At 38.8% G+C, this 576,716-nt stretch overlaps 5 protein-coding genes and 1 pseudogene across 13 annotated transcripts; 2 read left to right on the forward strand and 4 right to left on the reverse strand.

The window, feature by feature from the left end:
• Positions 1-37,795: 37,795 nt before the first annotated feature.
• On the reverse strand, positions 37,796-82,261 carry MBTPS2 (membrane bound transcription factor peptidase, site 2). The gene is made up of 11 exons (XM_081126778.1): positions 82,032-82,261; positions 74,542-74,690; positions 72,544-72,778; positions 66,191-66,294; positions 64,267-64,394; positions 55,865-55,983; positions 54,794-54,974; positions 44,472-44,566; positions 43,915-44,110; positions 41,926-42,001; positions 37,796-40,708 (listed from the first exon to the last, which is right to left on the reverse strand). Exons 1-11 carry the CDS (start codon positions 82,104-82,106, stop codon positions 40,486-40,488), a joined length of 1,581 nt encoding a protein of 526 aa, XP_080982904.1. The 5' UTR covers positions 82,107-82,261; the 3' UTR covers positions 37,796-40,485.
• Positions 53,050-54,411, reverse strand: LOC308551674 (thioredoxin domain-containing protein 5 pseudogene; annotated as a pseudogene). Its single transcript has 3 exons — positions 54,315-54,411; positions 53,314-54,075; positions 53,050-53,181 (listed from the first exon to the last, which is right to left on the reverse strand). The product of its transcript is annotated as a thioredoxin domain-containing protein 5 pseudogene (transcript).
• YY2 (YY2 transcription factor) lies at positions 59,173-62,935 on the reverse strand. Its single transcript, XM_081126777.1, has one exon. The coding sequence runs from the start codon at positions 62,559-62,561 to the stop codon at positions 60,291-60,293; it is 2,271 nt and encodes a 756-aa protein (XP_080982903.1). The 5' UTR covers positions 62,562-62,935; the 3' UTR covers positions 59,173-60,290.
• A 53,682-nt stretch (positions 82,262-135,943) lies between the features above and the next one.
• SMPX (small muscle protein X-linked) lies at positions 135,944-187,074 on the forward strand. Its single transcript, XM_081125915.1, has 5 exons — positions 135,944-136,277; positions 139,664-139,720; positions 150,928-151,014; positions 156,802-156,950; positions 183,283-187,074. Exons 2-4 carry the CDS (start codon positions 139,682-139,684, stop codon positions 156,934-156,936), a joined length of 261 nt encoding a protein of 86 aa, XP_080982041.1. The 5' UTR covers positions 135,944-136,277; positions 139,664-139,681; the 3' UTR covers positions 156,937-156,950; positions 183,283-187,074.
• A 36,023-nt stretch (positions 187,075-223,097) lies between these two features.
• On the forward strand, positions 223,098-225,038 carry KLHL34 (kelch like family member 34; the record flags this gene model as incomplete). Its single annotated transcript, XM_081125427.1, has 1 exon — positions 223,098-225,038. One exon carries the CDS (start codon positions 223,098-223,100, stop codon positions 225,036-225,038), a length of 1,941 nt encoding a protein of 646 aa, XP_080981553.1.
• Positions 225,039-226,070: 1,032 nt separating this feature from the next.
• On the reverse strand, positions 226,071-463,075 carry CNKSR2 (connector enhancer of kinase suppressor of Ras 2). Of its 8 annotated transcripts, XM_081126804.1 has the most exons (22): positions 462,469-463,075; positions 416,937-417,100; positions 406,858-407,060; positions 394,530-394,617; positions 373,657-373,698; positions 360,095-360,214; positions 353,334-353,393; positions 349,451-349,519; positions 335,035-335,181; positions 325,191-325,324; positions 321,570-321,781; positions 310,075-310,164; positions 308,292-308,506; positions 286,153-286,201; positions 284,255-284,427; positions 281,411-281,484; positions 281,055-281,126; positions 274,445-274,512; positions 268,387-268,487; positions 264,819-265,353; positions 230,847-231,043; positions 226,071-228,460 (listed from the first exon to the last, which is right to left on the reverse strand). In XM_081126804.1, the coding sequence occupies exons 1-22, from the start codon at positions 462,530-462,532 to the stop codon at positions 228,245-228,247; spliced, it is 3,093 nt and encodes a 1,030-aa protein (XP_080982930.1). In that variant the 5' UTR covers positions 462,533-463,075; the 3' UTR covers positions 226,071-228,244. The 8 variants fall into 8 exon arrangements, with proteins under 8 accessions (XP_080982930.1, XP_080982932.1, XP_080982931.1 ...); XM_081126806.1 differs by lacking the exon at positions 335,035-335,181 and having other exon boundaries at positions 226,083-228,460; XM_081126805.1 differs by lacking the exon at positions 310,075-310,164 and having other exon boundaries at positions 226,083-228,460.
• Positions 463,076-576,716: the final 113,641 nt, after the last annotated feature.

Here is a 576,716-nt window from a genome sequence, read left to right on the forward strand (position 1 = left end):
GAACCTGGATACTAGTCATGGCCCCTGCAGACAGCCCCTAGTGCTGTTTGGCTGAGTCCTTCGCCCTTCTACAAGAACTGGGCAATGTCTTCCCTGGTGTCCATGGACACACCATCCTATTAAGAACTGGATCCCCTTTTTGGCGCCTGCATTCTTTTTTCCCCACCCACGACCACCTGTTTGCTCTGCATGTTTTCCTTTCTTCTGTGGTTCCCAGGTTCTCAGTTGGCCTTAAAGCTACTCTGCTATCTCAGCTTTCAGTCCTTATACTTCAGAATACAGCTCCTGCTTTCTTCCTGGGATATTCTCCAGTCCTTGCCATCCCTCTGGAGTCAGGTCACTGGGAACCCAAGTTGTTCTCCTTGGCCACATTGTAGTGGCAGTGGGGCTCCAGAGGCCTCAACTGTGCCTCTCCCCACTCAGCAGCAGGGTGAGCCTGGGGCGTGTACCTGCACAGTGGCACAGTGTCCAGAGCTCAGAACACCTGCACTTGGTTGAATGCTCTGCTCACTCTTAAAATTCTTACTAATTTTTGAACAAGGAGCCCTGTATCTTTGTTTTGCACTAGGCCTGTAAAATATGTAACCAGTCCTGCTCAGCAGCTTGTGTCCTGCTGTGCAGGAGGCAGAGGCAAGTGCTAGTGCCTCACCTTGCTTCTGCAAGGTGCAAAATAGACAGAAATGAAAATCCTTGAGCTGTTTTGCCACAAACTAATCAGACAGCCATAGCAAAAGTGGAGTTTAACAAAAATGCTGAAGTGCAGAACAACGGAGATAAATGGACCTCAATATGGAACCAACATTGTTGGGGTAGCTTTAGGAATTATTATAAGGATGTTCTCAATGCATGTGTCACCTACCCATGACACAATCCTGGCAAGATTGTTAAAGGTAAAACATAGGAACCAAGGGCTTGAGGCCTCTTTAAATCCCCAACTGAGCTATGAGTACCTATTTAGATTCTGGAACATATTTTTATTGCCTGGGTTTTGTAATCTAGGCCCCTGGTTTCAAGACTTGTTACAGGATGAATAATCCCTTTGTTTGTGGGAGTTGCTTGTTACCATTTGTGGAAATTGCCAGGATCCTGCAACAAGAAAGTAAGAGAGACTTACCCAGCTATAGCCTGCTTTCTGGAAGCAACCTCCTAATCAACAAAATCTTGGCAATGGCGAAAATGTGGATATCGTGGATTAATGTCCTCTGGACCGACCTTATCTGCTCTTGGCCAAAAGGGAGGTCTGAGGCAGAGAAAAGCAGCTCCTGCCATCCTGGAGCAGGTCGGGCACTTTCCTGTTGAACATAAGCAATTCCCCAGAACATCATCGGAGAAGGCCATCCTGCGATCAGGACACAGCAACACCACTCCATAATCATGTCTGAACATGGAGAACATGTGAACCTGGTCCAGACCACAATCGGCACCAAACATCCCCCAATCCTGGCTAATGAGTGACTGCCGCCTCTTTCCCCATCACCGCCTCTGTGTAGTCCTCCCTGCTTCCAGGTGACATTTACTAAGACCCCAATCATGGAATTACCCCTCCCCCCAGTCCAGAGCAATGCCCAGCTTCCTTAAACGCTTGCCAAAGCACCTGATATGGGCCCAAGCCTATCCATGGCCCTTCCTGACGCCCCCTTCCTGCGATGCCTCACGGTGCCCCAAGGTGTGCGCTCTCCCTCCACTGCAAGGAGGAGAAAACCTGCTGATTCCTCTCCAGGCGTGTTCCTGGGGGGTGTGACTGGAGGGCAGTGTCAATAAGATGAAATCAACACTTAGGGAGAAAAACCATAGGTGCCCCCTAAGCAAAAATCCTGTTTAGTTCCAGGTATTACTCCTGTCCAAAACTCATGTTCACATGGACCCACCTGCTTATTGGTAGTCAGGCCAACTTGGGCATCTGCAACAGAGTTTTCTGAACTCAAGGAAGAGCCACACTGTCCTCAGTGTGGCCTTAGCAACAGGAACTACCTACTGCGAAGAAGGAAGTCAAAATGGAAAAGAGCCCTCCATTAGAAGGTGCTGATGGCAGAGACAGGGAAGCCAAATGCTAACTGGGCACCTCCCCGGGCTGTCAGATCCCCGAGGCCAGTCACTGTGCTGCTGCTCCCAACCTTCCTTGTGAAGAGAGGTAGGGGGCTGGCAGCCCTTAGCAGCTGCACCTGCCATCAAAGCCAGTACTTTTTGTTTTACTGTACTGTTTTTCGCTTTTTCACCAGTCCACTTGGGGCCCTTGGAGAAATTCCACCTCCCTGCCCGCTGTGAGCAGCCGTGATGAAGTCACTTCCTTTCTTTAAAAGCCTGGCCTTAGTTATTAGGGTTAGAATGGCTGGCAGGAATCTGGATGACCCCCCCACACCATTTTGCAGATGAATGTGGGCCTCACCCAGCTAGTTAAACACAATTAAATTTCTGATTAAAAAGAGTGTGTAACCGAGAGGGATCTGGAATCTTTGGCCCAGTGTTTCTCAACTCAGCTGCACACTGGATCACCTGGGAGCTTTAAAACCTATGCCTGCTTGAGCCCCAGCCCATGAAGCCCGGCCTGGGCATCGGGCTTGTTAAAAAAACAACAACAACAAAAAAAAACCCCGCAGAAACAAAAACCAGGAGATGCCAATGTAAAGCCAAGGGTGCCCCTGCCAAGTCAAGAAGCGGTGTGAACCACAATAGGTACAACGCCAAACCCCCGAGGACCGCTCTAATGGAAGTAAATAAACTGTTAAAACAGAAAATAACAGGTGCCGGCCGGGATGTGGAGATTGGAACCCTCCGTACACTGCTGGTGGGAATGTAAATTGGTGCAGCCCCTGCGGAAAACAGTGTGGAGGTGCCTCAAAATGTTACACAGTTACCGCAGGACCCAGCAGTGGCCCTGGGGCATGTGCCGGGGAGAATGGAAAACAGGTGTTCAAACAAAAACTTGTACACGAATGTTTATAACAGCACAATATACCATATACCACCGTCCCAAGGTGGAAAGAGCCAAATGTCCATCAGGAGATGAGCGGATAAGCAGAAGATTATCCAGCCACAAGAAGGATGAAGTTCGGGCCCAAGCTGCAGCACAGAGGAACCTTGAAAACACGCCCCGTGAGCAAAGCCAGTCACAAAAGGACAAGTACTGCATAATTCCATTTGAAATGTCCCGAATAGGGAAATCCGTAGAGATGGAAATCAGGTCAGTGGTTGCCAGGGGCTGGGCAGGAGAGGAAGGAAGTGACTGCTTGATGGCAGTGGGGTTTCCTTTTGGGGCAATGAGAACGTCTTTGGAGTAGACGCAGGTGGTGGTTTCCCAACACTGTAAATGCACTAAATGCCAGTGAATTTTTTTACTGTAAAATGCCTAATTCTATGTTATGTGAATTTTACCTCCTTTTTTTTTTAAAAAAAAAAAAAAGCTTGAAGCCAAATCAAGTTTTTAAGCTAAAGCTGTACAGAAGTTTTTATTACGCAAACTTCATTACCTGAAGCAAATTTCAAATAAATGCCTAATGGGAGGAAGTTGAAGTGAGGTACTTGGGGGGGGGGGGGAGCAAAATGGAAGGCTTTTGGGAAACTAGCCTCATGGTTGTGTTTTTCCCAGAGAAAAGCATTCTTCAGCCTCAAACACTGACTTCCTTCATCCTTAGGATAGCCCAAAGTCATAGGTGCAGTTATCACCATTTTACCAAGGAGCTAACTGAGGGATAAAGGGGTTGGGTTGCTAGAAAGTGGCAGAGCCGGGACTTGAACCTGGGCAGGTGGCTCCAGAGTCAGGCTCTTCACTCCTTCATGGCACTGCCTCTCCTGGCCCTGGCTGTTGTCTCAAACTGTCGCCACTTTTCTTACAACTCCCCAAAGCCAAGGTGTGTGAGTCTGCTGCCTCCCACCAGCAGGCACTCCTCCCCACCACGGAGTGTGACCTTGGAGAGGGTGTCCTGCCATTCTCCTCTCTGGAGCTGTTGCCTGTCTTTACCAAACAATTTCGAGGATGAATTCCTACCCCACTTCTTACTAGCTGTGTGACAGCGGACAGGTTCATCAACCTCTCTGTGCCTCCTCCCCCCACTCTGTAAAATGAAGCTAATAACAGTACCCACCTCATAGAGCTGCTGTGAGGATTAAATGAATAAATATACGGTAAGTACGGGGGGCAGTGCCTGACACATGACACATAATTGATAAATGGGAGTGGGCTACAATGATGAGAATGGTGGTGGTATTATTATGAAGGCACGCCCTACTCTAGGCACCAAGCCCCTTCAGGACTCCTGACTTTTCACCCTTCCACTCCCAGTGCTTGGCACTGTGCCTGGCACACTGTAGGCCCTCAATATCTGTGTCTTTGGAAATGAACTGAGGGATAGAACATCACGCTCGACACCCCAGAGACCCCCAGAGAGATCAAGTTCTCTGAGGTCAGGTGCTGGGAAAGGGAGATGAGGGCGATGGCCAATCCATGTGACTTGCCACTCTGTTCCCCATCATTCGACTCATAGCCCTGATCCCCAGGGTGCCTGGCAGTCCACAGCCCATTCGCAAGGTCTTCAAGAGTTCATCGGTAGAATTTTCTGGAGGATTAGTTAATAAAAGTAAATGACAAAAAAGACTTTCCTCAAGACATTTCAAGCCATCGCCCCGAGTGCCAGTCAAAATCCTCATGTGTGTCCCCGCTGGCCTTTTTAGAACTGGCACGTAGAACACGAAAGGATGGTGAGGCAGTTCCTGCCGTTACCCTGCAGCCAAGCTCCCCACCCACGTGCTCTCAGTGCCTGAGATGTGTCCACCCCACCCACCCCCAGGGTTCCTCCAGTTTAAGAAGGCCTGACTCAGGGAAGATTGGACATCTGAGGCTCCGTCACTCAGCCCAGAGAAGACACAGAACCTCCACGGGAGACTCTTTACAAAGCCCTCATTTCTCCACAGGACACGCTGTCCAGCCCACCCCACTCCCTTTTTCCCTCTCATTTCTGGCAAAGGATGGCACGTTATGGGGGTGGGGGAGAGACTTCATTGTTGCAACGCATTTCCTAAGCCCCCCAAGTAATCACACAATCAAAAGTGTTACCAAAGCAAATAATCGAGTGTGTTTTGGTCCAAAAAGTAATGCCCTGGCTTCTTGTCTGAATGCAGCTAATACTTGAAGATGGGACTAAACTCTCAACTGTTCGTGTTAGTTCAATATGTATTTTTCCATATGATTGACTCCTTTCTTCCATGGTCTCTGGAGCGGCAGTTCACAGAAGGATTCCGATCAGGGCCTTTCGTTGGCCAGCCTGGATCTTTATCTAGATTATTCCATTTGTTTGCAGGTAGCCTTTGGCAAAAGATTTAATCTTTCTAAATTGTTTCATCTGTGAGGGCGGGAGGTAACCGCACCACTTTCACACGGTTGTTCTGAGGCTTAAATAAATGAACAAAGTATAACACTTAGAACAGTGCCTGGTACTGGAAACCCCCGTGGAAGAATTAATTATTGATGAGTTAAGACTGAGGGAAGGGGGTGGGTGGGTGGGTGGCTGGGGAAAGATTAACCAAAGAATTTATATGCATATATGCGTAACCCAGGGACACCGGTGCAGGGTAGAAGGGGTCAATGGGGAAAAGGGGGGAAATCTGTAATACTTTCAACAATAAAGATAAATTTAAAATAAAATTTAAAAAGGCTGATGTTTAACTGGTAGTTTCCTTTGCCCCAGTCGAAATGGTGGGTACCTGGGGCTTTAGAGGGAAACTCCCACCTCTGTAACCATTTCCCTACAGTAGAGCTAAAAGATTTCCAAAGCCCACAGAGGGTCCACCTGTGTTCAAATGCATCTGATACAACACAACAGTGAGAGGCAGTCCCTCCCAGAAGCTGACTGCAGCGGGACTGGATGGGAGCCACCGTTTCGCACTGCGTGGCAGCTCCATGCCTTCTGCGTGCTGGACCCTTGGGTCTCTGTCCTCACCTGAAACACCTTTCTCCAGTGGAAATGCCCACCCATGAGCATTCAAGGCCCGGCTCGAGTGCCACCCGGCCAGGCAGAGCTGGCCGCTGTTTGCTTGCTTACCTCTGTGCCCACAGCATAGCAGTCGGCTGTCCAATGCAGCACTCTGCACCTTGCGTTAGTGGCAGCAGGCTAGTGCCCTCGAACTTGACCTGCACTGCTCTCCAGCCAACACTCCTTCCTCAATGGGACTAAAATCCAGGAAGTTTGAGGGAGCATCCCAAGGTCGGGTGCTTGTTAGGGAATTGAAGGCTTAGGGACCAGGACCCTGATGCCCCAGTTCCCAGACCAGGGCTCTTTTCTTGAAACTACATTGTCCTCATGTCCCACTTCCATTATGGAATGTACGCTACGGGCCACAGTGTTTGTAAAGTACTGTGAGTTCTTTATATATGTTATTTTTAGTCCTCCCAACCTAGCCCAGTTTATTCCCCGTTTAAAGACACAGAAACTGAGGCCAGTCTGTGGCAGAACACGGCTCGGAGTGTGGATCAGTCTGACTCCAAAGTAAGGAGAATTTCTAATCTATCATGTTGCCGCTCAGTACTGGAAATGAGAGCAGGGGGGAAAAAACCCTGAATGGTTCATTTACAACACACTCATCCTACATGCAGACAATTGTTGTTTTAAGGAAAGGGTAGAAGAAGAAGAGAGATTACATTTTGGCATGCAAAGGCAAAACAATAAATATTTTTTTTTCCTGTTCCTGGATCCCATTGCAGTGTCTTCAAAGCAAGAGAATTTATGCATGTTGACACAGCTCTTATTTTAAACTCTTCTTTGGCTCAGTTTTCAGCTTCATCCTCTTGGCACAACCAGTCCCATGACTCCCCTCTTTCAGTCTCTGAAAATCTGCCTAAAATCATTATGCAGCAGTTACTGTTAAGATCCACACCGCAAAGGATAATTAAGCCCTCCCTGAGCCATAGTTTTTTTCTGGTTTTAGAGTAGATTGCCTGGCATGTCACCATGTTCATCATAAGGGTCTTACACTTTAAGGATATATTAATATTGATATTTTAAACATATGTTCGTTGGGGAGATGAGATGCTGCCTGATTTATGATTCAGTTAATAAAGCCAATTAGATCTTCAAAAAATAATAAAGTAATAAAAATATGTTCATTGCATCAGGAAGTTTGTCCTTTAATAATCTTAAACCACGTTTTCCCTAAATTATTTACAAATATATAGTTTTCTCATTTTGTCTGAGATAGTAGATTTTGTTTCAATCTGAGTATACCTATCGACATTCAAACTCCATAAGTGAAAATGAATATATGTTATTTTAACTTGTTTCCTTAAAAAACACCAGGTTATTGCACTTTGGGTATTTGCAACTAATAAAAAATAATTTAGAAACTTCCCATTAACATGCTCCTGTAAAGAGGAAATTGTACTGCAATGCAAGACGCCTGCCAAATGGGAAAAATAAAGCTAAAGAACATTCTGTTGCTGTACAATTGGTAAGATCTCCAGTATGTCCAAACCGACATCATGTGCCTCCTGCTATGATGTCCTGAGGACCTAACATCCCTTCTGTGGTCCTCTTGCCAAAAATGTACAACCTGAACCTAATCATGAAGAAACATCAGACAAACTCAAACTAAAGGAACTTCCACAAAATGAATGGCCTACATTCTTCAAAAAATTTCAAGGACAAGAAATACAAAGAAAAGCCAAGGAACTGTTTCAGATGAAAATAAACTAAGGAGATTTTACAACTAAATCATAATGTGCGATTCTGGATTGGATCCTGGAATAGGAAAGAAAAGTAGCCATTGGAGACATTGTGAAGGCAATTCAACAACAGAGGAACAGGGACTGTGGATTAAACAATAGCTGTGTAGCAACGTTAAAGCTCCTGACTTTGGTCAGTGTACTGTGATTACATAAGAGAATGTCCTTGATCTTAGGAATTACACCCTGAAGCATTTTGGGTAAAGGGGCATAATGTCTCCAACTAATCCATGCTTTGGGAAAAATTATATATGCATGTGTAAATTTTAAAAGAGAGGGAGAGCCCAGCCGACGTGGCTCAGCGGTTGAGCATCGACCTAGGATCCAGGAGATCGGGGTTCGATTCCCGGTCAGGGCACATGCCCGGGTTGTGGGCTCAATCCCCAGTGGGGGGCGTGCAGGAGGCAGCCGATCAATGACTCTCTCATCATTGATGTTTCTCTCTCTCTCTCCCTCTCCCTTCCTCTCTCTGAAATCAATAAAGATATATATTTTAAAAGTGCTCCTGAACATAATAAACATTTTTTAAAAAATAAAAAGAGAGGGAAACTGACGAGGCCAACCAGGTAAAATGTCAACAATGGTTGAATCTGGGTAAAGGGTGTACAAGAGTTCCTTGTACGCTTTTGGCAACTTTTCTGTGAGTGCGTTTAAAATTAAAATGAAAAGTCATCAAGAACAGTGAATGTACAGAAAACATAAGAATGTTTTAAAAAAGGAAGAAAAGCCAAGCTCTTGAGCTGTATATGACACAGTGGCGTCTTAAGACATGATTTAATGTCTTGGTAACAGGCAAGCTTGACTTCAGGGAAACAGTCAGCCTTTTAAAATGCAGGGTTGAGGAAAACAGGAAGGTCGCCTTTTTGATACTTTCAGCTCATTGTTCACAGGCTTAATAAAAAAAAACCCAAAAACCCCCAGAGGTTAATGCATTCTCCAGCCCCATCACTCACTGCCAGGCCTCCAGGTCACAGCTCACCTATGCTGACAACTTTGACACCAAAAGCAGCGCCTGCCTCGGGTTCTCTGTGGGAGGCTTGGCCAATGCCCTGTCTGTTCATGAACCTCTTCAGCTCCGGTAATTCTGGATGCTTTCGGGGGGCAGAGGGAGGAGGCAGGTTCATGTAAAAGTCAGGGCCGCTCAGAATGTGTGCAGCGCCCATCCTTTGATCACATCAAGGCCTTCAGTCCGAGGACTTTTCCTCCTCACTTTATCACTCACCTCATTTCTGCTCTCTCCCTACAGTTGGTCACCAAGTCCTCAACCCCTCAAGCCCTTGTCCTTTGTCCCTGCAAACTCCCAACTCCGGATCCATTCAGACTTTTCCCTCCTCATCCAATCTTTCTCAAATCCATCTGGTCATTTCCCGGACCCCCGATCTTCCGTTACCTAAATGCGGGCATTTATTCCTTCCATACTCTGCAGTCATAACTGGCTCCCTGCAATTCCTGCGCCACAGGCTTCCGTAGTTCTCTTTCCAGAATACAATTCTAATGATATAACAACTCCCCTGCTGCAACTCTTCAGTGGCTGCCAACTGCATACGGCATGAAGTTCAAATGCTACGTACGGTTTAAACACTTTTCACAAGCTGACCTCGGCCTTTGTTTTCTCACTCAACTCCTATTATTCCTCCAAAGACACACGTTCTAAACCTGCTAAGTTATTGCAAGGTTCAGACACAACATGGTCTTTCACTACCCCATAAAGTTAAGAAAATTATCCTAAGTTTGGGATTAAGATTATTTATCAAATAATAAAAGAATTATTCCATGCTCTTTCATTGTCATACTGGATTATTCTCAAATAAGTAGTCCTATGTTATCTGATGCAGAGCAGTGCTGTCCAATAGAGCCATGTGTGAAATTTTAAGTTTTCTAGTAGCCACATTAAAAAAAGAAGGAAAAACAAACTGGAGAAATTGATGTTAATAGTGTATATTATTTTATCCAATATAGTCAAAGTATTGTCCTTTCAATATGTAGAAGATTATTAATGAGATATTTTAGATTCTCTTTTTTATCCGAAGTCTTGGGAAATCCAGTGTGTATTTTATCCTTACAGCACATCTTTGGATGCCCCATTTAAATGAAAAGTATTTAATCTGTATTTAGATTTCATAAAATTTACAGTCAAAAAAAAGTAAGTTTACATACGCAAGCTGTTTTAACGTACCTAAAAATTTTCCTATAACTGAACTGAGGACCAAAAATCATTTTCCTTTAATACTTACATCCACACAGACAAAACTAGTTTATTTATTTTTTAGAAGAATTGATTTGACTTTGAAGCAAAACATGTCAGTTTCAAAACCACATCTGTACAAGTTAAGTAAATTCATTAATTTGTGTCAACTCAGTATTAATGTTAAACTCAAAGGAGTAGTGTGTTATTTGAGAAACAATTCTAGGTTTATCAATATAAACAAAGCATTCTTCAAAGCTTCCTTACAATTTTTACGGCCAATTTACTTAATGCTGTCTATTACAATTACAATATTCTGCATATTGTTTCATGTTAGGAAAATGTATAAAATAATCATTATTGATTTAAATCATGCAAAGTTTCAGTTTCAGCATAAAGTCTTATACCTGTCTAGCTCAATCATAAATAAGCATTTCCTTTCAACGGAGCTTCAAATTTACCTTGTTCAGATGCAGTGTGATTCCATGAGAAAACATGTAAATCACATTACCAATTTTTTTTGTTAATCCTCACCTCAGGGTATTTTTTCCTTTGATTTTTCAGAGAGAGTGGAAGGGAAGGAGGGAGGGAGGGAGGGAGAGAGAGAGAGAGACAGAGAGAGAGAGAGAAACATCAACGTGAGGGAGACACATCGATTGGTTGCCTCCCGCACGTGCTCAAACCAGGGTGCACAGAACCTGCACCCTAGGTTCTTGCCCTTGATCGAGAATCAAACCCGTGACCCTTCAGTGTGCTGGCCGATGTTCTAACCACTGAGCCACACCGGCCATGGGCAATGCTGAACAAGATTTTATTGCTAGGAGTGCACATCCACTTGGTTGAGTGCCATGCAAATGAAAGCGTTCTTTTTAAAAATATATTTTCAATATTTCAATTGCAGTTGACATACAATATTATATTAGTTTCAGATGTACAACATACTGAGGAATGAATGAAAGAATGGGAGCCCCATGTATTCATTTTTTTGATGCATGTACACACTCAGCATCTACTATGCCGCATCCATCCTAGAACATCTATAAGTTTGGGATATAAGAGGACCATGATTTAATTGTTTCAATATGTGATGAAATAATATATTTAAAACCAGAATTTAAAAGACATGGAACCAAGAAGACAACATAGACCTGACTGACTAGTTTATATAACTACGAAACAATTGCATTACTGTGAAAGCAAGAAGCAGTGTCCTTAATAGACTTCTTTCTCAGTGGGCACCCGATTCTAACTTCATATGAAAAGCTTAAAATAAAAGGACTCCTCTTTGCTTTTTTCTTTCTCAAAATCTCGTGATCTGGTGATCCGAATCAGAAGTTGGCAAACCTACACAGAGTTTGTAGCATTCCTTTTAAGCACAGATGCTGTTAAACCACAAATAGAATCAAGTGTTTTCAGCACAGCTGGATTTCCAGCTTCTCTGCCATCTGTGGAGCCCACCCGCTGGGTCATCAGTCAATAGGTGCTCACCTTCCTGCGGCCTTAAGGCAGGTACTTCAATAGAGAAGATGTAACTCTGAAGCAGGGTCCCTCCATCGCTGTTGCTACTGTGGGCTTAAGTTCCTGTAGCAAGAGTTTCTAAGAAAAGAAGATAAGACACCTTACAGATTATTCATTATAATGGATCGATCTGGCAGACAAGACCTTAAGCAAATGATCCAACTTTTCATCACTGATAATAGGACAAACTGACATTAAGTGCCTTGTGATGTCGTGCCATGTCATGGTGTCTGAGTTATCTATTACGGCATGATAAACCACCACAGAATAGAGTGGTTTAACACAACAATTGAGCCCTGGCCGGTGTGGCTCAGTGGTTGGAGTGCCAGCCTGTGCACCAGCAGAGAACAAAAAAATATCGGTGGGCCCCATCACTTATTAAGAGAAATTCGTTTGGGGAAACTTTTGTTTGAATACATGTATGTGTATGCATGCATGCATACAGGTGATAAATTCCAGTGAAAAAAATCTATTTCTTACCATGGGTCATGCTCCAAAATGGTTGAAAGCATTCAATTGTCCAGCACCTCCAGACAATATCAGTTCAGTTCAAGGCTGGGCATTCTGTTCTTCTAAAGGGCATTTTCAGATACTTCTTTTAATATATATTGTTATTATTATTTTATTGTTATTATAATTATTCAAATGAAACAAATTTCAGAGATGTAATTAAATGAGTCTCAGTATAGTACATGAGTGGAGAGGCACAAGAACTGAAGAATTATATACTCAAGAAGTACACACTAGTACTTATAATAATCGAGTACATCGTAAATTAATGATAGAGACATGGATTCAATAAGTTTTGCCATATTTAGTCAATTATTTGGTATAACAAATATTTTCGAGTCTGACTCTACAACCTACAAAATGAATTTTTTTCAAAAGCAAAATTAAAACTAACCAGAATACAATTCAGGTGGATTTGTATCCCAAACCAAAAGTCAACATTATTCTTTTTTTAATTGAGATATAACTGACATATAACACTGCATTAGTTGCAGGTGTACGACATAATGATTTGATATTTATATATATTGCATGGATACTTCCTATTGTTCGCATTTATTAAAAAAGTAATCATGTTTTCTTTCTTCTTGGTCTCAGTGTGGTGCAGGATAATTTCCTGAGATACTAATTTGGGTTTTATTTTTATATCTCCCCTCCCTGAGGCCCTTTGCATCAAGCAGGACTTAGGGACCAGGGACACTGAGCAGAAAGCAGAAGTGGTTTAACATCAGTCTGTTTCTACAGTAGAAGGGAATTTCTTTAACCCACAGCTCCTCCGAGTAGCTAGGCCGTCTTTGTTGTTCAGAATCTAAACGGGTTCAGGAGGACTCCTATCACCTCTGAGTTGCCCAGTGTCTTTTCCGCCACAATTAAAGAATATAGTCAAGCTCCCCCCGCAAAAAGCAACCTCCCTTTTCCAATTCTTTGTTTTTAAGCCCAAGCTCCTGGAGGAAAGTGTGCTGAGTTGAGAGATGTCAACTTCATAGACTCCATCAATCGTTTTCTTTGAACTCATTTTACATATTTCAGATAAAAGATTCGTCATCATTAAAATAAAGAGATTGGACTAACCCAGGGATTCTCAACCTGGGTTTAGGAGATCAATGAACTTGAAAAACATTTCCTCTTCGTTTTCATTGATCTCTAACAGAAGTATTTCCTTCAACTGCAAATATAAGCATCAAACCACAGTTGCATTAGCAGGACCGGTGCCTTGTCATTAATAGAAATCACAAATACTTTCATATTACATGACAGTTGTTGTAGATATCTGGAAATATCATTTACACTCATTGCCACTTAAAAAATCATGGCAGTTATTAGACTGCTGCTAGATCTTGTGATTTAATAGATTAAATAAAGAAGTACATGCATCACACATTTATAATATTTAATACCTTGATAGCCATATTTTAATGTAATTGGTTTCCTTTGTATTTTTATTTATTGATATTTTATGCATTCAAAAACATTATTTTGAAAAGCCAAACTGAAAGGGCCCTTGGGCATTTCAAAAAAATAAGTCGAGCCCCTGGACTGAACCCTCTTTTGAGTTGTCAATGCCCACATTGGTGTGTAAACAGGATTTCTCTCCATCCTGCTGGCAAAATAGCTCATAGCTTAGATTATCTCTGTGACAATGTTACACTGACATTTTGATCATTTCTTATCTGCCTTGAAGTGCCGCCACCTTGTCCACAAGCTAAAACAGCCAAACCTTTAAACTCAGCCTTTCAAACCAACCCTTCTCTAGAAATTACCATTGAATACTTTCACAACAAAATGTAAGACGAAGCACTAGAAACAGAGAAGCCATGTCTTGCTCCAGTTCCGTTGTCTAATCCTGGGAAAGTCCTTTAACTTCTCTGAACCTCATCTGTAAACACATTTAGATGACCTTTAAAATCTCTAAGTTCCCTTCCCAGTAAAATTCTGAACTTATGAAATTTTCTGCCCTTCTGCTGGGTGTGTTCTTTGGGAGTCAGTTCTTAGTACTTTAATTCATTCATTCATTCATCAGATATTGAGGTAGGAATAACTAAGCAACTAAGCTAGTAGGTTCTGGGAAAGTTTTCCAATGAGTATTATTGGGACGGCTTTGAAGGCTGAACAGAAGTTCACTAAATGAGGAGAAGACAAGGACATTGCAGGCAGAGAGGACACTGCAAAGGCCCAGTGTGCTCAGGGCCCAGAGCACACCGAGAGGCTTGATATGAGTTTAAAGGGGACCAGATCTGTACTGAATCTGGGCTCTCTGGCTTATAGGAAATGGGAGGAAGTTTATAAACAGGTGAAGTGACATGGTCAAGTTTGTGTTTTGGAAAAATAGCCCTGAGAGCAATGTGAAGCATAAGGGAAGCTGAAATCAGAGAGGTCGGCTAAAAAGGAAGATAAGGCAACATTTGGGCTAAGAGATAATAGAAACAAGAGTAAAGGCACTGGCAATGGGAATAGAGAAATAAATGGAAAGAATGGAAGGAGAGATCTTTATGAGAAATTGAGCGTGGTGATAAAGGAGGAATCAGTGGGGATCCTGGTTTCCAGGGAGGGCAACTGGGTGAAGAGTGATATACGGTGATTAATCAGAACAGGCAATACAAGTAAAAGAAAAGGCTCTCTGGGGAAGAAAGCTAAATTTTGAAATGTTGAGGTCAAAGAGCCTATTTGACCTCCAGAGAGAAATTCTGTCCAGCCCTTGGAAATATGGGCTTGGAATTCTGGAGAAAGGAGACATAAAATTATAAACATCACGTGAGGTAACTGAAGCCACTTCATCAGCTTCCCCATCACCACTAATGGCACCGCCACCTGTCGGGTTCCTCGGCACTGCTTCACCTTACCAAGCCCTTCAAATCCTGACCCCTAACCTTGCCATTAAGCCTCGCAACAACTGCTTCCCCCTCACTCCCACCTATCCAACTGACCTTTGTGTTGCTCCATAACACATCCACGCATTAGTTAAGGCACAGGCAAAATTGTTGTTGCAAAGGAACCCCAAAGTACGAGAGTTTACATATGATAGGAATTTCTTTCTTTCCTATGTAGTAGTCCAGGGCGTGCAGGGCAGCTCTGTTCCATGAGGACATATAGGGACCTTGGCTGATGGGCAGCTCTGCCATTCTCAGCATCCCTGTTAGGACCCAAGGAATTGTTCCAATTACTGCCATTTCCAAGTTGGTGGGGGAAAAAATCAGCGCAAGCATCTTCATCTTTAGGGAGATAAATACACATCAATTCTATTCACATCCCATTGGTCCAAACTTGATCATATGACCACACTTACCTTCAAGGGAGATTTACCCAGTATCTGGAGTCTCTTTGAGTCTGTTTTGTTGTTTATTTTTCCTAGTGGTTCTTGCTCATGGTTTTCTGTCTCCTATTAAGGCTTAGTTGTCTTTGATTGTGTGCCGGACATTATACATGAAAAAATGTTTGTAGAAATAATTCAATGCCGAGGTTGATGTAATCCCTCTAGAGAAGATGTTCTTTGGTTTTTTTCCAGGATCACCTTAGTTCAAGTTCAAGATTTGAAACTTTCTAAAGGAGCCATTTCCAGTTCATTCTCACTCCTAATGGGTGTGTGCATATAAAATGGGGAACGGTTTACCAGACCTCCACCCCTGTCAGGTCCTGATCTCACTCTTGTTCCAGTGAGCCCGTGAGGTTGCTAAAAAGACAGCTCACCCTACAGACTGTCTCTTCAGGATCAGCTAATGACTCCAAGGCAAAAACAGTCCAGGCTGCCAGGCTCGTTCCCTCTGGATTTCCATTCTCTGCTGGATCTCATCCCAGTAATTTAACAGTATTTTGTTAGCTTTTGATGCTTTTAAAAAGATGTTTAATACATTATGTTCTGCAGGAAGGTCGACCTGAATTAGCTAGTGTGCCATTGCTAAATTACAAGTGTTACCTCTTCATAATTTCTAGAACAATGTTTCTCAAGATTAGGTTCACGGACCATGTGCATCAAAATCACATGTCATTGCTTGTTAAAACTGAGATTCCACGGCTGTCATCTCAGGCTTCATTCAGACCCTACGGCACTAAACCCCAGAAATATGCACTTTTGATAGGTTCCCAGCCTATAATTATGAAGATTTAAGTTTAAGAAATTTTGCCCCAAAGCCTAGCCCAGAACTCTTAGCAACAGGTATTAAAGGAATTTGATTTGATTCTTGTTTAAAGGTCAGGTAGGGCAGATGAAAAGAGAACATATGCCCCAGTCAGAAGTTGGTCAGTGTTTAAGTCTCCTGTCTCCTCTCCATTTGAAAATAAAAAATCCTCCTTAAAACAGGATTATCCTAATCAACCCAATCCCTATCTAAAGCCAAACTCTAGCTGTCTCAGGAGTAGCATTCATTTTGATCAGTCACGGACAGGTACTTCATGTGCCTGTTAGTCACTAATGAAAGGTTTGACAAAGAAGTCAGGTCACCTAAAGATATCGTGACCCTAGATCCACAGGTCAATCCAATTATGAACTAGTCTCAAAAAAAAAGAAAAAAAAAAAGAATCTGTGAAGCTGTATCTCTTACAAAATGTTGGCAATTATAAATAGTAAGGATTTCCCCCTAATATTTTTATTTGGCAAAATAAAGATGTTAACAGTACGTTAGTCTTCAACATTATTTTGAAATTTTACTGGTCTAAGAAATCTGTAGATCTTAGAATCACTGACTTAACAACTACTCAAGCCACTCCAGGTTCCAGTATTCCAAAAATTCAGCCTGCCTGCTAAAGTCTCTGCAAATAGCTGGCTATCTGCATTCCACACTGTCAGGAGCATGATTAATTATCTATTTGGATTAGCCAACAGAATCTATGTTCCCATGTTTCTGTGACACGGTTACTTAAATTTCTTAGCTTTGGTCATGCTTTTGAGTTACAATGCTTTCCCGAATGTTTGTCTTTGCTTTCTTTCAGGGGGTAAAAAAACAGCCAAGCGGTCTGGGAGCAACACCTTTAGAGTTCTCATTCTTCAACTTTTAAAGGAAAAGCTTTGTGTGAGTTCTGCCTTTTCCCCCCACAGCTGAATAACCTTAATATGGAAACATGCTCATGTTACACAGCATAGACTTCAAACAGAAAGGTTCAGAAAATGTGAGCTTTTTAATCAGATGATCTTACTCTCGACTCAGAAAATGAAATTCCGTGGGGAAACTGCTCGTCAGAGCAGGCTTTGTTCCTTTATAATATTCGTTCTCTTTTATTTCTCTCTAACCAAGGGATACTTCAAAAACCATCTGAATAGAGAGGATGGTATTACAAATGAGCTGTTATGAGATTTAAAAAAAAATAGATCTGTTTTGGAAACTACTGTCTGTTGGAAAGTGGTTTACATGTAAACTGTGCCAAATTCCTTAAACTTAAACCAACTCTGACTATGCCTTATCGATGAAATAATGTTTGCCACGTCAGTAACCGAATAGGCTAGTATACATTTCATGGGGTAGGGTAACCTATGACGACTGAAAAATAATTATCGCAGGCCTGTATGGTTTCATTTAACCAGATTAATTTTCTTTAGTAATGGAATCATTTAGGCCTAATTAAATCTATCTAGACTATGATTCTAAGGAATGGGTAATTTGCGAGTAATATCTCTAAAATCTGTAGGTTTGGAACAACATCACAATTTTGGGTTTTTAAAGATGCATATTCTAAGGCAGAAACCTGAACTTGCTTTACCCCACACCCCCTTTTATTTCCCTAGGCTCTTTATAAATTCATTCATTCCATCAGCTCTCACCAGCCTGGGTTTTATGTCTGTTAAGGTGGGTGGGATATACGCAATGTTTGACTATGTTAAGAAAAACTACCTAACACTTGAAAACAAGGCAACAGGATGACTTCCTGTTCTTTCAGTTTTGGACTAAGCTTTACTTAAAGGCCTTTATGTAAAGGGCCACCCAAGAATTATTCAGTTCTCCAGGGGAATGCCCTGTTGCTTAAGGCTCGGACATGTTAACTTGTATATTTTTGTCCAGTGGAGGTGCAAAAGAATTCTGAGTCTGTGCAAGGGAAGTGATAACCCCAGAGGTTATGGGGTTTTTTGCCCTTTTGTTGCTTCTAATTTAGCAAACTTATTGCCGTGTGTTTTTCCTTTTTGAACATACACATTTCTGTCTTTTGAATTCTCCTTTGTACCGGATTTACTATTCTGCTGGCTCCCTCATTAATGCATAAAACCTGTGGCATGCACTCATTCTATATTTTCATTAGGGTTGTGTTTTGAAAATTACACTGTGTCTCTATGAAGAAAAGATCTCACAAGACACCAAAAAAAAAAAAAATCTCATTACTTTAGTTCATCCAATTTCACCTCTCTGGGGAACACATTTTATAAGAATTAAACAATTGCATTTTGATTCTACCCTTTAAATCCTATTTCCTGGTAGCCTTCTGACAGAGTCATCAAGCTTATTGTCCCAGGAAAGAAAGGACAAGCAGGTGCTTCCCAGAGCAGAGGGGCCATTCATCAGTCAAAGCTGATTTTCTTGACCTCTTTTTAGTGAGACAATGTACATAAAATCTAGGCTTTTTTGGGGAAAGGGATTTCTAAATAACAAAGCTTCCTTTTTAATACATAGGCCCTGTGTGCAGAATAGAAGGGAGGCCCCCCAGGCTGTGAAGGAGAGAGGGGTGAGTGCCCCCTCCCACTTCTGGACTCAGCTGTGCGGGAAAGAGAGGGGGAATGGAGTCTGAGAGGGAGGTCTCAAGACAAAATTGTCCAGATCTCCTCCTTCCAGGTCGAAGTACTAGGGCAGGAAGTATGCTAGGGACGTTGCTGGGAAGGCAGGGAGAGGAGGGGGCAGGTCCGGACCCTGCTGTTCTTTGGGAAGATTAACATCTGCTACTATGAGGTCACAAAACCACACCCCTCCCTCAAACTCCCAGATGCCTTATCGGAGAGGACCAGAGGGAAGGGCAGAGCTTACCTGTTGAGTACTTAACTGAGTCATATAAGTAGAGACTTTTAAACTACAAAGACATTTGAAATTTTGGAATTAAAGTGAGATTAATAAATTGGACTCGATCTTGCCCCCTCCCCCCACTTCTACGTAGAAGATGGGAGCTTGTAAGGCAGGTCAGAGCAGACTTAGAGCACTAAGCAAGCTACATTCTCAGAGCAGCTGAGTGTAACGTGGGTAATTTGAAGGTTTCCACCTATGTATGTATTGCATGCTCCTCTACCCTTTTTCTGCCATACACAATCAACAAATGCATTGTTACTTTTTGATTTCACAAAGAGCATTGTCTTATTTCCTTGTAATTTCTGGTCTCCACCTGACACACCTGTGTGCTTTCTGCAATGCTTGCATCTAACGAGATCAAGTTGGCTACAGACTCCCTAGCAGGTACCAGAAGTACCACCACTTGGATTATAAATTTGTTGATGTCTCCTTAGAGTTTTTTTCAATATTTGCTGACTTTATTTTGAGGCTGTGTTATTAGGTGCCATTCACCAAATATAATCTGTGCCATCTATCTCCTGGGCCCCTCTGGGTTGGATTAGGACCATGTGATTAATCGTGGAGCATTCTGCTGCCAGATGTGTGACTTTCTAGAGCTCTTTTTTCCTCTGATGTAGCAACAATGCTGGCTTCTGAGTCACTACGAGGAGCGGAGCTTCCGGATGACCTGTGGTGGACATGTAGCATGAGTAGGAAGTACACTGTGTTCTTTGGGCTTGTTACCACAACAGAGCTTAGCCGATCCTATCTGAGACAGGTATTTAATGAAGTGGCTCACCCAAGACATTTCTTCTAAAGGTGACACTACATGGTGCTCTCTTCTAATGGCTCATCTCATTATATGTGTGTATTTTTTCATAGCAAAAACAGTAAAGACAATTAGGTGTTAACCTAAAAATAAAAAAGTCACGGTGTGAGGCACCAAGTGTTTATTTGAGATCCAAAAAAATAACTGTTCTGGGAGGAGATTCAGACAGAAACCCAAATAATGTTCCAATTAGGAAGTGAAGGTGAGGAGTATTTATGTGAAAGGGGAATTATTACATGAATAGAAGGAATTTCTATAAGTGCAGATATTTACACACACACACACACACACGCACGCACGCACGCACGCACACTCTGCTGTTAATCCTCACCTGAGGATATTTTTCCATTGATTTTGAGAGAGAGGAAGGGAGGGGGGAGAGGGAGAGAGAGATCGATGTGAGAGAGACACATTGATTGGTTGCCTCCTGCACGTGCCCCATCCAGGGCTAGGGATCAAACCTGCAACCCAGGTACATGCCCTTGATGGGAATCGAACCCATGACCCTTTGGTGCTCCGGGCTGGCGATCTAACCACTGAGCCACACCAGCCAGGGCATATTTTTAAAAATTCACACACAAATGAAATTCACACACAAATTTTAATATAAATGCAGGAACATCAAGCACGTTCTTCACACATGTGGTGTGCTAGCTGGACGTCTTTTGGTATAATTGTTCCACGTTTGGCGTGGACAGTACACAGGTTGGTGTCTTCGAAAGGCCAACTACATGGGCCTTACTTGCTCCTGCAAAGCACCAATAGATGCACTCTGGAGGCGCAGGTCTGTTTGAAGTCCTGAACAATTTCTCTCACCAGACACTGGAAGGGAAGTTTGTGAATCAGAAGTTCAGTGGACTTCTCATGTCTAATTTCACGAAGTGCACCACTACCTGGCCTGTAATGGTGAGGTTTCTTCACTCCTTCAGTAGAAGGTGCACTCTTGGGAGCAGCTTTTGTAGCCAGGTGATTTCTTGGTAGTTTACCACTGGTGGATTTGCGGGCAGTGGGCTTTCTAGGAACCATGGTATAGAGACCTCCTTACTTACCCTCCCCTTCTCCTTTGGCTGGAACTCGGGAGCTAGAGGTGGTGCTGGCGTTAGACAGCCACTCAGTGGCTATGAACACCCTGAGTCTTTCATTTCTTAAAAATAACCAACCTAAAATAATATTTTTTTAAAAAAACACGTATTTTGGGGTTACAATCTCTGCTTCCCCTAATTAACACAGTGATAATTCTAACCAATGTCTGCAAATGTCTGCTTTCCTTTCATCTTTCCAAACAGTTTGGGATACAATGCTGCTTTAGGCCCAGTCCAAAGGTTATTTTGCCTTAATGTTTTAACATTGCAAAGGTTTGAGAAGATGTGCAAAACAGTTTCTCTGGGATGGCAGCTCTGACTCCATCTTAAAGTGGCTCTGTTTACATTATTTTTCACATAGGGAAATACAAGAAACAAAATGTAAAAAAATAAGATCCATCATCCTATTCTGCAGTCATTGCTATCATTTTGATGTATTTCCTTTGTCTCTTTTTAAACACAGGTAATTTATACTTACTATAGGAATACGAAAAAATACATATAAGCAAAATGGAAAAAGAAAACAAAAAACACACCACCTAATAATCTCACCACTCAAAGGTAAATAGCTACCTTTGGGGAGAACACCCTTTCAGACTTATATGTACAGCTGTAAACACAGTGGGACCTAGGTTTTTTAATGTGATCTGTTCCGGAAGCCCGTTCTGGCTCTGAAACGTTCGGAAACCGAGGGATCCACAGCCCACAGCTGGGCCTCAGGATCTTGCCCGCAGCGGGAGCCGCGGGGCGGGTTTGACTTCCGAGGCGTGTTGGAAAACCGAAGCATTTCCTTCAGGGTTTACGGCGCTTGTGACCCGAAATGCTCATCTACGGAGACGTTTGAAAACAGAGGCGCCGCTGTATTCTTACTCCTTCCTAGTCTTTTAAGGAAATTTTAACGTGTGCGCTCCTCTTAATCTGCATTTCACTCATGTTGCCAAGTCAATAAACATGTTGCCAAGTCAATAAACATGTTTCTGCATGTTTCTGCATACAATTTTTCTATTGCATAGATGCACCATAATTAATTTTACTAATCTCCTATATTTGAGTTGTTGGACATCTGAGTTGTTTACACTTTTTTACTAAAAACCATTAAGGCTGTTTCTACTTCTTTGTATGGTGATCAATTTCCTTCTAGTCAATTATTTTTCAAGGGTTCTCTCTTAGGTGTGGAATTTCTGGGTAAAGAGCTTTGATTATACCAGTGCATAGGATTTTGCTTGATTTCTTTTCTTATGCTATTATAATCATGCAGTGAACAAAGTTGCATATTCTGATTTGTATTTTTGTCAACCCTTACCTGAGGATATTTTTTCCATTGATTTTTAGAGAGAGTGAAAGTGGAGGAAGGGAGGGGGGAGAGAAAGAGAGAGAGAGAGAAACATCGATGTGAGAGAGACACATCGATTGGTTGCCTCCTTGCAGGCACCCCAGCTGGGGTGGGGATCAAACCTGCAACCCAAGTACACGCCCTTGAATGGAAATCAAACCCGCGACCCTTCAGTGCATGGGCCGACACTCCAACCAGAGCCACACCGGCCAGAGCACATTCTGTTTTATTTTTTAACAGAAATATTTTCCCATGTTATCACGTATGCTGTAAAAACAATTTTTAATATTGTGTACATAAAGCTGAGCCAAGTTAGTCAGTTTGATATATCCATTCCACGATTCTGGTTGTTGGACAGTTAGGTAGTTTCTAGTCATTCAGTGGGGTAAAGCACTTTAGGAACATCTCTTTGTAGAAAGCCTAGTATATATTTAGGATGATTACTTTAGGATGAATTTCCAGAAATTACTGCTTCAAAGACATGGGCATTTTTGAGGTTAGTTGATAAATATTGTTAAAGTGCTTTCCAAACTAGTTATATCCATCTACAATGCAATGCGTCATGTCTTATCGTGACAAATTATAGGCTGTATTAGAACAGCCTCATGGACTGCAGAATAATCTTCCTTAGAGATCTTTAAAAAGAACACAAATTTCCTTCTCTGTGTTCCAGTCAGACTTTCAAAGACATAAAAATTGTTTGCCAACTCTCAATTAAAAAGAAAAACCATTTAAATTACAAATAACAGAAAGGTTAACATGAACATGGTGTTCTTTACCTTCTGTCTTAGATTTGGATGCATCATGACTTTCTTTCCAAGTGAAATGTTTTGACATCATCTCTACACCAAAGGTAAGTGTCTATTCTATAGACAGGGAAATATTAAGGCACAAAAAAGTTTTTTAAGTGACTTTCTTATAATAACTCACATCTAAAGTACACTCCTTGGGGAGGACTCTTTGCAATGTTAATAAAGTTCAGATTCACCACTGGGGTAGGAACAAATTTTCCTCCACCCTTCTAGGTTCTTCCGGCTAGTCTAAACATCAAATAGACATAAAGCAGATTAGCAAGAGAAAATGACCAAATTTAATTACATATGTATATGTAATTAAGCCCACATACATGAGAGGTTCAGAGACAGAAAGGGAAAATGAGGGATATATGACATTCTGAGCTAAGGGTGAGGTAAGGCCCCTGGGTCTTCAAACAGGAGGAAGGTTGGTATCAGGATGATAACAGGACCAGATGTTCAGTAATTAGAAGTTTGCCCTGCCCTACAGATAGGTCATAAAAAGTTATTTCTGATGATAGCACTTATTATGGGTAATAATACCACTTTAAATTCTTTAAGGGAGAGATACAAGTTTCTCTTGAGCCCACAGGGTCTCAAGTCCCTTCAGCTCAAATTAATTCACATGTCACAGTGGCACATCTTGGGGAGGTCTGTTCTGAACCCCTTCCCCGCCAAACAGACCAGATAAAAAACAATTTTTTTTAAAAAAAAGGGAGTTCCAGGAAGGAAGGGTCCATCTAAGTTCTATCTTTGCTTGAAAGAAAATATTATAACATCAAAAGAAGAAATTTGTAATAGAAAACAAACAATACACACAACCTAGACTTCAATCTAATATTTTGCAGCTTATAAGAATCAATGCTTCTCCTGAGAAACTGTTGAGATGACTTTAAAATGATAATGACCCTTTCTTTCTATGAATTCTAATGAATAAAGAACCAGTTTGTGTTACCTTTTAAACATCAAGGTGCTTGGTGTGGACCAGTTTCTCAACCCTGGCACTACTGACATTGTACATCGATCACTTTGTTTTGGGGGGCTGTCCTGTACATTGTGGGTTGATCAGCAGCATCCTTGGCTTCTATTTACTAGATGCCAGTGGCAACCCCAACCCCTCCCCTGTTGTGGCAATCACAAGCGTCTCCAGACATTGCTAAATGTCCCTTGGGGAATACAATCATCCCAGTTGAGAAGCACTGGTGTGGTACATGTGGTATATTTAATTCTATTTAATAAACTCTGGTTATGCCCAAATGAATGATAGATGGGAAAGATGGAGCACTTGGACACTAACATCCTTTAACAGATACTTTCATATTCATTTCATTTTTCAATGAAATTGTAATGCTTTGAGAAAAGTGTCTTATCTCAACAAATAACAGAAAGTAAAATGGACATCAACTGCTAAGTATAGTGTTCCAAGTCTGTAAACCAAATGTGTGAGTTCCACAGAAATTACAGTAAATCTAAAATTTTAATGAAGATCGTTTTCTAGCAAGATGGATTTGTTCATTATGTAGCTACCTGTGAATAACTATATTTTCTCACTAAACGTCTCTGTGTTATTAAGTAAAATACAAGGTCAGCTATCTGAATTTTCTAAGGTATTACAGAAACAATTTCAAAGCTGCTTTGCTTATGAATTCTACTTTCAATCTGGAAGATTCACATGGCATTTCAAATAGGACAATTTAAAACTCTCATTACAATCAGAATAAATGCCACATCTGAATTAGAATCCTTAAGAAAAACCTTGATTAATAAAGATTGGCAGTCTTAAATTTAAACTGATTATTTTCAGATTGTATTCTAATAACTGTGTCAATAAAATTGGGCAACATTTCCCCCTAATATCTATCTTCATGGCTGAAGCGTCTTTCTTTGTACACAATGAACAACTCTTTCCAACTCTACAATACTCAAGATGTCGCTAGGGCAACCCTCGGGGGCTCTATCCTGGAGCCTCCACTTATTCCAATGTTATAAGGATTTCCTCATATACTTATGCTCAGTAACATGCCCTCCCAATATCTGAGGGAAAATTAGTAAATATTTGGCATAAAATAGTTTTCTCCTGGACTGTATTAAAATCTCCTTAGATCAATTAAGATGCTTTCAGCTGTGAACGACACCATCCAAGTAAATACAGGGAGTTACATGGTCTTATCTAACAAGGAGTTGAGAGGCAGGTAGCCATCCCAGGCTAATCAGTGTCATGGGTGAGCCAGACTCGCTCCACTCCTATATGTTGCAGCCTCAGCACATTCACCTTTGTCTACTGCTTAATGGCTGCGATAAGGCCTCTGCAGCTCCCAGAGCCCACGAAATGACAGGAAGGAAGAGGTGGGAAAGAAAGTTCTTGAATAGCTTGCTTTCATGGATGGAAAATCTTTCTAGAAGGAGTGCTGCTCTGAAAGGCTCATTGACCAGATCTGGGCACATGGCCAGCCCTACCTGCTAGGAGGGTGGGAGAGAGAGTATCTGGCATTTTTAGCCTCTTTTATGGGGCACAGACCCTGCTAGAAGGGAAAAGAGAGAGAGGAACGGTTTTTGGGTAGGTAACCAAAAGTGTATGCCAACTCATATTTTAGTAGAATGCTCCTCAGTCTAAAAACCTGTGATAGTACCAACATTCTAAGAAAATTCTAAATAGCTCCCTTTTCTCTATATTTCCTGTTTTGATTTAAAAATTTAAAGTGAGCTTCAAGCTCAGCCGGAGTGGCTGAGTTGACTGAGAGTCATCCTGTGTCTGGAAAGGTTGCTGGTTCAATTCCTGGTCCGGGCATATACCTGGGTTGTGGGTTCGATCCCTGGTCGGGGCACGTACAGAAGGCAATGAATCGATGTTTCTTTCTCACATTGTCGTCCCCCCCCCGCATGTCCTCAGGTGAGGATTAAAAATAAAACAGTGTGGATTCTAATGAAAAAAAATAAAGTGACAAACAAAATAGGTTCAGAGACATGGAAGCATACAACAGAATGAATCTCAGAGGGAAGGGAGGGGGGAGGGCAGGAAGAGATTAATCGAAGAACTTATATGCATATATGCATAACCCATGGACACAGACAATAGTCTGATGAAGGCCTGCAGAGGGGGCAGGAGTGGGGAGGAGGGGGTCAATGAGGGAAAAAAAGGGGGACATCTGTAACACTTTCAACAATAAAGATAAATTTAAAAAATAAAAAAAATAAAATGAGCTTCTCATACCAATTTGGTATGAGAAAAATTTTATACTACATAAAACAACCACAAGTAGGTTAAGGTTATAAGTAGCTTGCTAAAATAAAAGCTGGTTTGACTTCCGTTTAGTAAGGGTAATCTTTTGAAATCCTGAGTGTTGCTTTATCTCCACAGAGATCGCAATGGTCAAAAATATGACCCAGTGGTATTTTTGCAGACACAGTAAGGAAAATCATTTATCAGGTTGCATTCAGTTATTCATCCCATCACTCTCCAAAGTGCGCTAAATACAGGTCCTGGCTCGAAAACACTTGGGTGAATCCCTCAGGATGCTTCTTTTCTGGGTGCCCTTGCCTGAAGTAGAGGAAAGCCAGTTGAAGCATAGCCTTCTTCCTGAGAGGTGACCTCTGCTTTTCGGTCACTCATTAAATGTTCTGCTTCAGGAGTGGGACTAGTGGCATGTGGTCCAGCAGCAGCTCTTGCCAGACAAGGAGAGGAAGACATTTGAGTTTCCTGGAGCTGCTCCTGACTTGGCCACATTCCCTTCTGGGCTCCAAAGTCAGGTTTGCCCTTGAACCTCTGGAAGCCTGGGCATGCTAGTGGGAAGGAACTTAAAGTCTTAACCTTCTGAAAGTCAAAGTGGGCGGAAGAGCAAAAACACGGACCCAAAATATTTCCTGTTCAATTTCTCCTCTTTTTAGCCTTTAATGTTTACACGAATTATGTAATAAGCAAACAGCATGACAATGCAAACGCATTTCCAGGGCACTCAGATGACTCCAAAGACTGATGATCAATCATCTGAAAAGTTCATTCTTACCATAATGTGATGAGTCACTTTTATTCTCCTCAGAGGAGGGAAAATTGCCGAATTCGCACTAAAAGACAAGACCTTTTTTCACTCTTTAAAGAATACTGTATATACAACCTTCCATAGTGAGTGGGAGCTAACTCTACATGCCTAAAATTCCCATGCCCTCCATGCCTGCAACCTGTGGAAACTTCTTAAGTTGTGTCTGTCTCCCACTGCAACAGTATAAGGAGTAATTATGCTCATCCGTCCCCTGGTCTCCAATAGCTGAGCACAGGAGTGGAACTGGACTGTACACGCACAAAAAGGGATCACTTTCCACTTTGGAGTGGCCCACATCCATCCACAAGAGAGCTCACTGAGCACTATTAGGAACTAGACATTATGAGGGTGGCCCTCAAGGAGTTTATAAACCAGGAGAGGAAACCAGACACACGAGGTCATAGGTGAATGTCATGGGCACAGACGTTTATAAAGCTTAAGGAGGACACATGCTACAACAGGATAAACCTTGAGAACGTTGTGCTAAGTTAAATAAGACAGTACAAATGAACCAAAACTGAGTGCTTCCACTTACGTGAGGTGCGCAGCGCAGTCAAAGCACGGAGACAGAAAGTAGAAGGGTGGGCGGCGGGGCGGGGGGAGGGGGAGCGTTTGACAGGAGACTTTCAGGTCTGCAACGCGGACAGTTCCGGGGAGGGAAGGTGGTGGCGGTAGCGCAACAACCTGCATGTGCTTAATGCCACCAAGCTACACTTCAAATGGCTAAAATGGTAAATTTTGTTATGTGTAGTTTACTATGATTAAAAAAACACTTGAAAACACAACAAGATGGTGGCACAGGTAACCGTGGTCCCCCCGCCTCCCGCAACCACATCAAAATCACAACACAGAAACACCATTGCTCAGAGCCTCCTGAGATCCGGCTGCACAGAAGCCCCGCAACCAGGGAGCTGAAGCAGCACCGAGACCAGGAGAGGGGAGACGCGGGCGGGGCGGGGCTGGATCCCGGAGACGCAGCCACCGGCCCACACCCGGTGCCGCGGGGAAACCCGGGAGGGAATCTCGGCGGCGGAGGTTTCCCGGAGGGGTGAGGGGTCCCAGCCCCACAGCAGGCCCCAGCACAGGGCTCCAGGGCCCACACGTTCGGGCTGTGAAACCAGCGGGGACTGTGGCTGAGGGTCGCGGAGGCTGCGGGAGCCCCAGCAGCTCCTCTAAAGGGCCCGGCACGGACTCACTCGGACGCTCCCTCTGAGCCCAGCGCCAGGCAGCAGCCGGAAAGGACCCGGGACACTCGGGGAGGGACTAACCTGCCTGAGATCCGGGCGACAGGCGGAGGGCAGCTTCCTCCAGGGCAGAAGGGCTGGTGGAGGCCACGGCTCCTGTGGCGAGTCCTCCCCGCACAGCCGGCAGGCAGGCGCCATATTTGAATCGCCAGCACCTGACGCACACCTTTGGCCCCGCCCCGTGATTCCCGGAGGCCCCGCCCCTCCCCACCTGCAGCTCATCCAGGCCATTTCCAGGGGCTTCTCTGTGCAAGTGGCCTCTCCAGCCTCAGGCTTAGGACTCTTCTAAAATCTCTCAAACAAGCAGCAGCTGCCCCATATGGCTTGATAGGGGGCCCCAGGCCTGGCACTAGTGGCAGCCTCCATTGGCTCATAGCTTGGCCTCTCCTGGACACCTCCAAGCCCAGCACAAGGAGCAGCCACCTACGGTTTGCTGAGTAGCTCATGCTTGGTGGCCCTGGGCAAGGCACTGGCACAGGCTGACTTTGCACCTCCCGGGAGGCCCCAGACACAGTGCACTCGGTGGTCAGACTCGACCACGCTGGATTACAACCCTACCACATCCACGAGTGACACTCAAGGGGCGCACTTGGTGAACACCAAAGCCCCACTGAAGTAAATCCTGCTCCATAGGGGTGTCTCCAGCACAGCAGCTCTTTGGCTGTAGTTGCAGTTGGTCCTCACAGCCGATTGGTCTGGGGGTCAATTCCTCCCAGTGATGCCAACAGCAACCAAGGCTCAACTACAACAGGACAGTGCACACAGACCACACAGGGGAGCACCTAGAAGGCCCAGCTCAGATGACTGGGGAGGCTGAGCCACTGGACCTTACAGGACACCTACTACACAAAACTGCTCTACAAATTCCAGGAGACACAGCAGCTCTACCTAATACATAGAAACAGACACCTGGAAGCAGCCAAAATGTGGAGGCAAAGAAACATGTCACAAAGGAAAGAACAGAAGAAATCTCTAGAAAAAGAACTAAATGAAATAGAACCAAGCAAGCGAACAGATACAGAGTTCAGAATTATGGTTATAAGGATGCTCAAGGATCTTAGCAAGACTATTAAGGAAACTAGAGAGATCATCAATGACATAATAAAGTACCAATCAGAAATCAAGGCTACACGAACTGAAATGAAGAATAATTTACAGGGAATCAACAGTTTAGTAGAGGACGCTGAGAATCAAATCAGCAATTTGGAACATGAGGAAACAAAAAACACCCAACCAGAAGAGCAAAAAGAAAAAAGAATCCAGAAATCTGAAGCTAGTATAAGGAGCCTCTGGGACAACTTCGAGAGTCCCAACATTCCTATTATTGGGGTGCCAGAAGGGGAAGAAAGAGACCAAGAAATTGAAAACCTATTTGAAAAAATAAAAAATAATGACAGAAAACTTCCCCTATCTGGGGAAAGAAATAGACTTACAAGTCCAGGAAGCACAGAGAGTCCCAAACAAGAGGGACCCAAAGAGGCCCACAGCAAGACACAGCATAATGAAAATGCCAAAGGTTAAAGACAAAGAGAGAATCTTAAAAGCAGCAAGAGAAAAGCAGTTAGTTCCCTATAAGGAAGCATCCATACGACTGTCAGCTGATTTCTGAACAGAAACCTGCAGGCCAGAGGGAGTGGCAAGAAATATTCAAAGTGATGAAAAACATGGAACTACAACCAAGATTGCTCTACCCAGCACAGCTATCATTTAGAACTGAAGGTCAGATAAAGAGCTTCAGAGATAAGAAAAAGCTAAAGGAGTTCATCACCACCACACCAGCACTACAGGAAAAGTTGAAGAGTCTTCTTTAAAAAGCTAATGAACAAAAGAATCTGACGAACTAAATAGATCCAGAGACATTGACTCATGCAACAGATGATCATATTTCAGAGGAAAGAGGGAAGGGGGGTGGAAGGTGGGAAGAGATTAACCAAAGAAGTTATATGCATATATGCATAACCCATGGACACAGTCAATAACGGGGTGAAGGCCTGGGGAGGGGGTGGGAGCGAAGTGGAGGGGGTCAAATGGGGGGGAAAAATGGGACACCTGTAATATTCTCAACAATAAAGATTAATTAAAAAATACAAAACACTTGAAGAGAAATATCATATTATGATGTAACAAAAAGAACACAAGACTTGGGCTAAAAGAACCTGAGTTCTTATCCTTGCACTTCTACTGAGAAATCTGAGTGAAGTCATTTAACTTCATAAAATGTTCTAACCGATAAGGTAGATAAAATTATTGATTTTAAGGTTATTGGGAGAATTCAGAGGTAATATATAAAAAAGCCACTTAGCTACATGTATGGTGCAATACAAAATAAGTTGTTACCGTGAAGGTAATGAGGGAAGCTTTCATAAAATGTAAAATATGCATGTTAATACTACATTAGGGCATAACATTTATTGAGTGCCTACCATGTGCTTATCTCAGTTTACAAAGATGAAATTAAGACACGGAGGTATAATTTGCCTAAACTCAAAAAGCAGCTGTTCTTCAAATCCCTCATTCTTTCACTCATAGGAAGTTGTGAAATTAAAAGGTGTTGAAATTGGAAATAGAATTAAAAAAAAGGTAGAGATGATCAATAAATGCAGAAGCTGGTTCTGTTTTAAAAGATCATTTTATTTTGAAATAATTTCAAAGTTTCAGGAAGAATACTAAGAGCTCCCTCATTACCTTCTATCCAGATTCTATAATTGTTACCATTCTGACACATTTGCTTTATTTTCTCTCTCTCTCCAAGAATCCAAAGAGCTACCTCATGCCTTCCATCCAGATTCTACGATGGTTACTGTTTTGACATAAGTGCTTCATTCTCTTTCTCTCTGAACCATCTAAGAATAAGTTTCAAACATTATGCATCTTCACTCTGTCAGAGAGAAAAAAAACATTTCCTCTACCCTTCTGAGTTAATGATTTTGTGGCCTACAAATTAAACTAACAAAAGACAGATTAGCAAAGAGAAAAACCAGATTTAATTACATACACAGGCCAGAAGTTCACAAAGAAATGTGACTCAAGGAGACGTTTGTATTTGGGGCTTTTGCACCATCTTAATAGGGGATGAGGAGAGATATGGGGCCCTTCTAGAACAAATGGCTTCTTAGAAGATGGGAAAGAAAGGATACTTATGGAAAAACAAATAAATCTTTTGGAAAGATAAGTGGGCCCTTAGAATAGGTAGGTGGAGGGATATACTCTTAAGGTTTTCTTAATTTTCTGAAGCTTCCTTCTGTCTCCTCTGCCTTATACCCTTTAAACCTAAATGCTGGTGCTCCTGAGAGCTCTACCTTAGGACACCTTCTCCTCCCTGTTTATTCTTCTACATTCTCCCTGGATTCTCTCTCCACTCCCACGGGTTCAGTTACATATTTGGGGTGGGTGCACGCGCTCATATATGATATTGCCAACTAATTTCTCACAAGTTCCATACCTATACATCCAAATGGCCCACTTGAAGTCCTCCCAGGCATTCAAACTCAAGAGTTTCAAACTAAACTGCTCCTTTTCTGGTGTCCTCTGTTAATGGCACTGCCATCATTTAATTGTCCAAGCCAGAAACCTGAAGTTTTCTTGACCCCTTCCTGAACCAAAACTACCTGTAACCATCAAATACAGTGGGTTCTACTTCTGAGGTTTTCCTCTACCCCTTCCATCTCTACCGCCACCTTATTCTATCCCACCATCATCTCTTGCCAGGAGAACTGAAATAGCCTCCTAACCAATTTCATTGCCTCCAGACTTGCTTCCCTCTAATCCATGTTTACCCTCGGCCAAGGTGATCTACCCGAAATGCAAATGTGACTGTGGCCCTCTCTTGCTTGAAACTTTCAATGATTTCCTATTTGTGATTGGGCTCAAGTCTACACTGTCTTTAGCACATTTCTAAGGCCTGGCCTCTGCTAACCTTAGCTTAATCTTTTGCCACCCCATGCCTGCAACACTTAGTAGTACTCAGTGTATATTACTGTTTTCAAACATGAACGGTATTTTTTTCTTAAAAAATACAAAAGAGAAAAAATGTCTGACTGATGTATCCTCAGAGCCCAGAACAGTGCCCTTAACACAGTAGGTGTGCAACAAATATTTCTTAAATGAATGAAAAAATATATGTGTCAGTTTCAGTGATTGTAGAATGGGGATGAGTAAGAAAATGGAACCTTTTTAATCCAATAAACATCACTTAGAGAAGCATATTTACAACAGTCATACTCTAGAATTTGGCAAGTTTAAAAATCAACCACAATGACCTCAGGAGAAAAGCATTTTAAATGGGGGAAAAGCAGGCTCAACCAACTTCTTTGAAACTGATCGTTTATTATGAATAGAAAAAGTTGTTAAAATTTTATAAGAAACAAAATACAAATTTATAGTATCCTCATTACCTACTTTTTTCATGATTTTAAATTATGAGTAAAAAATTAATGCATATATTTAAAAAAGTAATCAAGGAATGTAGTGTTCCATACTTAATCATTATATAACTAAAGGAGATGAAGATACTTTAAAATCAGGCATCTACTCCAAAGACATCTTTTTTTTTTTTTTTAACCTTTAAAGACTAATATTAAATAATCCACAGAGAAGAATTAAAGCTTGAAATTCTAAGAAGCAAAAAATATTTTAATAAAGAAGTTGCTAAAAACAGTACCTTAGGTAATTATATATATTAAGGATAATCTCCAGATTGCTAATTTATATTGTTTAGGAATGAGAAACACTATTTCAATAAAAATACTTTAAAGCAAAAAATAATATAAGCACTCTATTCAATTAAAATACATGAGATATATTCTCAATTCATTGTATTACTGAATTGAAAAAGTAAGGATGATTTATCAAATGAGAGAAATTTCACTTATTATATCTATTTTCTCCAAAGGATGCAAATTTAGGCCTTTTCCTGGCTGGTATGAAATATCATGACTGTTTAATTATTTGGGGATAAAAAAACACAAGGTTATATCCCTACTGTGCACCAACATCAAAATACACTGCATGTCGATTAAAGATTTGAAAGTTTGAAAACAATCATAAAACACTTAAATATTAATAACATTGAAAAATGCTTTTAATACACTGTCAAGTTTAAAAGGTAGCTTACCGCCCTGGCAGGTGTTGGTCGGTGGTTAGAGCGCGGCCTGTGTGCTGAAGGGTGGCAGGTTCCGTTGCCGGTCAAGGGCACATACCTGGGTTGCAGGTTTGATCCCAGGCCCTGGTTGGGCTGCATGGGGGAGGCAACTAATCCATGTGTCTCTCTCACATCGATGTTTCTCTCTCTCTCCCCTTACCAGTTTATCTAAAATTTGCTTTGATTTAACACATTTTCTATAATAAAAGTGTATTTCTTTTCTAGTAAGATTTGTTTTTCTACAAAGGCCAAAAAATTACACTATCTCCTCCTGTTCCAGTTCTATACTCTCCAAGCAAACTCCTGACTACAAACTGCTTTTTCCTAGGTATTTCCATAACAGAGAAGGAGTGCCTTGAACTGGAGAAGTTAACATGCTGTAAACTGCAAAGTGCTACCTCCCACTGTAGATTTCTGGTGATACATAAAACCTAGAAATAAAATTAGAAGCCATTAAAGATGGAAACAGTGGTTGAAATGGAAGAAATAAAGAATGAAAGTCAGGGACCTGTAAAAGAAGCCATGGTACAGTCAAATATGTTTGCAAACATATTGTGAGTCCTGGATTATGAAAAGTATAAGAAGGTAATTATTACTGCAGAGAAAAATGAGCGAAGGATGCTGATAAAAAAATCTACAAAAGAACACACATTAGAAAAAGTTTAGCTTGTTTTATAACTAAAAAAAAAGCAAATGAAAATAAACATGTTTAAAAAGCTTATTTTGAAATACAATATCCTAGACTGTACAGAGTAGGTAGCTTCCTATTGTCTGATTTAGTCCTCAAAGTCCATCCTCTCCTGAATTCTCTCCTATATTGTTTGTCATAGTGCCTCCTTTTAAGATACTGTTTGGGTCAGACCAAATTTAAATGCCTATGTTACTATCAATGAAAACACCCATGAACACGAGTTATTTGGAACAAAATCCTTAGCCAACACCTTAAATATTACCATTTTAGGTTCTTTTGATTGGGAGAAGAAATATTTAAAAGGGTCACGGCCTGGGAGATACTCTGGACAACCAGAGCCAGCCTGAAGGCACTGGAAACCAAGAAGGCATACCAAAGGGAGGCAAGATCTAACACTAGTTAGATTTATGTCACATTTATGTCATTATTCTGCATTCAGAAAAGACATAATTTAAGTACATAATAACTGGAGGATGCCAGACACCATATGAAGAAGTTTACGTAAAACTTGTGTTTACCAATCTTATAAAGGAAAATACTTAATATGTCTATTTTAAAGATCATTTACTCTATACAGAAAAAAATCCTGAATTTCCTGCCTCCCACCATATAGTATTCTAGAAATTAAAGACCTCATTGTGAAAGTACAACTCTAAAGCAAATAGAAGAAAGTGTAAACTATCATTATGATTTGGGGACAGGGTAAGGCTTTTATAGTAAGACCCACAAAATATAAACAATGAATCAAGAAATTAATGGATTTGACTACATCAAACTAAATATCCTTGTTCAACAAAGGAACTCATAAATAAAATTTATAGAAGGGTGATGGACTGGAAAAATTATTTGCAACATCTAAAATGGGTAAGGGACAGATATTTAGAACATGGATTGTTCTGTCAACAGTTTACTAGTAAATATTTTAGGCTTTGTGGCGCATATGGTCTCTGTTGCAACTGCTCAACTCTGCTTTTGTAGCACGAAAACAGCCTTAGACAGTACATAGATGAATGAATGTGACTGTGTTCCACCCAATAAAACCTTATTTACAAAAATAGGTGGTGAGCAAGATTTGGCCTGCAGGATGTAGTTTCTTAACCCCTAATGTAGGATATACAAGAAATTCCTATGGATCAATAAAAAAAATTTAGAACACTCAATGGAAAACCAGGCAAAGGATATTAATAAGCAATTAGCAGAAAAAATCCAAATGGCACCCTGGCTGGTGTGGGTCAGTGGTTATAGCGTCGGTTTGTACCCCGAAGGGTCTTGGGTTCCTGATTGAGGGCACATGCATGGGGCATGGGTTGGAGGCTCGCTCCCCGCCCCTGGGACGAGGCACGTGTGGGAGGCAACTAGTCGATGTCTCTCTCTCACTTCAGTGTTTCTTTCTCCCTCTCCCCCTTTTCACTCTCTCCAAAGAAGCAAAGGGGAAAATATCCTCAGGTGAGGATTAAAAATAAAAAATTCAAATGGCTAAACAAGTACACGGATGTGCAACTTTATTAACAATCTGAGAAATACAAATTAGAAAAAAATTGTATTTTGTACCCAACAGATTTGCCGGAACATGGAAGTCAGGCAACTTAGGTGGAGGTAAGGGTGTGGGGAAACAGGGAAGCCTCATGCTTTGCTGAGAGGGCCATTTGGAGAGCAATCTGGAAGTGCTAAGTGAAATTCAGTGTCTTCCCTACTCCAAAGAGAGAGCTCTTTGATAAAGGGCAGCAGGCAACCTTATAGCAACACACACTTTCTAAAAAATTTTGTAATTACAATCTACATTAGCTTTATTTCTCATTTCAATAATAAACAAAAACACCATCATAGACTGTCACTAGTCTATACACCGTATCTCATAAATGACTTTCTACCAATGTGTTTTAGACATGAAGAAAATCTTAATACTGTTTGCGTCTAATTCTTTTATAATTTAGTTTCGTATCTTTAAGAGAACTGGCTTTATGAGGCCTGATTAATGGAGTGCAAAACTCACATGAATTTAAAATAAAGTGAGACTTCAACTTTATAGGATGGAGAGCCAATTACAGGATTCTACTCTTAGCTTCCTCTGGGTTTTCCCTCCTCTAAAGTGTCAGGAATGCTTCAGTAGGAAAATTTGAGAAACAGTTAATAGGCAGGGGCAATTACTGAATATACATAAAATTTTATCTAAATAAAACTAAGATATGAGGGTGTTTTTCTCTCTTTAATGGGAAATTAAATTACACAAACAATATAACCTGCTTGGTAATTAGAACTGCGACTTCCTTTAGCCATTTTTTTTCTGCCTCCACCCTGAGTATAATCTGCTGTGGCATTAGGTTCTGAAATAGAGGCTTTCCTTTCATTCAATTAGTCTGCCGTGGTCTGATAACTATACAATGGATTATTCAAATTAGTATGGCCTAAACAATAAGGGTAGCTTGCAAATGCACTGATTAAAAAGGCTTATTGTCTCAAAGACAGTATATCACATGCTTCACCTTAAATATAAAGTTATTCCACTCTATTCCAGTGCTTAAAACCACTTCGAAGTTGAAATAGCTGTGACATCACAGAAACCCTTCCCAGTCTTTTATCACGTGTTCATTTAAAGGTTCGATTATACTAAAGCATATGTATACTACTGGTTGATTAGTCACTAAAAGAAAATGGTTCACAAGGACCTGCACACTTCAAACAGGTGAACAGCATGGTATGTAATTTCACCTCAGTAAAGCTGCTAATAACAAAGGTGGTTTAGATAGATAAACAGTCACCTAGTCTCGTGGCTCTAACTGTGGTCTGATGGGATCAGAAGCAAGAAAGAGGAGGGGAACGAGGCCAGGCAATCAGGAGTCAGGCTGAATTTGCAGCCTGTTTCATCCGGCCTTTAGTAACCTAGAAAGAGAGAGTGTGTGCGTGCAAGCACGCGTGTGCCTGCATGTGTGTGCATGTGTACCTATGGGAGAGAGGTAGGCTCTGTGGACAAGGGAGGAAGCACGAGGGCCAAAGGTCAAGAAGAACCAAATGTCAGAGTCGAAACACTTTTCTTTCAAGAATCCCTAAAAACATAGACTAACTTAAAGAAGACTTCTGTCGGACACGAATGAAAGGAAACCTGATGCAGCGGGACCTCGGTTTTCGAACGCAATCCGTTCTGGAGCCTGTTCAAGTTCGCAAACCCAGGATCCGCAGCCCACAGCTGGGCCTCAGGATCTCGCCCTCAGCGGGAGCCGCGGGGCATGTTCGGCTTCCGAGGCAGGTTCGAAAACTGAAGCATTGCCGTCTGGGTTTAGGGTGTTTGTAACCCGAAATGCTTGTCCATGGAGACGTTCGAAAACCGAGGCACCACTGTAGTCGTCTTTCTTCATCCATAAACAGGCCATTTCCAAAACAGTAGTGAGAGCACAGGAATGTTATTTTAAAAAGACTTCTTTCCAACAACTTTCACATACAGACTGCTTGAGTGAAAACTAAAGGCTGCTTTTAGAATCAAGAATTTAAAGACAACAAAGATCAGCCAGGGCTTGTGGCTCAGTTGGTTGGAGCATTGTCCTGTGCACCAAAAGGTGGTGGGTTCGATTCCCGGTCAGGGCACATACCTAGGTTGTGGGTTTGATCCCTGGTTGGGGCACGTATGGGAGGCAACCAATCAATGTTTCTCTCTCACATTGATGTTTCTCTCTAAAAATAAAAATAGTAAAAACAACTAAGATGGTACTGCATGTAAGGGAAACAATTTTCATAGAAAATAATACATTTTTTTTAAAAAGACAACACACAGATGATGATAAAACATAGAATGCTGGTACACATTTATTCTTTTATTACTAAACATCAAATGCCAGAAACTATGGTGTCTTCAAGTTAAATCCTAAGAATGAATTACAGCACAGTCAAAAGATTTAGAGAAAAAATCTCTGTGCACCACTAGTATATGGACAGTCAATAAATACCATAGGACGAACTGATGACTGAGAACCACATATCCATGACGTACATGTTTACAATTTATGTTAAAACAGACAATGACCTACAAGAGTGATTATCAGAAGGTCAAGTTTAACCGCATGGTTTTTCAAACTGAGATGCTGAAAAGAATATATACATTCTTTACAGATTGTAGGTGATTTTTAAAAATCCTCAAAAATGTAAACAATGCAGAGTAGGAACACTGAAAGTAAAATTTCGTTGAACAAAGTGACGACACAGAAAGAACACTTTCTTCAAATCCTTGAAATAATTCATTTCTGTAATTGCTCAACAGAAAACAAAATGGATTATTTTCATAAAGATGATAATCTACCAGGGACACACAGACGTTCTGAGTTTTTTTTTATGTTAACATATATTTACAGTAAATATTCAATAGTTTGTATAGCTTACTTAAATAGATACATGCTTTCCTAATCCATAAATAACACTAATCGTCACCCATTCAACCACATTTATTAAGTATTTATGATGTCTCATGCACTGTGTCAGGGATGCAAAGAGTATGACATGGTCCTTGCTCTAGAAGTGCCCACAATCAAGCTGAAGAGACAACACGTAACATTTCTTTCCTTTCTTCCATGTATACGAATGGGACTGATTTGCTCAATACCGTAATAGAGTGGCTCCCAAATCCTGACCCTATGGAGCAACAGCCCAAGGTGTTTAAAACCTACAAGAAAATGATGTAGTTGGGGACTTATTTTTCACTCAGAAAATAAAAAATTAATGGGAAGAATTTCTTCTATTAAATTTTTTGTTTTCTAAAAAATTACCTGCACATATACAACATTATCATTAGTAAGCTGCTTAGTTCATGTGATCGGATTAATTATGCAAGTATTTCACGGTATTCCCCAAGTTCTTCCTGAACAGGTCTGAACATTACTCTGCTAATACACTCTGATCCTGAATGAATGTCTGAAAACAGAACAAATGCGTTTGTCCTGGGATAAACCAATAATTTGCACGGTTTTAGTACTGCTAATAACTGGTGACCTCAAGTCACTAATTAAAGGTTAAAATCATACTCAATATATAATTTGTTTAAGAAGGCAGACAAATGTGTAATACAATCTAAAGAGTTTGTTAAAAATGATTTAAAAGTTTTAGTGCCTGAAGAGCAACACAATGATCTGGAAAAGGTGAACCCCATGGTTAATCTCCCTCAGTGAAGAAGTTGGATACATGACTATTAGTGTTCCTGAGCGTATGAGGACATGTTGGTCATCCAAGTAAAGCATCCCATACACTTCTAAAACCACAGTGACCTGCTGCCTTTCCAGCTCTCCCAGGGCTGCATCTGCAGCCCAAAAGACCTCGAACTAAGCGGGGCTTTTTCAGGCACGAGTCGGTTCCCAGGCTCTGGCAAATCCACGTTTGTACTCAGGTGTAGCCATTCTCACTGTACTACCAAGTGTTCTGCGGACCCAGAGAGGTAGCTCAGGGGAAAGATGGAAAGCCAGGACTAGATGTTTTATTGCCCAACAGAGACAAACATGGGAGCTGCTGGTGAGGACAGAGCATAGCTCAGAGCTTAAGGCAGTTGCTCCTTGAAGACAGGAACCTGGGAGCCAGGACCCAGATAACCCCAGCAGCATAAGAGAAAATGTCTACCCTGGAAGGGTTCCAAGCTTCAAAGCTCTGGAGAGAGCGGTAACCAGAACTGCAGACATCCTATGATGTGTCTTATGATCTGTTGGAAGATCCAGCTCAGTTCTGAGGTTCAACCCTAACTGCCTTGGCTCATATGGTGCAAGTGGGAGACACTTCCTACAGGTCATTCTAAGTGTCAAGGCCGAGTGCTGCTGTGAGGGAATGGGAAACGCATTATCAAAGAGGTAACTCTTGTGGGGCAAAAACCTATTTCAAGGTATTGCAGGTCCTATTTCCTACTTTGTTCACTTATTTGGCATCATTTGACAAAGATTTTCCCTTTCCTGTCAGCAGATTCTTTTAAAAAATTTTATTAATTTAATTGTAGTCAAACCTCAGTTATCAGAGGACAAAACAATACACCCTTAAATTTTAAAATACTTTTCAAACAAGACAAAGGACAAGAGATATGGGCCAAGAAAATGCTCACCCTTCCACTTGGCCAAAGTCTGGTCTCCTTCAAATCAGGATTAATGATGCTTTTTCAACAAGTTCCCCTCAATTAATTTTACCCAATTCTGTTCTCCTTTTAAAATACTGCGACACGGTACGCGTAGTTTAACAAGAATCTGCACTTGTTGAGAAACTGCTCCACAAGCATCTGCAGTTTATAAGTTCAGCCTTTGAAACTAAAATGTAGTCAAGGAGTAGACCTTGCATTTCTTCTGTTTATCCCCATCCTGGAGCTTGGATACTCTGGATATAGAAAGAGCTTAAAAGTTGTTGGCTAAAATGCAATTTTAAGGGAACATTTTATATTTCATACCGAGTAATGGTTTCAGTATTGTATGTTGTAACTCAGGGATCCTGTCAGATGAGTGCAAGTATTACCGAGCTGTAACCATCCAGAGTCCCAGGGTCACGTTGGCAGCCAAAAGTATACTGCCGCCAAGCAAGATGAAAAATCCTATCAGGTCTTTCACATCGTTGTCCCCAATCACTGAGGTAAGGGTAGCATCCAGGAAAGAGTTCAAAATCCACTGTCCATCCAAAGCAAAGCAGGGCACTGCATTGACAATAGCCAGGGCTCCTGAGAGAGAGATCAGGTACCTGGTTAAAATCAGTTAAGGAACCGACTGCGAGGTCTGGGTGGAAACCACATTTCCTGGAGTCAGAAGAAGGTATTTTATTAGGACTAGATTGGAGATTATAGGTGACTTCCCTCCTTTCTTTGAATCTGTGCCCACCCGTACAGGCCATTCCTTCTTAAATCGCTACTATTTAAAACAAATGACAAAGTATTTCAAAGTTCAAAAACCTTGACTAGAAAAATAAAGGCCGACCATTTGTAAACTAAGGTACTCTATAATGAATTCTTAGAAAGACTAAGTCTTCTTAATTCTCTAATGATACAACGAGGAAAGGAATTTGGGAAGGAATAAGAAATAAAAGAAAACTATTTTTGAACCTTACAAGTATTACCTTACGTTAGGAAACAAAGATTTTGGCCCCTTGAACTCTATTTTACCATCATCTATAAGGTTATAGGGTAAATATAACTATATAACTCTATTTTACCATCATCTATAAGGTTATAGGGTAAATATAACTATATAACTCCATTTTACCATCATCTATAAGGTTATAGGGTAAATATAACTATATAACTCCATTTTACCATCATCTATAAGGTTATAGCGTAAATCCCTGAGACAAAGCTACAATCTACAAGATACAATCTTGATTGTACATATTTTTTAGTAACTGCTCATTTGTTTTTTATTGCATTTTTTCCAGTGTCACTGATAAAAGAAATTAAAAAGATTTAAAAGTGGCAAAAAGAAACCCTCTGAGCTGTTCAGTTTATTCAAATTCTACATAATTTTTTTAAAAAAATTTCATCTTGTATATGCAAAGATAACATGCTAAAGAACACAAGAGATTTTGCCCTCTGAATTGCTATTTTAGTAGTGAAAACCAGTTTGCTCTCTCTTATGCGTTCCTCCAATTGTTCAGAGCTAACAAGCTCAGAAGAGGCGGAATTCATCACCTCATTAGTAACTGAAGCTTTCTTCCTTTACAATTCAAGTCTAGGTTTGTATCCCGGGCTCCATCCCTTCCAAATGCTTCAACTTTCTTCCTCCCTTTCAATCTCTCTCCTCTGATGACTTCCCTCCTACATACAACTTGATCTTTTTCAACTTAAAGTCTCTTTTTCAGTTGTTACTAATTGATATTTGTAAGGTCTATGCATGCTCTATTCAAGGTAAGACTGTTCAAGTTCCAAATAACACACTTTTAAAACATTTTCACACCGGAAAGGATACTTGACAAACGTCTCCACAACCACAGGCAGATCTATGCTTAGAAAGTTAAAACGTGGGATAAAACTGGTGATGCTCACTAAAAAACAAAAATAAGAGGAATAATGCATATTATTCATATAGATAAACATTATGAATTTTGCCATATAGTCAAAAATTGGGCTAGCCTATTAAACTGATTGAGAAAGCCTTTCCCAATCATGAAGGACAGGCTATGCCCCACATATAAAAACAATCAATTATTCTACTAACATCTCATGAAAATACTGGAATACAGAAATTCATGTCCCAGTGTGTACTTATATTTTGAGGTGAGAATAAGAGAAAACTGGCTATATACCAAATAGGAATACCAAATATAGAGACTGACGCAATAAACACAGAATTTACATCAAGAGTCCTTACCCTTTCAGAGAGGTACAACCTTAGTCACATTCACTACAACTACTGTGCACTTAACCTTTTGGGTCTCGTTCTTTTTCCTTCCTTGCTAAAAGAAGGATTAAGACTAGAGAATTTTTAGAGTCTCTTCCACTCTGTGGATTCCACAATCCTGTTTTTGTTCAAAATATTTAAAAACTTTCTTGTGATTAAGTAGAACACACAGTACACGCTTCTGAACTACCCTAAAAGGGGACCTTCCTTCATTTGTTGAGGATGTATTTAATATTTGTATTCTAGTCACTTATTGTAAAACTCAAAAATAAGAATGACCCAGGTGGTATCTTAGGATATGACTGTGAAGCAATGAGAGCCTTTTAAAGAGGAACATAAAACCCACATGTCCATCAACTGATTAATGAATAGAGAAAATGTGCTCTGTCCATACAATGGAATGTTATTCGGCCATAAAAATGATGTATTGGAACAGGCTAGACATGAGTGAACCTTGAAAACATTATGCTAAGTGAACAAAGCTGGTCACAAAATATTCCATTTATGTGAAATGTGAGGAACAGGCATATTGATAGAAACAGAAATTAGATTAGTGGTTGCCAAAGGCTGAGGGGTGCTGGGGAGAAATGACTAATTAATGTGAGTGGGGTTTCATTTTGACGTGAAAATATTCTGAAACTAGATTTTGGTGATGACTGCACAGCTCTGAATATATTAAAAACTACTGAATTGTATCCTTTAAAAGCATAAATTATGTGGTATGTGAATTATATTTCAGTAAGTTATTTTAAAAAGGAATATAAAAAGGCTTATACAACAAAATGAGATAGACTATATGATCTTCAGCCATATGGAGAAGCTGTACACTGTTCAAATAACTATGCTGCCAGTTTTAAAATTATGCTCACATAAAATTCATATCACGCACAAATTACTTTATCATCATATCCCTACGATGCCTGGTATTCTCTGGGGTACGCTGCTCATATGACTGTTTTGGGAGCTTGGATAAATTTAATAAACTTTCACAGACTATCTGAGAGGCCAGCTCTATGACTTGGGCATAAGTGGAGGAGAAGGAAAAATGTATTACTCTCCAAAGGCAGACCTGGGGTTCAGCTCCATCTTGCTTTTGTAAATTCAGATTATTTTCCTATTGCCTAAATTTTATTTAATGCTTAAGAATGTTAGCAACACCTGAAACTAATATAAGATTGTACGTCAACTGTAACTGATAATTTTTTTTAAATTAAAAATAAGAACAAGTTAACAAGACTTTGAAAACTGATCAAATTTATAACAAATAAAACTAATGCAGCGCCAGCAGGGTAGCTCACTTGGTTACAAGCATCATCCCTGATACGCCAAGGTTGTGAGTTTGATCCCCGGTCAGGGCACATATAAGAATCAACCAATGAATGCATAAATAAGTGGGACAACAAATCAATGTTTCTCTCTCTCTCTCAAATCAATAAAGTTTAAAAAATTAAAGAGAAAAAACAAACAAACAAATGCAAGGATTTGTACTGAGTTTCTACCACCGAGAATATATGTCATCTTAATGATATTCTGAGGGTCTACCACCATAATACTCACCTGTATAGTGCAGGTGCAGTGGATGTCCTACGTACAACATATCGATCTGAGGTGGATGTTTCACTTTTATTAAGCGAGTGTGAGTTTCCAAAGAAGGTATTATGCAGAAACTTGAACTTGAGCTTTTTTTACAATCTTTATTGGTTCTACAAACTTGGGTGGCTTCAACTGCTTTCCGGGCAGGTAGGCAGGTATGCTATGAATAAAATATTAATTAGTCACTACCAAAAATGATTTATTAAAAGAAAATCACCAAGTTACATTCTTTCAATATCTTTAATGTCACCTAGCATATTAAGAAAGAATTTCATGTAAAAGAAATGACATTTATGTACACTTACAATAAATTAGATTCAAGTATACTACTTTGTCCAAATAAGATATTACCACTATAAATTTTTAAAGATTCTCAGATGAAATGTGACATGGGAAATGTAGATTTTAATAAAATGATACAAAGCAAAAGGGAGAAGTTTTCATAGATTCCATTTTAGCTCTATCTGCTTATTATATAATAACTGTATTAGACAAGCAAGAAAGCTTCAGGGACAACTTACCAAACGCTTATTAAAATTATTTCTGTAGGAAAAGCACACATCTGTGAGGCTTTGGTTGTTACAGCATTCAATCGAACCATCTAGCCGTTTGTATGCTAAAGAAAAATAGTTTATTAGAATCTGTTATATAGAATTATATTTGTAATAAAAATTTTGTATTCAAGACAAAAACAGTAAGGAAAATGCATATGAATTCAGAAACAACTGGATAATTTAGAGCTCAGCTTGATGGCTACTCACTGTAGAGTTTGATTTTACATTACAAAAAGATATACGTCCAAATTGAAATCAAGCAGCACTTACCCTAGGTTAGCTGTCTTCATATAAACTTACCCACTCATAAAGCTGGAGCTCCAGAGTCTCAGTGGGCTTTAAAATACCTCCAGCTGGTCAAGCACAAATATTTAATGAGCCACTATTAGCTGTCCTAATGCCACTGATCCGATATCACTACTGAGCTCCTACATGGTGGTATTAGCAGAGTGGGCCAAAGGATGCCTGAGAGACTCTCATCCCTAAGGAAATCACTATTACATCAATACCTATCTCATCTCCAGGCTTACCTTAGGGCTTTCCTCCTGGAACCAGGGCAGCCAATTTGACCGCACAGATGTGTACACATTTGCCTGCACACCAATAATCCAGTTACCATTTTTGAAAGATAACAGAAACAACTGTTTATTCCCACTATTAATTTATTGTTTTAAAGTTCTTTGGCAGCCTGGCCGGGCGTGGCTCAGAGGTTGAGCGTCGACCCAGGATCCAGGCGATCAGGGTTCGATTCCTGGTCAGGGCACATGCCCAGGTTGCGGGCTCGATCAATGACTCTCTCATCATTGATGTTTCTCTCTCTCTCCCTCTCCTTTCCTCTCTCTGAAATCAATAAAGATATATTTTAAAAAAATACTTTATAAAGTTCTTTGGCAGACTGCTTCACTGGTATCTGGGGCAGAATAAGGAAGCTAAATCACTGATGCAGGTAGCACAAGAAAAGATTTCCATGTATTTATTTTGGAAGGTTTCCTGCATTCAGCACATCACACTTGGAAAGCATAAATTGATGTATGGCAAGGACCAACTAAATTTAGAATCTTATATTCGCACTGACATACTCAGATGGGCTGAGAAAGACTCATGAACAAAGTCACTACAGCACTACAAAAAAAGTACGTTTTCCAGTCCCCCCCCCCCAAAAAAAGCTTTTCTATTACAAGAGTGTCTGCCGGAACACTGCCATGAAAATGTTAGTTGATATGCAATGTGATTTTATAAGGACTCCGGTATTTCAGCTAAAGACTTTTGCTTGTTTTTAAATAGTTTTTTTTTTTTCTAAACTAGGTTATTTGTCCGACCGGGCGTGGCTCAGCGGTTGAGCATCGACCTAGAATGCAGGCCACTGGGGTTCGATTCCCGGTCAGGGCACATGCCCGGGTTGCGGGCTGGTAGCTGATCAATGACTCTCATCATTGATGTTTCTCTCTCTCTCCCTCTCCTTTCCTCTCTCTGAAATCAATAAAGATATATTTAATAAATAAATAAATAAATAAACTAGGTTATTTAAGGAAGATATCTCGTACTGGCTACACTAGATCTTCCCTAGCCACTATTCTTTCTCCTTGGCCAACACAAAGTGAAGAACAGAACAGGTGAAGCACACTAACCAATGCATCATTTTCTCTGCAATGGTTGGCTGTATGGGTAGTTTTGTTTCCTTATTATAACTGAATAGATATTTAAACTTGGGGTGACAAATCATATTTAGAATATGAAAGCAAACTGTGAGTATCAAATGGCACTGACAAACCTGTGCCTCAGCCCAACAGTAAAGAACAAGGCAGAAAGCTGTTTAGAATTAAAAAAAAAAAAAAAAAAAATCAATCCAGGCTCAAACCGTCAGTATAGTTGCCAAGTCCCACCAATATTTACCTCGTCATCATTTTTCTCTCTATCTGTTCCCACTTGAGTGCAGACTCTAATTCCTCCTCACCTTACTCATCTGAATAAAGGAATCATTAGGACTTTAAATAAATGGATAGTGTGTGGGGAACTGTAATGAATTAGAAAATATATATCCTATTCTAAGGGATTAACAGCCAGGCCACTCAACTTGGGGCCCAGATTTGACAGTTTGTCCATTTTATTCCAAGAGGAATCAGAAATCTGGATCTTCATCTGTACCTTCTTGAATTTTAAATATTAGCAGCCACTTAAAATTTTAAAATGTACAATGCAAGCCAAACCAAATACATTTGCAGAGGCTGGAAGTGGCTTCTAGGCTACCACTAATTTTCAACCTCTGGATAATGGCTTCTTCCTATGTGATTATTCCAACCGAAACATGAATCCATGGCTGTGGCTGTCCTGACAAGATTAAGTATCTCTGACATGCAGAATTTTCCAATAAAAAGTTAAGTATTTTGTTATCATGTGAGAAGTAAACTTGACATTTCTATTTATCAATTTTTAAAAAGTTGTGGGTCTAAAAAATATTTTATTTTAGAATTTTTTCTACTGGGTCATATTAAAGAACTAGTTGCTGAATGTCACAGAAAATTTTCTCCTTAAGGTACTTCTATTAACCATGAGAGGCCAATCCAATTCTGCTTTGGAAGGAGCATTCGAGATTGCAATGGAAGGTCCCAGAGGCATTCATAGGTTCAATTTAACTTGAGTTGAAGACTAGAATTGTCCCTTAAATCTCCCCAGTCTAAGAGACAATTAGGGAAATTTAAGACCAGATCCGTTTCATAATTCCACTATAGGGAAAACCTTCAAATTCTGAATGTACCCTAAGATGGGCCCTCAGTTGTCATAGAAATCACGTAGTTTTCAAAGAATAGTCTAGAACGGAGGCAATTTACGAATAAGGCTGGAAAGAGACTTTTCCAATCTATAGGTCATAGTTCCTACTACTTTCATTATTTTTAAAAAATATGTCTTTATTGATTTCAGAGAGAGGTAGGGAGAGGGAGAGAGAGAGAAACATCAGTGATGAAAGTCATTGATCAGCTGCCTCCTGCACGTCCTCGACTGGGGATCGAGCCTGCAACCCTGGCATGTGCCCTGACCAGGAATCGAACCACGATCTCCTGGATCCTAGGTCGATGCTCAACCGCTGGGCTCCTACTACTTTCTATATCACTAAAATGAACTAAACAATTTTCTTACCCTAGCTCATTAAACACATAAATGCAGTTAGAGCTCCACCACAGGGAGAGGCAAGCCTATTTATTCGTAGTTCTACAGTAGATTTTATGCCAGCATCACCTAGTAACAAGGAGTTTAAAAATTAAAAACACACATACACTCTCTTTTCAATTCAGGATAGCAAAGAAATCTTAGATTATTACTTGATGTTCAAAATAGGAAAACAGACACTTTTCTCCCAAACATTACAGAAGATATGGGCCTAAAAACAATCTGGGTACTCAAAATATGTGGAAAAGATCCCTGTAGTTTTCCTTTTATTATCTTAAACAGGGTTGGGAAGGGTCTTTTCTCACTTTAGTTAACGATATGTAAGACAGAATAATACTCCTGTTGCCAGGCAGTTATGGGCATACACCCTCACCTCTTCTGAACAGGAATACAGGCTATTCAAGGGGACTGCCTGGGTCTGGGCTCACAGCTTCATTTTAGGGAGCAGTTGCCTTCAGTAGTTAATATCATTCTCTTAAAATGTAGTTCAAATGCTGGACTTGCTAACTGTAGTCTTTTTTACTCAAGATAATGCTTTCAGAGAAGAAAAAAGGAATTTTGCTTTGTGTATATATGATATGAAGAAAGTCCCCTCAAACTAAAGAGAGGAAAATAGTTCCCCCAAAGAGCCACACTAGTTCTTGCCTGTAACTTTTAGTTCCAAATCACTAAGTGGCACATGAACACCCAGCAATCTTTTTTTGTTGTTGTTAATCCTCACTGGAGGATACTTTTTTTCATTGATTTTTTTAGACAGTAAAAGGTAGGGGGAGAGACAGAGAGAAACTTTGACGTGAGAGAGACACATCAATTGGTTGCCACCAGCACGCACCCCGACTGGGACCAGGGACCAAGCCTGCAGCCCAGGTACATGCCCTTGACTGGAATCAAACCCAGGACCCTTCAGTCCAAGAGCCAAAGCTCTAACCACTGAGCAAAACCGCCTAGGGCCACCCAGCAATCTTAAAGCAAAGGCTTGAATGTGAAAGGGGGAAAAGTTTTTGTTTTCTATTCCAAATGGATATAGACCAGAGATCTATCACAGGTGCAAAGAGCTCCAAGCCCCCCCCCCCCAATGTCCTTTTTCAGGCTTCCTGGAAAGGTGGTTCAGTCTCCAAGGAGTATATGAATAAGCTCCTTAGGCTTGCCGCATGCACCAAGGGCAGAGGTAGAATTAAAGCAGGTTCATGTTTAAAAATCAAAAAGGGAAGGATTAACAGAAAGAAAAAAGAAAGGTCTCAACAATTTAATAGTCACTTCAGCCCTGGTTGGTGTTGCTCAGTGGTAGAGCGTGGGCCTGCGCACCGGAGGGTTACGGGTTCCCTTTCCAGTTAAAGGCATGCTGGGTTGCAGGGGAATGGGTTGCAGGTTTGTTCCCCAGCCCTGGTGGGGGTATGTGCAAGAGGGAACCAACAGATGTGTCTCACTCACATCAATGTTTCTCTCTATCTCCCCATCCTTCCTTTCCACTCTCTAAAAATCAATGAAAAAAATATCCTCGAGTGAGTATTAACAAAAAACAAACAAACAAAAAAACAGTCATTTCAGGTAGATTAACTACATTTTTCTTATTTGCCAGAAATCTTAATATTTTGAGAAGATGTAGTCTACTTAATATCTTAATTAATAATCTTAGGGAATATCTTTATAATTTTAATAATATACCAGGGAGAGTTGGGATATGAAACAATGGGTCAGAAGTGATTGGCTGGGATAGCTTATGACCACTCACAGAGTCACATCTTTCCAAGGTGGCTTTATTATTTTGAAGTGGTATACATTCCTAGAATTTTAATTATGTGTACTGAATTCCATTCAAATTGAACATGAATCACTTCTGGAATATTGGCCATTTTGTATTAGCATATTTGGCTCTATCATTCTCCTCCAGTCATAATGAAAGATAACATAGGTACCTAGATACATGTAAAATACTATCAATTCATAGCTTTCTTAAATGTCCAAGGCCCAGGTGCTCAAGTCGGCCATTAACATTAATCTAGTATATACTTCAAATTACATTTACAGTCATTAAGATTCCTGTAAACTGGCTAAGTATATATACTCAATTTAAAAATGGTTAAATAGAGGTACAGGTTTATCAGATATAATCACAATGTAAAATCAACACGTATTGAGTAATGAAGTCACTCACTCCTAAGGAGATGAAATCGATATTGAAGAAGAGAACTCTGATCACTGTGTCATTATGGCTCTTGTAATTCAATACAGAGTACACCAAATTTAGAGAAACTGGAGAAAAATGATAAAGTACTTAAGAAGTAAGAAATAATGGATTATTTCTCTTAGAGAAGAACACATTGTGGGTTACATACCAACCTTCTGTCAACTGAAAAGTTTTGGAAGATGGTAAGTGGCCCTTGAGAATAGGAAAAATTGACAAATATTTCAATCTTAAAGAATCAGGTTAGCTTACCGAATAAACATTACCAGGAGGGAGACAAGCAGACACTGTTTCCCTCCTGATAGGATGCAACCGGAAGTAATGAGTGCTACCTAGGAGTATTTTTGCCCCCACTCCCACCCGCCATGGATCCTGAATATAATCAAGCCTCTAGAGGAAACCTGAGGGATATCTGAACATATTAATGACATCATGAGGATAAGATATAACCAGACAAATCCAGAATATGGGAAATCCAACAAAACAAATGACTTAGCTTTCTTCAACGATTATATATATATATGTATAAAGCCAGGAAGAATTGTTACAAGTTAAAAGAGACTTAAAGGCATATCATCCAACTAAAACAAACCAACTATAAATAAATGGCTAGGGGGAAAAACATAAAACAACAGGGAAAGCCAACTAGATGTTAGGAATTATTGTTAATTTTGTTAGGGGTGATAACAGTACTGTGGTCATGTTAAAAAGTCATCATCTGTTAAAGACATTCTGAAACTTATGGATGAAATGGTAGGATGCCTGGGATGTACAGTACTTTAAATACTACCCCCAAAAGTGAGGCAACTGAAGGTAGTATTTAAAGTACCCAATTGCCTGAAGCTGAAAGAAGGATGCATAAGTTCATTTATACTACTCTCTTGATTTTTATGTATGTTTGAAAAATTTTTACAATATAAAGTTCTTAAAAATGGGTTATACATGCAAAATTAAACTTTCAAAATAAGTTCTTACTTCTTTGCCATTGTTGCACACAGCAGTTTAGTCAAGTTATTCTTGATTATTAATCACATTTCCTAACCCCAGTAAATGTGGACAAGTATTCAGGGCATTTCTTGACTTAAAGATATAGTCTGTGAGCATAATTTGTATTTCCCAACACTTTCAATAATTTGGGACCCCATAATTTTATATAAAGAGTTCGAGGCCGATTTATCAGAGCTGAAAGAACTCAAAATAAATTTGGCAGCTTCTGAGAATAAACTTGCTTCACCCTGCCACCTGCTATACAGAACAACAGATCTGACTTCAGGGGATATTTTCGGAAGCCAAGATTACTTCCTTTGGATGCCTGCCACATAACTCTACCCCAAATAGCTTTGGACAAGCCATCGTCCATACAGCAAAGGGATATATAATTACTGGAATTTAGTTAATTGGTTATGGCTGAGCTTGAATGCTGACTTAACCCAAGTTTTTTTTCTTTAAAGTTTATTTAGAGAGTATCATAGTGTAAACAAACCGATGGCAAAGAACATACATTTAGCTATCTTAAGGGAGCCTAAATCTATGGTTGCTTATTTCCAAGGGTGATAGTAAAAATGTTTAATAACCAGCATGGCATGAATTATAAGGATGCTAGTGTTGATGGTAGCATGGCCTATTTTTTCTCTGACTCAGTCCTGCCTATTTCCTTCTTCGGTTTCTAGATCAAGTTAATCCCACTGTTCGTAAAGATGATGGTTAACCTCTGTGAAGGAAGACGATGTACAGTGAGCCTCTAAAAGGACTACCTAGCTGCAGAATGGAAACTGCTTCCAATTAGGGCACTGTAGTGGGGTTGCAAGGTTGCCCTGGTCCCCAATACCAGGACCTGGAAAATCTTCTCTAGTCCTCTTGCAGACATAACCATAATCTTTCTACAAGTTAACAGAATAGTCAGAACAAGCCTTGTGGAATTTTCCATGCCTACATTTTCCATGGGAGACATCAAATCTTAAACATGGACTTCAATATGGATTTTATTTTTTATAAACTTTTAAAAAAATCCTCACCCAAGGATATTTTTTCTGTTGCTTTTCAGAGAGCAGAGAGAGAGAGAAACATCAATGTGAGTTGGTTGGGTCCCACATGCACCCCAACTGGGGCCCGGGATCAAGCCTGCAACTCAGGTATGTGCCCTTAACCAGAATTGAACCCTGGGGCCTTCAGTCCGAGGGCTGATGCTCTAACCACTGAGCCAAACTCTAGGGCTCTTAAACATGGATTTTAAATCTTAAAAATTTTGTCCAGCCAGCATGGCTCAGCAGTTGAGTATTGATCTAGGATCCAGGAAATCCCGGTTCAATTCCTGATCAGGGCACATGCCTGGGTTTCGGGCTCGATCCCCAGAAGGGGACCTGCAGGAGGCAGCTGATCAATGACTCTCATCATTGATGTTTCTATCTCTCTCCCTTTCCCTTCTTCTCTCTGAAATCAATAAAAAAATATAAAAAAAATCTTAAGAATCTTTACATGGATCTTGACTTCATATTAGCCTAATTAATGAAATCTTTCACCCATGAGAAACAAATAGAAGTATCCCTTGAACACTATCTGACAAATATGAATGCACACATAAGATTATGGCGTCAGCATTATCTTACTCAGGTCCATGTCAAAAGTACCATTGCTTTCCTCATGGCAAGCCTCTCGTGATGAGAGAAGTATTAACAGAAACAAAACCCAGGAGTGGCCATGAAGGTATCTTCCAGAGTTAATGAGGTTTTTGTTTTTAAATCTGCTCCAAGCTACAGACCAACCACATTATTAATAAGTCGATGTGACCTACAGATCAGAGGAACATCAATACTGCCGCATGGCCACCTGTCCAGCCTCATGAGCAGTTCAAAAACTATGCTTTCGATGATGCTTTCACCAGTATCATTCAGGAGCCAAAAATAGTCCGGCAATTTGATTTTCCTCAACTCTATTTTAGTCTCAAAGAAAACCATTTAAGGTTTCATCAAGAGAAGGTTAAAGAGGATGATAGATTGCCACTGAAAATAGTTACATGTTTAAAGAAACTTAAGAATCTGTAGAGCGTATTGGCTTAAAAAACACACAAAGATACCACAAGTTTAGTACATTCACCTTTCTGAATAACCGCCACTTGAAATTCAGCATCTGCATGATTTAGCTTCTTCACACTGGGCCCAGGAGGCCAGGCAGGATAGGCGACTTGCGCCTGCCTTTTTATAATTCATCTTTTGCCTGTTGCAGAACAAAGTGATACAACAATTCTAGGTCTCTGCCTCCACTGTGCTCACTGACTTTTTTCCTCTGTGGAAAAGTAACTGTGGGATAGCCTCGTACTGAGAGTACTTGCTGCAAATACAGGGGTGGGTAAAAGTAAGTCTACAGTTGTTCATATGGAAAATAATACAATAATTAACAAATAATAATAGAAGAATAAACTGTGTTTTGCATACTCACAACTATAAACCTACGCTTGCCCACCTCTGTATTCCGCCCAGCAGTATAGTCCACTTCAGCGATCTTGACCTCTGCCAAACTAGGGAACTTCTTTTTAGAATTCTTCCGAAGTAGGAACCAGATCCTTACAATGACCACACCACGGAACATAAAACTGGATGAAAGTTATTCCTTCTCCAGTGGTGCTAGCACCCAGGCCTCTGAGGGCTGGACGGTCTCTGGGACACCCCTGTCCATACTCTGGAGTTGTGATTCCAGATACTCTCTCTGTGGTCCAGATACTGCTTTCCCTTGTACTGGTCAATCTTTATACCATCTCAGAATCAGAGAGGAGTAGGAAAGTCACGAACCTGGTTTTTTGAATAGAATTCATAGTGCTGCATACAGTTAACCTTGCCAATCTTGATAGTTTCAGAATGTTTAAGGCACAGAGCCAGCTGCTCCTAGGTCAGAGCTAGAGCTTTGCAGTGACCACACCATGGAGCGAAGAACTTGATAAAGTGGTCACCCTGTGTGATGGGCAGCTGAAAGTTGCTCACATCACACGTCATAAAGCCCCTGCTTGAGCTCAGAGGCTCTAGGTGGTTCTACTTCTGGCTCTGGTGTGGGGGCCTCCTCACTCAGCATCTGCAGCATACAGTTTTGCAGTGTCTGGAAGTGGCGGGGGCCTTGGTACTTCACAGATTCTTGGCCAGGCTTGAAAAACTTCAAGGTGGAGTATCTTCACACCCCCCTGGGCGGAGCACACCTCTGAGCTGGCTGTGCAGTCCACTTTAGCCACGTGGGCTTTGGGATCTCGTGCACGAACACGTCGGCCGCGTACAGGCGCCTGGCATGCAGCTCCTGCCCGACCTCACTATAGGCCGGTCCACTGCCACCGCTGCTGCCGCCGCCGCCGCCGCCGCCGCAGCCCCGCGGCAGCCCCCGCCCGTCCCCCCCCCCCCCGCCCGTCCCCCCCCCCCCCCCCCGCCCCGCCACATCCCCCGCCAGGCCCGGCTCCTAGGCCCTGGTGCCCCAGCACCCGCCGCTGCCGTGGCCAAGCAGCAGCAGCAGAGGCGGCAGGGTGGCCAGGTCCAGCGGCCTGGGCAGCGTTAGGAGGAGGTGGCCGGGGCACGCCGACATTGGGCGGGGCTGGCGCGCTCTCAACAAGGCGGGGCTGGCGCGCTCTCGCAGCGGCCGCCAGTCTCAGTGGCAACTGCCCGCCGCCATGCAGAGAGCACACGTTTTTGGTTTTTTTAATGCAGAAATAATTAGATTCTAGAGTCCTAAAACTCAAATATTATGCTATGAAATTAGAGGTTCAATAACAATAAATAATAAAGGAGACATATCTATATTAGTACCCGATTCACCAAGAATGTTTACTAGTTTGGGCCTATTATTGCTTTTCTGATTTGTTTTAAAGAAATTAGAACAAAATGAATCTATAGACATAATCTAAGATTGGTGAATGGCAAGTACTGCTGCCTGAAGCATTATATTATGCAGAGGGAAATATACACACCTCTAACAGGGAAGCTTAACTGCTGTAAAGTTGATGCACTTATGCAGTAACCAATTTGGGGTTCATAGGCGATGGTATCTAGACATTCATTCCAATCTTGTACATTAGTAACGGGACAATCTTGTAGGTGGGTAACAAGGTCTCCCACAAAAAGACCTCTGGGTCCAACTGCAGGTGAATCCTTGGGAAGAGGGCAAAAACAAATCAGATAATGTGCGAAAACAAGCTATGATTAATCTGAGCAAATAATCGTTAAAGACACTGAATTAAATAGATTATTTTGAATATACATAAAATAATTCAGCTTTGAATCCAAGATGTAGAATCCTACAAAATTAAAACAAAACCCAACAATTGTAGGTATTTTTCCTAACTCACCAAGATTTTGGATTTTTTGCAACTGAAAAAACAAAAACCCACTTGCCAACTGTAAGATTAAAAGTTTTTTGTACACTGCTAATTAAACTTTTTTGTTAAAGTAGTCATCAGCACGCCTTCATTTTCCTATATCCTCAGTGAATAAAATTGTAAGAAAAGTCCTTATCTAGACACAATCCCAAATAAGCAGAGCATACTGTCAGCGCAACGAATATGTGAGCCAGTTGCTCAGGAAGGTAATTTTCCTCTGTCCCAAGTCTGAATAGAAGACTTGATGCTATATCTCAGTAGCAGTTACTAAGGGAGTGAAATACAGAGTTGAAGACCTAAGCAAGCTCCCAGGACATGTTCTGGCTAGCCAGCTAGCCTAGGTTTCAAATGTCAAAAGACATTTGACTTAAAAGCAGAGTTATAAAAATAAACAGTAAAGGTAAATAACATATTTTATCAACAAATTACAGGGAGAAAAATCTACTATCTTTGTAACTCAGAACAGAAATAATTTTTGGTATTTGTAAAAAGACAATGTGTTTCACAAAACTACTTGTTTGATTTGAAAGGATTGCCAATAATTTCTTCAGGAGAAACGGAGCATTCTATGAGGAGAACTTGTATAAAAGTTCCTGACATAAAACGTTAAGTGATACCTCACAAAATTTGGTGGAAAAACTGCCCAAGTAATTCACTACTTACCTCAGCAACTTCAGTGATAAGCACCCCAACTCCAGTGTAGTAAAAGGGCAAGAGAATCACAGGGAGGAGGACAAGGGCTAAAATACCCAGGAGCGCAAGGACGAAATTATGCCAGATGCCTGAAAAGGGAAAAAAGAAATAAGCTGGACCAGGGGCAGGAGCGACATAGGTATTTGGACCTCATAACTCCTGGGCATTCTGATAAATTAGTAACCAGAAGCTGTGAGGCATAGATCTACTTATTAGTATAGCAGACAGATGTTCAGTTAGACACCTCTTCCATTTCACATATTAAAATTTAAAAAAAGTATGTTAATACCACATTAGGAAGACTGCATGCTAATATGATTTAATACCAATAAAATCTATATTCTATTATATATACCTGATATATATACATATATGTATAACAAATAGAATGAATATCTTCTACTTACTATTGCCTCTTTTCAGAAAATGTATACATTATTAATGTAAACATACCTGTGATCTTCGAAAGGAATGTCAGAACTATTCAAATAAAAGCTAAAATGGAATAAACATTCTTGCTGAACTGGGGTATGGAAATCCAAATGGTATTGGAAAAAGAGATTGTTTTAAGAATTAAACTATTATGGAGAATATTATTAGTGGGCCAAATAGAGTATGTATCTAACATCATGTCACAGACTATAACCACCTCCACCATATATATAACAGAGATGGTTAGATGAACCCAGTAATGTCCTGGAGCCTGCTCCTACCAGCTTGCCACAGCCAACTGTGTGAATCCCTTCCTAATTCCTCCTTTAAGGACTTTGGGTTGGCACCTTGAAATAGGCCATGGTGGGACCACATATTTATGATATAAAAACCAGCAAATGCTACTTATCAGAGCTCCCCACCCACTGCTTCAGAGCCAAGTGTTGAACATACACTAGCACGCTGCTATATAAGCCCTCCCTCCATACCTATATGCAGTAGTGCAGGGTCAGGGCACTACTACTGCTCTGAGCAGTGTGATTCTTAGTTGTGCAAGTCTATCCTTTACGTTACAGGATATTTAGCATTCCTGGCTCCATCCATTAAATACCATTACTACTCTCCTGTCAGACAACCAAAGAGTACCTCCCACCCCACACATTCCAAACATTCCCAGGAGAGTGATAGCATCAGTGGTTGAGAACCAACATTCTATAATGATAGAAATGTAACCTAAAGACATTTCCCAGGCTCTCAGCAAGCTGAGTGTGGTCATAGGACTGTTTTGAAAAAGAGGATGTGAGTAGAAATGATGGGAATATCCCTGTCCTACTGGCTGGAATGTAGCTATATGAGGGAGCTAAACCTAAGTCCATAGCATAGAAGCTGCATGTTGGGGATAGTAGAGCTAACAAGACAGAAAAGGCCTGAGTCCCTCAAATCACTAGAATCATCATCAGTGTTGATTTATTTACATTTGGAGAGTTTAAGCCTGTTATTTTTAGCTATTATAGCAGCCAGATACTTAGCTAATACATGTTCCCCATATACCATATTCACATTGTAAGATGTCCCCCGCCCCCTTTTTTTGAGTGTTGTAAGTTAAAAAGACACAAAAGGCCTGAGTCCTCCAAAACATAGAATTATCATATCAGTGCTGAGCTACTTACATTTGGAATGTTTTATAAGAGTTTAGGCCTGCTATTTTTAGCTATTACAACAGCCAGATACCTAGCTAATACATGTTTCACATACCATATTCACATTGTAAGATGTCCCCCACCTTTTTTTGAGTGTTTTAAGATGTTAAAATTCCAAAAATATCCAGAGCAAGTCTAGTCCAGGACACATGGGTAAACAGTCTTTTCTGTTCTATACACAGTTCTTTTAAAAACATCAAAGGTATCAAATTATCAGAAACCATATTTTCCTTTTTATATATTTTGGACTTTTCCCTTATGTGCACATTCATAGCTATTCAACTTCTTATCTCCATTACAGAGTAAATCATTTTTTTTAACATATTGACTTAGAAGGTTCCTTACTAATGATCACTTAGGCCGTTTTAACTTTTTCATACAATGCTTCAACAGCTTTGCTCATAGTTATCCATCCAATTAAACATGCATCTGTGAGGGTATAGAAAATTACACAGAAATGAAATTGTTGGGTCAAAAAATATGTACATTAAAATTGACCTTCACAGGGCCCGGCGTGGCTCAGCGGTTGAGCATCGACCTAGGATCCAGGCGATTGGGGTTCGATTCCCGATCAGGGCTCATGCCCGGGTTCCAGGCTTGATCCCCAGTTGGGGTGTGCAGGAGGCAGCCGATCAATGACTCTCTCATCACTGATGCTTCTATCTCTCTCTCTCCCTTCCTCTCTCTGAAATCAATAAAGATATATTTAAAAAAAATTGACCTTCAATGAGTTTGCATTAATTTATGTTCTCATAACTGACATGTTTCCCCACCTTCAAAACAACACTGCATGCTATCATAATTTCAGACTTTGCCGTCTGCTAGGTGAAAAATAAAATTTCTTTGTTCTAATTTCTATTTCTTAAATTATGAGTGAGCCTGTAAAATTTTCATGTTTATTAAAAAACTATTTCTATTTCTTTTGTCTGAGAACTATTCCTATCCATTCCCTGTTTACATTTTTTGACTGGATTGCTTTTTGTTTTGTTTTACTAATTTGTATATATTATTATTTGCAATGTATATATTGAGGAATTTGGTGTTTTGTAAGAGGTATTTTAATTTTTTCCTCCAGGTTATTGTTTGGCTTGGTTTATAGTACTGCTATGCAGACATTTTAAATTTTGGTGTGGTCAAATTGCTCTTTTGTATTAAGTCTTTCCCAGTTGAAGATTATAGAAGATACCTGTGCTTTCTTAGTTTCATTTAAAAAACAAAATTAAAACAAAGCAAAACAAAAACACTAATTCTTTGACCCACTGAAATTTACTCTAATGATACTAATTTTGGAATACAGCTATAACCCCACCACCCACCAAGTTGCTAGTCCCAACACAATTCCACAAAATACTCCATCCCCACTGATTAGATCTGTCACTATTACCATGTGCTGTATTAGCTCCCCCCCCCCCCCCCAAGTCAGGATGAAACAATCCGTTAGGATGAAACAATCCACCAGGATTACCTAGATGCTTGCACCTTCATTACCTCTCCCTCCAAACAACAGTCAGGGAGACACACAGCAGCACTGATTCCTTGATTATTTGGGCAACCTCCTCTCTCTTGACAGGGATGCAACTTGTACCAGACCACCCCACTAGATTCCCAATTTGCCCATAATGGCTAAGAAGCAACACGGATGGTTGAAAACATATTTTCTTTATTTAAACAACGTCTTGTACATTAACGTTTATAAGTACATCAAAGAAATCCATTACAACTTTTACTTTCTCTAAAGCAGGGTTTCTTACTATTGTGGCATTTTGGGGTAGATAATTCCTTATGCATTGTAGGATGTTTAGCAGCATCCTTGGCTTCTACTCCCTGGATGCCAGTAGCATCCTCCCTATTTTCTAGCTATGGTATTTATATAGGCAAGTCTTTTTCTTTCTTTAAAACAGGTGTTTCACTTTTGCCTTTTCTAATACAATTACAGAAGGTGTACATATCAAGTGTTAAAAAAAGTCATTATATAAACAATACAACTACAATTGAGCATCACTTTCTAACTGAAGAGACAAAGAAATTACACTAAGTAACACTACTTGGCAGTATTAGAGAAAAATTAAATGACTAAAATAGGTTTAAAATGACTAAAATAGGTTTAAATTGACTAATATTATTAATCACATCTAATATTCAATATTACATATACATCATTCAATGCAGCTAAAATAGTTATACACAATGTGTTACTATAAAAGAATACAACCAAAATTTTAAGATAGCAAACAAAACCTATATAACCCTTTTTTAAACAGGAAAATACGTATGCATGTGACTGTTCATTTTCTTAAACAAAATCTACAGTGAGCAAAGTTATCAACCTCCAAAAAAACCACACATAGAATTATTAAACATATTCTTAAAAGCATAAACATGAACATTTGGAAAATACAGAACTTTTAAAATTTGTAAAAAGGTAAACTTGAATATGAAAAGTCCCATTTTTAGCACAGTTGTATAAAAAGTCTTTTGATGAATTATCCTGTTGGGATCAAACTTTACAAAAACATGTTTTCAAATGATATTACAGAACAAAATAAAGCATCGTAATGTAACCATATATATTTCAACCTTTTTTCACTTTTAATTTTTTACCTTTTACTTTTACTACTCTATCAAAACATGACATCTTAACAGTGTAATCTTATATATATTTTTAACCTTTTTAAAACTTTTTTTAACCTCTTTTTTCCTTTAACTAATCTGTCAAAACATGACCCTTTGATATGTAGGAATCAAAAAAGGGTCTTTTCTCCTTTTCACTGGCTATCTTTGTTCTTAGCATGGGTTAGGATATGAGATTTCAGGTTAGTTGACTGAGCAAACTTCTTATCACAACCCTCAAAGGGGCAGGCATAAGGCCTGTCACCTGTATGGATTCGCACATGTGTACGCAAATTGAAATCTAGGGAAAAGCATTTTCCGCAGCCTTCAAATGTGCACTGAAAGGGCTTCTCTCCAGAATGCACCAATTGATGCCGTTTTAATTTTGAGCTCTCAACAAAACCTTTGCCACATTCTGCACATATGTGGCCTCTAGGACCGTGGGTGTGCAGATGCTTTCTCATAGCAGCGGTATCCCGGAACATCTTTCCGCAGCCCGGCTGAAGGCAAGCTACAGTTCTTGGAATATCATCTTTGGGTTTTTTGGACTTCGTTTTAGTAAATTCTGCCAGCTGTTTGGGATCTGATAGGTCAATGCCAGGTATTCCTTCAGGAGGAAGTTTCTTTCCCGTCATGTACTCTGAATAATCAGGAGGTGAGGTCACCACAGTCTGTCCTTCAGTCTCCTGGTATCTTTCACTGACTGGGGCCCACATGGTGACGGAGAACTCACCCTCTAGGGTTTTGACCTGCACCTGCTTTTGCTCCCACTTTCGACCGCCTCCCTCAGAGCCGCTGCCTCCCTCCGCCTCCCCCGCCGCGCTGCTGCTGGCGCTTTTCTTACCGTTGCTGGGGGCGCTTTTCTTACCGTTGCTGGGGGCGCTTTTCTTACCGTTGCTGGGGGCGCTTTTCTTACCGTTGCTGGGGGCGCTTTTCTTATCGTTGCTGGGGGCGCTTTTCTTACCGTTGCTGGGGGCGCTTTTCTTACCGTTGCTGGGGGCGCTTTTCTTATCGCTGCTGGGGGCGCTTTTCTTATCGCTGCTGGGGGCGCTTTTCTTATCGCTGCTGGGGGCGCTTTTCTTATCGCTGCTGGGGGCGCTTTTCTTATCGCTGCTGGGGGCGCTTTTCTTATCGCTGCTGGGGGCGCTTTTCTTATCGCTGCTGGGGGCGCTTTTCTTACCGCTGCTGGGGGCGCTTTTCTTACCGCTGCTGGGGGCGCTTTTCTTACCGCTGCTGGTGGCGCTTTTCTTACCGCTGCTGGTGGCGCTTTTCTTACCGCTGCTGGTGGCGCTTTTCTTAGTGCTGCTGGGCTTTTTGCGCTTCTTGGTCGATGACGACGAGGAGGCTGACAGGGAAGCCAGAGTCTGCTGGAAGCTGACGTCTTCCTCGACTGGGACCTCCATCTGCTGCTCCTGAAAGTTATCTTGCAGACTGTCTGACTCGCAGTAGCCCACCACTTCTTCCTGGGTCTGCACCATAATCATTTCCTGGTCGTGGTCCCCTTCATTCGAGTTAATCATGAGCGGCTGCAGCGCAATCAGAGGCGGGGTGTGGTGGCCACCGTGGACCCAATTGCCGCTGATATCTTCGTATGCAATGGTTTCCATTGCCATGGGCTCCACGGGGATAGTCTCTACCGTGACATTCTCCACAGCGACATTCTCCACAGCGACATTCTCCACAGCGATATTCTCCACCGCGATGTTCTCCACAGAGATACTCTCCAAATCGATATTGTCCACCTCGAGATTCTCCACTGTGATACTCTCCAAATCGAGACTCTCCACATTGATATTCTCCAAATCGATACTCTCCACAGTGAGACTCTCCAAATCGATATTCTCCACAGCGATACTCTCCAAATCGATATTCTCCAAAGCGAGATTCTCCACCGCGATCCCCTCCAAAGCGATGTTTTCCACAGCGAGATTCTCCACCGCGAAAGTCTCCAAGGCGAGATTCTCCACAGCAATATTCTCTACCGCGATAGTCTCCACCGCGATATTCTCCAGAGCAATGTTCTCCAAAGGGATAGTCTCCACAGTGAAAGTCTCTAGATGGACCTGGTGCAGTTCCACAAACTCGGTAGCCACCTCCGAGTTTTCCGTGGTGATGTAAATAATGTTGTTTGAAGCCATAGCTGAGAGCTCGAAAGAGGCTTTCGCTACTAGGCAGCGCGGGAGTGCCGGAAAATCGCGAAAAGGAGGCTGAGAGAAAGAGCGCAAGCTCCAGGCGAAGGCTTGAGCTCCAGCTCCCGAGAAAGGCGCGAAGGCAGAACTGCGGGGGCGCGCATGTGCGCGCGCAGGCAGTTGAAGTACTAGAGGCGTTAGATGCGGGGGATTCTGGGTATCCTGGCACCGAGCGCATGCGCTTCTTGACACCCTGGCACCCGGCGCATGCGTATCCACGCTCATTCCCACGCTCATACCCACGTACTTTCAAGCGCTACCCATTCCCGCCCCCTCCCCCCCCCGTCCGGCGATAGATTTTTTTAATATTAATTCAGTAACCGGGTTCTTTACCGAATTTTTCTATATTTCATTTCCACTGATTTTATCCACCTCCCTCCTCAGGTGTATAACAGTATTGGGGTGGGGGAGGCTTTTCTAAAATTTATACACTTCTTTTTTCCCTCTTAATTGCACTGACCCACATTTACAGACCATGTAATAGTATCAGTGATAATTGACAGTGGGATTGCTTGTCTTGTCCTTTAATAGGAATGCTTCTAAGTGTTATATCATTAGGAAGTACCCAGCTATTTCTACTTTTACCAAAGATTTTTGTTTTTTAGCCATTAATAGATGTTGAATTTTATTCATATCTGTTTCAGTATCTGCTGAGATGAGGACTTTTCCCCCCTAATGGTTAAAAAAGACTACCTAATGTTGAACTATCCTTGCTTTGCTTAGATATACCATGTAACTGTAGAGTTTTCTGGTGCTTTAAACGATGTATTTGTATGATACTGGGCTTTTAAAAAAATCTTAAGTTTCCTTCTCTAAGCGATCCGGAAAGTTTATATTAAATTGGAATTAAAAAGAAAAATATTTCCCTGCAAGATTTGAAAGAATTCCACCTATGAAACTTTCAGAGGCATTCTTCCTCAACTTTCTTAATTTCTCCCATTGTAATTAGCCCACGTGTATATATTTTTCTATCTCCTCTGGGGTTTATTTAGGCTACTTATTGTTTTTTTATAATCATCCAGGATTTTGAAAATGTTTTGCAGGGATGAACAAAGAACATTTTAATAATTGTTTTAACTTTCTATCCGTTGTAATTCCCCAATCTGACTGCTAACTCTGTCTATAGAAGCTTTCTCCCACTGTTTAATCTTTTTTTCTTCAAAGAACTAACTCTTGGACTTAACAGTTGGTATTTTTCTTTTTTCCAATTTAATATTTTCTGCCTATATTCTTACAAATTACATCATTTCTTAACTACTTTATAGTTTTTTTCTCACTTCTTCAGTTGAATGCTTAACTGATTTACTTTCACTTATTTCATAATAACTACTTAAGGCAGTGAATTTTCCTTTTAGCAAAACTTTACACATTATTTCATTACTATTTTTAAATAAGCTGCAATTCTGGTTTTGAACGAAATTGGACAATTTTATGTTTCACGAGTACTCGGAAATAAATTGTGGTACAGAGTTTGACACGTTTTTTTCTTATTAACAGCTTCGATGATCTGACTTTTTCATACCTATGTGCCATGTGTCAAAAGATATGAGTCTCTTTTATTACACCTTTTTCCTTTGTGCTGTCTCCATTTTTGTTTTGATGGTTTGTTACTTGCTACAGTAAGATTCACAGCAATTACATTTTCATTGTGGATTATACTCCATGATTATTAAGTGTTCCTCTGTCTCACTTAATGCTTTAGTTATATTTTCTATTCACATGGTATGTTCTGCTCATTGTACTTTGTCTTTTTAAAATTATGTTGGTTTTAGTTGTTTTTAATGAAGAAACTGGAATATAAATTATTTTGCTCTACTATTTTTGACTGAGATTCTTATAAACTGAATTTATCAACCAAAAGATGAGATGCTTTCATTTGTGATGTACTTTCCATAAAACCACTAACAACACATAGATGAATAAAAAAATTTAAGTCTGTTACCTGCACAAAATATCCTTAGCTGCTGGACTGGTGATATAAGTTGCAAATGAGTGGTGAACAGATCAACAAATGCTCCAGGATAAATAATGAAGAGAAAAATCCCAAAGCCATTAAATCGAACTTGTTCCCTAAGAAAGCACATAAGAAAAAGAAATTTACTACTAGTATTACATTTGTCAAATTAATAATGTATGTAATCTTAAAACTTCCCACTGTACTTCACATTCTTACTTGAAAAACAAGTCTCTCTGGACAGTCAAAAAGTTATACCTACATATATGATATAATCTATATGTATTTACAATAATGTACAGATTTAGTCATCTGTGAAATTACATTTTATAAAATAGAGCACTCTGAAATAGACTTACAACTTCAAAATTTTTAGAAACCAGTATGCTAAATAACTTGAATTTAGTCACATATATAAAGAAAAATTTAATATTTCTAAGAGAAACTAAAAAGCATGTTTATAGTTTACTCTGAATTATTTTCTGAGGACACAGTAGAAAATATAATTCAAGCAAATTATCTAAATATTTATATTTTCTTAGCTATTATAAATGAAGGTAGAGATTTATCTAAGTTTATTCCTGTTGAATTAATGTTAAACTAACTACAATTAAAATACATAATGCTCAGCCTTCCCTTAGGAGAACTACTTATCAATTCATTCTCTAAAAATGGAATTACACTTAATAGCCTCATAAAACTGAATACTCTAAAAAAAAAGCACTATCTAAATATGTTGTGCTATCGCTTAGTACTAAATATATGAGGACTGTAAAATTCACTTTATCTTGGCAGTTGTGATTTTATAAAAAAAATTACCCACATTATACTGTGAATTATTAAACTGTTAATAATAATGCTTTTATATGTAAAACCCTAAGGGCTGCATGCTAAAAATGTGGAAGCAAAGGTGAAAGAGATAAAAAAAAATAAAAGCAGCCACCCACTTAAATCACTACATGGCACACCTGTATAACAGTATGTGCTCTGCCAAGATAATGGTTTACTGTCAGTCTATAGACTCTTGTTGGGCCCACACACTGAAAGGATAAAACACAGTCATCAACATGTGCGTTCCTTATGGCAGTAATTATCGGCGGTGAGGGGGAGCTGTGACTCACCTTCTCCCTCATCATGATCTTATAGGTTTAGGAACCTTTAAAATAGTCAGCTATAATTATAATACATTTGGGTAGTCATGACAAAAAGAGGGCATGATACTCGAAGCAAGTCCCAGGACTCATCCTCCCTTATCTTCTTCTACTTGGGTGTCTAGATAGGCTATGACATTTGTTAACAAACCCAGAGCTTTCAGTGTACAGTGGTACCTTGGTTTCTGAACGTCTCCGTGGATGAACATTTCAGATTATGAACGTTGTAAACCCGGAAGGAAATGCTCCTGTTTTCGAACCCGCCTCGGAAGTCGAACATGCCCCGCGGCTCCCGCTGAGGGCAAGGTCCTGAGGCCCAGCTGTCGGCTGTGGATCCCTCGGCTTCCGAATGTTTCAGAATGCGAATGGGCTTCCGGAACGGATTACATTCGAAAACTGAGGTACCACTATACTTGCTCTAACTAGCGGAGACCATGAGTTGAAGTAGGAAAGTATTTCAGCTGATAAGCCAAAGAAAGTACTAAGGATGAAATTCTTGAAGCACCATGAGGATATAACCATGCTGGCAGAGGGCAAAGGATAGACCCAGATTATAGATATGCACATGGTTGACTGAGCATATTCATCAATATATAAATCTCCTCTGCAAAACAGAAGGTACCTCAAAATAATAATCATGGATATACACTGGGTAATATGCACAGAAAGAAAAATATCAAATGTAGCAGATTTTAGTAATAAAGCCTCCTAAATGAAAGCTTCTTAGCATGTAGTAGAAAGAAAAAGGTAAATATCATTACCTAATAGCTGCTATCCCGTGTCCAATTTCATGTACGACGCCACTAATGAGGACTGCAGCGAAGAAATAGGTCAGCTGGTTGACGGGTAAATTTATACCAGGAACCTGTTCACAGACACAATGATAAATACACACTTGGGCACCAAGAAACTATGATGCTTACTTTGTATTAAAGCTTAAACTTCCAAGCTGAAAGCTCTATAAACTAAAAGTAATGTGAATATCAATGGTTCACTTTTTCATTTCTATCATAATAAAAGTAAAAACACTAGGTTTTTGAACTAGGCAGCTTTTGAACTATAAGCAAAACACCAATCTAAAGAGAACAGGAAACACCAGGTTAAAAGTTGAAATTTTAGTTTCCTGTAGTCTCCATCACGGGAAAGAATTAGAGAGCCTGGCAAAGAGCCAGGGGCCAAGGAATGTGAAGTGACACTGAAGGGTCAGCTGGAAGCCTGATTTGGGAATTCTTGTTATAATCCCTAGTTCTTCCTCTATATTGTTATTGCAGGGTTCCAAGTACTTATGTGAGTAATATAGGATATCCCCATCCCCCATCAATGGATTTCCTTTTAGTATTCTCAAGTTATATGAGTTGTTAATTAAAGGCAGTGTAATAAAGCGCCTTCTTGGTATGGAAGCACTAAGCCCTCCATTTCTTTGATTCCATCAGTTTGTCCAGTACATTGGTAGTAGCAAAGTGATACATAAATATTATATTAAAATTGAAATTTAATGCAGAAGGTAAGGCATCTGGAACATACATACACATTAAGGATCTGTTAAGAATCAAGAGCTGTCTTACAATCATGTCCTCCTAAGATGTTGTGCATATATACATCATTGCATACGCAAGGGAAGTTTGCCTTTTAAGGGCTGCATGGTAAGTTATTTTTAGATACCCAAGAATCTGCTCCTAAGATAAATAATCACTGGTTACGGAGAGATTCTATAAATTAGGCTAAGTGGAGCATACCAGGCATCAATACTATACTGAGCATCTATTTCTCACAGTCCAGGAGTTGGGACCCTGACGGTATCCTTCTGGAGGAACTTACTTCTTTCTGTTATTAATTATTGTTTTAAATTAAATATAAAATACATTTAAGGCAGGAAAACTTGAAAACTCAAAGATAAATAGAAGCCTATAATTTTGCTCCCAACACACACACACAAAACCATTCTCAATGTTTTAATGCCTGTCCTTCCCGTCTTTTCATTGCACATTTTAAAAAATTGTGCTTTTATTATAAATATAGTTTTGAAATCTGACCCTTTCATTTAGTAGTTTCACAAACATTTTCCCATGAGCATTTTCTGATTCAACATGTTTTTAATAGCTGCATTGTATTCTATGGAATAGATTGTTAGGCATTTAACTGTTTTAAAAGTTTCTGCTCTTATAAGTACTATAATAAACATATTTGGACACATATACCCAAATATTGGGAGGGTAAAATATACAGGCATGGTTGGTCCAGGCTCCAGAGAAATACCTCTTGGGATAGACATTCTAACTCCATCACTAACTAGGTAAGTGATCTGGAGGAAGTTCGATTATTGCCCTAACACTTCAATTTCCTCATTATTAAAATGGAAATAACCACATTTACATAAAAGGGTAATTTTAAGGATTACATGAAAAAATCCTTGTCCAATGTTTGAAATTATGCCTCACAGAGAGGATAACAAATGCTATTACACAAAATTTAAAGGACTTTCATACATATCAAACTGCTCTCTAATAGCAGACCTTTCCATAACCTTGGGCACGCTCATTTTATTCAAATCTGCAATTTGAAAGAAATAAAAAGCATCCCATTGTTTGATGTATATTTCTTTGATCATTATTAAAGCTGAGCTTTCTCCCTACTTTTGACCACCAAGAGGTCTTTTGAGAGTAGCCTACTCATGACTTGTCCATTTTTTCTCCTAGAGTGTTCATATTTTTCTTATTCATCTATAAGATCACTTCAAATATCAATTATCAGTACTCTGTAATACATCACAGATGTACTTACATGTTTTTTGCCTTTAATTTTTTTTTTCTTTTAGTTGTTTGATATATAAAAATTTTATGTAATCAAATCTATCAATATTCATGGTTTCTGCCATTAGTTTTATGCTTATGTTTCCCTCATTCTGTGTTCATATAAACAGAAACCTGTTCTTTCTTTTCTAGGTCTTTTATGAGTTCATGTTTTAATTTTAATTCAACTGGAATATATCTTTGGGCACAACAGAGGAATTTCACTTTTAAGCCCCCTTTCGTAACTGAAGAGGAGATTCAAACCATGCCGCTTAGATGGCTTTCTAAATTCATAAGTAATTCCAAGGGTCTTTTCCCTAGTTTTCATAATTATCACTTTTAACCTATACATAATATTTCATTGAATGACAATCTCATAATTTAACCATTTGTAAGTTACATATTGTGTTTATTTTCAATTCTTCATAATAATAAATGTTAGGAAAAAGAGCTCAATTCATACTATTTTTTCTATATTTAGGACACTTTTATGATGCTCATTACGTAAAGTTCTCTTTACCCAGACCCTACTAAGCGCCTCTTTTCAAGAATATCGGTGTATGTTTTTCTACATACCTGGCTCTGCTGCCATGTTGTTAGGTGTCTTTCTATTCAGATTAGTAGTTTCCTTTTCTCTGACCCCTCTCTAAATTTATGTACTTAAGATTTAATTCTCATATATATTCCCTCTATATCACAAAGTCTCCTGGTTACCTTTATGTTAAATCAATTAGTAGACTTGATCCAATAGGACAGCAATTTTCAACTACTGCTACAAAATTTTTAAAAATATGCAATACCTGAGTATTTAGTCAGGGGCACTGACCTCTGTTCCCTTAGATCAGGGGAGGGGAACATCCAGCCCGCAGGCCGTATATGGCCAAGAAATCATTTGGTCTAGCCCTGCCAAGGCAATCGGAGGCAGACTCAAAATTCAATAAATCTAGGAGCTTTTTATATAGTTAATTTAAAAAAATTTATTTGTTATAAAATAATCCAATGTTTAATAATTCTGTGTCAATTAAGCTGATAGTTTTGTATGGCTGGTGAATGATGTTATAAATATCCAAATGGCTTTTGGCAGAAATAAAGGTTCCCAAACCCTGCCTTAGATTGTCAAATAAAAAATTACAACAGCCAACACAATAGCCGCCTGGTGTGAATGCCTGCCTTGAACCATAAATATATAGGTCATATAATAGAGTTATATCTTATTGGTCACATCACATAATAATCTTGCATTTGACTGGTTAATTCTTGGTATCAGAAATACTTATATACAAATATAGGCACCTGATTTTTTAAAAAGTTACTTTGGAGCAAAAGGGGTAGATAATTATTATCATTACTATTTTGGTAAATCAATCAAAATTATACCTATTTTTTTGGTCAGACTGGCAAAAAATCTATTATTTGGTGTGCCACGGAATTTCAGTAAATAGTTTATGTGTGCCATGAGATAAAAAGTTTGAAAGTCATTGCAACAGGACATTGGTTCTTTCTTTTTATTATTTTATAGATGTAATAATGAGATAAAGTAAGGATCTGAGCATGTGACTATACAAACAGATGGCAGGTCTTATTTTCTGGCAACAGTACCCGACTGCCCATCTGTCTTGGCCATGATCACACAGGGTATTAGATGTACCAGAATACTGATCTCTCAACAACGGAGTGCCAGGTTTTGGGGAATTAATACTGAACGAGACTGTAGGGAATGATAGAGTAAACAGAAAGTATGTTCTCTAGGCTACCAGAGCTCATATCAAAGTCAGGAGATAATAACATTCTTAAATATACACAAATATGCACAGTGGACTACAGAGGGAAGCTGACTTCTTGATGGTTCCAAAGTATGACTCTCCTAATAAAGTCAGTATTTTTGTGAGCTCTATGAATAAACTGAGAAGCCAAAAGAAGAAATAAATTTGCCATTCTAATCCTAGTAGGTGGAAAGGACACTGATCACATTTCCTCCAAATCTGTTCTTTCTCTACTATTCTTTCCTGGCAAACAATAACCAATTGAATAGTCTGAGAGTTATCCTAAACTCTTCCTCCAGCCTCACACTCAATTAATGGCCAAGGCCTGAGAACTCCACTCCAAAAGATCCCTTGAATTTACCCCCTTCATTCTTCTTACCACTAATTTAGTTTAGATCTTTATCACTTCTAACATGAATCATTCCAACTGCCTCTTAAATGGTCTCCCCATCTCACATATAACCCTACTTTGGTTCATTTTGCACCGACTTGTTATCTCAGGCAAAATCAAACCTTCTTAGGATAGCCCTGTTCATAACTCAGCCCTACCTGTATCGTCCATCTTATCTCCCGTACCTTATACCTTCCACCACATACCTCCTAGACATAGGTCAAAGTTACTTTACGGTTGCTTGAAGAATTATTGATCTTTCTTAAGGGAGTAGAGCATGATGGCTCTGAGGTCAGTGGTGGCCACATACCAGCTATGACCACAGGCAAGTGACTTAACATCTCTGTGCCTTGGTTTTCTCATCTGTGAAACTTACTTCCAGCTTGCCGCAAGAATAAAATAAAATGGGCACAAAACCCTCACACAGGAAGCACTGTATATCAATTAGGTTTTATTATTACTATTATTATTTCCTTAACCTTTGTTATATGGCTCCCTCTGTTACTGGGATGCTCAATTGCCATCTTCCTTTCCCAGGCTAGGTGGCTTCTCCTCACCCTTCCCTTGAAGCGCTCCTCTACTCTCCCCAGCGCCAGGTACATCTCAGAATGCCTTCTCTCTGTTCCCACAGCACCTTATGCTCTGTCAAACTATAGCGCAGTCACAGCAACTCTCCCTCTAGACTAAAACCTCCATGACTGTTAGGATTGGATTTCGTTCCCTGTATAAGCAGGACTCAACACAGGGACAACAGGTGGAATATACTCATTAAATGTTTGCTGAAGAAACAAATCATCTCTTCTGAGGCCTCACCTGGAGAATCCTTTCAGACTCTAAGAAAGAGCTATTACCATAGGAGAGATTCTTTATCATTCTCTACAAATGACTTCTCAATTTTTCCATAGTGACCCAGCCTATAGAAGCCACAAAGAGATGAGCTAAAAAAAAATCTGTCACGAACTCTTCGTCTATTCCATTAATAAGAATATGATTAAAAACATAACATCCATGACTCATGGAAATGAAAACTTTAAGTGAAAAAATTTGAAATAAAAGTTAGCCAATGATAAAGCACCCTTCCAACTCTAGAGACAGGAAGTGAAAAGGTATAGGGCTATCTATGTGCTTTAAAATGAGAATTATTATAAATAGCTCACAAAGGAGTACAACTCAGCACATTATTCTTCACATCAAAAAATTAGTGACGCCCTAACCAGTTTGGCCCAGTGGTTAGAGCACTGGCCCATGGACTGAAGGGTCCTGGATTCGATTCCTGCCAAGGGCATGTACCTCAGTTGCAGGCTCAATTCCCGGCCCCAGTAGGAGCCTGTGCAGGAGGCAACCAATCAATGTGTCTCTCTCACATCGATGTTTTTCTTTCTCTCTGTCTCTCTGTCTCTCTGTTTCCCTTCTACTCTCTCTGAAAAAGCAATGGAAAAAATATCCTCACTCCTTGCGTGAGGATTAAAAAAAAAAAATCACAGTGATCATTCAAAATGGTCTTATACCTTTAGTTAACCAGTGACATAGAAGCATGGAACAGACTGACAAATCTCTGAGGGAAGGCGGTGGGAGGGGGGAGATTAATCGAAGGCTTTATATGCATAAATGCATAGCCCATGGACACAGACAATAATGTGGTGAAGGCCTTGGGTGGGGGGTGGGTGCCGGTAGAAGGGGTCAATGGGGAAAAAGGGGGTATCTGTAATTCTTTCGACAATAAAGATAAATTTAAAAAACCCAAAAAACTGATAAAGCAATGACCAAAAAAAAGGGTATTATCTGTTAGAGTATGAAAGCCATGAAGAAGAAAGGGGAAGGGAACACTTTGCATAGGATAAAAATGAAATTTATTTATACATTCTAGAGATCTTAACTCATCAGGCTTATTCTTTTATAGTAGCAATCATTTAACATCTCAAGAAGACAACACGTAATAAATCAGGCTTAATGATGGTCCATTTGTTCTGTCATCACTATTACTGCTACCACTACATACTGCAGCAATTCCTTGCTATATTCTTACTAATATTTCTGTTTAGGCAGGTAATCTGAGAGATCACGAGACTTTTCATTTATTTGCATATTATGGCTAGGAGTTACGCTATGCAAATGAAGCATCTTTTATCTACGTTTCAACAGCGGCTTAAAAGCAAAACGAAGGCACTTACCACAACTTGTAGCACCTGTTCGTTGTGAAGTGAGGAGGAGGAGGAGGAGGAGGAGGAAGATGAGGAAGAAGAGGAGGAAGAAGAGGAGGAGGAGGAGGAAGAGGAAGAAGAGGAGGAAGAATAGGAAGTGGACGAGTCGGCCATCATTTGCGCCAAAGTCTGCATCAACGTTTTCCCCAGGAGGAAAAAAGAGCTAAACATGGCAATTACGCCAAACACCATTCCAAAATTGAACCTGTTTAAGAGGAAAAAATTGCATAAATGTACAATTCCTCACAATTCATGAACTAAAAACCTCACCAACCAGCCACATTTCATGGCTTCGAATTCTGTAAAACTGTCAATAGCTCTATCTCTTTTTTCCACCCGAACTTCCAATCTGTAACCAAAATGCAGGCTGCAGTCTTTAAGCCATTCTAGTAACTTACATTTCTCTCATAACTGAAGAGGCTGAATATTCTTCCTAATAAGAAGTTTGTTTCGTCTTTTGCTCATTTACATAGCACTCATATAGTTATGGAAGTTCTTTTGACATAAAACATCCATTCTGTTTTATCTACCAATTCTATTATTTGCATCTTATTTTAGCTGTATTTTGTGATGAGCTTATGCTAACATGGTAAAATTTAATGATAGTTTTTTCTTTTACTGTTTTAATAATTAGAAGTTACCCTTGTATCTATTACATTTTCTAACTTTTTGATAAGTTGTTTTTCAAGAAACTTGTCCATTTCATCTGAACTGTCAAATTTACAGGCAAATAATTATTCGAAATAGTTTCATTTAAAAAAAAAGTCTATAGAATCTTCATTAATGGTCCCTTTTCCAATTCTGATCTTTAGTTATGTGTGTTATCTGTCTTTCTTGATCAGTCATGGTAGAGGTTTATCAATTTCATTAATCTTTTCAAAGAACCAACTTTTGGCTTTGCTGATTTTCCCTACTATATATTTTCTATTTCACTGATTTCTGCTCTTTATTATTTCCTGCTTTTTATTTTATTTGCTTTAATTTGCTGGTGTGTTTACTGCTTTTTGATGATCTATTTACATTTAGCTCTACGCCACCTGGAGCTAAATTTTTAACAAAAAGAAATTTAGACAAAGTCCTCCTAACTCCCGTATTAGAAATTCTCTCAACTACAGAACCTGTCTGTCTCTAGGGTGTCCCAGAGATCATCGTAAGCCCCCTAACCATGAACAGCATAAACTCCATGATATTTTTATTTTTTAAACTAAAAGGGTGTGCCTGGCATTGCAAGAGGGCTCCAAGACCCCAACAATGCAATCTGGCTAGTCATTTTCCCACGTGGTTTGTGCATACGCCTTACAGGTTGTTAAATATTTTAAAAATTCTTCCCCTGGAAGAGTATCACGAAAGAAGTATAGGGGAAACCTGCAGACTTTTGGTTGTCCTATGATTCCTAGGACCCACGTTCCTATGTATGATGATGGGGGAGAGAATTCTCCAGGATTATTTTCCTGATGAAAAATGTTTCATGTTTTTTTGCTTTTCTATTAGTGTACAGAATAAAGCGCACAAGTCTGAAGTGTACAGCTCACTGAGTTTTTACAGATATGCACCCATGTATCTACCACGCAGATCAAGATATAGAACCTTGCTCTGGCTGGGTGGCTCAGTTGCTTGGAGCGTCATCCCAAGCACCAAAAGGTTGTGGGTTCGATTTCCAGTTGGGGTGCATATGGCAGGCAACTGACTGATGTTTCTCTCTCTATCTCTCCCTTCTTCTCTCTCTAAAAATCAATAAAAACATATTCTCAGGTGAGGATTAAAAAAGATATAGAACCTTGATTTTTAATGTATGCAAAAGCACAATGATGCAATCCCATAAGTTAATATAAAATGAGAACGTTTTTACACTGTCAACATTTTAAAACTCAGTAGTCTGGAAAATGATGGAAACAGTTCAGTTAACAAGTATTTCTCATGATCACAATGACTAATTTAAACAAACAAAAAAAAGAAAATGAAGCATACCATTGATAAAGCATTCTTGCTTTCCGCCGTCCCCAACTGTAAAAGGCACGATTGAAAACAGAAGTTTGCCATCTTATGTGAAAAGGTGAGATGCTCAATCCATTGTTTTCCAGCCAGTCTTCATAAGAATGCTTAAAATACACAGATGACTAAGAGAGAAAGAAAAGTTCAACATCATTCAATTTTGAAGAACAATTTATAATGTTTAAGAAAATTAAAAAATAGTATTTTCTATAGGAAAGCAAGATACTGACTTCCCAAATGCTAATAATTTTAAAGCTTTATGTTCATTCCTCAGTATATTAAAGGAAAGGCCTCACGCTAGCTGGTCTGCTGAAGTTAGGGTCTGGCAAACTATAGCCCATGGGCTGAATCTGGACTATAGCCTGTTTTTGTATTGCCTGTGAACTAAGAATGGTTTTTATTTTTAAGAGACTGTAAACAGACAACAAAAAAACAAGAATATGCAACAGACCCTCTGTGGCCTACAAAGCCTAAAATACTATGTGATCCTTTATAGAAAAAGTTTGCTGACTGCTTAGAACAGCACTGTCCAATAGAAATATGTGAGCCACAAATGCCAGCCACATATATAATTTTAAATTTTCTAGTAGCCAAAATTTAAAAAGTAAACAGAAACAAATTAATTTAAATATATTTTCAACTCAAATCAATATAAAAAATATTGTACTGGGTAACATCAGAGGAATGGTGCTGTGAGAGATCCCCTTTCATCTCTCCCCTTGAAGTTTCAACAATTTGAACAGCTATAATTCAATAAAGGGCTCCCTGCTCAATGCACAAACATGTCTGAGAAATCCTCACATTGAAATATCTAAAGGTGGGCAAGTGGGAGCAAACCAGGAAGGCTAGAAAGGAAAAAAGCTGAGACTGGGGAGCTGGGAGCTCACTGCAGGGCTCAGCCTGGAAAGGGGAGGCATCAGATTGTGGCTGGCATTCCCTTCAACTGGGAGAAGCAAAGAGATTTAAAGAGCATTCCTGCAGGAGTGGGCAGTAAGAGCTGTGGCTGAGCCCAGTGACCTGGGCAGGGACGAAGCACAGAGGTATTCCCTCGGTTGTCTGACAATCGGCATACCAGACAGAGAAACAAGGCCACAGAGCCTGGCAGCCCTTTAACCTCCCAGAGCTCACCTCCCTCCACCCTTTGTGTTGGGTTGCAGAGCACATTATATGCAAACCCAAGAGCTGGTACTACAGCATCACTTTTTCCCTGAGTGACAGGCACACTCTGTGGCTAATCCCAGGGTTGAGTGGAGGCGCAGGGGAGAAAATGCAGAGGTCCAATGGTTGTCACTGACAGGAGAGCAAAGCAACAAAAGAGGCAGCCGGGTTCCTCCACATCACCCAACCACCACACACTAAAGCTACACTGCTGGCAGCATATGGCTGCAGGGCACAGCACTGGGATTTCATGGATTTGGAGCCACATCACCCCCCTAGTTCCCCTACAGGGTTGGTCCCCTGGGACTGGGATGGCCAGATCACAGGGGAAGCACCCACCTTCCCAGGAAGCACAGGCCATGTCCCACCACCCGTGGAGATCTGAAAAGCCAGAGAAGAGCAAAACAACTAAAAATACTGATGATTCAGGGCCACCTACTGGAAAACAATAGAAAGACTTCTTATCAATCTACTAGAGAAATGCCACTCATACATAGATGCCTAGATGGAGAAGGAATCCATCAAATACCATGAATAACCAAGGTAAGGAGGCAGCTCAGAAAGAAAATGGCAATTTAATGAGCTCAGAAAACAAATCAATAAACAAAATGAGTACTTTACCAAAAAGTTTAAAACTTTAAAAAAGAAGCGAACAGAAATCCTGGAGATGAAGAGCTCAATAAGAGAGATCAAGAATGAACTAGCAAGCACAGGAAATAGAGCTGACCAGATGGAGCAAAGAATTAGTGATATTAAAGACAGAAATCTAAAAATGACAGAGAAGGAAGAAGAGAAAGACTTGAGCATTAAAAAGAAAAATGAAAGAACTCTATGAGAACTATCTGACTCCATCGTAAAGAGCAATATAAGAATAGGCATACCAGTACAAGAAGAGAGAGAGAAGGGAATGGAGAGCCTATTCAAACAAACAGTTGACGAGAACTTTCCAAATCTACGGGAAGAGCTAGACCATCAAATCAAAGCAGCAAACAGAACACCTCAATCCAAAGAGGCCTTCTTCAAGGCACATTGTGTTAAAACCGTGAAAACTTAATGACAAAAAGAACTTAATAAACTGATGAACAGAATAGATTCAATGACATGGAAGCATAGATGAGACTTACGAATGTCAGAGGGAGGGAGGAGGGCGAGTGGGTGGAGGGGGAGAGAGTAACCAAAGAATTTATATGCATATATACACAACCCAAGGACATGGACAATGGTGGGGAGAGGGACTGGGGAGGGGGAAGGAACGGGGTGGAACAGGTCATTGGGGAGAAAAAGGGACATCTGTAATATTTTAAACAAAAATAAAATTAAAAAAATAAAATAAAATAAAAAAATAAAAATAAAAGATGCTCTCTGTTTTCAGAAAAAACACACAACACACACACACACACACACAAAAACTTAATGACAAAGAGAATTCTCAAGGTAGCCAGGGAAAAGAAGAAAGTAACCTATAAAGAAAAGCCTATTAGGATATCACTGGACTTCTCAGCAGAAACTCTACAGGCTAGAAGAGAGTGGAACCAAATATTCAAACTACTGAAATACAGAAATTATCAGTGAAGAATAATATATCCAGCAAAATTATCCTTTAGATATGAAGGAAAAATAAAGAGTTTTCTAGACATGCAAAAGCTGAGGGAATTTATCACTAAAGACCTCCATTGCAGGAAACACTCAACGAGGTTATTCTATCTAAAACAAAAAGCAAAAAGTCACAGAACTACGAGTAAGATCACCAAAAAAACCATACAGAATAAACAGAGATAGTTTGTGATAACAAAAACATAAAAGGGGAGGGGATGAAGGTCTAAATTTGCAAAGGAACATGGAGATAAAATGCATTGAAAAGAAAAAGTAGTAGTGTGTATTTGAAACATTTTTTTCATAAACTTAATGGTAACCACACACGAAATACCCAACACCGAGACACATAAGTTAAAAAAAGAGAAAACAGAGGAAAAAAAGTATGTAATACCACCAAACAAAAACAACAGACGGAAGCACAAAGGAAAAGAACCAATGGAGGCATAGAGCTATCAGAAAACAAAAGATAAAAAGGTTATAGGAAATCCTCACACATCAATAATTACCCTAAATGTAAATGGACTGAAGCCACCAATAAAAAGGCAGAGAGTAGCAGACTGGATAAAAAAAAAACAAAACCAAAAATCTAACCATATGCTGCCTTCAGGAGACACATCTAAGCTACAAAGACAAAAGATAGTGGCGAATGATTCTCCAAGCAGATAGCATCCATAGAAAAGCAGGTGCAGCCATATTTATAACTGACAAAATAGATTTCAAGATAACAAAGGTAACAAGAGACAAAGAAGGACATTTTATAATGATAAAGGGGATACTACGGTAAGAAGACATAATGTTTCTCCATACATATGCACCCAATCAGGGAGCACCAAAATATATAAAGCAGCTACTCACAGGACTAAAGGGAGAAACTGACAAAAACACAATCATAATAGGGGACCTACATACTCCACTGACAGCTCTAGATAGATCATCCAAACAGACAATAAATGAAGAAATATTGGCTTTAAATGACACATTAGACCAAATGGACATAATTGACATTCACAAAGCCTTTCATCTAAGAACAACAGATTATGTTCTTCTCCAGTGCACATGAGACATTCTCAAGGATACACTATATGTTGGGTCACAAAAACTAGCCTCAACAAACATAAGATTGAAATCATACCAAGCATATTCTCTGACCACAATTCTTTGAAATTAGAAATCAACTGCAAAAAGGAAGTAAAGAAACCTACAAATGTGTTGAGATTAAACATACTAGTGAAAAATGACTGGGTCACAGAAGAAATAAAAGGTGAAGTCAAGCCCGGCCAGGTGTGGCTCAGCGGTTGAGCGTCGACCTAGGAGCGAGGAGATCGTGGTTCGATTCCTGGTCAGGGCACAAGCCCGGGTTGTGGGCTCGATCCCCAGTAGGGGGTGTGCAGGAGGCAGCAGATCAATGACTCATCTTTGATGTTTCTATCTCTCTCTCCCTTCCTCTCTCTGAAATTAGTAAAGATATATTTAAAATAAATAAATAAACAAACAAACAAACAAATAAATAAATAAACTTTTAAAAAAGGTGAAATAAAAAGATATAGAGAAACAAATGAGAATGACAATAGGACATATCAAAACTTTTGGGATGCAGTGAAAGCATCTTCACAGGCCTATTTCAAGAAATGAGAAATTCCAAGTAAACAACCTAACATTACATCTTAAAAGAACTGGGAAAAGAACAAAAGTAGCCTAAAGACAGCAGAAGAAAGGCAATAGCAAGAATTAGAGCAGAAATGAATGAAATGAACAAAAAGAATATACACATACAAAAAATTAATACAACAAAAAGTTGGTTCTTTGAAAAGATTAATAAAATTGACAAATTTCCTGGCTAGACTCACTAAGGAAAAAAGAGAAAAGACTCATATACACAACATCAGAAATAAAAGGGAAGTTACCACAGACAGCACAGGATCATACTAGGATACTATGAAAGATTTTATGCAACCAAATTCAATAACCTAGAAGAAACGAATAAGCTTCTAAAAATATATGTTTCCTAGACTGAATCATGAAGAATTGGAAAATTTAAATAGATCGATCAACAGTGAGGAAATAGAAACAACTATCAAAAACCTCCCAAAAAATTAACGTCCAGGACCAGAAGGCTTCACAACAGTGAATTCTACCAAACACTCAAAGATTTGATACCTATCTTTCTCAAACTCTTCCAAAAAATTGAAGAGGCAATACATCCTAACCCATTTTATGAAGCCAACATAACCCTGATATCAAAACTTGACAAGGATAACACACAAAAATAGAAAACTACAGACCAAGATCTCTAATGAATACAGATGCAAAATTCTTAAATGAAATATTAGCAAATTTAATACAACAGAGTACATTAAAAAAATAATACATCCCAATCAAATGGGGTTCATTCTGGGGGCACAAGGATGGCTCAACATATGCAAATCAATCACTAACAAGACAAAGGATAAAAATCACATGACCTTATCAATAGATGCAGAAAAAGCATTTGGTAAGATACAACATCCATTTATGATTAAAACACTAATAAATTGGTATGGAAAGAAAGTATCTCAACATAATAATGGCCATACATGACAAACCCTCAGCTAATATCATACTCAATGGTGAAAAACTGAAAGCTTTTCCTCTAAGATCAGGAAAAAGACAAGGGTGTCCACTCTCACCACTTTTATTCTTTTTCTACTCAGAAAAAGAAAGGAGAAAAAGATTCCTGCCCAGCCGGGTGTGGCTCAGCGGTTGAGCATCAACCGAGGATCCAGGAGATGGAGGTTTGATTCCTGGTCAGGGCACATGCCTGGGTTTTAGGCTTGATCCCCAGCAGGGGGTGTGCAGGAGGCAGCCGATCAATGACTCTCTTATCATTGATGTTTCAACTCTCTCTCTCTTTCCCTCTCCCTTCCAATCTCCGAAATCAATAAAGATATATTTTTAAAAAAAGAAAAAAAAAAGAAAAATATTACTTTTGCAACTGCAACAGAATGAATAAAATACCTAGGAATAAATTTAACAAAGGATATGAAGAACCTATATACTGAAAACTACACAGCATTATTTAAACCTGCTTGTTTTCCAAGACTTGGAAAAGGAGAGTGACACACCCCTCCAGCAGATGTTCAGAGAAAATCCTAGAAGAATCAAGGGTGGAACAGCAGACCATGTTGGAAACAGAGTAGCAGAAAGTGCAGGCTCTGAAAATTCTGAGGTCTCTGCATTCCCTAGGCAGATACTCTGAATGAGAGTTAGGGTTTTTTTTGCTCAAGGAATAGAGCTGTCTTAGGGAGCCAGGGGCTGTTACTGAAAATAATGTGCCATCCTGATCACCTCACACTTGACCAGAGACTCCAGAGGTTTGAAAAATTCTTTTTATTTTGGACTTTTGTCACACATGCAACATGAAGAAATCATGTGGCTTTGCTTTTTTCTAAGCAACAAAATCACTGATTAAAGAAGCAGTGGTCTGTGTCGCTTAGGACAGGCTAAGCACTATGCCAAGTGTGTGCAAAGGAAGCACTTGGGAGTCCTGCCTTCACGGGATGCAGATTCTGATTCCATAGTCCAGGAATGAGGACTGAGTGTCTCCATTTCTGAGAGCTTCCAGATGACACAGGCACTGCTGGGCCTTGAACTTCAGGTTGAGTAGCAAGGCTTTGTGTGGATGTACTAATATAATCTTCTCTACCATACTAAGAAACTCTTGCTATTATTACCCCTATTTTAAAGATGAAGAAACTGAGGCACTAGAGACTAATTTGCCCAAGGTCACAACCACTAGGAAGTGGGAGAGCCCAGCCCTTGCTCTAAGGACTCCACCGTGTAACCTCCTCACTTTGCAAGTTCAAATGCAACAAAGAAACAAGTATCATTCCCTTTTGTTATTAAACCTAAAACTCACAAACTAAACTATTTAAAACAGTATTCATGACGTGGTTTTACTATTCGTAATTGGAATTTTTATTAAACATTTTTGAGAATTTATATGATTTTACTCCACACATAGTTACCCCCATTCTCCAATATTCAATTCCAAATGGTTGCTCGAACGATGTGGTCAGATGTTCACGATTTTTGCCACACTTCTCAAATAACTCGAGAATGGTCCATGAACGCAGAGTGCGTGTGCGTGCGCGCGCATCTAAACCCTTGCTACTAAGTATTGTAGCACTTGGGAACTGGCTAGAAACATAGAATCTTAGGCCCCGCCCCTGACCTGATGAATCAGAATGTGCATTTTAACCGGAACCCCAGATGATCGTGTGTACTTTAAAGTTGAGACCACTGATCTAAATCACTACTTTAGTTTCACTCCAAAGCCAGAGTCTCTTCAGGGTCGTGGCCTCAAAGACGATGAGGGGAAACAATGCCTTTCCTAGGCAGACATTTTATTTTCCTCCCTGGGGCACTGCCGCTGATTATGGCAGTACCCCGGCCCTCCCAAGACCACTACCGTCCCCTCTGGGCCGAACCAGAAGGCTGCGGGGCGTGCACCGCCCGGCACTGCGACTGCGGCTGCTGTGCAGGCCGCCACACCCCTCCCGCGGCCCGCCAAAATTCACTCCACGGGCCCGGGCGCCACGCGGAAGGCCGCACGTGGGCATCAGCCGCATGGCTTCCAGCCCCGGAGGCACGAGGAAGAAGAAGAGAAAAGGCCTTGGGCCGCGCGCCCCGGTCCTGGCTACCGCGGGCTTGGGCCGTCGACCCGAGGCCCTCACCTTCAGCACCAAGTCGGCCAGGTAGACGGCAGTCCAGCCGCCCACCACCACCACCACCAGAGACACCGGGATCATGGCAGCGGCGGGGGCAGCGGAGGAAAGGCGAGCTCCGGCGTCCTCCTCCCTGCGAGCGGTGCAAGCCGCCGAACGCGCGGCGCCTACAACCACACCATCCGCGCAGGAACAAACCTGCTACCGGCTCCTTTCTCGCGGTGGCGCCGTTTCCCTCCGGGCTTTTCCGGTCGAACACGGACGGACGCATGCGCGCCGGAACAAAGACGTGGGGGTTTATTTTTGTGGGGCACTGGGGCGCCGTCGTCCCAGTATCGGTTGGGCTGCTGCCGCAGGCCCTCTAGCGATTTCTTAGGCTTTGTCCCTCCCTGCTGTCGGCTCCTCGTTCTCTCAGGTTCTGGTCTCGGGTTTACTGTTGCTTTTTAATCTAGTGAGAGTTTGGAGTCACCAGAAGTAATTATCGTCCGCACATCCCAGATCTTCTTGTAGGTATTCAGGTTTAAGTTAATTACCTTCATTTGTTCTTTTTATTGCAGTGTAATTTACGTAAAGCGAAATCAATACAGAAATCAACTGTCCATTTCGTTGAGTTCTAATAACTATTTGTATACCCTAATCAATATAAAGAACATTTCCATCTCAGGAATTTCCTTCATGGTCAATCCCCTCCTCCCTTCTTTATGTAAATAGAATCTACAATAGGCTCTCTTTCGTGTATGGTTTATTTTGCTCAACAAAATACAGGGTGGGGCAAAAGTAGGTTTATAGTTGTTGCTATGGAAAATAATACAATAATAAATAATAATATGCGGATAAACTGTTTCCTCTACTCAGAACTGTAAAGCTCTGAAAACCAATTAGAAGTTACCCTTATGTAAGAGATATTTATATTCCTAAAGGGAACCTTCACTTGCAAAGGTATCTACCTCTCTGTAACAGGAAGAGCAGAATGAATAAATCTCTAGAAACACTTATCAATGGAGAAGGCAAAGACTTAAACATGCAGAACAACCTTACCCTTGTTTACTGTGCTTTTCCTGGTCATATCCCATAACTGAAGATAGTATTTAAGGTGGTGGCTTTAGTAGCCATTTTGTAGACCTACTCAGTTTTCATGGATCTACAGGTTATTAAACTTTTTTTTCCTTCAAATCCTCACTCGAGGATATGTTGTGTGTGTTTTTGTTTGTTTTGTTATTTTTTTAGAAAGGAAGGGACGGGAGGGGGAGGGAGAAACATCAATGTGAGAAAGAAACATTGATTGGTTGTCCCCCATACTCACCCTGACTTAGGATCAAACCTGAAACCTGGGTATGTGCCTGCTAGGGGAATTGAACCTGCCACCTTTGGGTGCACAGAACGACGCTCCAACCAACTGAACCACACCCGCCAGAGCAGGTTTTTGTGGAATTTTTTGTTTTTGTTTTTTAATTCCACAGGAACTGTTGTTAAGCCCTATTGCTACAGGTCCTAAACTTGACATTTTTTTTTTTAAAAAACCCTCATCCTAGAATTTCATATTTATTCTTATTAAAGTCCATTTAAAATTTATTTTTAAAGTTCTGTAGTTTAGAGCAATTAAATTAGAATCTCAGCATGGGACCCAAGCATTAGTAATTTTTTGAGGTCCTTAGATCATTCCACTGTGCAGCCAAGATTAAGAACCACTGAATGAGACGGTCTCTAATGGGAGGGAAAACGAATATTTATGGAGTGTATTCCTACATTCTCTTAATGTTCAACCTTTAAAAGTTACTTGTTCTAACTTTTCTGGAAAAGCATCATCAATAAAAATACTAATACCCACCCTAGCTGGGTCGCTCAGTTGATTGGAATATCATCCCATACACAAAAGGTTGCAGGTTTGATCCCCAGTCAGGGCGAATATGGGAAGCAATGGATCCATGTTTCTCACATTGATATTTCTCTCTCTCTCTAAAAAAAAGGCATAACATCCAAATATCAAGAGCATAGTATCTTAAGAACAAGTATCCCAAATAGAAATGCACCTTTAAAGCACCCTCTACAGTAAAAATAAAGTGTAATACTAGACCTATATTACAGATATTTCTACTAGTTTGCCTCACTGTCCATACTTTTCCAAAAGTTTTAATAATTTAGCACCATAACTCTATAGCTTTGAGAAACCTTATGGCTCATTTCCTTGTGTATATGTGTTATTACAAAATGTTCTCAATTATTTTAGACATAGCTGGGTGTAAATTGTAAGAGTTTATATTCAAGCATCCTATGACTTCACAGTTTTCCATGTACAAGTGTCCCAAAAGTCATAGTGCAGTTTTAGGCTTTGATAATTTCAGAAGTATAAATGCTACATACTTACAAAAAGCATCACCTGAATGTTTACTGAAATTTCTTCTACACTTACTCATTTTGTGAATTTTGAATAATTTTAAGTTTCAAAATTTTTAGTTCCCCTCATTGAGGATGGAAACATTGCCTGAAAAAAAAATTGAAATACGTTTACTGTTCAAAAATTTCTAAGATCAAAGAAGCATGAAATAAATTGAAATTACTTTCAAACGATGATTTGTATAAGTTTGTAGAATTTGTACTTGTAGTTTTTTAAACCTAAAACTACATTAAGACTATTGGTACACTATTGTATTTGAACTAACCTTTGCTCTTATATAATTCCTGTAGTTTTTGATACTGTTCTTCCCTGGGAGAAGAATATTAACTTAAGAATTGAAATGTCTTCTCTTTTGTTAGCCTGAAGCCTTGTCTGGACCACTTGCTGGGAAAAGTACCAGCTGCTGTGTGGCTATCTGATTACCCAAAATATGTAGGAAATAAGTTGATTGTGTTTTTCTGTTCCAAACCTAAAAATTTACTTATTCAACTGACTTTGTGTTCTCATCAGGAACCCAGCAGTCAAAACAAAACATTGAATTGAATCCTGCTGGTTTCAGGAATTTATCAGTAGTGGAAGCCAGCTGGTGGCAGCAGAAGAGACAAGATAGAGGATGCAAGATAGCAGCAAAAAAAAAGTCTGAATTCCAGAAGATAAAGGTATTCTTCCTTAGAATACATTTGTGACCTAATTTACAAATCATTTCAGGTTTCTGGCAAGTAACTTTTAAGTAAAGGGCACATAGCGAAGCCTTTATTCATATTATTTTTATTTAATATTTTTTAGAGGGGCACCAAATATACATTTTGGCTGAATGCAAAATAGTTACATGTTAAAAATCAAGCCTAGCCCACATGACTCAGTGGTTGAGTTTCAACCCATAAACCTGGAGGTCATGGTTCAATTCCCAGTCAGGGCACATGCCCGGATGGGGAGCTTGATCCTCGGTGGGGGGTGTGCAGGAGGCAGCCGATCAATGATTCTCTCATCATTGATGTTTCTATCTTTCCCTCTCCCTTCCTCTCTCTGAAATCAATAAAAACATATTTTTTAAAAAAATCAATACTTGGCTGAAGCAGAATATCACTATCATAGACTATACCTCTAAGATACCAGAATCACCATGAATATTAAAATTAGATATTATTAATTTAAAAATTATTATTACAGTTTTACTATTAAAATGTTAATATTCAGCTCTAGCCAGGTTGGCTCAGAGATTAGAGTGTTGGCCCTCGGACTGAAGGGTCTCGGTTCGATTCCCGGTCAAGGGCACGTACCTGGGTTGCAGGCTCAATCTCTGGCCCTGGTTAGGGTGCGTGAGGGAGGCAACCAACTGATGTGTCTCCCCCTTCCACTCTCTCTGGAAAAAAAAAAAAGCAATGGAAAAAATATTCTCGGGTGAGGATTAAAAAAAATAAAGTTAATATTCAGATTTTTAAAGTTTGACATTTCATTCAGGAATATTTATTTCTCATCAGTGTAAGCTGGTAGTTTGCTTCTGGGATCATTATATTCTCCATTTATGACACTAAATTACACCAGTCAGGATAAGCTAGGCTATGTTTGGGTAAACAAACCCTAAAATCCCAGTGGCTCAAAAAAACAAAGATTTAGTTCTGTCTGTGCTATGTATCCATTATGGGCTGGCAGACTGATGGAGACTCCAGCATTTTATCATGCTCACGTCTCAAAATGAGGTTCAGGGTTCATTCACTGCAGCAGAGAAAGAGAGGACTAGATTGTTTACCACTGGTAGCAAAATGCTATGGCCCAGATATTCACAGGTTACTCTCACTCACATTTCATGAGCCCACAGTAGTCAAATACCTGTGCCTGACTTGAAGGTCATTAGAAGTGTAATCTTCTATACCTAAGAGTAGAGAATATACCTGGAAATAAACAGTAGTGTTATCTCACATAAATAGATGAGCTCTTTTGAAGGGGTTCAAAACAGGTGTCCCCAAGATGTGCTACTTGGCATGTGGATTAATTTGAGCCAAAGGCAATCAAGACTGCAGGCTCAAGAGAACTTTTACCTCTCCCTTAAAGAATTTAAATTAGGGGCCCTGCCCATAGTAAGAGTTATTACCAGAAATAACTTTTTATAACCAGGGCAAATTAATTACTGAACATTTGTTCTTATCTATCTGCAAGTGACTCTCCTCCCTTCTGAAGCCTCAGGGCATCTTACCTCATTCTTAGCCCAGGATGCCATTTATACCTCATTTTACCTTTTTGTCCCTGAAACTCTCACGTATGTGGGGTCTCTGAGTTGCTGATGTGTGTGGGGTTCCCATACATACATGTGTAATTAAATTGGGTTATTTTCTCTTGCTAATCTGTCAGATGTCATTATTAGACCAGCTGAAAGAACCTAGAAGGACAGAGGAAAATTTCTTCCTCCGCTACACTTTCACCTACAGAGGGCACAGTAGCAGATAATGTTTGGTTAGTGCTACCATTATGGGATACTGCTATTTTGATGCTGCCACAAAATTATTAAGCTCTCCTTTCTCTTTAATAGGAACCAATTAAAGTAAACATTGATCTCCATTTTGGTTGCTGATGCTGGTGCAGTTTGGTTGAATCAATCCCTCAAATAGAAGCTTCTAGTACCAGTTGAAAAAAATATTTTCTGAATCTTTCTGAAAGTGTTGTCCTCACTTATGTTTTTCATTCCTAATGTATTTGTTTGCCTAAAATTCCTGTTTTACACAGTCACATGAATAAAATTTGTCCTTAAACCTTGGTTTTAAAAATGTGGCTTTCAAGAACCCAATGGTCTTGGTTTTTCCATCTGCATTTCAGTTTCACTTCATGTGCATCATATTAGCATCTTCCTGGAGTAGAATAAGAGAATCTTTTCAGCAGCTATAAAGTAAGAAATTCCTGCACTCTGAGAGCACTGGTTTGGTTATTTCTTCCTCAGGTTCCAGCAAGCAAAGTACTTTCTTTGCCAGAAGTTTTAGTAAGTTAAGACATATTGTTTCATCTAAAAAGCTTATTATTATGGTTTTGTTCAAGATGGCTTTTAATTATGTAGTGGCTGCTAGTCCATCTTTTTGTTGTCGTTGTTAATCCTCACCTGAGGATATCTTTTCCCATTGATTTTTAGAGACAGTGGAAGGGAGGGAGGGATGGGGAGGGAGGGAGGGAGAGAGAGAGAGAGAGGGAGAGAAACATAAATGTGAGAGAGACACATTGATTGGTTGCCTCCCACAGGCACACTGACTGGGGCCGGGGCTCAAACCTGCAACCCAGGTATGTGCCCTTGACCGGAAATCAAACCTATGACCCTTCGGTGTGGGGGTCCATGCTCTAACCACTGAACCATACTGGCCAGGGCTGCTATTCCATCTTGTTTAAACATCTTGTTGAATATATGACAAGGGAATTCCAAAATCTTTGGACATCGTGTATTTTTGTCTTTGCCTGAAGTATAATGAAGAGGACCACTATCTTTCTGCTTGGAGACAGTTATAATTGCTTTCTGACTACAATAATGGTGTATGAACAAAACATTGTATCCTTATGATTCCCAAATCACTCTTAGCCTTTACCACGTTTGTTCTGTTATCAATCACAATTGACACATTAAAAACGGATTTTCCACCCTAGTCGGTTTTGCTCAGTGACTAGAGCGTTGGCCCACACACTGAAGGGTCCCGGGTTCAATTCCAGCCAAGGGCATGTACCTCAGTTACAGGTTCAATCCCCAGCCCCAGTTGGTGTGTGAGCAGGAGGCAACCAATTGATGTGTTTCTCTCACACTGATGTTTCTGTCTATCTCTCTCACTCTCCCTCCCTCCCTTCTATTCTCTCTGAAAAGCAATGGAAAAAAAATATCCTCAGGTGAGGATTAAAATAAATAAATAAATAAATAAATAAATAAATAAATAAATAAAAACTGATTTTCCATCCTATAAATAGTTCTTCATCCAGAATGTATTGTGTTATAGCTGTATGAGACCTCAACAATCTCTCAACAATTAAACAGAAGCAGAGTCTAGTTAATTTACCACATCATCAGACTTAAATGACTTGTAGTTGTTTCTGCATATCCAAATGTTTGACGTCCAAGATAAAGTATCACATTTAACAATATCATAGCTTTTCTGTACACAGTAGAATATAATTCAATTAGTGATTTCATAACACATTTTCTAGGAGAAACTTAACAACTAGGATTTATAGCCTCAGCAAATATAAAAACTCATCTTCAACTACTAAAAATAACTCAGTCTATAGTAGGAGTTGTAAAATTATGGTCTGAGGATCAAATCCACTCCTCTGCCTGTTTTGTAAATAAAGATTATTACAACACGGCCATGCTTTTTTGTTTGCACTATCTGTGGCACCTTTGCACCACAACAACAGAGTTGAGTAGTTGTGAGAGAGACCTAATGGCCTGCAGAGCCTAAAATATTAACTATATGGACCTTAAAAGAGAAAGCATACTGACTTGTGGTCTATAGTAATATCATCAATAAGATTTTCTTTAAGTTTTAGCTTCCCTAGACATAGAACTATATGTAATTCTCTTGTTAAAGCCTTCTCATAAAATCTAGTATTTTGAAGTTTGATAAGTTGGAATAAAATTTTGATAACTTGTTTTCCTCTAACACTTTAATATTATACTTTACATTCTTTATTACATCTAAATTGAAGATGATTTATCAAGGATGCTGTTGAACAAGATTTTGGAATTTTTCCTGCTTATGAAAATTTTAGGTTAACAACCAAACTTTCTACCATTAATTAACCCTTGCAAGATGTGAAGAATTCCCTAGTGAGACTTTTTCTCATGAGGCTTATGGCTTAAGTGTAAGTAAGTAACAAAAAATTAAATACAGTTCTTATTTTAGAGTTTGTTGCAATAGCATAGTCTAAGAAAAGCCAAGCAATGGAGATTTTTAATAAATTGCTTTTCTACATAAACTGAATAGTTTAAGAAATCATAAAGGAATTGGCTACACATATATTAGAAGGTTAAAAGAGGAACAAAGGTGAGGAAGCCAGGAGGTTAGAAAGCAGAAAGTAGTTAGCATATCCCTAGGGCTGAAGGCATTATCTCAGGAATGGTTGGGATGTTGGGGCTGGAAGACTGGAGGAAATGCTGTTGCTAAGGGTTTGGAGACAGAGGAGAAAAAAGGAGAGCGCAAAAATGAGAGAACTCCTGCTCTTACCCTCCGTCTACCTTATGATTACATACCAGTGCCTCCTATTGGTGGAGTCCAGGCGGGAGCCAGCTGCTAAAGGAGGCTGGGAAAGCATTGCAGTTACCCAATTCCCATGTTGCCTTGTAGGAAACAGAAGGATGGGTGTGGAGCTGAAAGCTAGGTAAATAACCAGCTCAGTTTAGGTTCTTGAATGTTAGGATTTGTCATTTTCATCAAACGTGGCAAATTCTCAGCCATTCTGTCATTGAATGTTCTCTCTCCCTGTTTTTTTAAATCTCATTTTGAAAGTCCAATTAGATATAACAGCTTCTCTATCCTCTGTGTTTATTTCCCTCTCTTTAATATTTTCCATGTCTTTACTTTGCTGCATTCTGGGTAATTTTTTGAAATTTATTTTTAGCTCATTATTTCTACTTTAGCTGTGTCCAGTCTGCTGTTTTGAACAATGCACTGATTTTTCTAATTTCAATTATTTTAGTTTCCATGTCTAGAAATTGTATTTGTTTCAAATCCAGTTTACTCTTTTTAAACTGTTGTTTCTTAGTCATACTGTAATTGTACAGATTAAACATGCTTATTATATACATATTGTGTATCTGATAATTCTAGTATCTGTAGTATCAGCAGGTCTGATCCTTTGTTTCTGCTAATTGTCGCTCATGGTGACTTGCGTTTTTTCTTTTTTATTACATACTCATGTTTGTTGGAACTATATCTGGTAGAAGTACTTAATGCCCAAGCTTAAGGTGAGTTTGACAGGATTGGCATTCACTTTTCCCAAGTACCTAAGGGCCTCACTAACCTGGGGTCGCTTACATCAGAATCATTAATGTTGGGTATTTTAGGTCACAATTTTAGGTTCTGGATTAAAAGTGTGGTGTCCAGTTGTGGTAGGCTGCTTCTGAAATGGTTCTCAAAGACCCCTGCCTCTTGGTAATCGTGCCTTGTTTAATCCCCTCCCTTTGTGTGGGGGGCTGGACCTAGTGACTTGCTTCTAACAAACTGAATAGGACAAAAATGATGGGATGTCTCTTCCATGCTTAGATTATAAAATACTCTCTCTCTCTCCACCTTCCCCCCCTCACTTGGTCCGATAAAGCAAGCAAGCTATTTTGTTGTGTGCTGTCCTGTCTAGAGGCCCATGTGGCAAGGAACCAACAGTAGCCTTCGGCCAACAGCCAGTGGGGAACTGAGGCCCTTACACCAATAGCCTAAAGAAACTGAATCCTACCCACAACTGCATATGTGAGCTTGGAAGCAGATCCTTTTCCCAGTTGAGACTTAAGATGAGTACTGCCCCAGCTGACAACTTGACCACTACCTTGTGAGAGACCTTGAGCCAGAGGACCCAGCTAAGCTGTCTGTGCCCAGGTTCCTGACCCACAGAAACAAATGAGATCATAAATGTTGTTTCAAGCCACTAAGTTTTGGGGTAATTTGTTATTCCATAGTAGATAACTAATATACCAACCATGAGTGGTAGCAGTCCCATTCTATTCTGTACAGGTTGAGCCAAATTTGTGTTACTATTTCCCATTATGGTTGTCACCCCTTAAGAGGATACTGGAACAAGCCAGAAAGTACCCAAAGGAAGACTGTTGGGAATGGGGTAAGAGGTCTGAAAAATATGTAATAAGAGGAACAGGTAAATGAATTGTGTGTGTTCTACTTGAAAAATTGATCTATGATGATTTTTCAAAGTTTTAAAAAAGATGATGGCCCGGCTGGTGTGGCTCAGCAGTTGAGCGTCAACCCAGGAACCAAGAGGTCACCAGTTCAGTTCCCGGTCAGGGCACATGCCCCAGTTGCATGCTCCAGTCCCAGTAGGGGGCGTTCAGGAGGCAGCCAATTGATGCTTCTCTCTCATCAATGTTTCCCTCTTTCCCTCTCCCTTCCTCTCTCTCGAAAATCAATAAAAACACATTTTTAAAAAAGATGATGGAAAATAAGCCTGCTCTAGGAGCAATAGGAATTACCAAGACTTATAGGTTTGAAACCTACTAGAGGCAAATTCATAGTCAGAAAATTTTATGGGAGACTTTTCTATCTATAGCCAAGGCCAAGAGAGGCAGGTTTTGTTAAGGTCACACTCTGGGGGTGTTTGGTCTATTTTAGTTCAGTCATTGAGGGTCTAGTTTCCAAGACTCTGGGCTTTATCTTCTGTCCCTACTAAGGCTCATTTAAATAGGTAAGGCCAGCAGATATTATCAGGGCAGCCCCAGCTTTAGAGCTCACTCACCTCTCTGGATTTATGTTTTTTCATCCTGCATTTTTTTTAAAACCCCTGAGATTCCCCTTACTTTCTACTACCTCAAATATGCATTTATGAAATATTTAAAATGCTTTACCCATTATTTTGTGTATTTTTGTCTAGGAATTTTTTTCCAGGATGGGTAATATGCCATATTGCTGGAAATGGAAGTCTTTATGGGCCTTTTTTTTTTAACTACAGAAATTATATATAACATAAAAATTACCATTTTAAAGTATACGATGCAGTGGCATTTTAGTACATTCCCAGTGGTAGGTACATTCACCAATATTTCCAGCACTTTTTCATCATTCCAAACAGAACTCTGAACCCATTAAATAATAACTTGCTATTCTCCCCTGCTCCCAGATCCTAGTCACCTCCTATGGGCCTCTCCCAAAGGATAAGTTACTGTAGATCTTTGAGAGTATATCTGCTGAACCCCAGATATTCTCAGACCCCAGGCTGAGAAAAAATGGTCAAGGACTATAAATTTAATGTTGGGGACTTACTCCAGGGAAGTGCTATTGATTACCTCTGTGCTCTGTGCCCATGACCAGTTCCTTTTAAAGTTGGTGTGTGCTGCCAATATTCATATTTTAGGAAACTGCAATTTGGCTCTTCTGCCATTCTCTAGACGCTATGCTGCTTCCCAATTTTATTTTTACCATCTTCAGCAAAAAACATACTGCATGGAATTCCTGGTTTAGGCTAGTAGATAATGCTAAGAAGAGAAAGACAAAAGTTTATTGCATTCTAGGTGAAAAGTCAGTTGTTTGTTCTGGTACCTACTGTCATTAAAAAGAAATAACTACTCAGTGGTATCTTTTCCCTAGGAAGGTTCAATTAACTTCATAACTGAGAGTGTGTGAGGGGCAAGATACATTACTGTTTGAGCATTCTCTACTTCTTTCCCTACAACTCTAATAAAGAGAATTTTGGTTTTGCTACCCTATTTTAGATCTTTCAGGATGCGGATTTGGGAGAATGAAATAGACTTAGAAAGAGGTGGACCTGTGAGGTGGTGCGCAAGAGGAAAGGATTTAGTAAAATGGCAAGTCAAACCAGGGGTTAAGGTTGAAATAAGGGAGCTATAAAAGAAAAACTACCTGCTGGATGTCAGAGAGCTTGGGGGTTTGGTCAGTGAGAGGTGCTGTAGCAGTATGTGTATGAAGGGACTGGGGAGGAGAGGAGAGCTGACTTCAGGGCTGTTGCTGTCACTTATGATCTGGAGCCCCTTTAATATTCTTTGTTGATTTCACTTTCTAAAAATGTTGAGATGTTACTCATGTACAGTGAAGTGCACAAGTCTTAAGGATGGGGCTAGATGGATTTTTTACATATGTCTACACCTGTTTAACCACAACCCAGATCAAGATGCAGAGCATACCATCACCCCATCACCCCACATCTTCCTTACCCCCTTTCTCGTGCACCCCCCAAGAACTAATTACTCTTCTGGTTTCTGTCACTACAGATTTGTTTTGGTCTGTTCACTTAGCTTCATAAAAACGGAATCATAGGATATGTACTCTTTTGTGTCTGCCTTCTTTCACTCAACATTACATCTGTAAGATTGAGCAATGTTATTGTAGGTAGCAAAAGCAGAATTTTTTTTTTTTACCGCTGTATAGTATTTCACAAATAATTGAACTGTTCTATACTTGACAGACATTTGGATGTTTCCAGTGTTTGGCTTTTATGAATAATAATGCTATTAACATTCTTGTATATATGTTCTGGTGGACATAACCATTCATTTATGTTGAATATATGTCCAGGTGTGGAATTACTGGGACAAAGCTATGTCTATCTCTATCTTTAGTGATTGCTGCCAAATAGTTTTCCAAAGTGGATGTACTAATGCATATTCCCACAAGCAATGCAATAGAGCTTGTGTTGCTCTATATCCTTGCCTGGACTTGATATTTAAAAAATTTTTAATTTTTGTCTAGCTTTATTTAGATATTATTGACATACAAGGATTTTCATTCCTTTAATTTTAGTCACCTTTAATATTCTTTGAGGTGCATAAGCAGAGTAGAACTTCTTTTAAGTTTTTTGTTGTTAAAATTGGCTTCAGTATAAAGGATTCTGTGCATAGACTGAGTATATGAAGCCTTGGAAATTATCAGGGTCACAGGAGACCTGAGGTTTCGGATTTGTGCAGATCCAGTTCAGCTGCTGAAGAAAGCGCATATTTGAGAAGAATTGAAGATCACTGTGCTCTTGAAGGCAAAACTTGATTCTGTAAAGAGAGTGGCTCTTAAAAGATGGCTGGTTCAATAGAGACTGTATAAAGTTGGCAAAGCTGTCAGAAGACTGGACGATGAATGCATCTTTCTGTTAGACTCAGTGTGTTTACACAGTCATTAAACTCGAGTGTGTATCAGAATCCCTTGGAGGGCTTGTTAAAACATAGCTCGCTAGTCCCACCCCAAGCATTTCTGAGTCAGCGGGTCTGGCATTTGGGGGGCAGAGAATCTGCACTTCTAACCAGTTCTCAGGTGATGCCCATACTGCTGATCCAGAGACCACCCTGTGCCATGAGAGCAACTGAGGTCCTTTATTGCAGTGTCCCAGGGAGAGACAGTGGTGAAGGAGGGAAAGGTATTTGGATTTGGAATATATTTGGAGGAGGTCTAGTCAATAAAACTTGCTATTAAACATTGTGATCCTAGAATGTTCCTTAAATAGGGCTCTTTTTAAAAATATGAGTCATGTAGTTTTGTGGTTAAAAATGGGCTCTAGAGTTAGATAGCCTGGGTTCCAATTGCAACTCTACTACCTATCTTTCAAATTCATTTCTCATTTGTAAAATGTGGATGACATGCTCAGGGGCTTCTTGCAAAGAATAAATGAGATGCCTTACATGAGACACTTACCATGGTGCATGAAATAAGGATTTCTGATTGGTTGAATTTAGGACAAGTGCACACTGTTTAGATATGATAATGAGGATTGTCCAAATAAATGAGAAGAAAATTCTGCATTTTTTAAATATTTTTTGATAACCAAAAAAATTAATTTTTAATTCCAATTTTTATTTCATTTACACAAAACATAAATTGTGTCAACAATAATTCTGATAGGTGACTTGAAAAATGTAGTTTGCACCTTCTATACAAATTCTCTCCAATCTGCTGTACAATATTCACAATGGGCATTTTATCCATTTGGATTTAATGGGTTTTGGTGAGTACTGCAAACTAGATAGCAGCTGTACTTGGTACTTGAAAGTTTTCATCTACTTATTTATAGTTATCTTATCAGTGACATAATTATAAATTGCTGAATTATTATCCAGTCAGCTAAAAAACTGCCAAAGGTCAAACTTTCTGATACTGGTTTTCAGCATATTGCCAGGCCCAAGCAAATGATGCAAAGTTTTAAAACATTTTCAGAGCCCAGCAAAATTGTGGCCAAGGAAAGTTTTCATGTAGGAAACATGATATAAATATCTACTTTTTCTTACCTTTTCAGAAAATGGAATTATCCACTATAAGTGATACATAATTCCAACAAACTTTTTTGCATTCAATTAGCTATAAAAAGCACTAGCCATCAAAAGGCAATCATCTGTAGCAAAGGCATTTTATCTTTGTAGACGCCAATAAAGCTCTCATTTCTTTTTAAAAATAGGCAAAGACTAATTTCCTGCAAAATATAATGATCCAGGCTTGTTGTTTTCTGTTCCAGTGGTTCTTAAGTGGATACATACATCAGAATCACTTGGGGGTGGGTGTCTTCAATATAGCCCTGGTCCCTGCCCTCAGTTGGATGCAAGGCTGGGACACTCTGAGGTTGAAGTGTGGATCTGTCCATATTTATATGCTCCCTAGGCTTCACTAGGACTTCGGTTCAGGCCATGTAGCAGTTTGGATAACCTGAATGCCCTTCTGCTACAGAACATCTAGAAGTGCTGGATAAAATGAAGCGAGCGTTCTTTAAAACCCATAGTTAGGACAGTAAGGGTAATATGTCAGGGCCAACATTAGGGCAGCACCTCCTGTTCCACATGGTAAGGGGCTGATAACACATTGTTTCCCCTGGAAGAGGAAGAGAGTACTCCAATCTTTGTAACCAAGTACTCCTATCTTTGCACTTGGGTTTTAACTGCTTTGGGGATCTGTAGAAAAGGCTCTGGGTGCAGACAAGATGGGGAATTGGAACTAAGAACCTTGTACAGACTTGGGACACTGATTGGGCTACACTGGAGTAGAAAGCAAAGCCATCCAACTAGCTGAGGTAAAAATAAAAACACACAACAAAAAACAACTAAAACAAAACAATATATATCTATATCTCCACTCGAATTAATAATCACCACCTTTCCTCAGGTGGTTTTTGGTCTGAATTTACATTACCTGGGTAGTCTGGCAACCCCCAGCTGATAGATTAGTGTAAGAAATGGTCCCAGGCTGGGACACTTGCCAGGCTCCTGGCAAAAGCAAATGCAGGACTCTCTTGAGGGAAATATTCTCAAACCAGACCAAACTACGGTTGTGTCTGGGGGAGGGAGGTATGGGGGAAATTTGATTAGAGCCCAGGTGCTCCTGGAGTGCAGAGTGGCTGAAGACAGGCTGGACTGCCGGACTGCAGGCAACCACCCCGCTCCCTGTGGCCCCTCAGAGCTGATGGAGACTGCCTTCTCCAAGTGCTGCTTCTCTCTGTGTTTCAAAGTACCTGACCCAATAATTGCTCAGTGAGACATAGTCAACAGGTGACTATTTCACCATCCTGTCCCTCACACATGATATAGTTGGCGCCTTGCATAAGGACTTGAATATTGGGAGTACTTTTCACTACTTCCCTTGAACTTTGGAACTGACCTAGATTATGGGCTGGCCTTCAGCCATTACCTGGAGATATCATGGGGCCAAGTAGCCAGTACCTCTATAGGAATATGAGTTCATAGGCCAAAAGAACCAGACATCTGAAGAGGACAGATACCTCAAAAGACAAATGACATGTTGGCAACCATGTACCAATTGCAGTAGAAATAATAACAAACCATTCAATCAAGGATTTTAAATAAATGTGGAAGGACTTCCTCTTCTAGTTAGGAAATAGAAAGTTGGAACTGTCCTTTTCACCCTCCCAGGTGATTCTGAAGTAACTGTCCATTGAAAACTTTCAATAACCAGCATAGCAGTAAATGTGTGCGTAGAAGTCCACAGGCTAAGCGTGACAAGAATGTTGATCTTTTGTGATACTGTTTACATGCTTGTGCTTACATTTTATCCAGTGCCGTGTAATTTCATTTTGAAAAACTGCTTAGTTGATTAGGGGTTAGTTGGGGGATATGTAAAGGTGAATACACCACTGACAGAATGATTTATTACTTTGTGGTTCATTGGAAGACCAAAGATTGTTCAAACAGTTGTGAAACTTTCCCCAATTCAAATCAGTGTGCCAGGATTATGGTACTACAACCAGCTTTATAAGAAGAGCCAGCCAAATCTTAATTTCTTTAACACTACTTCACTTGTTGATTTTTTTTTTGATTTTTTTTTTTACAAATTGCATTTGTCTATTCTACCCTTTCATATTGAAACATTCCACATGGGAAAGCCTCGTGGCCCTGACATAGGGAATCACCTTCAGAGGCTTTGTGGAAATCCAAGTGTCAATCAGAAACAAGGATTGGCCAACATTGGAGCCCTAGATAGAAGCAAAGTGAGCTAGGTAAACATGGACAGTACCTATCTAGCCAATGTCCTGGGGAAAGGGTCCCCTGTGAGTCTCAAGGGTCTAATACTCAAAATGACACTTCAAACCCTGATATTATGTCAGGCTAAGAAAACCTGATTCCATTTAAAACATCTATACCCTCTTTCTTTGCTCTAATTTGATATACCTCAAGCCACCTTCAAGTCACCTTCTGATACCTAGACATTTCATATAGCTTGGGTGAAAGGAAAAAAATGTATTGGTTAGGCAGATAAGATTAACAAAGTTCATAGTTGTATTTCTCAATTGAAATTAGTCATGAAGCACATTGGTGTGTTATATTTACTCTTTTGTGGGTTGGTGAGAATCAGGATCTCCGAGATAAAGCTCATCAACGGTAATAACTGAGGGGCAGACTTAAACCAGGAAGAATCCATTAAGGTAAAGGCCATTGAGGCAGTAGCCATCCGACTTGCCCTTCTTGGCCATGTGCCTTTTTTCCCATATCTCCACTGCTTGTGGTGAAGGTTCTATTCCCCACTGATGGAGAACTTAAAACCAAAAGAGGCAGGATGAGGAAGCTTGTGTTGGCAGTGTGGTTTGTTATGCCAGTACTCTATTGACTATCTGCCCTCAAAAGTCAATAGCAACCTATTGGTGGCCCAATGCAATGTCTTCTCACCCTACACCCTCTTTGTGACTTGAAACTACTGGCCATCATCTCAGTTCACGGGAATCCTATCTGAGGCAGTCCAGACCAGAAAGAGAAGGGTGAATCTGAGCCAAAGTTTGGAAAATTAAGCACAAAACCCAAATATTTATTAGGCATCTACTAATTATGGGTGCTAGGCATTTTCTTTTAGGTACCTGAGATATGTTAGTGAATTAAACAAAGGCCTCTGTCCACAGGAATAAATATAAATGTCTCCAGGAGCATTAATAAAGGACTATATTCTCCTTTATGTTCCTGTAGGTTTTATTTTCACTTTTGTTACAGTACATCCAACACATTATTGCAATTATTTGTTTACAAGTCTGTCTTTCTTTCCTGGACTTTGGGCTTTGGGATGGCAGGGATGGCATATCTTGTTATTCTGACACTTGGCAAGCGTTCAGTTAATGGTGGTAGAATGAACAAATGAAGCTGGATTGCTAAACAGGCTGATGAGTTCTAACATCTTAGATTGTGCTTATCTTGGTCTTAGAGGAAAATAGGTTTTATATTAAAACAACTCCCCCCAACACAAAATAAGAACACTGTTGACTAAACAGGAATCAGTGCTTCTTTCTGTCCCATACCATTGACATCCTAGGCAAAACCACCATTATTTCTGGATTAACAAAACCATCTCCCAACTGGTCTCTGCACCACTTCCAATTGGTCTTCTCTCCCTCAATCTGTTTTCCATAATGGGGCCAGGGAGCCTTATAAAATACAACTATGACCATGTCAGTCCTGTGGACTAGCTCAGGAAAGGCCTGCATGGTGGCTTTGCAAACTCAGAGACCTAAAATAACCACAAAGGATGGCCTGAAATTAAAACTTTTTAACTAAAAGCAGGTTATGGTGGGTAGTCATGTCCTAGGCTAGAGTCTTCCCTGACAAAGGTCAATCTTTACCTTAACTGAGCCTTTCTATTGTCTTTTGCTTCTACCATAACATACCTTTGGAATGTCAGGGTGACTTCCCCTTTCCCAGACCCTTCAGGGCACAAATAATGCACCAGAGCAGAGACTACCAATCCACTCATTGTTATTTTTATCATGTTTATTGTTGACTATTACCTTTCCTGTACCCACCTATGTAAAAAATATATGTGTCTATCATTTTGCTTTTTATCTAATCCCAGAGGTTCCCTCCCTTTGCTTTCTACCTCCTCCCTAATCTATCACTAATGAATTTCAAGTAACTCACATCTTCTCTTTTGATTGTAATGTATAAAATAAGGTGCAAAACTGCCATTCTCCAAAGTATTATCTCAATCCATTGAGATTCTGCTTCCTGGCAATTGTTGACAGTTTGGCTCAAATAAACACGAAAATTCTTCACAGGTTTGAATGTTTATGTTGATACTCCCCTGTGAAAACTTTTGCCATGGGTTTGTGTTTTAGTCAGTTGTTGCTGTAAAACAGCCCCCAAATCTCAGTGGCTTACCAAAATAAAAATTTATTCTCATGCTCTCAGGTCCGTGGGTTGGTGGCAGCTTGGCTCACTGAGCCTGGGGTAGGACCTCAGGCTTCTCTTTGGCTTTAAGTCTAGTTCACGGACTAGACCTAGGGCCTCAACTGAAGGAGTGGCCATGACCTGAAGCATATCCTTTTCATAGATGACCCTGGGGGTGCAAAAGGGCAAGAAGGCATAGCCTCTGCTGGCCTTTTTGCTAACGTTCCAGTGGTGAAAGCAAGTCACATTGCTAAACCCAAAGTCAAGGGACAGGGATGTACACTGCCCACCATGAAGCCAGGGCCAGTTCTATAACAGGAAGGGTGTAAAGAATTGGGAATTCAGTCAAACCCACTTTCCTTGACCTTAGGGTCAAGTCCACCCCTTGACAATATATTGTCTTCTTACTTTCCCCACCTTCTTTGCCTCACTCGCGGCATTCTCCTTAGTCTAGTCTCCTGTTCGCATTTCAGGTCCAACGCCAGGGCACGCCTCCTGTTCCAGCCTTCCTCCGCACTGCTGTCTTCTAACCCAGCCCCCTCTCCCTCCTCCCCTCTGCCTTCCGGCCCCTACTCACGCCAGGTATGTACTCCTCCCAGCCGTTAGTGGAAATGTCACCTGCTGTAGGGCTGAATTACCTGCTCCTTTTCTGCAGTACCGAAGCTCTAGTGCTTGATTTTATCAGAGCCTTTAGCACAAGGTATTGTTTTTCGTATTTAATTGACTATCTCCCTTCATGAGGTTGGAAACTGTGACTCTATTTTGCCATCCTGTCCCCAGCACCTAATATAGTTAGTGCCTTGCCTGTAGGAACTACCGATTTTGTTTTTCTTTAATGAATGTATACAGGAGCGAGAACAAACGAGTAAGAATACAACATGGTTTGAGGATCTGCTCAGAGTAGTTTCTTTTGAAACACCTAGTATATAGACATGCCCCAAAGACACATGGCGATGGAATACACATGTGCATAGCTTTGCATTTCTCAGAGTCCTCTCTGCTGTTGATTTTCATTATACAAATCCCCCTTTGTTAGACTTTTGTCATGCACATACTGCATTACATGGCAGCCTGCAGGTGACCCTAGTAGTTTGAAGAGAGACTATCCTGTGGCTATAATAAAAAAAAAACCCTAAACTGGGCTGATAATGTTTGCAGCAGTTCAAAGGATGCAGTCACAATAATGATCAGCTCTTGTGCTGGTTGGATGTCAAGGGACAAGGGCTCCCCCCTCCCCCCCCCCAAGGAATGGTAGGATCTGCCTTGTAAGATAAACTGCTCCAAGTTATTTCTTTATAACCAGAAGACTAATTCCTAATGGATGCATTTCTGAGTGAAGAGACCCAGATGTTATATGCTAATTTTCTTTTTTAGAGTATGTCAATTTATGCAATTCTGGCTTGAGGCCTGGGAGAGTCAATCAGTCACACCTGACTGTCAGTTCTGCATGAAAATAAGAGCAATAATGTTTTGTCTCTGGAATTTGAGGAAGAAAATTTCATTACAGACAGGAGCCATTCCTAGTCCCCAGTAAGGGCAGACAAGCAGGATGAGTAAGGATTTGAAAGTGATAGGCTGGTGGGTGGTGTGGGGTGGGAGGGCAGGGGTGTGCATAGGTGGGATGGGAAAAGTCATGGGAGACACCCAAATCTTCCAGGGTCCTAGCACATGGATTTGTTGACTTTGAGAGGAAATTGCCAGCTGAGGCCCGTGTTCTTGTAGCTCATTTCGAATTCCGATGATAGAGAGATTAGTCCTTTTTCTGATGATGAGAAACCTGATCCAAGTTGCATAGGCTTAGAAATGTCTATGCTAGTAATCTGCTAGATTTAGGTATATAGGATTTCAAAATTAGATTCTCATTTAAGAAAAGCCATCTTGCTTATTTAGAGAATTAGTCTTTTATTAGTCAAAATGGATTTGCTTCTGAGGCCTAAACTACTTGGACTCATTTCAGGCAATGTTTTCTAAGAGCCGAGTTCTTAAATTGAAAGAGAAACATAAGCCAACATAATAACATATTTAATGAACTGCACGAATGCCTTGGAGGATCCCATCCTGGCCAAAGAGGAGAACAGAATTCACTACCAAAGGTGCCAAATAGCTTCCATTTCCCCCAAAGGCCCAAATCATCTTAGTCACAGTAGAGACTAGTGCATTTATTGATTTTTTATTTCCTGAATTTCTTATATAAAACCTAATCCTTTTGAAATGTGGCTTGATTTTCCTGGCTAACTTAAGGGCATGCTTGGCAACATCAAATGGATTGTTTCTCTGATGAGATCCTTTGGGAAGAGTGTGTGTGTTCATATGTGTGTGTCAGGGAGTGGTGGGAGACAGGACGAGACTTTGGAAACAACACTTTACACGCCCAAGCAGGGATGTGAACTCGAGATTGTATGATTAGCCTCTTCCTAAATGTGTAAGAGCTTCCATCCTTTGTCTTATGACCTTTCATTTCACAATTACTTCAAAAGGTGCCATGATATTCTCAGCATAGCTGCTTGAACTTAACAGTGGCCTTGAGGACTTCCCTTCTGCTCAGTGCGTCATCCACAGGACAGTGAACCCTCAAAGTGCAGGTGGGGATTGTTCCAGTGGCCACAGAGAGGAGCCCAGCAGGCAGGGCCTGGGTGAGGGCAGCGGTGAGGAAGACAGGGCTGAGGGCTGGAGGGAGGGTGCTGTTCTGGGCGCTGGGATACTGGAGGCTCATGAACTGTAAGGTGAGGACATGGCTTCTCAACGCACATGTTTCCAGAGTTGCAGAAGGAGAATTTTCATGGATGGATGATCTGCTGACCACGCTCTTGAGGTTCTCTCACGGATGCTGCTGCCACCACCAGCAGCGCTCTTAGAGTTCTTGGAAATGAATCTAAGTCAGTGTGGCTGCTTGGTTATCGCCAGGTTCTTTGGTTAATAACGGGAAGGAAATACTTAATGATCAGAGACAGATGAGAGTTATGGACTCCTTCCCCATAACCAGGTGGGATAGCACTGTAAATGCAGGTCACAGACCAAATTCTGCCAAGTGCACAAGTACTTAGAGTGAACAGTCACCAAATAGGCGATGTGTTCCTGTAAGTTCAGTGACCTTACTGTCAGTTTCCTAAGCATTCTGACAAGCACCTGGCCCCAAAGGTTTAATCCAAGCCACAGTCTGTGCTGTTCTGAAGACAGGTGAGCTGGCCTTTTACTCAGATCAGACCCCATGTCCTTTACGGAGGGAGCAGGGCACCAGATCAAGTGGAGTGCTGTGCCTGCATGTCAGGCTGCTGGCTGTGCTGGATTCTTATTTCCTCATTTATGCCAGAGCTGTGGGGCTTGTGCAGTCTTTCTGGCCCATCACACATCTCAAACACCACTCATTTCACCAATGAGAAATCATTTCTAACACCCCTTAAGTTAATATAAAAGCCCCAGGGCAGATTCAAAGGGCTGTGTTTGCATAGCTACCCTGGAATGTGGATTACTGATTAGAGCCCTCCAGTGTTCACTAACTGCCCCAGGGGTTTACATTTTCACTCACAGATTTAGCAATTCCTGTACTCCTTCCCCCCAGCCCCATAAATGATATAATAACCATCATTCATGGAAAGAAAATAACTCAGTAAAATTCCTGCCACTCAGAGTAAAGTAGTACGAAGGTTATTAAGCCATTGTGTCTAAACTTCAAACTCTGTGATGCTGGGGCAGGGGCTCTGCAAACATTTGTGCTTTGCCAGCTGTCCCTGCCTGGAAGAGCACTGGAGAGAGACCACAAGGCTGGAGAAGACAGGACTTCTTCCTGTGTCCAGCATCAGCTGGACACTTCACTTTATCAGCAGTAGAGGGTTACAGCACCAATTGGTTTTACTTTCCAGATTGCTTTTAGCACTTCTGGAAACAGCCTCATTGTGTTCTCCTCAAAGGTGTAGGTCCCAGTTCCTTGAGGCCATAGCCTCATGCTTCTGAGGCACCAGCACCAGCCAAGCAACTTCCCCCTGAGAGGTCTGGGTTCCAGCTCCATCGGGCCCCTCCTATGAGCTTCTGGGCTCTGGCAACTCTGACTTCTCTTCCTTGTTTCCTGAGTCCCAGTGCTGGTAGCTGCTTCTTGCATTACTGTCTTTGTGTTACCTCTGTGTCCCTCCCCCCTTTTTTATGACTCTCTAATACCTCATTTATAAAATCCCTATGTTAATTTTCTCTGTTAAAATTACTGGACTGGGTTCTATTTTCCAGACTGGATGCTGAATGATATAGTCAGGGTCTAAACATAAAAACATAAGCAGAAAAAATATTCTAGGAGCTTTACAAAGAAAATTTCAAACCAAAAGGTTCATTTACAAGGAAGGAACTAGTAGAATATTATCTTTGGATAACCCAAAATCTAAAATGTCAGTATGGCAGGGCTATATCAGATAATTAGAAGATTTTCTGAAACCTAGTGATCACAGTGATCTGACAGCAGGTATTGCAGAAGCAGGCACTAAATGCCTAGGAGTTGTACACAGTGTGCTAGCTAGTCTCCAAAGATGGCCTTCGTGATGCCTTCTCTCGCTCTGCACACATGCCACACTTTACATCAAAGGTAGAACTTTTCCCCCTCCCTGTGAATCTGGACTGGCTTTACGACTGGCTTTATGTTGACATTCTGGGAATTCTGGGCTCAGTCATTAAAAGGGTGGGCAGCTTATGCTTCTTGCTCATGAGCTGCTCATTCTTGAAATGTTCTCTCTCATATCTCAGTCACCATGCTGTGAGAAGCTCGGGCCACATGGGGATGTCACATGAAGGAGAGCTAAGGTACGCTGGTCAGCAGCCCCATTTGAGGTCCCAGTGGACAGCCGCCATTTCCTGCCAGCCATCTTGAATGTTCCAGACCAGTGGAGCCCCCAATTAACTGCATTCCCAGCTGACATCATGTGGAACAGAAGAACCGCCCAGTTGAGCTCAGTCAATCAAGGGACTGGTGAAAGAGAGTAAATAGTTGTTTAAGCCCCTCAGATTTGGAGTGTGTTGTATGCAACAAGAAAGAACCAGAACAGACAGGAAGCCCAGTTCCCAGATACTGGGAGGCTAAGATCACTGATAGGAAACCTGGTGATCTGGTTACTAAGGTTGGTCCAACCCATCCTAGCAGTAGTATTTGTACCTCTACCAAATGATTCCTTTTAATCTAGCACAGCAGAGTGTGAATTAGTTTACATCAGGGGCTAACAGAGTTTAGGGGAGGGTCTAAAATCCTTTGATAGGCTGCTTGGGAGATGTAAAATGAAGCACTTGGACATTGAATGGAAGGAGACAATAAAGATATAGGCAGGGTTGCCAACATAGATGGACAGGAATTGCTGGAGTGAGTGAAGATGGAGGGAAGAGGAGAAGGGGAAGTGGAGACTGAGAGCAAGTGAGCAAGTGAGCAAGGCCTAGGGTGACAGTGAGGCTGAGAATGAGAGTGTGCGGGCCATCAGGCCATGGGGGAGGAGGCTGGATTCCTGAAAAATTCCCAGTGGTGGGAGGGTGGAGGACATTTGACACAAAGTGGTCCAGTACTCGGTATTTACTATAATCTATGCCTTTTTGGAAGGTTTTCTGTTGAAACTGATGTGGAAATGAGATCACAGACTCGGCGTTTTTTGAAACAGAAACATCTGACATTTACTAAAAAATATTCATGTGAGAAGAAAGGAGGAGGGCAGTATAAGACCAAGCCAAATGTCAATTGGCCTCAGTTCTTAACTCATCACTTTTACCATTTCTCTTATGCATGAGTGCAATCCAAGATGCCTCACCCCGCTCCTCCTATCCCTTTCCAGAAATTGTGTTGGGTTCCACAGGGAACGGAGGCTCGTGTATTCATAAGCAAATTTATAAAACTTTGAAAAGCAATTCAAGTGTACATTTTGAAAACAAAGGGAGCCAGATAAATAGAATGAGTGTTCACCTGGAAAAAGATTCAGGAGACTATTTAAAGGATATCTGTAATACTGTCAACAATAAAAAAATAAATTTTAGAAAAAGGAGAGAATGACAGTTGTTCACTCAGAACAGAACGATTAAACGTTGAGGGAATAAAGCACTCCGGGTCTATTTTGTTAGTTGGATTTTTAACTTTTGGGACACATGACATAGAGTCCTTTTGCTTTTGGGCAGCTGAGCTCCCTCCACCAGATAAAGGATGAGGGACTGCATTTTCCACCCGGACAGAGACAAGATAACAGAATAGGAAGAAATGTGTGAGTGAGATTCAGCAAGAGCTGGAAATCTTCTCAAGAAGTGGTCAGGAAATTAAGAGTTGGTAGGAATTCAAAGGCATTTGGGGACAGCGCTGAATTTCTCACAAGGTTTGGGGAGGCTTGAGCCGAGCTCCTCCAAATTGAAAGAACAGATTGACGCAAGTGACAATTACAAGAGTTCCAAGAAAGAATTAGATTTCCCGTGTGCCATGGGCATCCATTGTATGTAATGAATTAACTTCTCTCCTGTGCCTCTAGAATGGTACTTGTTTTCAATTCTCCGGGAGAATTGAGACCAGAGTCACTCGAATCACCTACTGTGTTCTGGGGTTCAGACACCAGTTGATGCACCAGTCTTTTAATAGCCCAAATAAAGTACTTTCTGATAAAGCCAGAAGAGTGTTTGAGTTTTTAGAGAAAGTCTTTGATGGTGTACTCCAGGCCCTGGGTGATAAGAGGGTCCCTAGTCTAGCCATCAGGAACCTCTGGTCTCAGAGGTGGAAGGCACCTTGAGAGTCATGGAATCCAGTCCCCTTATTTTCCTGATTGTGAAAGTGAAGCTCAGGGAGGTGAAGTGACTTGTTCAAGGTCAAGAGTTGGTTAGGCAGCAGAGCAGGAAGAGGAATCCTGTTTTTGACTCTAAGCCTAGAGTTCTTCTAAGAAATACAGTGGTGCCTCGGTTTTCTAACGTGATCTGTTCTGGGAGACGGTTCGGGTTCGGAAACCGAGGGATCCACAGCCCACAGCTGGGCCTCAGGATCTTGCCCTCAGCGGGAGCCGCGGGGCATGTTTGACTCCCGTGGCGGGTTCGAAAACCGAAGCATTGCCTTCTGGGTGTACGGCGTCCGTGACCCGAAATGCTCGTCCACGGAGACCTTCGAGAACCGAGGCGCCGCTGTAGTTCTACGAGTGAATATGACATGGAGCAGAGCTGTGCTGGACATGTAGTGTGGAGTGAGAAGTGCCCTTAGCTGGTTGTAAACCACTGAAGTTTTGTAGTTGTCTTGTTCTCTAACGCAGCCCATGCTGACTGCAGGTATTAGTTTTCTTCCACCTGGTAAGCAGGCCATCTTGCAAGTGGGGGAATTTATTATCTATTGGTCTACCTGGAAACTCCATTTCTATTGTAAGCTATTCATTTGGGATGCCGCTACAATTCATTTCCTTGAGTCTGCGTTGCCTGAACAGTGTCTGAACGGACCTAATCGATCTGGATAACAGAACATCAGAGCCAGGAGTTTAGAAAAGAGGCAGTGACCTGGAGGCCTTCCCTAAGCCCTTCCCCCACTAGAGAGTAACTAAGGGAAGGAGATGGGAGAGGGAGGGGAAGGGGGCCAGGCCAAGAGAGGGACATGGGGGATTGCAGGTAGGCAAAATTTCCTGACTGCATTTTTTTTATGTAGGACCAATCTTGAGAATTAGCTCTGTACCGGAGCCTTAGAAGGTTCTTCCTTACATGGGACCATTGCATGTGGCCCAGTCTCTCACAGGAGGGCATTTTTATCCTTAATCTGGGGCAGAAGGGACTTTTAAGATGATGGCTTTTGGACTGTATCCTAAATTATTAAATTTCAGTTTCTAGCTCAGCAATACAAAACAAAGTGTTCATTCCATATCGCTCATTTTTTTCATAATCAAGTTTTCAATACTCAAAGAGGCTGAATTAGGGTAACCATTGGTGATTATTTATCACATTATGTCATTAATGTCACCCATTGTGTGTCATTGAAGTGAATCAACTTTAAGTGAGGTAATGGCAGCCCCAGAATTGGATTATGTCATTAGAGAATCACCCTTCGAATGAAAATATTGTATACACCTGCCCTGTGATTCACATGTCATCTAGAAGCAAATTCCGAACACCCAACATAGGTGAAATATTATTTTTGAGCTTTTAGATTTTTGGCATTCCCCTTGACACAGGCTGAGCGACCTCAAAGTGTTGCCAAAGTCAGAGGGTAATTCATTACAACTTCAAAACACCGGGTTATTAAACATTCCTTGTATTTTAACCCCAATTTTATACATTTCATAAAGTCGTGAATAACCTTTCAAAGGATCCCCAAAGGAAATCTATGTACATAAAAGCCTTCTTAAAATGAATTTTATATTCGGTACTTCACAGACAAAAAAGGCACAAAGCAATTAAAACAGATAGGAGCAAGCTTTGTGTTGCAAATATTGGTACTTCATGACTCCGGCAGTTAAGACAAAAGCTATTTTCTGTCAGCATTAGGCAGGCAGCCATAAAATCTCTCTGAAGTAACTGCAGGAGAAACAAGATGTTTTGTTTATGTATTATAAAAAGTTCACAAAGGCGCCATTATGTAGGAATGTTAAGTATAACCCAAGTGACAACTCTATCCTAACATGTGCCTGTCTGATCTTGCTTGGCCCAGAGCAGTCCAGCTGTAGGGACTGCTCTTCGTACAAATGTTTGGATTAGACACTGTTCGTTTGGGCTTATATTAGCACAGCATGCCACTGCCCAGATGGAGTGGTCCTCGCTGCCTACCGCCACAGCACTGGGCAAAGGCGCTGGGCTCTGGGGGCCAATCCCGCGTGCTTCCTGCTGCCTCTGTGAGCTGCATTTTTGCATTGTTTGGTTCAAAGCACTGCAAACTCTACTCAGATAAGAGGCAGTGTAGTGGTTAAGAGCATGGATTCTGGGCCAGGCTGCCCACCTTCAAATCCTGGCTCTGCCATTTACTATCTGTATGACCTTGAGCAAGTTCCTTAACCTGTCTGTACCTCAGTTTCCTCATCTATAAAATTGGTGTAAAAATGGCACATACTCACAGGGTTCTTGTGAGGGTTAAATGAGGGTGGATATATAAAGGGCATAGAACATGTTCCTGGTGCATAGTAAATGCTACATAAGTGTTAGCTGTCACTACTGCCTCTGGTTACAGTTGCTGTGATTTGGAATTGCACCTGTCAGGAGAGGGTCCATCTGGTTTACTGGGACACTCAGTTGTTAAGACACCTAGAAAGCCTATCACAGGAACTAATTTGAGGCCCTGGACTTACAAGGGGCACTGCAGGAGGCCAGGGTCTTAGGGGGCTGTTTCACTAAACCTTGGCACTGGGTGGGGCTTGGGCAGCCCCAGCATGGTAATGCCTCCACTCACCCGAATGGGGCCAGGGCAGGCCTGGCAGTTCCTGACATCCATGCAAAAATGGACAGTGAACTGGTGTCAGCAGCCAGGCTCCTGGAAAGGCATGACGATGGACTTCACTATTATTGCTCATGTGAAGAAAGGATTGTGCTCATGTAGGTTTAGGCTAGGAAGATTGTTCCAAAAGGACGTGTATGCTAAAGACCTTCAATAGAAAGTTTAGTCTCATAGAGGTCCTGAGCCATCTGAATAAGAGTATTAGAAGCCGATCCTCACTAGGAAATGAAGGTCTGGAATTGGTCTGGCTGCCCAACCCTGGTATCTGGGATGCTTGGTGGTGGGGTGGGGAGCTGGGCTCAGGAACATCCCATCAAGCTTCTGTGCCAGATGCTGTTGGCTGGTTATCCTATAACCACTCCTCTTTTTTTCTTTGCCCACATCTCCTGTAGAAGTGCAAAGTCAAATACTACATGTTCTTGTGGGTAGTTATATGACACAGCTCTGTCCAATGAGACATAAGGATAATTTATATGAGAAATATGTATCCCTACTTTCTGCCTTTGGAGGCAGTTAAGTGAGGAAATGATGCTTATCGCTGTGGCAACCATTTTGTCACCATTAGATAGCAAGTCCAAGGGCAAAGAAGCCAATATGCTGAGGAGTGGTAGAGGGGAAGGATGGAAACAGCCTGAAATCTCGATATCCTTATTGAGTTGCTGAACAGACCCTGGGACTGCTCATCTCTGGACTCTTTATTAAGTAAACAACAAATGCTTGGAAGGTTTATGCCAGTGTTAGCTGTTTTTCTGTTACTTAGAGCCAGAAGTATCCCCAAATGATACCTTAACTCTCACCAGTGTGTCTAGTTTGTGTGCTTGCACTGCTGTCTTTTCCCCACATCTGCATACCCTTTGGCCAGGAATCAGGCTCTTGTTTGACCGGGCTTTGAGAGCCTTCCCAGCTCCTGCATTTCTCTCTCTCCAAGGTGCTGGAGTTGACTACGTTCAGCCACTGCCTGAGACCCAAGGATGCCCCACTGACCTGTACTCAGACGCAGACTCTGGCCAGCGATTCTTGCCCTGGTGTCCTGTTCACTGAATTGCACCCCTTCTGTGTGAAAGTCTTTGCAGACCCAAGCTTTTCCTCTTATTTGGAACACTGATTTGAACTACAGGCCACCCAAAGCAAGGTCAGCTCCCCTTGTCCCAGGCCTGCCCAGTTCTGCCTTACTCATGCCCCCATGATAGGTCTTCTACTGAGGCACTCTTCTAGCATGGTTGCCACCTGGGCCCATGCTGGCTGGGACCCACACAGTCCAGAAGGTCAAGGCCCAGAAACAGCTCCTCTCAGCCCTAGATTTTGAGTTCTAGGCGCTTTATCTGTCACTCCTCAGATATTCCTGTGCTGCTGACCTATCGTTTTGACCTTGGCCATGAAACCTGATCTTAGTTCCTGCATTGCATCTGTTCAGAATGGTATTTTGGAAAAGAGGCTTGGATTTTAAGAGTTGGGAGGTTTTGGCTCCAGTCCCGTCTCTCCCACAAACAAACCAAAGCAGGCTGCTACTGTTCCTTAGTTCCTTCCACAGGCTTCTAGTCTCCGTGCGCGAAATGGAGAGCCAAGCCTTTGCCTGACACTGCCATTTACATATTTTACAAAGTAAATTTTAAACTTAGAGACTCAATAAAAATTATAGCGTACACCTTAAAGAAATCAGTTAGAACATCAAGAGATATTTCTCATGGTGTCTTTAATTTTGAGGTTTGGGGAGTATAATGGAAATTTCACTGGAGCCAGTCTTAATTTTTAAAAAAATCACATTAATTCACCCCAGTGTTGTCTAACACACCAGAAATAAATTGCAGAAAGGAGAAAATAAAGCACTAAACAGTAATTCTACCCAGCTGTAAACCTTGCTTTTCATGTGAATTAAGCCTTTGATCCCTAAAAATCCATTTGCCCTTGGACGAATTCCAGAGACACTGTTCTCTTGGGGAAGCAACGGTGCCAGGGACAGAAGGGCTGTTCAGAGATGAGGTTTCTCCTCCTATTGTGCTGATGCAAGAAAGAAGCTTGAGGAACAGGGTGGGCTGCGAGGATGAGCTTAGTGTTCCCACTTCCTAGCATGTGTAGGTGCCGTCCCCCTTTCCAATGCCTCTGCTGCTTCTCTCTACCATCCTAACAAACGCAGTCCCTGACTTTCCCTGAGGAGTGTATTTGTCTTTGTTCCCTTTCAAGGCCGTGGCAGTCCTGTTGATTAAACTCTGCTGGAAATGGCGAGGCCTCAGTGCATAGCCAGTTCTATCCTTACGTAAGCTCATCTGTTTTTCACATCTGAGCACTTTTAGTGCCAATTACTATCTATACAGATGTACTGAGAGGCGAAGTGGGTGCGGGGCGCCAGAAGAAAGAAAGCCCATTTGGGGTAACTCATACTGTGCTGGTAACAGGCACTTTTTTTTAAGTTTTAAAAATTGTGGTAAAATAGACATAATATTTGTCATGTTAAGCATTTGTAAGTGTACAATTCAGTGGCATTAATTACATTCACAATGCTGTGGGCCCATCCCCACTATCTGTACCCCAAACTTTTCCGTCATCCCCAACATAAAGCCTGTACCCATTAAACAACAACTCCCCATTCTTCCCCTCCCGGCCCCAGCCCCTGGTGACCACTATTCTGCTTTCTACCTCTATGAATTTGTCTACAGTGGCACCTCGGTTTTCGAATGGGATCCATTCCAGAGACCATTCGAGTTTGGAAACGTTCAAAAACCGAGGGATCCACAGCCCACAGCTGGGCCTCAGGATCCTGCCCTCAGCGGGAGCCCGGGGCATGTTCGACTCCCGAGGCGGGTTCGAAAACCAAAGCACTGACTTCTGGGTTTACGGTGCTCTTAACCCGAAATGCTCGTCAACAGAGATGTTCGAAAACTGAGGTACCACTGTGTTCTAGATATTTCATATAGGTGTAATAATATAATATTTGCCTTTTGTGTCTGTCTTCTTTCACTTAGCATAATGTTTTGCATTCATCCATTCTGTAGCATGTGTCAGTTCATTCATTTTTATGGCCGAATAATATTCTATCATATGGATACACCACATTTTTGTTTATCCATTCATCTGTCGCTGAGCACTGGGCTGTTCCCACATTTTGGCTATTGTGAACAGTGCTGCTGTGAACATTTGCGTGCAGAAGATCAGTTCGTGTCCCTGTTTTCAGTTCTTCTGGATATATACCCGTGGGTGGCACTGCTGAGTCATGTGGTATTTACATGCAGACATGGTGGCAGTGGTACCAACAAGGCAGTAGGGGTTTGTGAAGATAGGACATGTCCAGAGGGCTGAAGCAAGGATCAGAGCCAAGTGCAAGGAGAAGAATGGGTTGGAAGAGATGCAGAGATGCACCATGTGATTCTCCTGAGATGCTGCAGTTGGGCAGAAAAAGGGGCCAGGAACCAGGGAACTGTCTCTTTGTGGAAGCGCTGCAGGAACTCTAGGAAGGATGGAGCTGAGCAGACAGAGAGACTGAGCAGCCAGGAAGGTGAGAGGCAGAGAGTCAAACGGCAGCTGTGCAGTAAAGCTGAGTCCACAGGAACCGAGTAGCAGGGTAGAGTAGAGGACGGGGCCAAACTAGCCATCCAGGAAGCAGTAGGAGCCTGGCAACTAACAAGCTTGATCCTTTGGGCATTCCTCCCAAGCTAGAAAGCCTCTTATATCCTTCCTGTGGATACAGGGAGAAAGCCCGGATGGCTCTTGGTTTGTGAAGGAAAGTATATAGATAAGGGCTCATTCTGACCCAAGCCTACCTGTGGGAAAGGATCTCTGAAGCAATTCTCTTTTGGAGACCAACATATGAGCAACTATTACAAAACAGTACAGTTTTATTGTATGTGGCACACAAGGGTAAGTATATTGCTGTGTACTGAGCAAAGTTTTCTGTTAGGAGCCAAGAAACACGCATATTAAATTCAAAGTGATGACTAATTCCCAACTACTTGGCTTAAAAATAACAGCAGAGGCCATTCCAGGCCACTTCGGTCAGTAATTCCGTGAGGGCGCAGACCAGGTGGTGTCCTAATCCCCCTGCCCGACAGCCTGCTGGGAAGGGAGTTTGTACCTCGTTTCCAGGTTTATCCCTTGAGCAGAGCAACCAGAGAAAAGGTCATCTAGTGAAGACAGGCAGCAGGACAGCCGCCTGGGGCAAAGCCAGGGTGGGTGAGCTCTCAGCCCAGGACTGTCCATGCTTGGGTTCACCAAGCGGCAAATGGAGCTGCACAAATCTTGGATGGTGCCAAACCTGCTTGGTTGGAAGGTTCTCTCCTCTGCCTTATCCCAGCCACGAAGAACTGGACCAGCGCTACCAGAAAGCGCACAAACACCGCTTTGAGTGTGCACAATGCATAACCCAAGCGGGGAGAATCCACATTGTGAGACGACCAAGTTCGCGGTCCTTTCCTCAAGCATTCTAACATAGGCCTCAAAAGTAACAGGCCCAGCTGCAGTCACTCTGACACTGCGAAAGCGCCGCGCTCCGCCTCTGGTGCCCGCGCCCTTCTGTTTGCGCCAATCTGCACTGCCCAGGCTCAGGTGCCATTCATGAAACATGTCCCGGGATCGCTTGCTTCTCCCACGGCCTCTTTCTCCTCTGAAAACCCGAGGTCACTTTCCATATTCTGTTTTGTGTACTTTCAAATCCCCTTTACTACATAGTAAACGTCCTGAGATCACAAGGTTTCTTCACTGAAGAGGCGCGAGGTGGTTATCTACAGAGATAATTATGAGTCACCTCATGATATGGAAGTGAACTCTATTTAGCACAGCTGTTTGGAATCTAATCCATAAAGTGGCGCCAGTATATTTGGGAGAAGTGTTCCTAAGTATGTGACCTGATTTCCCAGCATTTCAATGTATCTCTTTTTTCCTGTCTATTTCTTAGTAGGAAAAGCACTACCTGCATATAGCATTACCTAACGAAGCGATTAGTTCGGTCCTAAGTGCCTCTGCAGCTCCCCCCTTTTCTGGCTGGCTAACTCCCGCTCCTTTTGTCTTCCGTTTTCCACCGCCTGTGCCTCAGTTTTCTCAGCAGCGTAACAGGCCGGTCTGCTAGTAACCGGGTTGTTGTTGCGAGGACAGAATCAGTGATGTGGGAATGTTTGGAAACGCGACACTGGAGTAGGAAGGTTTCAAAGCACCCTACAGAGTGACCCATGTGACAGTATCACAGAACGAGTTCTTCGTCATAATGAGCTCTGGGGAGACTGTGCGCCATGAGTGTATCAAGGAACAGGCAGAGAACGGGCCTAAGGACATTTCCTCCATTAATCTTGGCACCCAGAACAGAGCTCTCCTGTGTACCCACTTAATCAAAACAGCGCACCTTCCTTCCAAAGCAGCCAACACCTAAAACACACCGCGTGTTATTTCAGTCACAGCAGTTACCTTCCAGAACAAGACAGTCTATTAAAAAGTGAAAAATGTGCATTTCTTCCTGGAAAGAACAAATCAATACCCCTCAGTGGGCCCAGCGCCATACACCAGCCTCTGCACAGTGGCCTGCCTTTATCCAGAAGGAGGGGATGGAAAGGACAGCTTTTCCTTCCCTCCCTCTGGCTCACCTATTTTGCCACAAGGGAAGCAATTCACATCTTTTCTCCCCCAGAGGCTGAGTCTGAAGTAAAAGAAAGTTGTCTTCCTCAAATAGTACATTATACATTTCAGCTATGACGGGTCCTCTGGGGGCAAATATTTCCTTCTAAACCCCACGTAGACTTCGGATTCAGATTACTCAGAGAAGTACCGTTGCCCATTTTCTAGATTCAACTGCAACCTCTTGACAGTTCAATTCAGTTAAACAGATATTTATTTTGAGATTAAGTTTTTTAAGTGTCTCTACTATGCACCAGCTACTGTGCTAAGTACTTTCTATGAATTATATCATCTAATTCTCTCATTTTATAAACAATGAGATTGATATCAGAGAAGTTAAGTCATATGCCCAAAGCCACACAGCTGGTAAGTGGTAGAGGTCTGTGTGGCTCCGAAGCCCTTGCTTGTAATTGTCATGCTACACTGGCCATGGTTAGCATGGCGTGGGAAGCACGGTGCCAAGTGCTGGGGACACGGGACTGCATCAGATTTCCTCTTGCCCCCAAGTGTGGGGACTGGTGCATTACCGGGCCTATCTCACCTGACTTTAGAGTTTACTGAGATTGTAACCCACCGTGAGGGAGAAATTGATGGGCCACAGAGCTTCAGGTCTTGCCCAAAGTAGGGTAAGTAGGTGATACAGTGGGATTCAAACCCTAAGCACTGTGGCACATTTCCCCCCGCAAATACTTGTAAACAGATATCCCCCCAAGGTGGGATAACTCGATCAACACAGGTGAGTAACTGTACCGCATAGTATAACCACCGCCTGGGCCTAGGAGTCAGAGACACCGGATTTGGGGTTTAAATGATGCCACCCAGGGCGGTGGCAAAGGTGGGATGGGCGTTCCAGGCAGGAGGCCCCCAAGAGCAGGCAGGTGTGTCTGTGCCCATCACAGACTCACAAGCAGGAACTCACCGCAGTGCTGTTCTTCAGGCCCCAAGGCCTTAGCCTGTCTGCCTTCTTCTTTCTACCTACCTGAGTCTTCTTACATTTGCTTTATATATCATGTCCAGGGTTTTTAGCTGTATTTAGTGGGTGAAATAGGGAAAAGTACAGCTACTCCATCTTTCTGAAGGCAATGTTCCTTTCGGAACAGGTCTTTAAAGGCTGTTTCGTGGGGTTGTGGGTTTCTGGGTGTTCCTACAGGGCTGCCGTGGTGAGAGGAGCTGGCAGAGGGGGATGTGCGGTGGGCATTCATCCTCAGGAGTCCTCACTGTGACTCGTAGGAGCAGCTTCACTTTTGTTGATTTCATATATTGGAGTTCTTTCTAAGATATTAGGAACAAAATGTTTCTGCTGCTTAAAAGAAGCTGGAAACCACTGCATACACTACCGAAAGGTGCTCAAATGCTAACATTTTGGTTTCCAAATTATGTCTCTCTCACTGTCTTTCACACCTGAAAGAAGTGCAAAAATCTTTTGTCGAAACCATGTGACTGTGTTTTTAATTTGGGCAACATGGTAGCCATAACCATATGCCATGAAAGCAAAGTGTCTAGGAAAGTCCCTGATATTTGCACACCTAACACAGATGTTCTGTTTTGCTGGTTTTCCAGCTAGTGGGACAGGGGAAAGGATTCAGCTCCTGGGGTCTAAAAGCCTTGAATGAGACTGAGCTAGTTCCTAGCTGTGTGATCTTATATAAGTGGTAACTTCCCAGAGCCTCCATGTCCTCATCTGAAAACAGGAATAGTAAGGTCTAATTCATGCAGTAACTTGTCAAATGTGAGTGGGCCATACAAGGCACTCGATTAAAAGGCTGGCTTCTGCAATGCTGTCCAATACAACAGCCACTCGCCACATGTGGCTATTGAGCATTTGAAGTATGACTAATGCCACTGAAGAACTGAATTTTATTTTATTTGAATTAAAATTTAAAAAGTGATACTTGACTCAGTTATTGGAAAACTTTGTAGTATATTTGGAACAACCTGAGTATGACTATTTGGAACACTTTGAGTATGGAACAAGTGTAAATGTTATGAAATCTAAACACAAGTCAAGAATTTCTGATGAAAATGTAATGTCTGAGTTGCAATATGCTCTGCACTGGATTTTGAAGACAATATGAAAAAGAGAAGGTAACATTAATATTAATAAGTTTTTATATTTACTACATGCTGAAGTGGTAATATTTTAGATATATTGGATTAAATAAAAGACATTATTAAAATTAATTTCACTCAGTTATTTTTATTTTTTTAAAATGCTGCTACTAGACAATTAAAAATTACATAAGTGGCTTACATCATATTTATTGGACAGTGCTCTCTAGTGTGACACATATAAAGCAGGTAAATTAACATCACATGCTTTTAACTTTGGTGAGACCGAGTGACTCCTTTAGTTTTATCTGCTTAAGCTTTTGACATATATTTTTTAAACAATTGTGCATTGAAGGAATATGTAGAATTTTTGCCTAAATGTTAGCTGAATGAGGTTATAAGATATAAGCTCCTCTCATTATTGGCGGGAATGTAAATCGATGTAATCCTTACCAGATGATCATTCGTTCATTCATTCACTCAGGGAGTAGTTTCTGAGCCTCTGCTCTGTGCCAGACGCTACCCAGTGTTTGCAGACAGAGGTAAGCTGATATGAGATGCCTCCCCTTGTAGAAGTTCCTGGCCATAGGCAACATCTGTAGTAGGTGCGCAGATATCTGGGCCTTTGCTGAACAGTTTGCTTTCATGGCATATGGTATGGCTACCATGTTTCCCAAACTAAAAACATAGACACACGTTCTTGACTAAAGATTTTTACACTTCTTTCAGATGGGAAAGACAGTGAGAAAGATAGAGATTGGAAGCCAAAATGTTGGCATTTACTGACTATTTGGGAAGTCAGTGATTTGAAAAATAATTACAAGAATAGTCATTTAGTTGTGCTTGTGGTAGGTTCTACAAAATAAAAATATCCTTTTAGAAGCCCTTTGAAAATAAACATGCCATTTGCACAGAAACTTCCCTCCTAGGAATTTATCTTGGAGAAATAATCATGAATGTGCCCAAGTGTACATACAGGAATGTTCCCTGAAGTGTTGAAATAGCAAACATAACTAGAAACAACCCCAACTGTCAATAATTTGAGACTGGCTATCTAAATTAATCATCTGATGGAATACTATGCAGCAGAAGAATCATGTTGAGAAAGACGCTGAATGATTCTGAAATGTGATCACAAAAGCAATATGTCTACTATGATCCTGATTAAATAAAACATACAAATACATAGAAAAGTACAGGAACAATCTTCACCAATGTCTATGTAACAGTGTTTATTTCTCCAGTGGGGCCATGAGTGATTTTTCTGTCTTCCTTGGCTTTTGTGAATTTTTTACATTTATTTTACAATGAACATCCATTAGTTTACTATCCAGAAGGAAAGATAAGTATGATTTTTTTTTAAGTGAGCTGATTGAATCAAGCTATGTATCATTTTGTAATTGTGTTTAGTTGGAACAACAGACAGGAAGTGGAAAATGGGAGTCCTATAGGATTTAATTGTTAATTTAAAGAGTTAGGGCATATATATTTTATATTCATTGCTAGTTTGGATTAATTAACATTAAAACAAAAAGAAATTGAAGATAAATAAAAGAGATAGCAACCTGAGCAACCTGAGTGGAACAGGAAAAGATTATTCCTTCTGTACTTGGGGCTGTCATCAGGAGCCAGATTTCTCTGTACAACTTGCTTTCTCAGGAGCCACATCTTGTAGATTCAGGTGCTTCATAAATTCACAATAAAGGTGTTTAACCGAAGCTGAGATTTGTTTTATTTCAAAGAGTAAAGGTCCCTTCCAACAAAATGGAGATAACTTCAGGCTTATAAATAGATTGTAACACAAGAAGCAGTCTCAATTTTGACCACTCCAGTTTTTCATTTGGCTCATCCTGTGGCCCCAGGATTTTGGTCCCCCCCATTTTACCTATGCCTTGGGCTGCTCCTTCCATTGTCCAAGCAAAAGACTGCACAGCCCTGTCTAGAGTAGAGATTTCACCATGCTACGATCTCTGAATGCAACTGTCTGAGGACTTTGTCTTAAGCAATAATCTTCCCTCCTTCCTTCAGATAAAAATACTTGTATTTAAGCAGTGACTTAAAGGAGGTTGGTAGCAGTTAAAGAGTGCCAATAAATTCAATTTTAAAAAAGTGCGCCAGCGGGGGAAGAGTGCCGCAGGAATGAGGGAAAGAGAACTTGGAATGGGACCAAGCTAGCTTTCATAATGCTGTTTCACGAGCGTGGTACACATTTCTGATTGCAGGTCACGTGCCCTGGGGTAAAGCAAAAACGACGGTCCAGACACCCTGGCCGAACAGCCCACCTCCAGAGATACTGAGGACATGCCCGGTGAGTGGGGACTGGGGTCAATGAGGGAAGATCATTCGGTCCTGGGCAAACAAAAGCACACCAATAACAATGACCGCTACATTAACTGAATGTCTACTTTGAGCCATACACTGGCCTAGGTATCTTAAATAAGTTATTTCATTTGTAAATTTATTCTCAAAACCCTTACAAAGTGGGTCTTATTTTTCTCATTTACAGATGAAGAAAGTGAGGCTCAGAAAGGTTAGTAATTAATATTAATACTACTGCTACTATAGTGACTACTGGCTAATTTTATTGAGCAATTGCAATGCAGCAGGCACATGCTCTGTATTTTTTTATCTCCTTTAATCCTGGCAACAATTCAATGAAACAGGCACCATAACACACACCTAGTAACCTGAGATTCATATCCAGGTGTGTTTGACTTCAAAGTCCAGCTCTTTCCAACGCACCATACAGTGTCATTCACCACCAATTGTCTCTAAAATGGTAATTTAATGATACAAATGATGACTAATTGAAGAATGAAAGTTAACTTGATTTTTCTTCTAGTTCTAAATTTGATGTGGATTTCTTTTGGGGGGATACTAATATATGTTATATGTGCCACTAATTGTTGTCCTCCTCTTTGAGGAGATAAATTTCTTGAGACTTGCATTTGTTACAATGTTTATTTCTACCCTGTTCATTAAAGCAAGAACCCTTGGCTCTTCACTCAATGGTGATCTTTGGGGCTGATCCTCAATCTCTTCCCATCCTGAGTCTCACTGCCAACCCAGTCCTCAACAAACTCTGACCAGTGTTATTATTTTCCTTGAAAGCTTGTCCAAAATCAAGTGGAAGTTATTTTCCACCCTAAACCAGTACAATAGAGATCATGATGAATAATGGTCATCTAGTCTACTGGATCTGTCCTCAGTGAGGAAAAAGGAACTCCCAGATCAGCCATATGTTCTCTTAGGCACATTTGTTCTGCTCATCTCTCTTGCAGATCTTGTAGATCAAATGCTTCTATAAATTATTTTTTTTGAACCTGAAAAATACTAGATCATGCTAAGGTCATACTTAAAAGAAAAACTCAGTCTAACTGTAAAGCTTTCAAGAGTAATGCAGAAGTTTATTTAATACTCAGCTGGCTTTCTTTCTATTTCTCCCTCCTTTCCCATTCACTTTCAGCTACTTGCTCTTACAAGTATGCATTTCTACCTAATCCCCTGATCATGATACCAAATACCAGAGCAGCACAAAGCAGGGCTTGAGGAGCAGAAGAGGCAGGAGAGAGACTCTGCATGTTTATAATTGTTGTATCCCTGGCACCTCTTGAACAATGTCTTTGTTCCTTCAAGGCAGTGGTTCTCAACCTTGCTGCACATTTGAATCATATGGGGAATTTTAATAAAATACCAGATGTTTCCAAACCCCATCTGGATCAGGTAAATCAGAATTTCTGTGTGGGATCTAGGTACTGGTTTGTTTGTGATTTTAATGTGCAGCCAAAGTTAAAAACCTCTGCTTTAACACAATGGAATACTATGCAGCCATTAAAAAGGAAGGATCTCTTACCCTGAGACAACATGGATAGACCTGGAGAGTATTATGCTAAGTGAAATAAGCCAGTCAGAGAAAGACAAATATCACATGATCTCACTTATCTGTGGAATCTAATCAACAAAATAAACTGAAAAAAACAAAATAAATCCAGAGACATGGAAGCATGCAACAGACTGAGGATTCTCAGAGGGAAGGGGTGGGGGGCAGGAAGAGATCAACTAAAGAACTTATATGCACATGGGCATAACCCATGGACACAGACAATAGTCCAGTGAAGGCCTGGGGATGGGGCAGGAGTGAGGAGGAGGGGTCAATAGGGAATAAAAAGGGACATCTGTAATACTTTCAACAATAAAGATAAACTAAAAGAGAGAGAGATTGAGAGAGAGATCTATGGTTAGATTCTTCTGTTTCATCTCTTCTAGGACAAGTTTTCTTTTCATCTTTCCTGCCTCTTGTTGTTTTAATTTTTTATATTCACTTTTCAACCTTTCATATTCCCATTCTCATTTGTTCCCTCACACCTACTTTCTTTCTAATCAACATATGGGACGAGGGTTCAAGTACAGGTCATTTCTTTGAGAGGTGATCCTATGGAATTCCAGTTGGGGGTGGGAAAGTAAGACACAGAAGGGAAGGCAGTCAATAAAGGATGCATTATCTAAGGTGCCCACTCTGGACAACTAGAGCTTAATTTGGTTGGGGATGTAAACACATATCTCAAAGTTATCTCATTCAAGGGGAAAGGGAAATGGAGTATTGATCTACCAATTCTTGCCAGTTTTTGGTTGAGGGCTGCTCCCAGGGGCTTTGAATTCTCTGCCACTTCTAGCTTGCAGACAGAGTAGGCTATAGCAGCCAGAGAAAACCCTCAAGCAAAGGGCTACAGATGCTGATGGTGGGAATTCTGGCCAGTATACAGCAGAGTTAAGTTATACCATACTCTTGACCTTAACCACTGGTTGTCTGCATATACTCTGTTCTCTCTCAGCTTTCTTCAGTTTTCCTCATCATCTTATTTCATATGATGATGCCTCATACTTCCTCCTTCCTCTCTGGCACTCTCCTTTGGTGTTTAAGGCTAGATCCTCTCCTTCCTGGGAAAACCTGTGTGATGCCCTGGTGGTTAGGGTTACAGTAAAGAATGAGGGAATGGGAATGATTCACATTGCTACCAGATATAAACACTGATGAGTTTCCAAAACACATATTTGGTTATGTCACTTTCCCAGCTCTTTGTCTTCAAGATCTAGCCTTTCTTCCCTTCATGCTTTTACTATATTTTGCATGTGGCTAACTCATCCTTCAATACCTAGCTCAAATATCAATTCCTCTGTAAAGCCACCTTGCAAAGTCAAATTAATCCCCCTTTCCTCAGTGCCATCGTAATGCTGTGTGCAAACCTTGATTACAGTATAGTGCTCATCACAAAACATCCTAAGTATTCACTTATATGCTGGTTCCCTCAAACAGAAAATAAATTTTAGGAAGACAGAAGTTACTTCTCTTTGTATTCCTTTCCCAAGTGAAGTGTTCTATGAAAGCATGAGTTCCAAAAATATCTGTAGACTTAAACAAAATTCAAATTGAGTTGAAGCTGGTTTTGGAATATGAAAACTGTTTTACAGGTGCGCTAACAAACACATTTTGGAAGACATATCTAATGGATCTAGTCAGAAAAGTCTTCATCAGAAATCTGAGGAGTGACAATAAAAGTTAGAAAGTGACTGAAATTTGAGGAAATACAATTATATATAGCCAAACTACTCCTTGGAGGACAAATAATGAGAACATTCATTATGTTAGAATGATTGTCACAGTAAACAATTTGTTTATTATTTTCATGATAATAGAATATCAATCAAAGGAATACCAGGCACACTCATCATAATAACTTTCCACACAACAACAAGGTGAAGGGGGTGAAAAGAGGTATTTGGGGTGTCTTTCACTGAAAGAATGATGTAAAAGGAGAACCCTAGAGCTATTTTCATTTCAGTCTTGTCCTATAATTTTGCCTATAGAATTTGACCTACCTGATATAATCAACTCATTAGTAATTTAATATGAAACTTTTCCTCCCTGAGATGTCATTTTACTTAAGTTGCTATCTACTTTTATACATTTTAATTTCTATATTCTTGATTGAGGAGGTGGAAGTTGGAGGGGTGGGGGTTCAGGTTTGGAGAGGGAAGGTCTTGGTTCGGCAAATGGTTTGGAGGTAGACCAAGTAAAATTTCAGGATGTCCTAGGAGATCTACAATTGATGAGTTGGGAAACGTTTTCGTATAAGGAATAGGTAAAGGCTAATCTCTGTCTTTCTTCTAATTGAATTTATTAGCTACCTTAACATTCTCCACTTCAGAATAAATAAAATAAATTCCTGTATTCTATTTTGGTGTTATTTATTTCTTTTTAATTTTGAAAAAAATTAGAAATGTAGAAAGTGCAGAGATCAATATAATAAATACCTTTGTACCCATAAGTCATAATTGCTAATGATTAACATCTTATCAAAAACATTTTAAATATATAGAAGTAATCATTATAGATAAACTTGGACTCTCTTTCCCCATTTTTTCTCCCCTTCCTAGCGGCAGTTATTTTCATGCATTTTATTTGTATTATTCTCATTCAATTTTTTGACTAATACGTTTAGGTTTACATTTCAGGTTTTTAATTAATTTTGTTTTCGAACATTCTGTAATCTCAAAGCTGGAGTTTTTTCTTCCAGGCTTCTCAACCTGGAAATCTACTTGTCCTTCAGGTCCCAATCCAAAAATTATTATTTCTTTGAAGTCTTTCTTAAATCCCTTAAACAGGCTAATGGTGAGTTCCTCAGCCCTTCCCCAGCATTCAGTTCCTGCCTCTATTACACCAATCCCGTTAGGTTTATCTGTCCCTCTCACCCCGAGACCCTCAGGGGTCAGCACACTTCTTATTTATCACTGCCCCCCCCCCCAGGTCTAGTTAATTGCCTATCACAGAGAAGGGTATCAGTAAATATTTGTTGAACAACATATTGAAATTAGAAAATCTGAGCAGCTACTGACTGAATAGACAATGCTTTTACTAGACAAAGAGAGACCTTACGGAGTGGAAAGAAAGAATCGATGTGTTAGGTAGTCTTCAAGGACTGGGACTCGTTTGACTTGGGTTCCATTTGAGAATTAAATATGTTTACACAAAAATCAGTGAAGGGAACTGACCCAAGTTTGGTAAAAATTTGCATTACCTGTTTGAAATTGACTATGCCTATTTCCTCCATGATGAAATGGAAACTTTAAGATACTTCCATCTAAGGGAGATGTGTAAAAACAGCGAGAATGAAGGTATTAGGAATATTCATGAGGGATTATTACTATATTAATAGAAAAAAGTCAGGCCCCAGTTTTTTTCAATCTAGGTCAGAATAGCTCACTGATATACAGTGTGAGCTTTAAAGACAACTGCCATTATAATTTTCATGAAAGCACATTATCCTTCGAAACATTTAATTAAAACTACTGTGGTAAATACTTAGAGCAAATGCAAAGCTCTTTCCTCCCCTTTTCGGGGGGGGGGGGGTCAGGAAGAAAGCAGGTCAGCAGCAACTCTGAGATGAAGGACGACAGCACCTCACACCAGCCTCCCAAGCGCCAACTGCAGTTAACATCTTGCGAGCCACATAGTTCACACTGGGCTGCCAAATGTTTCTCCGAGGCTGAACTTTTGTATTCCAAATTGTTCCCGAAAATGCGTTATTTTACTTTTCAATGAGATGATTCCTTTCTTCCTTCTTTTTTAAAATTCTTATGGGTGGTTTTATTAAAGATAGGAGCACCAAACAATAGGTGTCAGGACACAGAACCTGAGCTTCACTGGCTTCACATTTTGGCCTTGGATTTGGGATTGGGATTAATCTATTTCTGTGTCACCGGTGCCTTTGCCTACAAGTTTGTCAGTCGCCTTGAAAAGCAAGGAGTCTCCGACTTATGTCAGATTTCCTTTGTACCTCATCTTTTTTTTTAAAAAATATATCTTTATTGATTTCAGAGAGAGGAAAGGAGAGGGAGAGACAGAGATAGAAACATCAATGATGAGAGTCATTGATCGAGCCCGCAACCCGGGCCTGTGCCCTGACCGGGAATTGAACCCCGATCGCCTGGATCCTAGGTCGACACTCAACTGCTAAGCCATGCCCGGCTGGGCTGTACCTCATCTTATTCATGGTAAGTGCATACAGAATCTCTTTATGGATCCCTTGTCTTTAAAAACCAAATAAGTCCTATCTTTCAGAATTATAGCCAGAATTTAAAAAGATGGTGGACCTACAATTAGGAAATATGATTAAGTGAGTGCTTCTAAGCACTATAATCAGTTTTCTGAACTCCTGACCCTCAATGTCTGGAAATGACATCAGGCTTTTTGTCTTTTTAAAAAAATTGTCTGCTACTTCCCACATGTAGAAGGAAAGTAAAGAAATATAAGCCTGTATTGCTAGATTGTCGAGAAGCTGTGTCACAGAGGGCGCAGTGTGTGGACTTTGGAGTCATGTTGCCTGAGCATTGCTCCTGCTCCACCGAGACTAGCTCTTGACCTTGGGCGATTAACTTAATTCCTCGATGTCTCAGTTTCTACATTTATAAAATGGGGAAAAGAACAGTACTCTCTACCTGATAAGGTTGTGCAGCTGGATAAGTGATCCCACAAATCGCTTCCCATATTCAATATAGGGTGCGCTAGATGGGCTTTAGCCTTATTAGGTGTACATCCTTTCCATTTTACTCATGGCTCATGAATTTGGTCGTAGCTGAAGTCTCCAAACCCTTTTCTCTCACAAACTTGACTGTTAATCTTTTTGTTAGGATTCTTTTATTACCCTATTTTTACTTTTTGACAGAGAATTTGAATAATTCATAGTTGAGATTTCTTTGGCCTGATGAAGCAAAACTCTTTAAATATAGAGGTTTGGTGGGTCCTTGTATATTTACTGTTCATCAGAAAAAAAATTATGAAGCAGAAATCGAGATGATAAGCTAGAGGTAATTATGCATACCCTGACTCAGAACAGTATCATGTGAGTATTCTGGTTATTTGTATTTGAAACTAGTGTCTCCCCCCCCCCCCCCAATATTACACTCATTGTAATCCAATGAGGGAATGAATGTACGCATTTATTTAATTGACCAAAGAACTTTAGTTTGGAAGTCAGAAGTGAAAATTATTAAGCTGAGAAATAGCTGCTTTAGTAGAGGAATGAAAAAGTGAGCTAACCGTTACTATATACAGGAACACTAACAATACAGTTGACCTGAGTTCTTTCCAGAGTGGTCTGCAGAAGAAATGAACCCAGGGGGATGCCCTGTGATCTCGAGGGGTGCTGTTATGGACATGTAGATGCTGACTGAGAATCTGATGGAGACTCTACTGTATTAATTTGCTAGGGCTGTCGTAATGAAGTACCACAAACTGTGGAGCGGAAGCAACAGAAATTTCTAATCTTACAGTTCTGGAGACTAGAAGTTCAAGATGAAGGTGCTAGCAGGGTTGGTTCTTCCTGAGAGCTGGGAGGGAGGATCTGTTGTAGGCCTCTTCTTTACCTTCTGGTGATTTGCCGGCAATCTTTGACTTTCCTTGGCTTATAGAAAGATTACCCAGGTCTCTGCCTTCACCTTCACATGACATTCTCCCTGTGCCTGTGTCTGTGCCCAAATTTTCCCTTTAAAAACGACACTAGTCATATTGGATAAGAGGCCCACCATACTCCAGTATGACCTCATCTAAGTGATTGCATTCGCAATGATTCTATTGCCAAATAAGGTCACACTCTGAAATACTGGGGTTTAGGACTTCAACATATGAATTTGGGGAGAGGCTACAATTCAATTCATAACATCTACTACTAGGAAAATTGCTAATTGTGGTTTTAAATTTTGGCTGTGCCCCAGAAGTAGATTGCTAATGGGTAAACTCTTTAGATAAAGTGTGGACATAAAATATACAGCGGGACCTTGGTTTTCCAACATGACCCGTTCTGGAAGCCCATTCGAGCTCTGAAACGTTCAAAAACCGAGGGATCTGCAGCCGACAGCTGGGCCTCAGGATCCTGCCCTCAGCAGGAGCCGCGGGGCATGTTCGACTCCCGAGGCGGGTTCGAAAACTGAAGCATTGCCTTCTGGGTCTAAGGCGTTCGTGACCCGAAATGCTCGTCCACGGAGACGTATGAAAACCGAGGCACCACTGTACTCAGAATTAGCAAGAATCTTTCTAGCACCTTTCTCTAACCAAACAGGATTCTTCCTTCCTTTGGCCTGAAGACATCCCTCTCATCTTCTTTCCCAAATCTTCTCGTGTTAATGGATCTCTCTCTCTAAGGCCTTTCCTGGCCTACGCTGCTTCTTCCCGTCTATTTTGGGACAATACAAGGTAACCTCACTCCCCAAAGCACTCAGTGGATGGTGATTAGAAGAAACTATTAGAAGAAAAGTCAGGGACTTTTGGGGAGTGACGTGTCCAAACAGCAGTAACGAAGAGGACTGTGGATATTTAAGTGTGACAATCTTTGGGATTTTCAGAGCTGACATTTGCCTGGTTCTCATTTCTTTAGGGCCTTAGAAATGGTTTCCTAAGGTCTAGAACCAAAATAAACTGAAGGCTCCCCCCCTAAAAAAACCCTAATTCAAATGTCGAAGGACAGCAAGCCTGTTGGTTCTAGGTGGAGGGATGACTTTAGAACACATATGAAGTACCACTTGGCAGGGAAGAGGGTTCATGCTGTAGTCTCCTGACGATCACAAAGGCATATGTGGAATTACTCCAGTGCCAGCTAATGCCTTAGTTTCTCAAAGGGGTTTCCACTGGTGGATATCTGCTCTATTCAAAGATTAAATGGTAACTGAAACCAACCTTGGGCCTACTGCAGCTGTCCCAGAGTTCTATTTCCGTGCTTGTGCGGGCTACACTCATGATAGACTTTGTGAGAGCTTAATATAAATTCCTGGAGCTCAGACAATACCTCTATGTCTATTAAAAGAAGTTAGGACTTTGGAACTTAAGATGAGGTTGCTTGGTAATAATTAAAACAGAATAAAGCAAGTCACTCTGACACACAGCAATTATTTCTTCTACAAGACAGTCATAATTCAAGGAAAAAAAGCTTTCATCTAGAAAAAAGCAAGTTACTACATGTAGAATACATTTTTCATTTATAAGAGCAATAATGTTTTGTCTCTGGAATTTGAGGAAGAAAATTTCATTACAGACAGGAGCCATATTAATATATAACTATAATTATATATTTTGTTGGAACAGTTAAGACCATCCCGTCCCATATTTTTCACATGTTTATAAAGAATTTATTTGAAATGAGGGTGATCATTTTCACACATGAAAAGTTTTTTCCCGTAGGGGAAAGAAAGAAGACAGAATTGAGTGGCCCAGGAAACATTTGAATGACACTATAGATTAGAAGTTGCCAAACTTCTGCTCTGAAGGCCAGGTAGTAAATATTTTAGGCTTTGCAGGCTGTGCCTTTGTAGAGGGAAAGCAGCCAGAGACAGTATGTGAATGAACGGGCCTGGCTGTGTCCCAATAAAACTTTATTTACAAACACAGGCAGCAGGCCATAGTTTGTTGACCCCTGCTATGTATCATTAGGGAAACCATTACGATCAAGTAATAGTGAAAATAATATTATAGAATTTGGTGCTTTGTAACGTTTCAAATAATCCCACATACATTTTTCCATGGGCTCACTCCATTTTTCAGCTCTTTCCACCACTGAGGGGAGAGCTTTAATGAACGCTGTCTGAGAGCCCTATCAGCTGTCAGTTCCTTGAAGACATGTTTCGTATCTTATTTTCCAATGCCCAGCGGTTTATACCGAACTGACTCATTTCCTGTGAATTCAATACGCACACTGCATTTCCCGGCCTACTTCACATTCCTTGCCTCGGTGAAGCATTTCAGTCTCCCAAGCACCTATTCCTGTGCCCCTTGTACACATGTGTAACTTCCAGACCTACGCTGAGTATTTATACATACTCCTAAAGAGATTTCAGTTGTTCTAGAGAATTAGGGTGGGGCCCGTGAGGGCGAACCTAACTGAGCATTCATCACCAGACACTCAAAAAGGAAACAAGGGCTATTCATGTGGGCACAGGACAAAAAAGGAAAGGACGGAGCCCGTCTCCTGTGCTGCTCTTCCCTTGACCTTGGAAGCTAGGCAGGATGTTTTCTCGGTCTGGCCAAAGCCTTGAGATGTAAGAGGTTGGACAGGATGAGATGTTAGTGATTGTTTTGGACGAAGTTGTGACTGCTGCTGACCCGTCTTCGAGTCACTTATTCCTAAGCAGGAAGTATTTGAACTCACTAAAGGGCCTCGAAGGCTTTATCTGGATGAGAAGGTGTACACTGCAGCCGTTTCCTAGCTACATAACTAAGCCTTCCTATTTTTTGCCTTGTGGTAGATTGAAAAACATGGTGTCACTCTCCTGCAGTTTCTTCCATCAAGAGATAGAGCTTTAGGTCTATGAATTTTCCTCTCATCTTGGACTGTTTTCACTATGGTTAATTTATAAAGGGTTGTGATTGAATTTTTATTTTTTTCTTCAATCCCCAAGTTATTGAGAAGAGTGTTTTAGAGTCTTCTTAATAGTTCTCTTTCTTTTTGTTGTTAATTTCTAGTTTTTCAGCACCTGGGTCAGAGATTGTGTAGTATGAAATTTCTAAATTTGGATATTTAAGGTTTTCTGGGTCTCAAAGTACCTTAACACTGTTAAAAATATTCCATGGCAGTAAGAAATGAATGTTGAATTAAAACTTTGTGTGTGTGTGTGTATGTGTATATATATATGTATATACATGTATATTATATATCGTGTATTATATATTCTACACATATGTATAATCATGTATGTGTGTACGTATATATTCAGTTATGTTTAATAACTATAATATTACAACTTTTTACATCCATTTTTAAGCAGATGGTTTTCCAAATTCTGAAGAGGTGTTTTGCCGAAAAATTTTTTTTGGTATTTATAATAGTCTCTTCTCTCTATATTTTGACAAAATATTGTCAGTACTTAGAGATTCATGATTGATATATTTTGGTGGTTTGTATTTGTATTAAAGGTACTACTAACTTACAAATATTTTTAAAATTCTTGTATATAATAAATGAATGAAAGAGGAAGTAAAAACTGAAATCACACACTTATATTAAGAAAGTATTAACAATAAAAATAATACATACTCCAGTGAAAATTGATCCTGGTCTCACTTGAAATTTATGACCACAAACCTTAATTAGGCCCAAGAGCTGTCTCACAGCCTTACTATGTTTTCAGAGAAATCCCCTCCCCTCTCTGAAAGAGCTATTTTAAACCTTCTCAGAACTCCAAAGTCTTCCTCACATCTCACTCTCAGCTGCCAACCTTGCTTCTTATTTCACTGAAAAATTATTCTCAATCAGAAGAGCACGTCCTTCCCCTCCCCCGGCAAGCCGGCCAACCTGCTGGCCTCTGCACCCACATTCCTTGTCTCCCTCCTGTCACACCCTTCACACCCTCACACTGGTCACTGCTCTTGCTCCTACGGAGGCCAGCCCCGCCGGCTGTGCCAACTGGATCCCCACCGCTTGCGGCTGCTCCAAATTATAATCATGGTGAGGCGGTTTTCAGTACGGCCAGAAATTGTGTGCCACTGCTCCCATAGAGAAAGAGGTCTGTGGGTGTGTAACTGCTTCAGCAAACAGAACAGCGGGAGTGATGCGATGTGCCTCCCAAGGCCAGGCCTAGAGGGCCATGCAGTTTCTGCTCTTTTTACTGGATCACTTACTATTGGAACCTGAATCGCCATGTGAGAAGCCAACAACCCTGAGGCCACCATCCTGGAGAGGCCTCATGTAGGCATTCTGGCGGACAGTTCCAGCTGAGCCAGCCTCCTGGCCACCCCTGACAAAGGGCGCTAGACATGGGAGTGGAGCGACCATCATGGAAGTGGGTCCTCCAGCCCCAGCTGGCCCAGTTTCAAGAATGAGAGCAATAATCCCTTGTATAAGTCAAACAATCCTGGGCAAGCTCACATTTCTGTAGCTTTACATAGTAAATGTTTATTTCTCACTCATGCCAGAATCTGATGTGCGTCCAGCGATCCAATTCCATTTTGTAGCTGTAACATCTAGGACTGGTGGCTTCTAAGGTCGCTACAGGAAGAAAGGAAGATCTGGATTGCACAAGATGTTTTGAAGGGCCAAGCCCGGAATGGCTTACAGCAGTGCTTCTCAAACTTTCTGAGGACCAGGTTTTTTAAAGAAAAGTTACTCCATCGTAGTCCAGCACTTTTCTAAAAATGCAACAAGAATGAATTACTAGAAAAATGAAATGCTGCTTGGAGGTGGGGGCAATGTCAAAGTGACATAAAGTCCCTAATGGCTTATTTTCACTTTTTTAAAAATTATTTATTTATTTACAAAAAACCCCCACAAACAGGTACATGCAGGACCCTGGGCAGAGCCTCTGTACAACTGGAATTAAGGTTCTTAACATCTTCTGTGTGTCAAGTACCATGCAATCACTCTTACAACAATCTTTAATGATGAAGAAAAAGGAGAATTGTTGTTTTGGGATTTTTTTGTCTTTTTTTTTTATTTTTATTGTAGAAAATATTACAGATGTCCTTTTTTCTCCCCATTAACCCTCTCCACCTCCCACCCACTCCCCCACCCAGTCCCTCACCACACTATTGTCTGTGTCCATGGGTTATGCATATATGCACAGAAATTCTTAGATTAATCACTCCCCACTAACCCACCCTCCTCCATCCCTCTGACAGTCATCGGTCTGATCCATGCTTCCGTGTCATTGGATCTATTCTGTTCATCAGTTTCTTCTGTTCATTACATTCCACATATGAGTGAGATCATGTGATGTTTGTCTTTCTCTGCCTGGCTTATTTCACTCAGCATAATACTCTCCAGGTCCCCCCATGCTGTCCCAAAGGGTAAGAGATCCTTCTTTTTTATAGCTGCGTAGTATTCCATGGTGTAATCGTCTCACAGGTTTTTACCCACTCATCTACTGATGGGCACTTGGGCTGTTTCCAGATCTTGGCTATTGTAAACTGTGCTGCTAGGCACATAGGGCTGCATATATTCTTTCTGATTAGTGTTTAAGGATTCTTAGGATATATTCCTAGAAGTGGGATCACTGGGTCAAAAGGCAGCTCCGTTTTTAATTTTTTTGAGGAAACTCCATACTGTTTCCCACAGTGGCTGCACCAGTCTGCATTCCCACCAGCAGTGCACTAGGGTCCCCTTTCTCCACATCCTCACCAGCACATGTCATTTGTTGATTTGTTGATGGTAGCCTAATGGCTTACTTTTAAATTTCTGTATTATCTCATTGCAAACTGGTAACAAACAGTTTGCAAATGGGCACTGGTGCATGGACCACTCTTTGAGTAGCACTAGCTTACACTAATTGGGCCCACATCCTATTGGCCAGAGCTCAGTCACATGACCCCTATCTAACTGTGAGTGAGCCTGGAAAATATAGTGTGGGGAACTGGAGACGGTGTGCTGAACTCAGCATTGTCTCTGTGACGTGCTTTAGGTTAGGGTTTTATTCCTTCTTTCTCTGTAGGAAGACCCAGTTTTTTACAAGTTTATTGTCTCATTTATGTTCACAGATCTAGTTTAGTTAAAAAAACAAACAACATTTTTAGAGCAGGAAGGAAAGAAAACTGGAGAAGTCCTGCACACAGTGTGCTGTAATTGTGATTCTCCCCAGTTTTACAAATCTTGACCTTGCGTGAAATTCTAGTTGATGAAAAGTTTTGTTCAAGGGCACACAGGCCATGGTAACATTTCCATTACATTCCAGATCTCTGGTACATGTGCCAGGTGGCTACTGCTTCAGATCCTGGAGGAGGACCCTCCCCCATCTACCATGTGTCACCAAAGGGATTAGAGTTACCTCATTTTTGAAAAAGAGCCAGGTTATAGAGGTCTCATGTGACAATGCAGAAAAATGTAATTCTAAGTACACTTATAAGCCATCAAAACCCTGCGAAAATAGTCCATTTCAACACTCATTAGAAAATTACTAATAAGATGAGCAGTCAAAATGTTGGCATAGGTAAACCTGGTACTTAGAACCTCCCACAACCACATCAAAATTACAACTAAATTACAAAACAACCAGCATTCAGAACTGCCTGAAATCTAAGCCGAACTAAAGTCTTACAACTAGGAATAATAAGAAGCCACATTGAGACTGGTAGGAGGGGCAGAGACAAGGAACAGGCAGGTCCCACACCCACGTGTGGTGGATAAAAATCGGGAGGAAAATCTTGGCTGTTGAGGTCCCTCCTGAGGAGCAAGGGGTCCCAGACCCATGTCAGAATCCCCAGCCCAGGGTTCTGGTGCTGGGAAGAGAAGTCCCCATAACTTCTGGCTGTAAAAACCAGCAGGGATTTGGCTTAGTGAGATGAAGGGCAGCTGGAGTCCCAGCATTCCTCTTAAAGGGCCCATGCATAGACTTACTTGGACTCACTTGCTCTGAGTTCCTAGTGTTGTGCCAACAGCAATCAAGGATCAACTACAACAGGATACTGCACACAGTCCACACAAGGGGCACACCTGAAGCACCCAACTTGGGTGACGTGGAGGCTACACCACTGGGCCCAACAGGACACCTACTACATTAGGCTGCGCTATGAAGCCTAGGAGATGTAGCAGCTCTACCTAATAGATAGAGACAAGCACAGGGAAGCAGCCAAAATGAAGAGACAAAGAAACAGGTCCCAAGTGAAAGAACAAGAAAAATCGCAAGAAAAAAAACAACCCTAAATGAAATGGAGGCAAGCAAACTACCAGATACAGAGTTCAAAACAATGGTTATAAGGATTTTCAAGGAACCTTGAACTTCCAACAGCCTAAAAAAGGACATGGAAAACAAAAAACAACCAGTCAGAAATGAAGGATACACTAACAGAAATGAAGAATAAATTACAGGGAATCAATAATAGAGTAGATGAAGCAGAGGATAAAATCAGAAATTTGGAAGACCAGGTAGCAGGAAACACCCAATGATAACAGCAAAAAGAAAAAGAATAAAAAAAAATGAGGATAGTGTAAGCAGCTTATGGGACAATTTTAAGGGTACCAACATTTGCATCATGGAAGTGCAGGAAGGAGAGGAAAGAGAGCAAGAAATGGAAAACTTATTTGAAAATAATGACAGGAAACTTTCCTAAAATGGTGAAGGAAAAAGACGCACAAGTCCAGGAAGCACAGAGACCCCCCAAGCAAGATGAACCCAAAGGCACATCATAATTAAAATGGCAAAGGTTAAAGACAAAGAGAGAATCTTAAAAGCGACAAGAGAAAGACAGTTACCTACAAAGGAGCTCCCACAAGACTGTCAGTACTGAGCCCCAGTTGCCCACAGCAGGAAGTTGCTCATTATTACACCTTACTGGCTTTCTCCTTTCCCTGTCCCACTTTCCCACTTCCTCACATGTATTCTCTGGGATCAGTACCCAAACAGACCACCTGCAACCAAGTCTTTGTCTCAGTGTCTGGGTTTGAGGCAACCCAAACCAAGACTATATGTTGGAATCATTCCACCAGAGAACAGGGAGGTTTTATCACCGACTTCATCTCCATCGACTGAAGTTTGTCCCTAGGGGGGTGTGTTCCCTGGCACTTATGGGTCATGCCTGTAGCACACCCGGACAGCCTGCCTTGGAGATGGGGAGAGCGCCAATGCAGAGAAGCAGAGAGATTCCGGCTTTTGAGCTGTGAAGCTGGCAGCGTTCTGGGAGCTGTCTGCGGCTGTAGGAGAACTCAGGTGGGCGAGGAGATTTTGAGAAAGGTATGAACAGTGTTTGCCACACCTCCTCTTGGCTTAAACTAGTTCACTTTGGGTTTCTGTCACTTAGGACCAAAGTAGTCTGATTATGCAGCTCACCTTAGCTCTTCCCACAGAGGCAGCCATGCCCATGTTGGGCCAGCCCTGTGGACAAGGCATTGCTGCCAGAAATACTTTCCTTGACAATGTACAACACCAGATATTGGGGGATGGTTGGGAACAAAAGGTCTGTGGCAAAATGTATGGGCTGAGTGCAAGGCAAGGGATCAGAAATGGCTCATTGTCGTTCATCCATGGAGTGATGTCACCTATTGTCTGGTGAAGAGCTCTGAACGTATAGGATTAGCCAACCATCTGGGGAAATATTAGGGTGCTCAGTATATTCTTCCCCAGTGTGAAAATAACTCACTTTTGGTGCTATATGATCTCAAAGTATACTATCTAAACTAAATTTTAAAGACACTTTTTTAAAACAGCACATGAATAGAACTTACTGGTGAACCCCAAACTGCGATGAACCACAGTTATCTGCTGACCTCCTAAGCTACTGGAAAGCTGGTATTCTTTTTACCCACCTGCTTCCATTTGAAATGCATTCAGCTGCAGGGAACAGAAACCTGACTTCAGGGACTCATACTAATTGGAGCGTCTTTTCTTCACATAACGAGAGGGCTGGTAGGAGGTGGCTGCTGGTGAGAGTTCCAGTGGCTGACCATGCAGTCAGGGACTGAGACATGGAGTTACTTTCATCCAGTGGATGCATTGTAAGTGTGTCCACTCTGTTTAATCCTTCTACTGAAGGGAAGTTCCATGCAAAGGAACTTTCAGAGATTGCAAAAGTAAAAAAAAAAAAAAATTCAGTAGTGTTAAAAATAATGAGCCCAAGAACTCCCTAATAAAAAATACCCCCCAAAAAACCCAGAACAAAAATAATGAGGGTGTGCCTTAGGACTTGGCAGTGTTCTCTTTAAAAAGCGTTTTGCCTCATACCTGGTCCTGGCCTTTTTCATACTTAAAATCGATTTCTTCTTTATTTTGTTTAGTCTGCTCTCTCCTGCGCGCTAAGGTCAAAGTCATTGCTACCAGCAGAGGCAGTACAGCAGAGAGAGCAAGGACTCTGGGCCCTAGAACCACATGAGTCAGTTGATATGTGACCATTTTTGACCTACGAAAAGGGTGATGTCTTATAGTTCACCAGAATATTATAATCATCATCATTTGGTGACCATCTATTGAGTGATTCGGAAATAACTTTAACAGGTCCTAAGTGACCAAGCTAGGACTCAAATACTCTGTGATGTCTGTGCCCTGCTGAGAAGCTGGGTGCCATGCTGCCTCTTTCCTATTTTTATTGAACACTCCTTATCTTCTGGCCTCCAGGTAATAAAGCTAAAGATAGAAACTTTTCCTACTTTTCAAACTTCACTGTGCCCCCTCAGAATACGTGAGAAAATGCAGCCAGCATCTCCTGGAAGATTAGGAGGGCAGTAAGATTCCGTAGCCACCTTCCGGCTGACATCTGAGCCCTGCTTTCAGCACGGTCAAGCCTTTCGGAGGCAGCTAGCGTATGGCTTGTATCAAACTCTATATTTAGGAAGAACAACTGTGAGCTATGACAGGAATTCTCTTTAACACTTAGCCTTAAACCAAGTTTCCCTCCAGCCCAGAGCCGGGAGCAGCTCTCAATCCCGGGTGAGGCACCGAGCACTTGAGCTATTTCAGCCACATGCAAAGCATCGGAATTGAGATCGCAGCTCAGAGGACACCAAGCATCCCTTTCACCTTCTGAGGAGCCTTGTATTCTTGCACCTGGCTGCCTGGGGCTTTCCTTAGGCAGTAAACAAATACACAAAGCAGGTAAGCGGAAGGACGCAGCTCGGGCGCCTGGGCTTTTGAAGGACATTTCCTTGGTACCTAACTTGAAGTGACTACTTATAGCTTGGTAGGCTCGTAACCAGTGGGTGTGTAACTTCCTTGCAGATTCACTGTTCATAGGTGATGTTGCTGCTTCTGTTTTATAAATTGTGTGTATGTGTGTGTGTGTGTGGTTGAAAGAATATTGAACTAAAAGTAGTTTGTATTGGTAGTGACATTAAGAAACTTTCCATGGTCCAGGTATGATGACTGTGACCCTGAATATTATGTCATTTTGATTCTTATGGCCAGGGTTACAGTCTGTCAGCTGCAGACCGATTCGGGCTGTAAGCCTAGAAATCATCAGAATTTGGGGCAGAGATAAGCTAGCTCTTTGGTCTGCCTCACTGCAAATTATTGCCAGAGTTGTTTCACGGTTCAAGTTTGAAATGCTTTTCTCTTCTCCCTAAGCACCAGGCTTGCCCTCCATGACAGAGTTCTATCAACCTATAGATCAATACTCCAGCCCCATTTTTTCACAAACCCCACGTTAGTCACGCTGCTCCCTACCCAGGGTAGAGGGCAACACTCCTGGCTCATTGTGGGCACAGGTTCTGAACCGTGGGAACACTAAGTGCCTCTTCCCTCTCGGGGGATTTCATGCCAAGTGAATAAGGGGCCAGTCTAGACAGCGGGCCATCCTTCCACACCCTCCTCAGAATTATTTTTAGCTGCGGGACAGAAGATAATTCCCTTTGAGATTTCGCTTTGGCCTTTTAATTGACCTTTAAAAAGAACAAACAAAGTCCCTTCTCCGCAAATATTGATTTACTTTCCTGTGAACCCAGTCTTATTAGTGACACTAATGTTGACAAAATCTGAGTAAGCTGAAGGGTCTTGTCCAGAAGTCAGCGCTGGGGGCTGCAGCGAAAAGCCGGCGGAGGCACTGTCCCTGCCTCGGCACACAGACCGCCCAGGGTCCCAGGGACCTGCAGAGCTGCCGCGACAACGGCAAGCGTTTCCATCACAGATACGGGCTTTGTAAAAGTAACACACGCCGGTCCCACTTCCCAAATGGTAGCCAGAGCCGGAGACGCGGGAACAGCGCCGTGTGCGGAGCGGCGCGCCCCGGGCAGAGCGGCGGCGGCCTGGGCCCGGGAGGCGCGGCTGGGGGAGGTGCGCCCCCGCTCGCTTCCCTGCGGGGCGAGGCGGCCGGGCCGCAGCCGGGAGCACTGTCTATTTTTACTCATCGCCTGCTCTGCCCTGATTTCTCCGTGAATGAGGACAGCAGGCACTTACACAAATGTTATCTAGCCTGTTTGCAGGGCTGCGAGCTGGGAGCTGACCAACTTTCCAGCGCTGCCCCTGTCGCGGACTGACATACATGCTAAGCAATTCCTGTGCAAACGAGATCATACCAAAGCTACACAGAGACAAGGCCCACGGAAGATTCATCTGTTAAGCTTAGAGGTCCACGAAATACAAATCAATGCAGCTCAGTGAAAAAAATCAAGCACAAAATCAGCCTGATTAAAAAAATTTCAATGCAATATAAATAGCACATTCATTACCTGATTTTCCCCCCATTTCAACCTGTTATTGTAATAACATAAAGAAATTCCCAATTCCCACATTTCAAATCGCCGGGCAAAATATATTTAGAAGTTCCCAAGTGATATTAGTTAAACTTTAGTTTTGCACACATAAAGTATACTATATGCTGAGATATTTAGAGTCCTGTGCAAATTATTGCTTTGTATGACTTCTAATGGCTTTTGAGGAATAGAGACATTAAAAACTAAACTACCAAGCTTTTCCTTTTGAAATTGAACTGTGTGTCCTAGATCCAAAAATTAAAGATTCTTTGTTGAGTTTTGGACACTGCAGGAAAAAGAGCAACCTATTTGAAACATATAGAGCAAAATGCATTCCTGGTTGTTTAATTTGTTGCTGCTTTTAATTTTTTAACCATATTGAAAATAATTCTACCTTTATACATGGAGGCTATATTTCTAAATAACCAAAACATTCACGTGAAACTTTTCAAAAATCTCATTGTTTTCATGTATGTGGCTCCAAAGACTATATAGTTGGATGTACTAATTATAGAGATTGAAAAAATTTATGTAATTATTTAACTTCATATAATAGAGAGTAAGACTTTGAAGATCTGAAAAAAAAAAAAGGGTAAGTTTTCACAGAATTCTCAGATCTTTTATCTCTAAAATATTGAGGAGCATCTAGTACGTCAATTCTTACGCTGTGCTTAAAGCTGTAGACCAGTATTCAGTTGTCCTAAAAAGTCACTAGCTATGGGCACTGGCAGTAAAACAATAAATATTTGTATCACGCTTTATAGTTCACGAGGCATTTTCAGGAGCATTATGTCATTTTGATTCTTACCACAACCTGTGAAGCAGGTAAAGCTTGGGGAAGTGGAAATGAAGCCCGAGATTCATTTGAGTGAGCGACGCAGTCCAGCTTACACAGGACTTGCGGCCCGCGGCCGCGCTGCTCCCTGGGTTCATCCCCTCAGCGGTTCGCACGCACACGTACACGCATCAACAGGGAAAGTCAGCCAACCCATCTGACAGTTTCAGTTTAAAAGGCAGCATGTTTTTAATTCACCGAGTTTTTAACTGTTTTGCTCTGTTCTGGCAACATTTAATGGGCCGAGCGATAAGGACACTGATACAGAGCCGGGCTGTTGCCTCGCCCCGGCCCCAGTCAGGTCTCATATGCTGAAAGCAAGCAAAGACCCTTTGGGAAGGAAGCGCCACTGCATCTTGGGGACATGACACGGTCGCGTCAGTTGTGCTTGCCCTCTGGGGCTGCTTTGGCTCTGGACACACAGTGGGGCAGCGGCCCGCGCCCTCCGTGGCCGGGCGAGCGGGGAGCGTCCGGCGGAGGCCGAGGCCGGGCCCCTTCCCTCTGGGTGTCCGGCGGCGGGGAGGCGCTCTCGGTTGACTGACGCGTGGCCCTGGCAACAACTAATTCAGATCAAAAGTTCAGTTTCCAGCGGAAAGCCTCCGAGGCCCCAAACAAAGGTGTTTTATTCCCACTGCCTCTCCTCCGCGGCTCTCGGCGGGGGGCAGGGGGCAGGGAAGGAGATGATAGCGCCTTTCAAGTCGCTGATGGCCTATCGTTAGCATCGGGGCGCGGCGGCTCAGCGTTTCTGCTCCTGAATGATTTATCTGGCGCTCTCGGGTTGCCTCTCCCTGAGGCTTTAGGAAGGAGAGTCGCTAAGTAACTTTGGAAACTGAGACTGAAAGAATATATGGCCAGTGAAAGGGGTGACTGCCCAGTTGAATCATGAGTTAAGTTCTAATTTATCAAGCCCGAGAATCTGAATGCCGCCACCTCTAACAGTTTCGTACTTGTTTTTTTAGGGATAAGACTGCGTGAATATGTCGAAACAGCCAGTTTCCAATGTCAGAGCCATCCAGGTAAGTAGGCATATTTGTGTTTTCACATCAGCTCTGACTTCTAGCCTGTTTGCTTAGTAAATCAGACTTTTTGCAGTTCTTTGACCCTAACCGATGATTACCTTCAAGAAGAAAACAAAGACTCGTTTAAGGTACACTTGAGAAAGGATATAAGGCCGGTAAGGTACAATGAAGAAGGAAGAAGCTATTTTTGTTTAATTGTGCTGAGTTATAAGACAATCAAAGTTTATGAATGAGAATGAAATGTTCTACAAAAATGTAGTGTGTATGTTCTTTGATGTGTAAGTTTTTATATGCTCATTGATGGGAATTAAGAAATTCAATTTCCATTTTTATATCCAATTGAGTTTGTGGAGCCATCTGTTTAGAATACATCTTTCTGTAAATAATATACTTTTCTTGTCAAGTGTTCTTCCCAAGGCTTGGGTATTTATCTTTTAAAGTACATATGCTATTATGTCTCATCAAGCCCTCCCAGCAAATGAATTCTTTGGTTGTTTCAACTGACTTATGCATCACTCACAAAAAGGGGAGAGGGAAGCAGGAATTTGGGAACACAAATATAATTATGAAGATAACTTTCAATATTTGTTTTCACCAATTTGTTATTTCTCTTAAGGGCTCTGTGTTTAGCTCTCAAATGGCTCCCACACTGGGATGCTGGCCGCATGCTTTATTGTAAAATTCCATCTTTCCTTCCCATGAGCATGGAGCCATCTGTGCTTTCTCTAAAGGAACTTTCAGACATTTTTTTCCTGCACTGTGCTGAATACTGCAGAGCATGTGGCAGTTCCTGAATATTTGGGGTCTGCATAAACATACTCACAAGTGAGTGGTGGTATTTTGGAGGGGCGTGCGCGTGGCCAGGTTGTGGGCTTAGAAACCCTAGCGCACACCGGTGAGAGAGAAGAGTGAAGGGACAGGTCTTTACCTGTGGTGACTAATGCATAGCTTTACATGGATGGACTTCTTAAGTGGCAAGATCAACAACCACCTCTGGAAACGTGTCATAGAACAAACCAAGGAAGGGCATACTGGCAAGGAAAGAGTCAACTTCACATAGCCACGTTGGCCCTCTGGTGTCCACCTAGTGAGCCTGTGACATAGCGACATTGGTAGTGTAATTTATTTTGCTTCCCAGATCTGAGGGCCTCCTGGGGCCTTTGAACCTTCTCTTTACCCAGGGTGCAGAGCTGTTAATGGCATGGGCTCTGAGGCCAGGTTACTGGAGTCTGAGTCCCTGATCTATTTTGTACTGGTGTGGGATCATGGGAAAACAACTTGACCTATTTTACCTCTCTGCCTCCATTTCCACATCTGTAAAATGGGGGGAATAATAGTACTCACCTCCCAGGGCTACTCGTACAAGATGCTTAGAACAGCATAGTAAGCCCTCACCAAGTGTCAACTGTTATGATGTTATCATTCAGGAGTGATCTGTGTGAAAGTGATGAGAAGTAATGCACTGTACTTGAAGCTCCCACAGTGCGAAACATGAATTTCCTTTTCATTTCGCAGGACACAAAAACACAGTCCTTCCAGGCTGCCTTTGCTTCTCTTCTTTTTAAAGCTGAAAGTGTGTTGACTTTTTTCCCTTAGTGCTTCCCTCAGATCTGCACTGAAAATTCACCAGTATTTTATCTAATAATTTTGACCTTGATATATTTTTAGGTCTGTAATATTTTCTATTGACTGCTCTCAATAGCTGTTATTATACTGCATTTTTAAAAAATCCATCCACTCTACCAACAGTGGTTCCTTATGGATGTGGTATTGCCTCTTTCAATATATTTAATGCCACACAACAAAACCTAATTTAATGTACCTTCAAATGAAATATTATTTCTTGTGGTTAAACAGGATCTGCACTATCTGATATTTTCCTATTATATCTGCATTAACCTAAAGTAGGATCCATTAAATAAAATGCGAAAATGGTTACACTATACAAATGGCTATTTGTCTGGAACAAATAGAAACCTCAGTGGATGAGGGAGTGCCCTGGTTGTGTAAATACCACTCAAAGATCTTAGATGTTCTATTCAACAGACTCTAGTTGCTTCTCCTTTTTATTAGGATCTTATCTCCAATTTAGTACAACTGCCATTTCCTGGGTGCCTACTTTGTGCCCGGCACGCTAAGTGGGCGCTATGCAAAGAGGAGTTGACAGCTGAGCCCTGTGTTTGAGGAGCTCAGTCTCCAGCGCTTACTAGCTGTGTGACTTTGGGCAATGCGTTTATTCTCTTTGTGCCTTGGCTTCGTCATCTGGCAAGTGGGGAATTAATCACAGTGCTGATCTCATAGGTTTGCTGTGAGCATTAAATGAACTAATACATATAAACGCTTAGGCCAGTGCCTGGTTGATTGTAACTGCTTAATAAGCGTTAGCCGTTATTATCAATCATCATCATCATCATCTAGTTCAAAAGTTCCCAAAGTATGTCTCTTGGAATACGAGTTTTATGGGCTATTGTTACTTAAAGGGTTCCATGATAAAGTGTTTGGGAAACATTATGTTAAGCAGAGTTGAATAGGACCTTTACTGCAGAATTTCTCGGACTGCACAACTTGCTGATGGCTTCGTAGATTCCCAAGAAGGTGGTAATATGTGCAATGTTTTCTAAATATATTGGACCATTTTCATGAATACTTGCAGGTTAGTATTTTGCAGGGCAAACTTCTTGAAGTAATGACTTAGATCTCTCTTTTGTCTGGATTGAACAAAACTTAGCCACTGTCAACAGTTTTTCTAACAGCCAGGCATTTAGTTAGCTGAATTACTTACTGCACCTATGTGTGTCAGACAGCATGGAGCCAAATGGCTACAAATCTCTGCCTGGCCACTCACTTACTCTGTCATCTTAGTTTACTCTTCTGTAAAATGGTAACAATCATACTATTTAATAAGATTTTTGTAATGAGTAAACAATATAATGTATGGAAAGTGCCTGGTTTATAGCGCACAAATTCCTTAAGAGATGGCTTCTGTAACTATCCAAGTAATGCACAGAGTGGCCTTGCTTTCTCTCCAACTGGTTCCATCTCTTCCATGCTCCAGAATAAGAGGGAGGCCAGAACTAGACCCACCCTTAGTGGAGATGGACAGTTGTCTTTCACATTCATACTGAAGAAGAGATGGCCTTTGAATTGTAAGAGGATTCTATGTAAGTCTACATTTCTTTTCAGTTGTAGTAATGAAATCTCATTTATGCCAAAGACATAAATATATCCTTAAGAAGTCAGTTGATCCTTTCGTAGCCTAGAGAGGGCCTTTGTCTCCAAAGCAGCTGATAAGGATCTAAACCAGATGTGGGTAAATCTTTTCTGTAAAAAACCAGAAAGTAAATATTTGGAGATTTGCAGATCATTGGGTCTCTGTTCCAGCTACTCAACTCTGCCATTATAGCACAAAAGCAGTCATAGGGAATACATAAGTGAATGAGTATGGCTGTGCGCCAATGAAACTTATTTACAAAAACAGGTGGCAGTTTGGATTTGGCACATGAGCTGTAGTTTGCTGACCCCGGTTCTATATTCTCCAGGCTGACTGTTAAACTCCACTGTTGATGGGAGTGGATTTGCAACCAAGGTAACGTCAGTACACTAGGTAGAGTGGGTCTGATCCCTTCAGATGAAAGAATTTGACATGACAGGTGGTAGAGAAAGCTAGAGCTGCAGGGAAATCTAATGCCATCAGCAATCTGCTTGGTGAGTTTCTCTAATGAGACGGAGTGACACTGGCCACTGGCAGCACCTGCCTGTCCTTCCCCTTCCTCCTGAAAACACTTCATTTGAAAACACAATGGGCCTCCCCAGGGCCTCAGCCCACCCAGAGCCAATGGTCTCTTGGCTGTCACTTTTCCTTCCTCTCCACCATTGGTCAAAGTAAGCTGAGTATTCTTTGTCTTCTCCCCTGAGGTCTGAGAGCTTCGTGGTTAAATGGGAAAGTCCTGTACCCTAGTCTTAGCTCTGCTCTGGGACTTCACTCCCCTGGTCCTCGTGATCTGCAAAGGGAGGCTGTTTCATTAAATGACCTCTAAGCCTCTGTCCAGCTTCTAATAGTCTATGAACTTCTTGAGAATAACTTCCAAGGTTTATTATTAGGACGATAATAATAGTAACAATTTCTTCACGGTTTACTATGTACTTGGCACAGTGCAAATGGGATTTCTATGGATTATAATGAAAGTTTTAGAGAAGAGAAAGAACTCACCCAGAACCACACAGCTTGTAAGTAGGAGAGTCAGGACCCAAACCCAAGCTGTGTGATACCAAAGCACACGTTTGGATCCAGCCTGCAGCACTACGTAGCCTCATTACTTACATTCCCTGCCTTGGCACGGAGAGTGAGGATGGGGGAGCTGGTGCAGGCCATCTAAAGGATAATCGGAAGTACTAAGGCTATTTGAGGGACAATTACCATTTTATGGAGGCTGGGTCCTCCCTTTTAAAGAGCTCAACAGAAAGCGTTAGAAAGTGTCAGCATTCAGCGAAGAAGCTAACAGCCTACACTGATTACTGTAATCTTAAATGTAAGTTGGCTAGGAATGACAGGTACAAATTAAAGTGACTCAGTGACGGACACAGTCTCGAAATACACAGGACCATGGCCACGGAAGTCCCACCTCTCTACTTAACTGACTTAATCAAACTGCTTGTAAAACTAAACCTGACTCCATCATACGTTTCAAAGGAATGACTGTGCGAGGCCTGCGCCGGGAGGTCTCCCAGCGCTGCTCAGTCCCGCAGAGCGGAGCATCTGATGTCCTGAGCGCTGATGCTCCTTTCTCTCCCCCACTGTCATCGCTGCTCTCCTCCGCATTGCCCGGGGCCTAAAGGCTCCGGAAGAATAAAAGGGCCTGACAGAAAGAAGAAATTCACAGCCAGGAGCTAGGGACTCTGTGTGCGCCCAGTCTAGGATTTCCAGTGCAAAAACAATTCCAGGGCTGTGACAATCCTTAGTACAAAGGGACACACTATCACCACCCATGGTTGGTCAGTTAAGCCAATACACTGATTAAACTAAAAAGGGTGATGAATGATACACGCCTCCTTTTAATATTTTACTTAAATTTAACCATAAAAAAGAAACTTTCCTTTGCCACTTGTTTCAATGTAGAGTTAAGGCCTTTTCTTTGACCCTGCCTACTGTTTCTTTCTTAGGTAAATGACTATAATGCATTGTTTATGATTTCTAATGCTGGGCTCTTTAAAGTGTAGCCAGAACTTGAATGTAACAGTCTGATTGTAGGGGCTCAGTGCTACTTCCAGTTGGTAATTTTTGCTGCTCTAACCAGGGCTCCATATTGGTGACATGAGGCAAGCAGTCATCTACTGGCTAAAATATGTCATTTTTTGAGGCTGACATTCACACATACTTCAGAGCATAACCGATAGTACACATTATCTTAATAGCTGTATAGGACATTCTGTAAAGTCTGCTTTTCCCTGGATGACGAGACTACAGTTGAGTCCGAAAATCACTGAAGAGAACAGAAATTGTTGAGAACAGAATAAAAAGAAAGAAAACCTTTTGGTAGAAAACATCACGGGCGAAGAACAGTATCTGAGTGGGAGTTTCTTAGGCTGAGTCTGAAAGTTTTGAGTATTCTGAATCCATTCCATGTTTCAAGAATACCTAAAGAAGAAAGGAGTTATGCATTCTACTGATATAGAATTTTATTTTAAAATAGGTTGGACTATGTTTTAGTTGGCACATGTGTCTGTCTCTCTTAATTTATGCTAATATATCAAATAAGAATCTCATTTTCTAATCGGTTATTGAGGACACATACCTCTTCCTGAAAGTGTTCAGTGGAAAATGCTAGAAATCTCAAAAGACCATATCCTGCTCGATTCAGAGAAGGACTGCGCCTGTAAGACTAGGGAAGTGCAGAAAGAAATACTGCGAAATGCAGCCCTATATTGTTTCCTCCGCCCACCCACAGGATAATGGTGAGGGTGAGGCTATAGATTCTGGCAGGAGCTGCTGGGGACCTTTGAAAACTAAAGATAGAATCGGTTGGGCGGGGTGGTCATCTGAACAAAAGTGCAAAGGGAGGAAACTCCAAAGGCCTCAGCACTAAAAGGAGAGACGGAGTGGGGACCAAAAGGGAGGGGGAGATGCGAGAACAATGGCCATGGAAAGAAAAGTGGGTTGGGATTGTCAGTACCCTGAGGCTGGCGGCTATCAGAATCCAGCCCCGCGGGGGAAAGAAGATGTCGTTCCATTGTAAGTCTCACAGGAGTGCCTGTGGAGGGAATATTGTTTCCAGAACCCTTGGGCCCGAAGCCTGGAGCCAAGCAGAACAGTACAAATAATTAAGGGAGTAGTGGAATTACCTTACAGGGAATTCTTTCTGCTTTTCTTTACCTGGTGAGATCAAATGTAGTATTCATTTCACATCAGATAGGCCTATTATCAGGGAACCGGATCCTGTTCTGGCAAAAGATGATCTAGTAGATTTTTTCCATTCCCAACTTCGAGGATGCAACAAATTATGTATAGCTTGGGAAAGCGGCGCATTGGATCTGCTGCACCAGGGGCACCTTTAAAAACATCTGAGATGGACAAACCTCAAGGGGGAAAAAGAAATGCAAGGGTATGTGCTACAAAAACAAACAAAAAACAAAACGAAAAGACAAAAGCCTGCCCCCTTTACATTTATACAGACTCTATATGGAGAAGGAAGTTCAACCCGATATTAACTCCAGGTCATGATATTAACTCCAGGTCATCGATATTAGACTTTTCGGTCTTGGTTTAGTCTTTCCTAAAAAAGTAGCTCATTTCCAAAACTCACTTTGAGTGGCAAATATCATACCCAATTTGCAGATGGAAAAACTGAATCATTGAGAAGGTATTTTATTTGCATTCAAACAGAAGTCGGTGAAAGAGACAAGATGAATCAATTGTGTAGCCGATGGAGTAAAAACAGAGAGCTGCGAGTCTAGGTATTTTGATCAAATTCAAGTTATAAGGCATTTTCCTTATGGCTCTAATTTAGTCTATAGTTTGTCCCTTAGATATCACCGCCCTACAATTATATTAATGAATCATCTCTAGCCATTTGCAAGCAAGCCTCTGACACTCCCTTCAGGTGTTCATAGTAATGATTGGATACCTGACGCATTCTTAGGCTGCTTTGGATCCTGTCAATATTTGCTGTCAAAAAACCCATTTAGGTTCTTGGTTTCTTAAGTGGTGCTTTAAAGATGAAAAAACATCAAGTCAGTGAGTTAATGGCTCATTTTTCAATGTGGCTTTTCTTTGACACCTATGCTGGAATTATCCATTTGTGTGCCCCTTTCCAAGGCCATTCTCAAAGTGTAAGCCTGCAATTTTAGGATCAGTTTAGAGAGTTTTAGAGTGGCTAGAGCTTTGGTTAGGTGAAAAGAGCTCTTTGGAGAAGGATTTGATGGAATGAAAGGTCTGTCCCTAAGGTCAGGCAGTTTCACTTTGGAATCCTGGGTTTTCCTCAGACTGTGTGACCTTGAGAAAACCATCTAATTTCTTTGAGGCTCAGTCTCTTCTTTGTCGGTAAAATGAAGACAGTCCAAACCTCAGAAGTTTGTTGTGAGGATATAAGTGTTGTGATGACTAGGCTAAATATTGGGATTTCGGGGTGAACAAGGTAGTTTGTGGTAGATGGGCCTGGGGGGAGTAGTTACTGTCACACAACCTTACCACATTGTTAAGATGAAGGCTAGTCTCAAACCCAACTCTGCCACACACAGACATCTGTTAGACGCACATTCATTAGCAAGCAAGCATAAAACCATTTATACAGTGTGTCTGTGAGCTCCATCAAGGCTCAGCTCTTGTCCCTTTAAGTGCTGCGAATGACGGCCGCCTCGCATAAACATCTCGTGAGGCAGGTGGGGATTCTGTTGCCCTTAGTTGGCAGCAGCCCGCTGGAAATGGTCATTAGCAATGGCTAGAGACAGGCCTATTTGGGGATCACCCCTTGAGCTGTCTCTGAGGATGAAATCTACAGGCATCAGATACTTACCCTCTGTTCAGCAGGGAGGGGATTGTCTCCAAAGTATTTTAACCAATCTCCATATCTTAACCTCCTCTAATTTGATGAATAGAAACTATTTCTAATGCTCATTCCAATATTTCAGCTGTTTTTTCATTTTTTTCCCCAAACATCGAGGCCTCAGGTGTTGGTGGAGATATGGCTAACAGAAGCACTTCAAGTTGCAATCCTGGGAGTGTGGCCTTAGTGATATTTTACCACCCAACCACCCCAGGAGGATGAGCTCCCAATTAGAGCAATAGATGCCCCCAGAGTTGCAGTTTAAACCAAACTGCACGTATATAAAAGATCACACTGTCTATGCTAAAGTAGTTTAAAATAAATTACAGACAACTTAATAGGCAGAGCAAATAGTTCAAGTATACATCAACACTCATCCACTTAGGGATGGTAACTCTTTCAATGGTTGTCAGATTGGCTCCCCAAGTTCCAAGGAAATGCTCATGGCTCTGGGCTTGGGGGAAGCAGATGGGGTTCTGGGCTTCCTACCACCTCAGCCAGAGCAACTCCACCTCCACCTAGTTTGCATTTTAGATGTTCTTGCAATCCTTTACTTGAAGGAAGGGTTCTGTGGCTACAGGTTTGAACACCACTGATGAAGCCTAACATTCCTACTACAAATGGGGGAAAAGAGCTCCAGAGCAGTTGCCACTTTTTCAGTGACAGATTATCTGTAGCAACTCCTAGCACTGGGCTCTTTTCACTACCATAAGCCACCCATGTACCAAGGAGAGGGTACATGCATGGCCAAGATTAATCTCTAAGCAAGAAAAGGCAGTATTCCTATAGCATGTCCTTTTTTTGGTTAATCCTCACTTAAGAATATTTTTTCCACTGATTTTTAGAGAGAGTGTGAAGGGGGGGTGGAGAGAGAGAGAGAGAGAGATGAAAGAGACTCATCGATTGGTTGTCTCCCTCTCGAGTCCCTCTTGGGGCCGGGGATGGAACCTGCAACCCAGGTGCGTGCCCTTGACCAGGAATCGCACCCTGGACCCTCCGTTCTGCCGGCTGATGCTTTAACCAGTGAGCAAAACCAGTGAGGGTCCCATTGCATGTCCTTCATCGAAACATTACCTAGGGCGACTTTTACATGTTCCGTTACCGAAAACTACGACCTACTATAGAGCATACACACTTGATTAAATGGGTTAGTTCAGCACTATAATCTTACAGAAACAATGTTAACTTGAATTCATCATTGGGAAGATGTCCCCTGTAGAAAGTTAATTAATGGGTCATGGTAGTGCTGATCTAACCAGTTAACCTTCTCCCGGACAGTACCTATATTGACTTTTCCTCTCTTTCATCCAAATTGTCTATAGTAACGGAAATAGTTATTGGTTCAATAGAGATCACCTCCTGTGGGTGTTATTTACATCGTTTTGATCTTATTTCAGTACCCTAATGATGTTTCATTCAATCTGTGACACTCAATTATAAACTATTATTTTATATATTAAGAAATAAAACATGCCAATTAAAATTTTAAGATACCATCGCTGTAAAGACACACTCCGATTTCAGAGATATTAAAAGGGATACATCTTGGGATCCATGAAGTATGTTATCGTATTTGCCACCATGTAAGACATATTTCCCCCTTACCTTATGTCCCCTCCTCCTCCCACTCTGTGCCTCCTGATATTTCCATTAAGCAGAGGAGTAGCCGAGAAGGATCGGCCTTAGGCTTTCCCGAATGCTTCCCTCCAAAATTGTGCTGTCCTAATATTTCAGCATATATGGTGCATCCTGATCAAATATACTTCTTGTCTTCTTGGCCCTCGGAATGGTGAAATGCCTCTCCTGACACCCCCCACAAACACTTGGGACGTTTCCTTTCTGTGGGACCAGCTTTATTCTGGTCGGGAATGGGCCCCTAGGTGAAGGGCACTTGCTGCCTGGGCGTGCACACTGCATGCTCCCTGTCCTGAGTTAAACACTCCCCTGGCAGCAGGGCCCACATCAGGCGGCTCCGCGCGGACCTGACCACGCTTCCTAGTAATTTTATGTGGTGTGGGACCAAAGTCATCCACACTGTGTCATAAAGTAAAATACTTTAGTCTCTTTGCTCAGGCATCATTTTCATGCATAACATCAAAGTGCAATTTCAACTTTTCAAGCCCACATATCCAGTTACTCATACGGCAATGAACATTTTATCTCAAGTGGAGAAGAATATGTTCTGCCTTAAAAAGTTTTAACGCTTGTTTTATGTGAGTGATACTCCTGGTTGAAGATGTTTCTGGTCTGCATTAAGCATGCTTGTCTTTTGAAATCAGATGAAATAGGGACAAAATTCAAATTTACATATTCTCTTCACCAAGATTAACCAAAGAACCTATATGCCTATGTGCGTAACCCAGGGACACAGGCAATAGTGCGGGGAAGGCCTGGGGGGAGCGGCTGGAGGGGGCCAAGAGGGGCAAAAGGACGTCTGGAATGCTTTCATCAATAAAGATAATTTTAAAATTGCTGTCAGTATATTGCTTGCATAATTTAAGGTTTAGCATCGTTTACTTTTATTAGAAGGTAATTTTTGCTAACTGTGGATGGCCATTAGTATGTTATTTTAATAAGGGACAAGAATCTATGAACTGTGATCCAACAAACAACTTTTCAGCACTCTTTTTTCACAGTGGTGTGTTGGGAAGAAGGCAGAATACTGTCAATTCTAGGCTTTAAATAAAGTGCTGGAACAGCCGTAGGCCACTATGGAAAGGAGGAGGCAGTTCAGGAGGCGCGATTGCCCCCTCCCATGGTAAATCTGAAGGAACCTGAAGGAGGGCTGAGGTGTGGGATGGCTTCTGTGGATGCATTTCCTCCTTTCCTATCATTATTTGTTCCTTTCCCATCCCAGAGAGAGAAAAATATAAAGCACCACAGGAGGGCAACAGCCAGAACAAACTGTCTTCAAATTCTTCCATTGAATAGAGAATTGTGAAATCACTGCACAGACCTAAGGATGAATAACAGAAATTTGTAATAAATGGAAGTCAAATTTGCCTTTGTATATTTTTGTATTACCATTACAGCAATTTTCTTGAGGTAAAAAGCTTTAAAGATGTACTTTTCAGATGTGTTTTTTCTCACACCGATTACCGTCTCAGAGTATCATTACAATGTCTTCCTTTCCTTGAGCTAAATCTTCCCTATTTTCTCTTTTAGGCAAACATCAATATCCCAATGGGAGCCTTTCGGCCAGGAGCTGGGCAACCGCCTAGAAGAAAAGAATGCACTCCAGAGACGGAGGAGGTGAGGAAAGCAGCTGGCAGAGCCCAGCAGCGTCTTTCTCCCCAAATCCTGGCTCGCGCGGGGCAGGGGCGCACTGCGGGCTGGCTCTCCAGGGCAGGGAGGCCACCAAGGGCTGCGGGCCAAGGAGTCCTCACGTAGGACATACATTCCTTTGATGCCATACTCATCAGCACGAGACACACTGCCCCTTGCTTCCTTCGGCCAGGTACAGGCGCCTGGCACACTTCTGGAAGATGAGTCTAACATATAGTTTGTTGATTGTGTGTGTGTGTGGGGGGGGGGGTGGTGCATAGCCTCTCAGACGTCCTTGGTCCACAACAGTCACTAGCTTGGTAAGTTTTCACTCCATGGTTTTATTGAACCAAGCAGGACACATTTAGTGCAGCTTCTGAGGAGTGATGAACCCCAGCGGGAGCACAGGTAATAAGCACGTTAAATTGCTTGTGAATTCGAACAGAAAGCTCCAATCTCTGGGTATTTCCTTTGAAAAAAGACTTTGCAAGGGAGCCTATCAATTTCTGTATTTTTCCCCTCCCTCTAATTCTTTACCTCTCCTCCAAATGCAAATACCTGGTCTTCTAAAACAGGCTAAAATTAATAATGAGTACAATAAATACAGAAAAGTTCCTTCCCCAAATGTTTGTATTTCATCCCCAATTGTGACCTTTCTGATAAAACCTGGAAGATCTGGTTCTGAAAAAAAGATAATTAAGGTTTTGGAGCATGTCATTAGCACAAGACAAGGAAAATGGAATTAAATAAAGCCATAAGACATAACAAACTGTATTTTATCTTTTTAAAAAGGTGAAAAAGCTTTTTTTTTGGTTGGTGACATTTTTGGTAATTGCCCCAAAAGAGCACTATTTCAAAGTTTCCTAATAAAACTGGTTGTCTCTCATCTAACCTCCCCCCCTTCCCAGTAAGTAATTCCTGATATGGTCCTGAGTTAGTGGTTCCAGCCTCTTATAAATAGAAAGATAATTTTTGAAAGGAGGAGATGGAATATTTGGGTGATATCACCAAGTTCTGGAATTTCAGCTACTAAGTCTACTTTGATGAGCAAAAATTTTGAACATACAAGTTAAAAGGACCCTACCCTACCCCTTTTCTTATGGTACATAATCTCCAGCTCTGGTGCTGTTAACTTGGACAGCCAGTTAACTAAGGATCATGAGCTCTCTCTCTGGGATTTTGCTCAAGTATTTGTGAGTCTATGTCTGCAAAATATGATCCCCTCCATTCCTTAGAGAATCACTTTGAGGAAAGAGTTGGTGATATAACAGACATGGCATAGCCTAGCAGGTATTCAATAAATAATTGTTCAATTGATCTGTTTATTCAATTTTCACGAAGGACTCCTGGGCCTTGTATTTTGCACGTTGTAAGAAAAAGGCATGGGGAGCTAGAAGGGTGAGCAGTGTGATCCTTCCTACACCTCTATTTACCTGTAATTAGATTTTCTTCCTGTGTTTCCTCTTAAGCTGTGTCTGTCACTACCATGGCACTCAGTTGGAAGGTAGCTTGACCCTGTCTTCTCACTAAATTGACTGAAGTAACACTTGTTTTGGAGGCTTGCATTTCAGCTTCCCTCTGTGCTACAGATGGCCCTCTGCTCCATGTGTCCCTGTTAGGGGGTTGGGGAAGCACTGTGCTCTCACTCCTGCCTTGTCTTCAATCTGATGGTTCCAGCACATTCTAAAATAGCCACACACTGATACAACCTTGTTTGTGAATACTTTATGACCAGCCACGTATACAAGTGGCAACCAATGTTTTTCCCAGGGTGGAGAGGAATGAGGTATCCACAGAGGCCCCAGGAGTGTTTCTTGAACTGAGCTACACCTTTCCTCTGGGGCTCATGGGTCCGGAGGGTGGAATTAGGGATTGTATTCCCTTATTGTAAGAGCAGAAATGATCTCTCGAGACTTGTGGGGTCTTAGGGAAGGGTGGGATCTAATGACTCAAGTTCTGGGCTGGATCTTAGAGTAAGTTTCTCATGGAAACAACACTATAAGGGGAGCAGTTAGGCAGCTTGGCTGGCTACAAGGTGGGGTTAGTAGGAATTTGTGGGCTTGCTTGAGGTCCTGGCCACCTTTTGTGACATAGTTTGAATGGGAAAATGGAATCTGAATTCCAAATAACTTACAGCCACACTTTTTATTATTATCTAGTTTGCAAATTTGGAATTGCTTACCCTCTTAGATTTAGGATTCCTTGCCTAGCCTTCCATTATGATAATCACTGGGTAAAGCAGGGATCATACCATCCCATCCCTGAACGAACAGGCTGCCTCTGCCACAGCCAGTTGCTCCCCAGCTTCACTCCTGATATCATCTCAGATATGAAGGGGTGCACCCCAGTAGGAAGCTAGGCCCAGCCTGGGGCTGCCTGACAAGGCCTGTGAGCACTGGCTGGATCTCCAGCCCCCCAGTGGTTTTGCAGCCCTTTGCTCGGCTCACAGAGCTGGAGCATACCGTCCGTTTGCTTAGCCCAGCCAGAGTTTGGCCTGTGCTCGACACAGAGGCCTAACAGCCAAATCCTAATAAGCACGGCTTGTCTTTTGCATAAAACAAGGAGGCTGCTTGTTTGAAGTGATTTGAAAGGTACTGACAAGCTCCTACTCTGCCTCCTAAATCTTTCTTTTGACTGAAATTCCATCATTTTTAAGCCACAATATAGCATGCTGAGATTTTCTGTTAATTCTTTCCCTCTCCATCTGGACCCTTTACAAGATGCAAACATACTATGTGATTCTGGTCCCACCACATCCTAACTGCATGGTCACTGTGCTTCATTTTTCTCAACTGTAAAATGTGGATTATTAATAAGAGTACCGCATTTATAGATTGCTATGAAGATGAAATGAGTTAGTATATGTAACTTAGAACAGCTAGCAGTCTGTTTTCTGTTATTATTAAGTCTTCAATTTGAGCATGAAGGAACACATAGGAGGGTTTAGGGGGAAACCCAATAGGGTATGTGGTCATGAAGGCCAGATAGCTAGAAAATGGTTCACCCTTGTGCTAAATTTTACAAATACTCCATCACCCCCAAAGGGAATCCCTCCCTTGACAACAGCCATTCCTAAAACTGGAAATGGTCTGGGGCTGATAAGCCTTTTCTCTAGCTATTTTTATCTAAATCAAACAATGTCTTCCATGTCTCTTCTCAATTCAAATATCTACGTCCAAAAAAACAAAAAAAAAGAAAACAAAGAAAGAGAAAAAAAAAAAAGGCACTTGTTATTCAAATGGAGCCAACTGGAACCCTGTTTGTTCATACCTTAATTTATTATAATACTTATAATAACAAATTCTTAGATTGCCATTATTTTTGAAAGATGAAAGAAGATTCAGTTAAGAACATGCACCACCACTAACCTCCTTCCTGAGTTAATATCATATCTACTTATTAAATATATCCACTTATAATTTTCCATTACCTTGATAAATAAAAAGCACAGTGCACTGAGGTTTTAATAACTTGAGAGGAAAGTGACTGGTATTAAATATTATCATCCTATATCTGTGTATATTCACATAATAAACTTTTGCACATAGACACAAGTGTAAAATGTCTTAATACAGCACACTTTGATATTACAAAGACAGTGAATGTGACTTACCTGGGAACTTAACAGAAGGAATTAGAAACATTTTTCTTCTTCATGCTTCTTTATTAAGATCTACCCACCTAACAACCATGGGAACATTTATAACTAAGGAAACATTTTTCATTTCACTGCTACAGATATTAAGAAAAACCCCAAAATTTTATAGCCTTAAGATTTCTTTCCAAAAGCCTAGCAAAGTACGTTTTGGAATACCTGGACCTCCGAGTGGAGGTTTAGCAATTTTCATTATTGCTTCTAAACCTGCATTTATAAATGATGAATGTATGTGTACACAGGAAAGCTGATCCTATGGCTCTGTACACTGACCGGGGGAAACAATATCTTCCAGGTATTTACAACAGCCATAGTCTACACTGAATTACTTTATCATCTCGTGTGGCTGACGTGTTAGCTAGTTCATCAGCTAGCTGACTGTGGCAGAGTCAGAGAAAATGGCTCTAGGAAAAATAATTGGCCCTTAGCAGAAGAACAGAACCTCGATATTTTAGATTTCTACTCATCCACTCAAATAAGCAATTTAAAAACGTTTCTATAAAGGACATGTCTATCAAGTAATTGGTTCGAATTTAGGAAGGTTGAGCACTTTCTTCCGTTTCACCTTAGGGTCTAGACAATGTGAGAACTAGATGTAGGGGCCAGAAGGAGGCACAGCATCAGCTTTAATGCTCAGGTTACAGGGATGCCTAGTTGGGCTGGCAGCAAATGTGTGGTTTCCCGTTCCTTTCCCCCAGAACTGGATTGGTTCACTCAATTGTCGGCCCAGCAGATGGAGCTCTGCCAGTCTCACATTGGGATTGTGTTAGTTAGGGTCCTCCAAGAAGCAGACCCAAAGATGGGATTAGAAGTGCAAAACACTAATTGGGGAAAATGCTTGTAAGGAAAATTGGAGGGTTGTCGGATAGTGATGCGGGTGAAGGACAGTGGGACAGAGGGCTGGGCGAAAGTATCTTAGATCTCAGTGCTGTTCTAAAGAAAATTCTCCAGCCAAAGTCCCTCCCAGAGGAGACTGATGTGTCCCAGTAGCAGCTGCTTTAGGATCCTGTGGCACTCAGCCAGTGGCCAAGAGCAGCCCGGGAAGTCTGACCTCAGGGTGGTGGTGGGCGGGATTCAGGACAAAGCAGCTGGAGCCAGCTTTCAGTTACCCTCCCAGCAGGAAACTGAGCCGAGAGGCGTGTTCTCCCGGCTGCCAGGGCGATCAAAGGCTCCTCCAACACCTTCCTTTCAGGGCCCAGAGAATATGCCCCTGAACCTCCAGCAAATTGGAGGAATGAGCTCACGAACAACCTTCTTCCCTAGTAATGAGCTGGGCGTTCCAGGAGCCACACACAGCAACTGATCTTATTGTTTATAGTCACTCTTAATGTGTACATACAGGCATAGATTTGTCACTGTATATTCTCAGGGTTAATCAGCTAAATAACAATTAACAAGTATGCTCGTGCACTTCTGTACCAAGTGCTGGAGGAGCCACAAAAAGGTATAGAATGTGGTCCTGCCCTGCAGCTGCAGCAAAATAAAACCACAGTATGACAGGAAAGTTAAAATACTTTCCAAAGCAGGAGGGGACAGCTAGGCTTCCTCTTTGGCTCCATCTTAGCCCACTCTCATTCAAAAAGGTTTTGCTTTATATCAGTTTCAGTTTGTTTATGCTTTGCAGAGATGTCATTGGAACAAAGGCTGGCAGTCACTGCACCCCAAACAACAACAACAAAATTGAAAACTCCTAGACTAAGTTATTGTTAGAGCCAGCCGTGCACTAACATTCTGCAAATCTCTGCTGTTCAGGCACATTATGATCATATGATACCAAATTAAACTTGATCTGGCAAGTTGCTTGTATTGGAAACATGAATCCTTTCAACTAGTGGTAATTTTTATTAGTAATCAGACACGAAACAGTACTCTAGTGTTTTCTAAGTCACGTGGAAATTACTTGTTTTCTTCTTCCAACTTTATTCCACATTCCTCTACAAACTTCAGGAGATCTTCTTGAAACTCTGAGGGTGTCTCAACAGCACAAGAAAAAAATCACTGTGCTAGACTTACACTCTGACATTATTCTTGCTTTACTTTTTTTCATGTCCATGACCCAGAGAGACCAAATGTCTTTTTCGGTGAGTTGAATCTCTCTTCTTTCTTTTCTTTCTCTCCAGGGTGCTCCTCCCACCTCGGATGAGGAGAAGAAGCCAATTCCAGGAGCGAAGAAACTTCCAGGACCTGCGGTCAACTTATCGGAGATCCAGAATATTAAAAGTGAACTGAAATATGTCCCCAAAGCTGAACAGTAGTTGGAAGAACAAAGGTGAGTGAAAAACTATTTCCTTCGTCTACTTCATCCAACATGACTGGATCCCACCATTCACAGTCTATTGCATTTTTAAGCAGAAGTTTAAGTTTAGAGGGAAAGAATATATACTGGGAACATAGAACAGGTATTCATCTGGCTGCTTGTCCATCGTTTGTTTTTTCATCCACTCACTCACTGAACCAATATTTATTGATCATCTGCTACGTGCTGAACACTGAAAACAGTTATTGATCATTTACCATGTGCCGGGTACTGTGTGAAGAGCATTATAACCACTGCTTGTTAAACCTCATGATACCCAGTTATTGCTCCCATTCTTGAGTTGAGTCTTAGAGAGACTGATTTTCCTCATCTATCATGCATCCTAAAAAGGGGGCCTGACTTCAAAGTAGTGCTGTCACCTACTTGTTATACTGCGCGCCCCTTTCTTCCACTGCACCTTACAGAAGTACTGCGCGCTCCCTTTGGGTGTCAGGGGGCCGGACTCTGACCATGTGGATAGTGAAGGCAAGCACGGCAGTGGGGCCTGTCATGCCTTCTCCCGCAGACATAATGAAGAACAGAATGCCCTGTGGGACAACCCCATGAATAATGGCAGTGTTTCCTGGGCCATGCGTATGCAGACGTACTAGGATATTTGCAAGGCAGTTCTACTGAAAAGATTTCTTTATAGTGCAGGGAAAGAGGGAAGCCATTTAAAGTTAAAAGAGCAAAACAGTATCTAGTATTTTCAACACAGTTGCATAAAAGAACAAAGGGGTAAGAACAAAACACAGTGGATTTTATGACCACAGAACTAATGCCAGGAACCTGGACAAGAACAAAGTGACACCAGCAGGAACTGACCCGCAGCGTGGCTACACACACTGGTTACTGTTTATGACAGAATGCAACCAACTGGTGCCTGAGCATCATCACACGCAGTCCTGCTTGTGCTGCCACGCTGAGCTGAAATATTCCAATGTGCTCGGGATGAGGCTGCAGAGCTTTCTTGTGAGAGAGCCCAGAGAAGGGAAATTAACTTTTTGTAATATTTATTATCATCACCCGACCAAGGCTTTTCAGTTAGACACATGAATTTTTAATGCAAACTTTAAAGGGTTTTGCTTTTATGAAATCCATGTCAACCTAAATTTAACTCCAGTTCGAGTTTCAGAAGAACTTGGTTTTGAAGATTCAAAGGAATGCTGTTTTCAGATTAGCTCCAAAGTGATCTTGTAGTGTTATCCGGCAGTGAGGTTGATTTCATAGCCTTGGATCTATGGTTACAGTAACAGGGAACACTATCAACTCGATGAAATATCATAAATGTAGCAGACTAACCAGAACAAAATTTTTTTTTGTTACTTGATTTTCTCAGAGAGGAATTTAATGATTCTTGTCTCCTGAACAGATTCTAATAATGCCGATTTGTCCTTCTTCTACAGGAATGTGAAAACCTAAGTTGTCAGGGTAATTGACCTGAATGCAAAATGAGTACAGCATTGTTTTAAGCCAAGGAATGATTTTTATTTCTTCTAGGAGACGTATTAAGCTGGTTTGCCTCTGACTCATCAATTCTTCTCCAGCAAATAAGTCATATTTTGAGACTTTCATGGTCATGGTTTGTGGTTAGAGAGGGAGAGCATTTCTTAACATTGAATAATTCCGTGGACTCATAAGCAATATATACCGTGGACCAGACATCATTTAGCCCTTCACTGGTTGGATTGATTTCCCCCTTCTTGGGCCACCACTTTGTCACCTATCCTCACCATGTATTGTTCAATGATTTGATCAAATAGATTGTTCACTGTTTGAAGATTGAGTGAATAAGTCCACAGTGCCAAACACTGTGAAAACCATAAGACCCAAGGCTGAAAGTCCAGATTATTACTATTACAGTGCTTTGGACATGTAAGATGGAGCAGCATCTGCTTCCAGTGAGAAATAGACAGTTCAAAAATAATAGCAGGAGACTTCAATACCCCATTTTCAACAACTGATAGAATAACTATACAGAAAATCAACAAGGAAATTTTCTTAGTCTGTTTGGGAAGGTGTAAGAGAATACCATCTACTGGGTGGCTTATAAAGAACAGAAATTTATTTCTCACAGTTTCAGAGGTTGGGAAGTCCAAGACCAAGGCTCTGGCAGATTCGGTGTCTGGTGAGAACCTGCTTCTTGGCTCATAGATGGCCACCTTCTCATTATGTCCTCACATGGTGGAAGGGGCATGGGAGATTTCTGGGTCTCCTTTATAAAAGCTCCTCATGACCTAAACAACTCCTGAAGGCCCCACCTCCAAGTACCATCACACTGGGGGTTAGGCCTCAAGATATGAATTTCGGGGGGGGGGGGAGATAAACATTCAGTCTATAGCTGAAATAGAATCCAACAACAGTGGAGTACATGTTCTTCTCAAGTGCACATGGCACATTGTCCAGGACAGGCCATATGTCAGGCCATACAGCAAGTCAAAAGGACTGAAATCATGTAAAGTATGTTCTTGGACTACAATGGATGAAATTAAAAGTCAATAACAGAAAGAAGTTTGGGAAATTCACAAGTTTTGGGACTTAACACACTCCTGGATAAACAGTCACAGAATAAATCACAAGGGTAATTAGAAAATACTTTGAGCCCGGCTGGGCATGGCTGAGCAGTTGAGCATTGACCTAGGATCCAGGTGATCGGGGTTCGATTCCTGGTCAGGGCACATGCCCAGACTGCGGGCTCAATCCCCAGTTGGGGGCATGCAGGAGGCAGCCGATCAATGACTCTCTCATCATTGATGTTTCTGTCTCTCTCTCCCTCTCCCTTCCTCTCTCTGAAATCAATAAAGATATATTGAAAAAAAGAAAAAGAAAAAGAAAATACTTTGAGACAAATGTAAATGAAAATACAACATACCAAAATTTGTGGGATGCAGCAAAAGCAGTGCTTAGAGGCAAATTTATAGTTGTAAATGCCTATATTAAAAACGAAGAAAGATCTCAAATCAATAACCAACTAATCAAATCAATATGAGCAACTCCCTATTGGGGAAACATGCCCTTGATCACCCTAGAGTAAATGATCTATATCTACATAAATGACAGATGATTAAATTGATATGTGAATAAAAGTATCATCCCTTTTAAATGATAAAATACAGTAAATTTAAAAATCTACTGATATAAACACTATAACAATGTATTAGAAGCTGGGAAATTAAGTAATTGCCCATAAGATCAACATTCTAGCATAATACAGTAGTCACTTAGATAGCTTCTCTCCAGTCTTTTTCTTTGGGTTTACATATGGGATAAATACAACAAAATTGCTAACAATATGGGATTTGGGGCCATGAAGACTTGGTCTCATTGCCCTCTACCTTTGCAATTTTCAGCTCTATGTCTCTATTTCTTCATTTCACTGAAAGCAGAAAATAGCATTTTCCTCACAGGCTACTTGTGAAGAATTAGGGAGATGTATTTTGAAAATTATATCCAGGCACAACTCCTAGAATGGGGTAAATTTAAGTACTTAGTAAATGGGAATTGGTTTCCTATCTTTTCCAGTTTACATTTGCTATATAAGTACTTTTATGTTGTTTTGCAGCCTTCAGAAACAAGATGATTTATTTCTCATAGTCTTTGACTTATCATGATTTCATAACCTTTTCCTTTTGCCAGAAGACAGAGGACATATTTATTGTTTTCCATAGAACTAAACTTAAAAACACACACCAACAACTTCTCCAAATGTCTTCACTGTGGTTTGCTGGACATTTTTTTTTGTCCTCAATTTTGAAATATCCCATTTTGACCCAATTACAGAAGCTCTGTTCACTTTCTTTGAAGGAAATGTTTTTGTGCTGAGATTTTCCACTTTATAATGAAGCCAAAATTCTTTCAAATCGTGATGCTTTTTTTCTCCTGCTCCCCACTTGGTTAAGATAAAGATGGGTTCAGCAGTGGTTCTGAACTGCATCAAGGTTTTATTCATTTGTTTTTCTGCCTGGCAAAGCTGTTGTTCTAGACCCTGGTTACAGCCTGTGTGGGGGTAAAGCACTGTTGAGGGTAACAGTGAGGAGCCATTAAGCTGATTGTGGTAGCTGCTGTAAAAGCCTCTCCACAGCAAACACACAGAAGCTACCTGGATGGTTTCGGGGTGGGGTGGGGTGGGGGAGTTGGGATTGGTGAGAGAGCTTTCAGGGAGTACACTCGAGACCAGAGAAGTACATCTGCTCCAGCCAGCTTGGTAGAAGGCTGAGGTGACTCAGGACCCAATTCGGCAGAACCTTGTACACTGGCACATAGATTTCCATGGGTTAAAGGACACTTACAGCTGGTATTTGTCCTGCTCCCAATGCAATGGAACTCATTACCCTATATCAGTGGTTGGTGGGAGGTGGGGGGAGGCAATGTCTGGAGACAATTTGAGGTTTGAGTTGTTACAACTAGGGGGAGGTATGAACTGCTACTGTCATCTAGTGGGGAGACACCAGGGATGTTAGTAAATGACCCACAATGCCCAGGACAAACCCCCACAATAAAGAATTATCTAGTCTCAAATGTTAATAGTGCTGAGAGTAAGTAATCCTGATTTACCTACTGAAAAGGTTGATGTCAGGACCAACTTATTATAAACTCCTTTCCGAGCAATCAATGCATTACATGTTACAGAAATTAAAACATTAATAAAAGAGAACAGTAATTAATTGTCCAATATTTATAATCTCTTCGCAGTAATCAGAGACTTAGGAATAAAGCACTCAAATATGATTCTTTTGTCAACTGGTAAACTAAATACAGTGGAACCTTGGTTCTCAAGCTTAATTTGTTCCAGAAGCCCGTTCGAGAAGCAATTTGTTCAAAAACGGAATCATTTTTTTCCCATTAAGCATAATGTAAATTGAATTAATTCATTCCAGATCCCCAAATTATTCCTTGTTTAACTTTTTTTATATACAGTACATGACTAATTACTGTTTAATCTATAAACACAGTTCTTAAATTTATCGAACCACCCCCTACTAGCCTTAAACGAATCACTTTCAGCACTTGTTCCAGGGGTGTCTTTCAGGAGGTCTTCGTTTTTTCACATATTATTGCCTCTGAAATGCTGTCACTGGCTAACTGCTTTTCGTTTATCCAAATCAACAAGAGTTTTTCTCCAGTTGCCTGTGATCATTGTTTCTTTCATACCCTTAGCAACATTAGCACTCTTGATGGTTTCTTTTTGTTTTAAAATTGTGCTAATCCTCCATTTCACCAGCAACAAAAGCAAAACAAAACAAAACAAAAACCCACAAAAAATTCACAGCACAATTTCCTGAGATGTTAACAAGGAGAGATTTAGCAGTAAAGTGACTCATATTGGCGCACTTTTTCCTTTGTGGTCTGAGAGAGACGATTTTTGTCATGCTTGGTGTATCAGCATGAAAGAGTTGCCAGGTTGACAACTGAGACATTTTTCCCATGAACCACTTGGTTCATGGTCGAGAACCGAATTATTCGAGATGGGAGAAGTTCAAGAACTGAGGTTTGAATATATATTTATGGTATAGGTACATATGAAATACTCCTGGGTTATAGTATTAGGCCTTAAACACAACTACTTTTTGTAAGTTATTTTTTTTTACCTCAAATGTTTCAGAAAGTGGTAGGTTATCTCAGCAGCTCATCAAGTCTTTTAAAAAATGTTAAGCACTAGTAATCATCAGCACCAACATCAATGTCATCATATTTATTGTCATCATTAGCATTACAATTTAGTATACGCTCATGATATGCCCGACATCTTGTCTTGTATTTCACATATGTTATTTCATTTGTTCCTCATGCTGAATGCATGAGGTATATACTATGATGCCCATTTCACTTATGGGGGGAAAGAAGGCTAAGAAAGTTTATGTCACTTGACCAAGGTCACCCAGCTTGTCACAGAGATGAGATGCAAACCATCATCTGTCATACTCCACAGCCAGTTCTTTCAATCGCTATCACCCATTGCATTCTTTAAAAATGTTCTTTTAGTTGTAGTCGTCGAGGCTTTACAAATACTTCACTGTGTTAGGTCAGAGTAAAACAAGCAAAGGCTAAAGAGACTGCAAAATGTTACTTCCACAACTCTGTCATGTTGGTTTATTTATTCATCCGTTCATTCGTTCGTTCGTTCGTTCGTTCGTTCGTTCGTTCGTTCGTTCATTCATTCATTCATTCATGCATCCATGCATCCATGCATGCATCCATTCAATGAACATTTATTCAGCAAAAAGCATAGACCAGGTGCTGAGGATGACAGTTTTGGGGACACACATATGAATCAGACACAGCGTCCACAAGGGTTCAGTTGCATGGGAAGCACACAGCATGGAAGCACAAACAATGGGCTCTTTTTAAGGGTCTTGAGAAAAAGGAAGGGTTAGTGACTGTAAATGTCAGAGAAAGCATGAAAGAGAGAGAGACTGAGAGAAAGGCAAAGGAAGAGAAGGAAAGAAAGGAAATGGGGGGTGGAGAAGAAAGGAGCAAACAGAATTGCAGTGATTGTGGCAGTGCTGGGGGTGACAGGGACCTGGCCCAGTCCTGACAAAACTGCCGCAGAGGAACGCCAGGCCTCAGGATGAGCAGGATGAGTGAGGGCTTCGCGGGCGGCTCTGTGTCATCATGAGACAGCCATCTCCTACCCGTGAAGCCTTTTCTATCATTCCTGATCACGCTGCGTGCAGCCCACGCAGCAAACCGGGGAAGTGAATTCCAGGCTGTCTAATCAGGCTTCGCAGCACCGTGACAATGCTGTGCGTTTGAACTCCATCCACACGTTGTGGCATTTGAGAAGGAGAAGGAATTAGGACTAAACTGGGACCCACACATTTCTCTTGTACTCCCTTGCCACCGCTCCCTGCCCGAGAACTGAACATCCTACACTCTTTGGTTTAGGGCTTTATGCAGATGGCGTGGTGGTGGCTGCTTTAATCCCAGGCAGGCTTGGTCAATTGGCTTCTCACCGAAGGAAATTTCTATTAAGTAGTTGACAGATTGGAGTCACTTTCATCCAGGCAGGTGGCACAAAGGCTGCTCAGAACCATGCATCTTGACTGTGGAAAATAGCAGCAGAAAGCAAGTATGTCCTACTGCCCTAAAGTCATTGGATGCCTTCTGTACAAAGGATGTTTGCCCTTCCTTCCAGCCCAGAAGACCAGCCCTGACATGTAGCAGGCACAGCCAAATCCATAACAAGTAATACACGTTTTACTGCTTAGCTCTTGCCTGATTTCCAATTTTGGATACAAATGATAGCAATCATGGCTGTCCTTTAGTTCCAGAGGCAACAAATAATTCCTGAAAACTTACCAAATGGGTTTATTAAATTCTGAGTGTTCAGGTATACATTTATCCAGCCTCAACTGATTTTCATTTCCTAATCATTTTGTATGAGAGCTGCTTGGAATTTACCTTGGCTGAATTAACCTTTTTCTTCATAAGGCAGGTTCACAGCATGAACTAGATTTGAATGGGAAGGATTAAAGAACCGAAATGAATTCACTCATTTAGTAAGTGAACATCTGTGCACTCACTGCATGCCAGGCTTTACGACTTTAGAGGCTGGTGATACAAGACGACCCCCTTCAAGGACCCCACAATCTAGCTGAGTGAGGATGTGAGCAGGGACATTAGCACAAAATGGCTACAGCAGGAATGAAGGAACAAGACACAGCCTCTGAATGTAGGTGATGAAGATTCTAGATGGGACGTTGGAAAACAGATATTCTATTGAAAGAAGGTTGAAGAGCATACACTTTAGAGGTGATTCAGGCACAAGTTCATGTCCTGGCTCTGCTATCCCCTTGGTTTGTGATATGACATAATCACCCTATTTCTTTTTCTGAAAAACAATAAAAATACCCACCTCATGAGACTAATTTCATTAGGGATGTTTAGCAAAGTTTGGAGACATTTTAGTTGTCACACGTTAGAGTGGGTACTATTAGCATCCAGTGGGTACAGGTCAGGCATGCCACTAAATATCCCACAATGCACAGGACCGAGCCCACAAGAAGTGTTGACAGTGCCGAAGCTGAGAAACACCGAATCACATAGTGTGTATAAAATCCTTAGCACAGTGGTAGCCATTAGTTACTAACGATAGCATGTTACCATCAGAAGGAACTTAATTTATGACAGTGGGCACTGATATGCTGGGTAGAGTGGGACATACCTATGCTCTCCTTCCAGCTATGTCTGTGACCTTGGACACAATCCTGATCACTCTGAGCCACATTTACAAATATAAATGTTAATACCAATCTTGAGAGGGAGCCATAAAGAGAGTGAGTTGTCTCAGATGGGGCACCTGGCATGAACTGGAATCCAGAAAGTGTTCATTCCCTTTGTTGTCCCCACAACCTGCTGATGCCCTGTGCCCCTTTCTTCCAAGGGCAGAGGTTGGTTGGTTGGCTTTTGAAGGAAGTATTCTCTAAAGAGTGGCTCTCCATACTTCCCCAGGGAATATGAAAAAGCTCACTGAAAATGAAATCCCTCTAATTGTTACTAATACGAGCTCACTGAAGTATTTGTAAGCATCTGGGAGGATCTCTTTCTCAGTCACCACCTACCATGAATCGTTTGAGCTTAAGCCAGTTTGTGAGATGCTTTCTAACCTGCAAGTAACCTCTTTGTCCTGGAGGAGGCACTGCAGTCCCATTTTTCAAAACCTGCAGCAGACACTGTGTCCAAAGAAAATCAGTTTAAGAAATATTTCAAGAGTCAAACTGCCATTCTCTTCCTATCAAGGAAAAGTGAAACGAGGCAATTCAGAAACCATTTTACTGAGAATTTTGAATGAGCTCAATGGCCGAAAAGAGAAATCTTATCTTTTTATCAATCTTTTGTACACAGACTATGTACTATTAGAGTCTGGAAACTAAAACAAGATCCACATTGATCTAAACATCCAGAAGTGCCTTAGGTGTCTTCTATATGACATCCTGTCCTGGCTTATGTCCCATTCACATCCAATTTTCACCTGTTATTATCCTCCAGAAGTGTCTTCTCCCTCCTTCTGATGTTACTTAACTTGATAATTAAGTAATATCTACTTTGCAATAAGAGTGATATCGGTAGGTAGTCCATAATAAATACAGGTGCCAAAGAAGATGGTGGCTTGGAGACTTTGTGAAATAGCCACTTAAGGGGGCATCATGAGCCAGGCAATGAGGAAACAAAGGCTTATTTGGAGTTTTGTGGCAAAAACTAAATCACATCTTCTAACTAGAGGCTAATTAAGAAGCCCTTGCAGTTGATTTTAAGAATTCCAAAGTACTTCTGTGTTTATTCTCTTTTTTGAGGCTCACAACAGTTGTCTGAAACAGGTAGGGCAGGAATAGAATTTGCAGTTCATTCTTGCATGACCTCCAACTTCACACAGGGTGCAAGACTGTGGGATATGTCCTCATCTCCCTCCAGAGAAAGTTCATTTTAAGACTAATTATTAATTAAGCCTAGTTTAAGTCCATCTGTAGAAAATGGGTGTGATCCCTTTTAATCAGAAAAGTGAAATCACCAAGCAGTCTACAGTGGTGCCAAGGTGGGGTTAGTTACAGCCTGTGCCATGGGCCAGAACTGAACAGATAATGACTCTGCTTCTGCCCAGAAGGACTTTTCTCACTGACATAGAGAGATAGCTAAGGTTAATCTATCCACTTCTATCTATAGATGTATTAAAGGAAATGTACTATCACAATTTCCATCTCTATTTACTTTTTTGCTGCCTAATTTTAAAAAATCATATTTTCCTTTATACACATATAAACATACAACCAACACACACACACACACACACACACACACACACACACACAGAGATGAGAGAGAGAGACTGATTTGATCTGGATTTGAAAATCAGGTTGAAATGTCTTAATTTCAGAAAGACCAGGGGACAAACAAATGGGCAAACTTCACTTTAAGATGCCCCCAAATCATCACCCTAAAGATCAACTCTTCTGGAAAGCTCTCCATTGTCACCAATAACCAAGAAATGACATCCCAGACTCCCTGAAGAATCATATATGAAGTTCACTGCTGGTTATCTGTCGGGAGAGAGGGAGCCTGGGAGTCATTCTGAGCCAAATCCCATCCAATTATGGGCCAATTATAGACCTGCTTCCACAGCCAGGAGCAGGTCACACTGCCAACTGAGCTGGTCTCAGAGCCCCACTGGCAGGGACTCTGAGCGCATGGGAAGAAGAGTCCGGGGCTCAGATAAAACAAAGCCGCTAATAATACTCGGAGATCAGCATAGGTGTAAAATGCAACTGCGTTAGAATGAGCCTTGAGCCTCCTCAGCATCTCGCTGCCACCCCTCCACACTGGCTGCAGATTCAGTTTTCCCTTTGGGGTGGTACCCTTCCTCACTAGGTGACATTATGAAATGACATCACGAAGTTGCTCCTGTACTCGCGCTCAATATGCTGCAATCCTGTAGTCTTGGCCACAACGCTACCAAGGAACACAGTGCCTGGATACCCACATCACCACTGACAACTGTACCAAACATGTAGGAGTTTAAATGCCAAGAAACTTGAGTTAGGAACTTGGGTTAGGTAAAGCTATCTCTATCAAAAATCAAACAATTTTGTGAGTATTGGACAGCACTTCCAACCGACTGAGATAATTTCCGGTCCACATTCTAGCATCCAAGGGTGTAGTTATTCCTCCAGGCTGACTCTGCCTGTCTGATTTGCCAGTTTGAGAAACAAGCTTGTCCTTATCTTTAACTGAGATCTTGATGTGATAGGGACAAGGCAGCACCAAGGACAGCATCCTGTTGGGTGCAGCAGTGGAAAACTCTTTAGACTGGCCTAGAGCAGTGGTTTTTCTTTTATTATTATTAATACATTTTTAAATTCTCACCTGAAGACACTTTTTTAAAATTGATTTGAGAGAGAGGGGGAGAGAGAGGGAAATATCCATGTGAGAGAGAAACATTGATCGGTTGCCTCTTGTACGTGTCCCAATCGGGGATCAAACCTACAACCTGGGTATGTGCCCTGCCAGAATTGAACCAATAATCTGTTTTGGTGCATGGGATGATGCTCCAATCAGCTGGCCCCCCCTGCCGGGGCTACAGCAGTGGGTCTTGAACTTTCTTGTGCATCAGCATCATCTAGAGGGCTTTCTGAAACTTAGACTGCTGGTCCCCGCCTTCAGAATCAGAGTTTCTCATTCAGGAGGTCTAGGGTGGGCCTGAGAATCTGCATTTCTGACAAGTTCCCAAGGGGCTGCTGCTGCTGGTTTGGGGGCCACACTTTGAGACCCACTGACTTAGAGCCATCAATTCATATAGTTTAGGTCTGGACATTCAAAATCCCCTAACTATCCCATCACCTGGTCCACAGTTTTATAGCTAGTATCCAAAGGTATAGTGAGCAACTTGGTCAAATTTCCTTGCTGAAATTCAGATCTACAAAGCATCAATGAAACGACAATCATTAATGCTTATAATAGTGCTCCCAAGGGCCAGGCACTGTCCCAAGTATTTTACCTTGTGATTCTTAAATGAGTTAGTATACATAAGAGCTCCATTTTACAGGTGAGATGACTGAGGCACAGAGAGGTTATGTGATTCCCCCCAAGCTGTCTCAACTAGACAGTGGGCCAGCCAGGATTCAAACTCAGACTGTCTGCCTCTTAACCATTTCCCCAGGCTGACTCTTCATGTAGCAGGTAGGAAAAGCTCCATGGGGTGAAATGTGCTATGCAAGTTCTGGGGACATTCCTAATATGGATGAGGACTTCTGCCAGTGACATCAACTTTCCTACAAGTCACTTAACAGTACTGCTACAAGATTAATTTCTGTAACTGTTTATTAGGTTCTGACACTGCTACAGTTCAAGGGTTGGCAAGCCAGGGCCCAGGGGCCAAATGCAGCCTGCCATCTGGTTTTCTTTTAGTTAAACTTTTTGTTTTGAGGTAATTCTAGATTCACATGCAGTTGAAAGAAATAATACAGAGAGATCTCTGGATGCAATGATTGGGAAGGAAGAAGGTGAATTATTTTTTCTAATCTCTATGGAGATATTTCTAAGGAAAAACTTGCCAAGTTTCAAATATGGGCAGAGACCAAAAAGCTGGGGCTGATCATCTTCATTCAAGCATCCTGTTACGGTTGTCCAGGAAGTGAAAACAAAACACAAAAGAGATTAAATCTGAACACTGCTGGAGTCCAGTGCAAGGCAGGACCAGGATCACAGCCACTTGGCTGGTTGACAGGCGGTTGTATAGCTTTTCTGAAATATTATGGCATAAGAACTGAAGCCAGTTTCTGAATAACCGAGTTGTCCGGTAATGGGCCTTGGGCGAAGAGGACTTACTCTTACTCCAGTTAACTTAGTCCTGGGGGCCGGGCAGCAGTAAATCGCTGTGCTGAGTTGGACCCATGGTCCCCAGCGCTAACTGCACACCGTGATCACCTGGACTCGCCTGAGCCCCACCTCTGGCAAATTAATTCTTTCAGGGAGGGGTATATTTCATGAGACCACCCAGGAGAGTCTAAGGACTGGGGTCAGAAGGGCTGAGTTAGAGGATGCTTCTCAGATCCTCCCTGGACAAAGCAGAATGGAATCTTTTTTGCCTGGAAATGTATTTCTTGTGTTGAATGTCAAGGCTGTTGCAATGAAAGCCTCTAAATGAGGAAAACAGCCAAGCATTCTTGGAAAGCCATGCAGCACAGGTGTATACTTATTCAGAGGGTGATCCGGTGGTGAGCCACAGCCTGTTTGGGACAGGACATGGGTAACAGATGCTAAGTTATCCAGGCTGCCACAAGAGTCAAGAACAATAGCCACAATGGGCTGAGAAGGAGCTGAGTGCACTCTGGTCCCCACTGATGAGTATGCTGTGCCTTGTCTAGCCACCAATATATAGAGTCATATTCTCATAGGTCAGAGGACTAACAATGTCATTTAGTCCACCCAAGACACCATAGCCTAGTAGGCCCTCTCTATACTCCTGCTTTCCAGATATGCCCCTTACCCTGGAGAATCACTTGGGTTTACCCATGAACTTAGCAACTTTTAATCCCTGTCCCAATTCATCTCACTCTAAAAGCTGCCAGGGCTGCTGTTCCCTCCAAACAATCCCAGTTGCATCCTTTGTAGTGACTCATTAAGTTGAGAGTTCAAGGAAGTGCCCATTCCACTGGAGTTTCTTTTAACAAGTTCAGTCTCTGGTTGTAAACATAACATAAGTGGATTATGCTTTCAGTGTGATATGCTAAGGAGTAACTGATGGGTCAGCCAGCTATGCTGGCTTGCTCCCACAAAGCTGAATCTGTGAGTTCTCAGGATGCCAGGTCTCTAGAGTCTGGCTACTCACCATTTCAGAAATGCCCAAAGCAACATGGTCCTACCCTGTAGCTAAGATCTGGTTGTGGTGAAAATGCCAACTTTTTATGATTCTGAGCAATAACACCTATTTATTAACGTAAATTATAAGAGCTGGACTTGGCCTAAGGCAACTTTATTAGTTATATATTGCTGTGTAAGAAATTACCCCAAACCTAGCAGTTTAAAACAATAATAAAAATTATCTCTGAGTTTTTATGGGTCAGGAATTCAGAAGTGGCTGAAGTGGGTGGTTCTGGCCTGTGGTCCCTCATGAGGTTGCAGTCAAGATGTTGGCTGGGACTGCAGTCATCTAAAACCTTGACTAAAACTGGAAGATTCACTTTCAAGATGGTGCATGCATGCTGCTGACTAGCTAACAATGACTGTAGTCAGGAGGCACCGGTGCGTTCTCATGTGAATCTTGCCATTGGGCTGCTTGGGTGCCCTCACAACATGGCAGCTGGCTTCCCCCAGAGCCAGTGATCTAGGAGACAGCAAGGCAGAAGCCTCAATGGCTTTTATCACCTAGCTTTGGAAGTCCCATTCCATCATTTCTGTGATATGTTATTGATTACACGAGTAGGCCCTACTCAGTGTTGGAGGGAACTACACGAGAGTGTGAATATCAGGAGGTAAGACTCACTGGGAGTCATCTGGGAGGATACCTACAACTGCAGCCTACCCCTCTTTTTTCAAACTGATGAGTAAGCCGGGGTCCAGAGAAGTGAGGTCTGCCCAAAGTCACAACATTAACATTTCAGTATTTGCTTCCTTTCAACACCACTAATCTTTACCACCCACAATTTCTTGTATTTATTTAAAACACAAAATGTTGTTTATCTTTGGGGAGATAGAAAGATTATTTCCATATGTAAAGCCAGTTTACCTAGTGTTTTTAAAGCCTTTATAAAACAGATAACCTATAATCAAAATGCATACTCTCAACACTTGGAAAAGGGTTTTCTTTACTTCCTTGAGTCATTAGGGATGAGGTGCTCCAGAAGGAGAAAAAAGAAAGCAGAGCCTCCTAGGAGAGGCAAATCCGGTGTTTGAGGGATAAATTTTAGCTTTTGCACGCTGTTCCCTCTCCTGGGCTTGTTCTGAGGGTGAAAACAAGAACAACCATAAGAAAAAGGAAAACAAGAAACATGAAAAAAGCAGAGACTATCACCCAAAATCAAACCAATACAAAGGCCATGCTTCTCAGGACTTGCTGTTTCATTAGTCCCAAATGAAAGACAGTGATCCAGCCACATGAACTCCCTCTGAGAGGCACAGAGTTGTTTTTCTGAAAACACACACAAACACACCAGCACACGCCCACACACAGATTTGGAAGCACAAAACTCAAAATTGTGATAAATATTATCAGTTCTTTTCTTTTCAAGATCCTCTCTGAAACAGCCATCTTCTAAGAAGGGCAACAACAAGAAACCTCTTGTATATTCTCTTTCTCTTTTCAATCAGTTAAAAAACGACAAGGCCTGTCATCTCTGATCAACTTAACCAGTCAGGAGATATGATGACTTTCTCCCTGCCTGACCTATTTTGTCTAATGGGGCCCACTCCTTTGCCTTCCAACAAGCTACCTTCTCTTATGAGTTCCATTTATAGCAGGGCTTTGTTAATGGTTAAATCGTTAGGAACGGATCCATCTCCCTCCCAAGGTTTACTTCCCCTGTTCAATAAATTAAGCCATGGGATCAGACAGACTGTCCATTTCTGCTTTAGTGAAACGCTTATTCTTCCTCGCCTACAAAATACTGCAAATTGACAGGTGAGAACAGCCTGAATCCCCACTGCCCCCCAGCCAACTGTTGTCACTTGCAATTTGTCTTGTATTTTGTTCTCCAAGTAATGCTTGTGTGACCTGTGGGTATTTTCCTAAGTCCTTCATAGTTGTTTGAGATCTGGAGCTAAAATGCTGAAGTGAGGAGCCCCTGGGCCTTTGCTAATGGTGAAGGGTCTCCTTTCTGAATCCTCAGGCAAGAGCCCTTGGTCAAGTGCTATGAGTTTCTGATGTTTGACCCTTCTCTTCATCTTGAAAGAAGGTTTACAAGCTCCATTTATCCACTATTCTTGTTGCTGTCACACAGGTGACCTCAGTGAACAATTGCAGCATTAATGGCCCAAAGCTGTCAAAGTAACCTGTGCACTTCTCTCCTCAAAGCCTTTTCTCTCTTGTTTTTTAAGATGCCAGAGCCCTACAGTCAACAGATCTTTCAAAAAAAGAAAAAATACAAAAGTGATAATGTTACTGCCCTGCTGAGCATCCTTCCGTGGCTCCCCGTTACCCTTAGGGCCTGCATTAACTGGCTCAGACTCACCAGTTTTCCCCCATCTTGCATTTCTGCCCATGCAGGGCATTCCTTACTCCAATCCTACTGACCTTCTCTCAGTTCATGGAGGTGCCATGCTGACTTTAGGCTTTTACACATGCACAGAATATTCTTTTCCAATCTCTCCTCCCCTACCACTAGCTGGCTAACTTCTACCCATTATTCAAGTCTCAGTTTTAATATGATTTCTGAAAAGCCTTTTCATAGCCCCTGAAAGTGGATAAAACATTCACTGATTCCTTTGTTTCACCCATCACAGCAGCATCCATCACCATGGAGGAGTGGATTGCCATCACTTATTTTATTGCCTGCCTTTTCTCTCTAGATGTTAAGTCCCATGAAGGGAGATAACTTGTCCACTAGTATATCCAGAGAGCCTAAAACATTTTCTGGCATGTAATACAACTAAAATAATACCAGGCATCTGGTTTCCACCCTTAAGGCAATTTAAGCACAGAGCCTCATCTAAAACAAACGGACTCATGGATACAGAGAACAGACTGACAGCTTTCATGGGGAAGGAGAGTGAGGGCTGGGTGAGATGGGTGAAGGGATGAAGCAAAGAAAGACTCATGGACACAGACAATTATATGGCGATTTCCAGAGGGATGGGGGGGGGGTAGAGGAGGGGAAAGGGGGGTACATGGTGATGGAAGGAGACTTGACTTGGGGTGGTGAACACATAATACAATATGCAGATGATGTACGGTATAATTATATACATAAAACCTATATAATTTTATTAACAATGTCACCCCAATAAATTCAATTAAAAAAAGAAAAAGGAAAACTTTTTAATCTTATATAAAAAAAGAAACAAATTGATAGTCAAAAATGGCCTAAAAAAGGAATGCAAGTCTTCATCTAAGAGACATTTACATTGTAGAACACACAGTAAGACTACCTAAAAATTCTCTTGATTCATCACCATCCCAAAGATTCCTTCATCCTGCCTGGCTGGCGTGGCTCAGCGGTTGAGCATTGACCTAGGATCCAGGAGATCACGGTTTGATTCCCAGTCAGGGCACAGGCCCGGGTTACAGGCTTGATCCCCAGCAGGGGGCGTGCAGGAGGCAGCTGATCAATGATTCTCATCATTGATGTTTCTCTCTCTCTCTCCCCCTTTTCCTTCCTCTCTCTGAAATCAATAAAGAAATATTTTTAAAAAATACATTAGAAAAAAAAGATTCCTTCATCCTAAAGACTCCTTTTTTTTTTTTTTTTTAATATATTTTTACTGATTTCAGAGAGAGGAAGGGAGAGGGAGAGAGAGAGAAACATCAGTGATGAGAGAGTCATTGATCGGCTTCCTCCTGCACGCCCCCTGCTGGGGATGGAGCCTGCAACCCGGGCATGTGCCCTGACCGGGAATCGAACTTCGATCTCCTGGATCCTGGGTCGATGCTCAACCACTGAGCCACGCCTGGCCAGGCCATCCTAAAAACTTCTTAGCACAAATCTCTCTTCATTCTTTTCCCCAAATCCAGTTATCCCCTGATTGTCCCAACCCTTCTTTTTTCTGTAATTTCAACTCCATTCACTCCTTTAATATACATATACATTAATCCTCACCTGAGGATATGCTTTTTTATTGATTTTTTAGGAGAGAGGAAGGGAGAGAGAGAGAAACACCAATCAGTTGCCTCCTGTACATGCCTCCACCAGGGATAGAATCAGCAACCTGGGTATATGACCTCAACAGGAATCAGAACCACAACCCTTTGGTGCACAGGATGACACTAACTGAGCCACACCACCTAGGGCCTACTCACTCCTTTCATTTCTCCTCTGCACCCATCTAGAGCTCCGCCAACCATCAGCTTGAAGCCAAGGTGACAAAAATTGAATCTTGCTTGGAAGGCAGAGGGGGAGAAAGGGATGTGTTGATGTATAGGTTTTTTGTGGGTCTTTGTCTCTGAATAACAGTAAAAAGAAATGCACATTTATTGAGTATTTACTATGTGGGAGGCATCTTGCTAAACGCTTTAATGTGTTATCCTCACAACAATCCTGTGAGCTTGATACTATTATTTTCCTATACTTCGGAAGAACACTTGCCCCAGGTGACACAGCTAGGACGCAGCTGGGCTCTGAAGGCAGGGTCTGCACTAAAATGTCTTCACAGCAGGCACTCAGTAAACATTAGTCGAATGTATACACAGGGTCCCACCTAGGAAGCAGCTTTGAGACCAGCAAGGCAAAGGGCATTTATAGCAATTTCTCTGATGAATTGATTGTAAGTACATGCCAAAGCTTTATTTCAAAGTAGCCTAAAGAGGTTTCCAAATGCCAGTTCAAAGACTTAGAATAGGAAAAAATGTAGTTAGATAACATTATTAGGCCAGGTACAAGTGGTTATTAAACTCTGTGACAAGGCTTATTTAGCAAGGCAGGTAAATCTAATTTCCCAGAAGGGACTCTTTATCTCATTAAAGTTGATCAGAAAAATCACTCATGTTTTATCAGAAATGCTTCCCAGAAGGGGCCCACTCATCACACCAGAGCACACAGTTGTCCTGGCTCGGGTTTGGGATCATTGTCTTTCACAGAAGCATTTCTCAACCTCAGCATTATGGACATTTGGGCCAGATAACTCTGGGGTGGGCCTATCCTGGGTACTACTGTAGGATGCTTAGAGCAACCCTGGCTCCCATGCCCAAAATGCTAGTGGCACTCCCTCTTCCCGGGTATAATAACCAAAAACATCTCCACATATTGCCAAATATCCACCAGGGGGCAAGATACGGCCCACTGCCCTCCTTTGAAAACCACTGCTTTAGACACTTGATCCTCAAAATGTGGTCCATGGACAAACAACAACAGTATCCTTTTGGAGGTCTGCTAGAAATGCACAACCCCAGGCCCACCCCAGACCTCCTGAGTCAGAATCTGTAATTTAACAAGACATCTGACAAGCGCTTGCTTCTAGGTCAGTAGTTCTCAACTGTGGCTGCACATCAAAGGCCTAGGGAGACTCTGATGTCATTGGTGTGGGGCAGCCTGTGCTCTGGGAGTTTTAAAAACTCCCTAGGTGATTCAAATGTGCAGCCAAGTGGAGCTCCTGTTCTGTGTGGTTAAAAACAAACAAACAGCCAAAAACAAAAAAATCTCACAACTTTGGGAGTGATTTACAATAGCCTATAAACAAGAACCCACATTAAAAAAAAAAGTCTTTATTTCAGAGAGAGGTAGGGAGAGGGAGAGAAGAGATAGAAACATCAATGATGAGAGAGCCATTGATCGGCTGCCTCCTGCACGCCCCCTGCTGGGTATCGAGCCCGAAACCTGGGCCTGTGCCCTGACCGGGAATCGAACCTCGATGCTCAACCGCTGAGTCACGCCTGGCCAGGCCAAGAACCCACATTTTCCAAAGCGATGTGTCTTTCCTTTCCTTAAACATCCTTCTTTTTGACTTCCTATAACTTTCAAGACAATAAAATGAAAGTCTTTCGATGATGGCTTCAAAAGTCAGGGCTTGTCTAAAACTAGTTTTTAAAATAACTGTTGCAATGATTTTTGGGGGAAAATGAAGTCATTGATTAAGTTTCCCCAGATAGCATTTCAAAGAAGTAAGAGCTATCAAAATCATCTCACAAAACCTTGCTAATTAAAAAAAGTATGTACTTGAAAAAAACATTAAATAGAAAACTCTATCAAGAAAATTGTTTTGCATGAACTGTACAGTTATGTAAAGAGCCCATGCAAACTGGGAAGCAAAATGCTAAGACCTTAATAGATAAACAGATAAAGGAAATGAGCTCACAGTTCTCAAAAGTGGATGTGCAATTAGTAGAGAAACATGAGAAAATGTAAAGCCTCACTAGTAGTCAAAGGGATGCTCAGTGAAACAGTTATCAATTTTCCTCTTATAAAAGTCACAGAGGTGAGCGGGAAAAAGGATCATGAAACAGACACTGCTCATTCTCTCAGTGGATACTGTGTCACTGCACAGCAGGCGCTGTACTAGCCTGGGTGTTGAGGGCATGGGTCTTTGTAAATGGAGAAAGGCTCAGCCTAGTTTGGCCTTGACGGAAGCCATCCTACAGAAAATGCTCATGTGGAAAAAGTTTTGCTCATTTATGATAGCAAAGTTCATGAGGAAACTGTGTGTCCAATACGATGATTTTGATTAAGTAAACTCTGGTGTATTCACCTGATAAAACACGGGCACTATTTGTAATATATTGAATAATAAATGAAAAAAGAATACAAACAGCTCCGCCTGGTGGCTCACTTGGTTGGAGCATCATCCCCCACACTAAAAGGTTGCGGGTTCAATTCCCAGGCAGGCACAGGCCTAGGTTGCAGGTTCGATCCACTGTCAGGGTGCTTCTGGGAGGCAACCAATCAATGTTTCTGTCTCACATCAGTGTTTTTCTCTCTCTCTCTCCCTCTCTTTCTGGGATCGATAAAAAAACATATCCTCGGGTGAGGATTTAAAATTTTTTTTTAAAAAAGAATACAAACAGTAAAATACTGGAAAAACGGTTCAGTGATTGACTAAATTTTGAAAATTCTACAAGGTTTCGTCCCCACACCCAACACACAATATGCATTTGGATATTTAAAGCTCTGAGGAACCCTAAAACTAAGAAAACGGTTTATCTTTGCTTAACCCAGTATTTCTCAATTTATCTGACCATGGAAAGTTTGTTTCTTCCCCCTCCCCTGCTTTCCCATTCATTTAAAAGTGAAACTTGTTTTATTGTCTCCTGGAACTAGTTTTTCTCAAACAAACAAGACCTTGAGGATATGTTGGCATATACAGTAGGATTTAAGAGCTATGTAAAAATAAAAGCTATACGTGGGAATATACACACGAAAAAATTCATTAAGCTGTTCACTTAAGATTTGTGCATTTTACTCTATAAAAATATTGAAGAGAAACCCTGCTAAATTTGGAGAAGGCATAACATTTTTAAAAATTAAATTTTGGTGTTCATTAGCACAAGTACAAGAATGTTAAGTCAAACCCTAGCTGGTTTCCCTCAGTGGTTAGAGCATCGGCCTGCGGAATGAAGGGTCTCGAGTTCAATTCCAGCCAAGGGCACGTACCTTGGTTGCAGGCTCAGCCCAGGTTGGGGTGAGTTCGGGAGGCAACCAATCGATGTGTCTCTCTCACACTGATGTTTCTCTCCCTCTCCCCTTTCCACTCTCTGAAAAGCAATAAAAAAAATATCCTCAGGTGAGGCTTAAAAAAAAAGAATGGGAAGTCAAATTATTGCTGTACTACAGATGTATTTCCATGTATCACTTGTTCATGCAAGGTGACTCTAATGCCCTGTCAATATATACAGATTATTTATGCCTATTTTATATGAGTTTTGCAAGAGTTTAGTGTAGGGGAAAGAGCTCCAGACAGGCTTTTAATTCTGGAGCAGCCATTAACTAGCTGTGTGACCTTAGACAAGTGACTTGACCCTCTGGATTTTAATTTCCAAATTTCTAAAATGAGGAGCAATACTAAAATGCTAGTTCCATTCATCTTCGAAATAGTTTTACTATTTTAGAAGATTATAAAGATTTATAGTTATTTCTTTGCCTGATGATACGTCAAAGGCCAGGTTTTTATTGGATTCTCAATCTTTGGGTGACTCACTACCATCATTGTTACCATAAAGACAAACAACAAATTAGCAAAGTCTATCAGCTGTAAGGTGATTGCCATGACAACGTGCTTTTCTGGATGCCCTACGGGAGAGACAGGGAAGCCTACATTTGTTTCATAGGTTCTGTTAACTTTATGTCAAGGAATTGGTTTTCCATTTGGATGTTCCAGAACCTTTGGCTACCACAGACTGTTACTAGACAGCTCTAGGAGGATGCTGGGTATTTCTGATGTAAGCACCGTTGTCTTTAGACATTGAAAGCTCAGGCCTAAACAACAAAGAAGTTTCACTGTCTTCAGGAACTCTGAGAACTTCTCAGTTAAGACAACAATTTACTTGGCTTGTTTATTATTTCATCTACCTCTGGGCGTTACTGAGCTGTGCTTCCCTAGATAAGTCTTGGGTCAGTGTTTCCCCAGTGAAATTACTGGCTCCTTTAGAAACAGGAAGGTCTGTGCTCTGATGGATGGAGAGAAATTGACCACAAAACCAGGATCTGCCAGTGTCTGGATTATGCCCCTTTCTCCACCAACATCTCAAATTCAGTGTCTCAGCTGCTCGGCCCCCAGCTCTAACTTGATATCTGATGTAACAAATTCTCAGTACAATAGGATTTAAAGAAACTTTTTGAATTTACATTAATGAAATTTGGCCTGAACATGCAACTTGCCTTTGCCTTAAGGTGACTTAAATTCTTCACGTCCAGCACATAACACTATTCGAATCTTGATTTCAGGTGCAGAATTATCCCTCCCCCGCAAAAAAGTCCTGCTCCTTGAGACTCTCACGCCTTTCCTACTTTTAGTAGGTATTAGTTGAAACATTTCAATTTTTATGTTAGCCACAGAAGGCTTCATACGCAAAAGCCAATTTTAGTGGATGTTTCATAGTTTAAGAAAAGTTTTTACTTAGAGTTTTCTTTCTTTTACTTTCTGAGTGGCTGTTTGGGATACCAGAAAGAGTTCTGAGTTTGGAGTTGCCTGGGTGCAGTTGCAGTCTGTGCTTCCTGTCTTCTGACCTTGGTGCATGCACTGCCTTCCTCTTCACATGGTCATGATGAGTGCACGGGACAATGTGTGGGAATGTGCTTCAAACTAGAGGGCTCCACAAATGTCCTCTAACAAGCTCCAAAGCTTCAACCAGTTTGCTCTGGGTGCATGGCCAGCTCTTGCCTATGGAACTGGACAGAATATGAGGCATGGCCTTTCTCTCGATTATTTCTGAGTGTCATCGTGTTTATGGCTCTATGATTTAGCACCACGTAGGAGGAAATAATCATTGCACTGCCCCCGAGTGTGTGTTGAAAGGACCAAATGCAGACAAGTGTTGAGTGGAGTCTATTTCCTAAATGATGTATGTAGGGCCATGGCGACTATGAGTAACGCAGCTATAAATGGGTCATGGTGAGGCGTAAACATCACATGCTCCTCAGCCTGGACATAGGGTGACACAGGGAGATATTGGGTACATCACCCCTGCACCAGCCAAGGTGAGCCTTTCCCAAACTAGAAGTGGGGCTTCTGTGTCTTTGTGTTTTGGGTACAGAAGGTGGCTGGAGTACCTGGAGAGTGACTTTTCAGCAGGTTGCCTCGCATTCCCCTTTGTTCTCACAAATGTCCCCTATGAGAGAACAGGACACAGGAGAATAGCCGACAGCTGGTTGTCTAGGCAGCACTGCAGTGTGGCCCAGGATACCGCCCAACACACTTGCATTCCAACAACCTGACAAACAAGTGAGCTTTCCAGCCTGAGCAATTTTAGCTCTGGATCCCTTCCCATTGTTCCCAGTTCTAAATTCAAGCCCTGACCTGAGTCTCTGGATTCTTGGATTCTTGTATTTCAGTAACACATGGCCAATCTGAGTACACACTGAGTCCCACAAGTCCAAGGACAGAAATGCTAGTCCTCTGGGGGCTTTTCACTTCTGGAAGGTCCCTGTGTGACCTTATCCATCAGCAGTGTCCTGTGTCCAAGGTTGCTGGGCCCTCTGGGATTCTACTGTGACATGGGAGGGAGAGGGGAGCTGGAGGTGTGTGCAGGGTGGTCTGTAGAAAGCCAACTGCAATGACTGCTCTATTCCCTCTGCTACCTCCTGCCTGGCTCCTTCTACAAGGAGGAATTGGGTTCACTTTGTAGATTAAATGAGGTGACGGTGTAAAGTCAGTGGTGGCATGCCTGGCATAGCGTAGATATTCAAAACTGGCAACATCACCATCAGCTAGCTGTTCCTCCACCCCCACATAGAGCACAGGCTGATGGCACTGGCCCAGCATCCACCCCCCAGCCAGGTTCCCAGGCTTCCCTTAGCTCACAGACACCGTAAGCAAAGGGGAAGAGGACAGCTCCCTTGGGCCAGTGTGGCATAAAGAATCCCACGCCTTTGCTTTTTTGAATAAATGGCTACCTCAGTGGTCCGGGCAAACTGGATAAAGGTTTCTCTATATTTCCAAGAGTCTCAAAGTCAGAGAGGTCCACAAGCTGAACCAGTCGAGAGGGACATCTTAGGGCTTTTAAACATTCACTGAAGAGTCATTGCAAATGGCTCATACTAAATTTTGTAGTATGGCCATAAATTCACTACCTGGGATAGATATGTGGTGGTCAAAGTCCATATCAAGCCTGTTACGGAAATGGTTCCCACTTCTGGGTTGCAGATGGTGCTTTATAGTCTGGTCACTTCTCGGAGAGAAATCACACCTCACAGAACATGCTTCAGTGACAATTTGCAATGAATCATCACCCCTTCCACGCTGCTCAGAGAAGCCGAAGGAATGTCTCAGCTTCAAGGGCAGCTTGTCATGGCCTCTTGCTTAGCCAGACACTGGCCATATGTCACCCAGGACAGTGACCACAGCAGTAAAATGGCTTGAGCACACACATAGCTGTGATGGGGCTATGGCTGGGGCCTAGGGCAGACCTGCAGCACTGTGGGGACTTAGCATATCGTCAACACTCCTGATTTACTGCATCTGTGGTCCCTCACTCATTCTTGTTGTTTCACGTTGGAGAATGTGATTTTGGCGTAACTCCAACTCCAGTTCTTGTCCCATTCTCACTTTTCCAGTGAGTGGTCCAACTCATCAGCCCTCAGGCCCCTGCTATGTGTCAGGTGCTATGTTAGGCAATGTGATGTACTAATGAGTAGGACATGTTCACACCCTTCAGAAGGTCACAGCCTAGTGGCGGGACAGCTACGGCAGGAGAGCAATGAGAGGAAGGAGGTTATGCATATTAGTTAATAATTATAATGCAGCATATTACATGAAGAGTCATGGAGGACATTTTAGTCAAGAGTTATAAGCAAAGAGGGAGAGGCCTGAAGGCTCTTGTCATGTTACAGAGGCAGTAAGTGACCGGCAAACTCCGTGCAGGGTGTATGAGGAAATGTGGTCACATGGTGGGCCAGGGTGAGGCTGTGGAGCTGCTGGTCAACAAAACACATTGTACCCCGAAATGCTGGACTGGGAAGGAGGTGGTATCTTGCTTCCTCTTGGTGACAGGCATGGACCAAAAATTGAGTTTCCAAAAAAATGCTAGAGAAATAGAAGAGCCTATGCTGACTGCTGGTGATAATGTTATTCAGTTCTGCAATCATTAATACCTTCCTACCTTTCCCACTGGATCGAGAACCATCCAAACCTTCTCTATTAGTGGAGCAGAAGGAGCCCGAATTAGGGCACCTGAGTTCAAATCCCAGCTTTTCTATCTACCAGCAATGAGACCCTGAGCTACTCACTTTGCTTTTTGAACCTCTAAGTACTTCATCTCAACAATGCGTGTAACACAAACTGCATCACAGCAAAGCTATAAAGGCTGAAAGACACAACAGGCTTTGCAATCTCTAAAGAAATACACAAGACAGCAAAGCTTTCTAAAATACCTCTACTGTAGAATTCCCCTCAGGGCTCAGTGGCCAAAACTGGGTCCCATGCCACCCTAGCTGTAAGAGAGCCTGGGAAGTGGAGTATCTGACGACCAGTCTTTGCAGTAAAGAGCAAGGGTGAGTGTGACTATGGATGGATATGGAGAGAGCCACATCACAGTGTCTGCCACAGCAGGGGAGAGCCTTGTCTGTGGAGTTTTCTTTCTTCAGCCATTTGTAATAGAAAAAAGTGTGAGCATTTCATTTCTTAGAAAAGGTTCAACCTGTTCACATAAGGAAAGATGACAACGAATGACATAAAAGAAAAATGGAAAACAAATGTGTAAATAATGTCCAGTGATCCCTGACTACAAGAGCTTTTAAAAGAAATGGCACCATATCAATTAGCTATTGCTGCAGAACCAACCACTCCCAAATCCAATGGCTTAGAACAAAGTCATTTCTTATTCTGGCTCATATGTCGGGGCTCAGCTGGTCTAGACTGGGCTCACTCACGCATCTGTGGCAGCTGGGGGCTCTGGGCTAGATGGGGCTTGGTTGGGGCACGTTAGGTGGGGTAGCTCTGCTCCACATGTTTCTCATCCATCTTCTGGGATCAGCAGGTGAGCTTGGGTGTACCCTGCTCAGGACAATGGCAGAGGCACAAGAGAGTAAACAAAAACATGTGATACCTCTTGAGGCTTAAGCTCAGAACTGGCACACTATTGCTCTGGGCTCACTGCTGGCTGAAGCAAGTGATGTGGCCAAACTCAGCTCTGAGGAATTACACCCCTTCCACAACAGCAGGACACTGAAATGTGCACGGCCGTGGGGTAGGTGGAGGGAAGAGTGGAGAGCTGGAGCCATGACTGCACATTGACCACAGGCACCGGAGGTCTTGCAAGTTATAACCATAAGGTTAGCATCATACTCTAAATCCTTCAGAAGGAAGCCGTCCTCACATAGTTTGAAATTACTTAAATCAGTAGAGCCACAGTTGATGGTCACACTTTCTACTCATAGTTCACTTTACATTCATGGAATTGAGAGATGAAGTATCCAAGTTCGATTTTGACTTGTACCTATCACACGGATTTACAAGCTGCCCTTAAAAACATCTCATGAAAATGAAACGAATTCTTCCTTTGGTTTCTCTTTTGCAGGCTTCATGTGAAGAACTGAAGAGGAGGAGAACAGATTAAAATGAAAATAGCTCACTAAAAATTTTATATATTTGTATGAAGATTATGAACCTCCTGAATGCCTGAGGCTCTAGCAGAAATGTCCTGTTTGTACATTTATATCTCTTCCTTCTAGTTGGCTGCACCTCTCACTTTAATTTGTCTTCGTGTTTGGCATCTTGCAGGGCACATAGTTCAAGAATTCACCTCTTGGAAGGTGTTGTTTTGAGGAGGAATATTTTATGGAGAGGGATATGGCCATATGTATAACAGTGACTTTGACTGGAAGCTCTCTAAGCTACTTCCCACACTATTTTGGTCATTATTTGGAATGTATTTTAGTTCTTCACCTTCTAAATTATGTCAATAAACTTTTTATGAGTTCAAATAAATATGCAAGTAAGTGTAAAATATGAATCAAGACTAAATTAATTTTCATATTTTTAGAGAGCTACATATTCCCCCACATAGACAGAAATGAGATATAAGAGCCAGCCAAACCACACGTTGCCTAAGTGGGGGATGCTCATTCTGAATTATTGGGTACCGGGGTAAAACTATAGCTGACTGGTCAGTGCAAGTGAAGTTAAATATTGCCTGAGGAACTGGGCATCGTTGATATTTCTCCTCCAAGGATAACCTTTATGGGGAGTGCATTTTTCTTCCATAGAGGGTCAGAAATTCCCTTTGCCTGGGTAGGATGGAGTTCATTACAAGGCACAATAAAATAAAGCTGAGGAATTAGAACAGAAGAGAGGGACAGATCATATCTTAGTCGTCCTAAGAAAGATCAACTGTGTCTCCTGCTGCTAAGATGGGGATTCTTTGTGAAACTGAATCAATGGCCAACATGATCATAAACCAAAAGGAATCACTCGTGCCCCTCTACAGTGTTCTGATCTTCCCAGATCACCAGACAACTTCACATTATGAAGATTTGAGGCACCGGTTTCTCAGGACCACACTGTTGTAAAGGCACCTGGTATATAGAGACCCCAACACCATGACTTTTATCCTTTCCTCAGTGCCTGACATTTAAGAAAATCAGATGTACTTCTAAACATCCCAAGCAAAAATGAGTCTAGCTTTTCTGTTTCATAGAGATCAGCTTTCCAAAGCTGGACCATCCCTGCGCACACATGTGACTAGCTGCAAATTTAGTGGCGTCTCAGGGGTTCAGGTTTTTCTGAACAGGCTCCCACCTGGTTATGGGTTCCAGACTTCCCGCTGGGATGTGGCTTATGCTGGTGATCTCAATCTGATACAGACATACAGGGCGGGGAGTATCAATCAGAACCAAATATGCCGGCCTGATCACCTGTCAGCACAGCAGGTTCTAAATCCTAGAGCACTGTGTTGCCTTGGGCCATTCCATGCCTTCCTAATGAGGGGAGCTGGGCAGGGGAACAAAATTTACCTCAGTGTTCCACTTGTTTATATATAAGTAAATCCATGTCCAGTTTCAAAACTAAATTATGGTTTGATGTTATAAAAACTGTTTTCATATTTTAATGCAATCCCTCAAGTCAAATTTGCAGCATGATACATACCAGAATCATTAGACAAATTCAATGGATTTTTTTGAGAGATTTATGTTTAATATGTATTTTTGGTTGTTGCTAAGACTCAAATTCACTGTATGTGGGATTTAGCAAGTCTATAGTCCATCATTCATTGGACAATACATATAATATATGAAAAGACAAAATTTATTTTCAGTGAGGTCATAATTCTAAAAATTCACATTTCATGCTAAATGGCTCTTTAAAAGCCCATACAGCACATTGAAACAGCCTTATTTTTCTTACAGGTTTGTAAGCAATCAATTATTATGCAACTTTTCCACGAAGGAAAACAAGGTACAAGTAGTTGAAGGTTCATTAGGAGAGAGGAAAAAACTATAAACACCACTTATTTGAGTATTTCAAGTAAAGCATAAAGTACAACAGCCAGTTTATAGCGCACATGCTGTAACCAGTACTGACTATAAGATACTCTGCTGACAGGTAAGGATCCAGAATACCATACGACAGTCACTCTGCCCACACTGCATGGCCACGTTCTCTGAGGCAGACTCTGTGCTAAGTGCTGGCAGGAACAGAGCACATTCAACTAGAAAATCACCTTGCTTCCCTCTCCACCTCTCCACCTCTCCCTTCCTCCTTGGCATGGGATTTCCTTATGCTGTGCTTAAGGCACCAATGACAGAAGGCACCACAGGGTTCAGAGCTGCGTGGGACACTTGAAAAGCTTCTCCCTTTGGAGCAGAGGCCATGTGAAACAAGCAAGGCTCTCAAGAATCTTCTCAACCACTCATATTTTATGATCCTTACACTTTAAGAGCACAGATTGGAAGGTTTAGCTTCCTTTCCCGAGTAGGTGAATGACAGAGTAGAGTTTTACAAGTTAGGGCCAGGGCGTGGGGGATGATATTTCCTCAAATGCATCCTCAGTTTTCACTAGAGCAGTCAGAGGATTTACAAAAGGCCTCCCATTGTGATTAGGCGCATATAAGCATCACCACTAATTGAAATGAACCATCCTGTGAAACCCCCTCTCCTACATTCTTGGGCTGATGTAAAATTAGGGTCCTCCCTCAGAGATAAAACATGGAAAGGTTCCTGGGGAAGAGAGCAGGTCTCATTGGATTCAGGGACTCCAGGTTGATCAACTAAAACTAGTTCCCTTTGAAGATGTGTGACATTATCTCATTGCTTTAAACTTAGCTTGAAACTGAAACTGCCTTTAACTTGATAATTAATGCTCCCTTGGATTTTTAACTTGATGCTGAATATTTGCATTAGTGCAGCCCACAGATAGCTCTTTGCCTCACAGGCCGTTAATGAAAAGTCTGTGCTTCTCCAAAGGAGAGGATTTATTGTCATAACATTCAGACACGATCGTGTATTCAGTCAACAAGCCATGCTCAGAGCAACCACTAAGGATAAGGCAACTTGCCAGCATGTGGCTAGGCAAAGAAAACCCTTAGAGCTCATACACTGAGTTCCTTTTTTCTCTAAGCAAATGCCCAAACCTGCTTAAATTCCATGATGAAGGCAAATCACACTGTCAAAAAACTATGCTGATTATAAAAGATGGGATTCAGCTATAAAATAAGATTACAGCCTTAAGAACACCATCATCTAAAAGTATTGCTTAGAGAAAGAAAAACAACCTCAATTAAGCAATCATTTTCAGATTCTTGGCCTCATATCCTTCAATCATATGCTTGTTTATTATAGGAGAAAAATAGCTCCCATAACATTTGACTTCTCTGCAAAATAATTTAGTGCCACCCCCAACTAAGAGAGACTGTGCTACCAGGTAATAAGCCCCCCCCCCTCCTTTTTTTACGAGCAGCCCTCCCTTGGATCAATGAGGATATGTTGAAGATGCAGATTCCAGGAGGAAAGGGGATTTTCTCCTTGGGCTTCAGGTGCCTGCAGAGGAGCCACAAAGCAAAAGCAGGTCTGCCCTATAAACTCTAATTTTCAAATCTGATCACAAGTTGGGCAGAGTGATAGGGAGGAGGTACAGGCAGGATTTTACCCTGGTGTGTGGGTTGCTTCTGGTCTCTAGACATACAGAACGAAGGTTCTAGGCTTCTCTAGAAACAATTCCTGCTCCTTAATATTCCTCATGCATCTATAGTGCACTAGACAAGACAGGGTCCTGGAGGAATTTCTGTTCAGCAGCGTTTTGGAACAGGCCAATGCTCAATCCAATCGCCCACACAAGCCACACTACCTTATAGCTAATGTCAAGCTTCAGGCCAAAAAAAAAAAAAGAAAAGAAGGAAAAAGAAAAAAACAAACAAACAAAAAAACCCTGGGGAAAGTTTTTGTGCTTTATTTCTAGTTTTGTTTTGCTTTGTTTTATATTTTATCTTCTGGCTCTGGCCACACACAGAAAGATGCTTGGGCTCAGACAATCCTCACCCTCCTCACCTGGCCAGCACCGAGTTTCTCTGCATTCATTGGGGGGTGACAGGACTTTGAAGAAGCCAGGGAACACGTCTCAATGTCTAGGGAGCTGGATGCCTATTGGGACATGGACTTTCTACACAGTATTGGAAATTAGTCCTTGGTTAGTGTCCTAAAATAATCTGGGTGAATCCAACTTTATTATAATTTTGTTAAAATGGCATGTTGCCTGGCCGGGTGTGGCTCAGCGGTTGAGTGTCGACCTGGGATCCAGGCGATCGGGGTTCGATTCCCGGTCAGGGCACATGCCCGGGTTGTGGGCTTGATCAATGACTCTCTCATCATTGATGTTTCTATCTCTCTCTCTCTCCCTCTCCTTTCCTCTGTCTGAAATCAATAAAGATATATTAAAATAAATAAATAAATAAAATGGCATGTTGCATTTATTTAATTTTGCAGGCAAGGAAATGGGCATAGCTCTTTCTAGTGATTAAATAATAACTGTGCATAGACCAAGATGCCCTAAACCTTAAACAAAACAAACAAAAACAAGAAAAACCCATGCCAAACTTATTTTTTCCCAAATCTTGAAGTCATTGTCAGGCATCTTGGTTATGATAATGATGGCCTAGGAAGAGGAGGGTGGGAGCTCCATTTGGAGCCCAGGAAACCATATACGCATAGGGTGGGGAATTTGGAAGGAGGAAATAGCCAGAAGAGATGTCCCTTAATGAGAGACCCACTAGGCTCCAAACTCTGTATTTAGATCCTGGTTGACTACTAGGGCCCTGACCCACAGACTCAACATTTTGGCCCTACCTTACTTATTGCTTATTTCCCTAGACTTTTCCCAGCATGTTTTCTCTACCAGCTTGGGAAAGGAATCCCCCCCTCCCCAATGCTCTGGAACCTTCCCCTTCTGGATAACTGGACTCTGGCTGCAGATATGCCAAATTGTGCCATTAACTTCCTTGGAGAGCATGCTTCCACCAGGGGCTTTACCAATATCTGCTACCCCAGAGTCATTCATTCCATTTGGCCCTGGATATAAGTGATAATGCCTATTGCTGGCTGGAAAATAAACCGTGGGAATTGGCATGTTTTTCAATGAGAGGTCATAGAGAACAGCACTGGCAAGGGCCCATTGTATCCCCCAGAACTTTCGTTTAAAGGCCAAACAGAGGCAATGATCTCTAGCAGATCCACCATTAGGCAAGACCTACATCTGAAAACTTTGTTGATTCAGACACTCAGTAATTAAGTTGTGGGCCAGTGAGCACATTATCTGCAATCAAACATGTCCCTGATCAGCGATTAGACAGGCAAACATGTGACCTCATTGTCTCCACTGAAGGAAGGATGGTTATGTAACAATCTCTAGGCCTTGGACATCATGGTTATTTGCCAACTTTTAATCCTAGTAAATATTTAAGCTGAAATCACTTGCTGTGCTTCTGGGAATCAGATTTTTAGGACAACTCACTGTTCCTTGAGAGGCTTGATGCATTTGACCTGGTTATTGATGTACTGGGAACTCTACAGAGACCCAGATATGAGAGAGGTACTAGCTGCAAAAAATGTCATATGACTTTACCCAAACAGAGGCATGTCTGTTTTTAAACTTCATAGCTTTCTTGCTGTATAAAAGGTAGTAAAGAGAAAGGTGTGTTGGAGGGAAGGAGGGAGGGAGGGAGGGAGGGAGGGAGACAATGACAAAGAGACAGTGACAAAGAGACGAGAGAGGGAGGGAAGAGAAGGGAGAAAGCGCGAGAAAGTGCATTTGTTCCTAGAGTCTGTGGGGTCACTGAAGAAGATTCCGTGGCTTCTCTGTGGTCTGGATGAGCAGGGCAAGCCTATCTATTTCATGCTTAATCGAACACTCATCATCTATTTTCTTCTGAAGGGTAAGGGGGGTGCATGAGAGCTTCCAAGTGCATGTGAACAGTCCAAGCGAGGACTAAAAGAAAATCTGGCTTGGGGTGACCTGAGACATCTAAATGTCACATAGTCTTGATGCACATGTGACCTGGGACTGCCCTGGGTGACTCAGACACCAGCCCTTTCTTAATCCTTTATTTGCTCTCCCTACTCCAGTGAGATTAACACAGCCACAGCCTGCAGAGCAGCTCAAGCAGCCCTCCCTCCAGCACCACGGTTCTGCATGCAGTTAAGAGCTTGGTTTCTGAACTCAGATTGAGCTGCATTTAAACCCTGGCTGCTCTATTAGAAAGAGTCACAATTACTTAAAATGCTGCATGTGCTTTCAAAATGAAACGTACAGCCAAATCAATAGGCAATGAGCCTCGATCTAGCACAGGGCTAGAAACTTTTGGAGGAGAGAATTCTGCACTGTGGAGTCTCTTCACCCAGACGCTTTCAAAGCTGAGCTTTTAAGAGTATGTTTGAGGGTTATACTGAGGGTCATATTTGATGAGTATATGGAGAACTAGGCAAAAATTACCAACAATTTAAAAATAAATCTATAGATCTAGTGATTTAAACCACAATTCAAATCATTTTGACTTAATTTAAATCCCACATAATCCACATTCCTCTATCTAAATCAGAAGTTATGATATGATTTAGGCAAAAGTCCAGAGTACTAAGCACATCAATAAGCATTTTTTTGTTTGCTTCTGTTTTCCTTTCTTTTCCCAGCAGCAGACTCTGAGACAAGGGTTCAAACAAAGGTAGCTTATCTGGGCAGAGAAGAAAACACCAGCACAGGACTGGGGGGTAGAGAGAAAGGCAGGAAGGCAGCTGAAGGGGGAAGCTGTGAAGCCCTTACCACTGGGGGTAACTGGAGCTGTCTCAGCTCCGGGGAGGGAGCTGAGGCACCTATGCACCAGCCTCCCCCCATCACTGACTGAGGGCTGCCTGCTGCAGCAGCAGGCAAAGCGCAGGGTGCTGGGGGGGGAGCCCCCCAACAGAGGAATGCAGTGATCGGCAGGTTGGGAACTGGGTCGTATGTGCTGAAATGCAGGAGCCGAGGGCATATGGGCGAGGCACAGGGCCTTCACAGCTTCTGTGTACGAATGGCCAAAATATAAAATTCTTATTGTAGTAGGTCACAGACACATTTTCTACTGCAGATATAACTGGCTAAATATACATTTTTACTTTAATTCAGGAAGTGAATCATTCCTGGTATTTTCCTGCTAAAAATAAGAAAGGGGCAAAACATTGGGATAGGGAAGTCTCATCCTTGTTTTTTTCCTACAAAATACCTATTTGGAAACAGGGCTGATGATGAAAATAATTTAAAAACAGAAATTCTATAGGACATCCTCTGTCAATTAATTTCACAAATATCCCCCCCCCTGTACATTTTTCCAACTACATTTTCATGATAATGACATAGAGATAAAGCCTGCGAGGCATATATCTATCTATAGGAAATAAATATAGTTCTATATAAATAAATGTGTAAATATATCTCTATAAATATAGATAATACTACATGATTAATATTACTTGCTCTCCATATATAATTAATGTACAAGTTGATCATGTCTATGAAGGCTTGTTTTTATTTTAAGATGGATGTGTCCCTCCCCAATTTGCAGCCTACAAAAACAAGTCTGTCATTTTTTGTATTCCCAATGTCTGTCACTTTATTATGTGCTTAATAAACATGCATTATTAAAAATGAAAAAAATAAAATAGATGTGTCCCTAGAAAACCAGTTAATCAGATCCAGATATCTCTTTTCTGTAAAAGCAGCAAGTTTTCATCTCCTAGGATTTTTTTCAAAACTGCAATGGAACATCCTCATGGTTAGACCCCATGGCCCCAAAGCACCCCAGGCTTTCTGTCATTCTTGCTCTTTGTAAGTCACTGCAAACACGTACATGACTTGGGGCTTAAGTATCAATTCAGGAAAAAGGCGCACTTGAATATATCGATAAAAAGAGTGAAAGAGAAAGAGGGCTTAAAGATAATGTGTAATCAATATCAATGACTTGGAAGCTTGCTGGGCTCTGCGGTGAAAATGGCAAATGAGGTAAGAGCATCAAGGAAGAATAGGAAATGGAAGCTTCAGCAATGAAAATGTGGTTTAGTAGATCGTTATGTGATGTCCTGAGAAGCCCTGAGATTGAAGGGTGGCAAGCAGGCCTTTTCGGTTTAGGGGCTTTGGCTCCACAGAGACTTGGGGGTGATGAGAGCACTGAAAAGGTGGAAGGCAGTTTCTCCATTGGAAAATGAAAATGTGTCCTGAAAGTGGCAAAGAGAGCTAAGTGTCCCCCAATACTCATTCTCCCCCCTTTTCTAATAAAACCTCTAAATTTTCACTGGCTTCACAGCCACTCTTTTGCAGCTCACAGTGGGCCAGTGGCTAAATTCTGGCTAAGGGTCATTAAGCAAAAGCAGTGTTTGTAATTCCTGGTAAGTATCCCTGAAGGGAGAGCTCAGCTACTTCTTTCTTTCGCTTCTAGCTGCAATGCAGATGTAATGGTTGGATCCATCTTGGACCATGAGGTGAAAGCTGTGCATTGATAGGAGCCTAAGTGCACAGAGCCACCACTCTAGATTTGGCCTGTCTACTTTTTTGAGGGAGGGAAGCAAAACCAATTTCTTGTACTTTGGGGATTTTGTTACTCACAACTGAAACTTTGACTACTATGAAGGCTGTTCTTCTATGGAAATGAATATGGGATCCCGTAAGTTATTTGCTGGAATAGATTTTCATTTTGGACCAGCAACTGTACTCACTTTTTATGTTTAAATGTTCAGTCATTCTGCATCTCTTCCGGCCTCCCCTTACAGAGAGGACAGGTACTTGCCTCCATGGAGAGAGCGAGCTTGGGCACATCTAAAAGGCAGGCCATTTAAGAATGGGCCAAGGGGCAGTGGACAGTTAAAATTTATGAAGAATTGATTCCACATTGGCAGTAGTGGCCTGCCCACATTCATGGCAGCAGTACCTGAGGCAAGACTTGGTGGAATGATTTGGTGACAGTTCTGTCATACCCACCCCTTTCTCTCCTACCCTCTTTCCAAGCCTGATTCTCCAGCACTCCCACTGAATATGTGAAGTATCCAAAACCTACTGCTTGCCTACATAAACCTTGACTCATGCAGGAATTGCTATCTGGGCATGAGTTGCAACAAATAGCCTTAGGAAAATAGGACCTGACTAGAATGAGTTATTTGTCCTAGTTGGAGGACTGTGGCAGCCACTTGTAAACCAGAAAATTAAATCATCATCTATAATCACCCAGAATAATATACTCTTTGAGGACTCATGCCTCCTTGGGCTGCTACATCTCTCTTAGTAGTGTCAAGAGTAAAATCCTCACTCATGCGATGGGATCATTTGTCTCCCGGAAGGAAAGAAGAGGCAAGCAGCTATAGGCTCCCAAACCCCCGCCAACACATACCCCATCACCATGATCTGCCTTGAGACCACTAGGACTAATCTCATGGTGTCCTAAACTCCATTCATCACAAGAGGCCTAGCCCACCATGTATGTCACTCCCATCTGTGCTTCAATTCCACGTTGCTCTGCATAGCCCCTATTCAGTTCCCACCTCCCAGCCCTCCCTAACTTGTGTGAAGTGCCCTCTGCAACCCCTAGTTGGTAACGTGCTTCCTCATATCAATATATTAGGAATACCTCGGGTGAGAGAGGTCAGGGGTCACTACTCCATCCCAGAAGCAAGATGTTCATGCTTACCAGAGTGGTAATCAGAAGAGTCTGAACCACAGGAATCTTTGGCAGTAATTGACTAATCATGGGATCTCCAGGTCTGAAAATCCTGGATAGTCTACTAAGGCCCTATTTGACTTTTACAATAATAGCAAAACTCTGTATCTTGTTAACAGAGGTCTGACATGTGCCCAAAGAGAAAAATAGTGAGTTGAGGCTTCTCATCCAATTCTAAAACCTGAGTCACCCAACTCCAAGACCAAAGTTCCTTGAGTGAAGGGGAGGCCATACGATCCAAGAAAGGACCCTGCAAAGACTTCCCCCAACACATCCTGGATCTTCCTTCTAGCCCTCATCAAAGAGATTCCATCATTTACCACAGTAAATGTGCACCAGGAAAAGGAAAATACATACGTCTATGGGGGGTTGTTGGATACTGGCTCTACAATAACACAAAGTCCTGAGGACCCTGAAAGTTACTATGGCCCATTAGTCAGATTGGTCCTATGATTAATGAAGGTTAGACAGGAGTCCACCTCATGGTAAGGACTGTGGGAAATGAACCTATCCCCAAGTTGTTTCCTCAGTTCCTGAGTATTGATGAAATATGTTCTCAGAAACTGGCTATGGCAGATTGAATTTTCCAAAGGTGGCTGCAATGATATCATGATGCCAATGGTGTTCTAAAATGCAACCTTATAACTCCCCTAGTGAGAGGTAGTCTATTTCTCCACTCCTTGAGTCTGGGTGGGCTCTGTGACTGCTTTGATCAATAGAGTAGGGCAAAGAGATACTACTGGGCCACTTTTAGGTGTAACCCTTAACTGGCTGGGCACTTTCTACCTCTTGGAAGGCAGCTGCCTGGTAAGAAGAGCAAGTACCTTGAGACCACCACGCTGCGAGAAGCCCATGCCAATATGAGACTCCACATAGAGAACGACAGAGGCAAGTCTGATTTGACTAATTGGTTTGACAGTGAGGATGGGCTTTCCTACATAGACGATACATTTTCTGCAACTTGGATGAGCTAAAGCTGCAGTTCTAAGCTTTTGATGAAAATACTGTATAGTTAAAGCATGTGATGATATAAGATTACTTTGCAAATAATACTGTATTGGCAAATTCTTAAAAGTATTTGCTAAACTTTTTAAAGTATAAAGGCTAAATGAGATGCCTGTTGAGAAAGAGCAAGTGAAATTAATAGCTGTCGGTCATAGTAATGTCTTTGCAGTATACTTTCTAAAACGGAGAAAGTAAATGGTGCAAAGAGTAGATGACAATTGATTTCTCAAACCATACAGTTCTAAATCTTTGCTTTCAACAAAATTGAAAAACCTATGAGCTGGGAGCTGAACCATCATTAAAAATAATTTTTGTCAATAGATCACTAAGTAACACTTATCACATACTTGTAAAGATGTCAACAAATGGAGTGGCACAGTATACACAGCAACGCTCCTCCATTCCTACATAGTATTTATGCGAGCTTGTTTATGTAATCTTTAAATGGATCAAGTCATGATACTGCGTTTTGTTGCTTGTCTAGACTTAAGAAAGCGATGGAGAAAATAATACTACTACAGATTAAACTTAAAATCAGGTTGTATCTACAGCTATTACACTGTCAATAGCACAAAAATTTGAGGTGATTTCCAATATTTGAAAATTTATCTGATTTAGTAAAGCAGTTGCTCATGTCATTGACAAATAAATGAAGTTCCATCATATATCTTCATTTCTTTAACTTTCCTCTTACTTGTCAATGCAAACAAAATTATCAACCAATATCTATGCCAGAACTACATGCAATAGTTAATGGGTCAAGCAAGTTCTTGGTTGAACGGAATGCTAATAAGCCTTTATTTGTAGTCTGGTTGTGCCAAATCATGGTTGAACTGCAGCTATATATGGAATTTACAATAAAGGACATCATATATTTTATTATTAGTTGTAAACTGTGTGCTAAACATCCTTTATGTCAGTACAATTTATAATGAATACTTTTTTTTTTCCAGAGAGCTGGTTGGTAAACATTTACCAGCACACCCCTGAGGCCAGCCAAGGTGGGGCTGAAGGCAATGGGCACATGGGATGAGCTACATGGGAGGGACGTTGTAAATACCCATCATCGCTGCACAAACAAGGACCACAGCCCCTTCCCAGATTCTCTTCCTCAGTGTGCCATGTATATATTTACACATTTTAATTTATTACCCTTTCTTTCCTCTTCCTTTACCCCCTATTGCACAGAGAGTGTGCTGGAGGTTAAGAAGAGATTATGACAGAAATAGATCTCACTCAGCTAAAAGTAACTGATGAAATATTGAGTTGTTGTCTTTGGGAATAGGGTAGGTTACATTATTTGAAGTGGGAGAATTATTACATGTATATATTTAAAAAAATATTTTTAGACATATGAGAAGATACGTTTTCAGGGATATTTGAGAGCTAAAGGGGTGAGAGCTATTCCTCCCACCCTTTTCTATGTCTGGAGAATGGCCCACAGTATAAGTCTCAGAGGGAAGAACAGTTCTGCCTCCTCCTAAGGAAACGAAAATATGTGCTTTTCCTGACCCTTGGTGACTGCAATTTTTTTCATATTATCTAAACTGAGAAAAATTAAATCCTTTCATACTGGATTTTGGATCTGGAGATAGAAATAGGAAAGTCTAGAATTCTCTGCAGCTACCATGGTAGCCAGCCTCCAGAAGTGACAGAGCCGTGGGCAGCATCTGCGGCTCAGAGGTCGCTTCTTTAATCGCTCTTCCTATGATGTAATTTTAGCAGTGGATTCAACTGCCTGGCTTCCTTTGCTTCCTGCCCATTTTCAGAGCCGATTCCCCAACCTTCCTGTTAATTCTGTGAGCTATTCCATAAATTATTTTAATAAATTCATTTTCTGCTTAAGGTAAGTAGAGTTGGTTTCTGTTAATAAAATATGCCCAGAAGGAAGCCTTTTAAAGGATCACGCTGTGATTCTAGAATGCAGGCATTTCCTAATGAGACCCCTGGCTCGGAGCTAGAAATCTGTTGCTGGGAGATTGAGAAGACCATAAAGGCTGTGGATGCGCCCAGCTGCATCCATGGGAAAGAACGAAGATAAATTACTCAAAAGTCCCTACTGTTCTCATAGGTCTATTACAGGAGAAAATTGTCTTGATGATAGTTAAACCTCTGTTCCAAACCATGCAATTCATTTTGAGTTTTTTTTTTGGCAATAGTAATAGCTCTGTATCATATTTTTACAAGCCTGGCCAGGAATCATCATTTCTCACACCCATCAGCATTTCCCTTTATTCTCTTTGAGGACTTTGTGGAAAGGAATATAATCCAAGTTGTCACCACATAACTCATCTTTGGCAAGTCAACAGTAAGGCTGAATGTTCCAAGAGTAAATTGACCACCAAAACACGACAGGTTTCTCATCTCTCAACGTGTGGTTTGTGTTCAACAATCAAAGTTAATGACATTAAAATTGCTTATCAATCGGCTAATAGCTCAAAACATCCCTTGGCAGATATGTCAGTTTTATATTGCTGCCTTTTAAAATTACCACAATGTTAGCAGTTTGAAACAATACACATTTATCATCTTATAGTTCTGTATTTTAGAAATCTGGGTGAGCTCTCCGGCTCTTTTGTTCCAGGTCTCACAAGGCTGAAATCAAGAGGTTCTGGAGAAGAATCCCTTTCTGAGCTTATTCAGGTTGTTGGCAGAATTCAGTTCCTTCTAGTTATAGTTATAGTTCCTTCTAGTTATAGGGCCCCAGGCCCTTACTGGCTGTGTGCAACCCTCGTGGTGCTGCCTCGTCTGTCTTCATTCCTCTGATGGTGCACAGTCCTTGTCATGCTTTGAGTCTCTCCTATTTTCTCTTGGGCACCATCTTCTCTGCCTCCAGCCAGAGAAGGTTTGTTGCTTTTAAGGACTCACATGTAAGATTGAATCAACCCAGGTAATTCAGGATAATCTCCCTATAAGACCTACAGTCTTAATTACGTCAGCAAAGCCCCTTTTGCCATGTAACATATTCACAGTTCTGGGGGATTAGGGCATGGACACCTTTGGGGGGACATTCTGTCTACCACAGCAGTCCTGTCACTCTTAGGCAAGGACTCCAAAGACCAGGTTTCCTACCACTGCCATTAAGTTCTGGCTATGTGGGTTTCCAGGGGTACCTAGAAGACACGGATCATTTTAATTTTCAGAAAATTGTATGGTGCTATTGACTGAATGTTTGTGTTCCCGCAAAGTTCATATGTTGAAGCCCCAAGTCACCAATGTGATGGTGTTAAGAGGTGAGGCCTTTAGGAGGTAATTAGGTTTAGATGAGGTCATGAGGGTGGAGGCCCCAGGATGGGATTAGTGCCCACATAAGAAGAAGAGGCCCTGGAACTTCCTCTCTTAGCCATGTGAGGACAGAGCAAGAAGGTGGCCATCTGCATATCAGGGAGAGAGTTCTCACCAGAAACGGAATCAGCCGGCACCTTGATATTGGACTGCCTACCTCAAGAATTGTGAGAAATAAATTGCTGTTTAAGCCACCCAGTCTATGGTATTTTGTTATAGAAGCCCAAGCTCACAAAGACAGATGGATAGCATTTTGTCTGCCATGTTGTGAAAGTAGAATCAATGAACTTTTCTTGTTTAGCTATATATACATATATATATATATACACACACACACACATATATATATACACACACACATATATATCCTGAATAAAGCTTATGAAAGAGTGAAATATCTTTACTTTTCAAGCTTTAGCCCATTACTGTCTCTCTGATGGCCCAGAGCACAGCATCTCCAGTGAAGGTAGCTGCATCTGAGACCTCCATCCCCACTTGGAGACCTCTGTCTTCAGATGTCTCTTCTCACAGTCTCTATGGAAGAGCTTTGCACTGTGGACCCCTCTGTCCATTAGCTCTGCAGGGTTCAGACTTTAATTGGCATCTGGGTACAATGGGTGCCTCCCTGGCTCTCAGCAGGGAAAGGGAAAAGGCCCTAAGGCAGTGTTTCTCCAACACCACTTTGCCAATACCTGGAGCGATTTAAAAAAAGTACCCATGCCCAGGCCCCATGCCCAGAGGTTCTGGTTCAATTGATTTAGATGGGGCCTGAGTATCCATATTAAAAAAACAACAACGTTGCCAGCTCCTTTTAATGTGCATCCAGGGCTGAGAAGCACTGCTCTAAGACAAAGAGCTGCAGGTTGTCCCTGGGTGGCTCTGTTTAACAGATGAGTAAATTCCAGCTGTCAGGAACTATGACATTACTCATGTTGAAAGAATGAAAGGGAAGGAATAATTGTCAGAGCCTGACATTTAGGCAGGGAGCACAAAACAATCTCGAGATTTTTGTTATTTCTTATGTGAGTCTGCCTCTCTGAAGAGGAGGCATTAGCAGGGGATGGGAACCCTGATGATGAACTGAGGCTGGCCTGGGCATAACTGAGGTGAGGAGACAGTAGCACACCTTGTTCAGCACGCAGACGGCATCCTTGTGCCATCAGCGGGGAACTGGGCAGTAATAAGACGGGCTGACATAATGGAAGACTCATCAGCCATTGCCTCTGACGTTATCTGGTATAAGTAGTTTAGTTAATCTTGTAAGGGCTCACCCAGGCCACAAATGAGAGAAGCAAGTCTCGTTACCATACTTATTGAAAGAGAATCAGGAAGACAGTCTAAAAAAAGGGTAATAATAATAGCCAGTATTATTTTGAGCATTAACTGCCATAACAATTTACTATAAACTTAAGAAGCTTAAAATGATAAAATGTATTATCTTATGGTTTTGTAGGTCAGGAGTCTGGCACAGTGCCCAACGGGCTAAAATTAAGGTGTTGGCAGGACTGGGTTCCTTTCCAGAAACTCTGGGGAAGCTGCTTGTTGCCTATTGTGGTTGGAGGCAGACTCCAGTTGCAAGTGGTTGCAGGGCTGAGGGCCTGTTTCCTCACTGGATGTTAGCTGAGGGAGTTCACAGCTTCTAGAGGCCTCCTGCATTCCTCGGCTCACACTCCCCTTCCTCTGCCCGCAAAGGCAGCGATATGTGGATCGAGTCCCTCAGCGCTTTGACTCTCCTGCTTCGTCATCGTGTCTCTCTGACCAGCTCTTCTGCCTCCCTCGTCCACTTTTAGGGACCCAGGTGCCCACATTGGGTCCACTTAGGGATCCAGCATGCTCTCCCTCTCTAAGGTCCATGACTGAATTCCAGCAGCAAAGTTCCTTTTGCCATTTAAGGTCATACTTTCACAGGTTGCGGGGATTAGGACATGAATATTTTTAGGTCGCTGTTCTGCCTACCACAGAACTTACCAGGTTTTCCTCCTACTCCTGTGATTAGTCATTTTCATTCTTTTAGCCCAGTTGCTCTTCCTCTAATCCATTTCCAAGTTGTCTTTTCTTGCAGCTCAGTCCTGCTTTATTTCTCCTCACTAAACTTTCTCCCCAGGTGATCTCTTCCATTCTCCAGGCCTTAAATAGCATCTGTATGTAACCCCTCAAATTAATACCCTCTTCTGTGCCTCAGAACCTTTTCTCTAATGGCTTATGTGTTTCCTGTGTGTCTTCACAATTACTGAACCCTTGGTCTCCTTTCCCCACCTCCAACCTATTTCTGCACCCCTCCTTCCGATCTCCCTAATGACAGTACCATTGTCCATTTGATTATGCCCAACACTTGGGATTCTTATTTGGTTCCCCCTCCCTCATTCACTTGCTCAATCATCTCCAAGCTCTGCTGTACCCCAAATCCTTTTTCACTTTCCCTTTACTGTGTAGCCACAGGAACTAGACTGAGCCAGGCCACCCTGAGTTCTCCATCAAATCCACTGCTCTTCCCAGCAGTGAAACAGATCTCTTACAAGCTTTAATTGGAAATAACAATGCCACAATGCTAAGGGGTTATTTCTGGATGGTGGAAATGTGGGTGGGTGTTATTTTCTTCTTGGCACTGTTTTGCACTTTAAACATTTCCATAGAAAACTCAAAACAAAATGTTCCATAAAAACAAAAAGAAAGCGTTACCTTTTCAGAAGAGCTCTCCCTGCTTCTCCATCTCTACATTAGTCCCTTTAATAGCATCTGTTGTTTTCTTCTCTCTGTCTATCACACTTTGCAGTGCTATACATTTTACTCCTTTGCTGGTTTATTGTTTGTCTCGCTAGCTATAAGGGAATGAGGGCACCACCATATTTATTGTGTTGATTACTATATACCCACTCCCCAGGCCTATGCCTGTTACACAGTAAAGGTTTAATTCAACCAGGCATCCCTCACTACCTGAACTCTTATGATCCAACTACTCATTGAAATGACTTGCAAAAATGTTTATTCCAGATTTATTGTCTGAATCAAAAACCTGCTATTGTAAATCAGCAAGAAAACACCAGAAATGCCATTTAAGTTGTAAGTCAGTCCAGGTAAGAGGATATATATACTGTGTTGCAGTCCTACCTCAGCTGCCTAATGATCAGGATACGTGTTGTTTAAATGTGTGCCATCAATATTCAGAAGGTCAGCATTCCCAATTACTAAGTGAAAGCATCTTCTCAGAAAGTAGTCCTCACTGAGCTTCATGTTCATCACCATTTGGAAGAAAGGGAGGGAGAGGATCTATGTGCTGAATCTTCAAAAGAAATTGTAGATCGCATCCTCAAAACAATTGCTGTAGTGAGTGTGATCATGACATCGAAGGTCTAGCACTCCAGAAACGCAATGACAAACCCTGTCTTATGCTATTCAGAGCTGTATAACCTTAAGCAAAGAGACTACGAACAGATGTCCTCTTTGAGAGCTTTTGTTCCCTTCACATAGTTTTATCCAAAGCTTCAGAGGACAGTTCAGAGCTAAACCCACTTTTGGAGTCTTGCAGGCCAATCAGAGAAAGCTGGCCTCCAGCTGCTTGTATTGGGAGTTGTAGGATGCAAGGCATCCGCCTTTCTGCTGCGTCTGCCACTCAACCCCAAAGCCCAACCATGACTGAAACTTCCATCTCCTTCCTCTGGCCACCGGACTCTGCTCAGGCAACTCTTCCATTGGTCAATAACCATTATTTGAAAATTGCTGTATTCTTTCATTTCATTATTCTAAGTGTAATTTTCATTCATTATTTAAAGCATCTTGAACATATTATTTCCACTATGGATATTTATATTTCAGTAATATTTGCTGAGTGTGGAAGAAAGATGAAATTCATATCCTCTACAGCAGCCCTCCTCTCAATGTCATCCTGGACCAGCTATAGCAGTATCACCAGGGAGCTTGTTAGAAATGCTCGTTCTTGGTTCCCAACCCAGACCTGCTACATCTGAAATTCAGGGTCCCATGATTCTATGCTTCAACAAACACCCCACGATTCTGATGCATGCCAAAGTTTGCAAAGTGCTGCTCCACCATATAATGGAGTATTGTACACAAAAAATTAGGTAGTTGAGGTTTTAAATGTTTTTATACTACATAGAAATCCTCGGTGGATGGTTATAGGGGGCTTTGAGAGTATTGTAGTAATATTTGAGAAAATTGCTTGTGGCTTTTGGATGGGCTGGGAATACATTATTTTTGCCATTTAAAATCATAGAATATAAGCTTCCTTTATCTGCAAATTTGCTATCCAACATGTTTTCAGGAATGGATTAGATTCAGATAGCAAGGGAGTTCTGCCTTCATACAATGAATATTGAAAGTTTGAGAGGCATCAGCTAAGAATTCCTTCTTAGCATTAAAAGCCTGTCTGACTGAAAGGCTGCCCCTTTTCTTGTCTTGCTTGTAACTGCCTCATGACAGGCATGTACACGGGCCAAAGGGGGAAAATCATGGGTGCGTGTGTGATAAATACTCGGGGAAATATGTGGAGATTTTATTAGGCTGTTAGAAAAAAGAGTTCAAGGAAACACCAAGGGAAAAGTCAAGGCTGTTTGAAATGTCAGCTTGAATTCTCACTCCAAAAAGTAACAATGGAGAGAGAATGGCAGTTTGCAACCAGAAATGATGTAAAACAGATTCTTTAAATAACCTATTTCTGCAGGTCGCCATCAACCACAACCAGTCAAGGACAGGTCTAAAGGAAAATTCTGGTCCTACTAGAGTATCACTTGGCAACCTTCCAAGTGCAGACACCATTAACTGAGTCTATCTGCACTCAAGTCTTGCCATTTCTCACGACAGTCATGAAGCAGTCTACTGATCATGTGACATTCAAAAGGAGTCAAACAGCACAGAATGATCCAAGAAGAAAATTTCTTGTGGAAAGAGGTGAATCAGAAAATCAGCTTTACCCTTCTGTTTCAAAAATACATAGTTCAAAACACACAAACATTTTCCTTAACTCTGGAAAAATCTCTGTGAGAATTACTTACAATTGCCTGCCCAGTACAGGTAAATTACATCTGGTATGGAATTCTCACAAAAGGACCCCAAACATGTATACAGAGAATTTCAGGCAAAATAATGCTTTTAGTTAGGCATTTATAAAGCTTGGTCAGGGCATTTTCCATGACCATAATTGTAGCCCTGACTGATTTCAGAATTCACTCAGCATATACTGAGTTACTAGAGGGAACCAATAGTAACTTTAAAGTGGAAATTATACTGTTCAGCAACTGCATCAATAGCTGTAAGGAGTGAGGTAATATGATGCAATATTCTTTGCTTATCTCTACCTGAAAAGTCTACCTGTTCTAAAAATTCTGGAAGTGGGTGAAGGTTAGTCCTGCCATAACAATTGAGGCCATATGTTTTGATATTGACAGCTTACAATTTTTTCACTGGATATATACAAGGGAGGCAGATGACTGTACACAATTAATATATGAAACTATGTATTCTATAGAGCAACCCAATTCTTATTACAGTATGTGATCACCATTTTGTTCTATTAAAATAAGCCTAACTCTATTCATAGGCACAGAATTTTTCTATCTGCACAGTTACCTCTCAAATTATTTCCCTCATTTGGAATATCTTCCATTTTCTTTCTAAAAACAGGTACAACTTCTCTTTCAAATACTTTTAAAACTTTTTCTTAAAACCTTCCCACACTAAAGTTAGTTGGCCTGGTCTTGTAAAAAAAAGTACTTATTGAGCACTCACTATGTGTTAGGTGCTGAGCTGGTCTCCAGGATGGGTCAGAAAGTCCCAAGATTGGCTAGATCAGGGGGAGACAGATAATTTAGCAAGCAAGAGCCACATGATATAATGGGACTGAGATCCAAGAAGCATAGGGGCTCTGGGAGCACTTGCAAAGGGCAGTTTAACTCCATGAAGTCTAAGGTTTCTCCTGATGTCCCAGAGTGTTGTAGTTATGCTGAAGATAAGACACCAAGGACCCCACATTCTAAGGTCAAGTGTTCACAGTCTAGGAACAGCCACCTCAGGGCTTGCTGAGGGACATTGGTTAAGACGTACTCTATTCCCCAAGTCTACATAAAATGACCAAGAGGGAGAGATGTTGGAGGCCTTTTGGGCTAGCACGGTGTTCAAAAAGAGAGGCTGGTTTCTCTCCTCTGTGTGCCGAAGCCAAGAGAATGGCTTGTGCACGAATGTCGGCGGGAAGTTGACTGACATTTCATTTCTGGCTGAATAGTAGCTTAGCCATTGTACTTGTCAATCAGCCCCTGTCGTCCCTGGGTAAGAGCAAAGCGAACAGGCAAAAGGTGACAGGATTGAAAAAGGAGATGGTAGTAGACCTGCTCGCTTACCCACAATTTGGGGTAGGAAGGAGTGTAGAGATTCCTGTGGGCTGAGTGGACCCCTCGGAAGGTAGCTGGGCCTGAGCCATGTTGCTGGTCTCCTCCACCAAAGGGTTCCCCTGCAGAAAGAGCCTTAAAGGGTGTGCCATCTTTGTGGAGGTGAGGGGTGGGAGGGAAAGTGGTCCACGTGAGGACTAGTCTCCCAGGCTAGGAAAAATGCAGTAGGGGAGACCCACACTGGTCCTCTGCAGGACCCACATATATGCTCTATGTGATTCAGCTTGAGAGGAGCCTGCTGAGATGAATGTCTGCTGCTGGCCTGCCAGTGTTGGCCAGAGAAGCAGGGAAAATCAAAGGGGAATGTCACCTTAATCAGTAAAAAGAAGGGACATCCGCTGTTTTCCTTTGCCTTTCCTCTCCCCTAACAATGTGGGGAAGGTAGTCTCTACAACAGGAAGGCAGGTAACATACAGAAAAAGGCTGTGCACCATCCTTTGTTCCAAGCCTGACCTGGGTGCAGAGGCGTCAGATGAGTTTTAAATTGACCTTGAGATTGACATTTGCGAGCAAAGAGGGCTAAATGTTTAAGCCGAATGGAAATTGTTCTGATAATCAAAGTGACTGGTTAAGATGCTTTTAGGAAGGGAGAGGTAGTAATTGGACAAAAACCAAACAGAGAAATTAAGGTTCCTCAACAAACCAGCCCTATCTGTTTAGAGGGCAGGGAGGGCTTCTCATGGGAAGGGGACCTTATGATAAATACCAGTGCTGTTTATGGACAATTCTAAGTTTTGTCACTCTTGGCACCTGGAAAGGTTTTATGTTTCTGTCCCCTTGATGGTAGGCAGGGCCTGGCCTGGCTGCTATTCGGCAAACGGGCTGTGAATGCAACTGACACGTGTCATTTCCAGGGGGAGCAGACCCCGCTGGTGGGAGCGTCCGCTCTCCCTTCCCCGCTGCAGGGGCAGGAGGGCAGCGCGAGCACGGGCGAGGCCCGCAGATGACTTCGTGTGAAACAGAACCAAGAGCTCTGTTGTTTTAACGTGCTGAGACGGGATGTTTGCCACTGCAGGTCACCTAGCCTACCCCGGCTGATCCATAAGTCAGCTGAGACCCAAAAGTCAGCCGCTGGCAGGAGGAAGGGAGCAAAGTGCAGCAAGCAGTGGGAGCAGTATGTGGGAGTCTAGGAGGTGACACAGGGAAAGGTACATTCTGTGACCTGAGGTAAGTACAGAAAACTAACTGATGGTGGGGATGGGTGGTTTGGAGAACCAGATCACCAAGAACCTTGTCAGCCACATTCAAGAGTTTGGGCAATTTTTAGATCATGATTTCTGTAAGGGCCAGGCTACAATTTATTCTTCCCAATGAACCCACTGTGGAGTTCAGTGTGGGGCAAGCAGGCAGCAAATGCTGTAGATGGCTTTGCTCCCAAATTGAATCCTAACATTCAGTTTTTCCGTGTGTAAAATTTTATTTCCCTTACTAATTCTTTTTAGGGTTCAAGGAAAGGTATCAGAGATATTTGGAAACTGGACATTAATAAAAATAAAATGACTGGTCCACTAATAGAGACTTCATGAGCATTTATCAAATGAATGAAAACATGAATAAATAGAAGGCTGTTTTAATACAGCCACTAAGCTGAATGCATCTTTTGGTTTCACAAATACAAGTGGAGAAATCTCCACTATTTTGATTTTGATTAATACCCAACACTGTGCTTATTAAAGCATGACCCACATGCTATATATATGCTCCAATAATTCATGAAATTCATAAGAGATTAATAAGCTATATCATATCAACATCACCATAATTTTGCATAATTCTATTGAATTTCTTCCTCTCATTAGAGTTGATATGCATAATTTCATAAGATTCCACACCCTGTTGACTGTCATGCGCTGGCTTGTGGAATTACCTCATCCTCTAAACAAATATTAATGAGCAATCTTATCCCTTGAATCTGGAAGTATTGCTAAAACCCACAAGAGCTAAAAATAGAGAATTGGCCTTTTAAGTATCATGAGCACCAGATGCAGAAAGAAAAAAAACATTAAGCCCATGGCTGAGAAATTTTATATACATTTAAAAATACAAACTGGAAAGGAGAAAATGTCAAAAGAGTGATTATTACACAAAGTTCCAAGATGCCAGTTATTTATGATGCTGCCTCTAAAACTCCTGACCCTAGAATCAATTTCTAAATCAACTGGAAACCAATTTCATCTGGAGGGCAACCCATACATTCTCATTCAGAACCAGCTGGTATCTTTCCATTGTTCTCCAAACATCCTCCTGTGGATAACGTTTCTGGATGTGGAAAAGGGAAGAAGGGTTTGTCCCTTCTCATTTACCTTCTGCCCAGGACAGTTTTTAAGAGATACTTATCACCCACATGGTTCAAACCAGTTACCCAGATCAATTCTTTGTGATTTTTTCTTTCAAAAAACTTTTTTAATGGAAAAACTTAAAATATGTACCAGACAGAATAGTGTAACAAACCCCTACACATCCAACTAATGGCTGATATTATTGTATCTATATACCCATTCAGAGCTCCTCTCCCATAAAATTTTGAAGTCAATTGCACTTAATTTGCAAATATTTCAGAAAGTAGAAGGTTCTTATTTTTGGATAAGAAATTCATTACTCTTCCTCCTAATTCTCTCAGATGAGGGCAACAGCAAATTACCTGGTGGTGCGATTTAAAGAGTCTGCTCTTTGCAGGCTGCTTGGAGGCACATACCTTGTCACACTACCCATGTGTCCCATCTCAGGAACTCTACTCCTACTTGGCAGGAAGGAAAAATGATGACCCACAGGTATCATTCAGCCAGTCTCAGCACTCTTCTGGACCATGGCAGAATCATCAGGGACCCAAATGCTTTTCATCAACCGTAAATTTTTGCTTATATTTCCCCCTAGGTATATTTTTGTTACTGATTTTTTGTTTAATCCACTGTAGTCTGAGAGCTTACTCTGTATGACTTCAGTCTTTAATTTTTGGTGACTATGCTTTGGAATATGGGTCTATTTTGGTTAATGCCCATGAGATTTCCACAGGTATTCTACAAATGTCAATTAAGTCATGTTAGTTAATAATGTACAGGTTTCTCCCCCTATCCAAAAGTAGGATGTTCTTATGAAATCTTTCCTAAGTTGAAATGGCATAAAGCAAAGAAGCAATTACCATTAATTGACATGGGAAAATTTTGAGCGTTCCCAGACCCAAAGATTAATCTAACAAACCACACCAAATAACACAGAAAGCTAAATTAACATTAACGTATAGTAAAAGCAGGAATGATATGATAAATACACAGCCTGTATAAAGTAGAAATGATGCATGTACAGTTAATTTCACTTACCAGAACTGAGAAGACAGTGAGCATGCTGTAAAGTTGGGAGGTGGTGATGATGGTGTGTTAGGCTGAGTGGCCGGAGGCTGTGGTGGTGGCAGGTACAGGAAACTGCGGTGTGAGAGAGAGAGGAAGAGGGTCATCTATTAACATCTAGGCGTCTACATCCATCAGGGCAGGTAGGTCACTAAAGCCCATACTTTTTTCCATGTCTGCCTGCCTCGAGGTCCCAGGTTGAGTTTCGTAGTGTGCTCTGGATGACGGGAAAGGCTTGAAATACAACAGTATGTTTGACTGCTTAGCCTCATGCAGTTCTCGATCATACACGTTTCTTTGTAGGCACTCAAAACATCCTGCAAACCTGCCTGTGTAAAGTAGAAAGCACCCTTTCAAAATTAAAGTCAAACTTTTCTGCAGTCATTGTAGCCCTGTCAATTGTAGCAAAAATCTCACAAAAATGATTCATGCTCAGTTCCTGGACGACTTTACCCATCCATCCACTCAAGCAATAGACTTCCCATTTTACCCATTGCTGGATGTTAAGAGACCACTTTGTTACTAACAGAACCAATGGTAATTCTGGCAGCTTTCGAGATTCTTTCTTTTTGTGTGTAAATAGTATAAATGGTGGTCCCAGGCCAATTGATCACACACACAATGCCTTTATTTTGCTCACCAAGATCGAAACAATTACATCTAGTTTTATGCTAAGCCTAATACCCTTACAAGCTTTCTTAGGCTTTTCTGATACTTTAGGACACATCTTGCTAACAGAGGCACAAAAAATAAACTGAGATGAAGCACAGATGTTCACAGACACAGTTCAAAGCGATGGTGGCTGTATGCTGAGTATAGGTCATGGGAAGGAGCTTGCCTGCGGGGCCACTCTCTCTGCTGTGCTTTGTGCTGCTTCTATAATGGCTGGCTCGCTGCTAAACAAATCCTGAACATTATTTTCGCTTTTTGCCAATTTTTGTAAAAATAAAAATCCTCTTCTGATTTCTTTCAGTTAGCAAAAACAGATACTGATGTAGGTCTTTCATAAAAGTGGCATGAAGTGAACTTCTGAAAAGAGGGTATACCTGTATTTAAGTTTTTTAATATCTCTACTGATTTTTTCCATCTTGTTCTAGCAGTTAATGAGAGAGAAGTTTAAATTTGTGCAACTACGATTACTGATCTATCTTTACTTTTAGTTCTGTCAAGTTTTCCTTTATAAATTTTAAAGCTATGTTACTAGAGGTGGATTCACATTTAGGATCACTATGCTTTCCTGTTGAGATGATTCTCTTATCATTATGGATTGTCTTATCTCTAGTAATAATTCTTTCCTTAAAGTCTACTTTGTCTGGCATTCATATGCCCAGAGAGTTTTATTTTCAGTATATCTTTCCCATTCTTTTATTTTTCATTTTTCATATGGTATCAGTTTGTCCCAGAGATGCTAAGTTTGATCATTTACTGAAGGTGGGGTCCACCATCACTTTAATGTAAAGATATATTTTCTCCTTTGAAATTAATAAGTAATCTGTGAGGTGATACTTTGAGATGATACGAATATCTGGACCTCTCACTTATTGTTTTTAGTGTCCTTTGATGACATTTGCCTGAATCAATTATTACACTATTGGTTGTAAAATGGTGATTTTCTAAATCTATCATTCATTCTAAAAGTCTAAGCTGACATTCCTTTGTAAAAAAGAGCTTTCCTCCTTACACTTTTACATAGAGTATCACTGTGGACTCAGTGGTCTCCTTTTGCTATAATCTATTACCATCATTACTCACTGTGATCCTCACATTATCCCATGTTCAGCCACCGGGAGTCCCTTCCAGCCAGTCCCTGTCCTTCTGATGTATCTCAATTGCTGAGTACTTCCTTGCTTTCTACACTTCAGGATGCTCCAGGTCCACCTTGTGCCTTCCCTGCCCCATGCCTGGAATCAGCCATTTCTCCAAGGAGGGTGGTGGTCTTCATGGTGGTACCCAGGGTGTCCAAGGCCCAGGGATAACACTGAGGTTATCTGGGTGGTTCCAGCACTGGGCTGTGATCTGGGGCATCTTTCTTGGCTTCAGAGACTCCCAAGCATATTATCTGGCCCAACTAGGGATTTTATAGCCACCAGATACCATTTAATCATTCCGTGTGCATTTAAATGAACCAGAGTGACTGTTGCTTGCAGTCAAGAAACACTTGATAAGCTTGAACTATCTGTTCTCTGGGTGGCTGTGGATAATCCAGAGTCCGGGTAAGAGAGTGATGGGATAATGGCTCACAAGAGCAGATGTGATAAAATCGAATTTAATAGCAGTTTTCAGTTCCATGCTACCTTAAGCATCATCTTTAATACCCTGACATGTTTGAGAGATGTATTATTTTCCTCATTTGAAAGACAGGATTTTGAAGTAAATTTTATGAGAACATGTATTAGAACTAAACTGTTTGAAGGTAAGAGGTATGCTGAAAACTCAAGTAAAAAAATAGAAAAATTTAGCTAAATAATTTTTTTTGGAATTCCTATCAAGAAGCCAAATCAACAAGAGCATCCCAACGTTACTATCAAAAGCTAGAACTGTCTTAATTGCTCCTGACTGGCCATTTATCTGTAGTTATACATTGAAGCTACTCCAGCAATAATTTAAAAAAATTGTACTGAGAATATAGTAAGAAGAGTGTGGAATAAAAGAAACAGGTGTAAGTTACTGAGATAAAATGTTAATTTTAAGCAATGGTGATGTGTCACAGCCAATTGAATTACAAATCTGTGCTACATTAACTGCACTCTCTCCTTGTAAACTCCCTGTAACTACTCTTCATATTCTCACATGCTTTGTCTTGGCTTAGTGATTCTCCATGAGGGTGAACTGCCTAGAGGTGGTGTGGAATAGTGTGTGCTAATCCAACTGTATTAGTTATCGCCTGCTGTATAACAAAATATCCCATGTCTTAGTGACTTAAAACAACACACATTTACGATCTTACAGTTTCTGTGAGTCAGGAGCCTGGGCATGGCTTCACAGTCTTTGAGGTTGCAATCAAGGTGTTGGCAGCCTTGGGTTTACAGTCTCGTTTGGATGTGTGTTAGGAAAAGGACCTGTTTACAAGCTTACTCTGTAGTGGGAGGCATTCTGTCCCCTGCTGGCTGTTGGCTGAGGCTGCTTGCTCTTAGCTTCTCCCACATGGCCACTTGGTCCATCAAAACCTGGAAACTGAAAAGTCAATAGAAATTAGCAAGACAGAAATCGCAATCATTTGTAACCTAATCATGAAAGTGGCATCCCATCACCTTTGCCACATATATGTATTTTTTGGTAGAAGCAAGTCTGAGGTCCCATCCACACTCAAGGTAAGAGGAATGCACAAAGGCATGCACATGAGGAGGCAGGGATCACTGAGGCCATCTTAGAAAGCGGCTTACCACACCAAAGACAGTTCTGAATGGAGCATTGGGGCAGTCAGTCCTTCAAAAATGGGATGTTTCCAGTGAGATGGAAAACAGATCTTGGCATTACTATATTCCAGGGCATCTGAATCATTCTTCCCTGACTTTCTAAAAAATGAGTGCTTTGGGGAAACTGGAATTGCTGAATGTTTTTTTGTTTATTTTTGAAGACAGATGTTTCTTAAAACATACATGTAAATAAATCAATCATCATTTTAAAATATTAATTTAGGGACGAGATTTTATTCATCCCAGAACCGTATATACAGGGAGGTAGGGAAGGACAGAGAAATGTCTGGTATTACTTTTTGCAGACTTTAAATCTAAAATACTCATTAGCTTAAAAGTATTGTCACTGATCTTCCTAGGTCTCCTTCCCACCATCCCACCACCCCATGCTGTGTATTTTATTGATATATTTCCGTGTTACCTAACAGCAAAATTTCCTCTGATGGTTTTGTACCTCATCAGGACTGTCTTTTATTAGATAAATTCCTTGCTTTGTCCTTTGAAATATTTCATACACTTTTCCTAAGCCATGGTTTTCTTCTCTTTTATGATGCTATTTCTCTTTAAAGTGACAAGCCCCACCATTATGAATTATGGAAGGTGCCAGGAGGAAAGAAGGACACTTTACCTGGTTGGGTGAGAAATGTAAGTGTGGGGGGAATGACAGTGAAATAAGTTCCCTTCAACCTAGGGAATTGTCCCCACTCTACCACCACCAGCACATGAGGGGCCAGTGTTAGTGGTGTTAATATGGCCGGAACCGGGGGCTTCAGTTACACACTGCAGAAGGTGGGAAACACCAGAAGCACCAGAAACCCATCGTCGGAGTTCAGGAAGGATCAGTCACAAGACTTCACAGGTCAGCCGTCACAGGGTGGGGTGTGAAGGCTCTAAACCACCAGTGAGAAAATAATAATACAACCAATGGACACTGGGAAGTGGGGAAAGAGAGGTGTGAGGTGGTGCGAAGTACGAGCACCCTAATTGTTTGTAGCAAGGAGTCAATTCTGCCTAAAAGTGGAAAAGGTAGTTAAAAAATCCCAACTCCAACCGCTTCATGATAATTTAGATTTCTTTTTAAACTCCGGAGTCTCTTAGGAAATAATATCATGTGATGAAGAGATATCGATTAGGAATTCTTTAGTTTCACTTCAATTTATCTTTTTTTCTGTGGTAGTCAAGTAAAATTAAAAGTAACACTTTAATTAAAATAGCACTTAACTATTTAATTAAGAAATAGCATTTTCTTAAAAGCCAGCCTATCTGTATATGTCTACCTGTCTACTTATCTTTCCATGTGAGCCTCAGCCCTTGTCTGGAACTCACCTAATGTCTGTGATAATTGCTTCTGGATGGTGTTTTGTGGGTGAATGTCAACTTCCTTAACTTTATACTTTTTTAAACTATCAAAATTCTTCAAAATAAGTATGTATTATGTTGACGAAAGAAGACTAATTTTTCTTTAGGTAAGCTCAGTGTGGCTCAGCGGTTGAGCATTGACCTAGGATCCAGGAGATCACGGTTCGATTCCTGGTCAGGGCGCAGGCCCGGGTTGCGGTCTCGATCCCCAGCAGGGGGCGTGCAGGAGGCAGCTGGTCAATGACTCTCTTATCATGGATGCTTCTCTCCCTCTCCCTCTCTCCGGAATCAATAAAGACATATCTTTTAAAAAGAGAGAGAGGAAGCAAGATGGCGGCCGTAGGTCACAGCTACACCCGCCGCCTCCCGCAGCCACATCAAAATCACAAGTAAAATACAGAACCACCATCACTCAGAGCCTCCTGACACCTGGCTGAACAGAAGCCAACAACCAGGGAGCTGAAGCAGCACCGAGACCGGGAGGAGGGGGAGACGCGGGCGGATTGGGGGTTAATGGTGGAGACACGGCCGCGGGCCCACACCCGGTGCCGCGGGGAAACCCGGGAGGGGATCTCGGCGGTGGGGGTTTCCCGGAGGAGCGAGGGGTCCCAGCCCCACAGCAGGCCCCCAGCCCAGGGCTCCAGGGCCAGGAAGAGACGTCCCCACACCTTCGGGCTGTGAAACCAGCGGGGACTGTCCCTGAGGGTCGCCGAGGCCGCGGGAGCCCCAGCAGCTCCTCTTAAGGGCCCGGCACGGACTCACTCGGACGCTCCCTCTGAGCCCAGCGCCGGGCAGCAGCCTGAAAGGACCCGGGACACTCGGGGAGGAACTAACCTGCCTGAGATCCGGGCGACAGGCGGAGGGCGGCTTCCTCCCGGGCAGAAGGGCTGGCGGAGGCCATGGCTCCTGTGGCGAGTCCTCGCCACACAGCCGGCAGGCAGGCGCCATGTTTGAATCGCCAGCACCTGACCCTCACCCTTGGCCCCACCCCGTGACTCCCGGAGGCCCCGCCCCTCCCCACCTGCAGCTCATCCGGGCCATTTCCAGGGGCTTTTCTGTGCAAGTGGCCTCTGGAGCCTCAGGCTTAGGACTGTCCTCAAATCTCTCAAACAGGCAGCAGCTGCCCCATGCGGCTTGATAGGGGGCCCCAGGCCTGGCACTAGCGGCAGCTGCATTGGCTCATAGCTGGGCCTCTCCTGGGCACCTCCAAGCCCAGCACAAGGAGCAGCCAGCTACGGTTTGCTGTGTAGCTCATGCTGGGTGGCCCTGGGCAAGGCACTGGCACAGGCTGACTTTGCACCTCCCAGGAGGCCCCAGAGACAGTGCACCCGGGGGTCAGACTCGACTACCCTGGATTACAACCCAACCACAGCCACGAGTGACACTCAAGGGGCGCACTTGGTGAACACCAAAGCCCCACTGAAGTAAATCCTGCTCCATAGGGGTGTCTCCAGCACAGCAGCTCTCTGGCTGTAGCTGCAGCGGGTCCTCACAGCCAACTGGCCTGAGGGTCAGTTCCTCCCAGTGATGCCAACAGCAACCAAGGCTCAACTACAACAGGACAGTGCACACAGCCCACACAGGGGAGCACCTAGAGGGCCCAGCTCAGGTGACTGGGGAGGCTGAGCCGCTGGACCCTACAGGATACCTACTACACAAAGCCACTCTACAAATTCCAGGAGACATAGCAGCTCTACCTCATACATACAAACAAACACCTGGAAGCAGCCAAAGTCTGGAGGCAAAGAAACATGTCACCAAGGAAAGAACAGAAGAAATCTCTGGAAGAGGAACTAAATGAAATAGATCCAAGCAAGCTAACAGATACAGAGTTCAGAATTTTGTTTATAAGGATGTTTAAGCAGACTATTAGGGAAATAACTGAGAAAATCGATGACATAATAAAGTACCAATTTGAAATGAAGGCTACACGAACTGAAATGAAGAATAATTTACAGGGAGTCACCAGTAGAGTAGAGGATGCTGAGAATCAAATCAGCAATTTGGAACATGAGGAAACAAAAAACACCCAACCAGAAGAGCAAAAAGAAAAAAGAATCCAGAAATCTGAAGATAGTATAAGGAGCCTCTGGGACAACTTCAAGAGGCCCAACGTTCGTATTATTGGGGTGCAAGAAGGGGAGAAAGAGCAAGAAATTGAAAACCTATTTGAAAAAATAAAAAATAATGACAGAAAACTTCCCCTATCTGGGGAAAGAAATAGACTTACAAGTCCAGGAAGCACAGAGGGTCCCAAACAAGAGGAACCCAAAGAGGCCCACAGCAAGACACAGCATAATGAAAATGCCAAAGGTTAAAGACAAAGAGAGAATCTTAAAAGCAGCAAGAGAAAAGCAGTTAGTTACCTACAAGGGAGCCCCCATACGACTGTCAGTTGATTTCTCAACAGAAACCTTGCAGGACAGAAGGGAGTGGCAAGAAATATTCAAAGTCACGAAAAACATGGAACTACAACCAAGATTGCTCTACCCAGCAAAACTATCATTTAGAACTGAAGGTCAGATAAACAGCTTCACAGATAAGAAAAAGCTAAAGGAGTTCATCACCACCAGACCAGCACTACAGGAAATGTTGAAGGGTCTTCTTTAAGAAGCTAATGAACAGAAGAATATGACGAACTAAATAGATCCAGAGACACTGACACATGTAACAGATGATCGTATTTCAGAGGAAAGAGGGAAGGGGGGTGGAGGGTGGGAAGAGATTAACCAAAGAAGTTATATGCATATGTGCATAACCCATGGACACAGTTAATAATGGGCTGAAGGCCTGGGGAGGGGGTGGGAGTGAGGTGGACGGGGTCAATTGGGGGCAAAAAAGTGGGACACCTGTAATACTTTCAACCATAAAGATAAATTAAAATAAATAAATAAAAGAGAGAGAGAGAGAGAGAGAGAGTGAATGAGAAAGCCATGGATGTAAATATGCTGAGATATTAACAATTTATTCTGCATGTGGAAATGTGGACAATTTTTATTTTCTCTTTTACACTTCCTTGTCTTGTTTCGTTTAGATTTTCAAAACCAGTTTTTTGTGTGTGTTGTCAAGGACATAGAAGCTTTTGCTCTCCTTTTCTTGCAAAGGATAACTGTGAAGAGCAGGACCACTATTAGGAGGGGTGTGGTCAAATGTTTTTACTTTGCAAAACCATTTCATTATGAAAGGCTGGGGATGAGTCCATGGCACAGTGTCCTTTAAACTATTAGTGCAAGATCCTGAGGGAGTCTCTGGGTAAGTTTTATGGGACAGAGGTGTAAATAGTTATCTGCTCAGGTGTTGCTCCTTGTGGTGAATCGCATGCTGGGTGTGTGGCTCACTCAATATGCTTCTCCTGGCTAGCAGGTGGCCCCTGGGGTATTAACCCAGCGAGGCTCCAGGGATTTGAGCATATTGACTTAGAGCCAGTCATCTGGACATGCTTCTATTTACCTGTGAAAATGCAGTGGCCTTAAGTTTTGCTTTTAGAGTTACCCTTTGAGGTTCATACCTACAAAGCTTGAAGATGTTCAGATGTAAGCCTTGTGTAAATTTTAAATACTCCTCCTGTAAAAACCAAGTAAATGTCAACTTTGAAGTTTCTGGTATTGTAACATTTTCTTTGGAGAAATGTTAAGCTTATCATAAAAGAAATTCCCGTGAGAAGAAAAACCCACGGGAAAAGCCACTGAAGGCTGTCGGGAGACTTTTGGCTTCAACAGATTTTAGGGTGTGACAATTGAGATATAACTCCTTATTCATATTTCCTGTTTAACACATCACTTCACTATGGAAGAATAAATCAGTTAATAAATAAAATGCATCAAACAAATAGAAAGTTATTTTGTAAGATCCCAAGACTCAAATCAGAGAAATAGCAGATTTGTGATAGCTGATCAAGGGCTAACTAAATGACCAAAATGTTTTCGAAATTTAAAATGTTTCCAGGAGAGCCCGACAAGGAGCTGGAGTGAGTCTCCAAGCCCATCACTGGCATCATCCAGTTAGAATGGTGGGGCTGGAAGAGCCTCCAGCTGAATAGGATGAAAAGCTGCCAATGGAAGGGAAGACTTTGGACAAGCTGTCCTTTGAGCAAGGCCTTGTGGGAAATCTTGGGTTTCCACATAATGGGTGATGAGTTTCCAAAGTGGAGGAATAGCTCTTATTTCCTATTTGGTGGAGGAAACCGGTCGTGGCAACCCAGATTATCTAGCAATTTTGAGAAACTTGGTCTCAGCTCTAGATGCATCAAAAACCAGTGAAGGCAGACGCATTTTGATGGTTCTGGGGGGTGACGTCTTCCCTACTTGCAGGAGTTTAGGGACAATCTGGCTCAGTTGGCCTGGTTACCTCAGTGGAAGGACAGGCTGATACCAGCTACTGGGTCTGAATGCTTCCTCTTTCTAACAAGGCCACTCGTCCACCCAAGAAGCTTCTGCTATGTTACATCATTGCGTTGATGTCCCCTGGCCTCCTGAACCTAGAAACACAGTATGTGGAGCATCCTGGGGAGGGAAGGGCCTCTGTGCTGGAACATGGCAAGCACTGGGAGAATGCAAGTTCGGGGGGACTGCACGCGCTTTACTACTCCTCTTTGATACCTTTCCCCTCAATAAGCACTATTTAAAAAAAAAACAACAAACAAAAACATCTTTTTTTAAAAAACAACATATCTTTATTGATTTCAGAGAGAGGAAAGGAGAGGGAGAGAAAGAGAGAAACATCAATGATGAGAGTCATTGATCGAGCCCGCAACCCGGGCATGTGCCCTGACTGGGAATCGAACCCCGATCGCCTGGATCCCAGGTCAACGCTCAACCGCTGAGCCACGCCCGGCCGGGCTCACTTCTTTTTGTCTTCATCTCCAAGGATTTGTGGGTGAAAGAAGTATTTTGCAAAATTCCTTTATACTGTTTATGTTAATCCGAGAATATGACTGCATGGGTAACTTCACTTGTTGCTGTTTTTCCTGTTATAGCACTTCCCAGCATTTTCCACTTCTATTTAACATGGAAGTTCTAGCCAGAGCAATTAGGCAAGAAAAAGAAATAAAAGGCATCCACATTGGAAAGGAAGAAGTAAAATGGGACTTCAGGGGCCAGTTGGTGTGCTGGACTTAAAAGGACCCTGGAGTTCATGTAGTTCTCCACAAGAACCCTGAAAGCCCCAAGGGGTGGAGGGGAGATGCCTGGCTTCTAGGCCCCTGTCTGCCACTGGGCACACATTGCTGTCCATAGAGCACATCTGGTGTGTTCTGTACATGTCTGCAAGTGGGTGACGGATGGCGTTTTGTGATGTAGTATGTGCCACTCCTTTCTGAGAAGCCTACCAGCTGTGTGTCTTGGGCTGGGTTACTCAGAGGCAGGCAGAGATTCCTTCTGAGATGAGGATTCCTGTGAAAGTCAATTATTAGTAAGTGTTCCCAGAAAAGACAGATGTGTGTGTGGGGGTGAGACTAGGAAGGGAAGGGGGTCAAAGCAGGTGTGTGACACCAAGCAGGGTCCCACAGAAGATGACTGTGGCTCAATCCCATAGGGGAGCACCTGGAAAGGGAGCTGCCACCCTGCTCATCAGTTGTTGGCCCAGGGTCACTGCTGGGAGATATAAATTTGTGGGTGCTTTTGTTCACGTGCACAGGCAGGCTGGGCTCCAGGGGCCCAAGGGTGTCTGCCCACAAGGGGACGCAGGTGCTGTCTGCTGGGAGTGTAAGGGCCGGGACAGGTGTGCACAGGTGGGAGACTCTGTCTACTAAACTGTGTCACTTTGTACAGGTTCCCTAGCTTCTCCAAGCCTCGGGTACTTTCTTATGGCCTGGCACATTCTACTACTTGTATGGTTTCTTTCAAGACTCTAAATTGCTAGTTCCTTATTTATGCTGTGGTCAAATTTCTCTTTGTAACGTCTACCTACTAGTCCTGGGTCTGCCTTCTGTGGCCACAAGATCACCTCTATCCACTTCTCAAAGTTTAAAATAGCGATCATTTAACCACCAGAGGGTCTTTTTCTCTTGGACTAAAATCTCTAGCCCCTTCACCTGCTCCCTACATGAGAAAGAATGTTTCCAGTCCCCAACCTCTTAAAATGTGGCATCCAAACAGGAAATAGGGGTCACAGGTACCTCCTGATCTGAGTATTCAATCAAACCTTGTTTGGGAAAATGTGTTGGTTACCGAGTCATCATTTTCATCATCTTCAGTGGCCTGCTGTTAATATCATCTTGGGGGGGGGGTACAGAAAATCAAACAGGCACACAATCTATTTTTGTGAATGTGACCAGTCCTGTGACATGGGGCAGAGGCCACTATTTTTTCCCATCTGAGTCTTTGACCTCTGACCTTTTGGAGCTAGTGAGCTTCCTCTTTTGTGGGGGTAGGGATATTGACAGCACATCCGTAACAAATTGAGAATAGTGAATTCGGAATGAGCAGGAATTCCTAACAATCCTCGGCCACACTTCTGAGAGCATCAGAACCACCAGGAGGGCTTGTTGAAGCAGGCCGCTGGGCTCTGGTGCCGTAGCTTTGAAGTCGGGCCAAGAGCTTACACTTCTTAGGAGGTTCCCAGGTGAAACTGCAGGGGACCACTGAGAATCGCCGCTCTGTTACATTTCCTGACTGCTCGGGCTCCGGCGTTATGAGTGTCCAGAAGGCTTTAGCCGAAGGAGGTAGACAAAGGAAAAACTCACCTCTGTTTTGTGTACCTGTGGCAAGAGCAGTCATATATATTCTAATTTTAATAGTGCTATGAGTGTAGAGTCAGTAACCTTTTTAAAATAATAAAATGACACTCATAGGATTTAAGTCACTTGCTTACAGTCACCTGAGGCAGATCTGAAATTGGAGCCCAGGTCTGTCTCACCCCAAAGCCCAGTCCTTCCTCACCCACCACACTGCTCCTTAAGCTGTCAGCTGGTCCAGAATGTCAAAATCGCTCATGATTAACACACACACTCTCCCCTTGGAACCCTTTTGCTGAATTGCGTGTCACAAAGATAAAATACATTTCACATACACACACACAAAAAAAGGTCTTGGAAGAGGGTGAAGATAACATGGGATTTGTTTTCTAATGCATGTCTGTTACTGCTTGTAATCACATTTTCACAATTAGCTTAGTTAATGAGTCAATTTCTAATAATAGGCTCTCCATGGAGGTTGCCAGAAGCCATGTGTTGGAAGGAAGCATAAAGGAGCCAGTAATGATAGGTGATAAAGAGTTAACCTGCCCCAAACTGGATCCTAAATATCAAACAGGCACATTTTAGAGTTTTATGGTTTTGAGAAAAGATTCCCAATGCTGTTATTATATATAGTTATTTTCTTCCTCAACAGTGCATTCCAATATGGGTGAACCTTGAAGACATTATGCTAAGTCAAAGAAGTCAGTCACAAAAGACCACATATTGTATGATTCCAAGAGAGTAGATACATGGTTGCTTAGTGTTTGGGGGGCTGGTAATGACAGAGGGTATGGGGTCTCTTTTTGAGGTGATGAAAATGTTCCAAAATTAGGCTCTGGCGGTGGTTGCACACCTCTGTAAAAATGCTAAGAACCACTGAACTGTATTTTTAAAATGTATAGTATGTGGATTATATCTCAATAAAGCTGTTACCCCCCCCAAAAAAGGACATTTGCAAAAAATATTTTAAGTGCCCATTGTACATGAACATTTGTAGTTTTGGATCTCTTCAACTCATACAACTATTTTACAGGTGAGAACTATGGAATTTAGGTTTGGCTAGGTAGTGCCAATCAGGGACAGTGAAGTGCCCAGGCTAGCTAGCAGTGCCACCTTGATGTGGGAAGTGAGGTGGGTGCTTGGAGGGCTTTCGTTCTAGGTTCTGTCACAGGAGGTGCAACATATGGAAGGGATCATGGACAGCAGGCCACAGTCCCGACAAGGGGTGGGGGATTCAGGGCAAATTTCAGGGTCCCAACAGGCATGCTGGAGTGTGTAGCTGGGCCGCATGGAGGGGCTGCAGGGGCACCCGGGGCCCTGTGTCTGACGGGAGGTGACAGCCGTAGGGGGCTGTGTAGGTAAAGAACTCTGGCTGCAGGGCAGCACCAGGTTGTAACGGTGGCTGCATGAGGCGGTTGGGCCTTTTCAGAAGAGTTGAGTCCACCTAGACCTCCCAGTTAGAGGCCACCCACAGTCACCCACCTGATTCCTAGGGATGTTAGCTCACAGCCTTAACAGGATGTGTCTTCAACTCCAGCTGTGTGAAAGGAAGAAAGGGAGCCGGAGAGAAAGATGCAATTGTCCCAGTCAAGTTCCTCTTAATAACTCGTTACTCCTCCCACCCATGTTGCCATTCCCTGTATCTGTTCACCTCAGCATTAGTTATGCCAAAGACCTGAAAGGGGCTGGAGATGCAAAGGTCAAGAAACAGCCCCTGTCCTCCAGGGGTTGATAGATCATTTTCAACACAACGATCAGATCCTGTCACATTTGCATGTCACCATGCGTTCAGGTTGGATTTCAGGACCTGCTTCTAGGTGACCCAACTTAACACACACCTGCCAGAACTAAAAAATCTTAGCATGCTTAATATTGCACGGAAATTAAAGTATTTATATTTTCCATAAACATTACTCAAAGGACAACAATGCTCTTGGATGAACTGACAGTTACATTTTCTAAACACGACCTTGTAAACATACCCAATGTGAAAATTTCTTCAGTTGACACAGTTCATTATATCCTCAATGGCAAAACATGTTAAGGTGGCATGCTGGGCCAGCAATGAACACGTACTTGGTATGTAGAACTGGATGGTTGATGTCAAGAGTTTAAAGTCTTCCCCAGCATTTTATTCTCAAATGTGACATTTTGAATTCAACCTGAATGCATGGTGATGGACAGGTCTGATCCTATTTGGGGTTAAAAATATGCAGTTTAAATAGCTGTATTTAAACTTTATCACTTTGAAATTTGGTTTAAGTAAATTGTGTTGCACTATTTTATTTTTATCATACATGAGGTCACATAATGTAGTAGGGAGGGAGCCCTAGACTCCAGATTTCGTAACTCAATATCCAAGTCACCCAGACAAACTGTACTCTCTCTGGGACTTATTTGCCACATTTGTTTGAAAAGAAAAACAAGAAATTATGGAGTAAAGGGAGAGAGTTTGGCTAAAGGATCTTAAATATTCCTTCTAGCAAAATTCTATTAGGTTGAGTAAAGACCATTTAATATCACCATTCAGATCCGTGCACAGTGAACCAGACTGGTATTTTACATTTGCACTAAGAATTTTAGTACTTAACAAAGAGAAATCGACCATGAACCCATCTGTAGCTCTAACATTAGGAATTCAAATTGGACTACTTTTAGCCTCTGGAGTTTTAAGCAAGCCCTTGACCTGAACCCCTGCCTGCATTTTATAATTTGGCTAATTTAAGTCATAAGGTAGTTCCATCTTTGACAAGAAAGCATTTTACTAATACTTTTATGCACTTCCAGAATTGTTTCTAATTGGAGACCTTGTAAGTACCGATGGCATATCAGGCAAAAAAATGATAGAATTTTATCGTTTCTTGGGCTTTTCCCCCTATGAAATATAACCCCAATTGTTAGAAATGCAAGCTATTTCAGATACCCTCAAAAGATTCACTTAAAGCAGGCTGCCAGAGGGGTTGCATTACAAAATAGAAAAATCCATTCTAGATGAAAGCAAAACACAGAGTAGCTTCCGAATTGGCAAGAAAAGTTACAGTGATTATTTACTTGTTTAAGAGCAGAACGGAGGAGATGGGAGAAACATTTTCTTAACGTCTCAAGATTGGGGTGGTTTTAATTATCATTTCAGTGCTGGGTGCATCTTATAAAAATAACTTCATGGGGGGGAGGGGGGCGCTCGGAAACTCCAGCCTCTACTGGGCTTTGCAGCCTTACCGCCCATTACCTCGTTCTGGCCCGGAAGATACAGCAGGCAGTAATTAGGGCAGAGCCTGGAAAATTGGGGAGAGAAACCGGAACGAATTATTTTCTTAAAGCAAGTGGTCATTCAAAGGCAGAAAACTCAAGTCACCTACAATTTCCTTGTGCGCTCCGACAAGGGATGAGCCAGGCAGGGCCCAAGAACAGGAAGGGGGCGCTCCGCTGGGGGAGGGGGCCAGGATGGGAGCAAATCCCGAATGCGGAATGTGAGGCGAGCGGGAAAGGCACGGAGTGCGGCGGCAGCTCGGAAGCCGAGCGCGGCGAGGGCGCGTTACCCAGCGCCGCGGGCTGGAGCTGGGTGCGCCGGGGCGTGGTTCCCGCCAGCGGCTCCGTGCGCACCGCGGCCTCCGGGGTGTCGGCGCGCAAAGTCGCCGCTAAGTCCTCGGTCCCGCCGGGTTCACTGGGGCCTCCTTAGAGCAGAAAGCTGGGAGCCCAGGCTTCCCTCCTGGGACGCCGGGGGTCGACACTCCTCCAGCCCAGCCGGGCGCCCCTCCCCGGACACCATTAGACACTGGGGCACGGCGGGGGGTGGGATGGGGTGGGTTTCCTTTCCAGTGAACGCTTCTCCCCAAACCCCAGCCGGGTTTCCGGGACCCCCTGGAGACCGGCGGCTCTCTGGGTCACCGGAGTCAGGTTCCAGGCCCCGGCCGCTTCCCCTGGTAGCCGGGCCCTCGGTTCGCGTCCAGCAGCCGCGGCGCGGGGCGGGGCGCGCAGGGGAGGCCCAGGCGGCGCGCTATTCCTGTCGCTGTGAGCTACTGGCCTGTTATGTGCGGCACCCAATCACGCCTCCGACCGGCCGCGCTGACCCGCACCCCCCCCGCCCTAATCCCCCAGGCTTTGATTTGATCCTCGGCTCGGAACAAGCTCACCACCCCCTGCCCCGTAGCCAGTAGTCCCTGGCCCTCGCGGGTGCCCGCAGGACCCGTCCTCCTTGTCCACCCGCGAGAGGTCAGAGCCCTCGCCTTCTACTCCCGGGACGCCCCCAGCCGGGCGACATCTGCGCATCTGGGCCGTCGGAGATCCAGCACCTCCGGGAGTAGGTCCACTCGCAGCTCCGCCCTTCCAGGTGATGGTGCGCGGCCACCGAGGCCCCTGGCGCGCAGGTGTGGGCTCCCCAAGCTGGGCTGGTGTGGGGGCTTTGGGTAACGGGCTGGCAGCCGCAGAAACCAAACCCTGCACTCTCTGGAAGACTCCAGACTCCGTGCCCTCCACCACTAGGAGCTTCTGGAAGCAGTTCCCCGACCGAATTGGCTCAAAGAGGGATACGGGGAGATCTGCGAACCCCGATGGAGGAGCTCCTGGCTTTAAGCTGAGCAGGAAAAAATGGGCCCCTGAAGCTCGCGCGTGGGGTCCCAGGATGCCTCCGGCCACGCCCGGCTGGCCCCAGTCCCCGCCTGGCCGCTTCCCGCCCCGGGCATCATGAGTTATTTCCTATCTTACTGCAAAGCTCATGGCGCCGCGCTGCTCACCGGCTACCAGGCCCTGCGCGCCGAGGGCTTCCTGTGCGACGTCACATTGGAAACGGAGGGCAGCGAGTTCCCGGCGCACAGGTCTCTCCTCGCCTGCTCCAGCGACTACTTCAGGGCCCTGTTCAAGAGCCACACCCAGGAATCCCGGGCCCGCGTGATTCACCTGCACGTGCCGTCGGCGGCGGGCCTGCAGCGTCTGCTGGACTTCATCTACACCGCCTGGCTACCGCTCTCCATGGACACCGTGGAGGACACGCTGGAGGCCGCCAGCTACCTGCAGGTCACCGAGGCCCTGGGGCTGTGCGGCCGCTACTTGGAGCGCCTGCTGGCTCCGGATAACTGCTGCTTCGCTGCCAACGTGGCCGCGCGCTTCGGCCTGGTGCACACGCTGGACGCAGCCGAGCGCTATATCGCGCGCAACCTGCGCGAGCTGTTGGCTCGCGGAGCCGGCGCCGTAGGGCTGCTGGAGCTCAACCCCGCGTCGCTGAGGGCCGTCCTGGGTGCCCCCGACGTGGCGCGGGTGCCGGAGGCCCAGCTGCTGGGCCTGGCGCTGGCCTGGCTGCGACAGGAGCCCAAGGCCGAACGCCTGGCCCACTGCGCCGCGCTCCTGGAGCGCGTCCGCTTTGGCCTGGTGCCCCCCGACGTGCTGGGGCCCGTGTACTCTGGCTCCGGCCTCGTGCTGCCGGCTCGCGTCAAAGGCCTCATCATCCAGGCCCTCACTTACCACAGGGCGCCCTCGCGCCAGCCGCTCTTGCAGGGCGAGCAGACCAGCGTCCGGAGCCCGCAAACCCGCATCTTACTGGTGGGGGGGCGCAGGGCAAGGGAGGTGGTGACTGAGGAGGTCGCGGTCCCCCAGGGGGCGGGCAGGGGGGCCGCAGTGGAGCCAGAGGGGGAAGAGGAGCAGTTGGAGGAGGAAGAGGAGGAGGACGAGGAGTGGGAGCTCACCCAGGATGTGGTGGCCTTCGACGTGTATAACCACCGCTGGCGCAGCCTCACCAAGCTCCCCGCACCGCTCCTGGGGCACAGCGTGTGCGCCGCGGGGAACTTCCTGTTCGTCCTGGGCGGCGAGAGCCCTTCCGGCGGCGCCTCCCCTCCCCCGGCCGACGGCCCGCGGGCGGTCACGGCCCAAGTGCACCGTTATGACCCGCGCTTCCACGCGTGGACGGCCGTGCCCGCTATGCGGGAAGCGCGGGCCCACTTCTGGTGCGGCGCGGTGGGCGAGGGGCTGCTGGCCGTCGGGGGCCTGGGCGCGGGCGGCGAGGCGCTGGCCTCGGTGGAGATGTACGACCTGCGCCGCGACCGCTGGACTGCGGCCGGAGCGCTGCCGCGGGCCCTGCACGGCCACGCGGGGGCCGTCGGGGACCGCGGCGTCGTGTACATCTCCGGGGGCAAGGCAGGGACAGGTGAAGGAGGCACGAGCAGTCTCAGGGACCTGTACTCCCTGGGCCCGGGGGAGCGGGCCTGGAGCAAGAGGGCGCCTATGGGCACAGCGCGCTTCGGGCACCACATGGCTGCCCTGCGCGGGGCGGTGTTCGCCTTTCTGGGGCGCTTCGAGCCCTTCTCGGAGATCGAGCGCTACGACCCAGGCACCGACCAGTGGACTCGGCTGCGGCCACTGCCCTACGACCGCTTCTGCTACGGGCTGGCCGTGGTGGAGGAGACGGCGCTGCTGCTGGGCGGCGTCAAGTGGCGGGACTCGCGCCAGGTGCCCACCTGCAACGTGGTGGGCTACGACCTGGACCGCGACCGCTGGGAGGACATCGGCTGCGCGCTGCCCTGGGCCTGGAGCGGCCTGCAGTGCGCGGTGCTGCAGCTGGCCGAGGGCGCGGACGAGGCGACGGACGCCGGGGCGGGAGAGGCCGCCGATTTAGTGTCGGGCTTAGCGGGTTAGCAGCAAGGGGGCCTGTCCTAAGGACGGGACGCTGGGGACTGAGTGGCTTCGGAAGCTGGAGGAGGGAAACAAGGGTTTGGCCAAAGAGGAGCATTTCCCTTTAAGCTGAGAAGGGGAGACAGGAGGGGTCAAATAGGACGACATGTGAATCAGCTCAGGCGAGCTGGGGATTTCTAGAAATTCTCATGCCAGGCTAGGGGTGGACTTTTAAAAATAAAATATGGCCCTATTTTCCTCCTCACAGTGTTTCCCTAAGGCACTAAACAGTGATTACACTTGTGCCAAACAAACGGCCAGAAACATGCACCATAAGTTACACACAAGACCCAGGCAATCCTTAGTTAGGAAGGCTGTAATAAATAGTCCAAGAAGATGGCATTATCTGAATAAACAGTGAAGGGAAAGCGCCTTGGTTAAGTAAGGAGACAGGATTTTACGGTGCAGAACCATGGTTCTGCTCTGGTTTAATATAAATATGGCGCTGAGAGGGGAAAAGATCTCAGAAAGCATCTCTTCTTTTTTATGAAAATAACCTGGCTGAAGTTTTTCTGTCCTTCACCCTTACTTACCCCTTGTCTGCTTTTGCCCTGAATTTAGGCGGCTCATTGCTTTTAACTTTTATTTCAGCAACCCTTACCCATAAGAATCGGGCTCCTCCATTAAGTGGAACATCTGACAAAAACAAAACCTTATTTTTTTCATCTTCCTTAAATGCTCATTCTGCAGACATGCTGTAGGTTATATATATATATATATATATATTTTTTTTTTTTTTTAAAGCAACTTATTTTTCTGGCCCTCCTCCCCCAATTTCCCCTAAGAATCAGAGAAAGGAAGGAGTAGGTGAAACGTCAGGGAAATGGGAAACCTGCCTGATTTTGCGGGGCTCAGAGAAGACGCTTGTGTACTGAACAGGAACTGGGGGCTTGTGCCACCAAAGGGGCCGCAAAGTCCGAACTCTTCTCTGGGGAGGGGGAAGGAGGGTGGCGGCTGCGTCACTGCATCACAAAGGAATAGGGTGAGAACTCTGTGAACAAAGTAGGTGCTTTATAAGGATTCATGAATTTATTTGACTTCAGTTTACAGTGCTGCCTCTCTCCTAGATTGGAAACTAATGCAATAAAATGTACAGATATATAATGTTAAAAGGTCTCTTTCATGCTAGGCTAGCCACAGGTCTTTGAAAATTCATTAGTTTAATTTTTACCATTGAAAACAACAGAGCCGACTTTACAAAAAGATAAGCTGCTTGGTAGCAACACAGCTAGTCTTTCCACCAACTGCTTGCCGTTTACAGGGCACAGCCTGGCCACTGTATTCATGAGCCATCCATCAGGTACAGAAATTGTTAAGTGAATGTACACATTTGGTCTAGGAAACATCAACAAGCCTAAATACCTGTAACAAGCACACTTCATTTTAGGACAAGAGGGGTTTTTTTCTTTGTTTGTCTTACATATACAAAATCCCACAAATTTAATGTGCGTCAATATCCATGCAGTAAATAAATGTTTTTACAAATAGGTTTTTTTTAAATGATAAAAATATTACACTGGACCCAAAATTCCATACAAACATTAATACGTGGTTTCTCATCCATTTTGACTAAATATAGGATTACTGAAAATGTGCTGTAGAAAGGCCACTTTCCTGTACAGTTGTGCAAAGTCTGCAAAACGACAGTGATTCACTGGTGGTTTCAAAAGCAAAGAAAAAGGTCCCCGCTGTGGAGTTTTTACTTTCTCCTCTACAGCAAAAATATTCACTGGATATATCTGAACTCTTAGAGATGAAAGTACATTCACTGCGCTGTACAGGCAACAGGATAAAGCTGATTAGAAGTAGAGTTTAGGATACAGGACGGTAAGGAGGCTCCCTTCCTCCGGAAGAAACAGCAGATTGTGACTTGGACGTGGTGCAGCCAGACACTAAAAAGCAGCACAGTCATTGTCATGCTGTGATCACTTTCAAAACGAGATGCTCGTAAGTGGAACTATATGAAGAGGACATTCTCATAGACTTCATCCACTTTACAGAACAATTCACGAAGCCGGGAAAAACCTCTATAAATTGTTTCTTTCATTTGATTCAACGTAAAAGATCTCTGAATGGCCGTCATCCTCTTGCTCCTCTGGAGAGAGGTACATTGTAATTTTTTCACATTGCTTTCTCTATTATAATACACATCAGCCTGTAATTAAACATCTTTTATTTCCCTGCCTGAAGTATAATTCCGTAAGTTTAATTAATGGACTAGCGGGAAAACTGGAAACTGGAAAGTTGATTCATTTCAGTTTATACCTTGTAGTTTTTTTAAGAGTTGCAGTTTATAAAACATGAGCTTGGACTGAAATTTTATATATATATCTGCTAGCTGCCTTTCTGGGTGAGTTAAGTGTGTTTTAAAAAATCCACTCTCAAATTCCTCTGTACACAATCAGCATATCATCACTACAAAAATAAAGGAAGATTTAAACCAAGAAAATAAAGCAGCTCTATCTTCAATTTTGGTCTTAGTTACAAAAACATCTTACAAAGCTTTGCCCTGATACACCAGTAAGTGTCCCCATAGATGTGGAACAGTACTCCCATTAACCAGCTTTCACAAGTTAATAGACTATTAAGACGAATATTAGATACCTGAACTTTTCTTATGTTGATGCTTTTCTATTTTGCTTAACTCTTGTAGGCGCATCTACATTTCACAAAAATAAAACTACAGCATTAAACTTTGTGCAATGTTTAAGAAAATTCTTAGAACATTTTAATAAATATAAAAAAGGTTGAAATTCTTGCCCACCCACAAGGATGTCTGCACCTGAAAAAAAGTGATTTACTTTTGAAGTCTTTTTTATATAAAATTAACTTAAAGGGAGAAAAGATGACCTTAGATAGAAAACTGCCATTTTGTGTGTGTTTTTCTACTTGAAGACCACCTGTCTTCAGAATAGTCTCCAAAAGTTAATTTTAAATCATTGAAGACAGTTAATTTTGCACATGGTAAACATAAGCTGAGCACTAACTGCATATAAAATATACAAATGCTCATTAAAGACAATGGTATTATGACCATATATGGTTTGTTTCATATAGTTTAGTAACACTGAAGTATAGCTTGTCAAGTGTCCACACATTGATATAAAAACTACCTTATATACTTGTTCAAAGTATCAGAAGGTACCAGATGGCCTGAAGTCAGAATACACTTACACGTGCGTTTCGATGTACGAGTGAGTGTGTGTTAGAGAGGGAGTGATTACATCTACTTCAGAAGAAATACTTAATGGGTCATTTGAGGTGGTGTTTTGACAGATATCCAAGAAAAGATCGAGGTACATCTGCTTCCACTGTTGGAATTCTTTAGATGTCAAGTCTGGATTGTCTAGGACTTTATCAATAATGGCTACTTCCCCTTCTCTGGCCTGAAAAGTAAAAGGATTCAATAGTTAAGATGTGGACAGACTTCTGTTCAAGTTTAAAATACAAAGTTAGTAGGCAAAAATTAAGAAGCCCATGAGAAATGGCTCTCCTGCATCCAAACCCAGCTATCTGGACCAAAATCCTAGCGTACTTTTTGAGACCCCCCACGCACGCCTTGTGTTGCCCACTGTCTGTGGTTTACTTTTTCTCACTTTTCATCTCTGCTATGGAAACTTGCCTCGTTCTTTAAGATCCAGTTCAAATGCCTCTCATTTCTTGAAGCCTCCCTTCAACAGTTGGAACAAATGTTCTCTCCCTCATCGATGCCCCCATAACGCATTATCACTGCCATTGAGTGCACGTACCACATTTTGTTTTAAGTTAACTTTTTTTACACTGTCCTTTCTTTCCTGCTAGGTGGTCAGTCCCTGTCTTTTATGGGCCCAAAGAAGGGGCAGAGAAATCTAGGGAATGTTCTGAAGAAAGTGGGAAGACACACTTCTGGGCTAGCCAGACTTGAGGTGAAAAGACAGCCACATGCCTAAGCAGTTGTTTTGGTCCTTGGGGCCAGACAGAGTGAGCAGGACTGGGTCCGAGGATGTTTTAAGTCACCCCGTGCTTGGTGAGGGGCCTGTTACGATTCCAGGAACCACACACCATGGTTGCTTAGGCAGTTGTCCTCTAATGGGAGGTTTCCATTTCCTATTAATTCCCCACACTGAAAAATATATAGCTCTATGGTTTGTTTTTCCCAATGAGGGGCATTTCTTTTTTAAAATTAAATTGATTGGGGTGACACAGGTTAATAAGACCATGTAGGTTTCAAGTGTCCATTTCTATGATACATAATCCGTATACTGCATGTGTGCCCAGCACCCAAAGTCAAACCATCTTCTGAGGGGCATTTCTTTACAGTGGCTTTTTGTCACCTTGCTTTGCCCCAGAGTAGAGCACAGCGTCACACACCCAGTGACTCATCAGTACTCACCTAATGGAACATGCTCTTTGCCACTAGAAGAAAACGTTTTTGTTTTGTTTTGCTTTGGAATCTACAGAGCATAAAAGATAGGGCTGAGGGGTTGAGAGAAAGAGGGACAGGACCAGGTCTTTAAAATATGTGAGCCTGACCCACTTGGAAAGGCCCGCCTGCTGCTCTAACGCCTGCTGCTCTAACCGGGCTTTTTGACCTGAATGGAAGGGGGGGGGTCTGTTAGGTGAGAGGGTAAAGGTATCTTTGGAGCAGGATTGGTCACCAGAATTATCCTCACAAATATTATACATCTTTTAAAAAATTTGCTCTTAGTTACCAGAAGGCCATTAGGTTGTCCCATGGATTTGCAATAGTACTTGTATGAATACCAACTGAAAGCTGATTTACTCTGAAAACTCCAGTGCCTGCTACAGGACATTTTTTTCAAATAACGCATTTTCTCTTTTTGATGCCTATGTTTCAAAATCACAAAACCTCAGCAACATACTATGAATCTGAAATATTTTCCAAAGGAGCCCTTTGACCTTTTGCTCTATAGGATAGCTTTTTTCTGTTTTTGATTTTTTAAGGGAGCAGTGGGTGCTTGCAGGAGAGTTTGCATGGCGGGCCCTCTCCCCACCAGACACACATGCAGAGGGCGCTCACTGTCCTACCTCCTGGGACTTCCTGCCTCTCGGCTCCCCTCCCCTCCCCTCCCCTCCCCTCCCCTCCCCTCCCCTCCCCTCCCCTCCCCTCCCCTCCCCTCCCCTCCCCTCCCCTCCCCTCCCCTCCCCTCCCCTCCCCTCCCCTCCCCTCCTCTCCCCAATCTGTTCCCGGCCTGAGATGGGAGACAATGTAAGCACTTGTGGAAATGTGTAACAGGGAAGTAACATATGCACTGGGAACGGATAGTGTAAAGAGAACAATTATAAAATTTCTACATGGAACACAAATCACTGTGGCTTCATTTCAAATGTGCTTCAGGAAACAGTCCCAAAATATTGCAAACCCTTTTAGCACCCACTACTGCATTCTGCACGCATGCTGTGTCCTTCTGATGACTGTATTACTTACACTACATGGCGCACTTGTCTTAGGAAAACGAAAGACTGAGCAATAACAGCAGCCATGCAGTTTTGGGGAAAAATAATTAATTACATCCTGTTTTCTCCTGAGCTAAGTCACATAACATTTAGGCAGTGCTTTGAGATGTTAAGAAAAGTTAAGATTATTTCCTCTTTATTAATACACTTATTCTGCTGTCAGAACAGCCCAGCTTCAGGTTCCTCCTGCTTATGTACCGTCCCCAGCCGCCCCCATCCTGTTTCCTATTTCTTCATCTACAGCATCTGCTCATCGCCTGTGAATTCGGGAATGAATCCCTTGAAATAAATTTCTCCTCCCATTTCCTAGCTTACCTTTAAAGTGCTCTTGAGAATTCTCAGCCTGTGCAGCTTTTCATTCATCACAGGATCATTGCACCTCTTTATGAATGATAGCTTGTATTCCATCTTGGTTGAAATGCGATGTTCTCCCAGCAGTGACAGACTGGCTTGCTCCAGTGCCCTGTATAAATCTTGCAATGAGTCTCCTAACTTTTCTTCCCTACTTTCACCTGCAATGTCCAAAAAGAGAGAGAAATGAATCCAGTGTAATAAACAGTTATTTGACACTCTGAAAATCTACTAAAATATCATCTGAAAAAACAGGATAAAGAATGACTACATAAAAAAAAAAAATTCCCAACAAACCCACAGCCGCTAGTTTACTGGGTAAGATTAGCTACAGGCAGCCAATTGTTTTAGAATGATCAAATAATAGGATGCTTTGATTAACAAAATATGCTCTTAGTAGCAAATCACCATATATATCTTGAGTCCATTAAGTTTAAAGAATTAGAGTACAAAAGGTACACAACACAGAAACAATCCTGCACATAATTTACTATTATAAAACATCAAGAAATATTCCTTATCGTTATATTGGTAAGCATAGAAATACTGATTAATAGAGCTCTCCTGGTTTAGCAATAAACTGATTTTTACATTTTTCCAGACTTCATAAAGTGGAATGGCATCCATTGGAATCTATTTGATTATAAAAATCTTCCAATAGTGTGCCATCGATTATTATTAGCTTTCATGTGACTGCCACAATAATGCCCGCCACATTGTAAATATAGTAAACGATCATGAATTATCAATAATAATGCTTTAATTAAATGAAAGATGGGAATATGTTTATATGCAAATTAAGGAGAATCTGGCACATACTGAGAGAAGCTACTTAGCATTTGTAAGACCTGGGAAGAAAACACTCCAATGAAATATTTTTGTGAAAAAAATCGTAGAGACTAGTTCAGGAAAGGACCTTCGATCATTTTGAACAAACTCCCACCTTGTTCTTTGCCTGAATATTGGTGTCAAATCTTTCTCAGCAATGATCACCAAGGGTGAACTTGGATTCTGCTTGCGGTGGTGGTAGATAGCATTAGGGCTGTTTCACGTTTCTTTTAACAGAGAGCCGGAGGCCTATTTGAAGAGTACTAATTGTATTGGCCCAAGGATTAAATACGGAATGTTTTTCATTCTACCGTGGTCCCTGTGAATATTTTAGGCTTTCTGACTTACTTCAAAAAGACTCTCTAATTGGTAATAATATTAATTAATATCTGTATGTGCCAAGCTATAGAGTAAATGCTTAATGTTCATTATCTCACTTAATCCTCACAAGAAAACTAAGAGTAGATCTGCTTGGTTTTCGTTTCATAGCAGGGAAGTACCTTGGTCAAGGTTACAGTAACTGGTGGAGCTACAATTCCAACTGGGTAGTCAAGCTCCAGAATCCACAATCTTAAGAAAAATTTGATACTGCCAATTTTGTTAATAATCATTTCAACTGTGTATTTAACAGTAAATGTTAATGAATTTGTGAGACTCCCTTAAAATGCAGCATTCTTAAATTTCTTTAGAGTGTACCTAAAACCACCCCCAAAGCCCACAAACACAGTACCTTAATTTAAAGGGATCATCGCCCTTACAATTAAAAAGTAGCTTCGTTTACGTTTCATATTCGATCTTTGGCTCTGCTGCTGAGGTTAGCAACTATTGGTCGGTATGATTACTGAGTCCTTCCCTTGGAAAGTTCCTTCCCTCTTCCTTTCTTCTTCTAATTATCATCAGCACATGCTATTGCTAGTTCCAAGCATTTTAACTTCCTAATCATCTATCTGCGTTAGAACTATAATCTAAAAAATACAAAAATCTCTTTAAATAACAGCTTTTAAATTCTCTGTTGGCTCACCCTTGAATGTTTGCAACACCTGGGGGGTTTGGAGAGATGGGTGGGTGGGGAGGACTGTAAAGAGGAGGAACTGCTTTGTGGGTTAAAAGCAAGACTGAAACGGGCTAGGGAATTTTAACTGAGAATTGTTTGAAGCCAGGAAGGCACGCATTATAAGGTCGTTCAGGGTACCTAGGTGGAGTTGTAAAAACAAGGATACATTTGAACAGCACGATTCCATTTCATAAAATCATAGGCCAGGAAAGGACCCCGAGGAATTATTTAGCAGTTGTCATTCTTTTAGCCTCAAGGTAAGACTGCGCCTAAAGCTGGATGTAATTTCATAGAGCAGAGAGTGGGAGAGAAATGGGAGGCCAAGCAGATGCGAATTATGGTAGATTAGGCATTGGGTGGCCTGATGTATTATTAGTTTTCCGTTCTTAAAAGAAGGTGGAGAAAAAAAAAAAGGATTCAGTTTATAGTTTTAGGATTTAAGGGAGGCAGAGTATTTTTACATAGTAAATTTTTATTTTACAAATAACCTTCTTCCACATTACCTAAAACTGTAGGGCATATATATATATTTTTAAAAAGCATTCTTACCCAGTTTTCTTTCTCCCCAGTTCTTAAAAGTTTGTGGAATACTGGGCCAGATGAAAAAGTTTAAGTGTAGTTTTACTTTAAGGATAAGTAAAATTTAATATAAAAGTGACAAACATAGCTATTAAGTAAATAAAACCTGAAAGGTGGTGTTTTGTTTTCTGTTCTTGCCGTTAAGGGGGGACTAAAAGCATTCAACCAAAGGACAACATAATTCTACAAAGAACCTGGTTTGACAGATGCAAGGATAACTGAGTATAGATTTATCTCGGGGTAGCACGTTTGCACAAGAAATCACAATGAGACGGAACACAAACATTTCCAACTGTGCCGATGGAGTGCGGCTCCTCCCGGACCAGCAAGCCCCCCCGCACACATAGGAAACAGCACGACACAGCAGCGGGATGAGGGAGGGGGAGGGGCTGATGCCAGGCTGCCACAAAATGCCACCAATCACCGAACATTTTAACACCAGACAGAGTCCTTTTCTTTTCAAAGGAAGGGGTGAGGGGCAGCGTCCCATTATCAATCTGATTCACTGTGCTCAACAGTCCAAACAACACAGAACTCAACATTCAAGACAAAAACAGACCTTTATTTTCTTTTATAGTTTTCAATGGGTTTCCTTGATTTTTTTTTTTCCTTTTTTCTCAGATGTATACCCATTAAGTCAACTGGGGCTACCGTTGCAACGGAAAATATGAAAGCACCTTATTTTCTTCTGTTTCTGCCCTCTTCTTCGTCTTCTTCTCACTTCTCTTCTGGTTTCTCTTGCTAAGCCCTCGCTTTTCTTCTAGAAGGAGGCCTGCTCCGGGCCAGCAGGCAGGCGCCCGGCGTCCTTCCAGCGCCAGGTCGGCCGCTGCAGCCCCGGCGGAAACCGGCCCGTTTGCGATTTGAATGCGTGTTTCTGAAAGTTGGCAAACCACAGACACACACGGGAACCTTCCGTGATTCCTAGCGAGTAAGTGTGTTGCTCCTACAATGCCATTTTAATTGGCATCTCACGTATTCAGGAGTGCTGGGCCTTTGCAGGAGTAAATTCCTTCCCACATTGTATTTATATTTACAACAATGTGAACTACTTCTTTTCCGGGCAACACATTTTTTTTCTGTTGCAATTTTATCAAAGCAAAGGGGACATTTAAAGCTTTCTTTCCTATATAAAATTTCCTTGACCGGTTTGAGGATCACAAAGAAGTTACCGATGAATTAACTTGTATCTGTGCCAAGGGAGGGCCATTTCTGGCCGTGTCATATGTGACCCTACTCCTACGAGGCGAGCACCACAGCAGCTCATTGTTTGGTACTTTCAGGTTGCATGTGACCTCCAGGTAGTGATAAAAAAGGTCAAAGAAAAGATTAGCTAATGCAAAATAATAGTTTGGTGGAACTTTCTTGCAAATCTTTTATTAGCAGATGATAATGCATTTCTCAAATACCAGAAGGTCTTCAGTTGACATATTTCCTTACATTCATGCCCAGCGGTTTCCAAATTTTGATTGTGCACATTTATCAGTTAAAACACTTCTGCTGTTGATAACTTATATACATGTATTACTCTATGTTAATAGATATGCATGTTATAAAACAGACACAAAAAAGAAATTTGAAAAAAATGAGCTCTAAAGCCTGAGGACAAATTCCAATGTTTTTTCTTCCTGTGCCTCCATGGCCCCGTGTGTGCCCGCCTTTAGAGACCCAGGCTGTGGTTTCGCCTGAGTGGAAAACCCTCGCTCTCCTTCGCATTCCCCAGGCTTTTGTTTGGCACGGGGCCTCATGTACCCAAGGTTTAAACTGAATGATGCTTTTCTCTACTTTAGACACACAGAACTCCAAAGAGGGCTCCCTGTCAGGTGGTTGCGCAAATTTTACGACAGTCTATTATACAATTTCATTCATGTTCCTTCGGTGAAAATTAAGGAGAGCAGAACACAAACTTGGTGACCCCAAATTTCACTCTGGTGTCGTCCCCATTTCCCCAGGACTGTGATGACAATGTTGAAAGAGAGTAAAAAATGAAAAGAGCACAAAACGGGTGTACCAAACGGGCTCTTGAAGAACCAAGCCAACATGTTTGGGGACATGTTTTGGAAGGGAACCGTGCTCTTTTAAAATTGGACAATGATGTCTTCTTGGAAACAGTTGTTCCTTCCACAACACAGCCGGGGAATGAGCGCAGAGAGCTGGGACAGGCTAAGTCACAAGGGGGAGAGAAGGCTGGACATAGCAGCATTAGTCACCAGTCAGATGTGAGAGGCATCCGTTCTTGTGCAGCCACCGAGTGCCCAAAGGCTTCCAGGCTAATGGTGTCACGCACGTGGAGCACTATTCTTGTCATGAAGGTCAATTAAACATTTGCATTGAGACACCGGGGATATTTTCTGTGAATACTAATTTACCAGTGCACCATGACGAACAACTTATTTATATGTAAGGTGACAATTAAACTTTTAATGGGTTGCATGTAGATGGGCTTAATGTTTATAGGTTTTATGCTAAAGGTGATTATGTATTTAGGACTTTACACTGTAATATGAATTGCCTTATAATTAAATATTAGCTCTCTTAATTCATGCTTTTATATAAGTCAACTAGCTATGCCTAGCATTGTAAAGCTGGGGGGAGGGCAGCTGGTCATACCAGGAAAAAAGCGTAAGATTTTAAAAGCTGGCTTTTACTCACTGCTCTGTCATCAACTACCCTTTTCATTATTAAAAGTAATTTGGTTTTTTCTCTTAGTCAAAATGACAATGACCTCTCTGGTGAAATATTAATTTTAATGAGGGAAAAAGCCCTACTTTTAAAAGGACAGTTGGAGTGAATCGACCAGGATTGCAAGTGTATTTTTAAAGAACATGTGAAGCCTATCCCTGAGCAAGAATGACCTTGTGCTTCACCAAAATCAAGTATAGCCCACACTAGTGTCTGTCAGGCCCTTCTTACTTCTATAAAGATGTGACATAAGCCACAGAGCTGGAGCTTATTCTGTACTTCATTCTGGAAGCATGTCATTTCTGCCAAATTACGTGGTTTAATGCAGCAACTATATGACAGTGGTTGAATTCCCAGGGCACTACAAGTAGTTTTTATGATGAATAGTTCAGATGGCAAAATCTTGGTGTCCTTGGCATTGATTTATTGACCCAAAGGAAAGGTTCTTTGAAGGACAACCACAAACATAAATGACCAATTCTAGGTTTACCTACAGAATTTAGAAAATTTAACTAACAGGGACATGCAGGTCAAGGTGCCTGATTCTTATGTAGGAATTCATACAGGGGACAGTTTAAAATCAAAGCTAAGAGATGATTATGTTTAAAAATCAACGTGGAGTCACTATAGTCCTTAATGAGAAAAAACTAAAATACTTCATATCATAAAATTTCACTATCACTTCAACAGGGAGAATGACCCAAGACAATCCCACTAATATTAAATACCAACAAAATGCTTTTTGATGGATTTCTACATACCAGAACCATCATTTTTATATATACTTAAAAAACACATTAAAACGGTTAGAGCACAGAGGCAATTGTAAGGCAGATCAATGTGATTTTATTCACAACACAAATTCCATTTGTGAGAAAGAAGCATAGATTACTTCTCTTTAGAAAGATATTTACTATCAAGCATACTTAGCAAATTATTTAGCTATCTAAAAAGATCTGATACCAATCGGTCATATTTTTATTTTTAAGTAATTTATATTTTACACGTATCCACATTATGCAATACCACACACTGCGGCGACAGGAAGAAAAAAACATTTCCAAATACAATGTTAAATTATCTGTTCATTGCACAGTATGAAATATCCATTAATTAGCATTGAAATTATTACAGAGTATCTTATCCAACTAAATAAAGGAAATTTCACATCCACTACAGAAGGAAAATAAGCAATATTGAGCCATAAGGGACCCAGTTACATAGTATTAAATAATATCTGAAGCTAGTTTGAAAGACATCCAGACAAAATACTTTTTCAAAAGTGAAAACCACAGCCTATAGATTAGGAAAATTTTACAGAAAAGAATAGCTCATGCCTGTCCTATGAGGCAACACCATTTGTATACAAGTGCCAAGAAATAAGGAGAAGTTAAGATTTTAGCGGAGGAATCTAATAAAGCCTGGCATGAGGAATTGTCTTCATTAGTGTCACCAAAAGCAGTCTCTGTGTTGCACCTGAATACACTTTATAATAGGATAAACACAGTAAGTTTCAGAGCAGGTTGTGGACACCTTACCTTAAGAGATTACACTTAATTTAGTACAATACAGCACGTCAAGTTTTAAAAATGCAAAATACACTTAATACACAGAATTGGCTTCCTCTGCTTTGCCTTAAAGAGGCCACCAGAGTCCATTAGACAGCCAGGGTTTTCTAGTTATCGGAGCTGATCCCTCTCCTCTCCTGGTGTCAGGAGAACACAACTGAGGTGTCACCACACAGAGCCCTTCCCCAGGCAATACCCTTTCCCTTCTGTCCTCCCACAGAAATGGCAGTTTTCTGTCACTGTGCTCCATCTTGCTTGGCTTTGATCTTACGCTAGTCCCAGTGTAGGAAGCTCGCATTCTTCTTAAGAGTGGCCTGCCCCTCTTAATATCCCTTTAGGGAGGCCCCCAATCCAAAACACTTGATGATCTAAGCTTTTTTAAAGTCTGGTTTCTCTTATAAACAGCAAGGACGAGGCCATTTTAGTTGCTTGCAAGAGGTTGCTGTTGAGTCTGTGCCGTGCCGACTCTCCGATCTAACTTCTCTAAACATTAGCTTAGCAATCTGTGAGTCCAATGGGTTGAGTGCCAACAGAAGTGGATCCGATTGGGCATGGAGAGGTTCTACCCACTCTCGCAGTGTATTAGCCTAATATGATAAAGCAGTGATACAATACGATGAAAGACCTGCGAGTGCCATTATTACTAAAGCACATTAGTATTTGTATTAGAAATACCATCATGCAATACCCATACAGAGAAAGAGAAAACATATGGCTAGAATTGCATATGGTTTCAATACCATAATGTCTTTCTGTTGGCATGCAAGTCTATTTGGCTACAAATGGGACACTTCTTGTTTTAAGCTTGGTTATTTGGAAACGCCAATCTTATGTATACAAAATAATACACAGGGCAGATACATCTTTCCCCACCTCTGTACTTGTATATGCACATCTATAATTTTAATGAGAAAAGTTTGTTAAAAGTATTCTCCATACACATGTAAAATGATCAGTCTTTCAAGAAAATTACACTGTATTTCTATATGAGATCTTTCCTCAAATTCATCCGATAAAGAATTATGAGGAAAACTTTTCTGGTCTACCTACCTACCTAACTCCCCTGATGTATCTAACTACGCTGATATCTTTGTTAACCATATGCTAGTTGGTGAGGTAGCAGAGCCCAGCTAGTGTGGCTCCAGCGAGGAGGCCACATGCTGACCAACACAAGTGAAGAGAAATGCAAAGCTCTAAGAGGGTCACCGTGATGAAAGGGTGACTTTACCCCTGAACATAAGCCACGCGCCAAGGTTTTAAGAAACTAGAAGAGACTAAAGTTTCTGAATGGCCTGGGAAACAAAGAACAACCGGGGTAAAATAAACTGTAGTCTCTTTTAGTCATTTTATTTAGGATTTTGAGGAATCCAAATATTGTGACCAGGCACAAGGTTTTTTTTCTGGCCTAGGGCAGATTTTTATCTGCAACATCCTGTAATAGCTTTTGAGTATATTAAGAAGGAACAAGGTGAGAAAGAACGTCATTCATTACCACCTCCCTTAGAAAACAGGAAGGGTGTGAGTAGCCCATGGCTTTGTATCTAGAAAACAGGATGCAGCATAGTTCAGAAATCAGCAGAACTAATTTTTATATCACACCGTTCTTTTATAGAAAAGAAGCTGGTAACTAAATAATATTCATCAGGAAGTAAAATGAAACAAAATACCTAATTTTAAAGGAAATTATAATACTGGAATGCTAGCTTTTTTTTATTAAAAGTTTTTACTGTTGACACTATTGCAGATGTTCCCCGATCCCCCACCCCTTTGCACCCCTCCCCCCACCGCCCCCCCCCTCCCTTGGCCTTCACCACATGGCTTATGCATATATGTTCTTTAGCTACTCCCTTCATCTCCCTTATCCAGTCACCCCCACCCCCTCCCCTCTGGCACGGTCATGGAATTTCAAACAGAAAAATCACAAGCAGTCTAACCTTGGGCTCAAGCTCATTTCTAAGTTGGAATTCTTCCTAATTTTTATCGATGCAATTCAAACGTTTTGCAGGTTGTTGTTTTGAACACATCCCTCATTTTCCCTCAGAAAGAAAATGCTACATGAGTAGTTTAATTTCTAGAGCACTTCTGCCATACTGGAACTGAACTAGAGCCCTGGTAATGAAGTCACATTTAGTTACATGTAGGGTGCTGTTTCTATAGCATTGCTGAATTCTACTCCATGGGGTTGGCAACACCTCCTCGGCTGAGTGCTTTGCCAGAGGGCAGGATGGTGGGGAGGTCTGCTACTTCAAAATGACATTCAGTTCCCAAACTGTATACACAGGGTGGGACAAAAGTAGGTTTACAGTTGTTTGTATGGAAAATAATACAATAATTAATAAACACTAATATAAGAATAAACTCTGTTTTGCATACTCACAAGTGTAAATCTGCTTTTGCCCCACCACGTATTAGCCTAAGAGAAGATAACTCCCTAGGGCAAGGTGTCTCTTCAACTAGTAATCAGGACCACTGGCTGCGCAATCTCCGGGGTGGAGGTCTGCTAGTCAAACGCAGATTTCTGGAGCCTAATCTACTGAATTAGAGCTTCTGGGTATGGAACCCAGGACTCTGCATTTTAAGCAAGCAGCCTGGGTGATTCTTGTGCCCACTACAGGCTGAGACCCGCTTCAGGCCAGTCACACTGGGCCAGGCTGCGCCCTGGGCAGGGCTGGGTGCAGTGATGCCGATTTTTGTACCACATGTACAAGCAGTTTGTGAGGCAGAGGCCTGTGCTGGGCATGTCCCACAGCAGTTTATTTTTAGTTCCATCACCAGTACAGCATGGCATCACACAGCTCAAACAGCTTCAAGGTTTTTGCTATAGAATCGGATGGAAATACCTTGGCCTACTGAGAATACAGCAAAATGAACGAGGCCTTGGTAAACTACTAGAACAAATTCTTTAAAGCTACTCTTTTACGTACTATTACATAGCTCCTCTTTATTCTTGAGGCAAACAGAACAACTATAAAGATACTCCCAGACTCAAGCCCATTTTATCAACTGTATGCATTGGTGTGTACGTCCTGAATCTCAAGATGAGCAGCACTGGCAGGCCAGGAAGGTCAGAGATGATGGACCAGTACATGGCTAACCTACACGAAATCTCTAAAACACAAAGACAAACTTGCTTCATAATGACACTCTTCCATGAAAGCCTATTTTTGTCTTCTTTTGTGAGTCTCATATTTATGTCTTTTACTTTTTGCAAGTCCCTTTCTGGTTCTTAACACTCTCCTTTTCTCTATCTTTGTGTTTTTCTTGGGCTTTCTCGCTCCTGACAACTTCATTTATGCCCACTCAAATAGTCAAAATATTGGAACCGGTTGAAGTTATTTATTATAACGACAAACTCATTTTCTTCCAGTTTCTTTAAAAGAACAAGTAGAAATTGCATATTCCTTAAAAGAACAAACTTAAATTCTGTGGCTCTTGATTGCTTTCTTTTGGCCAATATCCTAAGCATAAAAAGAGTTCCCACTTTCTGCTAGTAAAATAAACCTCACTATTTACCAGGCTTTTAATCAACTGCATTTGGAAACAAGAGCAACATTATCTATGCTACCCCGAGAAAATCAGTAATATTTCTGTTTGGCATATTACTTAACAAATGTTTATCGAGCTTCCACTCATCACTGAAACCACCGATCGTGAGGCAAACAGCTGGGGTGGAAAAAAAGAACCAGACCCTGTTTCCCTGCTGCTAACCCCTGGCTCTGCGTGGGAGCCCGGTGCAGGGCCTGGCGAGGCGTGCACAGGACAACTTACCCCCGTGGGGATGCGCTTCCCTGCAGGCTCTTCACAGGCTGAATCTACATAGGGTATGTTGAGGAGCAGGTTTCTTTCCCTTTTTCTTTTATAAGTTAAAAAATCTCCCCACTAAGGACGGCTCAAATAATAAGCAGAAATAGAAATTCTAGAAATACAAGTTTTAGAAATGTAATCAGGCTTCTAATAGTGTACCTGCTGGGAACAGCAGCTGATCCTAAATCAAATGCCTGGGGGTTAGATTATAGGATAAGGGTGGGGCTGAACTATCTGCAAGAGGAAAACTCTTCCTTAGTGAGTGCAAGAGAAGAAACGATGTGAAGATGGAAATGAGAAGTCCTTAAGCCAGAATCGCACTTTGAAAGATCCCCATTTCTGTCTGAGTTCTAGGAGGAAACTTTGCTCCATTTATTTACTTCCATTATCAGTGAGCTTGAGGGCAAATTTAAGGGCAAAGTCACTGACTACTGGTCTTAAGCTGCTTGCAGATGACAAAGGTCACCAATAGCGGACATCCAAGCCTATCAAAAGGAACACTTACAGAGCTCCTGGGAGAACAGAACTGTTTTGTGTGCTTAAAAAAACGTATTTCCGTAACATTATCTGGAGACTCCTGTTCTTTTAATGTATGTGCTCATATTTAAGTTTTCCTTTTTGGAAAACAGGAATATCTAACACCATGGATAATTTTCAGTGATAATTTACTTTACTCAGTGCAGGTATTGAAAAGAGTGGGCCGATACCTTGGTTCAGAATGTTAGGACCAAGAGAGACTTGTGAATTTTGAGGGCCTATTTTCTCATAAAGTTTGAGTTATCAGATTTTAAAAATTTGTTTGCTTGCATATTTTTAAATTTACTATCATAGAAGGAAGGAACTGACAAGTCTTTATTTTTATTTTATAAATGAGGAGTAAAATTTTCATGATAAAGTATTCTTTTTCAAAATAAAGCGGTACATAGTAAAAAGTAATATAGTTTGTGCCTATACTTATAGCACTTTTGGAGATCTTAAATTAGCAATTCTTGGTAAAATAAAATATTTGATGAACCTAACCACAGGCAAAAACAGATAAAGTAATACTGTTTCTAGATAATTAGAACGGTCCTCTAAATTGCCAAATCACAATTCCACCCTCTGTATAATTCACAGGAGAGAGAGCATTTCCTTATGAAGGTAGTATCTCATCTTAATGTACCTAGTGCTATATTCTGACCTTAGAGTGCCTTTAGGACTTAATTAGTTATTATGAGACTATCACACACTCTGGCTTTTTCTATCTGCATTAAAAACCACTATCTGAAATAAAGGCACACCTAAAATACACTTTAAAAGAAACATATATTAGCAACAATTGAAAAGATGATAGTCTGACCTCAAAGAGTTCATGGTATAGTTGTACAATCCCTTCCCCAATTTTTGTCTTAAAATTTTATAGTTAAGAGTTATCATTAAAATACAGCTCTACTTTATTAAGTACAATATATATGTGTGTGTATATATATACACACATACATACATACACAGAGATTCAATTATATAACTAAAATGTAATTATATAATTACCCTAATGTATATTAGACGTAATCATACTATATGTAATTATATTAATAATGTTATATGGCTATATTACTTTTAATTAATTAAACATACATAGAAAGTAAAAATATTTGAAATTCACAGCAAATTTAAAGAAGACAAAAAAGGAATGTATATATGTATATATATATGAAATATAAAACAGCTGAGTTATGATGCTTACAATAGACTAAGACTGAAGGGGATATGATAATACACCCCAAAATATGCCACTTTGGCATACGAATTATTTTGAGCTGAAGGTAATTAAGCAGCAGCAAACATAGGAAGATCTTTGGCTGTTCCTCTATCTGCCTTAAAGCAGGACATGTTTCCCCCTCTGAAGGTGTTCCTCCTCTCCTCTTCCATACCAGAAGAACAATCCTTATCAATGGAGACAAAAAGTTGGGATCAAGATGGGTCGGTCAGCACAAGCAAATCTTACAAAAATAACCCTTATCTTATGTTCGTTTCCCCCATATATTTACTTTTCCACAATTTACTGCCCTGGACGCCCAAACCCCTTTTCCTTTATCTTGTCCCTTCTCTACAACTGATCACTTTTTGTTAAAATGATATTGAAGGCTCCAGGTCTAACAGCTTATTTCTGTCTTCACTTCTTTTCTATGAAGGCCTCTGTGTAAGTAAAAATTAAAATATTAACATCGAATACAATTTATATGCCTTTTCTCCTGTTAATCTTTTGTCAATTTAATTTGTAGGCCCCAACCAAAGAACATAACAGGCTAGAGGAAAAGTTATTTTCCTTCCCTATAAAACATTTAAATCAACTCTTAAATCATTCCTTCCTAATTCACCCCTATTTTTAAACATTTCATAAAGTTATTTTGAGATTATTAATAAAAGAACCATTTTAAACTCCAATGAGACAACCTTAGCAAAAATATAATCATCCCTGGTAATTTTTTCTTTTAGCAACATGGGTAGATAGCAGTTTATTGGCAGAATGGGTTGCTGTTGCAACCTATTTTATGATGAATAATTACTTATTTTAAAATAATCTCTTTAAAATTCTCTTTTCCAAATGAAATAGCTACAGAGGTAACACAGCTGACGTCTGAGACATGAACACACTATAGGAAATAGACTTTTTATCCCCTAATACTTTAGAGATATTCAATGCATATTTTTAATTTATGAGAATTTTTAACCTCTACTACCACCTTACATGGTTATATTTAAAGGATATAATTAAACAGATCACATTCTGTCTGGATGACAATTGGCGTGAAGTGCCAGTGAGAACTGCCAGTGGGGTGAACAGGGAAGTCACAGGTGACACAACGCTTCGCCTGTACCTGCGTCCCGTCTGCCAAAATCAAAGGGCCAATCGACACCAACTATATCGCGCTTGTTTTCTTGCCTATTTTTTCCAGTGGGTTCTTTGATCTTTCCAACCCTACCAGGACATCCTCTTTCCTACCGGGTAAGTGCTCTAAAAAGCAGTTCCAATCTTTTCAACAACTTAAGTGAGCGCGTGGTAAAAATGATTTTACTTCCATGACCCGAATTGTCAGACTGGGTTCTCCGGTGGAGTCACAGAGAAGGGTGTTTGCGCCCGGGGAGTTGGGGTCGTGAAGACCCCCACCGCATGTTCACCCCATCAGCGCCTGCTCACGGCAAACGCGGATGCCACGCGAACTGTCCTTACCGCCCAGTTTCTCTAGTAAGGAGAGTCAATGGCACAACTTTTTAATTCTTGAAAATCTGATCTAAAATAAATAAAGACTTAAACAGAAGGTATTTCAAATTAACAATAACATTGATCTTTGTGAACGTGTGCTCTATAGAGTCAACCCAATTTGTATTCTCAATTCATACACCATCCTCAAAGTAAAATGTATACAACTAAAGGATATCTGCCATCTTGATTTTGGTGGAATTGCTTTAAAAAAAGTCATTCGGCATCAGCTTCAGTAACATGCTATCCCTTCAGATGAAATGAGGCAAAAACAGAGGTGCTGATTTGCAGACGTGAATGAAATACTACATGCTTTTCAACAAGAGTACAACAAAGGGTGCGGGGTGAGCGTGTGGGGGTTGGGGGGAGACTAAGAAAAGGACTGGTTTTGTGCTTAAAAATTCAAGACGTTATTTCCTCTCAGGCTATAACATGATTGTAGGAGCTGTGAAACAGGCTTCTGCTTACTTATTCTGGCTGAGCTCAAAATATTATAAAGAATTATAATATTGATTTCCCCCTTCAATAACTTCTAAATGTTAATGCCTTCTTACTAACTTCCTTGGCACACCAACCTGACATTTGGTATCATTTACTCACTAACCATTCTGGCAAGGAGAAGCTGCTCTGGGAGCACTGCTAACTGAATTTCTTAGCAATAAGGACAACAAAAATACTTTCCCTAGCAAAGTAAATGCCAAGAAAGTTAAAAAGAAAATGTAAGAGACGTTTGTAAGAACCTAAAACAGTACCTTAAGTGTTAGTTATTAGAATATTGTATTTTTCTCAAATCTGTTATAAATCTAATTTCTCACCTTAATGATTTTCATATTCTCTCTTATTTTTCAATCTATAATTACATCATAGACTGTCCTCATAAATCCCCATTGTTAAAGTCATCTACATATTGTAATATTTAAATTATTACATTTTAAGGTATTTAAAATGTATTGTGTATATATGACAAGAAGAACAATTTGGTTAAAATCATGTTAGAAATATGGCATGGATGAAAGCAAACATCTATCTCTGCAAAAACTCAGAAATTAGACTAATAAGTATTCACACTCAATCTTAGCTGTTGTGAAGTTCCTGCTTATTACATTTTGGATCAGCAAACTCATCTTGTATCTGGGGAAAACGATGAAATCTAAGAACATATGAAGAATACATATTTTTTTAAAATGGCCTATTATTTGAGTTTCATTTTTTCCTCTCCTGACAAAATTGTATAGCACTGTCTTCTTAAAGAAAGTTTAAAGAGTTAGAGATATGCTGACTCTCAATGTTCCTTATGGCTTCGCAACTACTGCAAAAGGTTTCTAGCTATACGTGTGTTTTACATTTAGCATCACATGTTGAATTTCACACTCACAAGTGTAATTACAGAAAACTAGAATCACACAGGAACTTCATTAAGGCGAGAGTTCCTTTTGCAAAATTCAGATGTTTGAAATGTCAGAAGGTTCTCCGTATGGTAAACTTAATTTGTATTCAAATATAGCAATGAATTGCCAACTTCCTGCTAGAGAGCAAAACAAAAAATTCCATTTATATTAATAAAATTGTTTTCCATTTGTAAATTAATTTACAGCAACTTTATGGTGCTAGCTTATTCATAATATCCTTTAAAAATTAAAAAAGAAATCCATATTTCATTGAAGTCAGGCATTTTTGGGATTTCTAGTGTATTTGTGTTAAGGACTATGCTGCTTTCTCTAGGGTGAAAAAACACAACCATCAAACTAGAGATATAAATTTGTAAGGATGTGTAAATCAAGGAGTGAATTTGGGATTCTCAAGTTCCTTACCATCTCTTTTGACTGGTGCCATTTGGGGGGGAGGTAGGGGCAAAAATAATAGCAACTATGGTATAATATCTCTATCACAAATGTGAATATGAAGAATTCTGTAGAAGTTTTGCCTTTTTGTGGTACTGGTATTTATATATATATATATAAATGTAGTATGAAATGAAAGTTCATTACCAAAGTAAACTCTAGTGAAATCCCCCCCCCATATATATATATGAGCTACCACAATAAAATGAAATTTAAGAAAAGAACACATTAAAATACAGCTGTACTGGTGTGTATGACCTTCCACAGATAATTCATCAGCTCTATCTGGATGTGCTAGAACTGGATTTATAGTTGATGAAGGGTCTAGAATAACTTTACTCATATTGATATTATTGTGAGCAAGTGCAGAACTAATATAAAAGACACCAATACTGGATTTAGAGACAAATTTAGACAATCCCAAACTAGAATTAAAAGTAGCATTTTAGGACCACTGCAAAATGGACATTAAATGTGTTTACTACTGTTTAGGAAAACTGTCACACAGTTTGAAATGAAACATTACTCCACAGTGATCGACTATGCAGAATATACACCATATTTACACACCAAACCAGAACATGACCAAGGAAAATGTCAGGATGACATTTTCTTTCCTCCTTATTGTAAATCTTCAGCACAGCACTAGAAAGCCTGTTTTCTCTTTGTGGAAAATCAATAAATACTTCAAAAGCAGCAGCAGGAACTATTCTTTAACCAAACAATACACTTTAATTATAGAATAGGCCTTGGGAACCAAGGTCTTAGTTTTAGCCATACTAGGAATGGTCTCAGATCTTGTTGTGTGGGTAGATGTAGTCTCCATAGCAATAAAAGGCAGCCTGGGAAGTGGGAAGAACCGTGGTACCTTGCTTTCGCTGGAGACACAAGCTGAAATCAAATGCGGCCTCTGTGCTTGGCCCCCACCCAGCAGGAGGCCCAGTGACTCGGGGCTGGGGCTGCGGTGGCAACCCCGCGGGAAGGCGCTGCACACCCGCATCGGTCACTACCAGAACGGCAAACCGAAAGCCAGGATACACGCGCTCAAAGCAATCCACTCACTTGTTCTGAATCTGCTTTTCTTAAATAGGAGATGGGAGCTGAATATGTAGAAAGCCTGAGAATTTCTCTAGAGTTCACTTTGGTAATGAACTTTCATTTCATACTACATTCTGCATAATACAAGTGAGAAATTCGAAGTTGGAAACATGAAAAGTGTGAATGTTGTATTTTTAAATAGTTCCTTTCAGGGCACATGAAATGACGAGGTGACAGGAACGTGCGTTTTATCAGGGGCTGAAACACAGCACAACAGATTTTGCATCTGTGAGTAGGAACTGGGAAGGTCAGTGGCATCTCCCAATTTTACTCCTAAATCTGTTGCTTTTCCACCTCCTAAAAGATTAAAAAGTAAATAGAAAGATCCTGTAGCTGATACAAAAAAAAAAAAAAAGGCAGAAAAATTTGGATTGTTCCAAAGAAGATGAATAAAGTGGAACTTGGAAGGAAAAAATAAAATAACAACTTTGGCCACCACATGAAATACTTTTCAAATTGGTCTCAAGACATTCTTAGGACGGAGATAGGTATCTCCCAATATTAACCTGGCACAAATTAGCTATGAAAGTAATCATGTCAAAGTATAAAATACTAAGAGTTTTGACTTAAGTGGTGAAATTGCTTCACTGCTTATACATATCATGGTACATAGTTTTTGGACACTGGTTAGCTACAATTGAAAAGCACACTAATCACAATTTTTAGTAATAAAAGATAAAGTGGTTTGCAGGTTTTTGCTTTACTTGATGGAACATATTGTGGTGATCTTGACCTGCGATGATAAAACCTAAAATTTTTAGTTTCCTTTATATAGGTTTAATATATATAGAAAAAAGGGAAACATTTTTGCTAAATTTTAACTTGAATTAAAATGATAGATCTGAGGGGGCAATAAGTGAGTGAGGGCATCCGCTCTGTTGTCAGAGCGTCTTTGTCTGAAACGCCTATCTGCCGTTAACTAGCTGGGAGTCCTAGATCATGCTATTTAAACTAAGTTTCCTCACCTACAAGTTAAGGACAATAGCATTTACCTCTTAGGGTTGTTGTGAGGATTTGATGAGTTATATTACGCAAGGACCTTAGAATAGTGCCTTAGAAAAGTTAGCACTCATTTAGGAAGTTAGCTATTCCTTGTGATACATTAATGTGTTCAATAAACCTACAAGATTTAAACAAAACACACCAAACTACTGATGTGTGAGTTGGCTTTTCCTTAGGGAAGGCAATTCTAAAAAAATATCTTCTCTTTCTACATGAGAGAAGAATGAAAGATTCAGATTTATGGGCATGCTTGGCCTTGCAGATTACATCTCAAGCCCAGACTCTGTAGCATACTTTTACAGAAAATATAAATCATCAAAATGTCTTTCATTCAACCGACAGATATAGTCCATAGGAAAGATAAAGAGTTTTCCTGAGACGATAGTGAGAGTAAAAGGACAAATACATCTAATTCAATCATTCCATTCAGAATGTCCTTAACGTCATATTTAAAATTATTTTATTCCAAGCCTGACCAGTTAATGATGCTGTAAACCTGACTGGAATAAGTTAATTGAGATTTACTTTAGAATGGAAGTAGCAAGTTAAAATATCTTCAATTTTCACTTCCTTATAATTCAAGTTACGTTCATTGGATATATTTTACTAAAGAATTGAAATATATAATAAATCATTAATATAATTGAGTTTTATTTTCCATATTAATTGGTGTTTCCCTCTTGCCATTAGATAGCTTAACGTCGCAAAGTGTTCCAAAAGTTTTTTTTTCAAAGATACAAACGTAAAGAGGGCTACGGAAGTTGTTTTGAAATATAGGGTGTCCCGGAAAAACGTATACACATGTCGAATAATTATTAATTCCAAAGGGTTCAATCAGAAAAGAAAGAAACACCAATTGAGCTAGCAGAAAAAAGCGTGTGGGCATATTTTGGGACACCCTGTAGAAGTGTCCTCTGTGCTGGAATCTTGCTGTCAAATCCCGAAACATCACACACGTCAGCTTGTCATCACGGTGAACCACGTCACCTCTGAAGCACTGCGGCTCCCCGATTACAGCTTCCTCCCCTCCCATCTCATCAGAACGCAGCCCCCCAGCTCAGTGCCCCCAGGCCCCCCGCGCCCGCGGCCTTCTGCCACCTGCTGCCCTGAGCATGGCGAGGCACGGGGCACGCCTGAGCACGGGCCGCTCCAAACTTGTGCTTTCCGTCTTTCCATCACGTGGTCAGTTCACTGTCCCGTTCCCCACTGGGGTGCCCCAGGCCCAGCGAATCCTTCCACGCCTTCCCCACCTGTGACTCTCGCGGAGTAGGTAACTTCGCCTCCACGTTTGCAGAGGGGACAGGACGCCTGTCACCTGGGCCGCTGGGGGTTTCCTAACTGGCCTCCTCTCGCCTGCACCCTCCCACACCAACACAGCTACACTGCCATCAGGGGGACCTTTCTAAAGCTTACATCCGAATGCGTCCCCTTCCTACTGACACATCCAAAGGCTCTCCACCATGGTTTTTTTTAAAGATACAATCCAAACTTCTGAATATGGGATACCAGGACCTTCATATTTCACTTGTAGCACAATTTTGGTCTTATCTGCATCTATCCATTATTATATGCCATGTTTCTAGAAATTATTCTTTGTTTTCCTTCATTTTTTGCCCTTGCTGATGCTATTTTTTTTTTTTTTAATACATAGAACGTACCCCCCGCCCCCCCCCCCACACACACTTTTTTTTCACTCCTGGTGAAATTTTACTTGTCTGGCTTAAATGTCACATCCTCTGTGAGGCCATGTCTGACAAGGTGGAAATAATCAGGAACTTTTAAGTGCTTTTGTGGAACTTATCATGTTCATCTTTTAAGACGTTTAATATGCTGCACATTTGTTGCAAATAAATTACATTTGGATGTTCTTGCCCATTAGATGACAAAATTATCAGTTCCGTGATTTTTAAAAATCTTTGTTTTTCTTTTAGCACTAAGCAGAGTGGGTACTCAGGACCTTGTGTCTGCTCCATAAGTATTACTTAAATTGAATTAAATCACTAAAGTACATTTTGATTTAATGTACAATTATATGAGGTCCAAGCTGAACTCTGAATAAAGAATAATATTAAACAACTGGGTAAAATGCTTTACCTCACTAGATTTTTTTCCAATTTTAGTAAGATCTGTGTAAGTCTTTGATACAAAATGTGGTAGAGTGGGGAACCTCAGGAAGTTAAGTCGCTGAGATGAAAGAATGCTATATTCAGGGAGAATGTTCTGTCCAGGGAGAATGAACTAGACCTTTTATGAAGCGATACTCTATCTACTGCTAAAGGGCGCTTTCTCTGAACGTCCTAGATTACCATGTTAACAAAGAGACACTACAAAGCCACTAACAGCCTTCTGCTGACAGAGGCTGATTAGAAGGAACTACTGCCAAAAAATCTTATCACCTTGCTACCTTGGGGAGATGCTGGAAGGGCTACAGCCAAAGTGCTTGAGATGGTTTTATTGCTATGTCTAAAACTTACTTCTTTAAGAAGATTTTGAATGGCTAGGTTTCTGGAGCACATGAATCAGGCAAAATAGATACCATTATGACATAACCATTAGATACTACTTTAACATTTTAAAATGCCATATTACATATCTATGCATCTCTGTACCTCCATAAAGTATTGAGTAATAACAGAAGAGTAGTCCAAGTTTTCCCAAAGATTTGAATGATTTACCATTTATTCATTCCTTTTTAAACTTTTATAATATAACATCCTTTTATTTTAATAATATACTTTGAAAACTGAGTTAAGATTGTTTTAATTCTAAATAAGCATTCTCCAATCACTAAAAAAATATCCGATTTCTTATAATATCAATGGAGACCATTATAACACGGGAGTTAGTATTCTCTCCTTTCCTCAAATCTAGTGGCTTCTATCACACTTTCATTTAATTGGGCAATAGCCACCTGAATTATGAGCTATTGGGGGAATATACAAGCATGCCGGATATCTGCAATCTAAGACAAGCTCTGCTTGTAGATATTGAGCAATAAATAGAATAAAAGCCTAGTCAGGTAGATAAATTGATACATCATAATTCTACTTAATTTGGAAACAAACCAGTGGAACAAGTCACAATAGAAAACTTAAGGGCAGCCTATCCCTTTTTATACCAGAAAAGGGTCCCACACTGCTCCTCATTCCTTAGCCACGAGAATTATAACGTTATAGGCCCAATTATTGTTTTAACTCCACTAATCTCACCTGCAAATACGACAAAATGGTCTTGAGTTTGTAGTTGTTGGTCAGACAGATGACCTGTTAAAAACATCTGGTTTATTTTTAAATATATCTTTATTGATTTCAGAGAGAGGGGGAGAGAGAGAAACATCAACGATGAGAGAGTCATTGATGGGCTGCCTCCCGCACGCCCCCTGCTGGGGATGGAGCCCGCAACCCGGGCCTGTGCCCTGAGCGGGAATTGAACCCCGATTACCTGGATCCTAGGTCGATGCTCAACCGCTGAGCCACGCCCGGCCGGGCAAAAACATCTGGTTTATAACTGCTTTAATATTTCACCTTTAGGCTGGTAACCAAGCCCTGCTTAGCAAGCTTTTGATGACTGTCAAGAAAGACAAACTGTTATGTCCTTCTTTCTTTTTTGAAACTTAAGACACAGAATGAAAAAGTATAGCTCTGTATTTTGTGAAAAAAGTTTAACTGACTTAAAGCTCCTAGTCGATGTCACTCATCTCAATATACTAAAAAGGCAGTTCTGAATATTAGTAATGTACACACTTCAGAAGCCAAAGACTGATTCCATGCGACCAGCAGAAATATTATTGATGCTTAAACAGTAAGTCATTCAAATAATTTGGCTGCCTCACTATCATTGTTGGGGTGTATTTATTACACTCTAAAAACCTGAAAGTCATTTATAAACTCACTGTTCAAAATAATAGGGTAGGATCGCTAATTTTAGCTGGAATTATAGAAGAATAGGTATCCCATTCTCTTTTTTTATTCTCCACATTATAATTTATTAGAAACCAATTTTTGGATACCTGTGTCTTTCTTCTTCTAACAGTATGCAGGATTTTATAAGCTATAAATCCCCTAAATGGTTTTATTTAATATTTATTTAGTTTTGGTTCCATACAATTAAGTACATGCTATAAACCTTGTTTAATACACACATGCTCAGTGAACCACAGGCTAAATCTAGCTCGTTTGTGCTTACCTTTAGCTAGGTTAATTATTCAGTAGGGAGAGCTATATCATGAGCTAGGTGTTAAAATCTCAAGGAACATGAACAATGCAGCTCAATGCTACTTCTCACTAAATCATACATTATAAAATCTTACCATGTACTCCCTAAAAATCATAATGAAAGAGGGCAACTTAAAGAAATATCCTTTGTTTTTATAGACAGGCAGCATATTTCTAGCACTGGATACATTATAGCAAGATCATTCAATAAACAAAAACATTCAGATACCACCCCATAAGCTTTTTAGAGCAGAAATTGGTAGCACAGGGTTTTTATTTCCTACCAAGACGTTATTTTGTAAAAAAGGACTTCATATGAAGAGGTTTGAATGCAACTTGTTTCTATAATTTCAAGCTATAATTGGTAGGAGATGTGATCTGGGTTACAGTGTAGAAAAAATAATTCTTAGGAACCACTGAGAGCAGTTGATCAGGAATATGGCCGATCAGGAAGAGGACTCTGGTAAAAAAAATAAGTTACCAGAAAACTTTGGTATTCTTATTTTCTTACTCTTACTAGATCCTGTAAACAGCTAAGGTCTGTATGACTCTAATATTCTATCCTGGCACATTATGGTATTTATTGAAGGATGCAAAAACAAAGGATTAAAAATCTTGAGAACTGTTCTAATGAAGTCAGCTAATTTTTCTAGCTCGTTTTCCCATTATTTGCAGTATAAAAGCTGGCAGATCAGTTTCTATGAAAACGTATCAAGATGAAAAAATATAATGCAATGAAACCTGAGCTCCAATATTTTTTGCTTGTCACCAATATACTAACTATAGGGTACAATGCACTAATAAGAGACTAATACATGTAACCAATTGCTGTGTGCATTAAAGCCCTGATCATTTCATGTCTCAAAAATATAAAGAAATGAGTAAAAATCTGTGAGGGAATCTAACATTGAACAATAGGGAAGAACTAAGTGGTACTCTAGACATGAAGGGGACTAGAAGAAATTCTGTATTTTGTTTATGCTTTTCTAGTGGTGAGGAGAGAAAACACACAGTAAGATATGTACCTTAGATGATAAGAAATATGATTTTAAAACTTGAGACAGACAAAGACAATTTTTCAATGATCAATTGTTGTTTTTTAAATGAAATTCTTGTAATACAAACTCAAATTGTCCCAACGAGCGAGGGAAAGGAGATACAGCTGAAGTCAACGTAGTCAGAAGAAAGTTCCTTAGAAAAAGCTCTATTTTAAGGAAGATTTCTAGAGAAGATGGAAAAAGGCTACTAGAGATTCACAAGCAGAAAATACCAATTGCTTGTAAGAAGAGTGCTAGGAAGGCAAATGTTCAGGTGAGGCTTGTGAAAATACTGAAGATAGAGTTTAACACAAAAATAACAAAAGAAAGTAGAAGCATATGGCTTCAATATTTTAGGCTTTTTCTACAAGGGGAAAAGTCCTCACACTAGGAAATTAAAACATCAATGCTCTCAATATAAGGGACTACTAAGAGCCACTTTGTGGTTCCTCTGAAGCAGCAGAATAACTTAGGAACTGAAGGAACTTTTTGGAAATCAGCTTAGGCGGCTGCCAGAATGCCTTGAGACTCAGTGCTTCAAGAGAGTTCCCTTCTTCAAGCGAACAAAAGCCAGCGTGGGTTCCACAGAAAACAAATCCTAAACCTCACATAGGTACATAGTGAAGTTTTAGAATACACTATGATTGGGAGGAGTTTCATTTTTAAATTTCAACTGAAGGACCAACATGGATTTAAGACAAATTAAACATTTAAAAATGGCCTTTTCCCCCCAGGACAGTAGCTCTAGGATGGGAGACAAGGGGAAAGTCACTGGCAGTGTGCCTGGCATATGATGGAATTTTGCACGATATCCTTATGAATAAAGTACTGAAATATCAACTGAATGATATTACTATTAGGTGAGTCCAGAGAAGGACTTCGGATGACTGAACAAAATTAACACATACAATCTCAGATTGAACGCTGTAAACCTTCGTCATTGCTCCTTTTTCTTTAAATTGTTTTCTTTTAAAATGTTCTTTCCTTAATTAATAAAGCAGTGAAAAACAGAAAGGATGCTTAGAATGTTGGAGGGTTACTCAACAATAGGAGGAATGATTAACATCATAAACTCCGAACAGTCTTAACAGAATTGAACACTGCTGGGTGAACCCTGAGAGGTTAAAACTTTATTGGAAAAAATATAAATAATTGCATTTAGGTTAAAAAATAAATAAGTGTGCGATGCTATTTATGACTTGCTAACCTTAAAGCATTATATGAGCCAGCAGTGAGTAGGTTAAACTAATGTAACATGTAAATAAAAGTATGGTGTCCAGATCACTGAAATAGTTGCAGCACACTTGGCATGGGGACACTAAAAGGAAACAAGGTGTACAGGAGAGGGAAACCAGGGTAGTGAGTTATCGAGAACTCATGTCAGAGATTTAAAGTCGAGGTGATTATATGCATCTAGCTCAGAAATGAGACAACGCAAATTATGTTAGATAATACAACCCCATTGTATAGTTCTAGCCGTGCAGTGTGCCGGGGCTGCGGCGAGAGCAGAGGCGAGGTAATTGTGTCACACCCTTCGACCTGTCACACCCTCCGGAACGTCAGACTGTCTGATTCCTTGTCTACACGTCAGCCTTTCAAATACTTGCTCTGTATTTTTCTAATTTGCAATGTCAAGGTGCATAAGTAGAAAATTTATACGAAGTCAGCTTTTGTAACAATGTAAGGAAGAACTTTTTAACTAGGGCTGTCCACCATGGAATGCCCTGGCGGCCTGGGAGGTAAGCTCTGAGTCCCTAAAATATTCAAGCAGAATCTCAATAACAATTTTTGAAATATATAAAATGTATTTCTGTCTTAGGTGACAGGGTGAATATTTAAAAGTCTAAGTTCAACAGTGAGATGGCTAATTACTATGCACATTTACATATAGCATGGCACATGTTATATGCCTACTGCAATAAAAAATAATTTATCCACTGAATGAATTCTTCACCTTAATGTAAAGAATTTAAAATGGCTTCTATAGTATTTACCAGAGAGAAGCTACTCACAGTAACACCAAGAAAATAAAAGGTATCCTACAGTTAAAGAAGCATTCTAAGTTAAGGCTAACTTTTTGCTTAGTTATGTAAGCAGAGCTGTTTCGGCATTTATACAGAATTATTCTTGGAATGGTAAACATCTTTCCTATCTCCAGTGCTGAGGCACAATCCTAATTAGGTTAATAAAAGATCATCACGACACTTAGAAGCCAGGCTGCCAAATAAAAAACCGGCTGCCCAGCAACTACATGGGGCGTGAGAAGACAACAGAGCACCAGCGAGGTGAGGCTGCTACTGCCAGGGCTGCGGAGGCTGGGACTCACGTCGCACCGATGCCAAGCTGCTCCTCCTCCCTGCTCTTAGAAAAGGCGTGAAAAACCGTGTGCGCTGGCGCTGTTAGAGAACAAACAGCAAACAGCTGAGATGCGCGGAGGAAAAGGTATCAAGTTTAAGCTTAGTGGTACTGAAGTCATGAGCTCTTTCCTCTCACCAAGAATCCGAAGGTGAATGATTGCTTTAAAACACACATTTCATAAGTCACAGGATAGACTCCAAATTAGTCCAACAACAACAATTTAAGGAAAAATTATAGCCAAAGGAACCAATAAAATAATAGATGGAAAAGATTGGAGGTCTTAAATGAATTTATTTTAGGTATTAAGTCAATATATTCTATGAATGATTTATAAAAATAAATCAGATTCAAAATCATGGAAGACTAGGGATTAACAGTGTGAAAAAAGTGTATGTTAAGGTTCAGGTTTCCCTAAAATAGACATTCGGAATACAGTATGATTTTCTGTATCTGATGCTTTGCTAATATTAATGTTTTTTTCTGATAATCAAATTCAGTATTAGTTGTACTATAAAATTAGGAAGCATTTTCCTGATCATCAAGAAATTTTAACCTATGGCCAGTATGTCAATACAACATTATAGCCAATATAATGTTACACTGAACATAGAATAATATTTCTTTGATGATTGAGAAGATGCTTCCTAATTTTATAGTAGAAATCAATTAAGATTATTAGACATTTGATTTGCATTAACCGGTACAGCTGAGTAACCAGAGGGCATTTTCCCCAACCATAATGTTTAAGAAATGAGCCAAATCAGAAATAGCTCTAAAAGTGATCTCATCTGATTCTAGTCAGTTTTATAAATTTTGCAGAAGTGAGAGTGTCCTAAAATGAACATAATTTCTTATGCCATCTCTCAGAGAATAATTCTTATAACATTATAAATTGGTTACTAGAGAAAATCATTGGCACAAGGTAGCAAAGATGATGTATACTTGGAATTATTTGCTCTGTCTCATGTTATCAGAAAGATTTTCTGTATTTCTCAAAGATAATTTACAAATTTTTATTGTAAGTAGACTTATGCAAGAGCTAGATATACTCTTAACATGAAGTAAATAAATAACGTCTGTTGAATAAATGTATATGAGTGAATGAATACATGCTTAGAACTAACTGGATTATATACTAATAGAATAAATCAAAAGTAAAATATGGAGGTTTAGTTTACATTTTACTAGGCTAAATCTAGACATTGAAATGTGAGGTGATCCGTGACTAAGAGTGTTAAAGAATTTATAGTTCTGAAATTAATGAGTTTAATAAGTGTCACTCTTATTTTCACGTATTGTACAATTTCTATGAAATAACCCAGAAAGTTAATTTTATAGGCATACTTTGTGTTTGTAATAGAAAAAAAATATACAAAATTGTCATACTGTATTCCTGAGATAAGAACCTTCTAGAAGATTTCAAGTATGAGGTTTAAATATTAAAATTCTTTTTATGACCAACTGTCACTTTTGCACTTAAATATATATAGTAATGGGCACCGTTTCCTTCTTGGATGGCATATTAATGAGAATATTTTTCCATTAAAGGAAAAATTTCAGAGCATAACAGATTGAGCTATTAAGGCCATACATTAGGGCTAAGATGAGACTATGGCTAAACATAGGATGTTGAGGAGCCAGGAGAATGAAACTTGTGAGAACACTGCAAAAAGTAAGTAAGGGAGATGGTTTAGTAGAAGGCTTAGTGAGTGTTCTCTAACTTGAAGTCAAAAGCCACAGGTAAACTCTGACCACCAGCAGTTCTACAGCCCATTCCAGAACTCTGTGTTCTTGCTTCCATGCAACTTCGGCTCTGACCTGGCCGCACCTCCCGCTATGCAACCCTGCAGCCTCTAGGATCCACTCTTTGGCCTTTAAACCTGACCCGCTCCTTATTAACATTCCTGGGGTTACTGTCCTGGCCGATGCAGGGCTATTGACTGCTCCCTAAAGCACAGGTTGCAATTTCAGCAGGTTTCACAAACAAAGCAGGATGAAGCTAGGCCATGGGCATCTTCCAACGGGGGCAGCCTTCCTTCCACACGGGCTGCAGACTGTGGTAGGAGAAGAGCTGCCTAGGGGCGCTGGGAGACAGGGCTTCTAACAGTGAGCTGGGTATCTCGCACGTCACTTCTCGGGGCCTTCATTTTCCGAATGGGCGTGAAACAGGCAGGAAGAGAAGGGTTTCCACAACAGGGAAGGTGACTATCAACGAGCCGTAATACAGAGCAGTAATTCTAGTTATTAGCCTCCAAGCTTTGTGGTATGCTGGGCGCACACAGTCCTGCTCTTCCCTTCGCAAAATGCCCCCCACATAATTCTACAATGTTTTGGTTCCTGTTTTATGTCACACAATGGATAAAAGAATAACTTTAGCTTTCACTATTATATCATTAATAAAATGGAAAATAACTGGTGGCAAAAGGGTTTAGCTACTATGTATTCACTCACTCACTCACTCACTCACTCACTCACTCACTCACTCATCCAACAGGACCTGGCCTACTGTGGGCCACATACTTAGGTACTGGGTGTACAAGATAGGAATAAAATCCCTGCTTTTAAGAAACTTATATTCTGGTGGGTAAAGATGGAAAGTAAACCAGTAGATAATAGCTGATATTATATTCATAGTGATAAAACTGTGAAGAATATAAAACAGAGCAAAATACCAGACGATGCATGGTGACGGTGGGGGGCATCTGGGTCAGACTGGGCTATCAGGGTAGGGCTCTTGGAGGGGAAAATATCTGGAGTGAGACCTGAACGGCAAGACCTAGAAATATACATTTCAGTAAATACATGTCATAAGGTTAGTGTTATTTGGGACACAAGGTTTCTTTTGCGTTCCCAAATGGTCAATGTCAAAAGGGGAAGGAGCAGTGAGTGATAAGAATGTGAAACGAGGGACATTTTTAATTTGAGCTCCTAGAACATGGCTAATATATCATGTCGAGGTATATAAAATTGCTGACATTTCACCATTTTGAACTACAAGAACAGCATTTCATCCGGTTCAACTCGGCCGGAAGTGAACAAAGGTAGGTCCTGTAGTCAGGTCAATGTTATTTAGCGAGGTTTGCAAGGGCTAATTCACTATTTAAGTATTGTAATCACCCTCTTGGTCTAGATGCAAATCTGCATAACATCTACATAAGTTACAAAATTAAGAAATGCTTATTGGACAGACTTACAGTGTGTCAGATATGGAAGCTAAGTGCTCTCTGGCACTACCTCATTCACTCCTCACACAACCTCATAAGTACCTGCGCCCCATCATTTAACGATGAAGACACTGAGGCCTAGGGATGGTAAATAACTTGATCAGTCATACCACTTGCAAGTGGCAGAGTGACAAAAACAAGGATTTGAACTGAGGAACATTTCCACAGACTGTATTATAAGTTCTGATCACTTAGTGTTTATAGGAAAACATGCTCATTCATTTCAAAAGTCAACAGTAATTACATCTAACTAGCTATATGTTCAGTATGTCATATTTATCCCCTTTGAGATATCTAGCATTCCTTCAGTGCCAAGGCTTAAATGATGTGATGTGGTCTGGGGTATGTGTTTGTGTATATATATTTCAAAGAGTGAAACACTGTTTGAACAAATTATTTGAGGATATAACATATATAATAGGAGAGAGGCTCATGTAGATAAGCAGTTTGGTATATTTTCTTTTTGATCTTAAAAACAAATCAAGGTTAGTCTATTCATAATCATTCCATTTCCCTTGTTATTTAGGCATGGGCATGTGGTGCAACCTTGGCCAATGAAATCTAGAGTTAAGTCTGCTGGAAGGATCCAGGAAGTTTTCCTTGATCTTACAAAAGGACTAAAGATAGGGCCTGGTCTTTGGCTCTTTGGATGCTGTCTTATGAGAAGTGATGCTTGGAGCTGTTGGCTTTACAGAAAAGTTAACTTAGAGTCCTGACACTGCAGAGCCATGCAATTTGCTCCTGAACAAACCTGCCTCTGAATTTCCTATAAATTCACATGATAACTTTTCCTCATTATTGAAGTCAAAAAACGAGGGAGGTGTGATTTAAAATCCAACCTATAATCAGTATTAGGATTATGGCTAGACTCTATATCTGATCTTTAGTGTTTCATGTCTGCCTAAGCCTTTCTTCAAAAATCAGACAATGTGGTATTAAGAGAGTATTTGCTTACTACTTTCTAGATTTTTCTGTGTTCCTTTTATACATACATATATATATATATATATATATATATATATATATATATATATATATTTATATTATATAAGTATATATATATATTACATAACCAGCCAAGAATGGTGCCCTTAAACTTCACAAAAGTGGCATATTTAAGGTTCTCTGCTATTCTTTTTCTAACTTTAATGAATGTCTTTTGATTCACAATGCTTATATATCTTTTCCACCTATTCCCTTTAGAGCCAAACTATAATTTAAGATCTTGTTGATGATTATACTCTTCTAAATTCTTTGTGCTTGTTCATAATTCATCTTGACAATAAATAAGACTATAAAAAGTACTGCAACATTTTTTTTTAATTTTCAACTTGCTCATTTTTTCTTTAAACACAATTTCATATTTTAAAAATATCTTCCCCTTGCCCACGCACTTCCTACCTGAATGTTCTCAAAAATAATATTCATGGCTTTTAGAGACTCTTCAGGAAATTACTCCAGGACCCTTTAACATGATTGAAGAGGATGATCTCTCCTTTTCCGCACTAAATTGGCAGCCATTATCCAGCCTCTCAGCCTAGATAATTTAAGATATTAGGCCACTGAGCTGCATATTTCGTGCAGCTCTTATGTTACCAATGGTGTGCAAAGGATGTTAGATTTTTAAAAAATACCTTTAAAATACATTTCTCAGCAGATCTCATTTTGAAAACATCAATAAATATCTTGACCAGATAACCTGAGGTGTATGATAGCTACTAGGTTTTGCTTTAGATCTCTAAGACCAACCTAATAAATGTGTAAATTGAGTGAGAATACTGGTAGGTTATATCCAAGATAATAAAGAGAGCACATTATAACTTCATTGAGTATATGGAGGCACCAAGAATGTATGGCCAGTAAAGAATACTCTTACAACGGCCAGGAGGGAAATCAGCAAGATCAAGGGATAAAGTTTCTGAAAACCTCATCTAAATTGACTACCATGGCAAAGGAGAGAAAACTATTCCAGCAGACTTCGAGCTGCATTAAGCAAAACAGTATTTTAGTGTTATGGCAGATGCTTTCAGAATGAAATATATCTTTATATTTTGTCCCACACTTTTATGATTTATACTCACTGAAACCTGCATAGGCTGACATAATTTATAATTTAATTTAACTGAAGTATTATAAGTCCTGTACCTCAGTAAGCTTCAAAACTGCTAATTGGGATAATAGGAAATTACTTGTCTTCTCCCAAATGCCAGTGAAGTAGGTCAGGATAATTAATATGCAACCTGACTTTTCAGTTGAAGGAAAACAAGACAGGTCTCATTTGTGTACTTTTAGCACCATCCATTTTGGACTAAAATGAGTTCAGCCTGAGAAAAGCCAGTATGATGGTTTTCAAACTGAATTTCAAACTAAGACAAAAGTTCGTTCAATCATGAGAACACAGATTGAAGTCTGTTCTAAAGAAGGCTAAATTTACGCTTCATAAGCGGGGCCAAATTGAACATCTATAAGGAGACTGAAAAAATCATCTAGGCCACAGATTTAGGTACATCTTGCTTCTCGATTGCTTTGTAAACTCGTAAACAATATATAATATGTTATATTATATAAAGTTAAAGTAAATATAAATGATAAGAATGGGGTTTGGTTGATGACATAATTCTTCACCCTTAAAGCAGAAGACAGACTGTATTGTCACGTTTTCTTCCATTATTCTTTCTGCCCACTCTCTTGACACTTCCTATTTTTAATTTCTTGGCAAACTGAGAAAAATGTTTGGAGCTGGAGACATGGAACTTATTTCCTCTGCAGGTCGGGGCTTGATTAGCGCAAATTCATTTTAGTAGGTCAGGCCGAACGCTGGCCCCAAGTGCGACAGTCAGTGACACATGGCTGCTGGGCTGGGATTCGAACAAGCGGCTGCCTGCTGACCGGTGCAGGAGCACAGTGAGGGCTCATACGGGGGGCATGCTGTGCATCTGAGGCTCTGAGGCTGGCGGAATGGCGGGGGCTTCTTTCCCTGGTATAATTTTTACTCTGCTGACATAACGCCAAGCAGCTTGATTTGAATAAGCAGCATGGAATATTTACTCCTAATGGCCAGCCCAGGGCAGTCATGAACACAACATCCCTTCACTAGACCTTAGAGATTTTTCTGAAAACACTGATTTTAGAGCTGATGTTTCCCAAATGAAGTGTTCATCAAATTGCACAGTCCAAAAGATTAGAAACAGTAATACAGAAAAAACAATAATTAGGAAGGTGAACATACATTCCATTTAATAAGAAGCATCTTCTAGGCAAGCGTGAAAAGCACTGCTCTGCTGAGAACAGCTTGAAGGACACTGAGACATCAAGTGGCAAGATCTATGGAAAAACACCCAGAAAGAAATGGGGCGCTGGAAGGTATTACACGGCCACCTTTGGAGAAGCAGGGCCGACTGAAATAGCATGAACTGCCCCACAATATTGAACCGTAAAGTCCAAATGTGCAATACCAAATGTACTGACACACTTTCTAGGGCTGTTCTGTGTCATCGCAATTATTCCACAAAGAGAGAGCCACTGAAAAAGATGGAAAGTAGTATCGAGTAACTGCTCACTTAAGTTATTTGGAAACCTGAAGGAAAAACCCACTGGCTTCAGAGTATGCCTATATGGCTAAAATAAATCAAATCAACAAAACAGCAAAAGGAAAAAAAGAGACACCAGGAAAAAAACACCTGAAAGGCATGTACCTAGAGATGCTCTGTGGGCTACTGGAGCCTGAAGGAAGGGTGAGCATAGGGCCCGGGTTTTCCTTTCAGGTCCTAGCACATGCTTTCTGCTTTGTAGTACTGAACAAACCTGACATAGTTATAGCAGCTGTGTAGTACCTGGATGGTAGTCCAAATGCAGTTTCTAACTCACCTTCAGTTAAATTTTAGAAAACAGCGTAATCATTTTGATAATTACCATATTAAAATGTATCATGTTTTCCAGAACACCTACAGAGGCCTAACATAGCTCCTAGATATTTCTTCCACAAGACTCTTCCCTAATCTCTAATAAATATGAGTGCTGAGAGGGCTTGGCAGGTAATACATGGTAATTACCTTTCGTGCACCAAAAGTATAGCTTTTAGAATGCTCCTGATGGAGATTATGGCTAAAATATACTTTACAATGGAAACTGGTTTAACAGATGAATTTTATAAGAAGCAACTCATATTTTGATGGTTTAAGTCATAATTTAATTCCCATTAAATAGTGCAATGAATATCCATACCATAAAAGGAATTTCACTGTATTTTCTTGTTAATAATTGCCAAAGGACCCTCATTTGAAATGAGCCCAACCTGACACCGACAGGAGGCTCTTGGCTGTTAACCTGTGAGCTTTTAGTTTTTTCCAGCTGTGATGAAGTACTTACACAAATATGTCCTGTAACCCAAGTCCATATACTCATGAAATGGGCTGAAGAATACAGGCTGTTTGCATTCTTTCAAAGGAGTAGTCTCCTGCCCTAAGTGGGACCGAATCAGTAACTGTGGCTTCCTCAGCACTGGCTCAGGCCATCTGCACTAACCGGCCCAGACTTCCTTTTGATTAAAAAGATGTAATCAGTTTAATACTATTTCTTCTACGCTGGTTTTGAAATTTAACATTCAAGATTTATAGCCGGTCCTAGATTTTCTTTTTAAATAAGGTAACTGAGTTATAGCCGTTTCCTTACACTAGCCTGGGTTTCTGACCCGATGTATCACATTAGTTATAAACAGACGTTTGGTATGGTGTGGTGTATAAAGAACCTGATAGCTCGCAAATGTATTCTTAATGCTAGCAAGACAGAGGGTGCGTAATTGACTTCTCTCTTAGGAGTTGATTCACATAAACTGAAATTTGTAATCGATATCCAAGAAAGTAAATGGATGTTTTTGGCCAATTGGTTTCTAGACATAAATGTGGCTATTTGAAGTAGTAGAAATACTGTGTGAGATATTTTTCTTGGAAGAACTTGGATTTTTAAGTTGTGTGCGTGTGTGTGTGTGTGTGGTGTTCACTTACTCTTTCAACCAAGGTTCTGCTAACGCCCTCCTCGAAGCATTTACAGATTCTTAACCGAAACTCAGGGGGCAACACTGTGGACCAAGGGGACGATGCATGCGAGTGAGAAGTGGCTAAGGGGAGGAAGACAAAGAAATGGGTACCATTAACCTTAAAAGGCAAGTGGGTAAGTGGAGAAAAAAGTGATTTGCTCCAGCTCTGGGGATCCTGGGATGCAGGATCCATCGCTTCCCCCGCTCACTGAAGTTCTGAAAGTAGGACACCGAGGGATCCCTAGCTTCCTATGCAGCAAGACCATTATTTTAAGAAAAAAGGGCAGCAAATGCTATTTTCTTAAAATAAGCAATCTGAAGAGGTCAGGAGCCCGTGCGCACGGGCCAGCAGTCCCCGCCGACATACTTACTTTTGTCTCCTAGGCTTTCCCCCGCCGCCTCCCCTTCCTCCTCCTCTTCCTCCACCTCCGGGGGCTGCGCGGCGTCCTGCGGGTCACAGGCACTAAGCGGCGCATTCAGACAGCAGTGGTTGAAGCCGCTGTCTCGGGGCAGCGTGAAGCTTCGCGGCTTGCCCCCGTTGCCATTGAGCACTTGCATCCTGTCGCTCTCTGCTAAGGGGTACGGCCCGTAGTGATCCTGCAGGTGGCACTTCTGCGTCGGGAGGGTGGACTGCCGCCTGTGCTCTGGGGACAGGGCCGCGGAGTCAGAGAAGACAGAGTCCTCCAGGGGCAGAGTCTGAAGATAGTGCAACCCTGAGCTTGTGAGCGGCGTCTCGATTAAATCCTGCCAGGAGCGGCGCTGGCTGGCCGTCTTGCGGACGGGGGACACGGCGCTGCTCCCAGTCACTTCCTGGCGGAACTCCTCGTGAGAGGACTGCGACTGAGAGGTCTCCGTGGACGAGAGGCGGCTGTGCTTCGCTTCCACGTAGGGGCTGGCGCAGCTCATCTGCGGAAAGGGGCCCCAGGTCAGTGTCCACGGAAATCACAGGCCACCTCCGTGGCCCAGGTACACCTCAACTTCCACCAGGGAACACTTGCCAGCTGAGAGCTAAGACTGTCAACTTTGCAAACATCTCAAAGTTAGGCCCCAGCTGCATTTCAGAACCCCTGAGATGCAGGGGTATTGAAATGCGGCTACATACACCAGGCTCTCACGAAACATCTGACCCCTCAATGCAAAATCTTACCGCAACCAAAGCAGGAGAAAACGTGAGTACTTATGTACAGACTATCCTGCAACTAAACACATAATCCAAGGTTTTAAGATCTGTACACATTTGAAATCCTGAAGAATGGTTGCCAAATTCCTATTTCCAGATTTTATGGAGCTGGGGGACGAGAGTAAGGAGCGGCTTTGGGATGTGAAGACCCTCCCTCTTCTTCACAGGTGAATGTCTGCTCCCAGGAGCGCCACGGAAAAGCTTTCTTATGGTCCTGTCAATTCTGGGGCATTTTCTAGAGTTAAAAATATAGGTAGCATGAGATCATACCCTGATAGGGATTAGCATTTGCCTTGAGGCACTTTAGGGTACATAAACACAAAAGAAAAAGGGAGTATTTTTATCCCTGGAATTGGAAGTTTGGCAATATACGTTACAGGGAAAAGCACAACCAAGAAAAAGGGCTGGAATCAAATGAATGCTGGAAAAGCCTTGCAAGCACCACCGCTGGGACGAGCCTAACTCTAGCTCTGGGAGCTAACAGGCCAGCCCAGGCCCTCTTCTGGCAGGAGAGGCCAGATTTGTCAGTCAAGGTGACCATTGTCAGTGGGGCTGAGGACAAGTCTGGCTGCAGGGAAAGTGCATGCTGCCCCTCAGGGTACAGGAAAAGTTATGTGGCATTTTCTGTGGGCAGTTTATCTTCTCACATGTTACTGACAATGTGAATAGTTTCCGTCTTGAAATTCGTATGTTGCTATGATTAAAGAGCTGTTTGGTGAAGCTGCAGTTTCCCTTTCTTCCTCTTCTATAAATATTTTAGAGGAATTAGTCAGACCCTGATGTTTTAGGGAAAGAGGGGAAATAGGACATAAACTACATCTTGTCACTAACTTCATTATTTCATTTCTATAGCTCATCCTTGCACTTGGTAGGTAAACTTTAGCATTTATTAAAGAAATGTGCATACACATAGAATAGTTCTCCATTTTTTCCACTTTTCTCCTCTTCTCCTTAGGTAAGAGACACTGTCTTCAAACATTTTATGAAAACTGTGGCTTCCTTTTTAGTTATGAGATAAAAGTACACATATATTTATTTCAGAAACATTTATCAAGCACTTAATAAGTAAGTGCCAGTGCTGAGCTAGGCCAGGAAATGTATGGATGAATAGACTGTTCTCAAAAAGCTCACAGTCCAGCCCGGCCGGGTGTGGCTCAGCGGTTGAGTGTCGACCTAGGATCCTGGGGTTCGATTCTCGGTCAGGGCACATGCCCGGGTTGCGGGCTAGCCGATCAATGACTCTCATCATTGATGTTTCCATCTCTCTCTCTCCCTCTCCCTTCCTCTCTCTGAAATCAATAAAGATATTAAAAAAAAAAAAAAAAAAAAAAAGCTCACAGTCCAGTCCAGTGAGCTGTGTGCAGGCCCAAATACTCTGATTTAACATGTCTGGATTGGGCCTGAACATTTGCATTTCTAAAATGTTTCAGAGGTGATTCTTACGCACAGCCAAGGTTGAGAAGGCCAAGGCCTAGAATTATATCAAAATCTTGCACGGCACCTTTCTCATTAAAAATCCCCTTCAATTATATGGAAGTGGAATTAGGTTTGCTGTTGTTGTCACCTAAATCTAGTGTCCATTTCCTATGTTGAAGACTCAGTCCCAAGACAGGCAGAGTTGACTCTCATGGTACCATGACCATACAATATGTTGTCCAAACTGGACACTACTGAGACACTCTCACTAATTCTGATGGGAAATGAGCATAAAGTGGGATAGTCCCAAGCAAACCAGAAGAGTTGTTTACCCTATTAGAAGATCAGAGTATAGTCTATACACAGAATAATTTATACAGGTTTAAGAGGCCCGGAGCACCATATAAACACATATATTAAATCAGACCCCATGGCTGTCGAAAAGGCTACATGCCAAGACATATTCAACACAGATATAATCTTAATTTTTATGAGTTGATTCTAAAAGAAATAGGAATAAATTTTATTAGTGTGAAATAGATAAGGTGAATTTATATATATTTTCTAAAAAATTTTTTTGGTTATTTTCACAAAGGCTACTCTGATACAAAAAGTATGTTTTCTTAACAAAACTAGTCATCCCTCCTCTTGAATTTATTCAGATAGTTTGAGAAGGATAGGTATTAGTTCATCTTTGAAAAATTGGTGACATTCACCTGTAAAGTCATCCGATCCAGGGCTAAAATCTTACCCTTTGCGACAGCATGGGGGGAACTGGAGAGTATCATGCTAAGTGAAATAAGCCAGACAGAGAAAGACAAGTGCCACATGATTTCACACATATGTGGAACCTAATGAACAAAATAGACTAATAAGCAAAATAGAGACAGACTCATACATAGGGAGCAGGTAGACCTCTCTGATGGTGGTGGTGGAGGGATTGTGCAAAAATGGGAAAAAAGAGAAAGAACTCATGGACATGGACAACAGTATGGTGATTGTGGTGGGGAGGGGGGTGGGCAGATGTGGAAGAGGGTATAGGGGGATAAGTGGTGATGGAAAAAATAAAAATTATATTAACCAAGAATCAATCAATCAATCAATCAGTCACCTGCTCAGATATTTATTATGCCTGGAATCTGTGGTTACTGTTTCTCCGGATTAAATATTCTTCGTATACTTCAAATTTCCCCCTTATTGCTTTTAGACTCCCTATTTTCTTTCTCCTAAGAAACTGAGGTCTGACATGCAATTCACTACATATCCTTTTTTTAACATACAAAGGGATGCTTTAGGTCAAAGATTCTGATGCTGCATTAAGTACATTCCTGTCGGCAACTTACAGAGGGAGGCCGCGGGTATGTATCGTAGGGGGGTGGAGGGCTGTCCTGTTTGGGTGTTGATGGAGTATCTGCTTCTTCCTTGTCACTCTCACTCCAGTAATCTGAAAATTCACACATGGATACATCAATATTCTATTAAATGCTTCTATTAAATTTTCAGGAACACACGATCCCAGCTAACAAAAGCTAGTTTACATCCCACTCCTACACCTGTTCCCCGGCGCCCCTACCCCAGGCTCAAGAACTTTTATTTTCACCTGGGTTTTGAGGATGAAGGAGGTGTGCAATGAACTAATTCCAACCTTCTTTTAAAGCAAGCAATTATACATAACCACAATTTTAAGGAATTCAGAAAGAGATATTGCATAAGCCAAACCAGGTTTAGCGTATTTGAGATTCCAGATCAAATTATTCTGTAGCTTCAATTAATGCACAGCGTCACATGATGCCTCTTAGAGGCGTACCATTTTATCCTGAAGATGAACGCCCATAGAAAAGCAATACATATATTGCTGTTGATCTCTACAGATATAAACACCTCCAAAAATAATGTTCTCAATTCTCTTTTCTGGCTTCAATTCACTGGTTATCTAACAATCACTGTTTCTAGAGTCATGCTGACATAAATCTCTGTAACACCATACTCCCACCTCGACTTGGAAACACATGGCAAACCCTGGTTCTTGCCAAATGCAAAAGGGCAAATCTGCTGATGTGGGCTGCAACTTCCAAACTTCCAGAACTGCTTAAAAGGGTAGAAAATGTAAGCTGCTAGACAAAGTGGCTAGGCCGAACTCAGGCAAGAGAGAAGGGGAAAACTCTGAAAGATACATTAATTGAGTAAATAAAATACAGCAAAAAGGCCAATAATCGGAATCTGTTCCACTAATAATATCTCAACTACTCTGTCATTGCGGGGTTAATTCTTTATGTGATTTATAAGGAAAAATCCAGAAGTATTATCCATATGAATTTCAGATGATAAAAGAGAAAAGGTATTAAAACAAGTTTCCTTATTCTCATGAAAATCTAAATCACAAAAGAACCATCAGAAGGCTTAACTAATATTCAGATTTTTGTGAAAAATCATGGCACATATTTTTACAGGACCCCTCTCCACACAGGAATCCCCACATTGTAGTGCTGTATATTTGTGCTGCTGATTAATATTAATAAGTACAGCTAACATTTACTGAGTACTTACTATATGCTGAATAGAAAGTAGTAGAAGTAGGATTTGAACTAAGAATTTGCCTTGCTCTAAACCTCAGAGGGCTAAGTCACTGGGACTCTTGTATGACACAGTGGGAATGCTTAATGTGACATATATCCACAATCCTTTAAGGTCCCCTCTTCCTGCTGCTCTATAACTCTGGCTACTGTGAAAAGAAATTCTTTAGCAATGGAGATTATTATATTTAGGCCAAAAATACAAGGACTCTGAAAATTCTATTCCTAATATAATTATTTCCTTTGAGTAAAGGATAACTGAAGACTACTTAACTTAAATTTGATGTCTGGTTTTTACATTGGATCACACCTGTGAAGGCCAGTATACTAAGTCTCCTGCATATAGGAACTGACGTAGTTGCTGAGAAATAGACCCAGAGAACACTGGTGAGAAAAGCATGAGCTATGTACTTGAGCAGATGTAGGTTCAATCTGTGGCTATAACACTTACCATCTCTGTGTTCTTGTGATGTTTACTTAACCTCTCTGAGTATTGTCATCAGTAAAAGGGGGCTAATAATAACTGCCTTTCAGAGTTGTGTGTGTGGAGGTACTAAATAAGGTAACATATATCAAGAGCTTTTGCATCTTGAAAGCACTCAATAAATACTGGTCAGCACTCCTGGTCCCCTTTGTAGTTAACATGCCAGGACAGTCTGACCCAGATCACATAGGAGAAAAATGCCTGCTGTTCATCTTCTCAGACAATAGTCTTTTTCTTATAGCAAGTTCTAGCCACAAAAAGTGAATTCTCGAACTCTGGGGCATGGGTTGGGTGGTTTTGTGGGAGCTAGAAATACCACTGGGAAGTCATGCAGGAGGTGAAGGGAGTGAACACCTCTCCCACATCCCACCCCAAGCAGTGGGCTTGCCAAGATCACTCTGCTTTTACCCTTCCCACTATTCCCAGAAACTGGCGCCTCTGCTGAGTTTCTCCTGACCTCTGCAAGTGATACCTTAGGGTCTCAAGGAGTCAGCACCTCAAGTGTTCCTGTTAGCACACTGAGAAGGAAATGACCATTTTATCAAGATCTCTATAGCTATCACTACAAATATTTGGGAGAGTCTCTTTTTACCTTCCCCCCACCGAAATTAGGAAGAACTTTAGTCCACTATTTGATGAAATTCTTGGTTTATTATTAAGCACCATCAATCTAAAGTTTTCTTGGGTTACCTAAGACAAGACTGAAATACCCCACTTTGCATATTAACTTCATTCTCATATCAAGCTGTATGACTTTGAAAGAGCGATGCCAAAGAGCAGGCTACACAGAAAATGTAGTCAGGCTTGTTTGGATTCGTGTGGAAAATTACAAGAACATTGTTGCTCAGAAACTAGTCTGATTTTCATTCTAAGAGCAAATGAATTTATTTTTCTGAGCGCTCTCTCTATTTAGCAGAAAATAAATGGATACTTTAATGTCTCTTGCAGTAAATTCAATTTTAGAAGTAAATAATCATGAACAAACAGTGCCATCACCAGAACAGGAACATTTCCACTTTACTTCTCATGTTGATAGAAAAGGATAATTTGAAAAAAATTGACTTTTTCATCTAGAACTATCAAAGAAACACAATATATTTTAATTATTTTTGTGTAATTAAAGCTCTGCAAAGACCTAATATGCTATTGAAAAGAATGTGTTATGAATGTCTGACTTGAAGCTGGAAAAATACAGACAAATGATTAGCAGATAATTAGCCAAATTGTGATCTTGGCAGAATTTAGCGTAACCCTGTTATCTCTAAGTACAACAACGAATAATGAAAGAGAACCTCAAAGCCTTTACACTTCTGTAGTTAAAGAGTAATTTACTAAACTTTTATTTAAGTCAATGAAAGAGTCACTTCTAGGCTGCACTTGGTATTTAAATAGATGAAGTGTTTGGCAGTTACTCCTCTGCATCACTGTGAAATATTCCCGATTGTCAAACAGCTGTATTTTGTATGCAGTTTAACTTTGGTACTGAGAATGGTACTCAGGAGATGTCAACTCTATAGAAGTGCAGAGTAGACACCATCATTCAGGAGTTTTCTATATAGAATACTACTCAGGCAGAGGAAGGAGATCTGTGTTTCTGACTTATGTGAGAGAGCCTGAGGAAGGTACACTCTAGGTGGAAACCCAGATTATTTCAGATTCCGGTTGCACTGCGTTACCAAGACAGGCTTGAATGGCAACTCTTAGCTTCTGCCTATAATCGTCTAGCATACTCCAGTGGGCACTAAAATATATACTCACATGAGAGACCAGGGCAGTATGAATCCATGGAATTAATACTTTTTAGAGCCTGCATGTGTAATATGACTTACCAGTTCTTTCATCCATAATAAAATTTGGCCATATAATACCAGTACAAAAAATTCACTAAAATCAAGAACATGCCCAGCTTCGAAGTAATGCCCAGTGATAAAATACATCAGTTAAGCCTGAAAATGCAAGCTTCCATATTCACACAAATTGACTTTTTTCGAAGATTCATTTTCCTATCAGTACACTGCCCATGCTTCTAATCCTTCCATCTTAAAAAGATCAGAAATATATCTATATGCATCTTTTAAGAACAGTTTTATGCCTTTTAAAGAAATTTAAAAAGGAAGGCTTGTATTTTTTAGCACTCTAACCACAATTTTAAGCCTATAAATGAAATTGAAGCATGAAGGTGGGACATAATCTTTTTTAAAATTAAAAAAATTATTGTATTTATAGACGTGATATTGGTTAATAAAATTATATAGGTTTCGGGTGTATAATTCTAGAATACACCCTCTCTTTTATTGTGTGTTCACCACCCCAAGTCGAGTCTCCTTCCATCTCCATGTATCCCCCCTTTCCCCTCTTCTACCTGCCCTACCCCCCTTTCCCTCTGGCAATCACCATCGTGCTGTCTGTGTGGAATAAACTTTTAGCAATGAAGAAATGTGGCTCAGGAACTGGCCTGACATTGTTAGTCCTGGCTGGGGTTTGCCTGTGAACACTGATTTGATGAAGGTGGCTTCCATGCTATCTGGGGAAGTATCCATGCTGGCTGCACTGCAGGAATATTTTATTTTGTTACTTCCTTGACTCCACATTTTCCTCTAACAGAGCAAACATCAAGCCTTCCCCACTCCCCATCTGGAAGGAGTCTCTCCAGTCGCATACCCATGAAACCTGATTACATTTCATTTTCTGTACCAGGAGTGTCCTTTCTACTAGAATTCAGTGTAATTTCAGGCATGACGGGCGCCTATTTCACCTTGATATAATTAGAGTGCTAGCTGAAGGCCTTACACAGAAACACTTAATACTGAATAAAGTATCTTCTCTCCCGCTCTACTGCCGACTTTATATCAGGCTCACTGGTCACTTTCTCCCGCAAGTATTTCTTCATTAATCCTGTCTCCTTCTCAGGCTTAAAATAATTTTTTTGCACTTACTTAGCAAATTTTTTAAATCAGTTGCATATTATGCAAAAATTAGTACTGATTTACTTTATGTTGCTCTTTAATTTTTCTTAAGCAATTTCAAGTGTGCATTTTTGAGATCCTCAACAAGATGACAAATTCCCATTGGCACGGACCATGTTTTGCTATTTCTTTGAAATCTCTGCCCTATCTCCTCACCCTGCACCTCCCCACCCACCCCCTTCTGTCACCTCGTGGCTCTGAACCAGGGCTTGGTAAACTAGGGCCTGCAGGCCAATGAGGCTCTTTGCATGTATTTATAGGGGCCGGTGAATCAAGAATGGTTTTTACATTTTTAAATGGTTAAAAAAAAGCAAAAGAAAAATATCTTTTAAAAGGTGAAAAATGATATGAAATTCAATTCTAGATTGGAGCACAGCCACGCCCCTTCACGTGTTAGCAGCTGCTTTCATACTGCAATAGCAGAGTTAAGTAGTTGTGATAGAAACTTCATGGCCTGCAAAGCCTAAAATATTTACTATTTGGCTCTTTACAGAAAGTTCGCTGGCCCCTGCCCTAAACATATGCTGACAGACTAGTTTTAGGATCTGGTTATCTCCTTTAGATCTCTCTAATCTTTAGTTTTCAGATGTTTCAAAAAGTTTTGGCTGTGGTTTTTACTCTGAGAGGAAACAAAAGGTCTTCAGAATCTCCACATCAACAAAAGGGCTATACCCACCGAATATACAACTAAAACCATGTTTATATATGTATCAGTCTGTGAAATTCTTTCAACTTGACGATGTCTCAAAAATTTCAAAAAACTATGCTTCCAAGTGATGTATAGCAAATACTCTGGGAAATGTGAAGCCACTTCAGAATGGTGACCACAGCTTTCGCTGAGATTTCAATTCTGCATCATGCCATTGTGTTTCATAAATCTGAGGTCAATACCAAGGCAAGCTCTATAAAAATCACAGAGTTGCAGAGTAATAGAACCGAAGAACATAACCAAATGGGATCATTTATGGAAGAAGAGACCGTTCATCTGAGCTCTTAGCAGAAAAGCCACTTAAATGTCTATGATACTGCTAGACAGGAAAAACACAACTCACCACCAAGGAGCTAGAATTGAGTCAATATACAGACTTTTTAATTTTTAAGATTTTTTTCCCTTCTATAGGAAATAAACTGAGGGAGTTGGCAACAAACAGAAGAGAACTTCATATTTGCTACTCCAGAAATTCCCGCGTTCATTCCCTATGTGTTTAATTTGTTAAACCACACCTATATGGCGCTGTGCTTTGAATTCAAAGTACCCAGCAGAGAAATAACCACAAACTAACACACGCATTTTCTCTCAAGCGATGGCAGTGAATCACTGTGCAGAATAACAGTAAGAAAAAAAAAATAATACAACTGTAAAAAAATATTCCTTTACCTTGTTCTTGCTTAATCCTCTCTCTTTCTGCATATCCTGCAGTCAGGATGTTAATTCTGTTAAGCCACCTGAAAAAAACCACAAATATTAAAATCAGAAACATTATGACTTCATCTCTTACACTTCTTAGAAATATTTATTTTAAGATGCCTAAGAATATGTGGAATAATGGTACATAAAAGATGTGTTCTTTGCTACTCTTGACACATGGAGACTTCAATGAGCTATCATTTGCTGTAGAACAAACTGCTCCCACACCGAAGATGCTATTTTAAGAGAATGGCTCTGGGCAAACCTGTCAATGTCTGTAAACATAAAGGTTCTGAGATTACCTAACCCCCATTAACTCCGTTAGTCCAATACAGAAGCAGTCCAACTATTTCTGCTGTTTTGTTTTTCAGAACAAATCCTCCTTCAGACATATTTTAAAAAACATCAGATATAATTTGTCCTGATAAGGAAAAAGAGCTGTGGACCTTGCCCGTCCAGATGCGTTTTCCCATGAAATAGCGTGTTGATGGAGCTCCTGCAGGCCTAACGCTCCGAGGGGAAACACACCGTAGGAGTGCTTTGGAAATCTGTCTCTGAATACGAGGGTATTAGGTTTTCCAAAGACGAAATGAGCATATACAAACTGAACCTCTGCTTAGATCCCCCCAAATTTATTTCCATGAACAACAGTAACTTAAAAAGTCTTAGCTCTTTTCTCTTTCAGGAGCACTGCTATTGCCAGGGCGGGGGGCTGAGGCAAACCTGTTTCAATCCCCATCTTTCGTCCCACCAGGGCTCTCCCTACGTTCACCATTCCAACTATTTACCCTGCGTCGCATTAGCAAACCACAAAACCTAGAAAGCGATCTGAAAATTCCCACTGGTCACTATGAGCTTTGATCCACATACTTTCCAAAATCGGGAATTAAGTAAGAAGCCACCTTCTGAATTAGCTTGAGTAAGTTTGGAATCACCAGTAGAGCTAACACTGTTCAATTGTGGGATAATCTGATTGAGATACATTTTTAAGAAAAAGTTGTGTTTTAGAACTTTTTCTCCTAAGAGCTTATCTCCTCTGTTAAGTGGAAGATGACATTCTTTAAAGTGACTCATATATTTCATCATTTATGCCAAGTGCTATTAACTGCATCCAATGCTTAGAATATCTTGAAAAGGGAGCAAAGTTGGGTTCTTAACAGACAAAATCGCATCCATGGAAATTTAGGCTTTAATTTTAAGAATAAGTCACTTAAAGTCCAACTTTATTTTGACGAAACCTACAATGTAATTATTACCTCAAGTGTGTTGGGGAAGTTAATAAGGGATTAGAGCAAAATGGAATAAAATTAAGGTTGATCAAATGATTTCAGCACTGTGGCGCACACACTCCAGAAAATTATAAACTGTAAGTCAAAAAACCAACATCATGACAAATAACCTTTGAAAAATGACTATATCATTAGTAAAAGGTCAAAATTAAAACCTGGTCTATAGGTCATTTGTAGTGAGAAATGGTTTGAATTTGTACTACAAGGCAAATCTTAGCACTCTTAGGCAAAATTGCTCTGAGTCTTTTTGGGTGAAAATGATGATTATACCACTAGAAGACTACTTATTATTGAATTTTAATTCAGTACCTCATATTTGCTACTTTTTTAAAAAAAAAATTTATTGTAGTAAGTATTACAGATGTCCCCTTTGTTTACCATTAACCCCTTCCACCCTCCCACCCACTCCCCGACCCAGTCCTTCGCCACACTATTGTCTGTGTCCATGGGTTATGCATATATGCACAGAAATTCTTAGGTTAATCTCTCCCCATCCACCCACCCCCACCTTCCCTCTGAGATTCGTCAGTCTGGTCCATGCTTCTATGTCACTGAATCAATTTTGTTCATCAGTTTATTTTGTTCTTTAGATTCCACATATGAGTGAGATCATGTGATGTTTGTCTTTCTCTGCCTGGCTTATTGCACTTAGCATAATACTCTCCAGGTCCCTCCATGCTGTCCTAAAGGGTATGAGATTCTTCTTCTTTACAGCTGCGTAGTATTCCATGGTGTGAATGCCCTACTGATGGGCACTTGGGCTGTTTCCGGATCTTAGCTATTGTAAACTGCGCTGCTGTGAACATAGGGGTGCACATATTCTTTCTGATTGGTGTTTCAGGATTCTCAGGATATGTTCCTAGAAGTGGGATCACTGGGTCAAAAGGCAGCTCCATTTTTAATTTTTTGAGGAACCTCCATACTGTTTTCCATAGTTACCACTTTAAAAAATATCATTGAAATTTCATTTTATCAGAAGTTTAAAGAACAATAAGGTCTTATAAAATGAATCAGGAAATTAAAAAAGAGGCTTCCTTAATTTTTCAGTTCAATGACATTAAGTATCTGCTACATGCTGAGTAATGAGTTAGGTTTTGGGGGTACAAAAATGAGTAACACATAATTCTTGCCTTCAATTAAGCTCCAGAATTGCTACATTTCACAAGGCAATTGAATTAAACTACTTTTACAAAGAAAATTTCTGTTCATAATACACACTCTTTAGAAAGTGTGTAGATGAACTCAGGCCACTGCACACAGCTGCAATAAGCTGAATGGTACACCGACGTTGATCCAATCTTAGCTAAACGTGTCCTCAAGACCTCACCTGGAAGATGCTAACCCATGCGCACGTTGCACTTATGATTTGCTACTTACAGGCTCTTACGAACAGCAGATATATATGCATTAAATAAGTCAAGAAATATTTATTCAGAGCCTATGTGTGCCAGATACTGTTCCAGGCACTGAGGAAATAGATAAACAAAACAAAGCATGTGCCCTAATGATGTTTATATCTTAGGAGAGAGACAGACAATAAGCAGGGATACAAATACACATATGTTGAGTAGCAGCAAGTGTATTAAAAAACAAACAGAAGGTGAAAATCAGAATGTCAAAGTGCTAGGAATTGAGGGAGGCTGTTTTAAAGTACAACGCTCAGGGGTACAAGCACTGAATTTAGACTATTTTCAAACCCAGTGATGGTGCAGTTCTTTAATATTAGATCCAAGTTCAGTACCTTACCACAGCACTAATGCTAGAAAACAAGAAGATGCAGGTGAGGGGACACTGGGTCTACAGTGAACAAGCCAGTGAGGTGTTGATAACCGACAGAGAACAATGTATTAAGAGGGAAAAAAGAGCAAGAACCATGGGGAAAATGTAGAAAAATTAACCAAATAGCAGTGAGGGACTCCTCACGAGCACAAGGGCATATGTGCTGACATGAGAAATATATAGGCCAAGTTAATTAGCAAATAAGTCTCAGAATACTTGAGAAACATGATGTTTTGTTTCTTTCCCACAGATTGTACACAAAATGAGAAAAATTTTTTTTAATGTTTCAATATTCATTTTTGAAGAGGGAACAGATGGGTGGTGGTGGGGTTCTTAAAAGTGTTTTTGCAATTATCTCACAATCAAACTATGCTGCTCAAAAAATAGAAGGTGAGATTTTAATATTCTATGTGTGTGTATATATACATGTATATTTGGATATGAGTGCATGTAACTAGATATGAATGTATATATATGTATGTGTGTATGTATACATATATTTGTAGATATACACACAGATTTTATAGAAGAAAATTAAAGGATTACTTTTCATTTCAACTAATAGATCCTGTCACAAAAAACACTATATTTTATTTTATTTTAATTTATTTTTTCAAGAGGGTATTAAATTGTTTATTGATTACACATGATAATGGATGATACACAAGCTTCATACCCATCTATAATTTTATCTGCTACCATAATTCAATTCAGATTTATTGCATAGGATGTGCCATCAATCATTAATAATCAAATAGCTCTATGACTCTGCTTGGGTGAGCCTTTTAATAGTGAACTCCAGGTAACAGCACAGTAACCATCAATTCAACTACACCAAGGTTTCTGAAGACAATGATAATGCTTCAGAAATTATGAAATAACCAGATAAAGCATATATTTATAATTAGTATAATCGTATTATAAATATATCATCTCTTAAAGACTTAGGTACGTGCCTTTAAAAGATTACATATAGAATGAACGAACAGCCAGGTCATCTTGCTGTTATGTAACAATCAGGTTACTGAACAAAGTTGTTGGAGGGTGTCTCTCCCCATCACTAATCCTCTGTGAACATTCCCAGCGCTGACTCTCCCATTTCTATTAACAAGTAAGTTTTTAAAAACTTGCCTATTGAAAGTACACATCAGGAATATGTTTATAGAAAAGAAAAAGCACAGAAGAAAGAAAAAAAAGCTCATTATACTTAACTTTTAAAAAATATTCAGTATTTCAGAGCAATTGAATTCTGAAGGTTGTACTATACCACGGCAAGGTTTACATAAAACAGAACTCTAAAATGTACGAAGTAGAGACAGTATATTTGATCAGATCCAGTCTTTCTTTGACTCATTGCTTAGGAAAAGTAACAAAATGAAACACATGGGTTTGGTTTAGCTTCTGTGGTATCCTGAACCAGATACACGCACAGAAGTATTAGGGAAGAGTAGTGACTTCTGAAATTGTTTCAAAAACAGGGTAGGGAATGCAGACCAAGAATGACTTTATAGTTCATAAAAATGCAATTCTGAATGGGACATTTTCTAAGCCTAGCATGAGATTTCAAAAACGGTAACATCTTAAGAGAATGTTATGAAAACTACATGAAAGGCTCAGTTTGTTTATCAATAACGAAAGATTTTATCAACTATCCTCAATACCTTTCTTTGCCATTTTCTTGTATTCATATCCTTGTTTTGGAAAAACCATGCCTGTACTCCCAAGTGTCAAAGAACAAGATTAATGAGACCCCCCAAAATAAAGGAAAATGGACAGATTGATAAAAAAGCACATTAAGTGTTCATTTACTGTGTTCGAGCAAATTTATGAAGCTGTGCAATTTTGTGGTTAAAAATATTCAGATACTTGCCCCTGGCCGGTTTGGCTCAGTGGTTAGAGCGTCAGCCCGTGGACTGAAGGGTCCCGGGTTCGATTCCAGCCAAGGGCATGTGCCTCAGTTGCAGGCTTGATCCCCGGCCACAGTTGGGGTCCATGCCGGAGGCAACCAATCGTTGTGTCTCTCACATGGATGTTTCTTTCTCTCTCTTTCTCTCTCTCTGTCTCTCTCCCCCTTCCACTCTCTCTGAAAAGCAATGGAAAAAAATATCCTCGGGTGAGGATTAAAAAAAAACACTCGGATACCAATTTTTTAGAGATACACAAAAAAGGTAAATGAGGTAAGAGACCTAACTATACAAAAGGAATTTATATTGCTAGCAAATATATTATAGCACTTAAAATTCAGTAGGCCTTTATGTGTGCTTATTTGCCCCTCATGAAAGCCCTGCAGGTACAAATGGTTATTATCTCCATTTTTAAAAAGGGTTAATACCCGGCATAGAGAGGTCAAGTTCTTGTCTGAGGTCACAGAATAGTAAGTAGGAGAGCTGGGATTTGGACAGTCTGGTTCCAAAATCTATGCTCTTGACCACTATATATAACCTCACTAACTGTTGGCATGTTATATGTATATAAAATAATATGTCCTGCCTGCTGAAGACCGATAAAGGGGGAAATCTGGCATCTTCAATTCAATTTTTATATATCTAGAAAAGGGAGAGGCAAAAGGAAAGGAAGAAAAGATCACATTCATAAAAGCTAAAGTAGAGACACAAAGCAGAATGTTATAGATGATGGGAAAATAGAGAGAGATTTTCCCAGAGCCACCAAGTAACCGTGTAGCCATCCAATCACTTGGCTGTGCAATCTTGTCCAGCGACAGGAGCAAGGTGACAGAAAGAAATATTAACTTCGCTTAGGCATGAATTACTGAGATGGATGTTCTGTCATAAATACCCAGCACTAGGAAAGTCAGCTTTTTTTGTGGGTATCTTTTTTCTTTTTTCCCTCACCTAGGAATAAATTTGAAGACATGTTCTTGACATGGACTTTTAAAAAATCTTTTCTTATTTGCGGTGTTTTGTGTGTGTTTTTTCCGTTGTTTTTTTTTTTTTTTTTTCTGGCCTATATATGGATTCTGGCACATTTTTGGTAACCTTGACAGTCAATGAGTTTGCTTAGACTTTTTTTTTTTAAATATAAATGATCGCTTTATGTATTTTTAAAATCTTTATTGTTGAAAATATTACAGGTGTCCCCTTTTTCTCCCATTAACCCCGTCCACCCCGCACATCCTCCCCGCCCCAGGCCTTCCCCACACTATTGTCTGTGTCCCTGGGTTGTGCATATATGCATATAAATTCTTTGGTTAATTTCCCCCCACCCACCCCCACTTTCCCTCTGAGATCCCTCAGTCTGATCCATGTTTCTATGTCACTAAATCTATTTTGTTCCTCAGTTTATTATGTTCTTTAGATTCCACATATAAGTGAGATCCTGTGATATTTGTCTTTCTCTGCTGTTCTTTAAAATTAGGTATGACTACATTTCACTTTAAACTTGATCGATCTAGGAACTTTCTTCAGTGACATTCTCTAAGTATTAATGTGGAAAACTTAGAATTCTAAGCCTTACTAACTTTGTAATTACTTTGAAATTTAAGTACACTTTACCTGTTCATATCATCAAGATGCTCAGCAGCAAAATAAAAGCTTTTGATTTTAGGATGACAGGCTTTGAACGCACTGGAAAAGAAAACAAAGTATATTTATTTTATTTCAAATTGGGAAACAGATTAGAATGTAATCATTTTAATGGGTAAAATTTCCTCAACAATCTAACCTGAGTTCACATATATAATGCTTTTGCCATGATGACAGGAATCAGTAAAAATCCAATTTTCTGCTCACAAAATGCTTTCTTATTACTTCAATTTGAAAGCATTAGACAAACAACCTATAATTTAAAAGCTAGAAACTTTCTCAAAAGCTTCCCCTTTTCTCCTTCTCCCCAAATAAAAGGAACTTACTATTTCTTGCGGCATTCACTGGCTCTATCAATTTTAAATTCAGGCAGGCTGATGAATCCTTCTGCTTTCTCATCCTGAAGAGGTAACACTCTTGTTTAGGACATTATAAGCAAAGATTCGAAGCGGATATTATATAACTAGGCTTTAAGTATCTATAGTAATAAATCTGTTCATTTAATTCCTTAAAGTTGGCATTTTAGAGATTAGAATTCCACTCTTATCTGTTATATTCCATTAAATTAAAGGTATATTTTGAACATTTCGAGTACTACAAATTAAAGTATATACAGAAAATTTTAAAATCCTTTTTACATTAAAATGAAGACAGAAAATTCTTTAACTTTTATTTAAAGTGAAATACGTTTTGTAATTTTCTAATCTGAATGTATATACACTTTTATAGCATATAAAATAACTTTAGTCCACATTTACAATTCACCATTTTCGATTATTTTTAACGCTCAGATGTAAAATGCAGGGAAGTTTACTAACTCAATTCCTCTTATCAAACCTGAGTTGAATAATTATTTTGTGTATTCAGTATTTTACAAATGAAATAGGTTAATTTAATTTTTGAATATCTGACTTGGTACATATATAACCTTTATATATGCTATATATAAAGGTTATTTTTCACTTGGAAAATTAAATGAAATCCATAAAATCCTCCTATCTCTAATGAAGGACAACAAAACAAGATAGAAGTATTATCCAAAATCTTACATTAGACACAAATTATCCCAATTATGCTAAGACTAACTTTGGCAAAGCCCTTTCATTGCCGTTGTCCCTTGCACGCTCACGGCCACGCTCCTCAGACTTCTACTCTCCCCGACTTTGATCTGTGCTGGACCAGTTCATGCCTTTCTCTATTTCAAGTTCGAGTGAGATTAAAACCTCATTTCCTATTTCAAAGAAAAAATAGACTCTCAATTCTTTTACTGTGTGTATGTATATATGTAAAACTTAAAAAAAATTGGTATTACTGATAGTGACTAAAATGTCTGTGTTATTAAAAAAGCAGTATTATAACTTTTTCAATATATGAGGGGTCCCCCCCCCAATCTTAAGGTAAATACAATAGTATCAAATCTCTTTTCTCAACTTTGATTTCCCTCGCTGCCCTGATGTCTTTGATGTAAAATGTTTAAATTTTGAACAATTTAAAGTATTTTGGGGGTAGCTATTATCTTCCTATAATGATATGATGAGGAATTTTTGCATTTTTCCTAAAAAATGTCACACTATGGTATTCCTTGGAATGTATACTATTGAATTAACTCACCTCTCACAAAACTAACACAGTAACAATAACTCTCTGATTGAAAGTCAGCTACTGTTGAGTAAAAAGGGGCCACAGTTTTTTTATCACTTGAACTGTGAAAGATAGAATATAATTTATCATACGGCAGACAAATCTACACGGGACCTTAAAATAAAAAGAGACATAGAGAACAATCTATTTTGATAATGCTTGATTGGAATATAAAGTGTATATAAATACTGAATAAAAATGTTAGGTAAAATCATGGTTTGTTTACTGTATCTAGAATGGAACACACATAACTATGTGATTGCCAGAGAAAATATCAAAAGTATAGTAAATAATCAAATCCTTCTATATAGATGATACAGACATTTGTATTAAATGGCAAAATAGGAATTCAAGATTTCACAAATGAAATAGGACATCAATTTGAAAAACATTACTAATAGCATATTCTTACTGAGTACTTAGTATGTACCAGGCATTGGTGTAAGTGCATTGATTCATTGCATCCATGAGAACCCAGTGCTCGAGGCACTATTATTACTCCCTTTTTTGCATATATGGAAACTGAGGCACAGTAACTCAGGCAGTGTTAAGTCTACTCTCTTAAACATAACCTAATATAATATAAAGTAACAACATAACAGCTGGTCTAGGGAACACAAAATTCTCTATATACTGGATGTTATAATCATAGGCATAATAATTTTAAACTACATTTCAAAAATTAATCTTCAAATGCAAATTGAATAATGTTATAACGTAACAGTATTCATATAAGACTATATAACCAGCATATTGCAGTAAAACATGTACATTTTTTGAGAAACAAGTTAACAATAGAAAATATTACTAAAGAACTTAATAAGGTGAACTGACAGATGGCTATGGCAAAGGAATCAAAGAAAATGTAGTGTAAAGGGAATGCCAATGAGTAAGGTATACTATTGTGTATCTGTTGTGATATGTGATAGGTTGTGATATAATTACTCTGGATATAAATAGGTTTACTGCAAATGAGAAAGGAAACCACAAAAACAATTTAAGTGCATTATATACACACTACTCCAAATTGTGCTAAATAAAATGAATACTTGCAGACTTTCAAAACCAGCCTACCAGTTCATTTTTAAAAGAAAAATGGAAATAAATTCTGGTGATACTAATTTACTAAAATTATTAAAGGACTTTCTCCCTTTCCCTACAAAAAACAGAACAAAATTTAGAGCTTTGAACAGAACAAGACATTTAAAAATTTATATCAAATTTACATGTCTAATCGTTTAAATTAAGCTACTGCTCTAATTGGCTTGGTATTTTTAATTAGATATACAAAAGTTTACTTTATCTGTGTTTCAGATATGTAGCTACATTAGAATAAATAACACAACGATCTTTATAGAACCCCAAAATACAACCATTGTAAGAAGTCTTTTTCTTAGGAAAAATAACTAGCAGAAGTCTCCTGAATTAGCTTTAAGGTGATTAAATGATTTTAAAATATGTCTCAAAATGGTGATTCTTTTGGTTAAAGATAGAGAATGGATGGGAAAACAAAATGTGCTTTGTCTTACCTCCTCATTAATATACCAATATAGGGATGCATCCTTAAGGACAAACCAATATTTCTTCCATTTCTGTGAAAAATAACTCTTTGCATCTTTCTTTTTCCAAAGCCAGCCCTCACAGTCACCACGGCCTAGATCTTTGCAAGAAATTCGCCTTTTGCTCTTGCCAGCTATAGGACCTAAAGATAATAGTGGTAAAAATGCTCTTTAAATTTTATATAGGTGTGGAGGTAGAAGATTAATTTAGAGATCACAAAATATCAGTCTGGGCTCTTAGCCTTAAATTTTCTTACTTTCACATTGTACCAGAATAAAAAAATATAGAAATCTTTAATACTATTTCCCTCACATAAGTGACATATAATTTAATCACAACTGAGTTATCTGATTTAAGATTGCAGGGGAGTAGGTGGAAGTTACACTCACCTTCTCCCAGGACCAGATTGGAATTACAACTAAATTATAAAACAAGCACCTGAGTAATCAACTGAAGACTAGCTGAACAGAAGTCTCATAACTGAGGATTTACTAAAGAAGCCACATCAAGACTGGTGGGAAGGGCAGAGACATGCGGTGGTAGAGAATCCGGAGGAGTATCTCAGTTGCAAAGGTCCCCCCCACCCCAGGAATGAGGTGTTTCAACTCCATGCTGGGCTCCACAGCCTGAAACACCAGTGTAGGGAGGAGGTGAGGAAAGAGGTTAACCAAAGAACTTATGTGCATATGTGCACAGCCCATGGACACAGACGACAGTGCAGGGAAGGCCTGAGGGAGGGGCCAGGAGCCAGGTGAAGGGGGGCAAAGGGGCAAAGGGGGGGATCTGTAATACTCTCAACAATAAAAATAAATTTGAAAAATTTGAAAATGGAACTGCCTTATAACCCAGAGATTCCACTTCTGGGAATACATCTGAAGAAATATGAAACACTGATTTGAGAGAATATATGCACCCTTATGTTCATTACAGTGCTATTTACAACAGCCAAGACGTGGAAGCAACCCAAGTGCCCACCAGTAGAGGAGTGGATAAAAAAAATGGTGGTACATTTATATAATGGAATGCTACTTGGCCATAAAAAAGAAGGAAATCTTACCCTTGTGACAGCATTGATGGACCTAGAGAGTATTATGCTAAGTGAAATAAGTCAGTCAGAGAAAGACAAATACCCTATGATTCCATGTGCAGGGTTGGCAAAAGTAGGTTTACAGTTGCACTGTGACATTCTTTTGAGTTTAATAAAGCGATTGTAATAATCATAAGGTTACGATTTTTCCATATGCACAACTGTAAACCTACTTTTGCCCACCCCTGTATATGTGAAATCTAAAGAACAAAATAAACAAAGAAACAAAATAGAAACAGACCCCTCGATACAGAAACCAGACTGATGGTTGCCAGAGGGGAGGGGTTTAGGCAGCTGGGATGGGATTAAGAACTACAAATTGACAGTCACAAAACAGTCACGGGGATTTAAAGTACAGCATAGGAAATGTAGTCAATAATATTGTAACAACGATGCATGGGGCCAGGTGAGTACTTGAAATATTAGGGAAGCCACTTTGTAACAGTATATTATCGTGTGAGCACTATGCTGTACACCTGAAACTAATACAAAATAATATTGTATGTAAATGGTAATTAAAAATAAAATTGAAAAAATCAATTAAAAACAAAAACAAACAAACTCAGAAGTATGTAATCCCAGTCTCAAACCCCGATGAGATCATTTTCTGCAAAAGGCACCTCGTATCCCAGGTGCCTGAAGGAGAAGCTGGTGTCGGCAGCGTTTGCTAGGGGGCCGTGCTCTTCTAAACCGCACTGGTCTCAGGCCGGGGGCGTGCGGTGCGCTGGAGAGCATCACAGTGCAAACCAAGCTGGTGGAGGGTTCATTTCATTTTCTTACCTTTGTTTTTCTTCTTTGATTTATGCTGCAGAGAGGACTGCTGAAACGTCTGAAATCAAAGAGAAGGAAGAATGTTATCTGATAGGGGCCACCTGGGACACCACCACGGCGCGCAGAAGTCGCAAGAGCTCAACACTGGCTCTGAAACCTGGTCAGAGGAGTTACTTCCTTTTTCCAAAGCCCCCCCAAAAACTCACATATACCATGCCGCTCAACTTCCTAATCTCCTGGGAAGCAGAAGGGGATATTACTGTCCTTATTTTGTAGCAGAGAGAGCGGGGCACAAAACAGTGGTAAAACTAAGGGCTCTTATATATCTACAGCCCTACTCTGTACCTTTAAAAAGGGTTCATTGTGCTTTCGCGGGCAGGATCTCACTTGATTCTCAGAAACATCTTACCACGTAAGCAGGCCAATATGACTACTTCTTGTTCCTTAGAAGGTCATTCTATCACATACGCCACCATCACCTACGGATCTCCTTCCCAGGTGCTCCTCCTCGGTCACTAAATATTTCAGCACTTGGGCCATTGTTTTCGTCTCACGCCTACTTCCCTCACTATTATTGGTGACTCCCCGTCAGGAGGGGATGTCAGCACCTTGGCCCCCCAGTCCCTGATGCCCGATGATCCGTATTTCTCCACTCCTTGGCTCCCCACCACCATGACCATGCGTCATCTTAAGCGCACTCCAGCCACTGCCTCCGCTATCTACATTTTACATAGTCTAATACCCCCGACTCGGCAATTTTTAGAAAATCTACCTTTGAGGCTTCCAATTCAATGACCTCGCCACACTTTTGTGCCTTTCTTGTCTTCCGCTTGGTTTCCAAAGGACATCGTTACAGTGATTCCCCTGGATCACAATCCTGGCATCACACTGGCCTGGCTAAACCACCACCTCAGTGACGCCCGTCTATCCGCGTGCTGCAGGCTAAGTGTGGGAACAGCTTCACGTCCGAAGAGAAAACCCCCGACTGCACTGACTGCTCCAGCCTTCCGCTAACGACTATAAACCACTGGGTCCAGCCAGCCCTTCTACTGGGCTCTACTGTTCACTGGTGTAATAAGGTGAAATATGTTCACATGATCAGCTAGCTAACAGGTACAGAGACAGCACGTGTAATTTTAATTCACAGATAATCCTTCACATGAATTTTAGGTAGCAGGCCTTTTCTCTTTACAAAGGTATTTCTATAAGAGGCAATTGAATTTTGTTTACATAAAACTCAATGGCCTTGGTTTTATATAATACATTTGTATTTTGTGTCACACTTTATTTAGAATCTTTGCTCATAAAATAAGAGTAATATTCTACTTTCATGATAGTTTTCTTGTGTTTGTATATGGTTAACATAATTTTCATCACTACAGTATTATGAATGGATACTAGCCCTCAAGATAAATATCAGCTACTTTTGCTGCCATACAATGTAAACCAGAAATAACCACCCCAGTGTCAGAGCAACACGTGCGCATTTGCGTGTGTGTGTGTATGTGTGAGCAAGTGCATGCGTGCGTAAAACTTTGCAGGATCCATGACTACAGAAATTCACAATTTTGGAGAGAAAGCTTTAAAGATAAAACACATTGTACTGTGTTGATTTTCTTGAGTGCACTTTGCTTCAAAATAACTCAAATAACAACTCAGACTAGTGTGCTCAAGTATAGTTAATTTACATATAGTTATTTTTCCAAAATTGTTTGGCTGTAAAATTACTGATTGGGTTTCTTTTTGTGTTTCCACAAGTAATCATTATGATTTTACAGCTCATTATTTTTAAAAATGACAATGATGGGGGTGGTTTGTTTCTCGGAAGCTACATGGATAACAGACAGCCTGGAAGAATTGAGTTATGTAATACATCTCCTATGCTTTCTGCAGGCAATTCTTTAGAACCTGCGAGTCTACTTTAAACTCTACACTAAAATATATTTTATGCCCTCCAGGTTTTCTTTTTAATAAGATTATCTTTTCTTTCCCTATAACTATATTCTCATACTAATTGTGATTACAGAGTATAATCAGTGTACATACTGTTGAAACCTAAGAACTCCTAGGCATACAATCATTCAAAGAAGCAAAGCCTTAGATGTCTTTTGTAAATATCATAAATATTACAATGCAATTATCTTGAGAGATTTCATTATTTTTCCAAATGATGTAACATTTTCTAGAATGAAAGTTGCAATTGAATTAAATTAATTAATATCATGTACTTGAATTATATGCCTTTGAAAGTAACAGGAAAAACAATGAAATCTACAGTCATGGAAATAGGTCTCTTTGCAGAAAAGTTACTATAGCAGGCCTGAAACTGCTGTCTTAGAAGGGCCTGCTTGCAAGGTGGACCCTTGGCTGACCTCTGGGAACTTGGCTGGTAAATAGTTTCTTATATTGACATAAAGCTTCCCTAAGCGATAAGGTGGTTTTGCCTAGCTAGGGACTGAACACCCATTTTCCTTCTGGGGATCTGGAACTTTTATAGTTGCTGGGCAGGGGGTTCCTATGTGATCAATCCAAGAAAATCCTTGGATGCTGGGTTTTTAATGGGTTTCCTTGGGCAGACACTTGACATATATGACTGCATTTCTGCTGTTGGGGATAGAATGCACTCTGCATGATCTGGTGGGAGAGGGAAAAAGAGAGGGAGAGAGGGAGGAGGAAGGGGGAGGAGGAAAGGAGGGAGGGTGCACCCATAGGAGGCTTGCACATCAATTTCTCCAGATACCATGAGTATCTTTTTTCCTTGCTGATCTGGCTGTACAGTGGGACCTCGGTTTTTTAATGTAATCTGTTCTGGAAGCCCATTCACATTCTGAAACATTCGAAAACCAAGGGATCCGAAGCCGACAGCTGGGCCTCAGGATCTTGCCCTCAGCAGAAGCCGTGGGGCATGTTCAATTTCCGAGGCACGTTTGAAAACCGAAGCATTTCCGTCTGGGTTTCCAGCGTTCATTACCCGAAATGTTCATCCACGGAGACGTTAGAAAACCGAGGTACCTCTGTATATCCTTGCTGTGTCACTGTAATAAATCTTATCTGTGGGGAGAACTATAAGTTGAGTTTTCTGAGTTTTTCTAGTGAATCACCAAACATGTGGGTGATCTTGGGGACCCTTGAAACAGTCTCATTATTCGATTCCTTACAAACTTCTATTAGAAACTGTCCACTATTCATACACACATAAATAAGCCCCTAACAGTGAAGGTTTCCTCTTATCAGCAACAGTGTGATTAAGTGTCCCTGAGGTGCAAGTTTATAATTGTATGTAGTCGTTACTAGCAGAAAGGAATTATTCATTGTGAGTGATGGATATTTAATTGGCATCATTTTTTTCAGTTTCAAATACCATGAAAAGTTTAATAAGAGCAAGACATTAAGAACAGAAACATGACTATAGACAACCGACACAGCAGATCATATAAGGTGCTATCACTAACTGGAAAAAAGAGGCCTGGAATCTTTGCTTTCATGATAATGAATGTTTTTCTAATGAGAGTGAACATTTATAATGTATTTTATTTCTATATTTTTATTAGTTTCAGATCATTCTTCTTCCAGGTTCATGCTCAGGTAAGTCTATCCGTTAGAAATGCTTTCATAGCAGCCTGTGCGTAGTGAACTCTTCTAGGCTTTTATGTTTGAAAATATAAAAATCCTTCACTCTTGAATAATAGCTTAGCTGGGTATAGTATTCAGAGTTGAGAATAACTTTCAGCAATTTGAACATATTACTTTGTTTTCGTTGGAATCTATCGTTGCTCTTAAAACACCTGTAGCTACCCTGTCATTTGTTATAATTTGCCTTTAGTCTCTGCAGCTTTTAAAATATTTTTTCTCGTTATTCCTGATATTCTGAAATTGCACTAAAATGTTTGTTATAATTGATTTTAACTATTATTGAGCATTCACTGTGTGTATTCTGTGTTGTATTTGAAGGCATTATTTCCTTAATTCTGAAGATTCTCAGGCATTATTTCTTCAAATGGTCTTTACCAGTCCTTTTTTCTCTAGACATATGCTGACACCTCTCAATTTATCATTCATGTATACAAAAGATGCACGTATCCTTCATATTTTTAAAAAATATATATCTTTATTGATTTCAGAGAGAGGAAGGGAGAGAGAGAAACATCCATGATGAGAGAGGCATCAATCGGTTGCCTCCCGCATGTCCCCGACCAGGGGTGGAGCCCGCAACCCGGGCATGTGCCCTGACTGGGAATCAAACCGCGATCTCCTGGATCCTAGGTCGATGCTCAACTGCTGAGCCACGCCAGCCAGGCATCCTTCACATTTTTTATCCTTCTGTATCTTGGAATGCTTTTTATGTAAATTCATTCTGCCATCTTCCAATTTCCAAATTTTCTCTCTGACTGTATGCAGTCTCAAGCTGATCCTTCAGACTAGGGTTTATTTCACGCCGGCCGGGCATGGTCACTAGGATCTTTATTCAACCTCCTTGCTGATGGGTGAGGAAGCTCTGTTTGCCTCCCTAGTTTGTTTCACCCAGTGAGTCCATCTTCAGTTTTCCAACATAGCTGTGGTCCGTTTGTTCTCAGATAACCAGTAGACTCCCAGCCATCTCTACCTCTTTCTGGGCTCAGAGCTACCAGGTATGTGGCTTTGGGACCCATTTACACTGGACATTTTTTTCTTTCTTCTGGTCTTTGGAGAATAGATCTTATTTTTTACCATGATCATGTCTTTTTATGTGTTTGGGGTAAGGGTGCGTGTGTGTGTATGTGTATGTGTGTGTGAATTTAAAACATAAGCTCATAATGTTATTGATGACCAAAAATAGATTCCTTTTGTAGGCATTTATGAAGGTAAATTCCCTTAAAAAATGTATTTTTACGTTATTTCCTAAGTAACCATTCAATAAAAGCTAGTGTGTTCACTAGCACTTTCTTTTATCATAGGAAGCATCTGGGCAAAATTTCTTTGACCTTCCTCTCTAGGAATGTCTATAAACTCTGATCTTTAGCAACTTATGAATTCATATGATTAGCCAGGACTTCTGGATTGAGCTGCAGGCTGCCTAACTCAACAGATTTAATGTATTCAAAACTTAGGACAGTCACCACCCGTCAACCAAACATGCTCCTCTCCTAGTCTTTTATACCTTAGAAAATGGTAATTTCATCTCCCCCCACATGCTTACATCCAGAATCTTGGAGTCTTTTTTCCCCTCTTACATTCCATAGCCAACCCACCAGCAAGCTGTATCAGGACTTTTCTTTTATTACCTCTACTACTAGCACCCTGGTCTAAGCCACTATCAATCCTCAACTGCATTACTGAAGTATCTCCTCACTGTTTTCCCCACCTCTGCTCTTACCTCCTCTATTTAACACAAGAGCCAGGGTGATCCTTTGAAAATATGATTGAAATAATATCATTCCTCTACACAATTTCTGCAATGGCTTCTCATCTCACTCTGAAAAAATGCCCAAATCCTTCCAATGACTTTGAGGGTCCTGTATGACCTGGCCTCTGTTATTTATGCCTCCTGTCACTACCCTTATTAACTTTGCTCCAGCTACACTTTCTAGTCCTAGATCATGCCTATCATAGTACCATCTTAGGCCCTTTACCCCTGCTCTTCCCTCTGTCAGAAATGTCCTTTGCCCAGATATTGCTGGGGCTTACTCTCTTACCTCCTTCAGGTCATTACTCAAGCGCTTCCTTTTGAGAAAATTCCTCCCAGGCTTTTCTATCTAAAATTGTTATCCTCATTGCCCTCAGCACTTCCTACTTTCCTTTCCCTGCTTTATTTCTCTCCGTAACACTTAGCATTTTCAAAAGTATTTATATTTCTTGTTTATTACCTGGCTTTCCTTCCAAATATAACTGCATGAAAGAAGAGGAATTCTATCTGTTTTATGCACTGTTTTATCTTCTGCCGAGAATGGGGCCTAGCCCAGAGGAGATGCTCAATAAAGACTGGTTGAGTGAATAAAAACTAAGTGAACCATAAGTAAAGAGCATAGGATGTAGTCTTAATTAGCTGGTTGTTTTAACCTGAAAAAGCCCTTCAGCTGACAACAAACAAGCCAGGTGTCTTTTGTCCAGTAATCCATGTACAGAGTATCACTGAAAGTTCTGTTCTTTAGGAGGCCATTTGTTTTGGTAGATAATTAAGTTTCTTCTTATCCAACCTCCCTTAGTATTACTTGCCCTGGGACTCTCTTAGTGCACTTAACAGTTCAAATTTGAATTCGAGATGTGGCTGGCTAAAGTACATTAACTCTGTGTTAAAAGATATTTATGCAAATAATTATATGATGAATTATGAATGGATGTGTTGAAACCATAATTCTATCCATAAAAACAGAATGTGCTCAAATAAAAGGCCATTATGAAAGTATTGTTGACCCCTCTTCTCGACCATGGCGATGCAGGCAGTGGTATTCCGTTTGGTTATAAAAGATCCCTTTTTCAGGCATTTGCCTGAAAAGGCCACTTGTCTTTCATCTTGTCCACAGATGTTCTGTTCAAACTCTGTCCCCCCCCCTTCTAGATGAGGAAGTGTGGGGGAGGGTGATTTGGGCCATTCTTATCCTGAAACTTTCAGAAGCACTTATTTTAATTGTGGAAGAAAATGACAGTTTCTGTGTTTCATTTTGAAAGCTCAGCTACTATTAAATTCTCCTCAAGTCGCAAATTGCCACACTTATGGAAAAATTTGCAATCAAAATGCTCTCTTGTTGCAATATTGTAACTTCCTCTTACTGTAATTTTCTGCAAAGTTCCAAGATGTCTTCAGTGACTAGTCAAACCGATCGCTTGTTCCTTATGCGTTAGAAAAGAAGGCGCTTAGCAATTTGAAACACTTGGGGAAAATGACAGCTACTTCCACATATTTAATTTTTTAATAAACAAATAAACAAAAAGCCTTTGAGATGAAAATGTTTCACAAAGGAAGGTATTTTCCCTTACTTTCTCATTACTGTGTGTCAGCAGAATAATTTGAAATATTTTCAAAGGATCGCCCTGGCTCTTGTGTAAGTATGAGCACGTAGGGTAAGATGCTAATAGGAATAAATATTAAATCAAGAAATCTTCCATTTACAAGAAACAACGGCATAGAACTGAACAGGTTTGCTGTCGGTGGCGGCCTAGGCCTTCTGGTGCATGAGAGAAACTGAACTGGGCCTTTCAGTGCAGTGGGGTGAGCTTGCTCTGGGGTGTCAGTGAAATTAGCCTGACTGCAAATGGCTCCAAACACACTCAAAAATAAAAGGCATGCTTTAAAAAACAATAATCATGCTAATAAATTAGCAGTCAAATAAGAGCAAAAAGGCAGTAATTGCACGGAATTAGGAGAAGGTCAGTCAAACTCATTAGGTCAGACAGAGTCAATGTTTCATCAAAAGAATATCATGTAGATCAGATTCTAAAGGAAGGAGGTGGTTGAATCTTATCCAGGATCCCATAAGGTGATTCCTTTTTTTCTATGAAGTAGTGAAATATGAACGAGAGGAATGATTAGCGGTGAGCAGTTGGGAAGGGTAACAGGAATCACCATCCTTGGGAAATAGGAACTGTCATTCCTGAATCATAATAATTCTCATTTACTGAGGGCACATGTCTCAGGCACAGCATCAAACACTTTATATCAGTTATCAATCTTAATCCTTAAAATAAATCCTTAAAGTGGTTATCATTAATCCCATTTTAAAGACTGGAAACACTGAGACCGAATGCATAAACAACTTGCTCAGGACCACACAGGTAGTGGCAGAGTCGAAATTCAAATCCAGGTCTGTCAATCACAGGACCTGTTCTTCTACCCACTCTGTGCAGTACTGCCTCCCAAAGAAGTATCTGTAGTCATAGTAACGATGTGAGAAAAAAGAAAAACTGCTTCTGGCACGAAGATATCCATTTATGCAAACCTCTCATGACATCTGATGTAACTACATTGCTATGTGGAAAGAAGAGATTCCATAAAACAGAAAGATATTAAGGATAACACTTATATTAATGGAGATAATTCAAATCAGTAACATCTTAAGAACCTCCCATTTTCATGCTTTTTATTCAATTTTATTTTAATTAGAATGTTATATTAATCTGTGGATTAAAAAAAGATTTGCTGGGTTTTGGGCAACTATTAGTCATAATATCTTCATGAGAGGAAGGCTCATGTTAGCATTTTAATTTTGCAAATGTGATAGAAACTAAGTTACAGAAAGGCAGTAAGGTTCAGCCAAGGTAGACAAGGATGGGACTGCAATCACATTTTATTCCAAACCTATTGACAGTGTTAACTGAACTCAGTGCAATTTAAAAACCCTATGTCGATACTGAAGAAGAAGTCGGGGACCCAAATAAGGCAAGCCTGCTTCTCCACTAATTCTTCACACAGGAGATCTCTCTCGGAGCTAATTCATCGTTACGCAATTTTTCACCCGATACACTCCTGATTATTATGTAATGCCTTAAAATCATTTGGTTTGCTTTCTCAACTGGTTTTTAACTGCTGCATTAGTTTCTACAAAGGCAGGAACCATCTGCTCAGCTCACCACTTTATACTTAGCTCCTAGCACAGGATCTGCCATATAATAATCTGTGGAAAACATGAATCAGAGTCACTGACCACCTACGTGTACAGGACACCGAGGCTATGAGTTAAGGCATCTCATATGCAATCTGTCAGTGCATCCTGTCCACTCTCCCTTCAAAACATATCCAAACTCCAACCCCTGCTCACCGCTTCCCCTGGGGCGCCCGGGGCTAGGCCACTATCATCCCCCACCTGAATTGTCCTGATCCTCCCCTCTCCCTGCTTCCACACTTACCCTAGGCCCTCCAGTCTATTCTCAACACACCAGTTAGAGTGACACACTTCAAATGCTATGTTCCGGCAGGAATGGAATGCGCAGCACCGTGGGGCAACTCTAAAAGGAATCAGGAGACCCGACTTCGATTTCTCTATATTCCAGCCCACATTCCAGCTCTGACTGTAATCAAGTCACTGAATTACTCTTGACCTCAGCTTTCTCATCTGTGAGATGAGGGGTTTGGACCAGATGCTCTTAGAATATCTCATACAGCACTAACTGTACATGATCCTGACTTCAAAATGAAGGGGAAAATGGCTAGTCACCAATGTACATCCAATTATTGATGTTTTAAGAATTATGGCCCAGCCGGGGTGGCTCAGTGGCTGAGCATCGACCTAGGATCCAGGAGATCAAGGTTCGATTCCCGGTCAGGGCACATGCCCGGGTTTCGGGCTCGATCCCCAGCAGGGGCGTGCAGGAGGCAGCCGATCAATGACTCTCTCATCATTGATGTTTCTCTCTCTCTCTCCCTCTTCCTTCCTCTCTCTGAAATCATTAAAGATATATTAAACAAAAAACAAACAAACAAAAAAACCAACAAAGCAAAAGAATTATGTATACTCATAATCAGTGTTACTCTTAACACTTAATGCTAAATTATTTATTGGAAGGCAGTTAGTATATGTTTAAGCTCCACTAGGTATGGAAACAACTTATAACCAGCCATATTAGAGACAGCTATTTTGGGGTGCTTGGTTAATGTGTGCAATTAATATAGATTTGCACATAGAGGCAGAAAGTTCGAATAGGTGAAAAGCAGAACTAGGGCAGTTCCCGCTCCTTACACTTCTGTTCGACAAACTGTCGACATCTGAGTGTCAGAGAAATCAGTGTAGGTTTGCCCATCTTTTGTGACAAAGAAATATTTACGACCAGAAAAAAATGGAGAGAACCAGATCTGCCTCTGGAAGGCTACTCGATGACAAGGAAATCAATTATGTGTAAAAGAAAATAGAGAAACAAATTATATTAAAAAATCACCTCTAATGAAGAGTGAACGAAACCTAATAATCTCAAATGGAGTCACTGTATATGACACGACAATTTTCTCAGCAATCGTATGACTAAGCCATAATTATTAAATTTTTTCTGGCTACTGAATTAATAGCTTATTTAAAAGAATCTGAAACGAAACAGCTTTTTTTTGGTTACCTTTAGTTTTAGGTTTGCCGCTGTGCTATATTTTACATATTTTCTCATCATCGACCTTGTGCCATGTAAGTGTAATTCATTCTGAGCATGCTAGCTTTTATCTAAATACCTTTATGGCTAAGAGTATGTTTATATCAAGGTCTTATTCTGAGATTTTTGCTACTATATAATAGACAAGCACTTATAAAATAGACAAACGGTTATCTCTTTAAGACAACCACTTCAAATGTTTCTACATCTGCTAGTTTTACTCCAGTTTTCTTGATCTGGAGATATTTTTTCTTAATAGAAAATCTCAAAGAGAATACTGGATAAAAATAAGTTAAGTTTAGAAAGTTTTAAAAGTCATTATATGCATTTTATAATAAAATAATTGACAGAGATAAATCATACTCTTCCTTCTCTTCCACACTGAACCATCTAGTAGGACATGATTTTAAGACTACAAAAGCAAAATTGATTTTATCTAATAGAAGGGAAAAAAGAACCTGATGGGAATCGTTTTTTAAAAATTCTGTGTTTGCAGCAAAAATCAAATCATCATTATGTTGTCAATTTAGATGGCATTTTCCATAGTCTTCTCATCTCACAAATGAGAAAACTGAGTAAGAGAGAGAGGGCACTTTATGCAAGCTAAGTTATGAAAAATAAGATTTCTGCAGGGCCTGATGATTGCTGCCACTTCTCCAAAACTGGTAGCCTCGGATGCACCTAGTTTGGGTTTGGCTTGTTGTGAGCCCGCTGGCGAGGACATTCTGGTAGCATGGTTGGAAGAAGGATGCTAAGAATATCTGTGTACTACCGTAGTGCCAGGCGTCATCAAGGAGCCAAAGCTTTACCCAATTATAAAAAATATATATGGGGGGCAAAGTGAGTAGGAAACACACTATCTTCAAAATATTTTTATAGCAAGCAAGTGGATTTCACATGGCTGTTTCTTGTAGCAGCTGTCTGATAAAAATTAAGGACATGATGCTGAAATGCAACTAAGTCGAGGAGATTCAACAATTAGCTAAGGTAATGTTGTCTAGGTACACAGCCTTCTGGCATTCTTCCTGAGTATGCAAAGAAGTTCTTTAAAGATTTTTCTAATGTGTTCTATTAAGTAGAAACCTCTTAGGTAAAGTAGACATTTTACGCTCATTATTACTTATATTAGTCAATCTCTTGACTGAAGATAAGATACAATTTGAAGATATATTTTCCAATATATGCTTTGGGAAATTAAAATAATTAGGCTGTAGGGATGACATCTTCATAGAGGTAGGCGGCACTTTGAACTCCAGATTTACAATTTAGAATTTTTCACTTTACCACTGATCCTTATAGATCATGACTAGATAATTTTTAAAGCAGGTTTTACCTGGTAGGCACCTGCAGTGCCCATGCAAAGGGAACCCTCAGTGTGGGGGTTTCCTACTGTGCCAACTTAGTAAAGCTGTAACTGTTTCTCAGAACTCCCTTCCCTGGGGGTTGCAGTTAGCGTTGGCCACAACATAACTCGGTGACTTTTGGAGAACACGAGTGAAGCAGCAGCCCTTTCCTGGGAAGGTCAGTGCAGGGTGTGCCCCTGCTGCAGCTCACCCGGCACTTTCCGCTGGCTTGCCTCTTTCGAGGGGTCAACAGCCGGGGCGGCAAGGCCTTCTGCTCCTCCAGGTCCTGGGAGGGGGCCTGCGAACCCCCTGGTGGAGGGCTCCAGCTTCGTTGCTGAAGTTGGGGGCAGGGTTCCAGTGTGTGCTCACGGGTCCTAGTTTCTCTTGCTCTCCCTGGCTTCACACCCAGATTTCCTTCATGACCACCAGCTCTGCTGAGGAACCTTCACTAGCTCCTCAGCTGATTAATACACAGTCCTTCATTCCACGTCACTGAGTGCTTCGGTTTCCCTGATTGAACCCAAACCGTGTGTAGGTTCACAGAGCTGACTTAAGGCTCATGTTCTAAAAATACAACATTATTCTTGGCCATCTTAGGGAACAATCTTAGAAAAGACAATTCTCTTTTGTAATGTTGAGCCCTTTTACATTGCAGTTAGATATAACCACCATTGTCTCTCGAGGCCGCTCCAAATTGATGATAATGAAAGAATACAGGAGAAGAGAACTTATTCTCCTGTTTCCTACGGCAGGAAAGCTTGCATCTAGTTAATCTAAAATCATTTGCACTTAAAGAATAGGAATTGAAACACTGATCTATTTTTCAACATTCCATATTATTTTGGGTTCAAGACTATTTAGGATCCTGGTCCTGGCTTAGCCTGATACTTGTAGCGATGCTAGGAAACAAATTTAGCAATATCATTTAGAAGTGAGGCTCTAGGTTCAGCTCATGAACCTAAACTTCATTCTCACATGGGATCTGGGCTAAGAGAGCCAGGCATGTAGTTTGTTAAGAGGAATCTTTGGATGACGGTTGGGTATAACCACCAGGATTACAGTTCTGTGAAATTAGAGGATGCTCTCACGGGGGCAAATACGTCAGGAGTTTGAGTGAGGAAGATAATTTGATACAGGTTATGGTCTTTCTTTCCTTTTTTTCTTTGTATTTTTTTAATCCTCACCAGAAGGTATTTTTTCCACTGAATTTTTTAGGGAGAGGGGAGGAGTGGGAGAGAGAGAGGAACATCGATGTGAGAGACACATTGGTTGGTTGCCTCCCCTCCCGCACGGGCCCCGACCAGGCCTGGGAATCGAGTCTGCAACCGAGGTACGTGCCCTCGAGCTCTAACCACTGAGACACCGGCCAGGGCTAGGTTATGGTCTTTCAGTGAGAAGGAGCTTTAAAGAATTCTAAGGGTAAAATGATTGGAATGCTGTTAAGTTTAAGATGTTTCATTAAATGAGTTGTGGTGGCGATGTAATATGGGTAGAGTGATTATAGGAGCAAAAAAGGCCTATTGCCAACAACATTTGAGGATGTTTTCTGAGGCTATAAAGCTGGGAGATACAGGTCTACAACAGGATAGAGAATGGGGGGCTGCTTCTTTAACCTCTCTGATTAGTGCAGGGATGTTCCCAAATAGTTCATAATTATTGATCTCATCAACCAAGCCAAGGACCTCTCATTGGAATTTGTTTTTATTTTCTCAAAGGCAACAAGTAATTTGCAATAAGATTAAAATTTAATAAATCTCAACTTAATAAATTCCTAATTCAATTCTTCTGTGTCCTGTTTTGTACGTTGCCTCACTAATTAAGCCAGATTTCATGCTTTGCTTCCTGGCAGCCATTATTTAAACAGGAACTAGCAGAATGAGACCCACATTCGTTCAAACATGAAACCAAAAGAACTGGCTTCAGTTTATCAATCGTCTATTTTATACAGTGTGAGTAGAAATCTCTCTCAAAAGTGACAGTGTATTAGTGAATATTTTTATTTTGTTTGTTTACATAATGCTTAATTTATTAAGCTTCAAAAATTTATAAGACAAAAGTTTTCAAACATTGAAACAACCTTTTCACGATTAATAAAATTCATGAATTTAAGGTCTCTTAGGAGTTCCATTAAGTCACAAGGCCTATACATCAAATCTTTTACAGGCTGCCAACACTTTAAAAGCACCACAGAACAGAATAAAAGTCAAATGCATTATTACTTCTGTACTCAACCAATACAAAAGTATTGGTGCTATATGCTTGGTTCTTTTTTTAGTATTTCTATACTTATTTTTTTAGAAGTCTCTTAATGATTAAATTCCTTTGTTATAGGATTATTCAGATCATCTACTTCACCTTCAAAGAGTTTTGGTAGTTTGAGGGTTTTGAGGAATTGGTTCATTTTATCTAAACTGTTAAACTTACGTGCTCAGAGTTGTTCGTAGTATTTATCTATTACTCTTTTAACATCTATGGGGTCTGTAGTGATAACGCCTCTTTAATTCCTGATACCTGTAAAGTGAATCTTCTTTTTTTCCCTCTGTCAGTCTTGCTCAAGGCTTATCAATTTCTTTTTTGACTTTTCAAACAACCCACAGTTTTGGGGTAGATTTTTTTCCACTGTTTTTATTTTCATATTTCACTGATTTCTGCTCTTTACTGTCTTCCTTCTGCTTGCTGATATTTTTTGTTGTTCTTTCCCTAATTTCTTCAGGTGGGGGTTTAGGTTATTGATTTGATACTTTCCTCCTTTTCTGATATAAGCAGTTAGTGGTATAAGTTTCCTCCTAAGCATGTGTTGTAGTTTCATCTGCATTCAGTTCAGTTTTCCTTGTGACTTCCTTTCTTATCTACAGATTGCTTAGAGGTGTGTCCTTTAATTTACAAATGGTTGGAGACTTGCTTGCTATTGTTACTGATCCCAGTTTGATTACATAATTAGAGAACATGTGTTCTGCTGTTGTTGGAAGTTAGACGCCGTTTGTGGGTAGACAGACGGTAGTTAGTTGTTCAGTACTTCCATATCCTCACTGAGTTTTTGTTTAGTGGCTCCATCAGTTACTGAGAGAGGGGTGTTGAAGTCCCCAACTATAATTGTAGATCTGCCAATTTCTCCTTTTAGTTCTTTTGGACTTTGCTTTTAGCATTTTGCATCTTTGTTGTTTGGTGCACATACATTTAAGATTATCATGTCTTCTCAGCGAATGGGCCCTTTTGACCCCGTTGTGGCGGAGGAAGAGCATGACTGTTTTCATGGTTTCACCTTGAGAACAGGCAGGTACTGGTAAAAGGTGTCTGTCCTGTCCGGCCGCCCTTTTCCTGGTCCGTTGGAAACAGCAGGCTTTTCTTGGGGCTCTATTTTGTTTGTGCCTATTGATATTTTAAGGTTGCAGGCTTCTCTAGCACCTGGGCCAGGGTATATAGTAGGCAAGAAAAAACCCCAGTAAACTCACTGGGTTTTTCTTTAGGTCCCTAGCCTGCCTGCCTTCTTTGTCTACCTTTCAGGGTCTTCTGGCAGGTGACATATATTTTGTCCAGGTTTTTGATGTTGCTTCTGTTTTGTGATTAGGAGGAAAAAGAAAATGGAATGTGTGCTCCACCTTGTCTGGAACTGAAAGCTTGTATTTTTGAATCTTTAAACCCCTCAAAAGTATTTCTATTTTTAACACCCTAGTCTAGCCAGTCCAATGATCAGTACACTATTTGGTGGTGAATGTGAAAATGGAAGGGCAGTAGTGCTGATAGTTGATTTGTTTAAAAAAAAATCTTCATAAGTATGAATGCAAAAATAACTATTAGTATAGAAAGGTCAGGAAACACAAGTGAATTTTCCTCCTAGACTTTTCCATGGACTTGCATTCCATAAAATGTTTCATATATATAGACAAGTAAAGTCACAACTTCTTTTCTTTTTTTTAAACCACTCATCTATATCTAAGACAGTAGGTCTCAACAGTTTTTGACTGTCTTCCCCTAAGACAGGCCAACAGACCCCATGGTCCATTTGTACCCACTTTCCAAATAGAGTATGACTCTACAAGAACTGTTGGGTATGGATGATTCATTGTATCATTTTTAGAAAATTGTGGGTAATGTGAATCATAGCATGCTGTAAGGTAAAGCAGGGAATCTAAACCAAATTAAAATCAATAGTGATGAAATCTAAAGAAGTTATAATTTAAAAATGAGCAACTGAAAACAACAGGTAACTGAAGACAATGCAGAGCATTTGTCCCAAAAACCTTGGGACTGAAACCATCTCCCCTTGTGCCTGTGCAATAGCATTTTCAGCCATATGAATACCAGGCTTCACAGAAAAATCGTGAATTAAGATATTCAGTAAATTCCAGTAATGCATTCTTTTATGGTTACTCAACTCATAACCTTTAAAAATCATTTAGTAGATTACTCATAAACATTATCTAGTCACAAGTGAGAATGAAAGTATGTGAAATTATGTGTTATTTGCCCATAGGAGTCAAAGAAAGGCCTGCCATTTCTGCACCAAGCCTCAGCCGCCAGGGGCTTTTAGCCAAGGACAGCCCCTACTTTGAGAATCACTGCCCTAGTGAAGTGGCCCAGTGGGAAACACTTTTCGCAGTCCAGGCTGTTCCCTGCAGGGAGTTGCCAGTGCTACTATGAATTTGGCATTAGCACTCTAGAAATAATGAAGTCATCCATAGAAATCAGAGACTACACACAACTATGAATGCAGAAGTATTTAGAATGGATGTCTCACATCTGCAAGCTCGGTGGTGAGGGGAAAGATCATACCACACTGTTCCATGACTCATCCTGGTGAATAAAGTCAAAATGCAGAGAAGGAGGTTGTGATAGACAACTGTTAGCTCAGAGATGGCTTTCTAGCCACTAAAATCAACTGCCCTTTTGCTTTAGTTTCATTGGTGCTGAAACAATGCATCTACATTAGGCAGCTATTACACAAACTGAACTTTATCACTGCAGATAAACTTAATTATAAATGTTTATATGCTAAAAATATAACATATTTTTCATCTCTGTAATGGTAATAGCTCTGTCTTCTCTAATAGATGATAAAATCCTTAAGAACAGAAATGGATTTATCTAAAAATGTGAATTCTGGAGTCAGACTACCTGGACTCATCTTTCATGTCTGTGACCATGAGTAAGGTAAACTCTGTTTCAGTTCTGCAAAATACGTATAATAGTAGCAGCCTCACAAGGGTGAATTTGAAGATTCAATGAGATAATGTATATAAGTTCTTACCACAGAAACTTAGTAAGCAATTGGTAAATGTTGGCTATTATTAGTGGCGACAATGGCAATATTAGTTTACATATTCTACAGCACATAGATTGGGCTTTACACATGGTTGAGACTACTAGAAACATCATTCAATTTCTGCTAAATTATGCTATTTTTTTGAGGGGCAATACAGTATGCTGACTAGGAGGAAGACAGCTAATGTTCAAATCCCAGCTCTATCACTCACTACTTACTTAATCCATGTGCCTCAGCTTCCTAATCTGTAAAATGGGGATAGCACCAGCACCCTTCTCATAGGGTTGTTATGAGGATTAAATGAGTTAAAATTTGTAAATTACTTAGAATAGTGTCTGTTTCATAATGTTTATTTATTTGTTAAATTTTAAAAAAAGCGCCTTTAAACAGCTCTCCACCTCCTTCCTCCAGTAGCTCCATCAAAAATCCCTTTACAAATTGATGAAAATGGCTAGAAATACTTATCAGAAGTAAAACAATGGAATGTTTGCAGTTATGTCCTAAATACCTAAGACAAGCTTCACAAATGTTGAAATGTTATGAAAAGAATTATCCAGATTTTTGAACACCTACTCAAAATCTGTTTTAAATTAGCCATCTAAAATTACATAATTCAGTTTATGAAAGTACACTTGCATGTTGCCTGGATTCCTAATAAAATTTTACTTGTTCAGGCATCTCAGCATATAGATTTAAAATAAATTATTATTTTGCTTATCGATTTAGTTTAGCAGCTTTAATGTGAAAGCAAGTTGTCATGTGTATATTATAGTAGAAAAAAGGTACTGAATCTAATAATTCTTTATCTAAAGGCTTTCACCACAGCATCTGAATTACACATACACACAGACACACACACTGCTGTCTATCTTTTCTTCAGGTGCTCTCAGGTCAGACGAGGGCTCTGGCAGCTAACAACCCCTACATTTTTCAGACAGAGAATCAGTAAGTATATAAAATAAAGTTATACTCTTGAAAAATACCATAATATGAGATTTGGCTGACAGGCATATTGTGACCCCCATAATGAGAAGGCAGTGATAGGAAGAAAGTAAGAAGTAGCTGGAATTGGAGCTCTGAGCTGGAGTGGGGGGGCTGGGGCGGGGCTGAAGGGGAGCTAATCTTGTTGCACTGGCGGCATCTCTGGAGCAGAGGAGCCTTGTAAATCACCCCGATCAAAGGTGCAGACTGGGACCTGCTTTGATAGGGAGCCCAATGTGGTGAGTATAAGTTACTAGGGGCTTCCAATACCCTTTTAAATAGGTGGGTGGCCAGGGATAGGTTCCACATGGTCTGTCGTCTGTAGCAGTACACCAGCCAGATGCTCTTTGGAGGACAGGGCAATAAGGGCAGGGTTCCAATCAGAGTGAAATGGAATATTAATTGATAAAACAAAGCAGAATTTAGTCATATGATCTAGACAAATATGACAAGACATTCAGAACCCCAGGGCTCTCCCCAGGCACATGGGGCATGAGCCTGTGGTATTAAGTTCCTGGCAATTCCCACTATGAATGCGCCCCAACTGAAGGCCTGCTTGTGTGGGGCAGTGTTGACCTCGGACATGGAGGTGGCTCTGTTTGCAGGCTGAGGACATCAACTGAGATATACGGAGAAAGACACTGACGTTCCTGTCACATCCACTCACTTGTTCACTCATGTGTTCATCACATTATGTTGATCACTTATAAGGTACTATCCCTACTCTAGGTGTTGAAATATAGAGCTGACCAAAATGTAGAAACTCTCTGTTCTTGTCATGGACATGCCCTCCCTGTCAAGTTCAGGGGAGAAAAGACCCTAAGCAGATAACCACATGTATAAATATATAATTACAAAACATAAGAAAGGCTTTAAAGAAAATATACAGGGTGCTGAGACTATAACAGGAGAAACTGATTTAGTTTAGGAGGTAGGGCTAAGGGCAAGTGTCTCTGCAATGGTAGGTTCTCGTAGGAATCAGCTAGGGAGAAAGGAGGGGTGAAAGCATTCTCGGTAGAAGGAACAGCACATCCAAAGGAGAAGATGTGGCAGAGACTGGTGGCTGATGACGGTAGCTAGAGCACAGTAAATGATTTCCTTTTAAGTAAGTTTCAGAAAAAAATATATGCAAACTGGAATAACAAATATATGGAATTAATAAAATTTTATATTTAACAGTATCATAAATTTATAAATCTTCTTTATTATTATATAAACATTTCTGCTCTGATTGCTAAGAGGAGTGAGTTGAACACTAAAGCCAAACTGTATTTCTGTTGCTTTGTGTGTTTTTATTGGGGTGCTTTCCAAAACAGACCAATAGGGGTTATAATCTAGGTCTGCTTGTAAGGAACACCCTACACACACACACACAACCCTTTAGTAAATTATTTAAGAGTATTTAATGCTGATATAATCCTGCTATTAAATTCAACTAAATTTTCTCTAAATTTGAACTCATTTGAACTTATTTTGAATTTGAACTCAGACCACACGGAGCTAGTATTACAGCAGAGATAGCAGCCTGTAAGAATGAAGATCAGTTGTTCATCATGAAGGTGACTGGATTACATATTGATCTTGTGCTTCAGGAAATTTAACATAAGGAAAAGTCTTTTCATGTTTAAATAAGCATGTGTAAACAGAAAAACAAACAAACAGGAATTCCTGTGAAATATAAGCAGCAATCATTTAAGTCTGCATTGCCTTTACTCCGAAGTCCAGGCAATTTGAACTATAATACTCTAGGCTCAGCTTCATAGCAGCAGCAGCTCTGTATGTCTTTCCAAACTTCATAAAAAAATAGTGACAGAGCAAAAGAGAAATCTGGGTAGAAATCAATCCAGGTACTAAAGATGTTATTAAAATAAACCTAGGAACCCTCATGTTTCTTAAAATTCACTCATTTAGTCGCTAAAGCACAAATTCATTTGTGCCTAGCCATGCATGGTGTACCAGGGTAGAGTGTGGAAAAATCACCGGAGTAGGTGACTTGGGTTACAGTCCTTACTCTTACACTATTTTGCAACACGGCTCTGGGCAAATCACTTAATCCTTCTGCTTGAGTTTTGCCATTTGCAAATATGGTTGTTGTGAGATTCAAAAGGCAACAAATATGGAAACTCCCTTGATAACTGAGAAAGTACTAAAGAAGAGAAGGTAAGGTCCTCAAGGGAACTGAGAGTCTAATAAAAAACCCACCAAAGAATGTTCTCATTTTGAACACTGGTTATAGGCATCTAACATGCATGGTGAGGCTAACAATTCCTTAGCTTCTTTTAAACCAGAGAATAGAGTTAGAAAGTGTCCAGCCTCCTACTCTGGGATTAGCGGGTCAGTGTTACATGGGAGGACTCCCCCCATCGTTAATATTCCTTACCCTGTGCTGCACCTCTGTCAAAAATCAACTGGGATAAATACCTGGGAATTACCACATTACAGATTTGGGACACAATAATGAAAGTAGGAGGCAAAAGTAGACTACATGATTTCTTTCCTGGAATAAATTTGCAGAAGTGAAGTTGCCACAAGAGGTTCTTGACACATGTAACTAAATAATGCTCTTCAGGAAGACGGTAACAATTTACGCTCCTCGACAACACTCACAATCTTTTGATTACCCGTTTGACTCCCCTTTTACTATCTTCCATAATTTAACAGCTCAAAATCCACATGACTCCTCTCTCTGTTCCCTCCTCACGCAGTATACTCCTGTCCAGATGTGCGTGACAGGACGGCGGAAGCTGAGCGTTTAAACGCGCCTTCAATAGTGTAATGCTCCTCTTAGGGTGAACACCAGCGTCAGGAGTTTCCATGCTCTGGGGAAAGTGGCCTCTTCTTCCCTCTCCAGCCCCACCTCTCACTACCAGCTTCCCTCTCGAGCAGGCCAGCTGGCTCTTATCTTTAGGTTTCGTTCGGGCTGTTACTTGTGACTGGGACACCAGATTTTACCATTTTCACCTTGAGCACTATGCTCAGTGTTCAGACACTGAACTGGTGATAGCAAAAGTGTTCCCTTTCATACAGCTAAGAATATTGATTTCAGACTGACTGCAAATTTCTGTGGAAAAAATAGTAATTTGATTTGTCAGGCATTCAAAGGGGCAGGTTTAGACATGGGCACTGCTCTCCTGGAGAGGAAGAGGCTTGGGGGTATTAACTGGGGATAGGCGAGGTTAGAGAATGAGCACTTAGGAAAGTGAAGTACACTCCCACTTCAACCCAAATAAATGAAAATATTTTTCTACACTCCAGTTTTATGAGAGAGCTACAGAATAAGGAGATGCTTTTAAAATTTTACTCAGAAAAGCAACTGAAGTATGTCATTAAATCTTTCACACTTTGTATGCCTAAATGGAATACCTTCGACAGCAGTGCCAAATTTTTAAAAAATTGATATTCTGAGCATTAAGCACAGCTGTTAAAATTACTTGAAAAGTGTAGTCCATGTTTTCAAGGGGTCCTGAAGGAGCTCTGGCCCTATTGGCACAACAAACTCCCTTCTAACCAAAATGATATAAAATGGGTTGATTTTGTGATTCAATGTTCTGGTTAACATTCTCAGCCTCCACACTGCCACTGTCCTAGTCTCTCACCATCCTCTGCCTGGCTTAATGGCCCTACCTTTGCCTCATACCTCCTGATCAGTGCTTTGCACCAGAGAGATAAACAAGCCAATCTCGCCATGCAAGTCCCCAGCTCGAAATTCTTCAATAGCTCTTTACCACTGCAGGAAAGAGCCTAAGTACTTTATCATAAAATTCCTGTTCGAGGCTCGCCTACGTCTCCAGGCCCATCTCCTGCCCCTTCCTCACATGCTTTCCCTCATTTTTAATGAACCACTAATTCTTAGCCATGTGAAGGTCCTGGGATATGCCACAGTCACACACATTTGTGGCACAGTTCCATGTCTTCCCGCAATGCTGCTGCTCCTCTTTCGCTCGCCATCCAAACGCTTCCTACTCTCAAGCCTTTTCTCACTTCCCCAGGAGGCTAGGGCTCTCCTCCTCCCATATTCCTCCTACACATTCCGCCCCCGCCCATTACAACGGTTGGTTACACCGAGGCCCTTGGGGTGCCTTTCTTTCCGTATGACGGTGTGCCATGCCTTCCCGTTTTTACCTTGAGCGCTATGCTCCAGGTCTAGTAGATGCTCATTTTTAAATAAAATCATGAGTATATTAAAAATTCTACCTTCAACGTTGAATTCTACAGCTACTCACTTACTGTGTATTATTATACCGATGATTAATCAGCTAAGACTTATTCCCTACCAAGTCTGTGCGTATTAGGTTATTTCATTAAGAATCTAACCTGCTATGACATATGAACTCCTTGAACATACCAACCGGAGGACAACCCAAACAGCCATTGTATGTTTTTTTAAGGGCATAAACTCTAAGCTTAAGATCTTTTGTGGAAATTTGACAACAGGATAAAAATAAATAATCTGGAATTTAGCCAAAAGAGTCTCCAAATAAAAGCTGTATAATAGAGTCTGAAATTTTACTTACATGGTAGAGTGTGGTCTCCGGCACAGGGGTGCCCATGAGGTCTTGTCTCAATGTATCCATCTGCAAACTAGGTAGCAATGAATAGTGGGTCGGGCTATTGCTCTTATCACCCTTCTTTTTAGACTTCTTCCCCGTGTCTTTTTTGCTGTTTCTCTGAAACATGTATTCTTCTTGAGCAATTTTTTCATTGCTCATATATCGGAGTAGAGAGTTTTCTATATAAAAAGAGATAAATACACCAATATAAATATGCAAATATTCCAAATTTACCATTCTTTCCTAATTGTGCTATTAGATTTCATTTTAGAAATGTAACTTGACTTAATTTGTAAAGTACCTATGTGGTGGAAATACAGGTAACCGATCATAGGGCAATAAGGAATGGACAGCCTAGAGATTACATCTCCAAGTTTCATCTCCGGACTGACTATATCAGAATCACCTGCAGAACCTGAATCAGAAGTTCTGGGTGTGTGCCTCATACGAATTTTAACAAGCTCCCTCAGGGGAATTGTGTTAAAAGTTGATGACAAACACTAACCTATGGCAGGTTAGGCAGCATCCTTGGAGAAGTTAAAGCCCACATTATGAACTGATACTCAGGAAACTTAGTTTATAAAATCTATGCTTAAATTGATAGCCAGCACTTAGTACTTCATAAGGCTTTTTACCCCCCAAGTTGTCACTATCACATGAAGTTCCAAAAGAGTGACTCAGAGATGGCATATGGTAAGCGTTTCTCTTTTTATATTTTTCTTGACTACCTCTAAAAAACAAATGAGGTTAGAAACTGAAGTTTAGAAAATGGAATGAATATATAGATGTAAAGAAGTTTGTCAATGTTCCTGTATTTAGCAACATTTTCAGAAACGCCTGCTCCATAAAACAAGTGTTAAGAAGACTAATGAAGCAGATATTCGTGCTTGCTTATCCCTGCGTGCTCTGTGCATCTGCGTAGCAATGAAATAAATTCTGTACATTGGTAGAAGTAACAGGCAAATGGGTTAAAAATATTGTGATAAAAGCTTAGTGAGCTTAGGCTTTTATAAATCATTTCGGCTTTGTTTGGAATTGTCTTATTTTTTCATCTACAACTTAATGGCTCTCAATTCCAGAAAGTGGAAGTAGCAGCATGAACCACTGGGCCCACCATACCTACACTTGGGCGAATCCCATTTACTAGTGAGACTTTCAGTTGTTCTCTTCACTGCTCACCTCAATAGCAGGAAAAGCGAACATAAAAACTTACTTTTGGAAGATACTTCAAGTGTAGCCCACCCCCAAGTAAGAAGATAACCCTGAACAGCAAACAGAAGAGAAAAAAAGCAAAGCATTTTTTTTCCATTTCTATATAGTTTTCATTAGAGTCACTGGCCCAGTTTCCATCAGCTTTTATCCATGTGCTTCACTGCTCATCTTAAGGTTGTATTAATATGAAAGTGGTGAGGTTGCATTGCGGACCAATGGGGACTGATCACAAACTCTATTTACAAAACTTTTATGCAGTTTCACACTTCTGACCTTGTTTTCCAAATATTAACTTTGAATAACAATGAGATATTCATTTTTACAGTGAATCCCTTAGGAGGCCTTTGGAGAAGATATCTACTTAATAACAGTTCAAGATCGTCAAGCTGTTGGTCTGAGCTGGTTTGGGCGTACCATAGAGTCAATGAGAGAATGAAAAGTTTTCTACTGAAGCCATAACATCCTGTTTAAAAAACATTTAAATTTGCTTTTTGTTCCAACAACCCAGCCTACACTGAAATTCTAGAACACTTACCTCTTCTACTATCTCTCTTCATCTTATTTGGATCTTCATAGTCCCCCACCCAATTATATTCCACTGGCATAGATATAGGTCGTAGCTTGCCTAAACACAGAGAACAAAATTCACATCACATTGTTTTTCTTCCCCATGTCTGCTTAAACTTACACGGATTTTAGCTACAGTCTGCAAAACACACTCACTCGTATGCAACATTATGGTTGGCGTTTGTGTAGATGAAAAATGTGTGTTTTGAGCCAGAAGGTGAAACTGCCTGTGGCAATTGGCCAGGTGATAATTCAAACATAAGGTACTTTTTGTAAATAATAAAGAACAGCCTAGGTTTGCTCTTTTAGGAGCCCCAGACTTTGAGGGTGGTCCTTTACAACGAGGTTCATTATTTTAGTGATTTTACTTCATTTTCAGTAACTGGACCTCTGTTTTATTCTCAGTGCCCACCTGTCTATATCTTGATAGCCAGTCTCCAAGACAGCAAGTAGTCCCTTGTGTGTGGCCTGGCCTGCCCGGACGTTAACCCGCTGTTTCACGTTGGAAGACCACAATGCTAACTTTCCACCTTTACTGCCACCTAACTCCTACCATGCATTTTGGATACCACCACGCTTCAGCAATATATCCAGATTCCCTTTCAAGGCCTATACCTGGGTCTGCCCCAAGCATCTCCTTTTTATTGTGAATAAGTAATTCTAGTTTCAAGATCCAAGTATGCACCGCTTTGCCCTGTCACATTTCCCTCTGGGTCTGTATTCTTACTAAACAACATTTTACTTTAGCAAGCGGAGCTCATGGCATAGACTTCAAGGATAACATTTTGGTGTGGCTGCAGTGTATTATTTTTGATCAACTTGAAATCCTGAAGTACAAAAGAGCCAAAAAATTACATAAAAGTTTAAAAAGGAGACCTAGCACAATATGTGGCATACAATAGTTGCTTAATAAATTTTGAAGGAATGTAAAGCGAAGGCTCACACAGGACTGGATAATAATAATGATGATTATGACAATCCTGATAATAATACTAACACATATATCATTTAGCATATGCCACATACTGTCTAAAGGTTTTATAAGTAATAATTGTTTAATCCTTGAGCTTTCTAACTGGGATCTCCACAGAGGCAGGAATTGTGTGCTGTTTTTCTTACTGTATTCTAATAAATGCAATAGAGGTAAAAGATCAGTATTTTTCTATTTGGTTTTAATTTTATTCTGAAATTGACGGCAAGTAGCTTTTTTTATTATAAACTATATACAGGGGTGGGCAAAAGTAGGTTTACAGTTGTTTGTATGGAAAATAATACAGTAATTAATAAATAATACAATAAACTGTGTTTCAAGCACTCATAACTGTAAACCTACTTTTGTCCCACCCTGTATAGCTGTAATTAAACACAAATAGAAGAATATATGTAATTTTAAGAATATTGACAATGATGGAGTGCTTTATAATAATCTATCTAAGAATACTGTTTTAATACGTAATTGCTGTTTTAATACTGGTGTGCAGAATTGCTTGAAATTAAACTTTTCCTTAGATAATAAAGCATCTTTGGTGCTATTACAAATGCTACAATTCCCTTGGGCAGAGTTAATTGCTCACTCTCCTGATCACCCTTAGCTCTTTTCTAGTGCTTTTGGTACATGCAATATTTATTATAGTGTATTGCATATTGCACCTGTCTGTTTATAGATTTTTCTACTTTTTGGCAGAAATCAGGACTTATATCTTTGTTATGAATGCTCCTGGCAAAGATTCTGACCCAGAGCAGGTGTTCATTAAGTGTCTTTTGAATGTGTCGATGGAAAGATGCTGGACATTAGGAATGTCCCCATTTACTGGGCTGTTGGCTGGACCCCAGTTCCTCGTACCCACTCAGGGCATGTCTTGAGCAACCCTCTCCTTTCTCCTGCGGCATCCATTTTCCCCTTTCTACCCAATGATTCCCACTAGCATACAAGTAGGCTGCAATTTCTCCTATCTTAAAAAACAAACAACTCTCTTCATCCCCAAATTACCACCCAACTCCATCCTAATTTCTTTGCTCCCCTTTACAGAAACACGCCTGTTAGCCTTATTTACATTCTCAGTCTCCTTCCTCTCCCTTTCCTCTCCTTTTTTCTAGCTTTACTGAGGTATGACTGACAAAAATGTCATATATTAAGGTTGTGCATGATTTTTAAGGTATACAACGTGATGACTTAATGTACATACACTGTGAAACGATCACCACAATCAGGTCAACGCATCCTTCACCTCGCACTGCTACCTTTTCTGCGTGTGCATGTGTGCGGCGAGAACACTTAACTTTGACTCTCTTGCAAATTTCAGGTATACAGTGGGAATCATTATGGAGGATCCTCCAAAACGAAAAATAAAACTGTCATCCGATCCAGCAACCCTACTTCTGGGTGTACCTCCGAAGGAAAGGAAACGGGGATCTCAAAGCAGTATCTGCGCTCCCACGGTCCCGGCAGCGCTATTGGCAATGGCTAAGCTACGGAAGCAAGCTAAGTGTCCCGCAGGGGCCGAAAGGCAAGGAAGCGCGATATATGCAAACGGTGGAATAGCATTCAGCCAAAAAGAAGGAAATCCTGCCATCTGTGACAACATGGGAGGCTCCGAAGGACACCGCGCTTACACGTGTGACCACACTTACAGGTGCACTCTCCTCTCCCCTGAACCTTCCCCAGTTACGCTCCTTCCCCCGCAACCTCACCAGGACTGTTTCGGTCAATGTTGCAAGTTCCTCCACGTTGCTAAGTCCAATAGACAATTCTCAGAAACCTTGGCTTTTTAAATTTATCGCCAGGATTTGACAAAGAGGGTTACTTCCTCCCTGAAATGCTTTCTTAACCTGGCACCTCCAGCTTTCTCTTTCTCTTCTCTTCCTAAATTCACACATATCCTTTAAAGCTAAGAAAAAATGCTATTTCCTCAGGGACACTCCTTGACCTCTTACTCTAGGTTGGGTTTCTCTGTATTTGTTCTCAGTCGTTTTTCCTCATAGCATGCTCGTTATAGTGGAAACGAATTAGTTGCTTGAATTCTGCACCCCCTTCTAAAATGTGAATTTCACGAGGGGAGAGAGATTTCACTGTTATTTCCTGTGGTATCTCCAGCACTTAATATATAGTGTCTTAAACATAGTAACTGCTCAATATTTCTTGACTGATAACTCTGTAAGAAAGTAAACAGGGAACCTTCCTTATACGTTGGACCCAAAAAGTCCAAGATATGCTGCCAGTTTCTATTTTCGTAGTTTCCTTCTCCTTCCTTCCTGTCAATTTTCTGGTCTTCTCCTCCTAGCCTTTCCTCCCCTCCCTCCCTTTTCTCTAAGGCAGTAGGCCAACCCAAACAACCCCTACATTTTTCTAACAAACTGAGCCCTAGAAAACTGTTTGGTAATCAAGTCAGAACTAGATGTCCTGCCTCCTGATTTCTTATCTAGAAACATTCTCATATTAAGTTACCCATGATGTCTATTGAACTACTACTGAATGGCTGCCTTTTCAAGTGTGTCCTTTTTAAAAACCCTCTCCTAAAACATGGTAAAATCATTAAGTTTCAGGGCGATAAACAACACCTGAGAAACAATATTTTCTCTTACAGTTGCCAAAAGTTGAAAAAGACTGCAGAGAAATTTCTTAAATCTGACATAACCTTTAATGCTCACAAAAAAGCTTTCTTTACAGTCTAAGAAGGAAAAAAAATATACACATATACATATATACACATCTGTTCTGAATAATTTAGCCAATATTTTGATGAAAATGAGTGTAGTAAGGAATGTTAAGCTATAAGCATGCCACATACACCCATCAAACTCCCCACATTCCAGACAGAAAAATTACTTTCAGATGGTTGACTGCATTTCTAGGAAAACATCCCAAGGTTATTTAAGGTAGAGAACCACTAAAGAGGAATAAAACTGAATTAAATGGAAAGTCAGTAATTTTTTAAGGATAAAGACAACATATCTTGAATTAATAAGTAAGAACAGGCACTTTTGATCTTTATGGCCATATTTTTACTTCCTTTTTTTGGTTTTGTTTTTGGTTAACCCTCACCCAAGGATATTTTTCCACTGATTTTAGATAGAGTAGAAGGAAGGGAGGAGAGAGAGAGAAATATCAGTGTGAGAGAGACACATTGATTGATTGCCTGGTGATCGAACCTGCAACAGAGGTACGTGCTTTTGACCTGGAATCGAACCCGAGACCCTTCAGTGCTTGGACTGACGCTCTAGCACTGAGCCACGATGGCTTTATGGCCATATTTTAAAAACTGCTACAATTTGTTTTTGAATTTTCTTATTGCTTTCTAAAAGTGATCTAGACTTTAAGCGGGGAGTAACATAAAAATTGTTGGATGGGAAAATTTGAAACTGCATCAGAAATTATATGGACCTGGAGAGCATTATGCTAAGTGCAATAAGCCAGTCAGAGAAAGACAAGGACCATATGATCTCATTCATTGGAATCTAATGAACAAAATACCAAACAAAATAGGAACAGACTCATAGACAGAGAAGAGACTGACAGCTGTCAGAGGGGAGGGGAGTTGTAGGGCTGGGTAAAAAAAGTGAAGGACTAATGAAAAATAAAAAACCTCACAGACAGGCAATAGCATGGTGATTACCAGAGGGAAAGGGGGTGGGGAGGTGAACGAGGGGAAAGAGGGGATAAATGGTGATGGAAGGAGGCTTGACTTGGGGTGGCGAACACACAATGCAGTGTACAGATGATGCATTATAGAATTGCACACCTGAAACCTATGTAATTTTATTAACCAATGTCACCCCAATCAATTCAATTTTATCAATAAATGAATGAATAAATAAATAAATAATGGAAAATTTAATATTTGATGCCATGGCTAATTATATTTTGAACCAAAATATCTTCTGTAAACATTCTACCAAGAGAACAAATCTGCAATACACATTGTAGTCAGAGAGCCAGGTTTTTCTTAGTTGAAATGTCACCATGCATAGAGAGAATTCTACCTTAGAGGGGCGTGGGAGGACGGAGGAGGATTCATACGATGTAAACACTGTCGCAGTGGCAAAAGAGTTCGAAGCCCTCCTGTAAGTGGGTATGAAATGAGCTGTGCCAATGTACGTTTGCCCCTTGCTATGCTCAGCAATAGATATGGGCAAGAAAGATGACATGGGCATGCAAATATTATTTGGGTAAAAGCATCCTGTTTTCAAGTTAGATAACCACAAATTAATGTAATCTGTTTTTTTTAAAATCTTAGTAAATCAGTGTCTTGAAAATCTTACAAACATATGGAAGACAGTCACCATTTTTCATGAAAAGCAGAAAAGACAGGGATTAAGACCATCAACTGAAGACTCTCAATTGAGATAAACAAAATGACATCTTGCAATAACTTTCCAGTTCCTTTCAAGTATTATTCTCTTTGGGATCATGTTAGTCAGTGAAGCTAGCAAGAAGGGTAGAGATGAAAAGTTAAGACACACCAGAGTTAATTTCTCAGGATTTCACGGAAAGTCAGTGTTGGAGGTGGCCTGCGAACCCAGACTTTCAGCTTCCTATCCCAGCGCTCCTTTTACTACATCAACCTGGTTCAGTGGCGAATTCAAAACCATCGCATTTACAGAAAAATCCAATTCATCTTTCTTCAAAAACAATTTTATGACATGTATGATTACTGCTTTTGTTTAAGTGTCCTCCCATTCAGTTTGCAACTCTTGCAAAAAAATTCTTAAAGGCTAGCTGAAGAGCTAATGGAGGACTGGAACATACACTGTGGATGTAACTTTACATTTGTTGTCCATCCCTTAAGAAAGATGGAAAACAAATTGACATGGTGTGACTTCTAAAATAATGCTAGGTTGTCATATGTATATTTGAAATGTTTGTATATTGTTTTTTAAATTTACATTTATTGTTGGGGGTCCCTATTGACCCCTTCTATTTCCTCTAATGTCTTCAGTCATTAAGGTAATCAGTGTGCAATTTTTAGTTACCTCTTCTTTAATAAGATTGGATGTAACACTTGACATTTCCTATCCTCAAGGATCTATTTCTTCCATGATTTCTGGCAAATTGTTTTGCAGCAATACCAGTAGTTCTACAAGGAGCCTGGAGTATAGAGCACCATGAGCACATCCTTCCCGTTACTATTTATTACTTTAGTTGGGACTTTTATCACAAATAAGATTTACTTTTAAAAACAGCTTTTCTGCAAGATCAAAATGAAGATGACATTCAACAAGCCATCTATTGGGGGCAGGGTTCAACTTAAGAATAGAAGTCTTTCCAAATGCTTATCTGTAAGACAGTTCTTCGGAACTTAAAATACAAAGAAAATTTATCATTGGTATATGTGTCTTTAAAAGGAGCTGCAAAAGTCTATTTCAGCATTTTCCAAAATACATTTCATCAAACATTAGTTCCACTGAAGAGTTAACAAGTATTTTGTGACCAAAACTGAGAAAGATTAAATGTACAAATACATTTGGGAAACAATAATTCAACAAGACTTTCAAACCCTTTAGTATGCTAATGTGCATTTACTGATCTCCAAGAGGGGAGTAAAATATGCACTACTTTTCAATATCATTTAACCACATAGTCTCTTCCTTTCACAAAGATTCTCTTTCAGAACTAGTAATCTGAAGAACATATTTAGGTAAATGCTGGATTATTTAAACCACATTGTGATTTGAGAGCTAACACTAACCACTCTATTTAAATTTTACTAAGCTGCCATTTATTACTTTTTCCCCCCCATAGGGGAAAATGCATTCTGATTTCAACTAAAGACAATGGGTCCCCTCCCGTTCCAGTGTTTGTCATGATTAGGTTTTCTATTGCAGAGCAGGGCAGGTCATCCCAGACACTCACAACCTTATACTACTCTGCCCAGAGAATGTGTTAAGTGTAAATAAATGTACATTTATAGATTATTTGAATAAAAACAAAAAGGCAATTGGCCCTGTGTCATATAGGGGCTCTTTGATTTTCTAGTCATATTTACCTGCTTCTGTAGTCAATCTGTCAGCAGTTTATTCTTCTTAAATTAGGTAGGATTTCTCAATAGTAGCACCTGCCGTCTTGGACTGGGTCGCTCTTTATTGTTGGGAGCTGTCCTGTACATTGTACGATGTTTAAATGACATCCAGGGCCTCTACCCACTAGAGGCCAGCAGCACCTCGACCCCCAGATATAACAACTGCAAATGTCCTCAGAAACTGCCAAAGGTGCTCTGGGGGACAATATTGACCCCAGCTGAAAATCATTGAGACTATTTCTATTCTTGGCTTTCCCATTTTTGTCTTTAAGGGACGCACTATCTCACCTAGTTCATATCTTTCTATTGAGTAATTCATTTGAAGAGTTTCTTTTTCCCCTCTGATAGCTGCATCAGCTTTGTCAATTTGGTTTGCTAATCTTTCCATTTTGTCCACATATTAATACTCTGGAACTTTATTAAAAGATCTTTTATTTCTTAATCTTACGGTTTATCCATTACCTAGTAGCTTCAGTTGCTTTCAGGATGATCTCTTCTTGCCAGGTTTCATTTCTTTGAGAGACTCCAACTATTTTATTTATATTACATATTATTATCTTTCTCTCTATCACTTTTCAGCACCTAATCTTCAACTTTAACAATGTGTGGGGGCTGAATTGTTTTCAGAATTCTTATGCTATGAGGTTATAAAAAGGCCCTTCTGCCCAGCATATGAACTAGTAATTTCCATAATGGAACTTTAAAAAAAGACTTGGATCAGGGCAGTTCCTGGTGTTATTAGCTATTTGAATGCTCTTCCTTCTACTTTTCAAAACCAAACCAAAGAAAAGGACAAACTCTGTTCATATTTCTTTTAATTGATACAATTTGAATGGCTAGTTATTGGGTAGGCAGCGGGACCACACTGAGGGGATACGTCCAGCCCTTTGTCCTTTGCTAAGCCCCTCCATAGGAGGCGAGGAAGTGTTAAGTTGATCCACCCACATTTCCCACATCTGATGATCTTTGGGACGTTTTTATTTATGAGAAGCAGCACTTTACTATGCCATTAGGCACCATTTCTTGAGCACATTCTATGAGGCAAGAATAGTGTAAGTATTTGACATACATTATAGCTCATTTAATCCTCTTAAAAACACTATGAGTAGTATTGCTATCCCATTTTACAGATAAGGAAACCAAAACATAATGAAGTTAAGGCTCAAATTTAAGGTCAATCAGTTATTAAGGGCCAAGCTGTGACACGAAATTCAGGTCTATGTGACCTCAAAACTCATGCTCTGCTATTTCTATCCATTAAATTATACAAATTAAGAAAGTGTGCCTTCCCTAGGTGATTACTCTAATTTTTACATTAGGAACAGACTTTTTCTATGCCAAAATATTGCTGAACTACTTTCCATCAAATACATGGTCCCTTATCACCATCAGCTTAATGTTCAAAATTATTCTGTGAAGCTAACCAACATACAGTCTTTATGAAAAATATTAAATAAATTAAAAGGAATACAATTCCTGTAAGTATAGTACACATCTCATATTTCTGCATTTTTGATTCTCTAATTCATATCTCTATGGTTAGTTCTGCACTGAAAGTGGTATATTTTACTTGAACACAGACAATCCTATTTTCTTTTCTTTCCAGAGTAACTGATAAATGACAGCTAGACTTTTACCTGATAAGGAGGATAATTTATATCAAAAAAACCATAGGAAAGAGAGTAGGCTTGTATTCAGAATTAAGTGCGAATGTATTATATATAGTTGATACTTTAAGGAATGTTTGAAATAATGCTATTAATTATAATTAAACTGCCCAAAAGATAGAATGAAGTTGTAAGACAAAAAGAAAGGAGATACTGAAGTATGATCATAGAAACTGTAACCTACAGACAACATCCTCACCTCACGTTGGTAAAACTCAGTTTACAGTATCATTGCCTATAGACCCTTTGTATGTTGCTGTCATTTCAAGCCATTTGCTATTCATGTATACAAAAGGGACATAGAACTTGGTTTTTGAGTGCAAAATGTTCAGGTGCAATGTTACAGAAATTAATTTTCTCAATGCACAATAGCATTTACGAGGAACATTTCTAAAACACTGGCTTTGCATGTATTCATGAGGTTTTTGTGAGGTTAGGTTTGTAATAAATCAGAAAAGGTCTGGATTCCTTCAAACCAATACTATTCTGTGATATTATAGTGAAAAAATATGATTTCCTCCTATTCTTGTAAAATATGGCTACTCAAGGCCACAAAGGGACTCAGCTAACTATGCCAGCTTTTTAGCAGGTTTCTCTGCATAGAAATGCGCGATGATGGAGCAGCGAGGGCCAGGAGTGCCTGCACAGTGAAAAGGGAGAGCTGATGGGAGACATTAGCATACTGAAAAGTTGCCAAGCAACTGATCTCTGCAAATTTGAATCTTTACCTCTGAAACAGGAGCAGATGAGACCAAATAGTTAAAGTGATTTAGTGCTATCATGTCTCCCTTCTTTATTGTCACATTAAAGTTTTTTTTGAACTTGTTATTTATCCCATCTTATTCTCCAAATAATTTAAATTGGCTGATATTATTATTATTACTTACATGTTGAGATCTTTAAGTTTATTTTGTGCAGCTTTATTGAGGTATACTTGATAAATAAACTGTATATATTTAAGGTGCACAATGCGATGAGCTGATACACGTACCCACTGTGAAATGACTGCCACAATGAAGCTATTTAACACATCCATCACCTCACATAGTTACCCTCTTTTTTTGTGGTGAGAACAGTTAAGATCAATTCTCTTAGGAATATTAAAGTTTCTATGTAAAAAAGACAACAGCAAAAATAAATACCTAGCACATATTGGCCACTTTCTAGGCAATTTATAATGTGTTATCATTAAATTCTCACAAAAAGTCTGTGAGGCAGATATTATCATCATCTCTAATGAATGAGAAAACTGTGGCCTAGAGGAACATCTCTGGGCCACATTGGAGTAATTACAAGGCAGAGGGGATTACCAAGTATGGCTGATATGACAGCCAATGCTAGTGGCCACTAATCTAGGTTGCTTCCCCTACTGTCTTTGTGTTTCCAGAAATTATTCTTGTCTACCTTTTTAGGAAACCCATTTTATGCTCTCTGATTTAAAAAGGGCGTAATACATTGTAGCTAATTTTACTCCTCGATTCAGCCATCTTTTCCTAAGGTCTCTCAAGGCCATGTCTATATAAATGCATGTTCATTACAGTGCCAGTAAATGCCAAACAACACAGACAAGAACATACAAAATCAGACCTAGTTCTTTTTGCCTTAAATCAAATGTTTGAATTTGGAAGGAGTAATACAATTTTTGGAAAATATTTTCCCACAACTCAGCAAATTATTTTCATCACATTTAGTTAACTAGTACCACTGGCAGAATCAACAAATACCCTGGGTGCTTGATCCCAGTTCTACCACTTACTCGTTGGGTTAGTGATGACCTATCTTTTGGGACCACAGTGGGGAGGCATTTGGCCATGGTGGACAAGTAAGGGGTACAGGTGGAAAGAGGAATTTACAATTTCCTTCTGCTCAGCTACAGAAGTCCTTCCCCAAGTATAAGTTCCTCAGTAAAAATGATTAGATTGAAAACTGGAAAGGGAGTAGCACAGACTTCCAATGAAACCCATTTATCCTTGCATTAGGACAAGAGGCTTTATTTAACTTTAGGTAACTTTCTCTGCCAATATTTCAGATACACTATATCAATTTTCAGTGTTTGTGACTAGGTTACTTTCTTGATTATGCATGGAAAAATAGAAGTCAAAGCTAAAAAAGTCCCTAGGCCCATTTTTACTTTAAATACAGTGTGTCCTTCCTATTTAAAATTCACTTCCATTTGGCTCTGCCCACGCCAGACCTTCACCTCACTGTTGTCTGTGTCCATGGGAGGGAGACAAAGATGGGGGGGGGTTGGGTTGGGGACATCTGTAATACTCTCAGCAATGAAAATAAATTTAAAAACTCCACTTCCACTCAAGTTTTGAAGCTTCTTAAAAAACACAAATATCAAGATGAGATTTTCCCCAGAAGAGTCTACCTAAAGATTTGTTTTAATCCCTGAGGAATAAGGCGATGATTTTATTTTAAATAACTCATGTTAACAGTAAGCTTTCATTTTTAAAAAAGAAAAAAACCGCCTTCAATTATTCCAATTTAGCAACACTTGACATACAAAAATTACACGTGATTCAAAAAGGTTTCCATACACCATGAATGAGCTAAAACGCTACCTACTGTTCTTACTTACCTTTGGAAAATAGAGTGTAATTTTTAATGGCATGCCTCACATTGTTGAGATTTCACATGGAAGCACACGGCAGACACAGATCAGTTACAAAGTACAAAAGCTACCAAGTCATTTTCATAACTCAAAAGCCTATGAAAGGAAACCGAGGTAGGTTCCCATTGCAGACATGTTCTTACGCCAAGCTAAGCACGCTTACCGTAAGTCGGGGTGCTTTCTCGCCTTCCCTGACTGCTTGACCTTCCCTTTTCATATTCATAGCAATACAACACGGTATCTTCCTCCACAATATTAAATCTCTTTCGATATTCCTGATCCAGAAACGAATTCGGTGACTCAGATCCCTTATGCACAGGCTTGCCCACCATATGTCCTCTGAGGTCTTCACAAGGAAGGTTTCCTTTTTCGTCCCTAAAGAAAGGGTGAGGGAGAAGGAAGGAGGCAAGTGTCAGGGTGGTAAAAATCACAGAGTATCTAAAATAATAATAATATCTTTCCCATTCAATGTATCTTCTCATCTTTCCAAACTTGGGGGTTTATAGGGCAATTTAAAAAAAGAATGTCTTTATTGATTTCAGAGAGAGGAAGTGAGAGAGAGAGAGAAACATCAATGATGAGAGTCACTGATCGGCTGCCTCCTGCACGCCCCTGCTGGGGATGGAGCCCGCAACCCGGGCCTGTGCCCTGACCGGGAATCGAACCCCGATCTCCAGGATCCTAGGCCGATGCTCAACCGCTGAGCCACCCCGGCCGGGCTGGGCAGACTTTCCCATCAGGCCAGTGACATAACCTAATGCAGCTTGGGATCTGAGGGTGTTTCGCCCTAGTTAGTCCACCAGGAGCTAATTATAGGGGTGCACGCCGTGCCAGAAAGTTGGAAGAGCTGGTTTTACTAACACCATAATGATATGAAAGAGGGACCTTATACCAACAAGGAAGTTTCATTACACACGTTTATAGGTAATTCACTCAAATAAAGTTGCATTTTAAAAAGGATAAGCAAAAACAAACTTGGCAAAAAAAAAGAATTGATGTATGTATTGTGCACATGAGTGCGCCTGTGTGTGTATTCACACCTGAGCCCTGAGTAACTCAAGGTATTGCTTCATCTTGCTGTAAAGATAAAAAAATCATTTAAAAATATTTAATTTGTTTATTTGCAGAATTTAATACATGCTAATTCTATATATACAATCTGAAAAATGCCAAAGTGAATAAAGAATCTCACTAATCAGGAAAAAAGCCCCCACAAATAATATTTGGAATATTTTTTTCCTTTTTCTTAATGTTATATAGTTATACATGTTCATAATAAATCTGTATTTTTGCTCTAAAAGGGATTTAACAGAACTGAAAAGTTAGAGTACTGTTTTATTGGACTTTATATTTAATGGCTCATTGTGAAATTCATAAGAGAAATTAGTGCTTAAACTTCACAGTTGTGCAAAGACCTATAAATTCTTGATTTTCATATTAGAAAAATGCATATAGACTATGATAATGAAACCTTACGTAGCCATAAGACATTTAATAAAAACTGACAAAATTTCACTCACTTCACACACATGAGGGTTTTCTCTTTTAGATATAAAGGCACTTTTGCAACCACTTTTTTTTTCCTGGAATAAATGTGTTCAAAGAATCAATCACATGAAAAAAAATTCGACCCAGTTGGACAACTAGGCCTACCATTTTAAAGAAATTTTTTAAAACGAGAAAACATTTTAAAGGATTTTTTAAGATGAGAAAATTTTTATTATTTATAGTTCAAATTAACAAAAAACGCCTATCCTACACAAAACAAAATTTTTAATAGAGAAAAAAAGAAATCTTCTGGTGAATTAAATCAGGTGAACCACATTCATAATCAAAATAAGAAAATGGAAAAGAAAGTGCCAAGTCTATGTCTATAAAAAGAATGACAACTTCAAAAACTTTTATGACTATAACTTCAAGTCAAACCAGAAAATGGAGATAATTTATCCAAAGTGGTGGTACAAAGGAAATTTGATGCATGGATTGTTCTGAAAATGCTATGTAAAATGATTGTGCGACTGGGTATCTAATAATTTGACTCAAAATATATTTAGAATATTCTGTTAAATTACACACTAGGCTATGAATCAATTAAAATGAAATAATACATTCTAATTATGAATTTACTGGAAAGTATGGAGCTTTCAAACAGTACTGACCAAACAAGTACCACTACATTGATACTTCGACCTCTTACATTCTCTAGTATTTTTCAATAGCATGTTCAAGTTTTTTATTGATTTCTATATTTCCTTAATCATGTCTACACCACTCTCAGAAGAGAGAACTGGATCATTTTACTCTTTTGTCTTCTGAAGTGTATTTTAAGTACTTTCTGTTTAGGGAACATGTTCTTTTAAACAAGTGCCTCCCTAGCTAAGAGAAAAGGAAAGAACATTTAAAAACTCTTCTGATGCTTATTTGTACATATAGCTCTCTAAGGCCTCTTAATCATTTTCGGTAAAATAAAAATCTTTCCAAATAAACTGAAAACAAACCAGAAAGATTCACTTCCTATTTGAAACACACATACTTTTATTGCTTCTCATGCCAGAGTATTCAGAAAGTCTGACACTATCTTAATAGAATTAAAATGCAATTTGTGTTTCACTAGGATATCAGATAGATTTTTATATCTGATTGTAAATTTAATATAAGGCTGTAAATTATATATCAGAAATATTTGTGGAATGCCAGCTTAGTAAATTATATATTCTCATAAACTACTTCCCCACAGCTACATTTAATTCTCAAAAATAAAAGTTAAAATGTTTATAAAACTGACCATAGTTTCATTACTAAATGACAACACAGCATTTGCAAACATGCCATGTTGTCATGTAGCATTTAGATCGTAAATGTCAGTACCATGATGCCTAACAGAATGAAACACTGGGGGCACTAAAGAATAAAAATGAATAAAAACAAAGCATTTTATTTCTTTTATATATCAAAGAAATTTAATATTAAGTATGGCTTGAAAACAAGATACCTTACTGTTTTTGAATGAATGCACAGCTAATTCAAAAACTGAATCAAATTCTTTGTGATTGGTATTAACTGTCCCTTTTGTACTGTTTTTTATCCCAGAAAGCTGGATATCAGAATGCTTTTGGACAGAATGCTTTACAGCACCAAGTTCTACTCTTCCACATCTGCCAGGAATTTCAAGTAGGAATTTGGAAATGAAATGGGGATCCAGCCTCAAGTAATCTAACACATAGACTTTAAAGGCAAGTCATTTTCTTGCGAAGTCTCTCTACTTATAGAAACGTTAATGAACTAATTGGAGTGGAAAATTGTAGATACAGAAGTATGGGGGGGGGGGGACACAGTTTCATCATCCAAAAAAACAAAAACAAACCCTCCCTCATTACATACATTTAAGAAGTTATAAAAGTTACCTATAACATTCTCTTTTAGAAAAAAATATGACATGCTTCAAATAACCTGAGATCTCCAAGGGCTTTTTCACCAGAGAGCCTCACTTATTTTTCACTTATTAAAGTAATCCTAATTATTATTGAATAGTAATTTACTATTCTTTCCTATTCTATGAGATGTTTATAAGATATCTAATGCATAGCAAGTACTTAATACATAGTAATTAGTTATTAACTAAAACGCATTCTCTGTAATGCAATGATTTCCCAGAATGTGTTTAGAATTTCCAACTGAGGAACTATTCAAGGCGTTTCTTGAGAATTTACTTCACAGTTTACATGCACTTAGGTTAGTCTTTGGATAGAAGCTGCCTAGAACAACATGATGGTTAGTTTTGTACCTGGGAATATATGGTTCTGCAGGAGGAGGGGGAATGTAGAGATCCTGGAGGGCAGAACTGTCTCTTTTGGTGGGTGTACTGATGGTGCTGGAAGGCGTGGCAACGCTGCTTGTGGGACTTCTAGGTACAAGAGGCTGGTTAAAATGAAAAAGAAAATACATACACACACAAACAACACACAAAACAACAACAACAACAACGACACATAGTTATCATTTTAAAATGATCTATTTCTGCAAAGTTTTTGAGCTTGGCTGAAATCAAGAATCATGTTATTTAGCACAGGGATATTCCTTTGAATCTCCAAACACAGATAATTTATTACTTTAGAGGTTTCCACTTAGTTCCCAACTCACCTTATTCTATGGTATAACCACATAAAAGCGATTTATATAGTACTATGCAGTGTTTCATAATGGGAAGATTTATCTCACAGTCAGAAACATATTTAAATTAAATTAGCTTTGCTAGAATCCCACCTTTGAAAGAGTGATGATAAAGAGTAACTTTCAAAACAATTAGCTCACTCACATCCTGACTGATATACAAGAAAGATATTTTAGATCTTTCCCCCCAAAAGATAAACTATACTCCTAAGTTAGCAGAATGTCACAGATTCTCAGAAAAGGTTACAAAAATAGACCACGAAAGGCCATTAGGAGAGAGTATTTTGTAGGAGAATCTACTTTTTTGGTAAATGTAAACACAACTATCTTCTCAAAGTCATTTTATGATACATCTTCAAAAGTATGGTGATTAGTGTGACACAATCATTTCACCTTTCATAGGCACACATTTATCATTGTTTAAAATAATCTCGTTTTTGTTCCTGTATTTAAGCATAAGTTTTTAAAATTAAGATGATACATATAGTAAATTGAGCAATACATCAGGATGTACTGAATTAAGAGCACTCCCAATTCAAAGCTTCGCAGTGTTCGAAAATGGTCTTGTGTTTTGAGAAGTTATCCTAAAATGAAACTAAAATTCACAAATTTTCATGTTTATCTTACAGGTCTTACTGATTAGCTAAATATACAATAACATTAAAAATAAGCGTTGTAGTGCAATTGCAAATATAAAAATAATCATCACAAAATGATCTGCACTTCACATGACAAGATGTTGCCATTTTAGCCAGTGTGGAAACAGGTTGAGCACAGCTATAGAGACCCACAGTTCTATTACTTTAACAAGTGCTGCTGGACACTCAAAAAATGGCATTACAACTATTTCATATTGCGACAATACTTTTGTACAGATAATCAAAATGTGTTCAAAAAGCCAAGCATAGATACACTGTACAATGGAGGTCACTAGGGTAGGCTACACAGTTTAGGACTCGGTGCAGTTTTCAGCTTCCTTGCTACACAGCTCACCGCAACAGCTTGAAATCACACACCTTGCCAAAATGACAGTTAAGCTTTACAACTATGTAAAATAGAAATTTAAGAGTGAAGGAAAAATAATCGATCATTTATTTTGGGACTCGATAATAGTCTATCTAATATGATATAAAAAGTCAGAAGCTTTATATGTTGAGGAATTTTGAGATATTAAGAAAATATGCAGTAAAGACTAATGGTTAACTGTGCTGATTTTGGAATAGTGTCCAGTGAAACTATGTGTGTCTTTTAGAAATAAAAATCTTGGCAATGGGAAATCCTGAGATTATATAGGTAATAAGGAGACACCTGCAGTAATGAACACCATGAGGTCTGAAGAAATAAAGATTGTACTCTAGGGATGTACTACATGCCCCTACAACAGACCTTTGAATAATGGGTTCTTTAGAACAAGTAATCATTGTGATGTGACTCTGTTTATAACTGTTTCCCTCTGTCAGGAAATCTTGGTATCAAATACAGATGACATTAAACAATAAGTCAGACCAAAATTTCATCATTATAGAAATGTAAGGAAAACACTCATTACATAGCACATTACTTCATAACACTTTCCAGCAGATGCACTGTGAGAGAAAAAACTTATATTCAGGATGCTTTCTAAATACTCTAATATCTCTTTTATTTTAAAATATCTCAATATTAAAAGTGAACTTAAAAAAAGTTCCAAAAACATAAGCACTAGAAAAAATAACTTAAAATTTTACTCTCTTTCCTCTCTTTTAGGGTCACCATTTCTATTTTGAAAACTTCTCTCCTTTTTATTTTATCATCCACAGAACTATAGATAATTTTGTTGTTGTTCATACCTATCCCTGACCTCCCCAAACAAAGCGGGATAAAGGAAGAAAATAGTAGGAGTCAATGGTTGCAAGTATATTTAAAAAATTCCTGTGACGTATAAGGAAGGTAAGGACCAACAGAGTATTTTATTCTGCCTGGACTATTACCAGGATTGTCTACATAGGGTACTTATGCCATTCCCCTTCCAGGAAATTTAAATATTAGCCATGTCAACTTCCTACAAATTGCTACTTTTTTTCTAGATTTCTATGTTCAGCATGGAGTTGCTATCAATGCCACTGGTTAATGTGATTAGCTAAGTGAGCAAATGTGGAGAAGAAAAAGACTCTTAAATATTTTTAAACAGATAACAAGTTTGATTGTGCCAGCTGGTTGAATAAATTGAACTGGTTGGGAAAAAACTTGAAAGAACAACTTGTTCTTTCAGAGAAAAAAAATTAGTCAATCCTATTGTTAATTAAACTGGTTAGTTATTTTATTAACTGGCAAATCACACAAAACATTTCAACTGGTTGATCATACATACATCATCTGGCTAGTCAGTATGCCCTGTACCAAGTAAAATGCATGGTAAATATATTCAGTATATCTTTGTCTACCACTTGTACTATTTTGTCAAGCTAATTCGAGCTAAAAAGTGGACATTCTTCTTGAGAGTCTCATTTAAAAAATAGACATTAATCAATGAAAAGTAAGTATAAAGTAGAAGCTTCATGGGAAAATGGAAATAGCTACTTAACCCAAAAGGAGGTCTTTGTAATAACCTGAAATTATAATCTCTTAAAATTTTTTTCTAACTTTGGACAAGAATAGAAAGAGTACAAAATTAAATGACTAAAAGAATGAAAAAGGCATTTAAAAACATTAGAAAAATAGGCAAAATTCGGTTAAATCAAGCACAGGATAAGTGATGCCATTAGCTAAAATTACCAGTGAGAAATTCCTAGCTGTAACAAGTGGCATTAAAATTACATTGACCACCAATAACCATTTAAGTGAGTGCAAATACAGCTAGTGACAAATAAAGCTTCCCTAAAATAAAAGTCTTTTCTCAGCATTCAATTCAAATTTTAATAGGCATACTCCTTAGTTTTGGAAAAAATTCTAAATATGTAAGTATAATAATACAGAAGGATAGCTTCTTCTAGCTTTTATTTTCAATCAGTGGTTCATAACATAGTATAAGAAAAGCAGTTACGATTGTACCATAAAGAATTTTAATTTACAAAAAAAAGTGGAAATAAAGGGTACGTTTTTTATCTTGCCATTTTGATTCTTTTCTTATATTGGTAAAATCTGTATGGGAAGAGAATTAAGAACTGTCAATACTTGTGGATAAAATGCAAAGTTTTTTTAAGACTTTATCTGTTACTGAAGCATGAAGCTTCAGTATAACCTGATCCATTACGGTATGCAATCAAGTATGACAAGGACCCAGTTTTGCATTCTATCCAAAGGGATTTATTTTCTGGAAGGACATGGTTATAACATTTAGTTTTCAGATCTAAATGGACCTATTGACATAAAGCTCTCCTTGCAGATCAGTGAGACCGCAAGAAGGAAGATGCATTTGCATATATGTTGTTACTCTTCTAAAAGAAGTCTATGATGGGTTTATTTCTAGGGGCACTGGCATGCATCTTTTAAAATATTCAAATCCTAAATAAAATGATCATATGCATCTCTCTAAATGTACATTTGTAACATTAGGTCAATGAATGGTAACTTACTACGGTCAGAAGGACTCAGAAATCTTCCTCTGACTCATGAATGATGCTTTAGTAATAAGATCCTACTCATTCAGATTAAACATCGTTACGAGATTGTGATTACTGTAAAATAAAATTTTCAGCTTTTGTAAGGCATCACTGAAATCTCACTTTAAATCCTCTCGTGGCTCATGAGGGTCTTTTGCTTGTGTCCCCAATTCGAACATCTCTAAGGTAACTGAGCACATCTGGAAGACATCAATGTACCCCTGAAACCCATGAGGTCTTAAGGACTGCAGGAAAAGCACTTCCACACTAAAGAAGCCACACTTGACGTTGAGGTTTCACTTGGAACCGTTTAACACTTGAACAGCTCCCGGCAAGCAAGTCTTAATTTAGTTGTCCCTCTGCCTGGGAGTTCCCCGGCCTTCACAGAGCTATGGAAAGTCCTGATGAACTGACGGCGTGAGGACCAGCCCAGCGCTCAAGACTGAGACAGTGCGTGGCATGCCGCGGGTCTCAGAAATCCACGGGCGCAGGGGCGCAGAGAGCTCGCTTTGTCTTTCGGGGGGAAATACCCATGGAAATAGAATGATTCCACCACGGCCCCTTAATTTATTTAAAATGAGGAATTAGGCAGACTCAAAGGCGTTACAATACCCCATTAGTCTACCACACAGAATATTCACGCAAGTCCTTACTTATTTCGAACACATTTTTATTGTGCTTCCCAACACAAGTACCAGGATACTGTTTTATCTTAGCAACTTTCTTCTTAATCATCTAAACAAATGCTTTGGAGAAAATGTACGCTGGATTTTGGGAGGCAAGACGTTGCATACAATCTTGTAAGTTTCTCGACCATATAAAGAATGTTAGGCTTAATTTGGAAAATTATTGGGAATGCTTTCTCCCGGGTAAGTTTTTAAGTAGTAAATCATTTGAAAAGAACCTAAGAGAAACACACATATTCAAAATTCTCCCACTCGCAGTTTTTTCACAGCTTTTTCTAGAATACAAATTTGTAAATACCAAAAGAGTCCTCTTTTATAAGCATGTAATCTTCCCTTTCCTATCAGACTACCAAGAAAACAAACATTATCTTTTCTGACCACAGGTTTGATAAGGAAACCTTATCTATATATGTTAAAAAAATACAAACATATGTGCATAAAATATGCATATAGTTACACAATATACAACTGATATAGACTTCAGAGTCACACGACAAAATGGCTTTTTCCACTGAATCACACATTTTGCACATTGTACTGAGACTACCACTAGTGTTTATTCTTCGTTCTCCAGTCCTATTGGCATAGTTAATACTGCAGCATTAAAACTGGACTTCCAATTATTTCAAATTACAGTCAACTTCAGTTTTAGTATAACAACTAAAAGAAAGAATGGGAAACTACAGAGTAAAGAAATTAAAAAATATTTTTGTCATCAGTGTTAACATTTTGAAAGCATTTAGCTGATAACACAAATGTGATTGAGTTACTTTAGTTAATTTGCTTAAACATTAGTGAACAAAAAATTGATGTTGACAATGGCTTGTAGCTATTTACTAATTTGAGCATGTAAAACGTGTTAATAGTTTTTGCCTCCCAGTCAGCACAATTACATTTTTAGTTTAAATTTATTTTATTTTCTAGTCTCCTAATACTAGTTGTCTACCTCTTCAAAACATGTTTTTAAAATACAACTCTCAGAAACATAAACTTTGTTAACTAAAGGTTTTTCCAGTCAGCCCGATCATGACTTTGATATTAAAATAAATTTTATTGTCGCTTATGTTTTTTGATTTTTACAGAATGACTTCAACCATTCATATCTGTTTGAAATACAAAATCAATTAGTGTTCTTCAGTGGTTATTCCAGTTGACGTACAGAATCAACTTCTATGACTATTTGCTTTCCATTTCATTTTCTGCTCAAAATTAAATATCCTGTAAAAATTCTTAGCAGTAAAATTTTAAATGAAAAGCACAAAACAACACAAGAAACTATCACAAGTTATAAGACTTATGGGCTAGAATACAGTTTAGGAACATGAGTCATTATAATTGTAGAGTTTGATGTTATTTTATATAAAAATGGGTTTAATGAAACCTGTATCAGTATGTCGTATTCCAGCATTGACTTTAGTGGTCATTTCTGAAATGTATTCTGACAAAAAATACTGGGTTCTTAATGTTTTAAAAAATTGCTGATTCCTAGTAATGATTTCAACCAATATTCTTGTTAGTGTGCAGCCATACATCTCTTTTAAGAAGAAAATGTCATGGATATTTGACATATGCACACTAATTTAAAACCACAAACATAAAAAATATACCTTGATGTTTATCCACAGTTATGTAACTTTTTTTCATTGAATTGGAAGAACTTGACTTAAACAATCACCCTGCTTACCAAAATCCAGGACATGTTTTTAAAAACATCTCTCAGAAAACACGGAATCCCAGGCTTGTTTTCTCAGAATAAAAGATTGTATCTTAGACAAAACATCTCTACTATTTGTAAAGGAATGCAGATAACACAATTCAATGCCAGATTAAATCTGCTTGTAGTGTTTGACTCAGGTATCTTTCAGTTCTATTGCAAAATGTTTGAGAAACCAAGAATTTAACAAAAGAGCTGCCAAATTTCATGAAATGTACTAATGAAGTTGCTCTGTGAGTATGAAGCTGAATTGTATGCTTTTGTTTATTTGGCTATAATTCCACGAATGATTTTTCAAAGAAATTCCAAATCAAAATTAATCATTGTGGTTAATAATAGAATTTACTCTCCATCAAAAATATTTCTAGAAATATTGTTTCATTAAAACATGTGATATTCCTTAACAATCTTCCACCTTAGGGTAGATAAAGTTATGCTTTATTTGTCTAGGTACAAATTATTTACTTTGTTATTTTAAAAAATTATTCCTTAAGTTAGAGTACAGTTCTATATTTTAAGATGCATGTATTACTGTCTACCTCCACGCTACACAAACTTTGCCATATTTTATCTGAAAATGCTACTAGGTAAATTAAACCTGGTAGAGTATATGAAAGAGATGAAATGAACATATTGAGTTAAATAAATGCTACCAATTGTTTCTTTTTGTAACTTCTACTTTAAATAATTCTTACTAGACTACTGGTATACTCTATGAAAAAAGAAATAACCTAATGTCTAATTCTTCAGTTCTGAACACTGAATATTTATATTTAGATGAGTTAATGGACATTTTAGCTCCAACATATTTGTACATATGTCAGAAGCAAGAATACAATAAGGATACTTGTGTTTGCCAGAGGATTTAAGCACTTTTTCCACATCTGAGGCCCTTTCTTAGCCTCTAGGAAAAAGATGTGGCGTTAAGCAGTAACAAAAGAATCCAAGACCACCTATAAGACCTTCATCCCACTATTTATTTGACTTTCCCCATTGGAGGAAGTCTACCTTCAGTCTTCAGACCCTGGTACCCTCAGGTTTTATCCACCTTTGGTTGTATCAAAATCTACATTCTATAAAAATTCTGATCAGATAGCTTCCATTACACTCCCAGTGTCTTTGTATTTCGGCACAGGCCAAAGCCTTAGTAAGATCAAGAAAGAACTCTGTGATGATATAATTTCAGGTCTTCAAAATAGGTTCTAGGGAGATCTGGGGGTGCTGGTATATGTTAGAGGACTTAACCATTGCCCTTACTCCTAAAGATCTTGTTTTTCTGCTAAATTAAATGCCACCCCAATAAATTCAATAAAAATTAAAAAAATAAATACTCTTCCTTTTGCTCTGTAAAAAGTCAACCTCTGAAGCAATTTTCAAAGTTGAAAGCAGGTCTCTCCCCCACCCCCACTCCCATGAGTATTGTTTATCTATAAGGGGTTGAGCTTAGACAATACATATCAGTGAACTAAGTTCAGTTGAAATAACAAATTTACAAAAATGTCGATACATATAAGCACTTATATAAATGCTGACTTTCTTTTACGTGATTTCGGCATTCTGAAAAGGTAAGCCTACAAACATACTCAGAGTAACTAAATAGGCAATGAGGAGTAGATATAACTAGTGACCTGATGAGGCACATTTTTTAGCATCTGGGAATGGACCTCGAAACAGTGCCTTAAAAATCTATTATAATTATATTATAATTAAGGAATGATGTGAGGTCATTTTAAAAATTAAAACCTTGATTCTCCAGCTTTAAATACACATACCAAATGTATATGTAGCAGAAAAGGTTGGTCTTTCCGTAATTCCAGCATTTCACCTAAGAGTGATTCTTCTCTGCCATTACCTTAATTCTCCAGTTTGAGCTTGTGCAAAAGAGTCTAAAAGCGGACCAAATTATCAATTTATTTTCTAGACATACTCCCTCAGAGTTCAGGGATCAGCAAGAGGCTAATGTCTTTTTGGTGTTCAGAGCGAAACAGAAGAGACCAGAGAGAAAAATTTAAATTTAACTACACATACATAGAGAAAAAACCTAAGACCTGAAAGTGCGGGCCTCTTCTTCAGGGCTCCCGCCTCTCAGACCTTGAAGAAGGCCCCTAAGGGAAGGCACGTCAATCGAAAACTACAGAGCGGAAGAACAAAGCAACTTACAATGCAGCAAGGAAATAAATGATGTGATGGCAAAGTCTGATCTATTCATCTACGGCTTAATGAGTCAAACATTGAACTCTGGCTCTGAATGACCATCAAAACGCTCTAATAATAAACATGATGCAAGTCAAATGTATTTGGACAGATTAATACAGTCTTACATATATTCATTTGAAAATTAGAAAGTTTCACATGAAAATGTTAAAGACCTTAATGTTAGAACATTTTATGTTGTCTGTTATTTAAGTATAATGAAAATTTGATGCAAATAAGTAGTAAAGGTTTAAATAATTAGAAATTATTATAATCTATAAGGCCATTCGTGTGTAATGGAGAATTTAGGATTTTAGGAAAAAAAATATCTAAGAATTGTATAAAGTACTAACAGAACTTAACAATAATTTACATGGTGATAAAAATGGTATTTTCATACATTTCTTTTTAATCTGAATGAGCAGTGTTCTATTTCAATTGGTAATTTAAATTTTTAAAAATTATACTTCTAAGAAAGGTAATAGTCTCTTATTTTTAATATGCAGGTTTTATGAAGGACAAAAATTTCTTCTATACACAGGATATGTGTTTAAAGATTGTATCCTGACTGAAATGGAAGAAAATGTATTGCTTCCTTGTCTTTCATCAACCAGAATTATATAACTTCCTAGATAACTCAGCTTCTTAATGAATATAATTTATCAACATCCAGAGTAATAGTTAGAGTGATGTTTCATGCTGAAGGAAAATGCAGAAATTCTAATGCAACAATTTCTCTATTTTTGCCACCCTAGAGGGTGGAAAAGAGAAAAATGATCAGTCAGGGGGAATGCAGTTGGTACATTTTAATTACTATCTAAAACTTCCTTTACTTACTGTTCATAAGTAACTATTACGATCTTATGACCTGATTTAGAAGAATTCTATAAACTATCACCTAGTTTCTTCAGAAAGTGAATGTGGGTATAACTTTTAAATAGAAGATTATATCAAATATGAAACCTCTAGTGTTGTGTTTTTTTTTTTTAATTTCTACCCATAGTTTGGCTTGAAATAACTTGTGGTTTGTTTGGAATTATGCTTTAAAATGTTTACAAATTAAGGCCAAGTTCTTTATTATTTGGGCTTTAATATAGAAACTTTCATATTTCATCACAATTAAGCCTATTAGGATAAGCTGTGAAGAGATCATTTTACAAACAAATTTTCAAAAGCATACAAGATTAATCCATATGCTGCTGAGATGAGGCACAATAAAGAAGCATTACTGAGATAATCTATGGCTAAAATGATGGTGTATGACTTATGATTAAGCTTCATTACCTGCAGAGCAAGGGGCTTCCATCTCATATTTTTCAGTAAAGCTGGTGCTGAGGTAAGCATGCTCTGAGGTCGCTTTTTCAAAGTTAAGATAACACCACTCGGGTCCTCTCGTAGTGCATTCACCAAATTTTTCAACTGCCACCCCACCTGGTAACCAGCAAAATCATTACAATAAAATTGAGGTACAGTATTCAAAGATTTAATGTTCTCCCCCTTTAATAAGATTAGTAAAAAAATGAAAATCACATAATTGGTGCACCATCCTACCAATTTTCAGGAGATATATACTTAAGAAAGAAATGTTATGTTTGAGTTGATTAACCATGTCTTGCATTAGAGTCCATATCCTTATGATAAGCTAATGGACATTTACCATGTCAAAGCAGAGAGTAAATCGGTATCCTACCAATGGAGTAATTTAGAGTTTAAAGAAATTATGTCATCATTAATGCTGTGCAAGATCTAGATCCAAGCTCTGTTCACAAACCATTTTAAAATAGGCATGCCTGAAAACAAGGATTTGGCAGTGTCCTGAGTTTATAAACCGCACATGCTTTCTCATCACCATCTTTTAGAGATACAGTGGTGCCTCGGTTTTCGATTGTGGCCCGTTCTGGAGCCCGTTGGGCTCTGAAACGTTTGGAAACGAGGGATCGGCAGCCCACAGCTGGGCCTCAGGATCCTGCCCTCAGAGGGAGGCGCGGGGCATGCTCGACTCCCGAGGTATCACTGTACGTGGTATAGTGTCTATAAATTAGACTGATATTATACTACCAACAGCCAGCACTGACGCACCAAGGCAACGTTCTGGTGCATGGGAGATAGTCAATAAAATAAACCTTTCACCATGCTATAAGGTAGAATAAAAATGACAAGGTAATACTACTCCAACGCGGCAGCTATTGAAAATGTGTTCCAAAGGACTCTACAGACTTAAAAGAAAATGTTCTATAGTTAATGAAGCCACTCTATTTAAATACCTCCTCAAAACATAGTGTATAAATAAACTGAAGTACTTGATAAATGTCCTAGAACCTGGCTCGGCTGTTAACTATTAAATTATTTCACTCATCACCCTTTTAATATTTTGAACTTAGAATAATTCTTGTTGGTTTGCTTTTAAGATGGACTAGTTATGCAGTTATTAGGTATCTGAAATCCTAGAACTATACTTTAAAGAAACACTTTCAAAATATCTATTATTTCAAGGATTAAAAATGCATTTAACATTTAAAAGAAAAAAACAACAACAACCTTTTATCACAACTCTAATGTATCAGATTTCCCCAGGATGTGTTATATAAATACACTGGGCCAAAATTTATCCCCGATTGCACAGAGGACTTAGCAAATGGTCTTAAGAGTGGCCTAGATTCTTCCCTGGCACTCCAGTGAAAGGGGATGGGTGCCCTTGTCTGCTGCTCCCGTTTCTGCCGGGAAGATAATGCTCGAGCTGGAAAGAAGGGCCACTTCCACTGAAAGCAGCACAGACCCCCAGAGGCTATGACAGAGCCACTCCAGCAGCAGCCACTGCAGAACAACGACAGACTTTGGTGTATAAAGGGGCCGAGCATTCCTTTAAATTTTCACCTCTACTACAGCTGAACTGAGTGATGGTGGAGAGAGTTAGGACAAAAAAGAAGCGAGATGTCACAATGCTTAAAACCTCAGGGCTTCTCAGATGTGAATCAAAACGATTATTAGAATACTTGCCTAATATGAACAAGCTGCCAATTTTTTAAAAAGTCACATTAATGCAGATCAACGAAAGTAATGGAATTGGTCAAATGTCTCCCGTTATATATAAGTGGATTATGTGCCCAAAAGTGTAATACATTGATTCTGATTATTGTGATAGCTAAGTAGTGTCCCTACAGCCACTTCTATAAGCCAAGAGTTAAAAGCAAAGTGAGTTCAAATCCAAGTGTTCATTTTGCTCGCCAAAAAACTATGGGAAGCAGATTCTGAGTTCCAGATTTGGAGGGAGAGAACGTACTAGTTATACAGAGTTTATGAACAACTTATTAATGATAACTACATTTTATCATTTATTTATTCTGATGAATGCTAACTACATTAAAGCAGCAGTAAGATGAATCCCCTTTCTTTCAGCATACCTCTTTTTGATGAATTACACATTGATGTCCATTCACCAATTTCTTTCATTTATTCTATGATATAATCATTATAACGAGTTAAAAATATTTAAGGCTAGATAGTGTTTTCCTGTGTAATGTTCAGTGCAATTTGGTTTATCCTGTTCCTTTATACTTTTCTATGCTCTTTTTGACACATAATTCCAAATAATAGAATAGTATGTTTTATGAGAAAGTGGAACTGTTTTTTTGGATGAGAAAGTCATAATTTGGTTAGATTTTAATTTTATAGCTAAATATTATTTAATGGCAAAAATTTATATAATTTTACTACTTTTTTTCCCCACTCTTACTGAGATAACATTAAAAACATTTTAAACAAAGTAAACAAATACACATCAAGATACATATGAAGTATATATCTTAGGCTCCCAAATTCTACTTCCACTACCGTCATAATGAAATGATTGGATAAAAGCAGAGATAAATATGCAACATGTGTTGCAGTACTGTCTAAACCAATCAAGAACTGTACATTATGTAAATGTCCATTACTAAGGGATATAAAAATTGTGTGGGAAAATTAAGTTCCAAAATAGCAAATTTAATTAAATTCTACTTTTGTAAAAAAATTTATATATAGAAATAATAGAAAGATATACGTCATTAATGGTGGTTAAATTAAAGGGTAGTAAAGAATACAATATATATTTTCTTTATGACTTTATTCTTAAAGTCTTGGCAATAAACATGAGTTATTTTATAAACAACAAAATGAACAATATAAGTGTATCTAGTCCATGAATAGTAATATTCCAATTAAAAGATCATGAATTTTATAAATTACCTAATTAGGACTGTTTGTTATGGATAGAAAATTTCCATAAAATGTCAGAACCAGAAAGACGTTATTTAAAACAGTAAAAGGTAGTGATGGGGAAATCATATTTGCTCTGTCCATTATACTCCTAGATGATTAGCAAAATAAATCCAATTTATTATTCAGTTGTGTTCAGTAAGTCAATAGCTATATTATCTATTGATTATTAATTCAGTGAATGATTTCAGTAGATACCTAAGTGTTAGGTCAGGTTCACATAAGAATTACTAAATGAAAATAAAGCTGGTTGAATAATTCAGACTTCGTGTAACATTTTTGTTCAATAAAACAGGGAGGTTTTAGCTCTATCATTCCCATCCCAGTACTTGTATACACATAAACAGCAACCAGACCTCATGCCTCTTACTTGAATAGTTCTTTTTTCCTTAGTACTTTCTCAAACTCCCTAATTTGGATCATTTCTTCATTACTTTCTATCTTCTCTACTACATATAATTCTTAACATTTGTCCCCATTTATTGGATTGTATCATGTTCTACTCAAGGGCAAATATGACACAGTCCTAGAGCTCCAGGACAAATGATTTCCAGTTCTGGTTCTGTCATATCCTAATATATCTTCAGCCATAAAATGAAGTGTAGTGAATTCTTGAAATTAATTCATTTCTCTCTAACTGTTATTAAGATACTTATGGTTGACAAATTATAGGGGGACATGATATCACAGATGGTATGATAAAGTGAGGGAAGTATGTATTACAACTTCAAGAAATTTTGGAGCCCCCTAACTTAGTTAGGAGCTAAATGTAATGATATACACACATCAAAATAGGTAAAATATATCAATGTATGTTAACCATCTTCCAAGATTAGCTTTCCATTTTCTCATTTAAGTTTCTGGCTATAGTTTTAAAATATTAGTCATGATAGACCTGAATTAGAAACCATGTGAAGATATAACAGTAATCTGAAAAATGAGTTTTAAGTATTCTTACATACATTGGCTGCAAGGAAAATATTTCTTTACTAGGAGACAGAGGGAGCTTTGACAGAAGGAAGAAGGGATCCTAGTGGACACTAACATAGGAGTATAATCCACTAATATGGGAAGGAATTAAATAAGGTAAAATATCTTAAGAGATAATGGTTATGGATACATATTAAAAAATTTTAATAATCAAAGACACCCAATAGGGAATTGGCTACTTTGTGAAATAGTGAACTCAACATCAAACAAAGATGTTTCAATATTCTTGCACAGGCTAAATGATTAGATTTCCAAAGTCACAATACATTCCGACTCTAATACGCAGAATGGGTTGGAAAATGCAAATAGTTGTTGTCACAACAGATAGCTTAAGTAAAGGCGTGTAGTCCTGGTACATCTCTCCTGAATGTCCTCCATCTCTTCTTCTTCCTCGCAATCAGTAAGTGTAGGTATCTCCTCTAGGCTAAGTATTAGACCCCTTTCTAGGATTTCATGTGGTCTCCTCACAATAATCTCCTCTTCCCAGGGCTTCTACCAACAACTTTCTGCAAATGACTCTCAAATCTTTCTAATCACCCGTTTCCTATAAAGAACTCTAGCGACATATTTACAACAGTCCATTTCATCCATATTAATGTCTACTGAGTAATCAAGTGCCAATAATTCACTATGCCAGAGTCCTGACATCTATATTACATCCCTTTTACTTACATGTATTTTCATTCTTACGACAGCCCTATGAGGTCAACTATTAAACCCATTTTACACGGGAGGAAACTGAAGCACAAGTAGATGAATCTTGGTCAAGATTTCAAATATAGTAAGTAGTCAAGCCAGAATTCACATCCAAGACCGTCTGATTCTAAAGCACAAGGCACTATGCGAGCAAGCGTACTCCCGCAAACATCTCATGGTAGGTCAACTGAGTGTGACACCTTAAAATCAGACTCGCTATCCCTACTCTCGTTCAACAGCAACAACAAAAAGTTCTCCATTACCCTTTCAAGTTCGGAGTATGGTCTCACCTGTGACCACCTCCCCCAGCCCCTTTTTATCTTATTTTTTAAAATATATTTTTTATTGATTTCAGAGAGAGGAAGGGAGAGGAGAGACAGAAACATTGATGAAAGAGAAACAGCGCCTGGCAGCCTCCTGCGCGCCCCTTGCCGGGGATCGAGCCCACAACCCGGGCGCGTGGCCTGACCAGAATGGAACTGGTGACCTCCTGGTGCATGGGAGGGCGCTCAACCACTGAGCCACACCGGCAGGCCCCCGCCCCTTTTGAAACCCCTGTGTCTAAAGAATAGATCCTAGCAACTAATGCCTCTTCTCACTGCCTTAGTGCTTTGGGTACCTACTTGAACAGTCTTAACTGGTCTTCCTGCTTCTCTGCAGCTCCGAAAGGCCACTACCGTGAGTATTCCTCCCTCGAGCCAGCTAAAAAAATCAGTTCCTCAAATAGGTCCTTCATCAATTTGGCCATAGCTGTCTATTATTTTTCTTTAACGTGGTTCTCAAACTTCCACATGTGTTAGATTCACCTGGAAGGCTTGTTAAAACACAGATTGCTGTTTCAACCTCCAGAACTTTTGATCCAGTAGGTGTGAGGTGGGGCCCTATAATTTTCATGTTTTTTTTACAAGTTAGTAAGTGACACTGGTGCTACTGCCTGGGAACCGCACTTGGAGAACCACTGTACTGTATGATGGGCTTGAAGGCAGTTTAGGTGTTTAACACGCTACGATTCGGTAATGTAAGTTCTCAAATCAGTAAGTCGTGTACCTTCTGTGCACTATGGATAATACAGTGCATGCAGCACGGCCTGTGCCTCATCAGTGAGCAGGGGGAGACACGAAGAAGTCAATAAGCCTTTAAAAGAAAGAAAAGCACCTCAACAGGGCGAACGGAGGGTGCAATTTGATCCCCCAACAAGGGCACTAACCAATCCTTGACAGTTCAGGGAAGTTTTCATAATAGTCTAGGCTGAATCTCTTAGGAGCTGGTCAGCTGAAGGGGATGTGGGAAATGAGGGAGTAAAGAAAGCCATGGACAAAATATAGCTAGTCTGAGCAAATGTCAGTAGTTCGGTATGGGTGGAAGAGTTGGTGGAGTAAGTACATGTTCTCGTCAAATACTGTGCATCTAACTGCGGCCATGTCTTTGCAGAAACAATCTTTCTTCTGCTTGCAATTTTTCTCCCACCTATAAAATCTTATTTATGCAGAATGGCTCATAGTAAATGCAATATCCATCATAAAGCCTTTTAAAGGTAGATCCATATTTTCCTCATGTGAGTCTCATAGCACGCTGTACTTTTCTAGTGACATTTTTAAACACACTGCCTCTTATTAAGTTATATACTTTTCCTCACACCCCAACTCCTCTCCACCCATCCTCACAAACTGGATTTTGTGGGTCCTTTTTATTTTTTGAGAATAAAAGCTGAGTCTTATTTGTCTGGATAAACCCGCAATCAGTAAGGTGCCTTAAAATGGTAGACACATTAGTTAATAACTTGACTACTGAGATGACATGGACACATGAGAATATACATGTTCCACAGACAATAACGTGCCTTGAAACACAAAAGTTTAGTTTTGTGTGTAAAACCAAGATGTATTATTAAATTTTCTCTAAATGTAATATAATTGATACTAAAACTATAACAGACATTCTTTATTCCAAGTTACCAAATAAGCTTTCTTATACGTGAATATTTTTAAAAATAGTATTGATATCTTGAATACTCTCATAGTGATGTGATATTGACAAGGAACATAAAAGTGTATATAATTTATATTTGTCAATGAAAGAGTCTGCTTTATCATACACATTATGTAGACACTGGTAAAGGTTTTCCCAGAAAAATATTTTGTAGTGGTTGAAAATAGTCCAAGTTTCTCTTCCTCAATATGTTAATAGAATATTTCATTCACATTACATTCATGGGCTAGAATAAACCTTCTAAAAACCACTATATGCATCTTACACAAAATGTCTGATTATCAGCTACAGATAATATGTTTTTCACATATGCTGAACTACTAATAATATCTTCCTTATTGTCCAAGGTAGCAAAAGTCAGTGTCTCTAAGCAGTTACTAGTTTATCACTTATTAGTTTCCATGTAATCCCCAACCTATACATTGAAATGTATTTTATATACAACACAACAGGATAAAAATTTCTCAAGAAAATCTTTAAGGTAATCCCAAGTGTTAAAAGCCAGAGGGGTTCTGCTTTCTTGAGAATGAGGCTTGTGATTGTTTTGATCAGGCTGAAGCAGACACCAGAGGTTCCCAGGTGAAGGGTAACATAAGTGGGCAGGTCCTTGGACAATGGGTTGCCTGGATTAGATGCAGAGGAGGCTTTGGGGTTGATGCTGAAGAGATGAGAGACTTCCTTTTCTCTTGGTACTACACAGAGGGAAGAAGCTGTCTCTGACCCCTTTAAGACTTGCCCTAGCCTATCTGATTTCCAAACAACAGGTGGTGAATTATTTGACCAATATATGTAAAGAATCTCTACTTTATGGTCCCAAGTGGACAAAGTTATAAATAAGCATAAAGGTAAGAATTTAAGCCTATCAATCCAGACCTTTCTGTCACAGTTGTATTTGGAGATACAAGCAAGCACCTCTAGACGTAAACACAAGTAGATAGGACATTTCTTAAAATACTTTCAAAGGTATTATCCTTCATAAGACAAAGTATCAGATTCATTAACATTTACACATGCTCCTATGTATTTACATGCCCTTACTCATATGCTGCAATTTCTAAATATCTCTTCACAAAGGAAAATTCAGATACTTGAGATGTGCCTATATGAAACTTCCTTCTGCTCTTTTTAAAAGCACTGAAGAGACTTAATTCAATACACAACCCATTACACTGTGACTAATGACACTGTGTTTGCCAAATTTTTTGGTGCTGATATATTTATTAGTGTTCTGTTAATTTGCATGACTAAAAAGCTATTGAAATATTTAATCAATTCAGCATGTTATGCTGATGACTGCCTCTTTAGCATAACGAGCTATGTGGAATATCATATAGTTATAAATATTTCATAAGTAATGAATTTTGATACACAATTTCTTTCAAAGATCCTAGAACTACTAAATCTTGAGTAACAATCTATAGACTTCACTTTCACGTAAATTAAATTCTCCCCACAAAATAAGACTGAGAAAGTCTTACAATATTATCCTATAGTTTATTTGGAGATTTCCTAATTTTACTATTCCACAGTCTTTCATTTACTGAATAGAATTACCCATGGTTCAAATATAAGGGTATATAAGCTGAAAGGTATGTATTTGGTTAAGTAAATATATGCAAAAGAGTGATTTTAATTCCAGCAAAGTAATTTACAGAGTTAATTCAGAGTATTCAGAGGTGTGCCAAGGTGTCTCTATTTAAATAAAACCTTAGTATTGATATTTTCACAAATGTGATTAGAGAGATTACCTTGGGAAATGATAAAAGGAACGTGCATTTGTAAAGAAATATGGAAATTAAAAGTTTTATTTTCATTAAGAAAAAACTCCATAACTTTACATCTTTATTCGCTGAGCCGCTAGTCACCTCATAGTCTCCTCCTCAGCTGGCTTAATTTTACAGTTAAACCTGGACCAGGCTGAGCTACTCACAATTTGAATTTACATGTTTTAGCAATTAATATTTCCCTGTAAATTTCAGTCATATATATACTATATGTGTGTATTATATATAAAGAGGAAGCACAGAGAACATAATTTCTCACTGCTAAAAATGGACAGGGACTGCACAAGAGAAAGGAAAGTTGAACAGTACGAGAAGCTAGTAATTTTTTTTCACCTACTGCATATCACCTTCCTGGAGTCTTTTTCTGCATAACCAAAAAGTTCTGAGAGTTAAATCAGAATATTTTTTGGACTCATGAGAAAGCTCATGGAAGGAATAAAGAGTAATCATAATTTTTTCCTTCAAGTTTTATGAATCACCCAAATACTTTTCACCAAAGGTGATACATTTCCATATCCTGTTACATTATCTTCTGTTACCTATCACTTATAGGAACTTTAGCCTTTGTATTGCTGATGTCTATGTATCTGTGTCAAGCTGATAAAAAATCTGTGGGTGTAGTTTAGCATCTTCAATACAAGCTCTCTTTCCCTTCTTCCATTTCAATAGGATATTTGGTAATGTTGCAATCTCTGAAGACCAATGGTTTATTTTGGGGGCTTCATGCTTTACATTTGTATGTGCTATAGAAAACTAAACAGAAGCCAATTTTATTTGTCTTTCACCATCATTCATGGTGTCCTTTAACTTCTCCAAAACATAAAACTGAGTGAGTCTGAAGGCCTCTGCTAGGGAGACGTAGGAGGAAGACAATCACATCAGAGTGAAAGGCTGTGGGAGCAAATCTTTGATCATACCCCAGAACCTCATTCCCCCTACCCCCAAATCAATAAAATATTTTGAAAGAACCATAAGAATACAGTTTTTTAACTAAAAAATTTTTATGAAGATTTTTACATGGGTTAAATTTTAAAACAATTTTGGGTTTGCATATATTTGGAAATCATTACATTTCAGCCATTTCTTCCTATATTTCATTTCTGTTCTTCTTGCAAAGATATTAGAAGTATGTGTATTTTAAAATAAAAAGTAGAATCCTAGTCATACAAAATAATCACTTATAAGGAAACCTTTTGAAAATTCCATGTAAAATAATTAGATCACATTAAATGTATATTGAAACCAAAAGATGTAGTCTAAAAATAAAAAAATTGGAGTAACCATTTTTAAAAGCAATTACTCTTTTCCTGGGGAAGCTAGTAAGAACTTCATAAATAAGAAAGAAACAAATCAGGATGCAGAGATCTGCAGAGAAAATAAACCGGTTAATAGGAAGTTACTGTAATTAAGTCACCGTACAACTTAATCTCCTTTATATAAAAACCTATGATAATAAACTTTAGTTTAATAACAGAAAATAATAGAATATTATATTGGATAATAAACTAATTAATTGATTTCTCTAGGCAAAATAAAATATATTGTTTGTATCATTATGTGGCACTTCAAAGCCAGTTTCCACACATTCTCATCAAATCCACAATGTTTACGTAAAATAAAAGGAAAAAACTATGATCATCTCATAAACTACCTACTATATAAAGTAGAATCTGAGATAAAATATTACTATGAATAACTGAAATCTATGATGCATTGTTTCCTTTAACATTTGGTAAATGTCTCTTCAGGATTTTTTCCCTTCTAAAAGAGAACAGTTCACTTGCTGTTTTAGAACAGCAATTTCTTAGAATCCTAACAGAGTCATTTGAGGGTATTACCATAACTACTTATTAAGCAATACGTTAAACACCATGCTAATATAGTTCATCTCTGTACTCCAGCAACATCTTATAGTTACCAAATAAGATGTAGGGTGCACCAGAAACACTGCTATTTGAGGTCTCAGTTTTCAATATTTTGTGTATAAAGAATAAGGGCTTTCTTCTTTGAGAAAGGAGAACAGAAGAAAATAGGCAAAAAAAAATTTGAAGAGAAATAGTTAAGTGAGAACAGATGAAGATGGTTAAGGAAATGGGAAGAAAATAAAATAAGAAAAACCTAAAAAGATAAAGATGACAATTTAGTAAATTAAAAAAATAGAGAGAGGAAGCACATCTGGGGTTAGCCAATGCCACAGTACTGATTCCGCTCACAGAGCCGCTCGTCCTGTCCTGCGGAAGGCGGCAGGGCGGCAGGGGAGAGGGAAGGTCAGGGAGAGCTGGGCTGCAACGGGTCACCCCCTCCTTCCACTTTGAGCCTGCTGGCTCTCCCTTTAATCAATCTCGACTATTATTCTGGGGTTGAAGGAACACGAGGGAGAGAAGAGAGTAAAAAATGGGAGACCAGAGTGAGAAGAGGAGAGCAAGGGAGGCGCCTTTGAGAATTACATAAGTGAAGTTAGAGTGGCCTTCCCAGGTGACACAATAGTCCTTTAGGTTGTTACTTCTCCGCGGCGTCGCTCCCTCCCCTCCGCCATCGCCAGTTTAACTCCTGCTCAATGGTGCTGGCTATCTGGGGGTCCTTGGAACCACTAGCGTACAGGACTCATCCGCCACCCCTCCCTAACCAATGCCCAGCACCCTGACTGACTGCTGCAGTCTGTCTTCTTGGCTACCCCAACCTGGTTATTTTCCATTCCAGTAGCCTTTAGAGCCACTTCTATGAAACCGGTTTTTGAAAGAATGTAGCCACCAGGTTCCAGAAGACCTTTCAAAATAATAGAAATATTTTTAATATTTATACAAAATAAAAGAAAATCTTCCAAATGCTGGATTCAACATCACATATCCCACTCTTTTCAACTGATATTCCTAATAAGAAAATATCAGTTTTGGATAGAAGCTTTAGAACACTTACACACCAAAAGGAGGGTTAACATGAAAATTTAACAAATTCATTAGGAATATGCTCCAATAGATAACTATAAATATTAAATAGTCTCATCAGCTAAAAAACGTGTTAAAAGTGCATCATGAGGGCAGAGTTGCTGATTCAAAACTATGCCGAGGTATCTCCCAGAGACAGGGATGTAGTGGCAGATGCAGTGGAAAAAATCTTGGGAGAGTCCAGCAGCCTTTGAGGAGTTGGATCTTCACTGGTGGGGAAGACATGCAATAGGACTCAGTCTGCTTTGCTTGGATGTTCATGATTTTTTTCTTCTTCCTACCTGGCAGCCACAGTTTCTCAGCCACAGAAGTATGTTCATTTGAAAAGCTTAAAAGCCACTTACAATAAAAAATATAGCAATATGAAAAAGGACATAAAACTCCCAGTTTCATTTCAAATAAAAAATATACTTTTTAAAAAAAGAACAAACTTGAAACACACATCTAATTGGACATCTTGAAGATATACCATACTAGCGATTTCAAAAAATAGTATTTCTATATATTTTAAAACAAGAATAGTTACCAGATTTTATGTTGTATATTACTACCAGTAGCAGTAGGAAATTTTGGAATTACAGAAAAATACTAACTACTAACTGAACTAATAACATTCAAAATATAATACTATTACTCTTTTCATTATTGAGTTGAAATTGTTATAGAATATAACATTGACAATATCTCACTATTTTGGTCAATTAATTACTGGATTAAAAATATTAAATATGTACTTCAAATGTTTTAAGCCATACTTCAATGTAATTATTATATCATGATCAACCTCTAATGTCCCTGGTAATGAATATAGGGATAGAAGGGGTAATTGCAGACTACAAATAATTTATACTTGTTTCAACTAATTTATCTACCTACCAATTTTTTTATAGTAACAAACCCCAGAAAATTTACATTTTACCACCTCTGTATATTGCCTACTAAAAAATTAAAAGCGCTCTACAGACCACAATGCCAGCTACAGCAAGAAAAAGAGGGCAGAGCAGGCTGCATTATATGAAATGCAGGATTCTCTCACTGAATCCTGAGATTTACTTACATGATTGTTAGAATTCTTCCCCTTTTGTTTGATAATTTTATAATTTGAGTTTGGGGAGGGAGTATAATAAAACGAAAGTATGAGCATGGGCCTTAGACTCAGAGAGCTTTTAGTTGTGGGTAAGTTAAACAATCATTCTGAGTTTCAATTTTCACATACACTTTTCTTTGTAGGATCACTGTAAGGATTAAATGACATAAAATAAGTAAAGTACTTAACATTATGCTTGGCACACTATAAGAACTGAGCAAGTTTTGGCTATGATGATGATTATTATAAAAAGGTAAAATGATGCTTAAATAGTTAACTCACTTAAAGCCATAAGTCAATTTCAGAGCAAAAACGAAGAAAGTTCCCCCAACCATTATTCTGTATAGTTTTCAATATTTTAGAATATTCTTGTGATGCAAAGATATAGATATACATTATCACAGTATTTAAAAATTATCAATCCATATAGATTTTATTAGTTCACTCCTAGCTTTTAAAGAACTTTCATATGCATTTGATAAATATCAGAATCTTTGCTTCACAAAGAGTATTCTTTAAATAATTTATTTTTCATTAGATACTAATTTACATCCTCTTAGAATTGGCTAACTGGAAATTGATCCGACTATCCAATAGATGTCATGTTTGTTAAGGTCACACTGGAGAAACAGAGGCAACATGAACACTAGAAGAGGGGGAAGCTGTCTAATGAAGCAGCTGCTTTATCCCACCACCCAAATCCTCATCCTAGGGGACAAGAAACTTTAATCAGGAATATCACTTTGTATAGTTTCTAGTAATGAGAACGTTCTCATCATCAAAACTGTCATAATGTGAAAAGACCTTTTCGATTACCAACATTCTGCATTAATTCCTATTAACCTTATACCCACATGTTTAATTTTTAAACTTTCATTAACTTTCATTCACTTAAATAATGAACTCATTAAAGAAACATCATAACTTTAATTATCAGTGTTCCTGAGCATCTCCAAAATACCACAAACTTTTCGATTTATTCAAAGCCAGAATTAAAATGGCCTCTGTCTGCAGATCAGAATCACTGAGAAAGATCAGATTTTTCACACAAGTCTTCTAACCCCCAAAATATAGCCTTTCTTTTAAAAATTTCTTCTATGACTAGAACATGCAAAAGCAAATTTAGTTAAAGGTACAACAAGAAATAATGACTCATTCTGAAGGGTTAATGAGCTATAAGAATATTTACCAGAATAAAACCATTTTTCTCAAATGAGGATTATGATATTAGTAATCAGATTATTTTATCTTCATTTTTTTAGACAAATCATTTTATTTTGGCAGAGACAGGAGAATAAAGTGAATCAACTGAGACATAAAGTAGACTAAAATGAAAATCATATGATGTTCAGTTTCTAAATCAGAGGTTAAGAAAAACAGCACTTGAAAATCTACCATAGGCACAGAATGCCACTGTCATTCTTAGCCTAGAAAGGGATTCCTGAGGTTCATAAAGCAATCAAAGTTTAATTTTTAGAAAATTGACATTTAAAATAAATCAATATACCAGACAATTTAATGAACAAATCAATGTTAAAGTATTTGAATGAATGCATGCTGTTACAAAACATATCGACTAGGTAATTCGATCCTTTGTAAAATAAAGCTTAAAAGTTATATCAAAAAAGGATGAATTTGTATGCATCATGACTTTAATTTCTATTCCAAAATTATTATCCCAGTTCATGTGGTGTATAATCTTATCCCACAGCTGTCCATATAGAAATGCATATCTAACCTCAGCCACCACCCAAATTCCTCATGTTCTTTGAAAACTATGCCTTACATTCCATCAAATAATTAAGAGGAAGAGTCATTCAGTTATTTTTTTTAAAAGGTCATTCAACCCTTGTATACACAAACAGGCATTTCATTTCACTGATATTCTTCTAAAGCTTTAACAAGTCTTTATATTAGTTCTTCCCACTGACTCATAAGGTAATTATACATACCACAGTCTGATGATTAACTTGAATCACTTCATCGCCAGCATGGATTTTTTTGCACCGATCTGCAGGTGACTAAATTTAACATAAAAGAAATGACAAAGAATATAAATTTTATCAGTCATCTCCTCTCTCTGACACACTATAGTAAGTTCACCCCTTTAAACCAGATCAATATTTTAATTATAGTCTTCAAGGAATTAAGTTAACAAAAGGTTACTAGTATTTAATATACTGTTTGCATTCTATGTATAACTAATGATGGAAAGTAGAAATGCAAAACAATATATAGATATTTATGTCATAAAGACCAATATGTTTCTGAGACCATTAAGGGAAAATAATAATTGGTATTACCCAGTGCAAACTTTATACAGACAACTCCACTAGGCTTGACTGGCCAAATAGTTCAAAAATACATTTCAAAACATTATCTTTTTAAATTTGACCTTTTCTATTTAATACAAATAATTCACATTCACTTCAGCAAATAAATATTTTCAAGGATATGCTTATGATCAGCATCAAAGTTCTGTCAACTGACGATTAAATTACTAATTTATTTAATCATTAATGCCATCCATTCTGAGTAACTTAGAAAAACAAATGAAAAGATGAATAGCCCTCAGTTCAAGGTTACCTTACATAACATTCTCTATCTAAATGTCTGACTATGCGAACACCTCATTTCATATGTTTTATACAGTGTAATATATTGGCAAACAAAACCACATTAAATAAATTAAAAGGCCTACATTTCCACAAGAGGTAACAATTTCATCACTTGCTAAAAATTCTCGTAAGAGATTAAGAACAAAAACAAACAAAAGAGCAAAAAAAATCAACTTTGGTAAACTAACGTTGACAAGTTTTGGAAGTCTTTAGAAAACTAAAATGAGATTTAAGAAAGAAATTTTATAATATAGGTATGGGTAATGAATTTAAAATACTATTCTTTATTTTCCTTTCGTGACTACTAATTATTGATTATACATATTGCAAGGTGCATGAACTTTTGAATATACAGAAAATGTGTTTTAATGAAAAATATATTTGTGCATTTATGTGTATGTGTGCTAATTTATCAAACACAAATATAAATACTGTAATATTTATTCATTAGAACCTACTGAAACCTAATGAAGAATGATATGAAGATAGAATTGCAAAGTAAAATGCTACTTTTGAGACCCTGGAATATGATTTCCTTTAAAATGATTTCTAGTTCCTTTTTTAAAATTCATTTCCAATTTCCAATTATTTCAAAAACAAAGAAGTAGAAACAATATTAATCTCAATGCAACAAATTTTAAAATTCACAAAACAAGTATTTGCCTTACACTAGAATTCAAGACAACATGGTAGGTATCATAAGGAATTCCAGTTTGAAGTAGTAACATAAGTATACTGTTAAGAGGGTAGTTCACCTAGGATATTAACCCAACCCTAAGAATGATGTCATAACAAGAGAAGAAATTGTATTTATTTTACAGCATATTTAGGAGGTGAGTATATTACCAAATCAGACAAGTGCCATGTAACAATTCTAAAAAGTTTGTAAATCATTACTTTTTTTTTTTTTGAAACTTTTAATGTATCTTTATTGACTTCAGAGAGAGGGAAGGAGAGGGAGAGAGAGATATAGAAACATCAATGATGAGAGAGTCATTGATCAGCTGCCTCCTGCACACCCCCTGCTGGGGATCGAGCCTGCAACCCAGGCATGTGTCCTGACCGGGAATCGAACCCTGATCACCTGGATCCTAGGTCGATGCTCAATCGCTGAGCCACGCCCGGCCGGGCTGTAAATCATTACTTTAATAGGGCTGTAACTATAGTCAGTCCTTGTACTATTTGGTTCACAACTGATCTTTTCAAAGGACAGTATGAAAGAAAAATATCAAGCTAATGGCTCTAAACATGATTTAGAAGAAAATGATAGTTGATACATAAAATTCAAAAGAAACTGAAACAACTTTTTGCACAAAGAAGTAAAAGAGGGACTAAGTCCTATAAATTATAGACTTCCTGTCTTAAAAGGGATCCTAATGATCATTTTGTCTAAACTTCTCATTTTCCATATGAGAAAACAAAGAAACTAGTGCACAGCAAAGCAAAATAACTTACTCACTTTAGTGAGCAGCTTTCCTAAGACTCAACACAGATCTCCTAAAGATAAATTACTCACGGTACCAATGATAGTAAAATATTTTCAAGAGAAAAGAAGAATTAAGTGACGGACTATCAATATTTGGTTCATATCTGAACTCACAGAAGCAATCTTTCTTTGATAACTTGTCCATTTATCAAATGGACTGAGTAAATACTGAGTAATTAACATGCTCAATGCATAGTGCTCAACTATTTTTTAGACAACAGACAATATAGGGATGATGTTCCTACCAATTCTTCAAGGTACAATTCAAAATCACAATTTCTGTGATTCCTTCTCTGATTTCACTTGGCAGTACTTGCTGTTCTTTCCTTTGTCCGTCTATGCACATTTCACAGCCTGTTCACAGATAAACCACTAATTGCACTCCTTAGGGGCAACAAGCTAGTTTAATTTTGAAATTCTTTCAATACCTAGCCCCCTGCCTGAAACACAGCAGATCTGAACAAAGGTTTGTTAAAAGGAACAAATGAATACACAAGTATATGAGAATGATCAATCAATAAAAGCATATAGTTTACAATATCTCACTGCATTGAAAAAATTTAAATAGTTCACCGCATGCATTTAAATGATATTCTTGATCCCATATAACTCCTACTTAGTACCAACTCTAACATATTATTGCGTTTCATCATTCACAGAAACCAAGAGAAGCAGAAGTGGGTGGGAGAGAACCAGTAAATAATTAAAGTAATAGGAGAATTTGATGACAATATTGATTTTTTAAAAGAAAATGCTAGTAAAATGTTGAGATCAATAAAAACTCGAGATTAACTAATTCTGCCTCAGTCTTCTTTGAAGGAACACAGCATAAACCTGCAATTTGTCAGAATTTCTAAAAGGGGAAAAAATTCAAAGCTCTGCACCTCCTTAAAAGAGTAGGATGGAAATGTGGGACAACCCAATGCAGGAATAATGATTTATTATGCAATTCAGATCTATTATACTGATCGTGTTAATGCCCAACATGATGACTTCACATTTCTGTAGCTCTTATAGCATAGTCTTTCACATTTATTAGATTATTTGATTTTCACAACAACTTATTGAGATGTAGTGCATATAATATTATTTCCAATTTATAGATTAGGAAATCAAATTAAGGAGAGGTTAAGTGGCTTGCCAAAAATTACACTGCTATTAAGCTGCAGAACTGCTGTAGGACCTAGGACTAGGGACTCACTCTGACCCACTGCCAGAAGTCGTTCCCACAGGCTGGGTTCCGAGTATTTGCATCTCTACCAATTTCCCAAGGGATGCTGATACTGCTGGTGCAGAGAGGTCCTCACTGTGAAAGCCACCGAGCTATACCATGCTCCCTCCACTAAATTAAGCTAATCATACAGTAGGTATTCATAATGCATGACTTATCTGATTCTTTCTCATCTGAGCTAAGTTTCTTAATATAAAGAAACTATTTGACAGATGTGGATTCTTTTAGATGTCACAATAACTTGTCATGAACCAGAAAATATTTAACAAAGACAAATCTCTGGCTGCAAACAGAAAACATCTTATTTACTTTAAGTAAATCGCTAAATAAACTGACTGAAATTCTCTCTAAACTAGCACTTACTAACTTAATGTCTTTTCAGTTTTATCTCCTAATTAGTTCATGCCCTCAGAAATCAACTGTAATTATGTGAGATATATAAGTTGTTTAACAACAGAAGGAAAAACACAAACCAAAAATTAAAATCTTACAATACTTACATTTTCTGTAGTTCCAGTAATTACATGGAGGCCGTCATATGTTGACTTAATATACATACCCTAAGAAAAAGACAGCATCAGAAAAAAAGTGAAGCCACTGGAATATTTCCAAGTATATCCTAATCTCATTTACAAAAAATTACTCTATCAAATTATTATTTTGTTAAAAGTTTTTCTTTTCCTTTCTTATTTATTTATATTTATTTTATCTTCATTGTTGAAAGTATTACAGATACCCCCCTTTCACCCCCAATGATCCCCTCCACCTGGCATCCACTACCACCTCCCCTCCAGGCCACAATGTGGAAAAATTTTATTTTTCAATTACAGTTTATATACAATATTATTTTGTATTAGTTTCAGGTGCACAGCATAGCAGTTAGACAATCATTAACTTTACAATGTATTCCCCCTGATATTTTCAGTACACACCTGATACCATACATAGTTATTACAATACGGTTGAACCCTATCAAATTAAAATTGCCACATGCCCCGGGAATGAATCCATGATTCAATAATGCTCTCTTTAAACTGGTAAGAAATTCCTATCTGAATGTTCTGGCTTCTAATGTTTGCCCCAAAAAAGCTGTATACAGCTTAATCAAATAACTACTTGGTAAGTGAACTGCCTATTGAACTTGTAAAATGCAGCATCATAATGCAATACCCTGAAGAAGGAGTAGACCTCACTTCCCCCCCAAATCTGTATTATATGTTCTGTGGCAAAATAAAAGTTACAACGAAAAATTCAAACACTAGTACACATTACATGATAAAAAGTAGGCTTCTACAGAGCCGCTTCAACTACAACTAACTAGAGACAGAATTGCGATAAAATACTGTTAATATCAACTTTTATTCTCCTGCTCTTTTGTGGTATCCTGCATTTTCTACCTTTATTTCTTATTATGATATCTTAATAATTATATCCAATCATCTCTATCTCAGTAATTAAGAGGTAATGTGTGGCAACCACTCCTCCCAATAAAGAGGATGAGATTCCATTTTCCATTTAAATAAAGTCATTTTAGAAAAAGCTTCATTAAAATGTAAAGACTATCCAGAAATCCTGAAATTGTGTAAGCTTTTAAATATATCTTTACTGATTTCAGAGAGAGGAAAGGAGAGAGAGAGGGAGAGATAGAAACATCAATGATGAGAGAGTCATTGATCGGCTGCAGCCCGCAACCCGGGCATGTGCCCTGACCGGGAATCGAACCCCGATCACCTGGATCCTAGGCCGACACTCAACCGCTGAGCCACGCCCGGCCGGGCAAATTGTGTAAGCTTTTAGAGCAAACAAAAACTTTAAATTATGGATAGTGATAGGACCTTAAAGGAAAAAATGTCATAAGAAAGTATTCACATTTTAAATATTAAAATATTTTCATTTAAGTAAATCAGAAAATAATAGATTATTCAGTGAATGGCCTTTTTTTCCTTTCTAAGGAAGATTCTGTTATATTAAATTCTCTTTGGGAAAAATTACCTGAGCTTTACCCATAAAAGTGCTTTGCATTTCAAAATATTGATTTAAAAAAAAATACTAATTTTAATAAATTTGAAGTTTGAAAATATGTTAATTTCCCTTACCTTTATGTTAGTTATATATTTAAATCCCTGAATGTACATGTGCTTTCATTGATAATATGTAAGAAATACAAACAAGAAGCAGTAAAGTTGATGGTAGGGAATTATTAAGAAGTCACCATATAGGTTTTATTTCTGAAAAGACATTTCAATAATCTCATTGTGTCCAAAATGTTGGTATCAGTTCCAAAAATGGCTGAATCCAGGTCTCTAATGTGAAACAAAATGAATGTAATTTTAAAAGATGTTTACTTACCTGTGAACTCTAGCTTCTTAAATGAAAGTTCATCACTATATAAAATAAATTACTAACCTCAACACAAGTACAAATAGAAATTAATTAAGAAATTGGCTAGTAGTTCTTGGCTATGACCATATGGTAATATTCATGCTTACATTGGTGACATGTGTATAACATACTTTTCAAGTTAATATTTATTCCATTGTATACTGGAAGGTAAATAAATATAAGGGTGCCATTATAGAACTCAGTAGAGGAGAGGACGAGATTCTTAAAATCATTCCCCTCACCCTGAGAATGAACAAAATGACATAAATTTAATAAAGGATCTTAAAGTATATTTGTAAGAGCTAAACACTAACTTCTGTTTTAGTATTTTTAAATAGAGGGATTGTGAGAAGATAAAAGTGGAAAAAGACAGCGAAAAAAACTATATATTGCTTGGACATACAAATCAATCATCACTCATTATTTGTTAAAATCATTGCTAATATTGACTTGTTACAATGTGCCAGGGACTGTTTTAAGTGTTTTACATTTATTTCACAGCAGCCTTTGTGGCAGACACTATCATTACCTCTGTTTTAGAGATAAGGAAACTGAGGCAAAAAAGGGCTGGGGAATCTGCCCAAGGTGGTGAAGCCAGTTTTTAAGCCCAGGCAGTCTGACTCCAGACCACATTCTCAACACTAGGCTCTTAATTTATTGATTTAGTAACAGGACGGTTGTGCACGTTCACTTTTCTTATCAGAATATAATATTTGGTGTCTATAGATTTTAAAGTCAAATAGTCACCGTTTAACATATATTCTTAAATACCAAGAACTCTTTTTTCAACTTTATTTTTATTGTTGACACTATTACAGATGTCCCCATTGCTCCCACCCCTTTGCCCACCCCTATCGAGCCCCTGCCCCCCTTTCCCTCTGGCCATCGCCTCACTGCTGTCTGGGTCTATGGGTTATGCATATATGATCAGCACACATGTGCTATGTGCAATGTGGTTATAAAGAGTAACTGGATTTGATATTCTACAAATTTACTTTAATCATCCATCTCTTCTGACAACTAGCCAAAGTTGAATATGTTTCTCTCCACACTTCTTTCAACATTGTGCATTACTGATTATGAATTAAGGTGTTTGACAAGAGCTCTAAATAATCTCATAAATAATTAGATCATAGAGAAAGTCTAGTGTCCTAAGATAAATGTTTAGAAAAAGACATTATAGCTATTGGGATAAGAAAAACTCTTGGAGACAATCTAGTTATGACTCTGGAGATAAAATCTGTGTGTAAGTATTGAGCATATCAGGAACTTTAAAAATGGCAATTGTAAGCTAAAGCAGGTTATATTAGTTATAGGAAGACGATCTCATCATTATTTATACATAATTAAATGTTATATAATTTATACTAAAGCTAATTTTTTCAGATGGATAAAAATGTTTAAATGCTTAAAGAAGGATCTAGCTATGTATACAGAATTCATTTCTAGCAACTTCATAGTTATGAGCAATAGAATAGAAATAAAGCACATTTTTAAAATGGTACAAATAATAAAGATATTTTGTTTTATTTTCATTTCTAACTTCAATAGACCATTTTTTGTAACTGCTTTTAATAATCAAAACTAACTTCTTCACCCTTTGATCTCCCTCTAGTAGTACTAATGAGAAAAATGGCCAAAAATCAGGCACCAAAAGAAAAGAAATAAGTGGATGAGCTTCAAACTAATCAATTTCTGAATAACGTAGCGTCTACAGAACTACATCTAATCACTTGTTCACCTCTGAGAAAGGGCCAAACAGCAAAAAGATGTAATTCGAATAGCTCTTCTTCTGGAACTGAGACAAATATGTGCTTTGATTTCATCCAAACCTTTGCTCTTCCTATTTCCCCCCCTAAAACCAATTAATTAATACTGGAACTGCCTTGAACAGCTCCATCTCCTGCTTATCTTGCCAAAACGACATTTGCTCCACTCTGTCTCCAAACGTTGGTTAACCAATAGAAACTTAAGAAACCTCACAGTCAAGTCAATGAAATAAGGCATATTTGGAGAAAGTCCAGGTGCCTAAATAGCAAAAGAACTCTCTGAGGACAGGAGGCTTCCCTGAAGATGCCCTCTTAACGCCCTTTATTTTCTCTTCAACCTTTCTCTTGGCTCTGATCTAGTCCACAAATGTCTCGCTGTCATTTTCCTTCTTTAATTTTCTGCTGAATGTTGTTTAAAAGCACTTTAGAACATAGTTTCATATTTTTAAATCATAACTAAGCATGTTTCCCACTATTCCTTATAATGCTCAGGATTCTCTAAGAAATCCTAAGGGATTTGACTAATTAGGTAGAGAGCTGATGAACAATCTATCCACCTTATCAGTGGAAGAACAAAGCAGCTACCTTTTGCCTGAGAGATGCTCTGTTTTGAAACTGGCAGAAGACCTTCTGTAGATGTTTATAAGCTAATTAAACTTCATTAAAGCTTGGTATTCTCCCACCTCTTTCTATTTCTTTCCTTCATTTACCATTTAGATACTTCCCATGGCTAAGCACAAGCTAAATGTTCCCCAAACCCTCAAATCTACTGATTCAAATGTGACTCAGTAAACTTAATTAAAAGTTGCTGATTTAAAAAAATGATACCTCAAATAAGTCATGTGAAATTTCCATTTAGTCATATCCCCTTTAACATAAACCATAGGAAACAGTTTTGTAGTTAACTCTTTTATGAATATTCAACGTTTTAATTTTTACTTTCCCTCCCTCTGAAATATCTTCCCAATGAAGTGCTGCTGACTGTCCTTTAAAAAAGAATCTCTTAGCTAGGTCCAGCTTTAAAGCCATCCTCCTAGCCTTCTCACAGCCCCTTTAGCAATCCCAAGTTTCAGTGTGGGGCAATGTAACAAGCTTTGTTCAGATGTGCTCTGTGGCACTTTACCGGGACTTAACCCCTGCGGCTATCGCATATTATCCATATGTGATACAGAGCAAGGTGGCGAAGATCTGTGATTCTAGTTTCTCATTTGCTAAATGAGAAGATTAATACCTACTCTACAGAGATGTGAGGAGAATACCTGGCAAATGGTAAGCAAACATTTCTCTTTTCTTCTAGCTCTTTCTCAGGCTATTTAACTGAATCCACTTCTTGGCCTTTTATGTTTATGACTATTCCAAAGAGCAGACCCTGATCTACTTCTTTCAAATTTAAAAAATAAAAGGCCTGCCTGGAGTTATAACTTCATTTACAAAACTCAAGATTTCATAAATTCCATGAACTAGCATTGTGTTGACTCACTTCACATAGCTATTCTTCCTCTCCTCCCATGATTTCAGTAGAAATTAGAGGAAAACAATCAGGCTCTGTTCTCAGAACAATACCATCCTTAGATCTGCAGACTCATAAAACCAGAGAGCGCTTTAAAGACGATCTTTTCCATCCTTCCTGCTCCCAAAATTCTACAGATGAACAGATCAAGGCCAAGGAAGTTAAATTTACTCCCCCACCTCCCACAGGTCACACTCACAGCAGTATTTGTGTGATTTGTACCCATGCGTCGTGATTCCTAGTCTAATATAATAATTAATTCATAATTTCCCACTTCACAAATCATGTTTAGACAGGTTCTTTTCCTTCATAACAACTGAAAAGGGAGTTGTAGAAAGGAAAATGTTTAATACTAAAGGTTGGAAGATGCTTTAAATAAAACTGGACTAGAAGGAATGGTAAGAATTTAAAATCATAAATATTACTTCAAATAAGTATCTAAATGTTCTAAATAAGCTCTTAATACTAATCAAAGTCAGATATAACACTTACAGGTTACAGTGATGGCATGCTTGCTGGCTATGTCTGATATTCTGATTTCCATCTTCTCAGGAAGACACCAGTAAAAGCCACAAAAGCCTGAGGAACTATGGTTACTGAAAAGTAGTTTTCCAAATATCAGAAGAAAAGGTACTCTAGGCTTCAAACTGAAAAATCACTGGTGGCCAATGAAGGGTTTGCCCTCTGAAAGAGCTGTATACATACATATTTAATTAAAGAAGAAGCACCACATAAAAAGTTAAACCTGCTTAAAGATCTTTAATAATATATAATCTGAATTAAGTTATTAATGCTAATTTCCAAGATTTCTATTTTCTAAAATATCGTTAATTGTACCCTTGGAAAAATTATCTGTAGGTAAGAAGTTCTCCAACCAGCTTCTTGTTTTTGTTTTTTTCTGTCTTGAAACTGGCAGAAGACCTTTTGTAGGTGTCTTTTGTCTTTCCCTCATTAATATTAATTTTATATGCTTTCTTTCTAGAGGTTTAACACACAGAAGCTCTCCCTTGGGTTACATTTAGAAGCAATACAATTTTTAATCAGGTGAACAAAATACAAAAGGTGTTTACCTTTATTATTACATAATAAAAAATGTGTATCATGGATGTTAGCCTAGTCTTGGCAAGATCCACCTGCTTAGCCATCCTTATAGGACAGAATGGAAGTGAGTTATAAAGAATATCACATTTGTTTAGTTTACCCACCCTAAGGGAAGAGAGACCTACTAAAACCAGAACAAACCAAAGCAAAACAAACAAAACACCCACTTGCATGGGTCTAACACTGTGGTTCTTATAAAACTCTGAATTTAAACTTCCTTTAAATGTAAGGAACTCTGGTAGGAGGTGAAAGACTACAATAAAAGCTAAATTATTACCAAAGTAAACAGGGTAATTCAGAAATCACGACGTTTAATTTTCATTTATCTTCATAAAAGTTCTTATGACAAACTCCTACTACCTTAGCTCCTCTAGAAAAAAATACCAAAATGTTCAAAATTTGTTAAAATTCATGGATTCCCACATTCGGAGGCTGCTTTGCCCACATCTTTAGCTATCCGCTGATGGATGGTGGCTTGGAAAAACATGGCATCTCTTACCAGCCCTTCACTTGGTTTGATGTTTGCCAGCTGAATCACTTCCAGGTGGGCTGACTGTGAAACCAGAGGATCTGATGACAGGGATATGATGTGGTCACAGACTCCAGAAAGAGTTTTACACTGAAAGCAAAAAAGAAAAAAATTATGATAAATGTTGTAAGTAACACATAAATCACATTTTTACAAGAAAACAAAACAAAACAACAACAACAGAAGTACTTGGCATTTTATTCTATAAAATCTATATAAAAAGGTATTCAGGTGGAAAATACATGCACACAACACACCGATATTCTAAATTATGGCTCCAAGAACTATACATCAAAATATACAACAGAGTTATGGTTATGTTTTAGTTCCATTATTTGATTCATCAGACCTAAAATAAAATGATTGTTTCTAAACAATCTAAATAATCTGAGAACTTCTTGATAACAACCTTCGCATTGAACTGAATTCAATAATTTAGAAAAACTTGATGTCTTTTACTTCATGATCAGAATAGTTAAAAAAAACTTCAGCCAAGGTACAGGGAAGATAAATCTGGCAAATCCGCTTGATGAACTCCTCCTAATTATTCATCTAGACTTTCCCGCTCAAGGTTACCTTTGTATAAAGTTTCCCACCACCCCCAGGCAAAATCTGGCACTCCTTCAATCCTGCATTCTCAGCAGTCCATGAACAGTCTAAGATTGTATGACAACGACACTCTGAAACCCTCCTGAGCAGGGAACGTGTCCTACTCATCTCTGACTGTTCCTCCACCCCACTCACACCTGCCACCCACACCAGGCAGGCAGATCCTAGAACATGTAAAGTACTCAATAAATATGAGCTGAATAAACTGAAGAGCAAATGAGCTTTAACGATGAGTAGAGTGGCTTGCTGAGGAAAGAGAGCTAGTGCTTTTGTTAGGGCAAATCCAGTCACACTGATAAGAATAATCAGAGATTTAACATAGGGTACATCTGTAATGGTCTGATTAAGACAGATATTAAACCCATAAAAAAGTGGAACATGAGTGAATGAAGCTTGGAATATACTGTCCTAAAATATGCTGGCCCTTAGTTCTTTCACAGACACTCATTGTACTTAAGGCAGCCTGGTGTCCATCATTTGAGGGCGGTTTGTGTTTTGGTTTTCGCCGCCCCCCCCCCGCTACAGGAGGAGCTATTCTTTTGCAGCAATCAAGGTCTTACCTTCTATCCATCTCTAACATGTTACATTTGTTCTGTGACCACTGCATTACCCTACTGTAAGGAAGACAGTTTCTTCCGCCTGGACAGGACAACAAGGACTCTGTTTACTGCATTCTGTACTTGGCCATGGTCTCAGTCTGTGCAGGGCTCAGCTTTTCCCCAAGACAGAAACTGCCAGGCTAAGTTTCCCCCCCTTGTTCACACTCCTGCCTTTTGCATACTTTTCAAGGCTGCACTTTTATTGTGGCTATCAGCCCCTAAAGGCAGGCATTAGATGGCACAGTAGCAATACCCACAGAAAGCACCTGGGCTTTATATAAAGACAGATGTGGGCAATCACTACACTGCTGGTCACTTGCTGTGTGACATGAGCAAGTTATTTTATATCCCTGAGGCTCAGTTTCCTCATGTCGAAAATGGAGTAATAAAAATTACTTTCTACGGTTTACATGAAAAAAGAGAATAATATATTTGAAAATAAGAGCCCGAGATGGCTCCTATCAAAAGAAGACACTAAACAAATCCTTTCCCCCCCTATTGAGTTCTCCACCCTCCAAGGGCTCAGTCCTTACTCAAGGGATGAATTATGTCATTACTCTTAATCCCATGACCTTGTTGACCACCTTACAATGACCAGTAATCACACTGCACGGCCACGATGGACAGTTCGCAGCTCTTTCCTCTTTCTCCCATTCAAGTCTCAGCGCTCTCAGATACAAATGACCCTGAAGGGTTGCTAACCAAAGTGCCAACAGGAATACCCGCTGCTCTTGCCCAAACGGGGAAGCCTCCAGGGCCAGCTTCACGGGCATGTGACTTAGGCAGTCGCACAGGGTCCTGCACTTAGTACTCGCCTGTGCTGCTGTCATCTTGGAATTCTTGTTCTCGAACAAGGGGCTTCACATTTTCATTTGGCTCTAGGTCTCATGTATTATGGAGCTCATTCTGGGACCCAGTCTTGGTGTGGTGCTTGTTTTTTTTTAACTCCTCTTAAAAATATTCATCAGCAGCCATGGGAAAAAGGACAGAATGGCAGCACTTTACGTGTAAAAACTGGCTGCAGTTCCATTTTTTACAGGGAGATAAACACTTCCTCCCATGTGTGGTTACACCTTCATTCTTATGCTCTCTTTATCTCAAGGGGGCAGATAACACTGTTAATTCTGAAACACTTCTACATAGGACACTTGGATCGCATAATAACCTGAAGGTCCTAAATGTGCATGCTATAAAGGACCCTTGGTGGCTTTTACAAGTTAAAGCATATTTCAAGAGTCCAATGTAGCAGTAAATAGGAAGGTAATGGATGTATATAAACGGCTTAACACGTGTGCACTACTACACCATTCAGAGCCTCATATGGCACGCTGGTGATGAGCAACAGTAGCCCCCTATTCAGGCACTGGAAACACTTAGAAGTGCTGTAGAAGGAAAAAAAGGCAGAAATACTAGGCTGGAGACATTTTTACAAAAAAGAAAATACCATTTAAATCCACTGTATTAAGTTGCAAAACATTGTTTCAAATTCCTCTTCTTGAGTAATTTTGTTTGCCAAATACCTGCTATGTACTAGATCTGCTGGGAATACAAAAGATGGGTAAAACATTGACTTTACCAGCAAAGCTACCGGGATTTAATAGATTAAAGATCGTGGAAAGTAATAACAGAAAAGCTTAGAAAAGAAACTCCACTAGAACCTTGCTGCCTGTTTTAGAGATAATGCAGTAGAACCTTTTATATTGCAGCATTTGGCACTTGACTAAATAAGCCAATTAGAAGGGGTATAAAATGGTCTGGCTTTATATGCTAATTCTATACTCATTACTGCAGCATACATCAAGCCACTGCAGGAAACCACATTAAGACTACAATGGCAAAGTTCCAGGGAAGTTATTTACCATGTTCTTTTAAAAAGCAAATTTGTGCATTCAGTGAAATCATGTGATATTATGTTATCATTTTAAAATAAAGTATTATCTACTGTGCTACCTAATAAGTGTATTCTAGAAAAAGATAACTAACTACAATACAACAAGAAAAATACATTCTTTTTATTAGCATAAGTTAACATCAATACAATAGAGCACCTACCATGTATCTGGCACAATGCTAAATACTTCAGTCATTATCTCTTTTATTCTTATAACAATTTCCTGAGGTAGGTATTTTTATAGCCAGTTTAGCAGATGAAAAAGACTAAGAAAATAGATCAAGGTCATCGCCTTGGTAAAAGAAGGGCCTGAATTCTTAATCATTATGCTTACCATATCTTATTTTGATCCCTAAATCTCAACTTGTTTTTAACAAATTTCATTTTGTATTGTTAAAAATCTATGTCTGTATTAAATGGATGTTATATAACATGTTTAAAGTACATAATATAATGAAATATAAGGTGAGCCTTCCAATTTAGAATGCATTTTAGATAAGGAGCAGTAGAACTGAGACGTGAAGGACAGTCTGGGGAAACGTAAAGGACCACTCTAATCTAGACGGAAGATGACTGGTAACCACTGGTATAAGGGGGATTCTTCTGCTATTTTACAATATTTATACTAAAATATTTTACATTCTATTTATCTTTAGTTCTAAAAATAGAAGAAATAATTTGAAACTAAAATGAAAACCTAGTAAATAATATGCCTTTAATAACACTAAGGGGAACATAAAAATGCAATGGGTGTCATAACTGACCCTCTGGATTCTGTTATAATGTAGCCAAGATGTCCAGAAAAGAATTAGTGACTGAATAGCAGTAACAGACAGGGCGAGCTATGACTTAGGAAACTTTTAAAACAGAAGTTTCACAGGATGGATTTAATGGTATTGAGATTTTTTTCTCTTCAGTTTTTATATTAATTTTAAATATTAATTAATATAATGAATAGAGCATATTCTCAGAATGAGATAAAAAGTCTTCACAGTCTGTTCTATATATAAACACCATATTTTATATCTATTTGAATATATGTGTATGGTTGGCTCACCCAAATCTAAAAGTTCTAAAGGGAAAAATGATCTGAGCAGAGCATGTTTAGTATAAAATAAGTAATGGTTTTGAAACAGTTGTGAAAGCAACATTTAGTTACTGTGGAGATAAAAAAACACACAAACAACGGAAACCCTACATTAATATATTAACCAATAGCAGCAGATAGCATTCTTTCATTATCTCTGAACAGCATTCTTCCATTATCACTGAATTTATCAGATACTTCTTTTTAATTTTTATTTTTAAAACTTCTATTGAATTTATTGGGGCGACATTGGTTAATAAAATTACATAGGTTTCAGGTGTACAATTTTCTAACACATCATCTGTATATTGTATTGTGTGTTCATCACCCAAAGTCAAGTCTCCTTCTGTCACCATTTATCCCCCCTTTCCCCGCTTCTACCTTTCTCCACCCCCTTCCCCTCTGGTAATCACCATGCTGTTGTCTGTGTCTATGAAACTGGGGGTGGTTCTTTTTTTTTGCTAAATCCCTTCACCTTTTACATCCAGCCCCCCAACCCTCCTCCCCTCTGTCAGTCTGTTCTCTGTATCTATGAGTCTGTTTCTATTTTGTTTGTTTATTTTGTTCACTCAAAAAACAGCAACCCTACATTAATACATTAACCAGTAACAACAGATAGCCTTCCTTCATTATCTCTGAATAGCATTATTTCATTATCGCTGAGATTATCAGGTACTACTGTTTTACTTTTTAGATTAATATGTGAAGTTTAAGCTATTGTATTTTTTAAAGAAATAGTATAATTCAGTATTATAAATCATACAGCTCTGTGCCAATTTAAGATGACATTGGCATTGTATTTGGTGAACAATATTACATATTGTAATATTGTAACATTGTAATATTATATATTTATTCTAATATTAAATAGTGAGAACTCTAAATGATATAAGCGTCATTTGGAAATACAGTATTCTTAGTATCTTAGTACTTGCCAGACCTCTGCGGAGCTAGCAATGCTACATCTCTGATTATGATGGTTCCCTAACAGGACAAAGGAGTGAACAACTGTAGGTAACAAAAGAGTAAAATTCACAAAGAGAATTTAAACTGATATTCCAAAGCATTATTCTATATACATGTTCCCCAACACAAGAAGAATTTCTTGTTCATATAAGAAAAGAGAATTGATGGAGAAACAAGTTTTTTAAACTTAAAAACTAATATAATAGAAAAAAAATTCAATTTTAACCCAACGTAAAAATTACGTGTATACAGTAAAATTAAGAGTTTCAGATAGCTTCAGAAAGCAACTGTAGTTGCAAATTAGTAAAGGTCATATGAATTTTGTTCCAACAAGGCCTAGAAAACTCCACAATCTCTTCAAGTTTCAAAGTCTGATGGTGAAAGAAAAAACATAAAACAATTAGCAAAATGAAAAGAAACTACCACCTCCATTCCTACTGCTGTCACCTCTGCCTGTAGCCAGCCACCATGACAACCACCACTTCATTAAGCCATTCATTCATTCAACAATCACTAATTATCTGCTGCATGATTCAAATGCCAACTACTATGTTCAAGGATTTCACAACCTGGGAGAGTATTTCTGGTAGCATATCTATCTTTGTCTTTGACATCACTGACATTACTCATGCAGCTCTTGTGTACCTGATAATAAAAAGCAGCAATAACACTTCAAAATAATCATCATCTAGGAATGATGAGGTCAGTACGAACCTGTGAGAGACCATTGGTCAGTCCCAAGTGTGTACCTTCACTGATGAGCACAAAGTGGACTCCTTGAACACTTGCAACTTGCTTCCAACTACTGCCCTGAGATATCTTGGTCTGAATTTAAAATGGGACAAGCAGTTCTAGCATTCTTCTGATTTCTCATAGGGAAATAGTCAGCTGGAAACCAGAACTGGATCTGGGAAAATCTCCATTCTATTTGCTTGCTCTCTCGGGGGCAGGAAACAGGAGCCAGGCAAGTTTGCAGTGGGTCCCAGCCAGATGAGAGAGCACTCATTAGAGGGCATGCTACTTTCCAGGCTCAAGATTAACAAGGGTCTGGACATATCAGTGGCTCAATTAAAATGTAGGTTATTAGGAAGATTATTTCATTTAACTTCAGATTCAAATAGCAGGAGTAAAGCAGTTCATTATAATTGGATGAGCTTCTGGAAAATCCAGGCACTATATATACAGTTTATGGGCAAACAGAGAACAAAAAGCAGAGACCTGGGAGCAATGTTTTCACTTATAGTTGAGAAATTCAAAGTTGCCATCTGTGCTTTTATAGAGAAAAGAGCTAATAGCACTGTGTCAGTTATGAATTTATTGGCTCTAAGTTCCAAATTCACCCTTCAGTGCTTGCTCTGTGATAATGGACAGGACTCTTCAAGCACTTCTGCTTTACAGGGAGCGCCATGTTAAGTTTTTGTCAGTAGAGGGCGCTGGAGGGACACGAGGGGGAAGGCGGCGTCTCCACCAGGTCCCCTTGTGCTGTTTGCTTTTCCTTGCTCCTGCTGCATGGTCCATCAGCGATGCATGTATGTGGGAAATCCAGCGGTTCTCAGACCATGTGGTCCCTCAGTGACCTCGCAGCCTCATCCTTGGCTCAGTGACAACCATCCTGTGGCCCTCGCGGCTTCATACCCATAGCTGCACTACACTTGCTCTGTGAGCCCTCCCACCAGCATCACTTGCCTGCATCCTGCTCGCCTGGCCACTGTGGACCAGCTCTGGCTTAGGTGACCCAGTGAAGCTCCAATGCTACTGCTCCAATGAGTACTGACATCAGACTGGGGGACAGTGACCTTCCTTGGGTACAGTCTTAGGGTGTGCTTTAGAGTCTCTTTACTGTATACGCACACTTCTATCATAGTTTAGTAATTATTTAGGTTGAACTTCCCTTGTTTGTTACTGTGTGATTTCTGTCTCCAGATGAATTAAATTATCTTGTTGAAGAAATCTTTATATTTACAGTGACTGTAACTGTAGTTTAAAAAAATCCTGTGTCTTCCATCACATAAAGAATGGTTTCAGATGAAGATAGTCCTTCAATTTATGTGGACACACTGTTTTCTACTGATTTTGTGAGTTAGTCATCGAAGAATTATGATATTTACACCTTAAAAAACACAGATGTTGCAACCCTTCAACTTAATCAGAAAGGGTAATTTACTTTGTAAACAGCTAGTAAGTGCCAGAATGGGGTCAGGACACCAAATCTTTTTAACTATCAAATTGGTGCACTTTCTACTACATTACTCTGCCTACGGCTCCCCAACAAAAACAAATACTTTTTGAGAACAAGGACTGTACACTCAGAGTCAGTCTGAATATAAAAGCATTTAACAATGCATAATGTGTTCAGCAAATGTAATGTTAGCAAGAACAATATAAATATACCGACTTACAGAGTGTCTAACCAAATCATCGTAAAACACACTAAAAACATTATTTCTATTCTCTACATGTGGCACATTCCCTTTAGTACATACATATGCTAGGATATACACACTTTTTTTTCTGTCCCAGAAAAGACAACCATTTTCTCCCTCCATCATATTCCATCTGGGTTTCTTTCTTGCATGGAACATTGGTTGTAGAGACCTTAATTTACACTTAAAATAATTGATAAGGCAATTAACCACCAAAGTGTCAAAACCTGAAGATAATATAATACAGCATAAGAAGGCAATGACTATTTCAGTAATACTGTTAGCACCCTTCTTTAGGTTGACCACAAAGACAGTGAAGGGAGTAAAGATAGAAGGGTGACATCATCTATAGAAATAAAGAAGCATCTAATGCTTTCAATGTACAAAACTCAGTACTAGAATTCATGTTTTAATGATGCTTGACCATCACGTGTATGTTCAAATGCTATAGTTACAACCAAAATGTTAGCCCTAAAACAAATTCCAGTTTGCAGTGGCCTGAGACCACAGCTTTAAGAGTTCAGCTCTAACTGACAAAGCTGCCTTTTCACAGCATCAGGGACATTAAGGTCAACGTAAAATTATTTTTATGAGGTCGCTAAAAATAACGTTCAAGAAATCAGTGTTCAAGAAATTGCTAAAGATAAAATAGTAATATGTTCACTTTTATTTTATTATGGGGAATGCTGCTACCCTAGTACTTATATCTTCCAGGTTTGGGACGATTAGGAGAGGAAAGCTATGCTTATATAAATGATTTGAAATAGATGGTATGGCAAAGTCTAAAATGATCTCTTCATTTTCTCTTTCAGGCTTTTGCTCTTAGACCTAACTACTGGTTCTATGCACTTTTAGCCATTTCTAGTTTAGACAGCAGAGAAGGAAGGCATAATAATCTCAGCCCAGGAGTAAAGAACTCATGTATTTTTAAAATGAAAAAAAAAATTACACAGAATGTTTATGAAATTAAACAAAGAGTTAGCATGCTTCGCTCCCACTTTTCACCACAGTCTGGATGTGAAGAAAAACTCCTGAGAAGCCATTTCAGATCCTGTGCTTTAGCAGACTTACTCTGCTGTCATATCCCTGCTGCTCTCATTGGCGAGCCTGCAGCACTTGTCTACTTCAATAACTCCTGGAAATCCCAGGCCAGGCGTGATCATTAAAGTCATTGTTTAAATCAGATTGCATGCAGCTCAAGTACACCTGTTACATTAACCAACAGTTTGATCCTGTATATGGCATTTGCTCTGTACTAGCAGTCTACCCTCATCATTTTTATAAACATATTGGGAGCAAAAATAGATGGGCTCCAACATACCAGGGAATGTGTAATAAGGAACAAAGCCTAACTGAGAGGAAAATATCAGATCAATAGACGTGAAATATATTACTATTTATCATCAGTTAACAATCACTCAGACATACAGTACATCGATTATCTACATTTTCTTTTGTCCTTTATGGTGACACCAGCTGTCCCATTATAATTAATGGCAAATTCCAAGGAAACCCAAGCTATCCAGTCTTTTTTTCATTTTCACATTTCATGCTAACAGACATCTCTGTCCACCACTGTAACCAACCAACTCTATTTTTACCTGACTTTTTGGTCCTCAGAGTCTACTATTTTCTAATTTTAAGCATTAATTTCCCAATTTTTAAGATAGGGAAGGTGAAGAAGAAAACTAGCTTAAGGATTGCTCAAGTCACTTTTGACTATTTCACTATGTGTACCATAAAATTATTCATGAAAAGCCATCAAGGTTCTAAGTATAATAGAATAAATATATACTTTTAAAATTTTTCATTATAAAAGCAGTGTAAAATGAAGAAAACTGGAAAGATATTTGAAACAAACCAAAAAATAAGATATTATCTTACCAAGCAAATGCAATAAATATACAATATTTCCTTTTTCAATTTTCAACAGTGATGATTTAGTCTGTTTATAATGGTTTTAATCTGTTTTTTACTTAACATTACCATTTAGAATCCTCCCTTAACATTGGCACACAAATATTTCAGGTATACTTATAAATGTAATTTATCCATAAATTATATATTCATAAATATAATTTCAAATATAACTATGAATAGTAAATATTTCATCCTGTGAACGTACCATAGATTACTGAAGCATTACTCTATATTTCCTATTTTTCATTATTACATATAATGCTGCTATAAGCACATTCTATAGAAAACGTTACTGTGTTTTACAATTTATTTTTAGACTAAATTCCCAAGATTGTATAGGAATATAATCTCGGGCCAGACTCCCAGAGTTGAAATCTCGTCATAAATCCTTTCCAACTGTGTCACTTTGGGAAAGTTATCTAACCTCTTTGTGCTTCAGTTTCCTCATCTGTAAACTGGAGATGACAGAAATAATACCTATTTCATAAGGTTGTTATAAGAACCAAATTAGTAAGTTTATACAGAGCACCTAAACTAGTGCCTGAGGCATATTGTAAATCCTACATAAATGTTAGTATTAATGTTTTTGAGCCTTGAAATTGCCTAAAACTTAAAAGGTTTTATTAATTTACATGCCTAGCAGTAAGCTATGTCCATTCTAATTTCATCAGATATTTACCAGCATTTGGATATTTTTAGTGAGTGCTAATTATGTGTGTTTTTGTTTATGAATTGATAGGTGAAAATTTGTATTTCATTATTGTTTTATAGAAAATCCTTGTTTTCTGAGGATAATTGGCACTGGAAAGTAATGGTAGTTTCTGTGACTTAATTTAAGGATGAAGAGCTTGTCTCTTACAAAAATATATAAATCTAATGAATTTGCATTATCTTTTTGATTTATCATTAACAATCCACATTTTAAAAATAGTAGTTAGCACTCAGATATTATTTTACTCCTTAATTTGTATTATAGACTCAATGTTTGAGTCATCCCCCCCTCCCGCCCAATTCATATGCTGAAACCTAACCCCAGATATGATGGTATTTGAAAGTGTAGCCTTTGAGAGGTGATTAGGTCATGAGGGTGGAGCCATCCTGAATGGTACTAGTGTCTTTGTAAGAGAGAGCTCCCTAGCTCCTTCCACCATGTGAGGATCCTCTATGAACCAGGAAATAGGCCCTCACTAGACACCAAATGTGCTGGCACCCTTATTTTGGATTGCCCAGCCTCCAGAACTGTGAGAAATGTTTGTTGTTTAAGCCACTCAGTCTGTGGTATTTTTGTTATAGCAGCGTGAATGACAGCATCTAAAACACCATCTCATTTGGTTGTATTTAACCTCAAGAGTCCTTTGTTACCATAATTTTCCTATTTTGGAATTCCACTTTTACTTCATTTATATGGTAAACTTATTCAAATACATTTTTTCAAAAGGGTACTTAATGACTGCTCTGATCTAAAAATATCTTCCTGTTGCTTTTACACATGAATAATTTAGTTAGATATAAACATTTTTGGTCATTGTTTTTCTTCAAAAGTTTATAGGTTTTGTTCCACTGTCTTCTGGAAGTTAGTTTTAGAGTAGATATCTGAATATAATCTAGTTTTTGTTTCTATGAAGTCAAAACCTCTCACTTCTCCTTCCCATTGGTTGAATGAATGTACAGTTGCTTCTTGCCACAGAAACTGTAAAATGTTATTTTAAAATGTCTTAAAATTGTTCTTGCCAGTAAATTTTCTGACTTTGCTGAGTACTCCAAATTTCACAGTTTTTATCCCTAAATTATTCTACCATATCTTGTTTCCTATTGCTTTCTCAGAAAATAATTATTTGAAAGTGAGTTAACTTTAATCAACCCTCTATACTTATTATCTTCTCTCATTTTTTGCTTTTTATTAATTTGTTAAATATCTGAGTATCATTAAAGTTTACCTTGTGTCCCATTGCTTCAATTTTCTGCAATATCCAGTCTGCTTCTTGCTGCTTTCAGCAGAGTTTAATTTCTACTTCCACGTTTTTGGATTTACAGACTGTATTCTTGATTCATTTTAACACTCAGTTTATAGTGGCCTTCCCTTCTTTATAGTATGGTATTCTATTTTAATACAGTGCTCATTCGATTCTTATTGAGAACATTAAGTAGATGTTCTTAACAAACTTACTGCACAGGGAATGGTTTTATTGTAATATATGAGAGAATACTTCCTGTGTTCTGGCCCATTCTTTTTGTTCACTCACCCTGAAATAGAGATCTATTTCAGGAAAAGACACACCTCAAACTGTCCTGAGCGATCACGGCTCGCCAGGCGTTGAGGAGTACTTTGACGCTTGGGTTGCCTGTGGAATTCCTAGGACAGAGCAGGTTTTCATTTAAGTGCTAAATTGTCCTTCCTCTTGATAACTGCCCCCCTCTCCTCCAGACAAAACAAAGACATGGGGATTGGGTCTGGGATGAGACAGGTGATGCTCAGATGATATTCTAGTGCATATCTCAAGCTACTATAATCTCTACTCAGTTGTGTAAGTGCACATATTCAAGTACTATAGAAATAAGGAGAACGTATTAACTCACAATTTGATTCTAAATAAGTTATAAACACTCAGGCTTTTTATTTTCTGGTACATATAAAGAAGAAAAAGGAAATAAAAGATAATCAAATAAATACTGAAAAGAATTATAAACAATTATACTTAGAAGATATTAATATCCTCATTTTACACATTAAGAACAAAGTCTCTTACAAATATTGAATCATTATGCTGTACAGCTGAAACTAATACAATGTTATATGTCAATTATATCTCAACAACAAAAATATTGTTAAAATTTACCTTAAAAAAAAGACAAAATCTCAAAGAAATTAAATCACTTGACTAAGGCCACTGAGCTAGAAAGTGGTAGACTAGGATTCAGACACAGTTCTTAAGACTCCCAGTGATTTCTTTTACACTACAGAAAACCTGGAAGGATACCTTTTTGAAAATTTTATTTTAAATGAAGTATTTTTTCTGCATTTTATAGAAGACTCAATATACATCAAAATACAAACATATATAGATCAAAATACATACCTTCATGTGTGCTTCAACATGAAGATAGCAGAGTGTTTTAAAGACAGTAGCAGTTAAAATCCCAGCATCATATACCAAGTGGTATAGTATGCTAATTTATTATTTTTTAAAAAATTAATTCTTATTGTGAGAAGAGTAACACAAAAGCCATCATTATGTAAAAAGGCCAAGAAGGGAAATGGAATAAAAACATGAAAGTACAAGCGCTTTCTGAGCTGAATTGATTGGTTAATGTCAGACAGGATCTTTAAATTCTCACTAGCTGGAATGCAAAATTGCCAAAGTAAATATATCCCATTCATTTCTAAACGGCTTCAGTGTCATGATACATACTTTCACTCATTTCTAATAGAGGCGAAGATGTTATTAGGGCTGATGAGTATCAACCAAGACATGGATGTACAAAGAAAAGCAGCCAAATGTTCATTAGCAAGAAAGAATATGCCTTTCTGCAAAGTATGATGTACTCATACTCCATTTCTAGTAAGAAAATATCTGCAAAGTCATTAATTGATTCAACAAATATGGCCAAATTTAAATTTGGAAGCTTGTTTGGTGAGTATAGAATCAGAGTAAAGGCAGTATGATTATTTTATGAGTTATTTCATACAAATGATAAAGGTGAATTACCCCTTTATACAACAAAATACTTTTCTTTGATCTCTTGTCACAAATCAACCATGAAAAATTCTGATTTCAAATTCTCTTTTCTCGAGATTCTTTATTTTACTATATTCCAACTCTGCTACATCCTACAAACTTAAAATATTGTATCATTTTTCTATTAAGATACAATACAATGATTATAAATAATATAACCTGTTCTGTCTTGATTCTTTTGTACTTATCCTATGAAATATACAGGGCTCACCTTTTTATAGGTTATAGCTTTTTATTAATTACTAGTTAAACAAATAAATATTTTCTAATGAAGATGAAAATAAATCCAAGTATACTTACCACATGAAGAATTTTATTCTCTGTTTCATATACAGTACAATCCTAAAAAAATAAACACAGACAGTTTTGTGAAAAATCAAGCATTTATCTTAAAATACTTTCTTATGAATTATACTACAATTTGAAAAAGTCTTGACAATTCAAGCAAAAGCAGCAATAATGGGAAAAAATCTGGAATATTATATAACAATATATTTATAGTGGTTAGCTCCGATGGTCAGTTACAGGGATATTCTCATTTTTCCTTGAATGTATTTTCTTTTTTAGCTTATTTTTATTGATTGATTGATTGGTGAGAGAGAGAGAAAAATATTGATTTGTAGTTCCACTAATTTCAAACACATAAAATAAATGACAATTTACATTAAATAGATGTAAAAACAAACATTGGAAAATTATTGCACCAATTTTCTATCTAAACTTTACATTTCAAAAACTAATTTATTATAGATAGGAATATTAAATACACTAACATTTATTTCAACAGTCATACCAAAATACTTTTATATTTGCAACTACTATAAGCTATTAAATATACTTTATATTATGCACTGAAAATAAATACCAAGTTTATAGTTCTTGCCTAAATTTGAGTCCCTGGAATTATTTTAAAAATTATTTTTAAAAAATCACCATTGTCTTTTTACTTGCAATTGATACCCTTATAATAAAGTGGTAACATAGCAAAGTGATCTCTGCTTAGAAACTTCTCATTTCTCTGGCTCAGTTTTCTCAAGGAATTTATGAAATGGGCATGATATTAGTAGAAACCTAGTCAGGGTACTGTGAGGGTTAAATGAGGAAATGAGATAAATGGCTTAGCACAGTATCTGGCATACAGTAAATGATAAATATATTTTAACTATGAATTATTGTTGTTCTGCATCTTTATTTAAAAATTTTAAACCAGTCATCTTTATTTCAAAATATAGTTAATTATTATTTGGCTATCCAATTTTGAAAAAAATATCCATATTCTACAGTACTGCATCTTTCAAGGAATAATAGTCCTTTTCATTTTTCCCCCTTGAGCTTAATTGTAACAAACAGGAATCTAGTTCAGCATAGCTTTTCATAATGCCATTTCACTACAATACCTTGTCAGAAGAAGTACAGATTCTTATCAGGGGCAGAATTTTTAAAGTTAAATTTAGATTTTATTTTTTTTAAATTATTTTATTTCCTTTTTATTGAGATATAACTGACATACAGCATTGAATTGTTTTGTTTTTTTAATTGCTGAGAGTTTTACAGATGTCCCCCATTTCCTTCCTCTTACCCCCCTCCACCCATCTCCCACCCCACGCAGGTCTTCCCCTGTCTATTCTCTGTGTCCGTGGGCTGTTCATACATGCTTCTAAGTTCTTTGGTTAATCTCTTTCCACCTTCCTTCCCGCCTTCCCTCTGAGATCTGTCAGTCTGTTCCATGCTTCCATGTCTGTGGTCCTATCTTGTTCGCCAATCTATTCTAGATTTGACTCATTTCACAAACTAGTAGAAATACTTAAGGATTGGGCCTTGCCATTCTGAACGGCCCCTGTGCCAACAGAGAAGTGTGTTACAAATACATCCATATCTCTGTCTATATACTTACATAAAGTCAACTCTTAATAATTAAGTATGACTTACGTACAGAGGAGCCAAGGTATATAACGTTTATATTTGGAAAGCGCATGTGTACTCTCAACTGAATTTGAAGGGCCCAATTTTACAAAGTTAACTTCCAATACAATTACATTGGGAAGAGATGATCTGAAAAAAGCTGGGCAGTTGCCCAGTTTCCCTATGCTGCCTTTGCAGCTTGCTTCAGCTGTGAAGGAGGCAAGTTTCATTATTTACCTGCCTTCCTAGCATCAGAGAGGATGGTTAAATGTTCAAACTTCAAAGGGGTTCTCCTCAAGGAGAAAAGTAAATGTGATCTAAATGTATATCCTGCTGGTGACGTAATAATCACACAGAATATTTCAGGTCTCTTTAAAATACTTGACTTGAACATCCCTAGAGCAATATAACAAAAAGAACTGTGTGACAATATCTTATACTATTTTCAGCAATCACACTGTTTGTTGGTAGTAGTGTTGTTACTCTGTTGTTGTTTTGTTAAAACTGTTGTGTTTTATAGGATGAAGCAATTGAACAATTATGTGATACTACCATTCTATCACTCTTGGCGTCATTAGTGAGTAGTTTTAGCATGGGAGAAAGCAGATACATTATGCGAGAAGCAAAAACCCTCGAGTCTCTTGATGCCTTATGTACGCATATATGTATATCTGTTTTTCTTAGCTCTGCCCACTGAAAAGGCATAGAAATGATTAACCTAGTAATAAATAAACTCCCCACAGTTAGTGGTCTTCAAATGCCATTTCCCAGGCCTTCCTGGAAAACGGCTGATTCTGATCTGGGATAGGAAATGTACTAGAGGAGCCTGGATTATATTGTTACACAAGATAGAAAGCTACTAAAGACTATGTGGATTGTGTTTGTAAGACTGAGAAGTCAGTATGAAGAGGTTTTCACTGGCCAGAGATGGAGCAAATTAAACATCTCAAAGGATAAGAAATGCAAGGATGAAACAGTAAATATAATTAAATACTAAATATATTAAAATTTCTGCCGCTAAAATTTAAATATAGTAAATATATCTAAATATCTTTAATAATTTAATAATATTGAACATATTAAATGAATTGGACAATGTATAATAGATGTACTTTTCTTCTTAATTCAACAAATATTAATCAACTGTGCTAAGGATACAAAAATAAATAAAACATGACTCCTGACTTAGGGAAGTGAAGTTTAAGGAGACAGGTGTTCACACAAATAAGTTAAAATACGTAGAATTCCAAAGTCTTCATGCAGTTTTAAGTTTCAATAACTTTAGAAGTATAAATGTCACAAAATTATACAAATAAACATGTGAAAAGTAAATTACTTAAATTTTCAAAATATCAGTATATTTCTTATTAAAATTCAACATGACCACTGTGTTGTACTATACATTGCTCAAGTCAAATTTCAAACTTTGCAAAAACTTTCATCAGCTGTTGGTCCTCAATAACTAAAAGGACTACATTTGTAATCCTAACCTTGCAATTATTCAAAGAATGAAGTACTGATGCATATTTGACAATTTTGACAAGACCCATAAGACAAAGTCTAAGGGTGATATATCAGGTGACTGAGGTGGCTGAGTTTTTCCACAGGTCTAAAAAACTGTTACATAACCAATGTCCCCCCATAAATTCAATAAAAAGCAAAAAAAGAGAAATAAAATCTGTCACATACAAATGTTAATATTAAAAACTATTTGAAGTAAACAAAACTAAATAATAAAAGAAATGGAACTAATTTAATTTTCAAATGATATCTGTAGTATATTTATACATGGGAAGTTATTAAAACTTGAATCTGCACTAAGACTTTTGGAATACCCACAATTACTATAATAAAGACAGGATCATAGGGCTAGGATTACAGAGGAGGAAAGAACTGTCTTTTAAAAAAATCAGGAAAGTTGGCTTTTAATTGGGTCTTGAGAAAAATAGGTCTTTATGCAAAAAATAAAAAAAAAAAGGCATTATTACAAAAGCAATGGAATTACACTCAAACATAGCTACTGCAGTAATGTTCAGATTTTAGTTCTGCATATATTTAACAATCACTTGGGGAGTGGGTTAAAATGCAAATTCCCAGGCGTATCCCCAGAAATACAGATTTAGTACATTCACAGTGGAGGCCCCCAAGATGATTTTGATAAAGATGGTAGTTTGAGAAATACTTAATTTATTTTATAGGACATCATGTTACAGAAGAATGCCAAACCAAATACGACCAAAAATGTTCAACTATATAGAATCCATAAAACAGTAAATGTATTTGACAATGGTATCTGATGGTTCACCCTAAACGGCTCTCAGCTCCTTCCTTAGAGCTATGTGTTTTGATTACACATTCCCCCAATTGATTGTTTCTTTTCCTTCTAGTAAACTTCTTTCTTTATTTAATAGCTTACTACTTTGAATAACTGCTTCTACTTGATTGTATCTCCACTTTTCTTCAGCCAGATTGCTCTGTTCATTATTGAAAGCCACAGGCTTTCACAAAGGGCAAGACATGGCATAATAAAAACAAAACAACAAAACAGAACAATAAAACCTGCATATTAACCTGCTACTTTGTATTAGGAAGAATAGAAACTAAATGACTATGTTCTATTTAGGGAAGCTATAATTTTATGGAGTTCATTTTATCATGCTAAATATTTAAATAGCCCTAGGTACTTTGGGGGATTCATCTTATTAGAAAGTTATTTTATTTCCATCAAAATGTGATTTTAAAATTTTTGCTTCTCAAGTGTGGGCTTTATTAATATTTGCGGCCAAATCTTTTCCCAAAAGATCATACCCCAAGTTTTAAAAAGAAAATGGCACTGAATATGAAGAAATCTACATTTTATGAACCTATTCACACTATGGAAAGGTACACCTCTGACGTTCTAGTTATTTTTAGGTTAGGATTAAATTTAGGTTTTTAAAATTGGATTTAGAGCTACGCCACTATATACTCCCTGGAGTTCTCTTCAGGGGCTCATGCTGTCTTTTATTGTACATGCAAAATAACACTTCCATTTCTTCTTTACCCTTCCATATAATGCTTCTACAAACCATGTGATGTAGATTTAAGTGCACCAAATTCCTAATAAGACAATATTCATAAAAATCAGGAGTGTGCCTTCAATTTTGATCACTTTCCTAGAAAATAAGCATGCACAGAAACTCTCCCACAGATGAGCTATACGCTCACACAGGATCATAACCAGTTATCTTTTCTGTGAAACAATGATGTAATTGCTAAACAGATGAAAATACATAGAAAAATTTCTATCCAATATGCTACTATTGATGCTCCATACTCTGGCAATGAGTTTTAAGCACCTGGGAGTCATAATGCTCAGTTTAAGTAATATTGCTTATCGTGTTTGTTTATATATATATATTTTTTTTTCATAAAAACAGTACATAGGCTATTAATATTGCATGCATACAGTGAAGTAAAACAGTGTATGTCTCGAATGCAATAAAATTATATTTCATGAAACTTTATAATTATAAATGCTGTATAATTTTCATGTCTCTTTTTAGTATATATCTATTATAGTATGGTTGTACAAAGAATATACAAATACTGTTTTGCTTACAAGTAATATTTAAGTGATTCACCTATGCAAATCTTTGATAATGGTATCTTCACACAGAATACATCACATGCTTACAGCAAGCTTTCACAGTATCTTCATATTAACTCCCAAAGTGAGTTAGTGTTATATTCACATTCATTTATTCATCTACTCACTCAAGTCACAATTCTAGTCACCAAAAAGGTTTTCTGGACATCTTCTAAATGCAGTGCCCTGTTAGGCACTATTGGGTGACCACAGATAAATTAAACTTGGTCCTTGGACATGATTTCATTCTTCAGTGGAGGAGAAAACGTTCAACTAATAATACAAGGTAGACAAGACAAATGCTAACAGAATATCCCATAAAAAAGGAGATGAATTCTGACTTGTTAACTCTGGAATGATCTTATAGAAGAGATGATATTTTAGCTGTCATTAAATAGCTTTTAAATCTGGAAATTGGGGGTCCACGGGGAAAGACTACTTTAGATTGTGCAAACACATGGATAAAGGCACAATAAAAGGAAGGATGCCACTTGGCTAGAGCATAAGTTAAGTGGGGTGAATGTAGTGGGAAAGAAAGCCTAGAAAATAATGTGGGGTAATTTTCTGGAGAGCTACCCATGCTAGGCTGGAGAAATTTTTGTTTGTTTTAAAGTAAGTAAGATTTTTATTTTGAAGCCCCTTTCCACCAGGGTAGTAAAAACTTAATTAACAATTTCCTGTGACTGCCCTTCATGAGGGGTCAAAGTTAGTGTAGCTTACCTAGTGCCACGGTTGGTGTGCAACAGCGATGTGAATGTCAGTGTGTATGCTGGGGAGCGGGTGGGGTGGGAATGCCGTTCAAACTCTTTGGTCTAACGAACAGCTCCAATACCCATCTCTTACTAACTTTTCTCATGGTTCCTTTCCTCTTTTTCTTTTCCTTTAGTTACAAGAGCAACTTTGACACCATGTCTCAGGGAACCTTGGCAAGGCTGTGTTACCTTCCAAAACGTGCCAAGTAGACATTTCATCTCAAAGGAAGACGAAGTGTGCACTTTACTCTGATACAAGGGTGCACCCACAGATGCTTGAATATGGGAAGCATTTGATCAAATATATGTTTTATGAAAATGATGGGGAAGAAGCTATGGAGTTGGAAGGGAGAAAAACTGGAGGCAAAGAGATCAGTCAGAATAATCGTTCAGTAGGAAATATGTAGATAATCAGGGCTTGAACTGAGGTTATGAAAGTGGAAGGGAAGGTGAGAAACGGCGGATGACTTACACGTAGCCAGGAGCGAGAGGACTGGGTGACTGATTCATTACACACAGAGAACCATGGGGAGGGAAAAGTTAAACATTACTCCAGGGAGTCAAGGCTCAGCAAATGGATGAATGAATAGTAGAGATAGGAGGAAGAAAGGGTCGGGAAAGAATAAAATAATTTGGGAAATGTGAACTTAGAAGTGGCTGAGACACAGAACTTATTATATAAAGCTGTCCAGCAAGCATCTGAAAAAGCTGAATTGGATCCCAGATCTGGGAGATATTTACATTGAAGGGACAGTTAAAGGTACAAGAGAAAACAACAACACATTCTTCAAAAAAGAATAAGTATCATGAGAAGATAGCTAAGGACAGATGCTCCGACAACGCTTGTGTTCAGGAGCCAAACGGAGGAAGAGTTAGTTGTATGGCCAGGAGTAAATGGAGAAAGTAGTGTTTCAGAGACATATCTAATAAGACTTTTAGCAATTATAGAGTTACAACAATATGCTCTATTTCTGTGCTGCCTAATTGGATAGTTATTAGACACATGTGGCTATGGAGCACTTAAAATGTGGCTAGTGCAAAGGAGACAGAATTTGTAATTTTATTTAATTTTAATTAAATTTACATTTCAATTGCCACATGCAGCTAATAGTTACTACATTAGACAGCAGCACAGATCTAAAGAAATACACTAGAGTCTATCCAAAATGGGAAGACATTTAGCAATCATTTCAAACAAATAACATTAAAAGCAATATTGGAGAAGAAAATGAAGGGATTCAATTCCCAGTTATTAACCAGATGCTTCATTTTTTTCCCCTTCAGCAAAGAGCAGATTCTAGTATATTACTGACATCTATAGTAGCAGCACAGTACAATGAAACCAATTCTCTCTGGAAGGACAATAGATGGAAAAGAGCCATGAAAAGATACTCAAAGTACCCACCACATAGCTTTGTGGGCATAAAGCAGTGCCAGGCATAAAACATTTGCAATGGATGGAAGGTAACAGTCCAAACTAAATTTCTACTCATCAAAGACCAAAAGCTGTCTGAGTATCCTGAGTGCAAAGAAGAATGTCCATGGTGAAAAGACACACATTGGTATTTTTCTTGACTATGAAATCAAAATGCCATAGTTTAACTCAAAATTCAGATAGATAAATGTCCTTGGCAAACAACTCAGAGCTAGAATCATCCCACAAAGACTTGGCAATTCCTTCACCATTTTGACTGGCTCAATGACCACAAACTTGTTAGTGGTCCTGCTGTTGTTTCGGGAATGAGAAGAGGAAGGTTCATGGTATCTACTGAAATCTAAAAATGAACAATTTCTTAATAACCAACTCAAGTGACGTTGGTTATTAAAAATATACTTTGTTAGCAGAGGCAAAATGCCTTAAAAATTCATGTCTGTAACTAGTAACTCTATTTTCTTTGGTTTTTCATCTTATGTAGGTATAAAAAATCTGTCATAGATTTTTGTAATGGTTTAATGATATAATACATGTGAAGTATAATATGATTCATAATAAATTTTAAACAATATAAATTATCATTATTCCTTCTTGTTTTACCAACTCTAGTTCCTGCCCGTCTGTTGACACATTCGTTTCTAGAAATGGTTTTTCCCTCATTACAAATGCACAATGACCATTTTTATTAATAATGCATTTGATGTTTCAAAGAACGAGTCTAATCCTTCTGGATATGCATTTATGACACAGATGGACTATAAACAGCTGATAACCACAGCTGTAAATTCTAAACTTTAGTCTCCTTTATAAATATGAGGGCTCTGGACTGTTATCACTTATAAGTAGTTGAGCCTCCTGATCCATAGTTCTCAATCATTCAGCCTACGGTGAAGTATTGGGAATTTGTATTAACAAGCTTCCCCAGATGAATCATGGTCCATGGACCACCCTCTGGGAAACACTGTTCTTGATTACATACATCTTCTTCTCACCTCACACTCATCTCATACTAAACCAGTAAAGTATGAGTACAGCACAGTGGTCATCAACTTTGGCTCCATACTAATCAATTGAGGCATCATTTAAAAAACACTGATTCCTGCCTGGGGCGGGGAGGGGGGCTGGGTGTAGGGTAGAAGGGGTCAATGGGGAAAAAAGGGGGGGCACCTGTCATACTTTCAACAATAAAGATAAATTTTAAAAAACACACACAAAAAAATAAAAATAAAAAACACTGATTCCAAGCCCCAGTGCAGAGAATCTAATAAAATAGGTCTTGTGTGGGGCCCAGATATCAGTGTTTTTACAAAGCTCTTCACTTATGTATTTTTCTAACTTCCACTCTGGTATTGTGTAGTCCAGTAACACCATATTCTAAATTACTTTATGCCTCAGGATTCCAAATTTGGTAGCAGGTCAAAATTGGAAATTTTAAGCTACAACAAAAGCATTCTAAATGATTCTCAGAAATGAACACATGGATTTATTTGAGGAGGGTGGGAGCAGATTGGACAATAATGGGAACCTCTTTTTAAAAAATCTTCATCCAAGGATATGTTTTTATTGATTTTAGAGAGAAGGGGAGGGAGGGAGAGAGAAACAGAGAGAGAGAGAGAGAGAGAAAGATCCATAAGTTGTTTCCCATACACACCCTTACAGGGAACCAAACCCGCAAACTTTTTGGTGTATGGGACGATGCTGCAATCAACCACGCCACCCGGCCCAGGTACAATGGAAACCTTTCTGGGCTCCCGAAGCAGCCCCAGCCTCCTCCGAGCCTCCGGCCCTCCCCGCAGCAGTTTCTTTCCCCTCCCCTCCCCTCCTCTCCCGTCCCCAGTTCGCCTGTTTCATAGCAGGTGCTGGTCCTGTCATCACTGTTTCCCCCAACTCATCTCCCTGCAGTTTCAGGACTAGGATAAGACCAGGAGGTAGCCTTAAAAGTTAAATGACTAATTATGTATCTGTAATAATCACGACATACCTGGATTTCATCAACTTTGAAAAATGAGAATTTTCTGTTTACTTCTCTTTTAGGTCTTCATCAGCATCAAAGCGAGTTACAGCATCTACATTTAAAATCCAGGGATTTTTTATCTGTTTCTGCATTCAGTCGGCTGCAATATGTTGTTAGGTTCAAGTATATGAAGAAAATATGGTCTCCCATTGATACGTTGTTGAAAAAAAGATATTCTAAGAGCCTTTCCAGATAATTATGGATATTCTTTACAATACTACGCCAAAACTTGGGACGTGGAAGTTTACTGAATGTTACAGTGTGCAATTGGATACCAAATAATGACTTTTTCATAACCTGTTATATTAAAATCCACTGGTCTAAAAAATAAATTCAGTAATGTGTTTTGGGGTGAAATTTTAAGGGGAAATGAATCATTTCATTCTTTCAACGAACTATTTGCCAGACACTGGAGACACAGAGGTGCATAAAGCAGACACCTCCCTTCACCAAGTCTCAAACAGCATGTTTTCATAAATGGATTGGTATTATTTGGTTTGACTCTTTAAAAAACAATAATCACAGTACATTGCAAACGGTAGCGTATCAGGGACTCTCTTGAAATCTATTTTATCCCCATAAGGGTTAACAATCACCTAACCCAGCGCTTCCTACATATGCTTCCATAGACATAATACAGCAATAATGGTAAAGGTTCTATCTTTTTGGGGTCTTTGCGAGAAAATTTTAAAAGTCTCTTGAAAAGGTGAACTGCACAGTAAGACAGTAAGACAAAAATACAGTAATTCAGAGAGTAGGAAGATAATGGATGTACATTACACAAATAAAAATAAAACTCTTAATAGGATGTGGCCCAACTGTAAAGATGAGCCTGTGCATACTATATAATCCAGCAATTACCCTCCTATGTATATACAGCGGTGCCTCAGTTCTTGAACGTATCCGTGGACGAGCATTTCGGGTTATGGACGCCAGAAACCCAGTAGGCAATACTTCGGTTTTTGAACACACCTCGAAGTGGAACATGCCCTGCTGAGGGCAAGGTCCTGAGGCCCAGCTGTGGGTGCGGATCCCTCAGTTTTCAAACGTTTCAGAACCCGAACGGACTCCGGAACAGATCACATTTGAAAATCGAGGTCCCGCTGTATGTAAATGTAGATCTATATCCAAGTGTTCGTGGTCAGGAGAATGAATAAACATACTGGAGGATATGCACACAATTAAGTATAATATGAAGTTAAAGTGGATGAAGTACAGGCTGAACAAAACAGGAATGAATGCAGAAACATCATCAAGTGAAAAATGTAATACACAGAGTGACACTATTTCTACAAAGCTCAAGGACAAGTATAATTAAATGAGATGTTTAGAAAAGTATATGAAACTATTTTAAGAAAAAAATGAAAGAACCCCCCCTGCAAAGAGGCAGGGTGGCGAGATGAGGGAGGAGCCCAACTGTAACTAAAACAATATCGGTAATGTTTTAGTTATTAAATTAGATGGCAGATTCATGAATATTATCGTGCTTCATAACATGCATTCTTGTGTGTGTGTGTGTGTGTATTACATAAATTTAAAAATGTAATATACTGAAGACAACAGATGTCTGAGCAATAGCATCCTGCCATTTGCTAGGTAAACATTTTGATTAGTGCCGCACAGTATGCCACACATCTAGTCCTGTTACTACTAATGGTGATGCTACCTACATCTTTAAAAGTATTTTGGCAGGATGCTCAAATAACACATGATATAGTCTAGGTCTGTAATAGAATAAACCTATATAAACAATCTCTTTCAGCATTTTCATATAATATACAGTACATTTTATTTTTATTTTTTTTAAATACGTTTTTATTGATTTCAGAGAGAGGAAGGGAGAGGGAGAGAGAGATAGAAACATCAATGATGAGAGAGCCATTGATCGGCTGCCTCCTGCATGCCCCCGACTGGGGACTGAGCCCACAACCCGGGCATGTGCCCTGACTGGGAGTCGAACCCCGATTGCCTGGATCCCAGGTTGACGCTCAACTGCTGATCCACACCTGGCCGGGCTACAGTACATTTTAAAGTTTTTGTTCATCTGTCAAGCCAGTGACAGAAAGCTGGAAACACAATATATTATTATGTCTCAAAATTCTAAATAGTGCTTTCCTAAAGTCTTAATTAGCATGCAATAATTTCATCACTCTTATTTTCCTTTTCATTTTGAGCCTTCATAAAATTTGCAGCTACCAATAATCATTTTATTTTTTTTATATCAAAAATGTGAATTTCTCTTCGTGTGTATGTGCTCATATCTATTCTGATTATAATGCTATATTCTAGGCCTTTGGAGAAATTTAGGCATACACATATAACATAATCTCAGCTTTGCAAAGTCTATATATTTTTAGTTTTATATTTGTTTTCAGAAAAAAAGTGTTCATGTTATCTGGGTACTATGCCTAATAGTTGACCTCTAACTTCTGATTCACCGTATTAGGATTATATAGAAAAGTTTTTAAAGATACTGGTTTTGCTTCTTCATGATCAACTAAAACAGCTGAAGAAACAAACAATTAAGTATCTGAACCACATATATATTGTGTGTTTAAATATAAAGTAAAAACAGAATCACCTTTCATATCGTCTTCAACAGGTATGCTAAACAATACAACTCATATTGTTTAAAAATTACATATAGAGCTTGTCCTGATTTCTGGTCTGAAGTGCCCCAGTTTCAATCCCAAGAGCCCAGGCCAATTTTCAGGTCACCTAGAATGTCTGATTCAGGAAGGCTTAAACACTAATTCTCAGAATATAGAAAAAATAGTATTTAAAATTGTGTTTCAGATGAATGAGAGACTATCCTGGCTGGGCTTTTATATGTTTTAATACTACATGAACCAAAGAATACATGTTCTGCCTATTCCAGTATAATTTATATCCATACTTTAGAGCTTTATGTATTTAACTACCACTTGAATCTTAATATCCCTTTAACAACACACATTCTGTATGACTATTATGCACTGGCCTTTTACCTTTAAACATTCTGAGTTCTCCATTTTCAACTCTAGGTGATTTGAATATGTAAATAGGGATGGCAAGTTCACAGATAATCAAAATTAATTTCTGCATTACATTTGAACATGGGTGTTTCAAAAAATATCTTCCAGAACTTGCAGCACAGTAATCAATTTGCATTAAAATCTAAAGAATGCCCTAAATTCAACCCAAATCCTCTTTTAAAAAATAAGTCATTCTAGAAATAGGTTGTTCTTCATTGCCACTAACTACTGAAAGTAAGCAGAGCATCACTCCTCTAAATTTTTTTATGGAGTAAAAAGTGAGTTTAGTTTCCAAAGGCATTTTTGCTATATAAGGTAACTAAAATTGCCATTTATTAAACACCCACAAAATGCCAGGTTAACAGCAAGAACAACTGCAATATTCACAGCAACCCTACAATAATCTAACGAGGCAGTGAACTACTTTTCCAGAGGAAGAGAACAAGTGTCAGGGATAAAGTAATTTGTCCACATTTATAGATTGTCAAAAAGCAGAGCAAGGATGAGGAGCTGAAATAAACTTAATGTCGAAGCCTGATACATTTTGCCTTAAAATTAAAGGGTACATGATATAAAAGGTCAACTATGAAGGTTAAGAAGGCACTATTCATATAGAAGAAATATAATAAAGAAAAATATAATAGCTATTGTCAATAAACTTATAGGCCAAATTTCCTTGCTAAATCCTTAATGAAACTTTAAAAGTCACTTCTAAGCTATTCTTTTTTACAAAGTTCTGCAATCTTTTAAAAATTTTTTATTTTTTATAACATATACAAATATGCACTCTAAGAACGTACACCACAAAGACCAATTCGGTAAGTCCTAGAAAGGTTCTTATTTCCTCTCTGGTATTTACCTTGAGTAAATAACCATCTGATTAAAACAGGTTAGATTAATTCAAGCAGAAATACACTTTTTAAGAGGGCTATACACACAATATGTTAATTTATACTATTTTATTTAAAAAAGCATGTGTAGAATACGGTTCACAAATTGTTTGTTTATTGATTTGCATTTAAAATGGTGTAAAGGAAACAAAAGTGATTAGAAAGCATACACACATATTTTAGAGGAAGTTGTCCATCAAACTAAACATTTTCATTATTGATCTTTGAGGAATATTTTCCCCAGTTTCTAGAATAAAAATTTAAAAAAGAAACTAACTATATCTAACAGGTAAATATGGAACAAAAATAAACAAATGAACTGTCAGAATGTCAGAATAACAACTTAAAGACATTTATTGCAGGAAAGACCAAAGCAGTAGTAATTGTTTCTGGTGCTTAGGTTTGGATGACTGTAACTATTCTTCTTTATAGTTTTCTATATTTTTAAAAATTAGTATTATTATTTTATGAACTTTTTTAAAAAACAAAAACATAATTTGAATGACTCAGTAAATTTTTTAAATATTATGGCATAATAATGAAAAGACCACATTCAAAATACATATGTGTATATACATGAAAATAGGCTGAAATAAAATAGGCAAAATGATATCAGGGGTTTTCTTTGGGTGGGAGAATTACAAGCAAATTTCTTTTTTCTTTTCATTACTATAAATTTTTCCTATAAAGCAGATTTTATTACTTTTATAATTTAACAATAGAAAATAATTAGGGGAGTATAGAACGGGCTACAAACAAACTGTTATACTGATATATACAATAAGCCAGGGCCATAAAAACTCCCCTTCAACATCTAAATGAACTTTCATTTCTTGGTGATGATTCTCTCAGTTAAGATTTTTTTGAACAGTAAATGCTATTTCTTCAAATTTCAGATGGTGGGGAAGCAAAGTGTTGACTACGCAGTAGGCAAAAATTACATACTAAAAATTACATACTTAAAATAGACTGATGTTTTAGAAAGGTGTCTAGAATTTCTTTTTTCTTTGCATTTCTTCTCAAAAGTTATTTTATAACATCTTATGTGAAAAGACTACTGATCCCCCCCCCCCCCCCAGCTTTTAGCTGGAAATGGTAAGGGAAAGTAATATCTTTTGAACAGTATTCAGAAAACCAGTGATATGCAAAGGCACGCAAACATTGATTTAAAAAGGTTGAAAAATAAGCAAACCTATAAGAAAACAGAAAGAAATTTTCATTCATACAATTTAGAGGAGACCATTTCAGGTAAAAGTATATCGGCAGAACTTGAATTTTAAAAGGAAGTTTTCACTCTGTATTCAACATTTCAAATCTGACTTAAAATGTTTCACATGTTGAAAATTTTCTCTCAGCATGTAATTCAGATTTCACTGTATATGCAGCTGAAGAAAACTGACAACAAATAAAGGGGGAAAATAATATGTACATTTATCATTTAGAACAAAGTTGTTATTCTAATTTCTTCTATCTAGTCTCTATTTCTCACTCATTTTATACAGAATATTACTTTCTTTTTGTTTTCCACTTTACATTTGTGAACTGTCGTAATACATCTAATTTTATTCTCCTCAAAAGCACAGAATTTTTTGTTTGTAGATGGTACAAGCAATCACTTGGTTTGTTCAAGGTGAAATAATCATGAGGCAAGGGGGCTAAGCCTCAAGTCTCTCAATACTCTGTCCCCACCTTCTTTCCTTTGCCTCAAGTATTCTAAGTTCTACCAAAGTTTCACCTTGCAAATCATAATTTTGTGCCCATTTCTTAACTGGTGAAAATCTAATTAATCACTTTTGTGTTTGAACGGAAAATATAAAAATCGTACAGTAGGAATACTTTCAGGTTCAGCTGATCCCCATTATGGCAGGCATCATGACAATTATTTTCAATGCTGACGAGAAATGCGTGGGTACCTGTCTTGTTTTTCTGATTCAGTTGCTGACAGTGCTCTAAATGAAGCTTCAGTTCTTTGTGAGAATTCTTTCCTTTTAAGATTTTAAAACCAGTTTCCAGTTTTTTCCCCTCAAATGTATTATTATACATAATCTCATATGAAGAGGAAAGTGTTAGAGGGGGCATTGCTTTAAAAGACTTCAAAAATAACTATCTAAACACATCACAACTGGAAATAAGTAAAACAGATAGATTAAATAAATTCCTCCAAACAGGCCTTGTTAAAAGGAATTTACATTATTGTTCCCCTCTAACATTAGCATTACTTTAGATATAAGTAGCCAATATTAAGAAGCACTTTCCACTTACTTCATAGTACCACCCTTTTGAGTTAAGATTGGGAAAAAGCTATTTGTGACAGTTTATTTTTAGATATTGATCATCTCATCTTGCTGCAAAGGGAATAAAAATAATTAAAGTTGAGTGAAGAATAATTTGAGGTACAGCATATTTCAAAGCATAACTATCACCATAACTGTTCAGATGAGATTTCTTAAAAGCCTGATAATAAATGCATGCCCTAGATATTTTTTTTAAAATCTACACTTTGCTAATTCAAATTGGCCTCTTTTACTGGCAACTTAAGTTTAATTCCCATCTTTGGATACTGCACATAATTCAGATAATGCAGTGATCAGTGTGTAATGGCTGAATGAGACCATCAGACGGGCACTGACTGTCAACTACATAATTTATTTTTAAATAAAGTAAGTATTTGTCTATGCTGTGCTCTTTTATCAAAGTAATATTTCTTCAATATACATAGCATTAATTTTTTTTTGTTTTCTGATAACTAAAATTCATTTTAGCAAATTTGGAAAATACAGAAAATTAGAGTCTAAATAAAAGGAAATCACCAACAGTTTCATATCAAGAAACAAACACAACTATTTTATTTCATTGTTTTATCAATCATCCTCATTCCTATACATATTTTTTTTTCGTTTCAAAAATTTAATAGATTTTATTTTTTAGAGACTTTTAGGTTCACAGCAAAATTGAGAAGGTGTCAAGATTTCCGAAATAACCTGCCCCCCACACATGCAAATCCTCCTTCCTACTGATAGGTTGCAACAGACCACAGAGTCCAGAAAAACTTGGCACCACAGATAGGACACCATGTGACCATAGAAAAATAATACATTATTTAAGAGACAATTTACAAACATTAACATATCCTGCCTATATTTAAGTTTCCTCTAAAAGGCATGTTTTGTTAGCATTATATATTTACATAGTGTTTCAGAAGTTTTGTTCACTTCATTCTAGCATTAGAAAGTGGTTATGAAGATCAAAACTCTCATTTTAACTAATGAGCAAAGTGAGATGTAAAGCAGTGGGTAACTCTGGGGTTCCTTACACAAATAGCAGAGACAGAAATGTAGCTTTTATGCAGGAGATGAAATAAAAATAAATAAACAATTCCAGAATTTAATTCCAAATTTTTCTTGGAAGGGTATAAAAAACATGTGTTAACCACAGGGGATAACTGGGGCTCAGGTCAATTTATGTTAACAAGTTTGTAATGAAAACCTGCTATATATGAAAATGAGCAAGACATGGTTCCTGTCTTCAAGGAGTTAATAATCTAAGGAAAATCAGATAATTATTATTCACAGCAGAATATAACTGTCATAGACGAGATGTGAAATGCTATGTAAAGTTTAAGGGAATTCTGCCTCTGCCCATACAACAAAGAATTATAGCTAATAAATCAACAAAAAGTACAAAATAGAATCATAAAAAATAATGGAAAAGTATAGAGAAAAGAGAAAGAACAAAGCACAAAGAATATATGGGAAATAAAGACAAAGAAAAAGGTGGTGTATTTAATTTAATCCCAATCATATCAATAATTACAAATGATGAAAATGCAAAAACTATTTTATGAATAATAAGTCATCAACATGAACTAGTGTACAATTGAGATACATGGGAGTACTGAAAAATAAAAATTAAGTTATTTTAGGACCATGCTTGGAGCCCACTGAATTTCAGAGAGAGAAGTTTGCGATCAAATTGGAAATTAGTGAAAATTGTTGAAAGTGACAAAATTAAGGCTGGGCTTTGAAATGACTAGTCTGAAAGTGATCAAGTCTATACTTATAAGTAGATTAAATCAGGATGTTATGAAGATATACTTTACTAAGAGAAACTTCATCTACTATCTCCTTTAAGGTACAACAGAAAATACCTAGTTAAAGTAGAATTAAGACATCAAGTCAGGTAGAAGTTGGGATAGGATGAGCAAGGCAAGAACCAAGAACACCAATGTATAGAGGTTTTTGTTCAAAGCACCTTAAAGGTGACACATGAAACAGGACATGTGATGGAAAAATGAGAGTCAAGTAGAAGGAACTGTGAAAATGTTACAAGCTACTAAACTTAAAAAAAAACCCAAATAGGTAATGTTAAAGCAAAATGATCCAAGAAGGACAAGGCGTCCTCTTTACAAGAGTATACAGTGGGTGGAAGGTACAGAGGTCCTTCTACATCCTGAGTACATTTGGAGTGTTTTAATTATTTGGAGTAATTTCATGTTTGGTCAAGACAGAATGTACTTAAAAGTTCAACCTGCAAAAGAATCTCTTTCTATTCTATCTAATGTTTCCTGACCTGTGAATTGCAAAACTTAAACCCATTATGCCTCAAAAAACTTAAACCCATTGGCTAAAGAGAATGTTGAGCCAAATGGTGCAGCGGTTTAAAGGTCCCATTGAGAGCACGCACAAACCTCTGCGGGAATACCAAAATGGCATATGCTATCTATGAAGTAGTTGTCAATACGTGTTCATACATTTTGGAAACAAACAAAAACCAAATCACTTGTTACTTAGACGGTAGGTCTTTAAAATAGCAAAATGGGTGGGTTCGTCATATCTGACACAAACTGCACCTCCACCACTGCACCTTTCTCTACAGGAAACCTTAACACACTGAAAACCATTTTAGCTATTCTTCTCAATGTAACTTGAAGGTGAGAGTGACAAAAATTTGTTCTGGAACCCATGAGTTTTAAACACAGGAAACTCTATTTCTTTTTTATTTTTATTGACTTAACTGGGGTGACATTGGTTAACTCCATTTCTGACCTCACTCTATACATAAAAGTTAAAAGGTAACTTTCCCCCAAGATAATTTGTTTAACCCCTCTTGATATGGGAAAGCATTAGGTATGTATGAATTAAGTGAAAAAGAATGCACCCGAGTACTCTCCTTCAAGATTTGCAAGATATATTATCATAGTTGCCATTTAGAAATGCAGTCTTGGTTTATAAGGTAACAAAGAGTTGGCCTTAAACTGGCCATCCAGATCTAGATTTTTGGAAGAGACACAAGAAAAACACCTACTTTCTGTCATAATTATGCTTGGAAATGAAGTTATTTTGGAAGTTTGACATGAGATGGATTGCCATTCTCATAGAACTGACAATAAGTATAAGTTTCTCAGGTATGAAATGTTGAAAAAATAAACTTATTTTTAGTGTTGACATTATTATAGATGTCCCCATTTCCATCCCCTTTACCCACCCCCACCCAGCTCCCACGCCCCCTCCCTCTGGCCTTCACCCCACTGTTGTCTGTATCTATGGGCTATGCATATATGTGCTTTGGCTCTCCCATTTAATGCCATAGTATTTCAATAGTATTGGGTCTTATATGTATAAATGAAAAGCTTAAATAATACACGTAATACAGATATCAAACATCTTCTCACCTAGCAGATAAGTGTTAATAATATTGTATTATTATGAGTGTTTGTATATAGATTGATACTGAGCACATATCTAATATTAAGAGACTATGAGCAATTATTGTTCTAATACTGTGCAATAGGTACCCTTAAATCAGAGGGAATGTCGTTCTCTCATAGTAAAAAGGAAGAAACTAATAGTAATTTGTTATCCACATCCCAAATCTCTGGTCAGGTTTAATGCCTTAAAAGAAATAGAGCTTTAGAAGACAGATTTTTTAAGAAATGTCACTGATTATAAAGAACTATAAGGAAAATTATACATAGGTTATATTATTGCTCTTTTACCCCTGTGCCCTAGAACAATGTATGAAAACCAGAATCACCTAGAACACTCGTAAACATGCCAATTCCCGGACCCTCCCCATAGTACTTTGGGTTGCTTTCCAAGAATCTGAAGTCCTAACAAGTTTCCTTGTGATGAGAATGCTGCTGGTTAGCAGGCCATACTGGACTAGCATTGCCCTACAACTGAGGTCAGCAAACTAAGGGCCATGGGCCAAAGTCATCCTTTTGCCTACTTTTGTCAAACAAGCTTTACAGGCACATAGCCACGCCCGTTTGTGTACATGTACACACACACAGTCACTTTTGCGTTACAACAGCCAAGCTGAGTAGTTGCATCAGACACCAGTTAGCCTACACCATGTAGCCTACAAAGCCATAAATACTTACTCTGGCCTTTTACAGAAAAGATTTGCTGAACTTGTCCTAAAATGCCACTCTTTTTCCTATTACACAGTTGAGACCTTTGAAATTCAGAAGGGAAATTTATTGATACAAAGTATGAAGACATACAATGAGACTGTTAGGGTACTTCAAAGCTCATAAAATGTTCACCATCTTCCTGCATGCCCCAGCAATGAGTTGCGGCCTTCTCACAGCCGTGACATAATCAGAATCAATGTCTGATGTGTTCCAGAGTTAAAAGTTACAAAGCTACTATCCTTTTTGTAATGAAAGACATCTTAAAACCTGCAGTATCGGAGAAATGGTACAAATAAGATTTAAACAGTGCAACATAAAATATGCTGGAGCATGTAAATGTATATTAACCACATTTCTTAGTTGCTTGAGAAAAGGTAGGCAGCAAGCAGTGCCCCCTCCCTCACCTCCACACCACACTTCCTCCTCTGCTTTCCGGCCTCTGCGCCCTCAGGCAGCAGGAGCAGTGAGTGGCTGACATCAGTCTCACAGAGTGGCTCCTGTAGGCCTTAGACCTCTCAAATGAACTTTTGTAGGATAGGTAGTAGCCAATTAACCTCTCTACCATTTCTCCACATCTCAGGCCAGGCTTGGCTTGTACATTTTTATATGAGCTGCTGCACCCCTGAAAGCATATGACTTAGGGATCCCTGACTTACATGTATTCAAAGGAAAAAAATCAGGTCATGGAAGTGGGTCATGTGAGAACTAAAGGCTGTTGTGTATATTTGTTTGTATGTTTACCTATATATATGAAACTAATAATTGTACTAATAAGGAAATGATAGTGCCCCGGAGTAAAAGTCTCAGATTGTTATCCAAATAGGGCAATATAATTTTGTGAAAGGCAACAAAGTCAACCCCACTAAAAGTGTGAAACACACGATCTTATTGTAATGATACCTCCAGAGGTTCAGTTAAATTTTACATCTTTGGTTAAATAAAATCCTTATTGGGCTACATGAATAATTTTCCAATGAATAATTACATATTTGGTTTCTTTAGAAGCATTTGTTTTTGAATGAGAAACTCCCAACCCATATCTTAACTCTTGGTAAACAGGAATACTTCTCAATGATATGAAAAAGCTAATGAATTAACAGATGGAAAGTTTGCCAACTAATACCTGTTGCACAATTGTTGTCAATTCCAAGCAGAGCTGTATGACGTTATTCCTTGTAACTGAATAGTCTGTGACAGCAGCAAATGGTGACCTACAAAGGAAAAAGAAAAACTGTGATTAATAGGAACAATTTTTGAAAGGTTCCAAAAAAATACAATAGCCTAAAATAAGATTTTTAATAATGTGAAATAAATTGTTCATAGTGTTAAAAAATTTTAGGACATTGTTAAGAAAAAATTGAGGGAAATGCTTGGAAGAAAATTAAAGAAACATAATGTCTGTTTTCCATCAAATTTCTCTCCTTTTTTTAGTTCTAAATATTTAGAAGTTCTTTGGTACTTCTTACGAGGTCTCTTTACTACATTAAAACAAGTCAACAAAAGAGGAGTACATTAGACAAAGACAACATTTAATTTACTTTCAAATGAAGCAAAGACTTTGAGTACAATATATTTCTGAAATATTCACAATTAAGAGCTAGCAATGATAGCTAACACTTACCAAGGACTTACTATGTGCCAGTTACTGTTCTAAATGCTTCACATGTACTAAATCATTTTCACAACTCTTATAAGACAGGCACTATTAATGTTCCCATTTTACAGATGAGAAACCTGAGGTAGAGAAAGGTTAAGTGACACCTAGTACGTGATGAAGCTGGTATTTCAAACCCAGAAAGTCTGACTCCAGAGCCTGCCCCTCAATGAACTTACCTAGATTTTTGTCTTAAAATAAACCAATTATTTATGCCCAATAAACCAATTATTCACACCCTTTTAAGAACAAGGCGGCATATAAGTAATATATACCAGTATAAGTTCTCTGTTTTCAAGGTTGTTATAGACAGCAGCAGTGTTTTGTCGCCAAATGAATTCACAGCGCATTTCCATTACTCCTTATCCTCTCTCGTCTATGAATGCCAATCACAATAGCTAATAGTTATCACCATTTCCCTACGAATTTTCTAATTGGTAATGATGCTGAACAACTTTATGTGCATATCTGCTATTCATACATACTCTTTCATAAAATATCTGCTCAAGCCCTATGTTATTTTACTATTTTCTTTAATTTTACTTTATTGTAAAAATACTTAACATGACATCTACCCTTAACATTTTTTAAAAATTTATTTTTATCTTTATTGTTGAAAGTATTACAGATATCCCTCTTCCCCCTCACTGATCCCCTCCCCCCCAGGCCTTCACCACACTGTTGTCTGTGTCCATGGGTTATGCATATATGCATATAAGTTCTGGGATTAATCTCCCCACCCACTCCTCCACCCCCCACCTTCCCACTGAGATTCATCAGTCTGTTCCATGCTCCTATGTCTCTGGATCTATTTCGTTCCTCAGTCTCTTTTGTTTATTAGATTCCACATATGAGTGAGATCATGTAAAACTGAATCAGGAAGAATCAGAAAACCTGAATAGGCCAATAACAATGGATAAAATCAAAGCAGTAATAAAAAAAAAACTCCCAGCAAACAAAAGCCCTGGTCTGGACGGCTTCACAGGGGAGCTTTCTAATTCTTTAAGTCATAGGCTTAGATAGTTTTCTACAGCTTTTCTTGCTTTTTGAGGTAGGCCTGTAGTGCTATGAACTTCCCTTAGGACTGCTTTTGCTGTGTCCCTTAGATTTGGGGTTGTTGTGTGTTCATTTTCATTTGTTTCCAGGAAGTTTTTTCTTTCTTTCTTGATCTTATTGGTAACCCATTCATTGTTTAATAACATGTTATTTAGCCTCCATGTGCTGGAATGTTTTTGAGTGTTTTTACTGTAGTTGATTTCTAATTTCATGCCATTGTGATCTGAGATGCTTGATATGATTTCAATCTTCTCAAACTTGTAAAGATTGGTTTTGTCTTTGATAAACATGTGGTTTATCTTTGAGAATGATCCATGTGCACTTGAGAGGAATGTACATTCTGCAGCTTTGGGGTGAAATGTTCTGTAAATATCAATTAAATCCATCTAATCTAGTGTGCCATTTAGTCACTGTTTCCATGTTGACTTTTTGTCTGGAAGATCTACCCAGTGAAGTCAGTGGGGTGTTCAGTTCAACCACTATGACTGTATTGCTGCTGATCTCTCCCTTAAAGTCCTTAAGGTTATTATTGATAGGTCCTTATTTATTGCCATTTTAATTCTTGATGCCTGTTTCTCTATTACTTCTTATTACTACAGCAGTCCCTTTAACATTTCTTGCAATGTTTCTATTTCTACTTCTAATTACTGCAGTCCCTTTAACATTTCCTACACTGCTAGTTTGGTGGTGATAAATTCCTTTAGCCTTTTTTTGTCTGGGAAGCTCTTTATTTCACCAACTATTTTGAATGATAGCCTTGCTGGATAGAGTAGTCTTGGTTTCAGATCCTTGTTTTGCATTATCTTGAATACTTCACGCAATTCCCTTCTGGCCTGTAGAGTTTCTGATGAGAAGTCAGCTGACAGCTTTATGGGAGATCCTTTGTAGGTAACAGATTGCTTTTCTCTTGCTGCCTTTAAGATTCTCTCTTTGTCTTGAATTTTTTGCATTTTAATTATGATGTGTCTGGGCATGGGCATCTTTGGATTCTTCATGCTTGGACTCTCTGGGCCTCCTGAACTTGTGTGACTTTTTCCTTCACCAGGTTTGGGAAGTTTTCTGCCATTATTTCTTCAAACCCTTGCTTACTTTCGACCTCCTTTGACTTTCCTATGATGCAAATATTGTAATGTTTTATGCTGTCCCACAGCTCCCTTACACTGTCCTCCTGTTTTTCAGTTGTTTTTTCTTTTTGGATCTCTGATTAAGTGATTTTTTTCTACCCTGTCTTCTAATTCACTGATCTCATCCTCAGCTTCCTCTAATCTGCTTGAGGAATGCATTCTTTTTTCCCAATGTATTCTTTTTTTCCAATGTATTCTTTTTTTAATTGATTTCACAGAGAAGAAGGGAGAGGGAGGGAAATATAGAAACATCAATGATGAGAGTCATTGATCGGCTGCCTCCTGCACGTCCCCTGCTGGGGATCCAGCCTGAAACCCGGGCAAGTGCCCTGACAGGGAATTGGACTTCGATCTCCTGGATCATAGGTTGATGCTCAACTGCTGTGCCACGCTGGCTGGGCCCTTCCAATGTATTCTTTACTTCTGCTATGCCATTCTTAGCTTTCTTCATTGTTTTCATATCTTTTTTCATGCTGTTGAGTATCCTTACAATCAGTATTCTGAACTCTATATCTGAAACATTGCTTATCTCCATTTCATTTAGTTCTTTTTCTGGAGACTTCTCTTGTTCTTTCTTTTGGGACTTGTTTTTTTGTCTCCCAATTTTGGCTACTTGTTTGGGTTTGTTTCTATGTATTAGGTAGGCCTGCTAGGACTCTCAGTCTTTTTGGACAGTCTCTGGTGCAGGCCAATGTCAGATGCTGTTTGTGACTGCCTTGAGTACTCTGGAGTTATCAACAACCCTCAGCTTGAGGTCCCCTCTGTTGGGGCTGGGTACATTTGGACAGGACCAAGATGCATACCAAATCTGCTTTTCCAAGGCCTGGGTCCAGAAGCAGATCAGGCAAAGACTCAAAGCACTCTGAAGTCTGCCTTTGTCTGCAGGCTGATTAATCTGATTCTCTTAATGAGCCTCGGGATGTAGAAACTCCTCTGGGTAGGAAGAGAGGTTTTCCAGCAGGGTGGGGCAATTGCTTCCCCCTCAGGCAAAAGCTGCTTGGAAGGTAAATGTCTGCCTCTGCAGTATGGGGGAATGATTTGGCACAGGAATCCAGAGGGGTGCCCTCTGAGCTCTATCTCCAGAGTCCACAACCCTAGATACTCCTCACACAGCTCCAGTCCACTCTTCCCTCCCTCTGCCGGAGCCCAAGGTGAGTGGCTGCACACACAAAACTTCTGTGTATTGGCTCTTTAAGAGGGTACCTGCATTTTCAGCTGTCTCTCCCTGGCAGAGAGAAACCCAGCTGCTTTTCACAGCCAGGTGTTATGTGGGCACCTTTCTCAGTTCTGGTGCTCTTGGCTGGGAAGCCTAGCCTGGGTTTAAGGCCCCAGAGTCCTCAGTGGGAACCCTTCACAGCTGAGATATCCCCAGGGACCTTCAGCTGCTGCCTGTGGGAGACCAGCCAGCCCTCTCAGGTCTGCACTTCCTACCAGTCTCCATGTGGTCTCTACTTTTCCTCCTTGGTTATGAGGGTGCTCCCCAGCTCGTCTGCAGTTGCAGTTGGTTATTTAGCATGTTTTTTCTATATTTTAGTTGTAATTTCAGTTTGGTCCTGGGAGGGTGTCAGTGTATCTTTAATCCTCTACCCTGAACATTTTAAGTGTACAAGACAGTGCTGTTACCTAGGGGTGCACTGTTCTACAACAGATCTCTAAAACATATTCATCTTGCTTAACTGAAACTTTATGCCAGTTAATTGGAAAACATTTTTTTTCTATTTTTTTGAGATGTGAGCTTAGATAATTGAATTGAGGTTTTTTCTCTAATATAAGAATTTGTTGCTATAAATTTCCCTTTCAGCAATGTTTTAACCATGTGCCACAAAACTTGTTTGCTTTAATTTCATTTTGTTTAACCTATTTCTTTTTATTTCCCTTGGGACTTCATCTTTTATCCATGGATTATTAAGAAATGTGTTGTTTGATTTCTAGTCAGATTCCATTATGGTTAAAGAACACATTTTTATTTCAGTTCTTTTAAATGTACTGAAGTTTGTTTTATGATGCAGGTCTATCTTGGTGAATGTTCCATAGGCACTTGAAAAGAATTTGTATCCCGCTATTGTTGGATAAAGTGCTCCAAAATTGTCGATTATATCGTTGCTTGATGGTGTTGTTCAGCAGTTCTAATTCTTGCTGACTTTCTGTCTAGTAGTTTTATCACTTTTTGAGAGAGTGGAAGTAGCCAACTATAACTGTGAATTTGTCTATTCTAGTTCTGTCAGTTTTTATTTCATGTACTTGGAAGTTCTGTTGTTTGTCACATACATCTTCTCAGCAATTTCTATTTATTCTTTTTTGAATTGTAATAGATGATCATATAAATAGACATTTTTGGTGTTTTTTGTTTTTAATTTGAATAGTCACATAATACACATTAACCCTCATATATGTTTGTTGCAAGTATTTTTCCCAGTTTCTTATCTGTCTTTTACTTTGACTACATAAAATTTAAAAACATGACAAACAGTATATTTCTTTTTATTTTAGTTCGCATTTTAAGTACTTAATAAGCCTTTCTACTTCTAGAAATCATTTTTGTCTATATTTTCTGCATTTTCTTATGGATTTATGTTTTTTACTTCAGTAAATGATACACCTAAAATGATTTTAGTCATCAGGCAGTGTTCTATTATTTATTTTCCAAAAGCTTAACTAAGTACCACCATACCATTTATTAAATTACCTTTCTTTTTCCAGTGATTTTAACATTCTGTTTTCTAAATGATTCTATATACCACAGTCTATTGTAAGCTGTCTTCCACTCATAGGCTGTACTCCTATTAAAAAACTCAGTATATTTTTATATGTATATATTACTATTATTTATATATATTATTAAAACAGGAGACATTATGAATTCAAGTAAAGTTAATTATAAAAATATACGTAAATTAATCTATAATCTTAGTTTAAAAATTAACCTATTTAATTGTAAGTAGGACCAGCTTAAAAAAATCTTGTTAAAAAATTTTATCTTTAATGTTGAAAGTATTACAGATATCCTTTTTGCCTCATTGACCCCTTCTACTCCCCTACCTCCACCCCAGGCCTTCACCACACTATTGTCTGTGTCCATGGGTTATGCATATATGCATATAAGTTCTTTGGTTAATCTCTTCCCACCCACCCACCCATCCCAACCTTCCCTAAGAGATTCATCAGTCTGTTCCATGGTTCTATGTCTCTGGATCTATTTTGTTCATGAGTTTATTTTGTTCTTTAGATTCCACATATGAGTGAGACCATGTGATTCTTAGTCTTTCTCTGACTGGCTTATTTTACTTAGCATGACTTGGTTTTCTAAACCTGAATTGTAGAGATGGTTGCATGGCTATATCTAAATTTACTGAAACTCATTAAACTGTCCACTTAAAATAAGTGAATTTTATAGAATGCAAATTAGGCCCCTATAAAACTATTTTAAAAAATGATGTAAAATATAAGCACTTCTAGGGAAAAATCATGAATAAAAAATACTACCTAAAGACCATTTTTGCTGCATTGAAGCATAAAAACTGTCATTTTAATTAAGAATTCAAAAATGCTTCTGGTATTTTTGGAAAGTTTGGATTGCTAGGTTTGAAAAGGTTAAAGTCTGTTGATAAAACCCAGAAAACTCATTTAAGAGTGATGAGGTGAAATACAGCATTAATTTTCCCATACTTAAAAGATTCTCACTTGTTCTTCAAAATATACCAAAAGAAAAATCCATTGATGACTGAATGCCTGCAGCAAACTGAATTCTAAAGCATGTTTTTCTACTTTCCTGATCACTCAAATTTCAAATAGAACATGCTTCTCTCAAGATTAAATGTCAAGAAAACTGGGGGGAAAATGTAAACATATACCAAGGAAAACACTGATTTTATTTTGTAGTGAATTCCCCTAAAGTTTTCATTTTAAATACAAATCATTTACAACTGTACCAAGAACCATTCTTAGCCAGCAGGTTTTAATGTTTGGTATGGTGATTTTGGCTATATTCATACATTAAAAAAACCTGACAGACAGGGTTCCAATCTCTGTGAGTTACCAAAGATGATCACTCAATCATGACTTCATGATCATCTATGAAATAAATAAATGGATCTCTACAGAAGAACTGAGCATAATCAGCTCAAAAACAAAATGAAAACCAGAAAGGAATTTGTTCTTAACTAAAGAAAACCCAATGTAGAGCTCAGGCTACTTACAAAACGAACACACTGTCTTTAAAGTAAAGAAAGTTAAATTCCTGGCAAGAAGGCTTTTTGATGCCAAGAAGTTTTTTAAAAGAAGATGAAATCCTTGGCTCATCAATAACTGGCTGTTACGGATAACACAATTCCTATACTTCTTTCTAGTGTAAAGGTTTATGGTCATATAAGAAATTAATCTTTGTATGTTTTCAAACAAAAGCATTACATTTATGAAAAGGTTACTACTAGTGATTAAGAAATTCTAAACAAATTAGAAGCTAATAAGGAAGCTAAAATGTTAAGGAAGTTAAGAAGAATATCTGGAAGGCCTTGCTATTCCTTAGCACTGCTGAACCTGAAGGGCAGTCCGTGAACAGTGGCAGTACTACATCACTGCTCATCTTTGGAAAAAGAGGTGCCCAGTAAGAGCAGTGAGCAGTGAGAAGAAATAAGACCCAACAACAATTAGCTGTAGTATCTAAGAAGATATTAGTTCAACCTTTTTCTTAGATAAGGCAAAAGACTTCACAAAAATCTTATATTTTTCTTTAGCATCTGTTAAAAAAGAAACAACAGGCCCCAAATGGAGTAACTTGTGCTAAGCCCTATAACAAACCAACACTTGATGGCAGTTTTAGCCTCTCCCAGAAGTGGAATTTTAAACTAATCAGCCTGGAATTTTTCTGATCAACACTAGTGAGGTAATCTTCCCAATAAGACCCCTAAAGTCCCTGGCCCCTATGGGAGGTGACCTTGTCTGAAATTATCCTTTTGTTTGTAACTCCCCCCATCCTTCTGTCTAGAAAAGCTTTCCATTTTGAACAACTCCTCTGGTTCCTTCCTGCCTGCTAGATGGGATGCTGCCCAATTCATACTTTCAATAAAGCCAATTAGATCTTTAAATTTATTTAATTGAATTTTGTTTTTGTTAAGGCATAAGAGTTATGCCTTACTCTAACTCTTATGCCTTAAACACTTTAAAGGTTTTCAGTGACATAAAAACATATCTCATGGATCCCTTCAAAATAGAATGGTCTTGAAAGGTATTTCAGAAACAATCAGAATTAAAAATTCATGCTAAAAATAAGATAAAAAATAAACTTTCACTATAAATAGCAAAATAAACTTCTATAAATAATTCTTTTGAACATTTTTTAGTGATGTTATTGTACAACGTGATACATGCAGTGATCTGTAAACCTCCAAGTATAGACTGACTTGGCAAGGCCATATAAAACTGCAAGAAGGATAAGGTGTGAAAAACAGCAGAATGTAGGTTAAAAATAGACAAGTAAAACCATGCATTGAAAATAAACAGTAAAGCTACCAACTGTGATTCAACTCTGAGGCTTTTCCTCTGGGAAAGTCTGCTATTTCATTCAAGTCAATATATAAGATGGGAGAAAAAAAATTGTTAGATTTTATTTATGTTAAAAAATGTAAAGAGCTGGTTTTTGAAAACAAATCTTTTGAATGGAAGCTCCACTGAAATTGGATTTTTTATGAATTGTAAACATTTTCCCTTAGCATCCTACCTCTTTAAGCCTTAAACATTCAAGTTTTTCAACGATATTAAAATATACCTCATTGATGCCTTCAAAGTAGAATAAGAAACACATTTTCAATTAATAAAATTCTCTATAGCAATTTGAATTATGAAGAACAAAAATAGAAAAGTGGTACTCTTTAGAATTTGAGGAGAAGTACCAAAGTGCAAAGAAATTCATATATATGCCTCATTCCTAAGGACCACTTCCGCAAAATCCTTGAGAATTAGTCAGCTTTCAAAAAGGAGATGTAGCATGACAAAGGAACATGATAAAGGAGAAATAAGAAGGGCTTTGGTGTCAGACAAAAATAGATTCAAATTATAATTTCCATATTAGGTGAGTGACTTAAGGCAAGTTATTTAATGTCTCATATATAAAACAGGGCTAATGATACCTACTTTGTGAGATTTCAGTGAGTTGATATATGTAAAGTATCTAGCGCAGTATCTAGTGTTAAGAATTTTTGCTTATTTTTCTTTTCTTTTCTCCCTCTTCAAGTGAAATAAAATAAAAATTGCAATAAAGCCCTATCATATTGCTGTGCATTCAAGTTCTCCCCAAAATGTAATAAAAACTTTAATGGCAAAAAGTTATCACTTTTAAAAAATTAAGCCAGCTGTTTTACAACAGAATAACCATATTTAAACTGGCAGAATCACACCATATTATATATCGAAGGAATACACTAAGGGGTTAAAGATCCAATGCTTGGCAATATTTGATTGCAGTGGCCATTTTAAACCCTCCAAATTAAAAAGCAAATCTATACTGACAAATTAAAATATTAAGCATTTTTGGTCAACATCATTTTTATGGAACTTTTATAATTAAGTACTTAAGTTCTAAGTTCTTCAAAAGCAAACAATGATAAAACAAGACAAGATATATTCTTAACCTTATATAAAGAAAGCATAAATACAGATTAGCTCTGTTCTAGAACTTAAAATAAAAAAAAACAAAGATATTAACTAAATTTATTTAGAGAAGAGTTAGGGACTTAAATCATGATTCTGTAAGTCACTAACAAGTTTTGTTAGTGTTTATCCTTTGAGATTGCATAAAGGGAAATAAATTGTATATATTCCTCATGTGGCTTTTATGAACAAGGTCCATGAGTTATAGAATAATACTGCTTAGAAGAGACCTTCAATTTCTGTAGATCTTACATCCTTACTCTAAAAAGAAAATAAAAACAGAGGTTAAGTTCAAGGTTGCCTAGGGCTTGAGGCAGAGCTGAAACGCAACTCTCTCAGCTCTCTGCTCTTTATACCACTGCATGATGTATTTCAGCAGGGATTCACAAGGATGGTCTTGGAGAACACTGCTCTTTTGGATTTTCTAACAATGCTTAATGTGTTTTGTTTCCTTTGTAGTTTGTAGGACACAATGAAACAAGAGGGCATGTGGAGTGTAGTCTTGCTCATTTTCCGCTACCTAAAAGTATTTCTTTCCTTGAGAGGAATAAAAATATAAGTTAAATACAAACCCATTAACAACTGCTAATAAAAGTCTGAGCTACATGTCAGGAAAACAAACAGCCTAAACATTTCACCTGGCAGTTAAAGATAAAATCCTAATACATTTAAATTGATTTTGGGATCTTCTGAAATGTATATCGGCCAAGGAGCAATTAAGATATTCATACAACCCATGACAAGAGGAGGAACCAGTCACACTCCCAAATACAGAATTAGCACTCATCATTTGCCTTTCCTCTTTTCCATCACCACTAAAATATTAAGAATCTATGAAAAGGGGAAGTTAATATGACACAAAACTATCCTGAATAACAAAGCATTTCACAGAACATTTCTTCAAAGAGGAGTTCTCACCTTTAACTCACAGCCAATTCATGCATTCCACTTTTCATGAGTTCTGAGTAAAACCACTAAATGGATGCTGGTAAGGTCACATATATCCTGATTCCCTTATCTACTATACATTTTCAGTTCTTACCCTGCTGAATCTCACAGCAGCATTTGATCCTACTGACCACTTCCTTTTGCCCCTAAAACCCTTGACTCCCATCTTAAATGTTCTCCCCCCACACACAGAAAAGGTAAGTTTGTAAGGTGATGAATGTTTTAACTAACCTTATTGTGGTGATCATTTTATAATACAAATGTGTACCAAACTGTCACATTTGGCACCTTAAACTTACACAATGTTGTATGTCAATTTTATCTAAATAACGGTGAAAAAATAAGGTAACACTAAAATCTCAACAGGAAGACAAACGAACAAACAAAAAACCTCTTTACTGCCTTTGCTTCCATGAAACCGCTCTCAACTAATTCTCTCCTCCCTCTCTAATTATGTCTTGTTATTTTTTTCCATAGCTAAACTTATCATCCTTCAGCGGTTGGTGGTCCACAGAACTCATTCCTCATCCCAGTTCTTTTCATTCACTCAAATACATTTCTTTAGCACCCACTATAGGTTAGAAACTCTTCTAGATAATTGAGATATCACTGAACAAAACAGATGAAAATCCCTGCTATCTTCAAGCATAAATCACATAAAGACTAGTCAAGACAAAAACATTAAGAATAATACATAAGTAAATTATATAGTGTGTTAGGGTTTATGTGCTATGGAAAATAAATAGAACAGTAAGAAGAATCTATTATGTAACTGCTCATAGACCACTATATTATCTCTGATTTCGATGATTATTTATATTCTAACTATTCCCAAATTTATATCTACCATATATCTTTTATGAGTAGCAGTACTCTAAAGCCCTTCTCACTTGAATATTCTCCAGTCATTACAATTTATGATGCCTGGCACTCAACTCAACACTTGTCTCCTGCCATAACCTGTTTCTTCTGTTTTAATAATGGCACTACCATCTGCTGGTTGAGCCAAGTTACATATCTTTTATTTAACATGTCTCCCTTTCCCTTAGTCCCTAGATCTTACTTGTCACCAAGTCTTCTTTATCTGCATAAATATCTCCAACGTTCTTCCATCCTCACTGCTACTTCTCTAATTAATTAAAACTATCAGTAAATAGCAGTAGAGAGGATCAACTCTGTAGTCAGATACCTGAACTGAATCCTGGCTCCAACACTTACTTGTCATTTGGTTTTGAACTTAACCTCTGTAAGTGCTAGTTTTCCTCTTTGTAAAATAAAGACAACCCTCCTATGGTTACTTTATTAAATGAGTGTATTAACATCAGAATCACCAACAGTAGCAGCAGCATGATTAGTTTCTAAAATAGCCTCTTAACTGGTTTCCCTTCTTCTATCCTTAATCTTTCCCAACACTGTTATGGCAGTGGGGGTCTTCAAAATTCACAGAGCTGAACACAACAATGACTCTAAATAGTCCCCCACTGCCTTCAGTATTAAGTTCAAATGCCTTAGCATGGCAAAGATATTTTTCCCTTCTTTGTCCTTCCTTTTAAAAACTTAAACTGTTAAAAAGCATCATCATTAGAGGCAAGTGAGTCAAAGTATAAACTTCAGTTTCCTTTTTTCAATTTACAAAAAAGTCTCAGTAGGAGATTTTAAAATTATCACAAGGTTGTCTTCCCCCAACCCCATAAGTATATATTTCATCTTTATGGTCAAAATGTTAAATGGTATTTTATTTAGTTGATCACCGTGGTATGATATAACACAGAATAAGCATTTTGAGAACCTTTGCAGCAATGGAAGCCGAATAAATGATTTAAATTATTTCCTTCAGGTTTTTGTCACATTTCTCCTTTCTATGAAATAAACATAAAACACCTCTGATTGACTTCATGTATTGCTATGTGTGTATTTGCAAGTGTCTCTACCTGTGCAATCCTTTCACAAGAAAACATGAAATAATGTTATATTCAAACTGGTGTTCAAGGAAAATTACTTATGAAACATTTGGAAGATTTTACCTGTCCAACCAGGCAAGCAGACTCTTGGCTGCTCCAATCAGATCCACAACTGAAGTCAGAAAGTCATTTGGCAATTTTCGGCTGGTTCTCCCATCGTAATGGCCACTCCTTCTCCTCCCTGTTATAAAATTCTGTAGATTTTTGGCAGATGCATTCAACTTGTGAGAAAGAGTTTTTAAATTTTCTGTTTCCAAGCCATAATTCTGAATTACAAAAGAGAGAGAATATTTTTAAGTCAATATTTTATTCATTCATTAAAATATTTACTGAGTACTTTATTGTGTACAGGCAATAGAACTAGTCTTAAAAGTTACAAATGAGTAAGATAGGATTTCTGATTTAGCAGAATCCACATTAGAAAAATAATAAATGATCCCCTCAAATAAACGTTAAGGAAAGATTTTGTAAGTTACAATTAAATTTTAAAACAGCTAATTGTGAGTTGTAAAACACTTCTAAGAAAGGCTGGTTAACTGGATCAAAGGATGACCGTGATCAAACTACTCAGCAATATATATATATTACTGTCTTGTGTAAAATTAAAAGTAGTATCACTTTATAGAAAATTATAAAACCCAAAGATTATTTGTTTGTTTATTTGCTTAAAGAGCTGAGCTGACAGTAGACAGTTTGTAATGGGACAAATCACCAGTCCACCTGGTGACAACACATAAAGCAAGATGGAAGATAAACTACTGAGGGGGTAAAAAAAGGGAATCAAATGGCACATGAACTTAGCTATATTACTAAGTCAACAACCACTGGGGGTACCTACTCTGAAATTTAGGTTTATTTTTTTCCATAGTAATTTCAGAAAAGAGAACTTAGAGGAGATAAAAGGAAGGACTAGAGAAGATTTGGATGCATAAACATTAAATACCCCACTATGTTAAGTATGTTAACACTAGCCCTAGTCAGTTTGGCTCAGCGGTTAGAGCATCAACTCTCGGTCTGAAGGGTCCCGGGTTCGATTCCAGCCAAGGGCACATATCTCGGTTGCAGGCTCGATCCCTGGCCCCAGTCAGGGCGCGTGGGGGAGGCAACCAATCTATCAGTGTCACTCTTACATCGATGTTTACCTCTCTCTCCCCCACTCTCTCTGAAAAAGCAATGGAAAAAATATCCTTCGGCGAGGATTTAAAAAAAAAAGTATGTTAAAACACTAAAGACTTAATAGTAATAAAAGTCTGATTGTTCTTTACTGAGAATTTACATTTTTATTAAAAGAACATTCTTTTTTGGAGCCATGGCTTTTTTTTTTTTTTTTTTTTAAATCATAGAATATTAAATTTTCACTGCTTAATTTAAATTGCAAGATTTTTCTTTCAAAATAAAAGGTCTGGCTTGCACAAATAAAACAATATTCTATTCAAAAATCTATTGCAGCTGAGCCTGGATCATCTGTGAAACCTTTGAAAACTTTCATGCAGTTTGGCACTATATTAAGAAGGAAATCCTTTTGTAAGTTTATAAAAGATACTGTCTAATGACTAGATAGAATAATTTGCAGTTATATCAACTAAATGTAAATATTTCTGAACTCCTTAAAAATATTTTCAGAACTTGTTTCCTGTGTTAAAGCATTTTTCTTCAAGTATAACAATGTCCACATTTTCCATTTTTGTGTACTAATGATTTCAATGAGGAAATGTTTATTTACAAACAAATTATAATAATTTCTTAGAGAAGCTCAAATTATAATAGGTTATTAGAGAGGAATCTAATCAGTCAACCTGGTCAAGGTTTAACTCAGTAGCCACTAGCCTCCACAAAAGATTAATTTAAATGATCTCTATCTATTTAAGCATCTCAAATATTTTATTAGAAAAGGTAAAAATAATTTTAAAATAATAATACAAATCTTATAAATAAAAATCTGAAGGCAAAGTAAAACACTGTGAAGCATCCTAAATTTAAGATAATATTAAAATTATTATAATTAATTGTTAATCCTCAAGGGAGGATATTTTTTCCACTGACTTTTTTGGAGCGAGTGGAAGGGGATGGGGGGGAGAGAGAGAGAGACAGAGGAAAGAAAAGAGAGAGAAGAGAGAGGAGAGAGAGGAGAGAGAGGAGAGAGAGGAGAGAGAGGAGAGAGGAGAGAGGAGAGAGGAGAGAGGAGAGGGAGAGGGAGAGGGAGAGGGAGAGGGAGAGGAGAGAAAAAAGAAAAAAAGGAAGGCAGGAAGGCAGGAAGGAAGACTTCTCATTTTGGAAAATCGAGGTGGCTATCTTCACTAGTGGCAAATTCCCACTAAACACTTAACTAAAAATATTCAATATTGGTACAACATATTTTACACTCTAAATGCTATTTTATTCACAGCTCTTCATTTGAATGTAGCATGTACAGGTGTTTAGGTTTTATAATACTTGGCTTAAAAATGAGTGACTCCAGACAACAAGATGGCGGCGCAGGGAACCGTGGTCCCCGCCGCCTCCCGCAACCGCATCAAAATTAAAACTAAAATACAGAACCACCATCGCTCAGAGCCTCCTGAGATCCGGCTGCACAGAAGCCCCGCAACCAGGGAGCTGAGGCAGCACCGAGACCGGGAGGAGGGGGAGACGCGGGCGGGGCGGGGCTGGATCCCGAAGACAGGCCGCGGGCCCACACCCGGTGCCGCGGGGAAACCAGGGAGGGAATCTCGGTGGTGGGGTTTCCCGGAGGAGTGAGGAGTCCCAGCCCCACAGCAGGCCCCAGCCCAGGGCTCCAGGGCCGGGAAGAGACGTCCCCACAGCTTCAGGCTGTGAAACCAGCAGGGACTGTCACTGAGGGTCTCGGAGGGTGCGGGAGCCCCAGCAGCTCCTCTAAAGGGCCGCGCGCGGACTCACTCGGACGCTCCCTCCGAGCCCAGCGCCGGGCAGCAGCCTGAAGGGACCTGGGAAGGAACTAACCTGCCTGAAATTGGGGTGAGAGGTGGAGGGCGGCTTCCTCCCAGGCAGAAGGGCTGGCGGAGGCCATGGCTCCTGTGGCGAGTCCTCCCCGCACAGCCCGCAGGCAGGCGCCATGTTTGAATCACCAGCGCCTGACTCACCTTTGGCCCCGCCCCGTGACTCCCGGAGGCCCCGCCCCTCCCCACCTGCAGCTCATCCAGGCCATTTCCAGGGGCTTTTCTGTGCAAGTGGCCTCTTGAGCCTCATGCTTAGGACTTTCCTAAAATCTCTCAAACAAGCAGCAGCTGCCCCATACGGCTTGATCAGCGGCCCCAGGCCTGGCACTAGCGGCAGCTGCATTGGCTCATAGCTTGGCTTCTCCTGGACACCTCCAAGCCCAGCACAAGGAGCAGCCAACTACGGTTTGCTGTGTAGCTCATGCTGGGTGGCCCTGGGCAAGGCACTGGCACAGGCTGACTTTGCATCTCCCAGGAGGCCCCAGAGACAGTGCACCTGGTGGTCAGACTCGACCACGCTGGATTACAACCTACCACATCCACGAGTGACACTCAAGGGGCCCACTTGGTGAACACCAAAGCCCCACTGAAGTAAATCCTGCTCCATAGGGGTGTCTCCAGCACAGCAGCTCTCTGGCTGTAGCAGCAGCTGGTCCTCACAGCCAACTGGCCTGGGGGTCAATTCCTCCCAGGGACGCCAACAGCAACCAAGGCTCGACTACAACAGGACAGTGCACACAGCCCACACAGGGGAGCACCTAGAAGGCCCAGCTCAGGTGACTGGGGAGGCTGATCTACTGGACCCTACAGGACACCTACTGCACAAAGACACTCTATCAATTCCAGAAGACACAGCAGCTCTACCTAATACATAGAAACAGACACCTGGAAGCAGCCAAAATGTGGAGGCAAAGAAACATGTCACAAAGGAAAGAACAGAAAAAATCTCCAGAAGAGGAACTAAATGAAAGAGAACCAAGCAAGCTTACAGAGTTCAGAATTATGGTTATAAGGATGCTCAAGGATCTTAGCAAGACTATTAAGGAAACTAGTGAGATCATCAATGACATAATAAAGTACCAATTTGAAATGAAGGCTACATGAACTAAAATGAAGAATAATTTACAGGGAATCAACAGTAGAGTAGAGGACGCTGAGAATCAAATCAGCAATTTGGAACATGAGGAAACAAAAAACACCCAACCAGAAGAGCAAAAAGAAAAATGAATCCAGAAATATGAAAATAGTGTAACGAATCTCTGGGACAACTTCTAACGGCCCAACATTAATATTATTGGGGTGCCAGGAGGTGAAGAAAGAAATCAAGAAACTGAAAACCTATTTGCAAAAATAATTACAGAAAACTTCCCCTACCTGGCGAAAGAAATAAATTTACAAACCCAGGAAGCACAGAGGGTCCCACACAAGAGGAACCCAAAGAGGCCCACAGCAAGACACAGCATCATTAAAATGCCAAAGGTTATAGACAAGAGAGAATCTTAAAAGCAGCAAGAGAAAAGCAGTTAGTTCCCTACAAGGGAGCCCCCATACGACTGTCAGCTGATTTCTCAACAGAAACCTTGAGGCCAGAAGGGAGGGGCAAGAAATATTCAAAGTGATGAAAAACATGGAACTACAACCAAGATTGCTCTACCCAGCACAGCTATCATTTAGAATTGAAGGTCAGATAAAGAGCTTCTCAGACAAGGAAAAGCTAAAGGAGTTCATCACCACCAGACCAGCACTACAGGAAATGTTGAAGGGTCTTCTTTAAGAAGCTAATAACAAAATCTGACAAACTAAATAGATCCAGAGACATTCACTCATGCAACAGATTGTCATACCTCAGAGGGAAGAGGGAAGGGGATAGAGAGTGGGAAGAGATTAATCAAAGAAGTTATATTCATATGTGCATAACCCATGGACACAGACAATAATGGGGTGAAGGCCTGGGGAGGGGGTGGGAGCGAGGTGGAAGGGGTCAATGGGGGGAAAAATGGGACACCTGCAATACTTTCAACAATAAAGATAAATTAAAAAACAAAACAAAAATGAGTGATTCCTAAAAGGATTGGTCAAATGTAGTTTTTTTAGAAATAAATTATTTTGAGATAAATGAACCAAGCAATTATACTGCAAAGATACAAATCTTAGCAATTTTTTCCTGCAAAATGCCTACCTATTATATGAAAAGTACATAAAGAATGAAATGAAAACTGTTTTTATCCTGTCATAAATGATTCACTATACTTCCCAATAAAAGGTGTATTGTTAGAACATAAATTAAGGGCGATACCTTAAACTATATATAGTTTATTTATGCTTTATTATTTCAGTTAATACACTGTGCTCTCTATTTAAGCATATTAAATGATAACATAACAGCTTGAAAGAGTTAATATACCTCCAAATCATGAACAGCTTAATTCTTTCTAGAATAACATGGTAGAAACAATAGAGTTGGTGCTTAATAAATATATATTGCATGAATAAATAAGTTACTAAACAGACCTTTGGTTTTCATTAGCTGCCATGCATTCATTCCCCATTAGGAATAACTTTAAGACAAGGCAGAAGAAAATATTCCAAAGCTTAAAAGAAACAAAAGGAATTTGGTAATTACTCTGTCTTCTTATACTAGAACAGAAACTTCAGTCAGAGGCTGTGTAAGCAAGAGAAAAAAATGGCTGTTCTATGGAGAAATGCAGAGAACTTCATTCAGTAGGATAACATTAATTTAATATACTCTATGTGCTAAGCACTAGACAGGAAGGACCAGAAAATCTAAGCAAAGAATTATAATGTGGTACAAAGCATAAGCTGCCTTTCTTCCCATTACTTCCCACTCTGCACCAGCCAAGTCAAAATTCTCATTTCTCCCTGAACACTCCAATACTCTTTCATAATTGCCGTTACATATGATATTTCTTCTGCCTAAATTTTCCCCAACTTTTTTGTCTGGTGAACATCTACGCATCCTGAAAGTCCCAACACGAAGCCCACTCACCCTTCCTGGATCCCTCAGTAGTGCTCATCATTTCCTTCTGCACTCCCCTGGGATTGTCTTTAAATCTATATTATCTTTCAACGACTTTTGTCTTATTTACTAGATTACATACATCTTAAAGGCCCAGACTATGCCTTTTTCACTTTTGTATTCCCTGTGGTAGCACTGATTGAACATGAATATATAAATGTTGAAAGAAGAAATAAATACAGTTGATGTAAAGAAAAAATACAAAGGCCAGTAGAGACATTACAGTTTCAAAGAGATAAGACATAGTTCCCCATTTCCAACAGCGGAATTTCCGGTCTAGTCACCTGAGCCTGCTGATGCGGGACCTCACCTCACAATTTTACAATGGCATGTAAAAGTAAAACAGAATTTATTGCTCACTGATTGGCTTTATAGTCACTGGAAAACATCTGTTGCACAAACTAGAAGATATTTGCAATTTTAACTTCCTGATGTATAACCGTTAGGAAGCAGTGAAAAGGAAAGTTTAATATTTGACCTCTCTGGGGAATGTGAGCAATTTATTGCTGGATAAACACAGAAGAATGAATTTAGTATTTTTTTTCGTGTTAACTTCCAGAACAGCTCAACCACATAATGAAGTTTTCCCAAGAAAATGATGTAATACTACGGTGCTTAAATCTACAACTGTAGAGGGATTAAAACTTAGAATATGAAGGGATTTACATAGCTCCATGGCTCAAACATCAAAATGGTCTACATATGTCTCTGATGTCATTCTTTTAAGTAAGTTTAGGGCAGCAGAGCTTGTTCATGGGCCAAGCTCCAAAGCCTACAGGTCTAGACTCCCTGTTGGTAACACTGCAATCATCAATCTTTCCTTCTTCGAACTGGCTGTGTAGGAGCCTAACACTCAAGTGGTTCATCTATGCGGAGCTCTGCTTATAGAACATACACCCTGGACTTTGAGCTCTGATATACCCAACTATTGCTGTTAGAGAAGACGTGGCAAATAGGGGCCTGCTAGACCAGATGCTCATTTCTAAGACACTGTATTGCACCTTCATAGCCACTCTGACTCAGCTTTGGAGACCGGTATGCAAAAACACTGTGGACACTTACCTTACCCCAAATACTCGTTATTTCATACATGATTTCTTTGATCTGATCCATATAAGGGATAGAGTGTACATGTGTGTTCTGGCCTCAATTGATTTCTCTTATCTCAGGAATAGGGAGATGAGAAGATCCCCAAACTATCATGTGAAAAATGTGTCAAGTCTCTTTCATCACCACTTTCAAAAAATATTTATTCAGCATCCACTGTTGCCTAGCATTTGTGATACATGCTAGATGTTCAATAAGCATAGTCACTTTTCCCATATAGCTTATAGACCAGTGAAAGAAATAGACATTAAAATGATAAACACATGCCCTGCCGGGCGTGGCTCAGCGGTTGAGCATCAACCTAGGATCCAGGAGATCGCTGTTCGATTCCCGGTCAGGGCACAGGCCCGGGTTGCGGGCTCGATCGCCAGTGGGGGACGTGCAGGAGGCAGTCGATCAATGACTCTCTCATCATTAATGTTTCTTCTCTCTCTCCCTTTCCCTCTCCCTTCCTCTTTCAAAAAAAGAAAGAAAAAAAGATAAACACATATAAATATATAATTACAAGATGACATGAGGGTTAAGAAAGAGAATAATATTGGGGGGTTAATTTTAGACCAGACAAGGGTGGAGGAGTGATCAGGAAAAGTCTCTTTGAGATGACAATTAAGGTAAGACTGAAATATATAAGTGGTTTCAGATTCTACTCTTCTTTAGAAACTTTCAGTCAGGTCTTTCTTTTTTCTTGCTTATCTATTAGCTTTCTGTGAAATTCGATGACATTATTGGTATCCTTTAATGGAAATAATGCTCCCTATTGCCTTTGAGACCACTCTTTGGCAGTTGTTTTCATGCTTCTCTGACCATTCCATAAGCCTCCTGTGCAACCTCATCTTCTTCCCACTCAGCCCAAGTGTCGAGGGTCGAGCTGTGTCCTTTGTTCTCTGTATTCGGGAGGCCCTCCTTGGATGATCTCCTCTCTCTCTATGGATTCAATCCCTAGATCCTTGAGACTCCAAAAATCTACATCTTCAGCCACTTCTCAACTCTAAATTCATATGTTCAACTCTCTGATGAGTATCTCTTTCTGGATAACCCAGAGAGATGCCTCAAATTCAAGAAAATCAAAATGTGATTTATATTCCCAACTAAAACTATTCTCGCTGCCATCGCCTACGTCCATTATTACAAAATCATCGACTCTATCTCTGCAGCTAGAAAAGATGGAATCTTTCTCAGCTCCTTCCTTTACCTTACCCCTCATAGTCACCAGATCTCTATTCCTGTTGCACATCCCTGGTTCAAGCCCTACTCGTAGCCTTAGTAGATTATTTTAAACACTTCCTAATTATTCTCCCCATCTTCAGTTTGTGCACACTCCATTCCATCATCTTCATTACCATCAGTTACCTTTTAAATACAATTATTTTATTAGTCTTGCATCGTTCTCCAATTCTCTTATCATGATGTTAAGGTTTACTGGCTGGTTCTATCTTTTAATGCCTAATTTTCCACTATTGTTTCCCACTTTTTTTTTTGTCATCTTAAATAACTTACCATTTTTCAAACACACCAGATATGCTCTTTATTGTGTGCATGTGTAGGTGTTATTTTATCTACCTGAAATACCATTCCCTCTGTTCCTCCATCTACCAAACACATGCTCATTCAGTCTCTATGAGGCTTCTTAAATATTACTTCTTTCATAATATAAACCCATCTATCTTAGTCAAAGCTAGTTATTTTCTCTTCTGTGCCCCCATAATATTTAACTCATACTTTATTTTAGTAAGTATACTATAGTATTGTGATTGATTATTTGTATGTGACTCTCTCCCTAGGCTTTTCAAGAGGGCAGAAACTAGACCTTACATCTGACATATACACTGCTGAGTGCATTAATTGATTCTTGAATTGTGTTTAATTATCTACTTATTCCTTGTTAAACATCATCTTAATAATAGTTACTATTTATTGAATGCTTACTGTATGTCAGGTGCTGAATTAGGCACTATACAAACACTATCTCATTTGCTTTTTACAATGACATCAAAAGGTAACTGTTACTGTCTCTGTTTTAAATAAAAGAACTAAGGCTATGGTGAAATTATTTACTCACAAGTGTCAGTAATTTACTAAGCCAAATTTCAACCCCAGATTATTATAAGACTTATGTTCTTTCTCATTGTAGTTCTACGCGCCTCACAAATATGTGGAAGAATTTAAAACCAATCAGATTATTGTCATCTTATCTAAGATGGAAAAAAATCTATGTTCCTCTCAGAATACCTAATGTACTAACAGAATCTTCCAGGATTATTTTGACATTGATTTCTCTTGTTTAATTAGGCATTGCTCTTTTAATACACAAAAGTAACCATACAAGGTATAATAATCCATTTTCATTGGACGTATTTAAAAAGAACATGTAAATAATTTGATTTAAAGAAAAATTTTTCTAAAATAGGATTAATTAATATTTGTGATCCTAAATCAAAGCTTTTAGAAGGAAATGGATTTTATAATTGATTATATACAATTGGATATCCTAAATGCTGCTATGAAAACTCCTTTGGTGAGCTTTAACTTAATTTTTTCAAATAGCTAAATGTATGTCATCAGCTGAGTTATAACCCTCCTTTTTGTTAATTGTGGGGTTTTAAAAATTTATTATTGATTTTAGAGAGAGAGCAAGAAGGAGAGGGAGGAGAGAGAGAGGGAGGAAGAGAGAGAGGAAGGAAGAGAGAGAGGTATCCATTTGTTGTTTTACTTATTTATACATTCACTGGTAGATTTTTGTATATGTTCTGACTGGGGATCAAACCTGCAACCTTGGCATATTGGGAAGCACTCTAACCAACTGAGCTACCCAACTAGTGCTAAACCTCTTTAATTTGCAATTTGCATTATATAATATACCAAATTTAATGAAGAAGCAAAATAGCACACCTAGTTGTTTGAGAATTAGGGGGGGCTTTTTCTACTTGCATTTAAATTAGTTAAAAAAAAAAAGGAAAGAAGGAAGGAAACAAAAAAGAAAAGTTCGAAAGGAAAGAAAATAAGACAAAAAGCAGTTTCCTTTCCAGCCAGTTCTATGTCCTTACCAGTGCACACAGAAGGTCAACTGCTTCCAAGATCAGTTCCTGATGGCCAATGCGGCTGACCCCCAGATCTTCTAGCTCCTGATGTGTAATGCGCAGCAGCTGGTCCCCGCTGATCTTCTCCCTCTCGAAGTTCTTAATATACTGCTGCAAACAGTCATCAAGACCTGCAAAAGAAAAATATGAAAGACCAAACTAAAGAGCTGAGCCAAACAAACAGGAAAAATAAAACAAGCATTAAGTCCTACCAAGCCTGTTTCAACTCTGGACTAGTTCAATCACTACCTTCTCTCAATCTATATATGCACTGCAGTGGGGAAAAAAAAATCACTTCATCATATTCCTAATTGTTAAATTCCTATTTGGATTTTCCTCGGCAATTACCAGAAATCTTTACCTCTCTTCTCAGCAGTTCTCTTTGTTGCCTATTTCATACAGTGTGCTAACAGGCAGGTTCCCCCACTTCCAGACTCATCTGCATCCCACTCCTCCCCCTTCTTTAGCCCCATCGCAAAGGAGAGGTATCTTTCTTCCTATGCGAGGCTAATCCATCTCCCTGTGCTCTGCAGTTCCATCTGCTGCCACCTTAACACTACTTCAAGAGTTAAAAAAAATAAAATGCTCTCTTTATTTCAACCCTTTCCTATTCATTGATTCTTTCTTTGTTCAAACCGCTGGCATCCCCCAAAACAAAGTAAAACAAGAACAACAGCTTTCCTTGACTTTCCTGATCTTGTGTTCCCCACTTGTCTGCTATTCCCTTTGGAATTAAGCCCCTTGCCTTCATTTCCTCCACTGCAATGCACTCCTTAATTCACTGGCATTTGGATTTTACACAAATCCAAGAGTGGAAATCCACACTGGGTACATTTTTCAAGATTATTCAGGGCACTTCATAAGTGACTGGCTAGGGTATAGAATGGGTTAGCTTCAATAACCTAAAAATGTCCTCATATAGCCCGGCTGGTCTGGTTCAGCGGCTGAGCATCGACCTACGATCCAGGAGACCGCGATTCGATTCCCGGTCAGGGCACATGCCTGGGTTTCGGGCTCGATCCCCAGCAGGGGGTGTGCAGGAGGCAGCCGATCAATGACTCTAATCATTGATGTTTCTCTCTTTCTCCCTCTCCCTTCCTCTCTCTGAAATCAATAAAGATATTGGGGAAAAAAGTCCTCATATAAATGATGGACTAGCCAAAGAAGATTACTTCTCTCCAGATTTTATTTTTTTAATTTTTAAATTTTATTTTTGTCTCCAGATTCTAAAATAAGGAACACCAAGAAAATGAGGCAATTCACAAAAACTAAAGGGCCTTGACTATATCGAGTGAGGAGATGAGAGGCCAGAATGGGCGAGGATGGCCCAGCTAGAATTAGAGCAAAGCAGAGATTATACCCCAGTAGAGAAAGCAGAGGTGAGGTCAGAGCAAATGTGCCAAGGGAAGTCAAGCCCCATGGCATTATGTAGCCACTGAGACAGGAAAAATGTTGGTCCTAAAAGCACCTGGTTCTGACAGGGTCTAGCGCCAAGGCCACACACGCAGCTACTATGTTCCCAAGCTTTTTAAATGTAACTAGAGTTACCCTGTAGTCTGTCTCTACTATCTTCTTTCTTTCGTTTTCCAATAGTGTGTGTACACTGCTCTCTCCAAGTTCTCTTGCGTCTTTGTCCAACCCTTCTCAGTCCTCTCCCAGGACACTTTCTCCAACTGTCCTAAAATCCTACTGCCCTCCATTCCAGGGGCCCCCTCTGGCCTCCTTACCCCCCACTCTTTACGTCCTACCTGAACAATCTCCTCCCTGACTGTCTTCAGCTACCATCTAACGGCCCGGGCTTCCATTTCATTCCATTCCACGGCTGCATTTGCTGTCTCAACGAACGGCACCACCATCCATCCCAGTACAAACCCCAAATATATTGGAGCCGTCTAAGATTTATCCTTATAGCCCTGCATCCAACCAATCTCCATGTCCTAAATTCTTCTGAAATATCTTTTACATATATACTTTCCTCTCTTTCTGTCCTGCCATCTTCCTAAGTCAAGATATGCATTTCTCTCATCTGGACTAAAGCAGTTTTATAGTTTTACTGCTGCTAGTCATGATCCCCTCCAATTCCTCTTTCACAACATAAAAATTCTGATGTCATTCTCTATCTCAAAATTTTTCGGCGTTTCCTCATATTTATCATAGAATAAAATCTCAACTCCTTTACACGCTGTTCATAGCTCTTCCTGACCTAGACGTTACCTTCTTGTACAGACTCATTCCAGAACCCTCCACACTTCCCAATCTCCAGCTCCACAGAATTCCATTACAACTATGCCCACATTATGTTATAATTCCTTGTCCCCATGTCTGTGTGCCCAATAAATAGCCTGGAGATTCCTTGAAGTTGGGCACCGTGCCTTCTGAATTTGGAGAATCCAGGGCTTATAACTGGCTGACACAGAGTGGTGCTCAATAAGTGTAAACTGAACACATTAGACATTTATTTTTATGCTACATAACCTGGTCAAAGCCAAAAAGGAATATTTTACATAAAAGCTAAATCTAAAAATAGTGTGGGGGAAAATGTTTGGTACATGGCATTTTGAGACATTCATGTCCTGATTCATTACAGAATAGTATGACTGAATGTTATTATTTTCAGCTGTTTTTTCTTATGATCCCTCTATGAAAAGGAATGATAAAGGATGTCCTAGAGCACCAACACTAGCATCATTATTACAGTTACCAAACAAGTCACTTACGAAGTGACAGGGTAGAAATAAGGAAGAGAGGCTTATGCTAGATCTCACTAACTGGTACCTAATTTAGCTGTTGATTACTCCATAATAAAGGGAGTCTTTTGGCTCCTATATTAAAAATGTAAAATACGTGGTAAATATACAGCTAGGGTTTTATAATAAAATTTTAATAATGTCACTTTATGGTAATATATGTAGTTATGAACTATAAGGTGCATTTATATATTTTTCTCAACTGAATTATAAGTAATCAATGACCTTATAATATTTTAGAGTTGTTGTTTTGACTGAAAGGTCAAAACCAACATCTTAAATTTGTGTATAGAGAAAATATGGTACAGAAAGAGTCATCTACAAAAATCACAAAAATGAATACATTATAAAATAGGGCTAAAGGCCTAAACCTCATGACTCTAGGACCTATGCAGCATATGCACACAATAGTTAAAATCCCTCTCACTCACTCATATACTATTTACTTAAAGTACAGCTGTCCCATTTTCAAGAATGAGAAACCCTTTAGTGATTATATGACTAGTCTTCAACACTGTAACAGATAAAATGAGAACAAATATACACCACATTTTAAAAATGTTATTACCTACTCCATTTCCCTAAGACTTTTAAGCTGTAATGTTGCATGAATTATTTCCTTGGGTTCCATGAAATTTTACCTTATTTCGTCTATATGTTCTAAATAATTCTAAGTAAAATTTATAACCTCCACTTACAAATTCCCACCTATTGTTCTTAAGAAAACATACAGAAAATAAATTTTGATCCATAAACCTCACAAATTCAGCATGAAGAAAATTGTGCACTTGGCAACTGAAACATTCAATAAACTATACACTATTTTATCTAAGACCACGCCTTAAAACAGTTGAAAAGAAGGCCTGAAATCATTATCATAACGTGTCTCTGACTCTTTCAGCAAATTATACCGCTTTCCACCATCCGCAAGGAAGAGGAACATACATAAAATCATAGATCTAGAAAGAGGTTCCAAAAATAATAAAACATTTATAAAATGGTGACACTTGAGAGATATCCTAAGGGTGCACAAATTTTCAGATCAATGATAATACAGAAGAATGATGAAACAAAATAAATAAATCCACTATAATGTGGAAGTAAAAATGGAATACGCAAATTATTGCATTTACTGTTCAAAATTTTAAAAACCCACTTAAAATGGGTGTTAGAGGATGTCTATTGATACTCCAGGAAATCTTACTTTTACATCATTTTACACATAACACTTGAGCTCTTATCTAAAAATAGAAGCCTGATGTTTATAGCAAAGAATAAAAATGTAAATTCATTCATTAGAGTTCCGTTGCAACTCACTATTTACCATGAGGAACAATGATCAGTATATGGAGATTTGAGGACCTGTGTCCCGTCTGCAAGAGAAGGTTAGAAAATTAAAACCAATATGCACCAGCTCAGTAACCTTTTGCTTCCTCATATACATGAAAAATTCAAGGCAATGCCCTTACTTTTAAGTTAGTTTTCAGTCCCTTCTTTTCGTTTATACTGCTCCCCGCCCCCCCCAGATCATCAATGACCAATAACAGCATATTCAACTGCCTCATTTCCAAGCTCATTCTCCCTAAGAAACTTATTTCTATTTCTTCCACTGTTTTTCCGGTCTCAGAACCACCTTGGATGACTCCCCAGTTTAACCTCTTATCTTGTCAGTTAGTGAGAAACATAATTTCTTCATTCAAAATAGCTCTTGTTTTGTCCTTTCATTTCTGATCTCACTGTCACCAGCTTAGTCATGCTGCACAGTCTGCCCTGATGCGTAGCTGCTCCCTCTGGCCTCAGTCTGCCCAGTCTGTCACTGTCACATCTCTAAAAACACTGATCAAGCCACTCCCTGATTTAAAAACTTCTGCCAAAAGGTTAAAATTCAAATGATATATATATATATTTTTTTAACTTTTAAGGCTTTTTTTGGGAGGGGGAGGGGGCCTGGATGTCAGTGTCAGGTAGCATTCAGGTATTAATTGTAACATCTATTATAGACAATAAAAGTATTTTCTATAATATAAATAGCCAGAAAGCTCATATAACCATGCTTTTCTTGTATATATAGGATAGAATATAATGATAACTAATCTAGCAAAAGACAATTCATACCTAAGATCTGTGGTACTTCCTAAACCATCTGAAAATGATAAAATTATATTAGGTAGCATTTCAACAGTAAGTGAATTTTACTGTATTCTAATTATTGGAAAACTGGCCAACCTATGTAAATGTACAGGCTACTTAACACATACCCAGAATATTTCATGAATCAAATTCCTGAAGTATTCTAGAAAAATGAGACTTTGCTCTAGAACCTATGCAGTTAAAATTTTCTTTAACAATCCCTTATAGTTCTGGGATAATATAGCCATATAAATTCTTCACTTAATTCAGAGAAGAGCTAGCCACCACTCTTACTTAGTAAGTAAAAGTATATTTACTCTGCTCTGCTTTTTACTATGTTCAGCTTTACATTTTGTTCAACGAAAAAAAAGAAGAAAAGGTTTTCTTCAAAATCATCTATGTCAATAGACAATTCTAATTCCAATAAAAATAAGCAATATCTGCTTTAACAAGTGGGAAATAATGCAAAAAATAACAACCTTTGGGGTATCCATACTACGGAATACTATTCAGCAATAAAAAAGGAAGTACCGATACACACAAGGACTTGGATAGATCTCAAGGGTATCATGCTGAGTAAAAATGGCCAATGTGAAAGAGGTTATACTGAATGATTCCATTTATATTAAATACTGAAAAAGGAAAAATGATAGCAGCAGAAAACAGATCAGTAGTTGACTGGAATTAGGAATATGAAGGTTTTTGGGGGGTGATGAAACTGTTTTGTATCCGGATTGTGGGGTTGGTTACATAAATCTATACTTGTGTTGAAACGCATACAACGGTTAACACTCAAAAAGTCAATCTTATTGAATAAAATTGAAAAAAATTACAAGTGAATTACAGATTATATAACATTTGGAAAATGCTATTAAACTTATAATTTAGTGGGAAAAAAGTTACTTCTGACATCATCTTATCATACTGTTGTCATAAAAGACCCAGGCCAGGGAAAAGTGTTTCCAGCAGTCCATTCAGCAACCATTTATTAAGTACCTACTAAGTCTGGGGCAGTGTGCACTGATGCATTTAACTGCCTTTGAAAAGACTCCCTCACCCTGCTGATTGGCAGAGCTCAGAGGCTATAAACAGAATTCAGTCTGAGAAAGTGTGTATGACGTGGCGTGCGCAGCCTGGCGCATGCAGCAGGGAAGCAATCACTGCCCTGTGGCTCCAGCCTTCCTGGAGGCCGAGCCCTACTATCCTTATCATCGCCATTTCTACTCTTCTCCTCAGGTCCAATATTTTCTCGTAACAACTTACTGTTGTCTTTAAGACAGAGATTAAAAAACAAAACAAAAACAAAAAAAACCTTGATTGGTGGTAAAATGTCAATTGTTCCTGTTTGCAAAACAGTTCAGCCTCCTTACTATCTGTTTCTGATTCTTCATTTTAAACCAGAGTAAATTTTATCTGGTTTAAAATGCCCCTCTCCTATTAAATGACCAAAAGAAAACAAAAGTAAGGAAGAAAACTGTATCAGCATCAAAACTAGGTGACAGTGCCAACCACATAACAGATAAGATTCAATGTTAAAAAATAAAAAGGTACTAGAGAAAACTGGGCTCTGTATCAAACCAAAGCCAGAAACAGTAAAGAAAAAGACAGATAGATTTTACGAGATAAAAACTGTTTTTGTTATGACATCAGATCAGAATATTCACAAAAAGTATTTACAATATATCCACTGATATACTACATCAAGGCTGACTAAAGAGGGCAAAGTAACCCAAAAAGACACTATCAAGTTGCTTAAAACTGCTCAATTTTAAAATACTGATATATGGTGACTGAGAGAGCAACCTTTAAAATGTAGTAGCACATTACACAAAATGACGTTTTAATGGTTTCATAATTTTGTAATTTGTAAAGTTTTGTGTGCAGAATATGGTAAAACAGCTAGACAAATGGTTTTTCTCAAAGTGACTTTCAGAACAGCTCACAAGCAACTTTAAATGTTCTTTCAGTAAAGGTAAAATAATCTCTAAATAGTATAACACAATTATTCTGCATGTCCATATTTTAATTTTTAAAACAGTCTAAAATGATTTTAATGACATGTTTAATAACGACTGCCTGCTATTATAATGGAACTTATATAATGCTATTATATACTTAAGAATTCATATATAATATCTTTCAAAGATGATACTTTCCCATCCAAATTAATGTGCAGTTGCAGAAACATTTTTAACTAAAACTGAAACTTTTCTTTTTGCAGGTCTTCACAGTCCTTACTAAGAATATTTTATTAACAGAAAAACAACTTTAATATGAATCATAGGTAGACCAAGTATAAGAAATTAGTTGATGTCTTTCATTTTACAACTTAACAGATAACCATTTTTGTTTGTTTGTTTAAGGAAGCTTAAGAACACCTAAGGTTTTCATCTTTTATTCTGGCATTCAAGGACCTCCAAGTTCAAGCCCTAACCTGTCTTTTCCCATTATCTCTGAGACATTCATATATCCTAAGCTGTAGCCAACTTGAACAACTCAGCTCTTTACTTAATGTGATTCTTATTACCAAAAATATCCCTTTCTACATATTTAGTTGCTGAAACTCTGTCTTGTCTTGATCTTGGAATCAGATAGATTTCTCTTCTCTTAATAGCTATGGAATTTATACCTAATAGTATTTATTACCTGTGCTGTTTCTTTATAAGGGTAGCATCACTGACTCCTCCACATAGCACTGAGCACAGTAGGCACCTGATACATATTCAGTCATTCCTTCATTTAATCAATATTTACTGAAGTGATTATTATGTGCTAGGCATTGGGAATCAAATCCCTAGCAAAAACTTACATGGCCATTGACTTCATGGAGTTATACTACAATATTGAAGACAACCATTAATCATTTAACTGTAGAAATAGATGTATAAATATGAGCTGTGATCATTGTTACGATGGAAAAATGCAGTGTGCTGTGAAATACAAAAATGGAGATTTACCCTCCAGTGAGGTGGAAGTCAGGAATGGAAGGCTTAATTGAAGAACTGACGATAATACTATGACCCAGAAGCTTAACTGTTAACTAGGCCAAGGGGAGGAGTAGAATGGGGATAATATACCCAAAAAATAACATACACAAAGATCCTGTGCTACAAAAGGAACAATGTACATTTGAAAAACTGAAAGAAGTCTGTGTGGCTAAAATGCAGAAATGAGGACAAGACTAGAGCAGAACAGAGTTAGAGAGACGGGCAGGGACAAGACGATGCACGGTCCTGTGGGCCATGTTCAGAATATTGGCTGTGAACCTGAGAGCAATGAAAAGGCACTGAAGGGCTGAAATAGGCAGCATTAAAAGTGTTTTGTGGCCCGCCGGGGTGGCTAAGTGGTTGAGCATCGACCAGGTCAGGGCACATGCCCCGGTTGTGGGCTTGATCCCCAGTAGGGGGTGTGCAGGAGGCAGCCGATCCATGTTTCTCTCTCATAGGTGCTTCTCTCTCTCTCTCCCCCCTTCTCTCCAAATCAATAAAAACACATTTCTTAAATATATTTAAAAGTGTTTTGTGAACATTACTCCAGCTGTTGTATGGTAAATGAATTGAAGGCTGCCAAGAGGGAGGCATGTTGGGTGACATTTGAAGTAATTTAAGTATGAAATGCTATTCTCCTGTCCTAGGATGATGGCAGGAAAGGGAGAGAAGCGATGGGCTGGGAAGATCAACTCGGCAGGACTTGGTGCCGCACTGGGTGCGTGAGGCAGAGGAGGCCATGGGAAGGAAGACGATGCCTAGATTTCTGGATCACAGAAAGGGAAGAAGGGTGACATTATTCACAGACAATGGAAACGCCAAAGGAGAAGCAGTTTCCTTCTGAACATACTGGGTTCCAGTTGCTTTGAGACAGCCGGGTAGCAATGCTGAGTAGTCAGCAATTAAGGAAGGTCTGTTCCGGAGACATACAGCGGTGCCTCGGTTTTCGAACGTGATCTGTTCCGGAGCCCATTCGGGTTCTGAAACGTTCGGAAACCGAGGGATCCACAGCCAACAGCTGGGCCTCAGGACCTTGCCCTCAGCAGGAGCAGCGGGGCATGTTCGACTCCCGAGGCGGGTTCGAAAACTGAAGCATTGCCTTCGGGTGTACAGCGTTCGTGACCTGAGACGCTTGCCCAGGGAGACGTTCGAGAACCGAGGCGCCGCTGTAATTTAAGTCATTGGTGTGTAGGTAGCACATTGAAGCCACAAGTGTTACTGAGAACGATGGGAAAATGTGTAATGAGAAGATTCAGAGCTGACCTTAAGAAACTCCAACAGGTAAAGACTTTGGTAGAAGCAAAGCTACAAAAATAACCAAGGAAGTGTGGCCAGAGAGAAGGGATGCAATGAGTCAAGGGTGGTGCCGTGGGGGCCCAGGGGAGAGAAGGGCTTGGCCTGGCAGTGCGGGGCTAGGGGAAGAAAGCTGCCACCTTGCCATCGTTGGAAGCCCGCCCGGATTTTAACCATTAGGACATCTATCAGTGACTTTAACCAGACTGTCATCCTGACAGACAGAAGCCAGACAGAGCATGGGGCCGAGCGGTGAGGAAGCGGAGGCCCTGCATGTGGCATGTGCCTTTAGGACAGTACAGGTATTCGTGGGGCTGGAGAGCGCACAGGGAGTGTTACAGCAGGTAACAGGGACTGTGCACCAGTTTTAGACACGAAGGAACTAAAGCTGTGTGAGATTAGGTAACTCCCTAAGTGAACACAGTAAGTGACTGGCAAAGCAAGGATTTAAACCTAGTCCCGGAGGATTCTGGAGCCCAATCTGTTCTGACCACATCAGACCATTTCAAGACTGAAAAAAATAGATCTCAAAATAAATTGGATTTATAGGCTTGCAAAAAGAAAGGGGTAAACGGAGCTGATAGAAACATAACAGTTATTAAAATGAAGAAAAGATAACATAGGGCAGTGGTTAATAAAAATTACACTCTTCCAGACCTGTGTGTGTGTGTGGGGGGCGGGGATTAAAACTTCCAAGGACTGAATTCCATTCTGGTATACTCCGATGAATTGAACACAGTGTAAAGTACCTGCCTGGCAGTCTATCTGAACCCACGTGCAAACGAATGAAAGGAGAAACACTGCAAACAGTTTTAGACGTCACTGAAACCAATACAGTACACGCGGACTTGAGAACTCCCCTTCCTTCAGTGCCATCCTTCAGCTGCCTCCTTCTACAAGCAAGCAGTTGCTCTATAACAAGTAGCATATGATTTTTTACAAGGATTCCCAGCAAACCAAATAAAACAAAAAAGGAATAACAATTTTCTTCTGGGCCTATCCTCATTTACTCTGTCTTAATTTCTTTTAGAAAATGCTAAGCTTCCATGGTACTCCATTATTTTCAAATTGAAGAGTTGATGCTAATTAACAGTAATCCCCCTTTTTTTTTTTTTGGTGCTCACTGTATGCCAACCGCTGTTTAAAGCACTTCACAAATATTTTCTCATTTAATCCTTAGAACAGTCTGAGGAATTACATTATCATTATCTTGATTTTACAGATAAGTAAATTGAGATTTAGAGACCATGCTCAGGATACCACCACTTAATAAACAGTAAGGCAAGGTCTAAATCCAAGTCCCTCTGACTCCACATCCTTACCCTAAATTTGGTGGCAGAGGGGTGAAAAAGATTGTTCCCAAACTGATCATCTGTACCATACCAAAAGTCATGCCAAAAATATTTTCCCATTTGAAACCTTAAAGACATTGTTTTAAAATACTTTCACCATATTTAAGATTAAACTATCAAAAGTGACTTAAGTACATTATTTACACATACACAAACACATAGCTCAGCAGGATAGCACAAGTTAAAAGATGAGAAAAATATGGTTAAGGGAAAATATAGTTAAGTCCTAAAATAGAAGCTGGAAACAATGTTAATATAAAAAATCCATACTAATGAAGAATATTAGAGTTGCTAAAGTGTGGGAGGAGCTAGAACACTGGCTGTAAATGGTCTAGAAGCTAATGAAGAGGAAAACAGGATCAAGTACACAGTTAAAAACATTCATTAGAAAAATGCAAGCCAGTTTCTCAGAGAAGCCCATCCATCCCTGGCATTAAAGCCAGACAAAAGATTTCTCCTGGCAAGAAATCCTTGTGTGATGTAATGAACACTGCCTTCGATAAACCCTTTCAATAAATACAAATCCCCAATGGACTGTTTCTTATAGCAATGCTGCCATATATTTTTTCCAAAAAATTACAATGTATATAAAATAATAACTGGTTATCATGAAGACAGAAAAATATTTATATTTACTGGCTTTAAAGCTGTTACAATTTATCAAAAGGGATTATAATTCTATGGAGAAAATAGCTAGCAGCGTCTCTCTTTTATAATTGTAAAAAACGAATAGGTGGGTTGTATTTGAATCAACTTTGGAAAACTGATAGTTTGTCAACAGGTGCCTAAAATGTTTTGGGGATACACATTATATATTCATTTGATTTAATGACACTTTAATATGAAAGACACCTCTGTCATACTTATCTTGAAATGCAAAATGCATCTTTACAGATTTTTGACTTAAAAAAGTACAAGTCACAGGCAACCAAAGAAAAAATAAATTGAACTTCATCAAAATAAAAAATTTTGCTCATCAAAGAACACTATAAACAGAGTGAAAAGGCAACCCACAGAATGGGAGAAAATATTTGCAAATCATAAATCTGACAAGGGATTAATATCCAGAAGATATAAAGAACTATAAACTAACAACAACAACAAAACAAAACACCAAATAACTTGATTTTAAAATGGCAAAACACGTAAATAGACATTTCTTCAAAGAAGATGTACAGATGGCCAATAAGCACATGAAAAGGTAAACACCACTAATCACTAGGGAAATGCAAGTCAAAATCATGAGACACCATCTCAAGCTCATTAGGATGTCTACTATCCTATTAAAAAACAAAGAAACAACAAAACATAAAATAAGTGTTGGCAAGGTTGTGGATAAATTGGAAGCCTGTGCAATGTTAGTGGAAATGCAAAATGGTGCATGCACTATGGAAAACAGTATGGTAGTTACTTAAAAAATAGAACTACCATATTACCCAGCAATTCCATTTCTGGATACAGATCCAAAATAATTAAAGCAAGGTCTCAAAAATATTTCTGTGCACCCATGTTCATGGCAGCATTATTCACAATAGCCAAAATGTGGAAGTACCCCAAGTGTCCATCGGCGGACAAATGTACAAACAACATGTGCTATAGACATATAATGGAAAATTATTCAGCCTTTAGAAGGAAATTCTGACCCATGCAATAATGTGGATGAACCCCAAGGACATTATGCTAAGTGAAATAAACCAGTCACAAAAGGACATATAGTGCATGACTCCGTTTACATGAGCTACGCAGAGCAGCAGAATTGATAAAGACAGAAAGTAGAATGGTAGTTGGCACAGACTAAGGGATGGGGGAAATGGACAGTTAGTGTTTAATGGGTACAGAGTTTCACTTTTGTAAGATGAAAATATTTCTGTGGATGGGTGGTGGTGATGGTGGCAAAAAAGTGAATATCCTCAACATCACAGAACTTTACACTTAAAGACGGTGAAGATAGTAAATCTGATGTCATGTGCATTTTATAATTTAAAAATTTAATTGTGAAAATTAAAAACTTGATGTGATGTACATTTTACCACAATAAAAATGTACAATAGATTCATTTTAAATAGCGTAAATTTGCTACTTTCAAGTATTAATTAGGCTTACGCATTTGGGGAGGTATATATGAGTATATGAAAGCCAGAGCTACTATTTTATATCTAATTACTATATGTCCATGTGTAATCAAATTTCTCTATCAGAAACACTATTTTCCTTTCATTGACTAAAAAAACACCAACCACCAAAGGCAATGATTTACTAAACTCAGTAAATCTTACATGGAACTCATCAATATAGTATCTCACCCACAGTAATTAATTCATCATGAAAAAGTAATTTGCCTAATCACAATGGCACTTAATACAGCTGCCATCCTTTTTACTCTTTTCATTTAATGACTAGACAATATTACTGGGTGTGAGACGTGCGAAAATTGTTTCAACAATGTGTTACTTTTATAAAAATATGTACACTAGACATACCAAGAGGGAAAACAAATTTGTATTCAGGTGCCACGCAGATACATTTTGAAGGAACAGTAGCACAGGAAATAATCAGTCGTGTTTGTCTGCATGCTGGGAGCGACTCCCTTCTGGGGGAAGACATGCCCATAAGCAGTAGGGAGCTGTCTCCTGTGGGGGGGGGGGTGGTTGTGGGGACAACCCTTGAGTCATGTCACTGCAAAGGGCAAAACTTGTTGATCCAGCTTTACTTGTGGAGACACATGCAGTCTTGGCTTCCCTCAATGCACTTGATTTCTCCATAGTTAAATCTGGTTCTGACATCAATAACTATCTTCCACCACAGCCCAGGCCTCCGTGTGATTTTTCTCTAATGAGCCCGCTGAGCTAAGGAATCCCTCCCTTCCTGTCCCCAGTATTAGGGTCCCCACCCCGCTGCTTTTCCGATTCCTGATACCAACTTCCATTTATGCATTCGACAAGTATTTATGAGACTGCCGGTTATGAGCTAGGCACTACTCTAGGGGCGTGAGTAAGCAGCTGAGCACAAACAGACATGGCCCTGCCTTGCGGAGCTGAGAGCGTCCCGGGAAAGAAGCGCAAGTCAGGGGAGGGGAAGGGGAAGGGGAAGGGGAAGGGGAAGGGGAAGGGGAAGGGGAAGGGGAAGGGGAAGGGGAAGGGGAAGGGGAAGGGAAGGGACCTGCGCCTGGTGCCCCCAAAGCCCGTAACAGGGGGGTCTGACCAAATCTGAGAGACAGATCAAGGGTAAGTTTTCTGCAAGAAACGTGGCAGGAACTGAGGTCTGGAAGAGTGGGAGGGAGCCAGGCAAAAAGGGGAGGAAGGGCATTAGACACGGGAACAGCAAAGGCTCGGCTGGGGACAAGACGCAGAGGGGCACCGACGGCCAGCGGGAACAGGGCTGGGTTCGGACTCGTGTTCGGCAGAGGTCTCTGGCTTCAGTGCGTTTGCCCTTTGCCAAAGAGAGGCTCGCCTCCGGCGGGGGCTGATCTTCCCGCTCAGCACCTTCACCCCACGGCCTGTCCCAGCCGCGGCCGTGGAGGCCACAGCTTTCCCAGTGGGCCATTCATTTCTCTGGCCGTTTTACTTCTCTGCGCCTGTGTATGCCGCCCCCCACCCCCTTACTCTCCTCCTTGGAAGGGAAGGAAAAGACCTACAAGGAAAACCTATTCCTTATGTTATTTACAGCTATATCCATAATCGCCTGGCTAACAAATCAAAATCCACAGAAAAATGTCATAAAAGGTAGGAACATCTTTTAAAATGGTGATTCCAGAAACACTACGGCAATAGGTAAAGAACTGCCTTTAGAAAGTCCTTCATTTTAGTCCTGATATATACAATTCATTAACTCTGACTGAAATAATTTCCACCAAAAAAAAAAAAAAAAAATCTCTAGCATAAAAGTAACTGCAGAAACAAATGGCAATTTTCAGGTTCTATTAAACCTGATCTCAATACATCTCCAAAGATGATCCTTCCCTAATACAAAACAAATCTTACTCAGCATTTCCAATTTACTGTTTGGAGCATCCTCCATTGTTACACACACACAAACACACACTGCCCTGCTATAAATGAACGTCAGCATAATTAACTATTCAATAATTTCACAAGGTCAAACAAAAACAAAACCTGTGGCGTTTTTAAATATTTCTGACTCCAAAAAACAGGTTCTTAAATACTAGGTCCAATTTAATTGTCAGTGAACATATATTTTCCATCGAATTTTTATATCACTCAGTTTTATTGAATATAAAAATTAAAATAAAGGTATGAATTTTGGCCTTTCGAAACAAAGCTAAAACGTATTCACAAGGATTTATTTTTCAGGATAACAAGAATCCTACATTTCTCCCACAGCCATTTTTGGATTGTCTAAGAAAAATGTAAGTGGTGATAATGAATTTTATATATTTTCTCAGGTATCTGAATCAATACATACTATCACACAATTATATTAAAAGCCAGATACTTTGTATTGGCCTCTGACGTAAGTTTGACTTGACCTAGGAAAATGGGCTATTTGGGATGATTAAAATTTTTCACCCTAAAATTTATAAGACCTCCTCAAAAGAATTCTTTTTAAAAATATATATTTTTATTATACCACAAAAATAATTCTTTTTTAGGCAATTTATAGGAAAAGTGCACCCCTATGTTCACTGCAGCATTATTTACAATAGCCAAAATATGGAATCAAAACAAATATAATAATTATAACTCAAAACAATGTCCGTTTCTCATTGCTTCTCAAACTTCATGTGCATACACAACATCTGGGTGTCTAACTAAACTGGAGATTCCAATTCAGTTGGTCTGGCCTGGGGGCCTGAGACTTTGTATTTCTTACAAGCGCCTATATAACAGTGGACATTACTAGAGCAATGCTTGTCAGGGGCAAAAAGAGGCTTGATTTTTTTCAACAAGTTATGAGGTCATTATCAAATACGACAATAATGATGACTGGTAATACACATGAATAGATGCGAGTAGGCTCATGGTGCCAAATATCTAGTCATGTCCTTTATGGGCTTAGCAGTCCCAATTAGGAAATACATTTATAATGATACCCAAAGATCAATAATATTCATCATAAATTTATATATCACAGGATCAAATTTCTCATACCGTAAGCTAGACAAATTATTTTAACTAAATGGAAAGAAGAAAGGCTGTGCCAAACTAATTGTAATTATGCTTATTTGAATAAATCCCTAATTGCATGTTTTAAGGGTAGGTATTTAGAAAACTTCCTAATTTTCCAAAATGTGAAGTCTATGGAGAAATTCACCGGCCTAAATGAGCACAATTAGTTTCGCCCTTCACAATACTGTTGTCATCAATTATAAAAGAGTGCAGTGGAATTTCTTCAAAAAAAAGGGGGGGGGGACAAAGAGTACAAACTCCTGTTCCTTCCCATTAAGCATTTCTCAAAGAGCTCCTAAAATGGGAGAATCTTTTAATATTTCTCACAATTCCTCTCTGCGCAGTAAAATTATCCTTCATTATGATAGCATTCTACTGCAATCACCGTCTACAAAGCAGGGTTTCTCCTCGTGCCAATCAAAATCGAAAAGGTTGTCAGTAAGCACCGCTTTCCCTTTGTTCCCTCCAGATGCCAAATTCTTGCACGTGAGTCAGAATGTGAAATACTGGAAAATTAGAAAGGAAGTAGGAAAAAGTTCTCCAGAGATGTATATGAATCAGAGGGGTGGGGGCAGAAGGCGAGGGAGGAGGGAACCACAGCCTCGCTAACACTGTGTCAGAGAAACAATTCGCTTAAACCCACTTGTATTTTTCATCTTGCGCTCACTCCTTACTGAAAAGACATCACTTCTCTATTCACAAATTAACCTCCATAACATCTGTTTCTTAGCAGATTGCGAGTGCTTGCCAGGAATTTAAGAATTAACTTTCAGATGACATTTGCAAAGTTCTAAATTATAATTTAATCCTAGATTCATACTGTTGTCCACCCAACAGTTAATGGAGCTTAATATTCTCATAATTTTCCTGATTAAATTACTGCTCAAAAGCCTAGTTTTACAGACGGCAGTTTATAAGAGAAAGATACATGAATATCATCTTCGCTCAGTTCTAAGAATTTAAAAACTGTCTGACATGAAATGTAATTTAAGATCACTAAATTCTGATGTCATAAGAGAAGACAATTTTTTTTAGTTACCTCCACAAGACACAAAGGATAAACAATCAGCTCTTCTAAGGGAACGGAGACCAAGCAAGAAGGAAAAGAAAAAACCCAGAAGGTAGGGCTTGGGGAGGTTAGGGAAAGGGCAAAGACCCAACACACATGACGACTTTATATTATGCAAAGTGCTACCCAAAAGCTTCTGAACGTGGCCCAACAAGAGCTTATTCACTCACCCTCCTATGAGACTTCGGTCGCTGCCTGAAAGCAGCTGTGCAAACAACCTTTTAGCAAGCTTCTATTTCAGTTCAGTCCCAAATCTTTCCATTGGTGAATTTTCAGTGAAAAGACCCTGAGAGATACAGTATTTGCATACACATAAATATACTACCATTGACTGTAACACAGGCCTATACACAAGACAGCTGTAAATCAACCTGCGAAAGAAACCAAGCATTTACCAAGAGTTATCTTGAGTAGCCATAAAGTAAGAGAGCTATTTCCTGCACTGTTTTGCCAATATTATACGTATAAAAAACTGTGATAAGCATTACAAATAATCCTGGTGAAAGCTATAGAAATATTGGCAGACATCTCTAAATGTACATGAGAAAGATTCATATTGTCTTTCTGTTTTAATTTTATAGAGTCAAAACTGTTCCTTTCCCAAAGGCAATCATTCAGTACTCTAACTTCTAACAGCAGACTACTGAATTCAAGGTATTTTTCCAGAAATGGAAAAAATTTTGAAGGAATCTAGAGTGAATAATTTTTTTTCTTTTCAAGAAATAAAATATGAAATACATTAAAATATGCAACAATCCAAGAAAACCTCCTAGAAAACATTTTCTCTGTGGTTATAGCATCACAAATTAAAAGTCACTTAGGAACAGTATGATTCATTCAGTAATGATAAAGGAACTTTACATTCTTAATAAAGGTTTGGACAGCTATAGTTCTGATCAAAGCACTCTGATCCTGACTTCCCAGTGCTATAATCCCCAAAAAATGATAAAGAATTCAAAATGGAACCTTGCATTCCTATTAAAGTCATGTCATCCCAGTAAAATTTTATATACAAAAAGAGGTGATTTCATTGCTTTTCATGGCAATTCCCAAATCTTGTCAAAAAGAAGGTTATTATTTCTACTTGAGTAAGAGAGGTATGCAGTTGGTGATAATCTTGTAAGAACACAATAATAGGAAAAAAGAAAAACTAAGAACTGATAAAAGCCAAGCATAGGAAACAGAATACAACTAATCTGGAGAAACTGCGTCTTTCTGGAAGGAAATATGGCTCATGTGCGTCTATGATAACTACTCCAATGCTTTACTATGGCATCCCTTCTCTAACACTTACAATATATTCCAGGCTCGAGGTTAACTAGTTCAAACTTGGGGAGCTAATGAATACATAAATTAGGAGTATTTCTCCTGGGAGCATTTCTTCTGGAATAAGATTTATTTCTTAATCCTGCATTTCAACCTTCTAATAATTTTTAAGAATATAATGTTAACTAAGGTTTTACATTTGCTTCAAAATACCTCACAGCTCTCACGTTTATTTGAGAAATAGAAGTTCTAATCCATGTTCCACAACTAAAAGTATTGGCAGAGTCCATCAAGTGGGAAAAGAGTAGTGTTACTCTATGACCTAGTAAAGCCACAAAATCAAAAAGTGTTACAGTGAGGCGTGGAATCAATGAAACTTTTCAATTTATGGCTCTTATATAGTTTGATCATTAAGAAAAAATAAGAGGAGCATGTGGAGAAAAGGGAACCCTTGTATACTACTGGTGGGAATGCGGATTGGTGCAGCCACCATAAAACAGTATGGAGGTTCCTCAAAAAGTTAAAAATGGAGCTGCCTTATGGCCCAGCAATCCCACTTCTGGGTATATACCTGGAGAAACCTGAAACACTAATTCTAAAGAATATATGCACTCTTATGTTCATTGCAGCATTATTTACAATAGCCAAAATATGGAAGCAACCCAAGTGCCCATCAATACACGAATGGATAAAAAAGTGGTGCTACATATATACAATGGACTATTACTCAGCTATAAAAAGAATGCAACAGCATGGAGGGACCCAGAGGGTATTATGCTAAGGGAAATAAGTCAGCCAGAGAAAGACAAGTACCAAATGATTTCACTCATATGTGAAATCCAAAGAGCAAAACAAACAAACAAGCAAACAAAATAGAAACAGACTCATGGATACAGAGAACAGTTTGATGGTAGCCAGAGGAGAGGGTGGTTGGGGCCCTGGGTGAAAAAGGTGAAGGGATTAAGAAGTACAAATTGGTAGTCACAATACAGTCCTGGGGATGGAAAGTACAGCATAGGAATATAGTCAATGATCGTGTAATAACTATGGATGGTGTCAGGTAGGTACTGGAAATATCAGGGGGATCACTTCATAAAGTATATTACTATCTGACCTCTATGCTGTACACTGGAAACTAATACAAAATAATGATGACTGTAAACTGTAATTTAAAAAGAAATTTTAAAAAAAGGAAATCAACCATGATGGGACAACAAACAAAAAAGAAAAAAACAGAGAATACCACAGGTAATACTTACCTTTTGCTTTTTAAAAACAGGCCTTACTTTAACAAAAGGATTAATATTCCTTGCACATTTGGAAGACCTCAAGAAGACTGCAAGCTTGTATTTCAAATCACTGTCTATAAACCGAAAACATGACACTGACTTTCCTACTACCATCTCTTCTCTTCTTGACACACAGAATGGAGGGGAAGTTAGAAACCAGGGAATACTCTGGCTCGGTTGGGAGTACTCAAATGGTCTTACCTCTCCACTTCACTATTTTTGGTCTTGCTTTATGAATTTCCAGGAAATTTCTAAATAATAATGGGGGAACATAGTAAAGTGCTCCAATGGTTCACTAATTAAAATGTTAATGATATCATCACTACATATAAATAAACCGCTATCAACTCAAAATAGATTTAAACTTTTTACAGCTAAAATTATATTTTTATTATAAAATCTGAAAGCAAGTTACTTGATAAACTGAGTTACTAAGTGGAAATATGTAAAAATCATCCTCAACATAAATTTGCTTCCTAGAGGACAGGAAGCTAAATCCTTACGGCTGTGAGAACACCAACGATCATCCTTAAACTAACTTCTCTAAATCAATTGTTAGGATTTATATAAATATGGGATATTTATTTTTAATTACAAAATTTAATCACAAATATAATAGTCAATATATCAATTAACCAGACCTTGTTAAATTCAGGAACATATTTAGAAAGTTCAGAATCATAAGATTAACATAAAAGTGAAACTCAAGAAGTACTCTCACTAAGGCCGAGACTCTTCAATATTGAGCAGTGGCCCCAGTCAACACACACAAAAAACAAACAAGAAAAAGTCAGAGTTACACATATTATGAGAAAGAAATTATCAACATATGCGTAATATGACTGTTTACTTAGAAAATCCAATAAAGCCAACTGAAACACTATTAGACTAAACAAGCAAGTTAATTAAAGTGGTCAAATACAAGAGCAGTATACATGAGCTTCCCTCTAAACAGCAATGCCAAATTAGTAAATGTAATGAAAAAATTCCGTTCACAATGAGACAGTACAGGTACTTGGGCCCGAGAATGGAAAAATACTGGGTGGCCAGGAAGCCAAGTGAAGCCCAGGTGGCCAGAAGGCATGCTGGATAAGCTGACCTCAAGAATGTCATCACCCCTCCACTCCTTACTCGAAAACGCTGAGGTAGCTGATGTTATCTCCCTTCCAGCTGCCTGCTTCCTTTCAGATGTTGAAACTACTGACCCACTTGCACAGTTTCTCAACGTCTGGCCACTACAGAACCGTCCTGGGGTGGCGGGAGTGAGCTACATTGCCGTCCTGCCCCCGCAGCTCAGGCTCCAAAGTAGTTACCAGAAAAGTAAGTCACTAGATCCCGAAATGAAAAGTTCCGAAAAGCCCGCCCTTTTCCAGCAAGTCCACTTTTCCCCCAGCAATAAATGTACTGGAACAAAATATAGGAAAATATTTAAGAAGAGTGGGATGGAAAAGGTCTTCCTAAGCAAGATACGACACCAAGTAGCCATAGAAGTGGGGGAAAAGCAGCCAAGCCGAGCCAGCCCCCAGCCAGTCCCGTGGACCTTCCTTTGCTCTGTGCTGTCTCCCTTGTGTTTGAGCATAGACTTAATAAAATCTGCCCCGATTTTTCTCTAGGGTTTCCTCTTGATTACTATTTTGGGAAACCCAAGAACCCCAATGCCGGTAACAGCAGCGGGAATAAAAACAACAGACTACCTAAGAATAAACTTAACAAGAAATATGGAAGACATTCTCTTTTAAACAGCTATCAAATTTCACTGCAAGATTAAAAGATCCATATAAATAAAGAAGGGGACATATACACTCCTGGATGAGAAGACTCAATATTGACCAAAATAGCCTATAAATTCAATGCAATCCCAGTCATAAACCCTAATGAAATTTGTGTGTGTGAGAGAGAGACAGAGAGCGAGAGCGAGTGAGAGACAGACTTGACAAACTGAGCCTAAATTTCATATGAAAGGGAAAAATAAGCAATAAACAATAAATATTTGAAAAAACGTAACATGTTGGGGCGGGGATGGGGGGAGGGGGGAGGGAGACTTGCCATCCAGACAGCAAACATTCTATAAAGAAACACTGATTCAAAATTGCACTGAAATAGAAAATAGATAATTGAACCAAAAAAGGAGAATCCAGAAACAGACGCATCCATAAAGTTTAGTTTACCTGATTGAGGTTTATTGTTTTAATATTTCATAAATTTGTCATTTTAAATAAGTGGAGGGAAAAGACAGACCACCCAATAAGTTGTATTAGAACTACTGGCTATCCATTTTGGGAAATACAAAGTCAGATCCCTACTTTATATATTGTACTTTAAAAAACTTCATATTGAAAGGCTAAATTAAGGTTTCAAAAAAATAAATGTACTGGAACAAAATATAGGAAAATATTTAAGAAGAGTGGGATGGAAAAAGTCTTCCTAAGCAAGATACGACATCAAGTAGCCATAGAAAGGGGGAAAATAACATACGGCTACAATGAAATTTAAATATTTTTCTGATAAAAGACGGGACTTTTTCAAACTATACACGTGAGCCCTAGCTCCTGATAAAAATCTCATCTTCCCTCTTATTTCCTTTACTCCTTTAAGAAGCTAAGCTTTAGTGAACCACTGTTTCTTTTCTTTTTAAAAAAATCCTCACCTGAGCACATATTGATTTTTAAAAAATATATATATATCTTTATTGATTTCAGAGAGAGGAAGGCAGAAGGGGAGAGAGACAGAAACATCAATCATGACAGTCGTCACTGATTGACTGCCTGCCACAGGCCCCCTGCTGGGGATGGAGCCCGCAACCCGGGCCTGTGCCCTGACTGGGAATCGAACTGCGATGTCCAGGATCTTAGGTCAATGCTCAACGGCCAAGCCACTGTTTCTTAAAGAATTGATACATCTCTTGCATATCTATCCCAGAATTGATCTTTTTTTCTTTTAAATGAAATTCTGTGATAGGTTAGTAATTAAAAACTCTGATTCTTTCAGCTAAGTAAGGTATTTTTGCACTCTGATTTACTTTATGTAAATGTTGCTGCATGTTTCTATTTATGAATATAGAAGCTGTAATGAAAGACCCTATGTGGAATAGTATATTACAAAATGCTATTTTCTGGAAGCAGTTATTTAAAATGTACCATAGTTTACTCTTTGTTCTGACCATGTGGTTTAACTGAAATATAATATAGCAGCTATATAAAGAATGGAAACATATATTGGAGTCAATATAATGACCCTCAGGATAAGAGTCTACATTTAATTTCATATTCTTAGTAAGACCAGCTATAGGACTATATATGTAATTTTTGTATTTCTAGAACAGAACTTAGTTCACAGAAGGTATTTAATATGTTTGTACAATGAAATATATCCTTTACTTTAAAATTCAACACAGATTTAAAGTTAATCTTGTGATGTTTCTTTAAATTTTATGTAAGATTTTCTTCTTCTAAAGCCTGTATGTAGTGAACAATCACTAGTTGACTCCTTTCTCTAACAATTTTACGCTCATCAGCCATAGTCATAGTAGAATTTAACATACTTTCCCTGTCTCCCCATTATGGAATCTGAGTTGCCTTTGGTATTATATGCAGTTAGTTAAGTTGATACAAAGTTCATGTAAAAAACTGAGAGTAGAATTGCTAATATATCGCATGGTCACCGGGAGTCATCAGTTTAGACGGTGATGCTCTAAAGAAAGAGGAAGTAGGTCCTGGGTGATGAGAGGACGGAAGGAGGACCGATGTCCTCTATGCCTGTTACCTGCGAATACGCACGTCTGCAAAATGGGGGGCACACCAATTTAAAAGGAAATCTTCCTACTGAAGATTTCAGTAGGAAGAATCCCTTAAAAAATATAAATCGAGGCGAAAATCTTGGGTTTTTCTAGTACTTCTATGGTTTCACTTTTCCAATTTAGATTCCTAATCCATTTGGGGGTGATTTCATTCACTCATTCATTCAAAAAATCTTTCTGTATGGATGTGCCAGATATTTTTATGAAGTCTTCTGAAGCTCAGATATTGCTAAGTCTGAAAAAAATATTGTATATAACAAAATTAAAATATGTAGAGTTCTACATTTCAGAAGTATGTTTGTTTTTTTAATGATCAGAACAGGGCTACCCAAGTATATTAAGGCATGAGCTGCATAATCAGAAATTTTTGTATGGGTAGGCCATGTTGAGATCAGTGGTCAGTTTTCAGCAGAATCCTGGTTCTGACTCAAACGTAAAACAATCTCTTATACAATCGTTATGTCTATTTTTATGCTCTCAATACTCTTTCATTTTTCTCGTTTCATTATGTAATTTCAGTGAGGTTAAATTGGAGTGGCTCAAAAATACATGATTATTTGTGTTCAGTGTCAATTACAGTAAGTAACTGTTTGTAGGCTACTGGCAAGATAGCTGGTGCTAACCAATAACCATCAATACTTTTCTAGTTCCTACTATGGTCTTTGCATACATTATCACCCCCCGACACACACACACTACAATCCTCTTTTATAGGTAATGTTGGTGGTGGTGATAACAATAATCATAATCATAAAATAGCAAAAGGTTATTTAAAAATTAATAATAACAAAGACTGAGGTATGTCTTTTGCATAGATTACTTCATTTATACCTAATACTCTTAAAGTAGGTGCTGCTCTCTCATTTTCAAAAAGGAGAAGCCTGAAAATCAAAGGTATTAGTATGTGCCCAAATCCATTCAACCAATAAACAGCAAAGCTGAATTTTAAACCTAAGCATATTTGGCTTCAAATCCAGGTGTATTTGGCATCAAAGTCTACATTTTTCTCACTGTAATATAGTGATTACTGGAGTAGTTTGTGCAATATATAGTGATCACTGGAGCAGATTACTGGAGGTGGCTAGTTATACAATGGTGATGGTGGGCAGGGCTGAGCAGAGTTCAAATTACTGTGATTAAATAATATTAAAAATTCTGGCAAAACTTAGAATTAGAATGGGTGTGTTCTAATCACCCTAAGAAAAATAACTGCACTATCCTAAAAGGTTTTTATGGTAGACTCCAATGTTTAGAGCAGCTTTCAAAAATACCCAATTATGTAGCAACACGTTTTATTTTCCTATAAAAAATGAAAGAACTCACATAACAAATAAAAATATTACCCAAACATACAGAATTAGCTGTTATAATTAGCAAATTACATGTTTTACGTAACACTACAAAGAGATGTCTCTAAAACAAATTTCCTTTCATTTGAAGAATATACAATTAACTTTCATATAAAATAAAAATAAGGGGTAACAAGGATGTATATTAAAAAAGCAATCCAATTAAAGGTTTTGTTTGCTTTTATAAGATAATTATTTTAACCACAGTGCCACTGATAATCATATAAGTAAAACATTCTAAAATAGCATTTATGCTTTAAGGTTCTTTTCTGATAGAGATGGACAGTTGCTGTGGTTCCACATTTTGTCTGTATTTATCAGGATGATCAACAAAATTTTCTAATATTGTATTACTGTTTTGCATAATTGCATAAATACTTCAGATACACATATAAATTAGAAGTCCAGCAAATATCTAGGCTAAATTAACAGCTGTATAACTACTGATCAAAAAAAACCTTAAGGGTCATATTTCAGTGTTGTCTGAGTTGTTGAGACTGGTTACCCATTTTTAAAATACAGAAACAAGCCTCAATTCCTTAGGTCTTTACTATACAAGATGCTTTAGTTTTACCGTATCAAGTTATAATATAAATTTAGTTATGTTAAAACAATTACAAATTTGTGAAAAAAAATAACTAAATTAAGAATTCAAAACTACTGATCAAAATAAGTCAGAGACTTCAGTTTCCTTTTTCCTGGGCCTTAGGCATTTGAGAAACATTCCATTAACAGCATGTGCCAGTTTGCCATTTGTCATGGAACATGAAGAGCCCAGGTGGCTGCCAATGATGTGAACTTTTCCTAATGGCCCCAGAAGTATGACTCAATGCTTGTCCTGGGGTGACCACGCTTCTTATGGTGGCAGGAAAAGTGTTATTCCATCTTTGACAGTAACTATCAAAAGAAGTGCATATGCCACAGTTCATTCTCGAGCGATCAAGTTACATAATATTGCCTTTGTTAAAAGATGATGAATCTTGAAGAACACAATACCTAGAACTGAATGTGTAGAAGAAAGTATTCCTGAAGGGTGTTAAATGCTTTTAGAAAGAAATTTAGAATAGAAAACACACACGATGGCATTTCAGGGGTGAAAGAAAAGTACTTTACATTTTCATCTAGTTATTGAATACTTGACAGCATGAATAATACAAGAGACCTTTACACACTGAAAAAAAACCCCATAATATGTTCATTTCCATTTTGTTAAATACTTTTATTTATGTAGCCACTTCTCCCTATTGGACATCCATATATTCAAAAAAATAATAATTACCTGAAATATCACTATGGTTATGTAATTTACTTACCTTATTAAACCACTAATAAATGCAGATGTCATACTGCTGTAGTTACTCTAAATTTTAAGCAAATAATTCTTTCAAATCAGAGATTCCAACTGTCAAGGCTGTAACTAACATGGAGACATAGGAATGCTGGAAAGAGAAATGAATGGGAACCATACAAATGATGCAATATCTACTTCGAGAACTTTTTTTTTTAATGTGAAGGAGGACACCACAGTAAATAAGCTCTATGAAAAAATTTTAAAAGAATCCATTGGCCTTGATCTTCGAAACACACTTTTTTGATGTATCAAAGACAGCTATTTGTATTTAGTAGGGACCAATTTCTTATAATATACAGGGGTGGGCAAAAGTAGGTTTAGAGTTTTGAGTATGCACATCACAGTTTATTCTTGTATTATTCTTTATTTATTAATCATTGTATTACTTATTTGTATTATATCCATACAAACTATAAACCTACTTTTGTGCATCCTTGTATTAATTCCAGTAGTATGAATGAGGTTATTTAAATACAGTAATACAGAAAGTTAAAGAATATAGGGTCAAAAATTATTCCACATTTAGAGTTTTAGATATATGTATATTGTCTGTAATTAAAATGGCAAATTATTAAACTAAGTGAATTGCAATAGATTATTCAGCATAGCAAACCACTTATTCAGCTCTAAATGGACCACAAAATCTACTGTGTGTTTGAACTGGGGTTTAATCCTGTTGCATTGGACTACACTAACAATCTACAAAGCCTTCAAAAATGAGATTTAAATCACTGAGTCAGAGCACACAGAGATCAGAAGACCATCAGAAGTTTTTCTGGCAGTTAATAGAATTTTAACTCCCTATAAATGTAGTTTGGCACTCTTGGAATCTTACATTTGATTATGATAAAAAAAAAAAAATCTAAACCAAACATTCTTAATGAGGGGATTATTCTACAAAGTAGACTTACTGCATGTGCTAATCAAGACCTGCTCTGGCTTTGACTCTAGTGATCAAAAGAACTTATTCTTTTCTGTTCCTAACAGAGATGTCCTTAAAACAATGAAAAGATCTATGCAATATATTGTTTCTGAGCTTTCATATATTGGGTTCTTTGTCATACTAATTTTGATACTAGAAAGACACATGAATTTAGTCCTTTAACCTCTTATTTTTTTTAAATATATCTTTACTGATTTCAGAGAGAGAAAAGGAGAGGGAGAGAGAGATAGAAACATCAATGATGAGAGAGTCATTGATCGAGCCCGCAACCCGGGCATGTGCCCTGACTGGGAATCGAACCCCGATCGCCTGGATCCTAGGTCGACGCTCAACCGCTGAGCCACGCCTGGCAGGGCCCTTTAACCTCTTTGAGCTCAGTTACTTTCAGGTAATATGATGGCATGGAACCAAGAGAATTCTAAAAGTTATTTCTGATTTTAACTTTCTATCAATTAATTTCACAGAGAACAAGAGTGTCAGTGTGTAGAGCAACTAATCATGTTCTTTTTATAAAAGAAATGTTACCAACTGCTTTAACTAATGTGTGACATTAATGCACACAAAAAACTGTATTTGTGTTTCAAATTTGCCTATCAAGTATAACTAAAATAAAAAATAGCTGTAAATATTTCTAAGAATTTAAGTGACATACTTGTACTACATCCATAATACATTTGCCCATATCCAGAAGTTAATTATGGAACTATTACATTACAAAGACTTTATTTTATTTTTTAAGTTATAAAAGAAATATATTTTATTTCTTTTGAAAAATATTTTTATTCAATTTAATGGGGTTCCATTATACAGGTTTCAAGTGTACACTTCTATAATATATCATCTGTATATTGTATTGTGAGTTCAACACCCAAAGAATAAAATTAAACCTTCTAAAAATTCAGAGGGTCCAACTGTCACTAGGGGTCACTAAAGTAAATATAAATTAGAAAATCAAGAATGGCCATCATTCATTGCTTCTAAACCAAATAAGAGAATCAATGAAAAAAATTACAATCAAGGAATCTTAGAGTTTTAAAAGAGAACATACCTCCAGACTTTCTTTTATAGCAAAGGAATGCAGAAATCCAAATTATTTACCCTAGGTAACTCTGATGGGAGTAAAGCTGTCTCAGCTGCCTGATGTCAATTTTTTTCTTTCATTTTTAAATTTAATTTAATTTTTGGCATTCATTTAGTGTAAAATTTACATGGTTTAAAAAAAAAAGAGTTATAAATGGCTCAGGGCCAATCCCGCCCCCCCCCCCAAACAAAATCCAAAGTTTGAATATAAGAATAAAATCTGGCAGGTTGTTGTCCCCTGTCATTTAGAAACACATCAGTATCAAAAGATGGAGGAAGTAGCAGTGGCAACAAAATCATGGTGAAAGATATTTCTCAAAAGCTTTAAAATCAACATTGTCACATTGTTATAATGATTAAAACAAGGCTCTTAATTTTTATATTTTAAAAATTCTTCTACCAAATTTTATGTGTTGACATCATTTACACAAGTGCACCAATGTTGGATAGATAGCACATTTTTCCAAGGAAAACACGAATGTAGGTCAAAATGTGAAACCTAACAGGAAAAACACAACTTCTGGTAATTAAAAAAAAAAAGCCAGCATAGTAGCTTTGGGAAAGTACACTTTCCAACACCCATTCCATATAACATTCTACACAAGATGAGAACTAATTTGTAGGCTTAATGCTTCTCAATTGTCCTCAATCCAAATACCACTTGTGACACATGAATGAGAAAAGGCATTGTTTTGCCAGTGGTTTCTCTTGTTTTCAGTGATCCAAGCTTGAATGAATTGGTTCGCTTGTTTCTTACAATTGACTGTTTCTCCTATGAAAAGTCAATACATTCTTATCACTTAAATGAAGCTCTAGTGCTTATAAGTACCTGTCATTTTCACTGCAGATTCAAGTGTTTAATAATTTTGATCACCGTGTACATGGCTTTTATGATAAAACTCTTATATTCTAATCTTCTGACGAAGACTGAGAAATGATCATAAACCTTTAGGTAAAATAATGCTGAGAGGTACAAGGAATCATGATATGCAGGGTCTACTACTAAGATGTGTTTATCTGCATCAGACTTGAGGATGGCAGAGCCATCAATAGCAATGCCTTATGACCTTTGTATTGAGTTCCCTGAAGGAAGAGAGAGAGATATCATTCTAATAATTAGGGAGAATTACTTAAGAGATCCTTGGAATAAAAAAATTTAAAAATGGCCTGAAGAGAAATGTTCCAATAAAGCTGTTAGAGAAGTAGGTACACAGAAGACAGAAACTAGTAAGAGGGAAAGAGTTCTCACAAGAGAGCCAGCCTCCTAAAATTTATACTCCATATATCTTTTTAAATCAGTATAATCTTCTTTGTACACCATATCTTAAGGCAAACTTATGTGGGTTATATCCAGTAATTTATTTCTAAATTGGAATCCTTAAAAAATCCTTTTCCATAGAGATAATTTAAAAATCCTGTTCAGCAATTAATAAACAATTATTTTGCCAGTGTCAAAATGTTATTCCATCTCTACCTAGAAAGCATCTTGACTAATTATTCTTCAGAATTCCCCATAAAGCACACTTTCCTAATCCCCATTTTTAGACAAAGAAACTGAGGATTGAAGAGATGAGTTAAACACACATAGAAAATACAAGACAGAAGTGAGGTGGGACCACAACTAGAGAGACTTCTAATTCCAACTCAATCCTACAGATAATTTGTATTGTCTTCTACATAGAGTGCTTCCTACAAGATAGATGTCGCTTTAATTTTTTTTCATTCATCTGTATGAAATGTAGAGATGGAAGAAGAGAGGGATAGGATAAGAAGTGAGTCTTTTGGCATGGCTACAGGGGATAAAGATGTTCTCAGCAGCCTTGAAAGGCATCATCTGGCATTTTCACTTGGGAAAGTAAAATGCTAAATTCATGGCAGCTTACAAAATAATGGTTACTATACAATGATTATCCTTAATTAACTTCACTGAAGAACTCGTGTCCATCTGCATTCCGAAGAAGCTTCCAAGTCTACTTCTTGCCATCTGCATTTCATAAGTAATGCAAATCACACAATTTGCTTCTGACATTATGTTTTTTTGACATTATGTTTTTAATTATTAGAAGAATCTCTGTATTATCGCAATAGCTAGTCATCCTAAATCTTTATAATTTTTTTAAGAAAGTATCCTTGGAAAGTTGTAAAAAGAACTTCAATCTAAATATTGCCCACCTATCCTGGGACAGATTCTATTCCAGGATAGATACTGGAGAATCTTGGAAAGTCAAACCATCCTTTCCACTCCCATACTCAAAGACAGTTTCAAATCCTTGATATTTAATGTACAATCTCCACAGGTTGTTTTTTGAAGATTTCTTTAAATGCAAAGCATTCTTACCTAACTAAAACAAAACAGACAACTGAAACAAACTCTACTTCATTCCTGTGAGCATAGCTTAAGAAATACTTTGTACAAAAAGCAGAAGCATTTCACAGAGAACACATTAATGCACATCTACGCTGGTACTCACAGAGCTTAGCATCGGGAAAACAAAAAGACATTTAGCAGCAAGCCAGGGAGACAGTTCTAAGACATTCACATAAATATCAGCAGAACTTCACACTTTTACTTAGGTAGATTAATAACAAAGAATCAAGTTGAAATTGTGATAATTATAACAGTTCAATTTATTGTGGCAAGAAAAAAGTATCAGGTTAATGCATTAAATTCCTAGTCACAGTTTTATCTACTTATTATTACATATTGTTCCTTTTAGAAGTTTCATAGCAATGAACTAGAAAATATGGAAGATCTTAACCAAAAAAAGATACAGGAATAAAGTGCAAGTATTAAAGTAGCCCTGTTTTAAAATCTAATATAATTTATTGGAGATATGGCCAAAGGAGGCCTTTAGTTATAACCACCCTCATATCCAAACTCAGCTATTAACACACTACATGACCCCATAATACAATGAAAATAAGGTGCATTTAATGACAAAAGTAAAAATGTTTACTTTCTTGCAGAAAAACAATGAGAAAAGGTCACTTAGTTATATTCAATTTCAGCATATCTACCCTAGGCAAATATCTGCCCTAAATACATTTATATACTCAGCTGAATATCAATTATTATAAAGCCTAACATTTATTTGCTCATTTTCACGCCTTGTTTAACATTCTGACACAGTGTCTGCAGGAAACAGAAACTACAATTAGAAGGAGTGTTGGGAATCAGGCTTGGTTAACAAGGCTTAGAACAGCACACTCTTCTGTCTAAGAGTTTAACTGCAAATCTGTTAGCAAGGAGGTAAAATGAGGAGATGGACTTAAGGTTTGGTGGTCTCCACCCTATCCCATGAACATTGTTTCCTTTTCTTAAACACATTTCCTGATTAGCAAATAAAAGTTCAATTTCAGTAGAAGGGAAACCAGGCATACCATTCATTCAAGGAAACTCCTGTGTGTTTTTCCCCACAGGTGGAAAAGCATGAGGTTTACACAGGAGAGGTAAAGCAGAAGGGTTCTTGATGTCAGGACATTGCCAATGTTGCTCCTGGGAGCATTGTGATATCTGTAATGAGTTTGGGGTTACCGAATGATTGCTAGATCAATAGATGCAACAGATCCACACTGAAGAACTGTCTGTATTCCAAGTGACTTTTTTGTTTGTATTTGAAAATACGTTATTATTAACACTTACAGAGAGGCAAAACAAAGCTATTTCACATATGAGATATTGCTTATTTTGGGGATTAGCAAATTTGAAATAAACTCTAATTTTTTAAAAATTTAAATAAATGTTTTATTTCAGAATAGCTTTAGATCTACAAAAAAGTTTCAAGAATAGTACAGAGTTCCTGTATATCTCTCATCCACATTCTATTACTTATAGCTCATAATATATGATAGATTTGTCACAAATAAGACACCAACACTGGTATATTGCTATTAACTAAACATTTCGATTTCACTAGTTGTATTTTCTTCCCTCTAATGTGATTTTTCAGTCCCAGGATCCTATTCAGAACATCAGCTGTGATTTTTCTCATAGCTTCCTTGTTTTTGATGAAGTTGACAGTTTGGAGGAGTATTGGTCAAATATTTTGTAAAATATCCTTAAATTTGCATTTGCCTAATGTTTTTCTCGTGCTTAGAGTACAGTCATGGGTTTTGGGACGGAAGATCACCCAGGTAAAGTGCCATTCTCATCACTTCATATTAAGGGTACATGCTATCAACATGCCTTTTCACTGATAATGCAAACTCTGATCACCTGTCCACATGTAGTGTTCACTGGTTTCTCCATTATAAAGCTCTTTCCCCTTTCCACACTCTACTCCTTGGAAACATGTCTCTAAGTGTAGCCCATAATCAAGGGGTGGGGAGTTAAGTGCCAACTCCTAGAGAGGAGAGTATCTACATAAATTATTTGGAATTCTCTGTATGGGAGATTTTTCTCTTTTCCCTCATTTATTTAGACATTTATTTATATCAGTATGGGTTCATGGATGTTTATTTTATACACTGAGTTATAACCAAATACCACTTTTGTTGCCCAAATTGTTCCAGCTTTAGCCTTCAAGAGCTCTTTCATAATCCTCCCGTCTTTAACTTGCCCTCTTTGAGCACTTCCTTACTTTCTTGCACTACAAGATGTTCCAGCCTCATCTTAAACAATCCCTCTCCAGTCCTAGAATCTGCCATTTCTCCAAAAAGGTGTGGTTCCTTCCCGCATGACTTTAAATAATTCCTCAAGAGGAATTATTAGGATGACATATCAAATTAGTCTAGCCTGTACTACTTCTAATACTCATTTTTATTCCAGCGTCTCTTAGTTCATCTACTCTTCCATTTTCTTGTACTTATATGGAATGACTTCAGAACATACTGCTTTTCTTAAATCCAGACATTCTCATTATAAAAAGGCAAAAATAGCAACTTGTCTCTTCTGGTATAGTCATATTGAGCACCTACATATAGAAACCTATTTATAAATTATTTCCCTTCTTGTTACAGTAAGGGCATTACAGGGAATTTTTAAAAATTATGTGAGTAGATAGGTTATATTATCTATTTTATTTCAGGGGACATTACATAACATCTGTTATATAAAGGGGGTACTGGGTCCCCAAGGATCAATGTAGGGAATACAGAATCAGGTAGACTACAATGTGTAGACTTTATTTGAATCCCAATTTTAGAGGAAAAAACCTGTAAAAATGTTTATGACACATGAAACTAGAAATTTGAACAATTAGATATCTAAGGATATTAAGGAATGAATTTTGGTGTGATAATAGTGTTGTAGGGGTGAATGTGTGATGTCGAACCTTTAAAGTATTTATTATTTTAGACATAAGCCTTAAATTTTTGTGATCTCATTACTGGTGTTTTGGTAGGGAGAAAAATGTTACTAGATCCCAAGATATTATTCTGCTGTGTTTGTTTTCTCTGTGTGTGTTTGTCACAAGTATAAGAAGAAGCTGGTAAAGCAGCCTCATTTGAAAAAAAAAACCTCAAAATTAGAAACCATTTCCTTTACACATTAAATCACACATCTAAAAATGAACACTGATGGAGATTTACGGCTTACCCTATTTAAAAGTCTATCTCCTACCAGAGCATTTATTAACATAGGATGTTAACAATTATTTCAAGAAAACTAATAAAATTCTCAAAAATATTTCCAAACAAAATTAATTTTAACTCATATGGATTTAAAAGATAATGCTTTATATAATCAAATGGACAATTCTAAGGCCACTTCAAAATAGTTGATAATTACGACAGTTCAAAGTTGTTTTTTAATGTCTACGGTCCTGAGTATTGTGGTAGGTTTCCTGCAAAGGGAGACTTCAAATCATTCTCTCCACAAACAAAGAACAATTTAAGTTGTTTTCAAATATTTTTAAAAGCACCAGTCTAAAGCAAACTCACCTCAATTCTATTGAAGGAAAACAAGGAGAAATAGAAAATATAATATTTGTGTTTTTACTCTGAACGAATCCAACTATAAGTTCCTAAATATAGGCTAGAGCATATATATTTTAGATACACAGGTAAATCCATGTGTATCATTTTAAATATGTATAATGTAGATGGAATTATACCTATCATTACCATTTTACAGGTACTCAAAGTGATCAAATATCTCTAGCTCGATTTGACCATTCCATATTTTGCAATGATTTCACAAGTTTTTTGACTGATTATGATTAAATTTTCTCTAACACTTAAGTTCCCTTTGTGATTCACTATGCTACTGGTCTATGATGAAAGTGTTTCCAAACAAAACAAAACAAAACAAAACAATTTTGGAAAACAATTACCATTTAGTAGGCAGGTAAGGGTTTCAAAGCTATAGGAATGCACTGAATAAAGTCTGCTATTCAAAGAAACACTGATGAAATGCAGATAGTGGTACTAATTGCTAGGTAAATATGAACAAAAGAATATAAGAGAATATTATTTCTACTAAAATGTTCGCTGTTTATGGACATCTATTATCAGGCATCATGTACTTTTTTTAATACTTTTTAAAAAATATATCTTTATTGATTTCAGAGAGAGGAAAGGAGAGGGAGAGAGAGAGAGAGAAACATCAATGATGAGAGAGTCACTGATCAGCTGCCTAGCCCGCCACCAGGGCATGTGCCCTGACCAGGAATTGAACCCCGACTGCCTGGGTCCTAGGTCGACAGTCAACTGCTGAGCTACGCCCGGTCGGGCATGTACTTTTAAAAAAGTATGTCTTTAATGATTTCAGAGAGAGGAAGGGAGAGGGAGAAAGAGAGGCAGAAACATCAATGATGAGAGAGAGTCATTGATCGGCTGCCTCCTGCACGCCCCTTACTAGGGATGGAGCCTGCAACTGGGGCATGTGCCCTGACTGGGAATCAAACTGCGATCTCCTGGATCCTAGGTTGATGCTCAACCGCTGAGCCACGCCGGCTGGGCCAGGCATCATATACTTTTATTGACAATCCTTTTAGAATCAAACATCTCAGCCTTGGGTTGTAGTGGCAATGGTCTGAAGTAGATCTTTTGTCTAAGTCTAGACTAAGCCGAGGAGAGCATTAAACTCCTGGGGTTAACATCAAAATAAGAAAGATATCACCAAGACTACTGTGCTATGTGGCATCTTTGTCACTGGCTAAAGCCCAATTCTGAGTAGAAACACCTCACCATACACACACACCCCTCTAGAGACCCAAAGGACCCAAGAACCATAGCCCACCTTAGCACATACCAGAGAAGGTGGGTCTGATGGAGAGGCCATCCACATCTTTGAAAGTATTCCCAGGATTCCTCTCATGTCACATCCACCTCTGGTGAAAAAGGCAAGGTGGAAATATATATACTGGAACCAGTTAGAAATTTTTCAAATTCTGTTTCTTCCATTTACTATGTATTTATTCTTCAAAATATTTATTGAACCCCTGCTCAATAAATACTTGGGTATGTAGAACAAGTCATTCAATGTTTCTAAGCAAAATCTTCTTCATCTGTAAAATAGGGTTAATTCCAACCTTTCAGGATTAGGATAGGCATAAAATGATGCAGGGAAAGCACGTAGCACAGTACATGGTACGTAGTAAGCAGGCAATAAATATTATGTATTATGAGTTCTGCCTCTGAAGTTTGCCAACAGAATGCAACCAACCTCTTTCTAAATTAAAATAAAAAGCTGACATTTATCATTTACTTACTATGTACCAGGCATCGTTTTAAGCATACCACAATCCTATGAGGTAGATAATATTACCACCCTTATTGCACAAAAATAAGAAAACCAGTCACGTTACTTAAACTCTCCCTTGCTAAGGTCACACAGCTAGGGAGTAATGGAACCTGGATATAACTAACCCAGGCATCTGATTCCAGTGTTCTTTACCATGTTCTATATGATGCCAATTTTTAAAGGGCAGAAAACTCAGGAAATTTTTAAAAAGTCATGTTTGAAGATAATTATGTACAATTCTGAACTGTGTCCTTCATCCATGAAAGTATAAGTTCAATCCAGTTGAGGGGGAAAAAAAGTTGATGCCCCACCTAATTTCATCACTGAACAGCTGTACAATCCCTGTTGAGCTGCTTAACTTCTCTGTACCTTACCTGTAAAAAGCTGTTAATAACTGTTCCTTATCCCACTTCTAAGGATTAATAATAATAGATGTGAAGTGAATGAAACCTTTCCAACTTGTGTGAATGAGGGGAAGAACCAAGCTGTACCACAGAATGTGTGCAAAAATATTCCAAAAATCAAAAATCATGATTCTAAGTGTGTAGAAATTCTAACTAAAAAATTCAACTCATTTCTAGCTAGCATATTTACAGCATGGTAATGGCTCCTGGAAAAGTACAGTACTTCTGGGTCAAATCACTTCTTTCCAATCTTGTTTGAATTATTAGACTGATCAGCAAACCCTTCCTTCACATATTTAAAGATTAAACTTCAATTGAAGCCTAATGAAATTATCACAAATCTCAAATAAACAGAGTCTGAATTAATCTGTTTTTAGCATAAATATACTTACAGTATTACGTCTAGGGATACACTAGAAAGAAAAATATTATCTAGCCTTAAATATTCCATAGAACTAGCTTCTCTGTGTGTGTGACAATTCAATATCAAACTGAAAGCCTATTGTCTGACAGCCTTCTACATCAGGAAACCTCCTGTCACTGATTTAATGCAACACTGATGCCAACAGAGATTGCCACAAAACTCACACCATGGCACCATACAGAGAAAAATGGGGAAAGAGCATCTACCCCTGCCATCCATATTGGCTCTAAACCACACTGAACTTGGTCTGCAAATAGGCTCCATCGAGCAACTAACTGTGTGTTTTAAGCACCATTAGTAAAAACTCTACAACACTTTTTATGTTTTTAATAGCCCAGTAGCTTGTTTTGAAAGCCAAATATAAATACATTTCACAAAATTAAAATATGAATTTTCTACTCAGCAGGGAAAAAATAAACTCCCATATACACATATAAAACATACCAAAATTATAACAAGAATTCAGCTAATGTTGTTGAAATTAATCCTTCAGCATAATTACTTAAGGCAAGTATTTTTAAAAGGTTTTTATTAATAAGTTATATTATAAGCCTCACAACTTGCTAGAAATTAGAATCTTTCATAATCTTTGGTAAACAAATTGAAAAAGGTAAAATCCAGGATCTAAGCCAGACTTCCACTAATTTTTTTTGGTAGATATTACTTGAGAAAACATGTTGCAAGCCCATTTTAAAAATAGCAGATGTGGCTGAAACAAAACCAAAAGTTCAAACAAACAAAAAAATATTGGGCAATACTTTAAAAGCAACTAACAATGTGGTTTCTTCTTATCTATCATGTTATCAGAAGACTATCCAACCCATCTAGTACGACTAATTTCCAAGAACATTAATGTCAAGTAAATATAAAACAGGCAAGTGTGCTATAGTTGATATTAGTTTCATAATGTTTCCATCATGGCAAATTATAATACATTAATGCTATCGTGAGTTTGGTTTATTTAATAAATTTTGGTTCTTAAAACAATTTTGTTGTGACAAAATATCCAACAGATGAACACAGAAAACTGAAAGAGCAGTTATTTTAAGAGTAAGATTAAGGTAATAAACACTTCCACTGGAATTAATAATTGTAATTTAGTTGAACAAGAAACTAAATACATTTTTAAAGCCCAAAAATTTCTATCATGTTTAATAGTTATTTGTAATTCAAATCCAGGTACAATTGCAATCCACTGTTTTTCAGTACTAGCTAGAATATTTAAGCCTGGAGGTATTGTTTTATTAAGAGTTAACAAACTGGCATACTTATGTTAAGGTCTTAAAAATTTCACTTATTGTAGTTTATATTCTAAGCATTCTTTATTAGAATGATTTATTAGAAAAATATCTATAACTTGCCTACTACTGACTATCCAGAAGCATGTAATTCACTAAGTCTGCACGAGGCACCTGTATTCAACAACTTAATGCTTTACACTAACTCTCTACACAGGTTCTTGCCAAGAGCCCGTAAAAAATTAGTCCAAATTAATTTATATTTAAAAATTAAAATTTATTTTTCAAAATCAGAGGGAGAGATGGAAAATTATATAAGAAATACTGATTTAAGATACATCTTTAAATATCTTATTTTTATTCCTATTAATAAAAATGTAAAGTCAACATTAAATATAAGATAATAGTTCTCTTTAAGTTAAAGGGCTATTTTTCCATTTATCCTCCAAGTTAAAAAATAAAGGGTATTTTCTTCTCACAAGAGAAAAATACATTTTAATTTCTTATATGAGCTTTTTTTAAACTTTTACAAAAGTTTAAGGACAACTTAAGGTATTTTATCGATTTCAATCTACCATGTGTTCCAATATATATAGTTATTTTATTTATTTTTTAGAGTTATTTTACTTTTTTAATTTTTAAGGTTATTTATTTAGTATCATTGATTTTTAATTTTTTAACTTTATTTTTATTGTTCACACTATCACAGATGTCCCCATCTCCCCCCACTTTGCCCACCTCCACCCAGCCCCCACCCCCTTCCCTCACCCCATCACCTCACTGTTGTCTGTGTTTATGGGTTATGCATATATGTCCTTAGAGTTCTTTTAAAAATACCAAAATGAAGAAACAATTAAAAAATTTGTCTGAAAGAAAGTGCTTAAGAAAAGGAATATGTTTTCATTTTTTAAACTAATGTTTGCCCGTTGTGTTGGACTACTAAATGATAGCAAATAGTATTTACAGCATACTGATAGCATAAACACAGAAGTGTTATGAATTCATTGATATTACTAATATTTCTTAACAAAATGAATCTAAACCATGATTTAGATGACTGAATTGGTTAGAGTAACACAACAATGAAATATGGATAAAACAACCCTACTTCCACTGTATTCTGGCACACAATATACAACTTGGCACTGAAGTATCCGTTAGAGCATTATAAGAGACTTTACATGCATGATCATTTAGGAATCAGATTTGCTGACAGACAAGAAATCTGTGGATAAACTTATTTATTCCTTCACTCAAAAAATATTTCCTAATTGACTACTTTTCACCATATACTTTCTTTTGCCTTGTTATGCAAAAAATGGTGTGGCCTCTGCCTTCATCAAATAACAATACAAATTAATGTAAAAATAAAACTGGCCAACAGGATAAACACAGCACCAAGAGAACATATAACTTGAGGATCTGATGTGACTTAGGGAATCGGAAGGCTTTTCTGAGGCAGTGGAGGGGAGGTGTGAGATCTGAAGGATGGGTCAGATTTAACTGGGTAAAGAACAAAGGTAAGAGAGAACATATTAAGTGCAAAGGCCTAGTGCTGGGCAAACGGAAAGAAGGCCAGTGAAGCTTACCTCACAGGCAATAGCTAAACCTTCAAGGGTCTTATCGGCCATTTTAAGGACTTTGATCTTTACCCTGAAAACAGTGAGAAGCCATTCAATCTTTTTTAAGCTAATGGGGGTGAGAAGTGAAAGAACAGGATCAGATGAGAATCATTCCCGAGAAGTTCATCCTGACTACAGGTTTATGGATTTTAAAAAACAAGCAAACAAAAGTAAAAGGCTGTAATTATCATGACCTTGGCTGAAAAGATGTTTTGCCACTTGCAATAGGAGAAAAAGAGGAAGCAGAGTTAATTAAGTTTACCTTTTCTAAACCCAACCACCACTTCTCAAACTTTTCCACTGATATATCCATAATCCTGAAGGGACTCATAACCTTGGGAGGTCTGGGAAGTGTAGCTTTAAGCAGCCTGCTGCAAGCCTAAAATTCCTGTTAAGCCTCTGGTCTCATCTTTTAAATCATGCCAGTTTTGCTTTCTATGACATGAATATAATACCTCTGTTTGACTTAATATAAAAATAATGTTTTAAAATACTTAGCAAAAATCAACTCTGGCTTCTTTTGATGTTTTGGCTTCCACAACCATAGAAATGTACTATTTTAAGGAGCACGGGCCTACGGTATGTATGAATAATGTGAATTCAGTCACTGTTGTTCAACACCACAATCCCATATTGAACACTACATTTGCTGTTCTTTAGCCAGACACTCAACCATGACAAAATCATAAAAAATAAAAAGGTTTAGACGATATTTCTTCAAATTAGTTACCCTCCCTTCCCCCTCCCCTTATAAATTATCCAGATGATCCATCCTTCTAGAACTCTTTCTAGAAGCTAACCCTTCGCCTTTCACAATAAGCCTTATGTGCGAGGTGCTATATAGGGAAGTCACACAGAAAACTAAAAGTGTCATTAAGAACAAATTAAGTCCTAATTTGAGGTCAATGTTCTGTAAATAAAAATTATAATTTATCATTTGGTTTAAGAACAGCATTAATATTTAAAAGCCTATATTCTTTCTTCATATACAAATTTGGATCAGTAAAATTCTAAATATCCAACAACATAATGTTAATGATGTAATTAATCTTCAAAAAACTCATTTTAACATTATTTCCAAATTATTCCTGAGAAACAGATTTGAAACAGCTGTACCAATTCAATACACATTCTTTGTGGGCTTATTTTTGGCAGCCAAAGTTTTATAATGTGGTATTTATTTAAAGTCAGGACATGATGAGAGTTTTATTGTCTTTGTGAAATGCAGATTTGTTCTTGTACTTTTGTGCCACCTACTCATGGTTCCTCCCTCACTTTCCCTCTACTGCCCACCTCACTCCTTCAACCAAACAAACCTAGACACAACCCCTGTGGTTAATCACCCCATCACAATGCTAGAGTTTCTTGCTAAGCCTCTACATTTAGTATACACTCCTCTTAAAATATGCCTCAATTAAATTGCTTAAACAGTTGCCAAAACCCCACCTTCCCCATGGATTCCTTCCTGACGTACTAAAATCATCATCTTCACTTTCCACTGGTGCTTGCATACACATGAAACTTTAAAATTTACCAAATGTAGTAGTTGGTACCTGTCTCTCTCTTGGCGTAGGTTTGTCAATGTCACTGCCGTCCCTTACAGAGACTAATTTCCCCAGGCAGGGAATAATTTATTTAAAGCAATCCATTAAAGTACTTCCATAAAGAAGTACAGAGTACATAATATATAAGAACCAGAATACATACACATCAATGTACTATTTTTTCCTAATCTCCATTAATCATGAATATTAACTTAAAGAGTAAATGTTCATAACACTGTAAATAAAACGATGTTTCTTGTGAACTAAACTTTACATATCGAAAAGGTAAATTTTGTCTTTGTGTAAAATGACAAGAATTTCCATTCCAAAAATGTCAAGTCCAAAGTAGGCGATTGTTGGTGACTATCTAGTCACATTGCAATTGAGAATAAAAATAATTTTTCAAAAGGAAGTGATAGGACCAATTTGATTACACTTTTTTCCCTTGCGGTATATACTTCTCAAGTTCCTGTCAGAATTATTTCTGATCTCTCAAGAATGTTTAACTCAAAATTTTGACATTTTCCTTCATCTAATTAAGATATATGTCAGCCTCAGCTCTGGGTCCTATGGGGGGGGGGGGAAATACTAAAAAGCATTGTACCTGTCAAAATTACCTTATCACATACATTCTCCTTTACAGCATTTAACCTTTATACAAAACAGACCTCATTTCATAACTGCATTTTTCTCGTTTGCAGGGTTATATGCAAAATGGTGGTTTTATTTGTTTTTTATACCTAAAATAATGTATTTCATTTTCTTTTTCTTTTTGTATTTCATTTTCTATCCTCAAGACGGCTGAGTCATCAGGACAGAAATTACAAGTCAGTGAATGCTTCTTAAAGAAAATGGTTTATAGTAAACAGGAAAAAGCAGAGTGGTTAATTGTGGCATGGTTTGAGAAGAGGCTATCTTTAAAATTCAGATTATTTTAGGAGCCACAATAATACAAGAATGGATGGAGCTAAGTCACAGAGACCAGAGAAGAGGAGCAAAGTGGGGCCTGTTGGTTGACTCTGAAAAAATATTCCGTTTTATTTGATCCAGAAAAGGATTAAGGTCACTGGGAAAATGTCATGAAAGGAACTGGTTCCAGAAAATAACTTTATCTGAGTCAAGTGGATATTTTGAAAGAGTTTCAAAATTGGAAAAGGTGTGAGAAGAAAACTGAAATTACTGGGTGTGACATGGACAAGGAAAATTAATAATAACAATAATAAGAGCTCTAAAGTGTTCAGAGGTTTTATGCTACATTTCAGAGGGCAAAAAAGTAGATTCAAACAACTGCAGATTATGAAGTATTTCTAGGCCCTGCAAGTGAACATACAGGAGCTCAGAAAGAATTTTAGGCTAATAGACCGAGGAAAAATTAGAAAGTTACTGGCCTACTTTTCTACCTATAGCTTTTTCCAATAACTGCTTTGCTTTAATTTACTGTAAAAAGGTTTACATTTTAAAATTTTGTCAAAAGTACAAGAGAACTGAATGCAATTTCCAATTGAAAAAAAGTTGGTTTCAATGCTAAATGATTTTGATTTTCTCAAAAATATTTTTATAAAATTCATTTCTAAGGTCTATAAAATATTTTTGAATAGCCTGAAGTACCATCAGGATAATCTGGAATATAACTGCTTATTTTACTGATTCATGAAGAGTTCATATATTTACTGGAACTAACACTGACAGTGTGTCACATCAAATTTTCATGGTCAAGAAAAAATTCAGTGAGTGTTGTATTTTACAAACAGTGGAACTGAGGGTGAGCAAAAAATGCAAGTATTTCCTTATGTCTTTACCAATAATTAACATGTAAATGTAATATCTGTATCTTCCTTAAATATATTTTAATAAAAAGTAACAGATCAAAATAAATTGCATTGTATAAATGGTTCTTCGCAAATAATCTTGAAAATATGCTACTAAAGCTTAATAATCTTGTCAGCCTGTTCCCCCCCCCCCCTTCATTTCCCTCTCTGCTTACTGAGTTTCTATATCATTTATATAAATTGTCTGGAAGTATAAATATGTGGCCATACTATTCTTATGTGCCTAATGGTTCCTTTTCTATTTAGTAAAGAGAAAACTATCTTAGAAAGAGCATAAAGCATGTACCTTACTATATAGAGTTATAACTGTTTATAATTGGGACTAGTTGAAAGCATATGCTATATGTTTCAAATATTAAGGGTGATGAAACTGTCACATTAGGAGCATGCTTTGGGGAACTCCCACAATGTTGCAGTTGTTCAAAAGTCCTGTTCATTCTTTGGTACTGCCTTAATAACACTGTTATACAACATGAAATGAGGTTTAGCTATTCCAAAAGTACAGTCTAATGAGTTGACTTTTAAACATTACTGCATCTGAGGAAAGGGTGAAAGTAGTTTTTAAATGTGTTTTGTAAAATCTATTTTGGGAAAAGTGTAGAAAGGGAAAAATTAATTAGGTAACAGTCTAAGTTACAAGTTGAGGAAATGTTCGTTTCATCCAACTATTTTTAAATCTTATTTTCTGATATCTCAAATCAAATTGAAATAAAGATTATGGAAATCTCATCAGTAAGCAGTTTCGACTTGAAATATGCAGATAATGACATCAGTTATTCTCTTCCAGTCTAATGGGTATAAGGATACACAAATTCCATCCTGGCAACCTCACTGATCTTTTCCAATAGCTCAAAAATGCGTCACCAACAGGTATGAAAATTAGTTATTCGACTTGAATGTAACAGTCATTTAAAACCGCAGCTAGCAATGTTAGCCCAACTTCAAAGCAGCTACATTTTAGGCTGGAGAGGTTTTGAAAGGACTAGTGCACTGGGACACTAAAGATATGTGTCAGAATATGCGCATCATATGTTCTACCTGATCAGTGGACCTGAACTGTAGACAGGGAAACTGCAAGAACGCACTGGGAGGGTGGGAGGGAAGGAAGATGGAGTATGCAGCACTCACTAGGGGCAGCAGGGGATTCGTGAGAGGTAGTCTTGAAGGTAATCTGACTTCCCTAGAGCCAAAGCAGCTTTGCTTTGAGAATTTCAGTAATATACGCAAACTAAAGCAACCTTTTAGGCAAATTCAAGGCAAGGGTTTTAATGAGGCATCCCTGCTTCTTGCATGTACCTCGCTCTTTTGCCCATGGCCGAGAAACAGAGGAGACAGATGTTTGCCTGTATCTGACAATGGGGGAGGGGAGCTGGTGGGAATCTAGGAAAGCCGAATTTCAATAGCAAATATGAAAATAGAAGAAACAGCAAAGAGGGGCCACTGCAGGACTTTGTCTTAGTCATGGCACCCATAGCACCTCAGCACAATGCACCACGCACAGGGGTGCAGTCGATAAAGAATGGATTCGATTTAATTACACACACTCTCGTGGTTGTGTGCTTTGCAGTTACAAAGCACTTTCCACATATTAGAAAAGGAAAATGAAGTCAATGAGAAAGAAATGGGCATATAAGGGAACAGAAGGGAAGCAACTGGATAAAGGAAAATCCACAAGAATCACAAAAGGTTCAGAAAAAGAAAGAGAAAAAATTGTTTCTCCCTACGGTTCTCAATCAGTTCCAATTAGCTCACCTTTCGTTCTAAAGCACCTGGACCTTGGAAAATGTGCCTGCTAAGCAAGCCCTAAGAAGGGGCCCCCGCCTTCCCGAACACGCATTTTTCATAAATGATAAGCCTTTGGCCCCTGACTAACCTACCTTGAGCCTGTGCCTAGGAATAACCAAGAGCAGGGCTCTACCCTCTCTCCAGTATGGCCAGGAAGCACCTATTCAGTCCCATTCATTCCGTCAGCATTCCCAGAACCTTAGGGATCTTAAGGAATGGGAGGTGAGAGAGCAGTAGTCATGGGGGGGGGGTTCTCTACAGGCCCCTTAACTCAGACAACAGAGGGAGATAGTGAGGCAGGAAAGCCCAGGGACTAGAGAAAAGCCCAGGATTTCGACTAGGAGGGCGAGTGTCTGTAAGTATGGCTCTTAGAAACTGCCAGGGAGAAAAGGGGGAGAGCCTTCAAGATGGAAGAAATGAGGAGGAATTTGAATGCGCATCGCCTCTCACCTGGCGTCGAGCCCCCAAGAAAAAGCCCTGAGGTCCAAAGCCTCGACCGGCCAGCAGAGGAGGCAAAGGACGCGGGGTGATGCGCTGGAGGGAGCCCACAGACACCAGCGCGATGCTGTCCCGGGGGAAGCCCGTTTTCCTCTCCCCAAAGTAGAGCATCCTCCGAGCATCCTCAGCCCAACCTGGGGTAGAGGGTTTGCTTCCCGATCCAAACTGGAGCGGCCGCATCCTGACCCCATTATGTGGCCTTAAAAGTTGCCCGGAGACTTGGCGCTGGAAAGGGCACCTGGCAGGGGCGGCTGCCGAGAGGGCGTCAGGTTTCCTGGGAACAAAGGGGCTCGGGAAGGGGCGACCAGCCGATCAGGTCCCTTGGGGGCTCCTCCCTAAGGAGACGTGGGTCGCCACGTCCTCCGGGTCTGGGGGCGTCCAGGGGAGGCGGAAAGCGGGCAAAATGCGCCGCTATTGCTCTGGGATTCCGCCGCCGGGTTTGCAGCCTCCGATCCTCCCGCGCTCTCCGCGCCCCTCTCCAGCTGGGGAGCAACCCGCTGGAGACAATAGGAGACCGAGATCCCAAGCCCCTACCAGCCCCGAAGGACCCCCGTCGTCCCCCCTCCCCCCGCGCACCAGCATCCGTCTGAGGATGCCCCGATGGCGGCTCCGCCGTGGCGGGCGCCCCTTCCCTCCAGCCTGCCGGGACCCCGCACCCCAGGGCCACCTCGCCCTCCGCACAGCGGTCATTACCTTTCATCCAGTCCACTACTTGACTCGGAGACCATTTGCTCACCGGTTCCATGATCAGAGCCATAGGCACGGGGTCGGTCCCGCGTGGGGTGCGGAGCTCAGACACAAAACGAACTCAGCGTCCGAGCTGCCTGCAGGTGGGGTCCGTCGCCGGCCGCCGCCTCGCTGGGCGGGCAGCTCGGAGAAAGCGGCTTTTGTGTGTAGGGTCTCGAGGCTGCAGCGTCTCAGCACTCGGCGGGCAGCAGCGCTGGGAGCGGCGACCGGGAGGAAAACGCGCCGGGGTCGCCGCGCCTCCTGCTCCCTGCCTAGGCTGCGGCTGCTCCGCCACTCGGTCCGGGTCTCCGTCCCTCCGGGCTTCAGTTCATGGCCCGCACCACCGAGGGTCCGATGCTCCGGGAAGGAGCCGCCGCCGCCGCCACTGCCACCGCACGCCCGCAGCCAACTTGCCCGCTCGCCTCGCGCGCGGGAGTGAAGCCCCAGCACGAAGAGCTGCCCGGCGGAAATGACGAGGGGCCTCCTGCCACCCAAAATATCTCTCTGCAGCCCTCGGGTGCGGGACGCGCGCGCCAGGAGCCCCCCGCCCGCTCGGCCCCGCGGTCCCGCCCCCGGCGCGTGCGCGTGCGCGCGCCTGCACGAGGCCCGAGCCGGGTCCGCCTGTCAGTCAGGCAGGTGCGGGCGGCTCGCAGCCTCTGTTCCCGCCCCGCGAGCCGGCCCGGGACAGAGGAGCGCGAGGAGCGCGTGCGCGGCGGCGGTGGCACGAGCCTGAGCCCGCGGCGGTCAGTCAGTCAGGTGCTGGTGGCCGGAGCCCCGCCCCCCGAGGGCCTCGAAGCCGACGCGACGGCGGCGGGACGGCCGCCCACCAGTTGCTGAGGCTGCTGAGGAGGTACCTGCGGCCCCACCGCCGAGGGGTGGGGGACACAGCGGAGCCCGTCGCAGCTGGAACCCGGCTTTCCTCGCTGCCGCCCCCCCCCGCTGAGTGGGCTCCAGAGGTGGTTCCCGGGCCCCGCGCGCCTTCGGAGACGGAGGCGCGGAACGCCGGGGACCTGGCCTGGGCTCCCCAGCCGAAAGCGCAGCGGTGCCGAGGCAGAAGGGCCGGGGCGCCGGCCGGGAGCTGCTGGCGCGGTCTGGCGGCACCCACAGGTCGGGCCCACGTGCCTTCTGAAGGGCTCTGTGTGGGGTTTTTGGCCAAGTCCTCCAAAGCTGAGAGCGCCCAGTACCTACTTCAGAGGATACCCTTTTGTTTTCAGATATTCTCACATAAGAACTGAAGGGGAACACTGGGATTTAAAATGAGTGGCAACAAATTGTAAACAAAGTGATCCTTCAAAACTTAGGCACTTCACTTACACAGGCCACTTTATAGCCCTGAGTAAAAGTCAGTTCGCCTCACGAGCCTTCACTTTAAACAACAAGTAATTAATCCTAGAAAGTACAGATGCAAACTCTCTACCACCACATAGATATTTTCTCTTTGTCATTCGTAAATAGCTCCGTTCAATAAACAGAAACTCATTAAAAAAAACCCTCATTTTATTTATATAACCATTTCAATAATGTCGATAGGTCTGCCTGTTCCTGTAGTAACCCATCTTCTCATGCGATGCAATAGCTGCCACTTTTTTCAACTGACGGGAGCTGACATCCCCCACCCCACCCCACCTCACCCCCATACGGAGAACTGAAACCACAGTAAACTATTTTGATGTTTTCAAGCTAGTGATAGAAACCAAGTAAAACTTAAGATGGTCTGTCGGTAGACATGTTTATTTTTGTAATAACCCGGGAAACTTTGGAAAGAAACTTAGATTATCCAGACAAGCCTATGTGCAGAGGATACAGGCCTAGCACCTTTCATAATCTAGATTATGGTTGTGATTTGAAATTATTTCTTGGGCTAACCACGTATGGAAGGTATTTTGGAGTGCTTACATTCCAACTGAGTCTCAAATGTTGTATCAATATTTCTAGAGGAGATCATTTCCAGCATTAGTAACTTTTAGAGTAGTTCCGTGTTCAGAAACAATGGGATGGATGCATTGCAAATCAGACGTTACAGTCATAGAGAGATGTTAAAAGTAATTTTATGAAAATAACAGTTCTGATAATAATAATAATGAACATTGAGCACTGTGCTAAGTCATTTACACATGTCCGCAAAAACAGTTCTATCATTAGCCACATTTTACAGTTGAGAAAACCTTGGTTATCACAGTCAGTTCCTATCCCCAGAGTCCATTACAAATAGTTCAATAAATGTTGAATAAGTTAATGAATAAGGCTTAAAGGGGTTAAATAATTTGTCTGGGGTCATGACACACAATTATAATACCAAGTTAAGGTGATTCCAGAATATGAGCTTTTAAAACTAGCAAGCGTTGTATCAGTGTCACGAAAAGAACAGTACTTTGGAAGGGGAAGGCCCATTGCGTCTTATCAGGAAGTTAACTACAAAGGAGTCTGAGAGTCGCTAGGAATGTTCCTGACCAGTACCTAACCAGCAATGTAGGAAGTGAACAAATTTGGCTGAAACACCAAACTGCATATCCTGACTGGGCTTGCATGACAAGCAACCAGACTATTCATCATTCTGCGAGCAAGTTTAAAGAGAGCTGTTTGCATAATGAATGGAGTATCAATCAGAACAAATGCCACAGACCAGAATGCAGTAAAAATGAAAGATGTATTTCATGGAAAGACCAGTGCCAAGGAAGATGGGGGAAAAACCCATAGAAATGATTTTGAGGAATACTCTACATCAGAATTAAGTTGTACATGTTCACCTCCTATTTATGTTACAGTAAGAAATTTATTTAATCTAGTCACCTGAGATAACTATAAAAAATTCTAAGATCTAAATACCAGCCAAAATGTGGGTGTGGAGTTATACTATCATAGAATTCAACAAGGCCTTAGGTATTTGTCGTAAGCCCTTCTCCTTGAGGTTTCCCTTACAAAACATTAAAAAATTTTGTCTTTGGTTTTGACAGTGTAATTGGCATTAATTATTTTAGTTTGTTCAGAACATAACTGGGTTTTCACTCTAATATTCTTGATTTGGAGAGAAGAAATGTGAAAGGATTAAATCATCATTGCCTTCACACTTTTATTCTCAACTCCAAATGACTCAGCTAAATCTTTCCTGCATTTTTCTTTCCATAACTTTTCAAATAAACTAGCTTTTATATTATTTTGCCTATTATTCAAAATGCTAATGTCTTGCCCCATTTTTGTAAGTGTAGTATAATGTGATCATATACAAACTTTGGCAGCTTAATTTTGCCCCATATTGCCCCATTTTTGTAAGTGTAGTATAGTGTGATTAGAGGCAAACTTCAGCAGCTTAGTTTTGCCTTCTCTTAATACACAATACAATTTCCAAGATTAGGAGAAAATACTATCACAAAATACATATCATAAAAATACACTGTAATACATATAAAAATACATATCATAAAATACACATCAACACATAACATACTAAATGACATGATGTCACACATACTTCAACAGTCTAGATATAAAGGCCAAACTGATTCTTTGGAAGATGACTTGGATTGTTTTTGGAAGCAGAGGAGAAATATTAAGTTAATTAAATTAATTGGCGACATATAACTTGTGAGCTGTTTGCAACCATATAAAAATAAATCACTTAAAATAATCTTTTAATTCAATTGTTATAGTTTTGTCTTTTTTATTCTCCCTCTAGATTTCAATATAAAATTAAAGTCTCTTGACCAAAGTATTTCTGATTAAGATTTTATAGTATACATAATGAGTCTAAGTACTTCAGATATGGAATTTACAAAGGTCCTCTGACTAGAATCTAGGTGCTCAATGGATCTGACTCTTAGGGACTGGCTCAGATAGGGAGGAGCCTTCCACTGGAAGAAGGACCTTTAAGCCTTTGTCTCTTTGGGGCCAAAGACAGGAGTACATACTGTGAATGTTTCTCCTGAAGCTACAAGCTGAATATCCCTAACCTTCACATTTTCCAACGTAGTTTATTTTATAGGGGCCTTAATCTTCATTTCCTATTTCTTCTGCTAAGAAGCTTGCTCTGCATCAGACCTCAGACTTGCCATGAAAGATATATTTTAATGTTTTTTTAATTATATAACATTTAGACAAAATGTCTTGCAGAGTTCTGGTGATTTTCCCAGTTTGCTTAGATGGTGTTTTTTGCTCTAGCTGTCTGTTTAATTTTTAGTTTTCTTGCTTTTTTAAATGAGTAACATTTTATCATAAATTATTTTTCTTTTATCTTTCATGTTTGAATGATTAGTGAGAAGTGACAACATGGAATAGCTATGAGGGTAGTCAATGTCCTAAAATAGAGGAAAGGATAGGAGCCGTCTTTTTTTACTTAGTTTTGTCCAGACCTTTCCTATAATTTTAAAAGCAGGTGTTCTATGATGGACAAGTTGTATACCTTGTTCAGAAACATTAGCTAGGCAATTCTGATAAGACTAGTAGTGATAAAACACAAGTTATTCTCAAGAACAATATGTAAAACCTGCTTCATAGAAAGCTTAGCAAAATTTCTGGGAAAATGTTTTTATTTTCTTGCAGTGTAACTCAACTAACAGCTATGGATAAAAGAAATGAATAGAGAACCAAAGCCTCTGATGTAACCAGTGACCAGATAGCAATCTGTCTATGCCTCCAATAGTTAGAGAAGCAAGTAGGAAGAGACCTTTAACTATAAATGGGCCTTCAGTGTGCTGCTGTGGGCCAAAACTCACTTTAGATTATCAAGGAAAAGTACCCAGAGACTATAATTAAATTAATAGAATCCTTTCTTTGCTCTTCTGCCTCTAGGGTAAACTGTATTAAATCAAGTCATGTCCTTTCCAGACCAAGATTCACAGCAATCATTTCTGGGTGAAGAGAAATTGGATCAAGTCGAGGTTATTCCAATAAGGTTTTTAAGGGCTTTTTCCAGGAATTATCTGCTGTATTAATCACAGTCTAATAAAAATCCCAGATCCCATCTAGATTAGGAAACCTCATTTTCTTAACACATTGAAGCCCCAGCCCATCAGGGAATTTTCTGGTGCACTTAGTAGCCATCAATGAAGAACACATAAACTTATTATTCAACAAACATGTTTTGAATACTACCAATGAGCTAGCCCAAGTTGTATCATTTGATCAGAAAAATTAGCTTGATGTTGTGGCTACAGAGATGACCAGGGTGCTCATAGACTGGTAGGGGAGACAAACATTCACTGTTAGTTTAATAGGACAATGTGTTAAATGCAATGACAGATGTGTTCAGGACCATGCTCAGAGAAGTACCTGGCAGCTGGGGAAAGACTATATAGAGAGGAAAATGCCTGTTCTAGGTTTTAAAGGATGACAGCCAAGGAATAATGTAGACAAGAACTTATAGGCAGAAGGACAGTGTGAACAAAGCTACAGAGTACTATGTAGAGGTACCTGGATGGCTGGAGTTGAAAAGCAAAGCAAGAGGTGACTAGAAATGAGGAAGGAGGAGTGGGCAACAGCCAGCTCAGAGGAGAAAAAAATCAAACTAAAAGACAACAAAAAAGATAGGAGCCATTGAAGAGTTTTATGAAATGAAATGACTTGGTCATATTTACATATGTTTTATATTGACTGGCAGCCATTTGAGAGGGACAAGATGAAAAGGGTGTCAGTTTGGAGGATGTGGCAATAGACCAGTAAAGAGATGACTTGGATCAGAAATAGAACAGTAAAGGTGGGGATGGAGAAAATGAATGTATTTAATAAATGCAGGAGCGGGCAAAAGTAGGTTAATAATAACAAATAATACAGTAATAAAAAACAGCACATGAATAAAATCTTGGTTTTGTGTACTCACAACTGTAAATCTTCTTTTGCCCACCCCTGTACTCAGGAGAACTTGGTGACTGATTAGATATAAAAGGTTAGGAAAAGAGCAATATCAAGAATAATTCCCAGGGGTGGAGAAACAAGATGGCGGCATAGGAACAGCTGCACCCGCCGCATCTCCCAACCACATCAAAATTACAACTAAAATACAGAACCACCATCACTCAGAAACCCCTGAAATCTGGATGCACAGAAGCCCCACAACCAGGGAACTGAAGAAGCACTGAGAGCGGTAGGAGGGGGAGACGCGGGTGGGTCGGGGCTGAATCCCGGAGACGCAGCCGGGCCCACACCTGGTGCCGCGGGGAAACCCGGGAGGGGATCTGGGTGGTGGGGGTTTCCCAGAGGAGGGAAGGGTCCCAGCCCCACAGCAGGCCCCAGCCCAGGGCTCCAGGGCCGGGAAGAGATGTCCCCACAACTCCGGGGACTGTGGCTGAGGGTTGCAGAGGCTGCTGGAGCCCCAGCAGCTCCTCTCAAGGGCCCGGCACGGACTCACTCGGACGCTCCCTCTGAGCCCAGCGCCGGGCAGCAGCCTGAAAGGACCTGGGACACTCGGGGAGGGACTTACCTGCCTGAGATCCGGGCGAGAGGCGGAGGGCGGCTTCCTCCCGGGCAGATGGGCTGGCGGAGGCCATGGCTCCTGTGGCGAGTCCTCCCCGCACAGCCCGCAGGCAGGCGCCATGTTTGAATCGCCAGCACCTGACTCACACCCTTGGCCCCGCCCCGTGATTCCCGGAGGCCCCGCCCCTCCCCACCTGCAGCTCATCCAGGCCATTCCCAGGGGCTTTTCTGTGCAAGTGGCCTCTTGAGCCCCATGCTTAGGACTTTCCTAAAATCTCTCAGACAAGCAGCAGCTGCCCCATGCGGCTTGATAGGTGGCCCCAGGCCTGGCACTAGCGGCAGCTGCACTGGCTCATAGCTGGGCCTCTCCTGGGCACCTCCAAGCCCAGCACAAGGAGCAGCCAACTACGGTTTGCTGTGTAGCTCATGCTGGGTGGCCCTGGGCAAGGCACTGGCACAGGCTGACTTTGCACCTCCCGGGAGGCCCCAGAGACAGTGCACCTGGGGGTCAGACTTGACCACGCTGGATTACAACCCTACCACATCCACGAGTGACACTCAAGGGGTGCACTTGGTGAACACCAAAGCCCCACTGAAGTAAATCCTGCTCCATAGGGGTGTCTCCAACACAGCAGCTCTTTGGCTGTAGCTGCAGCTGGTCCTCACAGCTGATTGGTCTGGTGGTCAATTCTTCCCAGGGATGCTAACAGCAACCAAGGCTCAACTACAACAGGACAGTGCACATAGCCCACACTGGGGAGCACCTAGAAGGCCCAGCTCAGGGGACTGGGGAGGCTGAGCTACTGGACCCTATAGGACACCTACTACACAAAGCCACTCTACCAATTCCAGGAGACATAGCAGCTCTACCTCATACATAGAAACAAACACCAGGAAGCAGCCAGAATGTGGAGGCAAAAAAACATGTCACAAAGGAAAGAACAGAAGAAATCTCTAGAAGAGGAACTAAATGAAATAGATCCAAGCAAGCTAACAGATACAGAGTTCGGAATTTTGTTTAAAAGGATGCTCAATCATATTAGTAAGAGTATTACAAAAACAACTGAGACCATCGATGACCTAATAAAATACCTATCAGAAATGAAGGCTACATGAACTGAAATGAAGAATAATTTACAGGGAATCTAGAGTAGAGGATGCTGAGAATCAAATCAGCAATTTAAGATCAAAAGAAAAAAGAATCCAGAAATATAAAGATAGTGTAAGTAGCCTCTGGGACAACTTCAAGAGACCCAACTTTTGTATTATTGGGGTGCCAGAAGGGGAAGAAAGAGACCAAGAAATTGAAAACCTATTTGAAAAAATAAAAAATAATGACAGAAAACTTCCCCTATCTGGGGAAAGAAATAGACTTACAAGTCCATGAAGCACAGAGAGTCCCAAACAAGAGGGACCCAAAGAGGTCCACAGCAGGACACAGCATAATTAAAATGCCAAAGGTTAAAGACAAAGAGAGAATCTTAAAAGCAGCGAGAGAAAAGCAGTTAGTTCCCTATAAGGAAGCATCCATACGACTGTCAGCTGATTTCTGAACAGAAACCTTGCAGGCCAGAAGGGAGTGGCAAGAAATATTCAAAGTGATGAAAAACATGGAACTACAACCAAGATTGCTCTACCCAGCAAAACTATCATTTAGAATTGAAGGTCAGATAAAGAGCTTCTCAGACAAGAAAAAGCTAAAAGAGTTCATCACCACCAGACCAGCACTACAGGAAATGTTGAAGGGTCTTCTTTAAGAAAAAGCTAATGAATAAAAGAATCTGATGAACTAAATAGATCCAGAGACATTGACCCATGTAACAGACGATCGTATTTCAGAGGAAGGAGGGAAGGGGAGTGGAGGGTGGGAAGAAATTAACCAAAGAAGTTATATGCATATGTGCATAACCCGTGGACACAGTCAATAATGGGGTGAAGGCCTGGGGAGGGGGTGCGAGCTGGGTGGACGGGGTCAATGAAGGGAAATATGGGACACCTGTAATACTTTCAACAATAAAGATAAATTTAAAAAATAAAAAAGAATAATAAAAAAGAATAATTCCCAGGATTCTAGCTTGTTGAATGGGTAAATTATTTCATCTCCATCCAAAATAAAATATAGAAGGAGCAGATTTGGAAGAGGGAAGTGATCTGAGACATTAGTTCTGTTTTAGACATTGTAAACGTGAGACCTATGGAATAGCTGAGAAGGGATTTGTAGTAGGCAGTTTCTGCATTCATATATAGGAATGTGAAGCTCAGTGCGGGCTGAAGATATGGAATTGAGAGTCACTACTAAAACAAGAATGTGAATGAGAGAAGAGTGTGAGACGCTCATGAAGAAAGACTGTAGAAAAGAAAGAGAAAATAAGTAAATTATAGGAAGAACCAAGAGAATGTAGTGTCTTTGTAGCCCAGTGATAAAAAGAATTTCAGGTAGGAAGGAGTGGGAAATTCTGTAAAGTGCAAAAATGATCTTGTTCCACTAAGAACTGAAAGAAAAATCTGGTGGTTTTGTCAGTTTTTATATCCTTCATGGCCTTATTAAGACCTGTGTAAGAACCGGACTCAGAATATGGAGCTTTGATATAGAGGGCATTAACTTTTTCACAAGTTGATTTTCCTTCTATCCTTCCTCACAGCTCACCTGTGTATATATCTTATTCAGATGGCTCCACAATGAATGATAATGATTCTCCAATTTACTGCTACTGCTTGCATAATCTTCTGATGCAATCCCAGACACTAATGATGATTCCTACTCATGTTATTATACTTTCACCACTTATAAAATGATGGCACCTTTTAAACTAGGCTGGCTTTAAAATCCTCCCCTCCTCATCAGATTGTGGAACAGCTTTGCCCTGGCACTCTCATAATCTTGCACATCTCTACGTAGGCCATGTGAGCAAGGCTTACATGTCTTGGCAAAATGCCCTGTGGTCATTTCTGGAACATGGCAAGACAGTCTTGTGAGGACATATCCCACGTCCATTTCTCATTTGCCACCCTTATTCTAGTGAGCCATGGGACTTTCCACCTCACTCCAGCTTCAAGTATAGCTTCAGACTATAGAACTATTCAGCTGTAGTTTAGAGTTGGTTCCTCAATAAGAGTGACCCATCACTTGTATCATCTATCATCTCGCCCCTCTGATGTGATATCATCCTATGAGACTAGGGATGTGGGAGTTGGCACCATGCTAATCTTGCATTGTTGTCTTTGTAAATAATAAACTTACTAAATCCATTTGGGTTTTTTTTCGCCTTATTGGTTGAATCTATGGAAATGTGATAAGCCAAGCTAGCAGCTGCCACCATGCTGTTGCTTAGGTACTACTTGACCACTTGGCATTGATCTGATCTAGAAAGTCCATAAATACTCTCAAAAAAAGTGAGCTCTGCTGAACCTCTGCCTGGATACACTGGGCCAGTCCAGCTCTGGCCTAGTAAATCATTATCAGCGGTGGCAATAGAAACTTAATTTTAAAATTAAGAAGACTTTGTTTACCCTAATTATTGGGGCTCCCTAAGAGAACCCCATAATTAATAAAAAGCACAACCCTCTGTTAATGTTGCAGAACAAAAACAAAACCTGGAGCTAAACTCTTTCTTCTGAGCTTTAACATTTATTTACAAAACACCTAGATTTTGGGAATTCCCTTTCATTTTCATCTGAATACTTACTAGTCTTACTTGGTAGTGGCAAATATGAACTGGCAAAATTGGTGCTAGATATGTTAAAAGGTCCTGTTTTTAAGTTAACTGGTACATCTCTATAGATCAAAAATTATAAATGTAAGAACACTTAAGGTAGGAGACAAATTATTTAATCCTTGGCTAATAATAATAGAGGAATAAAGATGGGCATTGGGAAAGGAAGATTGCTTTCTTTCTCCATAGATTTTGTCTTTCTTTCTCAAATGGGTCTTATTGACTTCTAGGATGCTCATACCAAGTGGAACAAGTCAGTTATTCCCACTGACCAGGAACTGTATCCCGAAAGAGAGAGAGACATGTAAGTTTGCCACTGCTTTTTGACATTTTCTTGATTTTGAAAAGAAACTTAGTTATTTTGATGATCTAAGTGAAAAAATATTTTGGTTTGTTTAGTTTCTCTTAGGAACAATTTCAAATACTTTGCAGTACAACGTAAGCTATCATTTATTGATGTTTCAACATGAGCATCTGCTTTGTACAGGTCCTATGCTAAACACTATAGATAAAAAAAAATGAGTAAAACATGGTTGCTGTCCTCAACTCCTGTACACAAAACAAAGCATACAAATAGATATTCTTCATATAATGTAGCAAGCAAAATGACAGAGATATACAAAAGTATTTTGTGTGCATTTCACAATATGAAAATATGAATGCATAGCAAATAAATAAATAAGTAAGCATCTTTCTATAATCTTTCTAGATTATAAGGTGTCAATGTAATTTGTATATTATATAATGTTTTGTCTCCATTAATTTATTCAACAGACATTAATTAAATGGTTACCATGTAGAGGGGACCATGGATAAATTAGTGAATATAATGGGTGTAGCCCCTCACCCTATGGAGCTTATAATCTGTTGGGAAATATCATACACACACACACACACACACACACACACACACAAGTAAGTAAGTGGCTTAAATATATATATATATTCAAATCATGAAAAGTACTGGTGTAAAATGTACAAAGTATAGTGATAGAGAACAACTGGGGTGAGGGAGAGAGGAAACTTCTTAATGTGATAAGAGACAATTTCTTTGAATAGGTGACTTTTAGGCACAGTCTTGAGATATAAGAAGACTACAGGCACAAAAAGATTAGAAATAGCCCATTCAAGAAAGAACCAAAAGCATGTGTGTAGTCTCTGGGGCAATAAATAATTTGAGGTAATTGAGGAACAAAAAGGGAATCAGTGTGGCTGAATCATAGTGAATGGGTAAGGGCATGAAGGAGGCTAGATAAATAGGCTGGAGCTAAAGAAAATGGGTCTTGTAAGTCCATCTGGTATCCAGCTTGGAGTGCATGATGAACCCAAAGAGATCTACAGCAAGGCACATCATAATGAAAATGGCAAAGGTTAAAGAGAGAGAGAATCTTAAAAGCAGCAAGAGAAAGAGTTACCTACAAGGGAGCTCCAGTAAGGCTTCCAGCTGATTTCTCAACAAAAACACTTCAGGCCAGAAGGGGTTGGCATGAAGTATTCAAAGTGATGCAAAACAAGGTCCCACAACCAAGATTACTCTACTCAGCAAGGCTATCATTTAAAATTGAAGGTAGAATAAAGAGATTCCCAGACAAAAAAAAAAAAAAAAAGCTAAAGGAGTTCATTATCACCAAACCAGTATTGCAAGAATTTAAGGGGCCTTCTTTAAGAAGAAAGAATAAAAGAAATATATATAGAGAGATACATAGATATAAAGAATAAACTGGCAATAACTAAGTACCTATCAATAACTTTAAATGTGAAAAGATTAAATGCTCCAATAAAAAGACGTAGGGAAGATGAATGGATAAGAAAACAGGACCCATACATATGCTGTCTACAAGGGACCTACCTCAGAACAAAAGATACACACAGACTGAAAGTGAAGGGATGGAAAAAATATTCCAGGCAAGTGGAAACGAATAAAAGCTGGGGTAGCAATACTTATATCAGACAAATAAACTTCAAAACAAAGGCCACAACAAGAGACAAAGAAGGACATTACATAATATTAAAGGGATCAATCCAACAACAGGTTATAACCCTTGAAAACATATGTGCACCCAACATAGGAACACCTAAATATATAAAGAAAATCTTGGTGGACATTAAGGGAGACATTGGCAGCAATACAGTCATATTTGGGGATTTCAACACCCCACTAACATCAGTGGATGGATCTTTCAGACAGAAAATCAACAAGGCAACAACAACCTTAAAAGACATAGTGGACCAGATGGATTGAATTGGTATTTACAGAACATTTAATCTGAAAGCAGGAGAATATACACTTTTTTCAAGTACATATGGAACATTCTCTAAGATAGACCACATGCTAGGACACAAGATAAGCCTTAATAAATTTAAGAAGTTTGAAATCATATCAGACATCTTCTCTGACTACAATTGTATGAAAGCAAAAATCAATTACAATGTAAAAAACTCAAAACCACTCAAGCACATTGAGGATTAAATAACATGTTCTTAAACAATGAATGGGTTAACAATGAGATCAAGGAAGAAGATAAAAGATACCTGGAGAAAAATGAAAATGAACACGTAACAACCCCAAATCTACAGGACACAGTGAAAGCAGTCCTGAGAGGAAAATCCATAGAATTGCAGGCCTACCTCAAGAAGCAAGAAAAATCTCAAATAAACAAGATCTGAAAACAGCCCAATTGCCCATCAGTAGATGAGTGGATAAAAAAGCTGTGGGACACTTACACAATGGAATACTACTTGGTAAGAAGGAGCTCTTACCTTTTGTGATAGCATGGATGTACCAGGACAATATTATGACAAGTGAAATAAGCCAGTCAGAGAAAGACAAATACCATATGATTTCACTTATATATGGAATCTAATTAACAAAATAATTTAGCAAACAAGATGGAAGCAGAGGCATAGATACATAGAGCAGACTGGTGGCTGTCAGGGGGTGGTTTGTGGTGCTGGTTGAAAAGAATGTAAAGGGATGAAGCAAAAAAATGTGTGTGTGTACATATATATATATAGCACATGGACAAAGCCAACAGTATGGTGATAGCCAAGAGGGGAAGGGGGGTGGAAGGAAGTGGAAGAAGGCAAAGGAGGGTATAAATAGGGATGGAAAGAGACTTGACTTTGGGTGATGAGCATAGGATGCAAATGATGTTTTGTTGAGTTGGACACTTGAAACTGTATGGTTTTGTTAAACAGTGTCATCTCAATAAACTAAAGAAAGAAACATAAAATTTAAGAACACAAAAATACAGTAACTGAAATAAAAATTGAATATAGAGGCAAAATAGAAATGAAAGGACTGAGGAAAGAATCAGTGAACTGTTAGACAGAATAATAGAAATCACCAAATCTAAAAAACAAAGAGGAAATAGACTTTTAAAAAAAGAACAGAAACTCTGGGACCTGTGACACAAAAAGAAAAGATCTAACATACATGTCGTTGAAGTCCTGTAGGAGAAGACGAAGAAGGCAGGGCTGAAAAAGGACTCAAAGAAATAATGGTTAAAAACTCCCCAAATGTGGCAAAAGACACAAACCAACAGATTTAAGAAGCTGCATGAGCTTCAAATAGTATAAACAAATAAGTCCATACCAAGATATATCATGGTCAAATTTCTGAAAACTAAAGGCAAAGAAAAAAATCCCCAAAGCAGCCAGACAGAAACAACACCTTACCTTTAGGGAAAAAATCATTTAAGTGATAGCCATTTTCTCATTAGAAACCAGAGTTCAGAAGAATGTCAGCAAAATGGTGAACTAGGAAGCTACAAGTTTTTGTTCTCTAATGGAAACATTAAAAAAAAAAAACAACCCTAACAACAACCAGAAATTTACTTGCTAGAAAACCTATTTGGACCCTTACCTTATACAAGGCCTAACTCAAAATGGATCAATGACATAGGTGTAAGACCTAAAACTATACAACTTTTAGAAGAAAATACTGGAGACAATATCCATGACATTGAATTTGACAATGACTTCTTATACAGGGTGGAGCCAAAGTATGTTTACAGTTGTAAGTACGTGAAACACAGTTTATTCTTGTATTCCAAAAAGATATACAAATGGTCAAAAAGACATGAAAAAATGTTCACCCTCACTAATCATTAAGGAAATGTAAATGAAACCACAATGAGATACCACTTTACACTCATTGGGTGACCCCAACCTAGATTTACTTCTCTGTTTCTAGCCATTCCCAAGAACACTTTGTTTTATCTGCATGAGAAAACAAAGCCTTGTTTCTCTTGTTATCTCTTCAAGTACCTTTGTTACCCATAGACATCCTACTGAAATGTAATTTCCTCCCTGGATCCTTTCCCAAATCAGTCACCCTCCACTCCCACAGGTAGAATTAACTCTTTGGAAAAGATGTTTTGTCTTTGTTCCATTTTTATATGCAGTGGGTATACAATATACCTTTTGAGTTATACTAAGTAAATAGAAACAAATTCTGGGAATTTAAAAAAGAAACATTTCACATATTCACAGGGGAAAAAGTAAAAGAATTGTGCCTGTAATAAGAAAATATAAGGACAACCACATTATAAAAGGGACATTTGTGCCTAGCGTGGCTCAGTTGGTTGAACATAGTCCCATGCACCAGAAGGTCGCCCCTTTGATTCCTGGTCAGGGTACATGCCCGGGTTGTGGGCTAGATCCACAGTGGGGGCGGGGGGAGGGGAGCGGGGCTTGCAGGAGGCAGCAAATCAGTGTTTCTCTTTCACATCAATATTTCTCTCTCTCTCTCCCCCCCCTCTCTTCCTCTCTCTCTGAAATCGATAAAAACATATTTTTAAAAAAGGGACATTTGTTAGTAGGAAATTACAGTCTGTCCCCCTGGCAATTCTAATGGAGCACATTTCATGACAACTCCTCCTCTCTCCCTGACTTCAGGAAGATTCACCATATGTCTTCTAAGTCAGAAATTTTATTTTTAGAACAATATATTATTTCTCGACTGAAGTAGCATGTATTTTCTAGTTAAAGGAGATATACTTTTCCCCATGTCATACAATTATAAGTTAACCCAGTTTTCATGGGATTTGGAATGTGATAGAAGAAATTAGTTGATAATGAGACTCCTGACAGCATTTTCTTGCTTCCCAAGCAGATAACTTTTTGCAAAAGTCCTGTATGAAGACATAATTGCCAAGTCTTTTTCCACTGGCATGTGGTTACTTTTAATAGTATACAAAAACAATCTTATTTTTTAATGGCACATTATGCCATTAAGAGATAGGGTGTATTTTTAAAAAATTCCTTTTGTTGAAAAACAAAATTCAACTCAGTAAATTTAAAGATCTTATTGGCTTTATTCAATGATTCATGAATCAGACAGCATCCTATCTAGTGGACAGAAGGGAACTCCGAAGAGCTGTACAAGTTGAAAGACTTTTAGAGACAGAAGAGGATGGAATAAGGAAGTTACATTAGCAAAGAGATGATTGTTTATGGCAAAATCCTTTATTTAGGGGACAGCAAGGGCCTATCAGGCAGTTTACCTTACTAGTGCTGACCGGAGAAATCCAGATTGACTGGTTTAAAATTCCATTCCTGGTGGAGGCTCAAACTGTAATTAAGTTAGGTATTAAACCTTGGTTTGGTGATTTGGAGCCTAGCACAAGTAACTCCATTTTGGGCCTGTTGTGTCCTTTTTAACAAACTGAATGTGTCCAGATTTTTAAAGTTATATTAAGGACTGATTGTTCTGATACAATGATTCTTATGGTACCAGATGTCCAGAAATTTGGAAGTAATGATTTGAGGCTTTCCATCTTTAGATATTAATTTGAATGTGTAAATTCAAAACGCAAATTTAAGAATGTTTTCAGTAGCAAACCTTAATTTTTATTGAATCAAGTATCCTCATTAAAATTATCTCATACAGCAGCTGCATAATTATATTATTACAATTTGTATGAAAATAATTCCATATAAAATTATAAGAAAAATCAGAAGTTTGCTAGAACATGTAACATTGCAAAGTGATATGATGAACTTAGAAAGAGAGCTAAATTAGGAGTGACAAGAGTTGGGCCTTCTGTCCAAACTTCAAGTTTAAGGCTCTGTAATATTGAGCAAGTCCTATAACCTCACTAACCTTCAGTATTGTCATCTGCAATATGGTGATGACCATATATTAGAATTGTCATGAGGCTCAAATGAGAAAGTGCATTCAAAATCACTGTAAAGTATACAAATGTAAGCTAATGTTGTTCAAATTGCATAGAATTTATAGCATAGTCTTCTAAATATCCTCAAAATTTGTAACCCTTTTTTTCTTTTAGGAAAACTTTGATGGTCAAAATTCATTTGAAGCCATGTCTGCCCGGTAAGACTGATGCTCCAATTTGCTAATACTGTTTTTGGTTAATTAAAAAAAGTTATAAAATAGACATTTTTAAAACCATGCCACAAAATTACTGAAGGCAAGGTTCTAAAAGTTCCTTAAACGTTCTGAATTACATTAGCATCTCAAAAATGACTATTTTGAAGGCTTAACTGTAATTGATTATATTTATTTGGCTGTGTACTTTAAAAGAATATGTTTATCTGCATTTTAGTAATGTTTCCATATAAGTTTCTATGCTATTCTATCTTAAGTCTATATTTTTGATTTAAGATACTATTCTACAAAAGTTTAAAGTGGAGCAAAAAATAATCGAGTAAATTTATGTTTGTAAAATGAGACATATAAGATATTCAGTTATAGCATCCATTTTTTTCGATGTGGGTATAGAAATGTGAATAAAAGTTCAGCTTTTGTAAACTGTTCCTTTTGTTAGGATTATGAGTAAAGATTTTGGAAGGGGAAGGGAGGGGAGTGGGGAAGAAAATGTTTGAATTACTAAAGTACCAGTTCACTATCAACATATTTAAATGAGTACCTGCATAAAAAATTGGCTTAAAAAGTTAAACATTGGCTTTGTTCTCTATACATGAAAATATACTTTCTGTGGACTGGACAAAAATAAACTGTGGTTGAAGGTTCACCGTCGCAACCTATAGTTCCTACAAGGCTTTGCCAGAATCTTCACATGACAGGATGAGGCAGAGGTCAAAAATTTATTGCATGTATTTATCTCACAAAAATATTGTGCTGTGCTTAGAAAATATACAACTTTACTTCCTTAACAGCACAACTTCTGGTATGTATAATCTCATAGAAAAAGAAAGACTGGTCACATGCAAAATTTATTCCTGAACAGAAAGATGGAGTTGCAGCCAAAGAAAGATAAGAAAGATCATGGAATTAACTAAATCTAACATTTAGTTTAAAAGTACTGTTCAGAAATTATATTAGGTACCTATTGGGATCTTGGTTTGGGGGAAGGGATATTGTTTTCCTATATGCAGTATGTTTCTCTTTTATCATAGCTTTTTAATATTGTATGGATAACCCAATTTTTCTTGGTATATTAGAACATAAATATGTGAAAATAGTAAGTCGTTCAGTCTCTTTCAAAAACTGTTAGTAAGAGAGATATTCTGTTAACATGCAATGTACTTAAGTTTTGATATGAAAAATATATTTGGACTCTGACAGGATCTTATAGAGGTTTGGGTTCAACAGCCATGTAAAAATGGAAAAATCTTAATACTAATTTATCTGTTTTGATAAATCATAAAACAAGCCACCTAAAACAAACATTTATACAAAGATTTCCTGTATGCATTTGATAAAGATGGCCCCAGCTGATACCTGCCATTTGTACTATTGTGTTTTGCATTTACTTTGAATACCTCAAAGAATTAAAGTATTTGCTAACACTTTAGTTGTGCTTCTTAGAAATTGGTTTCTCTAGATTTAATATACCTGCCATTATCACTATAAGGGAGGAAAAATAATTTTCCCTTTACCCTTCTGAGTTCTTAGTTGAGACACTTGTAATCAAAGATAGATTAATAAGAGAGGTGGCTTTAGAATTCAGTACTAAATATCATTTTAGTAGAGAAAAGGGAAGAGATTGTTGGCCTCATAGGGAAAAATAAGTGATTTTTAGGAAAGATTAATGGGCCCTTAAAAGGATAAATCGGAGGTATGATACTTTGTGAAAAAGTTTGTCTGGATGTGGTGTGGATATCTAGTCTTCTCTCCTGTGATGAGTCAGTTTTCTCTAGTGGATGAAACTCCTGGGGAGGGGATATATGACAGTTGAGTTGCTTTTGGAGGATTTATCTTTAGGCAGATAAGGGGAGATCAGAGTAAACCTCTCCCTGCATGTTTAAAAGAGCCTTCAGTTCAAAATAATCAATATACCAAGGAACATATTTTGAGGTGGCAATTTTGCTACACTTCATCACTTTACATATTATTCTACAGTTAAGGCCTGGAAAAAAATATCTGAAGATTGGTAGAGAGAATCAAAAGTTCACGGTAAGTGGAACTTGTGTCAAACTTTTCCCATAAACTGGTTAGAAAAATATTCTCAAACAAGGAAATTTATGACAATTTGACTTTGATGCTCTGCTTTTATGACCCTTCTTTTTCTGAATGAGTGTAATCAGAACCTATATTTCGGAATTTGCCAATACTTAATGACTTCCTCAGACATAGACATCAGCTAAGCTCTACCTTCAAATGGTTTGGAAGGAGGACCAATGTCCTCTGTGGTACTTGGGATTGGAATGGGTTGATTTATCAGGTAGAAACACTTTTGATTTGTGATAGAATGAAGTGAGTAGATTCATATGCCTCAGATCTAAGTAACATATGTGTCCAAAACATTTTCCTGTTCAAGAGAACTGAGAGTTAGCGTATTGACACGTCAACATCTTGAGCAAAAAAAGGTTTGATTATTTCAAAAGAAAAACTTGTTGCCATAGCATCAGCATTCAAGAAAAATTTGTAACTACCTATAGAGATACATAGAACATTTTTCCAGAAAAAAAAAGCAAAATCATTAAAGTAGAAGGCCAGCCTTTTAGAAAGTTGTTTACCACAATGAAACCAAATACAAGGGATCATTGAAACAGAAGAAATCACCCTGCAATCTGCTCCTCCCTCAGTATTCATCATATATAGTCTTTTTAGAAGGTGTTTGTACACATATAATCATAGTGAAAATGTTCATGAGAGTTGACCCAAATTTTCAATTCAGTATAAAGGTGTTGGAGAAGTGAAGAATGTAGTTTTCTTATGAGTACATATGTCTCAGGCTGCAAAAACTCAGTCGTGATAGCAATATGGGTTGCTGGAACAGAAGAAAGACATTAGTGGAAAAAAATCTGTGAATTTTGGATGAAGTTTGTAGTTTAGTTAATAACAGTGTACTAATGTTAATTTCCTATTCTTGATAATCAAACTATGGTTATGTAAAATGTTGACTTTAGAGAAGCAGGGTGAGGGATAAGGGATACAAAGGAACATTCTGTACTGCTTTTGCAATTTTTCTGTAAATTTAACAGGTGCATGAAGAGAAGCTTTGCTTTTTATACAAATAACTGTAATTTCTAACTCAAGTGCTCAGAAAACTTTATCTAGTGACATGAAAACTATGTTTACCTCAGAAAGTTTTATTTTGTCACAACCCGGTAAAGTTGGTCACCTTTGTGATTTTTCTTAAGGAAATCCACAGGTTTTGCCTTCTCCCCCTCCCTGAGGTAGATATAGACTGTTTAAAATTTTCCATAATATGGGCATATCTACTTGTTATATTTGATTTGATTATGTCCTAAACTGTCATCTCCTGTAACATAACTCCTATCTAATCCTTGGGCCTATCTTCTGCATACTGACATCTGCTAAAATCAAACTATATACCTTACTGGATCCCTGGATGTATATTCCTCTAGTTTGGTCTTTAGTATCACCTGTGGATCTCTTGCAGCCTCATTATTTCTCTTCTTAGCTACTATCTAACTCTCCATGCTGTCCCACTTGTAAATTCAGAGGGTTTTCTCTAGCCCTCTCCAATACAGGCAAACAATAGCTATTAGACTCTTAATGGTTTGGAGGACTTTTCTTAAAGGTTTGCCATCTCCTTGGTCTTCACCCAGGTTTCTTTATACTCTTTCAAGTACTCAGAGTAGGATTCTATTTAGCACCTGGAGGGAAGGACACAACCCTCCTCTCCAACTAAACCTTGTTTTCTCTCATCAAGTTTTTTTCCCTGCCTTGCCCTACATATCTAAGGCTTTCATTTATCATGGGGGAGGAGAAAACTTATTTAGCCAGTACACTTTCAAAGTATTTTAGTCTTATATATAGATCTTGATGTTTTTATTGAATTACAATTTAAATACAGCTAAACACTCTGTGTGTACTGTTCAGTTTTGACAAATGCATAGACTTGTGTAACCCATACCATACTAAGACCCAAAACGTTCACATCACCACATTAAGTTCCTTTTGTACCATCTCAGTGAATATCCCCCATGATAACCATGATCTAATTTCCATCATCATAGGTTACTAGTTTTGTTCATTTTAGAATTTTATGTAAATAAAATTATGTAGTATGTATTTTTTGTGTCTTGCTTCTTTCACTCAGTATAATGTTTTGAGATTCATGCATATTGAGGCATGGATCTGTAATTGATTCCTTTTTGTTTCTGAAAAATCCCTGAAAAATATATATTAGGAATCAAGTTTTTATATGTTGTGTTTAATTTTAGTTACTTAATTCATGGGTTTAAAGGCACATATTTGTGTTTTAGTTTTACTCTATGTACTTAGCTGATCAATTTTGGTTTGTTTGTGGTATCTAATTTATATCCAAGAATGAAATTCTTTTCTGTAATTTTGTGCATAAAAGAAATTAGGATTTTTTTTTTTTTAAATACATCTTTATTGATTTCAGGGAGAGGAAGAGAGAGGGAGAGAGAGATAAAAACATCAATGATGAGAGAGTCGTCATTGATCAGCTACCTCCTACACACCCCCAACTGGGGATCTAGCCCCCAACCCTGAGCATATGCCCTGACCGGGAATCGAACCCCAATCTCCTGGATCCTAGGTCAATGCTCAACCACTGAGCGACGCCTGGCTGGGCAGGATGGACTTTTTTTGATGGTTCAACATGTGACCATTGTCTAGGAACCAATTAAAGGTTGATTGTTGACTGTCATAATTTTTATATATTTCTGAAACATTGAGAAATAAAGAAGGCTTTAAGAAGTTGTCAGATAAGATACAGAGAAACAGCATATTGATGACAGCTGAAACAAAATATTGGGAGCCACTTGGCTGAGCAGCTGTTCTTATAATAATATATTGCACATATAAGTATTAAAATGGTTACCAGTAAAGTTGTACATACTTTTGTTTGGGAGGACTCCAGCTTCACTGGAAAATGTATCTACCTTCACTAGATTCGTCAGCATCTTCTAGACATCAATTTTATATATATCCTAATAACATCAAATATTAAAGCCTTTAGTCCTCATTTGAGGTTCTTTACAAAAGTGGTGAATTTTCAAATTCATTTTTAAATTTAAAAAATTGGTGGTCAATAGATTGCCTTTCCTCCTTCATAGAAAAAATAGTTCAGCCCATCATGAGCAGTTTTTCTAAATGTCCATCCTAACCCTATTAGTAGATTAAAGGTCAAAACACATATTATCCTCCATACAGGAAAAGAATTTGGTAAAATTAAATATTTAATCCCTTTAAAAACAACTCTAGTAAGGTACAAACAGAAAATGTCTTCTTAAAATAACTTTTTGGGAGAATTCTCATTCTAGAAAGATGTAGTAGCCTGATTCCTTCCAGGTCCTCCTTACAACTAAAAAATCCTGGACATAACAAAACAATCATAGAGAGACTATGAAAGGTAGAATGAAGAAGGCCTTCAGTCTAGTTACCTTGCGACTTGAGGGAAGACACAGTGGTGAGGTCCCGGGGTTTACCTGTTGCCTTCCATATATCCTGGGCAGTGCATGGCAGAAGCCTCCAACCCAGAATTGCCAACGGGCAAAGACAAAAAAAAAGTTCCACAAAAAGCTAGTTTTTACGCTCTAGCCAAAGGACCAGGAAAAAGTGGTCTAAGAACAAAAAAAAAACCCAACAAACCCCTTTTTCGCAATACCCATTCTATACCAGACAAACAGCAAGGGGGAAAAGCACAGCTCATCTGCCGTGGTTTCTGTGGTATTCCACTTGGCGCAAGTAAGTGTCACTCTGATTTTTCCACTAGGTGGTGTCAGCAGGCTGAGTGGGGATCAAGCAGGCAGCACTTATCTGATTCTCCTGTAGAGGTAGTAATGATTGGACCAAGTGGGCAGCTGATGTTCTCCATCTCCTGCCTGGTGGAAGCAGGTAGTGCTCTGATTCCCCTACCTGGGTACTGTTGGTGGGGCTGAATAGGGAGAGGAACTATCATTTGGATCTGGCAGAGTAGGTAGTGCTCACATACCTCAACAGGTGGACTACCTGGTAAAGTAAAGGTAAAGTATAGGTAAAGTATAGGTTCCACAGTCTCATAATACAATTTCCAAAATGTCAAGGATATAATAAAAAATCACTCATCCCAGCAAGAACCAGGAAAATCAACCATGAATGAGAAGAAAATTAATGTATATCAGCATCAAAAGGAATTAGATATTGGAATCATCTGATAACATTTTAAAAACAGATATAAAATTTTATGATAAGCAATTATGAATTCTTCTGAAATATTGCAAATCTCACCAAAGATAAAGAAGCTATAATAAAAATTAAAAAAAAAAAGGAAATGATAGAAGTAAAAATACAATAATGAAAATGAAAAACTCAGTGGCTCAATAGTAGAGAAAGTAAAAATAGAATAAGTCAACTAGACTACAGATTAGTAGAATTTACCCAATCAGAACATCAAAGAAAAGTAGAGTTAAAAAAATTGAAGAGAGTCCCAGGGACCTATGGGACAATAGTGAAGAGAACATTTTTATCATCAGAGTTACAAAAGGAGAGGAGAGTGGACTGAAATAGAGTCATGTGCTGCGTAATATTTTGGTTAACAACAGGCAGTATATCTGACAGTGGTCCCATAAAATTATAACAGACCTTAAAATTTCTATCACCTAGTGACACTTTAGCCATTGTAACAGTTTTGTACATTACTCATGTGTTTGTGGTGATAGGCATAAACAAACCTACTATGCTCCCCGTCATATAAAAGAATACTACATACAATTATTTACAGTACCTAATATTTGAAAGTGAAAATAAATGACTATGTTACTGATTTATGTATATAAAAGTAAATACTATACTTTTAACTATTATTTTATAGTGTACTCTTTGTATTTATATTTAAAAAGTTTGCTGTGAAACACTATGTTGTCTTATGCTGGCAGCAGCCTCATACTTATTGTGTTTACTACATCTCTTGATTGCATGATTTTCTCTTGTGCTTGATTTAATCTCATTTTTTTTTTGTACTCTAACATGCTGCACAGGCTTGTAGTCTAGGATTAATAGACTATACTGCATAGCCTAGGTGTATAGTACGCTATAACATCTAGGTTTGTATGTGTACACTCTATGATGTTTGCATAAAAACAAAATTGCCTAATGATGCATTTCTTAGAATGCATCCTTGTCATTAAGTGGCACATGACTATTATTCCAAGGAATAATGGCTGAAATAATCCCAATTTTGCAAAAGAAATGCATCTACATATTCAAGCAGATGAGCAAGTCACAAATTCAAAAAATCCAAAGAAGTCCATGCCATGCCACATAATTAAACTTCTGAAAACTACAGACAAAGAAAAAAAATCTTGAAAGAATACAGAGAGAAACACTGCATTATTTATAGGGGAACACTGATTGGTATGACAGCAGATTTCTCATCTGAAATTATGGCGATCAGGAGTAAGTGGCACAATATTTTTCAAGCACTGAATTAAAAAGAACTTTCAACAGCAAGTTCTGTAGCTAAAAAAAAAAATTCTTAAGGAATGAAGGCTCAATAAAAACATTCTGGGACAAAGGAAAATTAAGATAATTATTTGCTAGGAAACTTCCTGTTAAAGTAACTTCTCTAATCAGAAAGGTGATGATAATAGAAGGCATGGAACTTCAGAATGGAAAGAAAATGGGAATGTGTAAAAAATAGGGGTATATAAAACAGATGATCCTCATGAGTTTTAAAAATCATATTTGAAAGTTAAAGCAAAAGTTATAACACTAGCTGCTGTGTACATGACGTATGTTGAGGACATACTTTAAACAAATATATTTCAAAGTGGTGAAGAAAAAGGAACCTAAGTGGAAGTCATGTTTCTAAACTTAAAGTGGTAAAACATTGAACCAGAAGATTGTAATGTATATTACAGTGCTTAGAGCAACTACTAAGAAAACTCTAAAGAAATGTATTTGAAAATGCTATAAATTTATTAGAAGAGGATTTGTACAAATGTTTAAATACCCCACTGGAAGTAAGAAAATAGAAAAAGAGGAATGAGAAACAGAAAAAAACCCCAGAAAAGAAATACTAAAGTAGCCAAGTTTCGCCATAATACATCAATAAATAACTTAAATGTAAATTGTCTATATATACCAATTAAAAGAGACTGATAAAATGGCTAAAACAATCCCCATAATCCTCTTCCAGTTTCTGGTCCAACATGTAAAGAACTTGTAAGTTGTCATTCCCATCCTTACAAGAAAAAAGCTGAAGAAACTGGAAATCTGCAACTCTTCTTAGGTCTATCCGAGAATTGAAGTCAAAAGGAACCATAGCCCTAAAAACTGGAGAGACAGGTCAATACAGAGAATCAGAGCTTGCTAGGATCAGAAGCTGTAGCTGGAGCATGGTAAGAACATGTAAGGGTAATTGACAAATTGCTGGAAAGCAAGCATGGAATAGCTTGAGAGAGAAAACTCTTAGGGACTCAGCCTTAAGGGTCATTCATACTTCTCTGATGTATCTCCAGGAGATCCAACATTTTCTCAGGGTGAAGATTGGAGAAAAATCCCCTCTCGCTTTTGGGTGATTGTAGCTTATGGATAAATGAGGTATTATACTGGGTATAAGGCACCCATACTACCTGAGAAGTGTGTAGTGTTACTTGAAAGTGTACTTGGATTAATTGTAAGTGTATATTTCAAGCTCTAAGGCAACCACTAGTAATTAAGGCCTGAGGCTGTCAGCGTGGATAAAATAGTAAGACCCAACTACATCATATAAAAGGCAGGGAAAGAGTTCAAGACAAACATAGAAAGAAAGAACAAGGGCAACAATGAGAACAATAACAAGCATGCAAGATCAAAAAAATAATCACTTTGAACATCAATGGTCTAAATGCATCAGTTAAAAGACAAAAATTCTCAAAGTGGATCAAAAAAATAAGCTCTCTGACTCCTGTCCTTTTGGGTTTTTTGGAGGCTTCATTACATGGGCATGTCAAAATTGATTAAATCATTGGCCATTGGTGGTTGAACAAAATTTTTAGTCCCTTTTCCCTCCATGGAGATGGGGGTGAAGGTGTGGGACTAAAAATTTCAGCCCTCTAATCACGTGGTTAATGCCTCTGGTGACCAGTCCCCATCCTTAGGTGACTTAGAAGCATTCCAGAAGTCATCTCATTAATGTAACAAAAGACACCTTCATCACATAAGAAATTCCAAGAATTTTAGGAGTCCTGTGACAGAATGAGGGGATGAAGACCAAATATGTATGTATTATTATAAATCATATACATCATGTTCCTGGATTGGAAGACTTGATAGTGTTAAGATGTCAGTTCTCCACCAGTTGGCCTATAGATTCAAAAACAATATGGTGATTGCCAGAGGGATAGGGGGTTGGGGTGAGGTGGAAGTGGGCAAAGGGAGATAAATGGGGACAGAAAGAAACTTGACTTTAGGCGACGAGCGCATGATGCAGTATGCAGTGATGTGTTATAGACTTGTACACTTGAAACCTGTATGGTTTTATTAACCAATGTCACCCCAATAAATTCAATAAAAAATACTAGCAGTTATTTTGTAGATAACAAGCTGATTCTAAAATTTATATTGAGAGGCAAAGTAACTGGAATAGCCAAAACAATTTTGAAAAAAAAGAATAATAGTGGAGGGCTCACCTTTACCTGATTTCAAGACAGTACAAAAGCTAATCAAGAAAGTATGGTCTTGGTAAAATTATAGACACATAAGTCAATGGAACAGAATAGAGTCCAGAAATAGACCCTCACAAGTACAACCAACTGATTTTTGACAAAGGTGCAAAAATATTCAATTGAGGTTGGAGAGTTATTTTAATGGATGGTGTTGGAACAATAGAACATCCACAAGCTAAAAGATAAACCTTGACCTAAATCTCACACCGTATGGAAAAATTAACTCAAGGCTAAAGGTAAAACTTAAAGCTATGCAATTTCTGGAAGAAAATATAAGAAAAAAGTCTGTCACTTTGGATTAGGCAAAGAGTTCTTAGCTACGACACCAAAAGGATGATTTATGAAAAAATAAATTGAACTACCATTTTCTCTTTTCCCTCTTATATAAACTTCTAAAAAAGTCTAACTCATTTCTACTTCTTCACCTCTCATTTATCAATGAAGCTAATATAATCAGCTTTCTGTTTTTATTCCCTACTGAAAATTCTCTTACTATGTTCCATAAACCTGCTAATTATCAAACATGACAGGGCATTTTCAGCTCTTATCCAGTTGGGCCTCTTTGCTGCATGTGACATGTTGATAATTCCCACCTTGAAATTCATTTCTTGTCTTCCATGATACTATTTCCCTTAACACTTGCCCTGTTCTCTCCTCAGCTCTACTCTCATGGTTTCAGTGGCCAAAAACTTCATGGAGCGATACTTACATATTTAACTCTGATATGCAATTCCAACCAGATGTCTCAGCATTATCTCAAATTCCAAATGTCTGTTTACACTCTTATCCTTCCCCCAAATCTCTCCCCTCCCCATTTTTTTACCCTGTAACTCCTTTGTAAGCAGTATAATCACTTATTTGCCCCCTTTAGAAAGCTGTAGTTTCTCCCTCCTGGCTCACATGTAATCAGTGACCAAACCCTGCTAAATGTTTCTGGAACTCGTCTCCTTTTCCCAAGCTCGAGCCCTCAGTGTTTCCCCCAGACTGTTACAATACAATACTGCCTTCCCTGTCTCTAAAAGCATACTCCTCGAATCCATATTCATCCCCATTCAAATGATCTAGTAAAACACAAATCTAACCCTGGCATTGCTCTGCTTAAAACTCTTCAAGCGCTCCCTTTATTTCTAAATTCCATAATATGGAAAATTTGGCACTCTATTATCTAGCTACTGCTTGCCTTTTCTTCCACCTTCTTCTGCTCCTTTCTTCACTAAGCTTCAGTGATACATAAATGTTTACATTTCCTCCTACCCACCATGTTCTTTCCATTACATTTTTGCTCAAGCCATTCTTTGAGCGTGACTTCTACTCATCCTTTAAGACTAAACTTAGGAACCTTTCCTTGAGCCCACTGGGCTGGAATAAGTGTATTCCCTCTGCTGTCCCACAATACCCCGTGTTATAAACTCATTCATGGGAGAAATCTGTTGGATCAACTAGGTTGTGTAGCTTTTTTTTTTTTAAGACTTGGATTTATCTCTAATTCATCCTGGTATCCATAACATTTAGCACACAAACTGCTATTTAGTGAATGTTTATCAAATGGATTAAATGAATGGTTGTTGACTTCTGTGAAGCTGATCTTATCAAAGTGATTGACCATAAACAACTTTATAATAAGTCTCATTTCTTGGATGTTAAAGAATATAAAACATAATGTACTAGTTCTAAAATTAAGCTTGTAAAAAACTACTATTCCAAACTACAATAACGGCAAGAACTCAATTAATAAAGTATTTTCACCTTCTGTATTTTCCCATGAACTTGGTTTAAAACCCTGGTCAAATAGCTGGTAATACTCCCTTAGTAATAGAATTGTTCTGACGTTTAGGTGATCCACTGTACAAACCAACATCTAGAAACTGATAATACAGAGATAAACAAGAGTAATTCCCAAAAGGAGTTCACACTTTCCTGGGAACTAAAGAGAAATGAGCAAATAATTTGGAGGAGTGTCTTATTTGGGCTATGGGGTAGGGAGGCAGAGTTGATGGATTTTTTTCCTTCTGTATGCCTGTTTAGCATCAATCTGTTTCTAGCTACAAACTCACCATAACAAATCAATGCATTGGTCAGGAGGAAAATAGCCAAGGACTGTGCATGCATAAGGAAATTTTTAAACTGATACTGGGAAAACAAAAACAAACAAAAAACATGAAACAAAAGCATAAACCAAAAATAAAAACAGATAACCCAAACCAGAAACAACCTGAGTGAGCATGCCTACAGATAGTGAGTCAGTAACCATCACCTTTCTAGATGAAGGACAGTTCCTGATTCACCAGTGATAATTGTGTTAAAGAAGTCCTTGTTTTACTATTAAAGGCTCTGAATTAAACTACTGATAATAGAGTCTCCACTTTGGAGTTTTGGGGAGCATGAGTTATTTTCCAGGGTTGAAACAGTCATCATAAACTCCATGTGGAAGAAATACAGAAGGTGGATAATTCTTTCACTCTTTTTTTCTAAAAGACAATTATTCAGCTCTGTCACCAGGCATTCCATTTCTCTCTCAATTAGGTCAAGTCGTCTCTGCAGAGCAACCAAAACACATGTTCATTCATTTTCCCAATAAACTTGCAGAATGATTGCATAATCTTTTCATTTTCTATTCCTCTGTTTTAAATTGAAGAAAAACATTATTATATACCAGACTATTGTTTTCCATTAAAATTTGTTTATTTAAACAATATCATTTATGCAAGGTCAAGCAATGTGTCTTCATCAAACAGGCAATTTAATTTGTGATGCAATTTTTAAAAAATTAGATAAAGCGACCACTTTGGACTTTTTCATTAGTTAGTTCCAAATAAAATACCAGGATTTTTTAAAAACCTACCACTCTTCTATATATGATGTGCATAATAAGATTTTAATGAAATATCTTTTTAGGAAAAGGAACCTTCTGTGTATAAAGGTTAGCATTAAATCCCTGATTGATGCCCAATTCCAAATACCTATTTCAGTATATCAGAGTGTGACATATTTCTCCCTTACCTACCCTCCAAATCAACTATGTCTTCTTACCACTTGTCTTAATAATTACTTCTCATTTATAGAATGTGTTATGTTTTTCCATGTGCTCATAATTTTCTATAAAGGAGAATTTAGAGAATCATATATTTTAAAAAATATTTAAAAATAGATAATATATTCAGATGGTACAGAATTCGAATGGTACTAGAGACCATGGTGAAAAGCAAGTGTTTCTCCAACACTTCACCAGCCACTCAATTTCCTTCCTCAGAGATAATTGCCATTGTTAGTTATTTGTTTTCCTCTAGAGAAATGCATATATGAGTATACAGGTGTTAAAATATATCATGGAATATTATTTTATCTTTAATTTTTATTATTATTTTAAACTGAAGTAAAATTGGCATGCAATATCCTATTGGTTTCAGGTGTACATCAGAGTGACATAATATTTATATACGTAATGAAATGATCACCACAATAAATCTAGTTACCCTCTGTAACTATGCAAAGTTATACAATATTATTGACTATATTCATATGATGTACATCATCATGGAATTTTAAAGATAAGCCTTAGAAATAATAAATATTATGCCACAGCATCTTTCGATCTTCTATTACTTAATTCCATACAGAACATTCCTTCCATCAGACTACCAGCTTCTCAGGAGCAGATAGAGTAGTCTTACTTATCTATCTTTAATATTACATAACATTTTGCCATTATATGAAATACTTATTCAATTAACATTGGGAGAGTTTAGACGAAAACTCTTATTGTCCAGCAATGTTTTAGGAGGTCAGATCATGTAAGACATTTTCCTGGTCCATGGTAGATGTAGTGATGATACAAGACTGCACTTATAATTGGCATCTGTTCCCTCGTCTGTATTCCCGCTGCTGTTCTCCTCTTTCAGGCCCTTATTATACCTCACTTTAGGTGTGGTAGGCCACCCTCTCCCCATCCAGCCTCCATTCTTCTCTCCATCCCCTACTTCTTCCATAAATTCCCTATGTACTACTGTCAAGTTATTCTCCCAAATCCACAGCTTTAAAATCATCTTACTGTATAAACCTGCTCCTAAATTCCAGTGGCTCCCACTGTCACCTACCAATGTAAAATTCAAACTCATTTGCATAGCAACACACTTGCAATATGACTTCAAATTACTTTTTTAGTGTTATCTCCAGAACTCATGTGACCACTTCCATCAAACTGAACCACTGTATTTCCACCAAACAAAAGTTAGTAAAGCCTAGTACTATATGAGAAGATATAATGGATTTTTTTCAAGAATATTAATCTCTCTCATGAACAAGCAACATTTTTATAATTTAATGTTTTGTGTCCAATGTTTCTTTTTTTCTTTATTTTTTAAATTATTTTTTCAATTACAGTTTACATTCAGTATTATTTTATAGCAGTTTCAGGTGTACAGCATACTGGTTAGACAATCATATACTTTACAAAGTGATTCCCCCCATATCAAGTACCCACCTGACACCATTTATAGTTAATATTATTGACTATATTTCCTATGCTGCACTTTACATTCCCGTGACTATTTTGTAACTACCAATTTGTAGTTCTTAATCCATTCACCTTTTTCACTCAGCCTCCCAAACCCCCTCCCCTCTGGCAACCATCGGTATATTCTCTGTATCTGTGAGTCTATTTCTATTTTGTTTGTTTGTTTTGTTTTTTTACATTGAATTTATTGGGATTACATTGCTTAATAAAATTATATAGGTTTCAGGTGTACAATTCTATAATCCATCACCTGTGTATTGTATTGTGTGTTTACCACCCCAAGTCACATTTCTTTCCATCACCTTTTATCCCCCCTTTACCCTCTCCTGCCTCCCTCACCCCCATTTCCCTCTGTTAATGACCATACTCTTATCTATGAGGTGTTTTTCTTTTGTATATTTGTGGTTTTGTTGTTGTTTTTGCTTAATCGCTTCACCTTTTTCGCTCAGTCCCCATACCCTCTCCCCCCTGACAGCTATGAGTCTGTTTCTATTTTGTTTGTTAGTTTATTTTGATCATTAGATTCCACATATAAATGAAATCATATGGTATTATGTTCATTTATTTTGTTCTTTAGATTCCATACATAGGTGAAATCACATGGTGTTTGTTTTTCTCTGTCTGACTTATTTCACTTAGCATAATACTCTCTAAGACCATCCATGCTGTGGCAAATGGTAAGATTTCTTTTTTTTACACCCGAGTAGTATTCCATTGTATATATATACCCCAGCGTTTTTATCCACTCATCTATTGATGGGCACTTGGGCTGCTTCCAAATCTTGGCTATTGTAAATAACACTGCAATGAACATAGGGGCACATGTACCCTTTCAAATTAGTGTTTTGGGTTTCTTCAGATAAATACTCAGAAATGGAGTTGCTGGATCATAAGGCAGTTAGTTCCATTTTTAATTTTGTAGGAAAATCCATACTCTTTTCCACAGTAGCTGCACCAGCCTGTATTCCTACCAACAGTGCACAAAGGTTCCCCTTTCTCCACATCTCTCTGATGATTAGTGACATTGAGCATCTTTTCATATGTCTCTGGGCCATCTGTATGTCCTCTTTAGAGATGAGTATATTCAGGTCCTCTGCCCACTTTTTAATTGGACTGTTTGGTGTTGTTTTTTTTTTTGGTGTTGAGTTGTAGGAATTCTTTATAAATTTTGGATATTAACCCCTTACTGGATGTATCATTAACAAATATGTTCTCTCATTCAATAGGTGGTCTTTTCATTTTGCTGACGCTTTATTTTGCTGTGCATAACCTTTTTAGTTTGATGTAGTCCCATTTGTTTATTTTTTTCTTTTGTTTCCCTTGCCTGAGGAGATAAGTCAGAAAAAATATTGCAAAGAGATATATCAGAGATTTTACTTTAGCATTGTTTTTATCTTCCTAAAGTTTAGCTTGGATATCAAAGACGCTGATGGAAATGGAAAATCTTGAGACAGGAAATTTCAATATTATTTTTTTGAGTTCTCAGAATTAGGAAGACTGCCCAAGCCTTTATTCTAAAATCATCTGTCTGGTTTTCATAACTGATTTAAAATTTGGATTCAGTGTACATTTTCTGAGCCAGAATAGATGTTCAGTACTATCACATTTTTTATTTATATTATTTCTTATTTAAATGAAAGAAGTTTATGGTTTACAGTAAGTTTGACTACATACGGCCTATCACAAAATTGGTACATCTTTCAGGTACCTAAAGTCAGTAATACTAAGAAGGGTTATTGCTTATTTTAACAGATAAAATATCAAACTATGCAGCCACAAATTAAAATGGTGAGGCAGCATAGCTGTGAAATATGAGACATCAACAGAGAAAGACAAATTTGTGTTGTAGTGATTAGGCATGTAGAAAGGGCTTTGTTTGCTGGCTTGCTTGTTTGTCTAGGTATAGAATTCTAGACTGGATTATTTTGAATATGCATAAAAAATCTACCGTCAGTGAAAAATGGAATTTTTCAGGAGTGAGTTTAAATATTGTATTTCTGAAGGATCAGTATGTTTACCTTGGGGCACATTGACTGGGAAGCTAGGCAGTAAAAATAGAAAAAATTTATAGCCTTGTTTGCTGACTCAGGACATGCTTTCTGTATGAGTACTTAGCTAGGTTGTTTAAGGAGAAAGAGAGCTGTGCATAGCAATATGTTCCACATTTGTGCCTAAATTAGGTTAAATCCTTTTATTATGTGCTCTCTTTTTTTATACTCATCAAGCTTGTAATAATATATTATTACTTTTAGGCTACAAAGCCTATGAAGGGAGAGCATTTAGCTGTTGTTTGTGTCTGTAGTTCATTGCCTGTCACATTGCTGTGTTTTGAGTATGAAACATACATTTGTTTATATTTAAAATTTCAGTTGTTATAGCTGACAACTGAAGGAAAGTCTTTATAGACACTGGGCGAAGAAAGAAATGTTTATCAACTGTCCTTCACCCCTCCCCAGATATTGCCCCCACCATACACTCTTGAAAACACTGAGCATGATTGTCATTCAGTTCAAAGGACAAGACAAAATACCTGGTTCTGAATTTTCAGTGCTAGGAATGAATTAACAGTACCCCAGGAAGATTCTTAGGTCTGACAGTGAAGGATTCAGTCTTTCAAACCAGCAAAGCAGAAGGTAACTCTAAGCACAAACTATTTTTCATGTCCAATCCCTAGATCTCTCACCATAGAATAAAACATTTGAAGAACATAACATTTGGCAACAAAGTGATTGCCATTTGGTTGACAAGGTAATTCCCCTCTCAGGCAAAATTTTAAAGTCATTTTGGGCTAAAGAAAAAAAAAGTTCACAGACCTGTTAATCTTCTTTATTTAAACGCAACAGATAATTATCAGCTTTATTATTCCTCTTTGGAGATCTTCCTGGAACTTACTGTCCCCCTCTTCCTTATGGGTAGCTTTGTGGGTTTGCTGCCAAGTCCTGTCTTGAAACGTCCCTATACCATCACCCTGGGAATTTCCTTCATTGCTCTCCTGTGTGGAATCATTTCTTTCTTGGAATTCATGTCTTTCTCTTTCTTGGTTTATTCCTCTTTTGGTGGTGCACATCCTCCAATAGCTTTTGGAAAACGGGGACATGAGAGGTACATTTTTTGAGTCCTTACTTCTCTGAAAATGTCTTTATACAACTGTCGCATTAGATTGGCTTTGTGTAGAATTTTAGGTTGGAAATAATTTTCCTTCAGAATTTTGAAGGCAATGTCTCCTTCTAGTTTCCACTGTTGTTTTAAGTGCAATGACATTCTAATTTGCCATCTTTTGTAAGTGCACTGCACTTTTTCTCTGGAAGCTTTTGGAATTATCCTTTTCCCACTGTGTTCTGAGGTTTCACTATAACATTGTTTTGATTCGGGTCTCTTATTTATTGCATTTAGAACTTGTTGGGTCCTTGAAGAAATTGTGCCCTTCAGTTGTGGGAAATTTTCTTGTATTATTTCTTTGACCATTTTTCTCCTCTGTTTTTTTCTTCTCTCTGTATCTCCTAATTCTCAGACAATAGACCTCTAGCATGCAGTCTAATTTTCTTGTCTTTTCTATTGTCTGTTTATGTTTTTATATTTTCCCCCCTAGATTTCCTCAACTCTGTTTTCTTATTCACCTGTTCATATTTTTCCATTAAGTAAATAGGATTTTTATCCATGCATCCTAAAGTTAACTTTCAACATAACAATCTTATATTTTATTAAGATATAGTAACTCTTCAGATACTTTGTATTTTAATCTTTACTTTTGACTGCAAAAGCAGTACATGCTAGATTTTTAAAAATTTCAAAGAACACCAGGAATATAAATAATAGAAACAGAGACTCTACTATAACCCCATTACCTAGTAAGAAACCCTTTCAATATTTTTCTATGAATTTTTAAATATATGTGTGTGTGTGTAGATATACCATGGATACTATTTTGTGACTCGGAAACAATACATCTTGGATATTTTCAAAGTCTCAATTTTTAAAATGACTATACAGTATTCCATTTTGTGGATGTATCATTATTAACTATTTTGTTATTGAAGGTTATTTGAGATTTTTGTAATTTTTTTGCTTATACAAAATTTCTGCAGTGAAAAATCCATATATGGGTGTGTGTGTGTGTGTGTGTATGTGTATCTTTGTACACTTGTGTGATTGTATCTGTGAGATAATTTCCCAGAATTTCCATAAGTGGGGCCAATGTTTAAAGTGCTTGTTTTTAAGTTGATAGTATACATTTAAGATGTCACAAAATTACTTTTTCTTCTATAATCAGTATTGTACTTACCTTGCTTTCTACTAAACAATAAGCAGTTATAATAATTACCATATTGATTGGTTATGACTTGATTGCAGAGCCTACAAAAAGTATATAAATAAAGGTAAAGACAGAACAAATAAGCCATGGCATAACCAGCTCATTTTTCTAAAGGTAAAAACTTTATTAACAAACATAGGAAGTGTACATCTCCCCATTTAGATGCTTCATCAGCCTAGAAATAAAACACAGTGAACTGTCAAGAGAATGGGAGTAGGAATTGCCTATTTCCTAGATTACTCCCAAGGAAAGGGTGTGTCAGAACTTGTGGATCATTTCTGTGCAAATTTGTAGAAAGTTTGCTTTTTTTCAGGGTATTAAGGCAGCACTCATGGACCAAAGGTTGTTCTTGATTCCAGGAAATCCTGGTCTATCTGAAGGATTTTTAGTAGATGACATTCTGCACTCATGCCAGGAACTCAAGTCCCTGTTAATCAATTTTTCCATTTCTAAAATACGTGTAAAATGCTAAAGTAGTTATAAGTATTATTTGAGGAACAACTAATGAGTATGGTTGCCCAACATGCTGAAAGCATAAAGAGCTATGAGATCTAAATAAATTTATAAATAAATAAATTTCTGCAGAACTAAACTTTGTTCTCTTTGGCATGTATGAAACAATCAACTATTTAAAAATAATTTTTTTCAGCACTTATTGTAGTGTATTGTAGTCTTCAATAAATATTAAGAACTAATGGTCATTGTTATATATTTATTGCGGTATTTAAAAGCATGTTTGAGAATAATTGAGCTTAAGAAATTAAACTAAAGAAAACTTTCAGAAGCCTATTTAATATCAATTGAGTTCTTTATAGTAGGTAGCAAGTGTTGGAAGTGGAATCATAAGAGGTGGTAAGGGCAAAAAGGTATATAGATAGCACAGTGCTTATTAGTTACAATCATAGTGTATTGTTAGCAGAAATCAGGATTATTTGGGAGCATATTTCTTACATTTTGAGGATGGTGACCTAAAAATACCCAAATGTCCCATCTTGCCTCTGCCAGAGAAAAGATGCTATAGTTTTTTGGTTCTTGGGACTGAGCCCTTTGGCTATTTCTTTGTCTGGCCATTTTCTTCATTTAGAAAAAAATGACCTGAATCATAGCCATCCCATGGTTATTTGTTACTCTTATATAATGATCTAAAAAAAAAAATCTCCTCTTTACTCCTTGATATTTACCTTTTTGCCTTTCTCTAGAGCTAAGAGAACCAAGTTTCAGCTCTGGTCTTAAAAAATTCACTTCTATTACTCACTTTAACTCTCTAGGCTTTACTGCCCTTATCTCTATAATAAAATATTTAAACAAAATAATCACTATAGACTCTTCTAGTGTTATATTTTGAGATTATAAAAAAGGTCAATTCCTCTATAGCCCTTCAATGGCTTTCTACTGCACTATAAATAAAATCAAAACCTCTTTCCTATAAGCCCACAAGGCCTTACACGATCAGCCCCGCATCTATTGCCTACCTCCATCTCCTGCTGCTATCCTGTGCTCACTCCAAGCCAGCTACATCAACTTCCTATCCTTTCAGGGATCAGTTCAAATATTACCTTCTCAGAAAGATTTCCCTTGACCCCTTTATTTAACTTAAGCCACCTCATGGAAGTTACTCAGGCACTATCATATTACCTATTAAATCTCCCTCAAACTCTTTATCACAACCAGTTATTAGCTTTGTTTCCTTCTTTTCATGCCAGATTAGGATGTTGGCTCCATAGAGATGGTACCTGGTTTATCTTATTTATCCCTGTATTTTCAGTGCCAGCATAGTTCCTTGCAAACGAAAGATGTTTAAAAAATACTTGCTAAATGTTTATTGTTGGAAAGAGACTGATAAGGGTAGAAATGATATATGAACCAAGAAACAGAGGCCAAAAGAGGCCCTATGGTATATTGTGGTGTTTACAATTGTTAATGAAACCCTGTGGTCTACTTATAACAACCACACAGCCAAACAGTCAATCTAAATTGATGTCCTGGGTAGCTCTGGTATAAACCATAGGAAAAAAATTGCAATATTTGATGGCTCTGTCTCAGAAAGATAGTCCTGTTGAGAGGACTAAGAGTGCCTTAGTGCACTTATAGGTCCCCATTGTTCTCTAACCAGGCCTTTCTTCTTTTACCTCTTCTCAGATTAGACTCCAGAGATGATAATATTAGGAAATCTAAACTGAAGTGGACCCTAGTGCAATTTTAGGGAAGAAAGAGTCAGGGTGAGGTTTGGATGATATCAAATATTTTATTACTTAGCTTTTTGTTGTTGTTGTTACAATAGTGCTAGTGTATAAGGCAGAGAAAAACTACTGGAAAAAAACCCCAGAATTTAAGATTTAATCAAGTGTCTATCTGACTTAACCATAATCCTAGAAGGAAACAGTTTAATAAAATTTTTCAAAAGTAATAAAAGAAATATTAAAAGAACATATATATTAGGATCTCAGAAGCCCAAGTTTAGGTTATGCTCTATTAGTTATTTCAACTTATTAGGACTTAGTATTCTTATATGTAATAATAAAATAAATAAAATGATCACTATGTTCTTTTCCAGTTTAATATTTTGTGATTTTATGATATGGATCAAGTACTATTCTGCGAACCATGATCTTCGCTTTTTAAAAATTTGTCCCTTGAAGCTGTGTTTTGGAATCAGAAAGTATAATGTCAGAACTCAGAATGGAGTTGGATATTTAGAAAGAATTAGAGACCATATTGTGTACATATTCTTTATAATGCTTAACAAGTAGCAGGCACCAATTCTTTGAATAAGGCCCAGGTTATGGCTTATTTATGCCTATCCAACCTGTCATAATAGAATACCTTTGGATAAGTACATTTCCCCCTAAAAGCATACCTATTATATTTGTAATGTATAACTAAAATAAGGTAATAAGATCCCATTTATTGGAAAGAGAGCTAAATGGCCACTGGGGATATATGGATTGATCCTCAGGGAGAAAGAAGGTCTTTTTCCTTTTTCCTTATATATCCAGCACGATGTGTTTTATTTTAGTATTGTCTTTGTCACTATCTACATTTATATGGATAAATATGATTGACTGTTATGAAAAGCACATCACAGCTATTTTTTCTACTTTGAACAAAGTGACCTTTCTCATTCACATTCACCTGCTATCCTCCTCATGTCACAGAGGAATCAACCACCAAGTGAGAAATGAGTCATCTATTCAAAGAAAATGCAGCTGCTACTACCCATTTTTCTTTTACTTAAGTCATGTTAGCTGGGAAGTTCAACTGTTGTGACTAGGTGGGATTATTTTCTCATATGCAGATGAATCTTATTTTATAATGCTTTATGTAAATAATTCATATTAATCAAGAAGCACCACAAAATTTAAATTGCTTTGTATTATGCCTGAGATGGACAGCATGCTCACCTGCTTATCCACAGTGTGAGGAACCATGCTATGGTAGCAGTTGGAAGACAGAGGCTGCATAGTTGAAAAAATAATCCCTAAACTATAAGGAGTAGCAATTGCCTGAGAACAGACTTCAGATGAACTGCAGAGCTAAAGCAGTTCTGAGGATATAAGATATATACAAATATGATATGGCTACACAATGATTTGTAGATCTTAAAGTTTTTAAAAAATATTTATTCTCTCATTTGAATCTTATTAGCTGGTGAGTTAGCAGGATATGCATTATGATTATTTTTTAGAGATGAGACAAATGTCTTGCTCTTAATAGACATTCAGTCGGTGGCTAATAAGAATAGGGGCACGCTTGGACATTTACTGATATGTTTACATTATAACATAATTTTAAACATCTCCACTAATTTATTTTCTATATGTTTGGGTAGAAGGATGCTGGCCAAATGCAAATAAATTTTGACACTGACTGAATTGCCAGATAGCATGTCCTGAAAGTAGATTCTGCTTTTTTGGTATTCTAATTAACAAAATATAATATTAGAAATTTTGTGTTGGCTATATAAATGCTTTATTACAAGAATAAAAGATAGTTTTATGAAAGTTGTGTAATACTATATTTTATTGTTCTCTAAGTATTAACATGACACCTTTTCACCTTGATTTAAAAGTTTACATTTTATTTTGTATTCTACTCATGCCCGATTAAGTTTAAAATGAATGCAAGCATGGTATGGAGCAACTATTTAAAAGTAAACCATTTGTCATTGGAATGAAATTAGGTCATGGGATTTATGGCAGCCGTCAGTTCAATGAAATGGTGCCCTCTTATTGTATCTTTGAATCATTCAATTTTTTAATGTTCAGACTTCCATTATACCTGCCTATGCCCATGTGCTTGTTGCTATTCTATTCCTAAAAGGGGGGACATACTTTTTAACATCTACTTTCAGAAGTCCCAATTTCTTGCACATCAGTTTATGAACAAAAATGTCAATATTTATTGCAGTGCAATCAATACTCTGATTTATTTGCCAGAGTTAATTAGGACCAATTCTTTGTATTCTACTAATAAAGATTCACTTTTTTTTAAATTCAGGAGAAACATTGGTACCTTTCTTTTATCATTCTTAAGCAGCTCTCTGGCGTAATAATGATATTTTAAATTGGATTAAAATCTCATAGAGTAATGACACAAATTTGTTAGTATTTCTTATATTGTAATGAAATAGTGATAATGACAGCCCTCCACATTCTTTTTACATTCATTAGGTCACTTAGGCCTTATATTATGTGAAGAAATAATTATCATCAAAACATTGTCTCTTACTCAATATGAAAGACATTCTAATTCAAATTTAATCAAATAATTATTGAGAATGCTAAGGGAATGAGATGTATCTCTTTTGTAAAGACATTAAAAACTTCCTCTTTGCTGTGGCCAGGAATGTTCCATCCAGAGATGGTCCATGAGACTCAAGAGAAGACTCAAGAAAACATACGGTTTTAGCAGCTTAATGAAAGAGCAGAGCCTTTACTTAGGGAACTATAATTATAAAGACCTATAATCATCCTGCTAAATCAGGATGGGGAATTCTCAGTACCTCACAGTAATTATCTAGGGGTATGAAAGAACTAAGAACACCTGGAGGCTCCAAGAAGGTACATGACCTTAGACAGGGTTAGCTTCATGGGCGTCGGACCTGTGCACTTGCACAGGGCCCAGGCCTCAGGGCTCAGACGGGCCCTGCGCTTAGTTTAATGCTCTGCTCTTTCTTTCTTGAAGTGCTCAATAATTTCTGAGCAAGGGGCCCCACATTTTTCTTTTGCTTTGGGTCTCACAAGTATGTAGCTAGTCCTGACCTGAGGCCACTTGAGAGAGCAACTTTTGGATGAGGTAGCTGGTTAGCTGGATAGGTAGTGGAAGGAATACCCATGCTGGCATCTTTGCCAGTAGGACATTGAGTAAACTACAGAGTAGAGAACAGTGTAGACTAGGCCATCCTAGGAGGGGAGTATTAATTTGGAGAATAATGAACATTTTTGGAGGACTTGTGAGGAGGAAAGGCAAAAGGAAAGAGATGGATACTTATTTTCTTTTGGTATCATGTGTCCTACATTATTTAAAATGGATTTCCCAACTACCTTTCTAGATCAGCACTCTCCAAACATTTCTAATTGCCCACTCCTGTGATTGTAAAAACATTTAAACATGAATCTCCCTAATGCAGGTTTATTAGTTTAAAATTTACATATTGTATTACTATAAAACTATGTTATATGTGAGCATTGTCAAATAAAAATATAGTGTGATACACAAATGAGAGCCACATATGCGCTGCTGGTGGTAACGCAGACTGGTGCAGCCACTGTGGAAAACAGTATGGAGTCTCCTTAAAAAATTAAAAATGGAACTGCCTTTTGATCCTGCGATCCCAGTTCTGGAAATATATCTTAAGAATTCTGAAACATCAATCAGAAAGAATATATGCATGCCTATGTTCATAGTAGTTTCATTTACCAGAGCCAAGATCTGGAAGTAGCCCATGTTCCCATTAGTAGATGAGTGGATAAAAATGCTATGGTACATTTACACAATTGAATACTACTCAGCTGTTAAAAGAAGGAACTTACCTTTGCAACAGCATGGATGGACCTGGAGATTATTATGCTAAGTGAAATAAGCCAACCAGAGAAAGACAAATATCACAATATCTCACTTATATGTGGAATCTAATGAACAAAATAAACTGAAAAAATAAGTAAAACCAGCTGCATGAATACATGGAAGAGACTGACAGCTGTCAGAGGGGAGGGTGGTGGGAGGAACCAAATGAAAGAAGGTGAAGAGATTAGCCAAAAAACATATATACATAACTCATAGACAAGACAACATTGTGGTGGTGGCTAGAAGGAAGGAGGGGTGGTGCTGGGTGGAGGTGGCAAAGGGAGGGAAAATGGGGGACATCTATAATAGTGTCAACAATAAAAATAAACTTAAAAGATCAACAATAAAGATAAATTTGTAAAAATAAGGTAATAAATATAAAAGGAATTTCCAAGTTCTAATATTTCCCCCATATTTTAGTGGATGGCCTTGCAAATCCTAAAGGGTCTGTGAATCACACATTGAAATCTAGAGGTCTAGATTATATGACTGGATTTACCATTTTCTTGGTATGATAGTTCTGAAAGATGAAGTTTTTTAATGTCATGGTTGGCATTGATGCAAGTATTTACACACACAGGCACACACACACATACACTCCTTTATTTCAAGAGGAGGGAACATAGAACCTATCTCTTGATGGGAGGATTGACAAATTTCATATTTAATGAGTGTGGAATGAAATATACAGTACTCTGTCATCCATCTTTGTAAAATACAGTCTGCCGCAATTCCTTAACTGTTGTATAAAGCTGAGGCTCTAGGAAACTGCACTATACTCATCCCTCTGGCATATTGTTTCTGGGCACATACATATTCATCTTTGGGAAGCTGAGAAAGAAATACAAGAAACTGGAGTGGCAGCTAGGATATATCAGGTCATGGAAGACTTTATCACATTGAGCTTGAACTTTATCACATTGGTGATTTTTCAGCAGGGGAATAGCATAGTCAGTGTTGTAATGTAAAATAGGTTCCTCTAACTGCAGTGGGAGGATGAATTTAAGAGGCCAAGACAGGGCCTAGGGCAAGTAGGAAGCAAACTAGTATATTGTGGCAGTGGTCTCAGCTTGCTCACCAAATCTCATCAGATACACATACTTGCTTATTAAGATGTTCTACTTGGAGCACTTGTCAAGTGAAATTCTAAATATAGTAATAGTTAGAAAGAAGCAATTGAAAAAGCATGCTAATGAAAATGTTAAATGTTTGATTCTTAATAACTTTGAGCCTGTGCTTCATAGTGTCCACCCCTGTTTGCTTCTCCACATTGTCTTTCTACTTCCCCACAAATCCAAACACATTTATCTTAAAGCTTTCTTTGTGAAGGTTCCTAAGTGAGAACACCCTCATATATCCCCATGACATCCATGTATCTAAAGAAGTCAAAGGCCTACAAGAAGGGGTGGAGATGGTTGATATCAGGGCTATATTAAGACAATTGAGGAACATTCCATAGAGAAGTTGATCTATGTTTTTCAAAAATGTCAGTATCGTAAAGGGATTGTTTTAGATTAAAAGAAATTTAAGAAAAAAGAGATTAAAGAGCTATAACAACTAAACACAATCCTGGATTGTATTGAAAATATTTACTATAAAGGGCATTATTGGGGTGACTGGAGACATTTGTGTACTCTATTTTAAATAGTAGTATTGTGCCCAGCTGGAGTAGCTCAATTGGTTGAACACTGTCTGGTTGCCAGTTTGATTTCCGGTCAGGGCACATAGCCAGGTATCCAGCTTGTGGGTTCAGTCCCTGGTCAGGGCACATGTGGAAGGCAACCAATCAATGTTTCTCCCTGCCCCCCTCTTTCCCTTTCTAAGCATGTTCTTGGATGAGGATTAAATTTTTTTTAAAAAATTAAATAGTAGTATTGTATCAATGTTACATTTTCTGAATTTGATCGTTGTATAATGGTTGTGTAAGAAAGTATCCTTATTCTTAAGCGATATATGCTAAAACGTTTTAGGGAAGGGTCATGATATCTGCAATTTACTCTTACACGACTCAAAAAACAATTTGAATATCCTTATGCATATATAGGGTGTCCCAAGAAAATGTGTACACACACTTTGAATAATTATAAATGCAATGTTTATTAAAATACGTTTCATTTTCAAAATTGAGCTATCAGCTGTTAAAATATGTATACATTTTTGGGGGATACCTTGTTATATACTTATATAGAAAAAGATAAAGAAAATGTGGCAAAAAATGTTAGCAGCTGGTAATCTTGGTAAAGAAGTACAGGTATTCATTGTGCTATTTTTTATAATTTTTCTGAAGATTTAAATTTTCCAAAAAGATCTCTTTTAGAGATGCAGTTAAATACTTTTAAATATAATGATATAATATCTTAGATTTGCTGCAGAATAATGGCAGGTTAGAAGTGAGAGTTGGTCGAAGTATAGATGAAATAATTATTAAGAGTTATAGATTATTGAACCTGGGTGATGGATATATGGGGGTTCATTGTACTATTCTGTCTATTTTGGTATATGTTTGAAAACATCCCTAATAAAATATTTAATAATAAAACAATTAGAGGTCCTAAATAAAGAAGACTATGGTGTCCCATCTTCATAAAGAAGTAAAAGAAACAACGCTAATACTAAAGAGGACAGAATTCCATATTAGTTGTAACTTTGACAATTCTACTTTAATGTGGGGGTAGGAGGTGAGGGGGTGGTGAGTGGGTACAGATAGGAAATATCACATCTTTCATAAAGAGTTTTTGGATGCTGCTGTTGTACTGGTGTCCTTGCATATATTTTGTTTTTGGATAATTCAGGGTTGGTTGAGTTAGGGAGAGGAATTAAAAGGAAAATTAGGAAACTGCATAATAGATTTATTCTGGTTGAAAAAGTTATATGATTAAAAGAGAAACTTCCAAGAGGGTCTCCATTTATTCAGACACTAGATTGTACAAGTGTTGATATGAATGAAGCTATGAAGTTAGTTGCTAAAAGTCTAAATACTTCTATGTTTTTCCAGTGGTTTAGAGACTAAGAGGTTTCTAGCTCAGCTGTTTTCCTTTCATAATCCCTTCTAACCATCACATATATATGTTTGTCTGCCAAACATTTGTCAGAAACAATTCATACAAAATCCTAAATTTTTGATGAGATGCAAACTCTTGTTTCACACTTGGGCTGTTTTTCAGAATTCCCTAGGTGGCACTTTTCCAGATTTATAGAAAAATGAAAATAATTCTGCCAAGAATTATGAGTTCTATTATGAATTCAGTTATGAGATCCTTTGAACAGCACAAAAAAACCCACTGACTATTTTGTGTTACCTTATGGATTATGAAGGGATTAACACTGGGAAAGGACTTTAATAGGGGCAAAATATTATGAGACACCCACAGTGAAAAGATAAGTTTTTTTTGTTCATTTTATTGCTTAAGAGAAGATTATGAATATAAAATTAATTGCCAAAAATGTAGGGGAAATATGTCAACTATTTTATGTTTCTTTAAAAGGGAAATTTCATCAGCATATTAATAAAAAAACTTCATTTATAGATATAGAGTTGAATTAATAAATTAAAAGGCATTGTAGGATTACTCTATCCTATAAAATATAGTAAATACCTATTTAGTGTGGCAAGTACTAAGTAAGTTAAGATGAACTTGTAACATTGGATTGAAATAATTAAATAGTGATGCGGTATATATATGTGAAAAGAAAGAAGTAAACAACTAGAATAAACAATTTCAAGTACTTTAGTATTAGTTGTGATGAAGCTTCTTTCAAATTATTCTGTTCTTATAAATCACTCTAGGAAACTCTTGTTTTAGATAGAGCAGTTTCTATTTCCCCTCTCTTCTTTTGATTCCACATAGTTATTATGACTGAATCAATTTATAGCTAAAATGTGATGAAATAATTATTGGCAGAGTGAAGATATCCCAAACATTCTCAACTGAAGGATCAGCTATAACTTCAGTCATTTGGGCTTATTTCTCAGCACTGTCTGGGCATAGCAAATTCTTTATAATAAAATAGAAAAAAACTCAAAACATAATTAGTTGAAAATTTTTTCCCTACTGCATTTTAAATTGTGCATTATTATATGCAACAATATCCTAGGAGTTTGACATAAGTTTCAAAATACATGAATAAAATTACTCATGCTTACAGTATGAATTTTGGTTTATTGTTTTTGGTCAATCAAAGCAGCATTTGTGTTTATACATAAACACAAAGTTTAGAGCTATATGTGATTTTAAAATTCATAAAAAGGACAAATTCTCTTTTTGTAGTTGAAGGAAGTGAAGCCTCAAGAAGGCTTTGGGGATGCAAATCTGAAGTGCATTCTACATGTTTTCTGTTAGGGCTCCCAGTGGATTTGAGCTCTAGTTATCCACAGCATTACTTAGCTCAATAAGGCACTCTTTGATTGCCTTTCCTTCTTTCCCTATTTCAGCCTTTTCATATCCCCAAAATAAACCACCTGCATGTAAGCCCTTGTTGGGACATGTAGATTTCAGAATGTCACTCATAAACAAAGTTTGATGTGTGGCATTAAGAAAAATTAATTTGAAAGGAAAAATACCTCCTAAAGCTTGAATTCCTTTCAAAAAATAATACAAGTATTTTTTGTAGTTTAAAAATAATAGCTCTTTATGTTTTAAAATTTATATTTATAATATGAATTATGTTACCTGATGTCTAGATCTAAGAGACGTGTCTTAATTTAATCTTATTCCCATGAAAAGAAACAATGAAGAATGAACATGGACTTCATTCTCCATTGTATCTCTTAGAGTTCTTTTCTCTGGAAAACTTGTGAGGTTATGTGTATGTAACACCAAAATATCCCATCAATTAATTTTAAATCATTATGTCACTGGGTTATAGTTGTGTTGATAACCCACCTGTGACAGGAATTTTCTCCTAAGTAACAGAAGACCCAACTGAAACTGATTTAATTGTTTATTATCCTACATAACCATAAATCTGGAGGTAAGATTTTTTTTTTTACATGTTAAGAACATTTAACATAAGGTCTACTCTCTTTGCAAATTTTAAATATCCAATATAGTATTGTTAGCTATAGGCACTATGCATTATAGTGGACCTCGAGAACTTAGGCTGACCCTCTGGAAATGTGGATTCCCAACTGTGGATTTGAAAATATGGTTGATCCTTGTAAAACACAGCTATGAACTCCAGCTGGCCTGCTAAAGACACCCAGCATACACGGGCTACAAAGGGGAAGCTCCTATACAAGGCCATATTTCAAAACAGGAGAGGTTGCTGTTTCAGCTATTTCATAAGAAACAAACAAAGAGAGACAGTCACAGTGAGGAGACATAAAAATATATTCAAAATAAAGGAACAGGGTAAAACCTCAGAAAAAGAAGGAAACAAACTGGAGATAAGCAATCTACCAGATAAAAAGTTTTTAACAATGGTTACAAAGATGCTCAATGATCTCAGGAGAAGAATAGATAAACTCAGTGAGAACTTCAACAAAGATATAGATATTATAAAAAAGAACCAGTCAGAAATGAAGAATACAGTAAATGAAATGAAAAATTCACTAGAGGGAATCAACAAGAGATTAGATGATGCAGAAGAATGAGTCTGTAAGCTGGGAGACAAGGTAGTGGAAATCATTGACTCAGAAAAGTAAAAAGAAAAAAGAATTTTAAAAAATGAAGTTAGTTTAAGGGAACTGTGGCACCTCATCAAACATACCAACATTTGAATCATAAGGGTTTCTGAAGGGAAGAGAGAGAGAAAGGGACAGAAAAACTATTAAAAGAAATAATACGTGAAAACTTCCCTAACTTGGTGAAGGAAGCAGACATCCAAGTCCAAAAAACATGAGAGTTTCAAAGAGGAACCCAAAGAGGCCCACACCAAGATATATCATAATTAAAATGACAAAAGTTAAAGGTACAGAGAGAATCTTAAAAGTAGCAAGAGAAAAGCAGCTATTTAAGTACAAGGGATCTCCCATAAGGCTTCGGCAGATTGTTCAGCAGAAACTTTGAAGGCCAGAAGGGAATGGCATGATATATTCAAAGTGATGAAAGGAAAAAACATACAATCAAGAATACTGTACCAGCAAGATTATTATTCAGAATTGAAGGAGAGACAGTTTCTTAGACAAGCAAAAGCTTAAAAAGTGCATCACAAATAAAATGGCATTGCAAGAAATGTTAAAGGGATTTCTTTAAGTGGAAAAGAAAAGGCCCAGACTAAAAATAAGAAAATTTAGTAAATGTAGTGGATCAACCAATTATAAAGCTAACAGGAAGGTTAAAAGACTGTAGTGAGAACATGTGCAACTATAGTAATAAATTAAGGCATACCCAGACAAAGATGTAAAATATGTCAAAAACACAAATGTGCGGAGGTGAGTAGAAAATGTAGTGCTTTTGGAATGTGTTTGAACTTAAGCGACCCTTATCTTAAAATAGACTGCCATAAATATAGCTCATTATATATGAACCACATGGTAACCACAAACCAAAAACCTATAATGGATACACAAAAAATAAAAAAAGGAACCCAAACAAATCACTGAATAAAGTCATCAATGTTCAAGAAAAGGGAACAAGAGAGGAAGAAAGGAACAGAGAATTACAAAAACAATCAGAAAACAATAAAATAGCAATAAGTACATACATATACATAATTACTTTAAATGTACATAAACTGAATGCTCCAACCAAAATACATAGAATGGCTGAATGGATTAATAAAAAAACCAAGACCCATGCTTATGCTGCCTACGGGGACTCATTTCAGATTGAAAGACACACACAGACTAAAAATGAAGGGACAGAAAAATATATTTCATGCAAATGGAAATGAAAAGAAAACTGAAGTAGCAGTACTTATATCAGACAAAACCGACTTGTAAACAAAAACTGTAAGGAGACTTAGAAGGACATCACATAATAATAAAGGGATCAGTCCAACAAGATTATAACACTTATAAATATCTATGCACCTAACATAGGAACACCTAAATACATAAAGCAAATACTAACAGACATAAAGGGAGAGCTTGACACTATTAGAATAATAGTAGGGGACTTTAACACCCCATTGACATCAAAGGATAGATCATCTAGACAGGAAACTAACAAGGAAACAGTGTCCTTAAAGGACACATTAGATCAGATGAACTTAATAGATATTTACAGAACATTCCATCCCCAAACAGCAGAATACACATACTTTTCATTTGCACGTGAAACATTTTCCAGGACAGACTACATGTTAGGCCATAAAATAAAAGTCAGTAAATTTAAGAAGACAAATCATTTCAAGCATCTTCTCTGATCACAACATTGTGAAACTAGAAATCAATTACAAGAAGAAGACTGGGAAAAAACACAAACACGTGGAGGCTAAAAAAACATGCTTACTAAACCTATGTGTTAATAAAGAAATCAAGGAGGAAATAAAAAAATAACTTGAGATAAACTGTACCTTTAATTTAAAGGGAAATAAATATTTTGAGTCCTGAGAAAGAAACAGTATTGTTTTTATTTTTTTATTCCATGAAGTATACTGATAATTAAATGAACTATAAGTCATTTAATTACACATGGATCTGTTTTATTAAAAATGTGAAGCACTAAAATCACTAAATTACTGTCACCCCAATAAATTTAGTAAAAAATAAAATCTCAAAATTACAATACTACTTTAATGACAGTATATTTGAAATACCACCGAGTTGCCATCTACAGATAAAATGTTAAACTGATAATGAAATCTTTCTATAGCAGAAAAATGAATTACTAGAAAGCTTATGAATAATATAAAAGAAAATGTGTCTGACCATTCTTTCAATAAATTAGTTACAAATAATGTTTTTGGGCAGTTACAAAAACAGATAAGCAATCAGGGAGATTTCTAAAAACAAACACTGAATTTGGGGGATTTTTAATTACACTCCATTTATATCTTTGACTGCTGTCTTCTATTTCTCAGCATGAAATTATTCTCTGGGCTAAATGTGGGGCCAAGGACAGTCAATTCTCATCACAACATTGCCAAGCGTGACCCAAAAGTTGAAAGACCTTGATTTAGAAATAACTAAGCAACTAAGGAAACACTTTTTGGGTAGAATTGGCTGCCTTTGCCTTGGAAAAGCATAGCACTTGAATAGAATGGCAATGTTCTGGGATAGGGTAAGGAAAATGCTTGCAAAAATCCTGGATAACTTGCAGCACACCCATAAAAACAAAACAAAACAAAAACTTGCTGAAGAAGTATTCTCCAGTGGGTGATGCTTACCTCTAAGGGCTTCATACTCAGAAGATTCAAATAGGGTTGACCTAATCTAGATATTGAGCTATAATTTTGGAGGTGTTTTGTAATTCAAGATTTTGTGCATATAACAAAAGGGTTGTTGAAAATTATTGAGCCCTCAGAATGAGATTTATGTATATTCCTTCATATAATAAATTTCATAAATATAAACAATAAACTGGAACAGATATGTGGGGCTAAAAGGGGGAGGTTTTGGTATAAAATTTTAGTTCCTCTTTGAAGTAACCAGTGAAGAGTATTTGCCAGGGTTGCTAGGGAGTTTTGTATTTTCTGGTCTGGCATAGATTCCTGGAACATAGCATACTGTTTCTTGCTTTTGAACCTTAGCTCATGCTTTCAACTCTTTCTGGAATGCTCTAAATCCCTCCATTCTAACTAACACACACATTTACTTGAATAATTAATTCTTACTCAGTAAGACTTCCTTTTTCAGTATTGTATAAGTACTTGTGCATACCTGAGCATACTTAAAAATATAGCTATCTGTTTAAATATCTTATTGATCTTTGTAATTCCAGTACCTAGACATAATAGTGTTCAACAAAACGAATCCACTGTATTTACGGAAAATTTCCAACACGATGCTAAATCGCCTGCCTATTTAATAATTTCATTTTATGGTAGAACATTTATGGTAGAACATTTTGCCAGAAATAATTAATTATAAAGTTACCAAATAAAACCTATTTCTTGCCATTTGAAAGCCACTAAAAACAAGTATATGCCTTTTATTTTTTATTGTTTTTATTGAACTTATTGGGGTGACACTGGTCAACAAAATTATACATGTTTCAGTTGCACAATTCTACAACACATCGTCTGTACACTGAATTGTGTGTTCACTACCCCAAGTCAAGACTCCTTCCATCACCATTTATCTCCTCTATACTCCTTCCCCCTTTCCCCACCCGTCTACCCCCTGGCAATCACCACACTTGTCCATATCCATGAACTTTTTCTCTCTTTTTTTTTTTTCTTTTTTTGCTCAATCCCCCTCCCCCCCCAGCACCTCACCCCAACAGCTGTCAGCCTCTCTCTATGAGCCTGTCTCTATTTTGCTTGTTAGTTCATTTTGTTCATTAGATTCCACATATGAATGAAATCACATGACACTCTTCTTTGTCTGACTGAGTTATTTCACTTAGCTTTTAAAACCAGTGAAGATATTGCCTAAGGAACCAGGATAAGTTTGCCTATATATGAGCACTTTCAATTCTGGAATCCTTTCCTTAAAGGTTAGGCATTTTCTTTTGTTGGATTTTGGAATGACTGTGTAGGAAGGGGAATAAATAACCTAGTATCCAGGTCTGAGTTCTATAGCTAGAGGCTACGGTTGACTACATCTACATCTGACTCTTGAGTGGCTGAAACTAGAATTAGAGAAATTCCAAAGTAATTTTCAAAAGCCTGTTCTCATAATTGCGAAAGATCAAGCTAACGTTCATGAATTTAAAGTTCCTCAAGAAGAATTTTTAAAATATTACAGGGATTCATATTTTTTTGCCACATGGTGATAGGCAACATAAAGATGGTATGTAAGACTTGCAAATATTCTACTTAATACTCTTCCGTTTAGTCTCTTAGATATCTTTTTGTTTCTTTTCTTTTTCAGCAATATTTTTTTTGCCATTGTGAAAATGCTTACTTAGTGCTTCATCAGGATATCTTTGAGGAAAAAATGAATATATCATTATTGATGCTCAAAAGTTATGATAATACAAATAAAAGTCACTGAAATTTAAGATGGCATAAAAGAATACTGCTTTTATCTGTATTTTAGGCAAAAGAGATCGCAATTCATGTTTTGGGACTTTTCTGTATCAGATTTAGGTTTGCTCTTTACACAGTTATGTAAAACTCTGTACTCCCTATGAAAATAGTGATGGTAATTTAAACCCAGATAGTTAATCACTGTCAACATTTATGTTACCACCTGCCAAAAATACTTGTGATACACCTATATTCTTTTAAAAATAGAGGAAGGGATATGGGATAAACTTACAACAGGAAAAAATATTGAAGCCTGAGAATTACTTATCTATTGCTCCATAACAAATTACTCCAAAAATTGACGCCTTAAAACAACGACATTTATTATCTCACTGGTTCTGCGGGTCAGAATTCCAGACATGGCTTAGCTGGGGGTGCAGTCATCTCAAGGTTGGACTAGGGGAGGGACCTGTCTCAAAGCTCGCTCCGGTATTGTTGGTAGGATTCAGGCTCTCACTCACCACTGGACTAAAGGCTCAGTTCCTCACTGGCTGTTGGCCAGGGGCCTTTCTCAGTTCCTTGTAACATCACCTCAGTAGAGTAGTTCACAGCTAGGCAGCAGTCTTTTCCCGAAGCAAACAAGCGAATGAGAAAGGAAGAGCAAGATGGAAGCCAGAATCTTTATAAATCTTGGTCTCAGGAGTGCCACCCCATTGCTTTTGCTGTGTTCTGTCCATTAGAAGTGAGTGACTAGGTCCAGCCCACTCTGAAGGGAGAGAGGGTTAGCAGGAGTGTGGCTATAAGGAGGAGGGGTGGTTTGCGACCATCTTAGAAGTTGTCTACCACACCACTTATGGAATGGCCTCTTTCCCTAGGCCAGTGAGTTGGAAGAGGGATCACTTCAGACCAATATGTACTGTTAGTATTATTTTTCCAATTAAAATGTATTAAAGATTAAGTTAAACATGGCAACAATTATGTATTTGATCCCTTTCTCAATGCCGAATAGTCTCAGACAATAAACAAACACAGAAAGCCTTCTTTGTGCCTTCCTCACAGTTATGTTACATTTTCTTTTTTAAATTTCACATGGCAAATAAGAAAAGGGGAGGCAGTCACTGTGGAGAACTTTCTGTTCTGAAGGCCAGAGGCTCTGTGCTACTAACTATTGAGCTACTGGGTCCTCACTCACTTTTAGTGGGTGCCTTTTAAATTAATGCTTTAATGACTTTTGAGTTGCTCCCAGATACAGGGGATATTCTGCAAAAGGTATATTTTCAGGATCTGTGGGTTTTTAAAAGATAGTAGGTTTTAATCTTGGTACATTTCCATTGCCCCTTGCTTGCCACATTTCATACTTTCCCCTGTCATACATCCTTTTTCACAGCACAAGTCCTTGTGTTTTGCCCAGTAAAACAGCCACGGCTAAAACAGCTCACTTTATGTTTCACTTATAGTAGAAAACCACTTAAAACCAAGAACACAAAACAAAACTTTCTGTAAGAGTCAAATAAGACCCTTTAGGTAGGTTTAAAATAGCTGTGACCATCTGACAAATACTCTTTGAGTATCTTTAATGACATATCAAAAACCCTCTGTGAGAAGAGCTTTTTGTCAAGGACTGAATCTGATGTCCTTCTTGTGGTTTCTGAAAGCTTCTTACAAAGCCCCAAAGCTTGCTCAAGAGCAAGAAGCATTCGCATTTGTACCTTTGAACCACAGGAGAAAATAGACTTCTGCCAATGGGCATTCTCGTCTCTTCTTCCCCAATAGCAGCTATGCCATCTCTCATCGGGATCAGCAGCTCCCCTATGTATCTTCATAACCATATTGTAATATAAGGATGGGTTATTCATTCTATATTTCATCTTGAAAAAGAGTTTCAAATGAGGAAGCTTATTTTGAAAAACATGCAAAACAGAATATAGCGATACAGATGCATCCAAACAGAATTGCCAGAGCTCCCCAAAGGCAAAATTGAGATATAGCCACAGTTCGTCTCTGTCTTCCTCCATTCTCTCTTTTCATGCCTTTCTTTTGCCATCAGGAACATAGGTCCTCATGCTTTCCCTTGCCATGCAGAGCCTCTCCATTAAGTTATACTGTTCTGGCTTGCAGCTCTTGAACTAGGCCTTATTTTCCCTTCTTTTGTCAAAATTTACTTGGTCTGTGTCCTATGTCTTACTATAACAATTTGACACATTAATTTATTTGAGTTTATGGATTAAAGACTGTTGATGATATTTACTATTTTGACTTCTTGGAGTTATGTTAACAGTCACACCGTGGAAGATAAGTTTGTTTTTTTTAAACTCAGTGGGAAATTGATGCAATTTCAAGGCCTTCACTAAGTTACTGAGAACAAAGTTTTGGAGAGAGAGACCAATGTCTTTAATGGAGAGGTTGCCTGGATTCTTTAGCTATTAAGCTAGCCCTTAAATATGGCCATTATTTGATAAACACTGAGAAACATGTTCAAATTCTGCAAGTGCACAGTAGAGGACATTTTCCATCAACAAGAAATATGTTTTTGCTAAAAGAAACTTTTTTACATTATTCCTTTTCATGAATTATTTTTTCCAATGGGGAAAAAAGAAAAATTTCTTCTAGCTGCTTTCGGTTTCACAACAGGAGTATCCATTTTTGTTATACTCAATCAGCTCTAATGATTACTTTGAAAACCTTAAATTTGTTAACCTAGGTACACAGCTTATCCTGCTGCTTCCATGAGCAGCAAATCTATCAGTTCTACCATGTGCAGTGTTTAATGCTTTGTTGGTTGCGGCACGCAACTAATTTTTTTTTCCTTTTTGGGAGGAACTGGCTGACTGCTATTTCATCAATGGAATGTGGTGGCAGCTTCAAGCTTAAAATATTTTGATATAATGCAAGAGTGACTCTCTTCACTTGACTCCAAGGCTGTCTGTTCCTTAGAAATGAATTTACTCAGGGCTAAAGTTTTTGGGGTTCCACTGAATGGAGATTAAGTCAATTCTTTGTGGTTTTTATATATCACTGGCAAAATGCATCTATTAAATGCATGAAAATTTACCGTTGAGTCAGGAGAGAATTGTCGGTGGAACTAAAGCATTGCTGAATAGACATATCATTTGTCATCATGCTACAGCTGACACTTCTGCCTTGACTTGGCGCTGAACAAGACAGACCCCGCTGCACATTTTGAGACTTTGATATTTTCTACCTTCTGTATCTTATTACCTTTTTCAAATTCCTGTGCTGAATCAATATCTATAAAATACTATAAAAAGCATTTGATTTATAAGCCATTAAAATAACATGATGAACATAAAACATCTTCCCCCAAAGAAACCTGTGACTAAATGGTAGTTACTAATGTCATTATTATTATTATTATTATAAGCATAAATCTAAACTTTATTAGTGCCATAAGATTAATAAGCAACCCAACTTCACATAACTAGCTCTTTGTGTACTTGGTAGCTAGAGACTAAGTCGTGGCAGACTCCATCTATGTTGGCATTTCCCTCAACATTTAAAACAAATTCTTTGAGCGCAAATGGTATCTGTATGGAAACAGTGTTGGAAAATACATGGGTATTTAATAAACACAATTGGTAAATGAGTTTTTAAGTAAATTGATGATGAGTGAATGAATTAATAGATCAATGATTAAATGAATAATCAAGGCATGAATATAGAACTGTGTTCTGTGTACCAGGTAACATAACATAACATCCTTTTAGAAGTGACAGAAGACTAAAGATCTTAGAATCTATCTACTAATTTTGTAGATGAGGGACTAGAGGTATAGTAATTTGCTTGATCAAAATGTTAGTTGGTGATGGCCCCAACCTCTTAATGACCCCCTCTTTCTATGACAAATCAGATGGACTTTCTTAAATATACTTTAGGCCTTGAGAGCTGCAAAGGGCATTGCAAAGAATGTGGACTTGAGAGGCAGAGACACCTGGGTTTGGAGCTCAATTTTGCATTTCCTAGCTGTGTGTTCCTGGGCAAGTCATTTAACCTGAATCTTAGTTTCTCATCAGTGACATAAGATCTACCTCACAGGGCCATTCTAAGTAATATAACTTGTGTAAAATACCCAGGAAAGAGTAAATATAGATTGGTAATTCTCTCCTCTTTCTTTAATGTAGCATATTGTAAAAGAGTTATATAAAGAGAGGGTATCAGTTAGTTCACTGAACCTACATAATTTACTTTTAATTCAAAAGTAACGCTAGAGCTGATCTTAGCAAATCTGAAGGTTGGTAAGAATTTTATTTCCTCATAATGGGAAATCTCATTTCACTTCTTTTACCATCTAAGAAAATAAAGAGAATAAATTGATTGTAGAATAGATTGCTATGTATAACTTGAATTGTCTTATCTGCTTGAATTCTTATCTGTTAAAATGCATGAGAGCTGGCAAAATTATCTCTCATTAGTGTTAGGCATTTCAGAATTTTCTGAGAATTTTTTGTACTTTATTCATATGTAACACCATTGGCCTTCAACCATTTATCCATTTACCCCCGTTCTCCTGTTTGCTAAGGTTCTGTAGATGCTGTAATTGGGTACTGAGAGTGCTGAAAGCAAACAGCACTGTCTCCTGCATCCAAGAATGACTGACAACCTCCTAGAAAAGGAGATATTTCATCTGCATCAAGGAGTCATGATACAAGTTAACAAAATTAAAAACAAGATAAAAGACTCAAGTCATTAATCATCTTTGCCAGTATTTTTTTTCTGGAGAAGTGAATTAAATTATTTCTCAGTGTTGGTAAATATAATGAAGAATAGCAGTGTGACTTTGCTTATTTTATTTTCTTTATCTGAAAACAAATTAAAAATCTTGATGATAAAATGACTAAAACAAGAATTAGTGACTGATTAACATGTACTAGGGATTTATTATCATCACAACAGGCCCGTGGACAAGGAAAACAGAGTCTTAGAAAGTTAAATAATTTACTCAAGATCATACAGGGAGTGGATCTAGAACTCAGACCCAGGTCTGGTCTTAATCCTACTTTTTGTCTAAATATTAGTCAGCCTACTCACGTGGTTTTAAAAGTGAAAAAAGGGAAGTATAGTCAAAATACAGTAGATTTGCCATGGTGGTTATTACCCATTGGAAGCAGGCTGATCCCTGAAAATCAATTTACCAAATGCCATTTGGCCTGACACTAATTTGTCAAATACCATTTCACCAAATGGCCAATTTGCCAAATTTACCAAATTTATCAATTTGCCAAAAATATGACTTGTATTCTAAAACTAAGAATGTACATTAAGTGAATATACTTATGATTATATCCTTTACTTATATACTGACATTTAAGAACATATTTCAATTATGCCATATTATTCATAATTATCTTTCCTATAAATATCTTGATAAAAAGAATAGGTTTATAGAAAAGTATGCTATTTTATGACCCTTAGCTTTTGATCAACTGAATATTCCTTAAAATGCTGCTAAGAAGAATATAGTTATTGAATATATTAATTAGATAAATTTAAGACTGTCCCTTAAAACATGCTCTTGGTAACATGCTAAATTTATAAAATTTGGTGAGGTGCAAACTTTCATGTGAATACAAATCACCTATAGTGGTCATATGAGCCTCAGTGTGCATCGTTTGGGGGTCTTGTTAAAAAGTAGATTCTGAGGTCTGGGGTGGGGACTGAGAGGCTGCATTTCTAGCAAGCTCCCAAGTGACGCCTATGCTACTTGGTTTAGACCATGTTATGAACAGCACAGATTTATAGGGAATTGGCTTTCAGTGAGTCATTATGGGGTGAACTGAACTAGAATCTCATACGTCACAACTATTTCCTTCCCTCACCTACACTGACCTTTGTTTTAGACACCCTGCCTCAAGAAGCTTTTGCTTAGCTATGAACATGACTGATCTTTAAACTGATAAGATTTGGATACTGAGACAAAATTTAAAAATTGCTTGATTCTTGTGTCAGTAATCGAAACAGTTCGAGGAAAGCCATGATACCATCTGCTGTCCTGTCTAACCCTGCATAAGCTCTCAGAATAAAATATGTCGATAACATTTTTAGCAGTTAGAAACATGAATACTTAGAGTTATTGCATAATGATGGAGCATTAGCAACTCACTGACAAATTGAAGTACCTGTTTTTATTACATTTAATTAAATATGTCCATGTCAGATTTTTAAAAACCAGGCTAGAAAGAGATATATTAAACATTGTAGTTCTTTGACCTAAATTATTTTAATAAAATGAGTTATTATTGATAGTCAGGAAGAAAATGTATATTATCATCTACAGCTGTGAAGAATATTTTATTCTGACAGAATTGCTTTTGCTTTCAGAAAAGTATCTTTCAAATAATTTACTTTAAATATGTAGTTAAACATGATTGGTAAATAGAGCTGAGTTATGGATTTTGTTTAGTGCAATAGGCCTCAATCTTGGCTGTATCTTGGAATCACATGGGGAACTTTTTAAAAATCCTAATTCCCAAGACACTCCCCAGATTAGCGAAATTTTAATCACTGGTATAGATTTTTTAATCTCCTCAGGTGGTTCTTCTAATGTACAGCCAGGGTAGCGGTGCTTGTCTCAATGTCTGAACTTATAGAACTGTTCCTGATTCTTTTTTCCTGAGCGTGTGGCTATATAGGAATCCTGGTGATACGTAATCTTCCAATTCTTCTTGCTCTTTTGGTTATTTACATGTACAACCATCTGTTAACATGGCATAATTTTTGTTTATAAATTGGATGAAGGCATAGTTCCAGACAAAGATGTACAAATACATGGGTAATCTTTATAAACACATTATTTATTTTATGACAAAACTGAGAACCCTTAGGCAATAATTATTATCCAAACCTTATATCTTTGGCCTGGGTTTATATATAATTGGGACAGCAAATAAGCAGAGAAGCAAAGTAATAGACATTTAAGTGACACATGCAAGCAGCTCAACACATTCCATTCAACAGTATCTTCATGGCATGTAGTTCCATTTAAAAGTGATGGTTTTGGACATTTACAGACACTTTTCAGTCTTTTTTTTAAGATTCTGCTGAGCCCAGCTGGGAGTGGCTCAGCGGTTGAGCGTCGGCCTAGGATCCAGGAGATCGGGGTTCGATTCCCGGTCAGGGCACAGGCCCGGGTTGCGGGCTCCATCCCCAGCAGGGGGCGTGCAGGAGGCAGCTGGTCAATGACTCTCATCATTGATGTTTCTATCTCTCTCCCCCTCTCCCTTCCTCTCTCTGAAATCAGTAAAGATATATTTAAAAAAAAAAAAAAAGATTCTGCTGAGTTTCTGAATGTGTCATACCATGGTACTAAGAACTTCAAATATGTGTGAAAGACTAGTGAGCTGCTGTGTGGGCTTTTAATGGCATTGCTATGTGTGCATATACTGTTGTTTTCTCTGTATTTCTGGTTAAGAAATGAGGGTGCAGATTGGTGTCACCAGGAGAATAAACTCCTTGAGACCACAAATGGAGATTATTAATTTTTTTTGTTAATTCTCACCTGAGGATATTTTTTCCATTGCTTTTCAGAGAGAGTGGAAGGGAGGAAGGCGGGGGGGAGAGAAAGAGAGAGAGAAACATCGAAGTGAGAGAGACACATCGACTGGTTGCCTCCCGCACGTGCCCAGACCAGTGGCAGGGAGCAAACCCGCAACCCAGGTATGTGCCCTTGACCTGGAATCGAACCCAGTGTGCAGTCTGGTGATCTGACCACTGAGAAACACTGGCCAGAGCGAGATTATGAATTGTTTACTTCCCCCCCACCCAGTGCTTAACATTTCACCTAGTATATAGTAATAAATTTGGCTGGTGTAGAGGAAGATAATTTTGGGAGAAACCCAAATAGGGTGCATCAGATAGAATAAGGATGCTTTATTTTCAAAGCAATGATCTTAATTCAGAGGATCACAAAACTTAAATATTCAGTAAGAAGAGAAAAGGACCTCTTTGGACTCAGGAAAAATAAGTCAGATATTACATTTAAAAATAGGTGAACAGAGGGAATGAAAGAAGAAACAAGAGAGTCTACTCTGCTGAGTGCTCATTATTGTAGAATGAATTCTCCGTTCCACCAAACACATATTAGCTCTTGGTTTTTCTGAAAGATCTTTTAACACATAATGATTAGAGCTAAGATATGAGTAAGATAGTAATGGCTTAGAAAAGGAAAAATGTGGAAAAAAGGATCGGAAAGAAAAGCACTTTGTAGAAAGCATATTTAGGAGAAAAAATTCTTAAAACTTGAATTTATGAATTTGAGGATAAACTAGACACCACACATTGAGTTGTGGTCAACAGCCAGGTTTGCCCCTTGAAGAAGAAGCTCTGACTTGGAGATTCCGTAAGGTGTTTAAGGTTTTTGGCAAGGAGTGGGAATCAGGTAGTAAGAAGAGATGGGTACCACTGAGAGTTTTCCTAGTCTAGATTTTCTCAAGGGACTGGGTGGTCATACGAAAAAAAAAATTTTGTACTGTATCAAGGGTAATACTTGAGAATGGTGAGATCAGAGACCCCCTAAGTATTAGTAGGATCCCCCCCAAAGCATTAGTAGCTAAGAAGTCTTGAAGCAGCTACATGATTGATACCCTCTCAAGTCTCTTCACACTTTAAACTTTAATGGAATGAAAAGAGAAAATGCTGTTGAGTGTTGTTCACCCAAAATTTTAGCTGCTCTCCTGCACAGTCGATTCAATTTAAGGGATATTCAGGGGCATTTAATTGTAATGGAGCCCATATTGGAGAGCTGCTTTAAAGTTAATTGGCACTTGGAGACTTGGTAATGAAACCTGAACAGTTATGCTGGAATGAGGGGCATCATTTACACAGCTGAAAGGAATGCTTGGAATGCCAATTGCAGCTACCATGGAGAATGTTATTAAATTAAGTCTAATGAAGGAATGGGGTGAAACACCATCAACTATATTTTCACCAACATTTTAAATTTCATAGGATCATAGAATATTTTCAAGCTGGAAGGGATCTTGGCATTTGGTGTAAGGCTTTGATTTTTACCAGGAAACTTAGATGCAAAAAGATTGAGCAGTTGTGCTCAAACTCACACAGATGGATAAGAGCGAATTTGACATTAGGGTCAAGGATCCTGAGTCTACTACCTCTTTTCATCTTTTGTTCTTTTGTCTTTTTTATTCCAAATTTTAATCATTGAATCAAATTGTCCTAGGAAAGGAAGGGAAATAAAAACATTTCTGAAAACTGGTACCTAACCTTTCCCTTGAAAGTCTGGTATTTTGCTGAAAGAGTATGAGCAATTGAGTCAGACACTTCTTTACTTTCTACTCTGACAAGGTAGTTGAAGATATTTTTCTTTCTACTACTGTTACGTGGAAATTGTAACTTCAAAGCTTTATGTACATTTCACTTCATAGAGGAAGTGCTGGCAAAACACAAGTGGCAACATGAGAGGTTTTTAAAGTCCTAAGGATATATACCAATAAAAACACAGGTCTCTGTTCCAGGGAGGGCAAAGAATGCTTAAATATTTCCTGCTTGCGTTCAGTGGCTTCTATGTAGCCTTCTTTTTTAAAATTGAAAATTTTTAATGAGGTAATTGTAGATCACATGTAGTTGTTAGGCTAGCACAGAGGAATCCAGTGTGCCCTTTCCCCAATTTCCCTAAATGATAACATCTTACAAAACTATAGTACAGTATCGCGTAGTATATTGACATTGGTAAGATCTACCAATCTAATTCAGATTTCCCCAGTTTTATCAGTATTCTTGTGTATGTGTATTTAGTTCTCTATAATTGTATTACATATGCTCACATATCCTCTATAATAGTCAAGGAAAAAAATAATTCTGTCTACTGGAAGGATCCCTGTGTGCTCACCTCCCTCACTCCACATAGCTCCTTCCTGGTGCCTAATCTATTCCCTATTTCTATAATTATGTCATTCCAAAATGTTATAATAATGGAATTATGCAGCATGTAGCCTTTTCGGATTGGCTTTTTAAATTTAGCATAATTGCCTGGAAGTTCATCCCAGTTGTTTTGTTCGTTCCTTTCTATTGCTGAGTAGTATTCCATTGTGCAGATATATAATAGTTTGTTTAATCACTTACCTGTTGAAAGATATCTGGGTTGTTTCCAGTTGTTGGTTATTATGAATCAAACTGCTATGAATATTTGCATATAGGTTTTTGTGTGAGCAAAAGTTTTCATTTCTCTGAGATAAATACCAAGAATGTAATTGTTGACTTGTGAGGTAATTATATGTTTAGTTCTTAAAGAAATTGCCTGACTCTTTTCCAGAGTGGTTGTAGCATTTTACATTCTCACCAACAATGAGTAAGTAATCACTTCTATACGTCCTGACCAACATTTGGTGTTGTCGCTATTTTTTATTTTAGCCATTTTGATTGGTGTATAGTGATAGATATCTCATTATGATTTTAATTTGCCTTTTTATGATGGTCAATAATGTTGAACATATTTTCATGTACTTGATGTGATTTTGGGGGATAAATTTATCAAATAGTTGCTTCTTTTATGGATTGTGTTCTTGTTGTCAAGTATAAGAACTCTCTGCCTACCCCTATATCCTGAAGATTTTCTCCTATGGTTTTTCCTAAAGGTTTTATAGTTTTATGTTTTGCATCCAAGTTCATTATTCATTTTGAGTTAACTTTTGTATTATGTGTGAGGGTTAAGTCAAAGTTTTTACCCCTATTTGTATTTATTTGCCCCAGTACTGGTTGATGAGAAGTCTTTTCTCCTTTGAATTGCTTTGCATAACTATATATCTTTGTCAAAAATTAATTGAACATATTGATGTGAGTCTTTTTCTAGGTTCTCTATTCTATTACACTGATCCATATGTCCCTCTGCTCATACCACATTGTTTTGATTATGTAGCTATATAGTAAGTCTTAATATTGGGTTGAATGATTCCTCCCACTTTCTTCTTTTTCATGATTGTTGTAGTTATTCTGGGGACTTTGTCTTTTCTTATCAATTTAGGATAGTCATCTTATATATACAAAAATATTGCTGGAATTATGATAGTTATGTTAAACCTATAATTCAATTTGGGAAGAATTGACATCTTTGCTATGTCATCTCTTCTAATACTTGAACAGAGTATGTCTCTCCATTTATTTAGAGTGTCTTTGATTTTTTTCATCAGCATTTTGAAACCTTTAGCATACAAAACCTGTACATGTTTTGGTAAATGTATAACTAGTTATTTTTCTTTGGAGTAATTATAAATGATATCATTTTAAATTTTATTGTTAATTCTACACATTCATTGTTAGTGTATGAAAAATATAACTGATTTTTGTGGTTGATATTGTATTTTTTGACCTTTCTAAACTCACTTACTTGTTCTAGGAGTTTTGGGAGATTTCTTGTGATTTCCTAAATAGAAAATCATGTTATCCATAAATAGGGACAGTTTATTTTCTCCTTTCCAAACTGTATGTTTTTATTTCTTTCTCTTGCCTATTGCAGTGGATCTAACTTCAAGTACTATTTTGAATAAGAGTAGCGGGAATGGACATCCTTCCCTTGTTACCAGTCTTAGGAAGAAAGCATTCAATTTTTCTCCGTGAAATATGATCTTAGCTGTAGGCATTGTGTAGGTGCCCTTTTTTAAGTTGCAGTAATTCACCTCTATTCCTAAGTTGCTGAGCGTTTTTATTATGAATGAATATTGAATTTTGTCAAATGCTTTTTTCTATACAAATTGATATGATTGTATTACTTTTCTTCTTTAAGCTGTTTATATGGTGGATTACATTGATTTTCAAATGTTAAACCAGCCTTGCATAACTGAAATAAATAAATAAATCCCATAAATTTTTATGGTCATATAAAAATATTTATATATGGTATAAATCTTTTTATACAGTTTTGCATTTGTTTTGCTAATATTTATTGTTGTAAATTTTGTATTTAAGTTCATAAGAGATGTTCTTCTGTAACTTCTTTTTTTTGGTACTGTCTGTCTGATTTGCTTTGGTATAAGAGATTATAAACTTATAAATTATAGATTCAATTTCCTGAATAGAACAATTCTGATTATCTGTTTCATCTTAAGTTCTGGTAGCATAAAGTTTTTCATATTCGTATTAATTTCTTTGGGCAACCATAACAAAGTACTAGAAATTGGGTGACTTAGAAAAACAGAAATTTTTTGTCTCCTACTGGAGGCTCTAAGTCCAAAATCAAGGTATTGGCATGACCATGCTCTCTCTGAGACCTGCAGGGGAAGGATTCTTCCTTGACTCTTCCAGCTTCCATTAGCCCCAGTTATTCCTTGGTTTAAGGCAGCATAATTCCAATCTCTGCCTCCATCTCTACATGGCATTCTCCCTGTGTCTCTTAACGTCATCCTCCCTCTGTGTGTTTCTGTCTCTATATCAAAATTTCTCCTTTTTATAAGCTTACCAGTCATTTTAACTTGATTACCTTTGTAAAGATCCTATTTCTAAATAAGGTCGCATTCTGAGATACTAGAGGTTAAGACTTTAACATCTACTTGGGAGGAGCACAATTCAACTCATAACAGTATTATTCCCTTATTTTCATTCTTATGGCTTCATGATCTCTAGTGGTAGCCTCTGTTTCATTCCTGATATTGGTGAGTGTGCCCTCTCTCTTTTTTATTTTTTCAGTCTTGCTAGAGGTTTTTCAGTTTTATTAATTTTTTTCAAAGAACGAACTTTATGTTTCATTGTTTTTCCTCCTGTTTCCTATTTTCAATTTCAGTAATTTCTACTCATATCTTTATTATTTATTTTCTTCTGCTTGCATTGAGTTTAGTTTGCTCTTCTTTTTCTAGTTTCTTGCAGTGGGAACTTAGGTTAGTTGATTTGCCACTTTTCCTAATTTCCAATAAAAGCATTTTATACTTTAAATTTCCCTCTTAGCACTACTTTAGCTGCTGCATCCCACATATTTTGACATGTTGCATTTTAATTGTTTTTGAATTTGAAGTCACCTTCCTTTTAGAATTCCTCTTGGACACATGAATTAAATTAAAGTATGTTACTTAATTTTCATGTTTCTAGATGTTTTCCTGTTGTCTTTCTGTTATTGGTATCTGCCTTGAATCTGTTATGGTAGGAGAACATAGTCTGTGTGATTTCACCTTTAAAAATTGTTGTTGAGCATTATTTTATGGCCCAGGATATATTCTATCTGGTGACCATTACATGATTGCTTGAAAAAATAGTGTATTCTGTTGTCAAGTGCTGTATTCTATATATGTCAACTAGATCCTATAGACTGAACCCAATAAATGAAAAAAATAATACATTATAAAGATTTTTTATACCCTTGCTGATTTTTTTAATCTACTGGTTCAATCTGTTGCCGTTGAGAGGGGAGTTCTGATATACTCAGCTATGATTTTGGATTTGTCTACTTTTCCTTTCAGCTTTATACGTTTTTGCTTTAAATATTATTAAGCTCTTTTTTGGTATGTACACATTTAGAATTATTTTGTTTTCCTGATATATTAATCCTTTTATCATTATATAGGATTCCTCTTATTTTTTGTAGTTTCATTTGTTTTAAGTTTTACTTTATCTGATACACATATAGCCACTTCTACTTGTTTTTGATGTTTGCATGGTATGTCTTTTTCCATCTTTTCCCTTTCAACCCACCTATGTTTTTGAATTTGAAGTCACCTTCTTGTAAATAGCCTGCCAATCTCTATCTTTTGATGGATTTATTTAGACCATTTGCATTTAAGGTCATTATTGATATTTTAGAGATTAAGTATGCCATTTTATTATTTGTTTTCTGTTTGTTTCCCTGGTCCTCATTCATTTGTTTCTCTTTCATGCTTTCCTGTGAGTTACTTGAATATTACTTAGGAATCCATCCTGATTTATTTATAATGTTTTTGAATGTACATCTTTACAGTTTTATAGTAATTTATATGTGTATTTTAATATACCTATGTGATGTCTACTGGAATTATCATTTTACCACTTCTAGTGAAATGTGAAATCATACTTCCATTTTTTATTCCATTTACCACTCCATTTACTCTCCCCGCTTTTAAATATGAGTGTATTGAGTATCATATGGTATTATTATTTTTGTTTTTATTATTACATATAATTTATAAAACTAATACAGAGGATAATTTATTTTATATATCCATGTTTTTGCTCTTTTCATTGTTCTTTCTTTCTTTGTGATGCTCTAATATTTTTTCCTTTATCATATCTCTTTTGTTTGAAGAGATTCTTTTAGGCAGTCTTAAAGGGTATGTTAGTTAGTGACAAATCCTTCTAGTTTTCCTTTATTTGAGAATATGTTTATTTCCCCTTCATTCCTGAAGGATAGTTTCACCAGACATAGAATTTGAAGTTAACAGTTCTTTTAGCACTTGAAATATTGTTGCCAATTCCTTCTTCACTTCATGGTATCAGATATCATTTTAATTAGTTTTCCTCTATAGGTAATTTGTTGTTTCTCTTGGTGTGTTTTCAAGAGATTTTTTTGTTTGTCTTTGGTTTCCAAGAGTTTAAATATGATAGGTCTTTGTGTGGATATATTTGTATTTATCCTACTTGGATGTCATTCAGCTTCTTAAGTTTGTAGAGTTGTGCCTGCAAAATTTAGGAAGTTTTCAGTCATATTTTTTCTTATACTCTTTCAGCCTCATTATTTTTCTTCTCCCTCTCAGATTATAATGATAAAAATCCTGAATCTTTTGTCATTGTCCTATAGATCTCTAAAGTTGTGTTTGTTTTTCTTTTTAATGTATTTTTCTCTCTGTTTTTCATATTAGGTAAATTCTGTTCATCTGTGTTCAAGTCTACTGATTCTATTTTATGTCATCCCAAATTTACTATTGGACCTGTCCAGTAAGGTATTTTTAAAATTCTTATTGTATTTTCAAGTTTTATACTTCCATTTTGTTCTTTAATAACTTTTTTTTGGCTGAGATTATTTTTTTACTATTTTTCAAAGGAATTTGTAATTGTTGAAACTTTTTTTTTTTTTTTTATGATGGTTGCTTTAAATTTTTTTCTTGATAATTCCAACTTCTGACTTGTCCTGGCATTGGTGTCAATTGATTGTCTTTTCCTGTTCAAGTTTGGGTTTCTTGCTTCTTGGAATTATGTGTGATTTTACATTGCATACAGGACATTTTGCTATTATGTTAGGAGACCCAGAGTTCTATTTAAATATTTTATTTTAGCAGGCAGTCAGGGTAAGCACACAGGTCTTGGTTTACTTTTATGGACTTTGGATTCAATGGTTTTAATTTTCAGAGCCTTTATAGTAATTTGGTCTGCTTGGTTTATTTGGTGCCACTGGGGTTCCCACTGGTCTCTGTTGGTGCTTCCTGAGAAGGTAGAGCATTTCCCAAGGTAGGGCTGACCAGTTTCTCTTGATGGGAGAAGAGAGTCAGTTTCAAGTTGTGGGAATAAAGAGGCTTCCCAGATCTGACTGCTTTCTGTGGCAGAATCTTTCTTGATTCTGCCTGGCTGGCCTAATAAAGTTTTATAGACTTTTCAAGTTACTTCATTAATTTTTATTTATTAATTAATTTATTTAGTAAAGAAATATATATGGAACACTCAATATAAGCTAGTCTGTCATTTTTGTGATTCTCCAGTTGTTGACAAATAATAATTCTTTTTACACCCAGGGACATTGAAGCATGCAACAGTCTAACATATATCAAAGGGAAAGGAGGGTGGGTGGGAAGAGATTAACCAAAGACCTTATGTGCATATATGCATAACCCATGGACACAGACAAGAGTGCAGTGAAAGCCTGGCAGGGAGAGAGTAGGAGGGAGGGGATCAACAGAGGAGTGGAACATCTGTAATACTTATAACAATAAAGGTAAATTTAAAAAAAAGAATTCTTAACTATTGAAATGGTTATGGGAGTAAAAGGTCTTACTTTGCTTCTCAGAGGTGTAGCTAAGTAATGTAAGGGAACATTTGACTCAAGGGTATTACTCAATTATATGTTTTAGACTCCTTGTTTTACACTGTCAATCTAAGTATCAATTTGTCTTTTAGTGGACATTATTATAGAAAACCCCCATCTTTCAAGATTATACTCGGCCTTTTCTGATTCCTGCTAGGTTTGATTGGTTGTCTTACTACGTATCTGATACTGTGGTGATTGCAAAAATGGCCCCAATCCTCCACTCTTCCCTCCACTCACAACTTTTGCACTGTTACTTTGCTGCTCCTGCCGTCAAGAGGTGGAGCCTATATAATTACCCCTTAAATCTGGATTGGCTTTGTGACTTGCCTTGGCCAATGGGATGCAGTGGAGTGACAGTGGGCCAGTTTCAAGCTTCAGGCTAAGGAGCCCTTATGCACTTCTTTTGCTCCTTTGAGAACTATCTGTGGATATCCAAGAGCAATCTTGGGCTAGCTGCTGAGGAATGAGTGAGCATAGGGAGCAGAGATTAGTGGTTCCCACTAAGATTTTCAATAGGTCACAAACAGCTGGCCTACAAGTTGACTGCATGTCTATCTCATCCACTAGACATGAGTTTTTGGAGAATTGGGACAATTCATTTCATTATCCTTTGAGTCTGTGGAAGTATCAAGTGCATAAAAAGTAGTTGCAAATGTTAATAGAAAGGATAAATAATCAAATAATCGGTATTGATGAGATGAAAACCAAAAGGGGCAAAAGTTTTGTTGCATGGCAGTTTATTGCCAATATAATATTAAGTTTAGTCAGAAAAAGTAATGTTAATATTAAGTTTAGTTGGACAAAACTAATGTTAAAATATGTGATTAAGCTGTGAGAATAAAATAAATATTTTTTTCAACTAGATTGAATTGGCATATGGTTCTTCTTTGGATAGATTTAATTAGAATTAAGGAAAGATCATCCCTTATTTCTCCAAAAAATGTGTAGTCTTCCTTAAATAATATCTGAAAAGTAGAGGGAGAGAAAGAAAAAGTATTATTTAGCCTTGATTTTATGAAAAACATTTGATTGGAAATTCTCTTTATCCTTAATATTATGCTTTTTGGTTTGTTTGTTTTTTAAATGTATAATAATTAGCTAATCTTGGCAATATCCTTGTGAATGACAAGAGCTATTAACTACATTGCACAGCTAAGCAAGGTATTTAAACCCAAATAAGAACTCTTAGTAATACAAAGACTACTTAGAAGGCATCAAGGAAGGCCTTGATGCTTTGCCATGATATGAGAAAAGACAGAAGGTGTGTCAGTTTTCTTAGAAAATTGTCAGTGGACACAAATATTCCACTGTATTTTTGTTATGACAGGACTTAATTTCTTACTGACTTTTTTTCAGGAACAGTTCTGGATCATTTCAGCAGTAGAGGACTATAATTTGGTGGGTGGCTGCAGAGATCTTTTTACTGCAGTGAAAGGAAAAGTGTAACAAGAAGTCATAACGTATTAATAAAGGGTTTAGGAATAACCAAAAGATAGAAAGCTGCAGATAAATTTATTTTTCACTGTATCTCTTTTCCATGCACTCCATGACCTCCATATTTGTTGCATTCTCTGAAATGTAGTGCCACATGTGTAATTAAGAATGGGTTCTACATGTGCTCTCTACTGACAAACATGTGGTTGCTACCATGGCAACAGTAAAGGAACCAACAGAAGACACACTTTCTGATTAATGTAATTACACTCTAAGCTGTATAATACCCTTAAACATAATTTATTTCTACATGAAGAAGACACTAAAATGGGTATTATGTTCAGCAAGTTAACATCCTCAAATTCTTTAGAATCATGTGAATTTTATGTCATGGTTAAGATAATGTTTATCTTGTACATTCAAGATTATAGCCTAGGAAGAGCTATGTTGTATTTTAGCTCAATTTTGTATTCCTCAAAATAATTGTTGAGTGACAACTATGGCGCAGGAGCTATTTAGGCCAGCAAATGTTACAACCATGTGTATGGTATGATCCCTGCTCTTGAAGACCTTACAGTCTAATAGACCTAGATTATTACCCAGCATATATGACTTTTTAAAGCCTGAAATGGTGCAGTAGAATGAAAAACACTGAATTTTTGTGAGTTGTCAGGGCATATTGTATCAGTCAGGGTTTCTGCTGGAAACAGATGGCACACTTAAATTGGGTAATCTGAGAAGAGTTTAATAAAGGCACTATTTATAAGATGTGGGCAGGGTACAGGGAAAACACAGGGATAGTGGAATACCTCGGGAAATGGTCACAGCAAGGTATCATCACCACTGAAGGGGCCAAGGAAGAGAACATTAGCTGGAACCTGGAGAGAAACATGGATTGCATGATAGAAATTGTGACTTTCTGTTGAGCTGGCTGTAGTGAATGATTCCACAAAGAGAGTCAGAGGACTAAGTCTCCTGACCTTTCTCTTTTACTGCCCTCTGATATTCTGCTGCTGATCCTCCCATTGTCCGAACCTAACAAGAAGCCAGAGGGTGAGGAAGGCCCTTGATGTAACTTATGTTGTTCAGTCTCTCAGGATACAGAGCAGGGAGAGGAGAAGGGAGAGTGAACCTGGAGAAGGATCTGGAGAAGGTCAGTGAAGGAGATTCAGTACATATATACATGTATACGCATACTCACTAAAGGCACACACATTCCCCGGGTACACGTATCTATATAGCCAAACTCATATCTGTATGTGGTATTTGTAGCCTCTCTTCTTTTTGCTGAGCATGTCTCTAGATACTTTTATATTTGTAGGAGATTCAAGAGATCTAAGGCCATTTCTGTCTACAGCACCCTATATTAGAGGCTGAATGAATTTTACATGAGGATGAAGTGCCAATAAATGCGACCCTGTGAATCATTTTTCTCCCTAAGTGGCATGTGGACTGAATTATTTACAGGTTAGGTGGTCATCACCAGACATTTCTAGACCACATCCCCACGAGAGTATGATACTATGGGAAAAATTTGAAGTGGGAGTTCAGAGATTATCATTCAACAAGGAATTTTGAACATGTACCAAGTTCCTGAGTTTGCTTTGTTGATTCCACTAAAGGGAGGCACCAGCACGAAATCGCAGGAAGAGAGAGAGAGAGGGAAAGAGAGAGAGAGACAAGTTGGATATCTCATCCCTGTGCCAACATTCTTCATGCCTTGGTTCTGGCTGTGGCCGAGTCTCTTCATGACTGCAGCTTCTGCTGGGTGTCTCCTACTCTATGTGTCAGCTCCCACTGGTATCTGTAATACTATTTCTTCCACTTTCCCCTTCAGTCCTAGGGTTGGTAATGACTTTCGGCTATAACTTATGCCAGGATGCCTCAGCCTTCCTGATTGTTTCCCTAAAACCTTACTCATACATCTGTAAGCAGTCCTGTCCTTCATTAAAATCTCCTCATTGAATCATCTGAGTAAGATTATGCATCCTTGCCTGAACCTTGAATGATACACTTCTCCATTAGAAATTGCTACAAACTACCATGCATCTGAAAGATAGATATAATTGACTGTATTCCTGATTCAGGAATGGAAACATTGTGTCAGGAAATGGGGCTTCATTTCTGTCCATAGTCCTGGGTTTTAGTATCAAGAGAAAGAGTTTTCCCTCCTCTGTAAAATTTATAATAGTAATGCAAACACAGCAGACTCTCTCTGGTTCCTGGGATATCAAGGATGCCATAAGCTATCCCTGCATATTCTTATAAGACTCAGAATGTGAATGATATGTTACCAATTAATTTTGCTCATTATGTACTATTTAATAACACTAATTATTTAATAACTAATAAAAATATATTTGTAGTACTTAGTTCCAGCTATACTGGTATTTCATAGAAGCCAAGGATAAAGCTACTCTTGGAGGGTAATTACTCTCAAAGACAAATTGATTCTCCTTGAGCATCAGGCATAGCTACCATACAAGCTTTCCCTTTGGTTAAACCTGTTTTTTAAAACTCCATAGTGGTGATATGTACATTATACTTTCACTCTTGTTTACTGAGAGAAGAAATGCTCTAAAACATGTTGGTGTATATGAGATTCCAGTGTTAGTAAATTAGGTTGGCCTCAATTAAACAGCTTTGCTGTCATAAGGTTGACATTAGTGCCAAACTAACCTGATATGGGATTGCTGTTTCTTTCAAGACAGTGACATCATTATCAACTTCTCTTCATACTCTTGTCTCATTAGAAGACAAGAAATTAAGTCTCCAAATGGCAATTATACAGCCAGTTAGTGGGGGAGCAAGGGCAATTACTCAGGCCTCTTAACTAATAGCTTAGCATCTTCTCCCATACCTAGAACCTGCCCAGAACCCAAACACTCACAATCCTGAAAAATCACTTTACACCCCCTGCCCCCCACCCAATCCCATCCAATTGCTTGGCTAATCTTCTTTAGAATGCTTCTTGAAATATGCAGTCCACTTCCCTGCGAGGCTGTTACATTGCCGAATGGCTTTCCCTTACACTGATTCAGATCTGTCTTCCTGAAGCTTTCCCCCAGTTGCCCAAGATCTGTCCCTTGGGGTCATAAAGAACAATTCAAATCCAGCTTCCATGTGACACCTACTTAGATATTTAAATTCAGTTATCAAATGTGTCTCCCCTGCCCCGCATTCATCTCCAGAGCTTAACAGCCAGATTCTTTGAAATGTTTCCCGTGGGGTATGGTTTTAAGTATCTTGACTTCCAGTCTGTTTGTCTCTAACCAAGAGCTCAAAGTGTGTCCCCAGATGCTTATTTATGTTTTATTAAACTTACTGGGGTGACATTGGTTAATAAAATAATATGTTTCTAGTGCGTAATTCTATAATACATCATCTATATTTTGCATTGTATATTTCACAGCAAAGTCAGATCTCCTGTCACCACATATTTCACCCCGTTTACCCTTTACTACTTCCCCCCTTCCTCTGGTAACCACCATCCTATTACCTGTGTCTATGGGTGTTTGTTTGCTTGTCTTCTTTATTCATTTGTTGCTTCCAGTTTTATATCGCACATATGAGTGAAATCATGTGGGTCTAGACTTTTGCAAACAATACCTCTGATAAGGGGTTGATTTATAAAATATATGAGGAACACATGCAATTTAACAACAAAAGAACAAACAATCCAATTAAAAATGGAAAGAGTACCTGAACAGACATTTCTTCAAAGAAGATATACAAATGGCCAACAGAAATATGAAAAGATGCTTAATTTCACTAGCTGTTAGGGAAATGCAAATCAAAGCTACAATGAGATTCCCTCCTCACACCTGTTAGAATGACTATTACGAACAAGACAAGCAATAACAAGCGTTGGAGAGATTGAGGAGAAAAAGGAACCCTTATTCACTGCTGGTGGGAATGTACACTGGTGCAGCCGCTATGGAAAACAGTATGGAGGTTCCTCAAAAAATTAAGACTAGAGTTACCATAGGACCCAGCAACTTCTTCAGGTATCTATCTGAAAAATGTGAAAACATTTATTTGTAAAGATATATGCACCCCTATGTTCATTGCAGCATTATTCACTGTAGCCAAGACATGGAAACAACCAAAGTGTCCTGCAGTAAATGATTGGATAAAGAAGACGTGGTACATATATACCATGGAATGCTTGTCAGACATAAGAAAAGATGAAATACTGCCATTTGTGACAACATGGATGGATCTTGAGAATATCATGCTAAGCAAAATAAGTCCAAGTGCTTATTAATGGTTGTATTAGCTATGGGGGGACCTGGTTGGGGCTGGGACACCTCAATCCTCAGAGGGTACCTCCGCAGCCAAGATATCCCTCCCAATATTTATCTGCCCTACATGGGTGTGGGACTAGCCTGTTCTTCATTTCCACCCCTCCTACCAGTCTCAATGTGGCTTCTTTTTTAATACCATAGTTGTATGACTTCCATTTAGCCTGATTTCAGTGGGTTCTGAATGATGGTTGTTCTGTAGTTGTAATTTTGATGTGGTTGTGGGAGGAGGTGAGTACTGTGCTTACCTATGCTGCTATCTTGGCTGGAAGTCCCCATTTTTAATTTTTTGAGGAAACGCTGCAGTGACTACACCAATCTGCATTCCCACCAACAGTGCACAAGGATTTCCTTTTCTCCACACCCTCCCCAACACATGTCATTTGTTGATTTGTTGATGGAGCCATTCTGACAATTGTGAAGTGATACCTCATTGTGGTTTTAATTTGCATCTCTCTGATGATTAGTGACATTGAGCATCTTTTCATATGTCTCTTGGCCATCTGTATGTCCTCTCTGGAGAAGTGTCTATTCAGGTCCTTTGCACATTTGCAAATGAGTATTTTAAATGACAATACAAAGTTGTTACTTAATTGTTCCATTTGGCATCACACAATGACTGGTGGCACTGTGGAGGGTCAAATGGGGGTAATACATATGGAACACTTTGAAAGGCATAAAAGCAACTCTGAAAATATTCTTATAAGTGAATCAGGAAAGTAAACAATCAAAGGTAAGAAAGGCAAAGTGGCATAAAGCTCTGGGTTAGTAAAGTTTTTGAAAGAATAGGCCTCTGTAGCATCCTATTAATGGGATAAGCACAAACTGAATTTTCTGAGACAGTTCTGGGTTTATATATTTTATCTTGTTGACCCTCCATTAACCATCACAGTGTCCAAAATTCTCAATATTTAAGCATTCAAATTGTGTCTCAACTGCTTTTTTTTTTTTTTTTTTTTTTGATCTGGAAGCAATACAAACACCAACAGATCTTAACAGTGGGATTAGAAAATATGATTTCCATATTGATATGAAACAGCCGAAAGTTGACTGTACTTCTTTCTTCCTTAGATTATAAGTCCTGTTTAATGTTACAAAGTAATTTAGAACTATATGTAGTTTTGAATTTTCTACAATGAATATATATTGTTTTTGTAATTTTAAAAAAGTTACATTGTCAGAGACTGTATTTCCCAATGATGGTCATAACAATATTTCCCATTCTACATTCTCTTCTTATCAGTCCTGTTTAATGTTAAAAAGTAATTTGGAACTATACGTGTTCTCGCCTCCTGAAGCTCTATGACTCTATGACTGTATGGGCCAACAGAATATAGCAGAAGTGATGCCATGTTACTTCCAAGGCTAAGTCATAAAAGTCGATAGAGTTTTCAGCTAGCTTTCTCTCTCTGGCTTGTTTGCTCTTGGAACCTAACTGCCATACTATGAGGGTGCCCAGGCTACATGGAGAGATCATATGTTCATTTAATGGCCAACAATTCTAGCTGAGGTTCCAGTCAACAGTCAGCATCAACCACCAGATGGGTGAATGGGAAAAATGAGATGAGTTCAACTACCTGCATGCAGCCAAATAAGAAACTCTGAGCAAGAAGTGTCTAGCAGAGTCCAGTCAACCCCAGAAATATGAGTGATAATAATAGTAATAATAATAAGTGATTGTTGCTGGTTTACACCACTAAGTGTGGGGTACTTTTTTATGTAGTAATAGACAACCAAAACTTATATAAACAAATAAATTTAAAAGAGGGCCATAAAACAGTCAATCTACCTGTATTGATGAAATGCTTGTGCTAACCCAGTGCAACTATACAGTGGTCGGCAACAGACACTCAAACCCTCACTGAATGGAGAACTGCAGTAACTACAAACTGAGAAGGAAAGGGAGCTTTTAAGAAACTCTGAATCACAGCTGCAAGAGAGGACTACATTGCTGGGCATAGCTGGAAAAAACTAGCAGCTGTTGGACAGGGTTGGCAAAAATCTTTACCGTGCAAGAGAGCCCGGTTTGAACAATAGTTTGAGGACAATAGTGTCTCTGAGAGGCAGGGTAGAGACCCAAGTGACTCTGCAAACAGTAGTCAGAGTGGCAAATCAAAGAGCCATTTTCACATTTGAATCTTGGCCATATAATGGTCATTTTTTTCAACATCCATGCAAATGAGCATGAGGAGATAGATATCACTGCTTGAACCAATACTTTGAATGTGAACATTCATCATGCATTTTTCATTAGTAGAGTGGTGCTCTGCATAACCTTATCCACACTTTTTTTTTTTTCTTTTTAACTGATTAAACAAACAGCGTAGTCTAAAATGAGTCAAAACTGTTTTTGAGGGATCAAACAAGTATGAGGGAGATTCTGGGAACTGGATCAAAAAGCATCTGTTACGAATACCAGTGTTCAGTGATATTAGACTATAAGGGGAAACTTCAATGACATTAGGTGGCCTTCAGTGACATTAGGCTATTTGTCCATCTCTTTCTTCTTCCCTCTTAAATTTGGCACTAAATTTTTTGTAAGGTTAGGGATTAATTTTTAAAGGGCAAGTCTTGGTCCCTTGGCTGTCAGAGCCAGACTAGGCTTTCTTTGAGTTCATGTAATGGTAGATCTCACACACTGAAAAGCCTGTTTGAGGTAGAATGAAGAATCAGGTTGAGTCTTCTGTCCACACCTTTCCATCTCATGCTTTGTCAGTATGGGAAACTGTCTTGGAAAATTCATCATTTGCTTATCCTACTTATAGGACACTGTAGAGGACTATTCCTTTCTAAAAATTTAATTAATTCAGAGCTTTATGCCACTTTGTCTTTCTTCTTTTTGATATGTTTATTTTCCTGATTCACTTATAAGAACATTTTCAAGCTTATTTTATGCCTTTTCAAAGTGTTCCACATGCATTACACCATGCACTTAATATTATTGGCCACTATTTAAATTGCTAGTGCCAAGTGAGAGAGAGACTTCTATGAGGCCTGGAAACATAGCGGATGTTGAAATGCAAAGTGTATGCACGGACATGGTATTGATAAGTTAGACATAGTGAACCATCAGTTTGATTGCCTAGGTGGCTCCGAGTAGCAGGCTGGGCTCCCTGGGAAGAAGACTCTCAGAGAGAGAGATTAGCATGCAGGAGGATTACTGGGAGTGCTCTTCAGATCAACACCTGGAGGGTAAGGGGTGGAAGTGTACTGGGCAGATGGAGAAGTTGGGTATTAATAGTGTCCCAAAGAGGCTTCTACCAACTCCACAGGCAACTGAAACTGGGACAATTTTTCAGGGTTGCCTGGCATTACCACAAAGGGGCTGTGTCTTTATACTTCTCCAGTACGCTCACTGGATACATGTTGGCCCTGGGAAAGACACATGGCCTTAAGTGAAGCAGCTCTTTCCAACCAAGGGCAATTCCTGGACAGGGCTAACAGCTGAGGACTGTCTCTTGGCTACATTACCAGAAGCTGAGGGATCTAGATGGCACAGCACAGTATCTGCTTTACTTAGAATGGATCCGAGAACCCATCTTCAAGCTTGTGCCAGATTTAGTTGACACATTTGACATGAGAACAAGTGCTTGAGAGGGAAGGGGAAGCAAGAAAAGCAGTTGCTGCCCCTGACCACATTCTTTAAATACTTATCAAGATATAGATATAAGTTGAAAAAAACAGGAATGAGTTTGAAATATCTGACCGAAATACTAGTGTTCAGATCATGAGTGGGAATGACAGTCAAAGGCTGGTGCCTCATATCCAAATGGTCTGGAAAGGTGATCCATTAGAAAAGGAGAGGTGAGAGGACAGGCACAAAAGAATGGTTCCTTAAGCTCATTTAATAAGTAGATTACTTACCTGGGATGACTGAGATATGTATACTTGTCATCATCCATGTGCTTGGCTGGGATATTATTTATTAATAAAATTATAGAATTTAAAGAAGAAAGGACCCATTTTATACAATGCCTCAGATTGGCAACTATAACCATAAACATAAGGTTTGTTGAAGAAAATGGCCCTAGATGGTTCCAGATTCTGAGCTGACCTTGTTCTGTACTATGTGATTCCATACCTCTTGTCTCAGCTGACTGGCCTGGGGAGAGCATCCAGCTCTAAAGCAGCCAAACTACAGGCTCTCTAGTGGTCTAGTGGCTTAGAGGTCCTAGTGGTCCTACTGGCCTGAGCAAACATTGTCTATCAGGGATGACAGTGATGGATTGAGCCAATTTAATCTTCTTCAGGTACTTGGGAGTGAGAAACAAAAGGAAAGAGCAAGGAAGTTGTTAGTGGCAGCACTAGCTGAAAGATATACAAAGGCTGGTAGGGGAGGCCCTGAGGCACCTCGGACTGTGAGAGACTCATGGATGAGAGGAATCTAGGAATAAAGAGGAGCTGGAAAGCATCAAGAGAAGAGGGTGAAGTCAATGAAATTATAACTTTTTGGCCCAAGGTCACAAACTTAGTGACTAGCAAAATCTGAATCAGAGTACTACTTTGCATTTTTTTCTTTCTGTTTCTATAACCAACAAATATCCTGACTATCCCCACAGTGCTTTCCAAATCTGGGTGTGAATCAAAATCAACTGAAAAGCTTTTGAAAAATACATAGCTGATCCCTGGGCTTCGCTTCTGGAAATTCTTCTCCACTAAATCTGGCTGTAACACTTTTGGTCTGTACTTTTGATAAGCTCTGCAGGTGATTCTGATGTGGGAGGACAACTGACCTGTGTCTGGGAATCACTTTCCCAGAACATAGCCCTGTGCCCAAATGCTGTTAGTTATTCATATTAAATTCAGGTCCAGGAAGACTTCATTGTTACTATGGTGACAGAGCAGGAATTAATAGGAATATTTATATTACTAAGATTGGAAATGAAGAGAATTGCATTACCGGCGTAGCAATTACTCTTTCCTAGATTGGCACCAAACCTAGAAGCTCCTGTTTAGAAAGCAGATCATGCATTCCTTCCCCTGAATTTTTAGCAAAATGGCTAAGCTTAAGCTTCCATTGCATTTTTGTGATTTTTTTACATCTTTTAAGCATATCTGTACATAGAAAACTGTTTTTCAGAAGTGCCCTCCAGAGACTGAAGTCTTAATGTAATTATGTTAGAAATTCAGGGAAAATATATGGGACACATCAGAAGATGGCCTGTGCATATGGAAGGGATATTTAAAGAATGGAAACTTTTTTATTTTATATCTTGTACCCTGTATCTTTTATATCTGCATACTTACACAGCGTGGTCAGAATTCAATACATCTATTGCTGATTGATTGATTAGAACTAGGACCTCAGGGCAAAGTCATGGTACTCTTTTTATTTTCATCTCCTTTCCACCAATATCTTTCACTCTTCTTCCTTCACTTTCAGATAAAGTAGCAATTTAGTAAACCACTATCTTGTAATTTGGAGACCTCCAAGTAGTCCTTCAAGTCCTCTAAATAATGCATGTGTTCTCAATGGAGGTGATATTACCTCCGAGGGGAACAAAATGGTTCTTGGTGGAGCAAAAAAAATCTTAGATATTATAATGATTTGTGCCCCCCCAAAGGGCCACACAGTACATAAACAGATATAAAGTTAATTTTAGTATTAAAATGTCATGATGTGGGGAAGTTATTTGGAAAAATGCATGTAAAAAGTCGCCTTAGGTGGAGAGTGATAATAAAAAAAGAAGGTTGAGAAACACTGTTTTAAGGATTCTACAAAATCCTGGCCACCTAGCATCTAGGCCTGGTCTCAGTGGACAGATTGCTATGAGGGGTTTAGTGGTGGATTCGCAGAGTGAGTCAGTCAGGAGGGTTGGCTCCCTGGCTGGCCATTAAAACCTCCCTGGGTAGTATCACATTAGCAGTCAAGTGTTCTGTTTGAAGAGTACTTGAAGAGTTAGCACTCTTCAGAGGAGCCTGAAGGATTTAATATAATGAACAAGTTTTCAAGGGATGGCTGGGCTTTTATAGATGGAGGCTCCTCATTCAGTTCTATGAGAGGAAATGGGAATCAACTGATACTAATGGAGGCATTACAGTAGTGAAAGAGTCATCTCGTGAATGAGTTATTCAAAATGTTATTTACCCAGAGATGCCTCAAGAAGTGGAAGAGACAAAGCCTAGAAGTAAATTAACCCAAAAATCATGACTTAGTTAAATATGTTGAGTCCAAAAGTAATTAATGCTGCAGAAATAATGCATGTAGATAGTGTTTAGAATCTTTTATATCCAAAAAAAGTTTTCAATGGAGTATTTAATTATTAGGTAACTATGTGATCTAGAGTTAAGTGAACATTTTTGTCAGATTAATGACTTTTTGTATTCAGAAATAATCCACTTGTGTTGATATGAACAATGAATTGAATTAAAGTTATAATTACTACATAAACAGTAAAATTTGGGAGGAAAATAAAAAGAAATTAAAGATTAAGTTGTAAATATATTTAGGCTTTTCAAATGTGTTAATGTAGATTCAGAATTGCACATTAATTTCCTATAACAAATTATTTTGTTTTATACACGTCCCGTATGTTATTGGTAAATACCTGTGACCTATTGAATCAGTATGTGCTCTGGGATACATCATAGCTATAGACTACTGCATTTACAATACAGTATACTACTTATTATATGCAAGTAGACCTCAGAGATATTGCAGGTTCAGTTCCAGACCATCATAATAAAGTGAGTATCACAGTAAAGTGAGTTGTAATCTTTTTGCTGGTGAAGGGTCTTGTCTTAAACTTGTAAAAAAATGCAGTATCTGTGAAATGCAGTAAAGCAAAATGAAATAAAATGAGGTGTGCCTGTAGAGTACTTAAATTGTTAAATTCGTAGTACAGTACATGCTGTATTAATCTTGCCTTTCATGCTGTGACATGACAAGATCTTGTCATTATCTTTAGAACAATGCCCCATAACATCCAATGATGCCCAGCCAGTGTGGCTCAGTGGTTGAGCATCACCCTATGAACCAGGAGGTCACAGTTTGATTCCTGGTCAGGGCACATGCCAAGTTCTGGGCTCAATCCCCAGTGTGGGGCTTGCAGGAGGCAGCCGATCAGTGACTCTCATCATTGATGTTTCTATCTCTCTCTCCCTCTCCCTTCTTCTCTCTGAAATCAATAAAAACATATTTAAAAGAAACAAACAAACACATCCAATGATGAAGCGGGGCTTGTAGGCTGGCTGAATGACTTACGTGTGGGAGGAATAAGAAGAGGGTGTTTCCCCCCTGGCTCCCTTTGTACATAATCACCAGGAGTTCTCTGCTTCCCTCTAACTGAAGGCCACAGCTGTCTCCATATAGATACTCTCCCAGATTCTAGTAATGGTTCCCTCCCCTTATTTCTTCAGGTCTCAGGCTCCCTGATGTTGTTAGCCTTGGGACACTGCAGTAGCCCATGGTACTTTTTCTGAAGTTTGCCCACACCTTTATAAATGGTCTAAACCTTAAATTTTCCTTTAATACCTTGTTTGAGTGTGCCATCTCTTTCTGCAGGAACCTGTACTGACACCACACCATAGTGGACTATAAGATTATGTCAGATCATTGACATAATTGTAGTATGCTATCTACAAACTAATTTCCCAGAAAAGGACATTTGACTTTCTAACTGCCACATATCAGTAAATGAATTAGTTAGAGTCCAGTTGTGAAGGTTGGAATATTATGCAAAGATGGGCGCTGCGCTAGTTTGGAATACTATTGTATGTTATGAAAAATTGAGGCACCCATTAACTGTGAAGAAGGGCTATTGGTGATGCAGACTTTTACCTTCAGTTTGAAGCTAGCAGAATAAACAATGGACATTTGGAAAGTACTGGATCCCAGAGAGTTTTGCATCTATTACTGAGAAAGTTAACAAAATTAGTTTCCTATAGAAACTGAATAATTTTTATTGCTTCCCTTAAACCAGAATTAATAATTTAGAATGGTTCAGAATAGCCTTAAAATACCTCAGACTTGGTGTGGACTTACATAAAAATATTCATGTCTACCTATCAATATGCAAGTTTCAAATATAGAAAATACAGTAAAAGCTTGTTTATTTGCATATGTAGATAGCTCTAAAGCTAACAGACTAGAGCTAATTCAGGTTTGCTGTTTTATCCTGAAAAGTGTACATGGGATTACCACTGACTGTCTGCCACTGATAAATATTATGTAATAAATTTCAGAGCAAAGGAAACTTAGAAAATTTTCATCAGTTCACATTTGGAAATCCTTTAACTCAGCTTGTTCCACAGAGTACTGAGAGGACACTGGGGTTATCTCTGATACTAGCCACCAAATACAGTCTCACTATCAACATTATTACTCTTCCTCTTCTTTTTTTTGCAAAGGAAAATTTAATGTTCATATTTTTTCTATAGTTAGGATTGTGATTTGTTGGCATCCTCTAAACATCTTATTACAGAGAGCTCTATAAAAAGGTCCTTGGTACAGGCAAAGGCAGATCTATCAGACAGATGTACCTCTTACTCACACTAGAATTCCTCTAGGGTCATATATGTCTACATAAGGCAGATGGCTTAATAATTATTTCTGAAGAGTTCATGAAGACCAGCCATTCAAGGTCAGTGGGGGTGCAGGAAATTTCCATATTGATGAATACATTCCACACTAGAAATGTGGGCAGAGGGAGTGATTGTCCTTATTTGCTCCCCCACCCCCAGCTGGGCCTAGCTCACTGTGGACACTTGATGAATATTAATCGAAGTGGAAATTAATTGAAACAATGAGCTCCCAATGAGCGAGAAGGACAAGGGCTGAGGGCATGCTATCAATTGACATGTAATGGGTTATCCTTTTTCCCTGGAACCCTAGAAGCAATATAGATTCAAGACCTAGGCATTTCCCCTACTGGCAGCTCCATCTGGCAGCCACATAAAGAGGTATGTAGTGCAACCTTGTGTTTTGTAGTGATACAGAATCTGGCACTTGGTTTCCCTGGGGGTTAGTCAGCAGAGAAGCCCTCCAAGTGGACTCCCACAGAGAGAGTGGCAAAGAGCCTTTGCTAATCTTTTCTTGTCTCTATGGGTTTAGCCCTTAGAATTATGGGACCAAGCCACAGCTCAGCATGCAAAAGCCATAATAATGATGATTTCATCTCAGGCTGTTTGTAGAACTCTGACTCCCCCGCGGAGTGTGAGAGTTAGGGGAAAGACGGGTTACATAACCGGGAGAAGTAAACACACATTGGCTGGCGATGTAGTATCTGGGGTTTCCATTGGTATGAGTAGAAAAATATTTGTTCTGTGAAGAAAAGCAAGAGAGCCTTTTTCATTTATATCATTTTGGCAATTTGTGCTGAAGTCTTTTCTAACACTCAAACTATTATGGTATAAGAGTTTTTTTTTTTTTATTTCCAAGGGCAAAAAGCATTTATTTTCTTCCTTCCTTCCTTCCTTCCTTCCTTCCTTCCTTCCTTCCTTCCTTCCTTCCTTCCTTCCTTCCTTCCTTCCTTCCTCCCTCCCTCCCTCCCTCCCTCCCTCCCTCCCTCCCTCCCTCCCTCCCTTCCTTCCTTCCTTCCTTCCTTCCTTCCTTCCTTCCTTCCTTTCCTTCTCTCTCTCTCTTTTCCTCCCTCCCTCTCTCCCTTTCCCCTCCCTCTCTTGAACTGGCTTCTTGGGTATATTTGTGATATGCAGGTTTCCATAGTGTTTTTATTTTATAGTTGCTTTTTTGTTCTATTGTCCTATAGTCCACATGATAACATTTTTGCAAATTCTTAAGCATGTTTGATAGTCATTTTATTAACAAATTATATTATCCCAGCTTACCCTGACTGAATGTGTTGAAATATGTAGACTCACCTAACTACCCATTTTGTGATGATTCCAGTGAGGTATTTAATGCTCCCACCCCACCCAGATCCTGTGATGTTATCACACAATTAATAATAAAACAAAGTTTGATACATAAAAGGTACAGAAAATTCTTAATTTAAATATTATTATCCAGGTTTATAAATAATAAACATATATACTTTATTATTTTTTAAAGTGAAAAAATAGAAATGTTTTAATTCATCCAGTCACCTGGATCATTCAAGTGAAGAACCTGTCTTGGAGGTAACAAGGCATTTTCTGACCACAAGACAATCATCAAGGACAATAAAATCTTAATGATTTACCAAGTTGTATTAAGAACACTCAGGCTAGTCTTAATAGTTGGTTTTACACACGAGGGAGAATATGGCTACTTGAGAATCAGAGAGTTGATTTCACATTGAGGCAATTCACTCTGAGGGAATCAGAACTGAAGCGAGTCTGCTCTCAGGCATCAGATACTTTAATAGCTCCTTTTCACCTCCCTCACGTACATGAGGCATATTTTTTCCAAAGAATATCTCTGAAAAATAAACAAATAAATAAGCAAACAATCCCACCTCTCTGCCAGTTCCTCATGATTTGAAATCAAGCACTGCCATACCGGGACAATGCTCAGCATCTCTTTTCTTTACATTGTGGATGGCTGTGCACTTGTGCACTGTACACTGTGTAATAATCCAAATCTGAATAGAACATATCATTTAGCTTTCATGGGAGATCAACTTGCTCCCTGCTTTGGAATAATATTAAGTTGTGTTTTTCCCTTCTGTGCCTGTGAAGGATTCATTGGAAAAGTTTTCAGAGACTTGATTGAAATAAATCTTCCATATGTTGGCTACACATTTAATGTTCATATTATAAGATAGTAAATTAGCATAATGACCAATGTCTTATGTCTGTAATACTTAAGGATAAGCATAGACAGATATAGTGGATATCTCCACACACGTACTTCATAGACATGTTCTAAACTTAACTCATTACCCCACCTCCTTCCAAGAAAACCTATATTCTGTAATGATACCACCATTTGCCTAGTAAGCTAATCTGAATATTAGGAATTATTCAAAGATTCCCTCTTTGCCTCACTGATTGTTCTGAGACTTTTAGATATTTTTCAAAATCCATTTCTTTTTTTTTCCTGGGCATGAAACTAGGCTATATTTCCCAGCCTCCACTGCAGTATGTTGTGGCCATGATACTAAGTATTAGTGAATGGAATATGTATGGAAGTGTTATGCACCATTTCCTGGCCAAAGCTTTTAAAATGAGGGTGTGCCCCCTCACCCTCTCTCCCCTTCTACTGACTCTCACAAAGTTCTAAAGCATAGTGGGACCGTGAGGTAGAAGGAGCACAAATACTCAAATCACCAAATGAAAGAGAGCCTCCAGCAGACAAGGACAGTGATGTGTGTAAGAAATAAGCTTTTATATTGTTCATATCATCATATATATTTGGGTCTATATTTTACTGCAACTTAGCCTACCTAACTAATACACTGCTATTCCAAAGCTAGCCAATTCTGTCCATTCTGTCTTGAGTTCTTCTGTTGTTGTTAATTCTCACCAGATGATATTTTTTCCATTGCTTTTCAGACAGAGTAGAAGAGAGGGAGAGGGAGAGAGAGAGAGAGAGAAACAGCAATGTGAGAGAGACACATCAACTGATTGTGTCCTGCACTCACCCCAACCAGGGTCAGAGAGCAAACCCACAACCCAAGCATGTGCCCTTGACCCGGAATTGAACCCTCGACCTTTTGGTGCAGGGGAGCCAATGCTCTAACCACTGAGCCACACCGGCCAGGGCCTGTCGAGTTCCTCACATCACCTCCAGCCCAGTGCCCTTTCTTTTATCTAGGTTCTCATTCTTCTTAGGCTTAGGCTCTACAACAGTCCCAAATTAGTTTGCTGGCCTGCCTTTGGACTTGCTTCAAATCATTATCCCAAACTATGTCACTACTTTTCTTTCTGCACTATTAAATGGGAATACATTCTGGGCTTGAAAACTGCTCAGTGAGCCCCAGCATTTACATTCAAAGCTCTACACCCTTGGCATAGCTCTGAAGGCTCTTCACAGTCAGTTCCCCACCTTCTCTCTGGGTCACCTTTTGCCTCACCGCCAGCCCGCACCCTGGGGTCTGCCTACACGAACCCGGTTCCAGTTTCAGGAACATGAGCCTGCTGCTCCTGCTCCTGCTCCCTGGAATGCCCTTCTTCCCTCTGCTCCATCCTTCAGTCTAAAGGGGCAGCTTATGCGATATCTTACTGCCTCCACTTCCCAGGAGGAAAAGTATTGCTATTGTCATTCAGGTATGTCACTGCCCCTTAGAAGTTCTTTTTGAGCTCCTCTAACCTGCAGACATTTAAATGTTTCCATTCGATGCTTTCATTCTTCCCCAAATCCTTTCTTCAGGCCACTAGTCAGAGGCTTCATCTCCTTTACCCTTCCCCTAGGAAACTCCCAAACTTGATATTTATATGCAGTGACCCTCTCTCATTTTGGATGAAACTTGAGCAATCTTAGATTAATTCTACCCCAAAATGGGCTTATCAACCCCTTTTAATAAAACTGTTCTTTTCCTACAAAGAGATTCTCATGCCACCTCATACCACCATCTCATACCAAATGTTTTCTCGTATAATTCATATGTGTTGTTTGAGTTCAGAATGCAAACTGAGACATGTGCAAAGAATGGTACTTTAGAAATAGAACCCTTTGGGGACAAACACTCTTGTTCTTCCTCCGGAGCATCAAGAACAGCCCCATCAATCTTCGTCTCTTTCCCCCCCAATACTACCTCTATTTCTGTGGCTTCTATTACTATTATCTCAGTATTAACAATGATTAACATTTAATGAGCTCTTACAGTATTAATTTTTTATAGTAGCCAACAGGTGTGAGGTGATATCTCATTGTGGTTTTGATTTGCATTTCCCTAATGATTAGTGGTGTTGAGCACCTTTTCATATGCGTGTTGACCATTCGCATATCTACTTTAGAGAAATATCTACTTAAGTATTTTGCTCCTTTTAAAATTGCGTTATTTTGTTATTGTTGAATTGTAGGAGCTCCTTATATATTCTGGATATTAGCTACTTATCAGATATATGATTTGAAAATATTTTCTTCCATTCTGTAGGTCCTTTGCTGCAGTTTTTAATTTTGATGTAGTTCTAGAAAATTATTTTGAATCTAGAATTCTATATACATCTAAAATACCAATCATTTACGAAGGGAAAATAAAGATATTTTCAGACTTGTAAAGATTCAGATAATTTTCCATTCTGGAAATACTTATTTAAGTTTGTTTTCAAATAACAGGAAGTTGGGAAGAGAGATCTCCTAAGAGCAGTACAATATAGGGTTATATTAAAAGAACTCCAAGGATGGAACTGGATACAGCAGACCCAGGAAGTAGTAGTATGTTTAAGAAATATGATCTTAGTGACATGGTAATAAAGGGATATATCTTCCTGGTCATTAAGAAATAAAGTCTCCACAAAATAATATGTATAAGAAAGTCATAACACAAATATGAAGCAAATGAATACATGATTTGATTTAGAACAATTGATACAGTGTAAGACAAGGGAACCAATTCAAACTAGGCAGTTGGAACAGTAGCACAGGTTGTAAGTGCCAATGTTTTTATGATATATTCAATGTCATTATTGTACAGGCATGCACCTTGATTCGCAAGAAAATAAGACTTACATTAATGATAAAAAGTAACAGTATTTTTACTGGCTCTTGGTTGCCAGAATCATGTCATAGTGAACTTGATTGTAGTAACGGTAGGGCTGACAGAGGCCTGGGAGGTGGAGGAGGGATGAGAGGTGGGGACAAGTGTAATAGAGGCTATGTCTCAAAAGTCAATATATACCATGTAAAGTACCTAGATCAGTAAGTAGAGGTTTAGCTGCATTATAAATTACAATGGCAATCAATAGAGAAATTAAAACTTAAAATATAATTATTAAAAGCTGGAAAGGAGAGAGGATTGAGTGCTAAAATTTCCCATCTTCAATATTGGAATGTTAATAAGTTGATTGGTTAAAATATAGAGATTTAAGGTATAATTTATAACAGCATTTTTTTCAAAGTTATTCCATAAACCACCTGGATTCAATTTGGCCACAGCAGTTATTTAAAATTCAGATTCCTTGGCTATACCCCAGATATATTTAGAGTGAGGCCCAGTAATCTGTTTTTTAAGCAAGCAGCAAGCTTTGTAGGTAATTATTGTGTACTCAGAAATTAGAGAACTACTGGTTTAGAATAATGGAAGTAACCACCAGAAAAATTAAGCATAAAAACTGTCCATTAGCGCAGCTGGGCGTGGCTCAGCGGTTGAGCGTTGGCCTAGGATCCAGGCGATCAGGGTTCGATTCCCGGTCAGGGCACATGCCCAGGTTGTGGGCTGCAGCCGATCAATGACTCTCTCATCATTGATGTTTCTATCTCTCTCTCTCTCCCTCTCCCTTCCTCTCTCTGAAATCAATAAAGATATATTAAAACAAAAACAAAAACAAAAACAAAACACAAAAAAAACCTGTCCATTAAATTGGAGATTAGGATTTGGGTGGTGGCACAAAGGTAGGAAGGAGAAACATTTTAAACTTTACTTTTATTTCCTTCTGTTTAGTTTGAATTTTTATTCCTGTATGTAAATGTTATATTTATAACTAAAAAGTGAATCAGGATGAGGGGTGCCGGTGTATTTACTGAACCCCTTCATCTAATACCTAGATTATTAGGAGACATGGAAAGCATTTGAGAGGGCCCAGTATATGTTCTTCAGTCCTGACTCTGAGTCATCTTTGGAATCTGGGTGCTCCCTACTATTAATGATAATATTTGTATCCCCTTAGTTATCTCTTAGTTATGCCTGTAATGTCTGGGATGGCATGCACACACAGTTCATTTCTTAAAAAAATTAAAAAGGTATAGAGAAAGGAAGTTATACAATTATCTTCAGTACACAGCGAGTATACAGAAGGTAGGATAAAATAATTTTGTTCTCTTTCCATAAACTCCTAAAAGTCCACACAAACTTACCCTTATTGCTGTGGCCTCTGCCCTTTTTCTCCTTCCTCAAGGCCCTCAGCTTCTCCATCTGCCTGCCCTCCCCCCGTGTTTTTGGCTCTGTCCTCAAGGGTAACTTCAGATTCTTCCAGTCCTGTGTATCTCTGGAGAAGGGCTTTAATTTCTTTCTCTTCTTGAGAACAAAACACTTAGAAGACAAATTTTTTTCTAGTATTCACCTTATCTCATTTTCTAATTTCTGTGTTTTGCCTAACGAAAAAAGTGTCTGCCTCTTTATTCCATTTCACTAAAGCTCCCATCTCATCCTGCATTGCAACAGTAAGAAGTGCCCTGTGTTGCCTGTTGAGTCTATGCCAGGCACTGTTTCAAATGCTTTACAGGCTTTATTGCCCTTAATCCTCACATCAAACTTATGAAGTAGAAGTATTAGTTTTATCTTATAGATGAGATAAGTGGGTCTTAGAGGAGTTTAGTGACTTGCACAAAACTGCACAGCTGGAGAGTGTCAGAAGCATGCTAGAAATTCAAGTCTGTCAACAAAACACAAGTTCTTAAGTTTGACAACATTCTGTCTCTACCAGTCCCTATTAGACCACCATACATGCAGACATCCCCATAGCTTCCATCCCAATTCAGATTTCATCTCAGAGATGTATATGGCTTAAGACCAGCATCATTCTGGAACTTGAAATGCTCACATGAAGGCATTAGACTTCCTTTTTTAGAGTTATAGGAACATACATAACTGCTCCAAATTTCAAGGGATATAGGTCCCGTGAGGAAGTTTGAGCAGGAATTTTGGAATCAGATATACTTCAATTTAAATCCCAGCTCCATCACTTACTATCTCAGTGACCCTGATTAAGTTGCATGAGGTACCTGAGTTTCGTGCACCTTATGTGAAAAGTGAGACAATACTGTTATGTTTAACTTAAGAAACTATTGAGAAGTAAAGCGCTATAAAGTTCCTAGTATGATAGTTTCCAAATGGTAGTTGTTGCTCTTGTTAGAATTTTCATCAATCATTGTCATCATAGTTACCATTACTAATCTAGCAGCAAATTTCTGTTTTAGCAGCTTTATTGAGTTATAATTCACATACCATAAAATATACCCATTTTGGTATATTATATTATTAATATTTTAAAACTATGGTAAAATATAAATAACATAAAATTTGACATTTTAACAATTTTAAGTGTAAGTTCAGTAGTATCAATTACATTTACAATGTTGTGCAGCCATTACCACTATCTATTTCCAAAATTTCTTCGTCATTCCAAACAGAAACTGAAAATATTAAGCAATAACTCCTCATTCTCCCCTTCCCCTATCCCCTGTTAACCTTAATCTACTTTCTGCTTCTATGAATTTGCCTATCCTAGATACCTCATATAAGTTCAATAATACAGTATTTATCCTTTTTCGTTTGGCTTATTTTACTTCCCATAATGTTTTCAAGGTTTATCCATACTGTGGCATATATCAGTACTTCATTCCCCTTTAAAAAAATATGTTTTTATTGATTTCAGAGAGGAAGGAGAGGGGGAGAGAGAGAGAGAAACATCAATGATGAGAGAGAATCATCGATTGGCTGCGTCCTCCATCCCACCTGCTGGGGATCGAGCCTGAAACCCAGGCATTTAACCTGACTGGGAATCTAACCATGACCTCCTGGTTCATGGATTGACTGTCAACAACTGAGCAACACCAGCTGGGATACTTAATTCCTTTTTAAGGCTGAATGATATTCCATTGTATGGATATACTACATTTTGTTTTTTTATTCATCTGCTGATGGACATTTAGGTGGTTTCCACCTTTTGACTATTGTTGATAATGCTGCAATTAATATTAGCATATACATATCTCTTTGAATCTCTGCCTTCAATTCCTTTGGTTACATACCTAGGAGTGGCATTGCTGGGTCATATGGTAAATCTATGTTTAGCTTATTGAGGAGCTACCAAACTGTTTTCCATAGCATCTACACCATTTTTCATCACCACCAGCAATGTATGAATGTTCCGGTTTCTCCACTTCCTCTCCCATGCTTGTTACTTTCTTTTCTTTTCTTTTTCTTTTTTTTTATTTTATTATAGCCATCATCATGGGTGTTATGCAGTTCAGCAGCCACTTTCTAATCCGGGATTCCTAATGAATGTGAAATATGACTAAGATACTAGATAATGGGTATGGACCATAGCTTTGAATACTCTGCTCAGTTCTTAGTTCTAAAGAAATTTGGTAGAATTTCTTTTTATAATCTCTAGACAAAAAAACAAACAAAGAACAGTCTTCTTGTGTTTAAAAGATTCTTGGAGAGTAATTTTGTTGCCAAGAAGGTGCCTTAATTTGCAAGGTGTTCAGTAAGCCACATGAATTTGCAAACAAATAATCACAGCAGACAATTACATAAGCTTTACAGATGAGGTCCAGTACAGTAACACAATAAGCAATCACATTTTAAAATATTGACTTAAGACACTGGTTAGAGGTTTGTGGAATTGGCAACTGAAACATATGACTCCTGTAGAGACAAGCTTATGATAACAGTGGCTGGAAGAATACCTGAAGCAACATCAAGGTGATCCACTACATATTTCATAAGGTTTCAAAATCTAGAAAAATTTTTTAAGTAAGTTACTGTGATATCAGGTGGAACAGAAACTTTCTCTTATTTTCTTTTACCTTTAGATATTATTTGTGGTTTGTAACGCTGAAGGGACATGCCACTCTGGATGGGATATATTGGGCTGACTTCATGTCAAATCAATGTTTCTCTGCCCCTTGGCACAAAGAAAGTGGAGAAGAGTGATTCAGGGTGTACTTGAGCCTAAAAGAGGGGATAGTCACTACAGCCATAAAAGTTGTGATATTTTCTTGTCTGCCAATATGGCGTGAACTGAGTATACTCACCCCTGGTGATTTCTAGCAGCATTGGCAAAATACCTGTTTTTGTGAAGTTAGATTTTTATTTTTTCTAAGTACTTGGCTACTGTTAAGCATATATACATACACAAGCTAACAAACACACAGAGCTTATCTATCAAATACTATGTAAAACCTTGTGAGTGAAGCATCTGATTCAATAAACAGAAGTGTCTACATAGAGTTTTTGCATAGAACTAGTATCTTGATTTGGGAGGTGTTAGAGACTGTTGGAGCAGTTGTTGTTGTTTTTTTTCTTTTTTTGAGCACCAACTTAGAATCTAGAGAAACCTGGCTCTACCACTTAGCTATAGGACTCTGAGCAAGACTATGAATTTATTTGAGTTTCAATTTTCTCATCTGCAATAAAGAGATCATGACATTTACCTCATATGACTGTGAGGATTTTATGAGTCAATATCTGTAATGTGCTTAGTATTATGCCTCAAAGATCCCCTGTCTCAATAATAATAAATAAATGTTTATAAACTCTTATTATAATGGCCCAATAAACAGTACCTATTAACATAATTTTATATGCATAGAAAATCCTTGTCAAATATTTTGTTAGTAGATACAGACTGTGATATTATTTTATACAAGTACAAAACAGTAATAAATGTAATGATAATAAAATCTAGCTATGGTAACCTTAGAGGAATGATTTATTACTGTGAGAGACTGGATAGGAAGAAGTGTTTCACTCCAATAAGAACTGAGCCACCCCAAAATGGAATTTTATCAATTCTGAAATCTAAGCATTTTCTATAATACTTTTAAGAATAGGCAACGACTGTTGGTGGAAACATTGTGGAAGATATTTAAACATAAATGACCGTCAAGTTTTCTTCCAATTCTGAGAGTCAAAACTTCATTCTCATTTCTGCTAATCCCTTGGCTATCTACAATAGCTTTCCCGTCATTTCTCAACAGAACAGAAGGTTCAGAAAACTTCACCCTCAAACCTTCCTTAAAATAGTTGCAGAAAGAACTAGATTCAATTTTGTTCTAATTGGTAGAGACTTGACTCTCTTGGGCTCCTTGAATGTCAGGTACAACTTGATCTGTTTCCTTTCTATTGAAAAGGGGTTGTGTTTACTTCCTTTGCTAAGCCGAGGTTTCTCAACCCTCGATAGATGGATGAAATATGGTTCTACTGCTAAGGAAATGAGGCAAAAACACCCACACAATAATCATTCCTTTCTATCCTGGCTGAAATAAGCCAAGAGACAAATAGCAAAATATCAAGCTAAAAATCTTTCAAGGATAAGCAACGTTTGGGGCTGTGTTATCCTTCCTCATTTTGCCACAGACAGAATGGCTGATGTAATAATATTTTGCAGTTAGATTAAGAAGTGCAGAGATGCATCAAAATAATAACACATAGCTAATTAGCTTTTAGGAGCTTTATGGTTTCAGAGGAAGGTGTAATTTTCATTTTTATCATAAGTAAAAAAATTAGTTATTGTTTTGGCTAACATCCCAACATTTTTTTAGACCCCTTATTAGAACAAATATTTTTAGAGCATTTTATTTTCTGTTTATTGATATTTCTTTTTGTCAGCACTGTGTCCAAAAGGCTAAGATGTAGCCCTGATCCTCAAGACCTTACAAGTAGTCTAGTACTTAGGAATCAAGGTGTCATAGATATACAATTTAGGTTTAATCTTGAAGTGTCACATACTCTCTGTGTAACCTTGAATAATGTCCTTTACTTCTTTGGGCTTCAGTTTTCTTATCTTCAACATGGGGATAATAATAGCTACTTAATAGGGTTTCTGTAAAGATTAAAGGAGGTAGTGTATGTAAACATGAGACAGTATATGAAATCTAACATGTATGGTCTTTATATATTGTTTCATCTCTTAGTGAGAAAATTACTTCACCTTCTCTGTCTGTTTCCTCATCTATAAAATGGTGATAATAATTGTTCCAGCTGTTATTATAAATATTAGTAATATATGTATAGTGCTTATAACAGTTTCCCAGACATAGTATATGGGGCTGGCTATTATTATTGCCATTGTTATTATAATTATAGTTATCACTACTACTAGAGTTTCTGAGAAATAAATTGTCCAGAATGGTCAAGAAGTAGGGCTTCAGGTTATTCCTTGAAGATGGGAAAATTTTTATTTAGGTGGAAAGGAGAAAGTGGTAGGAGAAAAATGAGTTAATAGCCATAGATATAGACATAGCTTTTCTTGGGAGTAGGCTGATTAGAGAAGCCAGGATGCTTTGGTGGGAAGCAGTGTCAGGTCATTAATTTTGGGTTTCATTCTAGAGGCTTAATTATCAAGATACTGGCTTTAGTTCTGATTTCACATGTCCTTTCTGTTCAAGTGTCCACCATTCCTAATTGAATTCAACATCCAGTCTTAATTCCTATATTCAGAAGAGAATTTGATTGGTTGGCCCAGCCCGGGCCATATGTCCAGCAGTGATCTAATCACCTGTGACCAGATGTTTGAATCATAGGGCATATTGAGTTGAGGATTAAGAAGTAAGGCAATGGTTACCAAAGGGTACATCATTTTGTTTACATATTTGGGTTGGGTCTGAAGCAGGCCAGCATGAGCTATGAGCAACTTGGGTTGAGACTTTCTCTTATTTATCATGGTCTTCCAGTGTTTGACACATAATAGGCACCCAAAGAAATGTTTAGTACATTGCACAGACACTTAAAAAGAAGGAATGTATTTAGAGATTCTCTATCTCCTTGCTTCACTTCACAGTGTAGGTACATAGCCCAAGCTCTGCATTGGTGTTACACTCAAAAACTAATGTCACTTAAACTGCTTGAGTGATCAAGAAAGCCTTGGCCAAGTCTACAAGCGTTTTACAATTACTTTCTTTAAGGAAGTGGTCCATACAGTTTGGAAGTTCTAACTTTCAAATTCTTTGTTGGTTTTAGTCCTAAAAGCATATCCTCAGTCAACATTTTTCATATAGTCATGTAAGGCCTAAAAGGAGAGTATTATGCCAAGTGAAATAAGCCAGTCAGAGAAAGACAGATACCACATGATCTCACTCATATGTGGAATCTAAGAAACAGAATAGATTGGCAAACAAGATAGGACACAGGCATGGAAGCATGGTACAGACAGACAGATCTCAGAGCGAAGGCGGGAAGGAGGGCTGGAAGAGATTAACCAAAGAACTTATAAGCATGTATGCACAGCCCATGGACACAGATAATGGACAGGTGGAGGCCTGGGGTGGGGTAGGAGATGGGTGGAAGGGGGTAAAGGGGGGAAATGGGGGACATCTGTAATACTCTCATCAATAAAAAAAATCAGAGTTGTGTTTACTTAAGCATAAAATAATCTAGTTTGATCATTTCTTAATCCATTCACTTTTTACTCCTCTGACAACTTGTCTATGATAGAAATAGTTTATGAATCACTTAGATGTCAAGACATCAGACACGAAGTTTCAAAAAAATACAGTAAATAAACATTCTTATTTATAAATGCCTTGCCTATTTTTAATAACCCCTTCTTCAAGTTTATCCTAAATAAAAAACAAGCATCTACAAACTTTTAAATGATTTATTTTTATTTCTCTTTTCTCTCAATTTTATATGTCATTTTTTATTCTCCCTCATCTAATTACTTGACTATGATGGTATCACCCTTCCATAATGAAGCATATTTTGAGAGGCCTTTTGAATGATGGAGGCATGAAAATTTCAAAGGTCCTCATTAAATTCAGCTAAAGGCAGGGAAAAAAATATGAGCCATGGTTTTCAAAGGCGAATTGGTTTCATGTATTCATGTATTCTAAAGTTAATTCACATCCCATGACTTCATCACTTTTCATTCATTTAAAAGTACCCTATTCATAGACTCAATCATCTTATTAAGATCTGGAAAACATTTTTCATACTTCACTACTGAAACACACTTTCTTTTTACCTGTAAAAGCTGGCACCATCTCAGTCCTAAAATGGAAAATTCATCTCTAAAGAAATTTTCAGTGGCAAATATGAGCACTTTGAGATTTATGCTACAAATATTTTAAACATTTTTTCACTTAAACTGCATCCTGAATCATTTAAGGCCCTGAATTGCTAAGTACAACAGTATAACATGCTTTTTCCAATATACATTTTGTATTTGTAGGACTTTGTGATATTACACCTATATGGAAACCCCCAGTTTAATGTTCTTTAACTTTTGACCAGGCTGTCATTTTTTGCCCTTGGTCCAAATGTTTTTTTGTGAGTAACTTAATTGAAAGTCTGCCCTCGTATGTGCTCTGCCCTTTGAACATACTGATAGGAGTGTTCTGGAATGAACCAAATGCACTGTCTTACAGCAGGTCTGCAACACTTCTCTCTCTTCATAGCTGTACAGAGATAAAGCAACTAATATTTTGAGTGACCTTCTGTGCTTACAGTTCCCATCTGTTGTGGCCTGAAATTACCATCTAAGTTCTTGCCATGTGAGGATCGGCAGGGTGCCCCTTGATCCATCAACCAAGCATGAGCAGTTACACAAATAGCACACAGTTTTAAAGGCAGGCAGGCTGTAGAATCAGGCTCCATTTGCCCATTCTTTTCCCATGTTAGAAAACTAAGCTCTTCCTGTCTACTGCCCTCAGACAGAGGCCTTTTTTTAAATCCTAGCAAACCTGATCCAGGCACTTGCCAGCAAAGTCTTAGTCTGTTAGTTGATACTGATAATAAAGTGCATCTGAAACCAAGATTGTTATGAGCAATAGGTATCTCCACTTTCAGATCAAGTTCTTTCATTTTTTAAAATTTATTCTTATTTTTTATTTTTTTATATTTTTAAATTTACCTTTACTGTCGAAAGTATTACAGATGCTCCCTTTCCCCCCCATTGAGCTCCCTCCACCCGGCTCCTGCTCCCTCCCCAGGCCTTCACTGCACTATTGTCTGTGTCTATGGGTTATGTATATATGTATACAAGTAAAGTTCTTTCATTTAAAAACATTTCTTTCCTGATTATAATCATGGCATGTGTCTATAGTGGAAAGGTTGGAAAATACATAAAAGAATAAGGAAGGAAGGAAGTAAAATTACTCAAAAACCAATACCCTCAGATAATCAGTGTTAACCTATTACTGTGTTTTCTTTCAACTTTGAGACTTAACACTGCATATAATTTTTATAACTTTATATCATAAACATTCATTTATTAAAGCATTATATTAATAAATGCATATTAGCCCATTATCTTAACACACTATAATTATTTTAGTGTATGATGATTTATTTATTCATTCACTCAATATTGAGCATTGTACATATAGGATTCAATTATTCAGAATGATAAATAAGCCTGTAGAAACATTCATTGGTCTCTCTATTTCCTTAGGCTAGATATCCATATTCATCTTTTAAGTTCTTAACAGTGTCTCAAATTGCTTTCTAAGAAAACTGTAATATTCCCACCTATATGCTAATTTTATAGGTGAAAAATTGCAACTTACTATTCCACTTTCTTTTTATTTTAAATTTGGTTAGTATAGAGATAATTGTGGATGCAAATCAAGAGGAAAAGAGTAGAAGGAATGGTGACTTTGACTCTCATTGTGGTCTAGCCATGGAGGAAGGGCATTGTCCATGGCTTCGATTACATCTTCTCTGAGGTGTCTGGTGGCCAAGGGCCTGGCTGCAAAGAGAGGCCTCTCTGTAAGAAGACTGCTTAGAATGTAATAAAACCACAATTCAAATTTTATTCACACTTTTCAATTTATTAAGTTTCTTCACATCAATTGTCATATTAGATTCTCAAACAAACCTTCTAAGGATGATGTCTTGTGGAGATACTTGGGCCCCTATGCTCCTAGGTTGCTGGAGCATTTCTCCTAGCCTCTCTGATCATGGAAGTATTCCAGGCTGGCAAGTAACAGATTAGGGCCTCAAAATCTAACTCCAACTATAGTCCTCTTTCTGTTTGCTAGAGTCTATTGCAAAAGCAGGTGTACTGAAAGGAACTTAAGCTTCAGGGTCCCTCAGTTGCATCGGTCCTTTCTAAGGCCCTGTGCCTAATTTTGTACTTGTAGTTTTGTGACCTTTTTCTTAAAGAAGGTCCCCAAAGTGTATAAGCATCATGACTCCACAAAACCTGGATCTACCCCTGCTCCACAGATAGGACAATAAGAGCATAAATACAGCTGCCAGGGATTTTGGGGTAGGAGAAAGCAATTAGAAGCTTCAAGATTAGGGTGGAACAGGCAAAACATTGCTGGAGTGTGGGCTGTGAAATTGGTAATGCCAAGTTTATATGCACCCCCCTCCACACACACACACATTACTCTCAGTACCCTCCTCCTCTCAAGCAACAGACTCAATCACTTTCCTCAGAAAAATCTGGGGTCATTGGCCTCTTCAGGGACAAAGCTTAGCTGATGAATCCAAAGTACTGATTCAGGACTGAGCGACCTTGAGGGCCAGGTTGGCAGAGAGGAGGCACTGCCCAAGTTGAGGATCTGATAAAGAGGGCACAGTTGAGGCCAGATTGAGCTGATGTAAAAGAAAATGAATCTTAGTGTTTATAAGTTTTGGGAAGCACAATATACACAATGGGGACCCCTTATCTCAAGTTATAAATAAATTAGACATTGTATTAAAAACTTTATACCCAACATCATGGGTTACCTATCTTGCCTTGGCTGAATTGGCTTAGTTTCACCTCTGACTGGGCTGCCATCTGTGGTCAGGTTCATCAGTCAGGGGTTCTCAACCTTTTTTTGTGCCATGAGCCCCTTTGACATATGATGAAGCCTATCAACTCCCTTCTTAGAATAATGTTTTTAAATGTGTAGAATTAATTATGCAGGATTGCAAAGTAAACCAATTATACTGAAGTGTAGTTATCAAAATACCTATAAAACAAATAGGTGGGCCATAATTCAATATAACTGCTTTCTTTATAACAAGAGGAAATTTGGACACAGATACACACAGTGGGAAGACCATGTGAAGATACTGGAACACAGCCATCTACAAGGCAAGGAGAGAGAGATTAGAATAAACCAACCCTGCTGACACCTTAATCTCAGGCTTCTAGCCCTCAGAATTGTGAGAAAATAACTTTACCACTGAGACTGTGGTACTGTGTTATGGCAGCCTTAGCAAACTAATACAGCCCCTGAGCCATTTCCCTAAGAGTAGAACTACATCACTCTCCCAGGTGAGGAACGAGTAGGGGATCACAGAGTTTCAGGGGGAGGAAGAGCATGTGTGGAGACCTAGAGGCAAGAGGGGGCATATAGCTCAGTGTAGCTAAAGCATGGAGTGAAAAAGGTAAGAGCAAGAGCTAAAATATTGATGTAAGTAAGCTTTATGAGGCCAGTTTGTGGGGCTAGATTGCATCTAGAGACGTGGAGAGCCTTAATGGACCCAGGACTTTTATATATCGTGAAGTAGTCAAAATCTAATCAAGTAAAAGATAGCATCCAGATTAATAAATATCTTGAGAGATTGAACTATAACATTTAACAGTAGTAGTGATGCTGAAATGGTTACTGTGTAAAGCATTTTATGGCCTTCCAAACTTTTTCATACATATTAAATTTCTGACTCTCTAACTCAACTGTGTAAGGTACAAAATACAAGCAATATTATTATTATACAGATGAGGAAACTGAGGTTCCCTGAAGTTATGTTCCAATGTGATTCAGAAAACAGATTTCATAATTATAGGGTGAAGGGAAACTGGATCAAACATTAATAGTCGCCATGAAGTAAAAACTAGATTTTATGAAGTAAAAACTAAAATAGCTGACCATAGCTCTCAGTATGAAATGGACTCTAAGATGGTCATACAAGTTCAGGTTGCATTAATGGCAGTAAAATGTCTGGATCTACACAGTCCTATATGGTAGCCACTAGCCTTATGTGGCCAATTAAATTTAAATTATATTAAAATAAGTTAAATTAAAAATTCAATTTCTCAGAAACACCAGCCACATTCCAAGTGCTCAACAGCTGCATGTTGCTGTTGGCTACCATACTCAGCAGTGCAGATACAGAACATTTCCCTCATCACAGAAAATTCTATTGGAAAGCACTGGTCTAGATTAAAGTAATCGTCCAGTGAGCAGTAAGATAATATTGCGTGTAATGTATTCAGTTTAATGTGACATGGTATCTAAGTGGAGGGTATCAAAAAGACAAGATCCAGGACTGTGAAAGATCTGGAGAGCCTGTCAAATATAAAGAGTACTTTAAAGTATTTGGAAGGTGCCTGGAGAAGAAATGACAAAGGGGAGATATATTATCTTCACATATAATTTTTTAAAAGGTACAATTTATTGAATTTCTGTTATGAGGAACTGGATCTGTTTCTGGTGCTTACTATATAATATCTGTAATTGTCACAACAATTTAGCAAGATGATCTTTTCACTCCATTTTGTAATAGGAGAAAAATAAGGTCAACTAGTTAATAGGAGAGATGGGTAACTTGAATCCATGGCTATTCCACTGAACACTGTCTACTATTATATCATATGTAAAAATAATTTAACTTAGTCTATGATGTTTTGGAGGGTGGAACTCTAATCAGTGGCAAAGTGGCAGGAAGTCTGACTTTAGTTCATCTAAGGAAGAAATTTATAGCAATAACAGTGATTCAACAACGGATTTGGGAACCTGGGGCGGGGGTCTCTGGAATTGTCCAAGCAGAAAATCATATGTTGTTGCATAGAAGACTTTGTATCTAGTTTGAGGGTTGGACTAGATGACTCTAAGGTTCCTTCCATCCCCAACAGTTTTTATAATAGTTTAATATTACACAATGAAATGTGTAATAATTCAATGCCACATCTCATCCCCATTGGCAATGAGCAGACTTTTTTGCCAATTAAAAACCATTTTCAAAGCAATATCAAAACGGAAAAGATTGATTTGTATTTTTTCAAAATATTGTATTTTCCATTTATACCCATAGAAAATAGTATGAAATAATTTTTTGTCCTCCCAAACAGAAGCTCTGTACTCATTAAACAATAACTCCCCATTCCTCCCTTCTCCCAGCCTCTTATAACCTCTACTCTACTTTCTGTTTCTATGATTTGCCTATTTGTAGTATCTCAGATAAGTGGAATCCTATACTATTTGTCCTTTTGTGACTGGCTTCTTTCAGTTAGCACAGTGTTTGAAAGATTCATCCATGTGGTAGCACGTGTCGGAACTCCATTCCTAAGCATTCTTATATACATCCATGGGTGAACATGTGTATTTATTTCTGTTGGGCTCTCCCTAGGAATGGGATTGCTGGATCATATCAGCCAAAATTTTCCCAAGGCTAGTGCAATCTGCAGCACTTCTCTTGAAGATTACCCTCTCGCCCTTATTCTTGTTTGTTTGTTTTTCTTTGCCTTCTGTTCACAGTCATCTCAATGCTCCTCTGGTGTGAGAAATTCTTCCTCTTGTTATATTTCCCCTTTAGCCTACTGGGTGGTTGGTGTTGTCCTCCCTCTCCTTTAAACACATATACAGTTTAACAAAAAACAGTGAACTGAGCATCATACCTGCATTAGGCAGCTCAAGAAAGAGAATGTTAGTAGTGTCTTGGAAGCCCCTAGATGCTACTCCCTAATCACGCCCTCCGCCTCTTCCTCACAGAGATAATACTATCCTGAATTTTGTGCTAATCGTTCCCTTTTGCTGCCTATACATTTATCCCTAAACAACTTATTGTTTGCTTTGGCCTGGTTTTGAACAAGGCAAGCAAACTGAAGTGTTAAGTTTGGTACCTGTCCTTTGTTACTTTATGGCTGCCCCTAGGGGACATCAATTCCCAGGCCCTGCCTACTCCCTGGAAATGGGCAAAGGGTGGGCTCTGGCAGCCTGAGAGCAGGCTTCAGACCTAGAGATGCAGGTGCGGGCTTTTGGGAGGGAAAGCCCAATGGGGGCAGTGTGCATGAAAATGGTAAAGGAATTAAGTAGACGTAGCTGGAGTCTGCTCCCTCTGTTAACTATGATAGCTTCCTAAGTGAGCCTTCCTGCCTTGGTTTCTCTCCCATAAAATCTGTTTCCCATTCACAATTACTCTTTCAAATACTCAACAAATATTTATTGAATATTTATGATATGCCAGACATGGTCCTTACCTAGTAGATCTTATAGTTTAGCCGGGCAGACAGACTCTAGACAAATAATTACAACTGGGATGCATGGTGTGAAATAGGAAGTAGGACCAGGGTATTATGGGACCATTTGTCCAGAGAAAGCCTGCCTAGATTCTTCAATGGCGTCCTAAAGGAGTTTTCTAACCAAAAGACCAAAGGAAGGGGATGGGGGGCGGAGAGGTTGAAAGAGAACATTTTAAAGAACAAAGTACCAAGTTCATGCCATTTGGAGGAACATTTCTCAAAAGCAGTATCACTAATAAAATTTATGAAGTGGTTTGGGGCTAGAATGAGGTTTGAGAAATAATTGGGAAGTTCATCAAAACTTCAGAGATCTGAATTAGGAAAAGGGACAGAGACATCAGCTTGAGCCATGTTTGAGAAAGTACTTTTCCTGGTTGAATTAGAAAAGGCATAACCAATGGAACAAACAGTCTATGTTTGTGGGGGTGATTTTTATGTATATCTAAACCTACATGTTTTAGCCAGTGCCTGAAATGTGGCCTGTCTGAAACCAGGAAAGATGAATTAACAAATTAATTATTTAGGGATCTGGTCACTGGTCTAATCACTTCTAATCATTTCTTATTTTTTTAATTAAACATCATTTTTACTGGAGAAATACATGCATATGGGTTATATCAAATACAGCAAAGGAACTTACCACCTTTACCCCCTGTTCTTCTTCTATTAGAGAGCCATCAGGATCTGTCATTGAATGCATGTCGATTTCAACATGGATGTATGTATTTTACATATTTAAGTGCCAAGTCAGTGATGGGGGCTCATGTAAATTTTAGTATACTAAATTTCATGTCAAAGTAAATAGCATTGCTTAGATTTCAAATGTACATCTGTATGTGATCTCAACGGCACCCCAATGTTCCTCTTTCCCTTGTCCTACCACTCAGCCTGGGCAGCACCCCCCCACTCTGGGTAAATTCCCTTATCCATTTTCTCACTTTCTCAAAATGCACAAATATTATTTGAGAAAGTCATGTAACCCTAATGATTAAGTGCACTTGAAATTCTTTTTATGTGATCTCTGTTCTTTAACTCCTTTGTTTTGACTCCTTTATTCCATTCCTTACAGTCAATTTTCCAATCCCATGCTTTCACTCTCTTTAGCTCTCCCACGATTATTTTCCCACCACTGATCTCATCCCTCTCTGACACAAAAAAATATCCTTTCTTCCTTTATTAAAGAGTTTCCTCTTCGTTTCCTAAAGTTAACCTTTCTCTCCTCTTGAATATCAGATTTCATCTCCTGTAGGAGCTCAACCCTCTCCCCTTTATCTGCAATTCTCACTTCTCATGGGCCCCTTTCTCATTGCTCTTCACCCTTCCAAAGCATGTTCTTACCCTACAAGCCTCCTGAGTGGCTACCTACCCGTCAACCTTCCTTCACCCCCACAGTTATTACAGTAACAATAGTCTACAATCACTTTCTGTGTCCACTTCCAATTCACTTTTCAACCACCTAGAAACTCATGTCTCCCAAATCTGTTCCCCCCACTGCAGTGTTCCCTATCAATACTTGACTTCAGCGCTAGTGGCCTCAGTAGCCTAACTTCCCACTCACTCTTCAAAGCCATTTCACTTCTCTGCTGAAATAGTACCTACCACAGTGGTTCTCAACTTTCACTGCACATTGGAACCACCTAGGAAGCATTTAAAAGTCCCAATCCCCAGGTCACACCTCAGGCTAATTACATTGAAAACTCTGGGGGTGGAACCCAGGCATTAGCAGTTTCCATGTCTTCCTAGATATTTCCAATATGCGACCAACGTTGAGAACCCCGGCACTAAGTAAGGTCTTATCTCTGGCTTCTGTGCCGAAGTCCTTTACTGAAGCTCCTGGCATGGAGATAGTATGATGTTGGAATCAGACAAATCCAAGTCTGAATCCTCGTCACACCACTGATTCATTTCACTTTCATAAAGTTATTTAATTCATGTCTATGCATCTCATTTCATCATCTGAAAAGTCAGGATAGCAATACCTACTAAATTTTTATAAATATTAAATGAGTTAGCTTATGCAAGATACTTGGCCCATAGTAGGTCCTCAGGATATGTGCTTTCTATGGCCCTCTGACTGCCCCTTCCCTTCTCTCAGTTGTGCTCAGTGTTCTTGTTCCATCCACACCCCACCTCCAAAATGCCATTCTTTTCCTCCATCTCTTCTCTGTATCTGCATTTTCTCTCTTAGCTTTAATTTTCAATCCGAGTCAGATGATTCCTCTGTTTAGTTCTTTAGGCTGACTTTCCTTCTGTGCTGTGTGCTCATTTTCCAAGTCTGGGTAAGACATCTTCTGATGTATGTCTGTAGCACCAGGGTTCTTACATTTCAAACCACAGAAACTGACTCTTACGGATTTAAGCAGAAAAGCAACATATTGTAAAGATATTGGCTATCTCCCAGCATCCTTGGGAAAGCTGTAAATCTGGGTTGGAAAGCAGACAAGATTGTAGGGAGGTTTCGTAGCTGGGACTCTGGCCAAAATCACTCAGCAAAACTGCTGAATGCTGGATCCTGCCACTGCCATCACCTCTAAAAGAATTCTCTCCTTCCTAGCCTTGCATTTTTGTATCACTAACTTCAGATTCAAACCTCAGGACAGGAATGTCTTTTTGGCCAAAGCTAGCCTCACAACTGTATCCTAGCAGCAAGAGAGGCAGGAAAACAAATGTGGCTTTTTTTTACTTCTGTAGCAGGAAGTGGCTCTGCCTTCTAACAAGACTTACACAGTGGGGAACCCCCAGTGTGGCATGAGCACTCAAAAATGGCAAATGTAGGCCCTGGCCGTGCCGCTGAGTTGGTTAGAATGTCATTCCTATACGCCGAGGCTGCAGGTTCGATCCCCGGTCAGGGCACATACAAGAAGCAACCAGCGAGTGCATAAATAAGTGGAGCAACAAATCCATTTCTCTCTCTCTCTTTCTAAAAATCAATAAATAAAAATTTTAAAAAATGCCCACTACAATGTCCTATAAAGGCCTCAAACTTAACACGCCCCCACCAATCTGAATTCCACCCCACCCATCCCTGCCCACCCTGGGCTTGCCAGCTGGTTGCTTTATTCAGTTAATGCTATCACAGCTCTCTGATATTTCTTGAGCAATTTCCATAACCTATGGTTTTGCTTCTCTTTTTTAGGTTAGATCCTACTTCTTCAACCTTCTATATCTGTATCCACCTGCACCAAATGTACATAATGGGAACCTTGTCATTGTTTAAGACTTATCTAAAAAATTACTTCCTCCCTGGGCCTTATTTTCTAATCCCTCGATCAGGATGACTTTCTCCCTCCTCTGTCCTCCCACAGCACTACATTTTGCATTAACTTATTTATTTATATGTGACTGGCCATTGCTATACTATCAACTCTGAAATCAGGGATACATTCTGTTTATTTATCTTTGCCTTCCCATCACCTAAACCCAATGCCTTGTACTTAGTAAGTCACTCAAAATATGATTAGTTAGTTGAAATGCTTCATGCTAAAGTTTTTTCCTATCAGTGATAATTACACATATCACCAAATCAAAGACATCGTTGAATATAAGCTGCATTGTTGTTTTATGTGACTAAAAATTTGCCAATAAAACCACAATACGTCAGTGACTATAAGATGCGTCCTGATCTCTTAGGTGTAAAAATGTTTAAAAATATTGCACCTTAGAATTTTAAAAGTGCAATAGTTATCACTTGTGGTTTAATGATTTAATAGCAATAGAGTTTATTCTACAGAACCATTAGCTATGGATAATCTGCAGTATATTTTAAAAAATTATTTTGGGGTAGATTCTCTCAAATCCTATAGCATGGATACTCACACTAATCCACTTAAGCTTCATTAATTTTTGATGCTTATGCATTTGACAGATGTCTTTTATGTTGTCAGAGATATTTTCTTTAAGTATTATGGTAACTTAAGGTATTATGGCTTGGGTCTAAAATTTATGAGGCTTCATTTTAAATGACGTGATTCAAATGTCAGGGTCCTGACATTTGAGAAGGTGGTTCTTTCAGTTGTTTTCATTTGTTTCCGCCCTCTCTACTCTGATGCCCTGGGAGAAGCCTTGGAGAGAAGCGCAGGGTTCTGACTCCTGACCTAGTATGAGGGTGGGCAGTGAAGAGAGGAGTCCCTGTTTGAGCAAGTGGCTGGATGCAGGGGAGTTCTGGCGAGGGCAAGTTTCCTAGGAAAGATCACCTCGCCAAGAGATCCACAAATAGTATATATAGTGTTTTCTAGAGGAAAAGAAAATGTTGCCTAGGGTGAAATCTGTTGCTTCTTACTCTGCTTGGCTTGGGCTGCTCTCGATCATGCCTCTGACAGCCCCTGTTGCGCACAGATGATAAGAGCTACACAGATATTTCAGCTCAATTTATCAAGAGCACTGAAACAGGAAAGAGACGAATGAATGGTGATATGTTCATTAAGATGTTTTTTTAAAATATTCCATTGCTTGCTGTGCGGTTTTGCTTCAAAAATGATGGCCTAACGGAAATATTTTCAATTTAATGTTCTCTTTTCCCTTTTCCTTCCCACTGCCTAGCCCCCTTTCCCTGGCCTATCAAATCGATTGCACTTCTTGCTGGGTAAATCAGGCAGCGTCCTGCACAGAGTTCCTCTCCTCCAGAGGTGGATAAGGGAATTTATCAACCTTTTGTCCACCCCATCCCCCTTCCCTCCCACACGGATACTTAAAATAACTGCAGAGTCATTGTACCAGAGGCTCCCTCAGCCAGCAGGGTTTCATAACAAGGCAAGTGGGGAACAGGCTCTTCTGGGTGAAATTGTAGCTTTGCTGCTTATATTTTGTTTAACCACAGACATTTTGTCATTTAAAGAACCTGAGGCTACTCTGAGGCTCACTTGAAGGTTCCAGTGAATGTGCTCAGTGGATATATTAGCAAAAGCTCATTTAGCCAAAATGCCATATATGTTTTGGGAAGCCAAAAAAGGCTCCCCTTTTTTAAAAGACAGATGTTCCTGAAAATATTGACATTTATTTCATTATTTAAATTCAACTGCAAGTATGTGGACCCTGAGATTGATATTTATTTGGCCTGATTTATCCTTCACCAGAAAGAAAACATTAAAGAGCACTCTCGACACTATCACCAGCAGCTTTCACAGGAGTAATAGCTGTTGACTTCGCCTTAAATTTGGAAGTAATTTGTTCCTTACATAACAGAATATTTCAGAAAGCACAAGACTACAGGAGAGAGTGTGCTTGTCAAAAACAAGGCTTTTAGTATGGGAATAAATTATTTAAATCATATTGCTTTCACAAACCCAGAGGACAAAGCTAAGGAGGTAGGAGCCTGGGGAGTGAGATTTAAGGTCCCCAGGCTTCAGTTAGAAAACATCTTGAATGCAATCTCTTATTTTTGGGAGTGTTAAACTCTGATTTATGGTTAACGCATAAGAGTTCATGTGATTTGATAGTTTCAGTCCTGTGATGGCAATGTCTTCAAAGAAGTCTGCAGACCAGTGTTTCTCCAAGAGTAGTCCTGGACTAGCAGCATCAGCATCACATGGGAACTTGTTAGAAATGCAGATTCTCAGCCCTACCCTGACCTGACCTGATGAATGAAAAACTCTGGGGATGGGGCCCAGCAGTTTGTATTTTAACAAGGCTTCCAGGGGATTCTGATGTATATTAAAATTTGAGAATTACTGGTCTAAGATAATGGTCCTGTCTGAATAATTTTCCTAAAATATACCTTTTTCTCCCATATTGATAATTTGAAACTGGCTTATCAGGTAAATAGCCTTCTTGTCTATTCCCATCTAATATATCTACAAACAAGTACCACTTGAGAATAGTCAAGTGCGTGAAGTTTAAAGTTGTCCTTATATGCAGACAGTAGAATGCCTACTTAGTTTTGTTATACATTATTCCAATACTGGTCAATATCACAAATAAATTATTTGGAAAACCTGAGGCAAGGACACCAATTGCAATTTTTAGCATCCTGGAGGAGGGAGGCCTTCCTGGAGTGTAGCCACTCACACACGCAGTTTATCTCCAGCATCTGGGCCTTTCTATATAATCCAGTGGGGCACCATTCCTCCTGCCTTACCTGCCTTACTCCTACTCCTTCAGTCCTAAGGAGGCCATTCCTCAGGCCCCAAACTGGCACCTGGCCCTTAGCTTGCCCATAACTTGTAACAACATGCGGTTTTATAATTATTTTCTTGTTTCTATATGCATTAGCTTAGATGCTACTTGAGTAAAAGGTTGTCTTTAGTAACTGTATACCTTAGTACCTACCACAGTACCTGGCTCAAACTGGGGCTTAATAGCATTCTGATGAAATAAATGGATTAAAAACCACTGGCCCCATATTCAAGCAACTCATCAGCGTTCAGGAAAAATTAAAACATTAACTATGCTCTCAGATATCACCCCTGTGTGATAACCTCTCTCCTCGTTTAGTTTTAGTTTATCTTCATTAAAGAATAAAATAGTCCAGAGATTATATCAGCAGTATACTGTGTTTTATATAGACTATTCAAAAGATATGGATATGGGATTAATAGACTCTTAGGAGAGCTAATTTCAAAGGACTTTATTTTTATTTTTTGAAGAACTGTTATACACCTTGTTTCATTTTATAGAATGTTATTCATCTACCTTAGGCTAAATGTGTGTATCAGGAATGTTTCACATTTTTAAACAGTGAGAAAGGTAACGAGTGTTTCAAAAGGATGTTGAAGGCAGAGATATGGTCCTCACACCTAGTAAGGTGATTGAATGGATGAAGGCTGAATGCTGATTATTTGGAAGCTAGATGAAATGCAAGGGAAAAGTCAGTAGTCTAACAGAAGCAAAACGAAGGGATAAGCACACTTAAGTGAAACAAATTAATGGAATTATGTGAATGAACATAGAGGGCCAGGTGTCACAGAGTGTTATTTGCCTACTACTAAATGTGTTGCGCAAAACTGCTATTGTGAATAGTTAGAAATAATTTGCACAGTGAGTTCCAAAATATTCACAACTTGATATCACAGTTCCAGTTTGTTTGTTTGGTCCTTCAGTTCTAGTGGATTAGAAGGCACCTTTCTTTCTCCTTGTCTGGTATGTGTCCAAATGAGTGTGAACTAATTGGCAAAATGGACATTTTTTCCAGGACGCTGAACATAAGTACTAATGGGTAGGATGTTAGGTATCCCATCTCTAAGGTCATTTTGGAAAATCTGTACTTAAAATCTAAGACCAGATTTAGAAGGTTGTCCATAGTCCTTTCCTGAAAGAATAGTGTTGTTCTAAAAGATGGCATGCAAATGGGAGCAGCCTGGATGTCACGGTGCTGGCACTCCTAGGGAATAAAGTTATCATTTTAATACTTCCAACGCTTTATTGCCAATATTCTTGGATGATAAACTCGGGGAAGCAAATAGAGGAAGAAGTGATTATGTTGGAAGGGAAGGAAAAAGTTCTTATGTGAATGCTTAATATTAAATCTAGGACTCATACTCAGAAGCCTAAGAGCGATTCAAGTACTCTTTTGTGTAAGACATCACTCAGAGAACTTGTCCTGTTAATTAAGAGACAGACTTTTCTTATCCAATCCCTGCTGAGAGGCAAACTAATGTCTTAACTCCTTACATCAGAACTAGAGAAATGGATATTTCATCAAAAAACTGTTTACTAATTTGGAAATCGATATGTCAAATCAAGACATTTCATTAAACAGGAACACCCCAGCCTGCTAGGGCAAATGTTGGCCTTAGTCGGGTTTCACTGACAAGTCTGCTGGTCGCCGCATTTCTTTGTTATTCACGCCCATCCACTCTTGGTAAGTCAGAACATAATCCAGCTCGTGAAAGTCAAGAGTCGCTGTGCATTCATCACTGTCATCTCTCACACTCTTCCCTACACTCTAACCTGGACATACCAGTCGGGGCATCAGGGGTGGGAAGTTTAGCACACTGTGTTTGACCTGGGTCCTAATATAATATTTTGAAACATAGAAACAAAGGTTTACGTAGGGAGTTGAGGTCCATGTATTAGTTATCAAAGAACAGGTGAGAGAAAGAGTGAATTCATACTTTCAGGTTTAAGGAGATGAGATTTTATTTACATTCAGTTGCCCTAAATGTGTGATATCATCAAAAACTTACTACCTGTAAACTAAAAAGCTTGTTTGTAGAGTGTGTCAGATCGAGTGTGTTTATTATTTAGGACCTGACTCCACCCAGACGCGGAAGCTCCGTGACTTTAGGAAATTAGAATTTCACTTATTCCGTAGTTGAATCTGCCAATAAACTGTAAGTACATTTTCTTTGGCAGATTTACTCCTTCCACTGTTCTGGGTTTAATTGGGATCTTCTGTGTAAACCATGGACAGCCTTGGGAAATGTGGCTGTTATTTATAGGACACCACAAGCCTACACTGTACTTTCAATAGAGCTTCAAATGGACTGAATTGCTCACGCTACCAGCTCTGGGTTCTTTTCGGAGGGAGGGCAAAACTCACTGCATTTTTCGTGCCCCTGTGTTTGTAATATTAGGAAATGAAAAGAAGCTCTAAAATGCATTTTGATTTCATGAAAAAGTGGGAGAAAAAAAAGGAAACAAGATAGAATAATGGATTTTTGAGCTTTTTTCCCCCCCAAAGAAAATGCAGTACTACTAAATTACACAGAACAAAATTGTTACAACAGGTTCTGTGTGAGATGTTTACAGGGAAAATTGGAGATTAGAGAGCAGCCAGACGCCCAGCTGTGAGAGTGCTTGCTCTTGGACAGTCTGTAAGGCCAAGGGGAAAAGATGGGTTATATGGAGATCAGAGATCTGGTGGGGAGGGTGGGGAATGAGAGGACTGTGAAGAACAAGGAGGCGGGATCAGGCAGCGGAATGTCTGGGAAACAAGACACTGCGGATCACAAGTGGTCGGAGAGAAAAAGAGAAGCGTGCAGAGGAAAGCACCAAGAGAGGAGCTGGGCAAAGGGAGGAGGTAATGATGCAGCTGATGCAGAGTCCATTTGTGAATATAAAGATGTTTCTATCATCACTACAGGGGGACATCTCTCTGGCTCAGACATAACATAGCATTTTTCACACACACACAAATAGGCTTTGGATCACGGCAGGTCTCTACTTAGAAGGTCTGAGTTGGATCCCCATGTGCACCTGGATTGGGCTGTCAGCAGGGCTGGAATGGCTTGGGGGCAGAAAGGGACTGAAGACCACCAGGCCTGAAGCCTTAGCTCCCTTATGGCGAAGAGTTTCCTTGATCCCCATTGAAAAATTTTTATGGGCTTCTAAATATGACTCATTTTCCAAGAGTATCCAGGAAATACTATAACAAAAGTACCATAACTAATCCATCTGATATGAGGCTCCAGAGAAACCTTAACAAATGTCCATTTGGAAGAGAAGAAGATTAAAAACTATGCTCAGGGTCTTAATTAATTGTAACATTAATTTTATGAATTCTAGGTTTTAAATATGAAACCACTGGACTTGTAATTATAACTGACTTGGGGAAACACTGTACTTTGCTTTCTGTGAAGCAAGATGATTATCATACTTCTCTTTCATCCTTACCTCCCCCACCCCCAAATATGCATGCTTGTTGCAGTGAGGAAACTTCAGGCACCCTGCACAGCTTTTTTTTTTTTTTTAAATATCTCTATTGATTTCAGAGAGAGGAAGGGAGGGGGAGAGAGAGAGATAGAAACATCAATGATGAGAGAGTCATTGACCAGCTGCCTCCTGCAGGCCCTGGACTGGGGATCGAGCCTGCAACCCAGGGAATGTGCCCTGACCGGGAATCGAACCCCGATCACCTGGATCCTAGGTCGATGCTCAACCCCTGAGCCACACCTGGCCGGGCCTGCATAGCTTTTTTAAGTGAGCAGAGAAACTTTCTGAGCAGGCTTTAGAAGAGGAAATCTCATAAGCTTCTCATATATCATTACTAAAAGTTGGACCTGGAGTTTACCACAATTATTTGTTCACTTTCTGTTTTTCTTCCCTTTCTCCCTCCCTCCGTTAATGCTTTCTCCAGACCTACAGAATCAGAATCTACAGTGGGACATCCCAGGGATTTGGATTTTGTAAACACTCCCATCATTCTGATCCGATCAGGTCAGCATGGTCTGTGCACATCCTTAGAGATTTTCAATGTTTGCAGAGGTTTCAAAACAGGATCTGCATTTTGTGTAGGTGCAGAGTAATCATAGATGATTTCAAGGGTGGGGGCAAGAGCACTCCTTTCTCAATATATCTCCTATATCTTTAGGTTGATTTTTTAAAATACTTTTGGCAGTGGATAATACCTTTCAATTCACATCAGAGGTTTTCTTTTTCCCTTTTGGTATGTCTAAGGTGTAAATTATTTATACAAGATTATTATTATTATTACTATTGTTTATCTTCACCTGAGGATATTTTTTTTTCCATTGATATTTTAGAGAGAGTGGGAGGGAGGGGGAGAGAGAGAAACTTCAATGTGAGAGACAAATTGATTGGTTGCCTCCCGCATGTGCTCTGACCAGGGCTTCTGGGACCAATCCTGAAGCCGAGGCAAATGCACTTGACCAGAATTGAACCCTCGACCCTTTACTCTGTGGGCTGATGCTCTAACCACTGAGCAAAACCCGCCAGGGCTACAAGATTATTTAGTAGGAACAAGTGAGTAGGGGGAAAGTAAGAAGCACCTGAGGAACAATGCTGAGAAAGGGGCCATCATCGCCCAGAGGGAATGGGCTGATTTGGTATGTCTGAGCTTACTGAAAAATTAACAGTTTAACTAGAAGGACGTTAGAATAAGCCTAAGAGACACATACTTGGAAAAGTTAATGGCAAGGACACTTTGAAGTTATATGAGATAAGTCCAAGAATTTTATAATACCCTAACAGAAAGCTAAGAAAGCAAAATTCTTAAAATGTCCCTCTCCAAAATGACTGTCTTAGACATGACACAAAATGCCCAGCACACAACCAAAAGATGAATAATAGATGAATTCATCATAACAGGCTTAGAGGTGGATAGATGACATTTACATAATGATGTAAATTTGTATATAATGATCGGGAGTGGTTCAGTTTTTTGAAAGCTGATAATGCCGACACTTATGACAGAAGTAGTTTCATGTTCATTTTGAGTTCTTCCCATTTGGACAGTTTTTTTCAAAGGAAAAAAGACACATTTTCTACTCTTAGAAAGATCACAGAATTACCCAGCAATCACATTCCTTTTCCCCCCTAGGATCTTGGTGCTTTTCATCATTGCCAAACCCTAAAATTGAAAATCCCTTAAAGATGAATTTTAATATTTTCCTGCAAATTGCTGTGACATAGATGAATTCCAATTAGCCTTCTTTTTCTACTTTATACTTAGGAAATTGAGCTGTGGGTGGGGGGAAAGGGGACAAAATTCTGGGCAGTGGCCAGGAAAAAAAAGTACAAAAAATTATATTGAGTACAGATTTTTACATAGTTTTACATCTGTCTTTGATGACTTAATCTAGGCTTGCTTCAAGAAGGGGGGCTATGTCAGATAAATCCTAGAAGTTCTTTCCAGAATTTGATTCTCTCTTAATCAGGTACTTTACAAATTAAACATTGAAAAAAATGGAGTAAGGAAGGCTTTGGGAGGAGTGGATAGCTCTCTTCAAATAAGAAATAAGTTGGCAAGTGGAAGAGGAAATAGCTTTGCCCTAGCTCTAGAGTACTGAGCTACAATGAAAGTTTTAAATCACACAAAAGAGTAGCTCTACAAGTAAGAACTAGCTCACAGCTAGCTAGCACTGGCTTCAGTTAAAATAGGTTGTTATGCTAATATTTAGCACTATTTCTGGGGGAATTTTATAAGCAGAGTCTGCTGGTTGTCTGTCAGTAATTTTGTACATAAATGCAGTGGGTGGGAGACTGAACTGGGTGACCTTTCAGGTTACTTCTGAACTAAGGCTGGAAGGGAAGGTGAGGGAATGTGGTATTGTCTTAGGCTCAGTTACACCAGAGGTAGACTCTCAGGCAAGGATTGAAATGCAAGTGATTCATTGGGGAGGTGGTCCCAGGAGGGATCAGTAGGAGGATGGGATGTGAGTCTTTCTTGGACCTGTAGGACACACTTCAGAATTGTTGTACCCAAGGCATAAGGAATCAGGGGTATCTGTCCCCCATTCTCATCCCTCCTGCCTGGGAGCTGCTCTCTGGGACATTAAATTCCCAACAATCTTGGTCTGTCCTGTGCAGGTGGAGAATCATGGGTCCCTGCAGTAGAGCACTGGCTATGGAGTTAGGCTGATCTGAATTTGGTGCTTACCTCTTATTATTTCTATGACTTGAGGCAACTTATGTAGCCTTTCTGGGTCTGTTCCTTACCTTTATGTCAGAGATGGCATAGATATCTCACAAGGTAATTGTGAAAATAAAAATCAAATAAACTTAAAGTACCTAACACATAGAAGGCATTAAAAAATATAGCTTTTGTTATTATAAGAATAAACCTTCCTTCTCAGCTCTAAAATGAGTCCAACCCCAAAATAGTAAGACATTAAAATCTTAAATGCCAGCAAATACTGTATAGGTAATATAAATGCTAAAGGGAAAAAAATTAAAACACCATAGAATTTTCTTTCTCCATATAGCAACTAACAAGTATTTAATATTTATTGACTATCAAATAAATGGCACTACTAAATTCAAAATGAGCATAAGTGCCTATTCTTCAAGACTTGGCTTAAGCAGCATTTTCTCTAGGCCACCACCTTTGTAGCTGTGGAAGATAAAATTTTACAGCTATACTGGGGCAGTTCTATGCTTATGTTCAGAGCTGCCTGGACATCTGACAGACTCTTGCCCAAGGTAAGGGCAGTGGGCTAACTAATGATTTGTAACATGCTGTTTAAAGTTTGAAACTCTCCTGGCAGCACCTATGACTGGTTTATTTTATTTTATTTTATTTTATTTTATTTTATTTTATTTTATTTTATATTATTTTATTTTATTTTATTTTTTCTTCCAGTTTTATTGAAATATAATTTACCTAAACATTGTATAAGTTTAAGATATATAACATAATTAATTGATATATGTATATATTGTGAAATGATTACCACAATAAGTTTAGTTAACATCTACCACCTCACATAGTTACAAATGTTTTCTTTAATAAGAAATTTTAAGATCTACTTTATTAGCAGCTTTCAAATATGCCTTACAGTATTATTAACTATAGTCACCATGCTATACATTACATCCCCAGAACTTATCTTACAACTGAAAGTTTGTACCTTTTGACCACCTTCACCCATTTCTGCCACCCTACACTCTCCCTCCTGCCTCTGGCAACCACCAATTTGTTCACTGTTTCTTTGAATTGTTTTATTAGAGTCTACGTGTAAGTGATATCATACATTATTTGTCTTTCTCTGTCTGATTTGTTTTAGTTAGAATAATGCCCTCAAGGTCCATCCATGTTGTTTCAAAAGGCAGGATTTCCTTCTTTTTTATGGCTGACGTATATATATATCTCACAACTTCTTTATCC

Source organism: Miniopterus schreibersii (assembly GCF_964146895.1).
Source record: "Miniopterus schreibersii genome assembly, chromosome: X".
Lineage (NCBI taxonomy): Eukaryota > Metazoa > Chordata > Mammalia > Chiroptera > Miniopteridae > Miniopterus > Miniopterus schreibersii.

What these genes read in the sequence shown, in the direction of transcription:
- YY2 (XM_081126777.1), bottom strand. Translation starts at nt 62,561, where the DNA reads ATGAGCGTGGGAATGAGCGTGGATACGCATGCGCCGGGTGCCAGGGTG.
- CNKSR2 (XM_081126804.1), bottom strand. Translation starts at nt 462,532, where the DNA reads ATGGCTCTGATCATGGAACCGGTGAGCAAATGGTCTCCGAGTCAAGTA. An exon ending in GAGGATTAAGCAAGAACAAG is followed by an intron (nt 268,488 to 274,444) that starts GTAAAGGAATAT and finishes GTGAATTTTCAG; the next exon opens with ATTACTGGAGTGAGAGTGAC. An exon ending in CATACCCGCGGCCTCCCTCT is followed by an intron (nt 265,354 to 268,386) that starts GTAAGTTGCCGA and finishes CCCTTTCCGCAG; the next exon opens with ATGAGCTGCGCCAGCCCCTA.
- SMPX (XM_081125915.1), top strand. Translation starts at nt 139,682, where the DNA reads ATGTCGAAACAGCCAGTTTCCAATGTCAGAGCCATCCAG. An exon ending in CCAATGTCAGAGCCATCCAG is followed by an intron (nt 139,721 to 150,927) that starts GTAAGTAGGCAT and finishes TTTCTCTTTTAG; the next exon opens with GCAAACATCAATATCCCAAT. An exon ending in GCACTCCAGAGACGGAGGAG is followed by an intron (nt 151,015 to 156,801) that starts GTGAGGAAAGCA and finishes CTTTCTCTCCAG; the next exon opens with GGTGCTCCTCCCACCTCGGA.
- MBTPS2 (XM_081126778.1), bottom strand. Translation starts at nt 82,106, where the DNA reads ATGATCCCGGTGTCTCTGGTGGTGGTGGTGGTGGGCGGCTGGACTGCC. An exon ending in TGGCCGACTTGGTGCTGAAG is followed by an intron (nt 74,691 to 82,031) that starts GTGAGGGCCTCG and finishes TTTCTCTCTTAG; the next exon opens with TCATCTGTGTATTTTAAGCA. An exon ending in ATAATTTTAATAAGCGTTTG is followed by an intron (nt 44,111 to 44,471) that starts GTAAGTTGTCCC and finishes TTTTATTCATAG; the next exon opens with CATACCTGCCTACCTGCCCG.